This window comes from Leucopleurus acutus (assembly GCF_964270905.1).
Source record: "Leucopleurus acutus genome assembly, chromosome: 5".
In the NCBI taxonomy this organism is placed as follows: domain Eukaryota; kingdom Metazoa; phylum Chordata; class Mammalia; order Artiodactyla; family Delphinidae; genus Leucopleurus; species Leucopleurus acutus.
The window spans coordinates 54,329,279-54,905,994 of record NC_139147.1 but is presented as its reverse complement, the minus strand read 5'-3'; the positions used below and the strand labels follow the sequence as shown (position 1 = coordinate 54,905,994).

The 576,716-nt window shown below is 39.5% G+C and overlaps 3 protein-coding genes across 8 annotated transcripts; all 3 read right to left on the bottom strand.

Annotated features, from left to right (window-relative positions):
• Nucleotides 1-6,419: 6,419 nt before the first annotated feature.
• LOC309962170 (chromodomain Y-like protein) lies at nucleotides 6,420-8,054 on the bottom strand (the record flags this gene model as incomplete). Its single annotated transcript, XM_082839805.1, has 1 exon — nucleotides 6,420-8,054. The coding sequence occupies one exon, from the start codon at nucleotides 8,052-8,054 to the stop codon at nucleotides 6,420-6,422; it is 1,635 nt and encodes a 544-aa protein (XP_082695931.1).
• A 102,102-nt stretch (nucleotides 8,055-110,156) lies between these two features.
• On the bottom strand, nucleotides 110,157-392,510 carry BBX (BBX high mobility group box domain containing). Of its 6 annotated transcripts, none has more exons than XM_082839829.1 (18): nucleotides 392,399-392,510; nucleotides 389,073-389,144; nucleotides 275,011-275,084; nucleotides 211,370-211,540; nucleotides 205,524-205,766; nucleotides 195,064-195,259; nucleotides 190,939-191,006; nucleotides 175,502-175,582; nucleotides 172,185-172,259; nucleotides 162,778-162,858; nucleotides 146,661-147,669; nucleotides 145,497-145,635; nucleotides 141,617-141,765; nucleotides 132,388-132,477; nucleotides 130,968-131,027; nucleotides 123,236-123,433; nucleotides 121,039-121,225; nucleotides 110,157-116,271 (listed from the first exon to the last, which is right to left on the bottom strand). In XM_082839829.1, the coding sequence occupies exons 4-18, from the start codon at nucleotides 211,529-211,531 to the stop codon at nucleotides 116,184-116,186; spliced, it is 2,826 nt and encodes a 941-aa protein (XP_082695955.1). In that variant the 5' UTR covers nucleotides 211,532-211,540; nucleotides 275,011-275,084; nucleotides 389,073-389,144; nucleotides 392,399-392,510; the 3' UTR covers nucleotides 110,157-116,183. The 6 variants fall into 6 exon arrangements, with proteins under 6 accessions (XP_082695955.1, XP_082695959.1, XP_082695956.1 ...); XM_082839833.1 differs by having other exon boundaries at nucleotides 123,245-123,433; XM_082839830.1 differs by lacking the exon at nucleotides 392,399-392,510 and adding an exon at nucleotides 391,861-391,932.
• Nucleotides 392,511-552,031: 159,521 nt separating this feature from the next.
• CCDC54 (coiled-coil domain containing 54) lies at nucleotides 552,032-555,483 on the bottom strand (the record flags this gene model as incomplete). Its single annotated transcript, XM_082839244.1, is given in 5 exon segments — nucleotides 552,032-552,421; nucleotides 552,425-552,532; nucleotides 552,534-552,989; nucleotides 553,189-553,273; nucleotides 555,314-555,483. Coding segments are annotated over 5 exon segments (1,209 nt in total).
• Between the last annotated feature and the right edge of the window lie 21,233 nt (nucleotides 555,484-576,716).

Sequence of the window (576,716 nt, the reverse complement as noted above, 5' to 3'; positions counted from 1 at the left end):
ATCACTTTAAATATGTCCTGCGAGTCCCTTCTGGCTTGCAGAGTTTCTGCTGAAAGATCAGCTGTTAACCTTGCTGCTTTTAACATGCTTTCTTTGTATTTAACTTTTGACAATTTGATTAATATGTGTCTTGGCGTATTTCTCCTTGGATTTATCCTGTATGGGACTCTCTGTGCTTCCTGGACTTGATTAACTATTTCCTTTCCCATATTAGGGAAGTTTTCAACTATAATCTCTTCAAATATTTTCTCAGTCCCTTTCTTTTTCTCTTCTTCTTCTGGAACCCCTATAATTCGAATGTTGGTGCATTTAATGTTGTCCCAGAGGTCTCTGAGACTGTCCTCAGTTCTTTTCATTCTTTTTTCTTTATTCTGCTCTGCAGTAGTTATTTCCACTATTTTATCTTCCAGGTCACTTATCCATTCTTCTGCCTCAGTTATTCTGCTATTGATCCCATCTAGAGTACTTTTAATTTCATTTATTGTGTTGTTCATCGTTGCTTGTTTCATCTTTATTTCTTCTAGGTCCTTGTTAACTGTTTCTTGCATTTTGTCCATTCTACTTCCAAAATTTTGGATCATCCTTACTATCATTTTTCTGAATTCTTTTTCAGGTAGACTCCCTATTTCCTCTTCATTTGTTAGGTCTGGTGCATTTTTATCTTGCTCCTTTATCTGCTGTGTGTTTTTCTGTCTTCTCATTTTGCTTATCTTACTGTGTTTGGGGTCTCCTTTTTGCAGGCTGCAGGTTTGTAGTTCCTGCTGTTTTTGATGTCTGTCTCCAGTGTCTAAGGTTGGTTCTAAGGTGGGTTGTGTAGGGTTCCTGGTGGAGGCGACTAGTGCCTGTGTTGTGGTGGATGAGGCTGGATCCTGTCTCTCTAGTGGGCAGGTTCACGTCTGGTGGTGTGTTTTGGGGTGTCTGTGGCCTTATTATGATTTTAGGCAGCCTCTCTGCTAATGGGTGGGGTTGTGTTCCTGTTTTGCTAGTTGTTTGGCATAGGTTGTCCAGCACTGTAGCTTGCTGGTCGTTGAGTGAAGCTGGGTGTTAACATGGAGGTCTCTGGGAGATTTTCACCATTTGATATTATGTGGAGCTGGGAGGTCTCTTGTGGACCAGTGTCCTGAAGTTGGCTCTCCTACCTCAGAGGGAGAGCCCTGACACCTGGCTGGAGCACCAAGAGCCTTTCATCCACACGGCTCAGAATAAAAGGGAGAAAAAGTAGAGAGAATTAGTAGAAGTATGAAGAAAGAAAGAAAGAAAGAAAGAAAGAAAGAAAGAAAGAAAGAAAGAAAGAAAGAAAGAAAGAAAGAAAGAAAGAAAGAAAGGAGGGAAGGAAGGATGGAAGGAAGGAAGGAAGAAGGAAAGAAAGAAGCAAAGAAGGAAAGAAGGAAAGAAAGGAGAGAGGGAGGGAGGGAGGAAGGAAGGAAGGAGGGAAGGAAGGAAAAAAGACAGAAAGAAAGAAGATACAGTAAAATAAAATAAAGTATAATAAAGTTATTGAATTAAAAAATAATTATTTAGAAAAAAAAAGGGACGGTTAGAACCTTAGGACAAATGTTGGAAGCAAAGCTATACAGACAAAATCTTACACAGAAGCATACACATACACACTCACAAAAAGAGGTAAAGGGGAAAAAATCATAAATCTTGCTCTCAGAGACCACCTCCTCAATTTGGGATGATTCGTTGTCTAAAGGAGGGAAGGAAGGAAGGAAGGAAGGAAGGAAGGAAGGAAGGAAGGAAAGAAAGAAAGAAGGAAAGAAAGAAAGAAAGAAAGAAGGTAAAGTTTAATAAAGTTATTAAAATTAATTATTAAGAAAAAAAATTTTAAAAAACCATGGACGGATAGAACCCTAGGACAAATGGTGGAAGCAAAACTATACAGACAAGATCTCACACAGAAGCATACACATTCACAAAAAGAGGAAAAGGGAAAAAAATCATAGATCTTGCTCTCGAAGCCCACCTCCTCAATTTGGGATGACTCGTTGTCTATTCATGTATTCCACAGTTGCAGGGTACATCAAGTTGATTGTGGAGCTTTAATCCGCTGTTTCTGAGGCTGCTGGGAGAGATTTCCCTTACTCTTCTTTGTTCTCACAGCTCACAGGGGCTGAGCTTTGGATTTGGCCCTTCCTCTGCGTGTAGGTCACTGGAGGGCGTCTGTTTTTTGCTCAGACAGGACGGGGTTAAAGGAGCCGCTGATTCGGGGGCTCTGGAGCACTCAGGCCGGGGGGTGGGGGGGTGGCACTGCGTGCGGGGTGGGCCTGCGGCGGCAGAGGCCTGTGTGACGTTGCACCAGCCTAAGGCCCGCCGTGCGTTCTCCCGGGGAAGTTGTCCCTGGATCCCGGGAACCTGGGAGTGGCGGGCTGCACAGGCTCCGCGGGAGAGGGGTGTGGATAGTGACCTGTGCTCGCACACAGGCCCCTTGGTGGCGGCAGCAGCAGCCTTAGTGTCTCCCGCCCGTCCCTGGGGTCCGTGCTTTTAGCCGCGGCTTGCAACCGTCTCTGGAGTTCCTTTAAGCAGCGCTCTTAAACCCCTCTCCTCGCGCACCAGGAAACAAAGAGGGAAGAAAAAGTCTCTTGCCTCTTCGGCAGGTGCAGATTTTTCCCCGGACTCCCTCCCGGCTAGCCGTGGTGCACTAACCCCTTCAGGCTATGTTCAAGCCGCCAACCCCATTCCTCTCCCTGCGCTCCGACCGAAACCGAAACCCGAGCCTCAGCTCGCAGCCCCGCCCGCCCCGGCGGGTGAGCAGACAAGCCTCTCGGGCTGGTGAGTGCCGGTCGGCACCGATCCCCTGTGCGGGAATCTCCCCGCTTTGCCCTCCGCACCCCTGTTGCTGTGCACTCCTCCGCGGCCCCGAAGCTCCCCCCTCCGCCTCCCAAAGTCTCCGCCCGCGAAGGGGCTTCCTAGTGTGCGGAAACTTTTCCTCTTTCACAGCTCTCTCCCACTGGTGCAGGTGCCGTGCCTATTCTTTTGTCTCTGTTTTTTCTTTTTTTCTTTTGCCCTACCCAGGTACGTGGGGAGTTTCTTGCCTTTTGGGAAGTCTGAGGTCTTCTGCCAGCCTTCAGTAGGTGTTCTGTAGGAGTTTTTCCACGTGTAGATGTATTTCTGGTGTATCTGTGGGGAGGAAGGTGATCTCCGCGTCTTACTCTTCCGCCATCTTCCCAGACCCCGATTTGCGTATATTGAAGAATCCTTGCACTCCTGGAATAAACCCCACCTGATCATGGTGTATGATCCTTTTAATGTGCTGTTGGTTTCTGTTTGCTAGTATTTTGTTGAGGATTTTTGCATCTATGTTCATCAGTGATATTGGTCTGTAGTTTTCTTTTTTTGTGACATCTTTGTCTGGTTTTGTTATCAGGGTGATGGTGACCTCATAGAATGAGTTTGGCAGTTTCCTCCCTCTGCTATATTTTGGAAGAGTTTGAGAAGGATACGTGTTAGCTCTTCTCTAAATGTTAGAATTCGCCTGTGAAGCCATTTGGTCCTGGGATTTTTTTTGCTGGAAGATTTTTAATCACAGTTTCAATTTCAGTGCTTGTGATTGGTCTGTTTATATTTTCTATTTCTTCCAGGTTCAGTCTCGGAAGGTTGTGCTCTTCTAAGAATTTGTCCATTTCTTCCAGATTGTCCATTTTATTGGCATATAGTTGCTTGTAGTAACCTCTCATGATCCTTTGTATTTCTGCATTGTCAGTTGTTACTTCTCTTTTTGCAATTCTAATTCTATTGATTTGAGTCTTCTGCCTTTTTTTCTTGATGAGTCTGGTTAATGGTTTATCAATTTTGTTTATCTTCTCAAAGGACCAGCTTTTAGTTTTATTGATCTTTGCTATTGTTTCCTTCATTTCTTTTTCATTTATTTCTGATCTGATCTTTATGATTTCTTTCCTTCTGCTAACTTGGGGGTTTTTTTGTTCTTCTTTCTCTAATTGCTTTAAGTGTAAGGTTAGGTTGTTTATTTGAGATTTTTCTTTTTTCTTGAGGTAGGATAGTATTGCTATAAACTTCCCTCTTAGAACTGCTTTTGCTGCATTCCATAGGTTTTGGGTCATCGTGTTTTCATTGTGATTTGTTTCTAGGTATTTTTTTTTATTTCCTCTTTGATTTCTTCAGTGATCTCTTGGTTATTTAGTAGTGTATTGTTTAGCCTCCATGTGTTTGTATTTTTTACAGTTTTTTTTCCTGTAATTGATATCTAGTCTTATAGCATTGTGTTTGGAAAATATACTTGATATAATTTCAATTTTCTTAAATTTACCGAGGCTTGATTTGTGACCCAAGATATGATCTATCCTGTAGAATGTTCCATGAGTCATTGAGAAGAAAGTGTATTCTGTTGTTTTTGGATGGAATGTCCTGTAAATATCAATTAAGTACATCTTGCTTAATGTGTCATTTAAAGCTTGTGTTACCTTATCACAGGGAAACACAAATCACCCTTCCCAAATCACCTTTCTGATTGGTGAAAGTGGGATGCTAAAGTCCCCTACTATTATTGTGTTACTGTCCATTTCCCCTTTTTTGGTTGTTAGCATTTGCCTTACGTATTGAGGTGCTCCCATGTTGGGTGCTTAAATATTTACAATTGTTAAATCTTCTTCCTGGATTGATCCCTTGATCATTATGTAGTGTCCTTCTTTGTGTCTTGTAATAGTCTTTATTTTAAAGTCTATTTTGTCTCATATGAGAATTGCTACTCCAGCTTTCTTTTGATTTCCATTTGCATGGAATATCTTTTTCCATCCCCTCACTTTCAGTCTGTATGTGTCCCTAGGTCTGAAGTTAGTCTCTTGTAGACAGCACATATACAGGTCTTCTTTTTGTATCCATTCAGCCAGTCTATGTCTTTTGTTTGGAGCAGTTAATCTATTTACATTTAAGGTAATTATTGATACGCATGTTCCTGTTACCATTTTCTTATTATTTGTGTGTGTGTGTGTCTGTTAAGAAATATTAGTTTTATTTAACCAGTTTTCACAGCTGAATATTTATTCTATAAAAACTTTACAGATTGTACAGTTTATATATAGTTCAAACTACTGAACCAAAAAAGTAGGTCCCACAGATGCAAAAATACTGCACCAGCCAATCCATGGTAAAGGCAGATTTACACGCTGTACAGCTCTCCACAAGGCCAGGAGGTGGTCGGTTCTAAGTATAAACTTCAAAACTGTACAAAAATAAGGCTTTGATTTTATTTCATTCTTCATACATTCAATATGATTGCAAGCTCAGAAGCCTACCGAATGATAGGCGTCTGGAATCAGGAATCAGTCCCCACTCCTGGCAGGAATGCGGACGTCTATTTACACAGGGCACTCTCAGACAGAATCCTGTACTTGGTATATTGTGTAGACATGAAAGCAGAGACCAAGAACACTAAACGTCGATATAAAATAGTTTTTTATCTTAAAAAGGAGTTTCTGCATTTAATAGTGTGCCAAAAGAATTTTAACTTATTAAATAAAATATATTCTAAGTGAACCAAAAAATTACACTTTATAAACATAAAAATACTTTATTTTTGGTGTAATACATCAATCATATCTGCAAATAGAAAACCAAAACTGTATATAAAGTAGTTCTCACCCAGTAACAAGCACTTATATAGTTATTTTTTCAAATGGGTCAGAAAAACTAATTATAAACCCCCTATAACTTAGAGATCATACTTAGCTATTCAGTGATTTGCTAACACTGCAAAACAAGCTTTCCCCTAGAGAGAGAGTGGTTTCTTCCTGTTAACTGGGTAAGAATCGGACATATTTAAGAAAGAAGGCAGAATCAACTGATTTCTCAGCATGAATCCTAGGTGTGTTTTAGTCTGGGGGTATATTCAGCAGTGGGTGTTTAACAGAAATACTTAACCTAAAAGAATAAGTCTTCCTTTCGATTGAGAAGTTTCCATCTCTGACGTTTTGTACCTTCCTGGAGACAAGGGCATGCCTCAGATGTTTCCGTATTTCTATTTGGGGTGGGGGTGGGGGGGGGCGAGGCGGGCTAACACCTCTTTAGATTCTGTTTTCTAGAAGGAAAAAACAAGGAAAACAAACATTATTCCAGACTTTTCTGACACCCAAACCAGGAAAACACACTCCTTTTTTATACAGTACTAGCCAAAGATAACAAAAAGTAGAGCCTCAAAGAGCAGCCCAGAGCTCACAATTATACTTTTATACCTGTGTGTGTATTAAGTATAAAATAATGACGTTTGGACAAGCTTTGTAGTTATTTAAAGTTACAGTACTTAAAGACTCCTTGGTAACAAATAGCTTGGCTGTTTCAAGTCCTGCTTCCAAGAGTGAGCTCCACGTGAACCTGTTTCAGGCTGTGAGGGTGGGTCCGCACCCCAGGGAGCCCCAGCCGGCCTGCGCGATGCGACTACAGGGTCGTCTGGGGCAGCCCGGCCGTCAGAACTCGTCGATCTTCCACTGCAGGTACTTGAACATGGAGTCCATGCCCTGGGCCGAGCCCCAGATCTTCTTCAGCACCTCGCACTCCCGCTCGTTGGCCTGCTCCAGCTCCAGCTTCATGTTGCAGCGCACCAGGGCCTTGGATTCCTCGAGCACGACCGGGTTACAGGAGGCGAGCTCCTTAACGCGGACCATGACTTCCTGGGTGAAGGTCCCGGGGCAGAACACCTGGGAGACCAGGCCCTTGCCGCACGCCTCCTGCGCCGTCAGCTTCCGTCCGCTGAGCAGCATTTCATTCGCAGATGCTCCTCCCATAATCTTGGGAAACATCACGGTGGAACAGCCATCTGGACTCTGTCCAAAGGCAGTGTAGGGTGTTTGGAACCAAGCCTTCTCATTGGCCCAAACCACGTCACAGAGAGTCAGGATGGACGCTCCTAGTCCAATGGCTGGGCCGTTTACGGCTACAATAATAAGCTTCTTAAACTGAATGAAAGTATTCACAAAGTTTCTGATGGCCTCGGCCATCTTCGTGCTTTCTCTCTTCCGGTCGTTGGTCAGGCGCCGAATGAAGTAGATGAAGTCAAGGCCGCAGCAGAAGACGCTGCCCACGGCGCTGAACAGCACCAGCTTGCTGTCGTCGGCAGCGGCCGTGCTCAGGGCGCTCTGCACTTCCTTCATCACCTCTGGGTTGAGAGAGTTGTTCTCGGATGACTTCGTGAACAGCAGGATGTGGGTGAAGCCGTCCTGCTTCCGGACGACGATGTCCCTGTACCTGTAGGCGCTTTCCGGCTGCCTCACGCTGAAACGCAGTCGCTTGTCGAAGGGCTGGTTTTGTCTGTCATCGATGAATTTCCTCTGCCCGGCCGTCATGCCCGTGACTGACGTCTGCAGGCTGGTCATCCCGTTGGCCGTCAGCACGTCCATGAATGGGGAGGAACCTTTCCCGTTCACGGCTAGCCCCGTGGCCATAGCCGCGGTCACAGGGCCGGACACCTGTGGCACCAGCGGGTGTATCAGGGGCCGGCTCCCCATCTGCGCACGCTCGGCAACGGGGCCCAGCAGAGCTCCTACCGGCTTTTTGGCCGCCACCTCCGGCACCACCGTGTCCTCTTGCCCCTGCTCGACGGGGTCCAGTTTCTCGGGGCTCTCGCTCTGAAAGCCGTCCACCGCGCTCCTGCTCTTGATGGGGCTCTTGGGCACGAGGATCTTTATACCTGACGTGGCCAGGTCCATGTTCTTCCGGTTCAAGAGGGACGGGGCTGGGTCCTTCCTGAACTTCTGGCTGGCGGCAAACAGTGGGCTGGCCTTGGGCTCCTGCTCTTTGCCAACCACTAGCGATTCAGGAGAGGCCTTGGAAAAGCCGCTGTTGGTGGACCTGGAAATCTGCTTCCTAGCGTTGTTCGGGGAGGCCCGGTTGGCCCTGGTGAAGGGGCCCTCCCTCTGCTTCTCGGTGTGGCGCCTGTTGAAGTCGTGGATGTACTCCTCGCAGTTTACCAGGTTCTGCTCTGGTTCCCAGGTGTCATCCTCGCTGTCGTAGCCCTTCCACCGGACCAAATAGTCCGTCTTCCCTTTTTTGTTCTTCCTTTTGTCAACGATTCTTTCAACCTCGTACAGCTCCTCTGAGGCCATGGTGGGCGGTGGAGCTGGGGGCGTGGGGCAAGGCCGTTGAGGCGCCGCGCAGCCGGCAGCCGACACTTTGTTTCAGTTGGGTCCCTGCGTGGCCTGCGCTTCCGGCTCCGCTCGGCTCCGGCGCCGGTCGGGTGCGGACCGGTGCTCACTCCTGCTGGTGCGGGCCGCCGGCCGGGTTGTGCACAGGAGCAGCTACGCAACGTGCCCTCCGTGCCGCGCTCACTCCCCGGCTGGCCGGCTTGGGCTCAGACTTATCGCGCAGCCGCGGGGCGGGGCGGGGCGGGGCGGGGCGGGGCAGGACGGGGCGGGGCCGGGAGGGGCGGGGAGGGGCGGGGCCGGGCCGGGCCGGGGTGGGCGCGGCGGTGGTGCACGGCGGCGCGTTGGCTCCGCGGCTCCCCCTCTCCGGTGTAGTGCAAAAATCTTCCTCTTTCTTATTATTTTGGGTTTGTTATTGTAGGTCTTTTCCTTCTCTTGTGTTTCCTGCCTAGAGAAGTTCCTTTAGCCTTTGTTGTAAAGCTGGTTTGGTGGTCTGAATTCTCTTAGCTTTTGCTTGTCTGTAAAGGTTTTAATTTCTCTGTTGAATCTGAATGAGGTCCTTGCCAGGTAGAGTAATCTTGGTTGTAAGTTTTTCCCTTTCATCACTTTAAATATGTCCTGCCATTCCCTTCTGGCTTGCAGTTTCTGCTGAAAGATCAGCTGTTAACCTTTTAGGGATTCCCTTGTATGTTATTTGTTGCTTTTCCCTTGCTGCTTTTAATACTTTTTCCTTGTATTTAATTTTTGATAGTTTGGTTAATATGTGTCTTGGCGTGTTTTTCCTTGGATTTATCCTGTATGGGACTCTCTGTGCTTCCTGGACTTGATTAACTATTTCCTTTCCCATATTAGGGAAGTTTTCAACTATAAGCTCTTCAAATATTTTCTCAGTCCATTTCTTTTTCTCTTCTTCTTCTGGGACCCCTATAATTCGAATGTTGGTGCATTTAATGTTGTCCCAGAGATCTCTGAGACTGTCCTCAATTCTTTTCATTCTTTTTTCTTTATTCTGCTCTGCAATAGTTATTTCCACTATTTTACCTTCCAGGTCACTTATCTATTCTGCCTCGGTTATTCTGCTCTTGATTCCTTGTAGAGAATTTTAATTTCATTTATTGTGTTGTTCATCATTGTTTGCTCTTTAGTTCTTCTAGGTCCATGTTAAATGTTTCTTGTATTTTCTCCATTCTGTTTCCAAGATTTTGGATCATCTTTACTATCATTACTCTGAATTCTTTATCAGGTAGACTGCCTATTTCCTCTCCATTTGTTTGGTCTGGTGGGTTTTTACCTTGCTCCTTCATCTGCCCTGTGTTTGTCTGTCTTCTCATTTTGCTTAACTTACTGTTTTTGGGTCTCCTTTTCGCAGGCTGCAGGTTCATAGTTCCCGTTGTTTTTGGTGTCTGCCTCCCGTGGGTAAGGTTGGTTCAGTGGGTTGTGTAGGCTCCCTGGTGGAGGGGACTGGTGCCTGTGTTCTGGGGAATGAGGCTGGATCTTGTCTTTCTGGTGGGCAGCACCGCGTCCTGTGGTGTGTTTTGGGGTGTCTGTGACCTTATTATGATTTTAGGCAGCCTCTCTGCCTATGGGTGGGGTTGTGTTCCTGTCTTGCTAGTTGTTTGGCTTGGGGTGTCCAGCACTGGAGCTTGCTGGTCATTGAGTGGAGCTGGGTCTTAGCGTTGAGATGGAGATCTCTGGGAGGTCTCTGGCTGATTGATATTACGTGGGGCTGGGAGGTCTCTGTTGGACCAATGTCCTGAACTTGGCTCTCCCACCTCAGAGGCTCAGGACTGACACCCATCCAGTGCACCAAGACCCTGTCAGCCACACGGCTGCTACTGTTGGATGGTCTCCTGCAGAGGGGGTGTGGCTGTGGCTCACCGCAGGGACAAGGACACTGCCAGCAGAAGTTCTGGGAAGTACTCCTTGGCATGAGCCCTCCCAGAGTCCACCATTAGTCCCACCAAAGACTGCTACAAACATTCTAAAGAGCGTTAAAAACCTTAAAATTTGAATTACCCTATGTCTCAGCCATCCCTTAACTGTGAATTTATCTTATGGAAAGAATTAGAGATGTGTGAAAAGATATACATCTAAGATGCTTTATCAAATTTATTTATAACATTGAAAAACTGGAAGAGCCTTAATGTCCAACAATAAGTTACTAGTTAAGTAAAATATGTATGTTTAAATGATGGAAAGCTGCATAGACATTTAAGATTATGTCATAGAAGACTATATACTGTCATGGAAAAATGTTCCTGATATGTAGCCCAGTGAAAATAGCAAGTTACAAAACAGTATATTATAAAAATACTATTCATATATAAACATAACAGACTGAGGTGTACAAATGCAAATATTTTTTTAAATGAAGCTTGTTGCTATATTCTCAAAACTTTGATTTTCCAATCTATGCAGAACATACATATTTTTGGCCTATTCTTGTTTAAATCTTAGTCTAGTCCCCTGATATTTATAATCCAATCTAGTTATTAGAGTCTTAGGCTCTCTTTGTTGACAATTCTGTCAAAATTCAATATTATTAGCTGTCACTATTCATAGTTCCAAGCTTTCTCTCTCTGAACTAACACTGTCTACTCTACCTTCACCAACTCTAAACAGAGCAGGGGAGAGAAATCCTCTTCTTGTGCCTGCCCAAGAGCATCAGTAGGGGGAGGAAGACCTGGTCTTGACCTGGGGCCACCTTATTTCCATGGCATCTACTGCTATGGAGTCTCGGTGAAAGCCAGATGCATGGTTTCCTGAGACCATATTTTGTTCCACACTAGCCCCCTCACAGAGCACCCCCTCACCATGTAGGGGCAGCTGTGTATCGTTTTGGCACACTCAGGAAGCTCTACACCTCCTACCTGTCTGCTCATCTCTGCGCTCAGGTTAGACCTTGAGATCTTCTTCTGTGCCCTCTGAGGCGAGTCATTGACAACTGGAAAAGGTGTGTCTCTTTTCTCCTCTCTCTTCCAGGCACACCCCAAGATCTCTTTGAGTCCTACTAGTATTGATTATCCCATCGATCATTCTGCCTTCTGAAATCACCTGATTTCCTGAGCAGGACCCTTCCATCTTTAAGGGGCACATGTCAAATAGCTACCTTGCTACCTGGGAATGGGATGGGATGGGGTAGAAAGGCCATGGAGTCAGGAAGACAATTTGTCATCCCTGAAGGATCTCAGAGAGCCATCCTGAGAATCCTGGCCAGGACTTTCTCAATTAAAAAAAAATGTTTTAAGTATATTTATGTAAGATAAACTTCTCCATTATAAATATACAGTTAGGTGAGTATTAACAAAGGCAAACACCCATGTAATCACCACAATCAAAATACAGAACATTTCATCTGTCCAAAAAGTCCTCTCTTGCCCTTCAAAGTCAATTCCTGCTCCCCTGTCTTAGGCAACTGCTGATCTGCTTTCTATCCCTTGAGATTTGCTATAATTTCATGTAAGTGCTATATACAGCATGTACTTTCTTGTGTCTGGCTAAGCACAATGTTTCTGAGATTCATCCATAGTATTGCTGTAGTTTGTTTCTTTTCATTTGTAACATTTCATTATGTGGATATATCACGATAGGCTTATCCTTTCACTTGTTAATAGATATTAGTATTGTTTCCAGTTTGGGGTTATTACAAATAAAGTCGCTATAAACATTTATGTACAAGTCTTTATGTGGATATATGTGCTCATCTGTCTTGGGTAAATACCTAGGAGTGGAATGATTTGGTCATATGATAGTGTACATATCAATTTATAAAACTGCCAAACTGTTTTCCAACGTAGTTGTACCATTTTTTTTTCATTCTTATTGGAAGTGTATAAAAATTCCAGTTCCTCCATATCATTGCCAACACTTCTTTTTGTCAGTCTTTATAATTTCAGCCTTTCTAGCAGCTGCATAGTGGTATCCCACTATGGTTTAATTTGCATTTCCTGATGACTAGTGATGTCGAGCATCTTTTCATGTGCTTATTACCCATTTGTGTGTCTTCTTTGGTGAAGTATCTGTTCAAATCTGTTGCCCATTTTTTAAAAATAAACTTTTTTATAATAGTTTTTTGATTTACAGAGAAGTTGCATAGAACAAAAGAGTTCCCATATACCACACACCCAGTTTCCTCTACTGCTAACATCTTACTTTAGAACAATTTATTTGTTACCACTAATAACCCAATATTGATATATTATTATTAACTAAAGTTCGTATTATATTCTGATTTCCTTTCTTTTCACCTAAGGTCCTTTATCCCCACAGGATCCCACCTAGGATACTGCATTAAACATAGTTATCATGTTTCCTTAGGCTCCTCTAGACTGTTCATTTCTCAGGCTTTCCTTGATTTTGATTATCTTGACAGTTTGGTAGAATATTGGTTAGCTGTTTTATAGAATGTCCCTTAACTAGAGTTTATGTGGTATCTTTCACATGGTTAGACTGGGGTTGTGAGTTTTTTGGGAAAAGATCACAGAGGGAAAGTGTCACTCTTATCACCTCAGTCATATCAAGGGCACATGCTACCAACACGACTGATAATTGTTGATGTTAACCTTGATCTCATGGCCAAGGTTATGATTGTCAGTCTTCTCCATTGTACAGTTTCTCTTTTTTTCTACCTCCCATAATATGTTTTGTGGAAGAAAGTCACTATGCATAGCCCACACTTAAGGGTTGGGGAGTAATATTCCACTTTCCTGAGGTAAAATATCTGAATAAATTACTTGGAATACTTCTGTATGGGAGATTTGCCTATTGGCCCCATTTATTTCCTCATTCAAGCATTTGTTTATATCAGTATAAACTCATTAGCGTACATTTTCAACTTTGGATTATATTCCAATACTATATTATTCATTTTGTTGCTCAAATTGTTTCATCGGTAGTCTTTCAGTTAGCTCCTGTGTCCATCTGATATGTCCCCATCGTTGTGTTTTTTCAAGCATTTCTCTTCTGGAATGACAAGATATATCTAGGAGAAAAGATTTGATGTGTTAATTAATTTGCCTTTTCTCCTACCCAGGTGCTTGCAAGACTCAGATCTTTCCACACTCTGTCGCTGCTGGATCCCTTACACGTGTCCCCCACTCCCCACAGATGCCATCTTTTGTTTAGAGGACACAGGGCAAGACATGTAGAGAAACATTTCTCTACATGCTTGAATGGTGCTTGAATAGGTTCATAGGGAAGAGGTTACAGTAATTGTAACCCTGTGACAACATTGAGTATAAGATTCTGCGTGTCCATTAGGAGCTATATAGTGTATGTGATACAGAGCACCCTCTAAAGCGAAGTTTCAACAGCGGTACCAAGTGGAGGAATTAATGTATGTAGGTCAACGTAAACAAGTGACTGCAGGTTCTGTTTTTAAAAACCTGCAATGGAGCACCTCAGTCAACCATTCCAATGTTGAAATAACTTTTTCCTCTGGTTGCTGTGTATCAGTGGTCATAAAACTATAGCCCACAGGCCAAACCCAAGCCAGTGACTGCTTTTGTAAATAAAGTTTTATTGGCGCACAGCCACTCATTCTTTGCACATTGTTTATGCCTACTCTCACGCTCAAATGGCAGAGCTGAGTAGTTACAAAGCCTAAAGAAATATTTTTCTGGCCCTTTACAGAAAAAGTTTCCTGACCACTGCTCTATTTCATGACTAGCTTAAATCTTACGCAACAATAAAGGGTCATTTTTGTGAGTTACAGCCTCCAGGGGGACAGAGAACCACCTATCAGTGCCATCTCTCCAAGTAACCTTCATATGAGAAGTCTTAAGTACCCACTTGTAAAATTAAATAACCATGTTTATCTAATCCCCTTGCTTTGACCTTCTCTATTTTATCTAAAACCAAAATTCACAATTATGCTTAATTGCTAGATAGGCTCACAGGTTAGGAATACATATGCAGAAGCCTAAAATGTTGATCAAATACCTTTCAGAAATTTAGGAGTGAGACAAACTTTCTCCTTAACTGGAGGATGTCAGACATTTAAAGAAGTGAAGAGCACCTGGATACACTGTGGGACTTGGATCTTTTCCACTTTTTTGCTTTTCTAAATTCAGGGCATTGTATTTATTGATCTACAGAAAGGCTTTGGGTAGTGGGTGTGGAGAGGTGGAACACACGGTAACACAGGTGTAACAAAGGCTTTCAAAATAAAATGCAAATTGGGTTTTAACGAAGTGCAACTATCGCAAACCCATGAAGCGATCAGGGAACTTTTTGCTCTACCTGCTTGGTAGAGTTTTATTTTATTTACTTTATTTCCTTCTATGTACACATTTCTTTAAAAAAAAAAAAAAGGCAGAGACTACTGAGAATGGTCATGGGAGATATAAAGAAAGGGCTAAGCGGCCAGGTAGCTCTCCTAACTCAAGAACAAAGTGACTCCCAGAGAACTCTACTGCCCAAGGTTGGCCGAAGTTATGTTTGTCTTTGCAGACAGGTGGTGCCGTCTAGTGGGAAGGCATCCTGTCTGGCCTTGGCTGCTGGTTCAGCCACCCTCGGTTCTGTGTCTTGAGCTAATTCTGTAGTCTCTCTGAGCCTAATCTGTAAAACAGGGATTGTGTGTGCCTTGTATAGTTACTATAAGGATATGATATAATAGACGTATGGTGTATGGCACCTGACAAATGATAGTTTTCATGACTTATTATTTCCAGGACACTGTACAGCTACGTACACCAAGAGTAAGGGTGTCAGAGAGTGAAGTGAGATGCGACAGACCACAGACATTCTGGAATAATCACTGCGTGATCATCTCTCCTCTCTGACATTGTTTAGTTTGCTTGGACATGGAAAAGGTTAAGGAGAGCCCTGATGTAATCTCTGTGCTACTCCCTTTTCATTTCTCCCTCTGCCTGCACAGAAAGTCAGGGACCTCTATGACAAATTCCAGGCATCCGTGGAGGAAATGCAGACTCCAGCATAATGAAGATTCAGAGCACAGGGAATCTGCACCCATGTGACACCCTGGCTGGGCCCTGCCTCTAGTCAAATAGTCCATTTTCTCTAGCTCCAGAGAAACAATTTAAGATCAAAGTCAGAACTTTATTTGGTTTCACTTCTGATTCTCTTCACAGCTGATGGGCCCTTGGTTTAATCCTGGAGGTGGCCAGATAGGTCCACTTTGTGTTTATCTTTCTCTGAAAGATCAGGAGGCAACCCGAGGTCATGGACTCCACGCTCCACAAGAGGCCAGACCAGGGAATGAGGCGGCAATAAAGATGAGCTACAGTGCTGAGTCACCAGCAGGGCTGGCATCAGGCAGGAGTAGAAGAGGTGACTGCCTGCACCTTGAGATTGGGGGAGGGGATGGGTGGGGAGAGCATGTCCGTTTGCTAGGGCCGCCATAACAGAGTACCACAAACTGAGCGGCTTCCAACAGCAGACGTTTACTGTCATACAGTTCTGGAGACTACAAACCCCAAATCAAGGTGTTGGCAGGGTCCTGCTCCCTCTAACCTGTACAGGATAATCCTTCCTCACCTCTTCTAGCTTCTGGCGTTTGTCAGCAATCCTCGACATTCCTTGGATTATAGGATTATATCCTTGATGTGCCTCTGATGTTTCCTGTTAGAAAAATCCTTGCCTCCCAAATATTTGACAGAGATGCTAGGTCCCTCTTCTTCAGCCTGTTTTCAATATTGCTTAAGAATTTAGCTTCCTGGAAGGCTAGTGGCTCTAGGCTAGAGGAGAAATGTATAGGAATGTGTTCAAGAAATGAATCATCTTGAGCAAAGTAGAGATGGGAAGATGTCTCAGGAAGAGATAATAAAAAGAACAAATAGATTTTGCATTTCCAGGAGGAATAGTAATAGTCAAGCTCCATGCAAATGAACAAAGGAAATGGGAAAAGGAAGGGAATTCCGTGACCACTCACAGGAGGGGTTGGGCTGGGGGTAAAGATGTCTGTGTCCATCAGGGAAGGAGACTTCTAGGGAGGAGGAGAAACAAACTTTATATTTCTATGTTTTAGGCCTAGAACACCAGGATATGGTTCTATTTTCCACAGTTGACAAATTGATATTTGGAATACGAGTTGCACAAAAGGAGTTATGAAACTCTGGACTGCCTTTGTCTCCAAGCTGGCCCATGGTGGTGGGATTTCTTCAATCGGAAGTGCTCTTTCAGTGTAATAAAAATGTCCACAGGGCTTCCCCGGTGGCGCAGTGGTTGGGAGTCCGCCTGCCGATGCAAGGGACACGGGTTCATGCCCTGGTCCGGGAAGATCCCACATGCCGCGGAGCGGCTGGGCCCGTAAGCCATGGCCGCTGGGCTTGCGCGTCTGGAGCCTGTGCTCTGCAATGGGAGAGGCCACGACGGTGAGAGGCCCGCGTACCGCAAAAAAAAAAAAAAAAAAAAAAAAAAAATGTCCACAGACGGCACTGCCCCAAACTGTTACTGTTTGAAGAGTTCATGTCCATCTGTGTTTCATATACAGTGTGATTTCCTGGGGGCATGAGGCTCTATCTACCCCCAAACATCACCTGTTTTAGCTTCTCCCAAAGTCTGAAATCTCCATGATTAAACCCCTTCCTCCAGTTTAAGACATTTTCTCCCTAAGACTCCTGTAAAAATGCAAGTGTCTTCCTAGGAAAGGCAACAGTCCCATGGTTTGTCAGATTCCCTCTTGACACAGTTTGGCAGCAGGGTCCCAAGAGCACCAAATTAGTCTGTAAAGGAGGGAGAGGGATGACGTGATAAGGAGCTAAGTCCTTCTCCCCAGCAGGCTCCACCCATCCAGACGTGAGGGCTGCAGAGGGGCTGGCCTTGGGTGTAACTACAATGCTGGGGCCCTGGCAGTAATGGGCCATCAGATGGGGGCAGGGGATAAATCATCCCCAAAGGGTGACTTGGGAAACAGTGACGATACTCTCAATTTATTGGCAGACAGCCCTCTGTCAGAAATACTGTTTGGTTTCGGTTTTAATTTCTAAAGGCATACTCTATGTTTTAGGGACTTTCTAATTTTTTACACCATGGAAGAATATGTTTTCATTAAGCAACACTGTACCAAAGATGACATTGCTCAGATTGTCAAAGTTGATGTACAGACATTGCCTTGAAAAGCATGTACTTCCGTTCCTTTGCTTACTTTTAGAAGCCCTAGGACAGGCACTGCCAGGTCTCCCTGGGTTTCCTTTCTTGCTGGGGTGTGATTCTTTCCTCCCTGTTGATGCCCCTCTGGCCCTGAGGCTCTTCTCCCTTCTGCACAGAGCACCCCTAGACTGTTGGTTCTCTATGTCCTTCCTAAATAAGACTGTTTAACATGAGATTTTATTATTGTGCATTTTGAATTCTACCTTTTTTTAGAATGAAGCCAATGACAAAAGAGCAAATTTATAGGGCTAATATGAAATACATATAGAGCACAGAATAATTAAACAAACACAATACAATCCTCTCTAAGTCTTTGCAGGTCTCTGCTTTAGGGTAATTTGAGAAGTTTCTTTCCTTCTTTTTAAAAGAAGGCAGCAGGGAATAGTGGAGAAAACATGGACTTTGGACCCAGACAGACATGAATTTGAACCAACTCTGCCTCTTGTGAAGTGTGGCTGGACAAGTTTCATAAGCTCTCTCTGAGCTGTGCCCATTCAGCATGGATAGAAATTGCTATGTTGCAGAGTTGTAAGGATTAGAAGTAATTCATAGATCCTAAGGCTGTTTTGAGGACTAAATAAGTTAATGCATGTCAACCAACTAGCAAAATGCCTGGCACTTAGGAAAAGCTCTATATATGCCATGTACTCTTATTAAATTATTAATAAACTTATAAGATATACATAAGAAAACTAGAGTTGAAAAAAATCAGGACAGACAATGGAATATTATTCAGTGCTAAAAAGAAATGTGTTTATCAAGCCATGAAAAGACATGGAGGAAAGTTAAACGCGAAGTCACTAAGTGAAATAAGTGAAAAGGCTATATTCTGTATGATTCCAACTACATGACATTCTGCAAAAGGCAAAACTATGGAGACAGTAAAAAGATCAGTGGTTGCTAGGGGTTTGGGATAGGGGGTGGGGGGAAGAATAGGAAAAGCATAAAGGATTTTTAAGGCAGTGAAAATACTCGGTATGATACCATAATGATGGATACCTGTAACTATACCTTTATCCAAGCCCACAGAAGGTACAATACCAAAAATGAACCTTAAGATAAACCATGGACTTTGGATGATAATGATGTGTCATCGTAGGTTCATCAGTTGTAACAAATGCACCACTCCGATGGCGGATGTTGATAGTGGGGAGGTTATGTACGTATGGGGCAGGAGGTATATGGGAAATCTCTGTACCTCCCTCTCAATTTTGCTGCTCTAAAATTACTCTAAAAGATAAAGTCTAAAAAATTTAGCCCGACAAGGAACAGAAAAGAAACAATGAGCAGGGAGAAGTAAAGTTGCCTTCTTTCCCACTGTGAGTTAAGGTCCTGATTTTTATGGCTCTGGACATCCAGCAGTGGAATAAAGATGAAGACCACCAGAGGCAGGGGAGATGCAGCTTGGGGGAAGATGACAGGAGGAGAGGAGAGTGCACAGGCTTTTAGGCAGCTACAGTCTCAGAACATTTGGTAATAGCTTGAAAATGGGAGATGCCATTATCATAAAAGCATACAAACGAGGAAGTAGAGAAGTATTCATTGTTTTAAAGTCACTTAGTCAATAACATTTATCTTATTGTCTGATTATGAAAATAGTATACGTTTGTATTGAAAATTAGAATAGACAGAAAAACACAAAGTCGAAAATGAAAATAATCTGTAACAGAGAGAGGACCATCCATCACTTAGGGTCAGTCCTTGTAGTTCATATATATATATATATATATATATATATACACACTTTTTTTTCCTTCTACAAACACAGGTTTATTTTATAAAAGTAGCATACTTACCTTTTCACTTAATTATATAATGTGAACATTGTCCCATGTCATTAAATATTCTTCTAATGCATCATTTAAAAAGTGTATTATTAAAAATTTTAAACATATTTTATATTTATTTTTTACAAAAAAAAGGCACAAAAGCAAATTTATTTATGTCAGATATAAATATCTAACATACCAACAAACAACCAACAAACAAACAAACCAACCAACAAACAAAACAAACCTAATATATTTACTGGCACCCATGGATACCCATTTACCAAGCAAAAAAAAATTTTTTTTTTAACATATAAAAATATAGAGTCCAGGGCTTCCCTGGTGGCGCAGTGGTTGAGAGTCCGCCTGCCGATGCAGGGGACATGGGTTTGTGCCCCGGTCCGGGAAGATCCCACATGCCGCGGAGCGGCTGGGCCCGTGAGCCATGGCCGCTGAGCCTGCGCGTCCGGAGCCTGTGCTCCGCAACGGGAGAGGCCACAGCAGTGAGAGGCCCGCGTACCGAAAAAAAGAGAGAGTCCAGAATACTGAACCTCCATGTACTCATCACCCTGATATAACAATTAACAACTCATGACCAGTTTTCCTTCATCCATACACTGTCCACTTCTCCCACCCCTCTTGGATTTTCCTGAAGCAAATTCCCTGTAACATGGAATTTCATATGTAAATATTTCAGTATGTATGTCTCTCTAGAAGACATAGGCATTCTTTTAGAAGTATAATTACAATAACATTAACACACCTAAAAAATAGTAATAATTCCTTAATATCATCAAATTGCTTTCAGTGTTTACTTTTTCATGGTTGTCATATTTTAACTGTTTGAATCAGGATCAGATCTGGGTATGTGAGAGATTGCAAGAACCCTGAATTTAAACTGGAAGTATTGATATGAACTCACAATGTATTTTTATCTAAAACCAAAACACATTTTTTAAAACTCTGTACACTGAAAAGGACTAGAAACAATGACTAACCCAGTAGCAAAGAACACTTCTAGTGCCAAGATTATAGGCTCTAAATACCATTTTCCACTAAGAAAAACTAGAGTTTCTTGGAGAAATGTTAGATTCCAAGTCTGGGGCAGAAAATGAGCAATCTCTTATACCAGAAAGCAGAGAAAGTGTGCACAAACCCCAGGGTCACATCCAAAGGGCTCAGGAACTGGAATAGGCTCCTGTGGGTCAACGATGCGATCATTTAATACGGACAACTTCAATAGATTGAAATGTGTCAAATACGTGTCAATCCATGAGTTCGCAGTGTTACCCCTCCAACTTCAAAGTACCCACAAGTCACTTTGAAAGACAGTAGGAAACAAACTGTACTGTGGAAATAAGCAAATTAAAGAGAAAACCTCAAGTATTCACTTTGCCTTTCCTTTACAAATGGTACCTTAAGATAAATAGCTCATGAGGAGAAGTTTTTCTTTTTATATTAAGTTCTAACTCCAGATAGAAGAAAACAGTAGGATTAGAATAGCACCATTTTGTAGGCTTTATATTTAAGGACTCTAACATCACCAATAAACAAACAAAACAAACTATTTAACATCTATTTGTTCATAATCATTCATCTCCTCTCCAAGCTTGTCCTGATCTCCTGGCATGCCCCAGTGACTTTCAACTTGGTCATGAGACTGCCTTTGAATAATGGAATGTGAGCAAACCTGACATACACCACCTCCAAACAGAAGCAAATGCATCTGCGTGGTTTGGCCCTTCTTACCTTGAGCTTCGTGGAAATGTCAAGCACCAGGTGGTGGCTGCTTCCTCACCCTGAGTGTCAGAGTGAGAAGACATGGAGAGAAGACCTGAACACAACCCACAGCCTGGAGGAGAGAAGAGCTGACCTGCAAACCCTGTGAGCAAGAAATAGTATCAGCCCTAGTAAGCCACTGAAATGTGGGGAGTTTGCTAGTGAAGTAGTTTTGCCAAAAACATTAAACTTGACTCTGAGTAAGTTTTCATCCTCACGAATGACAGGACATACAAGGGACAGAGCCACATGTTAGATGACGTCATGGGGAATCAGTCGGCTAAGGCCGAACTGAGAAATCCTACGAGACAAAAACTCCAGTTGCCTTTCCAAAAAAGAATTGCAAGGAATAAAAAGGAGATAGAGGAAGAAATTGTAGGTGAAAAGAGACTTGAAAGACATTCAACAAATTGCATGTATTGTATAATTTTAATTTAATCAGTATCCTTTAACGGACACCCCTAGATCCAAGAGTGGCCAAGAAGTGACCATTTGCAAGTGGAGGCTGGAGGGTTATAGATAAATTTGGTTGTAGCCTGGGTGTTCGCACACATGCCTCCTTGGCCCCTTGTGGTGGGATAAGTTGAGAAGAGAAGGCAGGTAAACCAGAGATCTTATTTGTTCTCTTATTCCAGCACTACAAATGTTAGGGCATTACTGGATTGGTCTAAACACTACTCAGGTGGTCTTCCATAAGGAATGGAAGCCACGGGAGAGTTCCTGAGCATGGTCATGCCGTGATGAGAATGAGGCTTAGGAAGATTAACAGCCTAAAGAGGATGGATTGTTGGGAATGGGAAGGGAGGCAGGCAGCTCAGCTCAGAGGCTCCTGCAATAATATAAACAAAAAGAGATGTGACATATATACACCAATATGTATAAAATGGATAACTAATGAGAACCTGCTGTATAAAAAAATAAATAAATTTAAATTTTAAAAAAAAGTGATGTGTCAGCCAGGATGGGGATGGAAAAAGAAATACAAGAAAATTCAAACACCATTACATTGCATGCTGATGGAATCTCCACTTCTGAAAAACTACAGTATTGCTCAAACATTCCCAGGTCATGAAATGATGACAGTAACTACATTCAAGAATCAAATTTAAAATTTTGAATTTTGTACCTATTTATGGCTTCGAAGGAGGAAAGTTGGGCAGAAGTGAAAGCGTTGTATCAGAAGAGAGGACCCAGTGTGACGGCTGCAACAGGGAGCGCCTTACCAGTTGGACATACAAGTTGGTAAGAGAAAGCTAACTGTGAAATTATGGTGATGGGAAAAAGGAAATTTTCAGCAAAAAAGATGGAAGGCAGATGTGAAATTAAAGAAGGAGGCAGGGTGGTTATTCATAGCTATTCTTCTGTTACACCTCCGAAATATGTGTGCTTAAAGAATGAATAGAAAGTAATTGATTTGAAATGGAAAAGCATTAAATCCTGAAATTATGGAAACATGAGAAATGACCCTGAATTAAATGTGTTTCAAATGGTTTTTAGGGCTTTCTTTGGTCCATATAGGCCACCTTAACAACACCTTAACATTTTAATAAAAAACTGAAAAAATAGTCACTGGACTTTTTGGAAGAAAATGTCCCTACTGATTCAAGGCCACTTTTATGGCTAAAAATTATAAAAAAGTTTGCAGAGCTCCAAAAGGCAGCTTTTGCCTCGGGGGGGTGGGTGCTGATTTTTGTTCTGGGGAGGGTGTCTACGTGGTCAACACCAGAGGTTTCCTCCCTGTCCTGAGTCATGTTTCCTAGCTGCAGATCCTGAGATGAGTGATGTAACCGAAGGCAATTCTCTAGCGAAGAGGACAGCTAGCCGTGGTCATCAGCCAGCACTGCAGCACTTAGGGGACAGGTGTCCAGCTGGCAGGGTGGATCTGGGTTGGACATTGAGACCACGCACGACACCACCTAAACACCTTCCACCCAGAGACATGTCAGACAGCAACAAATAGTGTGCTCTCATCAAAATCAAAACTGAAAGACAGTGAAGCAGCTTAGCGCAGAAAAAAGAATCCCTTTGATGGAGGTAGCATACCTGGGCAAAGGTTTGCCTTCCACCAAAGTTGTGAGATTTGGGGCAAATTACTCAGCCCCTCCAAGCTTGTTTCTTCATTAGTAAGATTGGAAAAAAATTAAAATGCCTATTTTGAGTCCTAGTAGAACATAAGTATGATATACATAGAAAATATATTTATATATGATATACTAGTGAATCACATATACTTTTTTATATTAATAGAAAAAAGTCTGGAATGCTGTACTCTAAGGTTAACAGTAAGTGATCTGTGGGTGAGGGGCCTTGTGGGTAGTCACAGAGAGAAGCACAGCAGGTGGCAATGAGCATAGACTTTGGAGCCAGGCTGTTTCCGGACTCGGGGAACGTTGTTTAACCTCTCTGTGCCTCAGTTTCCTTAACTCTAGAATGGAGCTAGGTAAAAACCTACCTTCCAGAAGGTTTCTTTGAGAATTAAATGACCTAATATATGAAATCATCTAAAACAGTGCCTAGCAGGCCATAAGGGCAATAAAACTGTTATATTTATATTGTTTTACTTGGCTTATTCCTGCTTTCTAGTTTTTCTACAGTGATTAAATATTGGTTTTACAATATGAAAGACGTATAAAACCTAAGAGAAAATTTCTTTGTAACGTGCGAACTGTTACTGACAGACATTTTACTTAATTTCTATTCTAAAGGGAACTAAAATAATGAAAACTGTTAAAGTGATATATCAAACAGAGAACCATGGCCATAAGCTTTCTACTGCTCCATTCAAGAAGATAAAGCCTCTTAGGAGTGAGGTTTATATCTTTGCGTGAATTTTCACTGCGGTTATCTTCACCTTGCCCTTTGCGCAGCCGTGGGCACCTCCCGTCCTGTGTCGTGTACTGCTTTGTTCACAGCCAGCTCTGTGTAGGTGCAACATCAGGATTTCAGCTGTCAGTGGTGCGGGTAAACTCGCTTAGCTGTCCAAGCTGAGCAGGACGCTTTTGTTTGTTTTTTTTAAGAGTATGAAAAGGTAACAGCTCCTGCCTCACTCACCATAGACAAATGAGTACAAAATGGTTGACGCATCAGCAACTCCTGACAGACGCTAAGCCCCGTGGACGACAAGGCTCTCCTGAGACCGGCCACCTTGGTCACGGCCTTCTGTTGTCATGGTCACATGCAGACTCAGCAGGTTCTCCACGTACTGGGCGTCTCTTCCGTGAGGGGTGGGTTCAGGACAGCCAATTGCTGTTTTATTGAAAATATTCAGCTGGCTGAGCAAGGCCAATATTGAGGAAATTTATTGTTTGAATTGTTCATTTTCCCCGGAATTTTCCTCTTACTGTTCAGGAGAAATGAAGAAATGGCAGTGCATAGCACACACACACACACACACACGCACGCACACACATGCTTTAGGCTAAATTATCATCAAGAAGCCAATAGGATACCTCTCCAAACGTGCTGCTGCAATCACATTTCAATCCAGCCACCACACTTTGCAGGTAATTGCAAGTCAGGGGCAAGCCGCAAATACCCTTAAATACAGACTTTATCGTTCCTGACGCCCATGAGCGCCATCACCATAATGAACACTCAGATTCCAGATCACACGGACTATATACATTTCACAAGAACTTTTAAAGTCCAGACTAACGGAGGATTTCTCCAGGCTATAAAATTTCTTTGGAGACGACATGAATTCAGAAGGATAAAGTTAATTGAGGAAAAACCAAAAATAGTGATGGATTTATTCTAAATTTAGAGAGCAGAAAGGTTTCTCTTTTGTGGTTCAGCTCTTTTCTTTCAAGGTTTTTTAAGGCCAACTGGCCCGAGGCAGGGGAACGCAATCAGACTCACAGGTTGAAACTGACCTGGAGACTTTCCGGACCACCCAGTTCCAGGGACCGACCTGGGGACTTTCCACCCGGCCCAGCCTTCCCGCCTTTCGAGGGGCGGGACTAACGGTCCCAAGATTGATGCGACCGGCACCAGATGTTGCCATGATACCCGAAAAGACCACCAAATAAGGAATACCCTGCGCCCTCCCGGATTCACCACACCCCTTTCCCTTCTTCCCCTATAAATTTTGTTCACGCCCACAACCGGGTGCGACTTTTCTGGCCCCTTTCTCTCGGACCAGTGAACCCCGCCCGGGAGCGTACCCAAATAAAGCTTGTTTAAGCTCTCCTCCGTTTTTGGTGCCGTTCCTTACAGGTTTCTTTCTGTCTTTCTCCAGTGGGTCTATTAGCATGACTCTCTAGACCTAATTGGCAAATAGAAATAAATAAATCATGGGCGCCCACCCAAGCATTTTGAGGGAATTTATAGCTGGAGTGTGTACATATTGATCAAAATGGGCATCCTGCCATTGTTGATAAGGACCTTGGCAGACAGACCTCGGAAAACCGAGCAAAATTATAGTACCGTAAACTGTAGAATCACTAAACATTTCAGCATGTACCACAAATAAAACAATACGGTCTCTATCAGAGGAAATTGTTCCTGATAGAGTTGCCAGACTGTTTTGAGGTATTGGGCATGAAAATATGAGATGTTAGGGAACTGCTTTATCTCCATATTTTAAAAATCTTCAACAGGTTTTATTTCAAAGATAATTTAAAACAACACACCCTGTATTGGGGTGGGGAACGTTTTGTTAAGACATACAGATTTTGAGACAGAAATCAAAGTTTAGAGGCAAACAAGGGCTTCTCTGGATAAAGAAGCATAAGTAGCAAAGTCTACAGGCCAAAGTGCCGTTTAACTTATTTTGTAAATGCTCAGGAAGTGGGAATACAAAAGCAAATACTTTCAGGGACATAAAGACTTTAAATGTTTTTAGCTGGTTTAATGGTATACTAACTGAAACGATTGACTCTGTATGGGATACAATGTGGCATTTGCGCTTCAGGATGGGTAAATCAAGAGGAAATATCTTTAAGAAAAAAGAAAACAAAAATTACTTATAAAATTATGAACTCTGACATGATCTGTCCAAATAATGAATATTCAGTGTCTTTTATGCGCAAAGTACATTTATGCAAATTCTGGAGATGAAGGAATTTGCATTATAAAGGATCCCAAAGATGTGGCACAAATGTGTGGCTGGAAAATAAGTTCTAGTTGTCATTAGCATGAGAATTAGAAACAAAATGAAAAATATTCTTCAACCTTTGCTCAAGTCCCGTTGTGTGTGCATCTGGAAAATTGTTTCAATATTGGACATCAAGAAATGCAGTGAAGGGGCTTCCCTGGTGGCGCAGTGGTTGAGAGTCTGCCTGCCGATGCAGGGGACACGGGTTCGTGCCCCGGTCCGGGAAGATCCCACATGCCACGGAGCGGCTGGGCCCGTGAGCCACGGCCGCTGAGCCTGCGCGTCCGGAGCCTGTGCTCCGCAATGGGACAGGCCACAACAGTGAGAGGGCTGCATAACGCAAAAAAAAAAAAATAAAGAAAGAAATGCAGTGAAGCAATTGAATAGGGAAAATCCACTGGGCACGGTGTGGGCAGAAGGCCTGATTCACACGTAAGGACAGACACATATCTTGAACATTAGGCTAAGAGGAACTGGATACTCATTCAATGAAATTCCAAGAGGTACTGAAAGAGTCCATATGGACTTAATCCCTACGCTTCCTTTCTGGTTCAAACTTCTTAATAATGTACATACTTCACGTTTCTAATTTTGATTTTCTCACCTCCATTTTAATCTTCAATCATTTAATCAAGTATCTGCACTCATCGCTCCGGATGAACAACTCCTTCTGACGGAATTAAAAATTTCCTAATTCCAAATTTAATACAGAATTTCTTCTTCTCATTTACCTGATCTTTCTCCCCTGGCCATTCCTTTATTGAAATTCTCCCCTCCCACAGCTCCTGTGATACCTACTCCCAGGTTTTCTTTCTGCCTCTCTGATTATTTCTTGTCACTCCACTGGCTCCTCTCTCTCTACTTGTGCCCTCAGTTAGGTTATCCTGCTTCTTCTCAAGCTACATGCCCACCCATGATCTTAACCACTCCCAGACTTCAATTACAACCTATTCTCTAGTTTTTTTCCAAAATCCTCCTCTCTCCTCATCATCTCTCCCCTGAACTCTAGATCCATATTTTCAGTTGTCCATTGGACATCCCAGTTGAATGTCCCTCACAAATACAAAGACAACATGCCTAAAATCAAACTCAGAGTTCTCCCTGCACCCCTAACCCACTCTTCCTCACTCTCGATCCCACTGCCAGAGCCCTTACTGACACACACTGGGTCTTGGGTGAATTACAGAAAGGATCCTTCCCTAGGCTCGCTCAGCCCTGCACCAGACTGGACTGTGGCACTCAGGGAAGACTTTAGCCCTTACACCCCCTCTGCTGAATGTCTTTGTGGAAAGTACAGACTGCCCAACAGTTTGAAGTAGGTAGTTCTGTGTCGGGGAGGGGAAAATTTCCCCCTACCCCTCCTGGTTCTTTCGGCTGGCCTAATAATTAAGTTGACACAAAGCAGGGTAACAGGAGGGAACATAATTTTTGATTTCGTATATATGGAGGTCATAAATATAGGGCTCAAAGGAGTAATCAAAGCAGGCAGCTTTTATGCCTTTTAGACAAGAAACAATAAATTTGTGAAGAGTTGACAAAGAAGATTGGGCTTAGGATAGTAAATTAGTGAAGAAGTAACAAGGTTTCTTTATACAGCCTTCTCAGCCCTAATCCCTACCTCTGGTGATAAGGATGTCTCTGTACCTTCTGGTGTAGGGAGGCTACCTTTCACATGGGAGATTTATTTCCTGCTTTCAGGGGGACAAAGAAGGGTCAGAGTGTCCTTGTACTGGCTGTTTTCTAAGTAACTTTAATTCAAAATAATTGATATGCCAAAGTGGTATATTTGGGGACGGCCTGCCCTGAACCCCATAACCTACTATTTTCTTGTCACTCAAACTTAGAATTTCAGACTTACCATCTCTATAACTACTCAGGCATTAAATTCTGTCCATTTTATCTTAGGAGTAAATGTACTGTATGAGAAGTGTTTTCGCCTAATATACTATCTCTCAATTTGTACAGTGTATGTTAGCAAGGCTTTCTTATTTGTTAAAATAAATAAGCATCAATAGAAATTCTAACATTTTTGTTTTAGTCTGTCCAGGCTGCTATAACAAAATACCATACACTGGGTGGCTTAAATAACAAACATTTATTTCTTACAGCTCTGGAGGCTGGAAGTCTGAGATTGGGTGTCAGCATGGTGAGGTTCTTGGTGGGCCCTCTTCTGGTTTGCTAGTTGCCAATTTCTCATTGTATCCTCACATGACAGAAAGAGAGCAGAAGCAAGCTTTCTCATGACTCTTATAAGGGCACTAATCTCATTCATGAGGGTTCTACTCTCATGACCTCTTCTAATCCTAATTACCTCCCAAAGACCCCACCTCCTAATACCATCATACTGGGGGTAGGGTTTCAACATATGAATCTGGGGGGAACACAAACATTCAGTTCATAACATTTTTCTTTCCTCAGTGCAGTAGATCACTCACTAGGGTAGACGTATCCCACTTGTAGACTGATAATAAAGATTAAACTTCATAGCATAATGCACAAGACCTTTAACAACTGGTCACAAAATGCCTTTTCAGCCCCATGTTTTATTCCTCCATGCTTGCTCCACCCAGAACATGGTACTTGGTGTTTCTTGAATGAATCCACATGGCTTCCTGCCTCTGTACATTTGTACATTCCTTGGTTCTTTCTAGAATCTCTTTACATCTCCTTTCCCTAATGCACTCTTCCTCATCTTTCAAGGCTTAATTCAAAGGTTACTTTTTCCATCAAACTTCCTCCAATCCTTCTTCCACCCTCTCCCACTCCAGCTACCACCCAGGGAAGAGTTATCACCTCCCCCTGCTGTAACGCCATAGCTCCTTCTATATGAAATATGTACTACAACCCTCTCATGCTAGTTGGTTAGTGATTTTTTTACATGACTTTCTCCCCCCTTAGATTTTACTCTCTCTGAAATAGAAATCATGTCTTATTCATTTTGTATACCAAAGGCTTAGGATTGTTTGACATATTGTAGGTGCTTTGTGAAGGCTGAATGACTGAATAAACAAAGCGGACGAATATTTTAAAGTTCCCTTTCCCTATGTCCAAGCAGAGGCTGGCAGAAGGAATTTAAATATTGACTAGGTGTGTAGTCTAGATATGGTTTAACACACATAAACAGCCTGTGTATGCCAGCAAGCCCCTTCCAACTTCAGAATGTCATGTCAACACCCCACCCCGCCAGTAGGACACCTTCAGTGTCTGCAGAAAAAGTTGAGGTCCTATAAGTCTGCTACTTAATTTTACCAGGCACCAAATGTGCTAAAAATACTTCTATCTTCTAATTCTATTGTTCACCGCAGTGGTTTAACAATATGTTCACAACTTTTTTGCTACACTTTTCAAGAGTTGGAGCCTAATTCCCCTCTCCTTGAACGTGGGCTGGACTTTTAGACCCCCTTCTAAGAAATAAAATCAAGTGGAGGTGATGGTGTGAGACGTTGGAGTCTAGAATTTTAGATCACAAAAGGCACTGCAGCTTTCTCCTCACTTGCTTGCACTCTCTTGGACTGCTTGTTCTGGGGGAGGCCAGCAGCCATGTGAGGACATTCAGGTTCCCTGCAGAGAAGCCCATATGGTGTGGAACCCCGGAATCCTGCCACCAGCCAAGTGAGGAGCCATCTTGGAAGCAGATCTTCTAGCCACAGTCAAGCCCTCAGATGACTGCAGCCCTAGAACATCTTGACTGCAACATGAGAGACCCTGAGCCAAAACCACACCTCAGAAACCTTGTGCAATAATGAACGTTGGTTGTTTTAAACTGCTAAACTTCAGGGTAATTTATTAGACAGCCAAAGTTAACTAATACATGCACTGACTCTCTTTGTTTTGAACAACTCCCAGAATATTAGAAGTAGGCTCTCCTTCCTCTCTGCAATCCTCAGGAAAAGGTAACTTTAAGGCAAAAAAAACAAAAAGGAAATAATGTTTATCAAGGCCGAAAGTAAATTCATGGAACTCATGAACCCATGAGTTGTAATAGCTTGGGTGTATTCCTAGGTTCAAGGGCTTAGCTACACTTACAAATGATATTCATTCACTCATTCATTCATAAGTCATTTAAAAGCACCTATTCTGTGTTACTCACTGTGCCTGATGATGGTAGGATCCTACTTGGTTATTAAAGAAATTGATTTATATTGGTAGGAGGCACCTGTAGCTCCCTGAGTCTAAGGGAAAGGCAGACATCCAAGCCCTCCTTCAAACTGCACCAGAGTGACCCTGGGGGAGAGGAAGTGAGCTGGTGAAGTACGGACCAAGGAGAGGATTAATTAGGCCCTCGTAGTTAAGGTTTCTGAATTGATCACTCACTGACTTCCATGTGACAAACCTATGGTTTTTATCTCTGCAGCATCCAGGGAAGTTCTTTTCATTTTCAGAGCCTGAGTGTGCCCTCTCCACAGTGCTGCAGACATGAAAAGGAAATGCTGCCCAGCACAGAACATCAGCAGAGTCCCAAACCTACAGTCATCATGCTTTTCCCAGCCAGAAATTTTTAGACATTTGAACAGGAAACTTGTGGCACAGATGGAAAATGAATTTCATCTAAGTTAAGCAGAGTAAATGAGAGAAAGAAAAAAAGAACCTCAAAGATCAAAAAGCTGTGTAAGAGATACTCTAAGGACCCAGATTATATAAATGCTTGTAAGCTATGAGTGTTTTCATACAGTGCTATTAAGAAACCTGCAATTAAGGTGTTGGAGGTTTTACTTAAACACACATGTATGCACACACACTCGCAGGGAAATCAATCCCCTATCAAGAAAGAACAGTGGTAGGTGTGCAGAGCAGTTTCCATGCCACAGGAAGACACAGCGCTTCTCGTGCAAATGCAGCCCCCCTCGAGTCGAGTCAATCTAACCTGTGGGAAAATATAATTTGCTGTACCACTGAGAGCTGGAAGAGAGCAACACCTCCCTAGGAGCCTGCCACGTCTCCTACAAACCCCAGACAAAGATGTATGGAAAACCCTGCCGCTCAGGGGAGATGGGGGGGCACGGGGGAAATGTTTTCTCCTCCAGAGCCAGGTAGGGCATTTGTGAGACAGTCCTGCCATCTCCTAACCCGGTACATGCACGTGCTTCACACCTGCAGCCTCTCTGGAATCAAGCCATCATGCCTCTGCTTAGCCGGCTTCCTTAAAGGGCACATTTTAGAATGGCCACTGCCATTGCCGGTGCTATTTTCTCAGGGCTGACTCACAGTTAAAGTGTTTGAATAACTTAGACCCACTGTTGTCTGAAAAAGCAATCCAGGCTGTGCTTAACTTTAGTAAATGAGACCCAGCCGAAGAAGTGTGGTATGGGTAAAACCAGGATGTCATATCCTTTCTTTAGGAAATGGTTCTCAAGTGTGGTCCCTGGAATAGCAGCATAGGCATGACCTGGAACTGGTTAGAAAGGAAAATTCTCAGGCCCCATCCAGACCTCCTGAAGCAAAACTCCAGGAAGGGGACCCAACAATCTGTGTGTTAACACGCCTTCCAGTGATCTGGGGTGCGTGAAAGTTTGAGAACCAGTGCCAAAGGGATGAGTCATGATCTCATTCTGTGGCTATTCATAGAATCATACACATGGTAGAGGAGAATCTACTGGGTTCCATCCAAATGTAATAAAGTAGTTCTGTTTCTGCACTTTTTCAGGTGAGAATTTCCGGCTTCTTGTCTTCCCTAACTTGTCTCAGGAGCCACAGTGAAAACCCTAGGATACCTCCCCCCACTGATCCCTGCTGTGGTGTTTGTGAGGCCTGCATCAGCTAATCTTACACTTTCTCAATTTGCGTTATAGCTGAGTCTAGTTTATCCCATTTGATATTGGAGTAATGCTTTCCTAGAAAAGCAGACGATGCTGCATGTGATGATATTTGGTAAATGTGTTCGGGCTGTGAAAGTACACAAATGCCCACATAGAGAAAAATTTTGTCCAGCAACGAACCACGACTGCCAAGCATCACAGAATCACACTGGATTCAGGGCAGGGCTGGACAGAGGACCGAGGTATTATGGCATCCTTCTTTCCTGTCACTCAAACTTCACTTAGAAAACGTGAGCCTCCTTCAGAATTAAAAAGGAGGAGGACCCATGACTTCTACTTAAATAAAATAGCCTCTCAATTCAAGGCTCTCATAGCTATTAAGCTAATGTTAGTACAGTGATTCTGGACTTACCAACGTAAAAAGTTAAATAACTGCATATGGAATATGATTATCAGCAACAGGAAACAACAGGGTCAGGGCACACAAGAACCACGAATCAAATATCTCATTGTTCTCCTTGACAGGCTTTCTCTAGTCCACAGTTGTCATTAGTCCCAGGAAGCTGACCTGTAGTCTCTTTAATCATAACCACCCAGTATTATAGCTCCGAGAGTGAGATTTTTTTTCTCCTAATGTTTAGTGAAAGAGATTTCTACAATCATGTTTCTTTTGCAGAGGTAGTCAGAAAATGAATAAAAATGCTGTTCTGAGGTCTTTTGAGATGCCATATAATTTAATACATAACTGTCATCTTGTTCCTCACTGGGTTAATTTTCCAAGAGAAGATTCCAGAATTTCTTGTAGGGAGTAATTATGAACATACAGGGATATCTGTTGAGCAGGTCTGTAAAGGTGAGGAAGTGGGAGAGGACTACAGACTAGAATAAGCTCTCCAGCCCTGGTTCTTGACCACATGAAAGATATCACCATCTCACTATCCTTAGAACAGGCCTGCAAGACAAAACAGTATGTAAAATTTGGGTTCAACTCTCCCAGCAACAGTATGATTTCCATAAGTGCTGCTACCAAAATGTCCAAAACTTTAGGCATCAAAAAATCCTCTACTTTAGCCCCCATGTCTGAAGTGAGGTCATGTGTCCAATAGTTTCCAAAATCATCTCAATTTCTGTCCTCTTCTCAGGTAGTGGGCCTGAGATCATAGAAAATATATATGTTGGTCTCTGCCCTCATTTCCCGGCACAGAGCTCCTGAAACCCTTGTGATTACCTGGGTGATAGGGGTGCTTTTACTCTAATGAGATGACTCTGAGTGAGCTAGTAGATGTGGACTGGTCACTGGAAATACCAAGCCATGATTAGAAGCTTGGAATCTTCAGCCCTGCCCCTCATTCTCTCAAGAAAGGAGAAGGACTGAAAATAGAGTTTATGATTGGTCATGCCTGCGTGATGAAGCCTCCATAAAATTCCAAAAGTAAGGGGCTTCAGAGAGCTTCTAGGTTGGTGAACAGGTGGAACTTCCTGGAGAGTGGTGCTCCCAGAGAGGGCATGGAAGCTCTGCGCCCCTTCCCATATACCTCGCCCTATGTATCTTCCCATCTGGCTGTTCATCTGTGTCTTTTATTGCATCATTTAATAAACTGGTAAGCATAAGTAAATGCTTCCCTGAGTTCTGTGAGCTATTCTAGCAAATTAGTCAAACCCAAGGAAAGGATGGTGGGACCGTCCTTTGTAGCCAAAGTAGGACAGAAGTCTGACAGGGGACCTACTACATGCAATTGGCTCTGAAGTGGGGTGGGGATAGTCTTGTAGGACTGAATCCTTAACCTGTGGGGTCTGATGCTATCTCTAGGGAGATAGTGTGAGAATTGAGTTGAATTGTAGGACACACAGCTAGTGTCACAGAGAACTGTTTAGTGCGGGGGAAATCCTCTATACATTTGGTGACCAGAACCTCTTAGTAGGTAACATTATTATTTCATTAATGCAACAGTTATTCTCAGCCCCATTTTCCCTCACACATCTTCCATGATAAAGGCTGAAGAAGTGAGATTATTTGGTTTCCCAGATTCTCTTTCAGCTAAGGGTAAGTAAGCATGTGATCCAGATCTAGCTAATGAGCCAGAAATGGGTTTCTGGAAAAGCTTTTATTGCCAGCAATATAAAATATGCAAAAGGTTTTTGCTTTCTGCCCATTCCTTCTTGCTTCAAATGCTGCTGTTAGAACATTATGCCCAGAATGTGGTGGCAGTTATGTGATCTTGAGGATAAAAGTGATTCTACAGAGGATGGTTATGGGAAAGGATGGAAAGAACCTGAGTGTCCGGTGGTGTCACTAAGTCAGCAGATCAAACCTAGAACTGCCTACCTCAAACTCACTTATATGGAAAATAATCAGATGTCTTCACTGATTAAAATATCATCAGATGGGTTATCTGTTGTTTGCAGCCCAAGTCATTCTTAACTGAAATATATGTGTTTTAATTCTTGGCTTATAAGATATCAATGTACCCATGGCTAATCAATAAGTCTCATCAAAGTTTCCTTTGGGAAAGCCTCCTCATGTGCTACTCTCTCTCTAGTCATGTTGTCACCTTACTTGATATGTGGATAAAAACCTGTTGTTAGGGACTGGATGTTTGTGTCCCCCCCAACAAATTTATATGCTTAAGCCTTAACTCCCAATGTGATAGTATTTGAAGATGGGGGCCTTAGGGGGGTAATCAGGGTTAGATGAGGTTGTGAGTGTGGAACCTTGGTCCCATGGGATTAGTGCCCTTATAAGAAGAGACACCAGGGAACTTGGTTTTATTCTCCACAGTGTAAGGACACAGAGAGGAGGCAGCCTTTTATAAACCAGGAAGAGAGCCCTCACCAGAAACCAACCATTCTGACACCCTGATCTCAGACTTCCAGCCTCCAGAACTACAAGAAATAAATTTTTGCTTAAGCCATCCAGTCTATGGTATTAAGTTATGGCAACCCAAGCAGAGCAGTACACATGTTTTGGCCCAAGAATCTTTTTATTAGAAAACTTAGTATAACTTTTTTTTTTTTTGGCCACACCACGCTGCTTGTGGGATGTTAGTTCCCCGACCAGGGATTGAACCCAGGCCCTCGGCGGTAAGAGTGCAGAGTCCTAACCACTGGACGACCAGGGAATTCCCAAGTATTAATTTTTATTTTGGAGACATTACAGACAAAAAATTAAGAAAAAATAAAATATATCAGGAGCTTTAAATCTTAACTTCCCCATGAGTAATAATAGTTACTATTATTATTACCATTATTATTACAGATGAGGAAACTGAAGTCTAGAAATGTTAAGTAATAATATGTCCAAGGTCTCTTTAATAAGGATCAGAGTCAGGATAAGCACCATGACTTGTCTTATGGCAATAACTCTGCTCTTTCCTCTTCATCCAAATCCTCTTTCTCCTACTTTCTAAGAGAACTTGTTTGTTCCATTCATGAAACTCTTTATATATTGTCTTTCAATACAGGCATTTGTAAAAAAAAGTGTATACATAATCACTGACAATATTATAGATACATGGTCAAAATATTATTTTTTACATACTTTTCATCTTTTCACAAGTTGAGCCATTGAGGCCAGGAGATATGGACCTGAGAAATTGTCTCTATAAGGAGGTACCAACACTTTGAATATCTAGTGCTTGTCAAGGGACTTAATTCCTGTTATGAAAAGCTTAAGTTTATAATCATTACTCTGATATAGGCTTTTTATAACAAAAACTGTGTTAAAATAAAAATTGATGGAAACTTTAATTTTTAAAATTATGAAATAAAACCTTAGTGGATGAATAAGGTAAAAAGTTGGGAATAAGATATTTTTCAAAATTGAGTTATCTTCTCACCATTAAAAATGATAGGATATAGGGCTTCCCTGGTGGCGCAGTGGTTGAGAGTCGGCCTGCCGATGCAGGGGACACGGGTTCGTGCCCCGGTCTGGGAGGATCCCACATGACATGCCACGGAGCGGCTGGACCCGTGAGCCACGGCCGCTGAGCCTGTGCGTCCGGAGCCTGTGCTCCGCAACGGGAGAGGCCACAACAGTGAGAAGCCCGCGTACCGAAAAAAAAAAAAAAAAAAAAAAAGATAGAATATAGAATAATATGTTCTTGAATAAAAGTGTGAGTAGAAATTTGCCATGTTATAGATTCTATAAAACTCTTGGTGCACATATATACGGAATTTAAGGAAAAAAATGTCATGAAGAACCTAGGGGTAAAGCAGGAATAAAGACGCAGACCTCCTAGAGAACGGACTTGAGGTTATGGGGAGGGGGAAGGGTGAGCTGTGACAGGGCGAGAGAGAGTCATGGGCATATACACACTAACAAACGTAGTAAGGTAGATAGCTAGTGGGAAGCAGCCGCATGGCACAGGGATATTGGCTCGGTGCTTTGTGACAGCCTGGAGGGGTGGGATAGGGAGGGTGGGAGGGAGGGAGACGCAAGAGGGAAGACATATGGGAACATATGTTTATGTATGACTGATTCACTTTGTTATAAAGCAGAAACTAACACACCATTGTAAAGCAATTAAACCCCAATAAAGATGTTAAAAAAAAAAAAGAAATTAAAAAAAAAGAAAAAAAACTCTTGGTGCACTAAGTACATTTCACAGATGTTAATTGCTATTATCACTTATAAAAATACCAGTGATGAGGTCATTAGACATTCTGTCCAGTCTAAATCCTAGTTTTAAAAAAATCAACTAATGTAAAAAGATGTCAGGAAACTACCTCAAAATTACATTATCTGCTAAGCTAATCTAGAAGGCTTAATATATATTTAAATATATATATTTATTTAAATGTATTTATACATATAATAACGATTGAGCTTAAAAAAGATAAAAAGTCAAAATATCTTTTATCTCATTTCTTTAGAAACTGTTGCTGTCATTTTAGGTGGACGAACACAAGACAAGAGTAAAAAATAATACCTTCAGCTTGAACACTCTGGTACTTTATAAAAAAAACACCTATTCCTTGTTCTGACTGCCTGAAAATAAAAATGATTTAGAAGCAAGAAGGTTTGAAGCAATCTTGAAGTCAAGTAGTATATAAAAGCAATTATGAGGGGAGACGTGTTCTATGCTATGAGGGGAAAGGTATATAAAAATGTCAAAATAGTAGCAATAAAAAGACTATAAACTTCATCCTTATGTCCAGTCAGGAAATGAAAGATCTTTGTACAGGCTGTGCTTTGAAAAAGTTAAAGTGCGCTATGAATTAAAGACATTGTAGGACCAGGACATTACTAGTTCTCAGAAAGGATAAGGGGGAGAAAGTACACACAACATAAAAGTGGTTGTTTTAGAACTTTCTTTCCATTTCTTTGTACGTGGGGGGAATAAAAGGCAGACAGGATTTGCCATCATGTTTCTTCCCGCGCAGAGAAGCTCTGGACGAAATACCCGCGCAGTCACCCGTGCTCAACCCCCTCCATCACTTTCCTTCCCCGCGCTGTGTGCCCCCTCCCTCCGCGTGGTTCAGGGCCTCTCTCTGTGGACCCCACCTGGACCAGTAGTTTTCTGCCCTGAGCTCCATTCTCCAGAGACTTGCGATGTCTTGCCAACTGGATAAACAATATAAGCTAAAATGTTTCTCACTGATAAATGGCAAAGTGTGTTACCAGCGTAGAAGACATTTCATTTTAATGCTTTATGCCAAAAAGAAAATGGCATAGACATTTCTGGCAAGGCCAATAGATGAAAACTCTGTGGGCCTTTGAACTTTCTCCAAATAAACCATTTCACCACATTCCCAAACCCTCCCTGAGTCAACAAAATAGAGCCTTCCTGTCTCACTGCCTACTTCCACCAGAAAAGCCCTCAAAATACTCAATCTTATATCCTAAGACCTCCTTACATTAACGATGCCTCCATATACACATATATATATATATTAAAAGTTTAAAAAATTGAGTCTTTGGCCTTGAGTAGAACTTTCACCTCTGTCATTGTATTAGTTCTTATGGCAGCATAACAAATTACCAGGAAGAGAGGGACATAAAGCATCCTCCACTTATTAGCTTCCAGTTCTGTGGGTCAGAGTCTGGGCAGGCTCAACTGAGTGCTCTGCTTAGGTTCTCACAGGGCTGAAATCCAGGTGTCAGTCCAACTGATCTCTTATATGGAGCCTCTCTTCATTCAGATTGTTGGCAGAATTTAGCTCCCTGTGGTTGTAGGGCTGAGGTCCCCACTTCCTTGGTGGCTGTCACTTAGGGACCATGCTCAGCTCCTAGAGGCCATTCTCAGGTCCTTGCTCTGATGCTTCCTCCATCCCAACAGCAGCTTCCTTCACATTCATCCCTTCTCAGGCTTCCAATCTCCCTGACTCCCTTTCTGCCACCAGCCAGAGAAAACTCGTTGTTTTTAAAGGGGTCCTATGATGAGGTTGGTCCATCTGGATAACCTCCCTATCTGTGGTCAAATGATTGGTAACCTTAATTACATCTGGAAAATCTTTTTTTGTCATGTAATGTAACATAATAACATGAGTAGCACTGAGGGCAACGTTCACGGGGGCCGTTTGAGAATTCTGTAAGCCACAGAGATCTCATAAACATTTGCTTATAATGCTTTAGAGCAGTCTTATTTTTGCCCTTTTTATGGGTGATTTATGTAGATGTCTTAGTTGTCTGTAACAGAAAGGTAACTCTTTAGAACAGAGATCTTTTGTTTGTCAATAAATTACTTTGAAAGAAAGATAGCTGAGGCAAAAAAAGTAAAATATAAAGAGGGTGCTGAATTTGTTATGTCTAATCAGACAACAAAGAGGTAAGTTGCGATTTAGCTAAGGGATTCAGAATTCTGTCTATGGAAATCAAATAACAAAAATTTGAAAATTGGGGTCAGGATGAAACTCAAAAGGCACACAGAAGACATACATGATACATTGGACTATGAAACTAAATTTTATCCCAGTTGAAAATTGCAAGCTTGGAGTCTGCCAGGGATAATGCCACTGAAACCAGATTGTAAGAAGGGACTCAGAAGATGTGGCTCAGGTAGCACCGTCCTCGATGCTGGTTCCAGGCCACATTCCTTACCTGGACCTGGACTAGTACCCTTCTTGTGGTCCTAAGACTTTAACCAGCAAGCGCAACAATCTCTCTCTCTCTTTTTTCCAGCTTTACAATTGACAAATAAAATATAAATATTTATATTTATAAAAATATAAAAAATATATATTTAGAGTATACAATGTGATGATTTGGTATGCATAAACTTTGTGGAAAGATTACCATAGTCAGATTAACTAACACATCCATAACCTCACACAGTGACCTTTGTGTGTGTGTGTGTGTATGCATATGCTTAAGATCTATTCTTTTAGCCAACTTTGAGTATACAATACAGCACATTAATCATAGTCATCATACTGTACATTAGATCCCAGAACTTACTCATATTATAACTGAAGGCTTCTACCCATTGGTCAGCATCTTCCCCCATTTCTCCCACCCCCCAGCCCCTGGCAAGCACCCTTCTATTCTGTTTCTGTAAATTTGGCTTTTTTTATTTTGTAAGATCCCACATTTACGTGAGATCATACAGTATTTGTCTTTCTCTGTCACACACAGCAGGCTTTTGATAGTGATCCCTTTGGTTGGGTGACTGAGTGCCCAACTCCAGGAAAGTATAAATTCCAATAGAGTTCATCTTTTTGTGTAAGCTGTCTACTGTTATTATGCTGCTTTGTATATGCTTTATCTGTTTTTTTTAATAAATTTATTTATTTATTATTTTTGGCTGCGTTGGGTCTTCGCTGCTGCGCGCGGACCCCCTCCAATTGTGGCGAGCGGGGGCTACTCCTCACTGCTGTGCACGGGCTTCTCATTGCGGTGGCCTCTCTTGCTGCAGAGCACAGGTCCCAGGCACGTGGGCTCTAGAGCAAAGGCTCAGCAGCTGTGGCGCACGGGCTCAGTTGCTCCACAGCATGTGGGATCCTCCTGGACCAGGGCTCAAACCCATGTCCCCTGCATTGGCAGGCGGACTCCCAACCACTGCACCACCAGGGAAGTCCCGCTTTATCTGTTTTAAGATGTTTGAAATGGATAAGAGAATCTGATTTATTAAACTTGTAAATCTGATTTACTAAATTTACAAGAGTTTTGTAAAGATTACAAATATCTTGCATGTTAAATTTGTAAGTTTGCCTTATCAGGTGTTTGAAATATTTGAGAGAATCAGTTTATCAAATTGGCAATGATAGTGTGAAATGTCTAAAAAAATTTAGTTACTAAAGTTTCTAAATAGTGTTACCATTTAAAGGATTTAATCCATCAAATTTATAAGCTAATTGAGCAATAATTAAATAATAAAGTTAAGTGTTTAAAATCATAACACAATATCATTTGTAAATATAGTAAAAAGATTTGTGAGTTAAAAGTAAAGGATTATAGGGCTTTCCTGGTGGCGCAGTGGTTGAGAGTCCGCCTGCTGATGCAGGGGAGACGGGTTCGTGCCCTGGTCCAGGAAGATCCCACATGCCGCGGAGGGGCTGGGCCTGTGAGCCATGGCCGCTGAGCCTGCGCGTCCGGAGCCTGTGCTCCGCAACGGGAGAAGCCACAACAGTGAGAGGCCCGCGTACCGCAAAAAAAAAAAAAAAAAAAAAAAGTAAAGGCTTATAAAAACTAATATAAAATTTATACCTTTTATAAATTGAATATTAGCACAAACATAAGGAACTATAAATATGATCTTCTATGCCAAAAAAAGCAGCTTTGGGCACTAAAAACTCAATTACCGTTATTAAACACTGACGAGCTATATAACTGTAATGGGTATCAATCATAGTAGCTACTAATTATTATCTACCAACTACATATCAGTTGTGTGATATATACTGAATTTATTCATTTATTTGTTTGTTTTTGAAGGTAAGAGAGAATATAAAGTACATTGCTCCTTAAATGTGTGTTGAAGTGAACTGATGATATTTTAAAATCTAAAAATATTACTTCACACACTAGTTGGAATTCCTTTAGTTACAATTAACAGAAAAGAACTGAAGTCAAATTGTTTTAATAATAATAATAACAGCAATAACAACAATAAGAAGAAAGGGATTTAGTTGTTCAAGTAACTTAAGAAGTCCAGAGCTAGAGGAATTACACCACGTGGATCTTCCTTCCAAACAGAATGAACTGTCACCTGTCAGGAGTGCAGGAAACTGACAGCCACCAGCTGCTGAGCATTGGGGTTCCCTACAGTCTTGAGCTGGAACCACACTCTTTCTGGACAGCACTGGTCAGTAAGAGTCGTAGGATTAGCAGGGCCTGGGCGTTTCTGCCCAATGTGAGACTCCTCCAATAAGCAAGTTTTGCTCTAAATCTCCCTGTTAGGTTGGCCAATACTTTATAAAATCTGCATCACAGTCTGGGCTCCCCCTGCCCAATCCTGAGTTCTCTCCCTTTGCTTTCACAGGCGTCACTGACCAATATGCTTCCTCCACCTTTGTCTTTCACCGGCATTACCCCCAATAACTCTTGGTCACTGGCAACCCCATGCTGCTTACCAAAGGGCTTGAATGGACTCTTGGGAAAAGCTTGGCCTGGTTGTTTAATGACACCACAGGGCTCACTTTATTTCTCTCTACTCTGCCTTCCCAAGTGGCAGAATTGCCCTAAAGCTGTCACTCTTCATGACAGCACCATGCCACAAGTACCAGCTGGAGCTATAACTGCTTCCCATTCACAACCAGTGGAAGAAGGGAGCATCTTTTGGTAACAGTCATGAGAGAGAGAATAATTTTCTTCTCCAGATGCTCCTCCCTCAAGCATCTCCTTTCTGTCCCTTTGACACAGCTTGAATCATCATCCTACCTGACCACCATGACTATGGCCCATCCCTAGAGCTCCTGGGAGATCAATTCCAACCAATCTGCAAAGCTGGGAAGCTCTGGATCCCATTAGAAAGGAGACAGAGAGAATGAATGCTGGGGAAGCAACAACTACATTTCCCTGAGATGCTTATTTTAATGTTTATTTAATTTACTAAATTAATTAATAACTTAATTTAATTTAATAAATAAATTTTAATTTAAGAAGATGAAAGAATTCATATTACCCAGAACAGTAAAATTTTGAAATTGACTCTTGCTGTAGTCCACAGATCCATTGCAATTGACCTAATGTGAGACCACTGTCCAGGTTGGCAGCACAAATACTTACTTCTATGAACACCTGTGCAGGTGTTATGCAGGTCTTATGCAGAGCCCTTATTTTACTGTTACTGGGGGAATGACACTCTTGCACTACTAACAAACTCTCTCTGTTTTTGTATCACAGACTTTGAGCCCCAGATCGTCATAGTTATCCTATTTTCCTCTGGAGTAAACAGTATGCCCCAACTTAACTTTATTCCTCAAGAATTCTTTGTGTTTTAGCTATTTGCAGCTTGTTTTTATAAAATGGTGACATATCAGTTAAGTTTTTTGTTCCAGATTAAAAGGGTAAGCATCCTTGAACACTACCCAAGATCACACCACAGAATTAGTCCCATGAGGGCACTGCTGCTCCCAACAATGAGCATAAACTCTAGAGTATAAACTGTTAATAATGCAGGCACACAAGTCAGAAGCTACAACTGGAACTCTGACCACTGCAGCTTCTGGAAGCTGGATGTCCTGTTGCTTCTGCCCACAGACTTGCCAGAGTGACTTCTATAGAGTTCTTTCTCCAACTCACTGGGTTCCCATTCAAAATGGGGCCAGAGCATCTGATTAGCAGAGCCCACATCCTGAGCCCTGACTGCAAGGGAACGGTAGGTGGAGAGTTTCTATCAATTTCAGCTTCTAGAACGGGAGATGAGTTCTGCCTCACAAGGTGGAAGATTCCAGATGCTGGATTCTTTGCATTTACTTTCGTTCTGCTAGAATCTCCTGTGTGTAATCCTCAGAAGGACTTTATAAGAGATTTCCTTAGTACCTAAAGCCTATGAGAAAAGAATACCCTAGTGCTCAAATGTCTTAGGTGAGCCAGTGTCAGTCATAATTATCAATAATCCCATTCAGTTTGGACTTCTTTGGGGAAGCCGGTTACCATATTAATAATACATTTGTATTCCATTTTTGTTTCTGTTAGTAAGACAAGAATATATTGCCTTTATTAATACTAAACCCATAGACTGTATACAGAGTACTTGTCATTATTATCTCACTGTTCCTATAAACATTCATCTTGGAAAGATTAAATTCAACTCGGCAGATGTTTATTCAGCTCATAATAAATGCAAGACCTTGTGCTAGGAACTGGGGGATGACAAATTTGCCTTAAATTTTCACTGTGGTGACTACTTAGTTGTTATTTTAATTCCTTCATCATAGAAAAATTGGGTATTAACTATTCATAATCTACTTTTATATTTCACTGTCAATTTTCCATTATTTCCAATTCTACAGAAGAGTTCCAAAATCTTCACACTACATTTTTAGAGGTTAATCTTCACTACAGTTTCTCTTTTGTTCATATTATGAATATCATTTTGAAATCTAAGCAATATATATTTGAATATAAAATGCAGTTGATAGAAGACATTAATTATTCATATGCTAAAGTTATTACTCTCATTATTGTGCAAAAAGAACGTTAGAAATTCACAAATGTGAGTATGTGTTTGAAGGGATATACTGTTTACGCTTGCTTTCGTGCTAACCTGATATTTAGTAGGCGTTAACAGCAGAGGAGCCTGATGAGAAAACATTGATCAGAGCTCTGGCTCAGCGCTGGAGATTGACACAATCGGATACTATTTGAACTGGATAAAAAGGTAAAGGTCATGAGTCATCTTTAAATTGAGTTTTGAATTGACCTTCATTGTCATCTTCATATATTTGCCACTTTGTGATCCACTCCTATTTTCCCCAAATCGATTCTATAAAGGCTTTCCATGTAACAGGCTCTAATCCTTTTGTTTCTCCATCTGAAATCAAGTCTTGAACACACTTGATCTCAGGGGTGATGAGGCCACACGTTTTACTTTAACTTCCAAGCTGATTAGATATAGCTGGGAATAAGTGAGTAGTAGTTACAGAAGAAGTAACAGTTGAGACCTGTCTGTGCAGTCAAATCTGGGTTTCTCCCCACTGACCACGTACTTTTAGGCAATTATGTAATCTCTGTAAGTCTTAGCTTTCATCTCTAGAGAGGAATTGACAATAATACTTTTCACAAATGGCTGCTGGTGAGAATTAAATGGCATACTGTATTTAAAACTCTCTGTCATATCACCCAGTAATCCCAATCCTAGATATTTACTCAAAAGATATAAAGACATACACCATCCAAAAACCTATACACAATGACCATTACAAATAACAATGCCGTTGATCAGATACGAATTGGATACTTAAAGTGTTATGTTGCGATGCCAGCTCTGAGGGAAGCCAGAGTGACAAGGCCTTTGCAGAGTTATTAGGGTCCTTTTCCACTGCACATCTAGGAACTCAATTTTTCAGTTCACTATGAGATCACAAGGTTATAAGAGACTGATTTACATTAATCTCATAAGCCATTGAAGTATAAAGGCGACAGCACTTACCAACAGAATTAAGGCTGCCACATGGGTCAGCACAGTCCTGCGTTCCGGTCCCATCATAACAATCTCTCCTGTGGGCAGATCTCAAGGAAGCCTGATACATATCAGCTTCCCGGGTGGGCAGGGGATCAACACAAGGAAAAGAAGTTAGTCCAAAACAGCATATGGTCCAGGTCATAGGAAGAGCCCTGGCAATCGTTCCTGTTTTCATAATTCACCAGAATCAATGTCTTTGTTTCTGGAACAGTGTGGGATAAGCATCCGTAAAATCTTGTTGGCAGCTCTCTTTTCTGTAGACGCCACGCGCCCTCTCCTCAGTCTTTCTTTGGATCTGGTACATTGCCCTTGACAGAAGTAGCTTTCTTGGTTACAGTCACACTTGTTCCTTCCCCCTGAGATGTTGCCTTTACTGGATTTGGTGTTCCCAAGTCACCTCTGCCCCACAATGAGAGCTAGTATCTAATATTTCCTCAGCAAGTAGTTAATCTCATCCTTTTATGGATTGCTTTTGCTGGATTAACAATTAAAGAACAATTAAAGCTTTGGTTATCTATTGCTCTGTAACAAACCAACCCAAGGATTAGTGGTGTGAAACAATGGCCATCATCTTATTATTAACTCTCCTGGTTTGGGGTGTTGACTGGACTCGGTTAGGTGGTTTCCCTCAGGGTGTGACCTGCAGTTACAGTCAGACAATGTGTGGTGCTGGGATGTTCTGAATGCTTGCCCCTCACGTGTCTGGTGTGTAGGCTGGGAAAACTCAGACAGCTGGAGGTTGGAACCTCTAGGTGCCTCTAGGCACGTTTCTTCATCTCTGTGTGTCTCTCCACATGGTCTCTCCAGCAGAGCTGCATCAGGGTAGCTGAAAAACTCACAGGGTGGCTCTGGGTCCAAAGGCTCATGTTCCAAGTGAGGCAGAGCCAGCAGTCCCCCAGCATCATTCCATCATACTCTATCAGTCAAAGACCCCTCCACCTCAGGCTCAAGAGGAGGGACATAGACTCTGGCTCTTGATGAAGATGTGGCAAGGTTCTGGAGGTGCACACTGGAAATATTATTGCAGACAGTTTTGGAAAATACAATCGACCACAAAAGGTAATGTTATTTGTAGTTATTAGAGGACCAAGGCTCTTTTATTACATATCACCAAATGCCTATTTTCAGGAATGCTAAATATATATATTGCTAAATATATGTTAAATATATGTTATTGCTAAATATATATATTTATATATATATATATAAATATATATAATGCTAAATATATGGCCCTTATTTTCCTTATTTTCCCCACCTCACAGCCCTGTGAGGTGGGGAGTGAAACATATAGGTATTGCAAATGAATAGATGAGGACATTAAGATGATTTAAAAATTGATAAACTTCCCCCAAAATATAATATGGAATTATTTCGGGATCTCTGACTCTGATCTAAACAGTCAAATGCTTTTCAAAATGAAAAAGGCAATTCAAGGAGAAGAATACACCATAAACATTTTTTTAAAAACAACTAGTTGAGTTGGTTTAAGATGTGTGTCAGGAAGTGAATACTTATGTGTCTGTGTGGCTAGGGCCTTCTTGGCAAATTTACTGGGAACTGGTTACAAGATAGGACATAGAAGTTAATTGATAACTGGATAGATAGTAAGAGAGGTATCTCCCTGGAGGCATGTGTTTACATTTCAAGGGGGGTTAGAGAATGAGACCCAAGCCTTGGAGACTTCCCAGAGACTGTAACTCAGAGATGACTGCCTTCTCTCCCGCCTGGAGACATTTATTTGTATTTCAAAAGGTAGCAAATCAGGATCCTTCTCCTTCTCTTCCCAAGGGGACTTTACTTTCATTAGGGAGATTAAGTTTATTTCCCACCCTCAGGAGGGAGAATTTTATACAAACTCGGAGATTCATATCTTTTGGGGGTTCCTCCCTACTGTGCAGACCCTGGTATGTGTAGGATGGTGTTCTGCTCTCATCACAACTCTCCAAGGAGGATTGAGACAAAGAGGAACCAATGAGATTATTACTGTGAGTTGGTGATAATAATCTGTCTTGGCCCCAAAAATCCCATGTCTCTATGAATAGAGAAATTAAAAACCTATCAATGTGAAAACAGTACAAAATATACTTAAATATACCTATTTAGGTACATGATTGCTTAATTCTCTTTTTCTTGTTACTATACTTACTGTTGCATTGGTTTTGGTCACAGAGGGAGTTAGAATTCGGTGGGGTTTTCTAAGTGAACTGTAGGAAAGGAAAGATTCTCTTCTACCCTCTTTGGGTCTAAGAATTAAATTGAGATAAGACAGATTCATGGGAGAAAATCATACATATTTTATTGAATTTTCGCATATGCGTGGGAGATTTCACAAGAGAATAAAGACCTAAACAAGTGGCCAGAGCAGGAAGCTTTTATACCTTTTAGACAGAGAAACAATAAAAATAAACAAAAACAAAGCATTGACAATACAGTGGCGTTCGGGCTGAAGTAAGCGGTGAAGAAGTGTCTAGGAAGATAAGGATTAGTTTAACAAGGTTTATTTGTACAGATTTATTGGCTCCAAATGTCCTGTCTCTGGTGATAGAAACATCTTCCTTCCTCCCGGTACAGGCAGGGTACCTTTCACATAGGAGCTTCATCTCCTGTTTTCAGTGAAGAAGGGTGGGTGGGAGTCAGAGTGATCTTTCTGCTTCTGCTGTTTTCTCAAACTTCTTCAACTTAAGATATTCAATATCCCAAGGTGGTATATTTTGGGGTAGTGTGTCCTAAATCCCATCACTCTTGGAAGTCTTAATCCATGAACTCATGACTATGCTTCCCAAAGCCCTCTTGACTAGTCCTCCCATGGGGTAGAGAAGCCCTAATTCCCAGGGAAGACAGGTACAAACTCAATAGGGATCATGGGTACATCTTTCATGTCAATATAGTATGAGGCTAAAAGTTTAATGGAGGCATAAATTTTGTTTTTGTCTCTTCCATAATGCCTTTTCAATAAGTATTGTTGAATTGAATTCTGTTGGGGAGGAAAAAAACTTTACTGTTGTGTTGCACCCCACAAGCCTGCCAGCCTCAAGACCCAAGAAAGAGCCTGGAGTCAGCAGCAACAGAGACATTAACAGCTTAATGGATATGGGATCTTACATGTCTGAAGCAAGGTCCTGGAGTGACACCCCACCATGTCCGGCAGACAGCAGGCAGGACATGGTGGGGGGCAGGGCATGTTACCAGTTATAGGGAGAATTGACGTCAGGTTGGCTCATTGGTCACCAGAGAAACCAGCAGGGGAACACACCCTTCACTGCCCCTTTGATAAGCTATCATAGTGGAGGTGTTCTAATCTTTAGATTAGAACAATCACTAGCTGGGGTTTGAGGACAAGGATGTAAACATTTATTGATTAGACTCAATGATTAAGAGGGAAGATTAGGCATGTGAATGGGATATAGGTGAAGCAGGGACTGGTCAAGCAGGGGATGCGTAGAGAGCAAGAGAACGGCCACCTTGAATGGCCTGACCATACGTCTACCCTACTAGGTTCTTCTGGCTGGTCTAAGAATTAACTTGACATGAGAGGCTGATTAACTTAACTCCAGTCCAGGATATCACGATTACCATGGCTTCTAGAATAATATAGAGTAGGCAGGGGAAGAAAAAAGACAAGAAGCCTTTGAGGGAAGAAAACTGATTTGAATGAATGCTGTATCCAAAGAGCTAAAGCAGAAGGCTGTCTGGAAGAATCACTTCACAAAGAAAAATAACATTATCTTGAAGAATCCTTCTGGAGACCGTTCAGATCATCTGAGCCAGTACCTAGAACACCAGCTCTTCCAGAAGGTAACAGGATTTATTTTTATTTTTATTTTTTATTTGGTGATGTTAGCCTATGAAGGCATGCAGTTTGGGACACGCTTCTATTTAGTCTCTGTGCAAACTGACAAAATCTTATTCATCTGTGTTCTCATGTGGAAAATGAGGCAAAAGAGTGATGATTTGAAATTCTGTAAAACACACACACATGCAGGGTCAGTGTTCTGTCCTTCAGCTGTGTGGCCTCACATCACATGGAAATGGCTAAATTCTAAAGGACGACATGAGTTCTTCCTGCATCTCATTCCTCTCCTTCTTTAGGGTGGAAGGTTGGACCCTAGGAGGATTTTTCCAACAGACGCCAGTCACTGAGTTGCTGTGATGATGCCCTGCGGGGTGGGGGGTGGGGGAGGGTGATGGTATGTTAACTCAGGTGAGTTAACAGTGAGCATGGAGATGAGGGTGTGGTAGCAGAATCAGGAGCCCCAAGGATGCCACGTCCTAAACCCCAGAATCTGTGAGTGTGTTACTTTACACGCCAAAGGGAAATGAAGCTTCCAGAAGGAATTAAGGTGCTCATCAGCTGGCCTTGAGATGGGGAGATTACCCTGGATTATCGGGATGGGGAGCCCAAGGCAATCCCAAACATCCTTAAAAATAGAAGAGGGAAGCAGAGAGAGAGAACCAGAGAGCTGGCAGCATGAGAAGGACTCAGCCTGATGTCCCTACCGACTTTGAAGAGGGAGGAAGGGGCCATGAGTCAAGGAATGCAGGAGCCTCCAGAAGCTGGAAAGGCAAGGACACATTTCTTGGAACATTTCTTGGAACAGCCTTCAGAAGGGAACACGGCCCTGACGCCACTTTGATTTTAGTGAGATTTGTGAGATTTGTGTTTGTACAGAACTGTGAGATAATAAATGTGCGTCAAGCCAAAAAAAAAAACAACAACAACAAAAAAACTGACATGAGAGATTAATAGGAGAAAATAAAATTTAATTTTACGTATATATAGGGGGGTCCATAAGAATATGAGGCCCAAGGAGAAGTTAGGCAATTAGGTTTATATGTCATCTGAGAGAAGCAGAAGGGGATAGAGGTTTGGGGCTTCCAAGGGAAGGAAGGCCATTCACAAAAAAAGATGAAAAACAAGCAAATGTTTGGTAAACAAGTGTTTGCTGGGCCGCATAGAAACCATGGGATACAGAGAGGAATTTTAACAAACAGGCTTTGCCAGGTTCCTCGCTGTCTACCAGATCCAATTCATGTTCTAGTTCACATTACAGTGTAGTTATCTACGATGATAGATCCCTTCCTGGAACAGTCATCTATCTAAATTCTTTTAGGCAGTTGGAGGCAAGGACAAAGGTTCTTTCTGAGTCTTTTGAGCCTTGTTTGTTTTTAGCTCGAAATAATCCCCGTGCCAAAGAGACACACGTCTTGGGGTGGCAAGTTTTGCTCCCCTACTATTCCATTAATCCACAAAGATCCAATTTAAAGACAGTGAAACTCTCCAGCCTGCTTGATTCGATCTACATCTTATCATTTACGGGAACTATTTGTACTAGAGACCATGGTTCCAAAATGGACTACTTTACCACATTGATGTCAGTGGGCAAAAGCATGTCATTTGCCCCTCCCTCACCCCTTTTCAGGCTTACATTGGAGGCTTGGCAGAAAGCCGAAGTATTTAAACTCTTTACATATGGTCGCTAAATTTTCTTTAATCTTTGAAACTAAGCCACTGAGCATTTGTCTATCTCACTCTTACTAGGTTTTCACACAAGGCTGTGGATCTGAGCTGCAGACGTGCGGTAACCTAACCCACATTCTCCTCCTCCTAATGTAACTATTTCTCCTCGCCTCTAAGTGTCTAACTATTAGTAGGGCTGTAGCAACAACCACTGCTTGATAAGTCCCAACACAGAGCCTGCATGGGATGTTCCATGAGTTCCCCTGATTATACATCACAGAGGAGACCCAAGGAATAAGTGAAAATTTGCTGAACTGGTAGTAGGCTTATCCTCTGCTGATCCTACGCTAAAATGTAAGCTGCCCTCCAACAAGTTACCTGGACCTGTTTAGCAATTCTCTGATAACAGTGCTGGTCCCTGGATAAATTATCTCACCTCTTAGCAACACTTAGTTTTTCCCTCTTAACTCCCTTTTTCTCACCCACTGCGAACCAGGGATGCCCAGAGCAGATAATGTAACGTGGCCACCTCGATCGAAGAGCAGAATCTCATCACAGAGAGCAGAGTCCACAGATGAACTCATACAACAAACAGTAGCTGCACTTTAATTGGTCTCCATTGTCTAACTCCACAAGTACTTTTGATTAGGATATGCTTACAGCAAGAGAAGACTCTATGCAATTCCACCAAGGAAGATACATATTATTCACACACGTCTGAAAAATTAAATATACAAGCTCAGCATTATTCACAATCAACAATGCTAATCGTTCCCAGAATGGTAATCAGCAGTTATAATACAAAGAAATGGAAACATCCACATTATAGCTTTGTTTCATTGACTTAGGAATTTTCTCACAGGTAACATTTATATGCATTCTCATTTGGCCCTAGTTTAAGACTTATTAAATATTTAAGAAGAAAATTAAAAAGGAAATAACAGAAGACTTTTTTTTTTTCAGGGCAGGTAGAGAGACTGTGTCCTTTCTAGGAGCCAAATTTAGGGAGACAATGTTCTTAGCTCCTTTACTCATGTATTAATTTATTCAAAACACATTTGTTGAACTCTCATTCACTGCTACTGGGAGTGAAAATTGGTACAATCACTTTGGAAAACAGTTTGGTGATTGTTACTGTAAAAAAATTAATAATAGAAACCTCAGTTAAATAGAGTCAGGGGACCAGAAGGGGAAGCTCTCATGCCCCGTGATGATAGCAGAGCCCAACAGGAAGAAGAAAAACCTCTCTTCTTTCCAGACAAGGACGCAGCCAATGAAAAGCCATGGACTCTCGGTTTACTACAACCCTCCCAACTTCCTCTTCCTTCTCTAAAAGTGTTCTCTTCCCCTTGTGTGGGGTGACTTGCATGTGGCTCACCATGGTTACAGACACCCGTTTGCAAATTCTCTGCTGATACCAAATAAACACATCTTTGCTGGAGGAATATCTGGCGGTCTATTTGTTTCAGGTCAACACCAAGAAAGCTGAAAATATGCAAAACTTATGATCCATCAATTTTTCTCTTAGAAATGCAAATACACACATGCACCAAAACACACATATGAGGATGTTCATAGCAGCTCTATTTGTAATGGCCCCAAACTGGAGACTTAAATGCCCAAGAGTGGACCAAATAAATAAATTCTTGTATACTTACACAAAGGAATACTATCAAGCTAGGAAAATAAACTAACTAGAGCTATACACACAAAAATACTTGAAAGGATCTTCTGAACGGGAGGAAAACTAATTTTCCCTCTCCCCTTCTGAGTTCTTGATTGAGACCCCTTGTAATAAAAGACAAGTTCACAACAGGGAAAAAAAAAGTTTATTAATATGTATACTTCATGTATATGTGAGAGATACCCAGGAAAAATGAGTTACTTTCCAAGATGGTGCAAGCTATCACCTCAAATACCATCTTCAGCTAAAGAAAAAAGAAAAAGAGGGGAGGAAAGGGAGCAACCAGTTTTGGGAAATTACCAGGAAAAGCATGATAAACAAGGATACGGTTTATTATGTGGATTTAAGTCTGCGTCTACTCCATTGATAACAGTTTCTTGTGATTTAGAGTCATCCTTCTTTTCCTGGTACACAGAAGGAGACACCTTTACAAATGGAGATTTCCTTAATAGGTGTAAATTTCCTTTACAAAAGGGTAACTTCTCTATTTTCAGAGCTTCTCTGTGTCTGATGTTTCTCAAAATAACCCTTAAGCCAAAAGAGACATATTTTGGAGTGGCACATTCTGCAACACTTCAAGCGTATATGGGATATGACACCATATTTAAAAGTTCTTCTCTTTTCCCTACTGTTAAAGGAACCAATAGGCCCAAGATGGAGTCACCCATGCTGAAGCCCCCCCATCAGCAAAGCAGAACTTAACTACGTGTCTGTGCTCAGCTCTCCCAGAAAAGGAAAGCCGAGGTCAACAAGTCAGCACGTGCCTCTCGACACAAGTTACCTGACCCAACTCCAAGATTTCTTGCTCAGTTTTGATTGGGGCTGCAAATTATACTCAGACTGAGATTGTCTTCTCCAATATTTTATTTAACACAGATTCACTGCAGGAATTATAATAATTTCACAAGCCAATAGCATACAGGATAATGTCTCTTAGCCAATAAAGAAATAACATACTCCAAACAAATAATGGATTAATCATACGATTGTTCCAGGCAAAGGGAAGATGAAAGGAATAAAGTCCTAATTTAGTTGAAGTGTACAATTCTACAAGTTGGTTCTGGGGAAAATCTGTTTAGTCAACCAAGAGCTGAAGTCCAGCTGCCAACACAGAAGTCCCTTGTTGCTAGAGCTCGTTGCTAGGGAATGAAGATGCTGGTGTTGAAGGGTAAGATCATCTCCTTCTCGCGGCCACTGCACAGTTTTCATCACTGGTGACAAAGAGTCGCTTTGCCCAATCAGGAGCTAATGTGCCAAGGTCTTTGAGAGCTATTTACATCAGCAAAGGGTAGCCCTGCCCAGACCCAACACTCCGAGTTGCAGGTCAAACCTCTTGGTATTTAAAGCTTACACATCCCCTAGCCAAAGTCTCTTCCACATGTTCCTATTGATAAGCTCCAGCAGTGCTCATCAATAGCTGAGCTACTGAGTGCTGATCGACAACCTCAGATGTCGATGATGACATCCTGATGCAACTTCCTCAATGTAAACAACTTCACCCTTAGAACAAAACTTCCTTCTTAGATCAAAAAAAAATACCTGGATTTGAAATCCTATCAAATCAATACACAACACATTTGTTTGCTCCATGCAAGGAAAGTAACCCTGCTTCAATCGATCAGCAAATGCCCAGTATGACTTCCTCATTCCTGATCACTTTGGTCTACAAAAATCCTGTGACCTTGTCTAGTTCTTCCAAGCTCCTCTTTATCTGCTAGGTTGGATGCTGCCCCATGTGTGAATCACTGAATAAATGCCTACTAGATCAGTAAGTTGGAAAATGTTCTGTGGAAAATGTTCTTTTAGCACGACTAAAAGATTGCCTGTCTTCTTATCACTAACCATTCCACCACATTTACATGGAAATATGCACCTAAGGACTTGAGCTTTGGAGGATTTCTTTAAAACCAACTAGCTTAGGCCCTTCTAAAGGAAAAGGCATTCTTCATTAAAGGCATCTCAGGCACTTGCAGCAAATTTCTCTCTTTGCTTTTTGATTTATATTTGAATTAACCAATCTCTTATATGGGTGGCCCTAGCTTGTTCTCCAGAGCCTCTACCTGCTGGTTCCAGTTTAGAAGACCATCTGATGTGCAGCCTTGAGGGGACAGGAACCACCCCCACCCACTGTGCTTGTTAAGGGAGTTTAACCAGAAACCCAGAAATTAAGGTTTTCACATTCTTATCTCAAGAAAAGGAAATACTTAAAAATAAAGTGCTGTTTTAAAATACTCAGATACTAGGCTTCTACACTCCAGCATAATGCTTCCTTTTTGCAAGTTGCAGATTCCTGGCCCTCAGCTCCTTCTTTCAGCAACTAAACTAAAGAAACTCCGATATTTGACAAAATCCTTTAATTTTTCTTCACATGCATCCCCCCCCATAAGACCTGGGGGCACTGAGGCAAATGAAGTCTCAGGGATTGCTCACCTTGATCACCTGGGTATTCCATAGTTCTCCAAAGTAGTTGTGCAGATTTAACAGCAATATGTTCCAGGGTTGGAGCCATATATTAAAAGGAACAAACTTTATTGCCAAGAAGGAGACAACATTTGCAAAATCCTTTCTGTCAAAGAAAGGTCATAAGATGGAATCTTGGGATAAGGCAGAGAGAGGAATGAGAGATGAAAAAAGCAAGTCTGAGTCAGGAGCCAAAATCTAGTCCAGGAGTGCTTAGGACGGGGTGACTATAGGACAGGTGCAATAGAGACGAGCTTAAAGAAGCCCAGAAGTGAAGAGTCATGGTGCTCAAGAACAAAAGCCTATCAGACCCAAACAGCAGAAGCTGGGGTACACAGTATCCACGGAACTCAGGCAAATTCATGGGAAATACTATACCATCATTGTCTTCCCCCTGGGCCCGTACCTCGACTGGTGCTGAGGGGCCTCTCAGGTTCATCACGACGTGGTCAAGGGCAGAGAGCAGCAAGCAGTGTCTGGGAGTCCTTACTCCCTGACTAGGGCCAGTGAGGCCTCAGGAGTCATAGGGTCCCACCAGCCCACCAAATATTTGAATAGAAAAACTAGTTCGATGCTAGTTTCAGCAATATTATAGACTGAATAACCTGAAAAATACTCAGGGATGGCGCTTCCCTGGTGGCGCAGTGGTTGAGAGTCCGCCTGCCAATGCAGGGGACACGGGTTCGTGCCTCGGTCCGGGAAGATCCCACATGCCGCGGAGCAGCTGGGCCCGTGAGCCATGGCCGCTGAGCCTGCGCGTCCAGAGCCTGTGCTCCGCAATGGGAGAAGCCACAGCAGTGAGAGGCCCGTGTACAGCAAAAAAAAAAAAAAAAAAAAAAAAAAAACCTAGGGATGCTGGATAAACATAAATAAGTGTCCTTATAAATTTTCATCTGAGAATACTAGAAAGTAAAGGAAATTCCCAGTGGCCTAAAAACAAAGAGGAAACCAAAAAACAGAGTAGTAAGTGTATGGGTTGATACTGTGGCAGCTGTGGAGATGGAATAGTACCTGTTTCCACTGCCTGGGGGATTGGGTACAGTATGCAGAAGAAAACTATTTTTTCCTCTATTCTTCTGAGTTCTTAGCTGAGATCCCTGTTATGAAATACAGATTAACAAGAGAAAAAACAAACAAAAGTCTAATTAACAGGTACACATCGTGTATACATGGGAGAGAGAGAGAGCTCAGGAAAATGAGTAACTCGAAGAGGTGGGTTAGAATTCAGGCTTAAATACCATCTTAATAGGGAAAGGGCAGAAGGAATGTAGGCCTCTTAGGGGAGAGTAAATGATTTTTAGGGAAAATGAATGAACCCTTAAAAGAACAGATGGGAGGTATGATAGTTTGTGACGAAGTTTGTCTGGGTGTGGTATCAACTTTTAGTCTCCTCTTCTGTGATAACAGTCCATCTTTTCTGGTTAACTGAACTCCTGAGAAAGGGATCTATGACAACCAAGTTCCTTTTGGAGGATTAGCCTTTAAGCAGATAAGTTCAAAGAAAACGTCTCCCTGCGTTTGCTAGTTTTCAGGAGCCTGCAGCTCAAAATAATCAATATGCCAACGTGGCAGATTTTGGGGTGGCATAGTCTGCTCTCCCTTAGGTATTAACCCTAGATAGGAACAGGAATAAGATCTGGGGCCTACATAATGCATGGGGGTGGTTAGAACTGTATCAACACATGAATCCAGGATCCTTGAAAGTGTTATTTGAAAAGGATTCTATAAAATGTCTAGAGTCAAGACTTTGCATTTCTGCTCAGACATGTAAAGAGCTTGAAGGTTGTCACTCCTGTTTTTATAATAAGATAAAGCTGGATAAACTGAAAATCAATGACTTTTCTTGGACGCCTCATAGACCCGAGTTTGCAAGGTAAACCAGCACCTTGAAATCTGGAAAGGGAGGTGCATCTATATGAGTTACAGTTGTGATCTGGCGGAACAGAAGCTTCTGGAGCCAAAACCCGGTAGGAACACTTAGGTGGTAATTTTGATGAATTGCTGGAGGCTGAGTGTGAAATAACATGAGGATAAGAAACTCCTGGAAGACACATTTCTTGGGAGGGATGGTCTTTACCTCCAGGAACTCTACCAGATTCTAATGGTGAAAATCCAAGAGAGATCCCCTTATTACTCTGGCAGAGGGAGAGAAAGAGTAATCATTGTGAAATATATCCAGAGACCTCCTCTGCAGGGGAAAAGACTTTGCCAGAGCCTTATCCCAGCTTGGGAGAGTGCATTCCCCTCTTCCTGTCTCACATAATTGGGAGGACAGTGTAGTCAACAGAGGTCAAGGCTTTAAGGACATAGATTGGGAACACAGCAGCCAGGGAGAGGGTTACCGGATGCAAGAAAAGCTGTACCACTGGAGAAATATTTCTGAAGGTGAAAGCCTCAAGACACAGGCTCATTAACGGACTGAGATTTAATTGGAAGATTATATATAGAATGCTTTCTCTCGCTGATACCTTAGCACCACACCAGGGGGCTCCAGTCTAACAGTGGATACTGCTGAAAGATCTGCAAAACGTCTACCTTCTCTGAGGAGGAATACTAAGAAGTCAAGAGAGGAGACAAAAACAAGGAATTCGGAGCCTCTAGTACCTGTAGCTACAAAAATGATTAAACACAACACAACTCTTAGCCAGATTAACATAAATCCTCATATAGACTTACTTACCTTAATTTTCTATCATCCAATATAACATGTCCAGCTTTCGACGAAAGATTATAAGGAATACCAAAAGGCAGAAAAACACAATTGGAAGAGACAAAGTAGTCATCAGAGCCAGACTTAAATATGACAACAATGTTGGAATTATAAAACAGGAAATTTAAAATAACTATGGCTAGTAATTAAGGGCTCTAATGGAAAGAGTAGACAACATGCAAGAACAAACGTAAAACTAAGAATCATACAATAATTAACTTCCATACAATAATATTAAAAATAAAGTATATTCATATAACTTATCCTCTTTGCATATTAAAAAAGAAAACCATATAATCTGTCAGTAGATGCAAATAAAAGCACATGATAAATTTTAGTATATTTTTATTATAAAAATTTAGCAAAATAAGAAGAAAATTTTCTAAGCCTGATAGAGGGTCTCTGACAGGAACTCATAAAATCTATAGTTGGCATAATTCTTAAAGCATTAGAAGTATTCCCTTTAAAAGCCAAGGATTTCCATTATCCTAGATTTTATTAAACATTATATTTGGAGGTCCTAAACAATGCAGTAAGATTAAAAAAAGGTACAAAATTTATAAAAATCAGAAAGAAAAAAAATACTGTCACTATTTACAAGTAATATCAAAATTAAATCTAAAAGAATCCTCACAAAATCTCTTAGAGCTAATAAGAAAACTTGGCAGGGTTGTTGAACAGAAAATCAACACACTAAAATTGATTTTCTTCTAATGGACCAGCAACAAACAAAACATGATTTAAGGATACCATTTACAATAATACAAAAACTCAAGGTACCTAGGAATAAAGCTAACATAGATGTGCAAGATTTTTATCAAGACATAAAAAGAAAGACTGGAGAGATGAATAAAATTCATCAGTAGAAGTCCATATTGTAAATATCCACTAATAGGGCAATGGACAAATAACATGCGCTTTATTTAAAAGCTGAATACTATATAGCAGTTCAAAGGAATAGACTCTAGCTACATGCATCAATGTGAATAACCTCAAAAAGTTAAAATGGAGCATAAAATCAAGTCTTAGAAAACACACACTTTTATAAAATTTATATGTTTTTAAAGCGTTTAAAACTGTATATTGTTTATGAAGACACATGTGTAGTAAAAACATAAACATCAAATGTGGGATAATAGTAACCTTTGGAGTGGGAAATAGGGCAGTATTTCCCAAACTTTCCACATTGTAATAATTACCTTGGAATCTTAAAAAAATATTAAGACATTCCAATGTGATTGGTATGAAATAAGACCTGGGCAATGGGAGTTTTAAATGTTTGGTGGATTCTAATGTGTAGCAAAGTTTGGGAACCACTAAGGTAAATATGGGTTAAGGGCAGGGTAGTTATACAAGTAACTTCAACTCTATTTGTGAATTTCTGTTTCTTAAAATAAGTTCTGGATCCAATACACCAAAATGTTAAGACTTGACAAGACTAGGTGGTAGGTGTATATGTTTATGATATTACATATCAAGAAGGAAGAAGGAAGGGAGACAGGAAAGAATGGAAGGAGGGAGGGAAGAAAGGAAGGAAAGAAGATTTTGTTACTCTAACAAAGTCACCCACACCAATGCTACTGTTCAGAACAGTAGATTGTACCAGTTTCCCTTATTCACCCTGATGCCTACTTACCAAATTTGTAGCCACTTAACTGGAGCAGGAAAGTGTTAAGCAAAAGGTCTTAGAATGCTGCCCTTGTTAACCTGATCTTGGTCCTACTGTGATGGCAAATACCCAGCTCAGAACACATGGTAGAGAGGAGCAGTTGAATGTTTACACATGTGTTAAAAGACAAGTAGAATAATGCCTTGGTTCCTGCAGTGAAATTACTCATTCAGTGTGAACCTACTGTGTGCAAGGTACAATAATTGGTTCAATTTTAGCATTTAAAAAAACCACGTAAGACAAAATGCACTCTAACATTGTTTTATCGATGTCAACACTAACATTTATACCTGAGCCCTTACAGGTTTGTCAAAACAGACCCTCTTAATTGAATGAAACACATCTCTTCTTGACAACAGACACAAATCAGTGGAGTTAAAACAGTGAAGTGAAATGGTTTGAGAGTCAGCAGTTATTCTTGGTGGGTGTCAAGGTGGGAATGTTGATTTATGAAAGAATATGGAAAGAAAGAATAAAACAATCTCCATGAACATTAATTCTCCTGGGCAAAACTCTATCTCTGGCAGAAAAAAAATGAGACAGAGCCCCTACTCATTTCTGCTTAAAAAGAGATCAATGCAGTTGGACTAAAAATTAGTTCTATGACCTGGCTGCAAGTTAAAATCCTCTGCGGAAAATTTATAAAATGTTAATGTACCCGGCAAATTCATTGAATCGGAATATGTAGGGGTGGAATCTGGCATGAGAGTGGAGAACTACAGGACTTAAGTGAACAGAAAATTTAGAATTATCTAATTTGGTAATTCGAAAAATAATTAGTTTTAAGTTTTGGAGCCTTTTTTCAAATCCAATTAAAGCAAACTAAGTATGGGACTTCCCTGGTGGTCCAGCGGTTAAGAATCTGCCTTCCAATGCAGGGGACACAGGTTCAATCCCTGGTCCGGGAACTAAGATCCCACGTGCCGCGGAGCAACTAAGCCCATGCGTCACAATGAAAGATCCCACACGCCCCGGAGCCCACGCGCCGCAAGGAAAGATTGCAACTGAGACCCAACGCAGCCAATAAATAAATAAAATTTTTTAAAAATAAAGCAAACTAAGTGTATAAAATGTAGGCTGTGCTGGCTTAGTCAAGGTTAGGAGGGCAATGTTGGGGCTGAGAAGAGGGTGTTCAGACCCATGCCTACTCACACATCCTACCCTTCTCTCTGCCCTCCCAGATCCTGAGTGGTTCTGTACTCCTTGGAGCTAAGTTTAAAAACTTCTCATTTGAAAGTTTCAAATGTTTTATTTGGCAGATTTGAAAGTGAAGACACATTTGCTGCTCATTAGTGCCTGGCTAGTATTGGTAGAGCCAGAATTTGAACCCAGGGATGACTTCCTGGAAAATTCTGCCTTTTCCTAGGCAGGCTCCAGGCAAAATGTTGAAGTAGGCAATGCTTGACTTTGGTCTCCCTGCCACCCCCATATTTTGTGATCTCATTTCTCAATTGGAGCCCATGCCCTCCCCCACCCCTTTCCAGTACTTCCTTTGTTGTTCTTTGGTTCCAAGCACAACATAGAAACCGTCCATTTAGAAATACTCTCTCCATTAAGTCCCCTCTAATCTAGACCAGAGCTGTCCAATAAAACTTTTACCAATAATAGAAATGTTCTATACCTGCATCGTCCATTATTGTAGCCTCTAGCTACCTGTGGCTACTTAGCACTTGAAATATAACTAGTGTGACTAAATGACTGAATTATTTATTTCATTTTAATTAATTTAAATTTGAATTTAAGTTTAAGAAGTCACACATGGCTAGTGTCCCTTGCATTGGACAACACAGCTCTAAAACATTCTCAACTCACTTCGTGTTTAAAATATTTTCCCATGTTTGATTTTCCAAAGCCTGTTCAGCTAGGACACAGTATCACTGCATCTAGAACACTGATGATAATTAATTTGTATCTGTATCTCCCAGAAAAAAAAAAAAGGTTGCATTTGAACAGAAGCCTTCTGGACATGAAAACGTGAATTTTCAGACACAATGACAAGACACTGGGGGAGATTTCTCTTTTTTTATCAAAGGGAACTTTGAATCTCATTAATTCTGTAATGTGAACAGCTAGATGTTGGTGTCACAAAATATTTTTTGTCACATTCACCCTTTACAATAATCAAGCAGTTTGTATTACACATCTCAATACAGAACTCGGATATTTTCAAACATTTTTCAAAGTACTTTTCCCAGTGTACATTTTATTCTGATTTCTTTCTATTTTGGGACCCAGAAATGTAACACCAACTGGAGTACCCAGTTCCATGAAAAATACCGTTTCCTCGGGCCCAAAGGCAGCAGCCCCAACATGTCCCTCACCTGTAGCAGGTGTCTGGGAGGTGCTAAGGAGGCTACAAGTGGCTCTCCATCTCAGAGATACCACATTTTTTTCTCCAGAGTTACAAAATTGAAGGCTTTCAGAGTTACAAAATTGAAGGCTTTCAGAGTACAAAATTGAGGCGCAAAGTGTGTAGCTGAAACACAAAAGTAGATAATAGGAGCTGACCTCATCCAATCAAGGGGCTTTGGGAAAAGAAAAAGATGCATAGGGATGGAGGAAGGTGGATCAGGGATCAAAGCAGAAGTTGAAATCCAAGGACCAAATAAGACAACTCCAAATCATGCCCCAGGTGACAGGGAACAGGCTCAAAGAAGCCTAGAAAACAATGCGAGGTCTGGAAGTTGATTCTGAAGGTCTGTTGGTCTGAAAGGGCCTTTGCTTTCTGGAAGGTTTTCCATATGACACCCAGATGTTCACCTGGTCTTACATAATCTTAAGGAATCCTGAAAGGAGGTTATGTGAGGATTTGCCTTACCCTGATATAACCTTTCTTTCTTGCACACAAATTTAGCACAGATCCCTAGATGGGCTGTATCCTGTTGGCATTTAACTTCAGGAAACTGACATGGTAGGTGTGAAATAATAAGAAAGGTGTACTGGTCTTTACTCCTGGTTCCTGCTAATATTTAGTCTTTAACCCCAGTTCCTGACAGAACTCATGAACCCCTTGGAATTTCCTGGATGATAGGAGTGTCTTTTGTTCAAATGTGGTGACTCTGGGTCAGCTCCTGGATGGGGGCTAGTCACCAGAAAAATCAAGCCATGACTAGAAGCTTGGAACTTTCAGCTCCATCCCCCATCCTCCAGAAAGAAGAGAGGGGCTGGAGATTGAGGTAATAATCCATCATGCCTTCATGATGCAGCCTCCATAAAAATCCCTGAAGTACCTAAAGTACAGGATATATTGCTGAACACATCCACATGCTGGGAGGGAGCTGTACCCTAACTCCTCAGGGACAGAACTCCTGTACTTGAGACCCTTCCAGACCTAGCCTTAGGTATCTCTTAGGTATCTGGCTGTTCATCTGTATCCTTTATTATATCCTTTATAATAAACCAGTAAATGTAAGCAAGTGTTTCCTTGAGTTACGTTAGCCCTTGTAGCAAATAATCAAATCCAAGAAAGGGGTCACGGGAACCCCAGTTTATAGCCAATTGGTCAGAAGTACAGGTGACAGCCTGGGATTTGCAGCTGTTGTCTGAAGGGGGGGCAGTCTTGTGAGTTTGAGCCCTTAACCTGTGAGATCCACGCTAACTCCAAGCAGACAATGTCAGAAATGAACTGAATTGTAGGACATCCTGCTGGTGTCACAGAATTGGTCAATGTAGGAAAAACCCGTCACATCTGGTGGCAGAAGTGTGAGAGTAAAGGAAAACACAGGAGTTTTCCCTAGATGGCAGGGAAAGAAAGGCCGAAACCCACAGAAAACAACTGAACAGAATTATTAAAAAAATACCTCCAAATTTTCACTCAAAAACAACTCAGGTAAAACCACCCTTGTCAGTGTTTATTCTCAGAAATGTTTTAGTTCTTTCATTCACCATCGGTACACCTTTGCTCTGGGTTATGCACATGAAAGCACCATGTGGCTCAATTCTCATTGAAATTAGAGGGCTGCCCTCTGGGAAAAGCATTACAGTTTATATTTCTGTCCTTTAGATACAGCTCTTCAAGTACCTGGAGCCTCTCCCTTGAGGGACATGAGCATTACAGCATTAAGTTAGCAGATGTGACGTACCATGATTTCCCAATGAAAATAATAGTAATTTGGCTAAGTAAAATAAAACATCTCTTTAGGGGGCTTGCAACTGCTCATTTTCTGTCTCTCGAAGATGACTGTCCTCAGTGTTTTAGGTGGATGGCACATGCTTCGGGTCCAACACCAGGGATGAGAGGACTGAGCAATCTCTATTCTGAAGCTCTTTCTGGCAACGGGCCCTCGCCAAGCCTTTGGAAAAGGTGAGTCTGTGGTGTTCACCACCCCAACTCTTCAGGTTTCTCTGCATACACATTAAAAGGAGCTTATTCTTCCTGACAGAGCCTTTCTGATTTGACAGAACGGTGGAAGATATATTCACTCAAGTGAGAAAAAAGGAAATTGAGGTCTGTTTGTGTTTCCTTTAGGCCATACATTTCCTAAGCCGAGACTGTCACGTGTTTGCCCCTCAGTGGACTATAATGACAGCATGATACCTGCATCTAATTAGTCATTTCGTTAATTTTATTGGAGCCACGATGGTGACCACTGGCCTAATTCGAAGGAATTGCCCTTGGCTTCTAGGCTTAAAGATAAGCCCTTGTAGTATAGAGGGAGGTGATGCTCTTGACAAAAAAAAAAAACCATAACTCCGCTGCCCGGCACTGCTATCTCTGCTTTGCATTTCTCATTTCCTTCAGTCTCAGGCCTGCTGAGGCCCTGCAAGGGGCCTGGGAACAGTTGGCAAGGGGTGGGGCGTGCCCACAGGAGCGGGAGGGGACCCAGGTTCCGCTGTGCTGTGCTTTGTGGCTTCTGGGTATTGGGTGACAGCTTCATCAATGAATTATTGCTTTTAACTTATACGTACACATTTAAAAATTATAACTTGAATAAATTTATTATGTATATATAATTATATATTATACGTGTGTGTGTGTGTGTGTGTGTGTGTGTGTGTGTATATGTATATATATATATATATTTTATTAAAAGACATTACTGAGGGCTTCCCTAGTGGCGCTGTGGTTGAGAGTCCGCCTGCCGATGCAGGGGACGCGGGTTCGTGCCCCGGTCCGGGAAGATCCCACGTGCCGCGGAGCAGCTGGGCCCGTGAGCCATGGCCGCTGAGCCTGCGCATCCGGAGCCTGTGTTCTGCAACGGGAGAGGCCACAGCAGTGAGAGGCCCGTATACCGCAAAAAAAAAAAAAGACATTACTCTCAGAACAGGTCAGGAGTGTTTAAGACCTTTACCAAACTTATAATCTACCTAATGGTGAACATTCAAACTATTCGCTCCCCCAAACACCTTTTAACTAATTTTTCAAGGTCTTTTGAGAGTGCTCACACCAGGAGAGTGCTCCTATTGTGTCTCATCCACCACAATTCTGGGGCTACAAGTAGAAGGAGATTTTATTTTCACACCTCAGAGGGTTTATTTTCCCTGCCAGAGTTTATTTTCACAAGCCAGCTCCTGCCCCCAGTTTTCTCATAACAATTCATTATAAAAAGCTGACTTAAGGAACAAATGGTTAAGCAGGAAGATTTAGTTGTCCTCATGTTTGCAGAGTTTTATATTCAGTTTAAATTTTCCAGTGCAAAGCACAATTAACATTTGAGTCTGCCTAACCGTGAAGAAATAGCGATTACTGTTTTTACTGGAAATAATTCATTTTGGTGTCTTCTCACAGCCTGGTTGCCTGATCCTTCTACGGTTCCCCTTCTCCATGACAACCCATCCAACACGGCTTTCTTCCTGCCCTGGTGTTTTATTACATATAAGTGAAGACTCCTTTACATGCTGCTTGGTATATTTTTGCCAAAAGGAAAAAAGGATTGTGGAGGACGGGGACTGAATTACATGCAGTATTTCTTTAGAAGCCCATTCAGCATCTAAAACAGTGTTTAGTACCTAGAGGGCCCTCCATAAACATTTGCTAAAATGAAACTAGAAACAAATGTTAAGTCAAGCTCAAACCCATGAATCACTGTGGCTAGTAATCATCTTTTAGGAAGAATTTGAATAATTTCTCAACTATTGCCTTAAATCATTGAGATACCATTTTTCTGATTTTTGCCCTTGCTATTCAATCACATATTCTCAAATAGATTTTTACCCAAACTCAAAAGTCTGGGCTTAAAAGGAAAGCATAGAGTGTACTTCTAGGCCAGTTCACCAACAGGTTTTTGGGGGTTTTTTTTTTCAATGAAAATGTCCAAATTTTTCCCGTTTGAAAACAGTGAGATACTCTCCAGTTCACAGGTCCATTTGTGGATTTGTGAACAAAGTAAAGGGGGTGCCTGCGGCCTGATCATTCTGGAAGAGAAAACTTCTGTGTTGTATTTCACGGCAGTCTCCTGGTCAAATCAATAACCTTCTCCTGGTACCACTTTGTGCCTTCTGTACTGTAACCAAGAAGAAGTACCTTCCCAGGTTTACCATCGCCGTTAAACCCCAAACACACCAGGCAACACGGCCCTTCAAAGGGGCAAGGGTGATATCTTTCCTCCTCGTGTTTCAGGGCCTTATCATTTCAGGTGCTTTATCTCAGTTGTCACCACAATTTAACCAGTAGTCATGTTTATATTCCTTGTAGAGATGAGCTATCTTTTGAATGAGAAATGTGGTGCCTGGATTCAAAGATTTTGAAATATGTGTAATGAAGATGAACAATTTTGCTTCTCTCATCTCCCACCGACTCAGTTCTCAGTCTCCCAACCTCCACACGGCTTGTTGTTGGTTTCTGTGAATCCTTACAGAGTTCATTGATGCATAAAAAATTTAAAGTGAACATATAGTCTTATCCCCCTTGTTCATTAAAAAAAAAAAAAGTTAGTAGGCTACCATATAGTTTGTGCCTTCATAGGAGAAATTTTAATCCAATTCTAGCAGACGTCAAAGCTCAAGGTTTCTGTACACTGCAAAACTGCTTTCTTAACTACAGAGAAGCTGAAAAAGACACCCTGGATCTCGGTCCATATTCCTACCCAGCCAGTCTCCTTGTCCCAGCTATGCAAAGTCTTCAAGGCTCTAGTAGCCTTGATGATGAGCTGAGAAGTGCTGAGAGGATCACACGAAATTAGTGAAACTTTTCACTTGCTGTTTCCAAGGTTTGCATCAGGTATGGTGAAGACAGGAGAAGAAAAAGAAAAGATCCATGATCCAGAATATTTCCTGACCATAATACCTTCTAACCAGCTTGCATTCCAATTCAAAATCTGTCTTTTTATATCAAAAGAAGCATGTTTTACTGGAAGTAGGATGTCTGGGGTGAGTATTACAGACCTGGCCCAGGTTGCTCCTGGGAGCTGGGGTTAGAGAATAGGAGAGAAAGGGAATTCAACTCTTACTAAACTCCCAGTGGACAAGGAACCCAAAGGGAATTATTTAAAATGCAAATGGTTGCAGCAACATGGATGGACCCAGAAATTATCATACTAAGTGAAGAAAGCCAGACAGAGAAATACGATATGATATCGCTTATAAGTGGAATCTAAAAAACACGATACAAATGAACTTATTTACAAAACAGAAATAGACTCACAGGCATAGAAAACAAACTTATGGTTACAGAAGGAGAGTGGGAGGAGGGATAAATTAGGAGTTTAGGAATAAACTATACACACTACTACATATAAAATAGATAACCAACAAGAACTTAACAGATAGCACAGGGAAATATACTCAATATCTTATAATAACCTATAATGGAAGGAGAATGTGAATGAAGAATATACGTATTTATATATATGTATAACTGAATCATCTCGCTGTATAGCTGAAACTAACACAACATTGTAAATCAACCAAATTTCAATAAAATTTTTTAAAAGAAAAATTTAATTTCTTCCTTGTTAAAAAAAAGTAAAAAATAAAAGGCAAATGGTATCATATCACTCTTTGCCTTAAAATCAGTCAATGGCTTCCATTACCTTTAGATGAAAAGTCCATACTAGTTCTAGTCGTAGCACCCAAGGCCCTTGATTTCTTTCAGGCCTCTTGTCTCATGGCTCCCAAACTCCTCCAGCCGTGCACAACATACAAGGTGCCCTAGTGGCTTGCAATGCTCTTCCATGCCCTTTCCCAGTTAATTCCCATTTATTTTTCAAGACCCAGATCTGGCCTCAACTTCTCCAGAAAACCTTTCCAGACACCCTTATTCTGGATGTGTTGCCCTTTCTATGTGTACCTACTGAAATTCTCTTATCTAAGTATGCCACCCATCGTACTATATCCTCATTTTCTGTCTCCCCCACCAACTGGGAGATCAGTCCTACATTTAACAGGTGGTTTTCACAAAGTTTTGTAGTGTAATGAGCCCTAGAATAAAATTTCCTGAGTTTGTATTTCACCTCTGCCACTCATGGGCTTTGAATGGGGTACAGTGATTTACCCTCTCTGTCCTTCATTTTACTCATTTGTAACATTAAATGAATAGTAGTACCCACATGGGTTGTTCTGATAATTAAATGATATGGTGTAATTAAGTGCTTAGCACAGTGTAGAAAGAGAGTCGTTAGCTTGTTCATTTATTTGCTTAGTTTTTATTGTTTTTTCTTTCCCCTCTGGAATGTAAGCTCCAGGAGCACAAGGAGTTTATCTGGTTTGTTCACTGCTGTATTCCCAGTACCTGGAACAATAGCCAGGAGCCCAGTGCATAATTATAGACTATTTGTTGAATGGATGTATCAATGAATGACATGTGAGGTAGTCATGGTGTGTTCAAACCACTGCAGGCCAGCCAGTTTCCTCCTAGCATGGTCGCCAGACCTGTTAGCTGCTCAACAAATATCGGTGCCTGACCCCTTGTGTTGTCAGTCACAATCTCTTGCATAAGAATGAGACCCTTTGGCAATATCCACATGGAGTTTGGTGACAGTGACAAATATGAGTACAAAAATCAGCAATTGCAATCTCTCTTTCACATGTGAACATATACAGCCTTACTGGTAACAATGAAAGTCATAACAACCATTTCAAAACAACTCAGGCAAAGCAACTTTCTAGTTATCACTTGTATCTCTACAGATATTGGAATCCAAGTCTTTTAGAGTTTATATGCTTAACCAGAAATTCATATTTTGTAGTCACTGACATCATCATTTAACAAACAGGAACTTGACATTTTCAATATGAGAAATACATTGTGACTCCCTTTTCTCTGTAGAAGAAATTTTTTTAGCATCTCAAGTAAGGAAAGCACCATATAATAAAAACCTTTTTTTTTGTTTGTTTGAGGGAAGTTTTTTGTAAATGGAGTTTGGGAGACATTGCTAAATTTATCAAAGTTTGTACTTACTTCTGCTCAAGCTAGCTGGCAAAAGGGTATATGGAGAATAAGGAGACCAGGCTTTATTTACTCTAGACCAGGCTACTCAGTGTGCCCCTATCTGCCTGTGTGACCCTGGACCATCACTGTATTTCTCACTGCATATGCAGGGGGGTTGAGCAGGTGGTCTCCAAAGTCTTACTGGCCCTATCCTTCTGGGTACTTTCAGCTGATGTGGTCAACTCTATAATGGATGAAACAATCATGGGATACTCCCTGATATGACTCCATGCAAAACATAGTAAAGAATGAATAAGAGGTGGTTTTCACCCTCAGAAGGCTTACCAGTTCAATAGTATTTCAGAACAACGGGACAAGGGGGACAGACCTTGAAAGCAAAGCAATTCTCTGTCCCATTGCTTTGATTTTCTTTTAAATACACAAATTAATTTGTTGTAAAAGGTTATTTTTAAAAATCATGCTAAAGAAGTCATGAAACTTTCTGTAGTTATCATAGGGAATGGATACAAGAAGTGGTAGGTGGTGGGAGAAGATGGTGGTGGGATGGGTTGAAAGGACTGGGGCTTCCCTGGTGGCGCAGTGGTTGAGAGTCCGCCTGCCAATGCAGAGGACACGGGTTTGAGCCCTGGTCTGGGAAGATCCCACATGCCGCGGAGCAACTAGGCCCGTGAACCACAACTACTGAGCCTGTGCGTCTGGAGCCCGTGCTCCGCAACAAGAGAGGCTGCGACGGTGAGAGGCCCGTGCACCGCGATGAAGAGTGGCCCCCGCTCACCGCAACTAGAGAAAGCCCTCGCACAGAAACGAAGACCCAACACAGCCAAAAATAAATTAATTAATTAATTAATTTTTAAAAAAAGAGAAAAGATTGATAAGCACTGGTCCAGTGAAACAGGATATGGGTGTCATCTGTGAGATGTTGGACTCATTCCTTAGTCTCTCTTACCCTGTTTCCCAGCAACCTCATCTACAACTTGAGCATAATACCTTTCCTGCCTACCTCCCACTCTTCTGGAAAGACCCCATTTTTAACAAGTTCATGCTTTGAAATGGTAAAATCTACAACTGTAAGTTTAATCATTCTAACATCTACAAAGGAGGGTAGGATGAATAACACTATATGACATGAACCTTGTTCATAATTCAGATGTACAAAAACATAGTTGATTTTCTACCACTAAACTTAATGTCTGTCTCAAGTCTAGAAACACACTCTCACACTGAGTGGAGCGTAAGTTCTGGGGGTCCTCGGAGCACAAGGCGTGAGTATGGTAGGGGTACGGGTGCCTGGCTTTGAGTCTCCGCACACATGCCTGCTGGGGCCTCCATGCATCTTCAGCTATTGACCCACAGGTTGCCAGTGACATATCTTTTCTTTCTGTCCAGCTGGCACCTTAGATCCCATGCCTCTCCCCACACATCCTTGTGTGTCTCCACATCTTTGGAGTTGTGGGAATGTGTCTATGAGGCTATGTAAGGACCCTCTTCCTCTATTTATCAAAGTCCCTCTCTGGGGTCTTCCTGCCCCTGCGAGCCATCAGCTTCCACCTGTCACCCAGTTCTAAGATTGTCTCTCAGGCTCCTAGTTACTCACAGGAAGGAAACATCTGTCTATACTTTCTGGTCTCTTTACTGGTTCTGGGGAAATGCCTCCCAGGCCCCAGAGGAGACTTCTTCCCTTATAATCCCTTCTGACAGTCTCCTTCCCATAGATTTGGTTTTTCCCCAAAGGCCCCATCATTCCCTGAGGCCTTGGGTTTATCTTGCCTGTGCTCCCTTCTCTGACGTCCTCCCTTGAGAAAATGAGCTCAGAATTGCCTAGGGACATGAGGGGATGGAGACGGTAGTGGAAAATACTGAATCAGAGATGGAAGAAAGTTCAGTTAACATTTTATAAAACTTACAATACTTTATGAAAGTTAATATCCCACTACTGCTACCAACAGTAATAATGGGTATGCATAAATAGAACCAGGTTAGTTGAGTTTGAGACAGTCCACCTAGTCAAAAAAGAAAAAAAAAAGATTTCAGATAATGAGGAAAGGAGAAAACAACACATGGTCTCTGTAACATGGTTGCTTTTGAACTGAGTTTCACAGAGAGCAGCATCGTTTTGTCACGTGACTCTCTCCTGCCGCTCTCCTACGTCTAAGGCCAGTCTGTAGCCAGGGGTCTGTGTCCTCCCGCTGGAGGGGCTGATGAGCAAACCTCGCCCTCTTCTGCTCCACCCCTGCCTCCCAGACCCTCTCCAACCCTGACACTCCTGCTAACCTGTCAGGCTGCATTTTCAATGACTGTCCTTGGAAAATGTCCAGGTGGACCCATTAAATCAGTGAATGCGATGAGCTGAACACAGGCAATGGCAATTCTGTGGCCTCCCTTGGGATAATTGGTGATACCCCGGGGTGTTAAAAATACAAGCCTGAAAATCATTGCTTTGAAGGACAACTGAGCCATTTTTTCCATTAAAATGCATGACATTTAAGTAATGCCCTTGTTCTTCTGGGTGTCCATCAACCTTCGCTTTTTTACGCACTGAAAAGTCTAGATATTTATTAACTTTAATTCACAGACTTTATTATAGCTGCATTCAGCCAGGGCACATGCACGCATTTTAAAACTATATGACACTTTAAAAATAACATCATTTATAAATACTTAGGAAATAATTGTGTTTTTATTTTAAAGATACAAAATACTTCTTCGCTTAGCTCTTGCCTGAGGGTCCACAGTCGACAGGTTTGCATTGGTTGGACCAGCTGGATACAGCTGGCATCATTCCACGTAGACAAACCAGAATTGTTCGCATCTGGGGACTCACTAGCTGGACCAGTTCAACTGATCGACGGTCAGAGGAAGCAGAGAAAGTCTCTCCAGAAACTTTGCCTCCAGCCACGTTCCAGGCTATCTGGTTATGCTCTTCTGTGAAGACAGAAAGCTGGTTTTGTGTTTTCATGGAAATAGGTGAGATCCCAGCCCAGACTCTAGGAGGAACACCTTTTCAGGTGGCCAGACGTGACTTCAAGGATTGGGGGAAGCGCGGGAGGGGAAACTTTGACCGTCATCTCTGTAATCGCTCTCCTCATTTTTGACACATAGATAGTTGGAATTGATATCGTCTCTATCTTATCTGGAGTGCTCTGACACAGCTTCAGCCTGCTCTTCCCAACAGATGCCTATAAAGATGTTCTGGAACTGCCTTCTGTGTGTTTCTTAATGGCCATTTCCCACCCAAACCGCAAGTGATTAAGAAGATACTCTGTGTTTCTTCCCTGTCCCCTTCATCATCATGCTTTGCTATCAACTAACACAGTTTTGGGAGATAATATTAGAAAAAAAGCCAACAAAGGAATATAATTTGAAATTCCACCATGCAGAGAAAACCACTTTTCCTAGGGAATATAGACCTCTTCCAGTTTATGCAATCATGTAGTTTTCAAAGGTCTCGAGTAAATCACATTTCATAAACATTGAAATGCTTTAGATTTGCTTCCACTGCTTTTGTATCAGTACTAGCAGTGGTACCATTCCTTTATTAAATGATTTTTTTAAAAAGAAAAAGACAAGATCTTTAAAACTATTGAACCACCTGTGACTAGCTGCAAACTTTTGTACTAAGGACGCTGTATTTTTCCTTTTATGTCTTCCAATAGACTGCTAGTCTCTGCCTTATCACCACTGTGCAGTTGCAATTAGAATGCAGTAAAGGAAAATGTCACAAAAAACAGGGGAGGAGTGGGCGACACCTGAGATCCCACAGGCAGCAGGTGGGGTCACCGGGCCAGGTGGGGAGGCTGCCATGGGCTGACTTGCGCTCCCCACGGTTTGCCTGCACAAGGGGCTACTCTGTGTTGTACACTGGGGGTGAGAATGTCCAGTCTCTAAAATTAAATTACGTCCTTTATGGAGCAATTTTGTGTCCATTCTGCATCCCACAACCTGGGGAACATCTGCATACTTATAATTTCTTTAAAAAATAAACTCACAGTGTATATACCACTTTGTAACTCACTTTTTTGTTGGCAGATGCCTCTTTACATCCATAAATAAGCACAGGTGTCATAAAAAAGATTCTGCTGTATGAATCTATAACAATTTATTTAAACAGTCTCTAATTAGTGGCCGTTTGCGGTGTTTGCACTTTGGGCTGTAGTGAGGTCTCTGGTTCCCAGGGTCACGTTCCTTGGTGTACCTACCTCTGGTTGCAGCCATGACTGCAATGATGAAGTGTCACGAGGGCTCAGACTCACCTGGTGCTGACAGCCCAGCCCAAGGCTGCACGGGTTTTCCAGTGCCGAAGGAGCCAGGAAGCAGAGGAGACAGTGTTGTCTCCCCCTGCCCCCAGGCAACCTTCAGTGAATGGGGAATAGAGCTAGTGAATAAATGCTCCAGCCGTCTGTCCTTCAAGAGGAACACTGCAGAGGAGTTTTGCGTGATAGCCATGTGGGTGCAGTGGAGTCCAGCCCCAGGACCCCAAAGCATCCACCTCATTATATTTGTTTTTCCTTCTTTCCTACTCTCTCCCTCCTGCTTCTCAGGATCATCTTGGAAATAAACTACCTGTATCCGGCAAGTTCTGCTCTCAGGCGCTGAACCAAAATAGACTATGATAAACAATGATGCATAAGATGTCCTTAAATGTACATCTCGGCCGTTGATTTATCCTTAGGATAAATTCCTTGAAACGTACATTGCTGAATCAAATGGCAAGAACTTTTAAAACCAGGCTCAAACTAGTGCTCTGTTTAACAGAGTTCCTAACTGTAAGGGGATTGATTTTATTTTATTTGCCTGTGCCTATTCAATCCCAGAGCTCTCATGAAGCCGACTCTTCCATCAAGAAGTGAAGCATTGACACTAACTTCCTGTAGTCTTTTAAGCCACCCTCCCCAGAGGCTCTGAAACTCCCTGCCTTATGCTACCCTAAAATCACGATGAATGGAATAATTGGAATGCACACCCACTGTCTCCCAAATAGACATCTCACTTTATTGCTTGGTAGTTATTAAGAATGAGTAGTAATTTCCCTGCTGAAAAGACTGCTTAAGGGGAAAGTAAGAAATAAGAAAAACATTCGCTCATAATTTAAGCCACAAGGAGATAAAACCAACCAGAAGATAAAATATCTGTTTCTCAACTCAACCTTTATATCATAGTGGCAGCAAAACTCTTAATTATAGATGGTAAAGTCTCTGGATTTTATTTTTTTACCCAGCATCAGTGGTAAGAAATGTATAAATAACTGCTTGGCATTGTCCAGAAGGAACTCTATATCAGGCACTTTGGGGGGATAGCAGAATCCTCTCACTCGAGAGAGGACCATGGAAAGACAGTGTCAAAGCCAAATTGGATAAGCCACAGCCTTTCCACGAGGGGAACTGGTGAGCATATGTTTGCATATATAATTTATATAAACACATATGGGATTATTTTTTAAAATAAGTGAACTATTCATAAATCATTTAAAGAGGCAAGGTACCTTTCTGCCATCTTCCAGGACGTCTATTTCATTTTATTTTTATTTTGGGGGACAGAGAAAGGTTGTATTTGACTTTTGAAGGCAAGTAGTACACAGCATACCAGATTCTAATGTATACTCCCCACCTTTTTTCTCCATCTGCACTGCGAAATCTCAGCTCCTCACGAAGTATATTTTAAAATGGTATATAAAATCTTTCTCTCGGCAAACACTTGCAGGTTCTGCCCTCTTGAACAGTTTCCCTAAAAAGAAAAAGAAAAAAAAAAAAAGAAAGAAAGGCTTCCTTGGCTGTGTTTGCCATCAACATCAATAACTGCAGCAAGGCATTCTGACTGCTATTTATTCTGTCATAATTACTATCACCAAACTTACATGATTACGGAGTTAGTAATTCTGTTGATTATAAATAGCACTAATGCTGTAATACATCAGCAAAGACTGGCAGCATTATGGAGACGTGGTCCACACGCACATGGAAAGTCGGACCTTTGAGGATCATAATTTATATGTTTCCCTTAAAGTGTTATCCCCACGTGGCCTCTCTTTCCAATCGCTCCGTTAAAGGTTTCATTTAAACGTTACTACCCTGCTCCCCGCTCAGTGTCTCTGTGGCCTTCTCGGATGTCCTTCACAGAGTCTGGGCTGTGTTTTGTATTCAAAAGATAATCCCTTGATAGTGTATGGACCTAGTAATGTCCTGATTTCTTGCATTTCCTAAAAGCAGGGGCACTGGATTGTAAAAGCCACTAGAGACAATTCTGTTTCTGTTTAAACAGCGGTATATCTTCCTTTTGGCCAGAGGTTTACTGAGTGGATTCTTGTAGCATTGAAGCCTTCACTGTTTGGTTTGGTTTGGTTTGGTTTGGTTTGGTTGAGGGAGGAGGGCAAAGGGTACAACTGAACCTTTATTCAAAATACCCACGTGTCACAGAGGGAATCTGCATTTACTGCGCAATTTCAGTTTTCAGAATTTTTGTAAAAGGGTCACTTGGGTAAAGAGAATTCCCCTGTGGAACAATGTGTTTCCACCTTCCCCGAAGCATACTCCTCTCTGAGGAATGATGCTTTCATTTAAAATGATGTGTTCTCGGGCTTCCCTGGTGGCGCAGTGATTGAGAGTCCGCCTGCCGATGCAGGGGACACGGGTTCGTGCCCCGGTCCAGGACGATCCCACATGCCGCGGAGCGGCTGTGTCCGTGAGCCATGGCCGCTGAGCCTGCGCGTCCGGAGCCTGTGCTCCGCAACGAGAGAGACCACAACAGTGAGAGGCCCGCGCACCGCAAAAAAATAAATGAGTAAAATGATGTGTACTGAATAAAGGTGACATATTTCCTGTTTTCAGCTGTCTACCTGATTCTTGGGAGCACTTTTTTTTTTAACATAAATCTTTCTATATTGATTCAGAAGTAGAAGAATGTTTAATGCAGTGGTAACGTTTATTAACAAAGGAAGTATGTTTTTGGCAATTCTTTGGTTCATGGCATGAATGTGTATGAGTCTGTGTGTGTAAAAACTCTTCTGATTCATCTTAAGGTGAGTTTTTTAAAAAATGGAAATATAAAAATTAGTATTCTGATAATCACGACTACAGTTTGATATTTTACTATGTCGTTTTCTGTTCACATTCAGATATGGTGGCCTCACATCTGAAGTTTTCAAGGATAATCAAAATTCCAAATATCCTGTTATGTTGTTAAATAACTTGCCCTGATTTGAAGGTATGGAAAAGATGCCACCTTAGGTAAGAACTGAAGACAGGATAATTGTAAAACATGATAAAAATACACAGACTGTAACAAAGCTTAATCCCAACCTTCATTTCAAAATATTTGTTTGTTCTACTTGGAAGACTTTTGAAGCAAATAAACATTTTGATTGTCTCCCAAATTTATTTCAAATTAAATTTGTGTTCTGCTTAAACTTCCAACCATTCTGCAGCTATATGTAGACCCCAAAGGCATGCAAATAATGAAGCATATTGACAACTAGCTGTTGTGTGTAAACCCAACTTAAAAGAAACAAAAAATGGTAGATTTTCAGTACTGTGATTTTATTTTGAAAGGAAAGCCAATTCCATTGTGGAGCTTATTTGTAACATGAATTACTCTTCTTAACAAATAAAATCAATCTTCTTACCTTACTTGACCCTACCCCAAACAGAACAGAGACCCCCCGGTCAAGATTACTGAACATTTTCTGAATAGCAACAGACTTCCGATGTTTCCATTAATTATTACAAATGTTAGGTAGAGAGATTCTGATTGCATTTTTCTTAAACCTGCTATAACTATGAAAAGGCTTTTGATGAGGCTCAGAAATTTGGATGAAAAGTAGAACATAGCCAGTGACTCCAATGGCTGCTTGGGTCACCAGGCCAAAGCAGTGAGTGGCTTTCATTTCGTATTTGCTCTGAGTGAAGATCACATGACTTAAAAGAGGGATGTATTATTTTGATTCCAATGCTTCCAGAATATTTATATGTCCCTAGAGAGAAGAGGGAGTGGAGGAAAAAAGCCTTCGGCGAGCATCACATGGTGCTCTCTTTTTTTTTTTTTTTTGCTCACGTAGTTTTTTAATTTGAGGATTGCTTGCTCTGTGTAGGGCTCAACTTCAAATGTGAATGACCATGAGGAGATTTGATTACAGATTTAAATGCCCCAGAAGGCACAGCCTGCCCAGAAGTTAGGTCAGGGTGTTTTTCTTCACTGGTTTGATTCAATCCTCTGGTGGCTCAGATATAACTTAAGCATGATTAAATTTTAGAACAAGACGCCAGGAGGACTGTGAAATCTTCATTCCTAAAATTAGGAGCAACAATCACTGGGCTCAGGTGGTTGATGGAGGCAAAAGTTTGGGGTGGACCAGTGATTTCTAAATGCTGGTCCCTGTCCCCTGCCAGGCCACCATGAGAACACCATTTCTCAGCAAGATGAGAAAAATGAATGATACATCATGTTTTCCACAAGTTAAATTTGTTCCATTTTAATTATAGATTATATCTGTCATAGAACTCCCTTTGTTTGTAACACCATATTGTTGCTGGTAGCTGGAAATTAATTTTCCCATGACTTAGCTTAGAAAAATAAAAAGTAAGCAGCCCTATATCAATCCCAATTTCTTTGCTAAAGTTTTAATGGGTCTGAAATCCAAAATTGCTTTTTATGAAACCAAAGCTTGAGCAGTGGGGTGGAGAGGGCATGGTGATGAAACAAACAACAAAGATGTGGGTGCTATAAGAATTAGTGGAACTTTTTGATGTCGTGAACCCCTCTAATCAGTCAGTTTTCAATAATCAGAGATCACGTGTCCAGAAGGTCTGATCTTCCTAGCTCAAGCAACCAAATCTCCACTTCACAGGCTATCTGCTTTCAGCTCTGCAACCCATGTGAGCACTTCTGCATATGCTGAAGCACTAAACAAGGTGTGAACAGGAACTGGTATCTAGCTCATGGTGATGGCCAATTATAGAAGGGAAAAAAATAATAATTTTCTTTTGATCAAGTCACATTAATATTAAGTCTAGGGGCTTCCCTGGTGGCGTAGTGGTTGGGAGTCCGCCTGCCGATGCAGGGGACGCGGGTTTGTGTCCCGGTCTGGGAAGATCCCACATGCCGCGGAGCGGCTGGACCCATGAGCCATGGCCGCTGAGCCTGTGAGTCCAGAGCCTGTGCTCTGCAATGGGAGAGGCCACAACAGTGAGAGGCCTGCATACCGCCAAAAGAAAAAAAAAAATTAATTCTAAATTCAAAATCAGGAATAGGAATGAGGGTATATGCCAAAGCCACTTGGAACTACAACCCAATCCTTAAGTCACTGAGCTCTAAACTAGGCGAGTTAAGTCATCATTTTGATGCTATTTTTCACATGTAGAGTGAGATGCCCCAGATGGGGTCTAGAATCCCTAGAAGATAATCAGTTAGCTGTTGCTATGGACTGAATTGTGTCCCTCCCACCCCAAAATCATGTATTGGAGCTCTAATCCCCAATGTGATAGTATTTGGAGGTATGGACTTTGGGAAGTAATTAGGTTTAGATGAGGTCATGAGGGTGGGGCCCATGTGGTGGGATCAGTACCCTTATAAGAAGAAAAGATACTAGAGCTCTCTCTCCACTATGTGAGGACACAGCAAGAAGGTGGCTTTCTGCAAACCAGGAAGAGGGTCCTCACCACAACCCAGCCCTGATCTCAGACCTCCAGAACGATGAGAAAATAAATCTGTTATTTAAGCCACCCAGCCTATGGTATTTTGTACTGGCAGCAGAGCTGACTAAGACTGCTGTCCTTAGAACTGTGAGGCAATAACTCAACTGCAGTGAAAAGAAGTAATCAGCACTTTCTGATTGAGGTTTGAAAAAAGAAAAGCAACCTGACCCCAAGATACATGAATCTTCGGGGAGGAGAGGAAAGAAAGGTCTGCATCCACCAGGGGCAGATGCCTGGCATGATTCTGATACAATGCTGACACAGAGAGCTGCAACTCCAGCAAGTAAGCAAGGAATGTCATCTCTGAGCATCTCTGGCACAGAGAGAGTGTCTGGGCCATCCCGGAAAGCATACGCCAGGCCAGTGCTGGCTCAGCCTGCTGTGACGGCCCAGCCTATGAGACCAGTTTTCAGGACAGCCAATGGGCAGTAGCAGAAAACAGTGGCAGGAATGGTGGCAGAGGACTTCAGAGCTCTCCACAATTTGATGTAGCTGACTTCTCATGTGTCCTGCGTAGCCTGCAGCCTGAGACAGTTCAGTGAAAGAGCAACACTCCACAGGGAGATGACAGATTTGTTGACCATCTGGCATAGGGAGTCCTAAGCTGGTTTGTATTTTTAATTGGAGAAATAAAGATGATGTGTGTGTGTGTGTGTGTGTGCGTGTGTGTGTGTCTGAGTGTGTGTGTGTGTATCTCTATCTATCTATCTATATATATATATATATATCTGTATTTGTACCCTTAGTTTATTGAGCTGCTATAATAATAAATAGAAATAAAGAAAAAATGGCTTTTTTTAAGGAAAATCATCAACTCTGGACTCTGGAAGGTCTCTTAGAGAGGCAGTACTGCATGGTGCTTCAGAGCACGGGCCTGGCACCATGTCACCAGGGTTGGAGGCCCAGCCTTGCCTACTTGCTAGCTGTGTTACCTGAAGGAAACTCCTTTATCTCCATGTGCCTCATCTGTTACATGGTTATAATGATACTGCCTTCCTTCAGGAGTTACAGTGAGTATTAAGCATGAAGTATTCAAAACTACGCCTTGGACAAAATTCATTCTTATTATTATTTCCAACCTAATATTTTATAGAACAGGTTACCAGGATTCGGAAATAAATCCCTAAGGTCACAAAGCAATTTAGTATCATTATTATCAGTAGCATGTTAAGGTGACCACCTGCCCAGCTTTCCCGGGACTATCTCGGTTTTAGCATTAAAAGCCCTGCATTCTGGGCAAAGCAGGATGTTTGGTCACTCTCCCGTGATGGGAGAGAAAGTCATATGGAGTGGGATCAGCTGAACAAGGTCCTAACCATTGGAGAGATTTTCTTCTGGAAGGGAGCAACATTACCACTGAAGCTGTAACTCCAAATGTAAGTGCTGGTGTGAGACTCTGATAACAGTTAAGAAAGCATCGTTGAGTTGTGCGTGACCATACGAAGCAAAGTTTCTCTAATAATGTGTTAGTTTGGTGGACAGGCTTTCCATCCTCTGGGGGAATTCCAGCTGTGCAGACATGGTCTGGTCTCATAAGTTGAAGGTCTGTCCTGATATTTACAGAACGGAGTTCTGAATAATAATCTAAGATGGCATTTGTAGAACATTTACCTCCAAGGTACTTGGTGTTCTTGGCAGTCATTATTTAATTAATCCTCGCCCTGTCTCCGTGCAACACAGAGCAGGCAGGTGTAATTATCTCTGTTTTGCAGATTTCATGACTTGGAGTGATGCCTGGTTACAAGGTGCCTTGGAAAGAGATGTTCCACTCTGATAACAGATCTGATTTGGTTCCCATTCTTTTTAGGGAGCCTGAGACTTGGTGTGACTCTAGGGAATCCCAAATGAACACCATAAACATACTCCACCTCTCTTTGCTTGTCACATGGTTTATTTGGTCACCACGTGGGACAGCTTGTGCCCTACAGGCAGGACACTCAGCCTCCAGAGGTCAGCCGACCCAGTCCATTCCCTGCGTGAAAAACATTCACGCTCCGCCTTTGTGTGAACTGTGAGATCTTTACTCGTGGATTAAATAATGGATTAATCATTGAGAAGTCCCAGACAACTCAGCCCACACCCTCACCTCGGGAGCAGTAAGTCCAAACAGGGAGGGAATAAGTGAACGTAGGAATTGATTTCCCCACCAGAAAAGCTGAGCTGACAAAGGTGGTGCTAAGAATAACAAAAGGGAATAATAGCCGACACGCACTGAATTCTGAAGGCATACCAAGCATTTCATACGTATCAATGCTATGGACTCAATGCTTGTGCGGCCCCCGCAAAATTCATGTATTGAAACCTATCCCCAATGTGATAGTATCAGGAGGTGGGAACTTTGGGAGGTGGCTGGGATGAGTGCCCTTATAAAAGAGGCCCCAGAGAGCTCCTTCCACCCTGTGAGGTTACAGAAGATGGATGTCTGTGAAGCAGGAAGCAGGTTCTTACCCTAAGCCAAATCTGCCAGCGCCGTGACCTTGCATTCCCAGTGTTCAGAACCGTGAGAAAGAAATGGTGTTCAAGCCACCCAGTCTACGGTATTTTGTTATAGTGGCCCAAATGGATTCAGAGAACCAATTCATTTAATCCTCACCAATAAGACAGGAGTTAATATTTCAGCTAAGGCCATGTGCCCTTAGAGGGAACTTCACCTCCTCTGGTTGGGGGTATGACCAAAAAGGAGAAAGTTTTATCTGTCTGACCTGAGTCCAGGAGGGGTACTGGGCACAGCAGAAAGTTTGCCAGTACTGAAGGCCTTTCCTGGTTTAACTAGTTTCCCAAGCATGTCATTCAGGCTAGTCGGAAATCAACATCATTATTTTGTGCCCCGTGCCTCCACATTTATCATGGTTTGCTCACAGGGACACAAGCTCATCATTTATTGTGATTTCAGCTACGGCACCTTCATTTGTCCTTGTGCAAGTCAGGGGAAGGTGGAGTGGAGGAATATCCAGAGAGAGGAAAGATTTCGGAGGCACTCAGATAGGAAGGGGAAGGCTGTTCGTTATGGAACACTTTGCACTAGTTCCAAAAAAACAGAGCTGTCACCATGGGTCCAAGGCACACTCCAGGGTCAGGCAGTCCCTACAAGCATCTATGGCCGTAGGTACAGGGCCTCCTGAGCACAGAGCATTTACTGATAATGAGAAGTGTGTTGACAAGAGCTAGTTTTAGGCCAGTTCTAAAACGTGACAAGATGTCATCATCAGTAGGGTCTTAAATCAAGCCCCATATGCAATTCCAATCAGTAGTTGCTTTTTTGGATACTTTGGAAGCTGCTACCAATCTGCTGGGGTGAGAACAATTGAGAACAACTAGTCTCCACTTCCGTTTCATCTTCAGAACGCGAGCCGATATAAACTGGCACAGCACTTGCCAATTTGGACATTGTTCTTAGGAAGTCAAAGATATTTGAGAGTCGGCAACCACCAGTCTTGCTGAGGCTGCTTTCGCCTGCCTCAGGTTCACAAGTGATTCTCCCACCGACATGTTCCATCCAGTCTCCCGGTCAGACAGATGGAGGCAGGTAATAGATGAAGGTGAACAGCATAAACACTGATCCTGCCTCACCACAAATCTCTCCCTCGACACCAGCATCCTCCTTCCCTGCCACAGAGCTGCTCATCTTCTGGGCCAGACTCCTAAGCCTCGTGCATAAGACTGAGCTCTGCCTGGATCCCTGAGGAGTCCAGCGATTCCTCTGGGACCCTGGGACCCTTACCATTCCCGAGGCCCGGGGCTCACCATGCCTGCAGCATGGATTAGCATGCAAGAGGACCTGGGGATGGTGCCAGGAGCAAGATGGACTAAGCCTTTGCCTCTTAGGGGCAAAAGGCAGATGGGCAACCAACAAACAATAATAAATACTCAAATTCAGGAGATGAAGACTGCTCTGAAGAAACATCAGGCAGGGTAAGGAGGTAAGAGTGATGTAGGCTATGGAGTGGAATGCAGTTTGGCCCCAAGCTCTAAATTGCTTCCTGGGGCCCTGTCACCCGACAAGAAACATCACCCTCCCCTCTCTTGCCAGGGCCCCAAACCACAGCGCAGGACTGGCCCAGTGAAACATGAAAATGCCAGCCCCTTGTTAAAAAGTATTAAGCGTTTCAAAACCGTGAGAGCGGAGAATTAAACCAAGCTCGGGGCCCCGCGCACGTGCACAGGTCGCCAGCCGCTGCAGCTCCACGCCTCGTGGGGAGCCAGCCCGTTCCTGTCGGTGGGCTTAGCTCAGCCATCAGGATGCCCGTCTGCTTCTACTGCAGCCCGAGGCCTGTTGGCCTCTCTATGGCTGGGGCTTGCCAGGCCCCTCGAGCCCAGACCCTGCACCCCGCCGCCCTCCAGCCCCCATCCCAGCCTCCAAGAACCTCACCTGGCCACCAGGCCCACCCCCCAGCCCGTGCTTTGCTGTAGAAGCTGGTCCGTCTCCAGGTTATTTCAGATTATCCTTCCTCGCTCCCCTGGGCTCCTGTCACTTCCGCTCCCCACTCCATTCTCCTGCTGTCTGGCAACCCGCAGCAGGATTAGGTCCATGGGCACCAGTGATGGTAATATTTGGCTTTGGTTTCAGAACCTCTGGGCATATTCCTCCCAGCAGCACTTAAGGAGAGAGCTCAGAGGATCACTCACATTCAGAATATGGCTGCAAGGAACTAGCCAGCCTGTCCAAACGAGAAGCACTGTCGCGAAGATGCTGGTGCAGGAATACTCACTGGGCTCTTTAAGCCGCATGCAAAGGCATTTTAGCGCCCAGGTTTCAATGCCATGTTCATCCCATCTCTGCTCCTGCTACTGGTGAGAGGAAGGGGAAGGTATAACTGAATATGTTTGTTGAATCAGCTTCTGTGACAAGAGAGATAACAAATGTGAGTCAGAAAGTGAAAGGAATAGGTCTTACAAGTAGGAAGCAGCAGCATCCTTTTCTCCCCCCAGTGTGGAACTTGGAGCTGAGTCACGTGGAGAGGATCGGGCTGGGTAAGCTTCTTTAGCGCATAGGAAGGAGGATGATAAGGGCTCCTGCCTGGGACTCACTATTGTACCTGGAGGAAGACGGGAACTGATACCCTTTCTAGTTTAGTAATAAAGAGGATTAAAAATGTGCTTTCAGAACTGTGTGGGCTCTTTTTTATATTCTATAGCAATAGGAAAGCATATAGATTAACCTGGTTCCATCTTTCCATCCACATAAAAACTGTGAACAAAAAGATGTCTTAATTTTTTGAGTTGATATGATTTTAGCATATTCAGATAATCTGAGATGACGGCCTATTATTTCGGTAAAATATATTAAAGCCTGCAATTGATTCCTGCCGAAAAGGAACTTATCCAGGGCATGGTTTCACTCCTAAAATTGAGACAAAGCCCTGTGGAAGAGTGCAAGCTTGGAACTGTGACGTTGACCCCTCCAGGCTGAGGAAGGTGGTGGGCATGCTGTCAGGATCGCGGCGGAAGAGGGAGTGCCAAGCAGAGGAAGCAGCTCCGCTGGGTCTGGCCGCCGGTGCCTGAGAGTCCCCTGGGCCCACCTGCCCCCACTTACTCTACGTTCTCCCTATCTCTCAATCCTCCTGTTTTATTTTGCTTCGTTTTGGTTTTGTTTTCTTTGTCTTGACCATTTCTGGCTATATTGTCCTTGATCTTGAAACTCTCTCAAGTGTCCACTTTCATCTGTCTGGATTTGACTCTTTTCTGGTGGATGACACTTGGACCGGGTCATTTGCAGTCTCCAGACCCACCCAGGTCTGGAGCTGAGCATCCTTGGACAGCCTCACCCAGGACAGGAGACCCCCACCTGTACCTTGTCTTCAAACAGGGCCATCTCTTACCCCAAATACTCCCTCCCTGCCATGAGTTCCTGCCAAGCTTGAGGCTTTCCCCTCCACCTCCTGTTCAGCTGGTACCAAATATACATAGTTCATGGATAAACATCATTGAACAAGAGTAGGCAAATTATTTTCTACTTCTCCTTCTTGGGATAGTTTTTCCAAAAAGTAACATTTTTTTTTATTAAGCCCAGATCCTATGAGTAACACATGCAGAAGTGCTTTGAAAGTGTAAAGTGAGATACAAACATTAGCTATTACATTTCATCTGAAGGAACCCTTCTGTAATGGCAAGTAGAAATAAAGCCTTCACAAGAGGCATATCTACTCACTTTAGGTTTTTGGTTTAGTTTTCTAAAAACATTCCTCAAATTTCAAACACCATTTAATATTTGAAAGTTCCCCTTATCCATATTTTTAACCATCTTGATCTTAAGGAATTCCATTCAGCGTACCTGCCTATTGTATGAAATTACAAATTAGTCACCCTGGAGTCCTTATGAGCCCAGATAGGCAGGCTATAGGCCAAATAGAATGTTTCAGCCTTCCGGTAAAAACCTCCCTAGGATAATCTCCACTGGAATCTTTGTTATACCCAAAGCAAGCTCTGATGTAGGGTTCCCAGGACACGTAGGTAAAGAAACACACCCACAGGCCTTTTAAGATATCTACTCAATACTCTGTTTCAATGATTTATCAATAAAAAATAAAAAATGTTTCCCAAATCACTTTTGCTTATCCATCTTTATTGATCCAGTGTGATACATGGTAACAGCTTAAGATTTAATTCTAAGTCAAGGTTTTATAGGCTCTGTAGTGGTGGCATTCATTGAAATGAGCCTGTTTCATCCAAAATGTTTTCTATTGCTCCCATGTTATAGTCAATAACACATTTGTTTGTTTAGATCCCCATGTTTGTTCAACACTCTGTTAACTCCTTACAGTGCCTTCGTGAGGTCTAAGTAGAACACACTGAAAAATGTTTGGGAGTGAATAATGTTTGGGAATGCAATTTAGTGAGTCTGTTGTTGTTGTTTTAAAATATGCAGTAGGAATTATCTTAAGAAGATATCCATAGCCTTACAAGTACTATATGTGCCAACAGCTAGAGCTATTGTTGGTGTAATAGTTAAGTCAATAAGCACATTTAAATTAGGTCACACTCAACTCTCCGCAGTCAGTGTTATGCTACCTTGGTATTTTACATAACGTTTTCACATCACACTTAACTTGATATAAAAATTTTAAAGTACAAGTTTCTAAGAAAGAAGTCCGTCAGATTTAATAAGTAATTCTTAACCCTAATTGCACATTAGAATCATCTGGGGAGCTGTTGCAATTATATATACCCAGGCCCCATCTAAGACCAATTAATTCCAGATCTCTAGGTCTTGGTTCTCAAAGTGTGGTCCCCAGACAGGAATTTCAGCATCACCTGAGAACTTGTGAGGAATGCAAATTTTCAGGGCCAACTCAGAACTACTGAATCATTACTCTGGGGCTGAGGGTAGCCCTGGGGCCCAGCCATCTGTGCCTAACAAGCTCCCCAGGTGTCCCTGATGCTAAAGTTCAAAAACCACTGCTTTAGGTACCAAGATTTGCATTTTTTAAAAAGCTTCCAGAGATTAGAAAATGCACCCAGGGCTGAGAATCACCAGGATAGCAGTGATGTAAGACTTCAGAGGCATAAAAATGGAAGAAATTGCTGGAACAGAAAAACACATCAAGCTTCTGTTTCTAGGGGAGCTGTCTCCTACACCCCAAATGTGGTTCTGTGGAGAAAAGAAGTCGGTCACACTCAGTGACTGGAGTAGACGGGCCATGTCCCTGGATGGGACATTACCCACAGCCCCGCCACCCAGACTAACTCCTTCTGGTCAGGATGCAGAGATGGCAATAAGAATGACTGGCCAGAGGACTCACCTGCAGGGTCAGATATATTACCGCCCCGCCTGGATGGAGTATTTCAGACCAGATGGTTGAATTTGGGATTTCAAGTACATAATATTTTATTTGAACTTGTACCTATCAAGTTTCATTGAAATAAATATTCCAAGTGATTGTGTCAAAGAACATTCAGAGAAATACATAATTACAACAAACCAATAAATGTTTCCACTTGATCAAGCATTCAGGTTGAATACAATAAATCATTTTCAACCATTCTTTCCCAAGTTCCTTAAGAGTGACTCTTTAAGAGACTGAAAATAGGCATGTGGGAAAATACTGATGGAGTCAATTTATAGCTTAAGTTGTCTACAATTAATTCTCCTTACTAAATTCCTGGTAATGAAATATATTAAAAAATAAAAGATTTATTTAATTTTTCCTATAGTGTGTATATATTTCCTAGATGTCAACATAAATTTCGTTTTAAGTTACTTAGGATTTTTATTTATTTATTTTTTTTGCGGTATGTGGACCTCTCACTGTTGTGACCTCTCCCGCTGCGGAGCACAGGCTCCGGACGCGCAGGCTCAGCGGCCACGGCTCACGGGCCCAGCCGCTCTGCGGCACGTGGGATCCTCCCGGACCGGGGCGCGAACCCGTGTCCCCTGCATCGGCAGGCGGACTCTCAACCACTGCGCCACCAGGGAAGCCCTACTTAGGATTTTTAAGCTTACCTTTGGCAGGCACTTTAGGGTTAAGTAACTTTTCTTTGAAATCACTTCCTTCAGAAAGAAAGGAAGCCTTGTATTTAGACTCAGTAAAATATATTTTAGGAATTACTTAAAATAGAATTATCTTAGAAAAGAGTAAGAAAAAAAGGTACTAGATTCAAAGTCAGCTCACTGCAGTAAAAGCCTCCTAAATTGAAACCTCCTCATTAGCCTTCAACCAGGAGGCCTCCTCCCTCGTACGCTCTTTGCATGTTGATGAGATTTTATTTAGGGCCATTTTAAATGCCACTTTGTGTCTGGAAAAATATCATCTAATGCCTGAATCATCTCTACTATGTCCCTCTCCAAACACCTATAGTGACATGAAACTTAACCCCTCCTGATGCAGAGGAAGCATCCTATTTTTGTTTTGAAGGCTAGAAAATTACTTTTCCATGCTGACCCTTTATCTGTCTTTCTCTTGCCCACATCTGTCCTGCTTCTGGTCCCTGGTCGCACAGACCCTATCTAATCCCTCCACAAATATACTAATCCTTCACATATTGGAAAATTGCTACCAAGAAAAATTTTACTGAGATAAAAGTAAAGTTTCTATGGGAACCTAAGAAATAAGCTGCAAAAATACAAGATTGGAACAGCATGAGTCAATGGTCCACGTATTTTAGCTCCAATGTACAGAAGAGGAAGTTGAGGCTGAAAACCATGAATGAGCTTGAAGCTCACAGTGCTGGTCACTGGTGGGACTGAGGCTTGAGCCCAGATCATCTTATGTGAATTTCTGTCCTCTTTCCAGCTCTCCGTAATGCCACACTCTACTTTTCTACAATCTTTTTGAATTTCCAATTTAACCCAGTTTATTATCTTCCCACACCAGCACTCTCTATATGGTAAACTGTTTACTTGGCTTCCCAAGCCCCCCCTGTTAGAATATGATTTTTTTGTTAATGTCGGAGACCATGTCTTTAATTTAGTCTAATATTTCCCATAGTATCACCCACATTGACATGTGCAAAAATTATTTATTCATGTGCGATGAAAAGTCAAATCTTTATTTTGACAATTTCCTCTCTGTAGAAGCAACATAAGGAAAAAGAAAATTATCCCAACCTAGAAATGTAAATCCGTTTTTGTTTTTGTTTTTTTTTAGTGCTGTCTTATATTACATATAGTTACTGGTGCCAAAGGTATGTCTTAGCTAAAAATTTGGTATTTTTTTTTCCCTAAAGATATGAATGCTTAAGTATAACACTAACAAATGCCTAAATATTTTTCATTTTTCCACTTCTTTGATTAAACATGTTACTGAACTTAAACACATTTCTCTGCTTCCAATCTGTCTTTCCTCCAGATCTGTCTATAAATTCCTTCCATACTACTCTTCCTCCATAATCAAATGAGTCTCCTGACCCCCAGAACCAACTGCATACTCCTTGGTATGGTTCAGGGCTGAATGGTTCTGCCCATTTATCTCACTCTGCTCCCCTCGCAGAGACCGTGAACACCCAGCCACACAGAACTGCGTGCCCTTCTCCAGGCCCACACCAACTTCTCCCGCCCTGCACTTTCTGTATTTCCTCTGCTATCCTGTAAATCTGTGGAATATGGGCAGTTTGTTTACTTTTTGTTCTCTTCCAAACTACTCAAAAAATTTCCAAAAGACAACCGGCAAACAATAGATTAATCTGGTTCTTAATATGACTATCAACACTGAAAAGAATATATTTCAATTCCTGGTTATTCCCTCATAGGGAGAATGCTGGCAAAGGAACTGCCATTGATTTGTTTCAGGCTGAGCCTTGCTGGCAGGTTTGATGGTTAATTTTGTGTGTCAACTTGACTGGGCTAAGGGATGCCCAGACAGCTAGTAAAGCATTATTTCTCCATGTGTCTGGGAGGGTGATTCTGGAAGAGATTAGCATTTGACTCAGTAGATTAAGGAAAGTCGATCACCGTCAGGAATGCCTTGAGGGCCTGAATAGAACAAAAAGGTGAAAGAAGAGAAAACTTGCTGTCTTCCCTTGAGCTGGGACATCCATCTTCTCCTGCCCTGAGACATCAGTACTCTGGTTCTCAGGCCTTCAGACTCAGACTGAATTACACCTCCAGCTTTCCTGGGTCTCCAGCTTGCAGATGGCAGATCGTGGGACCTCTCAGTCTCCATAATCACATAAGCCAATTTCTGTAATGTAAATATATAGATAGGGAGACCTTCAAGATGGTGGAGGAGTAAGACGTGGAGATCACCTTCCTCCCCACAGATACACCAGAAATACATCTACATGTGGAACAACCCCTAGAGAACACCTACTGAACGCTGGCAGAAGACCTCAGACCTCCCAAAAGGCAAGAAAGTCCCCACGTACCTGGGTAGGGCAAAAGAAAAAAGAAAAAACAAAGACAAAAGGATAGGGTCGGGACCTGCACCTCAGAGAGGGAGCTGTGAAGGAGAGAAAGTTTCCACACACAAGGAAGCCCCTTCACTGGCAGAGATAGGGGGGTGGGCAGGGGGGAAGCTTCGGAGCCGCGGAGGAGAGCCCAGCAACAGGGGTGCAGAGGGCAAAGCGGAGAGATTCCCGCACAGAGGATCGGTGCCGACCAGCACTCACCAGCCCGAGAGGCTTGTCTGCTCACCCGCTGGGGCGGGCGGGGGCTGGGAGCTGAGGCTCTGGCTTCGGAGGTCCCATCCCAGGGAGAGGACTGGGGTTGGCTGCGTGAACACAGCCTGAAGGGGCTAGTGCACCACAGCTAGCCGGGAGGGAGCCCGGGAAAAAGTCTGGAGCTGCATGAGAGGCAAGAGAGCATTGTTTCAGGGCACATGAGGAGAGGAGATTCAGAGCACCACCTAAACGAGCTCCAGAGACGGGTGCAAGCCATGGCTATCAGTGCAGACCCCAGAGATGGGCATTAAATGCTAAGGCTGCTGCTGAGACAACCAAGAATCCTGTGTGCAAGCACAGGTCACTATCCACACCTCCCCTCCCGAGACCCTGTGCAGCCGCCACTGTCAGGGTCCCGTGATCCAGGGACAACTTCCCCGGGAGAACGCATGGCGTGCCTCAGGCTGTTGTAATGTCACACCAGCCTCTGCTGCCGCAGGCTCGCCCCGCATTCTATACCCCTCCCTCCCCCGGACTGAGTGACCCAGAGCCCCTCAGTCAGCCGCTGCTTTAACACCTTCCTGCCTGGGTGGGAACAGAAGCCTGAGGGCAACCTACATGCGGAGGTGGGGCCAAAACCAAAACTGAACCCCAGGAGCTGTGCAAACAAAGAAGAGAAAGGGAAATCTCTCCCAGCAGCCTCAGGAGCAGCGGATTAAATCCCCACAAGCAATTTCAGGTACCCTGCACCTGTGGAATACCTGAATAGACAACAAATCATCCCAAAATTGAGGCGGTGGACTTCGGGAGCAATGGTAGACTTGGGGTTTGCTGTCTGCAACAGACTTGTTTTTGATTTTATGTTTATCTTAGTAGAGTTTTTAGTGCTTGTTATCATTGGTGGATTTGTTTATTGGTTTGGTTGCTCTCTTCTTTCTTTTTTGTCTTTTTTTATTACTTTTTAATTTTTTTATTTTAATAATTATTTCTCCTATTTTAATTATTTTACTCTACTTAAAAAAAATTGTTTTTCTTTCTTTCTTTCTCCCTTTTCTTCTGAGCCCTGTGGCTGACAGGGTCTTGGTGCTCTGGCCTGCTGTCAGGCCAGAGCGTCTGAGGTGGGAGAGCCAAGTTCAGGACACTGGACCACCAGAGACCTCCCGGCCTCACATAATATCAGTAGGCGAGAGCTCTCCCAGAGATCTCCGTATCAATGCTAAGACCCAGCTCCACACAATGGCCAGCAAGCTCCAGTGCTGGATGCCCCATGCCAAACAACTAGCAAGACAGCAACACAACTGCACTCATTAGCAGAGAGGCTGCCTAAAGTCATACTAAGTTCATAGACACCCCAAAACACACCACCAGATGCAGCCCTGCCCACCACAAGGACAAGATCCAGACCCAGCCACCAAAACACAGGCACCAGTCCCTTCTGCCAGGAAGCCTACACAAGCCACTGAACAAACCTTACCCACCAGGGGCAGACACCAAAAAAAACAGGAGCTACGAACCTGCAACCTGCAAAAATGACACCCCAAACACAGTAAGTTAAGCAAAATGGGAAGGCAGAGAAATATGCAGCAGATGAAGGAACAAGGTAAAAACCCACCAGACCAAACAAATGAAGAGGAAATAAGCAGTCTACCAGAAAAAGAATTCAGAGTAATGATAGTAAAGATGATACAAAATCTTGGAAACAGAATGGAGAAAATAAAAGAAACGATTAACAAGGACCTAGAAGAACTAACGAGCGGGCTTTCCTGGTGGCGCAGTGGTTGACAGTCCACCTGCCAATGCAGGGGACACGGGTTCATGTCCCGGTCCGGGAAGATCCCACATGCTGCGGAGTGGCTGGGCCCGTGAGCCATGGCCGCTGAGCCTGCGTGTCCAGAGCCTGTGCTCCACAATGGGGGAGGCCACAACGGTGAGAGGCCCACATACCGCAAAAAAAAAAAAAAGAACTAAAGAGCAAACAAACAATGAAGAACAACACAATATATGAATTAAAAATTCTCTAAAAGGAATCAATAGCAGAATAACTGAGGCAGAAGAACAGATAAGTGACCTGGAAGATAAAATAGTGGAAATAACTATTGCAGAGCAGAATTAAAAAAAAAAAAATACTGCAGAGAAGAATAAAAAAAAAAGAATGAAAAGAATAGAGGACCGTCTCAGAGACCTCGGGGACAACATTAAACACACCAACATTCAAATTATAGGGGTCCCAGGAGAAGAAGAGAAAACGAAAAGGTCTGAGAAAATATTTGAAGAGATTATAGTTGAGAACTTCCCTAACATGGGAAAGGAAATAGTCAATCAAGTCCAGGAAATGCAGAGAGGCCCATACAGGATAAATCCAAGGAGAAACATACCAAGACACTTATTAATCAAACTATCAAAAATTAAATACAAGGAAAAAGTATTAAAAGCAGCAAGGGAAAAGCAACAGATAACATACAAGGGAATCCCCATAAAGTTAACAGCTGATCTTTCAGCAGAAACTCTGCAAGCCAGAAGTGAGTGTCAGGACATATTAAAAGTGATGAAAGGGAAAAACCTACAACCAAGATTACTATACCCAGTAAGGATCTCATTCAGATTTGATGGAGAAATTAAAACCTTTACTGACAAGCAAAAGCTAAGAGAAATCAACACCACAAAACCAGCTTTACAACAAAGGCTAAAGGAAGTTCTCTAGGTAGGAAACACAAAAGAAGGAAAAGACCTACCAAAACAAACCCAAAACAATTAAGAAAATGGTAATAGGAACATACATATAGATAACTACCTTAAATGTAAATGGATTAAATGCTCCAACCAAAAGAAATAGACTAGCTGAATGGATACAAAAGCAAGAGCTGTACATATGCTGTCTACAACAGACTCACTTCAGACGTAGGGACACATACAGACTAAAAGTGAGGGGATAGAAAAAGATATTCCATGCAAATGGAAACCAAAAGAAAGCTGGGGTAGCAATTGTCATATCAGACAAAATAGACTTTAAACACAAAGAAGGACACTACACAATGATCAAAGGATCAATCCAAGAAGAAGTTGTAACAATTGTAAATATTTATACACCCAACATAGGAGCACCTGAATACATAAGGCAAATGCTAACAGTCATAAAAGGGGAAATGGACAGCAACACAATAATAGTACGGGACTTTAACACCCCACTTTTACCAATGGACAGATCATCCAAATTGAAAATAAATAAGGAAACACAAGCTTTAAATGACACATTATACAAGATGGACTTAATTGATATTTATAGGACATTCTATCCAAAAACAACAGAATACACTTTCATCTCAAGTGCTCATGGAACATTCTCCAGGATAGACCATATCTTGAGTCACAAATCAAGCCTTGGTAAATTTAAGAAAATTGAACTCATATCAAGTATCTTTTTCAACCACAATGCCATGAGACTAGATATCAATTACAGGAAAAAAAAACTGTAAAAAATACAAACACATGGAGACTAAACAATACGCTACTAAATAACCAAGAGATCACTGAAGAAATCAATGAGGAAATCAAAAAATACCTAGAAACAAATGACAATGAAAACACGACGTCCCAAAACCAATGGGGTGCAGCAAAAGCAGTTCTAAGAGGGAAATTTATAGCAATACAATCCTACCTCAAGAAAGAAGAAAAATCTCAAATAAACAACCTAACCTTACACTTAAAGCAATTAGAGAAAGAAGAACAAAAAAAACCCAAAGTTAGCAGAAGGAAAGAAATCATAAAGATCAGATCAGAAATAAATGAAAAAGAAATGAAGGAAACAATAGCAAAGATCAATAAAACTAAAAGCTGGTTCTTTGAGAAGACAAACAAAATTGACAAACCTAGTAGACTCATCAAGAAAACAAGGGAGAAGACTGAAATCAACAGAATTAGAATTGAAAAAGGAGAAGTAACAACTGACCCTGCAGAAATACAAAGAATCATGAGAGATTACTACAAGCAACTATACACCAATAAAATGGACAACCTGGAAGAAATGGACAAATTCTTAGAAAAGCACAACCTTCTGAGACTGAACCTGGAAGAATCAGAAAATATAAACAGACCAATCACAAGCACTGAAATTGAAAATGTGATTAAAAATCTTCCAACAAATAGAAGTCCAGGATCAGAAGGCTTCACAGGCGAACTCTATCAAACACTTAGAGAAGAGCAAACACCCATCCTTCTCAAACTCTTCAAAAAACTTGCACAGGAAGGAACACTCCCAAGCTCATTCTATGAAGCCACCATCACCTAGGTACCAAAACCAAACAAATATATCACAAGAAAAGAAAGTTACAAACATGTATCATGGATGAACATAGACGCAAAAATCCTCAACAAAATACTAGCAAACAATATCCAACAACACATTAAAAGGATTATACACCATGATCAAGTGGGATTTATCCCAGGGATGCAAGGATTCTTCATATATGCAAATCAATCAATGTGATACATTGTATTAACAAATTAAAGAACAAAAACCATATGATCATCTCAATAGATGCAGAAAAAGCTTTTGAGAAAATTAAACACCCATTCATGATAAAAAAACTCTCCAGAAAATGGGCATAGAGGGAACCTACCTCAACATAGTAAAGGCCATATATGACAAACCCACAGCCAGCATCATTCTCAATGGTGAAAAACAGAAACCATTTCCTCTAAAATCAGGAACAAGGCAAGGATGCCTACTCTCACCACTATTATTCAACATAGTTTTGGAAGTTTTAGCCACAGCAATCAGAGAAGGAAAAGAAATAACATGAATCCAAATTGGAAAAGAGGAGGTAAAGCTGTCACTGTTTGCAGATGGCATGATACTATACATAGGAATCCTAAAGATGGTAGCAGAAAACTACTAGAGCTAATCAATGAATTTGGTAAAGTCACAGGGTACAAAATTAATGCACAGAAATCTTTTGCATTCCCATACACTAATGATGAAATATCTGAAAGAGAAATTAAGGAAACACTCCCATTTACCACTGCAACCAAAAGAATAAAATACCTAGGAATAAACGTACCTAAGAAGACAAAAGACCTGTATGCAGAAAACTATAAGACCTTAGTGAAAGAAATTAAAGATGATACAAACAGATAGAGAGATACACCATGTTCTTAAATTGGAAGAGTCAACACTGTGAAAATAACTATACTACCCAAAGCAATCTACAGATTCAGCACAATCCCTGTCAAACTACCAGTGGCATTTTTCACAGAACTAGAATAAAAAAGTTCACAATTTGTATGGAAACACAAAAGACCCCAAATAGCCAAAGCAACCTTGAGAAAGAAAAATGGAGTTGGAGGAATCATGTTCCCTGACTTCAGACTATACTACAAAGCTACAGTAATCAAGACAGTCTGGTACTGGCACAAAAACAGAAATATAGATTAATTGAACAGGATAGAAATCACAGAGATAAACCCACTCACATATGGTCACTTTGTCTTTGATAAAAGAAGCAAGAATATACAATGGAGAAAAGACAGCCTCTTCAATAGTGATGCTGGGAAAACTGGACAGCTACATGTAAAAGAATGAAATTAGAACACTTCCTAGCACGATACAGAAAAATAAACTCAAAATGGATTAAAGACTTAAATGTAAGGCCAGACACTGTAAAACTCTTAGAGGAGAACATAAGAAGAACATTCTTTGACATAAATCACAGCAAGATCCTTTTTAACCCACCTCCTAGAGAAACAAAAATAAACAAATGGGACCAAATGAAACTTCAAAGCTTTTGCACAGCAAAGGAAACCATAAACAAGATGGAAAGACAACCCTCAGAATGGGAGAAAATATTTGCAAATGAAGCAACTGACAAAGGATTAATCTCCAAAATTTACAAGCAGCTCATGCAGCTCAATATCAAAAAAAACAAACAATCCAATCCTAAAATGGGTAGGATATCTAAACAGACATTTCTCCAAAGAAGATATACAGATTGCCACAAACACATGAAAGGATGCTCAACATCACTAATCATTAGAGAAATGCAAATGAAAACTACAATGAGGTATCACCTCACACCAGTCAGAATGGCCATCAGCAAAAAATCTAGAAACAATAAATTCTGGAGAGGGTGTGGAGAAAAGGGTACCCTCTTGCACTCCTGGTGGGAATGTAAATTGATGAAGCCACTATGGAGAACAGTATGGAAGTTCCTTAAAAAACTAAAAATAGAGGCATCGTGTGACCCAGCAATCCCACTACTGGGCATCTACCCTGAGAAAACCATAATTCAAAAAGAGTCATGTACCCCAATGTTCATTGCAGCACTATTTACAATAGCCAGGACATGGAAGCAACCTAGATGCCCATTGACAGATGAATGGATAAAGAAGATGTGGTACATAAATACAATGGAATATTACTCAGCCATAAAAGGAAACGAAACTGAGTTATTTGTAGTGACCTAGAGTCTGTCATACAGAGTGAAGTAAGTGAGAAAGAGAAAAACAAATACTGTATGCTAACGCACGTATATGGAATCTAAAAACAAAATATGGTTCTGAAGAACCTAGGGGCAGGACAGGAACAAAGGCAGAGATGTAGAGAATGGACTTGAGGACACGGGGAGGGGGAAGGGTGAGCTGAGATGAAGTGAGAGAGAGGCATGGACGTATATACACTACCAAACGTAAGGTAGATAGCTAGCGGGAAGCAGCCGCATAGCACAGGGAGATCAGCTCGGTGCTTTGTGACCACCTAGAGGGGTGGGATAGGGAGGGTGGGAGGGAGAGGCAAGAGGGAGGAGATATGGGGATATACGTGTATGTATAGTTGATTCACTTTGTTATAAAGCAGAAACCAACACACCATTGTAAAGCAAGTATACTCCAATAAAGGTGTTTAAAATACACACACACACACACACACACACATATATATATAATATTTTACTTTGGTTCTGGTTTCCTGGAGAATTCCGAAAATACAGCAGAAAAACTCTACTGACCTGGCTTCTTATGAACTTTCTGTTCTATCCTTGAGCCAAATGGTGATGTCGAGGAGAATCATGAGGAAAATAATGTTAGCTAACTTTTACGGAGCGCTTACTCTATACCACTATTCTAAGCTCTTGTATAATTTTATCCACATCCCTCTACAGTTCTATGAAGTTGGTCCAGGCTTTGTGAGAAGACTGAGGCTCAGAGAGGTGAGGTAGCTTACCCAGGGTCACAGAGCTAGGAAATTATAGAACTACACTGAAATCCGTGTAGTCCGATACAAAGCTCTGGCTTGTAACCATCATGAAACACTGCCTTCCCAGCTTCAAGGGTTTGTGAACACCCACTTTGGGTAGATGGGCTCATACTTTGTTTTCCACGAGTATCAGATCTGTCCTCAGGCCTGAAGGATTCTGGGGCTGACTCCCCTCCTTTATGTGCACAGAAGTAAAGCATCTGCTGATTCTCAGATGTCGCTGTGGTTCTCACCTGGCTGTCCATTGGAACCACCACATGGGCCCTTTCAGACTACTGATGCCCCATCCCAGAGACTCTAAGTTGCTCCGGGATGAGGCACCAATGTTCGTAAAGTCTAGGGATTCTAATGAGAACCCATGTGGGTCCAGGTTACCACAAGTAAATGGACTGAGACTTTAATTTCATTGAAGAGGAGACCAGATTCACTCCTCACAATGCTGACAGTATTCCAGAAGGGAGAGAGGTCACCGAGACCCCTGTTCTCAATCTCCAGGGGTTAACTCCACTTTTACAGCCCACTTTGCTGGCCCAGAGGAGGGAAGAGAAGCACGCAGGGGTGGCGTATAGCTCTCAGCCAGGGTCCAAGTCCCAGCTGCACCCAGGGCTCTGGCGAGGGCCGCACAGGCAGGTATAATCAGAATTTCCCAGGGGATATTCAGAGCAGATCCCCCAGCAAGCACAGCTTCTAAATTTGTCCTCAGGAATGATTAATCTGTTTAAGCAAATTTCTAGAGCATAATTAAGTTGCTCTAATCAAGGAAGGAGATTGTTATGCGGCAGCCTCGGGCACGGATTTGGTGGTAGGCGGGTCGTGGCCATAAGGCCTGAATCACCTAGAGGAACCAGTGAAGGCGACGGAGCAGGCTCAGCCAGGCAGGCAGGAGGAGTGAGCAGCTGGAGGTCACGAATGTCACAGGAGAGAAGGCGGTGACGGCAGAGGGCTCAGCCCAGGGGACGCTGCTGAGGGTCAAGGGCGATGAGCTGTGAGGTCATACCTCCAGATTTGGGGGATCAGGTTATTAACGGCTTTGGGAACAGCAGCAGTGTTTGTGGAGGTGGATGTTCTTCTCAAGGGGCCGTGAGGATTGGCTACTTGGTCCCTGGGGGCTTCCAAGGCTGGGAGAGCGAGGCCAGGGGCTAGGGCGCAGGGCTGTTTCTCCAGTATGCGTCTTCCTCTTTGGGGAGGAGAGTTGGACGATATTGGCCCAGATCATGTCTCTGGGCCCTAGAAAGTGACAGCGATATAGCATCTCCCCAATCACCCCCCAAGGCCTAGCATCACAATGGCATTTCCCCTCCCCATTTGGGTGGGACACGAGGGCTGCTGCCGCCACGCACGTAGTCTTGAAGTGACACTCTGACATTCTCGCTGGGCCCAGGTCTCAAACTGCAATGACAGGGATCCCCTCTCCTCTCCCCTCCCTTGCACAGAATAGTACTGGAAGAGGCCTGGGTGGGGGAGGGGGAAAGAAGGGGGGAGGAGAGAAGCTTGGGGAGGGCAGGAACAGGCAGAGGGCGGTGTTTAGTATTTGTAATCTCACCTCTGGCTCAGTCTGCCCCCACCAGACCCTCACTACCTTCCTTTCCGCCGTGCTGTGTCACTGCCAAGCCTCTGGATAACACACATCGCATCTTCCCAGTCCCTTCCTTCAAGCCAGGTGCCCCAGGCCAGGCCCACGCCACTAATGAAAATGCATGGTCTTGGTTGGTTGGCACTCTAGTTTCCTCTTAACCTGCATGAGGCCCATTAGATTAAGCACTCTTGACACCCAGGCTCTTAAACCAGAAACGGCTCAGAGCGCTGCGTGGTCAGCATAGGAAAGATGGTGGGGTGCTGGGCCAGCCCCTTCCCTGGTTCTGGGGACTGGAGCACCTCGCACCTCAGCTGGCACGCAGTGTCCCTGTGGTTTAAACAAGGGGGAGGAAGTGGGGACACTACAGATACAGAGGATGGTACCAACTCGGGCACCTCTGGCACATGCTCAATGGCTCAGCTCCTGTTTTGGTGAATTGCCCTCCCTTTCAAGACATTAGGACGTAGTTTCTGAATTAAGAGGCCAGGTTAAGAGAGGAAAGTGGAGTCAAGTGTGCGAGGCCAGTGTCAACAGGCCAGAGACGCGTTTTCTAGGAATTCAAGGGAGACTTGACTAGATGGAGTTGCAGCCTCTGTCCAGGGACAGTGCGGGCCCTCGATGGTGAAATTAGCAGGAGCAAGAATAGCAGCCAGGATGTCCCTGAGATCCATGCCTTCCGTGCGCCATCCCCACCACCGGAGTTCAAATTCCCCGTTCTCCAACTCAAGGGCCCCTCTGAGGAGCTGACACAGTCCTGATTCCCATTCAAATGTTTTCTAAGGTTTGTTGACTAATATTGAAGCCAGCTTCCAGCTCCCTAAAGAGCGCAGCTGTGGGACAATGTGAACCTCATTAATGCTCTACGAACACAAGATATGTTTAACTCCAATATGTAAATACAAACGCTCTGTTTTGGTACCAAGAACAGATGAAAATGCTCTGCTGCGTTTAACTGCTGAGATCCACGGAGAGACATCAATGTTATTAAATAACCACAAACGATCCCCTGGAAAAATCCACTGGGGTGTCATGTACTGACCCTGAAGCTTTTCTAAATTGGCTGTGTGGGGCAACTCGCCTCCTGAATTATGTGTCTCTCTACTCCTACCGGGCCTGAAGTGTGCCGACCAGACTGACACAGGGGCAGGTGGCAGGGCACATGTGTGGCTGGCCTGATGAGCAAGTTATGGTACTTCCTACCCTTCAGGCTAACAGCCCAGCTCTTCTCAAGGTCAGAACCTCGTGAACTCAGCTGAGCAAAACATATGGTCCCTCCTCGGGAGCCTTTGATATTCTTGGCTGGAGCTCACTGAAATCTACCAACATATAACACCGTACTTTTCAAGTCAGGTGATCCAAAAGGGGAGGGCCAACTGAGACTTTTAGAGGCCTAGAGCTTGAAATAAAATTGTGGTTGCTCCTTTACCATATATTTCAAAATAATATACTAAGATATAAAAGAAATCAGGGCTTCCCAGTGGTGCAGTGGTTGGGAGTCCGCCTGCCGATGCAGGGGACGCGGTTTCGTGCCCCGGTCCGGGAAGATCCCACAGGCCGCGGAGCGGCTGGGCCCGTGAGCCATGGCCACTGAGCCTGCGCGTCCGGAGCCTGTGCTCCGCAACGGGAGAGGCCACGACGGTGAGAGGCCCACGTACCGCAAAAAAAAAAAAAAAAAAACCAAGACATTTGGGGTACCATCAATGACCACATAAGCATCCTATGCCGGGTATCTTCCCTTTGCCACCCTCTTCCACTCTCCACTTCCCTCTGACCTGCTCTGTGTCTGGGGAGGCTAAATGGACTGATTGTTCCCACAGGTTCTCTTGCTCTTGGCTTCCAGTAGGGCCTGGCCAATGGGAAACAGAGCAGGAGATGAGACGAGTAGGAGGAGAGTGAAGCCTTGTCACCGTGGGCTGACGGTGGTCCTATTATCTGCTCTTTCCCCCTAGTTCTGTGTGTCTCCAGATGTAGGTCACCCTTCCAGGACCTAGACCTTTCAGGCCTGGGGTAGACAGGGGTCACCGGGCCCACTGTTACTAGCCCAAGGACCCTGCACCATCTTTTGTGGTTCCCCTATTCCTTGTTAAATAATTCTCTTATTAAACTCAAATTTGCCCAATTCAATTGTCCCATTTATTTCCTGCTGGGACTTAACTAATATAGTATCAAATGTCAAATTATTTCAAAAATGTTTCCTTTGGTGCCCCAGCCTTGGTAATGCCTTAAGAATATCCTGAGTTTTTTTCTTGGGTAATCCAGCGCCTCAAGTAAGGGTCAGTTTGTAATGCAAACAGGTTGCCCCTGTATTGGGTCTACCCCTAAACCATTACACCAGGGCCAATGCACTAAAGTGCAGACGGCCATGGGCAAATAATGTTGAAGAACAGAACGAGATATTCAAAGGCAAAAGAAATCAGTACTTTTCTTACAAAAATTCAGAGAGTGATTACGATTTCTAATTTAGTATTGCGAAAGATCATAAATGATTTTATTACAAAAATCTACTTAAATAGATGTGATTTGGATTTTAGCATTGTCAGCTGAAAGACTGTAAAGAGCCTTAAAACATTGTAAGGAAAATAGGAGTAAATTATCAAATTTTGTAACATTTGTGCTCACTGGGAAATCCATCCCTGCCTTCTCTCTCTCCTTATGCCACGGTCTGCTTCCTGCAGAAATGAAACAGAAGTTAGCTCCCATTGCACGGTGAAGGATGTGCCAGTCTGCAATATACCTTTTGATTTCCTGGGTCGGGGAATAGAGTTCAGATGACTCATCCTGATTCCAGGCTTAATTTAGTCCTCTCCTCTGGAAAGCCTTCCTGGCTCCTTCCACTGTACTCCTCTAGCATTAAAAGGATTAGTATTTTATATCATAGTTCTCAAATTTCTGTCTTCCCAGCCTCCCTGCAGATTTGTGATTTTGCTGATGGCAGAAATGAGGCCTTTCCTCCTGTTACAGTATCTCTCACGTACACCTCAAGCCCCATCCTCAGTTATTTGCTGAGAGGATGGATGAGTGCATTGGTGAGAGAGTGAAGGTCTATCGCCTCTCAAGATAGGTTCATTCTCATATTTTTAAAAATTAATTAATTTACTTATTTATTTTTGGCTGTTTTGGTTCTTCCTTGCTGAGCACGGGCTTCTTATTGCGGTGGCTTCTCTTGTTGGAGAGCACGGGTTCTAGGCACATGGGCTTCAGTAGTTGTGGCACGTGGGCTCAGTAGTTGTGGCTCACTGGCTCTAGAACGCAGGCTCAGTAGTTGTGGCGCATGTGCTTAGCTGCTCTGTGGCATGTGGGATCTTCCCAGGCCAGGGCTTGAACCCATGCCCCTGCATTGGCAGGCGGATTCTTAACCACTGTGCCACCAGGGAAGCCCACAGATTTTTTTTTCCAGGTCCTAATAAATGTCACATTGCCAAACCTGATGCAAAATAGTAGTGAAGTGTGGAAGTCATTTTTTTCCAAATCTAAAATACTGAAGTGGTTTAGTCAAACAGGACAAGGCACAACTACTTCTTCTTTGACGGGCATCAGGACTTTCTGACGACTGTAGTTTTTAAAACACTCTTTTATATTTGGAAGCAAGCAGGAGCACTTGCATAAAATGAGGTAGGTATCCCTTTCAGAGGAGAGCTTTCTTATTTTCATTTCATGCAGTTTTTACCAATCTTTTTTGTATATAAACCCATTCAGGAAAAGGAAAAATTTACCAATGACTTGTTTTTCCCATTCAAAATAGGAAAAAAAAAAATTAGCCTTGGGCTTCCCTGGTGGCGCAGTGGTTGGGAGTCCGCCTGCCGATGCAGGGGACACGGGTTCATGCCCCAGTCTGGGAAGATCCCACATGCCGCGGAGCGGCTGGGCCCGTGAGCCATGGCCGCTGAGCCTGCTCGTCTGGAGCCTGTGCTCCGCAACGGGAGAGGCCACAACAGTGAGAGGCCCGCGTACCGGAAAAAAAAAAAAAATTAGCCTTGTTGAGTCCCAGAAGGAGGAAAAGTGGGATTTTTCCCATTTAATTACTGTAGCAAACAGAAAAATGCTGATGAAAAAATTAACAAGGGCTTTTAGCCACCTAACTGTTCCTTTTGGGTGATATCTGAGAAGTAGACAGGCAGAGGAACTATTCTAATTTTTATTTAATTAGTAGACTTTATTATTTGTACTGGTTTTAGGTTTACAGAAAAATTGAGCAGAAAGTACAGAAAATACCAATAAATCCCCTCCCTCTTCCAGCCCCTCTGCACTCCCCTCCCCCAGTTTCCCCATCATTAATATCTTGCATTAGTGTGGTGACTTTGTTACGATTGGTGAACCAATATTGACATATTCACTAAAATTCATCATTTACATAAGAGTTCACTTTTCTTATGCAGATTCAATGGATCTTAACAAATTCATAACATCATGAATCCATCATTACAGTATCATGTAGAAGAGTTTCACTACCTAAGTATTCCCTGTGTTTTACCTATTCACCTTCCCCAACCACTGATCTTTTTACTGTCTCCATAGTTTTGCCTTTTCTATAATGTCACATAGTTGGAATTATACAGTATGTAGCCTCTTCAGATTGGCTTCTTTCACTTAGCAATATGCACTTAAGTTCCTCCATATCTTTTTGTGCCTTGATAACTCATTTCTTATCCTTGAATAATATTCCACTGTATGGATGTACCACAATTTGTTTATCCATTTCCAATCGAAGGACAACTTGGTTGCTTCCAGTTTTTGACAATAATTTGTTTGTTTGTTTAGTTTCTGTAAACATTCACGTGCAGGTTTTTGCATGAATATGTTTTCAACTCATTTGGGTAAACACCTAAGGGAACAATTGTTGGACCATGTGGTAAGCCTATGTTTAGCTTTGTAAGAAACTGCCACACTGTCCCAAAGTGGCTGTACCATTTTGCATTCCCACCGGCAAGAATTCTAGTTACTCCACACACTTGTTAGCATTTGGTGTTGCCAGTCTTTTGGATTTTGGTTATTCTAATAGGAATATAGTGGTATCTTGTGTTAATTTGCAAGTCCCTAATGACATAAGATGTTGAGCATCTTTTCATATGCTTATTTGCCATCTGTATATTCTCTATCACCTCTTGTGTGGTGTCTGTTCAGATCTATTGCCCACTTCTTAATTGGGTTGTTTTCTTACTGTTGAGTTTTAAGAGATCTTTGCAGAGTCTGAATACAAGTCCTTTATCAGATATGTGTTTGTAAATATTTTTTCACATTCTATGGCTAGTCTTTTTATTCTCTTAAAGTTTTCTAATTTTTTAAGCATTACAGAATTTTAGAATTTACAAAACTTGTTCAAATGTTGTATCTCATTGCATCCACAAAAAATGATCCCTGGAAGCAGATGTTATAATGCCCACATTAGAGAGGAAACAAAGAGGTGAGGGGATTTGATTCTGGTTATGTAGGGGTTCAGTGTACACAGCGGGGAAAGCTTTGCCCTGATCAATGGGATTTGGGGGCTGCCTGTGGTGTGTTGGCACCGTACTTGCTAGGTGTTACAGGGCTGTACAAAATAACTCCCTCTCCTTCCCACTGGGCTGTCTGATTCCTGGAGATGTCTGTTTTCTGCCTGCAGTGAGCTAAAGATTTATATTAAAGAGTATCCTGGTTTTCAGAGATCCCACATCTAGCATTCCCTATCCCACATCCCTTAGTGGATCATGGGGTTCAGGGCAGGCCACCCCAAACATGCCACTTTGGCATATTGATTGTTTTGAATTAAAGTCAAGATAGCCAGTATAAGAAGGACACTCTGACCCTCCTTTGTTCCCCAGAAAGCAGGAAATATATCTCCCAAGTGAAAAGTACCTTCTCTATACTGGGAGGAAGAGACATCCTTACCACTATAGATAGGGACTTCAGGGCAGAGAAGGCTGTGTAAACAAACCTTGTTACACTAATAAGACAAGGCAAACCTTGTCTTCACTAATTTACCACCCCAAGCCTAAACTTCTTTACCTTGCCAATTCTTCACCAATTTATTATTTGTCTAAAAGGTATAAAAGCTGCCTGCTTTGGTCACTTCTTTGAGTTTCATATTTTTTAATGAATTCTCCTATATACCAAATTAAATTTGGTTTTCTCCTGTTAATCTGTTCTATGTCAAGTTAAGTATTAGGTCATCCAAAGAGCCTAGAGGGAAGGAGGGAAAACTTTTCCTGCCCTCCATGGGGTGACTCCACCAGCTCTCAGCCTCCATCTTGGGGTGCCTGTGGTCCAGATCCCACTGGAGTGCAGCTACATTCAGACAAGAGATTTCAATTTTTTTTTTTTTTTTTTTAGAGTCCAGGGTGATTGTCCTGGAAACTCCCTCTCCTCCTTTGGCAAAAAACAACCCACGACAAACAATACCAAAATGAAAAAGTGAAACCTCTCTATTTTTGTGAGCTGACATACCGCATTTTGGCTTATTTGTGAGTGAGCACATCTACTAGGTGTTGCCGATCTCCATTTTACTCTAGTTTCAGCCTCTCTGGAGGTGGGTACCACACTTTGAGACTCAGGGCACATTAGGAAGCTGCATAAACTCTCTCAGTGTATCACTAGTAGTAAAGGAACCATGACTCTGCGCTATAGATAATCCCAATGACATCACCCATGCACAGGGACCCACATGTCAGCTTCTGCCCACCTGGATGCTCGGGTCCAGCCTAAGGCAGCGTCAGGGTCTCCAGCTTCACGTCTTTCCTGAGCCTAGAGATTTAAAGTTCCCTTTCTTCTTGTTCTTGGCTGAATCAGACTAAACAAAGACAACATTAGCACTACAAAGAATGTAATGGAGTGGTTAATGGTGTAGGTGATGTCAATAGGAATTTGGCAGCATCTGAGAGAAATAATCATGACCTGACAACCCTTCTTTCAGAAAGCAAAATTGCCTGGTTCTGGTTATACCAGTTGTTATTGGCTTCCCTGCCTGCAAAAATGTCACAGTAATTCCAATGAGGTTGTTTACACAAGTGGAAAAAATCTGACTCTTTGATAACATGTTTCAGTTGCAACCCCTTTAATGACACTCAGAGGCCTTCCAGTAAGAGAGAAATTTCCTCCAAACTAAGGGGGCAGTTATCTGGAAACAGTGCCCTTCCTCGGTAAGGTTATTTATGTTCATTGGGCTAATGGTTTTTGTCCAGTAATACATTTAAATTGCTTTTCATTTTACAGTTATGCTTTGCTATCACATTTCAGAAAGTGGCTTCTCTTCCTCTGTACAGCAGGCAATTTCCTCAAGTATGCGATGACAGCGTTGTCCTTTAGAAGTCATTTGAAACAGACTCGGTCTCAGCCATCTCTCAGGAGAATATTCTCTGGCTGATCATCATAGCCAAGTGGAAAGTACAAATGAACTCAGGCTGTCTGGTAGCTCCTTTCGCTCTCTGGTTCCCTGGAGGCCTGCAGCAGGGCGATGGTGAGCCTGTTGATCTGGGACGGAGCCCGACATTCAGAACTCTGATGTTGCCTGAGAAATAGGCCCCCAACTTGGGTATAAGAAGTGCAAGGATCTACAGTAGACACTGCAAATGATTTATAAACTGAGTCACACTTCCCAGGTATGGATGACAAAGAAAAAGAGGGCTCTGTAGAAATGAACATGATTAGGTTTATACAACATTGTAGCAGAGATTGCTCAGTTAAACTGATAGCTCATGGGGCAGTTGGGAAAAAATCATATTCTTTTAAAGCTAAAAAATCAGGTGGATTAGGCTGTGGAATGAATTTGAAGCACATAGGATTCTATTCAAACATATTGGGTAATAACTGTAATATAAGTGCTATAATACACTAGCTTTATTTTTTAAAAACAGAGGTTAAAAATTCACATGAAAATGGATCACGCTTCTGCCTGATTTTCAAACTGAGAACAGTGTTTGTATATGGTAAGTTTTGAAGGTACAGGCATACCTCATTTTATTGCACTTCACAGATTATGCATTTTTAACAAATTGTAAGTTTGTGGCAACCTTACGTCGAACAAGTCTATTGGCACCATTTTTTCCCAAGAGCATTGGCTCATTTCGTGTCCCTGTGTCACGTTTTGGAAATTCTCAAAATAGTTCAAACTTTTTCATTATTATATTTGTTATGGTGATCTGTGATCAGTGATCTTTGAGGTTGCTACGACTCACTGAAGGCTCAGCTGATGGCTAGCATTTTTTAGCAATATTTTTAAATTAAGGTATGTCCCTTTTTTTATTGACATAATGCCTTTGCACATTTAATAGACTACAGTATCGTGTAAACATAACTTGTATAGGCACTGAGAAACCAGAAAACTCTTGTGGACTCTCTTTATTGCAGTGATCTGGAATCGAATCCACAATACCTCTGAGGTATACCTGTAAATGGTTTAAGCTCATATGAGGTTGACATTCAAGTTAAAAAGTTTTAACCTTAATATATAATTGACTAGGAAGCAAAGAAAAGAGACCAAGAAGTGTAAACTGCGTTGCTCATCTGTAGCGGAGCAAGCGCAGAAAACTTGGCTCTGTTCCAAGACTTGGAGGCTGGTGACGGCAGTCAGCGCTCTTCAGCAGGGAGAGGTGAGCCGCTGAGGAAAATCGGTTCCCTGCTCCGTGACTCGGGCATCTCCCAGGGCCCCGCCCGCTGTGCCATCTTGCCACTTGGTTGGCTCTGCCTTGTCATTGGCTGCAGGTGAAGGGCTGCTCTTCCCCAGGAAATATTATTCACCAGCTGATTTATGACTCAGTTCATCCCGCCACCACCGATTTCCGATGCTGCTGTGTGCGGTAGGCTCAAAAGCTGGGACAGATTCCGTCTAAAATAGATCTTTGGCTGCGGAGCAGGTCGTGGGGGGGAGCAGGCAAGAATGTCACAGAAAGGCGACTCGGAAGAGAAGAGTGCACACCCAGACCAGACAACCAGTTGTTTTTTCAAAGAAGGCATATGGAATACTGGATGTATGTGTAGGAGTGAAAGAGGAAAGCCAAAATAGTAATCCACATGGATAAATGCCCATACACAGAAGAAAAAGATCTTGGTCTGATTCCAGTTTGAATGGTGTCCCTAGGGAGGACTGTGGCATGTGTAAGAGAGACAACCCCTCTGCATGCCCCTTCGAATTTCAGGTGTCACACCAGGTGGGCTGGTGCCAGCGTTTGAAGACCCTCGTCTTCGCTGTTGCTTCAGCCACGGTCCTCGGCACACGCTGGCCACTCAGGAAATGTTCCATATGTGACCCACTCATTTGAAGTCAGACCTTTGGGACGTGGGGAGAGGAAGACCAGTGAAGACTTTTGGGCAACACAGATCCCACTGACTTGAGCCTTCGAGGGCCACAGACAGAGGCCTGATGAACTTAGAATTAAACTCTTTAAAGTTCTAGAACTTTTCTGAATTCAGACATACATTACAAGGCAGTTTCCATACCTAAGAGATCATCTTAATTCCTAAAGCAGATGATTTTGGAGTTAAAGAATTCCTAAATTTAACTATCAATCCCTAAAATGGGGATTTTGATTTGGCCGTACTGAGGTAAATATTTAGCTTAAAAATTAGATTCATGGCCTTCAATACACGGGAAGTAATGCTGAAGAGTTCTGGGTAAGATTAGGTTCTTCCTTTCTAAAGGCTGAGGATTAGCAAAGGACTCACATGCCCAATTGAGACCCAAATTGAAATGGTGTCAGCACACATCAAAAAACAAGAATCTTTCCCAATAGTTCCTTGGAGCAAAGCATTTCTTGAGTCATTCACCCAGCCATAAAAACCTTACAGATATTCTCAGTGGAGAAGAAAAAAAGAAAGGGAAAACAGAAAACAGCTTTTGAGTAGGGAGGATGTGGAAGTGGGAAGGTGTGTTGTCTCAGCAAGATGCAAGAGCTGGGACTAAGGTAGGGAAAAAATGCATAGCCCACGGAGAAGGAAAAGAAAGTCGGGGAGTCATATTATCTGGCTCCAGGACTACCTCTCTAACCCTAAGGCTAAATGCTTAAACTGTGCTGCTTGACCTTGCGATTTCGGGATATTCTCCAGCCATCATGGCAAGGTGGCAGCCGATGTGCTATCTAACTGCACATCAGTCCTGGAATTAGCAGAGCTGGGAGGTTGCATACCCTGGGACACACATAAAAGAAACATATGCTGCACCATGGATCGTCCCCAAAGGCTTTTATCACATTTTTGTCATTCTCAGAGATGAGAAATTAAAAGAATTTTATTCTTTTAAAGTAGAACAGTAACACACCCATTTTTTTTGTCTTTAAAATGCAGATTATCAAGTTTCACATGCACTTATATGTAACTTCTTTCTGACAGTCTTTGATTTCCATGCCCAACCTCATCTCTATTGTATTTCAGTGCACCATTTCTAACCCCCACTAGATTATATATCCTTAGAAGACTGTCTTGTTGATGCTTAGCGGTCCAATAGCAGGCATCCACTGCAGATTTGCAGAACAACTGGATTGTTGTAAGAGCATGACAGCAATTTAATGGACGTGCCATATGGGTAAAGAACTCTTCTGGAGCCAAAGCAAGTGAGGTGAACTAAAAACATGGGCTCTGAAAACAGAGAAGTGGATGAAGCACTGTTTTTAAGGCGTTTTATTCTAACAACAGTTTTTATTTTGACTGATACACAATACAGGTTTAATACAGGTGAGGCTGATTGGTGTGTTAAGTACTTCATATTCCATTTACAAGAGGGGTTTAGATTTCTGAGAACTTGTCAGAGTATCACTTTTATTTTTAATATATTGTTATAAATACCTAAGCCAAGATGCAGTATGGCAGAAGTGAAACTTTAAGGTTATTTTGTAAAACTCCATCTAAACTTCTCCAGTATTTATCCCAAAGATTATATCCCCAAGGAAAAAAAAATTTTAATTATATCAATTTTGCTTTTCTATTAAATATACTTCAAATAGATGCTTCATATTAGATGGCAAATTATTACCTATTTTTGTATCTACTGAGTATATTTTAATTGCTTTTAATGTATTTTTTCAGTGCTTTCATATGTCTATTTCTGGAAGATATGAATTGTTATCTGTTTAATGTCTTTCATAAGCACCACAGATATGATGCCCAATGGTAGAAAAAAATCAAGAAATTATACTCAAGCATACTTCTTGGTAATATTTCCATGCTGGCTTTAAAACCATTTGACTTTGGCTTCAAAACCACTTTGACTTTTAGACACTGAACTCTAAAGACGTGTTTGTATGAAATTTCCCTTTCCCCCTTTCATCCTCCATCATTCTCAAGAAACTTTCAATCCCCACATTTTCTCTTCTGACTTTGCAATACACAATCCTGAGACAAAATGACCTTTTGTGAAATTCTCTAGGGAAGGGATCGCTGAGTAGATGAGCCTTAAAGTAGGAATTATCATTTTATCTCTTCCAGCAAGGGATTTCACTTTATGCTTTAATTTCTGGCCTGTTGACCCAGGATTGCAGATTTTTAAAGTCTCTGGCAACCTGCCTTCCAGAGTTCATCTAAAATTTTGTCTCTACTTCTCCCCTACAAGAACAGATTTCATTCTTAAAAGTCTGAGACAGAAAATGCAGCAGGGACAGGGTTGGAGGGAAAAGTGTAAAGGACACAGCAAGTTTATAAAAGTTTTATATAGTTGTAAGTTTTAGCCCTTGGGCCTTTTTAGACATTAACTACAACAAAATCATAGAAAGCAAGACCTAAATAAATTAAATAAATAATATGCTAAGAAAAGTCCGTCTTTCTTAAAATCTGCTTAGAAACTGTAAATTAAAAATGTCAAATACAGAGATACCCAATTTGAGCAGCGTTTTCTAATTCCAAATGATCTTCACTCCAGCAGTGCTGTGGCTCATGAATTCCTTTTGCTTTGGACAAGAAACATACTTTTGGAATCGTGAGGAGGTGATACTTAAAATGAACGTGCATATCAAAATATTTGTTTTTAAAGACTATCTGAAGTATTTATACATGAAATCACACTTCTGGGATATACATATCTGGGGTTGGGGGATGAAATGGAGGAAAATGGGTGAAATACAGACGAAGCAATTGAGGAAATGCAGGTGCTTGGGGCTGGGTGATGGGTACGTGGAATTCAGTATACTAGCCGCTCTATCTTTGCATATATTTGAAATTTTCCATATTTCAAAAAGGTGACAAGGTTTCCGATACATTATGATCAGCAACTTTACCTTTGTTCAATATGCATGGAATAGAGTCAGCAGTATTAGTTTTAGCTCACTTATTGATAAGAACCATTTTATTGTTCCTTGCAAGAGATTTCATGTTCTACCCAAAAGGACAGATGTGATTGTATATGTAGGATCATAAAACCACACACATATGCATATTATCACCCTTTTCCCTAACAGAATTTATATTGCCCCAATACATTTTATTCTCAATAATTCAAAGGAAGTGTGCTGGAGTATTAGAAAATGTAATTCATTAGGCAGACAGATTTTACAGAAAAATCTTATAGTGCTACACATACAAGTATGAGTTAGCTATGTGAACTCAATCTACCGTGAGTTTTCCACAACATCAAATCCAAACAGCTTATCCCTAAGGCATCAGGACCCTAGCTCATTCTGAAGACGAAGTTATACTTAGCATCTCTTTTGAATACACTAACATATCAACCTTCCAGTTGGAATAAATATAATACAGTCAACAATTACCACTTAATGAGCATTTCCGTTACAGGCCCCATGCCAACATTTTCATATGTATTTCCTTTTCATCCCAGTAGTGGTGTTAAGAAGTTATTATTAACCACCATCATTTAAGTTAGTGAAGTGTGATTCAGGGAGGTTAAGAAACCCAGCAGTAAATGGGTGGAGCCACACTTTGGAGCCAAGTCTGTCTGAATGCAACGGCTGTGACATAATTATACTATATATGTATTTATACACTGTGCGCACATGCGCACAATTGTGTGCCAATTGGCACAATTGTGTGCCAATCCAAAGGATTTAAAAAAAAAAAAGAAGCATATCCAAGGTTCTACGGTTCAGGAACATCATATTCACCAAACTTGAGGCCTGAGTTTATACTACAGTCTTAACGATACTATTTCCATCCTTTTATTATAGTTCGGGGCAAGATGGTATGCTCAGGCAGGTCACACTTTCCCAAGGAGCCTCTCCTCCTGCACAGCAGACTGAAGCACGTTTTCCTTCTTCTGTAGGGCTGATTTCTGCTCCACACGTTAGGCAAAAGCAACCAAGGCTGCTCATACAATGGTGAATCTCAGGTAAAGTTTAGGGGAGACCATTATTTGGTATTCTAAAATAGTTGAAGCGTCTTATTTGTATTAAAGTATTTTTCCCTACTGTTTTTAGAAAATATGGTATATTGAAGGCACATACACTATGGCCAGTAGTGTGAACCAAAAAAAAAAAAAATTGAATAATATCTTTAAAATATTTCAAATTTTTATTAAATATTTTTATTCAGTTTTAAGATCACAGTTAAAGTACTTTAGCATGTTATACACATGACTTACATGTGCAATTTTTAGAAATATCAAATTAAGTATAAGATTTTGAAGAAAGAAATTATATAAATGTGTATATTGACTTTTACTACACATACATCTAAGAAAGCAATAATTCTGTTGTACCATTAAGTGGAAATCATTTATTACATGGCATGTTTACACCAACTCTAAAGAGAACCAAGCCAATTTCTGAAAGCAAAAAAAATGAGCGATTCGGTCATGCTGAAAACTGTCAACAGACTTAAGACCTGGTGGTCAAATGAAGCTGTGGTTAATTTATGACAGGTAAGTAAGCAATTCAAACCTATGGGAAAAGTTCATAATCTGGTATGTGGACTCTCAGGTGGTTTTTATTCCTTTTTGACAGATTCCTGAGAGCAAGACATGAGCGCTAAGGAAATGAGAAACATGTTGCCAAGCATGTGCTGAGCTCCAGATCACAAACCTCCCCCACCCCAGTTCTGCCGCTACGAGCTGAGGCACTAAAGTGAGGTGTCAGGGGACGGGAGCACCCCCCTGGGGCCGCAAGGGGAGGTCATGGTTAGTCCACGAAACGCGTGCCTCTGTGATTTAGGTTAGAGCTTGTGAGGTAAGATGTGTGGTGCGGTGCAGTGGGAGGGTGTGGAGGCATGGAATTATGTCCTTGCTCCTCGGTAACCAGTTCTGGCCCAAGTTATTAGAAAATCTTTGGAAAGAGTAGTAATGTTCACAGTAACTAATTCTGTGCATAAAGATCAACTTAAGGGCAGGATCAATTTTGACCACTGACTGCAACAAGAAAACAGTGGCCACTGAACTTCTAAGCACAAGGTTTCCTCTTTTCAATTATTAGTATAAATCATACCACCACAAACAAAATTTGGCCAGGAGAGGAAACTTTTTTGTATGTGTGAAGAAAATGTATATTTATATTTTTAAGGAAAGCGTAGCACAAACAGATGGAGGTGTATGAGGGGAATCAAATGTACTTGTCTTGTTCACTCTTTTGCTGCTTCTTTTCCTAAAATGTAAGATAATGTCCCCAGTGAAAAGGACAAGGTCATTTAATATGGGGTATAATAAACTTCGCTATCACTTCCAAACTATATAAAAGCAAAGCAGTCCATCAAACCCTGACTACTTCACCAGACATATCTGGTAAGATGAACTGAACAACTGTTTCTTTTTTCTATTGTTAAGTATGATGTTAGTCAATCTAAATAAGATAACTGTAAAAAAAAAAAAAATCCCCAAACTCAAATAAACACAAAATCCAAATCTAATTCTTTGGGAATGCTTGTATAAATAAAAGCAACACCTAATTAACAATTAGTACACTCTTTATAAGGTGCAAAACAAGATCCTATGTGGGGAAAGCTAAATTTTAATTCCCACCTAGCAGTCACTCTGAATACTTTATAGGTCAAATGTAATAAGAGCATTTACTTCTACTGCCCATTTTCAGCAATACATTGTTCTCTCTGGAGAAGGTGGTTTGGGAAGTCAAAACACTGCAGCGGAAAATAGTGGCACTGAAGGTAGAAGCAAAAAAAGACAAACCTTTGAAACAGGACTTACTGAAATTAACCGTTAAAGCCGAGGTAGCCCATTAGGATTGGCCTTATCTGAGGGCTCTGTGGAGCAGTGCAATCAAAGGTGAAACTTCTCACAGCATCACGTACACCCCGACTTTCCCTTTACAAATGATGACTCCAGGCCTTGCACGACTTCCTTCCTTTTCCCCCATGGAGCAGCGATGCTTCCCCTTTGCTGTGTGGATGCTGGCCTCCAGCCTCCAGCTGCTGGTCTCCAGAACACTTAGGATTCATACAGTAGTTTAGCAGGCAGCATGGTCCCACTGCTTCACATTAATGCCAAATGCCAAACTTGGAACAGAGTTACTTGATATTCCCCATCCCTCCCCCGGAACTGTATAAACAAAACATGTCATTCAGTTTTCAGCTTACTCCTAGTGCTGTATCGATTTATAATTTGCTTGAGATTTTACATAGGTGCAAACATTTCCAGAGGATGAGCCAAGGACTACAGAGTGCAAACAAAATTTTCTATGACTCAGGCAGGGTAGCATCTGACTTGATAAGAGAGTGACAGAGATTACACAAGTTGCATTCTGAATAACTAGACCAGTTCAGATGCTCCTTTTTGTTCATAGTGTTCCATCACTTTTTTCCTCTGCAGCAGTTTTAATGGCAGGAACTATAATAACAGTGATAACGTGGGAATGAGTTCAGCATGGCTTCGAGGGGGCACTGGTAGAAAGCTCATCTGATGGAATTAAATAAATATATTTTCGGGGGGGAAAAGACTGTCAGAATTACAATGGTATGATAGATCCTTTAAAAAAGAGGGCTTTAAAGAATTCACCATGTTCATCTAAAATCTGGGAACTAACCTAGTTTGGGGATAAGAACCTGTGTCTTCAAAGTGGCTGTGGGACCTTTTCCTTTTCCTGGCCTCATTACAGTTATCCAAACAAATAAACACTTAAGAAGGGTGTCTTACAGTATTTTCTCTCTTTCACTCAGCTTCTTAGAGCTGCAGCTTCAGTAACTATAATATACTCTACACACTTCAAAATTACATAGGAAAATACCCAGAATAACTAAATAAATAAAAGGCTAAAGAAAACTGGAACAGTACTGTGTCTCCATCTGAGACTAAATCATCCACTTCCAGCAACACAGAGAAGGGCTAGGACAATTTTTTTCAAAAGATTTATATACAGGTTTGAATCCAGAAATTAAGGTTAAAAGCATAAATATTGATAATTTCAACTAGATTCAGAATGGTTTCAGAAAGATATGATACAACAATTTAGAATAAAACAAAAGCAGAAGAGCATCATATTTTGGTTTGCTTGAGATATACATAAGGTGCAACAACTTTTTCGCTTGAGGATGCGTGTGGGACAAACGTTAGTGTAGATGGTGTTTGCTGGCAGATTAAGGTACACACCATAGCAATATGATTTTCCAAAATAAGAAAGAATGAGAGAAGTGAAATGAAGATGATAAATGGGGGAGGGTACTACATGTTGGTCTGCAATATTTGTGCTAACAAATGTTGTTACCTGAAAATACCAACACCCCTCTCCAGTGGATTCAGGGCATGAGAAAAGCACTATTTTTGAAATCAAGACTTTACTCAGAGAAATGACAAGGCGAGTGTCTAAAAGACTATAAAGCTTTGCAGGATTTCTGCTACTCTCAGTGCCTAACCGCTTAAAAATTAAGCATGTCTACAAAAAGGTGGGTTTTTTTTTTTGTTTTTTTTCTAAAGTATCTGAAAACAGTCGTATCCAGTAGGTTGCCCTCCACCCCGACCCCTGCCTAAGGGAAAAGCCACTGAGGTTTAGGAAAAGCAGATCAAGTAAGGTATATTAATCACATAGAAAAAAGTAATCTTTTGTTTTGCTTCTTTTTAAAAAAGGTCCCATGAATATACAGCACTCTCTTAAGGAACTCTAGTGAAATGTAATCAGAGGACTGGAGGAGAGGGCACTGGCAAAAATAGACCTATTCTAACATGTTCTAGAGAATAACAAGTTAGTACCATTGTCAAGGTGCATGTTCTGCACCAAACAATTTTTGTTGTTGATTCTTTTTTTTTTTTGGATTTTAGCTAATTATAATTTTTAAATCACTGCTAGCAAGTGGTCCAGAAACTCCAACAGCCACCAACACTGGGACCCAGCAATTTTCAAACATTCAATTTGTGTTTCGAAATTTAGAAAATATTAATACAACAGCATCATAGTAAAAATCTCATGCTAAAATCTGGGGTTGCTCACCTGATTTATTTCTGTGTGAATGGGGTTAAGCTTCTGCCTCTGATTAACCTTGCTTACTAATTCCTTCTTCCTCCATGCCCACAAGGAATATGCATTTTTGAGGACACCATTCCAATGCCCTGATGCCCTCTTTACCTGCTTTGAAAAAAAAACGCCCAAATCTCTCTGTTCTTTTTCAATTCTGTTAGTACGTTGTACATATTTTCCAGCACCGAAACTGAAGTAATATCTACAACCGTGAAAAGCTAAACCTAGTCAGTACTAATAGAGTCATTTTTTTGTATGGCTATTAGGTCAAATTACGATTAGAAAAAAAATCATCATTACAATTCAGTCAAGTATAAATAAGAAAGCTAGATAAAACCTTGTAAACTGTCACCATTTAGAGATCTAATTCAAAAGTTTCAAACTTGAACTAACACTATCAAAATTCCGCCAGTTTGAAAACCAGTAAAAATTATTGCTGGAATCCAATAATTAAAATTTGGTAGTTTGTGCTGTGATGCAAGAGTGGGGAAATACTTTGTGCTATGGAACAAATACCCTGTAAAATCTGTAGCCGCCGACTAATTTTGATTTATCACTTTGCATCTGTTGCTAAGAAACAAGATACTGTGAACGTCAGGTGGTGGAGTCAATATGTTGAATGTTCTAAGCCAGTTAATCCACTTGCACTGGCATATGTATGGTTGGTTTTATGTTCAAAAGCAACAAAACATGAAAAGGAAACAGGAAACTTGCAGGTTGGATCTATAACTGCGAGTCCCACTCTGGTCAGGCACACCTCCCTCATCAATACCTCCGTAACCACAAAAACTCAAAATGGCTCTAAAAACCTGCAGTGCCAATTAGGCTGTGCATAGCAATTGCTACCCGTCCAGTCTGTCTGGGATGGATGTAAAAGGTCTGTAGCTCAAAGTCCACACGAAGTGAGTGTGTCTTCAATGTGTTCTGAATAGTGAAGTAATACTAAGGTCACTTCTGAATAATATTTTTCTTTTTTTGTCTGTATGAACGATCCATTGGTCACTCAGACCCTTGTGTAAAAATAAAAGAATCCTCAAGGCATGAAAACATCAGTAATCTGTAATCTGCTGGACTCTTCCCCTGTCTGGGAAAATATTCGCCACAATTTGACCCAAGCAAATTGTTCTTGGTCACTCAAGGCTAAGAAAAAAATTCTGCTTGTAAGAACTGTAATTTTTCTTCTTCTCTCTCCTTCTCTTTTTGCCAGCAAACTACCACTCTGGTGGCAAATATAAAAGTGCAGAATATATGGACCACAAGGCCGAGCATACACCGCTAACAATGGTACATCTGCCTGCCCGTGCTGTCTGGGAGTCTCTGGAACAGGCTTTTTAATATTATTCTACAATATAAATGTAGGTATAACCTATTATATAAACCATCTTAGAACATAAATCTCCATGTACAAAAAAGACTAAGAATATCTAATAATAACTAGTGCAGTGTGTCAGTTTTTGTTTTTTTTGTTTTTTGTTTTTGTTTTGAAAGAATAACTAGGTAATATACGAAACTAGTTTCACACTCTCTGGTTGGTAAAAGAGATGCTGGATGAGCTACAGTAAAGGCAGCCTTTTACCAAGTTACCACCTATTACCATCAAAAGCCTTCAATAGAAAGCAAAGCTCTAGGATCATCCCGTTTCTGCTCATTATCAGACAGATAACATCACCCTCAAAGACTCTGGGTTCTGAAAGAACAAACTGGCCCAGGGTGCCAACTTCTGCTTCAAGTGAATCTGGGCCGTGTAGGGCAACAAGCACTTGTTTGCAGTCTATATTTTCCACCACATGGACTCACTAGCATCTCTCAGTAAAGACAAGGCTAGGGTAGTAGGTAAAGCACAATGTTTTACAATTAAAGGGCGCTTCACTGGTCAGCGCACGAAATAAGTACAGGAGCCTGTGGCATTTCTTTTGGCTGTCCATCATGGGTGAGCGGAGTTGATCTCTGACCTCTGTAAAATAAGAGGAAGAAAAAGAAAGAGATCACTTTTTGAGAGTACATTATCAGAAACAGGAGAGGATGATGAATGACCAACAAAAGCGTTCCAACGTATCTTGTTTAATAGCTACCACTGACTTACTACTTACACCGTTTAATTAAAACTGTTTTTATTCTTAAAGCTTCTTTATTTTTCTTTTTTAAGGATTTCTTATCTCAGTTCCTCTCATACAACTCAACAACATACTCTGCCCCCAAACAACCACCTCCATTACGTAGAGACAAAACCTGAAGCACCAACAGATTTGGTGAAATTCCCAGGAAGTGGAAACCTTTCAGTCAAGGGCTATGGTTCTAGGATGACAATTTTCCTCTGGATCTACTTATATTAAAAAATGACAGGGCTTCCCTGGTAGCGCAGTGGTTGAGAGTCCGCCTGCCGATGCAGGGGACACGGGTTCGTGCCCCGGTCCGGGAAGATCCCGCATGCCGCAGAGCGGCTGGGCCCGTGAGCCATGGCCGCTGAGCCTGTGCGTCCGGAGCCTGTGCTCCGCAACGGGAGAGGCCACAACGGTGAGAGGCCCGCGTACCGCCAAAAAAAAAAAAAAAAAAAAAAGACACATTCCTTTCCTTGACTTGCCCAAGGGGAAGAAGACTCTCCTATACTAACCAATGACCTTCAGGCTCATTTCTTGAGATATATAATAATCAGCCCGATTTCAAAACTTAAGGCCAATAAAAGGGATGGCCTCTGCAGAGAGAGGTGAACTGTGACTTAAAAAAGGAATGAAAAGAAAACAATGAAACCCGCCTAACGAAAGAGAAGTCTCAAAGGCATATGGAGGGAGAATGCACAGGGAAGAAGGCAAGTACCAACTCTGAATTTTAGTGTGTGAGAAAATCCAATCAACTTGGGCCAAAATCAACACATATGGAGAAAGAACTCTAGACAAGACTTAAAAAAATTCATGGAAATTCTTATCATTTGGATTGGACCTACATCAAACAGATACAGATCAAACAGTTATTTTTCATTCAGCTTGTTGTTTAATGAGTAGGAAGAAAAATACGATTTACTTCATGGTTATAAGAAAATTTCTTGGTACTTTCTATAGAGCTTCTCGTTCTAAAAAGATAGGATTGGGCACCTTCTTGACATTTCCTAATAGGTTTCCCAAGCCTCAACAATGCATACTCACTGCTCTGGCCTACGATGGTCTGTAGTGCACAGCACTGTGCTGAAAATATGGGATAGAGCAGCAGTGTTTTCACTGGTTTGACCGTTTCAATACAGTATCTTCTTCAGATTACGTGAAATGAAAGGAGCTATTTTAAAATTCAAATTGTATCTCTCCATAACTATATCTAATTTTCTTTTTCTTGATGAACAAAAAAGAAAATTAATACAGATAGATTACATTTGGGGATTTCAGAATCCAATGATCACTTAGCTTAAGATATTAGGAATTTAGAAAAACAAAACGTGTTATAATCAAGCCTCTGGATTAATCTGTTTATTTATGTGGGGATGCTGTAATAACCAACTATTCAATATGTTCAACTCTTTGTTCAAGAAAGATGAAATTAAAATGCTATTTTTTACTTTTAAGATTGAATATGTAACAATATTACAAAAGCAAAAAAGAATTTTAACAAGTATTGGAAAAGGAAACATACAAAGAAAAATAAGTGAAAGATGAAAAATACAATGCAAAAACAAAAAAGAGCAAGCAAGAGGGAGAGAGCGAAATTGGGGTGAAAGCCCAGCTTACTCAGTGGAAAAAGAAAAGGAGGTAGGGGCATGAGGTGGCTGCCACGAAGTGATGGTTCCAGCTCCCAGGGGAAGGTCAGGTGAGATTCCCCATGAATCTCTATGACATGACAGATGCTTGCTTAAGTGGCATGCTGGAGCAAAGGCAAAGACAATGAAGTTCAAAGACTTGGATTCAGATCTTGACTCAAGTTTAGCTGTGTGCTCTTAGCAAGTTAATTAACCGCCTGTACCATCATTAAAATGGAACTAAAAAGACGCACCTGGCAGAGCTGATTTTAAGAATAAATGTAATGAGCTTCCATCCTTATAAAACTCCTAGTAAATAAACAGGCTCTCAACAAAGGTTAATTCCAATTTCCTACTTCCTGCATTCTGTAAAACTGCTTTTCTATGTTGGGTTTCTGAACCCAATATTAAGATTGCTTGTGGCAAGAATGCAGGTAATATATGTTTACCCCTAACTCTGTCGACCACTCTCTAAATTATGAACTAGGTGATGCCTAAGCAATAATTAATTGATGTGCAACCCAGGTACAATTACATTAAGCCTGCAGGTGGAGGGATGGCTGGGATCTCTGCTTTAACAGGTTAACCGCTGAAGTTACAACTAAGATGCTCCAAGGCTGTCTGTCTGTCTAGATAGTAAGAACACTAACCATTTGTTAGGTTGAGAGTAAAATTCTTTTTTTTTTATGGTACGCGGGCCTCTCACCGCTGTGGCCTCTCCTGTTGCGGAGCACAGGCTCCGGACGCGCAGGCTCAGCGGCCATGGCTCACAGGCCTAGCCGCTCCGCGGCATGTGGGATCCTCCCGGACCGGGGCATGAACCTGTGTCCCCTGCATCAGCAGGTGGACTCTCAACTACTGTGCCACCAGAGAAGCCTGATAGTAAAATTCTAATAGGCAATATTTTTTCTTGCTAATGGGAGGTGTAAAAAAAAAAAAAACACCATTTTTCTATGCCTGCTAGCTAACTTAGGCAGTCATTCTCAAGAACACCTCATTTATTCACTCAGCCATTCATTTGTTCATTCGTCCATTGCGTAACAGGAACTAAGGAAGCTGTGTACATGAGGAATAACACCAGTGCTTTGCTTTCAAAGTGTACTGGAAGGAGACAGATGCATCAACAAATAATTACAACCCAGTGTGGCAGCTGGTCTAAGAGAGGTGTGCACAGCGAGTGTGCAGGACTTCGGGAGGAAGACTGAGAGAAGAGGACAAAAGACAGGCCGTTCACCCGAGAGGAGGACGCACAAAGGCAAGAAGCGGGCTTATCTGGACGGGAGTAAGCGATTCCACGTGACCGCAGGACAGAGAGGAAGGTGGTGGTGACAGTGGAAAGGCTTGCTGCCGCTTTCTGCTGCTGCAGCTGAAAGTCACTGGGGTGGAGGCGGCTGGTTAACAGAGCAGAGGTGTCACCAGTCGTGCTCAGAAGGGGACGCTGGCAGCAGCAAAGGTGACTGTGCGGTGGTCCTTCCTGAGCCCCGGGTTATGACCCCCCTCTGAATTCTTACATGACCTCTTAGTCCCACAATTTATGGGGGCACTTAATAACACTCAGGCATATTTTTAATTCTTTTTGCATGCGCTATGAGTTTGTCCTCTGTGCTCGACTGTAAAACTTCACGAGTGGAGAAGTGTCTGTGCGTTATCTCCCTCAGAGACCTGAGCAGATTTTAACAATGTCTGTCACCGTTCACTTGCTATTAGGCACTTGCAGTGTACACATGAAAAGGAATTCTGATAATGTACGCTCCCACATGCCACGGAGCGGCTGGGCCCGTGAGCCGTGGCCGCTGAGCTTGTGCGTCTGGAGCCTATGCTCCGCAACGGGAGAGGCCACAACAGTGAGAGGCCCGCGTACCGCAAAAAAAAAAAAAGGAATTTGACTTCTTGGAAAAATCTAGAGGCTATTTGTGAGGAAGCACTAGAACTGTAATATGACAGGTAAACAGCAAGAGGCAAACAAAGCTTCCATTGGGGTCTCCTAAACCTGGATGTGAAGGAGAATGGAGCCTGACAGATGGGTAGACACGTTGGGGTAGATTTCAAGCTCTGTTGGGCTGAAGACTGAAAACCTAAGAAAGAACTCATCTGTGGGTAATCCACTTTGAGTAAAAACAAGAAATACCTGAATTCACAAAAGGCTTTTTTATCTTCCCAAAGGATCCATTAAGTAGCAGAACACCCAATTCTATACTTAGAACTTAATACACTTTCTGTGGGACTTCACTGAGTTCAAAAGGCTTTCGTATCTGGTCTCACCTGAGCCTTACAACTTTGTGATTCTTTGGGGATATTGTTATACTAAACAGAAGATGAGAAAACGGAGGCCCAGAGAAATAAATGACTTTTTAACAAACACAGAGAGCTGAAGAAAAATCCAGGCCTTCTGCCTTCCATGAGTCAGATGCCGAGATGCTCTTTTTCCTGAACCACACTGTTTTCTTCCGCTAGTACCACCAACGCCATCCTCAATGGGGGTGTTACCATGTGCCGGTACTGGGACACTAGATTTATTCTATATAACATCTCTATGAAATGCGAACCACTTACAGCCATAGTATAAAAGGAAAAACAGAGGATAGAGAAGTGAATGGTCTTGCTCAAGGCCTTACAGTTTTCAGGTGACAGAGGTAGGACTCAAACTCAGGTCTGAGACCTGACTCTAAAGCTTTAATGATTAGATCATATTGCTTCTCTGCTCTCTCAGGCGTTTTCAGAAATGAAGCTTAATCACAGAATAATACTATGTTCAAAGTAAAACACCTGGAGGGCAATACTCCCTTGTATTTTCCCACACTGCTGAACAGTATATATACTTCGGTTACCACCTCGTAAACAAAAGTCTCCCGAACCCCAATCATTGTGAAAAATATCACAGACCACGTCAGAAAGGATGATTTGGGCTTCCATATCACCGTCTCCACCCATGTTCCGTGAAAGGGGGTGAAAGTGAACAGGTCCCCAGAGCCCAGGGCAGCGAGGTTCCCCACTGCTGACCTGTGCACATTTTCCATGGCGGCCACTTCGGCCAGCGCAGCGAGGCTGAAGAACGCAGACACGGCTGGCATCTCCGGGGTGCTGCTCCGCGTCTCCGTGGCCTCCCGGCTGTGTGAGCATTCGTCATTGCAGCCCGTCTCGGTCACCTTAGCAAGACCCCTCTGCAGTTGCTCCTTTGGTTTGTCATCTGTAACGAAAGGAAAATTCATCACGAGAGGGATCACTCTGTCCTCTCCAGAGAAGGGACACAGAGAAAACTCAGTGTCAGACAATGTGAAATGAGCTAATATGCTTTACTGTTCACTTCTGTCATCCACCGAATATTGAGGCTTTTACAGAATCTCTTCTTCCATGGGAATAAAACTCTTTTATTAAGCTCAACTGCAACCACGGGCAGCACCATGCCCCGAAGCTGAGCGGAGGAGCTGTGTTTTATCCAAGAATAAAGAATAGGTCAATCTTACAGAAAGAGGGAAAAATGGACCGTGGCCAAAATAAAACCCAAGGGACTTGTGCAGAGGGGCCAGTGGATGCTGTAAAATGGTCCTTAAAAACTCAACTGACCAAACATTCCTGATGAGGCCACAGCATGCCCTACTATGCACCGTGGGCATTCAGTATGCTGTGTTACCGACACTTAGGATAGCCTAAACTAATCCCAATGAGATTAATCAGTTTCAATGAGATCCTAAACTGTTATTTTTGTTCTGAAGACCTACTGAAAGGAAGCAAAGGGCCCTCTGGTATTTATGAAGAGGTGGCTGAAATGCTATGCCAATACATTTGTTGGAAGTAAGTACACTTTATACAGCCATTAGAGAGGAAGAGGAGTAATCTTTACCATGGTTTTTATAATAAAACATTTTAACTACAGAAAGTAACTGATAAGGCTGTAAATGTCATATATTAGAACATGAAGTGCTATATGCTTTTCTACATAAAAGGGAATATTTTCTAAGATCTTTCACTCTTCCTAAAGCAAAAATGAGGCTATAACAATTTATACAACGTGAAAATCACAGAGCAGAATCCAGAGTGGAAAGGGAAGGAGAGAGGAGCCCGCTGGACTAAATATCATGAAAACTAGATTCTAATCCTCACCCTACTTAGTGGTTCGATGTGTTATGAAACAAAATTCCACCTCTTTGAGTTTCACTTCGTATATGACAGTAAAATTAGGGGTCTTTAATATACTTTAAGGTTTAACAATCTACATATGCAAAACACAAGTGCACAAAATTCACTAAATGACTTCGATCTCAGCATACAATAAGTCTACCAACTAGATTAACCTAAATCAGTTATTTATAAATATTCTCAAAAAGCGTTCATTTAAACATTTTTTTTTTCTATTTACAGAAGTCATTATGGACCCTTGACCTTTGTCTGGAAACTGGGTTAGGGTAAGGGGGGTGGGGAACACCTCCTTCAGGGCTGATAGAATGAGACGCTGGAGGCGCTGAAAGGCAGAAAGGCAGCAGCTAAGCCCACTAATGCTTGGTTGGTGTACCACCCCTAGATAGGAGGGGGGGATGCTCAGTGTCACTCGCTTAAGCCGGGCCCCTCAGGCAATTCCACAGAGGCCACCAGGAAGAGTAAAGAGACCACAGGCCAAGACTGAAATGGAGAAATTCACTGTAAGTTAATATTTGGTTCAGGATTAGCCCAGAGCATCAAGAAATCCAGAAGCATTCTCAGGCTCCCTTAGTGGTCTGAATCAGCTGTACAGGAAATGCTGGATGCTTTCTTTCTCAGTTTTCTTAGTTCATTGGTTTGAACACCTGATGATCTGGTTTGTAATGACTTAAAACGTGAGCCAGGGACAAAGACTCATCCAGTATTTTTAAAAGTCTCGGATCTTTGGGAATTTACTTAAGGCTGTTTGTGTGCATGCTGAGGAGGAGAAGGTAGCTGACAGTCCTAAAAGCTACCTTTCCTTCCTAGGAGTTCCGGATATGCTCTTGGGAAAAGAGCTATGATTTTAAAACATGGACTAAAACATGTACGTTTAGAATGCTGTAGGAAACCAGTTCTCAAGGAGATCCAGAGAGAGAAAATGTTACTGTGACCAGACTGACAGACAGACCCATTTTTCACTGAGGACCCACAGTTGGATTATAGTCATTTTCTGGCCGCTGTGGCCCTGATGGTCACCTGCTTGCTCTGGTCATCTCTGTCTAAAGCTTCCTTGTCTTACCCAAAGTACCTCCTGCTGGTGATACCCGGCCATCTGCCGTCCTGACAAGGTGTGTGATCTTGGTTTTCCTTGCTTTTCTCTTTTGACTGCCCACCAAGGGTTCTTGCGTTGTTGTTGGCTCTGGAGTGCTGGGAATGGATGGGGCATTTTTAACCTTATAAGCAGGCTCTGTGGTGTTTTTGTCTTCTGAAAATATGGCTGAAAAAGGACAAACCATATGACGTTACACACAAAAACACAAGGCACCAACGTTGCTCTGGGAAGGAAGTATTTCTAAATGTCTGACTTATCTGAACAAGAACTTACATTTAGAGTTTTCAGAGTATTGATAGAAAAAAGAAATACTGACTATAATTTTAAACAAATATTTCTTTAAATATGTGCTTTGATAAATTAGGTACAGAGGGATAGGATGCCCTCTCTATCTTTTAATAGAATACTTAACTAAGAGGCCATTGGAGTAACATTTTCTAAGTGTTTGGATCTTGCAGGTTGGTGGGGAGGACAGTGTATGCAAATCTGAATAAACTGTGTCCCAATAGACCACAATTTCTACATGTGGTCAGGGTCCCTATCTGAGATCCTTTTGACCACCTAGTCTGGAAAGTATGATAAAAGAAGTTTCTCTTCTTCTGAGGATACTGAGATTAAGTATGTGCTTCTTAAATTTACACTTATAATTTGGACACCTGCTTTCAACCTCCAGGTCGGACTGATGAGAAAAGAAACTTTCTTTTCTGCACACTGAGTACTCAGTAAGGACCTGGCAAACACTGATGAAGGCAGCACCTATGGAAACTCTCTCCCATCGGCTGAATTCTAGGACCAGGTGAATGTGCTTTAGGGAGATAATTTAATAAAGTACCACATGTCAGCAGGACACCCCGAAAGGTTAGTTTTAGGTACCCTAATTTTAACTGTTAACACCAGCAAATCATTTAACAGCACACACTTGTACCCTATTAGTCACTGTGTCAAGAGTAAGGAACACACTTGCCACCAAAGACTTTGTTTCCAGTTCAAACGGGTTGGGAATGCTGTGTCTCTTTTTACTCATTTCCTTAGGAGTTCGTCTCTCCTCCTCCCCCCTTAATTTAAATTAAGACAAGAATATGCAGATGTGAGTACAACAAGCATTTAGGAGTATATATTTGTAGTCGTTTCCTCATTGGGGCTGTTTTTATTCCAGTGACCTAAGGGCTTTGGGGCAGGAGAAAGAGGCATTTTTCCATTTTTTAACTATCCAATCTCTTTAAGACAGGCATAGAAATTTTGACAAAGAAAAGGGGGAGTGTGGTTCAGGAAATCACACTGTCATGTTTGTTTGACATGACAAACTCTGTGCAAAATTAACCTGGAGGATACCAGGTGGTGCTCATAAGAAGGTGGATACGAAGGTAGATAACTGGAAATAAGACAATATATGTAATGTAGGAAGACAAAAAAAAGCTAAAATAAAAGGAACAGAGCAAGAACAATTCAGGGTGTGAAAAAATGTACTTATTGGTATAAACACTTACATAGGTTTCATTTAAAAATTTTAATATAGCTCCCTAATGGGTTTAGGTACATCCTTGAGAAAGGAGGCTATAAAGTAGTAACATCTTTGCCCTCAAGCATTTGATTCCAGGCTTCCTATTCCAAAACAAGTGGGAAATAATTTCAATTACATCAAGAGAAAGGATGTAAAGCCGAAATCATACCATGATTTGTGGCTTGGCCTTACCATATTATTGCGTAATAGATGGCTGTGTGTGGACAGGCTTAAGATAATAGTTACTTAAAAAAAAACCCAGAACTATTTGGCAATGCTCCCAAACACCTTTTTTCAAGCAAGTAATCAAAAACTAGGAAAAAGGCTCCTTTCAAGTTGTAGGTCTATACCCAGGTCAAACAATCTTAGTTATTTATACTTTGATAGTTAACATAGGCCAGTGGTAGTACATATGCATTAAAAAAAATTTTTTTTACACTTAAACTTCAATAAAAGCTACCAGCAAAATGAAAAGATAATTTGGTTAGAAACACTCCAAAGGAGTTTCATGACTCTGCATTAGCCCTGAAGTTCAAAGCCTCCTATACAAAGAGGCCAAAGTCTGAGTTTACAGCAACCTCTACTGGATATTCACAAGCTTCAAAATTCTAGTTTCTTATCCAGGCCTATCAGTTGTCCCTTCTGATTACAGAGGGAAGCTTGTGATCTCTCCAGTATGATCACTGAATCATAGATGAATCTTCCAGAAAAAGCATGAACCTCTTCCCAGAAAAATCCAGAACTTGTGGAGATAAGGGTACGGCAGGATTCCAAATGTATTACATTCAAATTACTGCTTATGGAAAGAAAAACCAAGGAGGTCAAAGAAAAGGCATGGACACCAGAAAAGGGCTAAGAGGTCTGGGAAAGATGACCAGGTTTCTACAAGACCAGGGATAATGGAAATAACATAGTCAGAGAGAGACCTAGGTTCTACTCTTGACTTTTTAATTTACTAACTGTGGGACCAGGGGTCTCAGTTTCTTCATGTAAAGAAGGAAGCTGGACTAGATTAGCTCTAAAGGAGCCATCCAGCCCTAAAATGCTTTTCATTTTGCCACACAGCCTAGAATCAGTGTCCTGGCCAGTGTTTTCTATAGCCAGCTTCAGAGTCTCAAGGCTGTGGAAGAGTACTCCCTTCACTAGGACTGTTAGGTTTTTGTTTTTGGTGAGCCGTCAGCTGTTTTAATTTCTTTTCAGGGGTTACTCATTCTCCTATGTGTTCCAGATGAATTGATAAAAACACAATACGAAGCCAAGGGGATGGATGCAAAGGGACTGCAAATGGAAGGTGAATCAGGCCTTAAGGCAGACTGAGACCAGGGGAAGCTCAGAAACCAGCAGACAGGAGCCAGGGGGTCAAAGGCAGGGCGGCCAATAGATACAAGTGATCATCAAGTCCCAGAGGTCTGGAGGCTGGGAGATACTGAGTGAATCAGGCTGCAGACCAAGTGAAAGAGGCAAAAAAGGAGAATGCATTGGAAGTTCTCATAAATCACTGGAAAAGAGGCAATGCAACCCTTCTATATGTTGTCTTCTCGAAACCTACTGTCAGATCAAGAAGTAATCACAGGGCCTATAGATCATCCACATTTGAGAAACATGTAATGTGTATGTAATGTGATCGCATGTAATGTGATCTTGCTGGAGTTAGGAAGAGAAGGTTAGAGTGAGTCTACCCCATGCTTTGACCCATGGGTGACCCCTAGAACATCCTGTCTTTCTGGCGGCCTAGACCGATGACAGTCTTCAGGGTCGGTGCTCAGGGAGAACCCTCTCCTAGGAGAGAAGAATTGGGGAAGGCAGGTAAGGCTAAGTCAAAGAAGTACAGTTGACCCTTGAACAACACAAGTTTGAACTGTGTGGCTCCACTTATAAGTGGATCTTTTTAAAGAAATACATACAATAGTACTACACAATCCACAGTTGGTTAAATCTGCAGATGCAGACCTGCTGATATGGAGGGCCTGGAGGGCCAGCTGTAAAGTTAGACATGAAGTTTTGACCAAGGGGGTGAAGGGGGAGGGTGTACCCTTAACCCTCACTTTGTTCAAGGGTCAACTATAATTGTCTGGGACAGAACAGTAGATCTGAGTCCAGCAACATTAGCAAAGAGAAACTTCTTTTATCATCCTCTCCAGACTAGCTGGTCAAAAGGATCTCAGATAGGGACCCTAACCATATGTAGAAATTGTGGTCTATTGGGACACAATTTATTCAGATTTGCATACACTGTCCTCCCCACCAACCTGCAAGATCCAAAACAAAGGCTTAGTGGTGCAAAAAATTAATACACAGAAACCTCAATTAAATAGAGTCAGGAGACCAGAAGGAGGAGCTCTCATGCCCTGTGATGACAGCAGAGCCCAACAGAAAAACAAAGACTCCTCTCTTCTTTCCTGGCAAGGACTCAGCCAATGAAAAGCCATGGACTTGATTTACCATAGCCTTACATACTTCTTTCCCGCCTATAAAATTCTCCTTCCCTTGACGTGTGAGGACTTGCATACCATGGTTGTACACCTCAAATTTATATTCTCTGCTGATCCAAAATAAACCCATCTTTGCTGGAGAAATAACTGGCAGTCTATTAGTTTCAGGTCAACAGTGGTGAGGGACAGGAAATGAAAAAAACTCAGAGAGGGAAAGAGCCCAAAGTTGTATACCAAGACAGCAAGGCAGCTCCTTTTTTGCCCTCCCTGCCAAACTAATGGAAATGTGAGAAAAGAAAGGTTTTGTCCTCTAAAAACAAATTAGTCATTTCTCTTTGGGCTTGTAATTGAACACACAAACCTACCCAAGCACCACCAAACGAGTCCACAGGGCTGATTTTTACACTCCACAATAATCATAACATACTTGGAGCATATCATGTGAGGGTGATAATGTGAGCTGATTCCTGGAGCAACACGAGGAATACGGCAATCAGAGACTATCTTGTTTTCCAAACTCTGCTCCCAAAATGTAGAGTAAGTTTTTTTGGAAAGCAGCACTGTGCTTGTACTATACTCCAGGAAGCCACTAAAGTACTCCAGAGTCACGAATTCACATGCCAACTACAGGAGGCAAACCTGCACTGAAATTATTATAGCCAAGTCTGGAATCTCATTGCCATGGGTCAGGCTCCCATGAGCTGAAAATGCAGTTAACTGCTGAATGGAAAACAGGAATCAAATGAATGAGCCTTACCTCAGATCCTGGGGACCCTGCTGAAATTATAAGGCAACTATTTTGAACTTAGGAAAAGAGATCAAGTTAGCCTGAGTGTGTGGATCATATTTCAAAATCTAACTAGAAAACCAGATTTTTCTCCCCTGTAATTAGATTTATGTATTGCAAAGAAACTAATCTTTTAGAGATACCTAGTTTGAGGTTTAGGTTTCTTTTTCTTTTCTTGTAAGACAGCATTTATAATTTCAACAAATGAGGGCTATCCACAAACACCTGAAAAATCAAAACTGCAATGCCCAGTGTACTTTAGTGCTGGTTTCTTCCCTTCCTGCTTACATTGGTCAGGCTTCAATTCCTTATCATGTATTTGGGGCTGATAAGGTCTCCTTAAATTGACTGGAGATACTGTTACGATTAGTTTTCACAGAAAGTATATGTGAAAGCCCTATGGAAACATAAAGCAGTATAGTAATCATCACCATCATTATTACTACAATTAGAAACCTCTACCTTAAGCATGAACATATGACACCATAAGTTGGTGGAAAGATAAACACAGTGGCAGAGGGAGGTCATCTTGGTTAATCTGAAAACTTTAATTCTAGCCTATAGGCAATCTGTTTTTTTTGATCTGCAAAAATTTCAAGAAGTGGTTTAGCGATTTTGAATTTTAAAAGCATGGGGAGAATTCTTAAAATAGATTATAAGCATAGCATTTAAACCTCAGATGTGATTACTAAACACCTGAAAATTTCTAATATCTTGGGGAAAAAAAATTCAAAGCCAATTATACTCAGGGTGGTGTAAAAAAAGGATAGTGAACTTTAAATCATCCACTTTAACAGAAGCCAGGAGCGGCTAACAGCTGTGAAGCCTCAGTTGTCAATATTTCATTTATAGACATCAGCTACAAACAACTCCTGTCTAACCTTTGCCCAGGATAGCCTACACATGCTAACTGTCCTGATTATGGTTGCATTTTTCTGTCCTTATATATTTATAATATCCAAGGTAAAGTTTTAATAAGCAATGATACGGACATAGGTAAGAAAGAGGATGGAGTAAAGGGCCTAGATAATTTACAAAGCACGTAGTCACCACCTGAACAAGTAAATGTAGGGGATGTTATAAAAATAAATAACGAAAAAAGTCACTTTAAGTTACTGGTTAACTTCCAACCCTCAAATTGATTCCTTTTTTTCTGGCCATGTAAAATGAATTTGCATCTACACTAAAGGACATGCAATTTTCAGTGCATGTTCTCCACAGTTTTGTTCCATATACATTAATAGTAAATATAATTAAACATCAACAATAATAAATATTTCCAACTAAACCCTTTGGACTGCCTAGAAGACTCAAAATTGATTTGCTTTTCTGACCTCCAAAGGGCAGAAAATTAGGGCTTCAGAATATGGTATTTTTAGTATCACACCACCCACTCAAGATATCACAGTAATAAAATCATCAGGTGTTAGAAGGGAAATGAAATGTATAGATCATGTATTACTATGCCTTCTCATTCACTCCACCCCTAAACACACATATCTTACAACAGAGTACAAATGTGGACAGTGAATCCTAGTAAGGTTAAATGGTCTGTCCTATTGAAAACTGCTAATTAGTGGCAGATCTGAGACTAGCACCCAGGTCGCCTAATTCCTACTTACTTCGCTCTTTATACCACCCTGGCACATGCTATGATACCTCCTTTTATATGAAGTAGGGTTTTCATTGTTTAAAACCAAAATATTTAGAATAGTATCATTTTAAGAAAAGAGTAACATTGTCTTAAATGCCTCTTTTAGATTCCTCTGATAGTTCATCAGTGCCTTACGTTTATTTTTAAAATACACAAGTGTGAATGTATGTCAATTTGGGGATGTTAGGATTTAATGCTGAGAGCAGCACAACAATTCATATTTTGTTTTGCCAGCAAAGTGCAGAAATGATACTCCACAGAGGTTGTAAATGTGAAGTAACAAGCCAGAAAAGAGATGTACTGCTGGCATTTTCTATAAAAGCAAAACGACACAAAAGCAGACATGCAGCTCATGTGAACTGTGCCTACCAAACAACAGCAGTTCAGGTTTATAATGAACTCAAATTTGAATATTTTTCACAAATATCTTTAAAACATGAGTATTTTTTTTTATAAATGACTTAGGCCACATGTGCATTTTAATTTTTTTCTCCTTTTAACAAAGAAATGAGGGTACATTTGGAAATCAAGAGAATGGACTTGTTCATCAAGTTCCCCATAAGTAAACCAAAGGGGTAATAAATCAAACGACGATCACTACGGTCCCTTCTAGTTTTCAAATGAAGTGACTCCTCATTAAGCACTACAAAAATGTTCAGCTCTTCTAAAATATCTAAACGGAAAAGAGAGCATCAGTGGGAAGAATGGAAGGATGGCTCCTTACCACCACGAAATCAACATTCACCTAAGGGTTCAATATTTAAGAAGAATTAAAGTCACAAATAAATACGACTGTGGGAACTTTTGAAATAAAATCTGTACCTATAACATCATACCAGTCAATATGGGATTTTTCTTTGGCTACAATAAGCCTCGGGGACATTCCATTTGATCACAGTTAGAGGAAGTGGGAGGTGGGCTAGGAAGGAAGTTCAGGTCAGGAACCATGTCTGCAGGGCACTCACGTCCAGCAAACCAGGAGAGCCCCATGCTGCCCTGACTCCCCATGAGCACCCGCCTGCAAAGTGAGCCGCAATACTGAATAGTTTTCAATTATGAAAACCTCTAATTTCTGGTTATTGTGGTTTAAAGCTTACAAATCCCCCTTTCACAAATTAAACTCCAAAGGACACACAGCCTGACCCTTAGTAGGATCAAAAATCTATCAGTTTTGATTTGAAAATTAAAAATAACCCAATTATGAACACTCAGGTCTAATGCCGTTGGTTAAACCTATATAAATTATGCCAGTTTAAACCTACAAAACTTATGCCATTTCCAGCACAGACTACCTGAAATGATACAATGAATGTTGCTTCTTTTACCTTCTGTAGGGTGAATGGCATCCAAGAAGAGTTGCTTGTTTGACCATTTATCCCCACTTCCTAAAAAAACAACAGAAAAGGAAAGTGAAACTCTACCCCTAGTATAGACACATACACTATAAAAATAAGACAATACACAAAACCACTTCAATAAAAAGCATTATCACACAAATGAAGCAGAATTTTACTTCAACTACTTAAGTCTCAAAACTGCATTTGCCAGCTAAAATAATTAGGCCATATAGGAAATGCATTAAAAGTAAACAAATTTGCCTTTTTAAAAATATGTTGTTGGATAATTTCTATGACTTTAATCAAGATAACCTGAAGACTGGTTGAAAGGTAAGGATAAAAGCTGACATTTTACCTAAAGAGTGATCTCTCTCCACTGGAAGCAGAGAATAAATATTAACATACAAAACAAAACTAAGAGGCTAAAGTGGAGGTGAAAATAAAACCCAAATTAAGCAAAAGGTTACACACAGGAACACAGAGGCACGTATGTCTACACATGGAAGACAGCTGCATTTAAAGCCTCATTCCAGAAACACGAAAGGCTCCACATCTGGCCATGCAAGTAGGATGCAAATGGGCATCAGGCTCATGGCAGTCATGACACTAACATGCAGGAGATGCTAGAGAAAAAGCCTGACTTCCAGGACACGTGGCTATACTGAACCAGATGGGATTTATCTTCTGTGTGAAAGAAGAATAGGAGTCTGACCTGTGAGAAGAGACAAATCTTCAGATGAGCCCTGAAGAGGTTCAAGGGCCTATCCAGATCATAACAACGAGACAGATGCTCAGAGTAAAGGGAGGGTTGAGTGCGTATATTTCTAGTGCCCTCTGGAAATAACAGTTATGTGACTGAAGGAGGTGGGAAGAGTCTGACAAAGTATATAAATAGAAAAAAAGAAGATAGATAGGTTACGATGTAGGAGTGGAATCCTCCTGGACAAGAATCCTCAAGTGTCAGAGAAAGTATAGCAACTGTGGGACTTTCATACGCATACAAAACTGGTAAGATTTCAGGAGGCAGGAAAATGTGGTCCTGCTATGAAGGCTGCCAAACATGAAAAAAACAAGAATAGTCAAAGAAAATAAGTGGAGAAGAGCTCAAGAAGACTAAATTAGAAAATGCACCAAATACAAATAAAAAGAAGCAATTTCAGGATTCATATGGAACTCTGAAAATAGAGACAAACATGGGATTTCAGTAGGAATCCAAGTGAAGAAGATCTCTCTTTGCAATTAGCTGCAGAATCTAGAAACAATGAATGTGCCTGCGTCAGGAGCGGATGACATTGAAGCAAGCAAAGGGGAGGTAGAGGCAAAGGCGGTGCAGTGAAGCATCATTCAAAGATGAATTCACAATGGACGTGGCCAAGAAATCTTAATGGAGGATGGAAGGCACCAATACCTTTTTCCGGAACATTAGGCTTCTCCTTTTTGTGCTTATATTTGCTGACAATTTTGTGGAATAAGTTCTTTTTCTGAGACTGGAAAGGACCTACAGACAATATTAATATAAATATATTTAAATTCACAATGTTTCATTAAAAAATACTGTGTTTCTAAACAATTACACCCTCCCCCAGCTTGTGGAATAAGCAAACTGATTCACAAGAAATGTCATCTTGCATCTTTTCTCATCTAACTCGTGCTTAGCGTCCTTCCCTAGACTTACTGAAAAACCAGTGAGATTTTCCTTAGAAATATATTGGACAGAAGTCTCCATTAGGGCTGGGACTCCCTCAGCAGAAACTGCAGATTTAGTGACTAGAGACAGACCACAACCAGTAACAGCAGAGTAGATGTAGTCTGTAATAAAGAAAAGGTTTTACTTTAGATTCCTAAATACCACGAAGGAAAGGATGGCACTGGCATTTCATCTCTCCTAAGAAACTGATTTTCACAAGGACAGCAGTTTGAGGACAACTTTTGGGTTGGCCCGACAGCTTTCTAGCCTATTCTGAGGATATTCTAGGAGGAAAAAAAGTGATTTAAAAATAGAAAAATATTTGCCAAAACTTTTTTTTGGAGGGTGGCGGGGGTAGGGGAGTGGGGAGAAGTCTCAGACTGTATCTTAGTTTTCTCACATAAAGAAAAGAGAATTGGGATTTTTCAGTCACCCATCAGAAAGGCCAGCAACAGCACTGACCTCCAAAAAGCAGGTTGCTTTCTACACTTGACTGATATTCCTATGTGAAACTGACATTTTCCATAACTTCTGTTTCCTCGTGTGTAAATGGGGATAATAATAGTGCCCAAGTCACAGGGCTGAAGGGAGAATTAAAAAATTAGAAGCTCTAGGGCTTCCCTGGTGGCGCAGTGGTTGAGAGTCCGCCTGCCGACGCAGGGGACACGGGTTCGTGCCCCGGTCTGGGAGGATCCCACATGCCGCGGAGCAGCTGGGCCCGTGAGCCATGGCCGCTGAGTCTGCGCGTCCGGAGCCTGTGCTCCGCAATGGGAGAGGCCACAACAGTGAGAGGCACTTGTACCGCAAAAAAAAAAAAAAAAAAAAAAAACAAAACAAAAAAAAAAGAAGCTCTATAAGCTGCTCCTGCTGCCAGTGTCTGCATCCACATGCCCTGACTTCCTGCCAGAGGTAAACTATCTGTGCTCCTATCTAAAGTATACAATAAAATGGTTTTTATATTCACAAATATTTGCAGCCACCATCAATTTTAGAACATTTTTACCACCTCAAAAATAAATCCCATATTCTTTAGCTATCACCCCTCCCGACATCTGTATTCTCCCTATCCCAGACTGCCCTGGCTAGAACCTCCACTATAATGTTGGATAGAAATGGTGAGAGTGAACGTCCTTGTCTTTATTCCCTATCTTAGGGGGAAAGCAACAAATCTTTCACCATTAAGCATAATGCTAGTTGTGAGGTTTCTTTTTTTTTTTTGGTGTCTTTTATCAGGTTTAATAAGTTCCCTTTTATTTCTGAGTTTGTTGGATGTGAATCATGAAAAGGTGCTGAATTTTGTCAAATGCTTTTTCTACATTTTCTCCGTCTATTTTCTCCGTCTATTTTCTACGTCTATTTCTACGTCATTTCTATTGAGATGATCCTGTGGATTTTTCTTTGTTGTTGTTTTACTGATATGGTAAATTACATCAACTGATTTTTGGATGTTAAACCAACCCTGCATTCCTGGGGTAAAATACCAATTAGTCACGGTATATAATTCTTCTTATATCAATTCACTTTGTTAGTATTTTGTTAAGGATTTCTGTGTCCATATCTGTTAGAGATAGTGGTCTGCAATTTTTCTTTTTTGTGATGTGTTTGTCTAGTTTTGACATTAGTATAATACTGGCCTCATAGAATGATTTGGGAAGTGTTCCCTCCTCTTCCAATGTTATGGACAAGCTTATGAAAAACTGGTATTAATTCTTCAAGTGTTTGGAAGAATTCAGTGGTGAAGCCATCTGGGTCTGGTACTCTTTTGATTACTAAATTCAATCTTTACACTAGCTATAGGTCTTTTCAGATTGTCTACTTCTTCTTAAGTCAGTTTAGGTAGTTTGTGTCTTTCTAGTAATTGTCTGTTTCATGTAGGTTATCTAATTTACCGGCATATAACTGTTCATAGTATTCCTTTATAATCCTTTCCAGTTTTGTAAGGTCGGTAGTAATGGCCCCTATTTCATTTCTGATTCTAATGATTTGAGTCTTCTTTTTTCCTTGGTCAGTCTAGCTAAACATTTATCAAATTTGTTGTTCTTTTCAAAGAATTAGCTTTTGGTTTTAATGATATTCTCTATTGTTTTCCTATTCTTTAATTAATTTCATTTCATTAATCTCCTCTCTAATCTTTATTATTTCTTTTCTTCTACTTCCTTTAGGTTTAGTTTGTTCTTCTAACAGTGTCTCAAGACAGGTTATGTTATTGATTTGAGATCTTTCTTCTTCCTTAATATATGCATTTACACCTATAAATTCCCCTCTAAGCAATGCTCTGGCTGTATCCTACAAATTTTAGTATGCTGTGTTTTCATTTTATTCATCTCAAAGTATTTTCATATTTCCCTATTGATTTCTTCTTTGACTTATTGGTTATTTAGAGTGTGTTGCTTAATTTCCACATATTTTCGAGTTTTCTAAATTTTTTCCTGCTGTTCATTTTTAATTTCATTCCACTGTGGTCAGAAAACATAATTTGAATTATTTCAATCCTTTTAAATTTACTGGTTTGTTAAATGTCCCAGCATACTGTGTATTCTGGAGACTGTTCCATGTCCACCTGAGAAAAATGTATATGATGCTATTGTTGGGTGGAGCATTCTATATATATCTGTTAGGTCTAGCTGTTGTATAGTGTTCAAGTCTTCTCCTTCTTTGTTGATATTTGGCCTTCTTGTTCTATCAAAACTATTCTTTTTTCCATATCATTGCTCACCTTCTGATACATTATATACTTTTCTTATTGTTTAGGCTTGTTTATTCCTGGTAGTCCCACTAAAATGTAACCTCCTTGGCAGCAGGGTTCTGTTTTCATTCACAGATATATTCTACATGCCTAGAGTGGTGCTTAACACATGACTGATTTTCAACAATACTGTTGCATGCACAAATAAATAAAGCTCTTAAAACACTGATGGCATCAATAAAGAGCTCAAGAAATGACAGTTTTTGCTATTATTACTGATAACATAAAGGTGTACAAGTGTTTTTTGATGACTACACCAAGTCATCCTAAATAACCAATAGCAAATACTTCTGAATTGGGTGGTGGTGATCTGAAATGGAAACAGAAAACATTTCTTATTTGTTTTTTTGGGGAGGTGAGGGGGGGAGTGAGCAAAAAGGGAAAGAAAATAAATTTAACAAATACAAAGAAAATATATCATGTATACAATCTACACTAATATTATAGGTATTCCCTATAGTCCATTTGCAATTACTCATATGTATTTTATACAATCTAGGAAACTGCAGGCCAGTGCACATGAATGACAGACACATGGGTAATCACAGAAAACAAAAGAAGAAGAAAGCATAAAAACAATTCTGAGACTTCTCAGGACCATAAGGATCCTAGTGATTTACCCATAGGAAAATAATTTAATAACAATAAGCTATTGCCTCACAGGGAGAATGATTTCTATGTTCATCACTGTGTATGAGGACAATGGGATAAGGAAGTGGTTCACAGAAGCAAACTGATTTGATGTATGGAATGGGTTAAGAAAGAAGAATAGAATACATATTTTCAGACCAAACCATACTCAGACAAATCTAAAAAGTATAATTTAAGGACAAAACTAAATATAGAGCTTGCCAATTTTAACATAAAAAAAGAACATCCAGGGTGGTTTAGTACATAGAAGAGCTCCTGTAAACTTATATTTTTAAAACTCCTTGCTGCTAGCCATCCCCAAACTGTAACTATAAAACAAATCTAAGCAAATGACAAGTTCAGATAAAAAAGAAAGTGACAAACTTGAAGGAGTAATAGATAAGATATGATGGTATTCACTGAAAAGCAGTAGTTTTAGAGTCAAGAAGTGAACAATTTGATTCCTGCCTACCAGGAATTTTTCCATAGTTAATTATTCTATTAACATAGAAATATGTCCATGGAGGGAAAAGGTAGGAAGTCAAAAGCAGAGAAGAGAGTTTTAGAAGGAATCATTCAGAAAGCAAAGAACTGGCAACTGTCTTTCACTAAAACACCATCTCATGTTTCCATGCCATCTCATCTCATCTCATCTTCCTACCAAATTTCTTTAAAGACTGTATCGGCTTCCACTTCCTTATGACAAAATCACCTGTTGCTGGCATATAAACTAGCTTAGGACTCCACGTACATTTTGGGGCTGGATGACCTGTGTTTTGAAGGTATCAAACTCTTTGGCACCCCAGCTTCACAGCTGGGTAGAAAATAGCAGAGACAAACCACAATCTGAGAGGGTAAGAAGGGTGCCATAGAGACATTAACAATAACTTTTCCAAAACATTAATGTTGTTCATGGTTTGCTGAAAAATGGACATGTTTTGGCTGAGAAGTGTAGTGACATAGGAGCCATTTCAGTATTAGCATGGTATGAAAACTTTTCAAGGTCAGCAAGTAAGGTGAATTAAGTGAACCTTACTCTGGAGAACTATTACAGGAAACAAGTGTTCGGCATAACTAGAATGGTGGTGGCTTAATGTCCAGTTTCTATAGTTTCACGTTTTTAAGCTATAAAAAGGGAAGAAGGTTTATTCTAAGACTAGGCTGTCATTTCTGTAATGAACACATAAGTGATGAATGACCAGTGAAACAACAAATTCCTTTGCAATAATTTATAGCAGAGCTTCCCTGGTGGCCTAGTGGTTAAGAATCTGCCTGCCAATGCAGAGGACATGGGTTCGAGCTCTGATTCGGGAAGATTCCACATGCCAGGGAGCAACTAAGCCCGTGCGCCACAACTACTGAGCCTGTGCTCTAGAGCCCGTGGTCTGCAGCAAGAGAAGCCACCGCAATGAGAAGCCCGTGCACCGCAATGAAGAGTAGCTCCTGTTCACTGCAACTAGAGAAAGCCCATGCGCAGCAACAAAGACCCAACACAGTCAAAAATAAATAAATAAAATAAATAAATTTATTAAAAAAAATAATTTATACCAAAGTGCTCCCAGCTGCTTGGCATATGAATCTGTGGACTGGAGTAAGTTCAAGTAACCAGCCACAATCAAGTTAGGATTCACTGAGGGGAAGGGGCCACCTTAGTGGGCTAGACATACATGCCTTGTTTAAAAAAAACACTCAGGATTATACTAGGTATACCTTTTATACATGCAAATGTGCTGTCACCATGTTCAAGAAAATGTCTGGTGGCAGTGAAGACTCTCAGTTACATGGCGAAAAACAGAGTTCTGCCCAACCTGGAAGCTATCACTTCCTGATAGGAAAGGATGGCCTGGCTTTCATCACATTTCAGCTCTTGAGCACAGAAAGTATCTTCAGGTTGGCTCAAACCCAAACAGGAGTTCCTGTCCTCAGTCTTTTATTTTGTAAACCTGCTTCTTTTATTCCACTGTGATTTTTAAAAATCTCAAATTCTTAACCATTTGAAATTTCAATCTTGCAGTGTAAGTGTGAATTGGAAAAAAAAATGAGAACGACCAACAGTATGTTTGTTAATGGGCAAAAAGCAATGTGAAAAGATAAAGAAATAAGGGAGGAGAAATTAAGTCAAGGGTCAAGCTCAGGCATAATTTAAACACTCTAAATTGAACTCAATTAACTTTTTCTCCATGACCCTACTTTGCTTGAAAATTACTATTTTACAGAGCAGTCCGACTTCTGAAACTTTTGTAAAAAGTGCTTCATACATTAAGAGTAAATACACACTTAAAATAATGTGTCAAAACAAACCTCTTAAGAAGTTACAATTAAATTTAGATTTATAATTCAAAGCTTTCATTTGAATATATATAAGTAACTGTGGGAGAGAAACCAGAAAACACTATAGGAATGGGCTGCTTCGGCTGACCTGCATTGTGAGTTAGATGGATTATAATATCCTGGATAATTTGTTCTTAGAAGCAAAGGGAAATTCTATTCCTAAATCATCTATATACTAAGCCTACTATAATGTAGTCTGAGTCTCCTTGGAGGAAGGTGACAATTATTTTCATCCCTTTTTATTGTAAAGTTTCTGACAAGACCTATTACATAGACATAAGGGACAGGGCAGAGATAGTGGAGGGGACGATGGAAAAGGGGAAGACTGCTTAGAAATACAGATATAAATAAGAAGACCACTGGAAAAACAGAATTGTTAAGCCCAAGCAGGTGCTATGATTTTGAGATATGTAACTATATAAATCATTTTCCTCTAGAAATTACATTTCATAAAAATTCTATACATATAACCTGGAGGAGCTAAAAAAGTACCTAGTATAAGGCAGGGAAAAATTGTAATAAGTGTTGAATAACAAATATAGGAGAAACTAAAATACAGACAAATGGCAAACTGTGGGAGAAAAAATGGGGTTTCCTATGAATACTCGCTCCTTTACTAAAGAACTAATGATCTCACTCACAATGTTTGCTTTGAACGATTCATTATGTAAAGATGCAAAGGGTCTAGACTCCAAGAAAACAATCTCCTCTATCCTCTAAAGATCAGGCAATTACAGCACAGCTGGTATGATAATTTCATTAATAACTTGTAGGATAGTACACTGGCGCTGCTAATGCCAAATTACAATCAGCCACAAATACTATTTCTTTAGTTTGCTAAATAGAGAATATATTATTTAATTTCTGCTTTATTTTAATCACATTTTGCTCCACAAGTCGGAATGCAGAGCAAAATCTAAAGCCTTGACAGACCTCCTACCTATGTAATTACTGATATCCTGTATAAGAACCAGGGACTTTGTGGCTTGAGAGGAAGAGTTAAGGTGATATTGTATAAAGTATAATCCAAAACTCCAAAAAGCTATTTCATAGCAAAAGAAATACTGTTAATCTCAGCTGGGAGAGGAAAAACATATAACAGACAACCAAGACCCAAGAGCAGGTCTCGTGAAAATACATTCTAACTTCAGGGTTTTATAGCTTTACAAAGATAAATCTACTGTTACTATCCCTGAAGGATAATTTGGCCAACTTCAGAGCTCTAAAATGAATGTCTCCAACTGCAAGGAGTGGAGGAAGAGAATCCATCCTGTACAGCAATCAGTTAAGTTCCATTTTATTAGCCTGTCAGGTATTTATCAGCAACTTTAAATCCAAGAATTATGGGGCTGATGATACCTGGCATCTTTGGGCTCATGGACTACTTTACCTATTCCTAAATATCTCTAGGGCACAAGGACTGTCATTTCATTTGGCAATCTATTACAGTGCTCAGCTACCTACCTGTCAACAAGCTGCTTTATTTCTTTCCTATGTATCTAGGGAGATCTCAGAACAACCCTATTTTATTTTCCCAGATGAGCAGACTTGGTGATGCAACGTTTCTTTTTTAGTTCTTTATTCACTAGACTTGTTTTTATTAACCACAGCGGAAAGCCAAGCTAATTCTAAAATCACTTTTACATTCTTCCCTGCTTTTAATCATGAAGGGAGAATATTTTTCAACCTTTCAGATTCATCCTGAGATACAGGTCTCCTCAGTTGTTTCAATTCCAGTGTACAATGGGGGTTTTAGGTCTTGAGGGAAAAAGGTTTACGTTTCTTCAGACATAATTTTTCCCTAGATATATATACCTTATATACTTCCCCAAATCCATGAAATTATATATCCTCATTAACATTTATCTCTGATCATTATCCATGATTGCTAGATTTGGGCAAGATTTATGTAAAGATATATGTCATCATCTATCCATCTATCCAACTAAAAAACACACACAAAAGAATTAATCTGATTTGCCATAAAGCAAGCAACAGGTAGCCTCTTTTACAGGGTAATTATGAGAAATCTACCAAATCCTGCTCAGAATTCAATTCTGGAAATAACAAAACCTTGGCCACACTAGTTCTTCATCTCTCCATTCACTACCCTTATAGGAGAGCACCAAAAGAAGTCTTTCACATCTGTATGGAAAACTAGAGGTATATTTGCCCATCAACCTTTAGACCTAAAGTAAAATCAGAAGACGAGTTTCTCACTGGGAGCAATACTGTCATTTAGGGTAGGACAATTCTTCATTGTACTTTAATGTCCTGGGTGGGTTTGGATGTTTAGAACCCCAGCCCCTGCACCACAAATGTAATGGTGGTCCCAGGTGTTGAGACCACTGAAAAGGCACCCCCCACTCTTTAAAACCCCTCTAAGGGGCTTCCCTGGTGGCGCAGTGGTTGAGAGTCCGCCTGCCGATGCAGGGGACACGGGTTCGTGCCCTGGTCCGGGAAGATCCCACATGCCGCGGAGCAGCTGGACCCGTGAGCCATGGCCGCTGAGCCTGCGCGTCCGGAGCCTGTGCTCCGCAACGGGAGAGGCCACAACAGTGAGAGGCCTGCGTACCGCAAAAATAAATAAATAAATAAAACCCCTCTAGGAACTACAGTGTTGCCCCTAATGAGTGCTGAGATTCACCCAAGTCAAACTGATAATTTAAAAAGCTTCCTTGATATACACAGAGGAGAATCTGATATTCTTGAAAACAAAGCATTTTTCTAAATTTAACGAAACCAATAAAAATTATATTGCCGGAGTATTACAGGGAGTTTTATTTTCATTTGATTCACACTGCCAGTAAAGAATAGAGTCTCCCTATTAGGTGAATGGAAGGATTTCACTACCCCAGAGTCCAACCTGTTGCAGACACACAGGGAACAGAAGAATTAGGCTCAGCCAGCAGTTTCTGCTCAAGAGAAGCTCAACATTCCCAATCTGAATTCTGGAGAGCAGGAGGTCGAAGACCATGTATAACACTTTCAAAAGAGCTACACACTTATGGGCAAATGTATAGGCTGAGATGCCAAAGGACAAAGGCTGAAGAGACTTAGGAAGGAAAGAAGAGAGAGAGAAGTAAGGCAGGAACCAAGATAATCTTGGAAAGCAACCTGAAATTCCAACTCGCTGCTTCAACTGTAAACCCAGTTACATTATCTAAAGGGAGCTGCAGACGCTGAGAAGAGGCTTCAGTTAGATTCTGACCACACTGCAGGAAAGTACAGCACACATCTAACCTTTGCTGGTTTTAGTCGGTTCTGAGGACATATTTCCAGTCTTCTTCTTTTTTCTTGGGACAGGTACACATTTCCGGTCAAATGTAACAGGACTATACTGAGGGAGGCTGTTGAATTTCTTTTCAAATTCTTCATCCAGCTTTGCTGAGCTAATAAAAGAGGGGAGGGGATAGAACCAATCAGCACATGATGTAAATATTTAAACAGAAAATGATCTAAGATATATTTAAAGATATTCCATTTGAAAATGGGGTCCCTAAGAATTAGGGCATTATTAATAAATTCTGTGCAAGGACAAAAAACATCTTTTCAGAAATGCTTGAGATTTACCAACACAATTTTCTTCATAAACTCATACAACAGGTTATTACCTTAGAAAAGTAGAAACATTATATAAAAATAGCAGAATATTTCTTAAAGTGGAGAATTTGCTGTTCTTTCCATTGGCGTGGGAATTTTTCATTAAGTTCAGTACAAAGCATATTCCATCCAGACAAGTTTCTCATTCTAAAGATTCTCGTGTGTGTGTGTGTGTGTGTGTGTGTGTGTGTGTGTGTGTGTGTATGCAAGCTTACTGACAGTATGGTATATTGGTAATTTTGTAAGCTTAATTTAAAAAAATTATTGACTAGTACGTGATTAAAATATACACACACAAAGAAAATGCAAACAAATATTCTGAATATTAGAAAAAAATTCTGGGCAGTTGACCAGGATGAGGACAAGATACTCAATGAAAAAAGTAAAGCCAATTTTCAAAGAACACAACTGGCAGAGAGGCAACATTGCCTTAACGCAAACCACAAATGACTTCATAAATGCCACCAGCAAGCCACCAGCAAAGTTGGGAAATCCTTGGGTTGCTTTTGACTGTCTCTAAGTCCCCCTCACAGCAATGGCAGTATGCCTGCTGGATCCTAGGCTAGCTGCTGGCTTTCATTTATAGTGAGACTTATTAGCTAAGATGCAACCCAAACAGATGGGAGAAGCTGTAGAAGTGCTGTGCTTGGTAGATGGAAAATGGAAAGCGTACTGAGAAGAGAGCAGCTTTGAGTATCAACTTACAAGAAGTTAACGTGTTAGGCTGCTACCTGAGGGATGTCCTTGAGGTGTGTCCACTTAAGACTATTCTCAGTTTTGGAGAAATGTACAGGAATTGGGAGCAGAGATAAGACAGTCAGATGACCATCAGAATGGCCAACTGAAAAAGGCCACTACTAAGTTCTAACAAAGCAGTGAAGGGTGGTGGGTGGGAGTGATGTTCCTCCCTTAATAAAACTGTCTTTTCTCATTTCAGTTAATAAGTATTTATACTAATGGAAAATCAGATACTATCTGATACTAATCAGATGCTGTCAGAAAGCTATCTATAAGTCGTAAATTTTTCAGATACTCTGGATAACCAAAAGAAAAATATGAAAATGCAAGCTGTAACTCCTTAGGTCCTTTCTTTTTTCAACTAGAATAATTACCTATGTTTTTCGTGGAGAAGTCTATAAAAGTAGAACTGCCAATACTGAGTGAATTTTCTTTGGTTATAGTTAACTAAACAGGGAGCACACTTTCTGCAATAAAAAGGTTTAAAATGCTCATTTAGAAATCTCAGAGAAGACTGACAGGATCTGGCATTTTTCACTGCTCATGAACTATGTTGGCATGTTCCAAACAAAGCAAACCCAGATAGTCTGATTTTGATAGGCCAATTTGTATAGAAGGGAGAAGAGGAAAGATCAGAGTTTTATCACCGATTTAGCCTGCAGAAAACCACACTCCAAGTTAAATACATGTGGCTTCCTTAGAAATGATTAAAACAAAACAAAAAAATACCCCACATCCCAATCTCTTTTCAGGAACAGATTTTCAAAAGATTGTTTCACTTTTCTTCTTCCTCAAAGAAGACTGGTAAAAATCTCTCTCTCATAGCTTCAGCAGTTTTGAATGGAAGCACCAGAGAACTTTCTGCTGGGGAGCCTTCATGCCTGCTTAATTCCCCTGGCCTTCATATTGTTTGCAACAAGACCTGCTTCCTTCTCAGTTTGCAGACCCACAGGGCACTGGTAGTTCCAGGAGATATAGAGCACTGGTCCTGATGCTCAATTGTCACTTTTTAAGAAAATCATGCAAATACTTTCGTATTTGACAATGACAAATGTGAGGATTTTCATGTCATTCTTTAAGCATAATGTCAGCAAAACTAATTTGAACTACTTTGGACTTTTAAAAACATTAGAAACAAAATATATAAAATTATAAATATATCATCTCGATATATATAATATTGAGGAATCATCATCACAAGAAATAATTTCCACCCTCCCACTGTATGATGAGGGCCTTAAGATTAACCAGACCTTAAAGCACTGTAACGTCCAGTTGAAAAAGTACACTATCCCACAAAAAGAAATGCAAATATTTATGGATAAACCAAGTATAATACTCCCAAATGCATAAAATTTGCATGCCTCTAATATACTTATGAAAAAATATGGAAAATATATTAAAATGTACTTATTTCTAGTCAATGTATTCTTTTCAAATTGGGCTAATGAGAAATCTCAAAGGAATTTTAAAGCAGTACAACTGAATATACAGATGATTTCTTCACCAATATAAAGTACTGAATCTCCTAACAAAATGCTTTCTGTTAAGATTGGTATTAGGAGTCTGTTTTATATAATAAAAAATGAAATAATTCTTTTTTTTTTTTTTAGAGTTTTATTAATTAATTAATTTATTTTTGCTGTGTTGGGTCTTCGTTTCTGTGCGAGGGCTATCTCTTGTTGTGGCAAGCGGGGGCCACTCTTCATCGCGGTGCGCGGGCCTCTCACTATCGTGGCTTCTCTTGTTGCGGAGCACAGGCTCCAGAGCGCAGGCTCAGTAGTTGTGGCTCACGGGCCTAGCTGCTCCGCGGCATGTGGGATCCTCCCAGACCAGGGCTCGAACCCATGTCCCCTGCATTAGCAGGGAGATTCTCAACCACTGCGCCACCAGGGAAGCCCTTTGTTTAATTTTTTTTTAATTTTTATTTATTTTTGTGGTACGCGGGCCTCTCACTGTTGTGGCCTCTCCCGTTGCGGAGCACAGGCTCCGGACGCGCAGTCTCAGCGGCCATGGCTCACGGGCCCAGCCACTCCACGGCATGTGGGATCTTCCCAAACCAGGGCATGAACCCGTGTCCCCTGCATTGGCAGGTGGACTCTCAACCACTGCGCCACCAGGGAAGCCCATAAAAAATGAAATAATTCTTAATGATTTTATCTTGATGTATGCTCTTTCTTGATACTGCATTTTAATACATAATTAATTGCTGAATATTCTCTGTATCAAGAGAATACTTAATCTAATATTTTAATCTCAGAGCATTAGAACATAGCTTACACAAAACAAAGTCGGAGGTAGAAACATAATTTTATCTACATTTTCAGCTGTCATTATTTTATAAACATGTACATAACCTTCAGAAATATTAAATGAAGTACATACAGTATGTAAAATGAGCAAAGTATAAACATACTTATATAATATCCATCATAAATTTCAGATGAGAAATGCATCCTGGAGATGTATTGTAAATGTAAAAACATATATAATGTAACGCCACTAATACAAGATGGACCTCCATTCAAACTCAGGCCTAAGTCTAAAATCTACACATTTTGTACTATACTTAAAACATGAATGACACTATCACTCACACAACCATGCTAACAGCAGGAACCATGCGATACACTTGATTTGTGTTCCTTCATGTGCTTACTAAGATGGCAGGAGGTGCTGACTGGATACTCCAAGAACAAGCAGTTAGTGATCTGTTTACCTTGAAAATACCACCACATTTGGGGTCTGTGCTGTGTGTCTGACTGTGCTCACAGACACTTACCCAAGGAGAGAGTCTTCCTTTGGCTTTGTCTTCTTGAACTTCTTGCTTCCACTGGTCCCACTCTGGTTAAATGTCCAGCTTTCTTCATTCCAACACCCTTCGTGATCAGAGGAGTTTCCTTTTCCTGAGCTTCGTTTCCCTAAGGAAATTCAAAAGAAAGAGTGTGCTTGGTATATTGGGATGGAAGGGAAATCATCTTAGTTGCTTCACAAGTGATCTCTTGACCCCTTAGGTATCATTTGCATGATGCCATTTGTAACTATTTCAGATTCCTCAGAGTGATTCCTGATGGACCACCTTTAATAACAGAACATGCAAAAAAGTAACTTACAGACTCTGAGATCCACAATCTCATCATAACAGGTGCTACATGACTCATGAGACAGACTATCAATACTACTAATTTTTCCATTAGATAATCAGCCTGAGGTGTGGGAGCCCTTTTCTGGTATGCACTATTAATTCTAATTTCCCCAAGACTTACTGGAATGACATCCCTGGAGAACTATGTACTCTCAAGGATCTTCATTCAGGACTTGTTAGACCTATTTTCACACATCTCTATAGTTGGAATTTAGCTTGGCAACAGGTAGTCCCCTAGCCAGATACTATATTTTAAAATAGATGAATTTATATGAAACACTCTATGGAATAAAGGTATATATATTAACTGGTTTCTGGATACTGTTATGTTTTAAAGAGCTCTTCACTTCAACTACAGTTTTGATTACCTAGTGGGGAGGGCCAGATAAGTTATTTGCTTCTAGAGTCTACAGGTCAAGATTCTGCCAAACATATCTGCTTGTTTCAGAATATTATTTCCATCAATTTTAAAAACCAGACTTAAGAGCTCTACACATGCAATACTGATCCTTCAAAACAAAAAGCCAGCCAACACCAGTAAAAAAAAAAAAGGTTGGAGTAACTTTGAACACTTATATTCTGAGAACCATGTACAAAGTGAATAGAAACTCCCCTTAATGGTGCTAAAAACATGTAGGTAAAATGACAAATGTATATAATCTATAAACTGTAAAGAATTGTACAAATGTAAAATATTATTTTGATACTATACTTTTCTTTACTGTGGTTCTTCTCAATACGTTTAAAGGAGAAATTCTGCTAGGTTTCCATGTTCTTTTCAGATTTAGGGAAGTCACTTACCTCTGTCAACATTAGCTCGCAGAGAGGTGAGCATACCCTCAGACACCAGGGTTTTATAAAGAGCACCTTTGCAAGACCTCTCGGATTTCCGGGAGCCACAAGTCTCTATTTTTCTGTGACAGTCACTGTCCTCAGGCTTGGCCTGTCCCGATAGGCTGGGTGGTAATGCATCCTCCGTAGGGGTCAATGGTTCTGCTTTTATACCCTCTGGCACCTCACCAGAAATGTTCTTGCTGGCAGAAATACTGATAAAATCTTGAGGTCTTGACTCTTTGGTGGTGTCTGAGGATTTCTCCTTTGACATTTTCTTCTCTCTTGATTTCACTTTCTTCTTTGGTGGCTTGGCATCCAAAATGCTTCCCTTGCCACTTGAGGACGTGCGGACCTTCTTGCGAGGGGTTTCTCCAAGCTTCTCGATGCCCCAGTCTCCCTTTGCAACAGCTTCAATGGTGTACATGACACTCTCGATATCAGATTCCGAGGACTGCCTCTTTTTGCAAGTCTTCTTGGGTGTGGATTTATCATTTCCATGTCGATCCATTTTGTTTTTCTTCTTTTTCTTTTTTAGCTTTTCTGGTTTGCTTAATGCTGTGGGATCCTCAATGATCATAATTCCATGAGGATGGCACATGTGATCCTTTCTACTGGGAACATCGCTTATTATGATCTTGCTACTGGCAGAGTAAGAAAAATCAGGGAAGTGACTACACTTTTGATCTTCCTCTAATTCTTCCTTTTTAATTTCTTTGGGAGCTTCCATTTTTATACCCATTATATCATCCATTCGCAGCTCCTCAAAATTTCTTAATTCCTTAGAATCTCTTACATTTTCCTTAGCTGATTTTTGAAATTCTGCTTCTTTCTGTAACCTGGCTTCATCTATTTTCTCCATTTTTATTTCTCTTTCTTCCTTGCCCTTCTCCAATTCTTTGATTCTTCCGCCATCTGATTCTTTTGCTTTTATTAGCTTTGATTCTTCCATTTTCACCCCCTCTGATGCCAGGCACATCTAAACAGTTAAACATGAGAGAACAAACAAAAGACATTATTCTATACTTGAAACTAGCTTAAACTTTTAAATTACATCCTTTTAAAAAATAATCAAAACAAACTTCAAACTTTACAAGTCCACTTCTGCCAAAGTAACTTAAATTATTCAAATTAATAAAAGCCTTTGTAATATAGTCATTCAACTCTAGAGGAGTATATACTCAAATTCTCACTTTCCAGCTTCTCATGAAGGCTTCCTCTGAAAACAAGATTTGGTAAAAGAAGGATGGGATCTAGAATTGAAAGACCTGAGTTTGAGTCTTAATTTTGCTACTTGCTAACTCTGCACCTAGGATGAGTCATTTCAGTCCTCATTCCTCTGTTGTCTTTGTAAAATAAAACTGATAATAGTTGTCTCAGAGGATCCTGTGAGGTCTAAGTGAGATGATGCACATATGGCGGTACTTAGTAAATCATCCCCAAACTCTATTCAGATATTTACCTTTTCTTTTTCCTTGGGGAAATGAAAGAAATAGCAACAATTTCTATCTACCTGCTTAAAATTAGAAATGACAAGATGATTCACTAAAGAACTACAGAAGGTTTTGGTTAATGAACAAAACATTATAGGTCCACAAATGCCAAAAGATAACCTGAAAGATCACAAAAGCTCTGAAAAATAAGTGGGGGGTGGTTGTTTTTTTTTTTAAATCCATTTGATGGCAAACTTGATCTGATCCAAACTTACCTGGCTGCAAATTCTGACCAGAACTTTTATCTGACTTAATGTGACTATTCATGTTTTTGCTATTAAATCTCCATGAATTTGAATATATATTAGGGGAATTAATGGCACACTGTAAGATACACACACTGCATCATTTTCCCTAAAATCTGAAAAATTTTGAGCCCCAAAGCACATCTGCGAGCAATTCGGTTAAGTTTTTAAACTCCCCAAATTTCACATATAGGACATTAAAGGAGAAACTCGCCATCTTCCTCTCCAGCAACTATGTACCTTGAAACTGCAATCTAAAAGCTATTTTCTAAAAGAGGAAATTACAGCTCATTGTAAAATTCATTTTCAGTACCTGGCTTTTCATTCATAAACACTCCCCGTAAGGCTCCCCGGTGCTAGGCTCAGTGGGGGACACTAAAGGTGCAAAGATCAATAAGGTCTGTCCCATGATTCCTGACAGCTTCCACCCCAGCCCCCCAGCCCCTCCGAGGGATTCATCACGGGTCACTACAAGGCTGATGAAGCCAACGGCAGCAGAGGAATTCTTAACCATTACTCATTTTATCTACTCTGCACTGTCAATTTAGAGGAAAAAAGATTATTAGGGCTTGCTGAACCCTCCAAATCAAGTACATGAGTAGGAAACTGATCTGTTTTAAAAGAAAAATCACCATTTTATGGAATGGCAAGTTGTCAGAGATTGTTAACAGCTATAAAATTCATTTTTTAAATGGATGATACATTGAATTAAACATCAGATACTATTTTACCTCATTTTTTCCCTTAGTACTTTCAGTATATCTCAAATCCTTCCGTGAGAATTATGTTATGATTAGTAAGTCTCGCAAGAAGCTGGAGAAGGGGCGGGAGGAGGCAGACAGTGCAAGGTTTTTTTAAAAAAATGAACATGACAAGAGTACCCAGCCCTTCAGGATCATTCACAGGGAAGATGTGTAATATCATGAATTCACAACAGAGCTGCCTTTTTCAGGAAATCATGTAAGTTAACTTTTAGACCTCAGCAAGTAGTTATGAAGACTGAGAACTTCCCTTTATTAAACCTAACCAGAAAGAAGATCAAAGCAAAACGTTAAATTAATTCTGAAACACTGGGATACATATCATCTTCCCTGCATGCTTTATTCTCAGGGGAGATTTGCTGTTTTTGTATCAATTTTGGAATAATTTTTATTTTCCTTTCTCAATCATCCTAGTCCTTCATGAATCTAACTATCCCATGTGGGGAGAGAGACTATGCTAGAAGAAGGCTAGAAAGGCATCCTCAAGGTGAATTTTATAGTTTTCTATCACTATCACTCTGGTGGCCTTTAATAAGTCACTTTAGGGACCTTTGCCACACAAGCACTGATTTTGCCAACGGTTTGCATTTGCACAGGTTCATCTTAGCAAACCCAATAACACTTTGCAAACTCTATTCTCAGATTCAATGTATTTCAAAACAATTCTCCTCATCACCCTTGACAGGATTCTACAGCTAGGAATGAAATGGAACAAATGCAGACATTCTCTCTGGGGACATATTCTGGGAAACAGCATAATATTTCTTGGGAAGGTAATTACCCCGAACACTAGTCATGCTTTACTTCCTTGTTTCAGGCTCTTAAAGTTTTTTCATAAATAGAGCATGTTAATTCTAAATTATAAGAAAAACAATTACATGGCTGGAAGTTAAACTATAAAAATAAAACTAATAACTACAATTCTCACTAACCAAACCCCCAAATAAACACAAATCAAATTCTCAGAGTTGGTGTCACTCTACACTTACCTAATTATCTTATCTAATGTTATCTAATTTAACATTCTTCCTAATGTAGCAACTCATTTTATTATAAAAGTCCTGAGAGTTATACAACTTTTTGCACAAAGACAGTGACCATATTAGAGGGCAATGCTGTTTGAAATTTTTAAAATATTGAGCAAAAATCTCTAAATCCTATCAGTCCTGGTTGTTCCCTGAAGTCACTTAAATTAATCCACTCCTTCTCTCATGTGACAGACTTTTAAATCCTAGAAGATAGACTTTATGTTCCCGTGAGTCTCTTTCCCTGGAACAACTGCTCATTATATGTAAAGGCTTCCCAACCTTTCAAAAGTTGGGTCCCTCTTATCCAGATGCAGTATGGTTGTCCTGAAGTGAGAATGGACTTTATTGAAATAAGCTGGGTTTCTGTGCAAGCACCATACTTGCTTGCCTAAGGCCACACAGTGAGCTAGGCAGGTAGCTTATACCTGAACCCATATGAGGATATAAAGGCTGAGAAATCGTAACAGTACATCATCCTCCGCTGGGTTGTTGCCAGGCAAAAGTAAACAAATGTGTGCAAATAAAACTCATAAATGACATAAAGCTTATAAGGGCTGGAAAACAATGATGTTTCAATTTAGCAGTATTTTAGATTAAGTTCCTAGCCTTCCTGTAATACTCTAGATGAAAAGTGGAGCTATTTGTCAGTTGATAAGGACACTAATCTTCTAATGAGAACCAAAGATGAACTTGCCCCACTGTTTTTATTTTTAATTCATTTTTACTGGAGTATAGTTGCTTTACAATGTTGGGTTAGTTTCTGCTGTACAGCAAAGTGAATCAGCTATACATATACATATATCCTCTCTTTTTTGGATTCCTTCCCATTTAAGTCACCCCAGAGCATTAAGTAGAGTTCCCCGTGCTATACAGTAAGTTCTCATTAGTTACCTATTTTATACATAGTAGTGTATATATGTCAATCCCAGTCTCCCAGTTCATCCCACCTCCCCTCCTCCTTGGTATCCATACATTTGTTCTCTATGTCTGTGTCTCTATTTCTGCTTTGCAAATAAGATCATCTATACCATTTTTCTAGATTCCACATATATGCGTTAATATATGATATCCCACCTGTTTTTAAAAAAACAGGTCAAAACTTCTGGCTTGTATTGGGCTTGTGGTCAATTAAAATCCTGGATTACCCACATACTATACTGGGAAGCTTGGTCTCTCCCATTCTGTATCTTTATACTTTTTGTAACTAGATGCAAGAGTTTCCATTTTTCCTTACAAAGTATATCTTTTCAAAATTTGAGTTAAATTACCTTCCAGCTTTGTGTTATAGACACATTTGATAAAGTTGCTTTTTACGTCTTTGTCTAAATCTTTGGTAATAAAGTTGAGTAGGTCATGGCCAAGGACAGAGCGTTCTGGCAAACCTCTAGAGCCCTTTCATCAGGTTGATTTGAACATTAATAAGCTCCAGCAATCTAAGAATGTTTAATAATCCAGTCTAAACTCCCCCCATTTTGTTTACAAGGACATCATAAGATGTCTGTCAGAAGTTTTGCTGAAATCTGGGTACAGTATGCCATTAGCATTCTCTTAGCCTATTTTATAAGCATACAAAATAAAAAATGAGGATGGCTTGTGCACCAGTCAGGGTGTAACTACGCAAACAGAAACAACTTAAAGCATATCTAGCCAAGGGAATTTAATGCAGGGAATAAATTAATTACACAGGGATACCAGAACAGGAGGTCGTGAGGTAACTCAGGGATTAGCAACAGCAGGAAGGCACAGTAGGGACAAATGGCGGAAGGAGCGTTACGAAGCCCAGGGGCTAGGTCCCTGGTGGAAGATAGACCTGTGGTGGGCCAATCTGGAGGGAGCTGGATACATGGACGAGATGATGCCTTTGCTTACTCCCACCCCCTCCTCACCCCTTCCTTACACATCCCAGCCTCTCTCTTCCTCCCATCCCCTAATCTTCTGCCAGTGTCTCCCACTGGCTGAACCCAGATAGAAATCAGGGGACACAGGAACCCAGGAAAGGCAGTCTGCAGCCACCTGGGATATAAGCCAGCATACAGGGTACAGGGATTCTGGGGAAGCACATTAGACAATAACTTTGGGGGGTGGGGGGAGACTTCAATAATTCCCAGTTTTCATCTTCTTTTCTATGAGTTCAAACATGATTAAAAATAATTTTCAAAAGTTTCTAGGAGGGCTTCCCTGGTGGGGCAGTGGTTGAGAGTCCGCCTGCCGATTCAGGGGACCACGGGTTCGTGCCCCGGTCCGGAAAGATCCCACATGCTGCGGAGCAGCTGGGCCCGTGGGCCATGGCCGCTGAGCCTGTGCGTCCGGAGCCTGTGCTCCGCGACGGGAGAGGCCACAGCAGTGAGAGGCCCACATACCGAAAAAAAAAAAAAAAAAAAAAAAGTGTCTAGGAATTAATAGTCTGTATTTTTCACATGACATAAACAGAGCCCAGGAACAGCTATGGATGTAGTAACTCTTAGAAGATGCCATCACTCTGAGATGTGAACAAATTTTATATTGAGAGGCAGTTTCAAAAGGCAGGGATTCTAGAGAGATTGTCTATGACAACAGACTGACTCTGCCACCAATTAAGCTCCTTTTCTCTAAACCGTTCTGTGCCTGTTTCTCAATCTACAGAATGTGGATGTTAACATAGTACTTGCCTTAGGAATACTGTGAGGTTCAATGAATTGCACATGTATAGTACTTAAAATAGTGTCTAGCACAGAGCAAGAATAATGTATTGTGACAACCATCCCTTTGGGGCTTAATGTCATGTAGGATAAATGCTGGCTATTATTAGTAGTAGTAATATTCGTACTGTCTCATTAACAGCACATCATAGCCCTGGTAGACTAACTGCTTTGCTCCAGTTTTTCATTCTAGGGTTGAATGATTCTATATCCGCGGGGAAAACCATATACAACAAAATTAGATTCAGAAAGATCTTAAATCAATTATCTTTCAAGAAGCAAGTCTTATTAAAGATATAATCAAGCTCAGTTCTACTTTTGGGTACAAGCATTATCTACTCACATCTACTTTGGGGTCCATATATCAACACTTTAGTGGGACCTAGGAAAGCACACACAAACTACATTATGTACATATGCACGGAGTGCACATAGAGAAGCACACAGTGGACACAAAAGAACATAAATCAATGTGAACTCAAGTGAATAAAACTGCACTGTGGGAAGCACAAAATTAATGTCTGTTATTAATTAGCCAACTTGCCCTTTGTAGAGAGAGGGTTGGTTGTTAATCAGGCCTTGAAACAGAACATGCTTTAGTAAATGACAATTTATTCTTCTATTATTATTTTAAATTGAACAATAACCTTCTTTAAAAGTGAGAATGGGGGCTTCCCTGGTGGTGCAGTGGTTGAGAGTACGCCTGCCGATTCAGGGGACATGGGTTCGTGCCCCGGTCCGGGAAGATCCCACATGCCGTGGAGCGGCTGGGCCCGTGAGCCATGGCCGCTGAGACTGTGCGTCCGGAGCCTGTGCTCCGCAACGGGAGAGGCCACAACCGTGAGAGGCCCGAGTACCACAAAAAAAAAAAAAAAAAAAAAAAGTGAGAATGGAAAATCATGTGCAGGACACCTTCTGGATGGAATTCCCATGGCTGTATTCAAAGAAGTTAAAATGTTAATGTTTTCAATCAAATGCTGGGCATAAATATTTGATATATGTCGTCTATTTCCTCAGGAACTACTCTATTTTTTTTTTTCCTGCGGTACGCGGGTCTCGCACTGCTGTGGCCTCTCCCGTCACGGAGCACAGGCTCCGGACGCGCAGGCTCAGCGGCCATGGCCCACGGGCCCAGCCGCTCCGCGGCATGTGGGATCCTCCCGGACCGGGGCACGAACCCGTGTCCCCTGCATCGGCAGGCGGACTCTCAACCACTGCGCCACCAGGGAAGCCCCTATTTTTAATAACTGTAACTTCCGGGGGCAGGGGCACAAAATGTATCCTGTTCACCTTTGTATTCTCCTCCAAGAATATCCTAGTAAAAAAATGAAGACATTCAACAGATAATTGTGTTGAATTGAATGGTTCATTAATTCCGAGGTAAATGATGAATCTAAAATGCATTCTGATTAATACCAGGAAAGAGTTAACGAGTCTATAAAAAACAATGCTAATTATGACCATGCTGCTGTTTGGCCTAGACCAGTGATCACACTGTCCTTAGTTATGGTTCCCAGGAGCACCAGTGAAAATTAATCACCAATATTTTAACTTTACCTCTGACAACCGAAACCACACAGAAGTTTCTTAGTGTTTCGTGTAGTCAGAGTGGCTTGATAGTGATGTGCTAGAAGAAATGTAACTCATTCCCAAAAGAAAAACAAAAATCATTATGTTGAAACCCAGATCCTTTGGATGTACACATGGGACAGACATATAAAAAACTATCCTCTTCAAATTGGTTGCAAAGGAAAAAAAAATCAATAAAGATACTGAAGGGATGAGATAAAATGGAGGGATCATTTTTCCTGTCCCTGAGTTCAGGGAGGCTGTCATTTTCAGTTCAGGTATGACCACACCTTAGGTTCAGGGTTTGTTATTGGGTAGTGGCTTTAAACACACAATAAATCTGTGCGGCACCAAGCTTTTACCTCCTTAAAGACATTTAAAAATGTACTCCTTTCTACAAATGTTAAGATACTGATTCATTTCTTTAATGTGTCCTGCTGTAAAAGACTGAGTGAAAGGGCCAGTGAAAAATAATTAATCGTGCACTAGATGAGAAGTAATACCACAGAAGAAGATGCTCTTAACTGGTACAAAGAAATGGGTAAGTAGTTCCAAATGTACCATATTATTTCACTCTTAATTATATTTTGTCTTTCATTGTCTGTTATAAAGGAGCCAGCTAGATTAAAAACAAGGCAGTATGGAAACAGACCCACTGACACTAATCACGAAGTTTCCATTTCTAAATTTCTGCTTTTTAGACAAAACAAATGTTTTGCAGCCAAGGTATATTTACAATCATTTTGTACTGGCTTATTATCTGCCATAACAGTGTAGACATAACCCTAGGATGGCATTTCGTGGTGTTTTTCCAAGATGTGCATGTCTCCCATAATTAAATAGAACCAGAATGTTTTTGCCATAAAAATATACTGGTTAATGGTTTCAGAGAATAAAGAATAGCATCACTGCTAAGATAATTCAATTTTCTTTATTATAAAAGATAACTGGTCACAGAACAGTGGTCTAAGTGTCTCTCAGTACTAAAATCTGTGCATATTAAGTAGCCTACTGTTTGGTTTGCTGAAACAATTAGGCCAGGTGAAATGGTGGTTTAAATGTTTATTCACTATTTCTTTAGAAACTATACCATTTCTGAAGACACTAGATGGGGTGGGGATAGCCTTTGCTCCAAAAGGCCATTTACTGAAGTCTCCCCGAAAGGTGTTGAAGGAAGTCATTAGATGCATTCCTATATTTCAGTTCCTACAAAAGGAAGTTGGTGCAATTGGAAATAAAATGAAAAGTTTTAGAATACGAGTTTTCTGAAAATGACTTGCAACTCAGCACAAAAAGGAAAGAAACATACCACTTTCAAACAAAAGGCCCCCTCTCTAATATATCGTTAAGTGTTAGAATTCAATTTTACGATAAGAGTGCAGGTGAAGCTGAGAACTTGGGAACTACATATTGAGGTTCTAGGTTTCAGGGGGTTACAGTAGGGTGAAAGGATAATGCACATCAATGATATGAGGACACAACAGAACACTTGAATGGAGTCATACCTCAATCAAATACCACCTATAATTGGTAGTGGGGGGGTGGGATTTCCTACTTTTTTCAATATAGTATAGAATTTCTGTAATTTTAACATAACTCATCTTTTCTTAAAGTGAGCCATAATTTTCCATAAGATTTAATTTTTATAGGTACTAGAATAAATTCATCTTTACCTACCCATTTGACTATAATTATAAGGGTTTTTTGCAAATTAGAACGCAAGGAAAAACTAGGGTGTTGAGGTCTCTGAAAATGTCTTCATCCCTTTTTTAATAAATAGGGTTAATGACAACTTTTCCAATTCCCTTGGACCCACCATATTTACAATCTTGCTTTTTATACATATGAAGAGTATGTCTAGAGAGATCCAGCATTCTCTTTCTTCAACTTCACCGTAACAGATTATCAGTTTTACGAATTGAGATAAAGAAGAAAAGTACAACATAGACAAATCCAGCAATCCTGGGGTGACCGTTTTTTACCTTTCTTTCTTCTGTGCTCAGAGGAACATGGGTTTCTGCTTTCCAAACTCAACTGTTTACCTAGCTGGCAGTCCCCTCGTGTTGACTCTTTCAGTACTGGATTTCTTCAGTTATCCCTTCCCCTTCAGCATCTTTCATCTCTGCTTTTCTACTTGTGGGGCCCCCTCTCGGTTCACAAACATCCAGGTTTCCTGAAGTTGGGCTCCAAGATCAGGGTAAACTGAAAGCCGTTCTTTCCCCACACTCAGGTTCAGAGCTGGAGTTGTCTCGGACTCCCCTTTGCTTTACCTCTCACATTGACTCGATCACCAAATCCACCTGAATCCCCTGCAGCCTCCCATGCCCACTGCCAGCTCCCCCGATGCTGGTTCTTGTCTTCCCACACCCAGACGTCCACAGAGGCTTTCCGCTCTGTTCTACACAGCTGCCAAGTGAGGCTCTCCAAGCGCTGCTCTCACCACTGCACACCCCTGCTCCAAATTTTCAACCGCCCTTCATTATTTTCAAGTACAAATTTCTCTGCTTTACACTAAACACCCTCCCAATTCTGACTTGCAGCTACACTCTACCTTCACCTTCCATATACCTCCTAGCACAGCCCTCCCCTCTGCCCAGCTGATTTACTTGTCATCTACCTATTTCATGTTTGCCTGCCTTTATCTCTTTGCTCTATCTCCCCCATCTCTCCATTTAATTATGCATAAATCACAGTCTCTACTGTGTTTGGATGGTTAGGTATAAAGGGGTGGGGACAAGTGTAAATGGATGTTGGCAATGACTGTTGGACTCAGAGTCGGGGCTCAGTAGGGAAAGGAGAGGACGGTGACATTTGTACAGCAAACACCTCTAAGGGGGCAGCCATTTATCAGCTCTGACCAATTGTTCTCATGCAGAAAGGCTGGTCCAGTGTCTCCAGATCCTCTACATTCTCAAGAGAGGTCAGAGTACGCATTTATTTGAAATCTATAATTTTAAAATATTAGCCACTAATTCAAATGTAAGATATAATGCAGGTCAACAAATTGTGGGCCAAAGAAAGCATCTCTTAACAAAATTGGATGTGGCCCAAAGGATGCTAGTTTCAACCTCTGTTCCTCAACAACTCCTTCATCAAGAACCATCTTTCTTCACGCTCTCTCCCCTGTGCTGGGTCCCCAGAGCACTCCAGTTGATATTAATTTCTCCGTTTCCTGGTTTTACACGTTCACTTTGGTATCACTCAAGTTGAACTTCCTCATTTCATTGCATGCTTTCCTGTGAAACCACTTGCACCATTAATTTATTTCTTATCCCTTAACTTTTTATATTTTATCTCTTTGCAACTGGAGAATAAGTTCCTGGAGAACAGGAGGCATACACTGTAATTTCCTACAGTCCTCACCGTATCTTCCAAAGTATATTCACAAACAGGCACTCACTTATTTAAGGGTGTAGGATGTATCTTGGCAGTTTCAAAAGTAGAATCACTTTTAAAAAAGGAAATATCAGCTCCATTTTTCTGACAGCAGTCTTGAACAATCTGTCATTTTGTTCAGCCATACACATGTGTGTAGGAGTAGGCTATCTTCCACAGAGAATTCTGTAACATGCAAACTCCTATAACAAGTAACTTGCACAGTCTTTTCTATTCATCTAAAACAAGGTGACAGAATAGCACAGTGCTGAAGAGCCCAGGCTGTGGAGAGACTGACTGGGTTTCTACGGAGGCTCTAATATTTCCTGTTCACATGACCTCAGGCAAGTCAAAAAACCTCTCTGTCCTTTTGTTTCTTACTGTGGAAAAGAGGAATGATAATAGTACTTACCTCAAAGGACAGATGTGAGAATTCAATGAGTACATATAAAGTACCTAGAAAAGTGCCTAGCACACAGTAGATAATAAATGTCGGTCATTATTATCTTACGTTAGATAATAAAACTTACTTGCAGATAAAAAAATTAGAAGTAATTTTAAAAAATAGTAATATTTTTAGGCTTATGCTCCAGCCTTTCATGGCACACCAAACATCAAAACTGGATCTCGAGGTAAGGTCTTCCTATACCACTGATCTCAGAAGAAGGCTCACAGGTTATCTCAGTGTACACCCATATGCAGGTAGCTTGAACAACCTCGCTGTTAATAGCACGGAGTAGGCCCTTAGAAACTACTGTTTGTTAGAATAAATGAATAAACTGCTCCATTTGCTGTACTAGGCAATATTAGTAACAGGTATCTTTAAGTGTAGAATTTTCTTTACTAAAATGTACAGATAAAGATGTTTCTGTGTGCTCTCCAACTATAGCAATTATAATACACAATGATCTCCAGGAGGATGCTTTGCTAGTCTTTATGTGACCTGACCTAATTAATTTCAAAAGGAAAGGAAACACAATACATTATAGTACCTGTGCCAATTAACTGATTAACTGAACAGTATGAATCTCATGGAGGTTCAGACATAAAGGACTGTATTTTTTACAATTCCCTGACCTCAGCAGCACAATGCCAAATCTCCCTTCCTAGCTGGAGTAGATTCCTGAAAAATACCTGGAATGGATTCCAGAATTTTCAGGTCACTTTCAGCTATTAAAAATCCACCCAATTTAAAATGCCAATCAAATGCCTGAAGCAGACCCTTCCACCAGAGCATCTCCTGGCTTGGGGTGCTGGGAAATGGGGAGCGCTCCTTGCAATGCCCAAACTGAGAGTGCAGGCCAATCTAAGTCCCCTTCTATCTGCCGCCAGCCTCCTCCAATTTTCTTTTTGCCTGCTGAAGTGGGTGTAGGGCACAGCAATAAATATATGCCTACAATATTTCTTGCTTCTCTCCAGGAGAAGAGTTTTCTTGCAAGCAACAAACCCTGTCTTTGGGAAGGCTCCTCATTCACTCCTTCTCCCATGTCCACCCACCAGAATGGAGATGGGAAGGGTGAATGGTTAGTTCTGGGGCTGGTTCCTGGACCTTCCTTCACAAGACATATAGCCTCTGGTTGAGAGGACAGAGGAAGGAATGGTGCAGGTAAAACCAACTGTGCATGGTTATGTCTTTGTCTGTTCCTGCTAACTCCCATAAGACTGAATGACCTTGACAGAGATACCAAGGACAGAGACAACTTACAAAATATTTAACAGGCAGGGGTGCTAAGCAATCAGAAGGGATGTGGTCTCAGGGGTAGAACAGGGTGCTGCAGGCCCCTTGCTGTGCTGTCCAGTCGCTAGAAGGATAGGGGAGACCTGGGATGCTGGCAGAGTTACTGCAAAGGTACTCAAGGGGTAGGGTCCCAGTCTTTTTACCAACAATAGGAAGTATTCTGTATTTTAGTACCGGGACAGCTGTCCTGGTGCAAACAAGCTGAACATCACTCCTGTTTGTGGGAGTTCCTCAGAGTGTCCTCAAGTGAGAGATGGGATGGTCCCAGGCCTGCCCTCTCCCCACGACCATTCCATGGCCTCTTGCCTGATCAAGCTGAACTACTTTCTACTTGTTCACTTGGCCCCTGGAAAACTCATGCATCTTTGCAATGCCAAGACAGTGCGTCAGGCTATTCTAAGTCTCTCCCTGCTGCTGACTTCCTCCAGTTCTCTTTTGGCCTGGTCAGAGAGGTGAAGGGCATCGCAGTAAATCAACGTCTAAAACATTGCTTGCTTCTCGCCAAAACATGAGAAGACACTTCTGGCAGTACGACCCCTAGTCTTTAACAGGGGTTCTCTCAGAGCTGTCTTCACTCTGCTTGACAGAGGCCAGGGGTGAAGAAGGGAAAGCACTGCCTGCTTTCCTCCACAGGACAAGGAGAAAAGCCACAATATTCCAGATGACTGTCAATCCCATGATAGCCCCACCCGTGGGGTTAGGGTGGGGAAACCCTTGGAGTGGTAAAGGGATGACAGCTGGATAAGGCTGTCTCTTTATAAATCCCAAGAGAAGAATCTAGCCCAAACTGAAGGTAGCTTGTTGATGGCTTTCCCTTTAGAATGTGTAAATTTAAAGCTGTCCCTTAGGCTATCAGACAATGGCATCAATTCTGGGCCACAGGAAAAATCCTCCTCAATATCCTATCATACTTATTTAAAGAGGTACCCCAAATAATTAAATATTATACTCTGTTCAAGAAAAAATGAACATCAAATACACAACGAATAAAAAATAACTGAGGAAGCATATTTCTACTGGTGATTATTTAGAGATGCTGATTAATCCATTGTGCACATATTTATGTTTAATTATAAACTGGGAAGGCTTTAGGATGTTATTCTAAAACACACTCTATTAGCATTATGGCATCATATTCATGTGGTGTAAATAATAATGTGAGAAGATTTTCTTGGTAAATTATTTTTTACCAACCCTGTTCCATCAAAAGCATATTATTTTTACTTGGATGTTATAAGAAACTAAGTCTGAGTATAAGCTGATTTGCTATAATTGGAATAGGCTTATTGCAGTCATTTTACCCCTTTAAATTATGATACCAACATTGAAACATCTGTTAAACCATAGCATCTGTTTTATATTTGGGATGCATCCTTACAAATTTGAAGAGTGTTCTTTTTAATGAGCTCTGATTTAATGGGGAATCCATTTTTTTGTGACTGTTATGCCAAAGAAAGAAAACGAGAAGACAGATTCATTGCTCTAGCACCCCGCCCACGGCAAAGCACCTCTAAGGTCCATACATTTCTAATACAAAACTATTTAATAAACAAATATTCACACTGAAAGCTAGTGTGTTTTATAAATCAGTGTTGTTTAATATTTAAAAGACCATATGGATATGTCTGTATATATGTACATACCCCACCCCCCTGGAAAGGCAGAAAGGGCCATATTCATCTTATTTAAGAAAAATAATCACTTCTTTCAAATAAATTATCTTGACAATCTGTATAGTCTTAAAGATACTGGACAAATTTATGGCCTCATAGTCTCCCTGTTTACTAAGACACGTTTACAACTCTAAAGGCAGACTCATTGCCAGATCTTTATTATTTTAGTTCTATCAGAAACAGTACTTTGCCACTGACTTACCCAGTTCTTTTAAAAACTATTCCCTGGGGCATTCCTAATTTTTCTAGTCATTAGTAGCCCTCTACTTGAGTCTGAATTTCTCTTATACAAGAAGCACGTCAGCTTCATGTCAGACAAAAATGGATTAGTTTGTCCCACTATTTACATACTTTACTGTTTCAGGCCTTTTTATTTTTATATTCCTAATTTGGATCTGGCTGGACTTTAAAAGCTTAATTTAAAGATATTTAGGGGGAATTCCCTGACGGTCCAGTGGTTAGGACTCAGCACTTTCACTGCTGGGGCCCGGGTTCGATCCCTGGTTGAGGAACTAAGATCCCGCAAGCCACGAGGTGCGGCCAAAAAAATAAAATAAAACTTAAAAAAAAAATAAAGATATTTAAAACTGCTAAATTTTTATGATACAAGCTATCATAAAATTTAGAAAATGACAGGTTGTCCCATTAAGTTCAATAAACTCAAATAATTTATAAAAGAACCATATCACAAAAAAACTCAGAAGGAACTCATTGGAAGGAAGACAGAAAAAAAGAGAGAAAAGGAAGTTTAATATAGAGATTTTGGGTCATTCATTTTGTACCTCCTAATTTGTCTCACCAAAAGAGAAAACTGCTACAACAGTGTCCAGGCACTAAAGCCATTTCTTGCACAAGTCCCCATAGGGCAGATCGGTCCAGCTTGGCAGAGGAAGCCTTGTTGCCACCCATCCCAGCAATGACCACTCCCGGCATCTTCTCCCCCCCACCATCCCCCGCCAAGTGAGGGCTCTGTTCTTCTTAGGCTTTACAAAAGCATCTTTTCTACTTTGCCAAAGGAGTAGTAGCATTTTACACCCACATCACATCAAATGTACAACTGATAGATGCTATAAAACCAGACTTTAGAACACATCCTTTGAGTTCTTCACTGAAAACAACCCCCAAATTAAAACATCAACCACCTAGCTTAACGGTAGCGCTTTCTAGGGATTTATAGATATCACAAGAGAATCAGAGAAGAGGAAAATGACGTAGGCCATTCTTCTCGGTTTAGGATGTACTTACTTAACCAATCTGAGAGAGACAAAAACTGACCTTATTTTAAAATACTACCTGTGAAAAAGATTTTGCAATTTCCCCAGGTAACCTTTTTCAATGCTTAATGACTTTTCGTAGCCAAAGTCCACTTCCTTAAATTAAAGGTTAACCCTCTCATTGTTGAAAATTAGATACAACACACTTTATGGTCACAGGTGAGATGGTACAGTTTAGGGAACACAGTTACAATTAACTTTTTTGTGACTTCGACCACTGCAGATCTTATCACAACATATTCTTAGAACTTGCCTCTGCCAGTTGAAAGAGTGCAGACTTCCCACAGCGTTTTACAGGTTCAGCACTGCCCAACTGTGAAGTGTTCGAAGAAATCTATATTGAAAACAATTCACATAAGGAATATTAATTGTGATATCAGAATTTTCACTCCCCATTCACACATATTCAGGAACTTTCCTTAGTTTAATGAGAACGTCATTGCTCCCAAGTACCAAATACGCTTGGGATTATAATTTTGAAACCAATTTTAGTAAATAGCCTCAAAAATAATAACAAAAAAACAGGAGTATGACTGATTCACCTTGTTATAAAGCAGAAACTAACACACCATTGTAAAGCAATTATACCCCAATAAAGATGTTAAAAAAAAAAAAAAAAAAACAGGAGTGGCTTGGGTGGCTGTTGGATGACAAGAGTATTATTATCTTGAGAATTCCAGGCCCTAAATTTAACTCTACCACCTTAAAACAAATTATGCATTTCCATTTCCATATAAATACCAACTCAGCAACTTGCCACATAGAAAAGAGATTTAATGTCATTTTATATTTACTAAAAAGTAATTAGTTAATTTTTTGTTGAAATATATTTGGAATCACTGTGAAAAGACAGCCAACAAGACAGTCAACAAATTTTGTTTTGAGAATCCAATATAAATGTGCTAGGCAATCTGACAAGAGCTGGTGAAGCTAAAAGTTTTACATAAAACACTGGCACTGGCTCTGAGAGTATGCTCTAAAGTACACAAAGATTGACAGTCAAGACCACAAATCTCAAGAAGCCATACAGTTAAGAACTAAGTTGTAGCACATCGACATACACACAACATGACACTGTGACTGCATCCTCTTCTGCAAATCTGGTGCAACAGCAGCCAGGCACTAATAACAATGAACAGCACTGTCCTTTCTCGTTTTTATATGAAAACTTAATTTTCAATTTCTAGCTTAACTCCATAAAGAATGGAGAAGGGTATACATTCTTAAAGATCTTTACAAAGTATTCTTCTCCTAGAGAAGTTCTATCATCATTAGAGCAGCTAGCTATGGTCTAAGCTTTTAATATTCTTCGTGATTCTGAATTCTCTCTCAGTTTAAGACAGAGGTATTTCTCAGTTCAGTTTAGGAGGCAAACCTACCTTGTGTCTATACCTTACAGGTGACCCCAAGACCCCCAGGGAATTCTATGGAGCTGTCAGCCCCAGAAGAGACTGGGGACTTACTGCTAGAGAAAATTCTCCCTAGAACACCTGCTGAATAAGAGCCAAATATTTAATAAGCTACCTGGGCCACTCAGAAGGGACTAGTTTAAGAAAGTTCTAAGGCATTTTTCTTCCTGGGTACTATCATTTTTCAGAGATTCCTTTCCTATTTATCCCAATCACTTACTTTTTCTTTAGAAGATCAACTTAGGGGCTAAATCATTTTGAAGATTTTCCTCTAGCTGAATTTCCTCTGATATATGCCATTTCTCCTTTTTTAGACAAGGTGAATTCAATTACTAAGCTTATCACTAGACTAAGAGAAATAAACACATTTAATATAATCACTGACTCTAGTGACTTGGGGGAAAGAAGTACTGAACATCAATGCCAGTCCCATGAACCAAGGTTGTATAATAGAAAGGACATGGCTTTTGTGTCAGACAAACATGCCTTCATTACTTCTTGCTGTGTGGACTTAAGCAAGTAATTAAGACCTCATCTTCACCTTCAAAATAGAAACAATACCTGCCCCATATTAATTACTTCTGTGAAGATCAGATGTTATGTGAGTGAAGAGTTCGGCACAGTGCTCAGCCCACATTATGCTCTCAATATACATTACAATTATTAGTAATAAGGATTTATCATTGTTAACACTAATAAACTCTTTTAGGACACTTCCAAACATTAGTTACAGACTAAAATTAGAACAGAATTAAAAATTGCAATGTCAGAGGAGAATTATTAAATTTAATAATCTATAAAATATTAAATTTGTCACATAATCATACGATACCCTCAAGAGAACAACAAGCTGGGTGATGCTCCCCTACACAGCCTGACACTGTTTTCTAGCTCTTCCACTGGCTCCCTCTGCTGTCGCTTTTGCTGCTGTAGGTTTATGTTCCCGACACTCTGTGTGTGTGTGTGTGTGTGTGTGTGTGTGTGTGTGTGCGCGCGCGTGCGCGCGAACTACCACGAAGCCTATCAAATGCCTGCACGGCACACCCAGAGGCTCAGCGTCGAACTTCTGACCGCTCGGATGTATTACCTGCCAGCTGAGTTAATGGACAGCTGTTCGAGTCGAGGCTTGAGAATGGTTCCTTGCCTTGCAAAAGAAACCATCACCTAATGTTTAGTAAGAACTATTTTCCTCATCACTTATGGGAGGATTTTTACCTATTTGTAGGTACAGGGCTGTATTTTAAATGCTCAAGGTTGCTGGAAGCCTTATTTTCAAAGGATGTTGGGGGAGAGTCAACATATTTTAGCAGTCCAACGTTTCTAGAATCACCTAACAATAAAATTTTCATAGAACAACTTAGCGCTAAGATATAGTTTCTAAAAATGTCTTTTGGCTTCTTAATTGGGGGCAGGGGGTTGAATACATGTTAATGTCTGCAGCACTGGGCATAGCTGACCTTTCTTTTGAGAGTCTCCTCTGGATTTCCAATACTGCAGAGTCCTTGTTCTCCTCCTACCTCTCAGGCCACTCCTTGCTGTTCTTTGTTGGCTCTCCTTTCTATAGAGAGCACTTAAATGTTTTCCCTCAGGGTTTTGTCTTAGGGCCCCCACTTTTTCTTTACACATTTTCTCTCAGTAATCTCATGTAATCTCTCAGTAATCTCTGATGGCTTCTAATATAAGCATAGCTTGTGTAATGCCAATTTGTTATATCATTGTTCATTTCCCTGTTTGTTTGTTTTTTTTCTATTTAAGAGACATACACATCCTTTCAAGTAAGAATAATGTAGTTAATACATGTTTTTCAATGACAGGTCAGCTAGTGGTGGAAAGTGTGTGTTATGCTACCCTCCTGGGTAGGGGGCAGTAGTAGGTCATACTGTACAGTATGTTCATGGCTATGCTTTTTATCTTCCTCAAGTTGGATGGTGCTTGCTAATCTGTTAACTCCACTGTAGTCTCTCCTCTGCCTATTATGGAATGTTCTGATAAACAGGGTGGGTGTTAAAAGTATGTGATGTTCAGCAAAAGCGCCAAGAAAAATGATCACCCTGGGTGTTAAAACTGTTAATTTTATAGCTGACTGAGGTAGGGGCGCACACCAAGGAAAGAGGTGGTAAAGATCAAAAGCAAATTAGCTGGAAGGCTTTTGCAATTATGAGGGGTATCATAAACACTGTAGCCTGGGAGGAAATGACTAACAATTGTTGAGTGAATAAATGAATCAGAGAACAAATGAACAATATGAGATGATTGGTCTTCCTTACCTTCAAAGAAATATTAACACTTCCAATAAACCATGTAAGACTTTCACACTGATGAGCTGCAGTGTGAGTATATGGAGTCTGTGTTGAATGTAATATTCCGTAACATATTGGGCATTCCATCATGAAAATGAATGCTTTAAATGTGCACCTATTGCTTATATCCAATTGTGACGATACCTTGGTGAGATTACGGTTGTATTTATATTGGCAAAGTAAAAGCCTTCTAAGGAAAGTTTTAATGTTCAAATCTATCTGTCTAAATTGTCCAGATTAGCTCCCTGTCTTCAAAGTAAATATGCAATTTTTCAACGCAAAGATATACTCTAGGTGTAAGAGTCAGCCACACAGCAGAGAAGAGGATATGTGGACCAGGCAAGGCTTCCAGACTTGTTAAATAACGGAAGACAACAGCTCCCTTCTGGCATTACATTTGGTCATTAGTCTTCAGTAAACGAGATCTAAACAGTGACAGATGTGTCACTCTACCTGTAAACAACAAAAAATGCAGATAGGAAACTCACTTTGACAAACTTAATGGATCAGAGCCTGGAAGCAGAGTGATGGCTCTTCAGAAGGGCCAAGCTGAATCTAGATGAATTATGAGCATCAATACAGAATGGGAGACAGGCTGAAATGCGAGGAAAACAGGCTCTGCACTCTATATTTCTTTCTAGATCTTGTAAAGCAGATGTATCTTTCTCCCTTTAAACATAAACATTTATGAGGAACCTACAAACAAAATGTTCTTTATTCAATTTCATGGTTCCACGCAGGTTACTTCAATGGGTTTGAAAACTATCAGATTTGGTTAAGAAGGAAAGATATCCCTCTCAGCTTGTGACACGGAGACCCAAGACATAAAAGAAAAAATATTTTCAACTTAAATGCCCAGGGCTTACTGTTTTTTTAAAAACTGCGTTTCTAGGATAATTGTATTACACGATAAATGACCAATAGCTAATGTCTTCCTAGAGTTATGAACACTTGTAAATGAAATTAATGCGAATGGTCTCTAAGAATTTTGCAAGCCTGATCTTAAAGTGATATTACAAAGCTAAACATTTTTAAAGAGTAAATTGTTTCCTAAATTATACAAACACCTACTTTTCTCTAAGTGCACATAATAGGACTGAGAATCCCTCTGAAAAGGGATGAGGGGTATAAAGTGGTCCATTGGGTAAATTTCTATTATCTGCCCATTCCTTCCTCACTGAACCCTTTCCCTGTAAGTTCCAAGAGATACCAGAAAGTGCCTTACCAATGCTGATTTAATAACCTGTGGTAAAAATTGCAAACCACAGAGCAGTGATCTCAAACTGCGGTTCCCTAATAGGAAACTTGTTGAAAGTGCAAATTCTCAGGCCCCACTGCAGACTTAATAAGAAACTTTGGGGGTGGGGTTCAGCAATCTGTGTTTGAAGAAGCCTTTGAGGTGACTCTGGTGTATTTTAAAGTTTGAGAATCTCTGCTATAGACTAATTAGAACAAGAATTTCAAGAGTCTTTGTGTTTTCTCAAAGGTGATGGGTGTTTTATGAAATAATTATAAGAGTTTTAGGGATACAATCACAGTAATTATAGGCTATTCTATTTCTACTGCAATAGATATGCTCATAGCAGATTGTAGTAGATAATTTTATTAGTTCATCTAGTTAGCTATTGTTTAGCTTTGAATAAACCAGCCCAGTACTGGGCTGACAATATGGTCAGATCATAACATGAAAGAGACTGAAACTTCTCTTGAGTCAGCTGAGGAAAGTGACTGGAGAGCATAAATATCCTCAGAGAACCATGTACTATACTTTTCTTGTATAATCACATATAACATTTACAAATAAACAACTAAGTATGTAATAATTTAATTTGCTTAGGAATTGTAAGGGCTCTTAATTGTCAACCTATGCAAAATATAACTGGGAAAAATAATATATGGAGTTGAGAAGGGGAACTGTATTTGATTCTAGGGCAGAACATTTTATTTTGGTTTCTCCATCATGCATGTCTTCCTCTGTTAATGATGCCAGAAACAACTCATAATAAGTTTTCAAATTAATTTTTTTAAAGCTTCCTCAAATCTTATAAGTGCACAGTCAAAAACCCTCAGAAGACAAGTGCCATTGAGGAGAGGAGTAACATCTGGAAATGTCTCCCTGCACAACTCCTAAGTAAGAAGAGGTTCTTCCCCAGAAAAAAACTTTCTTTTGTAGGAGTGAGTGTACTGAGCAGTAAGAACAAATTAAGAGAGGTATGGGATCTTACTCTCCAGAATCACAGGACAGTGGCTGTTACACTATCAAACTGGTTCCTCCGAGCTGTCCAGGGCTTTGAGGCACCTAATAAATCTGATGGTGACCTCACTTAAACAAGAACCACACTCTGAGTGGCAATACCTGTTAGAAATGCATCAGCTGAGGTATATCATACAAACATTTTTAATTAAATTGAAAACTCTTGGTAAATAGTGCATATGTAAATATCAGATGTGTCAAAGACGAGCCACTACGTTCTGATATTCATGCTACAGAGTGTAGAATTTAATCAAAAGGAATATATGGCAAATAACTTCTGTTTTGAAGGAGCTGTTTCTAAAAGGTTGGATGGGACTGCTCAGGTACCAACATTAAAAATAAATTTACAGTCATCACGTCAAAATTCTTTTTTACCTTTGAAAAAATTGTTAGTATCAAGTAAAAGGATGTCAATGACTAGAGGAAAGCAAGGAAATATTAAACAAAACTACTGCCCACACAATGAAAAGAAAAGCCTGTTTATCATAATGAAAAATTATGATAAAATCTTAATTTATTCAGATTCATCAAGCAAATTGTTCTTCGTGAAATGATACCATTATATGATATTTTTGTTACCAGTTTTATAGAATAGCCCTCAACGAGTAAAGCAAATACTGTGGCAGAGAAGCGTAAGAGATAAACAGGCCAGCGGGTTGGATCAAGTCATGTTGGTTGACACAAGTGTCCAAAGAGGAAGCAGCATTTGTTTTTTTTTTTAATGTAAGCACTAAAAGTAATTTTTTCTCATTTTCGAAGTAAGATGCTGGGTTTTCTCTTGCCAAAAGGATATCATTTTACATTTCATTTATGCAGCACTCTTTATGCAAATGAATCAAAGTGATTCAATACATCAATATTAAACAGAACAGTCTTGCTTGTCATTTTCTCTCAACCCTATAAAAAATTGCTTAGTTTATTATATGCATTTTTGCGGTACGCGGGCCTCTCACTGTTGTGGCCTCTCCCGTTGCGAAGCACAGGCTCCGGACGCGCAGGCTCAGCGGCCGTGGCTCACGGGCCTAGCCTCTCCGTGGCATGTGGGATCTTCCCAGACCGGGTCACGAACCCGTGTCCCCTGCATCGGCAGGCGGACTCTCAACCACTGCACCACCAGGGAAGCCCCTATTATATGCATTTTTGGTTGAAATTAATAAAAAGGAAAATGGGGAAAGACCTAAAGCAGATGGCATCTTATTTTTACAAAAGGGATATATTTTATTATTTGTCATATAGTGCTCATTAGAAATGAGCATACGGTTGAGGCCAGGGCTTTTGTGGCAAAACCAAGCATTATCAGATTTGCCTCTCATCATACCAACCAAGAAAATACTCTCTAGTGTGTACTCTCTCTCTCTGGCTGACAATCCGGAGAAATCTAAGATCCTGCATGAGCTGACCTGACCTAAGCCCAGGGTTAAACGCTAATAAAAATACTGGCTGAAGCTACATCACACCCAAAGCTAAGCACTGATGATCTAATAGGTCCTATTCACCCCTGCATTCACTGTGAGAGTTATTCATCAACTACAGCATCTAATTTCACTACTGGAAAAATTTAATAAATTGGAATGCTATGGCCTTCATGTTGACAATTTTCCTAAGCTTTTAAAATAAGTTAAAAACAAGGCAAAATGAAATAAATGAATTACTGGAAAGTGTGTATTCTACGTGAACTCTTTAATGAATGCTTGTAAAATGGGTATAAATTCTGGAGCTGATCTGTGATTAGAGCAAAGGCAGCAAAAAGCAATAAGCAGCCTCCCATGTGTATTATGTTAGTAATGGCAAGAGGCATGCCTAAAGTTCTCTATATGTTATAAAATTCCATTCCAATACTTCCTGAGCTCAATAAGTTTTCTGAACCCAATGTGTGTGTGTGTGTGTTTATATATATATATATATATATATATATATAAAGAAGGCCATACCTCTGCAAACTGAAACTATAAGACACTGATGAAAAAAACAAAGATGACACAAACAGATGGAGAGATACACCATGTTCTTGGATTGGAAGAATCAATATTGTGAAAATGACTATACTACCCAAAGCCATCTACAGATTCAACGCAAGCCCTATCAAATTACCAACGGCATTTTTCACAGAACTAGAACAAAAAAATCTCAAAATTTGTATCGAGACACAAAAGACCCCGGATAGCCAAAGCAGTCTTGAGGGGAAAAAGGGAGCTGGAGGAATCAGACTCCCTGACTTCAGACTATACTACAAAGCTACAGTAATCAAGACAATATGGTACTGGCACAAAAAGAGAAATATAGATCAATGGAACAGGATAGAAAGCCCAGAGATACACCCATGCACTATGGTCAACTAATCTATGACAAAGGAGGCAAGGATATACAATGGAGAAAAGACAGTCTCTTCAATAAGTGGTGCTGGGAAAACTGGACAGCTACATGTAAAAGAATGAAATTAGAACACTCCCTAACACATACACAAAATAAACTAAACTAACCATACACAAAAATAAACTCAAAATGGATTAGAGACCTAAATGTAAGACTGGACACTATAAAATTCTTAGAGGAAAACATAGGAAGAACACTCTTTGACATAAATCACAGCAAGATCTTTTTTGGCCCACCTCCTAGAGTAATGGAAATAAAAACAAAAATAAACAAATGGGACCTAATGAAACTTCAAAGCTTTTGCACAGCAAAGGAAACTATAAACAAGACGAAAAGACAACCCTCAGAATGGGAGAAAATATTTGCAAACGAATCAATGGACAAAGGATTAACCTCCAAAATATATAAACAGCTCATGCAGCTCAATATTAAAAAAACAAACAACCCAATCCAAAAATGGGCAGAAGACCTAAATAGACATTTCTCCAACGAAGACATACAGATGGCCAAGAAGCACATGAAAAGCTGCTCAACATCATTAATTATTAGCGAAATGCAAATCAAAACTACAATGAAGTATCACCGCACACCAGTTAGAATGGGCATCATCAGAAAATCTATAAACAACATATGCTGGAGAGGGTGTGGAGAAAATGGAACCCTCTTGCACTTTTGGTGGGAATGTAAACTGATGCAGCCACTATGGAGAACAGTATGGAGGTTCCTTAAAAAACTAAAAATAGAATTACCATATGATCCAGCAATCCCACTACTGGGCATATACCCAGAGAAAACCATAATTCAAAAAGACACATGCACCCCAATGTTCATTGCAGCACTATCTACAATAGCCAGGTCATGGAAGCAACCTAAATGCCCATTGACAGACGCATGGATAAAGATGTGGTACATATATACAATGGAATATTACTCAGCCATTAAAAAGGAACGAAATTGGGTCATTTGTTGAGATGTGGATGGATCTAGAGACTGTCATACAGAGTGAAGTAAGTCAGAAAGAGAAAAACAAATATTGTATATTAATGTATATATGTGGAACCTAGAAAAATGGTACAGATGAACCAGTTTGCAGGGCAGAAATTGAGACACAGATGTAGAAAACAAACGTATGGACACCAAGGGGGCAAAGCGGCAGGGCGGCGTGGGTGGTGATGTGATGAATTGGGAGATCAGGATTGACATGTATACACTGATGTGGATGAAACTGATGACTAATAAGAACCTGCTGTATAAAAAAATAAATAAAATAAAATTCAAAAAGAAAAAGGCAAAACAACAACAACAACAAAAAAGAAGGCCATACCTCTGCAAACTGAAACAAGGCTGATGCTTGACATTGTTTTGAAGGAACATCAGGGTGGGAGGTACCTGAAGATATCTGAAAGGAAACAAATAATTTTTAAAGCACAAGGACATTTTACCATAACAGACTCATAGATTCTGCCAAATATTTCCACTGTACACACAGATAAAGATTAAGACATGAGTCATCACCCTCAATCCCTTTTAGAAAAACAGTATCAATGATAAATGAAGACAAAGGCCATGTTTCTAAAAACACATGTGGAAAGAACAAAAAAGACTGAGTTTGGCTCATTTGCCTTGTCTCTTGAAAGGGTGTCAGATATGTATCAAATAGCAGTTGAGGACACCTGTAGAGATAAATTTCCTTATTTCAGTGAATTTTCTAAAATATTATTAAAAGTTGAAAGCTGCAAGTAGATCTCTCTCCTCCCTACAGCACTCCCCTCAAGCTGTTCTCTGCTTTGAGACAGCTGTGAACAGGGTTGGAGAAGCAAACCATGTGGGTCAGAGTATCTGGGACTGAATCTTAGTTCTGCTACTCACTAGCTACATGACCTTGGGCAGCTCAGCTAATCTCTCTTGAGATTTATTTTTCCCAACTGTAAACTGATGATGATGATAATCCCCATTTTACAGGATTATGGTAAGAAGAAAATAAGCCATAGAATACACTGCCTGGCATGGCACCAAAACTCAATAAATTGTTTACTGAATATGAACAGCATTTCTTTATTTTATAACACCATGCATCCTCCCATCCAACACACACACACACGCGCCCCTCAGGTGTCTGACAGTGGATAGAGGATTCTGTCACACCATCCTTGCTTCAGCTAGGAGAACTTTTGTTTCTATTTGATGATTATGGTAGCCTCATTAAAAGTTTGCTCTGAGGGCCTCATGGAAATAGTTTTTAGGATGTTTTGAGAGCAAGGTCAGTTGTTAATTTTGGTTTCAAAGTGAACAAAGTTTCTATACAACTACAAACTAGGGTGAAAATGAGTCACAAGTGCAGAAAGCGTGAGCATTGTAAATTCAGCCCATTTCCAGTTCCACAAAAGTCTTTTTCTTCAATTAACTGTGCTCACCGACTCCATCAAAGGGAACTTGCTGAGCAATACATGCAGCTTGATCATGACTCCTCAATCCCAGCAATCACTTTTTCATATTAATTAAATTAAGTTGTTTAGAAAAACAATGGAGCCAGTTGGTGATACAATATCAAAGTCAATTTTAGGGATAAGAAAAAATTAGAAGAGAGCCTGATGGAATTATTGACTCTATTCACTGCTGAAGGCATTAGGAAAATTTTAATTCCACCATATCTTTTGCATCAGACAAATAAGGATTTTTAGAACAAATATCAGTAAAAAGAAAAAAGATCTCCCAGATCCTATTTAACAAACTAGACATATACAAATTGTCGTAAATGGCTAAGATCTAACCAAGTACTTTGAAAATATTTCAGGGTAAAGATGTAGAACTCTTCTTGGTCAAACCATGAAACCTATCATTTCAAAAGACCTCCATGTGCAAGCTGTGACAGACTGCAGATATGAATCCACAAGGATGTTCCTGAAATCCTGGGAATTATAAACTGTAGGTCTTACTTCCGACATGACTTTTCACTCCTACAAACCCTCTATAAAAGTTAAAGAAAATAAATAGTTTGTGTAAGGGGAAATGCCTGACCTACAAGGTATTTCTTTTCTTTTCTTTTTTTTTTTTTTTGCGGTACGCAGGACTCTCACTATTGTGGCCTCTCCCGTTGCGGAGCACAGGCTCCGGATGCACAGGCGGCTCAGCGGCCACGGCTCACGGGCCCAGCCGCTCCGCAGCATGTGGGATCTTCCCGGACCGGGGCATGAACCCATGTCCCCTGCAATGTCAGGCAGACTCTCAACCACTGCGCCACCAGGGAAGCCCATACAATATATTTCTTCAAGGATTAAATTAGATAGTGAACAAAACAGAATCAGTAGTATAAACAATCTAGATTTTTGAAAAGCATTTCACAAGTCTTTAAACAAAAGGATGTTTCTCCAAATTAATATTGGGATAAAGGAGATGTTGACATGAATAGGGAGCTCCTGAAGAAATATTAGGTTAGGGTCAGGGATCTCTTTGGAATCTGGTTTGCTGTAGTAACCAAAAACATGCACGTGTGTCAACACACCCAAAATTTCACGTGAAATTTGAGAGATTTCACTACATCTTTCACCAGGGATCACTGGTTAAGTATCTCTGCTTTCAAAGTTGAGACTAACATTATTTAATATGTCTAAAACTACTGTTTAAAAGGGAGTGCAGATTGAATCTGCTATTACATTAAATTCTTGAGGAAACAATATAAAAAACAATTGGAATTCATGGCACATCTCACAGAGAGCAGAAAGGAAAGTGATAGATAAGGAGTATTATGTGAGCAAATATGTATTAAAACATTCTGGTGATATCAGCAGGACATTAGGCATAAAATAAACAATGTCATAAAAGGGATGACCTAATATGCCTAATGACCTAATTCTGCCAATGATATGTTGAGAGCCACCAGGAAAGGACACTAGAGGAGAAAAAATTCTGAAACTAAAAATATGCTCTCCTTTGTACAAAACTGTACCACAAGGGGCAAACATTAGGAAGGATGACAGTGTGAAAAGGTCTAGTGAAAGACAATTAGAATGATCAAGGGAAGACCATGTGGTTTAAAGTTTAGAAAAAAGTAATCAATGATGGCTCCATATTGAGTTCTAGGGTAAATGCAGATATTTTGGGAAGCAGTCTTAACCTTTAGACTTGATGTCAAGGATAATGTGCTTTTCTACATCATCTCTGAATATGTCAGAGACATACTGAGCCAAACAGGTCTGACACAAGACATAAGATTTTGAAAACTGCCAACTGCATGCTAAAGTTTCAATTAAGAGAAGTTTACTTAAAATAAATACAAAGGAATGCACAGCCAATAACTATGAGTCAACTCTGTCTTCTGATTTAATACCTGACAAATCAATATCTGATAAATGACTAAGTTCTAAAAATAGTTCAATTATATTCTTAACTTCCCTATCCATGAATAAGAATTAGTGATGAGGTTTCAGTGCAATAATATTTAGTATGAGTTAATAACAAGCTTCTATAAACATATTTATTCCTTAATTAAGAGACTCTAAAGTTCCAGAATTTGGTACTATTTTCCGTTTTATGATTACTTGAGCTAAGAACGCAGGGTTCTTCTTTGCTTTAAGTTACTTTCATCAGCCCAGATTTAAGCTCACTTTACAATTTCATTAAGTATAAATTGTAATATATTACCTCGGCAAACTGAAATAATGGTGACTTCTGACGCAATTCAGAGGATTCTGAAACATCAGGCCTGCAGGTGCCAGAGGATATCTGAAACAAAGAAAGGTGGTATGAGGCATCATAAGAATAGCTTCTGGAAGACAACAGAAGACAAATGTCACGTAAAACATTCCTATTTGAGGAAGGAATGGTTTTGACTCCCCAAATTTGAGGCAGTACTGTGACAAAAAGGTAGTTATATTCTGCAAAGTCTTACACAAGGTTTTATCAAGTTTTATATGTTCATTCAACTTCTAAATAATGCCATAAATTGTAGGAGATAGACAGGACAATGCATTTCAGAAAAATTACTATTAATCAAAGAGAAATGTCTACAATGATGCCTATTTGATCTCTTGGCTTTCTGCAACCAAATCCAAAGAATATCTACTTCTTCCATGTTCTGTGTTTCCCCACTATTTCATATAACCTGACCACATGAAAACGCAAATGAGTTTCGTTTATAAACCTTTTGGGAAAACAAAACTAAGGTCCAATTTTTGTTTTCCAGGGCTTTCATGTATTTATATACAAGCCCCAATCTTAGAAAAGTTAGTACTATTTTCCTAAGAGAAATTTCCTTTATAATATATTCTTGTATATTATTTACGACACTGGGTAAACATTTAACGCTCTACCATCTTTACCTGTGATTTTCATTATTAACAACAGTTACAGAAACACCACTAATTTTTTTAAAAATTCTTGCTGTTTATCAAGTACTATTCTCAGGATACATAATTCCTCTTTATCTCAATGTTAAAAATTGACCCATTTCTGCATTTGGGTGAAATAATAACTTAGGTGGTAGCCTATAATTCAAAAGTCACAGGAGTCACAGAATGTTAGAGATGAAGGATTTCAGCATCCCTCTGATCTAACCTTTTTTACAGATAAAGGAACGTAGGACCAGACAGGTAAATGACGTCTCTACTCCCCAACATTCAATAATCCCCTTATTCTTTATTATTATAGCACTTAGCACTGACCACCACAAGCATAAATATCTGTTTATGGTGCATCTTCTCCCAGGGATTTTGTATAATGCAGAATCCTCAACATTGCCTGGGCACAATGTAGATACTCAAGTATTTGTTGAATTAGCTAAATCAAAATTGACAACATGTCTTCTAAACACCAAAACAGTGTGTCCCCTCTCTCTCCTTTCCTGAATGACAAGGTTAGAGAGTCTCAGGGAACAAGTTATCTTTCACTTTAGAGGAAAAATAGAAGTTAAAAATACTTTTTAATAACATGTTTCTGACAACAAAATAATCCAAGATCACTATTGAAAATCTGAAAAAAAAAAAAAAAAACACAGAAGAATCATCTCCCAAAGATAAGCACTGGTATTATTCCATATATATTCTTCCAGTTGTGTGTATAGATGTTTTCAACAGAAATGGGACGATGTATTACAGTTACAAAATGTTCGTTTTTAACAATACATTGATTTTCCTGTTATTAAACCTTTTCCAATGTAATTTTAATAGCTGCATGTGATTAAATTAGATGGTTGAATCTATGGAAAAAGCTGGCAGTCACCCAGGTTATGTTCCTAAAACTAGAGTTTCTCACTGAACTTCTTCAGTAGACATGGAAGATGTGTTTCTCTAACAACGTCATAGACCACTGGGCAGGAATAAGCATTTAAAATTTTAATTGTCACCTTTGGATTTTAAAGGGCAATGGCCAACTTCTTCCAGTGATAAGCTCCATAGAAAAGGTGCAGAAGCTTTAGTTAATTTGCCACCTGTGGTTTGGCTGCCAAAGCTTGATTCCCTCCCTGTTACTCGACTATTTGAAAACTAGTGTGCCAAAAAGTCCAGAAGTTTTTATTTGCTTTCTAAAACTTTGAAGCCAAGGAGACACAAAATGTACTAAAAAGGCCAGCAAATCCTGAAATTACTAGCCACCAAAAATTCCTTCATTGGAAGGAATACTTGAATGAACTGTATCTTTATAATTTCTAAACAATGAAAAAAAATCAATACTGTCCTGGTTTATAAAGAAATCCTGTGTGCTTAACCCCTAGATATCTTGGTAAATAATCAAAATTTTGCTTAAAATTGAGCCTAGGGAATTCCCTGGCGGTCCAAAGGTTAAGGATTTGGTGCTTTCACTGCCGTGGCCCAGGTTCAATCCCTGGTCGGGGAACTAAGATCCCACAAATTGCGTGGCCAAAAATTAAAATAAAATAAAATAGAGCCTAGGACTAAATAAAAATTATAAAGTGACTCTATGAAACTTTAATAATGTAGGTTGTACACATGACAGAAAGCTATGGAGATATTTAGAATTAAGTATATTATCATATAGGGTAACTACCCTATATAAAGCCTATATAATATATAACACACATTTTTATTTCTAATCCCATGATGCAGATGCATGAGAGTTATCATTTATGAGATTAGTTAACCTATGGCTCAATTAGAGTTCATATTAACTGTAAGAAGAAAAGTCAACTTTCTTTTAAGTGCCATTATAGATAATATGGCCATGACTATGCATCTAGTCATAAAGGTTTAAAGTTAAATGAGACCCTCTGCAATCATTATGATGGACGGTCTTAAATAAAACTTTCTATTTGTATGGAGAATTCAAATGTAAGTACTTATCAAGACATCTATAATCCTACACGTTATGTCAATTGTACTATGCAATCAGAGAAGTCTATGCGTGCGTGTTTGTGCTCCCCACGCACCTGATGCACAATAGATGCACGATGAATACTGGTTGACTGACTTGATTCTCTGTGTTTATGAATATGAGGAATCTCAATGACCTGGCCAGGAATCACACAACAAAGGCTGTCCAATGGTTAAAACAGCAATTATAGTCACTGAGGCTATGCATTTTACTGTAGTGGTTAACGTCTCCTTTTAAAATCTAGTTACTCTTACTTTAAAGCACTGTGGGTTTAGCCTTTATTTTCAGTGTAGTATAATGGAAACAGCACAAAATTAGGAGCCAGAAGAGTTGGCTTACTACTAAGCTGTGTGGTTACCTGACTTTCTAGGCCACAGAATGAACAGAAGCAGCAAATCAGAAGGGGCCAAGAGTGGGGATAAGAAAAAGGAAGAGGGGCTTCCCTGGTGGCGCAGTGGTTGGGAATCCACCTGCCACTGCAGGGGATGCGGGTTCGAGCTCTGGTCTGGGAGGATCCCACATGCCACAGAGCAACTAGGCCCATGAGCCCACGTGCCACAACTACTGAAGCCCACGGGCCTAGAGCCCATGCTCTGCGACTGCAACAAGAGAAGACACCGCAGTGAACAGTCCGCACACCGCAACGAGACGACCACCACTAGAGAAAGCCCGCATGCAGCAACAAAGACCCAACGCAGCCAAAAATAAATAAAATAAATAAATTAAAAAAAAAGGAAGAGCATTGAAAAAGAAACAATGCCACCAGCAAGAAGACACAGAGCGAAAAGACTGTAGGCACAAATTTTAAAAAAAATTTTATTGAAGCATAGTTGATTTACAACACAAATGTTCTATAAAGCATTGTAGTCTATTTAAAACAAATAACCAGGCTTCCCTGGTGGCACAGTGGTTGAGAGTCTGCCTGCCGATGCAGGGGACACGGGTTCGTGCCCCGGTCTGGGAAGATCCCACATGCCGCGGAGCGGCTGGGCCCGTGAGCCATGGCCGCTGAGCTTGCGCGTCCGGAGCCTGTGCTCCGCAATGGGAGAGGCCACAACAGTGAGAGGCCCGCGTACCGCAAAAAATAAAAACCAAGAAACAAATAACCAAAATATTGGGTGTAAGATAGGCTTAAGGATGTACTGTACAACATGGGGAATATAGCCAATATTTTGTAAAAACTGTAAATGGAAAGTAACCTTCCAAAATTGTATTAAAATTTTTAAAAATCTCGGTTATTTAGTAAAGTGGATTATCACAAAAGCTAAAAAATAAATTAAAAAAAATAATAAAATAGAGCAAGTAGTCCTAAAATTTTTCCTAAATGTAATAATTAATATTTCTAACTGTGATTCTAAGTTGTCAAGATAAGAATAATTATAAAATATATCCCTTATTAAAAGGCAGAAATGCATGTGATACATGCTAGACATATTTCCATCTAAAATCTCAAAATGTAAAAATGGTTGAATGACATGGAAAATGTACTGAGGTAGAATTCATTCTTGAGTGTTTGATAAATGAGGCATCCAGTGCAAGGGTATATATTTGTGCATACATGTAAATGTTTGGCAAAGAAATCTGGCATTACATCCACATGGAAGGAAGAGGTTATTTCCCACAAAAGACTCCTATTTAATGTTATTAGAGGATCCTAGACCTTGTCACCTTGCAATATCACCTTGCTGTTTGTACTTGCAGTATCATAAATTACTTATTAGATGGGGTATGCTTTTTACGGAGAAACATCATTCTTCAACAACCATTCTTCAGCTAAAGCCAGCTTACTTTCTAAACATAACAAAATATAGAGATCGAAGATATCTGTTCATCAATTAAGAGGAAAGAAAAAATACCAAATAAGTAGAGATTCAATAAAGGGAGGAAAAACCCCAAGAAGCTCTTTTTAGAAATAGTCTCTGAAATAATCCATAAAGCCACTAGGTGTTGCTACATGCCCAATAAAGAAAACTGCTAAAGGGATTTTAAAAGCAGTTTTGTTAACAACATACGTTTTCAACTTCCCTTAAATCCAATCTTCCTTTAAATTAGCTATAATTCTCAATAACCAAGGAAGGGGAATGATTAGTATAATTAAGAATTATGACGAGGTAATACTTTTTCCCCACAGGCAAAATGCACATCATGATAATGAGAGCCATAGAAACATGATCCAGCCCCTTGATATAAAACAAGATCAAGCCACTCAGATGCACTGTTTGGAAAGCTAGGTTTTATTAAGAGCCCATTCCTACTTCGCAAGGCGCAAGACCACAGACACAGAGCTGGATCGTGATGGACCCATAGTCAACAAAAGGCATGAAGTACACTGGTTGTATCTGAACTCCACATCCCTGCTCTTGCTAATTTAAACATTTACTGATTACTCACTCCTTCAACAAACATTCAATAAACACCCATTACATACCAGCCACAAAGACTGCTGTTCCCTTTCAAGAAGCTTACATCCCACTTGTGTGCATTATATGCTGGGGAATAAAATGAGACTAAGGGGATGTGTCTGGCCGTTAAGTTGCTTGCATTTCAATGCAGGAGACAGCTACACATTAAGAACGGACGTGCCTCTTGGTGGAATATTACAAGGTCTGTGGGAGGACAGAGAAGCAGCCTTCATTCTTTCTGGGGACAGATGGAAGAAGTAAGGTAAGTAGCATCTGAGATCTCCCTAGAAGGAACACCAGAATTGTGGAAATGATGTGGTCACAGCAGGAGGAAAAGCATGGAGGAAGTGCCCTGTGTGTGTGAGAAGCAGTGACTTTCCCTGTGTGACTGAAGCCTCAGATGCCCGGGAGTGCAGTGGGAGATGAATCAGACTGAGAGGGAACTGAATGCTAGGTTAAGAAGTCTGAAAATTAGGCTGGAGGCAATGGGGAGTCAGCCAAGGTTTTCAGTCAGAGGAGCGGCATGATGAGAGATGTGTAGTTAAATAATTCTGTCAGTGGAGTGCAGGATGACCTTGGCTGGGGAGTGACTGGAGGCAAGAGACCAAATAGAAGGTTAAGGAAATAAACCAGCTGAGATGCGGGGCCCCAATTAAATCAGAGATGGCATTTGCCAGGGCTCAGTAATTGCCTGGAAAGGTGTCAGGGCGGAGGGAGAGGGGTCAGTCAGTGCCAGTGTTCCTAAGGTAAGTTAAACCCTTTCACCGAAAGAGTGAATACGAGAGAAGGAAGACTGTTTAGGCAGTGGTGGAAGGCGGGGTTGTCTTCTTCTGGAGGAGAAGGGTTGGGGGTAGAGGATTCCATTTCAGAGTTCAAGGACAAAGATCCCGTGTGACTCCAAGGCCCAGTGATCTGATTCTCACCCTCATTCAGCCTGGCCCAGGCTTTCCTACAATTGGCAGCTTTTGCCAGGTATCCTTCTATAACGGAGGACCTGAGTGATCACTTAATTTGCATTTAATATGAGATGTTAAATGAAGCTCTGAAATGGACTTGAGCTTTTAAACACAGGTGAATTCAACGTAAGTATATTACATACAAGTTAGTCCTTCAAAACCTACTTAAGGACTAAAATGAAGCCACTCTTAATTAAACCTAAATGAGGTAAAGGAGCACCTGAGGACTAAAGCAGCGCACCTGACTGGCGGACACGAGGACTGGGCTGCGGTTGAGAGACAGCGGGGCCACCCTGAGGAGCGCAACCCAACAGCACCGCATAGAGTTGTGAGCGCCTCAAAATCAGAATGTAAGTCAAGTCATTTGGCCGAGAGGAAGGATAAGTCCCTGGTTTTTCTCAAGGCACCAGGGCTACCAGAGTCAAGTTTCCTATCATTCTAAGCCGTGTGGCAGAGCACTAGGATGGAAGTCCAGGACAGACTCCAGGTCACCTCTACAAACTGCTATAGTAGTTGAGACAAACCATAGCATCTTCCTGCCTCAGTTTCCTCATTTGATGAAACAGGTAACAACGCTACTGACGTCTTCACAGGACACTGTGAGAACAGAATGCAGTCGTGTATACAAACATGCTCTCAACGACAACGCAGCAGCAATAGTACCACCCTTCTCGTTTACCTTCTTGTTCTCTATTCTCCTCTTTCTCTTCCCGCTCACTTGCTGCCCACCTTCCCCACTACCCCTTCCCACCATCTCTGGGAGACCGAAGAGCTCATGTGAGTTCACCACTGTCTTGAGCAACGCGGCCTAGGAACTCAACGAGGACAGATGCTTGTCAATCTGGTTGGGCAGAAGGACTTGATTCTCCGGGCTTTGAGCCCCACTGCAGAGAGATGGAAGAGGCTGGGCTGGATGGGCAGTTCCAGCCAAAGTGGGCAGTGAGCAGTGACATGAAAAGGAGAGGTTTCTACCCGGAGTTGAGAAAGCTCAAAGAGCCTATTTAATGTACAATTTAAGTATAGTATTTCCTCACAAAATATGTTTAAAAGCTATAAAACTGTGAGAAGGGAAATTAACAGCTTCAGTGAGAAGGGGGCAAGAGTTGGGGGTAGGGTTGGAATTCAGTGGATTTAGGCATCCTGGAGTAGTCAAATATAGTAGCCTAAGAGAGGCACATGTCAAACTAGCTCAAATGTACCAACAGGCAGTAAAATAATTTTCCCCACTTCACTGATATCAGATATTATAAGAAAGGGGAAAACTTTCAATTTTATCAAAAATCTGTATTTGTTTTAAATTTAAAACTCACAGTGTTTTAAATATAGACATATTCATTAACAAGTATTAGTATTATCACCTTTTCTCTATCTTAGATTTCACCCACCTCATTACTTAATGGAAAATATACAGGTTTAGATCCTAGTATAATGACTTTCTTGCTCTATGACCTTAGACAGGCTATTTAACCTCTCTAGCCTAGTTTCCGCATTTACGAAATGCGGAATAATAAACCAACCTCTTAAGGCTCATGGAAGGATGAAATGAGATAATCAGTGTAAGTGCTTAGTACAGTACTTGGTCCCCAGAAAGCACTCATGAAATGGCTGCGTAAGGGTGCAGACACCACTGTATAAGTGGCCCGAGTTGAGGTCAGGTGGGTGGGGACTGAATCACAAAGGTCCCTGTAGGCTATATGAAGACTGAAGCTAGTCCCCCTGGGTTCAAATCCTAATTCTGTCACTTCATAGCTACACAATCTTGAACAGATTATTTGCTCAATGTGAATACGCTGCTAGTAAAACATACCATAGCCTGTAGGAGTAATAGCCTGACATAATATAAGCTTTCAAGTTAAGTATGAAATACCAAGAATAAATTATGGTAATAATACTAGGTACCTACAAGAATGCTTTTCAGGAGAGGTGAAAATGCCTTACAGGTTTTATTTAATTAATCTTCATAGATGTCTTGGGAGTTAAAAGCAAGTGGGTATTATTATTATTTTTTTAACATCTTTATTGGAGTATAATTGCTTTACAATGGTGTGTTAGTTTCTGCTTTATAACAAAGTGAATCAGTTATACATATACATATGTTCCCATATCTCCTCCCTCTTGCGTCTCCCTCCCTCCCACTCTCCCTATCCCACCCCTCTAGGTGGTCACAAAGCACCGAGCTGATCTCCCTGTGCTATGCTCCCTGTGCTATGCGGCTGCTTCCCACTAGCTATCGGTTTTACATTTGATAGTGTATATAAAAAGAAACGAAATTGAGTTGTTTGTAGTGAGGTGGGATGGACCTAGAGTCTGTCATACAGAGTGAAGTAAGTCAGAAAAAGAAAAACAAGTGGGTATTAATAGTTCCATTTTACAGGATGGAAGGCAAAGAAAAACGTGGCTTGATTGTAACTCTACTGTCGTATCCCTTCATTCCAACAAAAGAACTAGGCATTCTGAAATCACAGACCCAGGTCTAATATTACTTCCCGAACATCTGAAAGTTTGCCTTCAGTTCATTCATTCAACTAAATAGATATTGATACCATCAAACCTTTTCATCAGCCAAGATTACTCTGCCTAACTTTTCTTATTTTCTTTTATTCCCCAAACCATCTTTTCTGTTCTAGCCAAGATGACTTTCTGGTGCTCACTTAGGTCCAATACTGAAATGCCAACCTTTCCAATATTATTCCAAGCTGTTCTATATTATGATGTGTTGAATAATCTCCCCTTCCATTTCTGAAATGTATCACTCCCTGCCTTTATTTTTTAAATTTAATTTAGCTTTACATTTTTATTAAAATAAGTTAAAAATATAACACTATAGAAATTTTCAGTCCTGAAGATTACTTCTAGAAATTCTAGATCAAATACTTATACTTTATTTATTACATTTTCATCTTCAGATAGTAACTCACCGATATGAATCATAAAGGCTTAACTCAATGTAACTAACTGCCTTCTCTTTAGCTCTTCCCAGAGTTTGATGTGAACATTATTACTTTTATTTCTTCTATTTTTTCTTTCTTGTTCTTTTAAAGTAAAAAGGAAAAGTGTTCACTTAAGCTGCTAGACACTGTAGAATGGACTGGCTCTCCACAGCCCCCTGGTTAGCATATTTTAAGCTTATACCATATTTTCTTGATTAAAAAGCTTCATTTGTTTTTCAGCTTCTGTTTGCTAAAATCTCATATTCATTGGAAACACTCATTTCCATCTCCTTCACTATTATGGGGTTATTTCCTAATAAGACTTCTATGCTTACATTTCACTGGGTGTCAGTAGAGACAAGCTTAGGCTGCTATTTTGAGTGTGTGTGGGGGGGGGTGTAGGGTGTCACTCCCTGATGGCTGCGTTGCTCAATACAGGCAAACCTCGGAGATACGGCGGGTCCGGTTTCAGACCACCACAATCAAAAGTGAATATTGCAATAAAGCTAGTCTCACAAAGTTTTTGGTTTTCCAGAGCATGTAAGTTATGTTTACACTATAATGTAGTCTATTAAGTGTACAATAACATTATACCTTAAAAAAAAAAGGACATGCTTTAATTTTACAATCCCTTATTGCTAAAAAATGCTATCATCTGAGCCTTCAGTGAGTTATCCTTTTTCTGATGGAGGGTCTTGCCTCGACATTGATGGCTGCTGACTGGTCAGGGTGGTTGGTGGTAGATGAAAGTTAGAGAGGCTGTGACAATTTCTTAAAATAAGACAACAATGAAGTTTGTCACATTAACTGACTCTTCCTTTCATGAACGATTTCTCTACAGCATGCAATGTTGTTTGATACCATTTTACCCACAGCAGAACTTCTTTCAAAATTGGAGTCAATCCTCTTAAACCCTGCCACTGCTTATCAACTAAATTTATGTCACACTGTAAATCCTTTCTCATCATTTCAACAATCTTCATAGCATCTTCACCAGGAGTAGATTCCAGCTCAAGAAACCACTTTCTTTGCTCCATTAGAAGCAACTCCCCATCTGTTAAAGTTTTATCATGAGATTGAAGCAATTCAGTCACATCTTCAGCTCCTAATTCTAGTTCTCTTGCTATTTCCACCACATCTGTAGTTACTTCCTCCATGCAAGTCTTTTTTTTTTTGCGGTATGCGGGCCTCTCACTGTTGTGGCCTCTCCCATTGCGGAGCACAGGCTCCGGACGCGCAGGCTCAGCGGCCATGGCTCACGGGCCCAGCCACTCCGCGGCGTGTGGGATCTTCCCGCACCGGGGCACGAATCCGTGTCCCCTGCGTCGGCAGATGGACTCTCAACCACTGCGCCACCAGGGAAGCCCCTCCATGCAAGTCTTGAACCCCTCAATGTCATCCACGATGGTTGGAATCAACTTTTTCCCAACTCCTGTTAATGTTTATGTTTTTGTTTGTTATTTTTTTGGCCGCACTGCACAGCTTTTGGGATCTTAGTTCCCCGACCAGGGATCGAACCCAGGCCTTGGCAGTGAAAGCACCAAGTCCTAACCACTGGACCGCCAGGGAATTCCCTTAATGTTGATATTTAGATCTCTTCCCATGAAACGCAAACATTCTTAATGGCATCTAGGATGGTGAATCCTTTCCAGGAGGTTTTCAACTAACTGACTTTGCCCAGATCCATCAGAGGAATCACTATATATGGCAGTTACAGCCTTACAAAATGTATTTCTTAAATAATAAGACTTGAAAGTCGAAGAGACTCCTTGTTCCATGGGTGGCAGAATGGATGTGTTAGTAGGCATGAAAACATTAGTCTCGTTGTGCATCTACATCAGAGCTCTTGGATGACCAAGTGCATTGCCAATGAGCAGTAATATTTTAAAAGGAATCTTCTTTTCTAAGCAGTAGGTCACAACAGTGGGTTTAAAATATTCAGTAAACTGTTATAAACAGATATGCTGTCATCCAGGTTTTGCTGTTCTACTTATACAGCACAGGCAGAGTTGGTTTAGCCTAACTCTTGAGGGCCCTAGGATTTTCCGAATGGCAAATGAGCACTGATTTCAATTTAAGTCACCAGCTGCATTAGTCCCCAACAAGAGAGTGGGTTTGTCTTTTGAAGCCTGGAAGTCAGACATTGACTTCTCCTCCCTAGATATGAAAGCCCTAGATGGCATCTTCTTCCAGTAGAAGGCTGTTTCATCTACACTGAAAATCTGGTGTTCCGTGTAGCCACCTTCATGAGGTATCTTAGCTAGATCTTTGGGATAACTTGCTGCAGCTCCTACATCAGCACTTGCTGCTTCACCTTGCCCTTTGATGTTATGGAGATGGCACCTTTTCTTAAAGCTCATGAACCAGCCTCCGCTGGCTTCAAACTTCTCTTCTGCAGCTTCCTCACCTCTCTCAGCCTTCACAGAATTAAACAGAGTTACGACCTTGCTCTGGATTAGGCTTTGGCTTAAGGGAATGTTGTGTCTGGTTTGATCTTCTAACCAGACCACTAAAACTTCTCCATATCAGCAGTAAGACTGTTTCACATTCTTATCATTTGTGTGTTAAATGGAACAGTACTTTTAATTTCCTTCAAGAACTTTTCCTTTGCATTCACACCTTGGCTGTTTGGCGCAAGAGGGCTCACTTTCAGCCTTCCCCAGCTTTCAACATGCCTTCCTCACTAAGCTTGATCATTTCTAGCTTTCGATTTAAAATGAGAGACATGTGACTCTTCCTTTCACTTGAACACTTGAGAGACCAGTGTAGAGTGATTAACTGATTTAATTTCAACATTGTTGTGTCTCAGGGAATAGAGAGGCCTGAGGAGAGGGAGAGAGAGGAGGGGGAGGGGGGGACTGCTGGTTGGTGGAGCAGTCAGAACACACACAACCTTTATCAGTTAAGTTCGCTGTCTCATATGGGTGTGATTTGTAGCACCCCCTCCCCAAATTACAACAGTAACATTAAAGATCGCTGATCACAGACCACCATAAAAAATATAATAATAAGGAAAAGTCTGAAATACTGCAAGAATTAACAAAATGTGACACAGAGATATGAAGCGAGTAATACAGTTGAAAAAATGTTGCCAATAGACCTGCTGGACACAGGGTTGCCATAAACCTTCAGTTTGTAAAAAATGCAATATCTGCAATAAAATGAGGTATGCCTATACATTTATTTTGCTTCTTTAATCCATAAACTCTTTAATAACAAACACTGCTTTTTAAAATTTATCCCAAATATGTAATGCATTTCAATGTACTCTGGGTATAAAGAAAATACAGGACTGATCATTTATGTGAAAAAGAAACAAACAAACTATAAATGCAATTTTTATCCCTTTTATTCATCAGAGACACAAATTACAGAACCAAGCTTGGCCTAATAACAGTAGCATATAAAAATGTTGACCCGATAACGCCAAAAATCTATTGTGGCAGATTCAGAGTTAATCAGAAGACTGAGAAAAAAAGGAGAAAACTCAAACATTCTGCTTGTTATTATTTGTTCACTGCTATCTCAAGAACATATAATTTCTCTCTGAAAACCCTAAGAGCACATCACATGTAGATCTGGGAAATTGTACAGGCCAAAGAAGCTTTTAACCTGGAATTTTACTGTTCCCGTAACAGCAAGCCTCTCTACCTTCTAGAACTGTTTTTAAAAATACAGCTATTACCTATATTAAATTTTCTATATTAAAAAATAGACTTTTGAGGACTTTTTCTATGTGATTAGGTTTTAGACTATTGAACAAAGGAAAATCTCCCTTTAAATAAAATATTTCAGAATAAGAATTTTCTCGTGGCATTTTAAAAACCCATTACGATTAGACCTCCTCTGTGGCAGAAGTTTTGTAAAATGTTACTTTATTTGACTGGTCCTACCTAATAGTATAAACAGACTTCATAGTAATTGTTCCAAATGTCAGAAGCATGAAATTTCTGTACTTCTCTCCTTTCCTCATTATATTTATAATTTTCTTTTAAAAATATAAGTATGTATTCACTGTATTTGTCATCTGCCAATGTACATAAGCCCCTAAAGTTCTATGACCATGTCTACATATTTGGAATAAGACATTGCATAGAAATTAGGTGCTAAATGAAATCTACTGATACCTATGACATAAACTCTCAAACTAATTATATTTAGAGACAGCATTATTTTATACAAATTTTGCTGCTTTATTATTTCAGTATCTCAAGATTATTTTCAATAATGACCTAAATATATCTGAGATGAAAAATAGAGATTATGAAGAAAGAGTTGTATTCTTAGAAGTGGTTCTTAAAGACCTAAGTGCTGGCAACTTCTTCCTTAGCATAAATTCCCTTCTCCTGTACGGTTTACTTCTTTAAGCCATTTAACTTTATTTCTTTAGCTTGAGAATTTTCAAAACAGTTATATATGGAATTTAAGGAAAAAAATGTCATAAAGAACCTAGGGGTAAGACAGGAATAAAGACACAGACCTACTAGAGAATGGACTTGAGGATATGGGGAGGGGGAAGGGTAAGGTGTGACAAAGCGAGAGAGAGGCACGGACACATATACACTACCAAACGTAAGGTAGATAGCTGGTGGGAAGCAGCCTCATAGCACAGGGAGATCAGCTCGGTGCTTTGTGACCGCCTGGAGGGGTGGGACAGGGAAGGTGTGAGGGAGGGAGATGCAAGAGGGAAGAGATATGGGAACATATGTATATGTATAACTGATTCACTTTGTTATAAAGTAGAAACTAACACACCACTGTAAAGCAATTATACTCCAATAAAGATGTAAAACAAACAAACAAACAAAAAAAACAGTTCCCCTTCATCAGAAATGGAAGGCTGACCAATGCATGGTTTAAACTGCTTGTGTCAAACTCTGCTGTCCCTAAAAGCTGTGAGAAGAGCTATTCACTAAAAAGAGCCCAAGAGAGAAACTTTCATCAAAGGAAAAAAAAGTATTCCTTTCTTTGACTAACATTTACAGATAGATAGCATCTATCTGTAAGTTCTTAGATGTTTATTTGTTTACACTTTTTCCTGAAAGTTAAAAGGAATGCTAATAGATATTGGGAAGAAAACTCCATTATTATCTAATCTGTTAGAAAAGATGATCCTAACACTCACAATATAGTGTATTCTTGGAAATCATGAGTCAGACTGTGTTGAAAGGTCAAATGTGCATTATTACTCCAACATTCACCTGTGGGAACATGCTTGGGATACTCTACACCCAAGTGAGCGTTAGTCTGATTGCTATTAGGGAGCATCCATGTGTTAGAAAGTAAAATGATGCCAGAGAAGGCTATTGTGTGAGGAAGTACAAACATGCTGAATAATGAGTATGCAAAGGTACAAAGTGCCATGTTTACTTTTTCTAGCTAAAGATTAGTACAATGTAAATAACTACCAGTCCACCGAATTTACACATTTATTGCTACACTGAATTGAACAGAAATAAAAAGTTAAATCAAATTGAACATATGGTCAACTACTATGGATCCCAAATATAAACTGTAAATGATAGAAACCTTTTGTGATGTAAATATCTTATGTGGTATCCTCTAAAACGATTATCTGAATAGACTTCAACTGTAATCCATATAGCACGCACACGACTTAAAAAACAAAAGAAAGAAAGAAAGAAAAAAAAATATATATATGCAATAAAATTGCTATTTTGTCCTAAATAGCAACTCTGGTTGGGGATTGAAAAACTTCCAGCTCAAGGACCTGAGTTTGGTAAAATAATATGATCTGCAGGTCACTGCATCTGGCCTATGTTAAATGGGTCTGGAAAATAGAGGAATTCCACAAATGCAAACTATGCATGGCTACCGGATACTACCTGCCTATCAAAACCATACTTAAAAATATTTAGCAAAAACAGCCCGATAACAATACAAGGGAATAAAAAATGAAACCAAGGTCATAAGGGCCTGGGTCCTTTTTCATTTTCCATTTAAAAAAATAAGCAATCTTGGAATGCCATGTTTCCTGATTTTCAAAAACAGGAGTTTGTATTTATTTAGGTACCAGAGAGACTGACAGTTTCATGCTTTTTTTTAACTCTCATCTTTTCACTAGCAAGTCTAATGAGAACATCACAAAAGCAGAGAATGTTATGAATAGAATGAATGAATCACAGGATCCACCCTATGGACCCCATGGCACAGTCATGGCAAATGCTAATTATCTGTACATTGCAAGTCTTATTCCTATGCTCAGGGAACCTCAAAATCTGCACCTGACTTGTGTTTGTGTCCTTTTGGGTTTATGTACCCCACTCTGTTACCCTCAAGGCACAATATAATGCACATAGAGATCTTAATAAAAACCATTAAAAGCAGAGTTTATCCATGAGCTGTAAAAAGTGAAACTGTAGAACTAACAGTGTGAACAGAACACAAATGTCTGTGTTCTCGACCCGCAGCAGGTGCAGAGTGGAGAGGGATGAGGGACCACTTACCTCGGGTGTACCAAGAGCATGTTCTCCAGCTAAAAGCAGCATGCTCAGGCCTCCCATTTGAGTAGGATCTAAATAAGTCAAAAACAAGTAAATCGTCAATTCATAACCACGAAGTACATATAATCCAGAGTCGAAAAAGAATACTCACAAAGACCAGCAATCAGAAATCCAACAGAACCACATGTAACTTATTACAGAAAACTTCTGAAACTCTTTATGAAGGAAAAACCCGGGGTACATGTGCTTAGTACTCATACTTTTGTGAGCTTTTTAAATACCACTGTTGTCCACCATTCCAACAGAATACTTTCTTCAATACCACAGCTGTTTATAACATGAATTATCTCCTAACGTGATGCTTCTTTCCTTACTGCATGGGGAGTCTGGATGGATTTTTTTTTTTAAACGAAAGAGTGCTTATACTTGTCTTCTAAGAAACTTGAGATTGTTATTCTCAAATTGTTATTTCTGCCACATGATATCAGGCTGATAAAAAGAACAAGGCCATCAGAGGAACTAGAGAACAGGGAGGTATTTTACAAAGGGGACTCCAAAAATCTAGTTGGCTTTGTTCAAATATTCTTTCTTTAAAACTTTCAAAAACAAATTTAAATTAAACAATGATATATTTATAACATCTTAAATCTTAGGGGTACAGTTAGGCCCTTCCTTGAAAGGCCTCGAAATACCTTTAACATTGAAAATGAACCCTTTTTATACTACCAAAGGTCTTTGTTTTCATTCCTTCAATAATCAACAGAAAAAGAAAATGAAAGCAAACTGGTAGATCTATGACCCAGGATTATATCTAAACAGGGGAAGTACAGACAATAAGAAACCTACAGACTTTAAGTTTGTCTTAAATGAATTAAATTTCAGAACTTCAATGAACTAACATATCTGAAACTGTCTAAGTCAGTGCTTATCCCAGTGCATATTGGTCCTCAATAAATGCACTTTTTATTTTAGTAATCTCTCTACAATTCAAAATGAGGACCGGGCATAGTGTTGCCTGAAGACATTAAGGTGTCTCTCTTCTCTTTCTTTTTTGATTTTTTTGTTTAAAGATATGCCCTTAAGTACATCTTTGAATACAATCTGTCTCAGGAACTCATGAAGCAACTCTGACCACATCTTACATATAGTCAAATTAAAAACAAAATATTTTTTTGAAAAAAGAATCTGAGGGGAAGGAAGGAAGGGAGGGAGGGAGGAAGGAAGGAAGAAAGGAAGGAAGGAAGGAAGGAAGGAACGGCTTAGTAGAGGGGAAAATATGTCACCAAACAATCAGGTGGTCACAAAACAGCTCCATATTGGAAGGTAGCCACGTAGGAATACACAGAGGAACATGAGCTGGTTTGCTGAAATAAGGCTCTCTGTTGTTGTTTTAAGAGCCCATCCTTAATTAAATGTTAAGTTTATGAACTATTTTGGCTGCTAAAAGAGACACATAAATCTACTGGCAAATAAAAATCAGGAGAGAGAAATGAATTTAGCAGAAAGTAAAGGTGTACTTTGGTTCTTTGGGCAGCTAAATACTTTTGCAGCTGCCATTCTAGAGATCAGGAGTCTTGCATGATTGCATTCTAATAAAGATAAAAATGTGTTAGTGCATAACTGCATTCTAATAAAGATAAAAATGTGTTAGTTCAAATTATAAAGTAAAATAGGAACATACTTCCATGATAATTTAACTTATATACCAATATGACTTTGCTGTATAGACACTAAAACACAGACAAGAAATCATCATCTTTTATATTAATTTATATAATGTTATTTGGATATATCAAAAATATATTTATATAAATAGCTGCTTTCCCTTCACCGAGAGGGCTTCTACTAAATTAAATTCTACATAGCTTTCCCTCCTTGGAAATTATACACTTGACTGCTTTGGGGTTATTCAAAATGCAAAATGTCATGTGACAAGGACTATTGGGAAAACAAAGCAAAATGAGATTCCATGCTGAGGAAAAGCATAAACTGGCCTCTAAAAGCCCTAAAGTATCCCCTAGATTTAAACAGCTAAGCACCATGTTTCAATTAAAGGCAAATTAATTTGCTTTCATTGTGTTAAAAAGGAACATCACACCAATGTTATCCGCTATACACTAGCTTAACAAGGGCTCTGATCATGGATTTCCAACATCCGTCACAGGCCCTTATATATAATGAGATAAATGTGAGAAAGTTGTTTTCCTTCTTTCCTGTATTTCGCTTAAAGAATGCTGTTTTTAAAAGCTGACTTGTAGGGGCTTCCCTGGTGACACAGTGGTTAAGAATCCGCCTGCCAATGCAGGGGACACGGGTTTGATCCCTGGTCCGGGAAGATCCCACATGCTGCAGAGCAACTAAGCCCGTGCGCCACAACTACTGAGCCTGCGCTCTAGAGCCCCGTGAGCCACAACTACCGAGCCCACGAGCTGCAACTACTGAAGCCCGCGTGCCTAGAGCCAGTGCTCTGCAACAAGAGAAGCCACCACAATGAGGAGCCCGCGCACCGCAACGAGGAGTAGACCCTGCTCGCCACAACTAGAAGAAAGCCCACGTGCAGCAACGAAGACCCAACACAGCCAAAAATAAATAATTAAATAAATAAAATTTAAAAAATAAAAGCTGACTTGTAAATATCCTGGTTGAAGTCTAGGTCCCACTTTAAATTTGTAGGTATAACAGGTAGATTAATAAACTGTCAGAAACGGTGCTACAGGCAGACATCTTTCACTGCTTTCTGTAGTTTATCTACAATTACTTTTGGTTTTTGAAGAGCCACTGTGTGCAAAAAAAAAACCTACATAGACCAATCTAGATTTAGAACTGGGAGAAAAAGCAATGGAAGATAAATGCTAATCAAAGGAATTTATTTAGAAGCCAGTAATAATATCCTCTTATTTGGTCCTGATGATAAAATGTTTTATAAGAGACTCTTACTGACACAATCTGGGGAGTCTAGAGAGCTCACCAAGACTACTAGCAAGTGGGTTGAAGCTAAAATTATACAAAGTAACAGCTAAAACAAGGACAGATTTCTATTCTGATTCCTCTGGGATATGCAAAAGCATCATTTTGGAAGCTCACCTAGAATTATACTACAGACACTTACATAACAATCACCTGAAGACTTTGTTCCCCCAGAATGCTGCCATTGCATCAGAGTGCATTTCTTAGATTTATATATGACATCACCACACACTTTGTTATACCATGAATCACACACTACACTGTTAAATCTCATTAGGCCTACTGGCTATTAAAAAAATGAAGTGTCATCACAATACTGCTTAACTTCCATTCCCAAGCTTTCCATTTTGCAAACTGTTCAGAGCTCTCATCTTAAAGAAAATTTGCTTGTAATAATGAAACAGGAACCCTATAGCTCAACACCAACTTCAATGCTTCCATCCTGCCCAATCTCCCTATTTCATCCCGGAAAACTCCTCTCTTGATTACGGTATTATAATAGCCATGGAAGATAGAATCATTTGCAGGGTGAATATAAATGCTTTATTTCATGGTAATAAATGCTGTAGCATTCCTTACCACCCAAAGAGTATTAAGGTCTCATAACAAATGGGACCATCTGGAATGTTAAATTTGCCTGGCCCGTAACAGGAATGGGGGCCAGAGAGAGGGTAGGATGGAAATTCCCTCTAAGAAACAGCTGTCAGATCCATCACAGATTTGTGATAGAGTTGTTCATACTCTGGGTTTTGATGTTTAATATCCTCAGATGATCTACATAATTGTGTTTTTTTTGGTATCCAAGATAACTAAGGTGCTTACTGTGAATGAGTTTGTAAGCTATTTTGTTACATTATAAAATTCCCTGAGCTCCGGACAATCTCCACATTGCTGTCTGCTTTTCCATAATGTCAATGTCAGGAATCCACACATATTTGTAATGACTCAACCACTTGGTCCATACCTCCTTTCTTTAACTATATTATATATACACATTCTATGTATGTTATACTCCAAAGCTTTAAGCTATGCTGCATATTTGCCATTGCTTCCTATTGGTTAAATTTTGCTTTTCTCTCTCTTTCTATTATCTGTTAAAAATACTGCCTAAATGAATTGACCTGTTCTTAAAGAACAGGTGAAATTAGTGTCTAAACTCACCAGCCATCCCAAAGTTCAGCTGAGGCATTTCTTCAGTCTTCGCTTTCTTGGGGCTTGACAAGTCTCTTGAAGAGTCAGATGGGAAGGCCCACAGTTTCTTCCGGGGATTGACAGTGGATGTTGGGGATTTCACAGGCTTGTTAGTGGTAGGACACCATTTGTAGCCAGGATTTGCTTTCATAAATGCATCTTTATACTATAAATAAAGAACAGATAACATATTTTAATTAACACATAGATTGAAAAAGTACCTTCACCTTACTCCCCTATTTAGATAATGAATGAAAAAAACACTTTCAGTAAGTTCTTTCCTTGTAGAAGAATGACAATCTCAGTACAGGGCTTTAGAGCTAGGACATGAATTTATCTGCTAGAAAGTTCATTTGTGGGATGAGGGTTCAGAGGCAACACATTTTGTATCTTTTAATCCTCTTCTTTTTTTTTTTAGGATCCAAAAAGTTACCTGACCTTGGTAAAGAAAGGGAGCTATTCATAATGTGGTGTGTAAAGCAGCATCTATTTCAAAGTAGGTATCAAGTACCTTACAAAATGTGAGTCAGTCCCAGGGCCAGTAACTAGATTCTGCTCACTGCTTAATTTACTAAGTATGTTAAAAATTAAATCTGTGCTTTACTGTACAGGCAAATGCAGGGACACCTAACAGAGCAAAGTAATCAGTTGTGGGATAAAAGCACCAAGATCACGAATGGGAGAAGGGGAACAAAGTAGGGCAAACTGATGCAGAACGTTTTAGTTCTTTGAAGATGCAGGGCCATGTAGAAGAAAGAGTACTGGATGCAGAGTCTGATGACCTGGGTTCAAAACCCACCTCTGCTATTAGCCAGCTGTGGACATTAAGCAAATTATACAACCTTTCTCAGCCTCAATTTTTCCATCTAAAAAGTGTAGCTGCACCTGGTAACATCCCAGGGTTTTGTAATGAGCACATGTGATCTCAAAAGTGAACATGCTGAGAGCTGTGACGTGTGATGTTGCAGATTAATCCATCACAAACTGTATGTCTTTATTTGGAGGTTTCAAACTTCACTGTTAATATCTTCCTTTCTCCTTCACTTTTCTGTGGTTTTCTCCCTTTTCCCCAACTCGGCCATTTCTTTCCCTTTCCTGGCGATAATTAAACAAAAATATATTTCTTGCTATTCATGTTATATTACCAATGGTTATGTTATCTGATAAAATGTATTTTTCATGTATTCTTCAATGATTTTGTTATATTACTGCTAGATACCTTATTTAATTAATACAATTCTTTCAATCCCCTAAACTTGCTTTTTAAAATGGTCACTCTGTGTGTAAAATTAATTTAGTGTAAGCTCAAAAGTTTATGAGTTTCTCTAACTCATTAAAGAATAAAAGGTTTATTTAATGAGTTTATCTAACTCATTAAAGAAAAAAAAGGTTCCTTTACCCTTAGTGTAAGAAAAGTATATGTAATCCAACTAACAAACTTTTTCCACCACTTCACTTTAAATAATATAAATGAAAATTGTACTGTAAATAATATAATGCAATGTTAGTAGTCAATGGTTTAGAATCACCCTTAATTCAAATTTTCTGAATAATCAATTTTTTTTAACTAAAAGCTGTATATCTGCATATTGATACATAGGTGCAGGAGGAAGGAAGGTAAGCGTAAAACACAGTAAGATACAGTTCTACTTTTCCTACAAAAATAATTAAAATGGGATACAAGGCCAGATGCAAACTAGAATTTACCATCACATAACAATAAATTTGGAGGTATCAATGTAATGTAAGAGGTACTCTATCCCAGCACATTCACATGCATGGGGGGATTTACATGTTAAGCTGAGGCAGACAAATAGCCTCGCCTGCTGTCTGGTGATGGAAAGTGACAAATGATAGGGTGAGATGAAAGCAGCAGGCACATGCATCATTATTTTGTCCCAGCAAAATGCACACGAGCTGGTCTGTCAGATGAAAAGTCATTTGGACAAAGGTCACCACTCTATAACGTAACAAAAGACTATCAAACAAATTAACATATTTGTCATAAGAAATTTTAAAAGTTTTGGGTACTTTTGGTGGTTTCTGAAGAAAAAAGTCCCAGGCTTCCCTGGTGGTGCAGTGGTTGAGAGTCTGCCTGCCGATGCAGGGGACACGGGTTCGTGCCCCGGTCCAGGAAGATCCCACATGGTGCGGAGCGGCTGGGCCCGTAAGCCATGGCCGCTGAGCCTGCACGTCCGGAGCCTGTGCTCCACAACAGGAGAGGCCACAACAGTGAGAGGCCCGCGTAACGCAAAAAAAAAAAAAAAAAAAAAAGGTCCCAATTCACAGATGGAACTACACAGATGGATGTCACTAGCCTTCAGATTTCTTCTGTTTCTTAGGTGTCCCCTTTCTCCCCTCCAATGTTGTCGATCTGCTAGGTAAGTTCTTTCCCAGTAAATATTACATCCTTTTCTAAGAATCACTTAGCAATTTGCTTTGATGAAAATCAACATGTGTAATGAAAATGATAATACTGATACCAGCATCAACTATTTTTAAAAGCACTGATGGTATTAATAAAGGCTAGCTTAAACTAACTTATGATGTGGAGCTGTGCTGAAGATAACATAAAGCAGAGACAATCACTGACCATAAACATCTCTTTCTCTTGCACTTATTCTACCCACATCCACATCCATCTCAATACTTTGTGAGGATCGACTAGGTGACAGACACTGGTTAGACACTGGGGACTAAAAGAGCATAAATTAGAGTCTCTGCCTTCAAACTGTTTACAATCCACAATCAGTAATCAAAATGTTACTTCTTCTTATACATGGTCCACGGACTTTCCCCTGGCTCAGGCATGAAAAATGGTTTTGCAGAGGGTCCGTAAAAGGGGAAGCTACCTATGTGTTGAAGAACAAAAGGCAAGAGAAACGCCTGGAGTATGTGAGGTTTTATGGAAAATGGTGACTGAGAATTCACTATGAGAGTCAATGCTCTATAAATGTATTACAATTTTAACCTTGCAGATTCTTAAACTCGATGTAAAACAACATTCATTAGCTCAGTCAAGTATATATTTGAGCAAAAGGGTTAAGAATGTAGGAGACAGAGAAAAGAATAACACACAGCCCTTGTCCTTAGATGGAGATGCCATAAATTCATGAAAAGACATACAGGTCAACACAAGCAGTGTATGAACACCAAGTGGGGGCGGAGGCAGGAAGAACCCTCAGCGTGTGAGGATGTCTGTCCTTGAAACTGGGCTCATCATCAATCACTTGCTCTGATTCAGCTATAAGAGACAACAGAAAGGCTTAATCATTTGTTGTGATGAGGTTATTAGGAAAGGGATTACAGAGAAAGCTGAGTAAGGGAGAAATGAAAAAAGACTATATATAGTCTGAAGCAAATAGCTGAGTGAAAGTATTAGCAAGCTGGTCAACCATGTGGGCAAAAATCCATCAGCACAGGACTGAAAGGACCAAAGAGACAGGCCCACCCATCCAGATCCCCAAGGCAGGGCTTTCATGCTGGGGGTGGGAGGGGAAGCTCAGTTATCCTCCAAGAACATCAATCACAGGCTACTGGTCCTATCTCCTAGGTAACGAACCTCCTGCTAAAACACTGATTTTTTAAAATCGCCCATTAATATAAAAATTCCTATTTTATTTTTGCAAATTTCCAACTGATTAGATAACCTAAGTGAATTTACCTTATAGGCACAGATCCTGACTTACACAAGATGCTCAGTAATGCTGGCTCCCTTCTGTCCACCCTCAACTACTACCACATTTCATTAGCAATGATAATATATCACTGTTATTCAATAATGGTATTAAATACATACCCTTTGCCACAGTATTCTGTCTACTTCATATATGACAATGGCATTACTATATACCAAAAGACAACACTATTATGTTAATCTTTAAAAAATTGGGTCTCAACATTACATACTTTTGCAGATCATTTATAAGAATGGGAAATCTGATCTTAAAAAGCACCTTAAGGAGAGATGTACTTATTAACTGTCTTCCAATTGTTTGTTTCTAATTGGAGGGGAGGGGATGTATCAAAAAGTCCAGGAGTACTTCTAGCTATTATTACATTCTAGATCTTCTCAACAGAGTGAAAGAGAATGATAACCCTGGTGAGGTCCAGTAATAAGGGACCCTGGGAATATCTATACAAATAAAGAGAGCTGATTCTGGTGCAAATATGTGAAATATCACCATGATAAAAAAAAAAATCTACCAGAATTATGAAGGAGAGATTACACAGGAATTATCTGATTTTTAAAGAGCTATAACACACTTCTAAATCTTAGAACTCTGCAGGGGGCTAAGTGAATCCCTAGCATAATAAATTTTGAGACAGCTAATGAACTTTGAGACAGCTGTACCTTTTCACATTGGCAGGCAGAAATCACATTATACAGGGTGGAAGAGGAGAGGAAGATATTTGAGAAGTGGCATTAATTTGTACTTCCTTAGTTTTAGGAACTTTCCCTCACAAAACTTTAAAACTTCTCATTTAGATCTGAATTATTCTTACTAGATATTTTAATAGGAAGAAAATTAATTAGACTTTTATATGACAGAACATTGAATTAAGTTTACAGTTCCAACAGAACAAAAATATTTCAAATTATACATTAACCTATGAAACTTTCATGTTAAAGCCACTCCAGTAAAAACTATACACTTCAAAAAGTGACTTGAATAAGTGACCACGGAATTGTTTGGTTCTCTTGTAGAAAAGTCATAAAGGAAAAACTGAGTTGGCTACAGATACAGTTGCCTAAATTGTCTATAAGGATTACTGTGGCAACGGCAGTTCATTTCAACATACAAAGTGTTTTAAAGGACAATTTTACTCCCTAATTTGGGTAAGGAGGAGAAAGTCAGTTTAATCAGTTAGCACTATTTAAAAAGTACCAAAAATTTCAGAATTTCTTTTAAAATGTAATTTTGGTACATTTTAAAAGGTAGATAGGGATCTGGGTAAGAAAACTATCTACATTTCTGAAAATGTATGAATAGATAATTCATGTTAACTAATTTGAATTGTAAAATGTTTTCTTTAAAAAATATGTTCGCTTAGCTTTAGTAATCTCCTTAAACACTTTAAACCTTTTCTTTAAAAAATAGTTTATGGCATGAATTTGCAATATTTCAAACGGTGCAAAAGTTAATTTTTACCTACAGTCCTTTGAATGACCACAAATTCCAAAGTAATCAAGATTTACTGTAGGATATTGGAGTATTAGGTCCCTGAATCAATCCAAATATTAACATCTGAAACCAATACCAAAAATTAGTTTTAAGAGACTCAGTTTAAATTCTCAGTGTCACTCACTATGAGGTCTATTTTTTTTATCACTAGCTATGGGGGTCTTTGTAAAGTCCCTATAATTTTATTTGATTTGAATATTTAAATGGTAGTGTTTACTAACAATGGATTGATGTTTCTGAAATCAAGCAGTTAGCTCACTTAATGGAACATCTATTTTGTTAGGGATTATTAATCACATTGGACAGTATCTGCCAAGTTGGGCAAATGATGCATTTTAGTTTTGTTGACTCTTGTGTTTCAAAGACTAATTTTGTATTTCAGTAGCACTTCAGCGTGTTAACAGGCCCTAATAAAAACAGTAAAAGATTACTAGGTAAAGAAGTAACAAATACAAACAAACATAAGTTTGCTTATCAGGAACAACTAACGTTTGTATAGCATTTTAAACTTCAGACCATGCCTGTGCACACAATGCCTTATTTGCATCTTACCTCGACCCTGTGAGGGCAGGCATCTTTATTGCCATTTATAGATGTGGAAACTCAGAAAGGTCTGAGAATGGAGAAGGCCAAGTATGAGAACCCAAGCTCTACTACTACTAATTTGCTGCCCTGGATAAGTCACTTACGTCCTCTGGGCCACAGTGTCCTCATCCTTAGCTTTCGGAAAATAACATCTAACTCATGGGATTATTCTTAGGATTAAATGAGTCAAATGTTTATAATGGAATCTTGGGCAGAATAAAGCAATACTCAAAAGTTGATATTATTATTTCAAAAATAAACACTTGAATATTTTTTATAGTAAGAAAGTCCTGACATCTGGAACACAGGAATGGGAAAGGTCTCAGAAACAAAAAGTACTGGGAAACATGAAGCCCAAATCTTTGGTTTCACTACCCACCTCCCCGCAAAGTGGCGGGGCCCCTAATTAAGTGATACTCAGAAAACCCCACACAGAGTAAAGTCATTTCATTAGAGGCAGTCCAAAGCGGCTGACAGAAGAAAGAAATGTCAATTGACAGCTGAGGGTGGACCGAAAAGAAAGACTCATGGAAAAGCAAAGAGGAAATTCAAAAGAACAAAAGGGCTAAGAATCATTTAATATACAGATAAAAATATAACTGTAACTCAACTGTTCACAAAAGTCTCACCAAGTTACAGATTATAAAATTATTCTTGTAGAGAAACAATGGGTTGAAATTTTGAAAAAATTTAACAGGCTTCTGAATTTTTTAAGTAAGGAAGTATTTAAACAAAATATTACATAAAATTTCTGGGATAAATATATAAAATAAGAGTGTTTAAAGAAACAGCAAAGTTTCATCTACCTAGAAATCACTTTTGTGTAACACTTGTTTCTCCAGAATGTGGAGATACATGAGCTGCTGCTCTAGCTTAGTAGTATGAAAGATGCCACAACATTCTTGTAAAAATACAAATTCTGTTAAGCATGATGTGATAATTAACAAAAACTGTTCAGAGTAATACATGAGAAAATGACGGTAAATCTTCTTTGGAGAAGAATACATTTCCGATGAAATCAAAGCCAGGGAATGAATATGTTAATTTTATCTCGAAGAAACATGGAGGAAGAACTGATCACTAAAGACCCCATGGAGATTTGTGGTGATAATCTCTCCTAGACTACTGCCGACAACAGATACCAACATTTACGAAAGGCTATTACGGTTTCCCTTCAAGCTGTATTTTATTGCATTTAATTCCACAGCTTTTTATTGACATACAACTGAACTTCCAACTTTTCAGGCCAGTCTCTCAAGATTTTTTTCCTTTATATCATCGTTTCCTGTTACTCTGATACAAATACCCCAGGCTTGGGGTAAAACTTTCTTGTTCTTGAAGTTGTTCTCACTTTTCCATATCTGCTCTTATCCTTGCCTTTCTTCTAAATCCTGTACCAAAGCCCACACCAAATTCTATCAACTTCATAAAGCCTTTTCTGAAATACCCCCAACCTGACCCCAACCTCTGCACAGGCAGACTCCTCCCGTAAGACCCACGACATGTTATTGTTACCATTTTTGACTGACTGACTCAAATCTCTAGTCTCTCAGCTGTCTAAAGTGAGCAGTATATACTACAAGGATGCTAGAGTCAAATAGGCAAGAGTATCCCCGGCTCCACCAATGTAGAGGTGGTCAAGATACGAACTCCAAAGAGCCTTAGATCCCTGCTCTGAAGAATGGGATAACTGACTTTACATGTTTGTGCTTAGGTAAAACATCCAGTCTGGAATGAACCAATTAATAAATGCATGCATTCTGCCTTATGCCTCAGATCCTACAAAAACCAAAGGAGGGGGTATTATAAAGATCACTCAAAATTGCCTTAACTTTCCAGGTCCTCCCCTCTTCTTTGCACTGACTCTGCTCTACCTGAAGGACAACATATGTGATTCCTCTACATTGACTGTCCATTAATTAACTATGACTATTAGTTTAAGTGACATGTGGAAGTTTCTAGCAATATCTTAGTCAAAAATGCAGGCTTATACTCATATATTTGTAAGGGAAAATGATAAAAGGAAAAATAATATTGTTTCTGGGTCTCCTAACAGGCAGTTGAAGAAGCTAGAGCCTGTGAATGTCCACAACACTGCACCATCATGCATACTGCCGAATTTAAGAAAAGAACCCAGGTTATATCCTTAGGACAGTATTTTTTAAATTACTTATAACTAATTATTGCTCTAATGAGATTCATCAGAGAATATGAAACCCTCATTCAACCATTTTTTCAACAATGCCAATCAGTACTGGGAAATAATTCAAGAAACCGAAAACAAATCCCAAAACAGGTATGTCCTCTTACCAGATGCACAAATAGAAAATAATCAAAAAGCAAGGGAAGAGTCAGAGAAAGTTTTAACAGGTTAAAAAAAACCGATCTCTTCAAAGTTGTATTAATTATTACTTTAAGAATATATTTTAAAAACAAGAAGAGAATGGAAAAAATTAAGTACTTCTCATTCAATTGGTAATGACAGAATAGATATTGGTGAACATCACATAACTATTTACACTCACATGCAAACTATGCTGCAAGACTATGTCTTGTTCCTAATAGATAACACATTTTAAATTGGGGGTTTAAAATTAAAAGATTACACATATAAAAATTTTTTAAAAATGACTGCCTGGAGAGAGGGGACCTTGAGGAACTGAGACCATATTAATCACAAACAATCGTTAAGACCTGGTACATTGAATCCACCCAATAAGTTTTTGTTGATTAAACTGACATTTCAATTAAGGCTGCAATATTAACACAAAAAGCACCAGCACAATTACCTGCACTTTAACGTAATTTTGAAACCATTTGGTCAATAAGTTGAAACAAGTATCACTTATGCCTAGAAACCAATTGTATAAAGGATTTTCAAAGCAACTGAACCTTCCACACTTGGTACTAGAAGTGAGACAATATTTCATAAGAGCAACAAGGCAAGTTGTGAGATGGAAGATCCAGTTATGGTCTCTACTTGAAGTAGTTTGCAGTGGGGGGCACCTTATCAGATTTAGATTTCATTACTCACCACAATGGCAAATACTGTGAAGCTAATTAAGTAATTAGTAAAGGAATTCCTGTATGAAAATAATGCTTCCTCCTCTTAAAAACGGCCACCTATTTGGTTTGTAAAGTAGCAGTATTTAAGAAAAAGCAAACAGTATAGTGAGACAGGTTGCATGTTATCCAAAAACAGTAATCCAAAAACAAACTCAAGAGTTTAATTATAGGAAGTTTGTACAGTCCCCTATGAGGTTTCAGATAATTGTTTGTTTTATCATATAAGCATGACTATGAAAGGATCTAAAGCTATCTAACAGGAAAATTTTACTGTTAATTACTGTTATGCTCGTGAAAATGTCCTGCAACATTTAAAATCATGTAGGTTACTGGAATTGATTTTAAATTTTCTAGATGCTCTACATAGTCAAAATCCTGTCTTTAACAATACAGTTAATTCCTGAAGCCTTATGTAATCGTTAATTACATAGCAACTATGCTAATCATTTACTCTGGATTCAAATTTCCCTGAACATTGCATAAGAAATTTTTATGTTCCATCTTAGCTTGTTAAAAAACTCAATAAAACCACGGCAGTTGAAAGAACTATTTTTCTACATACTGAGATATCTAATAAAGTGTCTCACTTGAAACTCTGTATTTGTCCCCTGCTGGTTCATCTTTCCATAGAACTTAACCAAATGTTTGCGTGGCTAGGAATCAAGATTATTTGCAAGTTGCAACGCTCAAGAAACAGTTAGAATTACTCCTTTCAAGTTTAACCACAATGATATTGCTTTGCTTTCCCCTTACTTGCTAAATCCACTAGACAATACATTTTAAATGCATAATGAACTCACATTCATTTAAGATTATTTTAGGAACAGACTAGAATACAATTTTTCAAGAAATTTACTCACATTTTGGAATTAATGCCCCACCTCTCTGAATAGCCTTCCTGCATAGAAATACTTCTCCCCAACTATTGCCTACACAGTGTTTACATGCATGCACACATCACAGTACATCCTGTTCCACTGCCATTCATTCATTTACTGGTTTTAAATATTCATGCTGCACAACCTACAGAAACAAGTCAAGGCAAATCTCTTGATAATTGCGTTTATTGCAAAATCAAAAAGTATTAGCACTGGAAGGGATACAAATTTTGCTCTAACTTTCTCATTCTAAAATCATATTTTAAAAAAAGAAAAGAAAAGAAAAGCTGAGACCCAGAGATTGACTTAGATATGGTTACAAAGCTATTCAGCATCAGAACTAGATTAATATTGTCATCTTTACTATGGGCATTCTCTGACAGCAGAAGCGGGTTCCTAGAAATACTAAAAACAAAAACCATTCATAATAAATAAAATCACCTTCATAAAAATCAATCCCCCACATCAATCAGTGGAATATATACAATGCGAAAAAACTTCGTGGTAATAGGTTGCTTTTGGCACCTCACCAGTATTTGCAAGGTGGACTTGGAACTCAGGAATAGGAACAAAGCTTGTATGTCTTCACATAACACTTGATTCAAGGATTCACCTTCGTGCTGCTAGACCTTTAGCACGGACTCCAAATTTACTGACTGGGGGTTACAGGATTGGTTGCTCACGGTCACCATAAAACCTCGTCACTGTAACCTACCTCCTTGGCCATGTCTGTGTATTTCTGCTTTTCCTTTGGATCGAGAACAGCCCACCAATCAGCTAGTATCTTGGTAGCACCTCGGTTATCAAGCCTGGGGTGTTCCTGACGTACAAGGGAGCGATGACGTTTGCAAAATAAGAGAAATGCATTCATTGGTCTCCGGGCTCGCTGTTCTGGTGATTCATCATCTTCAGTTTCACCGACATCTTGCTCTAGACCATCGGCCCCAAGAAGTTGAACCTATTAGCAATAAAACAAAAGCCAAATGTTTAATACATCCTGGATAACTTTGCTTTAGCAATTAGTCTTGGTTTTCAAATTGTATTTTTCCTTAGCTCCACTTAAACAACTTACAAATTGGGGGAAAAAAACGATTTTTTAAAAGTCATCAACCACTGTTTGTGGTTGGTAACCAACTTAAGATGTTTTCTTTTGCTTAGTTTCTACAGCAACCTGTGCATGTCTGTACTACAGCATATATCACATTGTTGTTATAATTGCTTACATTTTTTTCTCACTAACAGTGAGCTCTTTGAGGACAAAAGCTCTCTTATTTTCCTCATACACAGTGCATAGCTTAATGTCTGGTCTAACATTAGTATTTAACTAACTACTGAATGAAGGATTCAACCCATTCTGTGATATATGGGTCTCAAGATTAACAACAATATCCACATAAGACACATGAGCATTAGTTCTGTCTTTCTACTCTTTGGAATGTGCTGTTGTACAACTAATAATATGAAAATGTTTAACATGAAAGTAGATAAAAATCTAATACAGACTACTTAATGTTTTTGTGCATATCACAAGTGGAGCCTCCTAGTGTAAAAATCAAAACAGACCTCTAACATTATTTGAAGGAAGAGCTACATAGTAAATTTTCAAGCTTGTAGATATCACACTTTCTTGTCCACTGAAATTCAATGGTGATAGGGCTTAAACTTTCAAAATCTGTTTTGAATCCTCCCTTTTCTTAAACATTTCATTGAAGGTCTTCAAGGACTTCTGCAAAGCTCTGATCCTCTCCATCTGTGTAATTCTCATTGCCACTGCCCTAGTACCACTCTTGCCTATGGCCTTGTCTTCCTGCTTTCAATCTCTTACAATACTTCCTGCGCATGGCTGCAGGTTACATTTCTTAAAGCACATTTCTGATCACAGAATCTCAGAATATAACAGGATTGTTAAGTATCTTCTAAGGCTAAAATATGACAGTGCGACCAAGAACAGAAGTCCAGTATGCTTACTAAAACCATTTCTTTACTTGCTGCTTCACAGTTAAAATCAAGAAGGATCGAGGTAGTTGTTAGACTGCATTACACGGTAGGGCAGTAGTTCTTAAACATGAGTGGGCGCTGGAATCCCTGGAGGTCTTGTTAAAACACAGATTGTTAAGTCCCACTCCCAGAGCTTCTGATTCTGTAGGTCTGGAGTGGGCCTTGAGAATGTGTATTTCTAACAAGTTGCCAGGCTATGCTGATGTTGCTAGCCTGGGGATCACACTTCGAGAACTACTACTAGAAGGCAACCACGTTCTCTTATATCGTGTTTATTGGGCAACTGTTACAGACGCTCTAGGACAAATCACTAGCTTCATCCAATTAGATGTTTTTTAAAAGTCTTTTAAGTTTAAATTAAGTATTGCACATGCATTTAATTAACCATCAATTATCTTCAAACACAAATAGTACAGAACAATCATGAAGTCATAGCTACTTGATTTGGAAATACATTAGGGATTATTACTGGGGGTGAAGGATACAGATTTATCTTCCTCATTATGTGTACAATCACTAAAAATGATTTGAGTTTTCAAGGAATATTTATTTAGCATTCTGAAACTAAGAAGCTACAGAAAAAGATCAGGCATAAAAAAATGTATTACGTAGGTTGAGGAAGTAATTATAGTTTCCCTTCAGAAAAGAATAACTTTTGATTCAGTTACTAAATTATAAAACTCAAGCCAAGAGCTGAGATAAATAAGACAAATCCTGGCCCAAGGAGCTCACTGTCTGGGGAGAGGAGAAAGATATATAAGCAAATAAATTAAAAAGCAGGATGATGACTGCAACAATGAACCAGTGCAGTAATGAAGCACTAGCAGATGGGTAGGAGAACAGGGAAGTCTCCCTAGAAAAGGTGTGGTCTGGACTAAATTTTGAAAGATGAATCAGAGCATGTAGGGTAGTCAATGGGGAGTCATGGGGAACTAATAGAGATTAAAGCTCAATAGTTCAGACACTTATATGCAGCTCAATAGTACCAGTATATAAAAGATTAGAACAGGAATCTAAGGTTACAGAAGAAGGTATGGGCCACTTCATGAAGAATGTGCTCTGTCGTGTTAAAAAAAAAAAAAGATAAAAAAAATGTGCATTTAACCCTGTAAATGAGTGGCTTCAGACTGCATGGATCAATAAAAACCCTTGGGAGGGGACCAACACAGATTACCAACTTTTTGTTTTGCCAAGTATGAACATTAAAAAAAAATTTTAACTACTATCTAATATTATAACTGTTTCATTACATTAACTAATCAAAAAGTAAGTAAACAAATCAATAAATGTATGATATATAAATTAAATTAAAACGAAAAGGTATCTGGACCTATTTTTCTTTCACCAGAGGCCAAGTAACACTCTGCAACAAATCAACACTAGCACTGGACCAGGATATGGAAACCACAGCTGGATGCAGTGAAGAGCCATGAGTGGTTTTAAGCAGGGGAAAGACATTGTTAGATCTGTATTTTGAGAGAACTCCTGTCATCAGTGTTGAGCATGAATTACAGTAGCAAAACTAGAGTCAAACAAAACTAGAGGAACAAGTTAAAAGTTTATTTCAGCTGTCCATGCGAGAAGGGAGACAGGGCTGAATCAAGGCAGTAATCATGAGAATGGAGAACTGAAAACAGAAACAATATTCACTAATGAGGTAGGACCAAGAGTGATTGGTGTCTAACTGGATGTAAAGGTTGAAAAAGGAAGAAGAGTGTTTCCAACTTTGGCAGCAAGATTCCTTCATACACAACAGAGAACACTTTTTCTCAAATGAGAGAAATTAGATCTGCTGGCAGAATGTGAAGTGGCTCTTAGCAGAGAAGTCCCAGTTGGGATAATGAACTGATGTACCAATATAAAGAAGTAAGACCAAGGGTGCGGGTGAGAGCTCTGAATGTGGACCAAAAAGAGAACAGGACTCGATGACTTCATTCTTTCACTTAATAACTATTTACTGGGCACCTGATATGGAGCAGGCACTGTTCTAGGTGATGCAGACAGAACAGTGAGCGTATAGACTCCCCATCCTCATGAAGATGAAGAGTAGCACAACTGGCCTCTCATTCTGGAAGGATCTCTCTGGCTGCTCTGTTGAGAACAGACTGTAGAACGGCAAGAGCAGAGGCAGAGAGATAGGCAGAATACAATAATCTGCACTAGCATTGGTGGTGGCTTGGATCAAGGTAGCAGTAGTGACATTGCTAACAAGGGGTCAACTTGAGAACTATTTTGAAGGTATTTACTGAAGGTATTTGAAGGTATTTATTTATTTGAAGGTATTTATTATTTGAAGGTATTTATTTGAAGGTATTTATTATTTGAAGGTATTTACTATTTTGAAGAATTTACTGATGGATGGACAGATGTGAGACTTGAGCAAAAGAAAACAGACAAGGTTTCAGGTCTGACCAACTTGACAGCTGGAGTTGCCATTCACTGAGAAAGGAAAGATGTAGGAGGATGGGGTTTGCAGGAGAAAAGTGACAGCTTCATTTTGAACACATCCAAATTGAGATTCTGATTTGATATCTAAGTGGATATGTCAAGTAAACAGTCAGAAATACAAGTCCAGAGTTTAGAAGAAAGATCCAGGGTGGAGACAGGAATTAAGATAAGAAGCCCAGAGAACATCAACATTTGAAGGTAGAATAATGGAGGGACATCAACTGGAAGGAACCAGAATGGTATAGTTGGGAAGTTAGGAATAGAAATGAGTGATTGCTGTCATGGAAACAGCAGACAGCTTCAAGGACCAAGTGATCAACAGGTGCAAATGTGTCAGAGAGATCAAACTAAGCATAAGCATAAACTTGGCAATTTCCTCATACAGGAAGAATAACACCATTTCTCTGAAAATGGAAAGGAAAAGATGGATAAGGAGTGAGATAAGAGTAAGATGAGTAAGTAGAGAAAGCTGAAGGAGTCATTTCTGGTGGCCTCTGTGAAAGAGAAGAAAAGTTCAACCGTGAGGAGACCATAAACAGTACCCAGAGAAGATGTCTGTGAAACAGGAAAAATGTTTATAATTCCTGCTGAGATGAGTGGAAGAGGGAGCTGACCCAAGCCTAGGACAAAAGACTGAATGGATATCGAAGGCCTGAAGAATAGTAAAAGCATGTTTATGAAATTTGTAGTGACACAAAATAAGTACTCATCTATTTTTTATTGATTGATTGATTGACTGATGGCTGCGTTGGGTCTTCATTGCTGCGCGCGGGCTTTCTCTAGTTGCGGCGAGTGGGGGCTACTCTTCGTTGCGGTGCGCGGGCTTCTCACTGCAGTGGCTTCTCTTGTTGAGGAGCACGGGCTTTAGGCACGCGGATTTCAGTAGTTGTGGCATGGGGGCTCTAGAGCACAGGCTCAGTAGCTGTGGTGCACGGGCTTAGCTGCTCCACAGCATGTGGGATCTTCCCAGACCAGGGCTCGAACCCGTGTCCCCTGCATTGTCAGGCGGATTCTTAACCACTGCACCACCAGGGAAGTCCAGTACTCATCTATTCTTCTACTGAGCATATAACTATTCAAAATCTACTCTGTGCCAGCCACCATTCTAGGCTTTGAGGAAGGAGAAGAGGACAGGAAGGGCAAGACCCTTGCTCTTACCGAGCTTATAGCCTAGTCTAGGAAGGCAGACATAAACAAGTGCACAGCTAAACACAAGGCATATAAGAAGAAGTGTGAGGGAGGAAATCCTCAGACGTGGAATGCACACTGGGTGGGAGGGACACCTGAGATGATGGGGAGGTAGTCCTTGTGCTGAGACCTGAATGATGAAGAGGAGGAACCAGTCACGCCAAGATCTGAAAGGACGTGTGGCTTTCTAAAGTCAGCTGCATGGCTGTGTGGCTTTCTCGCAAGAGCCGGCTGCTCAAGTGTGAGACCAGAGGAGGGGACTAGGAGGAATGACTGAGCACAGAGGCACGGAGGGGTGACAGCAGCCAGATGCTCCGGAGGCCTCAGAAATGAGAACCTGAACAGCTCTGAACCTGCCTATGGTGGCAAGGCTAGGCTGGGAGGGAAGAAAGAGAGGCCAGGAGCAACAGGTGGGTGCAGGTAAGCACATCAAATTTTATGAACTCACTGCGTTTGAATATTGTCTGCAAATTATTAGTTAATTGACAGAAATACTATTTAAGAAGGATCTGGGGCTTCCCTGGTGGCGCAGTGGTTGAGAGTCCGCCTGCCGATGCAGGGGACACGGGTTCGTGCCCCGGTCCGGGAGGATCCCACATGCCGCGTAGCGGCTGGGCCCGTGAGCCATGGCCGCTGAGCCTGTGCGTCCGGAGCCTGTGCTCCGCAACAGGAGAGGCCACAACAGTGAGAGGCCCGCGTACCGCAAAAAAAAAAAAAAAAGAAGGATCTGTTTCAGTTTAAACTACTACTACAGATATTTTAAGAGTCATCAACATTTGGAATAAAAATGTAGATTAAGTAGTTAAGTAGGATTCAAGTTATACAGACTCCTAGTAACGCCTCCTTTGCACCACACAGGTTCACTGCAGTTTCCAGAATGAATGGTCAAATAAACTTAAAACTTCTACAATAAAAGGAGGAAATTACCTTATCAATATCCTCCTCTTCGTCTTCCTCTTCTTCCTCTTCTGAAAAGTCAAGAAGTTTCTTTGCTAGCAATGGATGCCACTGAAGACACTTTCGTTTTGGTCGTTTTCCAGCCCCTTCTCCTTCTGCGGAATGATCTTTATTTCTATTACTGCCTTTCATTACTGTGACCTGTAGTAATGAAAAAAAGGAGAAACAGAGAAATGAAAGTAAATTTGATTAAAATTAGTTTATTTAGCTTCCTTAACTTTAACTGGATTATAGTTTTAATGATTAAAGTATCTACCAGCTTAGACATTTACTGGATTCAGTAAGAACTAAGTACATAATCAAACATTCATTTTAGTGGGTTAAATTGCTAATAAAATTTGCCTTTTATGAAATCTGCTTCCTTCCACTTCATAACTTCAGAACTCAAAACCCAAATAAAGTGTTAGGATGATTACAAGTTACTGTCACCTGTTCGTATTTACTCAAAATAGTGTTTCTCAAAGTTTTCCACCAGAGGAATGTGAAAGATGCCTCCCAGGGGAGCAAAGGTGCTCACAGAGGTGGGCCTCCCTACATTCTCCAATGACTCCTATTTTATAATAATTTACATGAATTTCACATTCTATACTATGATAAATATGATTCTGAAGTATTATTAAGTAAAATGAATGCTTGATAAGAATCAAGTGTTTTAGATTTCAAATAAAACTATTTCATAAGACGACACACATTTTTCAAAAACTAACTGTGCAGCCTCCAAGGATCCCGTCTATGCATGAATCACTTAGTGGGATGAGCACCCTTCTGCACCGGCCTGTGATACAACAAATCACAAAGATCTTTGCATCTCCCTATTACATACGCCCTAGAGAGCAACAAAGATTTGCTCTCTAGGCTTTTTTCCCCTAAAAGACGATTGGCTGAAATAGCTAGGCTATAGTCAGGCTATGAATCTGACAATATCTTTCAGAAGCCGAAAATTCTAAATTATTTTTCAGTGAATATTTTAAAAAGTTTTTCTCAATGAAAGAAACTACATATTTATATTATAAAGGTGAAAATAACAAAAAATGAGGTTTACCTTCTCCATCATGCCCAGTCCCACAGCCCAAAGGTAAATTATACACAGTTTCTTACATGCTTTCTCATAATTATTTAGTATTTTTCATTCATTCATTTGAAGTAACATTAATATACAAATTACTCTTTATACATAGTCATGTGAAAATTGAAACAATACAGTTAAATGCCATCAACTTAAATGGTTCATGCTGACAGTTACAAACGTAAATGCCATTGCCAAAATCACAGGGTGGTGGTCGTTTTGGTCAGTTTAAATCTGTATTGGTCCAAACACTTGCAAAGTACTTTTTTTTTTTCAATAAACTTTTTTTTTTTTTTTGTGGTACGCGGGTCTCTCACTGCTGTGGCCTCTCCCGTTGTGGAGCACAGGCTCCGGATGCGCAGGCTCCGTGGCATGTGGGATCTTCCCAGACCGGGGCACGAACCCGTGTCCCCTGCATCGGCAGGCGGACTCTCAACCACTGAGCCACCAGGGAAGCCCTATCAATAAACTTTTAATGCCATGTTGCTGACACTAGGATCCATGAACATACAGTTTCAACATTCATCTAGTTCTCAAGCCTTCAAAACAATACGACATAAGCAATTTTTTAATCTTCCTTCCTTGTTTCTGAGTTTGGGGTCATATTTAAGTCTTCTTCACTTCAAAATCGAAAAATATTCACTAATGTTTCCTTTGAGAACTTACGTGACTTCATTATTTTAAAGAAACCATGTAAATAACTGATCAATCTGGAATTCATTCTGACAAAGGAGTGAGGGAGGGATCTAGCTTTTTTTTTCTTCCCAAATAGCTAACCAACTGTTCCAAACCATTTATTAAATCATCCAGCTTTTCCCCATTCCTTTGAAATGCTACTTTTATCCTATACTACATTACCACATGTGTATAAGTCTACTTCTGGATTCTCTTCTGTTAATAATCATCCCCTCTGTTTTCCTATCCTTTGACCAACTTTAATATCCTTAGGACAATATCATTCTGTACCTTTTTCTATATACAAATATATCAGTAAACACAGCCATTTAAAAGTTTTAAGTTGAAAATATCATGCTCTTCTAAGTCAATACACCTTGATCATCCTCATTTTGTAATAACTATATAATATTCCAAAATAGGAACATATCACAATTTTCTCAATTATTCCATGATTGATAGATGTTCAGATTATTTCTTGTACTACAATAAAATCTTCATTTTAATAATCTTTTAATCTTCATTTTGATAAAATCCTCATTATTATAAGCTGTGTCTAGCCAAAAAAAAAAAAAAAAAAAAGGGTGGGGAGGTGAGAAAAACATGTTCCCGTGGTTTTCTTAGCAAGAAACTTCTGCTGAGTATCTGAAGCAATTACATGATTCATGTGGCTGCCTCAAGAGTAGAAGTTATTGAAAACTCTAAATGGAATTAGTTATCTGGTATGCTCTTAATAAATAATAAAGGAACAACGATTTCTTTGAATTGATAGACCATTTCACGATTCCCAGTCTATCTACAAATAAAACTTGGCATGGAAAACTCAATTTCTAAAAATACCAACGCTATATAGAGAGAAGAGGAAACAGCTATTTTTGTGGCTTATTAATCACTTCAGGATGAGATGCTTGAGTGGTAATTAAACCCATACTGGGTTTTAATACCGGATATTTTATAACACATTTTTTAAACAATAAAAGAAATTAATGGGAAACTATACGTCAGGCAAGCTGTTATCAGCGGGAGAGGTCAAAGTGACTGCCGGTGCCTAGAGAAAAATACATCATTTAGCCTCAAGGATTCTGATTATGCTATTTGATTATGTGTGAATTGTGTTTAAGTGTATGTGCCTTTGCACATATTTATGTGTAATTTCAATATTCAAACAGAAAATAGAATATCAAGAATCAAATGAATGGATGGTATATGTGGCTTTGGGGTTCAAAATAACCACGTTCACCTCCTCCCACCTCAATGTTCTGATTCTTTCCACATAGCTGCTACGGCACTACGATAATGTATATCTTCTCTGATACTCCCAATTAATCTCTCCATCCCCATAAATACAATAGAAAGATTTTATATTGCTAACAACACTTACCACATTTTCCCTTGAATTACAATTATTTGGGTACATCCTACCTCCATCACTAGGCCTTTTTCTTGATGATCCAAGACTAGTTATCTTTATATAGAAGCATCTGGCTTATCAGAACATCAAGATCAGTCAGTTGTGAGAATTGTTATAAACAACCATATGAAACTCCATGCTAAATTATGGTGATAATTCACTATTTTTATACAGTAGAATGGCTTCAAAATTAACCCCCATCTCTCTCATGCCTGTGAATTCAGCTATTTCTTCCTGAGTGGGAAAAAAGGAGGTCTGAAAACTATGTATAACACTGAATGCAGGCCAGGGCGGCATGTTCTGTGTGAGAACCACCAACCCCCTGGGCTGTACGAAAAGTAAGATTGATAACCTCTAGCACAGTCTGGAACAAAGTAGGGGGGAAGTAAGTATTTTTGGCATGAATGAAAGCTGAATTGAAGATAGTAAACCTGGGACAAAATAGTCAAGAAAAGTGTAACTGACCTAATGACCATGAAATACCCCAAACTATAAACTAGAGATTTTAATAACTTATAGTTATCTGATTACTTTTTAATTCACCATGGATCTGTTTTCAAACTGTTGAAAGAAGGCAGAAGAATGTGTGTGTGTGGGGAGGGGGGGAGGGGATGATGCTCCTGATTATCATTCAGAAGTAACGACAAAGCAAGAGAGGAGAATGCAAGAAAAGATGAAGAAAAACATCTTCTGAGAAAGAAAAGGGAAAAAGAAGGCAGAATTTTGAGACTCAAGCATATTGCTTTTCTTATTTCAACAATGAGGAGGAAAAATTGTTAATTTCTGTTAATTTTTGACAGTAACAGAGGGCTACCTTTGTAACTACTTTGCCACTAAACCCCCCCCACACATTATAAAGTTCGGCTTCTTGTTCTGGAACATGAGCAAATTAAGCTAGCAATCTATATGTAATGAATGAAGCAATTGGGGGACTTTATTCAAAAGGGGTCCTTCTTCCTTTCTGCATGGCAACTGTAGAATAACAAATCAGGTTATTCAACTACCAGTGGACCCTGTACTTGAAAGACTCAATATCATAAAATTATGTTGCTTAGATTATCAAACGATGGAGGCTGAAGGTCCCTATCCAAAATACCGTTGACCCTTGAACAACACGGGTTTGAACTGTGAGCATCCACTTATACATCAAATTTTTTTCAATAAAAAGAGACTATATTACTACACGATCCACGGTTGATTGAATCTACAGATGGGGGAGCCATGGGTACAGGCAGGTGACTGTAAAGCTATATAACCCCTGCATTCAAGGGTCAGCTGTATTGAATATTTACTTATCTTACAAAAACAAACTAACCCATGTGTTCCCTTTTCTTTGCCAGATGAGTTACCCTAATTAGTACTCATAATACTGATGTAAATGTAAATCAACTTGGTGATAAATTAGGAAAAACTTCATTTACCTATATTCTTCAAGTGCAGCAAGTCCATTCATGAAGACCTTTACTGAGGTCAAACTTCATGAGAAATTTAAAGAAGAAATATCATAGAAGAAACAGGACAAAGTAAATACCACGTTTAACAAAAGAAAAAAATGGACACTGGAGCCTAACAGGCCTCCTTTAGAATCCGGCCTCCTACCACTAACTGCTTGTTGTAAAGTTATTCATCTTGCCGATCTTTCCACACATTAAAACTAAGTAATAGCTCTACTGTGAGAACACTTTTTATATAACACCCAGCACAGAGCCTGGCATCTAGAAGGTTCTCACTCCATGTTAGTAAATCCTCCCTTTACCCACAAGCTTCTTAGAGGGAGTATGGGTTTAACAGGCAGCACGTTCTCGCTTAACTCAGCCTAAGATGCAGTTCAAGAGAGAGCACAGAGGACTCCCATTTAACAGTGGTCCACATGCTTCCCAGATGATATAACCTCCAGCCTCCGCAACTGAAAAAGAAAGACAGAAAATTTCTTTCCTTTTGTCTCAGTGATATACAGTCAGAAACAGAGCCTTGGCATAGTCATAAATTCTATAAGATCCTCTAGTCTTTCCTCTTGTCTCACAACTTAGGCGATCAGTACACTTTAGCTTTTAAAACACTGTGTAAATTTAACTGTGTCACAGGGGTATTTTAGAGTTTAAACTGTTTCCTAAATGTCCAATAAAATCCCATTCAAATCATATTAATGGAAATTCAGACCAAATGAGACAGGGGAAGGTAAGGGAGGCCCAGGAAATTTCATTGTCAGACAGCCATGCATTCTAACCTCAAGTAAGGCCTCTCCTGGGTCCAACTAAGACTGTAAAGCTTTAGAGCTGTCTCGGATCTACAGAGAAGATGAAAAATCAGCGCAAAGAAATGGTGGTAAATCGGTAGCTCTAGAGCTTCCCACAAGTTGGACCAACCTGCTTAAAACCTTCTGAGAGTGCCGCTGCTCTCGACACCCCTTGCTTCCACTGCCTTGGGCACTCCCTAAAATTCTCCCACTTTCTGCCAAAACGGACATCCTCCTCCAAAGCCCAGGTAATATATCACTTCCCTTCTAAAGCTTTCTGTGAAAATCTTAAGTCAAATGCCATCGCTCTTTGATCACACTTGAGCTTGCTGGTCAAGCACTTACCATGGTGTTTCAGTTAGTTTTATCTACGTCCTCACTATCCTCCACAAAATAGGTTGTGAACTTCTAGAGGGAAGGTGTCATGGTTTCTTACTTTTCTGTCCCAGGACTTCAAACTGAGCCTGGTACACAGCAGTCCCTGCAAAGGGTATTTATGGCTTATAATTTCCTCACCTAACACTTAACCACATATCACAACTTCCCAGAATGAATTGTTCCTCAGGATAATTTTAAAAACAATACTAATACACAGCTAATATTTATTAAATACTAATCACTTCATACTTAATATTCATTATCTCATTTAATCCTTATAAGAACCCTTGAGGCAGGTACTATACTAGGCATCCCAGTTGAAGAAGCTGAGGGTTAAGCCACTTGCCTAAGGTCACACAGTTAGCAGAGAAGCTGGCACTAGAAGCAGGAAGCCCAACTCAAGAGCCCAAATGTACACCTAGGACAAGAAGCTCTAATATAAAGCCTTCCATCTGTTGATGCTCTGGGCATTTCCCATGGAACAAATAGCTTATGAGCCATGGAACTACCTAAAGGGAGCACTGAAGGGTTGGAAAGTGAACACTTTCAATAGTTCACAGCAGAAAAGTAAGTGTACATCTCTGATGACTCCAAGCAACAATTAAATTAGATTAACTTTAAAACTCTTTGAAGATTAAAGCCCTACAAGTGCTAATCATTATTATTTATTGTAATTCTAATGACAATTTTAAACTGTAGACAGATTAAATGAAAAATATCTTTCTATAAAGTAATACTCTCATTTTAGAAGCAATTCAGTCACTCTATTCATGCGGAGTGTCTTTAAATGCACTCCTTATTGAAAAGCAGTAGCTCTTCAAGTTGAAACTTTAACTCTGTCAAGATGTTATCTACATGCTCTTCATGAATATTAATAAGACACACACTATTTAAAGAACGGCTTAGCTATACTGGCAGTTCTGGTTCCTGTGTCCTTCTCTCATGAAGGAATATGTATTCTAAGATCTCTGATACTTACAACTCCATGACATTTAGCCTTAGGAGAGCTTAACATGGTTCTCAAAATGCATGCTACTCTAGGCTACAGATAGAAACAACAGCTACCTTGAAAGAGATAAGGCACCAAAAGAAGTGACTTAGGGAAGAAAAACTACTTACACAAGGAATTCAGTAACAGGGTGGAACATGTTCCCCATCACACCACGCTCCCCCAAAAGCCCAACTCTATGTTTTCTTATAATTTTATGGTGGCGTTTACATTCTTCATCACAAAGTCACAAAATTCCTATCCTTCAACAGGCTTAGCATAATACATTTGCCTCTTTTAGTTTCTAAATTAACAAAGGTGCTTTCTTTTTAATCCATTTATTAGATGGTTAGGACATACCTATCCCACCGACAAGAATCTGATGCACAACAAGACAAACTCACGGCAGTCTCTTCCTCATTTATTCTCAATGCAGCTGAACGCGTATTTATTGATCGCATGTTGAGCTATGCACTGTGGGAGTTAAGTGTACAGCCTTACCTCTCATTTAACCATCGCCCCTGCCGCCTCTGCTCCCCTGCCGGGTTGGTGTCGTCCTGTCTGGCAGCACCTGCCCTGTGCTTCCTCAGCTCTCCCAGGCCTGCACACTGTACCCCACACACCCATTCTCACTTTCTGTGCAAGTCCCCCTGAACTCCCATTTCTGAGGAGCTATCTTCATTTGACCCAGCTCCTGTCTCTTTCCTTCCTGAGCACCGGTTTTGGCCACCCACGTTTCATGGCTGTGCCATATTTTTTGACACTTGATTGTATAACAATCATCATTTTCCCGTACAATATATGTATAATGATTCCATATGAACTCCTCCCACAGAGACCCTTGAGGGTAAAGAACACGCCAGATGCTATATTTTCTGGATCTGTCAGAGCAAACATCCAGTGTTAGACAGGGAGTACATGAGGAAGTGAACACAGAAACAATACCTCTCTGCTTTCTTAGTATGCTGTTTCTTTACATTGTTTTGCTAGAAGGCAGAAGAGATATAAGGCTTGAAAAGAAAATATGCAGAGAAGGAAAAATAAGAACCCAGAAGGGTTGCTCGGGAGGGGAGAGGAGAAACAGGCAAATTGACAAGGCGATGTAATAAATACAATGAAATCTAAGTCACTTCCAAGCAGCTGTCAGTACCAGTCTAAGAACATGTTTTCATAGCTTTATTCCCCTCTCTGGTTATTTGTTACTGACTCTCATTATTCTCTCAAAATAGAATAGCATAGCACCTTCAGCTCACTAGCTCTCTTTTCCTATCATAACTGGTCTGCTAATTCACCTCAACTCTGAACTCATCTAACCATTTTTCTTTCCCAGTCTATCCCCAAGCTGCCAGCCGCTCCCGTGGTCTCACACTACTACAAACTTTTCCAATCTCAGGTTGGTCTTCAGTGCTCGTTCATAGTCTTGACGTGTCTTAGTCCCACCCAATCCCACAGTGCCCATTATAACTTATTGGTTTCTCCTCAACCCCTACTGATGATGATGAGTATGGATAGTAATAATAGTTATATATATATGTATGTATAAAATGCTTCTATATATATAATGCTTATGTATATATTGCTTCCTATGTGCCAGAAGCTAAGAGTATTCTACTTATGAATTCTCTTAACACACCACAAGCCTAAGAGGTAGGTACTATTATAATCTCCTTTTTACGGATGAAAAAAACTGAGGCACGGATAACATATAGTTTGCCTTGTTTAGTTTGTTAAGTTAAAAAGGTTTTAATAATATTATATGTATCAAAATGGTGGGACACAATTATCACATTGGAAAGAAGCTGAAGCACAAGAAGACAAGCTCACGGAGTCACTTATTGTCAATGAAGTTGAATACATATTTACTGATCACCTGATTAACTATGCATTATGTTTGTACATTACAGAATGTCCAAGGTCACACTGCTAGCACATAATTGGTGGAGCCAGTATCTGGCTCCAGTCTGGCTTCGGAGTCTGGTTCTGGACCATTATACAATATTGCCTCCTAATAATAACTAACCTGATTAAACCTATGCTACCTGCTGAACACTGTATATGAATTAATTTCTTTAATCCTCCATATACCTCTTGGAGAAAGGAACTATAATGGTCATATATTATACAGGAAGCAGCTGGGAATGACAAAGCTTAAACAGCATATGCCCAAGGCCATTCTGCCAGCATGTGACAGAGCCAGGATTCAAACCTAGGTCTTCTGTCCCCAGAGCTCAAGCTTCTCCAAACTGTCCTTCCCACCGTAATCCTAGTCATTCTAAGAAAATGTCTTTGCCTCCTGGTTGACAGAAAGGTCTCCATATGTGGACCCTCCCAAAGTCCCACCTTGCCTACCAATTTCAAAACTTGTTTCTTCTACCCTATCTCAAAGGCAGAGTTTCAAGGTCAGCTTCTCCTCTCACTCCCAGTCTGTGCTTCTCATCTTTCCTGCTACCCTGGGCCATTAGTCTTTCAGTTTCTTTGATGAACTACTGATGAACTATCCACAGTAGTTGAACTTCTCTTTCGCTCTGTATACAATCTCAAGTCTAAGGCCCTCTCTGAATCCTCCTCCTCCTTTAGCTAGTCCTCTTTTTTGGTACAAATTGGCCTCCAGCCATCAGGCCAGGAGACTGCCTAACCCCAAGCCATGAAACTAGCAGCCAGGAAGAACTGGCCTGTCTGGTACTAAGACTGTTCACAGGCTCCACCTTGCACTTCCCGTATTGACTTCCTTCCTAATCTTCTTGGTTCTAAAGCCCAGGATTAATTTCCTAGAAAGCATTCACAGCTCATTCCAACTGTGGCACAGGCTTTGGCTTCTCTACCTCAATAATTCACGCTTACATCTTTGATTTCTAGCCTCTCAGAGAAAACACCTTGCCTGGGCCAGCCCTGTGTCTCCACCATATCCGTGGGAAATATGCCAGAGCCCGCATGGTGCCTAGGAACTAGACACTCCTTCCTTTCACAGAAACATCTGGAAAACATATACTATCTTTGCTACTTTCTCACCGTAAGTTCAAATCATTGCAAACGGCTCCTAGCCCTGACACCTAACCTCTCACCACGTTCTGTCCCCTCCACCTGTTACATGTATGGTCTGCTCCCGTCCATCCCCCATACTGGCTCAGCGGTCTGGTCTTCTTATCTATAGCCATGCTGACTTCAATTCTCCACACTACAAATATCTGCTCATGCCCTTGTGCTGCATGAATCTCTTTAACAGTCAGTCCCTCAATATACTCAGGAAGACGTCCGAACCTCTTTCTTCACAGAGCACACAAGACTCTTCGTCCCTACTTAGTTTTACGGCTCACGTTTCTTTGCTCAATTCTCACTCTTAAAGCTCTACCTACACTGTGTTACATGCCATTACCTGGAACTCACCAGGGACTCTCACCTCTTAGCATCTGTACTACTGTCTCCTCCCAGTGGAGCTCGGATCTCACATAAGCCCCCACTGGCCCTTACTAGTCTGAGAAAGAGGTGCTTCTTAGGTGTCTCCACAGTACCCTGTACTCGATATCCATCCCCCAAAGAAACGGTGTGTTTCCCTCTGTATATCTCACTTGGCTCTGACAGGGAACGAGGGCTGTATAATGTTCACCACAGTATCTGCAAGGCCTGACACAGAGCCGGGCCCACTGTGGGAAAACACTTGTTCGGGTCTGCTCCCTGCGGTCTCTTCCTGTCACCTTCATTGCTTCTCACTTGCCACTGCTTCTTTTCTGCTCCTTCCTCACCATGCCTTGCTCTTTCTTCCTGCCCTGTGACCCTCCATCTCAGAAGTTGCTTGCACCAACTTCAAACAGCATTCTCAAACTACCAAACCAGAACACCTGGCAATTTTACTTGTTTGGAAATTCTAGTTTCTAGGCAACAAATGTCAAAATGACTCAATGAATAATTTTGACCTCATAAAGAGAAATAATTATCTATTCCCTTTTCTCCTGTACCCATCACTGAACACTATTTAATCTCCTGTGCACCAGTTTACATACAGCCCTTTAAATTGTAAGAATGAGCATGCATATTTTTAAAAGCAAATATATTAAACTCCACCTAAAATAATCAAAGTTTTAAAAATTATTTTTTCATTTATATTAACTTAAAACGTTTTCTAAACTAATAAAAAGGTCTGGATGTCTTTAACCATCCTGATCTCTAATTATAACTTAAAAAAAAACAACCCAGAAACAATGGTTCTAGTTAAGAATCAACAATCTATGATACCTCTAGATGGAAATTTCTTTTTCCTAAGCTACTGTTCTTTACTCTAAAAAGATGGCAAATAATCTTAAGTTACAGTTAAATTTAGTTTACTTAATAAAGCAAAACTTCTCAGTCTTAATGGTTACAAAGCAAAACTATTTTTCCACAATGTAAAAAGGAATTGGTATTTCTTATTTTAGTAGTTACAGTGTTTACTGAAACAGCTTATCCTAGCTTCTGCAATGCCCACCTGCTTTACACTGTGGCACACTGGAATTGAGTTAACTTGTCATTGACCAGATCACATACTTTAAGAAGGCAGGACGTTCCTTATCTATATATTCCCAAATACTTGGACTACTGTCTTGAATGTATTATGTATTTAATGAAAAGTGTTTGAAAATGCATCAACTTAATGATGTTATATCAGACTGCACATTTGCCAAGGAAATTAATTAGAATACATAGGGAGCTATGATACATTTATAGTTTCCATTTAGAGCTACGCAGAAAACCATTTGTTTTATACTTGCTTCACACCTGGTGAAATTTTTTCCTTAAATATATTCCAATTTTCTGACTTAATACACAAGATACAAAAGTGCTTATTTGCTGATTCAGAGTCATAACAGTGCCCTGTTCAGAGCATTATACATTTCATTTATATTCCTTTCAGGTGTTATAGTCCTTTAAAATGTTTGGTCTGAATGTGCTCTAACTTCAGTGCCAAGTACTGAAAGCTTTTGTTAATTTACCAAATGTATTAAATTCATATTTGTTTTAAAAAGTTCTTCATAGAATTAACAAAACAAGTTCCTATTTGCATACCATTTGCTTGCGTTTTTTCCCTTTTGAAAACTACCAAAGTGAGAATATAAATGGCTAGATGTTTTAGGATGACCCTAAATCCAGTCTTCTTTCCTTCCATCTTTCTCTCAATGCACAGTAAGAGAATGGACATTGCCCACAAAATACATGTTTACTGAAGCATCCTGTAATATTTTTCTTACAACCCAATTTACATAAGTCTGCTCCCTCTGCTGGCCGAATTTTTATCCTCTAGCATCCTATTTAAATAAAAAGGCAATGAGTTATACTATAAAGAAAACAAGGGCTTCCTTGGTGGCGCAGTGGTTGGGAGTCCGCCTGCCGATGCAGGGGACACGGGTTCATGCCCCAGTCTGGGAAGGTCCCACATGCCGCGGAGCGGCTGGGCCCGTGAGCCATGGTCGCTGAGCCTGCGCGTCCGGAGCCTGTGCTCCGCAACGAGAGGCCACAACAGTGAGAGGCCCGCGTACTGAAAACAAAAAAAAAGAAAACAAAAGCTCCTCTATAAAAAATTATAAACCAAATAAACCTGGAAAATCACTTAAGAAGCTCTTCTACATCATTAAGGCATGGCATTAGCTGATTTTAGGGAGAAGCAGTCTTTCAAGTATTGAATTTTCAACTTTAGTGTCATTTTGCCCCTAAGCAAGATTCTTAACTCTACTAAGACCATTTCTCATTAATTCAGTTCCTTTTAACCTGGAATCTCCATAGTACTTTGCAACGAGTATCTAACCAGACCTTCCATATTTACATGAACGGCATTATGTAGAGTGGGCAAGCAGGAGGGAGTTTGCCTCACTCATACACACGGTGATTTGTCACAGCAGCAAGAGTTAATGGCAGAATATACAGTCAACAACAGGGGCTACACGGTGCTACCCATATGCCCACACTACTTTTTCTTTCACCTTCTTTTTTCAAAGATGGAAGTTCCTTTGCGGACATATGTGAGAAATTCTGTTTTGATTATTATAATAAAGCTCTTTATAATATGAAATTTGGGTACATTTCACTAATAAGTTCTAAATATATTTTCTAATAAGAAAAATCAGTGTTGCTCTAAAAACCTCCTGGCTACTTTAACTGCTACTTCCCAATCATGAACCACGTTGTAACTTGCAAAGCATGTATTGCATATATTAATTTATTTAATATTATACAATCTTGTTAAGTGGGCATAATTAAGCCCACTTTACAGCTGAGTAAGAGGAGCCTCAGATTTACATAATTTTTCCAATGTCATCAAGGGGCAAAACAGGGACACAGCCTAAAGGCTCTGACTTTAATCCCAAAGCACGACTACTTTCTTCCACTTAACTGCATCACTGATTTTAGCTTTCAGTCAATACATTTATTTTGAGAGGAAAAGTAATCCATTTCATAAGCCTTTTAAAGCATTTTTTTAGTGCCTTAGCATTTACTTAGCTAGAGAATTCCCAAATTTCCAGTCATATTTCAAAATAGTCCTTTGTATGGATTTAGACATACGACATACATTGGGGAAGGGAGGGAATCAGGGAACAAGGAAGCTTATGTATCTGTGACTCAGTGTACTTTGCTTCACTTTGCATTTTGTAAATATTGATGTTGCAGCTCCTAAAGTGCTCTCAGAAGTAGTTATGACTGATAGCCCACGAGTGCTGTGTCTTTCAAAACAAATATGCTTTACTGATGGAGAGCACGTGCATCTCCATCTAATTATTCTGAGAGGCAGGGTGGAACAAACAACATGATTTCTCAACTCAACTCAGCATTCTACGTTGAACACAATAGGCAGGTTACAGTTTAACACATACCATGAAAGCTTGTCATTTCCACGAGCAACACAACATGTAAGGGAAGGGCACTACAAATCTGCCATATAATCCTAGAGAAGCATAAGACTTCCTGTGGTTATTGCAAATATTTTTAAGTATAAACAAAAATTCAGAACATATTTATTACAAAAAGAGGTTTTTTACATATGTCCAAGTATTTACTGGATTTTAAAATATGTAATAATATATACAGTTTTAGAATAAAAGTAAGTTTGGGCAAGAATTTGAAAAAGAACCAACTGGAGTAAATAAAATATGCTTGCTCACTCCGATTTTAGGGAAAAAAATAAATAAAACCTGTCATTGTCTGATGTGTACCCAAAGTCACAAGCTAACAGAAAATATCAGGCACATTATTTATATCCTATTAAAGCATTTCTCAAACTGGAAGGTAAGCCTCATTGAGGAGTCACAGAATTCTGCTTGCAGCGCTATCCCAGCTGTCTGGATTCAGTGACTACCAAATCTGTTCCTGAGAGGTAGGCAAATTCCTCCTCAGCTCTTATGTTGCTCCTCTAGGGAGACCTCCTGATCCCAAATCAACCTTTTAAGGACTTACTAATGCACTAGGATTAAGATAGATGACACTGATTATAAAAGATGAGTTGGACCAATAAAGGACTTGTTGTTGAGATAAGATCTATATAATAATGAAACAATTTAGGAACTAGATAGCACACAATAGAGTGCAATAGACATGGTCCAAACGATTAGGGAATATTTAGTACGCAATAATAAGACATTCTCGGCACCCAGATACTTGGCAATTATAATAGACATTGGAGAATTCAGACAATTCTCTTTATTCACTTTGATGATCTCAATTCATCCCAGTGTTAACCCTTTAACTAAAGGCTAAACTTACCCACATCACTGAGGGCACTGCCAGGGGTGAACTACAGGTTCTGGGATTTCCCTGTCACTGCAAACTTTGCCAGCTCTCACCTGGCTTCTCTTACTCTGGGCACCAGCAAAAATAGCCCTTTGAAAAGATCCTGCAAACAACTATTCAGATCCTCGTTGTCTTGTTATTTAAGACTGGGTTAGGGTCTGCACCTTTCCAAAGGATGAGGTAGCTGGAAGGAAGTCAGGTGGCTGGCTATTCCTGAAACCTCAGGCTTGACTTAAGAAGAACTGGCTGGCACCTTATGGGGAAAAGTGATGCTTAAGGGAACACAGAACTGGAATTTTGTTGGCATCCACACAGAAACTGGTCAGTGATGATCTGAGACAGGTGTAAAGTGTAGTAATATTTTCATGCTTCTCATATTCATTTTTCTCTTGCTTGTAGAGTTTTTGCATCGAGAGAAGATGGGAACTATGGAACCAGTAATAGTAGCAGATTCAGAGTAAGGAGGCCCAGCATCTAGTCCTGGTTTTCACCTCACAAAAAGAGAAAGATTCAAAACCAGACCCGAATCAAGGACAAAATTAGTACTTGATTAAGTAGGAAAACTGTGGAAGGTCTTCAAGCATGAGAACCTTGGTCTAGATGACCTTGAAGACCCATTATTACCATTCTCTGCTATGATTTTTGCCTCGATGTCTCCAGCTGAGACCAGGCCGCACTGCAGAGTCCCCCCTCTCCTGTATATAGGCCTTCCTTCCCCTCTCTCATCTCCTACCAGGAAGATAAAAGACACAATAAATCAGCTTTCACAGCCCCTCACACAGCATTTACACTGGTGACAATTCACCTGTATAGGTAGGTCTTTAAAAAATACAATAGCTGTTTTGTATATTTCTTCCCACATTGCTTTTCTCACAGTCTATGCCAACCCCTTCTACCATTAATTAACACTGGATTCTATAATTTGAAAATTGAATACAATTTTGAATTTTGTATATCTTCATTAAGTTGTTTTTAATTACTGACATTTTAAACATTTTCCATGTGCTTCTTAGAATTCCATATTAAGGAAAAATAACTCTTCCAACTTTTAAATAGGACTTCCCAACATCTTTTTAGAGAGTGTATAGGAAGCATTTTTTTCCCTTAAAAGAAAAAGTCAATTTCTAATAGCTTCAAATCAAGGCCATGGAGGCCCCTAGTAACTTTTTTTTACTTTATTAATAATTGAGTTTATGCTTTTTTATGGAGATGTTAAACTCTCAAAGACCAGGAGATTCAGATTGCTAACAGGTTGGTTAGGATTAAATCACCTTTGCCCTACTTTTGCATTTATTAAGAATCACATAAGCCTGGAGCAAAACTCTGCCTATGACACTGGAAAATTTGAACACCACAATATGCAGCTCAGACAGGTAATAAATGTGGCTAAATCTGAGACTTTAAATCCTGGGTCTCTTCACATCAATCCAAACCATTCATGTGCCAAGAGGGGAACGAGCTGGAACACTGAAGAGCTCCCTGGTGATGGAAAGATTAATGGGGAATTATAGGTACCTAATACATGAACAGTAGACAAAGGGGGCTGTCCTTCACCACTGAAAGTGCTAAATTATTAACTGTGACAAGCCCAGGCAACCACTGTCACTATTCTTTCAACACCTAACTTCCAGACAGTTTAAAATGTTTACTTTTCTACCTAAAAATTACCACAGGTTTATAGTAATAGAAATCTAGTCATCATATAACCATTTAAATATGTTATACCTAATATTTAGGATTTACAAAGTCAAAAAGAATGCTGTGTAATAGAAACAATAATAAACACTTCCATTTCAGACATTTACTTTCAATTTAGTTAACTACATTTTTATTGTAAATAAGGAAAGACTTGTAATTTAAAACTGAAAATAGAATTTTCATGTGCACAAAGTATGTCTTTTATCATTTTCTTTCTGGACTTAATCATGCATCAGGACACTATTCTAACTACAATCATTAGTTCATTTAATCCTCAAAACAACTCTATGAAGTAGGGAGCCTAATTATCCACATTTTACAGATAAAGCAGCTGAGGCCCAGACGGAAACTTGCCCAGGCTAACAGCCAGGAAACTGGTACAATGGACACCAGGATTCAGACTCAAGTGGTCCAGCTGCCATACTACACTGCTGTTCAATACTTCTTGTCCGTACATGGATGGCTCTAGAAGCATTTGGGAAAATGATAAACTCTGCAGTTGTCGCCATGCATTTCTTAAAATGGGATTAAACTAAAAAGGTTCCTATTGAGTCCTCTGAAGATCAAGAGGGCCTCAGAAGTAAAACACGTGATGATTACCTTTGTCAGCTTTAACCTGTGATTTTCTTTTTCAAGTGACATGCACCCATGTACTGCTAAAGTGACTGAGTACAGTTTAACTTCCCTGTAATTAGCATTATGAGCCTGCACCACAATTAAATCATTGCCTTACCTCGGTAGTTTATAAGAGTTGTATTATTAAATATCCTTGAGTTCACTGAATGATTTTTATATAAGAAGTAAAAATTAACAGACAGAATCCAGATAAATATTTTGTTGGGTGACTTTCCCCTCCCGCCAACTCTTTGGCTGACCAGTTAAGTATTTCGTAACTAAAACTTGCTTTACTTAGTATTCCCCAAAAATCCTGGAGTCCACATGTTATAACAACTTTCAAAAATTCTGAGATTCATCTAAGAGGTATCTCTGCTACCAAACGGTTATATGGATCCCTAAATCCTAATTTCTCCTCTGCTACTACAAACCTCACACCCTGGGTAGGATAAAGCAAAGTATGTGGGAGGTGCAACAGGTGCAAGAGCTATAACTACTTCATTCATAAATGTGACAGTATCTGAACCACAACCACTACCGAACTTTGGGAATTCTGTAACTGTAATTCTCAAGTCCTGTCTGGAATGCTCCCTAAACATACTGCAGTCAGAAATTACTGGCCAGGTACCTATCATCAAAAAAGATGAAATTCTTTTAAACCCATTAAAAATGGAACAGGGCTTCCCTGGTGGCGCAGAGGTTGGGAGTCCGCCTGCTGATGCAGGGGACACGGGTTCGTGCCCTGGTCCGGGAAGATCCCACGTGCTGCGGAGCAGCTGGGCCCGTGAGCCATGGCCGCTGGGCCTGCGCGTCCGGAGCCTGTGCTCCGCAACGGGAGAGGCCACAACAGTGAGAGGCCCGCGTACCACAAAAAAAAAAAAACGGAACAGGGGTGGGGGAAAGAATGGTTATTCTTATATAAAAATTGGACTCTACTACTGCTAAAATGGAGAGAGGCAAACCAGAAGATTTCTCATGGTTGTTTCTAGACACTGGATTCTACGAGGTATAAATTTGGGTTGGCTAATAAAACTGCACATTAGAACTGAAAGGGACCTTAGAAATCACAGACCAACCCCATCAATTTAAAGATCTGTAAACGTAGGTTCACAAAAAGTTGGGTTTAAAATTAAATCTTCTTATTCTCTGAGTTGGTATAAAGTTTGGTCCCTTTTGAGCAAATTATTATCATTATTATTAGGGTATTTTGGTTTGTTGTTTACTGAATTACAAACCTGAGATTGCTTTAAAGTTGTATTATTAGTAAGACAAATGAGAAAACCACCATTTAGAAAATTCAGAATTGCCAGTTTTATTTATAATCAAATAATAGAAAGAACTCTTTCTTTCTCTTCCTCCACTTTCAGCCTATGAAATGAACTGGATCAATATAGGAAAAGCTTCTAAAGGGCAATTTTATTCTATTATCCTAATGAAAGAAATCACTGCAGAATGGAACAGCCAAGAAATGATCTGTTTGAGAAACTTACAATTCTCCAGGTTCCTTGCTATTTGAAAGAATAAAATATCTCAAAGAAAAAGTACATACCACCAAAAAACCTAGTGGCCGCAAAATGTAGGAGAGCAAAAACCTGCACTGAGAGTTAACTGAAAATCAATCAATAAAGACAAAAATCAGGAAAGCTGAATGAAGGATTCCATGGTTTGGGGGACTTTTGCCCAAAACACAATATTAGTCAAAATGCTCTAGGACACAGGGAGTATTTCTGTAAGGCATTACTTACAGCAGATAGCAAGCAATCAGAAAAGTGGAAATCAGGATCCATTACTCATGGCAGGACAACCTGCATTATCCTCTTACAGATGCATCACTGGCGAGAGTGGATGAAGAAAAATGAAGGCTGAGAAAGAAAGGAAATGGTGTTTCTTTTACACGTAATTTTCAGCAAACTTTGATGAGTTTCAATCCTGGATGAGTTTTCCTCCCTCTCCTTCCTTCAATTTCTTTTAGAAAAATCATCTTGGTTAGGTTGTTCAAGTGTGACTTTGCACCTAGCCTAATGTGGACCCAAATTACCACCTTCAACATTCCTTGTAGCAAGCACCTGATTAAATACCCTCTGGTTAAGCGGATCGAGGTAGCTTTACGCCAGTGCCAGGAACAAGAACCTGTCAAGCTGACAAATCAGTATCTTCACCCTGTCGGATACTGTCTCCTGTCAGGACGGTTTCCTATTTCTTAAAACTTGCTTCTCCACTTTGGTAGCCTCCTATCAATCTATATAAGGGCCTGGCTCCTAAAGCACGTAAATTCTTATTTTCCATTCTCCTTTTTCTCTGAAGATTACACCGTTGACCTGATCTGGCAGGAAGTTATCTGGAAGCCATTTGCAGTGATCCTACCACAGAATTAGAACTGCATTTCTACCAGAGCCAATTTTAATTTCTAAAATGCCTAAATCAGTTGCGGGTGTTTTAAAACGACTCATAAAAAAGGATCACCACTACTGTGGTACTGCTTCCCCCCGCCGCCCCCCGCCGCCCCGCCCTTTGTCCATAGTCAGAAAAAAAGATTAAAGGCAGGAAGTAGCCTAACTATCAACAAGCAGTTTTCCTTTGAAGACAGATAACAAGATACTGCAGTTAAAAGTATATCTGTAATTGCAAAGTTACTCTTCTTGAACAAATTCCAAGTACAATATCTGCCTTTGATCTTGGAAAAGCATTTTTCTCACTTTTCATAGCTGACACTGATAGTTCAGTTAGGCACCCCTGCTCCCAAATATGGGAAAAATGTTCCCTGAAATTCAATCATGTGAGTTATTAGCTTTTAGCCGTCAGCCTAGAAGTAGCTGCTTATGCTCTGCCACTGCTGCTGCCTGGGAGAGTTCTGCCTGCTCTGACGATATGAGGACTTGTCATAGTAACGGCATCCACCTGACCACCTGTGTGATGTCGGACTGTCCTGGAGAGTCATTCAGCATCTCCTTGGACAGGGACCATTATCTCAGTAAAACATAATTACAACTATGAGAAAAAAGTTTGAGGACCTTAAACCTAAACCCTGTTTAAGGTTTTAAAATGAAATCCATTCTCAACCTTCATTTCCTATTTCAGCAAAAGTCTAATGGCAATATGTGGTTTCAATAATGAAGCAAGTCTATTTTAAAACAATAAAAATATTCCTAGTGTCTCTATGGTCCATTTTAAACAATTAGGGGAGATAAATACCATAGCATTGTACCATTTATTCAAAAATATTTTCTTAACTTCAACAGCTATTGGTTGTGGATCTCTTAATATAAGGAGGAAACAAGAGACATTAACATGGTAAAATTATGGGGTTAAGCTCTTATTTTTGGTAATTAATAACCCTTAAAGCTCAATTAGTAGAAAGAAACAGTAGTATCTAACTGAACGCTAAGAAAGATTTGTAATCCTAGGTTAAAATCCCCCATTACAACAATAGGATTTTTTCAGGCAATGAGAAAAAGAACACCTTCCATGGAAAAGAGCTATGCTTTTAAAGTTCACACACGCGCGCGCACACACACACACACACACACACACACACACATACACATATACATACACTCCCAAAGTGTAGAGCTGATATATTGATACCAGAGAACTGCTATCTAAACTTGGATAGTAAAGTATTCCATGCTTTCATAAAATATGATTTTGATTGAACATGACCCCAAAAGCCAAATCTAACTTTTGAGACTCTTTGAAAGTAGCATTAACCACCTAAGCATGTGAACACACAGCGACTCACAGTATCTGCAAGTAACATGCTAGGTAGCAGAATTAAGGAACGATAATCATGTCACTCTGTCAGCATCAGGCAAATGTTGTCATTAATAAATCCTTACAATACCCTAGCAAAATAGCCATTTTCTTTTCCCTGAAAAAGAAAACTTTGCCTCCCATCCTTACGAAATGGCAGTGATTTTACAGATATATAGGGAACACACACAAAAAAGCATACATTTCTAAAAGGTACAGCTCCAGAGCGCATCAAACCCTGAATCCCACCATCTTTGTGAAATACAAATAAAACACTAAATAGGAAGAAAACTCTCAACAAGAAAGGGCATAGAAATTAGGTAATCAAGAAATTAAAAAACAAACAAACAAACAAAAAAACCCACCTTTCCTTAAATGCATTTATAGCAACATTTATACCTCATGATTCTAATTTAGAAGAAAACAATCTGTAGAAGTGTATCTATACATAGAAAAGACACTGGAAGGATAAACATCAAAATGTTGTGTTCACAATGGATATGGAGTAGTATATGCATTGAGGGTGATTTCCATTTTTGACTTCATGCTTTTCAGTGTTTTCGACATGTATTATAAACAAAAAAGAAAGCCAATAAGGTGTTTTAAAATCAGATATTTTACATGTAATTTAATAGAGAGCAAAGTAGCAGGCTTCTGAGGTACCAAATCAATAAGCTGCAGTGGAAAGTCATTTTCTCTTTCTGATTCTGTCTGCGACCATGTGACATCTTTTCACACTTGCTCAAAATTAACTGCTTCACTACATAATGACTGCAACTACAGCAAATGGACCTTTTTGTCTGTAATTCAATTACTGTAGAAGGTTTTATAGTTAGAATATTAAGACGTGAAGCATGCATTTGACTACATACAGAGAAATATAGCAGACTCTCAACATACCATATGCTAATTAAGAGTGAATTTTAAAATTCCATTGTCTATTTATCCCAGAGGCCTCCTAGCTTATTAACCACCGCTGTGGGTCTAGTGGGAGAGTAGAGACGTTGTTCTGTCTCATTTCCAGGTAATGGAAGTGATTTCCATACTGTGATCAAACGCCAGAGTTGGTTTGCTAGAATGTGTTCCCTGGGCCCCGCAGTATTTTATTCACACAGCTACCGCGACTTTATCACCTTGGATAGAAATTTTCATGTCTTCCACACTTGACTGAAGCATACTGACTACAAAGAATGCATCCAGTAAATGACAGACAAAAGAACAAACTGTCCTAGAAGTAACTAAACTTGCAGACAAATGTCAGAAATGGCTCAAGAAATCATAGTGAATCATCTGTAATCTCAGTAACATAAAACACTGAAAGAAAGCTAGTAAATGTTCCTTCCTTATGAGAGGTTCCTAGCAACTTAAGGCTTCTTTCCTTCCTTCAACCCCCTGCTCACCCCCCATCCATGTTTCTAACATCTTCAAGAATTTATTCAACATCTGCTTTTAAAAAGAGAGGGACAAAATTAGTTTTTTTCTGTAGTACGATTGTAAAGCTTGATTTTTCTCCTCACTAACTACAAATTATCTTTTGGATTTCATTACACTGTGCTGTTATGAAGAATGCTGAACATGTGTCATTTTATTTTACATTGGATTACGTGATCAGTAGCTGCTGAGAACATGCTTTAGGTGTAGCTATAGGTGCAGCCTCCTCTATGATCTAGATTGACTTTTATAGCCAACAGGTGTTAGATTTGGGGAATTTATATCTACAGCATCCCCGCTGTTAGTTTTACTCTGAAGACTGGGAGATAAAAGTTTACCCTCAGTTAAGCAGCTGAGTAAAAGTATCCACAAGATAATTTAACTTAATAAAATAGCAAGTGTAGAAACCTCCAGAATTTCTACAGGATTATAGTACCATCTACCTTATTCTTTATATATGTGGCATGCATCCTCTGAGTCCGAAGAGGAGAAACTTCCAATTACTTATATGGTTCTGCTCAACTTATAGGAATATCCTTTACTCTAAATCAGCATTTCTTAGTGAGGATACTTTTGGCATTTTGTGTGGGACAGGTCTTTACTAGGCAAGACTGTTTTCACTCCCTGCTGAGTCAACATACATCTTAGCTCCTTTCCCATCCTTTCATCCCCCTCCTCAATCTCAGGTAGTAACATGCCCCAATCGCTGAGAAAAATAATGTCCCACAACTTTCCAAACACTCCCGAGGTGAGGGGCTGGAGGGAGTACTATGATCCGCACCCCCCCGTCCCCCCCGCCAGTTGAGAATCACTGCTCTAAATAAACCCTATATATAAAAATTCACAAAGATAATTTAAACTCCCTAAAATATCAAGCTTCATAGGGCTCTCCCCACATGAAGAGCCCATGAATGACTGCATTCACTAACACCTCTATCACCCCAACCTCACCCCTTCCATTTTCAGGAATATGCAAGGCTCACCTACACTATATTCTTAAGGCGTCCTTGGTCAGCTTGAATATTTTCTATGAACCTCTGACCATTAACCCTTATGTCATAAAACTTCTATGTCAGTTAATATTTCCACATCTATTTGTGTTGATTACATATGAGATATATAAATTGATTTAACCTTGTCAAAACAGGTTTCTAAAGCATTATTTATTTGCGCTACAATCATGCTTCCTCTAGTCAGTTATTTGAAGAGCGACAAAGACCCAACTTGTTCAATTAATGAAATTAATTCGTTTCGGAATTGTAAATCTCTACTTTTTTTTCATTGTCAGAACTGAATAATCACTTACATAGAAGTTGAAACATGAGTGCCTGCCTTATTTACATGTGCAGCAGCTCCTATAGGACCCGTCAACAGCTTAGAGGCCTTTTAAAAACTGGTATAGCAAGACCTGGTACTTCAATAGAATCACAAATGGTCTCCTATAAACATGAGATAAATAGTGGTTTTAGTGGTTTCTGACTGAAAACCCAGCCTCCTTCAGGTGCAGCAAGTCCTCACGTTTTCGTAATTTGGCTCTGTCGCCAGAGTCAGGCCAATCAACATTCTCATTTTACTTGGAAACCACTCCCCCCTTGCTTTCTGCATGTCTACCACCACTTGTACTCCTTGGCTTCTGGGATCCTATTTGGATTTCACGATCTTTTGCCTTGGGAACAGACACTCCTTGAGATAAATGAGGTAAATGAGTCTGCTCAGGGTTAGCTCTAGTTAAAACAGGGAAGCCAGATGTGTTCATTTATGCCACCCTTCAACTCTGCTCTGCAAACAACTTTTCTACACTTTCCTCAGAACCAAACAGTCCCATGTGGCCAATGAGCAGGTCTGGCTTCTTCAGCCCTCTATCATCCAAAAATAGGACTCGCTTATCAGTGATGGCATTCTGGGCACAGTAACACTTCTGGGCTCAGCAGGAAGCATTTGAAATCTTAAATTACCCTCTGCTTTACACTTGTTCCTCCCAGCCTTCCTTGATCCCTGGGACTCAGATCGGACTTTCTTACTGGTGCTATTCATTGCTACCAGACTCTCTGCTTTAAATGCCTGCCCTGAATCAAAGCCCAGAAAATTCCATGAGCCTAAATTTAGGGTAATATACATTAAATTATTACCATGGTCTATAAATTCCAAACAAGTTAAAAATTATGTATCTTTGTATCATCTTCACAAAATATTTGCTAGGTAGCATAACTCTAATCTATATTGAGAACTTTACAATGTCCAGTATCGCATTCAGTAAGAAAATCTGATGATACTGATATCAATTTTAAAGAAGCCACTTAGATTTCTAGTCTTTTTTTTTTTTTTTTTTTAACGAAGCCCTTAAATACAACTTTGAAAGAAATCCCAGACCATCCTGCCTAATTCCACTTTGGCTACATCTAGTGCTTCATGTGGTTTGGCAGAAAGGTTAACAGTGTGGACTCTTGTTTTTTCCTGGATTCATAAACCTCGATCAACAAATAAATAACTGTGTTACCGGGAGCAAGTAACCTAACCTCTTTGTGCCTTAGCATCCTCATCTATACAAAGGGGAACAACAGTCCTACCACATTGTGAGGGTTAAACCAATTTCTTTATATATATATATATATATATATATATATATATAAAAAAAAAATATATGAACTGCTTAGAGTACTGCCTTGCTTATAGTAAGTGTATATGTATGAACCTTGCAAAGAGTAAGTGTATATGAGAGTTTGCTATTATTATCATCGTTATGATCAGTCACGGAATATAAGCCTTCAAATCAACTTGAAATAAACTATAATTAACAACTACTAATCATTAACCTCATATAGTCAAAAAAGTAACAAATTCATTCAACACTGAGAACTTATAAACAGATGCCACAACTTATAAACAGATGCTATGCTAAGCTGACCCACGCTGCTTTAATCTAGTGCTCTTATCAGTAAATATTACAAGTAAAGGAATACTTCTGCATTTCAGAATTCTATGGGTAGAAAAAACTGGGGGAAAACCAAAATATAAACAGTGGAAGATTAGTTTAAAAGGAACAACATGAAAATCCTTTTCTTGGCATGAAGAGATATTTGAGATAAACTGTTAAATGAAAAAAATAAGGAACAGGTTCATGAGACATAAGAAGATTAAAATTTCTCTTTTATAAAAATACGACATAATAAATATGCTTATATATGCATAGACAAAAAAAAGAAGCCTGGGAGAATGAACACTGAATTGTTCACACTATTATCTCTATATAACAGGATTGAGTTTTTCTAATTTTTGTTAAGTTTTTAATAAATAAAAATAATTCAAAAACCGAAAGTAAGAAAACACCGGGGTATACTGTAAGCTTTCATAAAGAATAAGCTTTTAAAAATACTAATTGGCTAAACAGAGATTAGCCAAATCATTCATAAATTTGTATGCACTATGCAGAATAAGATTATTAGCATATTAATAATTAACTATTTGAAAGCTTAACTCAAATAGCAAAAATCTTCCATAGAATCAGGCCAGTGCTTCTTACAACCTTATCTTAAAAGGAACTTTGGAACCACACCAAATATAAAATTTATATCTGTTATAAGCACAATGTCTTGTATGTGGCAGAAAACATACATTATTTTCTAATTGATGGCTGTTCTAACAGAGGACCAGTTTTTTCTAGGCTTGCTGTTTTTTTAATAAAATTAAGAAAAAAATGGTTAGGAAAGCAGGCTTCCCCATGTTATTAATACAGGTTACCAACATCATGTGTTTGAGAACATGTCAGGGATGTTGTAGAAACTTTCCTTACAATGAGTGGGCGATACGACAAAATCACTGATAAAAACTTTTCACTTTAGGATTATTTTAAAGTTCATATAAGTCCAGATACTCACGAACACCCAACCTTCAAAGAAAGACATTTTCTGTTTCAATGATACCCTTTAGTCAGGAATGCTGCAGGGCCAATTCTAAACCCAAATATAACGTGCCACCTAGTGGATATTTTTATAAAGTTTCTCTGCTTACACTTCAGTGTTATGAAGTAATCTTTAGAAAAGCTACTGTGGGTGGTCAAAAGGTACAAACTTCCAGTTATAAAATAAATAAGTCCTGGGGATATAATGTACAGCATGGTAACTATAGTTAATAATACTAAATTCCATATTTGAAAGTTTCTAAGCTAGAAGGTCTTAAAAGTTCTCATCACAAGAAAAAAAATTTCTAACTATGTGTGGCGATGAATGTTAACTAGACTTATTGTGATAATAAGCATTTTACTACATATACATACACACACTTATATATTGAATCATGTTGTACACCTGAAACTAATATAATACTATATCTCAATAAAAATAGACAGCTACTCTATATGAGGAAACAGCCATCCCTTACAGCGTTTCCTCACCAATTAGTAATCTGAGCTGGTGGATAACATATAATTTTTTTAAAAAAACACACCTCTGACTGATAATATTGATTTTATATCTCAAGTTGAACCTCTGCCACCATCACAGAGAATAAAAAAGGGCCCAGTTATCTTCTAAGTGTTCCGGGACCTGTAATGACAGCATACATAAGCTAGAAAGGAGATCCAATTTAACATCCTTTTATCATTCACTTCAGTTGATAACAATAAAATATTAGCATCATTATATGAGGACAGTAATTACTATTACATCTGCTCTACACTATATGAAAACAAATTCACTTGGTCTAAATACACTATATCTGGTATTTAGAAATCAGCAGGGTTTCCAGCAAAGCCTTTGTACAAGCTGCAAAGGCCCTGGTTTACCATTAGAGGTGGCAGAAACACAAGTTATGACCAATTAAAATGAAATTAATGAAAAGAATTAAAGTGATATAAACACATAATTGAGGTAAAGTAGAAGGCTGAGGCACCTAAGTGTTCATAGTTTTAGTATGTGATAATTCAGATAACAGTTTAGGGGTAGACTTAAACAGATGAATTCCATATCTATCTAAATTTTCCTAGTTATAGATGCAATATTTTGCCTTTGGAAGCAGTCTCTATAAATATTTTTAAAAGCTTCTAATTACCTAGATATTTTCAGACTCCCACATTGTAAAACAGAAATGACTAACTTATTTGGAGAGCATCACACTCACTGATGAAAAGTTTTGACTCAGAAAAGAGTTGTTCACAAGTTGTATCTGACATCTTTAGGAAAATTTTGCATGTTTTACTACTGTTCCTGGGTGTCATATTTAATTTATAGTATAATTTCTGTTTAAGGAGCTACTCTTCTAAAAATGAGACACTTCCTTTTATAGAATTGACCAGGACTGCAAATCCAAAATCCAATCCTTGGAGGTCACTGTGTCCTCCAATTTACAGATGAGGAAAAAACAAGATCCACAGGGGTCAAAGGTTAGATCAAGTTCACCAAATAACTTAGTGGCAGAGTGAAAATACAGGTCCCTTAATCACAAAATTAGAACCCTTTCCACTATCTCACACTGCCTTTTTATTCTTCCTCAAACAGAAATGGAATGTTTCCATTAAATTCTTCTTAAAGTACTACAGTTTCACTTTTAATCTAAAAGGTCCACATGGGGATCTCCCTGGCGGCACAGTGGTTAAGAATCAACCTGCCAATGCAAGGGACATGGGTTCGATACCTGGTCTGGGAAGATCCCACATGCCACGGAGCAACTAAGCCCGAGCACCACAACTACTGAGCCTGCGCTCTAGAGCCTACGAGCCACAACTACTGAAGCCCGGGCACCTAGAGCCCGTGCTCCGCAACAGGAGAAGCCACCGCAATGAGAAGCCTGCGTACTACAACCAAGACTAGTCCCCACTCGCCACAACTAGAGAAAGCCCGCACACAGCAACAAAGACCCAATGCAGCCAAAAATAAATAAAAATTAAATCTTAAAAATAAATAAATAAATAATAAAATTTAAAAACTAAAATAAAAGGTCCACATGGTAAATGCTGCCCAGATGTGCATGAAGGGCAAACAGGAGTGTTAGAGCTGTGAGTTTCTTCATGATCATCAAAGAAAATATAGCGGGATGGGTGCAAAGCAGCTTCTGTGGAGAAATTTACATCAGTGATTTTGAAGAGGGGACCAAGAGACCAGAGAGCAGACCCAGCAGCTATTAAAGTGGGAACCGTTATTGTTTACTGAGAGGGTAGAAGGAGCTGCCTCTCTGCCTCTGCTCCCCACTGGCATGGTCCTTAAACTTTCAACAGCTGGGGAGATACCATTTCCTCAACAGGTGCTCAAAAAGTGATAGTTGAGAAACAGAAGTTCGCAGGGTAAACAGAAGTGCACAGGCTAACTTATATTACTTAAGAAAAGCTCTGATTTCCCTCAAAACTGCTATTTTTTACCTCTCATACCTCAAAAAGTAAGTATATACACACCACACATTCTTTCAGCTCTGAATCAGTTGCAGTTTCCAGGGTCTGAAACTTTTATCTGTGGTCTTCCTGTCAGATCTGGAGAAAGTGACACTTCTCTTTAACTTCTAATCTACAGTTAAAAGTGTCCTTTTTGTTACTACTTTAATGTTTATTCCTTAGTACTCATAGGGCCATATTCCTGACACAGTAAATACACACTAAGTCAAAGTCTGGGGGAAAAAAACAAAACAAAAAAAAAACATGTGGATTCAAATACTGACTCTAAGCAGGGGCATGCCTTGGCCTAATGACCTAACCTCTGAATCTCTGGTTGCTCTATCTGGCTCTGGAGAGGCCCATCTAGCTCTAAATTATTTTAAGGCTCTATTTCTTGAGAACACTCTACAATAGACTTCAACACAACAAAACCTATCTGGCCTGTCTCTAACATTACGTCTTCAGCAAAGGCTTTAAACAGAAGTCTGAGGAGTGTAGTGATAGGACCAAATCTAAAAGGGGTTCTTTGTAGCTTATAAGTGAATTGCTTTTGAGAAAGCCTCTGTCGACATCTTACTTTGGCTCCTCCTCTATACAAACTGCTGTGGGAGCCTAAGAAAAGCAGCTTTCAAATGTGCAAGTGCATAGATTTGGTGTTGCTGCCGCCAGGCTGCAACGGCTGCCAGAGGACCAGAGTGAGTCAAAGCAATTCTACACATCGCAGGCCTCAAGGTCTTCCCTTTACTTGGCAAACTATACACTGGGATCAGTCATCCAGCTAAATGTCAAGAGTCCCAAAGTCATTACTGGTGCAACGGGTTCCAGTCTGAAACTTCCAAAATGATATAACTTAAATCATTACAAAGGAGATCTTTTTATGTTACTACAAACTTAGACTAATTTGTGAAAAAATTAAAAGGGTAGTGAGACCATGACTCAGGAATTACACGATGTATGTGTTTGGAAGAACATTCACATACACCTTTTCTGGATCAAAGGTATTACTGGCACGTATTAAAAGAATCAAAGAGAATCAACAGGAACCATTTTTAATGCTACTTACACAGTCTGAGAATTCTCAAAGATATTTACATCTGAATGCCTCATTTTCAGGCTCCTGTAACACTTGTTTCCAACTTTTAAGGCAATTATAGATGATCTACTTACAGGCTCTTTTCCCTTGAAAAATGTATCTCCATAAGTATTATTAATGGTTTCGGTCAAAATACATCATATGTAAGCTTGAATGCACTTTATTTTTTCGAAAGGGAGAAGAATTAACTTTACTTTTGTGGTCACACCCCTCTGTAAAAAGTAGTTCATTTCTACCCTCCAACATAAATGAAATACTTGAAGGCTGTCACTGAAGACAGCTCCTCTTCTACAGACACTGTTCTATGAGACTTTTCACTGTTCTAGATGAAAATAAACTATCAAATGAAAAAAGGTCTACATGTTTAGATATTAAGAAATGCATTTCTATCAAATAGGCTTCTTAATTTTGAAAGTAATTCTGCATGTAATATGTTACACTAATTTTTGAAAAAATATACAGTAGACATCCTGAGTAAGAGAGATTTCTAAGAAAAAAATTTGAAATAGGTCTTACTAATAATCTGTTCTCTTATCAAAGAACAATTTGTAAAAAGGAAAATCTTATTATAAAGGAGACACTTTGATCTTAATCTTAATCTTCTTTCTCCAACAGCCTGACAATTTTTAAACTTTTGGCTATACTCTTAATTTGGGGAAGAAACTACACAACTCAGTTAAAGAGGAAATGAATAAAACAATTCTTATGGTTTGGAGAGGTGGGGAATGGGGGTGGGTAATGAAGCAAAAATGCTGGGGGTTTGAAAGAAATGTAGAATAAAAGTTTATTATAAACAGATTTTAAATGGCCATTTTATCAGAAATTGAACTTTTTGACAGGATATAAAAACTCACTATCTTACTCCAAGAAAAACCTTTTCTTGAATCAAACAAATCTCACTGTTACTGAATCCCACACAAAGTTGTGTTACTATGTAACTCCTTGCATCACTTCTGTAATGAATATTTTCTCTACCAACTTGTTCTTTTCTTCCTCATCAAAATTTTGCTAAAAACATAATGAATGTGGAACTCCTTCTCTTATTAACCTCAATAACTTGATTTAGGAATACTCATACTTATTTCGAATTCCTACTTTGTTCTTCATTCAAAATCACAGATTTCTAGAGTTAGAACAAACTTTAAAGATTATCCGTTCAACCGTGAAAGAGGAGGAAATTCAGGTCCAAATGAAGAAATTTGCTCAAGGTCCCAGAACTTGCTCAAGGTGAAAGAGCTGGGACTAGTAACAAAGTCATCCCTGGGATTAACTTTTCATTTTCATTCATCACTGAGGAAGTTGAAAAGGCAACATATAATAATAATTAAAAGTTTATTCATTTTATATTTTTTAAAACAAGAAAGCAAATCATTGACACTTTCCACAAAGTATAAAAATTTATTTTCATTAAATTTCATGTCATTGTGCTTTCCTGGTGGCACAGTGGTTAAGAACCCACCTGCCAATGCAGGGTACATGGGTTTGAGCCCTGGTCCGGGAAGATCCCACATGCTGCGGAGCAACTAAGCCCATGCGCCACAACTACTGAGCCTACGCTCTAGAGCCCACGAGCCACAACTACTGAGCCCGTGTGCCACAACTACTGAAACCCGTGCACCTGGAACCCATGCTCCACAACAAGAGAAGCCACCGCAATGAGAAGCCTGCGCACAGCAACAAAGAGTAGCCCCTACTCGCTGCAACTAGAGAAAGCCCGCGCACAGCAACAAAGACGCAACACAGCCAAAAATAAAAATAAATAAATTAAAAAAAAAATTCACGTCGTTAAATCTGTTTCATTAAAATGATCAACAGCCATTCAACATTAAAAACAAATGCATCCACCGCCTTACCAACCATCTTGAAAAAAAGGCAAAACAATATATGAGAACTAAAAAGGAATTCAGACCTATGAGAAAATTCATAAGATCATAATATTATCCTGGAGAGGTTTGATTAACTCACCATACCATATTCCAACAGACGACAGAACTTAGTAAAAAAAAAAAATACCATTGTCTCTATTCTTCCACTGTGTGGCTGCTTTTTACACCACCCCCTACTTCAACCTCTAAATGATTCACACCTTACACTGAGGGTGTATCCTATCTCAAGGAACTAGTGACAGTACAGCACATCACAAATTCAAAAACACTGTAAATGTTCCATGAAGTTTCTACCTGGACTACACATTTTCAACCTAGGTTTTTTCCATGAAATGCCACATTCAACTATGCTTGAAAACTGCAATCATATTATCCTAGATCTTCTTTAACTTAAAATACCATTTTGCATCATATGTCTCTATAAAGTAGCTAGGACCTTTCTACTAATAGGTCAAATCTTCCCAATACTTACTTTTCAAATTGTAATTTCAGAATAAGAACAATCTTTCTTATATAACCTGAACTAAGAATTATGTAAGAATACATAAAATAATTAATGCACTTATTTTACACTTGAGGAGCTAAGCTGAAGAGATCCTTAAGGTTTCACATAAATAACTCTAAGACATCTGCTCTATGTCTCAATTCAACATTCCAGACATAAGATTACATTTCATCTAAAAGTCATCAGGCAGGAGGCAGCATTTCCAATTTGCCACGTTTTAATAATGAGTTTTGTCAATGGTCATAATTTGGTGTTTAGGGCTTTTCCCAACCATATTAATTTTTCTGTGCCTATCAGGGATGAACAGTCACAAGTGAAAACTTTGAAGATATATGATTTTCAAGAAAAGGATCTCAGAAAACAGAATCATAAAAGTAACCTGGATTTCTAATTGAAATACAATTTATTCTTTTAATACACTCTTCCATTGTGAATATTTAGTTATGCCAGAGACTTATCAACACTCTTTCTCCCTAAGTATTTACAGCAAGTCTCTCAAGTAGACAATCAGTTTGCAGTCCTAGATGGATCTAATAAGATGTGTGAATAGTTTTATACCACTGCACTCAATTTTACAGTTCCTAAAAGTCTTTGGGGATATCATTCTCAATATATATTGTTTCCGGTTTTGTCCATTTCATTCTTTGGATCGATTTTCTCTGGTGAACTAAAGCATTCATCGCTTTTTTACCAAACAGCACACACACAAAATTACAGTTTTCTTCCATCTTGTGAACAGTATTGAGATATATCCCTTGTCATGTCAACCTTGAGATGAAGATTCAATGTTTTCCTTTGAGGGTCAAAGAAATAATTCAAGAGAAAAATAGTAAGCATATTATCCCTTAAGACTTCTTATTAACAGTCTCATTGGTGTTTAGGCTCAAATTTGTCCAAATTTTAACATGAGATCACACTACATATGACTTTCAAGACTTCAAGTTACAGACCGAAGTTCTTATTACAGCAGCCAAAACCTAATCTGAATGCTTATTTTTATTTCTTTATACTACCCAAATCAAAGAACTTTTTGTTGGGCAACTGTAGACACTCAGCGGAGTCAATGAACATATTTCAGACAGCCGCTTCTTGTCTGTGAACCTAGAACTATTTCTGCTGAATGAAATGCAGGTTATACAGAGAGGAAAATTAGGATTCCCCCACCCAAAAAAAAAGCCTCCACTTAGCACAGCTGGAGGATGAAACAGCAAATGAAATATATATGTAAATCTCATTTAACTAGAAAGCAACTAACCGATATTCCTTGATTGACCACATGGGCCAGGAGGGGGTAACCTTTTAGAAAAAGTCAGGAATTATATAAACAAGCTAACATCAGCTTAAAAAACAAAAACAAATAAAAAAACAACCTTCCAGAATGTCTTAGGCAGGAGGTGGAGAGGTTGTTGGTGTTGGTAGTGGGCTATTCACTAGATGTCTGTACCACATACTTCTTCAAACCTCCCACCTCTTCTACATACTATAAATATTTAAAACTGTGAAATAAGTGTTAATCATTAGAGTGATGACACCAAGCTCATCTTCCCATTAAAAAATAAGCTTCACTTACTATTAATAAGAAATTCAGTTGTGTACTAACATTTCTACAATGATTTTATTTACAAATATTAAAACTTCTCTAGATAACTTTCAATGAGTTAGAAAAATTAACCAAAACATTCTTTTCTAAACAACTGTTCCAGTTTATCCTATAAATTTTATTCTAGGAAACTGGGACACTGATTTCATTCACTATACACCAAAATTACTACTTGGTAGGAAATATCTCTTCCTATTTATTCTAAATTGATATAAACTATATCACTGACCCAAATTTTGTCAATTGACATTTTTCTCTAAATCATCAGAAAAGAGCATTTTTCTCAAATGCTGTGATTGAGAAATATCTAAGTCTAACATATAACACCTTTATCAAACTCAAATTCAGGGGTACTGACATACATACAATTATGTGTATATGAATATCATCCTAATTTGGATCCATTTAATAATTCCTAAGAAAGGAGTCTATGACAAATCAAATAAGGAATAAAAAGTTCATCTGTTCCCCATTTCATGGTTCATGAGTCAGAGCAAGGGAGTAGGAAAGGCTTGGACTTGGCAGCCAGATAGGCCTGGCTATGAATTTTTACCACTACCAGTTGTCTAATTTAAGGGCCTCTCTGTTCACTCATCTATAAAAGTAGGCTAGTAGCTACTTCACAGGATGGTAAGAATGGAAACAGATAGTACAGAAAATCCCTTTTAGAATGCCTCACATATGCTGCCTTAAATATTTACTTGTAAAAAAACAGCATGACAGGATGTATTTTCTTTTTTTTTTCAAGCCCTTTGGCACCCCTCACCCCAAGAGAGATGCTTACGTAACTTCTAAGTGATCATCTCCATTTCCAAACTAATCTGTATCAGTAGATTTATTCAGAGTCATGCTTTAAGCCTTTCATTCTCTGAATCCAAACTCTGTGGGACTTCACAGTCTAGTCCCAGAATTTAATTCCTCAGATAGGCATTCCACATCATTTTTTGTGCCCTCCCTGCCTCACCCCAACTCTCGCCAAAATCTGGCCCCAAACTTCCATTGCCTTTCTCTATATCCAATACCCCAGAAGGTGTATTCAAGGCCCAGCTTCCTGCGTTTGAGTACTTCCTTGCCTCTTTTTATTTGCCCAGGGATCCCTTATTTAAAATGCCCCTTTCTCTCTTCCTCTCCATGCAGGCGGAAATAATAGCCCCTTCCTCCAAATTTCTTAGTTCCCTACAGCATGAGCCATAAACTTCCTTGTGACCCTCTTCTGCTATTGGCTTGAATGATTATTTTACATCTGTTACTCTTAGCCTCTTATCGTTTTACCTCCACTACAGACACATCCACAGCACCATCATCGGTAGCCTCTTAACCACAGACAGTGAGTCTTACACAGAGTCCCCCATTGAAAATGATAGGCTTAAATCCTGTAAGATAAACTGGTCCAGGTTCATCCTACTCATAACTGTAAACTCTAAATGGAGGAGGGGGATGAGGAAGGGTGGGTATCCCTATGGGTCTTTGAAGTCCCCAGAAAAATGTAAAGGGAGAAACAGGAGAACGCAACCCCACTGCGATTTCACCATCCTTACTAGGTACAAAGAGTAAAAGAGCCAGAACCTCTCAACGAAAACTGTCTTTGAAATTATTTAAATGCAAATAATTTTACGCAGACCCACCAAAAAAATCTCTGGCACATTTTTTAAAGTTTGAAGGAAAAAGAAACAATCCTTGAGTAAGCTCCAGTAAGAGCAGAAGAAAGGCTGTCTTGATGAGCTTTAATCTCGAGAGAACAGCTGACTGGATGATTCCATTCAGTGAAAAATCAGACTCACTCTTGCCCTGGCACTGAGATCTAGACGTTCTCTGACTCGAGAGTTCCAGGGCACGGACTTCCCTAGGTCCAGAGAGGTCCTTCACAGTTGACAGGGTACTAATGATGAACACAAATCCTGTGTTTACAGGGCAGCTTGAAACTCACAGAAAGTAACACTGCCATCTACCCAGTGTAAGGGCTAAGTAACAGAAATTATTATAAATGGATGAAAACAGCAGCCAAGTTCTCTTAAGCTCAAAACAGACCTTAACCAAAGAGCAATGATGCCATCATTCAAACAAGACACCGTGTGTGGCTAGCACAGGGAAAGGGAGTGAAGTATCCGCCAGCAAAGCACAAAAGAAATGTACAGAATCTGAGGAAGATTTTGCGGGGGAAACAGTCTGGCACAGACACAGAAGAATACCATATTTAGTGATCTTTAACATTACGGTGCCCGGGTGAGCTTCCTAGGAGTCCCAATCCCTCAAAACAATTGTCAGTATTAAAGTGCTGCTGCTCTGCTTTCTGTTCTATTGCTTTTATTTTAAAAAAAAGAAAAGAGGGGCTTCCCTGGTGGCGCAGTGGTTGAGAGTCCGCCTGCTGATGCAGGGGACACGGGTTCGTGCCCCGGTCCGGGAAGGTCCCACATGCCGTGAAGCAGCTGGGCCCGTGAGCCATGGCCGCTGGGCCTGTGCGTCCGGAGCCTGTGCTCCGCAACGGGAGAGGCCACAGCAGTGAGAGGACCGCGTACCGCAAAAAAAAAAAAAAAAAAAAAAAAGAAAAGAATCAGTGATTTATTATTCAGATTTAATACAACCTAGTCAGCCTTTCAGAAATGTAGATTTTGCAACTAAGATAATGAATGGAAATTAACTTCAGGAAAACAGACTCATTTCTCACTTCTTTTTCCTCAAAATTACAGACCCATTTGAACATTTCACTGTTTTCTTATCCAGATACAAACTCCCACACAAAATGAATATTGCTATTCTAGCAACACCTAAATTTGAATGAAGTTATTCAGAACTATTTTAAAAAAGATGCTTTTTAGTAATACAGATAAATCTGTATTTTGTATAATCACATGAGTAATTACATAAAGCTCAACTTTGACCTTACTGTTGTATGTATTACTAACTTTGCCGTATAAAAAATATAAACCAAGAGTAAAAATGAAATGTGCAGTTCAAAATTTATTAATTTAGCATTTAAAAATTCCTCTTCCAAGTTAAGACCATTCAGTGGAAAATCTGTAATAAATGCATTTCCTAGTTTCTACCAAAGGAAAATTTTGTATCACTTGTTTATATATATTTATAAATTTTCTACTGTATTTAAACATGATCCAACTTATTAACACAATGGTGCATTTTTAATATTTGCTGCAACTTAGTCATTAGAGAATATATGGTTCTTTTTCAAAGACATTAAACTAAAATACTAAATGACTAGGTTTTCAGATGCACTTTCAAGTCTGTCTAAATTAAAATACTAAGTGAATTAGTATTACAAAAGAAACTTATAACTGATAAGTTAAAATATTAATGTGAACATTTAATAGGTCAAGCCTTTTACATTAACCGAAGTCACAATATAAAGGCAGTTAGAGTGAGCAGAAAAGGATGTTTCTCTCCATGTATTCCTGAGGAACAAACAGTAATCTGTTCTAGAGATAGGATGGTATTAACTGCTTCTTTCAGAACAGAACATTTGGTGTAATATGGTTTTGTAGAGTTCTGTGAAGGAAGCGGTTAGGAGGAGTGAATTATCACCGGTAGCCTGGATTCTGGGTCCTCATGGCAGGATTGCACAGTAAATCTCCAGTGTTTCGTGTGTACTGAGGCTGGAGGTGAGTTTGGAGGTTAACGACTGGTCTTTCACTGAGTACTTTAACATTAAAAACAAAAAAAACCTAAAAAGATTTTTTAAATCCCATTAAGAGTTAAGTTAATGTTATTAAAAATAGATCCTCATTTTAAAAGTTTTCTCCCTTTTTCATTTGTTTTTTTGGTTACAAAACTTTCCGCTTGCCTTACTCTCTTATTAACCTAAAATTTGCCTGACTTCCATGGGATTTTTCACAAAGCATATCCATAATATCTTGACAAGATTAGATTATTCTGTGTCCCTTAATGAAAGAAAGAGCCTCCTTAATCTTGGTTAAAGCTCAGATAGACAGCTCTCTGGCCAGGACCCTCAGGAGTGATTGGGCAGTGTTTACAATTTACAGAAAGTTAAGACAGTTTGTGTCCCTTGCCCCGTGTAGTCTGCTCTCTGGCTTCTTTTGCCTCTGATCCAGAGTTCAGCGGTACTCACAAAATGAATTCTGGACAAGTAACAGGTTCAGGAAACACTAGTCATGTGCAAATCCGAAGAGTCAGATAACTCCTTGAAAGGGGTTAGAGCACAAATCTATCTTAGAGTGAGAGTCCCTGCAACAGCTATAGGAAGGCAGCGAGCGAAGGAGTTCAGGTCTCACTCGCCATTTACCTTGGGTTGAGGAGTTCCTAGCAGAGAAACCACAGGAGAAAGGAACGGGCAACTTGCCTCTAGCACCAGATAAAGACAGACCCATAGACTTCAAGGATCCACAACAGTTAAAACCGAAAGTTAAAACCAACACTGACTCAAAGATGGTAGCTGGCAAGTGAAAGGAGACGTGGAACTAGGTGGTACAGCAAGTAGCAAAGGGAGGATGCACTGCCCCACTCACAGCTGAGGGGCTGGGGTGGGGGTGGGGGGTGGAAGAGGCCAGGACTCAAGGTTTTACGCTGAACAATGCCTGGGCTGCCTGGTGAAAGAAATTGGGAAGCCAAAGGAATTCATTATCCTTTCTCAAAGAAAGATAAATCTATTCTTTCTCCAGAACAAATCAAAGCTAAATAACATGAAGGGAAGTTCGATGTATGCCCCACTTGCTACGGTTATGAGAGACAATAACTGGCAGGTTGCTGTGACATAGCCCGGTAAGGTAGATGGATTCAGGCTTTGGTAGTGGTGCCCAGACATCCCATGAGAAACTGTATTTCATTTCCATTGAAGATAAAATACAAAAAGGTTGGAGTCAAAAGGGTTCTTGCAGATCACTGTTCTACCACTCTCATTTTGCAAAAACCCAGAGTGAAGCTCAAGAAGAAATGACTACTTATGGTTTACAAAGCTACCCACAGGCAGAATTGTTTACAGTATGCATGATTTTTGCCCACTGCTTTTAGGGTAATTATTATTGCTGAGCTGGGAAAAGGCATTTCTGTCCTTACTACATTTACGTCTTTCCTTTCTTCATTCAATAAACATCAATTGATTAATAAGTACTAGGCACTAGACCAGAACCTGGAAGACTCCCCTGGAAAACCTCAGAAAATGAATGTGGTAGATAGTGGTACCAAGTTTGACAACAGGCAAAACACTGAAGTCAGTCAACTAAAATCACAGACCACCAAGTACAAAGTACCAAGTTAGGAGGAACTGTGATATGAAAATTGGAATGGATTGTGCAAGTATAATCAGATAGCAAAAGAACCAATGGCTGAGAAAAACAGAAGTAGATGAAGGACAGAAAAGGGGAAAGAGTGGCAAATAGAAGTTGTCATTTACTCGAGCTTTTGGGACTTTTGCAACACAGAACAAAACACAGGTTGCAAACAGTCCTCTGTAGGTCACTCTTTCTCTATCTCAATTCAAATTAAGGAAAAAAGAAATCAGTAAAAGATGTGTACATTTCTCTGCCCAAACTATCTTTAGAAGGCAGGAATAGCTGACAACTTTCGTTTAACATGAGAACATTACATTATTATGATGTAGTTTTCCTGGGAGAAAACACTTAGCTAGCAAACATACCCAGCTATTTCAGGATGTCTGGACTTAACTGGGTTTGAGAAAAGGTGTGAGTGACAACTGGAAAACTAAGAAATACAAGCAGCTGCTGCAAAGGATGAAACTAATTTTTAAAAGGTCATCAGGATTATTGCTAAAATGGTGTTACAGGCAATTTACAAAATTATTTTTTTAAAAATCTAGTCATTTTAAAGAACTATATAAGAGATATAGAATGAGAACACTTATACTCAGCTAGAGGGAGGATTAAGATGTAACAAGTTCTATGTAAATCCATTTGCCATGATCCTACAGAGTTTGAGGTTGGGTTGACGTAGCATTTCTACCCATGAACATATATCCTAGAGTGCATAAAGAGGCATGAATAGGACTCTCAAGACTTTTTCCTTTGCAGTTTTATCTCCCATAACAAAAACTGGAGACAATCTAAATAGCCATCCAAAGAAAATGGATAAATAAATTGTGGTATTTTCATACAATGAAATACAACTGTGATCATAAATGAATTACAGGTATAAGAAAGGATGAATCTCTCAAACATGCTGAGTGGCAAAATAGGTGTTGCAAAAGAAAACATATAGTATTAATATTTATATAAAATTCAAAAACAAGCAAAACTTAATGTAGGGGATACATAAAACGTGGGGAAAAACTATAAAGGAAAACATGGAATTAATAAACTCAACATTCAGGATTGTGGTGGTAGTTAAAAGAGAGGTGATGGAATCTGGGCCAGGCATAGCTCTATTTCCTAAGTTAGTGGTAGGTACTCAGTTATTCATGTTAATGTTATTCTTTGTATCTTATTCACATGTTATAAATACTCCTTGTATATATAGCATTTTCTAAATACTATGGGGTTTACTTCTATTTTTAAAAAGCTCTCAGAAATAACACTATATTTAACAAACTATTTTAAAGGTACATTTTAAGTATCTGCAAGTAACAAGTACCTAGCACACACTCAGGACTTTATAAAATGATCTCTTTTAATTCACAGAGCAACTCTCTGAGGTAAAACATTTTCATTTTCAGTTTACAGAGGAGGAAACTGAGATGTCTGTTACGTAGATTGCCCAACATTACATAGTTAGCAGCGGTAGAATTCAAACCATATCCAACTCTGAAAACCATGGTGCGCCCGTAGGTAGGACTATCTAAAATACAACAGCACAGATAAATTTCCAACATAAACACAAAACTGACTTGTTATACTGAAGTTTACTATTTTAATTCATCTTAGCATTTATAATGCAACCCTAGATCATATTCTAATATTGACAGTCTATTAACTTTATGTCACAGTACCTCATTATTACTTCATAATCACAATTTACTGTTAAACTCTATAAATTCTAAAACTGGCAACAGATACCAAGTATGTTTATGGAAATTCTCAATTTGGCTGTACTTCTTTTCATAACTTGACTTCCTCTAGGACTGGAAGTTTAAGGAAAGTTAGCTGCTGGTAGGCTGAAACACAGCATTCTCATTTCACTGCCCTCCCATCAGGGACTCGTTCGCAAGCAAGCAAACAGGCTTGCCAAGTGAGAAATTACTCACTTCCACCCTCTTTTTCCTCATCTTTCTTCCAATAATACTTCAAAACCTAATTTTAAACTCATGCAGGAAACCTGATTAATACCACCTGCTTTTCTCTACTCCATTAACTCTGGGCCTCTTTGGCACACATACAACACACTCACTTATATAATTATTTGTCAGCTTTGCACTTCGGTGTTGTTTTCATTTGCATGTGTGTCCAGCCTGCAAGAGCCACTGAAAAGTGTTTACAAGTTTATTGCTTCTGAGCTATGCCCTAACTCATTCTTCTTTGCCCAAAGCACCATCAACTGTGCTCCGTAAACAGTAGTCACTTAATAAATGCTGATTGACTTACTACAGCAGAACAATTCGCCTCTGGTATTTCTCAATGTCCCAGTGACTCCTCCACATCTACAAACATGCTGGAGATGATACCAGGTACCGTTAGAGGCTTGGGGTCTTCCTGAGGGTGCCTGGGACAAGAAAAACACAGAGAGAGACCAAAGACAGTCAGGAGAAACACAGAGAGAGGGAACATGGAAATAAACAGAGGACAGAACAGAGTGAGAGGAGTCAAAGAGTCAGGAGTTACGAGAGACACTCAGAGACAGGGAAGAGGTCAGCAATCCAAACTTGGGTTTTAGGTTGGAAACCACATTTTTGGTATTATTGACTCCTATTATAGGTGCATTCATGTTACTAAATTTATGATATAACTGACCACTTCAAGGTTATTTCTAAGGTTTTTCTGAGCTTGTAACTTTATCTATTAAAATTCATCTTTATGTGGTAGCATCTTTGGAGACCTACACACAGATACAAACATGATTCTCCTATTAACCCAGCTGTAAATAAGGAAATATTTTTCTAATTCTTCAGTTTAGAAACTGGTTACTTCAGAGAGGTAATGTGACTTGCCCAAGGTCACAAGCAAGAATATGATCATTGGGGCCCCAAATCTTCTGATTCCAAACTCCAGTGCCTTTTCTGATGTCCTATGTTCTCTATTAGAAATGAATCATATATAAATCCAAACTGTTTTTATAAAATAAAGTTCAAACCACACATTCAAGATAAAACTTTCTATCTGTTCAGACAATGAACTGCTGAGGTTACTCTCTTAGGATACTTTACTTCAGAGCTTCATTTATTTAAAAAAAATCTATCAGAAAAAAATAAAGCAGAATAAAACTGTATCAGAATGACAGAAAATTTCAAACACAAAGGAAATTACGTGAACAGGCACTTGACAAAATTTTAACATTTTTAAAAAGGAGCCAGAGTTAGTTCATTGCTTTTACAACTGTAATTTCAAAGTTTTGGTGATTCAACAAATTTCAGCTGAAAGATCAAAAGCTCCACATTTCAATGAGTTCTTACATCTGAGTACTAGTAAACCTGTCTCAAACATGTTCTCTCATAATGTCGCGTACCTAAAGTCTATACTGCAATTCTATTTCAGGGTACTGCATATAGTAGCAATGATTTAATTGTAATCAATTTTCTGTAATTGTCAGAAAAGCTCCTTTGATACAAGTGTAATAAGCATGTGAGTGGATTTCACAGCAAGACAATAAGACCACAAAGAAATTTCTATTCAATTGTGTATCAATATTTTCCCATGTTCAGCAATTTTTTAAATTGTCAAATCAGGCCTAAAGTACAGTACTGTTCTGCCCTCTAGTGACTGCCTAGGTTCTGTTAACTACATGTGTTTTTTAATTGCTTTTTGAGCAATACTTAGGGTTTGTTTTTTTTTTTTAAATACATATGACAGTGCTTTTTTATAACTGAATAGTGAACAAAGGGAACTGGTCAAATTTAAGATACGGCTTGTGGTATGAACACAATGCAGGAAAGATAACACAATTTCTTCTCATAAGGATGGTACACCTAAGTATTACAAACAAAGAAAGTTTATATCATTTATTCCAATCTTTATTCATATTTTTATGTAATTTATTTGGAAAGGCCAAAGAATTACATTCAGTTTCTTTGCTAAAAACTTTACAAGTGTCACAACTATAAATCCCAAGTTGGTTTAATTATATTATTTTGGAGTCTGAGGTATCAAGGCAAGTGGTACTACATATATCACACATAGATGAACAATTTTCTAATAATTATAACAGAGCCAAAATATGCTTAATACAAAACTATCCTGAACATTATTTACCTTTAACTGTTTCAAGTGGCACTTTAGGATTTTTCTGAACTTTAGTGTTGTCTTTAAAATATTGTTACTTTATATGTGGAAACATTCATCAAGGATGGCAATTAAGACACAATTATTACACAGAGATTCACCATAGTATTTTGATGAAGGGTACTTCTTTCCCTCTTAGTTTCTCTTGCCATAAACCTCTTGTAAGAAACCAATGCATCTCCAGAACAGCATTTCTACACTCACTAATCCTAAGCATACTACTTCTGTGTCTACACACTTATGTTAAAAACAAAATTACATTTGTACACATGAATGTAAAAGGATACCTGAACATGTGAGGATAACCCACAGGCAGTATGGTGGTGTGGTTAAGAGCACAAACCCTGCAGCCAGACTGCTTGAATTCCAGCTCTGCCCCTATTAGCAGTATGACCTAGGGAAGATTACTTAATTGCTCTGTGTTTCAGTTTCCTCAGGTACAAAATGGGAGTAAAGAGAGACACCTACCAATAGTAATGTTTTATATCTTCATAAGTATTTGGGTTATACAGGTACATATATGAGATTATCAAAATCCAGAAAATATATGTTTAAGATTTGTGTATTTCACTGAATGTAAATTTTACATCAAAAGAAAAGACTTGTACATAAATACTGAGCTACAATCAGTAATATACATGCTGAAGTAATTAGGGGATTTGCAGTGATGTCTTTTAAATGCATCAAAAAGAAATTGAACTGATGATGGATGCACAGATTATAGGTATGTAATAAAATAAGTATAGTAAAATGTTAATAGTTAAATCTAGGTGGTGAGTATAAACATATGCTATATGTTTGAAGTTTCAAAATAAAACGTTGAGGGGGATATATATCTACCTTTCAAATAGTTGATGTGAAGATTAAATAAATAAGGGAATTAAATATACAGAAGAGAGCCTGACAATCAACAGTAGAGAATGGCGATATGTTTAAGCAAATGAAACTATTCATCCCTAGTTGGAAGGAAAAGGTAAGAAAGTAATAAGGCATTGGGCTCCAATTGGGCTCCACTGGACCAAGTAGTTGCCATCAAGGTTGTTAAAGCTCAAATTTCAAATATTTACATCATTAATTTGCATGGGCCATGTAGAGAACATGGTCTTTGAAAGTCAGAATGAGCTGATTTGAATCCTGGCTCTGTCTTCAATCACTCAAGAAGCTCAGACAATTTATTTAAATGTTCTGAGCCTCAGTTCTCTCATATATATAATATGAGAGTAATGATACCTACATCTAAGAGTCATTGTGAAGATAAGAAAAAAATACACACACACATACAGAAATTAGCACATGAAATGCAAATAATAACTACTGCAGTTCTTTAAAATTATAATCATTATTACTACTTAGGGTGAGTCTTTTATATCCTTACAACTATTCTCTGCAGATGGAAACAAAAGTGGCTATGTGTCTGATTCTAACCTAGAAATTTCATGTGCAGGTGGCCCTACTAATCCAAAGAGCTTTCTACAGGATCTTTATTAAAACAGTAGGCCTTTCTAAAAGTACCAGTGTACTTAGAGTAAAAGAAGAACTGGCAATGACAGGGAATTCACTTACCCCTCTGTAATGCCAATTATAATAAATGTAAGTCCTAAGGGTGAGGCATTTAGGAAGTATGTTTGCTGATGATATTTTAAAGAAAGTCACACTTAGTGTATCTGAGGAAATAATATTAGCATCTGGATAAGATCTGATTTGAAACAGTCTTAGGTAACACATTTAAAGAAAAGAATATTAAAACTATATTTATAGAAGATGAATTCTATGCTCCCAGGGAGTGGCTTTGAGTCATTATAGATTACTCCACGAAGACAGTGGCTCAACATAGTTTCAGCTAAAAATAGAATCAAGAAAGTGGAAATGAAAGGGGGAATATTGAAAACATATACACAACTTGGCTTCTTCCTTGACTACTCTACAAAAACTGCTTCTCCAAATGTAAATCAAAACCACAGTATCAGAATGGCTATCACCAAAAAGTCTACAAATAACAAATGTTGGCGAGGATATGGACAAAAAGGAACCCTGGTACACTGTTAGTGGGAGTGTAAATTGGTGCAGCCACTACAGAAAACAGTATGAAGGTTCCTCAAAAGACTAAAACTAGAACTACCATATGACCCAGCAATTCCAATCCTGAGTATACATCCCAAGAAAATAAAAACACTAATTCGAAAAGATATCTGCACCCCAATATTCATAGCAGCATTATTTATAATAGCCAAGGTATGAAAGCAACCTAAGTGTCCATCAACGGATGAATGAATAAAGAAGATGTGGTATATATGTGTGTATATATATATGTGTACACACACACACACACACACACACACACACACACACACAATGGAATACTATTCAGCCATAAAAAAGAATGAAATTCTGCCATTTGTAACAACATGGATGGACCTAGAGAGTATTATGCTTAGTGAAATAAGTCAGACAGAGAAAGATAAATACTGTATATTATCACTTCTATGTGGAATCTAAAAAATAAAACAAATGAGTATAAATGAATATGACAAAACAGAAACATAATTATAAATACAGAGAACAAACTAGTGGTTACCACTGGTGAGAGGGAAAGGGGGAGGAGGGGCAAGGTAAGGGTAGGGGATTAAGAGGCACAAATATTATGTATAAAATAAACAAGCTACAAGAATATATTGTACAGCACAGGGAATACAGCTAATATTTTAAGATAAATTCGAATGGAGTATAATGTATAAAATACTGAATCACTGTGTTGTACAATATAATGTTGTAAATCAACTATACATCAATAAAATGAATTAATTATTTTTTTGAAAGAAAACCCCATTTATTTATTTTTATACATTAATTAATTAATTTTTGGCTGTGTTGGGTCTTCGTTGTGGTGCGCAGGCTTCTCACTGTGGTGGCCTCTCTTGTTGTGGAGCACGGGCTCTAGGCACACGGGCTCTAGGCACACGGGCTTCAGTAGTTGTGGCTCACTGGCTCTAGAGCACAGGCTCAGTAGTTGTGGCACACGGGCTCAGCTGCTCTACGGTATGTGGGATCTTTCCAGGCCAGGGCTCGAACCCGTGTCCCCTGCATCAGCAGGAGGACTCTCAACCACTGTGCCACCAGGGAAGTCCTGAATTAATTATTTTTAAAACTGCTTTCTCCAAAGGACCCATGGATCACCTAACCCAAGCACCCTTTTTTTTTAAAAAAAAGATTTTTTTTTTTTGGATGTGGACCATTTTTTTTAAAAGTCTTTATTGAATTTGTTACAATACTGCTTCTGTTTTATGTTTTGGTTTTTTGGCCACATGGCATATGGGATCTTAGCTCCCCAACCAGGGATCGAACCTGCACCCCCTGCACTGGAAAGCAAAGTCTTAACCACTGGACAGCCAGGGAAGTCTCCCCAAACACCTTTTTTAAGCATTAAATGTCTCTATTTTTCTTGAAAACTCTTTCCCATCTTCCTTAGCACTATATTGCTCTTCCCACTAAAGACCTGATTGTTCTTCTTTCCTTTAGACGTCTCTTAACAAGTAGGTAGGTGTTTTCAGAGGTTCTGTCTTAGCCATATTTTCTACTTTCACCAATTTTCAAAGTTTCAGCTCCACCCCTCTCTTAAGCTATACCCATCTTCAACTGGAATCTCTTCCAAACTCACATCAAATTCATAAATGCATCCTATACATAATCACATGGATACTCTGCATTTCAAATCCAATCCACCCCAAACTTTACCTTCCCCTCCCATAAATCAGTTTCTACTACATCTCTCTACATATGGTAGTAGGATTATCTAAACATCTACACTTAAATTAAAAACCTACCTCTGACTTCCTTTTCAACACCCCCCCACTGCTTTCCCTCTTATGATTCCTTCTACATCCCCAACACAAGATCAATCTGTTGCTAAATTCTACACATTAGTAGTTTGGTTCAAGCGATAAGACAGGATTTGTATTCTTTGAGAAACAGAGTGAAAGCTAAATTTACAATCACTAAAAACACACAGAAACAGACACACACAGGCTAAATAGCAGTAGGCATCAGACATTTGAGAAAATCATTGAAGGAATCCTTAAAAGTGAGTATCCATTAATTTTTGCCTTGCAAACTGGGAGAAGATTTATTTGATTTTGTGAGTTGGATACCTCAATCCAAAATATTTTAAGATACATCCAGACAGGGTATAACCTTCATAATGTCTCCCACGATGGTCCTATTTACAACTCTCAAAGCCTATTAGAAAAACAAATTTCTTCTTACCTAGGATATGTATGCTAAAGCCCCCCAAACCAAACTTTCCAATGCCTACCTCTTTTCCCTTCCAATCCATCCCATTTATATTGTCTACTCAAAAATTTTCAGTGGTTTATCTGCCTTTAAGAAAAAAAAAGTAAACTCACTGTGACTTTCAAGACCCTCTTACATCTAGCTTGCGACCAAAATTTCCCATTTTACCCTCACAAACATCCCATCCAAAAGGCAAAAGGATGGGCATTCCTTGAAGATATTGTGGATTTGGATCCAGTCCACCTGAATACAGCAAATATCAACATAATAAAGCAAGTTGCACAAATTTTTTGTTTTCCCAGTGAATATAAAAGTATGTTTACACTATACTGTAGTCTATTAAGTGTGCAACAGCATTACGCCTAAAAAAATGTACATGCCTTAATATTTTTTTATTGCTAAAAAATGCTAACCATCATCTGAGCCTTCAACAAGTCATAAACTTTTTGTCATAATAACATCAAAGATCACTGACCACAGATTATGATGAATACAATAATAATGGAAAAGTTTGAAATATTGCAAGAATTACAAAAATGTGACAAAGAGACACAACGTGAGCAACTGCTGTTGGAAAAAAATGATGCTGATAAATTTACTCGACATAGGGTTGTCTCGCCTTCAATCTGTAAAACATGCAATATCTGCAAAGCACAATAAAATGAGGTATGCCTGTATTCGCCTTCTCCAGACTTCTGTATTTACTCCTCTGTGTAGGCTTCCCTGATATTCCTACCTGGGATTTTAGATCCTCCTCAGAACTCTTAATGAGGTTTATTTATCTACCTTTATTCTACCTAATTAGTTTGCCTTCTATTACCACATCGTGACCTTGACAGTGTCTAACACTTTGCACATAGTAAACATTTATCAGATAAACAAACCAAGGAGCAGAAAGTATATTACTCTATCTTTAAATAAAACATTTTTCCAATGAGATTACTATAGGGAGTTCAGGTTCTAAAAAGGAACACAAGAGCTGGAGAAAGAGTGCAAACACTCCTCACTTTTTTTTTTTTTTTTGCGGTACACGGGCCTCTCACTGTTGTGGCCTCTCCCGTTGCGGAGCACAGGCTCCAGACACGCAGGCTCAGCGGCCATGGCTCACGGGCCCAGCCGCTCCGCGGCATGTGGGATCTTCCTGGACCGGGGCATGAACCCGTGTCCCCTGCATCGGCAGGCGGACGCTCAACCACTGCACCACCAGGGAAGCCCACTCCTCACTCTTATAGGTGGGCCATAAAGGTTTAGAATTTCAATATACAGTACACTAATAACTGAAAAAATATATAACTAAAGTCTATAAAATCCATAGTTGTTATGGTTAGAAAGTTCACATATTCGACTAGGAAAAGGCAAAATTGCTATAAAAAGATCACAAACACCTAATACATACATGCTAACTTACAGAAAAGCTTTCTGAAGGAACCAAAGTGTTTTCATAGATGGTCCTAAATCATCTTCAAAACCAGTTTAGATACACTAGAGATATTCAAAATTAATAAATAAAAGTTACTAGGGACAAAGGACAAAGGTGTACTGCTTCATGCTCATGTGCATGAAAATTATTAGAAATAAAAATACTTTCTTCTCTTGGATCAATTAATTGTGAAATGCTAAGCCAATGACCTAAAATGAAGGGAAATTTTGCTTGTCTAGTTATGGAAGAACAGAGTAAGGTCATGAGTTCACAGCTGTTTAAAATTTTTTAAATTTTTTATAGTTATCAGGTTGAGATAATCAATTTACAAAAATAGCTCTCATACTTTAAAATTCATTAAGAATTTATAATATAGCTCCTTGTTAAAATAATTATAGTCTTTGAAGAAAATTGTGTAATTATAAAAATGTACTATTATGCTTAAATAATTTACTTGTTGTTTGAGGTGATAATTTTGTTAATACCAACAGTATGAGGTGATAATATTCCTGAAATAACTATAATCCACTGAATGATAGATGACTTATGTCCTAATACTTTCATATATTTGAGCTTTGATTATGCTTTAATAAAATTGCAAAGTTAAATTGGGCAAAGTAAAATTAAACTCAAACATCTATTATTATGATTGTATAGAAAATATTTTAAGATATCTAACAATATAAAGAATAAATGTTATTCTTTCCTAATGGCTTAAAGCAAGCCAATCCTGTATTCTATAGACTTTTAATATAAGATGTGCAGTATAATGACATTTCCCTTGTTGTGAATAGAGACAATAACATGCTTGAAATTCCATTTCAAGGAACAGTTAAAGCAGTAAAAAAAAAAAGTCAAACGCCACTTTTGACGCACTGTCATTGTGAGAACAAACATTTTCTTAGCAACCCTCTCAATGTGCTGAGTTGGCAGTGTACCCTGCAGCACTTTTAATCCTCTTAAGAACCTTACATGGTCAGTATTCACCCCATTTCACAGATGAAGTTAAGTAACTTTCCCACAGCCCAATCAGTAAACAACTGAGTTAGATGTAGTCTTGTGTAGAGTCCATCTGACTCCACAGCCTATGCTTCTGAGATCAAATTACAGCTGAAAAAAGTGATCCATTTAAATTTGTCTTCTATAAGGAAATCTTTAAGTTTCTACCTATCCATAGGAATCTCCAGGAAGCAATAGTGATCATTATGCAGTTGACAATCTAGAGGCAAGAATAAGAATGTTTATAAGCATTAGGAAGTAAAAGTTCTAAAATATTTTTCACAGGCACATTATGAACTCTAATGTATGGAATAGTTTATAATAATAGAAGTAATCGGTAAAAAATTCTATGTCTTTGATGATTAGGTAAAAATTCATAAAAAAGAGACATAACTGGGACACCTTTACCATCAACAAGATAGATTTATCTTATGTTCTCTAAAAAGTGAAACTCTCAGTGAATAATAAGGAAAAGCAGCACCCGTTATGTTAACAGGAAAAACTAAACTTTCGAACTTGAAAACTATCATTCCTTTAAGTATTCATTTCACCAAATGAACTGAAAGATGAGCTGTATGCGTCATCAAATGGCAGGACAAAATGACTGCTATAGGAAGAGGTTTGGTACTTAAACAGGGGATTGACAGTGGCTGCTGATTTCAAACTTTTCTCTATTTTCTCTTTACATAATACACCCATTTGATGATATGGCAACTCTAACAAAGCTGAAAACATAGCAGATATTCAAAAACAATATTAAGGGCATGGTTCAATTTCAATTCGTGTCCATCCGGGTGCTGCCTGGATAGATAGATGGACATATACTCCTCTGCATGGATACATCTCACATTCTGTAGGTTTCACTCTCTCTAATCTTCTAATTAGTGCGGCAAAACTAAGAATGCTTGGGACACTGTTCACCACATAAATGGTATCTTCTTATTATTTAAGCCTTATTCAGAAGCCAGTTCCTCCCCATCTAGCTGGCTCTTTCAAGAAACCTGTACACTGTATGTGCCTATGATAACTCAACACCTTGAAACATTACATTCCTGAAGAGGACTACTTCTGCCTCAAAGAGATGCTTGGTAATAAATGACTTTACAATAAAAGTTAAGTACACACTGAAATAATTAGATAACTCATCTACTTTTTAAGAACAGTAATATAACCATGGCAGAGGCAGAACAACTGCAAACTGAGCAAATTATAAAAGTCTATAAAACCAAAACACAATGCTCTTCTCTAACATCTTTATAGATCAATTTGAATATGGAAATATCCTAAAAATAGTACCCCTAAGAATAAAACATCTAAATGTGGACTTTAGTCAACATTTCGGTTACATATTAACTGAATCCAGGTACCATATAGCATCTCTTTAGGCCCAGCCTGAACCAATCTGCCTTCCTTAAATCTCAGAACCTTAACAGGCACTCCACTCACAGGGCCACTGATGGAGTGTTAGGGAAGTACTTGGCAGAAGGCTTACAACTCTTAATAAACCCCTGCTGACTCAATGTACACCATAAATGAGCTAACAGCTACCCAGAAATTTTTTGCTGCTCATTTTAAGTTCTTTTTTAATTTTTAAAATAAATTTATTTATTTATTTTTGGCTGCATTGGACTTTCTTTGCTGCACGTGGGCTTACTCTAGTTGCGGTGAACAGGAGCTACTCTTTGTTGTGGTGCGCCGGCTTCTCATTGCGCTGGCATCTCTTGCTGCAGAGCACAGGCTCTAGGCACACGGGCTTCAGTAGTTGTGTCGTGCGGGCTCAGTAGTTGTGGTGCACAGGCTCTAGAGTGCAGGCTCAGTAGTTGTGGCGCACGGGCTTAGTTGCTCTGCAGCATGTGGGATCTTCCCAGACCAGGGCTCAAACCCATGTCCCCTGCACTGGCAGGCAGATACTTAACCACTGCGCCACCAGGGAAGTCCTTCATTTTAAGTTCTTAAGCTTACTAACAGTTACTGATTATAGGACTAACTGCAACTTAAAGGCACAGAAAGATGTATTTTTAAGGAACACTCCCCTTCCTGAACTCAGACTGGGAAGAACAACTATCTCCAGGTAGACCTGGGGATATTTATTAACGTAAAAATCAATGGAATACATGATTAACAAATGTGAACTCCTGTATTACCAATTCGTCAAACGTTCACTAAACAAGTTCCACATGCCAGACACTGTTTCTACGTTTGGAGTATACAGCCATCGACAAACTAGACTCTCTAATGTAAACTTAAGTCTCTTGGCTTCTTCAAGAGGTTATCTGAAAAAAATTACATGTATATACTCATATACATTTACACTTATCTGTGTATGTACAGAATATCCAGTAAATGCAGTACATATTTTACATTAAAATGTATGGAAATTCTGACTGCAATGTTATGAGAAATTTTACACCATTTGATCCATTTCTTTATCTGGAGAAACATAATTCTCTGTAATAGAGATCAGAGGGAATATGGACTTCAGTATAAAAATAATTTATCCATCACCTTTCATAGTAGTAATAATGGATGAAGTGGTATGTCTGACTTTATTTGTACTGTCCTTAACAGTAAATTCAATATCGGTAGACTGATCCTACTGTCTACAGAAGAAATACATTGCTAAAGCTTATCATATACAAGGCTTGAGTTTCAGTCATTCTGTAAATAGCTTTAAAGGGAAACCGAAATCAAAAGCAGATAAGGAGATTGGTTCAAGACGGCAGACTAGAAGGATGTGTATTCATTCCATCTTGCGAAAGCACCGGAATCACAACTAACTGATGAACAGTCATCAACAGGAAGACACTGGAACTCACCAAAAAGGATACCCCACATCCAAAGACAAAGGCAAGCCACAATGAGACCGCAGAAGGGGCACAATCACAATAAAATCAAATCCCATAATGGCTGGGTGGATGACTCAAAACTGGAGAACAACTATACCACAGAAGTCCACCCACTGGAGTGACAGTTCTCAGTCCCACGTCAGGCTTCCCAAATGTGGGTCTGGGAATGGGAGAAGGAATTCCTAGAGAATCAGACTTTGAAGCCTAGTGGGATTTGACTGCAGGACTTTGACAGGACTGGGGGAAACAGAGACTCCACTCTTGGAGGGCACACACAAAGTAGTGTGCACATCGGGACCAAGCAGAAGGAGCACTGACCCCATAGGAGACTGAACCGGACCTACCTGCTAGTGTTGGAGGGTCTCCTGCAGAGGCAGGGGATGGCTGTGGCACACCACGGGGACAAGGACACTGGCAGCAGAAGTTCCAGGAAATACTCCTTGGCATGAGCCCTCCCAGAGTCTGCCATTAGCCCCACCAAAGAGCCTGCAGCATCCTGTGCTGGGTTGCCTCAGGCCAAACAACCAACAGGGAGGGAACTCAGCCCCACCCATCAGCAGACAAGCAGATTGAAGTTTTACTGAGCTCAGCCCACCAGAGCAACACCCAACTCTACCCACCTTCAGTCCCTCCCATCAGAAAGCTTGCACAAGGCTCTTAAATAGCCTCATCCACCAGAGGGCAAACAGTAGAACCAAGAAGAACTACAGTCCTGCAGCCTGTGGAACAAAAACCATATTCACAGAAAGACAGATAAAATGAAAAGGCAGACAGCTATGTACCAGACAAAGGAGCAAGATAAAACCCAGAAAAACAATTAAATGAAGTGGAGATAGGCAACCTTCCAGAAAAAGAATTCAGAATAATGATAGTGAAGATGATCCAGGACTTCGGAAAGAAAATGGAGGCAAAGATCGCAAGAAATGTTTAACAAACACCTAGAAGAATTAAAGAACAAATAAACAGAGATGAACAATACAATAACTAAAATGAAAAATACACTAGAAGGATTCAATAGCAGAATAACTGAGGCAGAAGAATGGATAACTGACCTGGAGGACAGAATGGTGGAATTTACTGCTATGGAACAATATTAAGAGACCTCTGGGACAATATTAAACGCAAATACATTCACATTAGAGGGGTCCTAGAAGGAGAAGAGAGAAAGGACCCGAGAAAATATTTGAGGAGATTATAGTCGAAAACTTCCCTAACATGGGAAAGCAAATAGCCACCCAAATCCAGGAAGTGCCAAGTCCCAGGCAGGCTAAACCCAAGGAGAAACACACCGAGAAACACAGTAATCAAACTAACAAAAATTAAAGACAGGGAAAAATTATTAAAAGCAACAAGGGAAAAATGACAAATAACATGCAAGGGAACTCTCATAAGGTTAACAGCTGATTTCTCAGCAGAATCTCTACAAGCCAGAAGGGAGTGGCACAATATATTTAAAGTGATGAAAGGGAAGAACCTAAAACCAAGACTACTCTACCTAGCAAGGATCTCTTTCAGAATCGACAGAGAAATCAAAAGCTTTACAGACAAGCAAAAGCTAAGTGAATTCAGCACCACCAAACCAGCTCTACAATAAATGCTAAAGGAACTTCTCTAAGTGGGAAACACAAGAGAAGGAAAGGAACTACAAAAGCAAACTCAAAACACTTAAGAAAATGGTAATAGGAACACACATATGGATAATTACTTTAAATGTAAATGGATTAAATGCTCCATCCAAAAGACACAGGCTGGCTGAATGGATACAAAAACAAGACCCATATATATGTTGTCTACAAGAGACCAACTTCAGATCTAGGGACACACACAGACTGAAAGTAAGGGGATGCAAAAAGATATTCCATGCAAATGGAAATCAAAAGGATGCTGGAGTAGCAATACTCGTATCAGATGAAATAGACTTTAAAATAAAGAATGTTACAAGAGACAAGGAAGGACACTACATAATGATTAAGGGACCAATCCAAGAAGATGTAACAGTTATAAATATATATGCACCCAACATAGGAGCACCTAAAAACATAAGACAAATGCTAACTGCTATAAAAGAGGAAATCCACAGTAACAATAATAGTGGGGGACTTTAACACCTTACTTACACTAATGGACAGATCATCCAGACAGAAAATTAATGAGGAAATACAAGCTTTAAATGACACAACAGACCAGATAGATTTAATTGATATTTATAGGACATTCCATCCAAAAACAGCAGATTACACTTTCTTCTCAAGTGCACATGGAACATTCTCCAGTATAGATCATATCTTGGATCACAACTCAAGCCTCAGTAAATTTAAGAAAATTGAAACCATATCAAGCATCTTTTCCGACCACAATATATAAGATTAGAAATAAATTACAGGGAAAAACACATAAAAAACACAAACACATGGGGGCTAAACAATATGTTACTAAATAACCAAGAGATCACTGAAGAAATCAAAGAGGAAATCAAAAAATACCTAGAGACAAATGACAACGAAAACATGATGATCCAAAACCTAAGGGATACAGCAAAAACAGTTCTGAGAAAGAAGTTTATAGCAACACAATACTACCTCAAGAAACAAGAAAAATCTCAAACAATCTAACCTTACACCTAAAGGAACTAGAAAAAGAAGAACAAACAAAACCCAAAGTTAGCAGAAGGAAAGAAATCATAAAGATCAGAGCAGAAATAAATGAAATAGAAACAAAGAAAACAATAGCAAAGATCAATAAAACTAAAACCCAGTTCTCTGAGAGGACAAACAAAATTGATAAACCTTTAGCCAGACTCATCAAGAAAGGAGGGAGAGGACTCAAATCAACAAAATTAGAAATGAAAAAGGAGAAGTTACAATGGACACAGCAGAAATACAAAGTATCATAAGGGACTACTACAAGCAACTCTTTGCCAATAAAATGGACAACTTGGAAGAAATGCACAAAGTTTTAGAAAAGTATAACCTTCCAAGACTGAACCAGGAAGAAACAGAAAATATGAACAAACCAATCACAAGTAATGAAATTGAACTTGTGATTAAAAATTTTCCAACAAACAAAAGTCCAGGACCAGAAGGCTTCACAGGTGAACTCTATCAAACATTTAGAGAAAAGCTAACATCCAACCTCTCAAACTCTTCCAAAAAATTGCAGAGGAAGGAACACTCCCCACCTCATTCTACAAGACCACTGTCACCCTGATACCAAAACCAAAGATACTACAATAAAAGAAAATTACACACCAATATCACTGAAGAATATAGATGCAAAAATCCTCAACAAAATACCAACAAACAATATCCACAACACATTAAAAGGATCATACACCATGATCAAGTGGGATTTATCACAGGGATGCAAGGATTCTTCAATATATGCAAATCAATCAATGTGATACACCATATTAACAAAATGAAGAAGAAAAACCACATGATCATCTCAATAGATGCAGAAAAAGCTTTTGACAAAATTCAACACCCATTCATGATAAAATCTCTCCAGAAAATGGGCATAGAGGGAACCTACCTCAGCATAATAAAGGTCATATAAGACAAACCCTCAGCAAACGTCATTCTCAATGGTGAAAAACTGAAAGCATTTCCTCTAAGATCAGGAACAAGACAAGGATGTCCACTCTCACCACTATTATTCAACATAGTTTTGGGAGTCCTAGCCCCCGCAATCAGAGAAGAAAAAGAAATAAAAGGAATACAAATTGGAAAAGAAGAAGTAAAACTGTCACTGTTTGCAGATAACATGATACTATATATAGATAATCCTAAAGATGCCACCAGAAAACTACTAGAGCTAATCAATGAATTTGGTAAAGTTGCAAGATTCAAAATTAATACACAGAACTCTCTTGCATTCCTATACACTAACAACAAAAGATCAGAAAGAGAAATTAAGGAAACAATCCCAACAAAAAGAATAAAATACCTAGCAATAATCCTACCTAAGGAGGTAAAAGACCTGTACTCAGAAAACTATAAGACACTGATGAAAAAAATCAAAGATGACACAAACAGATGGAGAGATATACCATGTTCTTGGATTGGAAGAATCAATATTGTGAAAATGACTACACTACCCAAAGCCATCTACAGATTCAATGCAATCCCTATCAAATTACCAATGTCATTTTTTACAGAACTAGAACAAAAATATTTCAAAATTTGTATGGAGACACAAAAGACCTTGGATAGCCAAAGCAGTCTTGAGGGAAAAAAACGGAGCCGGAGGAATCAGACTCCCTGACTTCAGACTATATTACAAACCTACAGTAATCAAGACAATATGGTACTGGCACAAAAGTAGAATCATAGATCAATGGAACAGTATGGAAAGCCCAGAGATAAACCCACGCACCTATGGTCAACTAATCTATGACAAAGGAGGCAAGGATATACAATGGAGAAGAAATAGTCTCTTCAAAAGTGGTATGGGGAAAACTGGGCAGCCACATGTAAAAGAATGAAATTAGAACAATACCTAACATCATACACAAAAATAAATTCAAAATGAATTGAAGACCTAAATGTAAGACCGGACACTATAAAATTCTTAGAGGAAAACATAGGAAGAACACTCTTTGACATAAACCACAGCAAGATCTTTTTTGGCCCACCTCCTAGAGTAATGGAAATAAAAACAAAAATAAACAAATGGGACCTAATGAAACTTCAAAGCTTTTGCACAGCAAAGGAAACTGTAAACAAGATGAAAAGACAATCCTCAGAATGGGAGAAAATATTAGCAAATGAATCAACAAAGGACTAATCTCCAAAATGTATAAACAGCTCATGCAGCTCAATATTAAAAAAAAAAAAAACAACGCAATCCAAAAATGGGCAGAAGACCTAAACAGATATTTCTCCAAAGAAGACATACAGATGGCCAAGAAGCACATGAAAAGCTGCTCAACATCACTAATTATTAGAGAAACGCAAATCAAAACTACAATGAGGTGTCACATCACACTGGTTAGAATTTGCATCACAAACAACAAATGCTGCAGAGGGTGTGGAGAAAAGGGAGTCCTCTTGCACTGTTGGTGGGAATGTAAACTGATACAGCCATTATGGAGAACAGTATGGAGGTTCCTTAAAAAACTAAAAAGAGAATTACCATGTGACCCAGCAATCCCACTACTGGGCATATACCCAGAGAAAACCATAATTCAAAAAGACACATGCACCCCAATATTTAATGCAACACTATTTACAATAGCCAGGTCATGGAAGCAACCTAAATGCCCATCGACAGACAAATCGATAAAGAAGATGTGATACATATATACAATGGAATATTACTCAGCCATAAAAAGGAACAACATTGGGTCATTTGCAGAGACGTGGATGGATCTAGAGACTGTCATACAGAGTGAAGTTAAGTCAGAAAGAGAAAAACAAATATCGTATATTAACACATATATGTGGAATCTAGAAAAACGGTATACATGAACTGGTTTGCAAGGCAGAAATAGAGACACAGATGCAAAGAACAAAAGGATGGACACAAAAGGGGGAAAGCGGCGGGTGGGGGGATGAGTTGGAAGATTGGGCTTGACATATATACACTAATATGTATAAAATAGATAACCAATAAGAACCTGCTGTATACAAAAGTATAATAAAATTCAAAAAAAACAAAGGTAGATAAATGAGTTAAAATAATTTTCAACCAATTAAACTGTCATCCACAAAATTAGATCAGTGCTCAAGAGCTTATCCTTTAGTCTATAAACACACAAGATGAGAAAAAAAATTACAAATCAATTTAAAATTATTTTTATACAAAGGTACATGTCTCAAAGGTTTGTTTCCTTTGGAGTATGTTTTGTTTTTATAAAGGCATCAAATCACCAGAAACTGAAATTATTCTAGTGACACAGAACACACATATTAGAAAAAGTTTAAAGATAAAACGAAGAGTTAAGCTGAGCCTACATCAATGCTATTACCCAGCAGTAATCCCAAACACCCATCAACTGACTTACCTAACAGAAAAAGTTCCTATTGTGTAGTAGAAAGAAGTACTATACAAATGTTCAAAGAACTGCACTTAGACTATCATACTTGAGAAATACGATGATTCCCTAGCTCAAGAGCTGATATCAGAGGAAAGAAGGGAAAGGAGGAAGAAGAAAAACGTGGATAAAAAAAGAGAGAGTGGGAGGCAGGAAAATAAACAGGTAGAAGAGCAGATTTAGGACTCCATGGCTTCTGCTGGCTTTATTTCAAATAAACAATCTCTTCTTTCTGTTTTCCAGAATCTTTAAGAGTATGCCATTTCCCTGTTGAATTCACAACTGATTCACAAAGTAAAAGAATATAGCCTTGAAAAAATGTGAATTGGCTTGATTATAGTAAGCAGAAACAGATACAACTCAAAAGAGTAATCGTCTTATTCCTCAACCTAATTTTCAAATACATTCCATTCCTAGAAAACAATGAATACACATGGAAATCGATTTTTACAATGATGTAATTCCTCCATCATACAAAACACTCTAATTTTCAAGTTCTTAGATTTGATCCCTTCACTTGAAAGACACTTTTTCATGCAGTGACTTCAAAGTGGAAGAAATATGAATTCAGTAATTTCAAATGTCTCCCATCTCAAAGATCCAAAGATATTTTTAGTCTTAGATGACTATAGTAAACCAGGTTTTCTTGTTTATAGATTAAATGACATAGAAAGTTTTTTTTTTTTTAACTTTCACTTCACTCTTTGGTACAGAAAAACAATTACCTCTGGGATGAACTGAACTGGTTGCCCTCAAATTCATATGATGAAATCTCAAAGCCCAATGTGATTATATTTGGAGATAGACCCTAGAAGTAGGTAAAAGTTAAGTAAGGTCATTAGGGTGGGGCCATTATCTGATAGAACTGGTGTCCTTTTAAGAAGGGGAAGAAACTAGAGCACACTTTCTACACACACACACACACACACACACACACACACACACAAAAGGTCATGTGAGAACACAGCAAGAAGGCAACTGTCCATAAGCCAGAAAGAGCAACCACACCAGAGACAATTTGTCAGCATCTTTATCATGGACTTTTAGCCTCCAGAACTGTTAAAAAATATCTGCTGTTTAAGCCACCCAGTCTGTGGTATTTTGTTATGGCAGCCCAAGCAGACTATATAATCTCTAAAAATTAAAAGATTCTATTTTTGAAATAGTTTTACTCTATCAATAATCCAGCTGAGGGGACTTCCCTGGTGGTCCAGTGGTTAAGACTCTGTGCTCCCAGCGTAGAGGGCCCGGGTTTGATCCCTGGTCAGGGAACTAGATCCCACATGCATGCCGCAACTACGAGTTCTCGTGCCGCAACCAAGAGTCCGCATGCCGCAACTAAAAGATACTGTATGCGGCAACGAAGATTCCACGTGCTGCAACTAAGACCCGGTGCAGCCAAATAAACAAACACACAAAAAATCCAGCTGAATATGTCACTGATAGTTGTTGCAACAATGATTCGTTTATGAAGAGAAGTGCCTGGAGCAATCTGAAGAATAATTCACTCCAAAATTATTTATATATGTGTGTGTTGTTCTACATTAAATTGTCATTTGGAAATAGCATAAAGCTTTGAACCCCTAAGAGATATCCTCTGTTGTCCTGATTCTGAGTGCAAGGGGACAATGCCAACAGAGAAGTCCTCGAAGGAATCTAAATAATCTCACCCTCCCTGGAAAACAGCAGCATAAAAATCTTGAAAGAGAAATGCTGATTCTTTTGAAACCAAACAACATTTGCTCTACATGGTGAAGAAAATTTCTGTGGCACTGTCTCCTGTTCTTGTACCTTGTGCATCGAGATTATATAAAATTTGATTTCTTTGATGCTGACCTCATTAATATCCAGAATCAAGGCCATATATCCACCTTTGGCAATCACTCTGTCCTTAGGATTTCTACGTTCTCAGTGGCAAGAAGTGATTTATTAGATCATAGGGTGACTAGTATTTCTACAGGATTCACCCTTTCAGTGGTAACTGTTGAATATATAGGCTCTTATGCATTCAGGACAATTTGTTAAAACTCAAAGTATGTGTGTGTAAATATAAATATGCAAACACAGCTTAGACATACATACACTGTAATAAAGGTATATTATAGTGCATTCAAGATTATTGAACTATGATCACATTTTTCTTAACTACCATTTCTTGACTGCATCCCATGTGCCAGGCAGCGTATCAACACTCAACATAATTCCCTTATTTAATTATCAGAATTCCACAAGGTAGAGATCGTTATCCGATATTAAGATGAGAAAACAAAATTTCAGAGAGGTTACATAAACACCCAAATTCTTTCAATTTAAAGTTCCAGAACTACGGTTTATGCCTAAGTTTCTCTGAATCCACAGATGTCTAAGAATGTTCCTTCTCCCCAATCTTAAAGAACTACTAACTATCGAACAAAGCACTGTTTATATACTCCTTGATATTTAAATCATCTTAGTCCACACAGGTCTGGTAGCAATGTTTTATAAAACCTGTGGGATTAATCAAATCTACATTGGTTGAGTTCATAATCCTAGCAATTTTCTAGAAAACTTAGGAGAGAATAATGCAATCACTGTATAGTGAATACGACCTCGAGTGAAGTACATCAGAAAACCCATGGGATTCAATTGTTAACCACCCTATAGTATTCTGCATTTTTTCTCTCTAGAATGATTCCTTAAATTGATCTTAAGTAGAAGCATTTGGTTACCATTACATGGTAAAATTATTGTATTACTACTGGAAAAAGCAAAGTACCCATTTTCTCATGCTCGTCCTCTATATCCAATTAGATAACAACTGTCAAAAGTTCTTAACTTAGTAAACATAGGTAAGAAGTTATTATGAGAATCATTATATCCCTTCTCTAACGCTGTATGCAAACCACAGAGGGTCCAGTCTGCAGTAATTTTCATTCATTTTAAAACAACTTATAAAACAATAAGGTAAGTAAGTTTAGTATAGACTGTATTTCCACTTATTGCATAGTGGAAAAGTGATAATGTTCAAAACTTAATGAAACTCTTGAATTGTATCAACTCCTCATTCCTTAAAACTTGTCACAGGGTTTCAAAGCTCAATGTGTTCCACGTAACTACAAGAGGACTCATAGTCAAATAACTTTCCATGTTAAACAGATTTATTTACTACAGGACTTCCTGGAAGCTTAACATACAAGGTGCATTCTGTCTGTCTAGAAGAACCCTAGACAGGATTATGCAGATATTATACTTAAAATATGCATTATGCCTCCCTATCAGCCTTCCCCTACCCCACCCCTCTTAAAAGGCCACTCCTATCCAATGACATGAGTTGGCCATGTGACATGCTTTAGCCAATGAAATATAAGAGGTAGTGACATATACCACCTCTCAGCAGCAGTTTAAAGAGCCCAGATTCCACCATCATTCCTTTCTCCTTTTGCCACAAGACTTAAGCATCCCAGAGAGGTTGTCCTTCAGCTTTGGTCCAGGAATGAAGAGGATATGGAGCAGAGTGGCAACAAATTCATCAAGAACATGAACATGAGCGAGAAAGAAACTTTTACTGCTATAAACCACTAAGACTTGGGGATTCTCTGGATAATTAAACACAACTTTGCCTAAGCTAACTAAAATAGCATGTTTCCTAGATTTACTGAACCCTGGCATCATTCTGCTCGGTAACATTTTCCAAAATTTGTTTCCTAAATTACTCCTGCTTTTGTGTGGCAATTTTCTGTTAGTTAATACTGTATTTAAGATGAATGTATAGTTATGCTAGAAGTATAAAGTCTCAGTCTTCTTAAATTTTATCAGCATTTTTTGTCAATTTCTGCTTACAGTCAATAAAAATATTGTATTAAAATAATCTGATTAACATTTAGAGATCATAGATGAGATGGCTACTTAAGCCAAGACTGCCAACAGCTACTGATTAATGATTTAGTTTTCTGAATAGGTAATATAAAAGGTCCTGCTTTACTTTCTATATATGTATTCATATTCAGAAAACTAAGAATACCGCCACAAATTTAATTTTCTTTGTATCTCACTATACTCAACTGCCTTTAGGATTAGTAATCGAGAACATATTTGACATTTCAGTATAGATATTCAAATATTCTGTAGTCTATTCTGCTGACCCAGAAAAACCATAACCAACTGTATCCTAACTGGCATTTGTAAATCCAGAATTTATATTTCTAACTTCACTGTGCCTTAAAGGATAGCACAGAAAGGAGGAAAACTAACTAAATCCCAATCTTCTCACTGGCACTAAGATTTTGTTGTTGTTTCAATATCCTAGTAAACACACAAGCTAAATGGCATTTATTTTTACAATGTGTACAATCCTAGACTGCAACATTCAGAAGAATGGTTCAGAGGCCTCATATTTATACTCATATCATAAAAGCAACATTCAGTCACATACTTACTAAAACAAAAAAGCTAGACACAGATATTCTAGACGGACCTAATAAGCTATCAAAAATACTTAAGAACAGAAAAGATTTAAGATTTCGATGAATAAAAAAATTGAAAAGTAAGTTCATGGCCTAAAAATTGCAACTAAACAATATTTACTACTTCTGTTAATTTTAATTTATATTAAATTCCTCGGTCTTAAATCATCAGTTCACCATAAAGTATTGAAACATCAGTAAAGCAATCACACATTTTCATTCCCAGACTGAGAAAACTCTATGCATTTAAGTAATCATGACCAAAATTAATCTTAAAATATTCCTAAAGAAGTAGTTTTGAATATAACTTATATACAAGAGGACAGAATTATAGTATCTGTGAGTTTCAAAGTTTGATATAATTTGCCACATGTATATATTTTAAAATCTCAACTTTTTCAGGCAATACAAAAAAAGGCTTTGGGGGAACAGGCCAATGTAATATTTATTTAGGTATGTATTCTCTAGATAATTAGGACTTCAATAAATGGACTTTTCACCAACAGCCCATTACTGTGCAGAAACAAACCAGAGATTCTGAAATAGTTAATTTTTTAAAATTCATGATTTTAAAGGAAAATTTAACTTACTTGATGATAGAGATTAAAGTGTCCCTTTAAAAATACTAATAAAATTGACCAAAAAAATACACAATTATCACACTTCCTTGATCAATACGGAAGGTGAATCCATCAGACGGGAAAAAGTTGAGACCAGCTCTGTTACCACTTAGCTCCTGACAGCTTCACTGCTTCCAGGTAAGTAAGATGCACCTGCAGGGCTGCTCTTACCGGTCAAGTCAAGACTTTCCATTGTGATTTCAATGGAACATCAGAACTTCCAGCTTCTGTGATGCAGCAGAATTCTGTGAAGGACCCATAGCAAAGTGATTAAAATGGTGAGCCAGGAAGCCCTTTAAAACAAAGCTGACACTTATTCTCCTTTAGCAAAATAATCCCTAAATAAGATGAATTAACAGCCAAGCAATCAAAATCAGGAAAATTATTAAACATCCCTCTACTAACACTGTTTAGGAAAGAAAGACCTAAAGTGTTTATTGTCAACTTTAATGTAACAAAAAGATAGTCACTAAAATTACTCAATGGGAATTCTGAGACTAAAGTTACAGAGACAAAGAATTACAGGCAATCACTTCTTAGCTTTCTGACTAAATTCACGTGTAGAGTTACAGGTGAATTCTCTGGAAAAACATGAAATTATATTGACATCCTGACTAAATTCAAGTTATTTGAAATGACTGGCCCAACCCATACAGTTAAGCTGTGGTTCAGATGTTAATATCTTATATTTTATCTTTTAAATGTTTTAAAGATAACAAGTGAAATCAAGATAGTTTATTTTTAAGGTGGGGAGCGGGGGGGAACACATACAAATAGAGAAAAGCTGTAACTAAAAAATTACTTTCTAGTTACATATGATGAAATAAATATAAGAGGATCAGAATCAACAAGAGTATACAAATTAAATGAACATTTTACATTAATACTGCAAATATAGACATGCACTTAAACTGTATCTTTTTTTTTTAATTATTTCAGTTTCTGAGACATTTAGTTTCTCAAGTGCTTCATGGTAATACTAAATTCACACTCAACTAAGAGAGACAATTTCCTACCCTCCTGCAGATTATGACAATTTATTTCCTTACAATCAGTAGGCTATAACACACTCTAGAAATCGGATATCACTTACTGGCTTACAGCTTGATCAATACTGTTAGTCATTTTATGGCTTGGCTAAAGTTTTTTCCCCTAATCAGCCACTACAATATGGAAGAACTGGCTCTTACACATTAAATATCAAAAATGTGTAATGATTCATCTGAGTAATCCTAACTAGACTTAGATGGTTCAGTTGTCACCCAGTGCTATGGAAGAAAACAGCAACTTGAAAGAATAAATAAAATATTAAATGGCCTCACGTGGCTTCACACAAGATACTACTCATTCATTCACATTTTTTAAAACAAGGGTATGGATGAAAGAATAAATCCAGATCTTTGACGAAAACTACGAAGGACACATGAATACTTTCAAATTAAATGCCTATGTTTTTATCAAGGAAGTGTACAATTCCAAAAACTGATTAAATAAATGATATAAAAGTCTATCCTTAATTATCATAAACTAGGCAACTAACATTAAAACTGCTGTTTTGGGCTTCCCTGGTGGCTCAGGGGTTAAGAATCCGCCTGCCAATGCAGGGGACACAGGTTCGAACCCTGGTCTGGAAAGATTCCACATGCCGCAGAGGAACTAAGCCCGTGGGCCACAACTACTGAGCCTGCGCTCTAGAGCTCGCGAGCCACAACTACTGAAGCCCGTGCACCTAGATCCCGTGCTCCGCAACAGGAGAAGCCACCGCGATGAGAAGCCTACGCACCACAACAAAGAGTAGTCCTGGCTCGCCACAACTACAGGAAGCTCACGCGCAGCAATGAAGACCCAACACAGCCAAAAATAAATAAATTTTGTTTAAAAACTGCTGTTTTAAGAAAATCACATGTACTATCTCATATATTTATTTCCATACTTTTTCTTCATATAAATCCATGAAAGCCAGTATAGAGAAGAACTATTAAAATAAAAAGTTAATAAATAGGCAAAAATCATGAATATCTATAAATAACTGTCAAGTAAATAAATTGGTATAAACTAAAAAAACAAAGAGTATATAATTAATACTGCCAAAACTGGGAGAGGAGGGTCCAACATTAATTCTGATAGTGTGGGTTTAATTCTTATTTTGGTTTAGAGATTTGCTTACATTTTAGTGGGTTTTTTTAATTTACTTATTTTATTTTATTTATTTTATTTTATTTATTTTATTTTTGGCTGCGTTAGGCCTTCGTTGCTACGCGTGGGCTTTCTCTAGTTGTGGCGAGCGGGGGCTACTCTTTGTTCTGGTGCGCAGGCTTCTCATTGCGGTGGCTTCTCTTGTTGTGGAGCACGGGCTCTAGGCGTGCGGGCTTCAGTAGTTATGGCTCCAGAGCCCAGGCTCAGCAGCTGTGGTGCACAGGCTTAGTTGCTCCGTGGCATGCAGGATCCTCCCAGGCCAGGGATTGAACCCGTGTCGCCTGCATTGGCAGGCGGATTCTTAACCACTGCGCCACCAGGGAAGCCCCTACATTTTAGTTTAAGAAGTTGAGTGCATGCTATCTGAGAAATAAAATATGCTAGTATATCCTATATACAGAAGTTCTTTTAGGAGCTCAAAAATAAACTCTCACTAATCTTAAGGTACCCTTACACATTTGTTTGTTTCTATAATCAAATATATACCCCCCAAATGGACCATATCTATACTTTATTTTGATTACTGTTCAATAATTTATCACCTGGGATGCAACTATCTATGGATAAAGTAGGGAGGGAGAGGGAGGAGGCTGACTATGCTGTGGCCAATATGGGTTTTAAAACTCAGGATAACAAAGAAATCATGTTGGACTTCACTGACTAGGAGGGGAGCCAGGGAATCAGCCACAGAGCAGAGGTCAACTTTAAGGCTGAAGATCCTGCCTGAGACAGACTCCCTTTGAGTTCTCTGACAGCCAAACTCCAGATTTTATCTAGCTACTACAAATGCCCACATGAGTAGCTTCAGAAAAGCAGTTTCAGCATAAGCTGCTCTGCATTTAAGTTACCAGTACTTCAAAAGTGTTTTGATTTGATGGAAATGGGTGGCTGTGTGAGGTGTCAGAAGGGCAGGTGGGCAAGAACGGGAAATGTCTAAAGGGTGAATACAACCCTGCAGAATGGTGACTTGAACATGCCCTTAGACCATAGCCAGGAGAGATCTTCCACTGAGTCACACCAGGCCTGTCTGTGTTCTCTGGGTCACACTACAGCTTCCTCCTAACCCTCACTTCCCATCCACACAGGGCCTTGGATTCCTGACTGCCCACACTTAGCTCCCACTGCCTCATTAAGAGCCTGCTCCGTTAACGGGCTCCTTTTCCCTTTGCAAGGCCCGCTTCCCACCACAACACTACTTCCCACAGGATGCACACCTAGCCAGGATGGACCTGGCACAGCTCAGGATGCCCTCTGAGATCATCATGGCAGATGGGAGAGCTAATGTTGAATTATCTCCTCTTTACCTCTTAACCACAATTAGGGTATCTGACTTGGCATCTGAAAAACCCATCTTAAAGATCTGGCCTCAGCAACCACTGAAATATCCCAAAGCAGCTGGCTTTCTGGCAGTTTACACATTGCCCCCCTTCGGGGTCCTATGTTTTGAAAGCTTATTATACTAAAAAAGGTGAGGTGCCACTTCTTATAACGAGGCAGTCTCCCTCATTAGTGTTAATGTCCAGTATAACATTCAAAGGCACATCATGACAAGATCCCCTTCTATGCCAACACTGTATGTTTTGCACCCTAATGTCACTACAACCTAGTCAGTGCAGAAGGGACTCCAGGCAACCATGTTGCCCATTTACATGGAAGAATATTTAATCCCCATGAATGACTGCTTTTCTGATGTTTTCATCATTTCTCTGGGTAATAGATTAAGCTTTAACTAACTCATTTTCATACATAACCCTAATTCAATCAAGCTCAGTAAAAGTCATTCTGGACTGCAATTATTTGCTAAGGAACAATTACATTCAAATGAAAAAAAACTTGCTGGGCATGATACAATGCACGGTACAGATGCCTCTCCATTTATGGAGCCAGAAACAACAACAAAAATAGCCAAACTGCTAGAAACGGAAATAGATTTTTTTCCTCATCTTCCTGAAAATAGAATACTCATGCTTTTACACCTGAAGAAAACAAAATGGAGAACCCAAGAAAGCAAATTTCAAATTTTTTTTTTCAATTATGTTTATGCTTTGAAAGAGGCTGCATTTCTAATCTAAGAGTAAGCATGACCTCTGAAAGCCAAAATAAATCCAGGTCACAAATAACAGTCTTCACATCCACTCTTTCACTAAATCTTCCACTGGCTTCCTCCATTTTCCCAACAATGTGTATTCCGATTTCCACTTTACAAAGTAGGTGTTCTTAAAAGATTTTTTCTGTCTTAAAATTACTTCTTTAAATAAATACAATTCTTATATTTTCCTCAATTCACTCTTTTACACACTGCATGTTTACAAATGAAATGTAAAGGCTGTTTATAAATAAACTTAAATACAAACACCGAGCTCTTACTTCTACGTAAATATACCGTATTTTTAGTCCAAAAAAACTCATTAACTAAAGCCTCCTTATGTATATGCATAAGGTCTCCCACTCACCCCACTGTAATTAATATTCTTTTCATCTCCTCAGTAGTAGCACCAGGCACATTACAAAATAATATAGTACTGAAATTGCATACCGGCTGTTATGCAATTTTGGCCAATGAATTCCATACCTCAGGTCACTGTGGTACACCAGAGGACAAAGGATTTTTTTTTCTAGAAATGATAAGCTCCGGGTAAATCATTTGCTGAAATAAATTATCTTCATGTAGACAAAGAAAAATGCAGGGAAATATATAATATGTGTGCTTTTAACAAGAGTTGCCTTTATTTCATACTTCATATTGTCACTGTCTTTATTTTATGACAGTGACAATATAAAGTATGAATAAAGACAACACTTGTTAAAATCACCCACTCTGACTGTCTTTATAGTTGAAGCTTAAACCAAAGCTATTTCACAGGCATTTCTCGCCAGACACCAATCTTTAACAGAAATTACAAGTGTCAGCTATACTGAGAATGGTAATTTCTTAAAAGAAAATGCAAATCTGAAGTATCTTTTTATCACCTTCCCACCCCCACCCCTGCATTTCCTCATGACCCAGAGCCTTTCAGGTAAGAAACCTTAAACATAGCAATAAAGGCAAAACAAGTCCTAAGAGTTCACTAGATACTAACAGCAAAGCAAAGTAACTACAAGTCATTACAGATCTGTCCATCTGTTTGGAATTTCCAGAAAGGTGTTGGAAAACACCAGCAGGCAGAGACAGAAACTCTAGCATTCACTGTTAGACATAGGTCTAAGATGAAAGATTTGGAAATCCTCTCTCCTTCAGTACTCAATATTGACCAATTATAAAACTGTGGTTTAAAAACTACCTTCCACCTATCTACATGCCAAGAGCACAGAGATGCAAATGGTATAACCTTTTACAGTTTGAGAAATTAATAATGACCTACCATGCATTAACACTGCAAAAGGTATTCTAAGAGTTGTTGTTTTCTAGAAGCTGATGATCTAGTTGGGTAATCGCATACACACACAGTTACACAAGAAGAGAGAGAAATGTATAACGTCAAAACGGTAAGCAAAGAATTCCCCAAAAGTTAGACTGCACAAGGGAATCTTTAGGCAGGAAACAAATAAAAGCTGCAACCTAAGGCACTAGCTGCAAACTGGGATATGGAGAAAGGGGATGGAGAAGGGTGTCACAGGCACAGGCAGAGACTGGGCCTAAGTTACATACTGGGAAGAAACATGCTGAAAGGGACCGGAGGCAGATCTGGTCGAAGTGCAGGGCTCACATCAGAAAGTGGAACATGAAATGTGGGCAAATGAGAAAGTAATGCAACTTGCTTTTTTCTCTCCATAGCCTCATAAACAGCAGAGCACAGTTAGCAGCATGGTGTTCTGCAAAGCATACTGGCTTTAGGGCCAAACTTGTACCCCTCATTTGCTTACTCCCCTGCAACTGTAGGCCAATTCCTGAGACTCTCTGAGACTCCAATCCTCATCTGCAAAATCAGGGTAACAATTCCTACACCCCTAAAGGTTGCCTTAAATTATTAGAAGATATTATAAATACAAAGGTCTTGGCATACAGGAAGTGCTCGGTAAATGTTAGTAAGGTCACTAGAGTTAAACTATGTGGTAGAAAAGCATTTAATAAAGTAATATTGTGAACATGCCGAAGTTTGCTTTGAATATTCTCAACATTTGGTTGAGAACTGCTAAGTAAATTGCTAGCTTTCCAAAAGGTAGATTTTGTTTTAATTTAGGTAGTAAATTGCTAAGCTTTTCAAAAGGTAGATTTTGTTTTAATTTACGTAGTTTTAACATACGTTTAATTCTGACAGTCTGAACAACCACTTTTTACTCCTACCAATTTCGAGCTACATTACCTGATATGATAATATGATATTTTATTATAATGCTCATATGCCATAAGACTGTTGTTTCAGGGACCATGGTGGAACTATGAATTTCTGCAGTTACCGTAAGTAGAGGTGGAAAATGAGTAGGCATTAGTCCAGTCAGATGGCTTGGCAGGGAGACCCTGAAAGCCTCTTTTATACTCTTGTGAACTATATAAATGTGCCTTTGACCTTCTCAGGCAGGGGAAATTGCACATTTAAGGCAGAAAGAGTTTCACTTCCAGGAAGAGTATAAAAACATGCTTGCCAGGAGCTACGTGAGGAACACTGACAGGGAACCCCAGGTACTTTGGGAAGATTCCTTAGCTCTGTCAAGCCACTGAGCTAGAAAGTATAAGGGTAAGATAAGCCCAGCCCTGTGGGGACATCGCGCCTATGCATTACTCTGGTTTAGCCCAAGTAAACCTTGGCCTACACACTTGAGGAATTAGCCTATATCTTTAGAGAGGGGTTCTGTGAATGAAACCCACTGGAGGAATCTCAGGACCGCCTTGTCCTTTGAGGTAAGAAAGGATTCCTTTAATCAACAATAATTCACAATATACAGAAAATCACACTCTTAATTTAGTCCAAAGTCATTTGATTAAAAAAGGAAGTCAGCTGTTAGCAATTTACATAATTTTAAATGGAAAATATTCTGTTCTGAGAAGTGAAGGACACTAGTCTTTCCCTTTTTTCCTTTATCACTTAAATTTCACAAAGACAATTTAAAGACATATAAGCGTAATTTAAAATTTTGTGATATAAAAAGTTCATCTCTATTAAAATTTACATTGTGTTATTAAAAACCAAAAAAACTATACTATCCAGAAAGAGCCCTTGTCCCTTTCAGGTGCACCTAATGGATATCCAGCAAGTAGCTTTGCAACAGAAAGACTGGTTCCAGATATGTTAATTGCAAGAACATTCCTGATATGAAGACATAAAGGAGTCTGCTCAAAAATGATCCACAATAAAGTGTTAATATGCTCCCTTTTTGAAGTTATTTATTCACAAAGCAGTTATAAATAATAATAATAAATAAAAATAATCCTATACAATAATTAGCTACTTTAAACCAGATAAATAATCCTATAAATAATCCTATAAATAATAAATAGGATAAATAACAATTTATCCTATACAGTAATTAGCTGTCATTAAATAATCCTATACAGTAATTAGCTACTTTAAACCAGAAAGATCCAAAAAACTTTCCTTAGAGGGAAACAGAGATGTCCAATCCCAACATTTCCATAGCTGATACCAAGACAGACCCAAAAAGGTTAAGAGACTGGACAAAAGGCCTTCAGCTGGTTTGTGGCCATGCTGGACAACACCCCGTGGCTCCACACTGCTACCCCTGCAGGATTTGATGTTATTAGCCCCTACTGGACATTCCAATCAGTCGTGGAATCACAGAATGCTGCAGGCAGTCAGAGGTCATTCAATTCAGCCCCTTCGACCACACGGCAAGCTACAGGCAGAGCTAGGCCAGAACCCAGGGCTCCCACTATGGGTCAGTGCATTGCCCCTACTGCACACTGCTCTTCTGGACTATCATCAATCAGTTTGATCTGACAGCAGGGGGCTCCAGACCAGGTTACCTTAGATCCCTACTCTTTCTCTGGTCTTCCATTGTAAATAGCAACATTCAGCTGGAAAAGGATCATAAAACAGGGCCTAACTTCACTCTCGGGGTTGTCAGAGAATGCTTCTTGGCTCTAGAACACTTTCCCCTTTCTAGTCTGAAGACAGAGAAAGACAACTTCTAGTTGCGGAAGTAAAAGCACACAAAATACTTTGTGTTTCTAAATACTTTTATAAATACCTTGAATAAAAAGTTAATGTTCGTTTACGTGGGGGGAGGGGGTAGTGAGTATATGGAAACTCTGTACTTTCTATCCAATTTTGCTGTGAACCTAAAACTGCTCTAAAAAGTAAAGTTTATTAATTTTTTAAAAAGCTAATATCAACTTACTTCCTTCTAACAATATGAAAATTATATACTCACTAGCAAACGACAGGCCAATACCAGTTGAGAATTTATAAACAGTAATTCTCCCTTAAATGCTCACTCCCACCAGAAACACCTAGTAACAATTAAATTTATGTCCTCCATTAAAACTAAGCCCATGCCCTACAACAACGTCTGAACAGTATACATGCTCCACTGATCACTAATCTTCAGTAAATGCCTCTGCTCCTATGGCAGTCATTTAAAGTAATATACAATATCTGGCTCAAATTAAACCAACCAAAAAAAAAAATCAAAGGACATATTCTCCAAGTATTCCCAGTGATAGACAAAGGGTTTATCCTTTGTGGTTAATTCCAGCATACTGACCCTTAGAGCTCAGTGTTATACACCCACCAGAGGCCACCAATTACAAGGTGAATGGTGAAAGGTGTATGTCCTGCAAACATCTGTAACAGCCCTGGTTCTCGATACTGCCAATAAGTATTTTGAAATTTTAACTTTTTTTATAGTTAAGAAAATCAGGTTTTGTCACCTTTCAAGTTAAAATGGAAACTCACTGTAGATGCCTTATTTAAGTGGGAGAATAATCAGCCACAAAAGTATGTTTTTCTATACTGGCTTTTCTTAAGCAGAAATTATAGACATGTATGTTTTTGCCTGCAAGGTATATGTATATCTCCCATTTTCTGGTTAAAGCACTTAGAGTTTTGAGAAAATACTCCACCTTCTCAAGGTCCATGTGCCCTGAGTGGGACTGAACTAATTCTACTCAAGCTTCAGAGACAGAAATATAACCCAGGCTTGGCCCATCAGCTTATTCCATCTTCCGGAATGAGAAATGGGCGTGAAACCTGGATTGGGGCACAGCACACAAAATATATAACAGGTGTGTTAAGCTACATTATTACTAGTGTCTGAAGTGAGAGGAGAAAAGAAAGTAGAATGCTTTGCAGTGTTGTTGTAATAAGAGAAAAAAAAACAAAAGTAGTGGACCACACATAAAGCCCCTGAAAAGAAATGAAAGAGAGCACTGATTTATTTTACTTTATTTCAAATCCTAATTTCAATAAATTTATTCAAAAATTTTGGCACATCATGACATTCAGTAAGTCAAGATGTTTAAATTTTCAATCTGTACTCCTGTAGCACCAATTTCCTTTCAATTTATATTTCCTATAAAGAGAAGTTTCAAGTTTCAACAAAAACACTGAAAACCTGGATAATGTTAATGTGACTTGTAAAACCAATTCTAAGGGCATTTCCAATGCCTTGTTTGTTATGTATGCTATTACACTTACGTGGATAGTAGCACACAATTCATTCTCCATGCCTGAAATTATTATTTTTTTTCTTATATTTCGGAGGAGGAAAAAAAAAAACATGGAATAGTTGGGAATACAGTGCTTTGCTTTAGTGAGAGTTACCATACAAATTTCTGGAAAAATAACCAATTTTTAAAGAACTAAAGTAAAATATAATGACATGAAAGCTATTCTGAATATCATTTTTTAATTGAGGTAAAACTGGTATATAATATTATATAAAATTCAGGTGTATAAAATTATAAATCAATATTTGTACACACTACAAAGTGGTCACCACATTAAGTCTAGTTACCATCCATCCCCATACAGTTGATCCCCTCTACCCATTTCACTGTACCCCCAAGCACTTGTCCCTCTGGTATCTACCAATCTATTCTGTGTCTATGATTTTGTTTTTGTTTAGCTTATTGTTTATTTTATTTTTTAGATTCCACATATAAGTGAAATCATACAGTATTTGTCTCACTTATTTCACTTAGGATAATACCCTATAGGTATCCATGTTGCAATGAATGGCAAATTCAATTAATGAATTTCACGTTATTTTTTATCGCTGCATAGTATTTCAGTGTCTGCATGTGTGTGTGTGTGTGTGTGTGTGTGTGTGTGTGTGTGATCTTCTTTATCCATTCATCCATTGGTAGACACAAGTTGTTTCCACACCTTGGCTATTGTAAACAATGCTGCAATGAATGCAGGGGTGCATATATCTCTTTGAATTAGTGTTTTTGTATCTGGATAAATATCCAGAAGTAGAATAACTGGATCATATGGTAGTACTGTTCTTAATTTTTTGAGGAATCTCTATACACTGTTTTCCATAGTGGTTGCACCAATTTATATTCCTACCAACAGCATATAAGGGTTCCCTTTTCTCCACATTCTCTACAACACTTATTATTTCTTTTTGGTAACAGCCTGAATATAAATTTTAAAGGGAATCTTCCTTGCACCCTAAGTTACTTTTATAGATAGGAATAGTCACAAAGAACCAAAGAGTTGGGTATCATACAATATATTGGAAATTATTTTCTTCATAAATCTCTCATATAAGTTTACCTGACCCAGCCCTTTCATAAAAGTTGACAATAATATATGTGATGTGTTCACATATGAATGAACACATACAACCTCAACTCCAAAGTGTTGAATTCTATCGTTACTCTGATTCCAGAGAGTACTTGCTATAATTTAAAAGCAACAACACAAGCACTTGTTTCTTACTTTGGATGTAAGATGGATACAAAGAAAGAAATATCATTTAAATGTAAAATCAGACCTAGAATATATTTCCAAACATTAGCTATACTAAGGAGGCTTATACAGTGTTCTGTAAATGTCAATCCCTGCTTTGACAACACAGTTACTTCAATTACTCTACTTGGGGTGAACAGTAACAGGAAGAATAGGAATATATCTCAGATTCTGATTCTGGAATATGATTCACTGTCTTAATGAATCTAGTCAGCGTCAAGAGTTTCATATAATGAATTTTTGGGAATCCTCCAGATATAGTCTAAGATACACACTTGAATAGAAGGTAATTTATTTATAATAAAATCTGCAACACAGTTCAACACTGTAGCTAACAAGACAGTCTTAATTAACTAATTAGCTTCCCTTTATCCCATACTCCACTCCCATTCCCCTCCCTCCCTCCATTTTATTGACTCTTGTCCTTCCAGTTTTATTGAGATATAATTGAGATATAGCACTCTATAAGTTTAAGGTGTACAGCATAATGGTTTGCCTTACATACATCGTGAAATGATTATCACAATAAGTTTAAGGAATATCCATCATCTCATACAGATATAAAATTAAAGAAATAGGAGAAAAAATATTTTTCCTTGTGATGAGAACTCTTAGCATTTATTCTCTTAACAACTTTCATATATAACATAGAGCAGTGTTAATTATATTCAGCATGTTGTACACTATATCCCTAGTGATTCATTATTTCTATACATTTCAATATAGTGATTATTCTATACATTTCAAAATGATCACCATGCTAAGTCAAAGTACAAAAGTCCCCATACAAGGATATTTTATATATATATATATAGTTACTAACTATATTCCCCATTCTGTACATTTCATACCCTTGACATTTACTTTGCAACTCCAAGTTTGTACCTCTTCATCTCCCTCACCTATTTCATTCCTCTCCCCAACACCCTCTCCTCTGGCAACCACCTCCTTGTTCTCTGTACCTCTGTACCTGTAACTCTGTTTCTGTTTTGTTATGTTCATTCATTTTGTTTTATAGATTCCACATATAAGTGAAATCATACAGTATTTGTCTTTCTCTGTCTGACATATTTTACTTAGCATAATACCCTCTAGGTCCATCCATGTTATTGCAAATGTCAAGATTTCATTCTTTTCTATGGTCAATATTCCATTCAGTCACTCTACATCTTTAGATGGGAGCACACAGTCCATTTGTGTTTAACGTAATTATTAATAAGTATGTACTTTTTGTCATTTTGTTCATTGCTTCGGGGTTCTTTTCGTAGTTCTTCTTTGTTCCTTCTTCTTTTGCTCTCTTCCCTTGTGATACGGCTAACTTTAGTGTTATGTTTGGATTCTTTTCCCTTTTTTTGTATGTGTATCTAGTATAGATTTTTGGTTTGTGGTTACCATGAGATTTATATATAGCAATCTATATATACGTGATTACTTTAAGTTGCTGATTTCTTAAGCTCATACACATTTTTACTTCATTTTTACTCTCCCCCCCAATGCTTACTGGGTTTGTTTTTTTTAATGAGTGGGAGGGAGGTCCAAGAGGGAGGGGATATATGTACACATATAGCTGATTCACTTTGTTGTACAGCAGAAACTAACACACCATTGTAAAGCAACTATACTCCAATAAAAATAAACTGGTTTTTACATATTTCACATTTTTTGTTTTTGTTTGCCTTAACTAATTATTGTAGATATAGATGATTTTATACCTCTTGTCATTTAACCTTCTTACTAGCTTTGTATGTGACTGACTTATGACCTTTACCATATATTTGCCTTTACCAATGAGCTTTTTTCCCTTTTGTAATTTTCATGTTTCTAGTTGTGGCCTTTTCTTTTTCGATAAGAGAAGTCCCTTTAACAGTCTTGTAAAGCTGGTTTGGTGGTGCTGAACACTGTTGGCTTTTGCTTGTCTGTAAAACTTTTGATTTCTCCATCAAATCTAAATAAAAGCCTTGCCAGGTATTCTTGGTTGTAGGTTTTTCCCTTTCATTACTTTCAATACATTGTTTCACTCCCTTATGGCCTGTAGAGTTTCTGCTGAAAAGTCAGCTGACACTCTTATGGGAGTTCCCTCGTATGCAACTTGTTGCTTTTCCCTTGCAGCTTTTAATATTCACTCTTTATCTTTAATTTTTGCCATTTTAATTACGTGTCTTGGTATAGTCCTCTTTGGGTTGATCCTGTTTGGGGCTCTGTGCTTCCTGGACCTGGATGTCTGTTTCCTTTTCCAGGTTAGGGAGGTTTTCAGCTATTATGTCTACAAATATGGCTCTCTGCCCCTTTCTCTTTCTCTTCTCCTTCAGGGACCCCTATCATGTGAATGTTAGTAGGCTCGTTATCCCAGTGGTCTCTTTCAAACTGTCCTCATCTCTTTTCACTCTTTTTCTGTTCAGCTTCAGTGATTTCCACTCAGATCAGCGAGTTTTCCAGCTTGCTGATCCGTTTCTCTGTATCATTTAGTTTACTGTTGATTCCTTCAAGTTTATTTTTCATTTCAGTTATTGTATTCTTCATCTCTGCTTGGTTGCTCTTTATATATTCTTTTGTTAAAAACGTCTAACTTCTCACTCTGTGCATCCATTCTTCTCCCTAGTTCTTTCATCATCTTTACGATCACTACCCTGAACTCTTTCTCGAGCAGACTGCCTATCTCTACTTCACTTAGTCCTTCTGGGGTTTTAGCTTGTTCCTTTGTTTTGAACATATTCATCTGTCACCTCATTTTGGCGTAATACACTGTTTTTATTTCTATGTATTTGGTTAAGCTGGTTTATGGTTCCTGACCTTGGAGAAGTGGCCTTTTGTAGGAGACGTCCTATGTGTCCCAGCAAACACACTCCCCTCTGGTCACCAGAGCTATATGTCTTAGGGGTGCCACCATTGTGGGCTGCATGGGTCCTTTTCTTGTGGCTGGGTGACTACCGTGGGCAGTATGGTAGGTGTGGCTGGCCCCCAGTCCAGTTGGCTGCTGCCGGGCTCTGCCTTATTTGGAGGATGCCAGCCACTGGTGGGCAGGGCCAGGTTGCAGGGTGGGTGGCTGTGGCATCAGGAGCCCCAGATCTAGTGTTGGCTGGCTGGTGGGCAGGGCTGCTTCCTGACACTGCTGGCTATAGGGTCCAGGGTATCCCAAAGCTGGTGTCCGCCCACTGGTAACTGAGGCTAGATCCCAGGACGGCTGGCTGAGTGGTCCAGGGTATCTCAGAGCTGGTATTCGCTTGCTCGTGTACAGGGCCGGGGCTGGGGAGTGGGTCCAGGGCTGGTGCTGGCCTGCTGGTGGGTGGGCTGGTTCTTGACAAGGCAGCCTGGGGGGCTGTGGTAGTCCCGCGGCTGGTGCCCATCCACTGGTGGATGAGGCTGGGTCCTGGAGTTAGTGCTGGCCCTCTGGTGGGCAGAGGTAGGTCTGAGTGTCTCGGGCTGCAAGGCCCTGGGGGTCCCGGAGCTGGCGTTGGCCCACTGGTAGATGGGGCTGAAGCCCAGAGGGTCCTGGGGTTAGTGCCTGCCCAGTGTCGGACAGGGTTTGGTCCTGGGGCAGCTGTGGGCTCAGGGGATCTTATGGCAGCTGTGCTGCTGGTGGGTGGGGCTATGTATGTCCCTTCCCATCATCTCCCCCCCACCCTCCCGCTAGTTCCCTGGCCTGAGGCATCCCAGTGCTGGAACCACTGACAGGCTGGTGGGTGGGGCTAGTCCCAGTACTAATAAGCCACAGGGAGAATTCCAAAATGGTGCTTCCCAGCTCCAGTTTCCTTGCAGTACAACAAGCTCCCCGAAATGGCTGCTGCCAGTGTCTGTCTCCCCAGGGTCAGTCCCAGTTGCCCCTTGCCTCTCTGGGTGCCCTCCATGATCAGCAAGTGGGTCTGACTCAGACTCTTCAAATTACCACGTCTGCCCTGGGTCTTGGAGTGTGTGAGATTTCGTGCTCGCCCTTTAAGAACGGAGTCTATTTCCCACAGCTGTCGGTCTGCAGAAAGTAAGTCCCACTTGGCCTCCAAAGCCAGTGTTTTGGGAGTTTGTCTTCCCGAGGTAGGATCCCCTCGTTGGGGATCCTGATGTGGGGCTTGGACCTCTGGCTCCTTGGGGAGAAGCTCTGCAATTGTAATTGTAATCCTCCCATTTGCAGGCCCCCTTCCCCTCCCCTCCCCCGGGGGTATGGGTCTTGACTATATCACACCTCAGCCCATCCTACCTGTCTCATTGTGGTTCCTTCTCTTTTTTTTTGGTTTTTTTTTTTTGCGGTACGCGGGCCTCTCACCGCTGCGGCCTCTCCCGTTGCGGATCACAGGCTCCGGACACGCATGCTCAGCGGCCATGGCTCACGGGCCCAGCCGCTCCGCAGCACGTGGGATCTTCCCGGACCGAGGCACGAACCCGTGTTCCCTGCATCGGCAGGCGGACTCTCAACCACTGCGCCACCAGGGAAGCCCTGTGGTTCCTTCTTTATATCTCTAGTGGTAGAAGATCTTTTCTGCTAGTCTTCCAATCTTTCTCATCAACAGTGGCTCTGTAGATAACTGTAATTTTAGTGCGCCCATGGGAGGAGGTAAGCTCATAGTCTTCCTACTCTGTCATCTTGGCCACTCCTCCAAAGCAATAATTTTAATGCGCTTACTGAGTATTCTGAATATGTGCTAATTTTACACAGAACTGAGAATGGTACATCAGATAAACAGAGGCAGAGGAGAGGACAGATGCTGTTAAGAGGAAAATCTCTTTTGAATTTCGAATATGAGAACTCAAATAATACTTTTCTTCTATTTATTTCCTGAGCTAAGTTTTCCACCCCCTCTCAGAGCAAAACGTAGTTGAAGATTCAACTCTCTGACCACCTCACCGTCAACACCACCTTAAACTTGGGTCACCCAACGCTTGGTAAAGAGGATGGTAGGAATTGGGGCAGGGAGAGAGAAGGAGTTGCTAAGGCTAATGTAAACCTGACAATACCCAACATACCATATGAAATATCATTCAGAGACTACAAAGCGGGGGCTTCCCTGGTGGCACAGTGGTTAAGAACCCGCCTGCCAATGCAGGGGACACGGCTTCGAGCCCTGGTCCGGGAAGATCCTACACGCTGCGGAGCAACTAAGCCCGTGCGTCCCAACTACTGAGCCTGTGCTCTAGAGCCCGCAAGCCACAACTACTGAGCCCACGTGCCACAACTACTGAAGCCTGTGCACCTAGAGCCTGTGCTCCGCAACAAGAGAAGCCACCGCAGTGAGAAGCCCGCACACTGCAACAAAGGGTAGCCCCCGCTCACCGCAACTAGAGAAAGCCCACGCGCATCAACGAAGACCCAATGCAGCCAAAAGTAAATAATAAAATAAAATAAATTAATTTTTTAAAAAAGAGACTACAAAGCAGCTGCAAGCCATCTAAATTTCAATGTATAAGGTTCAAAAAAACCAACATAGTTTCTGTCCCATGAACACTCAGTGTTGAGTGTTGAACAGTCAACACAGCAGAGTCTCAACAAACACACAGAATTGTTTGCTTATGTTGTGACATAAAGATTTAAAATTAGAAGAAGAAACGTACTATAGAAATGGTGCGAAGCAAAATTAAAGCTGAGGGGACTTCCCTGGTGGTCCAGTGGTTGAGACTTAATGCTTCCAATGCAGGGGGGTCTGGGTTCGATCCCTGGTCCATGGAACTAAGATCCCATATACCACAACTAAGCCCACGTGCCACAACTACTGAGCCTACCCTCTCTAGAGCCCAGGCACCACAACTAGAGAGCCCACGCACCACAATTAGAGAGTCCACTCGCCACAACTAGAGAAGCCCACGTGATGCAACGAAGACCCAGCGCAGCAAAAATAAATAAATAAAATTTTTTAAAAAATTAAAGCTGAGGTTTGGTGTCCTCAAACTTTCTTCGCAAATCTTCTCCCCTCCTCCAAATATTCCTCACGTCACCACAGGTACCAGCAGGTTTCACTCCATCATCCTCCACATCAAAACCTGCTTTTACATCAATGATGGAGAATGTTTACCAAGTAGTAAAATATGCATGGTAACAAGCATTATGTCCAAGTAAAAAATCTCTAACTGTGGAGTAATGAGAGTAGGTAGCAATGACAGCACATCCACAAATCTATAAGTAACCATCATCATCTCCTCTTTGTCTGCTTTTTATTTATTTATTATTATTTACTTTTGGCTGTGCTGGGTCTTTGTTGCTGCGCACGGGCTTTCTCTAGTTGCGGTGAGTGGGGGCTAGTCTTCGTTGCGGTGCGCGGGCTTCTCACTGTGTTGGCTTCTCTTGTTGCGGAGCACGGGCTCTACGTGCGCGGGCTTCAGTAGTTGTGGCTCGTGAGCTCTAGAGCACAGGCTTAGTAGTTGTGGCGCACGGGCTTAGTTGCTCCGCGACATGTGGGACCTTCCCGGACCAGGGCTCAAACCCGTGTCCCCTGCATTGGCAGGCGGATTCTTAACCACTGCACCACGAGGGAAGTCCCTATCTGCTTTTATACCACCGAAATGTAACAGTTAGTCTAAAATGAGTAGCATCAATGGGATAAGAAAAGTCTGAAAGTAGCAAACAGGGGATCCTTACCTTAACTGAAAAGCATGTAAAATGACTTATTGCAATATGAGTCAGCAGTGTAAAGTACTCAAAAGGAAATCGAATTTAGTAGAACTACACTGTCCAGCAAGAAGGAATGAGAGCCCACTCTACATGGTGCTGTCTGTCTTATCAAGTGAGGACAGAAAGAACTAAAGTGCCTCTAGACCCGATCATTGAGAGATTATGGACAGGAGCTAAGCAACCCTGTTAGGGGCAAAATGGTTGAAGGCAATGAAAATATTACTCTGGAAAAGAAGTGCTGTTTTCAAATCCTTTTGGGGTATTATAAAGAAGAGGCATCAAAGACATAATTTTATATAGTCGTTTCAGAGTTTAAAATGGGAATCAATTAACAGATGTTTCTAGGAGGCAGTTTGAGGTATTCAGTATGAGGAAACACTCTCTAACCATCAGATCTGTCCGAAAGTGAAGTGAGTCTCTCTTGGATATTTATCCATCAATGGAGATGTTCGAACAGAAACTTTAGGAGTTACTGTATGGGCGCTGAGGGCTGGTCGCTAAGCCTTAGAGTCTAAGATCCAAACATTTCAAGATTCTCTAGCTTTCTGAAATCAAAGCAAATAAAAGCTGGAAGCCATGAGGCTTGGAATCCATCATGCCCAGCAGTCATGGTGCCCAGCAACCACAGCTCCATGCCCTTGATCCAAATGCCAAATGTGCTAGTACAGTAACATACCAAAGGAAAGTTTAGGCTATATGCACTTTAAATCATAACGAATGTTAGTTATTAGTCAAACTGTTTAAGGAACTGGAAATTGATCTGATGCTAGTTTCTATTAAAAGTCTACACAGACCATTTCATAAAATCAAAAGATTTAATATTAATACAATTCAATCACCTACTAAGCTTATGTTCATATTGTTATACTGAATCCAAAATGGTTTAATATAAGAAATTAAAAATAAATATGAAGTACTATTATTTTCATAAAACTGCTCTTTGAAATCCAAAACTTTTTAGACATTCAAAGCTATAAAAAAATTATTACAGTAATTGATATAATAAGTTTTTTTATTTTATATATTAAGAAGACACAGCCACCAATAGTACAGTTATACTCATCAACTTCACAAATATGAAAAAAATTTTCAGAGTAAAAATTACCAGATGGGTAAATCATTTAAGCACATGCCTTCTCAATGTGTATTTTTTAAATCATTATTTTATGAACATCCCAAAAGACTAGGCTACTAATTGTAAGAGAGCAAAGGATTTGTCAGACACTCACATTTGGCTAGGGATTTTATTTTTTAATTTGTATCTTACAGACTTAGGTCCACATTTTTATTTCATTATCTTACGAAATTTGTCTTTTGGCGTAGTTTTAGCTGAACCTGCAGGGTGGAGAATACACCCTGGCATTGAAGATCATGAGGTTAATATTTTGGTAGGATTAACATACCTTATAATTGACTTCCTAAGGGATTGTTCCATTGTTCCCCTGCCAGAGGACATTCCCTTTCAGTTAAAATTCCACTGTACAGATAACTAATTTGATATCCACCCGGTGAGTTCTTTCTGCAATTGTACATTTTTATTGTGTGAACCCTTCTCTGAAGGTTATCCCAAACACCTGACATAAAAGCAAAAAACAAACTCCCACAACCTTAACTTTAGAAATCATATGTCCTCAATAAAAATGAACTTTAAATTACAAGTAGATACACGTAGACACTTCCAAAAACAGAAAAGCAGTAACAAACAAGTAGAAACAAGCATTTCTAAGATGCCACAGAAGATTCCCACTAGGATCTGTAATTCCCACTAGCCAGCTCTTGGTTGCCAATGCTTATGGAAGACTAGATTAACTAGATTAAGTATTCTGAAAACCATTTTCAATTCACTTTGGAATACTCTGTCTTCCCATAAATGAATTTTCTTAAAGTGATAAAATATATGCAAAAATAATTTGAAAAGTTTTCAAATATATAAAATTTTAAATAACAACTATAGCTTTTTCTTGTAACTAAAAGTAAAATCAATTTTACATTTCTTAAATACAGGTCAGAAAGATAGCAACTGGAGAGAAGTTAAGGAGTCTTTGGTAGCTAAGGAAAACTGATCTGATTGAAATGTCACTAGGTTGCTATGGATAATCCACAAATAGCAAGAAGAATGCATGCACTGGTAATATTTATATGCGAGACCTCCTCCTAAAAAAGACAATGTCTTTAAAAACAAACCAGAACCCCCAAGCTTGTCTTAAATTATCAGCTTTTCCTTTTTCTTTTTTTAAGCTAATTCCAAGCAAAAAGAATGGTTCCAGTCCAAACATGCAAGAATAAAACTTAGACTACATACCAAACACAATGCTTAATTCAAATCTTCTAGATACCCTAAACCAGAAGACTTACTTGAAATTTTTATCTTTTTCCTAACACTTAACCTTCTCCCACCATACAGATAGTCTATGGTAATTTTCTTCTTCTTCCTTTTCACCTAAATATCTTCACTATTTTCATGCAAGTAGTTTACTATCATGACTGCCTGCCCGGGGCACTTTATGAGGTAGATGTGATTAGGCAACAGTCAGATGTGCTGAGTGAAATGGGGGAAGAGCCCAAAATGAGCCCAAGGGCTTGGAGGCCTGGGCAGAGGGACAAGGTGATATTGCCCTACTGTGGTGGAAAAGCAGGGCGTCCTCATGGTTAGGGCAGAGGAGATCGCAGAACGGTTTGCTCTGGTCGGCAGAGACCCAGTTGTGACCTCTTTGTTACATGGAGTGAACCAGAAAAAAGTGGAGGAGACAGCAGGATTTGTGAGTCATCCCAACACGCACAGGCTAAACCTGTGGTTGAGAAGTGTCATCCAGGGTCCTCACCTCTGAAGAATGGGGAGGACAGGGGCCCCAGGACTGAAATCTCAGGGAACCTTCACAGCCTGCCTTTGGACATTTCCCTCATCATTTTGAGAACAGTCAGGAAAGTAAGCATGAGGGCTCATTACCCATGACTGACACTGTTGAGTATTTTGAAAAGTTGGTGCGACCTGTTGTCCGGGGGGCCTGCTGATCCTGAAGTCCCCTTACCCTACAGCACCCTATAGCCTGCCGGTAGCATAAATTGCTCTTCCACTTTTCCTTATGTTTACAATCCCTAAGCATTGCAAAAAAGATCTCTACATGCCCAAACATATTTCACTCACAGAATTACCAGACCATATCCTATTTTCTGTTAGAACTGGTTTAAAAGTGAAAAGATAAACTAACTGCTTTAGTGGGTAACAGAAATGACAAACTCATCAGGATGAGGCAAACCCTATCTGAAAATCTAGAATCACTTTCCCCACTCCTTACCCCAGAAATTTAAGTGGTTCAATTCAAATTAATGGAGGCAATGTCAGCAACAGAAATAACCCAAGTTCGGTTTTTTTCTTCGGGGGTAAGTTGAGGGTGAGGAGAGAACATATTCAAATATAAAGAGTAGCTGTATTTACTCTGAGACATTTGTTTAACTAATCAGAACTTGAAGGGGCCTCAAAAAGTTCCCACAATGCAGCTTCCTTTTGAGTCAATCACTCTCAACCCAGACAACAAAACACAATCACAGGAGACACTTTTAAAAATGCAGAGGCCCAGGCACTTCCTATCCTGAAACCACTAAAATAAGAATAAAACCACTTAAATGAGAATAATCAGTGAGGATGCCTGTGGTGGCTTTTTAAAAAAAACAAATCATTCCATACGGTGCCTCAAAAACATGTGCATAATTAGTACTAACTTAGGGACTACTACCTTGCATGATTTTTGTATTCATATTTTGGGGGATTTATATATTCATAGACCCTGGATAGTTTTCAAATGAACAGGTTTAGAAGTTGTTTGTTTTTTACTTTTGTTTAATTTTGGTTTTGGTTTGTTTCCCCCTCATTAGCAATTAATTAGCATTACAGCTTCCTTTATGAAGAGGAGGTGCTAAGGGACAAAGCTACTGAATAACTGGGGAGCTTAGCTACTCACATCACCTAAAACAGACAGCCTCAGCTCTGCAAGCTCAGCACAAAGAGACCCACATCTTATCAGGAGAAAAAAATGCTTAACTACCCTAGAAATTGCAGGCTTCCCCAAGTTCAGATCAAACATTTAAAAAGGAAACATTTCACAATTATAAATAAATCAAAACACTTCTTTCAAGTTGGAGAGATCAAGGAAGTAAAAATGCTGTTGAGGAATATGGTAGTTTCCTATCTAGAATTTTTCTAGACAAAAAGAGTCCACCTTCAGGTACTGACACCTGTTATAAGAGTTTCTAATTTCTCAATGTTTTAAGTTCTCATTTTAGGGCTTCCCTGGTGGCGCAGTGGTTGAGAGTCCGCCTGCCAATGCAGGGGACACAGGTTCGTGCCCCGGTCCGGGAAGATCCCACATGCTGCGGATTAGCTGGGCCCGTGAGCCATGACCGCTGAGCCTGCGCGTCCGGAGCCTGTGCTCCGCAACGGGAGAGGCCACAGCGGTGAGAGGCCCGCGTACCGCAAAAAAAAATAAAATAAAATAAAATAAAATAAGTTCTCATTTTACTTTAATACTGGAAAATAAACCCTGAAGCTCAGGTTTCAGTGCATAACAATGTAAACTACACATCTGGATCAAAGAAATGCTAATATCAAATATAAAGACTCTAAAAATCGGTGATTGCCAATTATTTGATGCCACATCTACTTTTGTTTTTGGTTCAATTTTCAAAATGTCTCCTAATGTTCTGTGAATTTTATTAACTATGTCACAGCATTCACTGACATACTGAAAGTTCATTAAACTAAATGGAAATAATCTCAATGAACCCTAAAATAAGATGTTTCCTCACATAAAAATAGTAGATATAGGAGAGAAAGATGAGAAAAAAATATTTAATCTATCTCAACCTCTTTGTTTACTGAGGGGCTTTCAAGCGACTAGTTTTATATTTTGATATCAGAGTTGGGAGATATTTTATTTATGAAGAAATTCTATGTTTTATTTTCATTCCAATGTAAGAAAAAGGAGGAAGCAAACCCCTATTAAATACACTTTACTTGCACACGCACACAGTTTTCATTTATAACCAGCAAGTATTTAATTCAATATCTTTACTAAAAAATAAGGAGCCCTTTAAATCTTTCTGTACTGTTTAAAATTGTTGCAGTGAGCATTTTTGTCTGTTAATATAATTTTTTAAAATATGGAGCCCTCCAGTGGCCAAATATTTATGTCACCATTGAAAGAAAACCATTAAATAAGAGAGTTCTCGTCATGCTTTCTTTTTCACAACAAACAGAAATAACCATTGTACATTCTTGCTATTTATCATTTTCTAAATAATTTAGTAAATGTCCTCCTCAAAATAAGCCATACTTATATCATCATCAACGGTAAGATATAGTGCGTGTAGAAAAGAAAAAAATATTTTGAACCTGTTTAACCTTAGCAAAAGTAGAACTTAAGTAATATACAATCACATACAAAAATGCATGCATCAGATTTAAAATACACTGTTTTTCCTCCATGATCACATGCTAGGTGGTAATAAAATTAAGTGAGTTCACTGTGAGTCAAAATTCTTGCTTATAGTATTTATCAATATTCTTGCCTCAAACACTAATCACCCTAGCTTCTAAACAAATTAACAATTACAGGAACAGTTTGAAGACTTTCCTCATCAGAATTCTCTCTTCCATAAAGAAGCATAAAGCTTCCTGTGCATTTGGGAAACATCTAGAAACTGATTTCTATTGATCGAGACCGGCAATGAAAAACACACTAATCAAACAGGTATTGCATAGGGTACCTACTAGCTTCCAGAAGCTTCACTGGGATAATCTCATTTAATAGTTAAAATAACCCTATAAGATAAAGTCTCGGCCAGTCTCCGAGATGGCCCCCCCGCCTCCTAGAAGTCCCCCCGTCCACACTGAATAGGGAACACCTGTGTAACCAACAGGGTACTGAAGAAATCAAAGAGAATTCTGAGGCTGGGTCACACAGAAGACACTGTGACTTCTGCCTTAATGGCTCTTCAACTCCTTGCTCTGGGGGATGCAAAATCATGAGGACACTCTGTAAGTCCTAAGAAAAGGTCCATGTGACTGGGAAGCTCATGAACCCTCCTGCCAACCAGGCACAATCTAGCCAGGCCTGTGAGTGAAGCATCTTAAAAGTAATCCACCACCCCAGGCAAGGCTTCACAGGAACCCTGCCCAGAGTCACCCAGCTAAGCCACTCCCAAATTCCTGACCCACAGAAGCTGTGAGATAATAAATGTTTTAAGTTTCATGTCAATCTGTTATACTTCCATAGGTAACTAATACAGACTGATGCTTCTACTGTCTCCATTTTACAGAAGAGCCTGGGAGTGTTTAAAACTTTAAATATATCTAGGAAGAAGGATATTTTTCTTTCTGTAGAGCTTTTCTACCTCTGTGTTATTATTTGGCCATTTCCCCAAAACATTTAACTTGTAATAGTCTGGATTTTCAAATCACCCATATAGAACATTTCTTCTAGCTTTGCTTGTTAAATAGATTAGCATCCCTAAACTTAAAAAAAATATTTTTTAATTCTTCACAGAAAATAAAAGTATCGATTATATAATACGTAGCCTATTTTACTAATGATTATGTCTCAGCTTGTGTTCCAAATATGTAATATGGCTTATGTATAAGTAAAAATTCCCTTTTCTTATAATTTGCCTCTGTAGCTCAAGAACTAAGGCTGCTAACACAGCACATACAATTTGACTTAATTTATCTAAATGCACAGTTGTAAATGGTGGATAAAAAGCACTTATTATATGCCAGAAGCTATTCTAAATCATATTAAATATTAACCATTTAATCCTCACATCAACCTAGGAGGTAGGTACTATTACCCCCATTTTACAGACATATAGAGGTAAGGAAAGGTTAAGGAACTTTCTCAAAAACACACATAATCAACAGCAGAGCCACGACTGACCCCAGCAGCAGTCTGGCTCCTGATCCTATGCTCTTAACCATGAGCCTATACTGGTTCTCCTAATCTCTATTTCACAAAGTACTATGGGTAGGAGAAAGACCATGTGCTTTGGAATTAGAGTTATTAAGCCCTTTATATCTGTATGATTTAAACATTCTAAATCTAAACATTAGATTTAGAATCTAAACATTCTAAATCCATTTTTCTCATGTGCATAATGGGGATAAATGGGTTGCATTTTTATTTTTATGAATATTAAATAAAAACATGAATAAAAAACACCCTGTATAATGCTGACCCATAATCAATATCTATTCGTGTTTTATCTTTTCCCCAAAGGCAGATTTTTTATTAATGCCAGTGAAGCTTAAGCTTCAGAGTCCTTCACTTTCGCAGCCCAACCCAAGAACAATGTGCCTAATTGCATATTCATAACTCGTCTTCCTTTTCTTAAAAGAGGGCCTCCAAATTGTATGACCCTCAGACACCAACAAAACCTGGACCTACCTCTGCTCTTTCCATTAATTATCTCAACACTAAAGCAAGCCCAATGGGTTCCAGTCTGGGTAAGAGGGAGTAAATATACTCCACCTTGTCTGTCCCACTAAATGTAGCTATAAAACCTGGACAGAATATATGCCACAGCTATCTAAGTAGCAGGAAAATAATGGAAGAACAACAAATTCTGAAGTACCATCTTCTCCATTCTCTCATGTGCTGGACTTTTAGCACTTCTGTGGTAGCAGAGAGACGCAGCAAAAACAGGAACCAAAAGGAACAAAAAATCTGAATAAGGGGAACCTTCATCTCTGATTGGTTCCAAGAGGGTGGGGCAAACCCACCTCTTTATCCTCCCACCACTTACTCCCAGACACGGGTACAATCATGGGACGTGCACAGTGAGACCATGGTAACTAAAGCCCCAGCTTTCCAACCAGAGAATCAAAATGAAAAGTGGGGAACTTCCCTGGCAGTCCAGTGGTTAAGACTTCGCCTTCCAATGCCAGGGGTGTGGGTTCAATCCCTGGTCAGGGAACTAAGACCCCACATGCCTCAGGGCCAAAAAACCAAAACATAAAACAGAAGCAATATTGTAACAAATCCAATAAAGACTTAAAAAAAAAAATGAAAGTGGGAGATGGTAAAGAGGAGTTCTTTATTAACTCTTGGTCTCATCCCAAGCTACACACGCATGGATCTGACCCTAAGCAGTACACAAGGACATTGAGAACTGAACTACTGGATAGAGCATGGCTCAATTCTCAGATTGGCCACTGGGTGGCAAATAAGAAGACAAATCCAAATAACACTGAAAAGGCTTTCAAAACAGAACTGACCTAGAAAACAATTCACAGATATCCAGCTTGAACTTGAATCCTGAACTTAACTGAATCAATTTCCTACTAAAACTAAAATATCACAATTTTCCATAGACTTTATAAAAACACCCGGAGTCTCATAACAATCAAAATGTCCAGGATAAAACCCAAAGTCAGTCAATGTATGAAGAAAAAAGAAAAATCTCAACTTGCATAGGAAAAGATAATCAACAGACCCCAATTCTGAAACAATGCATGCAGATGTCAAAATTATTTGACAAAGACTTTTTTTTTTTTGCAGTACACAGGCCTCTCACCTTTGCGGCCTCTCCCGCTGCGGAGCACAGGCTCCGGATGTGCAGGCTCAGCGGCCATGGCTCACGGGCCTAGCCGCTCCGCGGCATGTGGGATCGTCCCAGACCGGGGCACGAAGCCGTGTCCCCTGCATCGGCAGGCGGACTCTCAACCACTACGCCACCAGGGAAGCCCCCCTGACAAAGATTTTTAAAATCCTCCAACAAGTGAAGGCAAACACTCTTGAAGATGACAAAAAAAAAAGAAAGGACTTAAAGGTGGTACAGTGCTCTGGAAAAGTTTGGATATTCCTCATATAAATATGTGCTTATGATATAAACGTTCAATCCTACTTACTCCTAGGTATTAACCCAGGAGAAATCAATGCATATGTTCACACAAAAATCTCTACATGAATGCTTATGGTGGCTTTATTCATGATTGCCATAAATTGGAAATAACCTGATGGGTAAATAGATGAACTCTAATACATATATAATGGAATACCACTCAGCAGAAAAAAAGAATGGGCTATTGATGCAACAACTTGGGTGAACCTCAGGTACTACAGTAAGTGAAAAAAGCCAGTCTCAAAAGAGTCAATTTGTGTCACATGTTCCAAAAGACAAAACTATTATAATGAAGAAAAAAAGTGTTGGCAGGAGTTGGGGTTGGGAGAAGGGTATGACTACAAGTAACATAAGGAGGGGGAGGAGTGGAACTTTATAAATGTGAACATTGAACTGTACATAAAATCTATTCATGTTTTAAATAAATAGAGTTATATACACCAAAAGCCAATTTTATTGCCAGTTAATCTAAAAAGTTTAATAAACAAAAAGTTTTAAGCCCAAAGTTTAAAAAAAATAATAAATTGCTGGAGTATTTATGAATAAAAGCATTTGTAAGAGATGAATAGTATCAATTTACTGATTGAAAGGACATTTGGCCCATTGCACTAAAACCCAGTGGAATCAACTAAACAGCATCAGAACTGAAAATGACTTAGAAAGGTGTAATCTTACCCAATATGCTTCCTGTTCTATTGTATACACAAAACCAAGACCAAAATAGCACATGGAACGAAAATCAAAAACACTGTGTCACTGTCAGTTACCAGGCATCAACTCAGGCCTTCAAACTGAAGGATATCCAAATTACCTGAGGTAAGAATCTCTCTGTCTTTGGAAGACCCATTCCAATGTTAATAATTCCACCTGGAAATTCCAAGCTCTGTTCTCCATAATACCATCTTTGCAGTGTTTTCACCTTCTCTACCACATTAAGAGAAAGGTGAGGAAATTTTACTTCCAGAAAAGTGATACAAACATACTTATCCCTAATGCTCTCACTAAATACAACTAAAAACACTAGACACTACATATCAAACAATCATAAGAAGACTCTGAAAGGAGGAAAAAAAGGCAAGCTAGCTAGGGACTTCACGACCCAAGGAGCAACACAGTTTTGAGATCCCTGGTTCTTCTTTTCACCCTGTATGTCCTAGAGACTTGGAACTGAAGAAGCCAGCAACCCAGAAATGCCAATGAGGCGCAGACCAAAAAGTCCCAACAAAGGTCCACTCTCTCCAGCCAAAGGACCAGGAAAGCCTAGCAAGACAGAAAACTTTTAGACAACAACTGTACTACCTGAGACAAACATGACAGAAAAAACTATGGTCCCCAACACCCACAATGGAGGAGTGTTAGAAGGACGAGTAGGGAGGTGGGATTTTCATCCTATCAGACAGTAACAAGTCCAAGTCCTCCCTCGCCCCCTCCATATAGAGAGTCAATGGAGATCATGTGCAGACATAAACTTTCATCTCCCACCTAGCAGTAATAATGTTTCCCTCTCTTTCCCCACTTGGGTGGTATCAGAAGAGGCCTAGTGAAGACACATCAGGATTTTGACCACTGCCCAGCAGTAAAGAGGCCACCACTGACCCTGACCCTTGGTGTCAGTGGAGGCCATGCATAAAGCAGTAATGAGACACTCCTGCCCCTTCCAGCTGCAGTGGTATCCTCAGAGGCCTACTGACGAATGGGACCTCCCACCTCTGCCCAGAAGTACCAAGGAGTCCCTCTCTACCTTGGATGTCAACGGAGGCCAAGTGGGGAAAACTAGATTTCTCTTCCAACCTGGCAGCAATAATATGGTGCCATTCCTTCCCCCTGCTACAGCAGTGTCAGAGGAAGTCAGCTAAAACAGGAGGTTTATGTAAGATCCAAAGAGTCACAAGATAATGCCCAAAATATCCAGGTTTCAATTGAAAGTCACTTCACATACCAAAAGCAAGACTGTCTCAACTTGAATGAAAAAAAACAAACAAAACAATTAACAGATGATAAATTAAAGATGAGACGTTAAAATTATCTGACAAAGATTTTGAAGCAGCCATTATTAAAAAAATGTTTCAGTGAGCAGCTGCAAACATACCTGAAACAAATGAAAACATAATATGTCTCAGCAAATAAATAGAAGATATAAAAAAGAACTAAATGGAAATTTTGGAACTGAGAATCACAATAACCAAAATTTAAAACTTAAAGAATGGGCACAAAGGCAGAGTGGAGGTGACAGAGGAAAGGATCAGTGAATTAGAAAAGAAAACAATAGATATTACGCAACTGGAACAAAAGAAAGAAAAATTTCTAAAAATTCTAAACAGAGCCTCAGGGATCTATGAAACAATAACAAAAGTTTAAAATCCATGTTATTGCAATCCAGGAAGGAAGGACAAAAAAGGGTAAGGCTGAGAAAGTGCTCAAGCAAATAACGGTTGGAAACTTTCCAAATCCGGCAAGCAACATATACCAAGATACATCATAATCAAACTAGAAACCATGGAGATGAGAAGGCAGTGGCAATTTTTCAAGTGCTTAAAGAACAGAACTGTCAACCGAGAATCCTATACCCAGTGAAAATACCCCTCAGGAAGGAAATGAAAATAAAGACATTATCGGATGAAGGAAAACTCAAGAGAATTTTCACCAACAGACCTAACCAAAAAGAGCAGCTAAAGAAATGTAATAAACAAAAAGGAAAAAACAAAAGAAGGAACCTCAGAATATAAAAAAGAAAAAAGAACATAAGCAAAAATATGGGTAAATACAATATGCTTTCCTTCTTCTCTTGACTTTTCTAAATTATTTTTGATGGTTTTAACAAATTATAACAGTGTCTAATACAGTTCTAAATGTATGTAAAGTATTTAAGACACTTATTATAAATGCAGGAAGTAAAGAAAGAGGAAGTAAATGTACTAACTAAAAAGCCAGATTGGCAGTGGGTTAAAAAACATGACCTAACTATATGCTACCAAAAACTCACTTCAAATATAGTGACATAGGTAGGTCAAAGTAAAAGAATGTAAATGGCATATCCTGCAAACATTAATCAAAATAAAGCAAGAATGCTATATTAATCAGAAAAGTAGACTTCAAAGAAAATCACCAGACACAGGGAGAGGGACATTAAGGGCCTCATGATAAAAGGGTCATACCACCAAGAAGATACAGCAATCCTATAATATGTATGTACTAATAACAGATCTATAAAATATGTAAAATAAAAACCTATCGAACTGATATGAGAGTGTGAGACGTCAACAAACCTCTCTCAGGAATTGACTGAATGACTAGACAGAAAATCAGAATATACAAGATCTCAACAACATCATCAAACTACAGGATCTAATCAACATTTATAGAACACTTGACCCAACAACAGCAAAATACACATTCTTTTTCAAGTGCCCAAGGAATACATACCAAGAAAGACTATATGCTACCCTATAAAACAAGTTCATCAACAAATTTAAAGAAATTAAAATCTTAGGAGTGTGTTCTCTGATCACAATAGAATCAAATTATAAGTCATTAACAGAAAGATAACAGGAAAACTCCTTAACGCTTGAAAACTAACAATATACTTATACATAATCCATGAATCAAAAGTCTCAAGGGAAATTTTTTAAAAAACACATTGAACTGAAGGAAAATGAAAATACAGCCTAACAAAATTTGTGGAAACTAGCAAAAGCAGTGCTGAGAGGGGAGGCTGTAGCACTCTTGTAGCTTTCTCTTGGAAAAGAAAATCTTCCAAATCAGTAGTTTAAATTTCCACCTCAAGAACCTTGAAAAAGATCCAAATAAACCCAAACAAGTAGAAATTAAGGAAATAATAAAGAGATGAAATAAATGAAATTAAAAATAGAAAAATGATTTTGGTATTACCTTGATACCAAAACCAGACAAAGATAGTACCAAAAAGGAAAACTATACAACAATATCCCTCATTAGCACCGATGCAAGAATCCTTAACAAAATATTAGCAAATAGAATTCAACAATATATAAAAAGAATTATATAGCATAACCAGAGATTTATTTCAGGAATGCAAGGATAGTTCGATATTCAAAAATCAATTAATATAATCCACCACATTAACTGGTAAAAAGAGAAATATCATATGATCATATCAATTGATTCAGAAAAAGTACTCAACAAAATTCAACATCCATTCCTGATAAAAATTTTCAGTAAGAGGAATTGAGGAAAATTTCTTCAATGTGATGAAGAGCATCTAAAAATAACGTATAGCTAACATTCTAACACTAAAACATTGAATGCCTGTTTCCTAAGATCAGGAACAACGCAAAAATATCCACTCTCATTACTCTTATTATGTAGTGCTGGTAGTTCTGCCAGTACAGTTAATCAAGGAAAGGAATAAAAGGCATATAATCCTGAAAAGAAGAAATAAAACCATCCCTATTTGCAGATGACATGATTGTCTATATGGAAAATTCCAAGGAATCTATAAAAACAATTTCTAAAATGAGTATGTGAACTTATAAGGTCATAAGTTAAACATACAAAAATCAATTATATTTTTATTTATGAGCAACAAACATATGGCCGTCAAAATTAACGTTTTTATATACTAGAAGTAAACATGTAGACACCAAAATTAAAAATACAATAAATACCATTGGACTTCCCTGGCAGTCCAGTGGTTAAGACTCTGCGCTTCTAATGCAGGGGGCACGGGTTCTATCCCTGGCCGGGGAACTAAGATCCCACATGCCGCACGGCACAGCCAAAAAACTAAATAAAAATAAAAATGTAATACCATGTACAGGAGTTTTTAAAATGAAGTAATTAATTGTAAATCTAATAAAAATATGTCCAACACACGGATGCTGAAAAGTACAAAATGCTGATGAAAAAAAATCAAAGATCTAAATAAATGAAGAGATACACTGTGTTCAAGAAATGGAAGACTAAACATAATAAAAATGTAAATTCTCCCCAAACTGATATACAGATTTAACACAATTCCTTTAAAAAAAATTTCCCAGCAAGATTTTTGAAGATGCAGTAGATAAAGATTAGTCTAGACTTTATACAGAAAGGCAAGCAACTAGAATAGCTAAAACAATTTTGAAAAAGAAGAATGAAATCAGTCTATCTGATTTCAAGACCTAATATATAGCTACAGTAATAATTAAGAATGCATGATATTGCTGGAGGAGCAGACACAATAGATCAATGAAACAGAATAGAGAATAGAGAACCAGAAATAGACCCATATAAATATGCCTACCTAATTTTTGACCAAGGCACAAAAGCAACTCAATAGAGGAAGGTTAGCTTTCAAACCAATGGTGCTGGAGCAACTGGACATCCATAGGTCCATCCAAAGGACCTCAAGCTAAGAAACACATCTTATACAAACATTAACTCACAATGAATCATGAATTTAAATGTCAAACACAAAACTATAAAGAGAAAAAGAGGAAAAAAAAAAGCCTTCAGAATGTAGGGCTAGGTAAAGAGTTCTTGGACTTGGACTTGACACCAAAAACAAAATCCATAAAAGGAAAAAGTGATAAACTGAACTCCAACAAAATTCAAAACTTTTGCTCTGCCAAAAACCCTATAAAGAAGACGAAAAGGTAAGATATAGATTGGGAAAAAATACATGCCAACCACATATCTGACAACTATTATCTAGAATACATAAAGAACTCTCAAAACAAAACAGTAAAAAAACCAAACAATCCAATTAGAAAATGAACAAAATTAATGAAAAGACATTTTACCACAGAGTATACAGTTGACCCTTAAACAACACAGGGGTTAGGGGTGCCAACCCCCTCTCCCCACCACACAATCAAAAATTGTGTGTGACTTTACTGTCGACCCTCCGTGGTTTCAACCAACCATAGATTGTGTAGTACTGTGTTAACATATTTACTGAAAAAAAATCAATGTTTCAGTGGACCTGCACAGTTCAAACCCACATTAAGAGTCAACTGTATTGATACACACACTTGCATGAATCTCCAGAGAATTATGCTGAATGAAAATAAGTCAATCTCAAAAGACTATGTATCATACAACCTTATTTCTATAACATTCCTAAAGTGACAAAATGGGAAACAGATTAGTGGTTGCAAGCAATTATAAAGGGGGAGAGGGCAAGAGGGAAGTGGATGTGACAATAAGAAAAGCAACATGAGGTATCCTCGAGGTGATGGAAACGTTCTACATATTGTCTGTATATATGCTGATACTCTGGCTGTGATATTTTACCATAGTTTTGCAAAAAGTTATCACTGGGGGGAACATGAATAAAAGGTACATGGGATCTCTCCGTATAATTTTTGATAACTGCACATGAATTGACAATTATCTTGAAATTAAAAGTTTAGTTAAAAAACTATAAAGCAACACTGATACAACAACAACAGCAAACAAAGAGCAGGTGAGAAGTGTGTACTTCTTCATGTTCTCATTCTTGGGGTAAGAGTCTCCTTGCAAGGCCTTGGACTAGGATTACCAAGTCAAATTTACTCTCACTCTACATTCCTCCTTAGCTAACATCATTCATTCTGGAGGTTTCAATTACCTTACGCCATTCTTCTCTTCAGAAGTCCAGCCAACAGATCTGCTTCTCTTGGGGCTGTCCCTGTTTCGGTAGTTGTCACTATATCATCAATGCATCAGATGTTACTGTTAATGTGTGGTTTCCTCTGTCTCACTCTCACACATCTAGTCAATCATAAAAACCATTAATTCAAGTTTCTAAATACATGGTAAATCAGTCCATTTCTTCTCATCTTCACTGCCACCTCCTGGTCTAAGCTACGACTATAACAATCTCTTGACTGACTTCTTCATCCCCATTTGTGCCTCCCTCAAAAGCATCCCTCCTGTAGGAACCAAACTGATCTTTACAAAACAGAAATACAAACCCCTCACTCTCTAGCTGAAAATCTTTCAATGTTATCCACTGTGCTTGCAGTAATCTCATCAAAGCACACAAGGTACCACATATTCTGGTTTCCACCACAATGATTCCACCCTTCCCGCTCTTTTCTAAAACCCAGTCATACTATTCTTCTAGTTTCTCCTAGACATCCTGCTTTTTCTCACCTCGGGGCCTCTGCATTCCCTCCCAGCACTCCCAGCCCAATCTACCTAATTTTCTACTCGTCGGATCTTATCTATCACTTCCTCCAAGACAGGTTTTCCTGAACCCTCAGGTGAGGATAGGTCCCTTATTGAATAATGAAAGAGATACCTATACAGTACTGTGCAACTTCAAATAAATCTAATTAAAGTGTTTTAATAAAAAGAATCAAATAATTCTAAGATGCATACAAAGATAATATCTAAGGTATAAATAATATATTTCAATTCACAAGTCATACATATTTGCTTTGGTGATTTATTTAGGTTAATTTAGACCTACTTGATAAAGACACTTAACATCCATTTTCTTTGGAACTTTCTAAATATGAAATACAATAATAATAATTCTCCTAGTAAGAAGCTTTGTCATTCATAGTCACATCTGTGACCGTGATCTCAGATTTCTAGCCTGCAGAACTGTGAGACATAAATGTTTGTTGTTTACAAGCCACCCAGTCTGTGATACTTTGTCATAGCACCTTGAATTGACTAAGACAGAAAACTGGTACTCAAAGTGTGGTGCTGCTATAACAAATACCTAAAAATGTGAAGTGGCTTTGGAACTGACAGTAATGGGTAGAGGCTGGAAGAGTTTTGAAGTGCATGCTAGAAAAAGCCTACTTTAGAGTGAACAGACCATTAAAAGCTATTCTAGTGAGGGCTCAAAAGAAGAGCTGCAGAGAAAGCCTCAGTCTTGCCTAAAGAACACCTAAGTGGCCTTGAACAGAATGTTGGTGGAAAGATGGACAGTGAAGGCCATTCTGATGAGGTCTCCGATGGAAATGAGGAACATGTTATTGGAAACTGAAGGAAAGGCAATCCTTGTTAAAAAGCAGCAAAGACCGAGGCTAAACTGCCCTCACGTCCTAGTGTTTTGTGGAAAACAGAACTTGTGGTTCTATCTTGTGCAAGATAGAAATAGCCAACAAAACTGGCTATTTGGCTGAACCTTTTTCTAAGCAAAGTGTTGAAGGTACCATCTGGCTTCCCTCGAATGTTATAGTAAAACGTGAAGAAGAAAGAGATGACTTAAAGACAGAATTTGCAATCAAAAGGGAAGCAGAAATTTAAAATTTGGGAAACTCTCAGCTTATCCATATTACAAAAAATAAGCAAGCATGTTTGGGAGAGACCACTAAGGGTGTGGCCAAAAGACCTTTTGATGAGAAGATGAGTATGCATATGAACCAGGGGTTTAATCAGCCACCCCAGCAAGAAAACTGCAATTTGAACTCAAGGGGAAGGAGACAGGAACAAATGAAGGTTGGCTGTCAGACTTCTTGAAATTCATAGAAGGGAACCATAGAGCTATTCTGCTTCAAATGTGTGATATTCAGCACAAGGTAATTCAGAGATCATCAGGGCTTCTGGCTCAGTTTCAAAAGTGGGGAGGGCATAACCTGGGTTTCAACAGGCCAGAAGACTCCCATCCAAAGCCATGGGAGACAGACCCCTCCCCGGCAGAGCTGTGGGGAAGTGGCTATCTTCATCTAGATTTCAAGGGAAGGAGCCACTTGGAGCTAGAGGCACAAGACCCAAGCAGAAGGCACCACGGGAAGGGCAAGGCCACCACAGAGACCTCACCAGGGCAGTGCCCAGCAGAGCTGTGAGGGTGGGGCTGCAGGTCCCTACAACTCCAAACCAGCAGAGCCACGGATGTACCATTCCCGCCCTGGAGAGAGCCTGTGGGACTGCACCCAGCAAAGCCCTGGGGGCAGGGATGCTCTAGTGTGTCCAGAAAGTGGGGCTCCTGCCTCAGTGGGCCTGGCAGGCAGGGCATCAAATTAAAGAAGATTATTCTTGAGCCTTAAGATTTGATGCTGTTTGCCCTGTTGGGTTCTGACTTGCTTAGGAACTATCACCCCCTTGTTTCCTACTTCTCCTTCTTAGAATGGGAGTGTTTAACGCTATGCCTGTACTACCATTACAATCTGGAAGCACATGATTTGTTTGATTTCACAGGTTCACAGCTAAAGGGGAATTTGTCTCAGGATGAACCATCCCTTGAGTCTTACCCATACCTGATACAGATGATATTTATTTATTTATTTTATTTCTTTTTTGCGGTACGCGGGCCTCTCACCTTTGTGGCCTCTCCCGTTGCGGAGCACAGGCTCCGGACGTGCAGGCCCAGAGGCCATGGCTCACGGGCCCAGCCGCTCCGCAGCATGCGGGATCCTCCTGGACCGGGGCACGAACCCGTGTCCCCTGCATCGGCAGGTGGACTCTCAACCACTGCGCCACCAGGGAAGTCCCACAGATGATATTTAGATGAGACTTTTGAGTCAATCGTGGAACCAGTTAAGATGCTGGGACTACTGGGATGGTGTGAGTGCCTTCTGCACGTAACAAGTTCATGAATTCTGCGGGGCCAGCAGCAGGATGCTCTGGTCTAAATGCTTGTGTCCCGCTCCCGCAAATACATGTGCTGAAATCCTAATACCCAACGTGATAGTATTAGGAGGTGGAGCGTTTATAAGGTGCTTAGGTCATGAGGATGGAGTCTACATGAACGGGATTACTGCCCTTTAACTGGCCATTCTGTCATGTGAGGATACAAGAAGTCTGGGATCCAGAAGAGGGCCTTCACCTGGCCAGGCTGACACCCTGATCTCAGGCTTCCAACCTCCGGGACTATGAGAAATAAATGTTTTTTTGTTTATAAGCTACCCAGTCTGTGGTAGTGTGTTATAGCAACCTGAACAGACTAAGACAGGCTTACTCATTATGAATAATTTAGCAACCAGTGCACTATTTTCTGGCAATTTTTCTTTGCCATTTTATGGGCTTTAAGGGCAACTTCATACATACATACACACACACACACACACTTTGTTAGAGTTGTTAAGTTTACTGTGTAAAAAGCAACACGTGCTTTGTAAATAAATACTAAAAATTGAACTTAAAGTTTAGGTTTCTTTCTAAAGTATTCTTTCTGAAGTTTGATAAGTTCAACTTAGTTTCTTAATGATAAAAACAACAACACCAGAAAAAAACAGGAAAATGACCGTTGGGATGTGCCATGTAAAAAGAAATTTGTTTGAAGCTTTAGAAAACATGTCTATATGCACTTTCTGAATAGTACCTTAGAGAGGTTAGGGCTTTAGATCTTTACATTTTAAAATTCTACAAGTACTGAATCTGTATTTCCCAATTTCATGTTTATTTTCCAATACCCCATGTTGACTTAAAATTACATATGGACACTTGGTACTGAGTACTACTCTAGAATTAACTAATTCCACTAGTAATCATACCTTCATCTATTTGTCATATTACAGTTTTCAACTGTGCTTCTTCTGTATAGGTCATGTACACATGGTTCATAGTTCTGTATACATTTATATGTTCATTTCCTGTTAAATACATCTAGTTAAAAGCATCATTATGAAGCATAAAAATAATGAATGGGTCATGAGAATGGATTTCAGAATATAAGATAAGAGTAGCCATGTAAAAATACAACCACTAAATATATATATTTTTTTTTGCTGTACGCGGGCCTCTCACTGCTGTGGCCTCTCCCGTTGCGGAGCACAGGCTCTGGATGCTTAGGCCCAGCGGCCATGGCCCACGGGCCCAGCGGCTCCGCGGCATGTGGGATCCTCCCGGACCAGGGCACGAACCTGCGTCCCCTGCATCGGCAGGCAGACTCTCAACCACTGCGCCACCAGGGAAGCCCCAACCACTATTAACTGATGTAAAATATGCTTACAAAATAGGAAATAGAACTTGAGACTACTGGGTTTTGCAAAAGAAGCAAGGAATACTCTAAAAGTGCAGCTTCACAGGGTATTAGTGTTTATATTTTACCAGCCTCAGGTTAGTAAAACTGGGCTGTTTCCAAACTGTGAAGGAGGACATACACTCAAACCTGTATTAACCAAAAAGCTGGAGGAGTAGCTTCGTTTGACTGACTAAATTTACTTATAAGGCCTTTTTGTTTCAACTACTGCTATTGAAAAACTTTCTAAAATGTATTAAGGAATACTTTCTTGCTTTAGTAAGTACCCTATAGTGAATATAATTAAATCACCAGTGACTGACTGCAAGTCTTATACATTAGGGTCAGCCTTGTGAGCATCAGTATTCATCGGACCCTAATGAAGATGTGCACATTTAGGCTAAATGTATACAGACTGGCCCTAGGCTATTCATTCTTTGGGAGCTCGTCTTTTTTTACAAAAAAAAAAAAAAAAAAACTGAATTGTTTAAAATCAATATTTCAAAGGGGAGGAAAGGAGCTTATTTTCTTGTAAGTCAAAAACCAGGAAAAATAAACCTGGTTATCTGAGCTTTTACTATATCACTGGAGCTTTTCTAAAGTAATAGGTACTCTTGAAAAATCTGTTCCATTTCAACACTTTTAAGGAAATAAATGCCCAAGGGCAAAGCTGGGGGAAAAGAAAGGTAAAATACAATTCCTATATAGAGAAGAAAACAATATTGAAGAAAGCTGCGCAATATCCAGGTATTTACTAAGCATTTACTATGTACTAAGTATGCTTAGGTACTAAGTACTCTGCTAAGCACTATGGCTACAAGAAGCCTTTTGTGCCTGGGCCTCAGTTTCTTCACCTGCAAAATTAAAAGTCGAGCTATATATGCCTCTCATTTAATATATAAAAACTTCCCATGCTGTGATTCATTATGAACAAAGTGATAGTACTCTACTATGACCCACTGCGTGTATGTGTGGGGTTCAGGGGGTGGTGAAATAACTTTCCAAGGGAGCTAGGATGCCTGAACTCCTAAGAATACTATTCTCTACAATTGATTTAGGAATGCTGGCTAGTCATTTTATCCCTCTTTTATTGGGCAGAACAGTAAATTAAGAACAAATAAAGAGCTGATTGGGCTATGTGTTATGGGATTAAATATTAAATATCCCAAAAGAGACAGTGAAGCATCCGTGGAGGCCTTATTTCCTTTCAGTTTTCTTTGAAGTCTTATCCTAAAAGACAAATGGTATCAGCACTTGCAGTTTGATCCACAGAGCACTGGAGTGAACATGAGCAGGGCTGGATTTGGGTTCTAGCCTTGACAGTAGCAAACTGTGTGATCTTAGACAAGTCACCTGCTCATCTGCAAAATATTTTCTTCTATTTGTGTCATTAAACAAGAAAGCCATGACAAATTCAGTGTATTTCCTTTTAAAACAAAGATATTACACAAATAGCTCAGGAGAATGCCCTGGATGTATTTTGATTTTGGAAAGGCATTTGACCAAGTATTGAATACAAACATTAAGACAGACTGCACAGTCAAATGGGTTCCTAACTTTGAACAGCAAGCTCTGAGTAATGAATCAGAAGAAATGCTGGAAAGATGGACTGAATTAACAAGATTAAATTTAACTGTAGATTCAAATGAATGGCCTAGCTCACTCTTTAAAATCGCAACTATATGCATATAATAAACTTCTGGCTTTCAGTTTGGATACATCACTCTCCCTGTGTAGAATAACTGATTCATTGGGTTTTCTTCTTATGTTTCCCAAGTATAAATGTAAACCCTGGTACTACAGTGAAAAAAAATCCACCAAGCATGGAGTAGAAGAGGCCTGACTTAAGTACAGTTCATGTGAAAAAGAACAAAGCTTGAGCTGACTTCGAGCTCAACATGAGTCAACAGTGTGATATGACTGCCAAAAAAGTTAACGTAAGCTTAGCCACGAACAACAGAAGTATAGTGTCCAGAACAAGAGAGTTGCAGCTTTACTGTATTCTCTGCATGCTGTGCTGGACACCACACTTCTAGAATGATAGGCTCCATCCCCAGGACACCCTACTTAGGAGTGATACTGACAAAACAAGCACAATTCCATGACAGGAAGTGACCAGAATGGGAAAGGACCTAGAAAACAAGCCCTCGAGACTGAAAAAACTAAGACTATTTCTCCTGGAAAAGCTAAGTCTTGGGGGAGAGATACTGAATATCTGATGAGCTGCTGGTGACAAAGTTCAGACCTAATAGGACACACAGCAAAGCAGATTTGGTGTCATACAAACAGTACCCAAAACAGAATGGGCTGCTTCAGCATTGCGGACATTCAGGTAATGCAATTGTTGTCAACTCTGGCTACACAATAGAAAACACCTGGGAACAGTTTTAAATCTATCAATGCCCAGGCCCCACCCCTGACCAATTAAATCAGAATCCCTGGGATTGGGCCTGGGCAATGGTAGGTATTAAAAGCTTTCCAGGGGTTTCTAGCATGCAGCTACACTGAGGAATGACCAAGGTAAATACAGTCAGGGTGGCTACCTGTCTGTGTGTGGTATAGTGTAGAGGGGATTCCTTCTCAGAAGCCTGCATTAGATTTAACTTGTTAACATTATCCTCTATGATCATGAAGATTAGCTCTCTTTGCAAATATTTGAGAAGAAATCAAGTTTAAATGGCACAGTCTCTTAAAGGGAAGAATTTAGGTTGAGTTATAATAGCTAGACTATTCTATTCGTGAATAACTGCTTTCAGTGATTTAAGCATTACCATCTTTGAGGAAAAGGACAACAGTATCGGCATGTTTATATGTTGATAAATTTAAACAATTTAATTCCAAAGTTTGTAAAATAAATTTAAAATATGCTAACATTCAAGAGTTCTCAAGTTAATTTCATGATAAAATATTCTTAAAATCAAGCAGAAGCTCCCTTGTAGTTTGAATGGTCTCTGCCACTAGTAGCTTATCAGATGTACATGATAAAATGTTATATTTTCCTACTTTAAATATTTTCTAAAATGTTTTATAACATAATAGCCTGGACCAATATACAGTCCTCTGTATTTCCTCCAGTGTTGGTTATATTCTTATTCTTAATCCTACTCTTCTGACCACTGAATAGAGGCATTTATACACATTTCCTAATCTCCTTTGAAAAAGATACATCCAGAGCCTTCTGGTCTTAATATAGGTCAGGCAACCACTGTAGTGGGTGGGGTTATGAGTCTAAATTTTAGTGAACCCCTCCAGATTTTTCCACTTACATATAACACACCCTCTAAACTTTAAAACTTTCACTTTAGGTTACGGTAAGTCATCAACCATTTCCTTTTACTTTCGCCATCTGTCAATGCAAAAAGCTCCAAATGATCTGAAGCTTCTTCTAGGCTACTCAAAGTCTCTCTCATTAATCTTTGTCATGTGGTTCTAAATAACGAGAGAGATATAATGAAAGAGATATTAAACAGGATCATCTTGTTTACAGACAACCACCACCAAAAGAGTCTGGAATAATGCCGTGGATTTGACTAGATGGATTCAGGGTGAAGGAGCTTTTCAGAAGTCCTGATGTGGGGACCAAGCATACAGTTAACATTTTACCAATAGCTGGCTAACTGTACCACGTTCCAAGTAATGACTGCCCTTTCCATATCAAAACACTAGAAAGAATTACGACCTTACAACCATCTGAGCAGCTGCTGGGTGGACAGTCTGCTCCACAGGCAACAGTCACCTTTCCATTTTTCAAGCACATACCTCTCACAGAAATGTTTTCAGTGCAGCAGTCTACAGAGCTGGTTATAACACCGGCACGATGTGACAACAAAATTCATGATGATTTTGCTTTTTTAGCCTGCCCCTTTTTTTTTTTTAAATTCTTCCCTCCCCCTTCATCCCGCAAAGAAAACCAAGCCAATGATACTTCCACAAAACCTGACTCAGACTTATGAATATAATGCTTTCAGTGAAAGCAGACCAGCTTTATAGGAGAACAGCTTTCATGAGAAGCAGGAAGCTGATCTGAGCAGCAGAGAGCAGGGATGGGGCGGAGCAGAAAGGAACTGAGCTGGGGGGAGCGAGCACAGACCGTCCTGGCTGCTTCTAGTTACTTATCGACAGTTTCAGCTTATAGCACAGATTTATGAACAGGGTGAGCATCGGTCCTGCCGTACCTTTTCTTTCTTTTACGAATCTCTGTCAATCTGGTAAACTATTACACGGGATAGTGAGGCCTTACAGACTCGCCAGAGCCCAGTTGCAGGGAAATGATGTAAGCTTCCCACCTCCCACCAGCCCCTGCTCTGCCAATCCACCTCTACTCTGACCTGTTAACATCCCCTCCCTCCCCCAGTGCCACTGCCGTGGGGCGCCCCGGGCCCCAGGCTCGCCTGGCTGTGTCCTACTGTGCAGCAGAAAGTATTTGCCAGGGGATAAGGAGCATTTTTGTTTTGAGAAAAGTCTTCAATGAAAAAAGTAAATACCTCTCTATTTAAACAATAATGCTGAGTTGACAAAAGCTAGTCCCCAGTCGCCAGGAGAAATAATATTAAATAGGATGGTGGTAAAGAATGCAATTTAGCAAAAGGCAGCAGAAAGTGTGATGCAGCAATGGGTATAATAATGGGAGTTAGGAGACACCGGTTCTCCTATTCTAATACCACCTCGATGACCTTGAACAACTGGCTTAATCTCTCTGGTTTCATTTTCTGTAACGGGAAAGAGTTAACGTAAATTACATCTGAGGTCTCTTGTGGTAATTTTATGAACTGATATGCAAAAGAGACAAATCGGGAAAAAAGTAATCTGACTGTTGACAATTGTTTGTTGTTTACTCAAAATTGCACACAACTCCTTACACTGAGTTATTTAAAATACGCTTTGCCAAGGTGCTAGTAAATGTGAGTAGGACTAGCAAAAGATGTGTAGGAAAAAAGTTACAGGCAAGATGTGTAGGAAAAAAGTTACAGGATTAACATTACAGTGTTAATCCTGACCTGGAGAATTTATAGAGAATTAGGATTGTGAAGATTCATTCTCAGGAAAAGATGATTTATTAACAGATGCTTAGAAGCAATTAAGACCTTTAACATTAACCTAGACAACATAAACTATTTACCTTGGCCAGCACTGTTCTAAGTTTACAGGAGTGTGTGTGTGTGTGCGCACGCGTGCGCGCACACACACACACACACACATCGGGGGAGAATTTTTTTTTAATTAAGAGCCCACTGGTTACTAGGACAACAGTCTTCAAATTAGGTTAGGCAAACTCCTAGAAGTGCATAAGACTTTCTAAGGGGTATGAAGGGTATGCAGGCACATAGATGGTAAATCAATTTCCATATCAACCTTTGTAAGTACACTTATCTGCCTGAGAATGCCCCTAGAGAGCAGGTTTACCTGTCCCTTCCCCTCTTTTCCTGTCCTCCCTCTCCCACTTTACAAAATCAAGGCACATAGTCATTCATCACAAATGTCACTCTGGGACATTGCTTATGGTAGGAAAAAACCTCTGAGCAGGACATAAGGGTACAATTAGAAATACTGGTAGCGGTAGCGAGGGGCTTCCCTGGTGGTGCAGTGGTTGAGAATCTGCCTGCTAATGCGGGGGACACGGGTTCGAGCCCTGGTTTGGGAGGATCCCACATGCCACGGAGCAACTGGGCCGTGAGCCACAACTACTGAGCCTGCACATCTGGAGCCTGTGCTCCGCAACAGGAGAGGCCAGGATAGTGAGAGGCCTGCGCACTGCGATGAAGAGTGGCCCCCGCTTGCCACAACTAGAGAAAGCCCTCGCACAGAAACGAAGACCCAACACAGCCAAAAATAAATTAATTAATTAATAAACTCCTACCCCCAACATCTTCTTTAAAGAAAGAAAAAGAAAGAAATACTGGTAGCGAAAAAGTGTGTGGCCCTAACTCTTGCAACTCAGGTGGTTTTGCCAATTTTTTGCTTGGAATAAAATTGGAGGAGGACCTAATTTGGTTGTCAGCTGATAAATCATTAAAGACAATTTTAAATGATAGAGCACTGTGGTTTTGAATATAACTGAGAAGGAGTTCAAAGAACTGAGTGACACTGCTGTAATAATACTCTCATCCTCTTCAACATATTTATGTAAACAAAATTTCAGTGTATATATTAAAATGAATGAAAAGTATGCTGAACTCTTTCTGCAGTGAATAATATTCATGTGCTGATATATGAACTAACTAGAAGAAAAGTACCAATAATGCACTGAGATAAATTTCCAGTAAAATAATATTTTTCTCTAATATTATTTATCAAAATTTGTAATTCACATGTTATTTTGATCAACTGTGTACTAATAATCACTGTGATAAATATCTTTTAAAGTCTCGTGATCACAATAAATTAAATTTTGTCACCAGAAGTACCATAGGGTGATCAAAAATAGATTTTTTAAATGTAATAATACATAAGGATAAAATTAGTGGGAAAAGTATAATAATAAAGACTTCAAGGAGAAAAATTCACACTAAAATCTGACTGTTAAAGAACAGTTTGTAAATGGATAGTGGTAGGTAAATATTAAACAGCTATGGTATTTGATTCAAGTAAATACATTTTAAAAGGCTATACCAATTTTATTAAGAAATGTCAACATTTACAATCAATGACGATTATATCATTAGCAAATGATTAAACCTATGACAAAATTTTTAAATGTCATTGAAGAAATATATGACAGAATCCAATAGTTTTCAAAATTCTTTTACTGCAGCAAAAATGTTTAAAGACTGGTGAACCCTTCTTCCAGTCCAGAGCACCTTTCAACTGTTACTAAGAGTTTAAAATAAATAAATAAATAATTTTTTTTAAAAAAGGACAGCAATCTAGAACCTCAAGAAATGAGCCACATGGAGCAACTAAGTTTTCCAGTTACCTGTGGTTATATTCTTTGAGTATCACAACCGTTTTGTCTCCTAATTTTAAGCTATCATAAATGAAAATCTTCTCAAAATGGGGAACTTCTGAGACCACACCAACGTGATTTAACCGTTTACTAGTGTTTCCCAGACAATTATTACTAACACCAATCCTGCAAAGTATTCATATGATGCCCCCAAGGCTTTTGCTGATCCTCGTGTTTGGCATTTTGCATTTCTGCCAGCAAGCAGGGGATGTGGGTTCAATTCCTGGCCCACCAATCATGAGCTGCCAGCCCCTAAGCCAAGGTGCTGAAACACCCTGAGCTACACCTTTCTTCCCTATAAAAATAAGTTCATCTCATTTTCTTAAACTATCTCACAAAACTGAGATGAGTTCACAGAAGTGAACATGCTTTACTTTAAAACTCCACACAGAGAAAACTTAGGTTCTCACTACTGAGGGCCTGCATGAAGTTCCCCTCTCCATTCTAATTGTGGAAATCAGCCAAAAAGCTAACTAAATCTGTTTAATTCTGATAAAAATGGTTTAAGTAAGGGATGGGCGTCTTCTATAAAATACGTACATCAACTTAGTGACATTTATTTCCAGAGGTCATATGAGTTCTGGATCACTGATACTGATGGATGGCTGAGTAACATATAGAAAGATGTAACTCTATATATGTCCCATCCAAAACCTCAATCTGCTGATATAACAAAAGATTCATGGAAAAGAGAGGCCTAACATTTTTAAGATGTGATGCTCATTCACCTTAGTACCAAGCCTATCACCCTCCCAACCACCAATATACAAATACATGTTGCTTTTATTAATTATCTGCTCACTAAAAGTTTTTTATTATTATGGTGTTTGGTAGTCCAAAACTTCAGTTCCCAAGCTACTGGTCCATCGAGTGCCCTAGAACCTTAGGTTCATTCCCAGAAGCACAAAATAAACCTTTCACTTTCAAAAGTAGCAAATAAAATTCAAATAACATCGAAGGGGAGATAAGGTTTTAAAGAGTTAACTGATACTACCTGTTCTATTTTAAATGTCCATATGGTAAGCTTACTCTATTCCATGAATTATTATGTGGTTACTATTATTACAGTCTCACTTGACCCTTGAAGCAATTCTAATATTATTTCCAGGCTACTGATTGTGAAACTGAACCTCAAAAGTATTGAAGTGATTTGCTCAACATCACAAATGAAAGCCAGAACTAGAACTCAATCCTGCAGATGGATGGTCCAGCAAAGTTTGCTGGTACATGTACTTGCCCCACTGAAACTGCTGGTATAATCAACAAAAACTGCAGTGAGAAGCTATGGCAGCATTCCTGCTCTTTTCTGTGTTTCCCATGGGGCATCATGGTTTTAGTCCAAAAAGCAGGCATTTTGGAATAGCACAGATCAGAGTTTGAATCCAGACCATGTGACTTGGGCGAGTTATTTAACTTTTCTAAGGCTCAATTTCCTCAATGAAAAGCATTTACCTCTGAAAGTATCAGGGCCCAGCAAAATGTCCCTTTCAACTACTGAACTGCAATTCTATTCCACTGGCAAATCTTCAGTCTCATGCTCATGCCATGTTATTGCTGAGTTCCTGTGGATAACTGTGTTTGGGGCTTTTAATCTACATTATTTTCCTCTGTGCCTTCTGTCTAAATCTAAAACCTGGTTTTTTTCACTTAAAGGGACTGCTGGATATCTCAGTTTACCTATTTCCCTCAGGCAGAGTTAGGCTGCATTCCATGTGTTCCCAAAAGCTCTGCATGTGCCACTATTACAGCATGGATGACTCTCATTTGTGACTAAAGATCTCATTACCCTGTGAGATCCCACAGAAAAGAATCCGCGTTTTGCTCATCTTCACAACCCCAGCATCTAGTACACTGTGTTGCACTCAATAAATGTTGAAAGATCAGCTGCAAGTTTTCAAACCTGTTTTTTGTCTCCTTCAAGGTTTCCTTTGCCACTGTCTCTTTAGATAGTGATAATCTTGGATCACCAAAAGTGATTAGGATTTAGAGGATTAGTGATTACTTCTCTGGCAACTGGCTGGGGAAATAAAAAGGACACAATCCTGGGTTGATGTTTCAGTACCCACTTCCCTGAATCTGCCCAGATTCTGTTTTCAGACAAAAGATATGCCTTAGGGTCATGATCACTTAAAATTTGACTAGCTCAAGGGGCTTTGTTTACCCCATAATATCCAGCAAAGTGCCTAGCACAAGGTCAATGTCAGATAAACACTTTTTATATTGGTTAACTGACTGCTGCTATTGGAACTGCCATAGGCCAAATGCAGAAGATCCCTGAACTACCAACAAGGGTGTTAAAAGATTTAGCAAAACACCAGTTAGTCTCTAATTTCAGATAATTAGCTTTTCAGAAATGTGAAACTATGATTAAATATAGTCAGACAATAAAAATTCCCCCAAATATCATACTTCTATCTTTTCCATATGGAGGTCTTTGAAAAGTATAGTGCTAAGAGAACTTCCTAACCTTAATCTGGAAAAAAACACTCTCTCATAAACTATATGGCACAAATTAACAGAAACTGTTGGTGCTTTAAGGTATGTGTATAGGAAGGAGACTCGGGATCAGTGATAAAGTAATACTCTTGCAATTCCCCAAATCTGATTCTATTTTGATAAATCTAAACATACCTATTTGAAAAAGTTACAGGGGGCCCAGAGGGGTGGGAGTTCTGAAAGTTGCACGTGCCCCTTTTGTTAATAAAGCCTGCGCTTGTGCATAGTGGTAAATACAGCAAAATAAACTTTAAAGTAAAACTTTAGGTTATATGCAAAGATCTATCTTTAAATGTTTCAAGTTCCCCTAAGATTTCCTTGAATTATTAGCCTTCAAGAGACATTAAGGCTGAGCATTCTGTTCAATGCTAAGGCAGCTATTATACTAAAAATCATCTTAAGATATTTTTAAAAATCAGCAATCTCTCAGAGAACACCTGGTGATCTTAACAAACCTTTTTTTAACCCAAGACATTAAGAAAAAAATATATAAATATAGTATAGTAAGTAGATTACATTTTACAGGCCCATAGGCTTATAAGTTTTCCCAAATGTCAAACTCATACTATACTGAGAGATTATTAACTTTGTGATGGAATTAATCTCTTTAATATAAAAGCCACAGTCATAGCTACCATATAATCAAAATTAAGTTATATACACAATGCTAAAAACATTCAAAGTAACATTTTTTTGTGTCATAATGATTATAAAGGCTAAATGGTATATATTCACCAGTAAGTTACAGATTCTCCTCACCACATACATTCAAATATTCTTTTATTATCTTCATGAAATCTTAATAAGAACATTTAAATTACCTAAAGTATTCTGCTCAAGGAAATATTTCTATTAGTATTAAGACCCTTGAAAATAGAATGTTACTAGGTATGGGATTTGTGTTCTCCTTTTAACTGCATGCTATTACTAACAGGTGTAACATTCATTGATTTTTTTTTTCTTTTTTAAATTTTATTTTTTTTAATTGAAGTATAGTTGATTTACAGTGTTGTGCTCATCTCTGCTGTACAGCAAAGTGACTCCCTTATACACATATAGACATTCTCTTTTTATATTCTTTTCCATTATGGTTTATCACAGGATACTGAATATAGTTCCCTGTGCTATACAGTAGAACCTTGCTGTTTATCCATCCTATATATAATAGTTTACATCTGCTAATCTCAAACTCCCAGTCTTTCCCTCCCCTATCCTGCTCCACCTTGGCAACCACAAGTCTGTTCTCTGTCTGTGAGTCTGTTTCTGTTTTGTAGATAGGTTCATTTGTGCCATATTTTAGATTACACATATAAGTGATACCATATGGTATTTGTCTTTCTCCTTCTGACTTACTTCACTTAGTATGATAATCTCTAGTTGCATCCATGTTGCTTCAAATGGCATTATTTCATTCATTTTATGGCTGAGTAGTATTCCATTGTATATATGTACCACATCTTTATCCATTCATCTCTTGATGGACATTTAGGTTGTTTCCATGTTTTGGCTATTTTGAATAGTGTTGCCATGAACATAGGGGTGCATGTATCTTTTTGAATTATGGTTTTGTCTGGGTATATACCCAGGAGTGGGATTGCTGGAGCAGATGGTAATTCTATTTTTAGTTTTCTGAGGAACGTCCACACTGTTTTCCACAGTGGCTGCACCAACTTACATTCCTACCAACAGTGTAGGAGGGTTCCCTTTTCTCCACACCCTCTCCAGCATTTGTTATTTGTAGACTTTTTAATGATGGCCATGCTGACTGGTGTGAGATGGTACCTCACTGAAGTTTTGATTTATATTTCTCTAATAGTTAGTGATGTTGAACATCTTTTCATGTGTCTACTGGCCATCTGTATGTCTTTGGAGAAATGTCTATAAGGTCTTTTGTCCATTTTTTGATTGGGTTGTTTGTTTTTTGTTGTTGAGCTGTATGAGCTGTTTGTATATTTTGGTGAACATTCATTGATTTTTATAGTTCCTTATAAAACAAGTAAATCATATTTAGTAGAAATATATTTTCTCAAATCAGATTACATATATTATTTATTTGCATGTTTTTTAACCTGATAACTTTTCCAGAGAAAAGCTGTTTTTCTATTATCCTCTAACATCTCTCTAGCTCTATGAGGTCTCAGGTTTGAAAGTCATAATTTGTCAATGTTTTAGCAAGTCCCTTGATACAGAGATATCTAAGATGGGTCTACAATACACAAGGTTTTACTGATGGAAATTTAGCAAGCATATTTTACAATATATTTTCACTTAAGAGAAAAACCACTGAGGTAAACATTTCCATTTTACAGAGAAAGACACTAAGCTCCGTAGAGGCCAAGCAACTCACATACTAAATAAGCTTTAAAAGGAAAGATTTGAGTTAGGTTTTCTTTCTTGAAATCAGGTGCTTTTAGCATATACTGGAAAGTTTAAAAATACATTTATTCTTCAATGAAGAATAAAATTTGGGGGAGCAGGGAATTCCACATGCTTCTCAAATGCCTCCTGCTTCTCCTCCCCTTTAAAGCAGCTGTTTCTGCATCATATTGGACTTGCACTGCTCCCCGAATTCTCTATTGTTTTGATCTCTTTCATTATTTTTATAACTTTTTTCACTGTCCTATGAAAAATGAAGAACGTTATCTATGTTTGCTTTTTTGTTTTTTTGTTTTTAGATAGGCATTATAGTTTTAAAAAGAAAAAAGGCTTCTTCTAGAACTTACAAGCACCAAAGAGAAGGGAAATATACCTTGAAAGCTAATGATGTGATTCTACACTTAATCTATGATTCCGTCCTTAAGATTATAGGGAAAAAAACCCATCCAGAATGGCATTAACCTTTAGGAAATTGGCCACTTCCCAAGAGTGGATAATGCATGGAAGCTGGAGGTATTATGGGTTGTGTTAAGGAGGCAAGGTCACAAAAGGTCAGTAACTAAGTTTCCGGCAATACTGGGGCACGCAAAGTTGTGACTTCTGTTGGAACCATACACAGCCTGTGCTTTTATTGATGAGTGGAACCCCTGACCTCGCACTCCCGAACAGCTTAATTCCTACTATCTGTCCCAAACCCCAAGTGCTGGTTGTAGGCCCACTGGCATGGCTTTTTATGATAGACTAAGTAATAGGTAAATAAGCTCTCAGATGTGAAACACTGCCCAACACGGTCACTGCAAGAGGGATTCATCTATGTAGGTAGGAAGTGCTCTGGATAAAGGTTAAACTCTAAAATGATTTAAAGAAATAAGAGAGGGAGTGGTAAAATAAGAGAGATGAAGATTTAGAAAACTGAAATACAATAGATACGTGTATATGAACACAGATAAATAATTTTGTTTATAATATAAAACATATATCTAATTATTTCAGTCATAAAATCTTCATGCTTAAAGCTGATACACCCTTACTGGTCCCACGGAATGGTTATTTATAAAAATATTTTCAGAAGTGTTTACAAGAAATACTTCCTCTTTGAAACTGTAAAACTCATATTGTACTTGTGAAGTAATATATTCCTGGGAAAAAATGAAAGGATTAAGATCTGTAGAAAGGATGAAGGGACCAAATTACACCCCAAAATGTTGGAAAGCACTAAAACAAAGGCATAAAGGAACTAATCAAAATTCATGGAGCACAAGGCAAAATTTCCAGCCAACTGTGAAAATCACACTTTTGAAACAAATTTTGTTTTGCTAGATCTTCTCCTTTCTTTAAATACATCTATGTGCCTTTTTCGTGATTAAGAAGGCCAAAATTCTCAATTCTGAGATATTTCTGTACTTGAACAACAGGTTAACTGTCCTTTGATATCTTCCCAGAGAAAATGAAGAGCACGATTCTACTTCCGAAACTTTGAAAAAGAACTGCTATGTGGCACTGCTCAAAAACTAAGCCAACACTTAGGCTTTCATGCTTCCTCTGGTGGAACTTCTTGAAACAGTGCCAAGAATCATTTGATCACGTAAACCAGTGCTGATGAGTTAGAAGCAGCTGGAGTATATGAATCAGTGGTCATTTCTCTGTTACATTTTTGTTTTCAAATAATTATCTGGAGAACCAAGTAACTTGATCAAAAAGGCACACTGGAAACAAAATTAGGAGGCAGAAAACCTAGAGAATAGTTCTCAATTAGGATTAAACTCCTTTGACTTCAACTGTTCTCTTTTTTTCTATAGCTTTGTTTTCTCAGTCCTCTTATAAGATTTTGGAGAGTAAGGAACCAAGTACACTTCTACCTTCCTAAACACAACAAGATAATGGTCAAATAGCAGATGTTCAAAAGACATTTACTCATTGAGTGTAATTAATAAGTTCAAATAATAAAATGTTTCCTTACTTTTCCCCCACTAAAATCAAGTATGCATTAAAAATAGGAGAAATTGCATAAAATGATTTCTAAAGATTCAAATGCAATGCATCAAAAAAGCTAAAGGGAAGTTTCATGGGGCAGAGTACAGTAAATGCAGAAATGGAAATAAATGTGTGTAACACAACAGCCCTAATTCTTACAACACAGATGTTCTTTGTAAACACCATTTATGTTTTTTTAAACTAATTTAGGAGATTTAATTTCTTATATTCATGAATGTTCACTAGTAGACTATATACAGTATATGATTTTAAACTGAAATAAATATTGCCCACAATCACATCACTCCATAGTGATTTTTGACTCCCTGCCTTTTTTCTTTGTAACCCCAAAGCCTGCCATGCCTTTACATCATGCTATATGTTCAACTTTTACCCCATTCTTGCACATTTCAATCAGAGAATAGGACATGAGAAAGGCAAGAGTTGAGAGGAAAAGGTAAGTGGGTATTAAGAAATAAGAACAAAAAGATAAACAGCCAAATCATTCAGGACTTTCTTAGTCATGGTAAGGAGCGTGTATTTATCCTAAGAATGATGAGAATTCAGTATAGGAGTAATAAGATTAGATTTGCATTTTGGAAGGTCCCCCCCCCCCCCCGCCCCCCGGCAGCAAGGGGAGGAGGGTGGACAGAAAAGGGGCAAAACTAGAGGCAGGGACACTTTTTAAGAACTTGCTTACAGACTTCTCTGGTGGTCCAGTGGTTAAGACTCTGTGCTCCCAATACAGGGGGCCCAGGTTCAATCCCTGGTGAGGAAACTCAGATCCCGCACACTGCAAGTAAAAGATCCTGCAACGAAGATCCCGAGTGCCACAACTAAGACCCGGCACAGCCAAATAAATTAAATAAATAAATAAATTGAAAAAATTGAAGGAAAACAAAAAAAAAAAGAACTTGCTTAAATTACACAGGCAAGTAATGTGGTGGTCTGTATTAGGATGGGGCCAGTAAAGAGGAAGAGCCATGGATCAATTCCAGAGATGCAAAGGAAGTAGAATCAACTAGACTTGATGATTAAACGTATCAGGGTAGCAGATGGGAAGACAGGGAAAGGGAAGTTTTACTACAAATCCTTCCTGAGGAGTATTTTTTAAAATGACAAGCTATAATAATTATAAACTTGCTTTTCTTTATATGCTTGCCTTTATGCATGTATTCCTAAACAATACACCGTTTAAATTTGCCAGCTTCTGAACTCTAGATAAGTAGAATATTCTTCTGTAACTTGCTCCCTTCTCTCAGGATTATATGTCTGGTATTCATCTGGGTGCTTGTGTTTACCTCTTTCGATTATATGGCCAAATGTTGAATGATTGTACCAAAATTAACTGTTCTAGTAAATGAATGATATGCAAAAAAAATTTTTACCCCATTCTTTTTTACTCACTTATGTTAGTTTTAGGAAAAATAACATAAGCATTTCCTAACGTTATTAAAAATATAAATGAACATAATCTTAACAGCTGAATTTTTTTTTTTAACTGGAATTGGGAAACTCAGGAACAGAGAAGTTAAGCATCTTGAACAAAGTTACCAGGTTTACAGATAGCAAACTGGGATTTGAACCTACAGTGCGTGATTCCACAGCCCATGCTAGTAACCAAATTGCTTCTTCTGTTTATGCAATGTATGTTTGTCACACCCCTCCCCTCGTCTCACCTACATCTCATTCAACTGCATTAGCTTCCGGCTTCTCTCCAACACGAGAAAGGGCTACTCAATCCAGGCTGGCTTCTTTACTGATCCTCCTACTGTCTACCTTTCCGACCCCCATCCCTGTGCTCCAGGCCACTTTTCTTACTTTGTGACCAAGTTGTTCATATAGTTCCCTCTGTCAGTCACTTCCTCCTTTTCTACCTCCTCAAAGCATGACCACCTTTTAATACCTGGCTCATGTCCCCTCCCCTCCATAAGGTCTTACAATTAAAACCTTCATTCAAATCATTCAGTAATTACTTATTTAACACCCACTGTATATCAGGCACAGCTCTGAACACTAGGATAGAAAGGGGAATGAAACAGACAAGGCTTCTACTCTCAAAGGAAGAACAGAAGATAAACAAGTTAAAAAATAATTTTTCAGTGATAAAATATTATGAAAACAAGGTGATTTCTGTACTATTCTGCTTGGCTTTCTGCCAGCTTGCTGTAAAACTGTAAATCATTGAAGGCAAGGATTCAACCTTTTGTCTAAAGCCTGGCATACAATAGGTACCTCAGTGATCAGTGACTTAATACGTGTACAAATGAAGAGAATGGATGACTGGATGGAATGACGGATGGACGGAGGGATGAATGAATGAACGAGCAACTGCCTCAAACTGTGACTAAACCATTCCGTCTCTAAGTTTTGCTTTCCCCAACTAAATTGTTCCCCCGACTAGACTTGAGGGTCAAGAGCCTAGAGTCTGAAAATCTGTACTGGTCTGGCCTGCCCAGTGCAGGTGAAAATGAATCAACATAGGGCAGGCACCTCCAGTTAAGGCGTGATCCCCACTATTTCTTATCCTCTTACCCAATGCCCATTTCCCATAGTCACACTCCCTGCCTGGTTCCTGCAAGCATCTGCCCCCATGCAGGTTTACCTTTAGGACAAGGTCCCAAATTTTCATAACTAATAGTAAATAGAAAATTGAAAAACTCCATAACATAATCTTAACTAATTCTTTAGGAACTGTGAGAATAGCAATTTCTAGCTCAGATTATCTAGAACTACAAGAAGTTCTGAATCATCCTAATATGCGGCTAAATTCTCAAAAGCTTACCAAAACGAATTTCATTTTTCTTTAAAAATGCTAATTTAAGTTTTCAAAACATTCCGAAGAAGTGGTGGAATACAGTTTTAAATTAAAGCAGGATAAAATGGCCAAGCTCTCAACAGTGTGGAATTACTTGCTTACATCATTGGACACAATAATCACAGACCACAAACAAGGACACTGTTTACTTAGCCTTGACAACAAAAATAAATCCACAGACAACTCTGTAGACCCCAGTCTAATGAACACAGTCTTAATAGTTCAACATTCACTTTAGGTGCACATTTAATTGTCAACAATATTATAAACATAAATGCAAACTTTGTGACAAAAATCCAACAGTAATGGTCAGCTATAAATAAGTTAACTAACCAGGGCACCCAGAAAATACATTATTTCTTTTGTAATAATCATTAAGTGAAACATTAAAAAAAATTTTTTTTTCCTCATTAAGAGCTAGCTAACCCCTGAGGATGTGCCCATCACTTGACTTAAGTTTAAGAAACCCAGATCTAAAAAATACAATTAAGGGTATCGCTCCAAAAAATGAATTCATGTTTATTTGTGATATGGGCACATATATGTACAACAAACTGAATACTTTAATCAGAGTTCATTCCTGATTAATATTCAAACGCTAGTGATTCTTAAAACATTAAAACTTTACATTCCTCTGCCCATCAGCCACAGTTCTCTGATGAACAAATAGTTAATGTACATAAATAAACTCTTTAAAACAGCAGCTTACTGATTACTGTTACTTAAGAGAACCATGTGGATGAATTATCTTGGCCAAATAATTATCTTCCATTTATTTGATATTAACTTCCGATTTTGCACTGGGATTTCTTACAGTGAGAACATTTGTTTAATATTAAAGTTATATGAAAGAGCATCTGAAAAAATATCTGAGAGTTGATCTTTTATTGTTCACTAACAAAATGCCCAAAAATAAAGTGTAACCCTAACCAACTAGAGTTAATGCAGATTGAAATCTGAAGAGTCTGGAACCTCTTAGTTTAGGGGTTACTGAACTCTTTTGTGAAATAAACATAATACAACCAAATATCTTATCTTCTTGCATCTCCGTACTGTGCTTTAATAACAATTAAAATAAGTCCACTTTTTAGTTATCCAGAGAGTCTTAATTATATAAAACACAGGTTTCCTATTCAGGAAATATTTCTCTTATTATTTCAAGTGCCTCATGCCAATTTAGCATCACTAAAAATTATAAATTTTGATAAAATATTTTCCAAAGAAACTAACGAACCATAGAAAAATAAATAAGATTGTATTTTTGTGGTACTGAGTTAGCTAAAAGCCACAAAATTGGAAAAGAAACACTTCTTATAAACATCATAATTATAAAAACTTAATAATTTAAAGACTTGAATTGTACTTGCTTTCATATATATAGTATGGGCCTTTCAAGAAGCTATTTTTTCCTACTTGGAAATAAAGATATTTCCTTTTTATCTTAGCATAAATAACTAATTCCAATTCCAAGCTCCCAATTCCATCTCCAGGTACTATTCTTTCTCTCTTCCTCCTTTCAAAATAACACTTATCAAAACACTTGTCAACAGCAACCATCACCTTTTCTCCCTTCCTACTTGCTCCTCAACCCACTGCTATATGGCTCTCACCCTGCTCCAGCTCTCAAAACTGACTCTCCATGAGATCACCAGTGGCCTGAACATGCTAAATGCAGGGGTGGATTTACATCCTCACCTTACTGTTTCTTCTGCTTGAGTTACTGACTTGACATTCTCCTGGTTTCCCTTCTGGCTCCCTGACCAGTCCTCAGCCCCAAACTGGTTCATGCCATCCATCTGCCCTCTTCGAGGCCTTATTCCTATACATTCCCCTGCATTTCTGTCTCCCAAAGGCCTAACAATTCTTAAGATTTCAACTGAAAACACTTGCTCAGAGAAGCCTGCCCTGCTTCTGCAGCTTTGGTCAGCTACCCAACTGTAATTTTCTTACTACCCCATTCTTTTATTCTTGAGCATTTATGATTATTCGAATTAAAATAATTGTATAAGTAATTATTTGATACCAACAGCCTTCACTGAAATGTAAGGGTAGGGACTGTGATCTCTAGTGCCCAGCACACAGCATTCTACACATGAACATTTGAAGGAAGGAAGGGAGAAAGGGACAGAGGGAGGAATGAGTTTCACAAACTAAATTAAAAACTATTAACTTTGATTCTAAATAGTAAACTAAAGAAAAAAATAGCATCATTTCAATAATCTGATTCAGGTGTTATAAACGAGCCAACTGTGAAATCAGCTGAATTTCAGACAAGTAATATTAGAGATACTATGTATAATTTAAAGTACAATTTATCCTGAATATTGAAATGACTGGCACTTAAAACAACCACAGCCCTATAAAAAAATAGTTCCAGAAATCAAAACTGAAGACTGTTTTGCAGAATCATTAATCCTCTCAGGCTCAGTAGAAATCAGGCTATACATGAAGAAAACCATAAACATACTGGAATAAATATTTCTGGTTTTTGTCTTTTGTGGGGTTTTTTTGGCCTGGCCAAGACACATGTGGGATCTTAGTTCCCTGCCCAGGGATCGAACCCACGCCCCCTGCAGTAGAAGCGCGGAGTCTTAACCACTGGACCACCAGGGAAGTCCCTGGAATAAATATTGCTTAAACCTGAATTAACATTTTAAAACTACTCTCAATGACTCAGTTTGCTTCTTAACATGATAAAGGAAGCATTAATTACTACAAATACCTAGTATACTGTGCTGTTCATAATAAGGTGTAAATCATTCACGCTCAGTCTACTCATTCATAAAATAAGCAGTTGAGTAGCTGATCTGCAAGTTCCCTTCCAACCTTTTTGAAAGTTAAGAGTTATACCAAGAAACCTAACACAGCAACATCCCAGTTAATCTGAAAGTCTGCTTCTGAGTCTCTTTTAACTATTCGAAATACAAAGGATTAAAGCCTAAAAAAAAACATTAAAAGCCCTCTGAGTAGTCAAGATTTGTTTTTATTAATACACAACAAGTCACATATATTGAAGGCAGGCCTTTAAACTTCACAACACCTTGATTTTTATTTTGATCCCTGTTGCAATATGCTTCATTAACTACTAAACAAATCATATAACTAGGCTGCTAACAGCCTTGAGAAGGGTCAAAAATGTAATGAGATAGGAAAAATGGAACAAGAAAAAATATTAAAGCACAGTTCATTCTCTAAAGACCAGCAACGCAGAGAGGATTTAGTGAAGCAAAGAGCACAAGTTACCTCCATAGCTTATTATACTACACCATTCTATTAATACTAACAGCAATAATGATAATTTAGAATTACCAAAAACAGTAAAATTATGTTTGTTATATTCTATTTAGCAAGGTAGGAAAATATATCATCATTGAAATGTTTAAAATTTAAACTTACATTTTCTTTAAAAGTTAAAAACTGTTAAAAACAACGGGTCCTAGAACTTAAACTACCAAGCACTACACTTTAACTGGTACATTATAGTCCCAGAGACAAAACATTAACACAGGAGGTATTATCTTATTTATATGCCAACAGCTTTAAGGTAGGAAAAGTTCTTTAAAGTAAGTAAAGAACTGCTTTCCACTCATGATGTAAAACAAACACAGAAAACAAGAAACAGGGAGAAGACTCTCTTTTGTTGAAATTTATGTCTGGAAGCTCTCTTAAAATGAGTACTAATTGTTTGGCATTTGGGTGACTCCGGGTTTTCAAAGATGGCTACTTAACTGGCATACTAAGACAATCTTTCAACAAAAAAAGAAATAATTTCAATGCTTTTGTAAAAAAAATCAATACCTTTTTAAAATATCCTAGTTTTATAAACATTGTCTGGATACTTGGATAAAACTAAATACAATGTGACCTAAAAACAAAACAGATGGGTGAAGGTGGTCACCTGGCACAAACTTACAGGAAAAAACAGAAAAATGTCATGAAAAAAAAACTTTACACATATTTAATATGTGTGCTGAAACTTAAGGTAAATACTGAAGAAATTTTTGCCGCATGTTTCCAAAAGTATACAATCTTGCTAACTGTTTACTACCTATGGAAAGTACTTTAAAACATACTTCTACCAAGTTAATGTGAATATTTTATTAAACAGAAAGTTTGCCAAAATACCTAATGCCCTAACAAGCTAAAAAGAAACTACTGCTTCTGCTGAAATCTTTGAAATAAAGAATTTTTAAGTTAGAGATTCTTTTTATAAATGAATATTTTGGCTTATATATATGTGTATTATACTTAAATGTACATTATAAAACATGTTTTATAAATATGCAGCTACAGATGTAGTAATACTGTATACAAATTAATAGAATCTAAATTTTATTTAAAAAACATTTTAATGATAGTAATTATAATTATAAAGCATTATTCTTTTCTAAAAATATCAGACTACTCGTTAGAGGACATAGTTCTTGATTAAGAATTAGATTTAATAAATTCTATAAATTCTGCCCTGTGGTTGACAGATTGTACTCTTTACGTAAAACTTGTAAGCTAACTTATCTTAAATTCCTAATTCCAAAGTAAAAGAAACAGCTAACTCAAGGATGTTAAGTATGGAGGATGTATGCGATGTATAAAAACCTGAACAACGTCAGTTCATGCCCACAGCAGAGGAGACTAATCAGCAAAACACTAATTATAATTTGGAGTATCATTCCATTCTCAAATCTACCTTTTAAAAACTCTGCTTAATTCCACAATTATTACCTGTCTAGTATGTACAAAGCACCCGTGCAAGACAGAAGAATGAAAAAAATATTCAGACTTGGTAGGAGCAGGGCACAAATACAGGATCACAGAAGAATAATTCCCAAGTCTAGGAATCCTGACACTGGCCTGTAACACCAAAAAAGATTCAGCATAAACAGGGAAACAACTATTCCTTTCCTAAATGTGGGGTAAAGGTATTAAGTTTCTCTTTTATCCATTCAACACTTCAGAACTTAAGTGTGATTACTCTTGAAAAGCTCAGTAAGTGAAAATATGATTAAAGGGATTTTAAGGCAAAACTAGCAGCTTCTATAAAAAATCAGAAGCTTGGTTTAAATTTGCTCCTTGTTAAGTACAGATTGTTCTTTAAGCAAAACATTCAAGGATTCACTTACGAATAACAATTTAAAAGGTTAGCAACAGACTAGGTATCAGGTAGACTTTAGGTCTTCCATATTTAAACATTTATTTGCATAATTACTTACAGAAGACTAAAATCATGAAATTTTGTGTCTCAATAAAAATACTGACTAGGGCTTCCCTGGTGGCGCAGTGGTAGAGAGTCCGCCTGCCGATGCAGGGCACACGGGTTCGAGCCCCGGTCTGGGAAGATCCCACATGCCGCGGAGCGGCTGGGCCCGTGAGCCATGGCCACTGAGCCTGTGCGTCTGGAGCCTGTGCTCTGCAACGGGAGAGGCCACAACAGTGAGAGGCCCGCGTACTGCAAAAAAAAAAAAAAAAAAAAAAATCTTCCAAAAAACAAAAGTCCAGGATCAGAAGTCTTCAGAGGTGAACTCTATCAAACAATTAGAGAAGAGCTAACACCCATGCTTCTCAAACTCTTCAAAAGAATTACAGAGGAAGAAACACTCCCAAGTTCATTCTATGAAGCCACCATCACCTGGGTACCAAAACCAGACAAAGATATCACACACACACAAAAAATTACAAACCAGCAACACGGATGAACATAGATGCAAAAATCCTCAACAAAATACTAGCAAACAATATCCAACAACACATTAAAAGGATCATACGCCATGATCAAGTGGGTCTTATCACAGGGATGCAAGGATTCTTCATGTGCAAATCAATCAATATGATACACCGTATTAACAAATTAAAGAACAAAAACCATATGATCATCTCAATAGATGCAGAAAAAGCTTTGCACAAAATTCAACACCCATTCATGATAAAAACTCTCCAGAAAATGGGCATAGAGGGAACCTACCTCAACAGAGTAAAGGCCATATATGACAAACCCACAGCAAACATCATTCTCAAAGGTGAAAAACTGAAAACATTTCCTCTAAGATCAGGAACAAGACAAGGATGTCCCCTCTCACTACTATTATTTAACATAGTTTTTGAAGTCCTAGCCATGGCAATCAGAGGAGAAAAAGAAATACAAATTGGAAAAGAAGAAGTAAAACTGTTACCGTTTGCAGATGACATGATACTATACATAGAAAATCCTAAAGATGCCACGAGAAAACTACTAGAGCAAATCAATGAATTTGGTAAAGTCACAGGATACAAAATTAATGCACAGGGCTTCCCTGGTGGCGCAGTGGTTGAGAATCTGCCTGCTAAGGCAAGGGACACGGGTTCGAGCCCTGGTCTGGGAGGATCCCACATGCCATGGAGCAACTAGGCCCGTGAGCCACAACTACTGAGCCTGCACGTCTGGAGCCTGCGCTCTGCAACAAGAGAGGCCGCGATACTGAGAGGTCCATGCACCACGATGAAGAGTGGCCCCTGCTTACCACAACTAGAGAAAGCCCTCACACAGAAACGAAGACCCAACACAACAAAAATAAATAAATTAATTAATAAACTCCTACCCCCGACATCTTCTTTAAAAAAAAAAAAAATTAATGCACAGAAATCTCCTGCATTCCTATGCATTAACAACAAAAAATCAGAAAGAGAAATTAAGGAAACAATCCCATTTATCACTGCAACAAAAAGAATAAAATACCTAGGAATAAACCTACCCAAGAAGATAAAAGACCTGTATTCAGAAAACTATAAGACACTGATGAAAGAAATCAAAAATGACACAAACAGATGGAGGGATACACCATGTTCTTGGATTGGAAAAATCAATATTGTGAAAATGACTACACTACCCAAAGCAATCTACACATTGAATGCAATCTCTATCAAATTACCAATGGCATTTTTCACAGAATTAGAACAAAAAAATTTACAATTTATATGGAAACACAAAAGCAATCTTGAGAAAGAAAAATGGAGCTGGAGGAATCAGGCTCCCTGAATTCAGACTATACTACAAAGCTACAGTAATCAAGACAGTCTGGTACTGGCACAAAAACAGAAATATAGATCAATGGAACAGGAAAAAAATTCCAGAGATAAACTCACACACCTATGGTTACCTATCTATGACAAAGGAAACAAGAATGTACAATGGAGAAAAGATAGTCTCTTCAATAAGTGGTGCTGGGAAAACTGGACAGCTATATGTAAAAGAATGAAATTAGAACAATACCTAACACCATACACAAAAATAAACTCCAAATCGATTAAAGACCTAAATGTAAGACTAGACACTGTAAAACTCTTAGAGGAAAACACAGAACACACTTTGACATAAATCACAGCAAGATCTTTTTTGACCCACCTCCTAGAGTAATGAAAATAAAAACAAAAATAAACAAATGGGACCTAATTAAACTTAAAAGCTTTTGCACAGCAAATACCATAAACGAGACAGAAAGACAACCCTCAGAATGGGAGAAAATATTTGTACACAAAACCACTGACAAAGGATTAATCTCCAAAATATACAAGCAGCTTATGCAGCTCAATATCAAAAAACAAACAACCTAATCAAAAAATGGACAGAAGACCTAAATAGACATTTCTCCAAAGAAGACACACAGACAGCCAAGAGGCACATGAAAAGATGCTCAACATCACTAACTACTAGAGAAATGCAGATCAAAACTACAATGTGGTATCACCTCACACTGTTCAAAATGGCCATCATCAAAAAATCTACAAACAATAAATGCTGGAGAGCATGTGGAGAAAAGGGAACCCTCATGCACTGTTGGTGGGAATGTAAACTGATATACAGCCACTATGGAGAACAATATGGAGGTTCCTTAAAAAATTAAATATAGAATTACCATATGACCTAGCAATCCCACTAGTGTGCATATACCCTAAGAAAACCATAATTCAAAAAGACATGTGCACCCCAATGTTCACCACAGCACTATTTACAATAGCCAGGACATGGAAGCAACCTAAATGTCCATCAACAGAGGAATGGATAAAGAATATTACTCAGCCATAAAAAGGAACGAAATTGGGTCATTTGTAGAGACATGGCTGAACCTAGAGTCTGTCATACAGAGTGAAGTAAGTCAGAAAGAGAAAAACAAATACCGTATATTAACGCATATATGTGGAATCTAGAAGAACGGTACAGATGAACCAATTTGCAGGGCAGGAATAGAGACAGAGACGTAGAGAACAGACGTGTGGACACGGGGGTGGGGGGAGTGGAGGGGGATGAATTGGGAGATTGGGACTGACATATATACACTACCATGTGTAAAACAGATAGCTAGTGGGAACCTGCTGTATAGCACAGGGAACTCAGTTCAGCGCCCTGTGGTGACCTGGATGGGTGGGATGGCGGGGAGGTCCAAGAGGGAGGGGATATATGTACACATATAGCTGATTCACTTCATTGTACAGCAGAAACTAACACAACATTGTAAAGCAACTCTACCCCAATTAAAAAATTAAAAAAATTTTAAATAAATAAAAATATTGAATATTTAATATTTCTAACCCACAGGATATTTTTTTTCCTGATAGCATACCTATATATTAGTCAGATTTTTGGTAAATACTTCACTATTAAAAAATCAACTAGGGGCTTCCTTGGTGGCGCAGTGGTTGAGAGTCCGCCTGCCGATGCAGGGGACACGGGTTCGTGCCCCGGTCCGGGAGGATCCCACATGCCGCGGAGCGGCTGGGCCCGTGAACCATGGCCGCTGAGCCTGCGCGTCCGGAGCCTGTGCTCCGCAACGGGAGAGGCCTGTGTACCGCAAAAAAAAAAAAAATTCAACTGAAGTTCAGAGTGACTGACATCAAAAGATAATGTTCCTTTACTAATTGAATCCCACATGGAAATCTTACTTTTGACTCTTCAGTAAAATAAAACAGATTGTTAATATATATTATCATATGAACGTGCTGGTATAAAATAACAATATTGAACATTTAAAGAAAGAGCAAGGATGACAATGATGAAGGAGATAGTGAGAATAATAATAAGGAAAAAATTAACAACAAAAAACCTTGGATTTAAGACTTATCTTCCATCCAAAATGCTAGCACAACAGAAACAATGTCTTTAAAAATCAAAATAACAGCCAACATAAACTCCTGGTAAACTAAAACTATTTTTTCACTTAGAAAACTATGATATATAGAATCTTATGTTTTTTATTTATTTTTTTTTTGCGACACGCAGGCCTCTCACTGTTGTGGCCTTTCCCATTGCGGAGCACAGGCTCCGGATGCGCAGGCTCCGTGGCATGTGGGATCTTCCCAGACTGGGGCACAGACCCGTGTCCCCTGCATACGCAGGCGGACTCTCAACCACTGCGTCACCAGGGAAGCCCTAGAATCTATTTTTTTTAACACTAATCGTTTATAATTTCCTCTAACTGAAATTAAACTCTATAACTAATGTCAAGTGGTTAAAATGAACGAGACCCGATTAACTGCCTATATAATGCCATAAGTAACTCAAATTTTACATAAAAGATTATTGGCTTTTTAAAATCTGCAGCACTGATTTAAAATGAGTACAACCCAGTTACTTGGGGTTACAAAATCCACTGCTAGATATATACAATTATATTACATAAATAACAAAAATACCCCAGAACTTGCCAAATCATGTTCTTAAAACGAGATTTAAAAATTAATTCTACAGAAAATGATAGTAAAACTAAAAGATACTCTACTATAGGTCCTTTTTGAATGTCCCCACAGGATACTGAGAACACAAGTACAGAAAAGAGGGATACAGCTTGACATCTGACTAAAAGCCGCTGTGCAAACTGGGGAAGAACAAACTATACACCGTGAGGATTAAACTCCTTTAATTTCTTCTCTCTGGTCGTAAAAGAGGCACCCTCAACATAGGTTAAGTGTCTATGTAAAAAGAAGCATAAAGAAGTCTGTTGGGATGGGAGGGACTGCAAGGCATCCATCAACATTTGTTTGAAAAGACCTGCCAGGCTCTCAGGAGTTACACTTGAATAATGTGACCCTTCTAGACAGGACAATAAGGAGACAGATTAGACCTTTCAAGGGGTGATTCATCCTCGGACACATGGTGAGACGGGATCCAATATACAGCTTGGATCCTGCAAGTTTGCTTAAGCGTCTGGGCAGCTCTTTCTGTAGCCCCGAAACTAACTAGTGGGTGTAAAGCACCTACAGTCCCTGGAAGCACTCGGGGAGGCTCCAGACCGAGCGGTAAAACGCAGGGCTCTTCCAGGCCGACCCCCAACCAACAGCGCCTGCTCTTCTCCTCTTGCCTGAGCGGAGGGCAGTTCCCAGAGCAAGATCTGCAGGGTGCTTACGCACTCACCCTTTCACAAGACCTGCTGTCTGCCTGAGATTTTGAAGAAAACTCTTAAACCTGAGTAGTCTAATGAAACAATGAAAAGCAGATATTAAAAGAAAAGTAGCTCGCCTCGACACTCTAGAGGGGACCCAACGTGAAAGTGACGAAAGATGACATTCTACACTGGCGACTCTTTTCCAGGTGTGCGACCCTCCTGGGGTTTTTCTCACCGGTTCTAAACTCGACGCCCACCCACGCACTCCAGGGCGGAAGTATAAAACCGGAGGGTCCTTCGGGGCCCAGACAGTTACTGTTATCAGTTACAAGAGCTGCGGGGGACTAGTATGTACACATCCACCCTTTTTAATACCTCGAAAGGCTCAAAATCAACTCCCCCCACCCCAATCAGGTAGCTGCCTTCTGCAGACGGCGTCTTCCTCTCTTGCAAATCCACCACTCTCCCTGCATTGGACAGCACGGGGAAAAAGCCACAGGCAGGTGACCGGCCCGCACTCCGCATGGCCCGGGGCGCGGGAGGGACTCTTCCCCCTCTGCACTCGGTGAACCTGGCGCTGGCTTCACCGGAGGAGGAAGCACCTCCCGGTGGGCGAGGGCGCTGTGCTTCTCCCTCCTTCCCGCAGATGGAGGCGGGCGAGGAAGGCGCCTGTTCCAAGGCCAAGAGCCCCTCTGCTCTCACAGCAGACAGGCAGAGCAGTGAAGCCACAGAACGCCCCGTGCTTCTGGAAAAGGGGAAAGGAGGCGAACACGCAGGTGCTACTGTTTTCAAAACACTGTAAAATTCTAACCTGGCCGCTAGTACGTGATATTTTTTGTACACACAAAACCTGAAGAGAAATGGGTTTCCAGAAACTTTACCCATTGACAAATGAAGTTTAAACTCCACCCTCTCTTCCAGAATCGAGTCTGTGTCCCCACCGGCTAGAAGGCAGTGTGGTAAAATGTCCTACCCTGAATGAATTTATATTCAAGTTGCTTTCCCTCGGTAGCTCCTCGCTGTTGCCTGGAAACAGGAAACCCTTCCCACCTACATGCTTCCTGACTACTCTCCCCGCTCCTCTTAACAGTGCAGTAAATGTACCTGGCCATGCTTCCAGATACTGTTTGTCTTAAAGAAGAGCTGAGCTTTTAAATAGAGCAATGGCAGAAATTTTGCCATTCACTAGCCAAACAAATTAGTACCGAACACTTGAATTACTTAGAACAACAACAAAAGGCACTTTATTTAGAAGCATTTAAAAATGGTGAATGTTAAATATAAATGTATTAAAACAAATGTGTCAAATAAAAACAGAAGTTATCCTGAGTTTTTTAACCTACTATTTTGCCTCAATATTTCTTTGAAATCCTATGTTCTTGGGGTAAGGGAGGACACTATCTCTTAAACAGCCCCCTATGCTGAAATGATCACAGTCACCTTGGTGCTCCCTAAACTTCAACACCCAGATCACACCAGTTGCTAAGCCCTCATGGAGTCTAGTTACCTATTCTTCACTCATTTGGTCTTTCCTTTCCACTCCTTTTGCTATCACTGAACGTTAGCTCTGAATGGATTTTCATTGAAGATTATTGCAGCAACAAGAGCTACTGCTATTATCATCAATTACTTAGAGAATACCATATGCCAAGAAGCCATTTACATGTTTTAATCTCACTATTTCTCTCAAAAGTCAGTGAGGCAGGTACTATTATTATCCCACTTTAAAGATGAGGAAACTGAGATTTACAGAGTTTAAGTAACTTGCCCAAAGTCATACACGCTTAAAGTAAGCCTCAAAGTCCTCTCCTGGGAAGACAGAAGTAGAACATCTTTATCTTCCAACGTTTCCTTCTGTTCCTACTAATTTTTGTTGGGAAAAATTGTTTTGATAAATTTTTAAAATTTTAAATGTTCATTCACTTCCTTGCTAGGTGAATCACATTGTGCTTCACACAGCAACAGTATAACACAATGGTCCACCCCCTCCCTTTAGAGAGGAACAGGTGTATTAGAGATCTTTTTTAGTGTTTTAATTAATGGGATTTATGGCAACAAATTTTATGTGCCTTTCAGAGATGCAGTAAAAAAAAATAAATTTGTTCTTGTGATTTAATGTTTATAAACAGCGGTGGGAGAATAAAAAGTCATAAGAAAAGTTTTGCTCAGTCCCTTCTAGCCAAAGACCCAAGACCCTAATAATAAAACAAAATTCACAGGGTAAAAATAACTAACCAGATAGACAGACAGACAGATCGATCGATGGATCAAGCCTCATTATGTTGACTTGCACCTAAAGCAAAACTGAAAACTAGAAACCGCCCCAAAGTTAGTGAATTGGTGAGGCCATTAAGTTGAAATTGTAAACAAGTTATTGAGAATTTCTAGTTAACATATTCTTGGGCTTTAAAAAAGTCAGTTATTTATTCAGCAAAATGTAGGTAGCGTTTTGATTCTTAAATGTATTGAAGGGCTTCCCTGGTGGCGCCGTGGTTAAGAATCCGCCTGCCAATGCAGGGGACACGGGTTCGATCCCTGTTCCGGGAAGATCCCACATGCTGCAGAGCAATTAAGCCCGTGTACCACAACTACTCAGCCTGCACTCTAGAGCCCACGCGCCACAACTACTGAAGCCCACACGCCTAGAGCCCGTGCTCCGCAACAAGAGAAGCCACTGCAGTGAGAAGCCCATGCACCGCAACGAAGAGTAGCCCCCGCTCACAGCAACTAGAGAAAGCCAACATACAGCAATGAAGATCCAGTTCAGCCAAAAATAAATAAATAAATAAATAAAATTTATTTAAAAAAATTGTATTGAAGAAATCACTTATGCATATGCCAACAAAATCATAAAATAGCCATTTAATTCTAAGCAAACACCGTAGGCAGGATTGGGTTCCAGTTGTAGCATTACGATTTACAAGCCACCTCAACTTCAGCACATCCCTCAGATGGCCGGAACCTCAGTTTCCCCACATCTACAAAGATAACAATGGCAACCCTGACTTCACTCTAGGTTGTTCTGAAAATCAAATGAGAATATGGATGGGATCTAAAAATATAAAGTTAGTTTTTCTGAACTATATATTCCTTGGTTCTCATCACATTTTAAATTGTCAAACATACAACAGAAAGATTTGAAGTCAGCACTTCTCTAATTTCTGACACACATGCTTCATTTATCTACATTTAGAAAACCTGCTTTACCATTTTTATTAACTTTCGAGATAGTACGCTATTCAAGAACTACATGCCTATTAAAATTATTTAAATTACACATAATTACCCAGGGAAATTAGTACAATGACCAGTACTGCGTCTGCAGTTATTCAAGATATGATTGTTACTTATGAAATTTTCAGCTATGGAAATTGTATTCATCTAGAGCCAAAACCAAAAAGCTAAGAGAAATGGACAGATGATACAGCATTTCAATAAAAATTAGTATTATAACTAACATAATCCCATATGGTATTTGTTCAGACTACAGATATCTATCCCCATCAGGTGGTCAGTGTAGGCAACACTGGTGGCAATTCTGCCAAAAACTGAAATATTTGTGAGCTGATACGTTTGGGGTTTTTCTTTTCCTAAATGAAAACCTAGGCCACTCACTGCAAAATATAGTCCAAAAACATCTTATTCACCAGGACAGTGATAAAATCAAGCAAGCCTTGGATAATCAAACTGTCCCTGAATACTGGCAACAAAATGAGACAATACCAAATAAACCTGAACTGTTATCATTAAATGTTTTTAAAATTTACTATTGTGCATAATTTGATACACAACTAAATAGTGTATGTGTTCATCAAGTGGTGAGGTGGGGAAAGGAAAAGGGGAATACAACTGAGGGTGTTACTACTTTTAATTCAAGTTGTTTACTTACACAACTAACGAGGAAAGAAAATTCTTTACAAGAAACTTTATCAAGTTCACTGAGACAAAAATGGTTTTAGGCCTAGATTATCCAGGTAATGATCCTGGTTCTTCCACTAGAGTTTATAAGGATACAAATGGTGAATGTCTAACTGCCAGCCTTTTCGTGGGTTTATGTAATTCTTTGGTTCCAATACACCTTTCATTTATCCTTCTCTGTTTTTAAGTGTGAGACCATTCTAATAACCAGTGGTCAGATACCTGGGGTGTTAACCCTGTGTGGATATCTGGACCGCAGCGACTATTATAGCACCTCTCTAACCCACGAAGTCCACTCGAGCTGGTTTACACTGCCCTCTACAGCCTTGAGTCATTCCTTCTGAAAAATAAATCTGTCTTTTTGTTATGTGGAAGGACAACACAGAACAAGGGGTCAAGAGATATTCTTAAGCATTCAGTTTTCATCTCTAAATCACATTAATAACGGTGACTTGAAAGCTGAATTTTTAAATATTTGTCACATATGTTTTTACCCATTTTTATTCATCACGCTCCCAATGAGGAATTTTCCTTATTTCATTTCAACAAACAATTACTGAGGGCTTATTATTATGCATGACACTGTGCTAAGTGTTAGAAGTACCAAAATATCTGTGATGTGATCCTTTATTCTTCATAATTTCCAAAGAGCAGCCTAAGATTGAATAGATAATAATTAAAGATATGTATGTATCTGAAATGACATTTCTTGAAAGATCAATCTAAAGCTGCTATATTGCAAAGAAGAGTAAAACAACCTATACCCAATTATAACTTACTATAATGTTATCTTGGATAAAAGAATGGTGGGTTTGAATCTAGAGTCCTCTATTAGCTGTGTGATCATGGATAGTTACTTCACTTTCTGGATCTCAATTTTCTCATTTACAAAATGGGGATGTTTGTAATTCTTACCTCCAGTTTTTGGAAAGAATAAGTGATACATCCTTGAACCCATATTGCCTTATCATAATGACTGTTCAATAAATGATAGCTCCTAAATTATTTTTATTACCCACATGTATTTTCCAAACCAAAAATGGAGACACATAAGCTGAAAAAATGTTAGTGTATTTATGAAGACAATGAGAGAGGAGATTTTAAATTAGTACTGTCCCAAAAAACCAAAACTGTGCATTTCCTCTTAAATCTACTGAAAATAGTCAATAAAACTGTACCTATGGGCTTCCCTGGTGGCGCAGTGGTTGAGAGTCCGCCTGCCGATGCAGGGGACACGGGTTCATGTCCTGGTCCAGGAAGATCCCACATGCTGCGGAGCGGCTGGGCCCGTGAGCCATGGCCGCTGAGCCTGCAGGTCCGGAGCCTGTGCTCCGCAACAGGAGAGGCCACAATAGTGAGAGGCCTGCGTACCGCAAAAAAAAACCCAAAACTGTACCTATGTTTAATCTATAGTTTCATTTTGAAAGCCTACATAACATTTTCACAAATATATTTATTATTTGTATCTCAAGAAATTCTCAGCTTATACAAGGATACCAGATGATTTGACTAAGAAATCTTCAAGGAGAATACTTCTTAATCTCCATAAGACATATTTGATTCTTTTTGCTGTTATTTAGATTTAATCTACGTACATTATTAAAGGAACAAAATTGTGAAACATTGAAAAACAGTTGCAATAATGTAGGTTGATTATTGTGTATATGATCTTATTCCTATAATAAGGGTGTAAGACTGAACAGAATCGTTTCATTGTTTCTACTTGGTTAATATTTTAATAACTAAATTGGGATAACGTTAAAAATTAGTATATGAGTTGCATATTTGCTCAAAATTTTTAAATAAGCCAAAAATACATGAATTGGTATACTGGTAGTAAATTAAAGGCACTGACTTCTTTTGAATTCACAATTAACAAATAGTGTGACATTTAATAACATCCATTAATGAATTTTTGTTGTTTTATATTCTGTAAAATGGGCCTCTTACTGTAACAGAAGTAAATCAATATAATATTTCCCAAAAAAGACTAGCTTTCACAGTTATACTTCAATAAATATAATCGTTATTTCAATGGTTGATAATTTAAATGTTACTTTAAAAAAATCAGCCTGTTCACATATTTGTATATTAAACACTGAACTGATTATTCCATATTGATAGTAATTTTAACCTTTTTTTAAGAAGAATTTGTAAACATACTAACAATCAGAAGACTACAAAGAAAGGAGGTAACATGTTGAGAGTTTACTGTAATTATAAAGCATTTAAAGACTAACATACAATTACTTTTAACACATGAAGATCTCCAGTCCACTTCAGGCATTTTTGGCTTCTCTGAAGAGTAACCATCTCAGTAAACTAGCCCTTTGATGGATACCAACTGTCTCAAGATAATGTATTAAATGAGTTTTTAATTATTTGCTCTTATTTTAAAAAAAAATAAATGACTGTCACAAATCCGTTCACTAGGAATTGCTGAGAAGAAACAAAAGGACCAGCTGAATACTGCAATTCCAGAAGGTTCAGGCAACACAGAATTTCAGAAGTAGTCACCAGCACACAGTGGTTCTGTTCAGAAATAACTGTACCATCCAAGTGTACTTTCTGGGTAATATTTTCAGTCTCTTAGTCTAGCATGATATAATGTCCCATAACCTTTATTTACCCTTTCATATTATGTTGCTAAATGACTTCTTCACAAAATAAGTACATTATCCTTTCAGAAAGAGCAAATGCCCTGCACAATAAATGGCAAACAGGAGAGAAACTGTACCAGTGGTGTGTAGCTCAACTAACATATCCCAAGAAGTGGATTAAATGATGCACGCACACACACAGGGACCAAACACTGAGCAGGGGGGAAAAGAAGAACAAAGAAATTACTCTAAATAAGAAACACAGTCAAAGGTAGGCCAAACATACCTCTCTTAAAAATACTGTTTACTTAGTAAGTTTGAGAAGCCAGTAGAACCAGTGATCAAAGATTTGCTTAAGGCAATGAATTTCAACAACTAGAACAACATGATCAGCTGCTTTCAGGGGAATAAGATACAAGAAACTATCATATTTAGGATATTTTCTTAGGTTTGTTGAAAAGGAATTGCTAACTTAAATGAGGTAACAGTTGTGAGTAAAATAACCTAGTACAGTTTCTGACATGTAGTATCTAGTAAGTTAGCTAATAGTATTACAATTACAGAATTTCATCCCCACACCAAGATAGCACAGTGATATTTTATCACAATTTTGCCAGAAAATTGAAGCTTAAATAGAGGCATCAAGTAACCAGCCATAACACAGTTAACTGGTGGTCAAACAAGATGTGAACACAGGTCTGTATGATTGTTGAAAGCTATATGGTTGTATCAGACATATACTTCACAGGTGTTTCAAAATCATCTGTATATATATAAAAAGAAACTTGAATCCTGAAAATGAAACTCTGGACCTCTTGGAAATGAAAAATGTATTTACTGAACTAAAAGACTGAATATGAATAGTAGGATACCACTAAAAGAATACCACTGAAGAAGAGTTAGTGGGCCAAAGATTTCTTCAGAATGCAAAAGAAAAGGATAAAGAAATAAAAGGTAAAAAAAAGAAAAGTTTTCAGACACAGAGACCCAGAGGACAGATCTATTTTTCATTATCTATTAGCAATTCCAAGAGGTGAGAATAGACAGTGAGGGAGAGGCAATATCTGAAAATAGAGTATTTGAGAATTTGACATAATTGAAGAACATAATTCCAAAGGAATAAAGCTTCACATTGAAAGAAGTCACCCACTGAGTACCAACTGGGATAAATTAAAAACAAAAACACACACATCAAAGAGAAATTCTGAGTAACAAGGATAAAGCAAAAATCTTTTAAATTATCATAAAAAAGAAAAAAGACTTATCCACAAAAGAGATACCAAACTTCCACTTTTAATAATAATTCAGGGGGAAACTTGTCTTTATCAACCTAAAAGGCTGAAAACAGAGAACGGGGGAAAATAAGAGCATGCTGAAGTTCTTCTCTTATTCAGAGAAAAGCTAGATACCTACAATTCCAGACATTATAAGAAAAACATGTTTAAATACACATGTTAAAAATATATTGTGGGGCTTCCCTGGTTGCTCAGTGGTTAAGAATGCAAGGGACACGGGTTCGAGCCCTGGTCTGGGAAGATCCCACATGCTGCAGAGCAACTAAGCCCATGCACCACAACTACTGAGCCTGCGCTCTACAGCCCCCAAGCCACAACTGCTGAGCCTGTGCTCTACAGCCCGCGAGCCACAACTACTGAGCCTGCGAGCCACAACTACTGAGGCTGCATGCGCCTAGAGCCTGTGCTCCACAACAAGAAAAGCCAAAGCAATGAGAAGCCCACGCACCGCAACAAAGAGTAGCCCCATCTCGCCACAACTAGAGAAAGCCCGTGTGCAGCAACGAAGACCCAACGCAGCCAAAAATAAATAAATAAATTTATTAAAAAAAAAATATATATATATATATATAGTGAAGGTGGCGGAATTGGAGGAAGGGGGTCAAAAGATACAAACTTCCAGTTATAATATAAATAAGTACTGGGGATGTAATGTACAGCATGATAACTAGTTAACACTGTTGTATGGTATATTTGAAAGATGCTAAGACAGTAAATCCTAAAAGTTAAAGAACATTTTTTTTCTTTTTTGTGGGGGGGGATCTATATGAGATGATGGATATTAAGTCAACTAAACTTACTGTAGTAAACATTTCATAATATATGTAAGTCAAATCATTAATTCTCTATACCTTAAATTTGCACAGAGATGTATGTCAACTACATCTAAATAAAACTGAAAGAAAACAAATAAACAAACAAGCAAACAAACAAAAGTGATAACGAAGTAGGAAAGAAAGGTATGCTATTCAAACCAGTAGAGCAAATAAAGAATAAAACAAAGAAATGTGATCATTCCAATGATAGTATGGAAAATGGAAACAAAGAGAGGGTAATATAAAAAAATTAGCAGGTGTAAGTCACAGTAAATATTAACACACTGTCAGAGACATGCTCAGACTAAATTAAAAAATAAAAATCTATGTCCACGTCCATAAAAGACATCTTAAAACAAAATGACACATAAAGTTTTAAAATTCAGGGATATGAAACTATACAGCAGGCAAATGGAAAGAGAAAGTACATATAGCAACAGTGACACCAGACAAAAAAGAAATCAAGGAGAAAAATCATTAAAAGGGAAAAAGAAATATTTACATTGCCAAAAAGAATAATCTTCCAAGAGTGAATAAGAGTCACTGATTCTTATACATTTAACAACACAGTTTTTGAAATACAAAAAGAAAACATTTCAAATAGCAGAAATTAACAAATCACACTGACAGACTTTAAAATACCCCTCTCAGAAAATAACAGATAAAGTAAAAGAAAAATAATGTTATGAAGGATAGGAATAACATATTCAAATTATCCTAATGGATATAATATTAACCTAACAGACATTTCATATGTAACACTCTGGACTCCACATGAAAAGAAATCACATTCTTTTTGAAGACATGAAACACTCAGAGACTGATCATATAGTGGACAGCAAAGGCTAAATTAACAATTCCTGGGGCTTTCCTGGTGGTGCAGTGGTTAAGAATCTACCTGCCAATGCAGGGGACACAGGTTCAAGCCCTGGTCTGGGAAGATCCCACATGCCGCAATGCAACTAAGCCCATGTGCCACAACTACTGAGCCTGCACTCCAGAGCCCACGAGCCACATCTACTGAGCCCGTGCGCCTAGAGGCCGTGCCCTGCAACAAGAGGCACCTGTGCACCGCGATGAAGAGTAGCCCCTGCTCACCGCAACTAGAGAAAAGCCCATGTGCAGCAACAAAGACCCAATGCAGCCAAAACTAAAATAAATAAATAATTTTTAAAAAAAAAAACATTCACTTAAAAAAAAATTCCTAAATATTGTTATCCTGCAGGCCACATTCATTAACCTAAATACAATAAGGTATGAAATCAATTAACAAACAAAATAGATAAATTAGGAGTTTGAGATTAACATATCACACTACTATATATAAAATAAACAACAAGGACCTAATGTATACCACAGGGAACTATATTCAATATCTTGTAATAACCTATAATGGAAAAGAATCAGAAAAACAATATGTGTGTATATGCGTGTGTGTATAACTGAATCACTTTGCTACACACCTGAAACTAATACACTGTAAATTAACTATAGTTCAATTTAAAAAAGGTTAAAAAAAAGAATATGCAAAAGAAAAGAAATCAATAATAAAATGACAGCCAAAAAAATTTAACTGGGAACTTTATTTCTAAAAGTAGCGTATTGGGGCTTCCCTGGTGGTGCAGTGGTTGAGAGTCCGCCTGGCGATGCAGGGGACATGGGTTCGTGCCCCGGTCCGGGAAGATCCCACATGCCGCGGAGCGGCTGGGCCCGTGAGCCATGGCCGCTGAGCCTGCGGGTCCGGAGCCTGTGCTCCGCAACGGGAGAGGCCACAACAGTGAGAGGCCCGCGTACCGCAAAAAAAAAAAAAAAAAAAAAGTAGTGTATTGGTTAAAGAGCAAATCAAAGTGCAATTTTTTTATATTTCAAACTGACAATGACCACACTATGTAAGAAAAACTGTGAGATGTCACCAACATGGTACTCATTGAAAATAGTGAGACAAATGACATTTTAGAGAACAATTAAAGTTTGAAAATAAATGAATTATTTCAAAACAAGCACTAGAAAACAAGAACAAAAAGGACAGAATTAATAATAAAAGTTAATAAATGAGAAATACTAGAGACAGAGAAAAATTAAGCATTATAAGAAAACACTAAGAACAACTTCATACCAAAAACTTTAAAGTCTATATGAAATGGATGGCTTCCTAACAAACTATAACTTATCAAAACTTACCAAAGAACAAGCAGAAAAACCAACACCACACTAACCGAGGTAAAAAAATTAAAGCAACTGGCCAAAGGTCTACATCCTCAAAAAAGGCACTAGCCTGAGGGAGTTTTATAGGAGCTCTAATACACAAGCATTCAAAATAAACAACTTTCACCTGAAACAAACCCTTCCATAAGTGAGGCTCACTTAACCCCATTCAAGAACCAGGTAAGAATAGCAAAGAAAAGAAAAATTATTGTTCCGTCACACTTCAAAGTAGATGTAAAATTCTTAAGTAAAATTTAAAAATGGAATAAAACAGGGTATGCGAAAAATAACATCAAATAGAGTTTAGCCCAGAAATGTAAGGATGATTGCCATCAGAAAATGTATCAATGCAATTCACTATATTAAGAGGTAAAAGAAAAAAATGACATGATCAGGTCAACAAACTATATTTTACTACACATTCATGATAAAATGTCTTAGCTAAGAATAGGAGAGAATTTCCTTAATCTGATAAAAAAAGATCTAAGAGAAGGACATAAAGACACTATTCATAGTAGTCAAATATTAGATGCATTAAAATATGTAAATATAGAGACTTCCCTGGTGGTCCAGTGGTTAAGATTTCACACTTCTAATAGAGTAGGGGGCACGAGTTTGAGCTCTGGTCTGGGAACTAAGATTCCACATGCCATGTGGCGTGGCCAATAAATAAATAAATAAATAAAATATCTAAATATATATACAAGAAAGGATGTACACTATTCACCAGGAGTAATCAGCATTGTACCAGAGTCAATGCATTAACCAAAAGCAAAAATAAAAAGAAAGAAAAACGGAAAAAGGAAAACACCGGACAAGGCAACACAACTATCACTCATTAGTGACTTAATGATTTGACTTTATGTAAGAAAATCTCCAAGAGAATAAACTGACAAACTAATAAAACCAGTAAGAGAGGTATTTTAAAACTATATAATTCAATCTATCATTTCCACAGAAACAGAAAAATACATCAATAGAACACAGTATTTAAGTTCCAAAATATTTGTACATGATTAAAGCATTTCAAATTAGTTAGAAAAAGCACACACTATTCTACAGATGGAGCTAGGACAACCAGTTTTGTGTGTGTGTGTGTGTGTGTGTGTGTGTGTGTGTTTGGGGGTGGGGGGTGACGGGAGAAGAGGGGTAAAAAGATTGATCTCCACCTCACAATATTAATAAATTTCAGACAGACTTTTTAAAAGGCTTAAACATGAGAATCAAACACATACATGTATAAAAGAATATATAAGGGAGTATATCAATGACACTGGGGTAGGAAAGACCTTCTTAAAGTACAAAAAGAAAAGCAAGAAGGAAAAGATTGACAAAGTTGACTACATAAAAACTGTCAGTGTCCCCTGGGAAATGGCATTATAAATAAAGTTAAAAGAAAACACACCTAACTGATAAAGTAGCTAGCTTGAGGAATTGGTGGGGCTGACAGCAAACATTAAGACTAGGAATGAAAGTCAAAAGGAAATTTCTTCTTATCTTTTATTCATTCAGCATTCATTCACAAACATTTATTGAGTGTTTAATATGTGCCAGACCCTGTTATAAGCACTAGGTATATGGAGCAAGCAAAACAAAGGGCCCTGTTCTCGTGAAGCTTCCTTTCGAGAGAGAGAGAGAGAGAAGCAAGGCTCTAAACATGTAAGCCAGCAAGCAACTAAAACACTTTTGATTTTAAATTAAAATAACTTCAGAAATTAGTAAGTAGTAGGAAAAATAAAACAGGATTATAGTTATTCTCAAATGTATCGGGTTTTGGCAAAGAAAAAAATGTATTCATGCATTACCTCTGAAATGGAAACATTAACCTTTGAAACTTTATAAAATTTTATTTTCTCTATAATAGTTTATATTTAAGGAATTTAAGGAATTTATGCACATAAAGATATTTAACCTTCTGAAATACCTGGATAGAAATTCTTAAAAGGCCAAATCCAGCAATGACTGACCAGAAAATGGGGGTTTAATGAAAGAATTACAGGCTTTGTGGAGAGATACTTATATATCCATCGTGGCACCAAGTAGAGGATAGCACCTTGTGTCTGGTCCTGAGAGATGGAGCTGAAAGCCACACTGAGCTTCACAGATGTGGTGAGCAAGTTCCATGGGTCTTGAGAAGGACGCAGGGAAGGGCCCTTTAGGTCACAAACACTAAGGCTCTAACTGGGCAAAGGAGACAGACCAAAGATGTCCAGACACTCCATCACGCCATCAACAACCTGCCACTTTCTCTCTCTCTCTCTCTCTCTCTCTCTCTCTCTCTCTCTCACACACACACACACACACACACACACTCTCTTGCTATACACCAAGGAGGAGACGCTGTAGAGCCCAAAGCTGTGGGGCTGACAAAACTTCTAAACCAGAAACCTTACATGGACAGTAAAATAACAGGCTTTCAGGTCAAAAACAGATGTCAGTCTGTCTGCTTCCTAAATATCTGCACAATAGCACATATAAAAATCCACCATGCCCCCCACCCCATGTTGGAGGGAAAAAAAAGACCTCAGGCTGCTATAATCTTATGGTTCATTTGTTAAGGAAAAACCCTCAAATACTGGTACTTTATAAGTTACATTCCATTTCATTAAAATAGTTTATAGAAGGCTGAAGCATGTTAACTCATTTCTTTGCAGGTTACCTATAGTCATTTCAGCAGAAATAGAAATGTGCATAGTACTCTTCTCGCTTTGAAGCTTTTCTCTATTTTCATTCTAAAATTTAAAATGTAAAAACACAGATTTACAAGTCTAATTAAACAAGAAGCAGTTTCCAAAATATAAAAAGCTCCTTCACTTTTTAATTTATCATTAATATTTCTTAAAAATATACTCACAAATATATTTAACATATTATATAATTTATTTAAAATTCTATTACATTCAGTCAATCTGTCAATAGTAAATGAATTCCGGGAGTTCCCTGGTGGTCCAGTGGTTAGGACTCGGCACTTTTCACTGCCGAGGATATTAAATTTCCCAGGTTCAATCCCTGGTCAGGGAACTAAGATTCCACAAGCTGAGTGGTGCATCCAAATAAATAAATTAATTAAAATAAATGAATTACATAAAATGTGATATTCAAACATTATTTTTAATTAATTACTTACCTAAGACAACTACCAACATACTAAAAAATTGCCCATTAAATAAACCCTGCGTTTGTCTAAAGCAATGACAGACTCTAAAGAACTATTATTCTTTTTAGACACTCAGGTCCACATCTCCCTTCTATAAAACACATGTTCAAAGCATGAACGTTTGAGTAAAGCGAAACTTTCCTTAGAACAAGTGTGTTTATTTGAACACACAATTTCAGAACCAAATCAACAAGTGTTTTACGGGTTCACACTCATAAGGGATCACATGTGTGTTTATCTGAATGTAATCTCATTGAAATAAACACAGCTGCGTTTATTTCAACGTGTGAGAATCGAGATCTACACATGTTTGTGCAAGGACGAATCAAGAAACCGTGGCTTAGTGCATGGAAATGTGACTAGGAAATAGCACACAGCACAATCACTTTCTTCAAACATGTCACTGAAAATTAAAGCTACAGCAAAAAGATATTTCAGAAAAGCTACAATTCAATGCATCCCATAATGAACTCAAGATATCAATTTACACTGTGAAGTATTAAAGTGTCTCTTTTATGTTTCATTTGAAAAAAATAAAGAAAAATGCAAAGATGATAAATAATAAATACGCAAGAACCTACCCACTGAAATTTACCATTCTGTAGTATAACTTCAGCCCTTTTTAAAAAAATAAACAAAAAGATGTAAATAAAATTGACATCCTCCATTTTTCTCTTCCTGGTCCCATTCAGCTTCATCCCTTCCTCCTCAGAAGTGAATACTGTCATGAATTTGAGCTAAACAATGTATATATCATTGTTTTGCTTTTTTCTAAAACATATACAGAAGATATAAAGTAAAAATTCTCCTATGTTTTGTTTTCTATCAACTTTGTTTTTGAGATTGATCCAACAATGCTATTTCCAGTTTTCTCTATTACAAAACAATTCTGCCATAAATATCCTTGTACACATCCTTGTGCAGATGTTTGAGACTTTCTCTAGGGTATAACTAGATGCAGAATTGCTATATTTCTCAAGTTCTGCCAGATACTGACCAACTGTTCCCCTAAGTGGTTGTATCAAAGTGTACACTGATTTGGAATGGATTCTATATAATCAGGACAATCTTTCCCAAGCATAGTGTTCAAGAAATTGGTTTCTTAAATGGCAAAATTCCATTTATTCCATACCTTACAACACCTAAGATACAAATGTGCAGACTTTCACATTTTTGCTTGATCTGCTTAGGTTAGCACAGTAGTTCTCCACCAGAGGCGACTGTGCCCCTAGGAGACATTTTGATGGTCCTGACTAGGGGAATGGTACTACTAGCATCTAGTGGCTGGAGATCAGGGATGTCTCACTCTCCCCAGCTTTACCTTTTGAAAAATACAATGTCCAACTGGCTTGTTCTGATATAAACTCAAATTCACTCCTTGGCCAAGTATAAATTCCAGAAACTTCTGGCCTACGAAATCTTTCTTTAGTTAATAATAAGCAGTGACCTTAAGTGGAAGTGCTTTCTGACATCACAAACAGTTGAACTCAGAATAAGGAGAACAAGCTACAGCACATAAAGCCATTCTATAGCCCCATTAATCAGACTTTTTACAACACTTCTTTCTGAAGTAACTGACTACACATATCTAAACTGAAACAACTGGAAATACAACTAAATCTGAGTCTCATGGTTTATGAGAATGAAATCTTACTCTCACTTCCTAGTCGACTTTACTTAGTATCTTGGCTGACATTCTTGCCTTTTCTTTTATTTACATATCTATGCCATAGCAAGAGCAAGAAAGAAAGATTTTTAAGCTAAACTATTTAATTACCTCTTTTGGAAAAAAAGAAGACAGGTGATAAAAGGTCAAATTACTACCTAGGAAGAGCTGAAAAGACATATGTTTGCTTTTGCCTCTCTGAGAGGGGTTTTTTTTTCCTCTTTTTTCCCTACCCTACCCTAAGTTAGAAAGTAATAAAGGGTTTAACTTTCTCTCAATTTAATATGCAAAATGTAACTTCATTATTCATTTGGAGGCCATGTGAGTCAATGGATTAAAAAAAATGAACAAGAAGTTGCGACAAAGAATTTTAATCCTAACTGACACTGACCCTCTCTTATTATTGTCATCCTTGGCAATTTTATTATCAGACCTTGTGGCTCTCAATAATGGCCTCTACAATGAAGTCTTCTCAATCTACACAACCATCCCTGAGTTTTAGTTCAGCATTTCCAACTACTTGCTTGACATCTCCACAATCGTTGCCCCTTACCACATTCCATGCTCCTGAACCTGAACTGCAATTTCTCTGCTCACTCTCAAACACCCTCCATCACAGAAGCTCCATCCATTTTTGAAAAACCCCAGCATCCTCTTGGCCAGCTTCTTCTCCTTTATTCCCCTAACTCCTGTACTGCTTCCTCTGTAGCAACTTTTCTATCCATTTCTTCTTTTCCACACCCACAGCCAAGAGCAGGTCCTGGTTTACCATGTACATTCACCGCCTCCAGACTTGTCTCGCTTCTGCTTATTCCCAGTTTCTCCTCCTGAAATTCACCCTACACATATGTGGTCATATTAATCTTTCTTCTTCTTTTTTTTGTTTGTTCTTTTTTTAAAGTATTTTAAATATTTGCAGTTTTTATTTATTTATTTGGCTGCGCCAGGTCTTCGTTGCTGCATGCAGGATCTTTAGTTGCGGCATGTGGGATCTTTTAGTTGGAGCAAACACTTAGTTGCGGCACGTGGAATCTAATTCCCTGACCAGGGCTCGAACCCCGGCCCCCTGCATTGCGAGTGTGGAGCCTTAGTCACTAGACCACCCGGGAAGTCCCTTGTATGTTCTTTTTTTATTGAGGCATGATTGACACACAATCAACTGAATATATTTGAAGCGTACAATTTGATAAGTTTGATAATCCTATGAAACAGTCACATTCAAGACAATGAACAGATCCGTCATCCCCCCAATTTTTTCTTGTGCCTCTGAAATCCCTCCCTCTACTCCTCTCTCCACTGTAAAGCAACCACTTATCTGCTTCTTATGACTACAGATTAGTTTGTATTTTTTAGAATATCATGTAAATGGAATCATACAGTATGTACTCTTTTTTATCTGGGCTTTTCAATCAGCATAATTATTTTGAGATTCACCAATGTTGATGGGTGGATCAATAGTTCTTTCCTTTTTATTGCTGAATAATAGTTCATTGTATGCATAGACCATCATTTATCCATTCATTTGCTGATGGATATTTTGGATATTACAAATAAATCTACAATGAACATTCATGTATGCATCTCTGTATGGACATACGCTTTCTCTGACTTGGATAAATACTGTAAGAGGAAAATGACTAGATCAGTGGTAAGTGTAGGTTTAACTTTTTAAGAAACTGCCAAACTATCTTCCAAAGTGGTTCTACCATTTTACTTTCTCACCTGTAGTCTATGAGAGTTCTAGTTTCTCTACACTGGATATGATCAGTCTTTTTAATTTTAGCCACTTTAATAGGTGTGTAATGGTATCTCGTTATGGTTCTAATGTGCATTTCCCTAATGACTAACAATGTTGAATATTTTCCATGTGCTTAGTAGCCATCACCTATCTTCTTTGATGAAATGTCTATTCAATCTTTCACCCATTTTTATTAGGTTGTTGATCTTTCTATAATATCGTTCTGACTATGTTCTTCCCGGATTAAAAATCTTCGATGCCAATTGCCTGGCATCGAAGGATATCTAAGACCTGGCCTCAAACCAATATGAAACGACTTTTCTCCCAGAACTCTTTAATAAGCCAAATTGCAGCCCAGCAGAATAACTGGTTTCTAGACACCAACCCCCATTTGCATGCCACTATGCCTTTTCTCAGGCTATTCCTTCTACCTAGAAAGCCTCTCACAGAAATTTGTACATACATGTCCGATCTCTCCTATGTCAAGGCAAAATCAAATAACACCCCTTTCATGAGGGCTTCTGTTTTCCTCAGTCAAAAGCAACTCCCTCCTCTAAACTGTCTCTTGTTCATTTATGTCCATGTTGTTATTTCTATATTGTTCTGACCACACGAGACACTACAGCTAATGGTTAGGAAGATGGACTCTAGATCCAGACTGCTTGAGTTCAAATCCCATTACTAGCTGTGGGACTCTGAGCTAGTTACTTAACTCCCCTGTACCTTAGTGTAGTGGACACCGGGATGCCCCACCTAGACCCCCTTCAGGCCAGCAAACCCACTGCCCAGCTGCTGGATGTGTGGAATGCTAAGGGCTCAGAGCTGCACAAGACCTACCTTTTCCAGAGATTCTGGGAGATTATACCCCCTCCCTCACTATCTGTCCCCCAAGGCAGTCCCCCACAGCAAATGTCTGACTGGCCCTCTATGTTGCCATTCCCGCTCCAAAACTCCTCAAAGGATCCCACTGAGGCTACATTTTTAGCAAAACCCAAATCTTTACCTGTTTTTTTCCTCTATCCAAGTGGCTCTCAAATTTTAGTGTCAATCAGAACCACCTGAAAGACTAGTTGAACCACAGGATGCTGCCCGACTCCCCTGAGTTCCTGAGTCAGGGTTCCTGAGTGAGACCTGAGAATATGCATTTTCAGGTATCAATGAGACCACTGCCCTCCCCATCCTGCTTCACTCCCCTGCTCAGGTTCCTGCTGAGCCCTCCCTCAATAAATCACCTTCGCAAGACTTTGCATCTCAGGCCCTGCTTCTAAGAAACTTGACCTAAGACACACAACTTAATGTATAAAACATGTACATTAGTAATTAGACTAAATGATAATTTGGAGATAAAATCAGGAAATATATGTGCTATGCTCAGAACAGTACATAGCACATAAAAAACTTTTAATAAGAATTAGTTACCATGATCAGCTCCCCTAATATTACTAAACATTACTTGAGCATAGGGTCTATCCCTTATCCAACTTTATATCTCTTATATTACCTACGACCAATACCTACAATTGAAATCAATCTAGTGGGCTTAATGTATTGTTCATTGCAATAGCTAAAATAATTACAGCTTGGTCTCTACTGAAAGAGAGATATAATATCTGCTCTCTGAAAGAATTCTGGAGGAAAACGAAGTACAAGCACTCAGTTATAGTTGCAGGCAATGTTCAAGAAGGAATTCAAGAAATGAGAATAAAAAGCTGGGAGTGGATCATCAGTGGGATTCCTACAAGGTGACTACTGCAAAGGAAAGAGTGTCAAATGTTATCTGGAAAGAATGTTAAAGGAACTAAATGGCAGATCACATATACACGTGAATAAGGCCCTATTATAAAATAGATTACCAGGAAAAACAATGAAAGTGAACAAATCTTTAATTTCCTGATCATAGATCTATTGCTTGACTTGGTAAACCATTTGCAATTAGAGCAGTCAGAATTTTTTGGTGTTTAGGTAAACAATGGACATCAACCAACTTCTCTAGCTAGACTTTAAAGAAAATCCATTAAGATGCCTAGCCATTTTGCAGAGTTATCTTGATGAGGCCCACACTTCTCAAAACAGAATAATCATGCTATGTCCACTGCCATCATCCCAAGAGAATACAGAGTGGTATAACAAGTAGAAGACACAAAATTAAAAAGGCAGATAGTCTTAGGGAATGAATTTTCTTTTTCTTTTTTTTTTGGGGGGGGGGTCATGAATTTTCTTGATGGAAAATAACTTCAAACACTACTTCTATGTTAAAACATGTAGGTATATTCTTGATACATGTGTAAATTACACCACTGTATGCTTGTGTCAATACTCACCAAACTCTATACTTAAGATCTATACATTATACTATATGTCATTTTTACCTCAATTTTAAAAAAAAAGAGGCATATATTATGAAATAGAATATAATATTCAAATAGATTTTTAAGATCAAGCATTCTGGAAACTTCAACAAAACTGAGCTTTCTGGAAGCACAATTTGGCCTTTGACCCATGACTTCACAAGAAAATGATTTTACCTTCTTCTGCTATTCAGGTACTTCAGTAGAAAATTTGAGAAGCAGAACACCAAGAAACCAATTATTGGTTTTTCATTGGTTATTTTATATAATTTGAGCCTTTCATGGAAATTTAAATGGGTGACCTGGTAGGATTACCACCTAAGACTGGTCTGTGCCTTAAAACACATTTCCTAAAACAACCTCTTCAAAAGAAATACCAGAAAAATCACCGCAACCACAGCAGCCCCAGTGGGGCAGCCCCACTGCTTCTGTTCATTAAAGGAATAACTACAGAAAGTTACCAGATACCTGTAAAGCTGTTTAACACAGAGAACTTACATGTAATACTCCCCTACAGAGAAAAGGGCTCTGAAAGTTTGCTCAGCAAAATGATTTGGCTCAAGGCCAGCATCAAAAACAGCATCTAATCCAAAAAAAAAAAAAAAATATATATATATATATATACACACACACACACACACGACACTCTTAAAAATCATGAATCTAACGTGAGCTCTTTGGTATGTAATAATAAGTATATAAACCTGTTCAATAAACATCTGTTAATTCACGGAGTTGAACAGGCAGTGGATTCTATTAACCAATAATTTTCTAAAATGGAAAGCAAAGTCCTACATCTTGGAAGAACTTGGCAGGATAGCAACAAAGAGTGATATAATATCAGAGCACTGAACAACAGAGCTGAGTAGGCCGGGCCACCTGAGCCCATACTCGATTTGACAGTGGAGACAGGGCTTGCTGTGGAAGGATATGGCTTCCATCCCTGACATCAACCACACAAGATTATGGATAAACTCCAAAACTTCCCAATTGCTATAATGAGGGGTGGGGAGGAGGGGTGAGGAGAGGGTGATATTCGTCCAGAAATTTTTAGGACTCTAAGGCATTACCACTCATTCAAATTCACAAGAATGTGGGTGAATAATCCTTTGCTGGCTTCATCCATGATTCCACAGGTTTAAACTAGAGATTCTTCAGCATTCAAAAAGAGAGCCTCCTTCGATGATAGCACTCCATCCCAGCAGTGTTTCAGATGCCCTTCCATTGGGCCTCCTTAACTCACATCTTTCTAACCTAGAGGTGCATAATGTATTTGTGGAAGATGAGCACTGTGTTCTTAAACATGAGTGGGATGGTATTTCTGGTTCTGTTTCTGCTTTTTGACGAATACTTTTTTTTTGTTGGACTTCCATGATCATAGTGGTGATGTGATCTTAGTCAATGTCTTCTTGGAAAAGTTAACAAGCACTCAAGTTTTTTCCAGGGTCTTTTTTTTTTTTTTTTTTTTTTGCGGTACGCAACCCTCTCACTGTTGTGGACGCGCAGGCTCAGCGGCCATGTCTCACGGGCCCAGCCGCTCCGCGGCACGTGGGATTTTCCCGGACCGGGGCACGAACCCATGTCCCCTGCATCGGCAGGTGGACTCTCAACCACTGCGCCACCAGGGAAGCCCTTTCCGGGGTCTTTAATGAAGAACCCAACTTGTGTGAATTATTTGACACTTGCACATCACTTTTCCTTTCTAAACTGCCCTTTGAAATCTACAAATTCCTTTGTAGGCTGGGTATATCTAAAACCTTAAACCAAGAGGCAAGCACCTGAAAAGTTACCCCAACTGTGCTATTTTGTTTGGTCAAATCACCCTGTTCTCACCCCCTCCTACTCAAAACTGTTAGTCTACATGCAAACAGAGAGGGTAAGACAGGGTGGGAAATTGAGCAACTAAACCTCAAACAGGAGGCTTTGGTAGAACAGAAACAAATACTCTGGAAAAGAAGTAGAATCAAAGATTTTTTTTTTTTTAAGGATGAATTGCCATGTTAAGGTAAAGCCATTCTCAGTCATTTGCATGGATTTATGTCCTGCCAAAAATATTTCTTAGGTAGTGGAGAGGTTAGACAATATGGAAAAGGCAAAAAATGATGTCATAATAATTGCTGTAGATAAAAAGACCTCAGGAGAGCCCCATCACCAGACTCAGTATTAACTTCTGGATTGTCTTCCCACTGATTCACTTCCATATCATCTTCTTACCACTCAAGGTTTTAGGAAAAAACTACCGCTAGCAAGTTTAAAATATTTACAAACCATAAGATATAACCACACCTCCAGAGTCACTCACAGTAACTGCTTATCTGGAGCATTAAACACAATGCACACACACACAAAACAAACCTAAAATACTACCATCTTCCCAAAATATCACATTCCACCACTGTTAGAAACCTAGAAAATAAGTGTTGTGGAATTAAAGATTTAATGAAACTAGATAGAATAATTAAAAGAATTAATTAATAAGATACTTAGAAGTTAAGCTGAGTAACCATGTCTTTTTGCTTAAAATTAATATTGTGCTCAAAAAGTAAGTGAAATCATACCAGTCTACTTACAACACAACCTCTTTGTGTACCAGGTCATTTAAGCTAGGCCCACTTCATACACATAAAATGTGAGAGAAAAAGGTCAATTTATTTTCCACAAATAGCCAGAAAAGGGTTTAAAAATTAAGAATGAATAACACTCCAAATCTGTAATCACTAGACCCTCACCACTGTCTGTTTTGTTCATGGATGTTCAGCTCTGTTCTTCAGAAAAGGAACAGCCCTCAACAAACTCAGCACTCCTGGGTTTAGATTCCAAATCCTATTTCATCCACTTTACTCTCTCCACATACCTTTTGGTATCCAACTAGCATTTGGGCATATGAGAATCATCTGCACAGGGCTTGTGAAAAATACAAATCCTTAGATCCTACTCTGAAGATTCTGATTTGTTCAGGAGGAGACCAGGGAGGCAGTAGTTGGGGCAGTAGTAGTAGCGACATCTCAAGGCCTGATTTATTTACCTCTTCATCTGCACTTTCACTTTATAGGGTCTGACGTGGTATCTTTCAGTTACTATCTTCGGTTCTGCTGTTTAAGCTCCAAAGTCTCTCCTCCTTCACGTGCCCTCACAGGCACAACCCTCATCTACCCAACCTGTCCTGTAGCCCATGCATTAAAAAGCACAGGCATGATGTTAGCTATAAGTATGTGAGAGCAGGGGGAAAAGTGGTGAATTGGACTTAGACTCTAGAGTCAGAATGACCAGAATTCAAATCCTGAAGCATAGACAGCATATATGGATAAGATATTTAGCCACCTGCAGTCTCAGGTTCTTCACAAGTAAAATGGGGAATAATAATCTCTCTCTCATAGTATTACTGTAAAGATTAAATAAGATGATTTTAAATACCTATGGCATTGTGTGGAACATTACACTCTAATAAACAGTAGCAATTATTATTATGGAGAAGAATTTATAACAATGGTTAAAATCCATCAGTTGAATGCAGTGAGAATTGTTATCATTCATTTTAATGGGATGTCTAAATACCAAATAAGTCAGATTTTTCACTACTAACCATCTGTTCAAACTCAGATTGAGCAGATCCTTACCAACCTGAGGTCACACTGTACTCCAAAATAAAACCTTTGAAATGGAGTGTTCTCCTTATGAAGCCAAGTACAGCATTTTAAGGGTGGGTGAAATGAGGTCTTTGCTACCTCAGCAAAACTGACTAAAAATGACTTTGATCTATAAATTCCTAAATACTTGGAGCTGCAGTGTCCTTAGAGATTGCCTATGTCCCTCCCTCCTGTCATGGTTGTTGAGACTAGCTGAAATGTCCCTGTTCTTTGGACCTGAACAAGGGAAACATGAAGAAACCAGATGAGAATTTGTCATCTTACTTCAAAAGAAAGAACCTTAAGTTGGGGGAGGGGAAGTTGGGGTAAGTCCTATTATCTTTCTATTTTTTGTAGGTGCTTTTACTGATTTGGACATTTTTTAAAAACACAATTTTACTTTTAACAATGATTCAAAGGACAGTCACTTGATATGTAATACTGGAGTAATACCTGTCTGTACTAAGTCGTAAGGCCCATATTCTCTACTACTGTGGAAGCTGGCATTGGGGATACCTATTTTTACTTACTTTATATTCTCGGGGCTTAATACCATGCCTGCCAAGCAAATGTCAGGACCTCAATAAATGTTCCCTGAGTGTATATAATGGTTTCTGTGATCATCCATTCAAGAGTTTACTTCTGATATGGCGAGAGTTGTTTCAACTGCTTTTCTGACATCAGCAGAGGATCAGATCAAGTCCAAGAATAATCCCTTAACACACTAATGTCTCTCACAGCTGAAACAAACCCAGCAATTGTTTATTGGGGTATCTTCCATGTGCCTTGCACTCTGCTCAGAAAAGGGCAATGTTCTGCAACGTAAACATGGGCCTTTCAGCCTCCTACATAAAAAAAGGTACTAGTCAGGAACTTGGGAAGAATACTAAATAATTTGAATTTTGAAATATTACAATTCGTCAATGTTTCTGGGAGATTCTTCCCCTTGTGGCTGTAATGGGTCATAAAGTCACAAGGAGTTACCATGGGAAGGACCTTCCCGATCATTCCAAGCCAGGCCAAACACTTATTTAATGAAAGAGAAAACTGAGGCCTGTTGAAATAAAGGGTCTGGTACAGGTTACACACTTAGTGCCACAAAAGCCAGGGCTGGAATCTGGGTTTCTCAATTTTCAGGACTTACACCCTAACACACGAATATACTGATGAGGTCTGTAACACTGGAGGGAAAGGATCATACATATTACATTTTTTTTAATTTATTTATTTATTTATTTATTTTTGGCTGCGTTGGGTCTTTGTTGCTGCACACGGGCTTTCTCTAGTTGCGGCGAGCTGGAGCTACCATTCGTTGCGGTGGGCATGCTTCTTCTCATTGCGGTGGTTTCTCCTGCTGTGGAGCACAGGCTCTAGGTGTGCGGGCTTCAGTAGTTGTGGCACTAGGGCTCAGTACTTGTGGTGCACGGGCTTAGTTCCTCTGCAGCATGTGGGATCTTCCTGGACCAGGGATTGAACGTGTGTCCCCTGTGTTGGCAGGTGGATTCTTAACCACTGCACCATGAGGGAAGTCCCTACATTTTTATATTGTCTTTCCTTACAATCTTATACACTTATGCTAGATGTGAAGGCAAACGCTGATTTTTCTGAAAGTGCTTTTCTAACAAAAATGTATTGTACTAAATAAAACCGAAACAGCATTATTATTCAAAAACAAATTTCTTTAAATGGAAAACAAAACAAAACATAAAACCTCCTGAAATGCTTTCTCGGAAACCATTTTATAAAACTGATGATCATAAGGAATTTTTACATTAAAAAAAAGTGTTATCATTGGGCTACGTTACTGATTCAAGATAAAGCATCAAATAAGTAACTGATATGTGGTTATTTCTGTATTTCCGCTCTTCTTTCCTGGTGTGTGTGTGTATTTAGAATAGAATATACAAAGGACTCAAAAGAGCTATAAAACTATATTTATAGTATATAAAAACTGAGCTCTGCTGTAAATTACCTAAACATTGATATAATAACTTTACTTAACATTTTTTTGCTTTCATAGTGTTTATAAGGGTTCCTGAGAGCATGACTTCAGATACTGCTAAACTCTTAGAAAAGTTGTTCCAGTGAATTTGATTTGATGCTTTCATTTTCTCAAAAAAAGCTCCTATATCAAAAGGAGGCATTCAAAATCACTCCACCGAGCTACAGTTGAAGTACTTTAGTGTGCTGTCAATTCAGCCTTTAAAATATCAGACCTGCACGCCATGAGAGAGAAGCCCGTGCACAGCAACAAAAGATATTGCATGCCGCAACTAAGACCCAATGAAGCCAAAAATAAATAAAATAATAAATCGATCTTTAAAAAATATATATATTACCTGGCTCCATTCATGCCTCTTCAATCCCTGCGGCCACCCTAGATGAGTTCCCAGTTACTTCCAGTCTCTGATGCTGTAATAGTTTCCTCACCTGATGCTCCTGCCACCCATCCCCTCCTCCAATGTTGCCGGTGCAGGGTGCATTCTATGGAGCCTGCTTCAATTATCCTCCACTGCCTGGTCTGGCAATTATGAGTTCCTAGGATCTGACCCATTATTACCTTGAAGCATATTTCCCTTTCCTAAAGGTCCTTGGGCTTCCCAATCTCTACCATACCCTTGCTGCTCTAGGTTTTCCCTTCACCAGGACTGTCCTTTCCCCTTATTTATTCAAACAACAGATATTTATTGACCACCTATTCTCTATCACCTATTAAAAATACAAAACCAAATAAAGTAATCTCCCCACACTCAGGGGCTATGCCCAAATCCCAATCTCCAAGACCCATTTCCAGTTCCCATGAAGACATCCTTAATAATGGAGTCAGATGTTACTGCTCCCTCATCTAACCTCCTTTTAGCATATTATTTTTTTTTGGCCACGCCATGCGGCTTGTGGGATCTTAGTTCCCCAACGAGGGATCGAACCTGGGCCCATGGCCGTGAAAGCGTGGAGTCCTAACCACTGAACTGCCAGGGAATTCTCAGCATACTATTGTCTTTACCTCTCCAGTTACTAATTACTTTATCCAAGGGTCAACACACAGGTGTTGAGCATCCACTATACTCAATTCCCCTTGTGTTATCACATTAATATCTTATAAGGAGGTTATTTCTGTACTTCCTCTCCCTTCCTATTGTACTCACTCCTTGTGAGCAAGGATATCACCTTACCCACCCTTATCTTCTTGGTACCATTCACAGAACATAGCAGTTGCTCAATAAATAAATGCTGAAAGAATTAACAGACCTATAAATGAATGTGGTGGGGGGAGTATTAACTCAACACTATTCCTCTTCTCCCTGTCTCGATTCTTCATAGATTATTTTAAAATTTAAATGTACCCTCCTCTCATTCAGTGTTGCAAAAAAAAAAAAAAAAAAAAAAAAAAAGGCAATTAAGAATAGCACACTAGGGCTTCCCTGGTGGCGCAGTGCTTGAGAGTCCGCCTGCCGATGCAGGGGACACGGGTTCGTGACCCGGTCCGGGAAGATCCCACATGCCGTGGGGCGGCTGGGCCCGTGAGCCATGGCCGCTGAGCCTGTGCGTCCGGAGCGTGTGCTCCGCAATGGGAGAGGCCACAACAGTGAGAGGCCCGCGTACCGCAAAAAAATAAAAAATTAAAAAAAAAAAGAATAGCACACTTGGGGCTTCCCTGGTGGCGCAGTGGTTAAGAATCCGCCTGCCAATGCAGGGGACCAGGTTCGAGCCCTGGTCCAGGAAGATCCCACATGCCATGGAGCAACTAAGCCCGTGTGCCACAACTACTGAGCCTGCGCTCTAGAGCCATGAGCCACAACTACTGAGCCCACGTGCTGCAACTACTGAAGCCCACACGCCTAGAGCCCATGCTCCGCAACAAGAGAAGCCACAGCAACGAGAAGCCCGCGCACAGCAAGGAAGAGTAGCCCCCGCTCGCCACAACTAGAGAAGAGCCCGCGTGCAGCAACAAAGACCCAATGCAGCCAAAAATAAAAAATAAATTAAATAAATAAATTAAAAAAAAGAAGAGCACGCTTGTTTAAGACACTCTTCTCAGTCTGAAAGGTCTCCTTACTAGCTCACCTGACTGCTATCAGGGAATTTCAAAGAAAAGTCTTGAGAAGTATGAGAGAGCACTTTAGCTGCAAGGAATGCACATGGTTTGCCTCTAATTCTGCCAACTACAGAGAAAGCCATCCAGAGTACCAGGCATCCTCTTCCAAGCATAATAGTATATTCCCCAAAGCCTGCCACCAGGTACAAACTTCTGTACCACCTTTCATGCTGAGCAGGAATGTCTCCAAGAGCGCCAGAGGCACTCTAAAAACGATGCAGAAAAAGACACTCAGCTCCTGGAAGAAGACAGGGCATTCCTGAGGTCAGCACCACGCTCTGCTCTCCACCTCTGTAAGAACCCCTCCTGGACTTGCACAGTTCCTGACCCCTCTCTAATCACAAACCACCCAGATAAAACGGCAACCCCACATTCCTTCTCCTTCCTGTGCTTTATTTTTCCTGTAACGTACTACCATCTAACATATCATACAGCTTACTTGGTTTATTTTATTGTTTGTTTTCCCTCATGAGAGGTACCTTCCATCCAGGAAGCATTTTTTAACCATCTTATTATTATTACCATAGTCCCAGAGACTAGAACAGAGCCTAGCCCATAGTAGCAGCTCAATAAATGTCTGCTGAATGAATGCTACAATTCTTTTATTATTTATCTTTAACTGTATAATACTACCCATTATAGGATACCTCCCTCATCCCCAAGAAAGCCACTTGTCCTCTGGTTTTTGTTTTCATACAGAAATGACTGTAAATATAAGATCATATGTTATGTGTATGAATAGACAAATGAACCCACACATAAACACAGAGGTACTGAATACATCTAACAGAGGCAGGAGTGTCTTTTTTACAAAGGAGTATAATTATAGCTGCTAAGTTAATCTATTGATATAGGCAAAGCACTTGACTGCTTTACATAGGTTATATCTTTTAATTTTCAAAATAACCTAAAAAAGTAACCATTATTTTTCTTTTTTATAGATGAGAAAAACAAAATACCATGGGATTAAGTGCCTAGTCCAAACTCAGACAAATAAGAGGTGGCAGAGATGACACTCAAACAGGGCTTGTCTGACACACAATGATACTTTTAAACCATGCTGCCTCCCGGGTAGATATTAAAAGACCAACTTAATTAGGTTTCTGAGTGTGGCTGGATCCAGAATATCATTTTAAATCATGAAAAAGAAGCCAGGCAAATGCAGGGGGGAAAAAAAGCAACAATTCCAAGAATCAGAAATTAGAGAGTACAGGCTTAAGAGTCCCTGGATAAGTCAGGACACTGGAAAAGGAACTTTGCACTTAGATGCTGGTCCCTCCTGTGCGATCCTAGCAAGTTACTCATCCTCTTCGAGCCTCAGCTTCAAAATTTGTGAGAGAAGGGAAGGGAAGGGGAGGCAAGGAGAGAAGGGGGTAGCTGGATAAATTATACCTACCAGCAAAAACCTGTTATGATATGAGATACGTGAAAGTGCATATTAGAGTGCCTGATATACAACAGGTAGTAAATATGTTATATTTAATGTCAGATTTTACTGATTTCTTGAAGGACAGGACAAATATAAAACAAAAAGAAAAACCAACTGGGATAGGTTTCATGAGCATCTGGGAAAGATCTGATCAGATCTTATAATGACATGTCAGACGGGCCCACAAAACTCTGAATTCAGCCTTACATTTCATTCAACTACTAAGTTAACTCCCAAATGCCTCTTTACTTGATAAGTAATGAAGTAGGTACTGTTGGGTCATGAGAGGCAAAATCATCACCAACAAATAAGACAAAGTTCAATAATTTCATTTACTGAATAGCTATTTAGTGAATGGTCACCAATACCATTAATTTACTAAGTTTTAGAACTGTCGTAAATTCTTTCAAACTTTTCTTAAGTTTCTGAGGAAAACTATAATTCATGCCATTATCCTGAGTTTAGCTAAGAAAATTTATGTATTACTTATTTATAGCACATTTATTTATAGTATAACTTTAAAATTTTTGAGAATGAGTTTTATTTTCATGTTGTCAGAGCAAATACTTTTCTAGCACTATCTCTCTATAATATAAAACAGCTTGTTTAGGCAATTGTTACTTGAATAGCACTTACACGTTTTAAAGCAAGGAAATAAGTACTGATTAATCTTTCAAACTATCTTGAACATTATGAAGTTTACCTAAAATACTCATTACTCACAAGTCAGAACAAATAAACTATCAGAGCAGTTATGTTAATAGACCATAACAGATACTGGATGGCTAAAGTTACTCAAGAAATCAATATAATCACTTTTCCTTCTGAATATACAGCAGGGGTTGGGGGGATTAAGGAACCATACATTATTTACAGGTACAATAACTGTATCACATTTGTAGTGAAATAAAATAATTTTACAGGTATGCTTAATGAAACGCCCAGCAAGACAACCAGTTTTCCAAATATGATCAATTATCTAATTCATATATTTTAAATTAATAAGACATATTTAACGAAAAAATTTCTTGCATTATTATTATTACTACAATTTTTATGAAGGTAAATTTTTTTTTGTTGTTATTTAACTCAGAAGTCCAAATCCTTCTCATAATCATAACCTAAAAAGAAAGTAAAGAGGATACCAGTTTCTTTTTTTTTTTTTTTGCGGTGCGCGGGCCTCTCACTGTTGTGGCCTCTCTCGTTGCAGAGCACAGGCTCGTCGGGATGCGCAGGCTCAGCGGCCATGGCTCACGGGCCCAGCCGCTCCGCGGCATGTGGGATCTTCCCGGACCGGGGCACGAACCCGTGTCTCCTGCATCGGCAGGCGGATTCTCAACCACTGTGCCACCAGGGAAGCCCGATACGAGTTTCTTGCAAAAATTATCTGTCTCATGTGAGATAAAATGAGCTTATCACATTTCCTAAAATGATTTGTCACTAAAACTACTTGATAATGATTTATTTAATCAGGTAGCCCTGTGTATCATGATATCTAAAAAAAAATCTGGGTTTTATTTAGTCAATAACCAATAAGCAAATAACCAGTGTTCTGACAAAGGGCTTTAAAAACCATGGTCCTTAAGTTACTCACGCTAACATTTCCTAAAATTATGGCAACAGGAAATACAAAATTTAAAAACCAGTTTTTATGGCCAGGAATGACTAGAGAACGAATGTTATCTCAGCAAAGTCTAAAGAGTTGAGGAATCAAAATATGGATGGTCTGTGGATCCCAGGTCTTAGAGTCGATCTTCAGAGGGCAGAGAAAAAGGTGCTAATTCAAATAAACTTCACATTATCGAATCAGTCTCCTGTAAGCCAGGAAGCCGGCAGGAAAGCTCTGGACAGGTTAGGTACTACAGTATGGAAAAACTGGTTACTGGCCAGAGGTACCTAAGTAAAAGTAAAAGGTTAAGGATAACCTGGAGATTTCATGTATAATAATATTCCTACTAGAAACAATTAGCATGTTGGAGCTACTGCAAAAAAGCACTCTCCTTTTTACACACCAGCAACACTTTACTGCCATTTCTCCCAAACTCTGAAAAGGATTGGCAAAAGAGCACATTTCAAAATCTTTGTTTGGAGCCTAGTAATTTACGATCATGTCACCAAACTGAATGAAAGACCCAGCACAACTGTGGTTTTAGCTACTTAATGCATCATCACTACCTACTGGGCAAGACTCAAACTCAACCAGGGAAGCACCACAGACGACAAACAGGGTAATGGACTTCCTGCTGAATATCCCACCAACTGCCACTCCTGAAATAAGACTGAGAAAGGTAATTATTGCTCCTGTTAAGAAAATAATTCCATGGACCAGCACAAAGATAGTGAACGCATTACTGTCCTTTCCAAATGTGTAGGGGATTAAACCTCTACACTCCCGAGTCACCCAAACGACCACCCTCACGTCAGACAAGCTGCATTCGGAAACCTTCTGCTTCCAACTAAACATAAGGTACTGATCTGCTATCACTCTCCTCCCACAAAAATTAAAAGCTTTTATTTCCATTTAGCTGCCACTTAAGATTTATAAAAAGTTTGTTTTTTCCTTTCTTTCCCTTAACTCAAGTCCTCACAGAGCATACTTTCCTCATCATAGGTTGCCAATTTTTGGAACATTATAAATCCCATCGAGTTGCACTTATATGATGTGACAATTAACTTTTAATGATGGATAAAAGAGATGGATGCTTAAAGTCATTCTGCATTCTATTACTGTACCCATCTGATAAAGGAAAGCTCCTTCATAAAGGTCAAAACTTTTCTTCTTTAATCAGAACTCTAAAAGACAGACTAACTTTGAAAATATATTAAATTGGTTGGGCCAAGAGATGTGTAATAGAATATAGAGGCTTTTGTCAGTACACTGCAGAGGTAAAGAAATGTCTCCACTCCATTCCAATAGAAACAATTTCTATTATGTTTATAACTAAGAAAAAAATGATTTCATAAATAACTAGCATTTTATATTCAAGAACTATACTTATAATTTTCTAGATGTGACGTTTTAATATCTGATGTCTAAAGACAATCTCCTCAGATACAACTGTCTGCAGGGTCTCCATGTACAGCTGTGCAAGCTGTGCTGTGCACAACCCTAGGGGGCACCATTCACAGCAGAGGGCATAGATCTATATATTTATTATGACAATTTCCTGCCAAAAGGCAGTAAAGTGTCTTGTTCTAACAAAATCAATCTATTATGACAATTTTCCAACATTTGAAACTAGAGTATCTCAAGAAAAGGGTGGTTTTTTTCTGAATCACACAAAGAAGCAGAAGATGCCTGCAACTGCTGGGACTACATAGCTCTTATTCTCTGGAAATTCCGGGCTGGAGGATGGCAGGTGAACTCCGAGAAGCAATGCTTTGATAAGGCATTACAGGCTTCCTCCCTGGACTGCAGAAAAGAGGTTAATTTCTCCCAAATGAAACACAGAAATACAAACCTTGAAAATATTATCGAGGGTCTTAACTCACCAATGTTCATGCACATGCATTTGAGGGGATTCAGTCAGAGATACAAGGTATGTGGTCACTATGTTTCACTACAGTAGTTTCTTAATAAGGCCACCATGAGGCGTCGCAGTACACAAATCTTTCACAACTAAATCTGTTAGGGTTTAAAAACTTCTTTCTCCTGATCAACAGCTTTATACTTTCTTGGAGAGAACAAAATCTAACAGCCCTAGAATAACTTCAATGGCTCTTTCGCTCAAGATTAGGATGAGCTGCTATAAGGCTGAGATGTTTTTTCCTAAGACCAGACTGTAATAAACTCATGGCATTTGATAAACTGGCATGCCATTTAACAATGTGTTATTGTTTTGCAAATTCTTCCTGTTTTCACAGGACACAGGGAACAACACCAAAGCCATGTATCTGTTAGATACCAAAATTATGTTATACTACTAAATAACTTAGAAGTCAAGTAGCATGATAATAAAATACTTTCAAAGTTAATAAGTATGCTGTATTACATACAGCTCTACTCTAACAATACATTATTTTCGTTCTTTAATGTTTTTAACCATTATGAACAACACACCAAAAAAAGTCACATATTCCTGCTGTGAAAATGGCGCCATCAATGCACGAAAAATATTTTCTACATCATTTTGGAGCTAAGCAGATTTCTCTAGCAAAACACCAAATCAGAAGTCTTACGTCTTGGTTCCAGCACGGCCACTCACATGGCCTGGGTCCCAGTTCCTTAATCTGGGCCTTTCTTTCTTCAAATTTAAATGATGGATTACAGGCCTCCAAGATCATCTGCAATGTCCCTTCTAGAGCTCAAATTCTACTATTCTCTTTGAATGTAAATTATCTGAATCCTAGGACTTCCCTGGCAGTCCAGTGGTATGAGAATCCACGCTCCCACTGCAGGGGGCACGGTTCAATGCCTGGTCGAGGAACTAAGATCCCACATGCCGTGCAGTGAGGCCAAGAAACAAAAGATTATAACATTAAAAAAAAAAATTATCTGAATTCTAAAACTGTTTTCTTTTTTATATTTGCAGCACAATCTTATTTAAAAAAAAAACAAAACAAAACACAGATATTTCACTTCTTAGAATACTATATAATACTACCTTTTTTAACTTTAGAAGTTTACCGTATGCTTGGGATGATTTAAGAAATAATTAACAAGCAAATGTGAATATGGCAACGTGTTCGACAAAGAAGAGGTACTTTTATCCTGGGCCGGAACCTCAACATTACAATTCAACAGGAGCCAAGACGGGTACAGGGCACTACGCAGTGGTACAAAGGCCGTGCTGGCAGCACAAGAGGCAGTGTAAGGGAGAGAGTGAGTAGGAGCGTGGCCTCCTTAGAGTGAGCTGGAATGGAATGCCAGCTCCACCACTTACCGGAAGAATGACCTTGGGCAAGTTGCCAAGCCTCTGAGACTCAATTCCCTCATCTAAAATGGAGATGATAATTCCTCCCTCACAGGCTGTTTCAAGGTGGAGAGGAACCACTGGATTCAACTGCTTAAAAACTGAGGGTGGGGAGGAACTCTACGTAATTATCCTCATGATTTTTATTTTCATACCTCATTTTAAATGAAAAGCCAAAGTAACGTTCACAGTTTCTAACCCCTTCCATCTTTATACGCTTTCTTCAATAAACACAGGCTCTGGCTTTTCTTCAAACTGTGATTCTTCAACAAACTTCTTTATCCATTAATACTACACCGTGTCCCAGAGTTGGTATAAATATGCAAAATCAAATTATGAAAATTAAATTGAAACAAAAGGAATCTGTAGAAATAAATATTTTAAATAAATTTCTTTTGTGTCAGACCTTAAATCTATTAAATAAAAAAAAGGTTTGGGAGGTCTAATGCAATCAACCTTTTATCATTCTCCCACAGTACAATAATTAAGTAGGCCTCTTTACTCTTAGGGAACTTTGAGATAAGATCCTAACAAATAAAACTTTTCTACTATGTAAAATATGAGTTGAATAATTGATCCTGTCGTTATTTTTGGATAGAAATATCTTCTCTTGTAAAGTTGGCAGCAGTGCCATATTGAATTCTCTAACTGGCCTGTGAAACGTTCCTTTTCTACAGAGTGCCAAGTTAAAATGCCTTTTAAATTTACAAAGAAAAAAACTTCAGCACTTCCCATCACTTCTTTGAAAACACCAGTTGATATCACATTATAATGTATGTCCTAGAAATGGGTGTAGCTTAGATATTCAGATATCAATTCATATTTTCCAATTAATTTTCATTACAGTTTCAGAAATATGTCTCACAGGAAAAAAAAATGGCCCCAACACATAATCCAACTCTCACTTAAGAATCCTAATATACACTTCAAAGCACATTCTTTGTCCGTGTGTGGTTGCTATGCATTTAATTTTCCACCACAAGCTGTAAAAAAGGTAAGTCAAATGGACAATTGTTCCACATTATCTGAGAACACTTATTTAAATATACAAATAGATTTAAATACACCAGAAATTTACGGCCCATTCCACTGATATCTTATAGCCCACAGGACATTGACAATTAAACAACCATATTGTCTATGCCACTGCCGTTCCAGGTATTTACAGTAAGTTATCAGGTTGAAAGTAAAAACAGAAAAAAAAAAATCATAGTTTAAATAAGATAAATTCTGCTCTTCACCATGGGCAGTTCTCTAGAGGAATGGTCAGAATACAGGGTTTTTTGTCTCAGGGGAGCTACTGCAAACTCAGTAACTCGGGTCCAGCCACTTGACAACGTTGAACCTGTTTCCTCATCTGCAAAAATGGGACTAACGATACCCTCCTATCTACTTCACAGCATAAAGAGCAAATGAGATGTCAGTGAAATCACAGTGTAAACTCTAGATTGCAATAACAAGTGTAACATACATTACTCTTGTGCCTTTAAGGGTGACAAACTTACAATAAAGAAAGACTTGATGACTAATGACCAAAAGGATGAGAGCAAAGAAGTTTTAACAGTTTAAGTCTTTATTTGGAGACTATGCTAAAGATGCTGGAGGGCTCTCAGAGAAAATTTTTATTCAGCTCTAGGAAGCTTGAGCAGACTAAACTGTTTTTATAAGGGCAAAGGGGAACTCGCTGTGCTTACTACAAGACATCAGAAATGCAAATTAGAGCACAGTAATTTATTAATTGTGCAGATGTGAAACTGCTTTAAATAAACATGCCCTAAATGAGATTGAACTGCAGAGGGGGTAAGGGGGTACCTGTCTTGACTGGTGTGTCAGAGCCAAAGAAGGATGCCTTTGTCTGGCCAGCTTCTAAAGGAGAGAGCTAATGCCATAGCTGCTTCTCAGGGGAAATGTTTGTTCCCCCCAACTCTGACAACACTCAATAAAATACATGACAGGTTTATTTTACAATCACAAAACTAGAATTTTTAGCACCTTTTAAAGAGGAAGTCTGAATAAGAAAATTCCAAAAATAGGAGGAAAAATACAAACTACCTTGTTTTATTTATTTGTAAATAAATTCAGTCCTAATTGAAATAGTATACATGAGGGTGATCCATGACATATGCCAGCATTAGTGATGAGGGAAGAAGGTATAGGATGATAGCTTATAAAAAATAATTCTATCACAAACCCCATTTTCTTCATTGATAATGTGTCGATAGAAATATGTTAATAATGACATTTAAATAAACAGCTAAATATGATTTGGCAGTTGTGGTCACCAGAGCACCTCTGTGCAGGCAATACTGCCAAGGCTTAAAACCATGTCTGCGTATGAGGTAATCCCAGAAACGTTGGCTTTGCTTCAATCAGGGCAGGATTCATTTACAGGCCTCTGATCTTTACACTAATCCATTCCTGTACCTTGCAGAATCTCCTATATCTAGTACATAGTATAAAACAGAGCAATTCAACATAAATGAATCAGACACCTACTATGCTGTTCTACGAACTGTGGGTACAAAGATAAGTAAAATCCAGATCTTACTGCTTAAGAGGGTCACAGTTTTTAAGATCTGAGGCTACCAAAGTCATTCCTCTGAGATGTTCTTACTAACACTGTGACTCCCTCCCCCCATTGGCTGTATTTTTCTGCCTACTGATAGCCAGTCTATCTCCATATACTGTCCTGCTCTAGGGGACCTCCTGGAATTTACCTTTTCATGCCCATCTACGGCCACTGGCAGATACCTCATGCTGAGCTACACACTGTCCACCCCCTTAACTCAGTCAACTAATATTTTTTGAGTCCCTACACTTTTACAGGTATGGGAGATACAGCAACAAACAAAAATTATCTCTATTCTTATCAGATCCCTCATGCTGAGCTAGACTCTGTCCTCATCCCTACAAATTAGCCTAATTCTGCCTATTCATTCAACAGTATCCACTGCACTCCTACCATGATCTAGGTGCTGAGGATACGGCAGTAAGCAAAACAAAGTCTTTGAGCTCATGGAATTTATGGAAATTTGGTGTGACACTGCCCAATTTTGACCTATGGTCTCCAAAATGGAGTTCCTGAGCCCCAAAACATGAATAAGACTTAGCCCACTGGCGTAGGTAAGAAGGAAATAATATAATTTTTCTTTACATTCAATTTATTTTTTATTTCTAAGCATTTATATTTTATTACATTAAATAATATATTAATAGCCCAGTATACGTAAGTTATAAATAAATGTACAGATATTGAAGATATATGCTCCAATTCTTTTACTGAAGGGAATAGCACTTTAAAAGTCTAGAGACCATTGGCTTGGATGATGACACAACTGCAGGGAACTGTTTGGCCAAGATGGGGTTAGCCTGGGCTTTCCAATAGCCTGGTTCATTTTTCTCTGACAGACCCAAGTAAGCATTCTGGCAAGGATGCCTAAACATTAAGCTAAACAACCAAAGTTCACGTCCATCCCAATTTCCCTCCCTAATTACCTCCTAACAACAATATCCTCATCATCCCTGTGTCCCATGGATATTATAGCATCTTTATTTTCTATTCCACATTTGGTATGTGTATGTCATTACGATACTAGAAACAACCTGAAGCCAAAGCTATTACCATTTTATTCTGCAAGCCCCAGAATTCCTAATCCAGCTTTACACATAATGGGTAGTCAATAACCACATGCTATATAAAATAAAGGCAACTGAATATATGGAACCCAGAATTACCAAACAGATATGATAGAGGCCAGTCATTTGCTTTACCAAAGATTGCTCTCCTTTATAATGATCAGTACTGTATCCCTTTAAGCAGCTCTCCTCTGTGTAACTTTACAGATCACTGATTACTATTAGGACCTGGCAATGGTAAAGCTTCAAGTAACCACTGCTAATTGAAGATCAATTATAAATACATATGAAATGTTCTGAAATTATAGTTTGTCAATAAGAATACATAGTTAATTTTGAAAAACTCAATAAGTCAAAACTTTTCAGGAAAACATCTTTAACGATGAAAAATACCAATCACCCTAATACTTAAGACCTATATATTAGACTTCATGATCATCTAGCTGTATTTGAAATATATGTCAGGAATGATATATATTGTTACCTTAAAAAATATTAAAGAAATAAAATCCACCACTGATTCATGATCACAGTTCCTTATGTAGTAAACTCACCACTCTGTGTGTGAGACCAGATCCTCAGATGTACAACTCTACGCCCATTCCTCAAGACCCACTCCCAAGACCTTTCAAGCTACAGAAGGCTTTTGTATGGATTTAAATGTATGCAGAGGCTGTATGTAGAAAATCATTAAAACTTTTTAAAACCCTGGGCCTTACAACAAATCTGAACATGTTGTCTGGGACAACTAAGAATGTATAGCATCAAATGAGACAAGAATGCATACCCATATACAAAATTTATTTAAAAAATTCATTATTACCATGAGGACTAGTAAATAAGATCCGAATAACTGTACTTCCATGATGCCAAACAGCCCCATGACAGAGAACGGAAGAAAGACTAACAAACCACTCTTCTGTGTGTCTCCGTTCCTCTTTGCTTCTTTAATGTAAACATTAGGGTCATTACCAATGTTGTGAGCTTATGAAGAAATATTTTCCCAGATCAGTTTCTTCCTTATGATTTCACTTACGAATGTATTTGCTTGTTATTAAAGTACCCAGGGTTGGCATCTGGAACACTGAGCAGTTTAGAAACAAAGTTTTAATCTAAACTGTGTTGATGTCCAGAAATGACCAGTCAAAAGGGAGCCATAAATAAAACTGGGTGAAAATGCATACATTCTGAGGTGTAATAAACATAAAAGTCATGATTTTAAAACGCGATACTGAAGGTCTGATCAAGTCAAAAGGAAATCCAAAGACCAGAACCCAGATTACTAAACATAAAAGAGAAAGAAGACCAAACTCATGTGTGCCCTCCAGGTCATGGCTTACTAAGCCATGAGAGAAACCACAGCTGTAAATACAGGTTGAAAACATCCTGGAAAACCTGAAAATTGCTTGATGGAAGCATTGGGCATAATTTTTAATCTATAATCTCTCATGGACAGAAAAGTACATTTTTACCTCTTTAGAATCTCACGTGTGTTTAATAACTGGGCTTGAGATCTTATTAATATATATATTTCTAACTAGTATAATTTATCTAAGTAAGAATAAGTGTTAGCTATAGTAGTTTATAATATTTTTATTGGAATGTGAACACAGTTCAAACTTATTCTGTTTACTATACTTTTAACATGACTTGGTATACAGTACGTGGAATCCTCAAACCCTACCCTTTACTTCAAAAGTGTTGTCATTACAGATTGTGACATTAATAGCAATAAACAAAAAAGTAAAAATAAATAAAAACAAAGTCCAAAACTCTTGAATGAAACATAACAACATAAATTGAAAACTTCATCCAAAAAAAAAAAAAAATTCACTGGCTTTTGAAATAGACTAAAAGCGAAAAGAATGTACTAATAAGTAAATAAAAGCCAAATCAGGGTTAAAAGTCTAATTTTTAAAATCCACTCCAGTGCTTGGGCCAAACTAGTTTACAACCCTAATGACAATTAGGACAAATACAGTGCCACAGGAAGAAACCCCTGCTGTATTTCAGTGTCAGCTCCTACGTTGGAATTAGCCAGTGTTTTGGTGGTTTTTACTCAGTATTATTTTAGGCCATATCTGTTAGAACAATTAGCACAGAATAATTTATATTATGTATATTTACATCTACTGGACTTTTCCAGCCAGTAGAAGACACTTACTTTGAGGATAAGGGTTGTTCTATACTCACCTTTTATATCCTTAAAGTTTAAATCAGCATCAATACACTGTAAGTACCTAATCCATGACCAGTGAATTAAATCAGTAGTAGTTTTTGCTACCTGAATCTCACCTACACTTGACCAAATTATTTAACATGCAAAATGGTCTTTGAACATGACCCAAGAAAGCAAGTCAAAAGAAAAGTGTCAGATGCCATAAAACGTACTCAGTTTACCAGCCTACCTGAATGAGAACAGTATGGAAGTGGTTTATTGTGGGGGGATGAAAGACAAGAAATGGAGAGCCTGACACACCCCGGGCAAAGCATCATGCAGCTAGAACCATGCAAGAGCACTCTTCGTCAGATTATCATCCACAAAAGCTACTTTGCCAAAATAGAAAAATACCCTATTTCTATGTTTCATGGATCAGGGAAAAAGAAAAGCCAATTAAAAAGAACTAACTTTTTATCTTCTATATCTGAATTAGGCTCTGACTTTGCTGAATTTGCAAAGAAAAGAAAACTTAATTTCACATGAATAGGGCTCAGTACAAAAAAAGCAATGGGTTACTTTGTATTTTTTTAAATGATTTGCTACTTGTATAGAAATGTGTAATTTATAAAATCTTTTCTACTTATCATAGCAGAAATAAGTTTCATAGGTAAAATAAATCAAAAGTACCCATAGACCACTTTGAAAACTGGTAACTTTTGATTAACCCTCTAATCCATGTTTACTCATTAAGACACTCTGAAATGAAGTCTATGAATCTGCTTATTAATTTTTTCCACAAATACTGAATTTCTTTTCAAAGCAAATGCCAGAAAACTATTTTATAACACTATCCATGTTAAACTGTTAAATTCCTTTTGTAAAATATATTCAGATTAAGTACTTAAAAGTACCAGAGTAAAAACATATAGAATATTCAGTGAGAAACACTCCTCATGATGAATGATGATTGCTACTGACATACCAAAGGAATTAGTAAGTAGTGAAACCAGTAACTGTTATTAGACACTTCTGTACTAGATATACCAAACAGAAAGAAAGTTCACTAAATATCAATTTATAAACTAAGTTTGAAGCCGGTTTTGTCTTTGACTGTGACCTCACAGATGAAAACTGACAGCTGGCCCCAGCTCAGAGACTTTCTCATCTACCTCTCTTAAGACTGATAGAGAACAGTGTTCCAAGCCCTATCACTTCAAAATGAAGACGATTTCTCTTTTGGGAGAAAGAAAAATTGGAGGGAATTCTTGGCTAAAAGTTGCCTCAAAACTTTCATTTCTAACCTTTTGGAATGTGGTCCTCAAGGCAGGTAAATACAAAACAAGCCCAGGAGACAGTGGCACTGCAGACAGGCATTCTAAGCCTGGCACAGCCACTTGCTAGCTGTGTGACCTCAGACAAACTACTTAACCTAAGACTTAGTTTCCTCCTCATTAAAACAGGGTCACCTCTCCTCAGAAAGTTGTTGTGAAAAATAAACAAAGTAGTAAAAATAAAACTTGTATTGATACTTCACAAGGCAGCCCTCAGTCCAAATATCTTTCTCCCGAGGGGTACAGCTCAGTGGCAGAGCATCTGACTGCAAATTATCTTTCTCTCTTCCTCCCAAAGAGAAATACTATTTGGGCAACTCTTCTAAAAACTGCTTTCAATTTTCCCTTAAATATAATTGAAACCATGTAATCACACTATCACCTTAAAAAACAAAAATGATTGGATAAGGAACTTACTTCATAAAAACAACAGGTGCCTTTACTTCACAGAGCCCTGCGAAAGGCTCCACATGATCCCTTCCTAACTGACACATACATAGAGACTGTGTAAGTCTCCAATTCATATATCAACAACTTTATGATAATACGTAGGGATGAATACTAAAAGGACTCAAAAACTACAAACAAATCTTTAAAATCAAATAATGGTAAATTAAAAAAAAGTTCAACCCCACATCCCATTCTCAGACATTTCTAGGCAGTATCCCGGATGCACATTAGTGAATATAATAATCAGCTGAGAGAAACAGGACAGAGAGATAAAGGGGGAGGGGAGGGAGGAGAGGGAAGGAAGAATGGGAGAGAATGAAGAAAATGGTAACTTCAGTAACTTAAAATATAATCAGAGTTTGACAGCTGGGTGTAGAGAATTATTTTCTCATTTTGTTACATGCTCCACCACATTCCCTTTGCAGTCAATGAGAACTCTACCCTTGGGTGAGTTTTGAGAGGTGCACCAAAAGCTGGAAAACAAGTCAGCATTCTTTATTATTAAAAGAATCAGCACTGCTAATAAGACTCCCTCTGAATCACTCAATCTGTAGCTTTCCTACACCAAAGGATGTAGTCAAATCAACAAACAATAAAAGACAGAAAACTTTCTTTAGCCATTAACAGTTTTAATCTACCAAATGAAGACTGATTTAAGTCTTACCATAACAATAGTTCAGATACAGCTATTACTTTATTCCTAGGGTGTCATATAGACTCTTCCTCACATCATACTTTTCAATTTTTATAGTGGTTTTTATAGGAAATTAGAAGTACAGATGAAAGATCTTGACTCAGCATTTCACAGTTATTTATTGAAAATAAAGATACCTAGAACCTCTACAAAACAATAAAACCCAGAAACATTCTCACCTGAGAGGAGACCAAATTTGCAGAAAACATTTTCTATTTTTACTTTTCTGATAGAAGGAAAGAAACATGCAAGTAGCAAAGTAATAAAGGAAATATAACCCCTTCATGAAACTTCTCCTAAGAGTAAAACATAATGAAAGTAACCTAAATTTTGCTGACCATTATGAGAAGTGTTCAACATGGTAGAAATTTCAAACGTTACTGCTATCAGTGTGTTTGTGTTTGCTTAACAAAACTAAAAATTACAACAACCAAAAAAGAATCACAATGTCAAAATGGATAGACGAGGTTCAACTAGTGTGTGTATGTGTGTTTAAGCTTTCCTTATCAAAATTAGCAAAAGGATTTTCATTGAGTAAAATGGGTAGGAATACCAGATAATTTCACGCTGTGGACTAAGGAAGTTAATACAATAGGATCACAATCCCTTATAGGAAACCCTAAGGTCCAATGCTTCAGATTTTTGTGGGCTTTAAAAAGGTCAGATGGAGCATATAGTATATTTTATGTAACATTCCTAGTCCAATCTAGGATAGGGCCTCATAATCAACCATACTACTTACTACTTCTACAGCAAAATATGTGAATATTCTAAGTGGGCTTTAAAAACTATTTTAAACAGGTCCATGACACTCTGGGTCAGGTTTTGCCACCAAGTGAGTTTTGATGTCAAACTTTTGGAGGAACAAAAACTTTTTAGTTTTTCAGAGATTTTTTTAGATAGAGGATTGTGAATGTATATCCAATACCACTACAGATCAAGATACAAAGACTTTTTATTAGAGATATTTATTAGACTATTAAAGACTATTTAGATATTTATTTAGATATTTATTAGACTATTAAAGACTATAAAGACTATTTATTAGAGATGAAAAAGTATGGCAAATTAAAATTTAGCCAAGTAGGAAGATGTTCCTGGCAAATCTATCCTTACAAGTTAGGAAATACAGGGAATTCCCTGGTGGTCCAGTGGTTAGGACTCCACGCTCTCATTGCCAAGGGCCTGGGTTCAATCCCTGGCTGAGGAACTAAGATCCTGCAAACCGCACAGTGTGGCCAAAAAAATTAATTAACTACTTAATTAATTTTTTAAAGAAAGTTATAAAAAACAAAGTTATTTAATTTTAATTTATTCAAATAAAGTAAATGAACATTGAGACTACTTAAAAATGTCTATGTTAGAAGCAGTGAGTATTCAAGTTTGAGAACCCTGGTACTTGCAGTCTTTTGCACTTCCTTTGCACCTAACCACAGGTTGCATTTCCCCTGGCTTTTGATTTTCACATTGTTCAAGATTTCAGGGATTTGGAGTATTTCCCATTCATCTTCTCCTTAGTATGTCCCACTTTTTTATTTAAGTGTCATTTTGCACAATGTAATTTGTTACGCACTTCGGATATAATGCTTCTCAATCTTCATGCCTTGACACGAAGGTAAGTTTTAATTGGTTGTGAGGAGTGCCCCCAAGTAATTAGTTATGAAAAGTTAAGGTACCACAGTTTATAAAGGATTTTACATGTGCATATATGGGTGTATTTAAGGTTTTCATCATAATAACATCACTCTTGCTTGTAATGATATACTTTCTTGTTAGGGAAAGAAGTGGCTTTATCACACTGTGAACTACCTATAAAACCGACTGCATGGGACTTCCCTGGTGGTCCAATGGTAAAGAATGCGCCTTCCAAGGCAGGGGATGCGGGTTCAATCCCTGGTCAGGGAACTAAGATCCCACATGACGCAGAGCAATTAAGCCCAAGTGCCGCAACTACTGAACTAGCGCGCCTCAACTAGAGAGCCTGCATGCCGCAAATTACAGAGCCCACACACCCTGGAGCCTGCAAGCCACAACTAGAGAGAAGCCCGCGTGCCTCAACAAAAGATCCCTCATGCCTCAGTGAAGATCCCGACTACCACAACTAAGACCCGAGGCAGCCAAAAATAAAATTAAATAAATAAATAAATAATAAATCTTAAAAAAAAAAAACCTGCATAATTTACCTATGTCTATAACCAGGGAAATCGTAGTGTCCCATGCGTAAACATTAGTCGCATGTGTCTTGGTAGAAAAGAGAATTGATGCTCTAAGACATTCCAAGATGTATCAAAGTCACCAGAGGGAATGTCCAGTGCTGTCAACTAACCACTCTGAACTGTGTACTGTCCTGTGCTATGTCTTTTTAAAGAGGTGGGAGGAGCACTTGAAGGAACACTGTACTTAAATGTGGCATGCCTCAGTTGTTTTTTTCTTTTTTTCCTCCTGGTTATTCTTATTATTTCCTTCAGTAACAACTTGTTTGTCCAGCACCTCATATCCAGTTAAAAATGCACCAGTGTTTCATGATATCAGAGTTGAAAATTACTTTGGAGGAAACAAAAATTAAAAGGCACAGCCTTGTGAAATTTCAAACTTAGTGGGAGTTGGGGTGAGATGAGATGTACTGAATAACTATAAATCATATATTATTGAGCGCTGACTGTGGATAAGGGTCATTACAGACATTATTGTCTTATGTCATTCTCATTCTGCTGCATGGTAAACATTAAGATGCCCTTTTGCACATATGATAATGGAAGTTCATTCTGAAGTGACATGCCCAAAGTCCCTCAGCTTATAAGCTAGAGAGGCAGCAAAAGTGAAACCCAGGGCTCTTTGGTCGCAAAGCCTCTGCTCTCTGTACTATACCTGCTACTATGGGACATCTACAGAGTGCGATGAGGGCCCTCTGAGTATTGTAAACATGCTGACTGAAATACAGCCATAGAATCTTGAGGCTCTGGAAGGGACTTCAGCAGTAAATGAACTCTAAGCCCACATTCAAGTATGTGACTCCATTCAATCTTTTTCAATCTTTAGCCATCAGTCCCTAATACCAGAGTTCCTCAAAATATGTCAGAGGACTTCACACCTGCTTCACAATCACTGCAGTACCGTTAAAATGCATATTCCTGGGCCCTATCCCAGACACACTGAATCAGAATATGAGGATGGGGCCTGGGAAATTCCATATTTTGCAAGCAAAACTGGTGTTTTTTAAATTGTAAGTCATAAAACAAATTTAGTGAATGACATCCTGTATTTTTTTTTAATAAAATTGTTTGGAACAGATTAGATTTATAAAGATTAGATAGGAACAGAAAACATTAGAGCACTGCTCTTAGTACTGTTTCAGGAAACTTTTGTTCCAGGTTTTTTTATGTGGATTGGAATATAAAAGGTATTTCTCACCATAGATCTCAAAAACATTTGAGAAATACAGCTGCTTTAAACAACTTTTATCCTCATTCTTATTTGTCCTTTGAAATAAGTTATCAACCTTTTTTAAAATTATTCCCTTTACAAAATATCCAAACTTCTATGTCCTTTTCAGGATCTCAGTTATTCCAATCCAGGATTTTCTGTTTTATTCCCTGATCTTTTCACCCAAGGGCTATATTTAACTATTGGTTTAATTATTTAATCAATATTTTACAATATTTTTCACTTTTCTAAGATTTCATAAAATCTAATTCATTCTTAATCATTTTTACTTTGTATTTTACACAACCTCCTCACTATCTGAAGTTATTTTACTATCTAGATCCTGGATCTGACTCACATATATTAACTTATTAAGTTTATATTTTGGAAGGTGTGCCACTGCTTCATGGTCTATATTTAATCCTTTAAGTCTTTCATTCCCTTAGTCTTTCATTTTCTATTTATATATACTATTAGATAGAATTCTTTACTGGCTTGTCTTCTTTTGAATTTCCGTTGTGTAACTGGTACTTATTTCAATTTTCACTTTATCTTTTTCTTTGAAAGAAAAAAAAAAAAGGAAAGAAAACAATCCCCATTAAGACATGAGGATTTTCTGGGTATATCTTTACAGTTATAAAATGATGTCCTGGCATTTTAAGAAACTATAATTGCCTTCTAAGGGATAATATGAACACATATGAATGTTGAGTGAAGCTGAACTCAAAAAGTGCTTTCCTCAGGTATGACTTAAAATACAGAAATCTCTACAATTCGACACAGTATGTGATGACTGCCCCTGAGGTGGTACAAACCCACTGATGGAATTACAGTCACAGAATCTTCAAGCTGGAAAAATGTCCATTCAGTCATTAACCTTAGTCCTTACCACCTTTGGAGCAGTGTTTCTCAAAGGGTAGCTGAGGACCCTCTGCATCCAATTTACTTGGGGCACATGATAAAAATGAAGCAGTGGGACTTCCCTGGTGGTGCAGTGGTTAAGAATCCGCCTGCCAATGCAGGGGACATGGGTTCGAGCCCTGGTCCGGGAAGATCCCACATGCTGCAGAGCAACTAAGCCCGCACGCCACAACTACTTGAGCCTGTGCTCTAGAGCTCGAGAGCCACAACTACTGAGCCTGTGCTCTAGAGCTTGAGAGCCACAACTACTGAAGCCCATGCACCTACAGCCCTCGCTCCGCAACAAGACAAGACGTGGCAATGAGAAGCCCGTGCATCGCAACAAAGAGCAGCCCCCACTCGCCGCAACTAGAGAAAGCCCGCATGTGAAGACCCACCACAGCCAAAAATAAATAAAATAATTAATTTTTTTAAAAGTGAGGCAGTGAAATTACAATGTTTTTATAATTTGGGTTTGTTTTCATTTCATAGTGAGAGGAAGGAAGCTAACTAAAAATACAGGAGAGATACCACTCAGACCTATTTTAAAAGGTGCCCTTGGTAGTGAAATGTTGAAAAACAAGGTGGATTTCAAACTACAAGTTCAAGAAAAGTGTCTTCTTCTTAAGATAAATACTTGCTTAAATTTAAATTTTAAAATATAGGTATGCCACACTGGTGGTGATGCAATATGCCAAAATCAACTGCCTATATTTAGTAATTCAGAACATTTAAAAACACAATCTTAAACATTTCTGCACTCTTGCAAGAGACTAATAATTTCAGGGATTTCTGTTAGTACAGCAAAAACAGGCACATCTATAATGAGGCTATTTTCAAAAAGTTCTTTTAATAGGGTGGAACTGTGAAGTCTTTATTACTTCTATTAAAGATTTCTAATATTAAAGTAATTGATATTCATGGTAAGATCCCATTAAAACTATGGCCCTTGCTTTACCCATGCTCTTTATGAAATGTAGGAAAACGTAAACATTAAGTATACTGGCTGATGATTAATAATTAAAAATTATGTTTGTAATTTTACTGAAAAATATGGCTGTATAAATACTTTAGCAGCTGAATTAGATTTTCATGAGTTGTGCCACATTTTAAGGCTATTGTTCCTTCTTTAACTATATACAAAAGCATTATCAATTACATAGTTACTTACAGCACAAGCAAACTATAATTATATGTTCATCCTAGCTTTCACTCCCAAAGCTATGTTATAAATTCAATATCTAAACAAATCTGTTCCAATGGATGAAGTATAAAGATCAGGTCTGTAAGGTCAAAGACAGTATACACTTTTCAAGTTGTACAGCAGAGCTATATATACATTAAAAGCAGAGCTACCTCACAAACTCCTAAACCCGGAACTTTTTAAAAAAAATTTGGATATAAAGATCAAGGTGGATATAAAAAAAAGAAAGGTGTCAAAATTTCAAAATGTGTTAGTATCTTAGTCCCTAGGGGAAGATTCTACCTAAAACCGCCACAGTACCTCCAAAGACGTACCACTAAGAAACAACATAGATGAACCCCCTTTTCAATAGCTGGCTTTAAATGTGAAATGCAAATTAAGACTTCAGCTTCAGAACTTAATAGAGATATGCAGAGTAATAAAATGAGAAGTTTGAAAACTCTTGGCAATGTAGAAGCAAAACCTTTATCTAAAATCTTATTTTGAAAATTAAGCCTCAAATCCAATAAATACATTTTAGATGCAAATAACTTGTAATTCATTGTCAGCGTGACTTTTAAAATCACTACTTCAAATTTTATACTATAAAAACTACTCTGATTTCAAAGACCAAGACTTTTCTTGAAAACATTGTTTTAATGAAGCAGTTATTTGATATCTCAAAGAAATGCAAGAGCTCATCAGATCGCTTTTATTCTGGAAATTACCTATTCCCATTTTAAATTTTGAATTGGTCAAATATATTTCGACGACAAAAGAACTAGCATTAAAAGTTTGCTCCAGTGAACAAAATAACGTGCCTCACATGTATAAATGTGGTGTTCTTCAGTAATCAGGAATGCATTTTGAATACTCTTGCCATATGTTCAAAAATGAAAAACTTCTCTTACAAAGAAGCTTTAAAAAAAAATACGCTGAAATCCACATATTTTGGTGTGTATTAAATTCATCTTACAGACCCATCTCATTCTGACCACTCCAATTGGCCTGTTATGCATGTGACATATTAGGAGGCTCTTCTATCTGAAATAACACGATATTTTACATTCCATTAAAAAATGCTGGACACAGAACTTCTATTATATATCATCTAAGGTTCTCAACAATGTCAAAGTACATTTTGCTACCATACAGAAACTACCAGAAAGGCCTGGTCTTCAAAACTCAATTCCTCTCAATACTAAGACAATCTTTTAGTAACATACACAATATGCCAGCAAGCCAGGAAACAAAATAAGGTCCCTTTGCTTTTTCTTTTATGGAAAACTGAATTCAAGTCCATTTTCATTCACAAAATACAGTCTGTCTTCATTATGGTAATATTACAAAGCACCAAAGCTGATTTACACGATTTCGTACAACCAGTTTTCTTAACGTATCAGCAACTTAAAGTACCTGAGGTGTTTCTGACAATGGAGGGGCAAAATTACACATTGGTTTTCTGCAAGTTTGGGCTCACCATGTGGCTTTCAAATGTTAAACCCTCAGTTTTCACCCAGAGGGTTACTTCTCACAACCACACTTTTAAGGCACTTACTGTCCCACATGTTATTTCACCAACTTTTCCATTTGGGAGGCATATATCTGAAAAAGGCACTTAGTGTCAGATTTCAAAGTTGCTATTTATTATATATACAGACTGTTAAAATGCACTCAATTTCTCCAAATATATAAATTTTGACAAAAATTACTATCAATTAGGACAGTTATTTGCCTTTTGAATCAAGCTGGTACACTAAATGCTAGATTTACTATATTGCCCAGTCCACCGTCCCCCCACTAAAAAGGTAACTGTCACAAACAGCACAAGTTCCCTAAGAAAGAGAGCCCAGGAAAGAGTAAGCAAATGTCAGTCGCTGTAATTTAGAGAGGTCTTCTGAGCAATGACTCCTTGGGTTTTTAATAATTCTCTCTACTCACAAGCTACAATCTTTCTACAATATTATCTAGCATTAAATTTCCTACGCCTTCAACTCTACGTAAAATTTTATTATCAATTAAAAAAGATAAGTTTTCAAATGACACTTACTTGCAGGAAAATGCAAAATGCACATTTCAACTATCTTAAAATAATAATAACCATAGCTGAATTGTAAATACTATAAATCATAAACTGACTTCTGCTATGGGAAACTTAGCAAGACAAGTTTCTGGGATGCTGCAAACCCAATAAGGCATCTTCTTATGTGTACAGTAAGAACCCTTATGTCATTACTAATACCATCCAGCTTCCCTGTATGAAGAGTTTGCATACTTACCCAGGAAGGCAAATGGAAAGTACACAGGGAGGAAGATGAACTGCAGCAAAGCCTTTGTCATATGATAGTGACCTATAAAGTATCAAATAAAGGTACATCATCAGTGTGGTAGAGCTTTACAACTGAGTCCCAACTCCTGCAACATCTGTGAAGGAAGGACCCCGAAACCCAGGAGTCCAGCTCCCCACCAACCCCTCCTTCTCACCATCCCCAACCTCTATGCTCGAACTGTGGGGCAATAAAGGCAAAGAAGCTCCCTGTATTCAAAGGGCAGAGGCTGAGGGGAGGGTAGCCCAGCTGGCATTCTAGGGTGTCTCCAGCACACTTGCCCCCTACTCCCGGTATGTACAAGGCAGCTGATCCATCCTGCAAACCCAAAACCCACATCGTGATCATTCATCAACTTGCACAAGTGATCGCCGCCCCCAGGACAAATGCACCAGGAACCAAATCATGGCAATCGATAGGCAGTCCGAGCCTCCCCGTGCCCAGGAGCCGGCAGGAGGTAGCAGGGCGACGGCAGCAAATCCAGCAGATCCAGGTAGCGCAGCCCTCAGCCCTGCAGACCTGGGCGGCCACAAATGTCGCCCCAACGCCCGGCCCCGGTCACAATCCCGAGATTGGAGATCGGAACCGAGCGGGGAAACACATTCACCAGAGCCCCCGGCGTCAAGTGCAGGGCCACCAGGTCTTCGAGGTCGGGGTGGGGGGAGCTGGAAAACGGAGAGGGAGGAAGGGAGCGAGGGATCCCACCCCGGCTTTGTTGCTGGTCACCATCAAGTTTGCATCTTAGTACAAAATGTCGATCTTTAAGGCTGACAAGACACAGGCAGAGGGAGAAAGAGAAAGGGAATAGAGTCCATCTTGCTTTGGGCAAGAGGGGGGAGAAAAAAAAATGAAGTGCAAAGCCCACACTCCGGGCGTAAAAGTCTGCTAAACACCGTTCCATAACGGAGGAGCAACGAGTGGGGTGTCCCCGTCCCCGTGCCCGCTCGAACTGGCGGCGGTCTGGACAGAAAACACCTCCTCCCTCTCCTCCTCTTCCTCCTCCTTCCCCTCCTCCTCCTCCTCCTCCTCCTCCCTCCCTCTCCTCCCTCTCCTCCTCCTCCCGCGGGCCCCGGCGAAGATCCCGCCGCCACCGCCGCTGCCTCCGCTGCCCCCGGGGGGGCACAGCCGCTCCGCCCGGCGCTGCCATTCCGGGCTTGGACCGCGCGGCGCGCGTGGGGCCGGGAGAGGGGTGGCCGCGCGGAGACGTCCGCACCGGGGACCCCCTGCGCCCCCTCGCCGCGGGCTGGCTACAAAAGTCGCGCGAGCCGAGGTGGCGGCGGCGCGCAGAAGAGGCGCGCGTGGGGGCCCCACGTCGCGAGTGGGCAACCCCAGGAGATGGCGAAGAACGCCCCTCCCCGCGCGGGGAAAGTACCCCGGTCCCCGGCAGCCCGGCGTCCGCGGCCGGGAGAGGAGAACTGGACGTGTCATTAGCAGGACAGGCAATGGTTTCAAAGCCCCAGGCCAATGACCATCAGCAGAGGCAGAGCTCGCTCCGTCCCCATCCCCCATCACCTCCACCCACCTTCCCCTTCGTACCCCCCCACCTCCACCCCACCTCGCGAAACTTTTCGGCGAGATCCACCTGGACTAATTTGTCCTCAAACAGTTAAAATATTGACTGGACCCTACACACCAGGAGGGAAGGCGAATGCACGCTTTATTTTCCTTTCTACCGAAAGGAAAGCAAAAAATAGCTTCTCTCTCCGTCTCTCCCTCTCCCCCCCACCCCTGTCGTACATGTTGTGTCTTAGCTTTTTGCATCGTTTCGTTTTACCTTCCTCATTTAGCTGAAATGATCGCGGATTATTTCACACATAAACGTGTTCCAGATTCCTGGATTCAGGGTCCTTGTAAATTACAGGACTCGGGTTTGGTCTCAGTTACGTTAAGTTTCATACAATACCAAAAAATAAAAAAAATAATAATAATAAATTGCTGAGGGTGAGCGAGCGAGACGAGGTGGAGGAGGAAAAGAAACCTCGAGTCTGATTTCTGTAATTTACTAGCGACCCGGATCGCAGCAAATAACAGGGTAACACGAGTGTGGCTTAAGAGGGCTGGGGAGCTCTTTCTAGAGGCATCGACCCCATCCCCGGATAAAGGATCTGCAAGTTTTCTGTCATCGCGACCATGCAATGCCATCACTTACCTTCAGAAATAAGACTTTAAACAGCCAAGGCCTTCCTCCTCCCCTCCACCACCGCCCCCCCCCCCGCCAGCTTCGCTCTCTCCACCTTAAACTTATTGACACAACATAATCCCACATTCAAGCAAAATCCTGACACAGCCTCCCTCCTCCTCTTCCCCCTCCTCTCTTCCCTCCCGTTCTCTCGTTCGCTCTCCCTCTCGTCCTCTCCGTTTTCTCTCGCTCTCTCTCTTGCCCTCACCCCCCGCCCCCGCCGGCTTTCCCTCCCTCTTCTCTCTCCCCTTCTCCCTCGCCCTCTTCCCCCTCTCCCCCTATTCTTCCTCCTAGCCACTCTGGCACTAAAACAGCACTTTCTCTACTCGCCGCGCATTTGGTTAGGGGTGGGGGGGTGAGAGGGCACCAATCTCCGGGGCCGGAACACCCAAATCCCAACTCTCCAGATGAACGAGCAACTGGGCTGCTGTTCCCGGTCACCGACGCAGACGAAACGTTCGATAAATCCACTGAGGGCTGGCTCCTTGTACCTTCCTCCCCTGCCCCGACTCCCCAGGCCCCACCTCCCCGGCAGCCGAGCCCAGGCTGGGCTCCACGTACTTTCGCCGAGATGAAGTTTGGGGCTCCCCAGGCGGCCAAGAGCCGCCCGCCGGCGTGAGGGCTCTGTTGTTGTTTTCCTCAGGCTGCTCCTGCCCGCGCCGCGGCTCCCGTGCCCCTCTCGGGCGGCGCTGCCTGTGTGCCGAGAGGTGCTGGTTGCAAACGCAGCCTGGCACCGGCTGGCCTACTACTCCCCAGCCCGGCCCCCAGCCTCCCGCCCGCAGGGCACTGCCTTCGCGCCCCCCGCTCGCCGCCGGCGCGGCCGCGGCGACCCTCGCCCCCGACCTCTCACGACCCAAAGTTTTGGCGGAGGGGTAAAGTGCCCGAGGAGCGGGCCGGCTGGCGGCGGCTCCGGACGCGCGGGGTTCCCTCCGTCTTCCTCAAGTCCAGCCTACCGGCTGCCGCCACAGCCGCCGCCGCCGCCGCCGCTGCTCCTGCCGCGGAGTCCTTGGGGCTGCAGCCCGGCGGCTCTCAAGTGAGTAGGAAAACAGAAAGTGCGGGGAGAGCGCCCGGGAAGGGCTGGGGATGGGGGGGCGCTTACCTCGCGGGCTCGCCGGGCGCGAGGGCGTGTGTGTGGCTCGCCCTCAGCGGCCAGTCAGGGGTTCTCTATGGGAAAGTGGAGAGAGAGGAGCTCGCGGAGCCGCTCTGCCTCCGCTTCACTGTACACTGCTCCACATACAGTACATGCAGCCAGGAGAGACTGAAAACACTCATTTTATATAAGGCAGCCTGCCATTGGCCCGCTCCGTGATGGACAGGCCGCGCGGCCAAACAGAAGGCCCGTTACACCCAAACACACGCACACATACACACATTTTACAGAGACACACAAAGATCATCACATTTTCTATTTTCTAATGTTCGGGACCTGTAGACAGTAGGAGAGGACAGGTAGAGAGGCCCAGCAGAGTGGGTTGCGAGCGAAAAACCCTGTCTGCACCAAGTTGCAAGGCTTGAAACTGGTGTCCTTTTGACTTGGGAGGGTTATAGTAATAAACTACAACTCCACTGGATATGGAAGTGAGGGGTTTTTTTTTTCTTTTTTTTTTTTTTAATCGTTGCCTTGTGGTGCCCCATGGAAGAGGCGTGCATTGTGTTATGATCTTACAGCCTGACCTGGCTAACAAGTGGCCAGGAAAGGCTTTTATCAGCTTGGATTTCTTTTGTCAATGGGTTAACTATCACATAGGCCAAAACAGTGCAAGATAAGTTTATTAGGACTGTAAGCACTGAGGTTGTTAGTGCTTCATTCGTAGGTAAATTGAGAAAAATCAACACAACAATACACAGAAACAAAGATAAACATTTTGCTGAAATAGCCACTCTACTTTTAGCTGGTCAGAGGACTGCAGATCACCTGTGTTGGCATACAAACAGTGCTGTAAAGTAGAATAAGTCATGGAAGATCGGCTATTGCCCCTTTTCCTTAAAAATAGGCCTTTTGAATCAATATATGCAAGATATATATTTTGCATTTTATATATATATTTACTTTCCATATTTCACATCATATGTGAACATCACATGTTGGTTGACTTTGGGAGATGGAGAACCCAAGGCCTCTTCTTTCTAATTTTTTTTCTGTGATGCGTCTTTGACAGATTATATTTGACAGTCCTATATAAACAAGTCAACAGGTTGCTGGGAAAAAAACATAGCTGGAAACTAAGAGGAATAAATTCTAGACCCAACTCTTAAACTTGCTAAACAATCTTGAGCAACTACTTCAGCCTCTTTAATGCCCAGCTTTGGTTTGGGGTTTTGTTTTCATTTTTTCTTTTAAAGTTAAAATAAGAAGCTTCTCCCAGTTTTACTTCACTAAATGTTTATTCAGCATCTACTGTGTACCAGGCATTACCATAGGCCCTAGATGTTTTCTTATGGTTCTTTCTGATTTAAGAGTCTGTGAATTATTCTTAAACACAAACATTTTGAAGATTAAATAAACATCATGATTTTATGGCCTAGATGCGTAGCTTTAAAACTTAAAGGGAAGCTGGATAAGAGAACTTATTTCAAATCCCGCTTTATTTCCTTGATGTTATCTTGAGATTTTTCTCTCACATCCATAAAGTTATCGAATGAGTGTGTATGCGCGTGTGTGTGAAAGACTGGGAACCAGAAACAGATACAGAGAAAATTTAAGTTTATGAAGTTTAGACAACAAACAGTGGTATTTAGAAATGTGATGTTTTGTTTATTTTTTAAAGGAAAATAACTTTTAAAAGGGAAAAGTATATAAAACCACAGCATTTTAAACTGATAATATTAAAGATTATATTAATGATGCTCTGCATTTAGTTGACGGAAGGAACAAAGTGTTCTTTATCCACATTACACACTGCTTTGAGATTGGTGCTAAGTATTGTTATCTCTATTTTATCCATCAAAGAAATGGGACTGCTCAAGATTACACAGAATACCAGTGAAGAAGGAACTTAAACCCAGGACTTTTTAATACCCCACATAGGTTTTAAATAACTTGACAGTCCTTCCTTCCAAATGACAAACTTCAGGGACAAGAGGCAGATAGAGGAAAAGCCAGAAAAACTTTCTCAGGATTTCACTATTCTCTTTTTTGAAGAGGAAAAAAAAAATCAGCACAAGTTGCTATATTTAGTTGCTGAGTAAAGTGCTGTGAATTATTTGCTAGTATATTCGTGTTATGAAAAATATGAAAGACCTGCCCATTCCCCACCCCTACCCCCAACCCCAGCCATAGGAAAACATTCTTTATTTCTTTATGGTCTCAAAGATTTTTTTTTTTTCTTTGGTTGAAGTATACTTAGCTTAGCAGGATTATTTAGAGTTACATTTTCAAACTTTTAGATCACCCATTGCTATCAGTAAAACGTTTGGGTGAGTATCCTCAATATATGTATATTTCTGTATATGTTTTTAAAATGTACCACTACATGGATATATTATTTATTATTACAAAGCGTGCAGTCACAGAAACTAAATGAAAAAGCGTGAAATAAAGATAAAAGTTAAGGGAATTCCCCGGCGGTCTAGTGGTTAGGGCTCACCGGGCCACGTTCGATCCCTGGTTGGGGAACTAAGATCAGCAAGCCACGCGGTGCAGCCAAAAATATAATAAAATAGAAGTTAAATAAGAGTTTTAATATTTTCTCCCCACACTCCTATGATATAGTCTTATCACGTGCCCCAGGGTTTTTGTATTCAAGTTTCGATACCTCTGACAGTACAAGGTACTAACTGACCAGGACTGATGCAAGGGAGCATGAAGAAGTGCATAGAAATGATTAGTTGCAAGTCATTACTGCTACTGGAAAACTGGTGGGTCCACAGAGCCTTTAGATTCGGATAACGGCACATTTTTTTAACACAAATTATATATTGGTGGTGTCTTGGGCATTATGTGGCAGTATAAGCCATCATTCAGTACTCGTTTGCAGATCATTTATTGAGAAGGATCTATGTGCTAGGTAGGCACTGTGCATACCAGAATTTTGGAAAAGGAAAATTGCCTGCTCCTAGAAGTGATGGAATACAATTCCAGTCTCTTGTGTGATAGGTAAAGCCTTGCCAGGAAGTAAGGAGAAGAGGCTTAGAACTAAATGTAATGTAGCACTTTACCATTTATCACTTAGGAAATACTTTTTAGAATTTTAATTATCTTATTTAAAAATAAATATCAAGAAATTTTAAATGCCAGTAGTGCCCCAAAATTAAAAATATGAAAAATCATAGCTTTCAGGAAGTTTATTTAATTTTTATAATGTAGGGTTATGAAAAGAAAAATAACTGTTGGTTTCCTGAGTAAAATGGCATTCAAAAGGGTCTCCAAGAAAGGGTTTTTCCTTTCTTGTTTTCACATTTGATGGTCAATCACAGGTTGAACTCATGGTTAGCATATTCCTCTTTTTCATGGCCTTCACTGTCCATTTTCTTAATTTCATTTTGAATAAAATAATTTCAAAATAATTTGGGAAGAATAAATTTAAATATATGTGTAAATGTGCACATACAAGTGTTTATGTGTACATGTGTATATATATCTATAAACAACTTTTTACTTCCTTATTTTACATTATTTCTTTATTCAGTCCTATTTCAAATCCTGTTTTCACCACTTCTAACTGTGTAACCTTGGACAAATTCCTTGATCGCGCCAAGACTCAGTTTCCTAGTTTGTAGCATAACAAGAGAAACCAAAAATGAAACAATCCATATAAAATGCTTAAACCTGGAACATACTGAACATTCCAAACATATTATTTTTACCTTTCACACATACAAGCCAATACAACTGCTTTACAGGATGTCTTCTAAGACTTAACCTTCACATCAAATGGAGCTTATAGAACTTGTTGCAACTTACTTGCCCAGTGTTTGCAATTTCCTTTTAGCCTGCATTCTACTAACTCCAGCATCTCTGCACATAAAAGGGATGTCAGCCTGATCCCAGCATAAAGCAAACATCCTATTGGGTGGCCATTATTAAGCACCTGAAAAGGCAAACTTGTAATAAATCATTTCTTGAAACAAGCCCTGCTTTGTGCATTGAAACTCTAGATAGTTGCAGAGAGGAGGGTCTGCCTTACATAACAATTTTTGACTTGTACTTGACCTTGCTGAGCTTCACTTTCTTTTCTCATATAAGAGAAAAATAGAGAAAATCACACCTCTTTCCCCAAGGCCAATGCAAAGGGACTAGAAATTAGAACTTGGACAGCTGGACCACTTCTCAGCACCAATGCAAAAATTCATAATCTTGAAGAGAACCAGCTTCTACTGGATCCCAACAGAGTTGGGGGTAGAAAGAAAGAGAAAAACACCCTTTGGCTAGAGCAGTGCTAGCCAAATCATCTTGGAATTCCCTCTCTCCTGTGATCTTCTGTAGCATTTTATCTATATTACTCTTAAGGCATTCAAATGCCTTACCTTGTATTACATTATTTGTATGTTGATAGAGATCTCTGTTTGATGGCAAACACCTTGAAGAAAATGATGATGTTTCATCCGTCGTTTTGTTTTCCCCAGTCGCTAGCACAATAGCCTGTACATTGCCTAACACGTAACAGTAACTCAACAAAGATTTGTAAAACAAATGAACAAAACAAGCAAAAACAAACAAATAAAAAGACTATAAATTTTAAAAAGAATCAGAGAGAATCTAGGGATGAGACAGGTGCCAGAGAACGTTGGGCGTCCCAGGTATATGGCGAACAGAACTTACATTATAGTCATCATAGGTTATGCCCACATACTGTTTAAATTTTCTAAAGCACCTTTACATTTGAGATAGCCTGTCATACTCACTAAAATCCACGTGAGGTAGGTGACAGATAGAGGGAACTTCTTTTTAAAGATGAAAAACTGAAGCAGGGCGATTTCCCTGGTGGCGCAGTGGTTAAGAATCCACCTGCCAATGCAGGGGACAAGGATTCGATCCCTGGTCCGGGAAGATCCCACATGCCGTGGAGCAACTAAGCCCGTGCACCACAAGTACTAAGCCTGTGCTCTAGAGCCCTCGAACCACAACTGCTGAGCCCACGTGCTGCAACTACTGAAGCCCGCGCGCCTAGGGCCTGTGCTCCCCAACAAGAGAAGCCAACACAATGAGAAGCCTGTGCACCGCACGGAAGACTAGCCCCCGCTCGCCGCAACTAGAGAAAGCCTGTGCGCAGTAGCGAAGACCCAACGCAGCCAAAAATAATAAATAAATAAAATAAATAAATTTATTTAAAAAAAATTGAAGCAGGGAAAGGTTAAATGATTCTCTCAATATTATACAGCCAGTAGCAGTGCTGGGGTAGTAGTAAGGTTCTAGACATCTAGTTCTGCAAGCTTTCTGCCTTAGGTAGCAGGCAGGGGAAGGGGGAGTTGCCAAGGCGTCACTTAAGGATCATACCATAAAAATAGTTCTCTAAGTGGATGATGATTTTACACTAATGGTTTTGATAATAAAGTCAGTTAGCACTAGCATTAGCATTAGACAGCCCTTCTAGCCACCATCTCATTAGAAGCTTCAACAACATCCCGAACAGGGAAGGTATACTGTGACACATCCAGCTCTTGGGAACTCCTTTCTTCCCAAGACAATCTATTTCATCTTCTGATGGTTTTGACCACGACAGAGTTCTTCCAAATCTTTAACATACCTTCTCTCCTCCTAAAATATACCTTCACTCCTCCTAAGTGTTATTCAGTGCTCCTTTTTCTATTCCCTGGTTACCACATAGAACAATCTAATCCCTTTTCCATGTGCCACTTGAATTATGTGAAGACAGCTCTCATGACGGCCTCCTGCTTTGAGCTGTACCTTTTCCAGGTGAACAGTCCCGGTTCCTTAAATCATTCTTCCTATTCCTGATTCTTGGTCTTCTCTCAAACCCTGCCTATTGTCCTTCACATAGGATATCTAGAGCAGGTGGGGGCGGAGGCAGTTTGCAGTACAGCATGACCATGACTCCCTTCTCTCTGATACAAAATTTCTATTACTGCAATCTAAGATGGAACTCGTTTTCTTGGCAGTCACATCACTCTGCTGACCGTCATTGTGCTTATTCTCCAAAAAAACTTTTTGTTTGAAATGTGGACTGTTAAGCCATGTCTCCTCCATTCTATTATATGATGTATTTTGGGGAAACTGAGGCATAGGCTTTTATAACCCTGTGGTTGTATAGTGGTTAAGATTCAAGGCTTTGGAGTTAAAACAACATGAGTTCAGAGCTTGGATGCAGCAGTTACTAATTTGTGTGGACAAATTTTACAACCTGTCTTTGCTTCAGTTCTTCATGTGTAAAGGGGAGGGTAATATGTAACTCATCAGGTTATTGAAAGAATTTGATAAAAATAATGTATATAAAATAATTAAAACAGTGCTTTCATGTAATAAGTATTCAATAAATGGTAGAGTTTTCTTTTTCCTGTAGCTGATGAAACTCAGCCCAGAATTCCATTTTGCCAGCATCTTTTTGTATGCTGATTATTTCACTCAACATATTTGCTATTGACCTCACTATCCTTGGTTCATTCACAAATTTGATGCCTTCTTTACATTTTTCCAAGTCATTTTTAAAAGCATTGTCTAAGGCAGAACCTAGAGCACCTACCCCCAACAGGTAGACATTGATCATTAATCAGCACTCCCATGACCACAGTTATTGAACCTGTGATAGAGCCACCTAATGTCACCTAAATTTTAAAAATTTAGAGCTGGAAATTCCCTGGTGGTCTAGTGGTTAGGATTTGGCACTTTCACTGCCATGGCCCGGGGTTCAGTCCCTGGCTGGGGAACTGAGATCCCTTGAGGCCCATAAAGGAAAAAAAAAAAATTTAAATCTAAAGAAATTTATAAAGAATAATATAAAATAGCAATCATGTAGGAGCTTTATTATAATTTAACATATTATTATATTGCCTCAGATTTCTTTATAAGAAATAAAACATTGAATATACAATTGAGGACTCATTCGCTGGTCCAGTTCCTCTCCAGTTCTCCCCAGAGGTGACCATTATTTCGTAATTTCACTCTCATCCTATCCATATTTTTTGTAGCCTGCTCATGAAGACATCTGATGTGGCTTTGTCAAAAGGCTTTATGAAATTTTCATTCACTAATGTTACCAGAGAGGAGTTCTTTGATGGGTGGGTTATACTAATTCTGGTTAATTAAAACAAAAAGAGGAAATTATGGAATGATATGAGAAATATCTTAGAAATAAAAGAAAAACTGCAGAGCCAGATCTCAGAAAGCCCAGGGACATTGTCAACTCCAGGGATTGAGATCACTTTTGGTGAGAATATCTTCATTATGATGAATTTGCTCAAACTCTTTTCCTTCCCTTCTTTGTGCCACTAAAAAGAGTGGAATGGAAGAGTCCACTTGCCCTTATCCAAGTTTTATGCTTACTCTTCGGCCAAAGTAGAAGAGGACACTTTGCTTGACCCTCCCACCAAGATTTCATGGTTACATGCTGTGGGGAGAAGGGGGGATTATTGGAGGCAGCGGGGAGATGAGTTACTACAGAATTATTTAGATGGAGGCAATGTGTTGCTAACATTCTGCTTCTTGGTGGACTCACAGGTGCTCATTTTATAACTTATATAGATGCTACATTATTCTTTTGTATGTATCAAATATATTTTGAAAATACTTTAAGAAAACAATAGAAAAAAGGATTGCATGCAAAGGCTATTAGCTTTCCAAAGTAACACTGGAGGACTACTAAGAGAAGAAGGCAAATAGATACTAGGCAGGTAAAAAAAAGAGATCTGTAACACATCCAAAGGCCACAGTGCAACTGAACTATCAGTTTATTAACCTTGTTACAAAAGAAAAATAGATTTAGGCTAGTCTTAGGAACTCCATGCTGGCTTCTAGCGATTACTTGGTCCTTTTTTTGAGTACACGCAGATCTTTCCTTCACTTGCTTATCTTAGTCAGATTTCATTTCGTTCCAAGGACCGTAAAGCCACTCAGATAAACTGAAGAGAAAAGGGAACTTAACTGGACAAATATTGGGGTCTTTCACAGAACTCAAGTGCAGTAAGGACAATCAGGTATGGAAACAAAAAGCACATGGCCTCCTTCGCTGGCAATGCCACTAGGTAAGGGGCAAGGACTCCCCTATAATGGAGGGCTGCTCTTTTGGTATTTGTAGGCAGAAATTGTCCTCTAAAGTGAGGACAGGGATGGGAGGATATAATGGGCATTCCACTACATAGCACTTTCTAGAATATTATCTAGGTTCGGTATCTCATTTACAACCGTATAATTTGCAGAATCCACCTTTCTTCCCCTAATCCCAAGAAATTTAACTAGAGTGTTTATGGCCTGATTTTATACTCACATATATTTAGAAATAAATTATTTCCTTGTATGTTTGTTTATTTATTTGTTATATCCCTTGACTCATTCCAGAAAGGATTTACATTGGTGTTCAACAGTGCAAACTTAACTGCATATTTTCTCAAGACTCTCGGGTATTATTGAATAGAGCTCGGAAATCTGAACACATTTAGAGTGCCTAGGTGGTCTCTTAAATTTTTTTAAACTTATTTTTACTTCCTATTACGTTCTACAGCGATCTTCTCAAACTAGCTAAATAAAAGGGGGATTTATTAGAATTACCACACAGGTAAAGTTACAGCAAGGAACAACCAACAGAAAGCTATAATTTAAACCCAAAACGAAGTGAGATTATCAGGGCTCAGAGATAGGCAATAGGCCAGGGACATTTTCTGAAGCTGCACTTGCAATGCGGGAAGTACAACTCATGAGAAAGGTTCCTTTAACCTGGAGTGGGATGGGACAGACAGGAGAGGCATACAATTGAGAAGTTAACTCAAACAGTGATGTTTTGAGGTAATGGGGATAAAACTAAGGGGGAAAGGTTGTGTTAAATAATGGTTTTTATATGAATTCACTTCTAGACTCACCCTCACCATATGGAGTTATTGACAAAAACAAATCTATTGAGGATGGCTGACAAGAAAGGACAGCTTTAAAAGAACGGTGTGACAGTGCTTAAAAAGGAAGCATTAAATGTTACCTGAAATCAGACTGAAGTCTCTTTACAGTGGAAGAATCGACTCCAGGTCTTAGGAGGATTTAGCTATTTGCAAAGAGATGTTTTCCTTTTCCATCATTTGACACTTTTTCTTACAATACCATCTTCTTCATTCAAAAACCAAGATTTCTAGTCTGTTGGATTGCTAAAGTCCTCTTTCCAAATATCAGATCGACTGTTACAAGTCTGTTAAAGTGCTGACCTTTGGCCAGTGCTATTTGAGAGAAGGAAAAATGAAATGAGTAACTTTCCTTGTCACAATATAGAAGGAGAGAGGAAGGGAAGAAAGGAAAAAGGAAAGAAATAGGAAGGGAAGGAAGAAAGGTATATTCTAAGAGAAGTTATGCTGGGATGATTTCAGAATTCACCCACCCTTGGCTCTGACTTTACATTTAGATGTGACCTGAGTAGGAGCTGAAGAGGGGGAAGAAATAAATATAAAAGAAACCTTTCCCTAAGTAGATAATTCTGAATTAGAAGAAGAAAGGCTTTTCAGCAACATCTGGGTCCCCAGCATCAGACAGGAGGATAAGGGTCTCTCTGCCCTCTAAGTCCCCAACTGCTCCAGACATAACAAAGTCAATGGCTGCAGCCAGACGAGGCCTCCTTTGGCCATCCTGCCTTAGATGATTGGTATCTTCCTGCTATACCTTAGCTGCTCAGTAGAGTCCCATTGCTTCTCTCCAGTCTTACTTGTTCTGTTCACAAGAGAAAAGCAGGCAGCAGAAAGCTCTCACTTTTTCATCCCCCACCACTGTATCCAGTCTTCCCTTCCCAGTTTGGAGGCTGTATCTGCCTTCACCTACTGGAGTTGTCTCTAACATTCCAAAAGAGGAAGAGCCAGTGATCTGACAGGTATTGCAAAGTGATGAGTAGAGAGGAGCTGGTCCAAATTCTTGGTGATTGTCTGCAAAACCAGTGGCTTTTCAATCCTAAGTGAAGTAAAGTAGAAAGAGGCATCCACTAAAGTTCAAACTATTCTCCTGGTGAGGTTGGAAGAAAGAACCAAGCTCTAGGAGCCACTAAGTTTCATGGCTCACGCGTCCATTAATTCATTTAACAGCACTTATTAAGTGCCTTCTTTGCGTCAGGTACTGTGGTTATTGTAAGAGATACCAAATAGATGTGGTCCTGTGCTAATGGAGCCTATGGTCTAGCAGCAGAGATGGATATAATACACAACATAATACAAAATGTTCCTTGGAATCACGGATGGAGCCAGAGCAAACCAGTTTACAATGCTGAAGGAATCTAAAAGTAAAGGAGCAAATGCAGGATGTGAGGGTGCTAAAACTTTAGCTGTTTTAAAGGGTAAAGAGGTTTTCCTTCGCTAAGGAAAAGGGCTGGATTATGAGATCTTTAGATTCTTAGATTGGCTTTATATTCTACATAAAAGAAAATACTATTTTGGGACATGTCCTTTTTATGATTTTTGTGGTCAGTATTCTTCTTTTAGAATTCTAGGGTTTGTGTGTACTAGTGAGTGGCTGGGAGAGATTATTTTGTTTGCTTCAGAAATTCCAGTAGGATGCTAAATGTATTAGGAGTATTCAACAGCAACAAAACATTTTAAATATTGGTGGTTATGAGAAGATATGTCAGGGCTTCCCTGGTGGCTCAGTGGTTAAGAATCCACCTGCCAATGCAGGGGACACGGGTTTGAGCCCTGGTCGGGGAAGATCCCACATGCCGCGGAGCAACTAAGCCTGTGCGCCGCAACTACTGAGCCTGCGCTCTAGAGCCCGTGCTCTGCAACAAAAGAAGCCACCGCAATGAGACGCACCGCAACAAAGAGTAGCCCCTGCTTGCCGCAACTAGAGAAAGCCCGTGCACAGCAACAAAGACCCAATGCAGCCAAAAATAAATAAATAAAATAAATTTTTAAAAAAAGAAGATATGTCAGAAAATATGACGCATTGGAGGTTTCAGGTGGAAGCTACACTGAACAAAAAAAGTTTACCTGCCAGCAACAAGAATCACCATTTCCATAGTTAAAGCATGTCTAGCAAGAATGGCAAGCACTGGATAGTGATGTCGATTTTATTTATATTTTGGAGAGGCATAATTACATTTTGATCTTATGTCATTTTTTATGAAATAGACCTGTTACTCTGCTGGAGTTGTGTATCTTTGGTAAGCTGTGCAATTAGTATTGACATTTGCTTTATCTGTGCATGTCCATAGGGTGTGTGTGAACGAAGACTCCAGTGGAGACAGAATTGCTTAAAGCTTTAGGAGCTGGTGCTTCTGGAGTCAGAAAGATCTGAATTCAAACATTGGCTCTGCTATTTACTAGTCATGTGACTTTGGATAAGCTTCTTTTTTTTTTTTTTTAAAGAAGATGTTGGGGGTAGGAGTTTATTAATTAATTTATTTATTTTTGCTGTGTTGGGTCTTCGTTTCTGTGTGAGGGCTTTCTCTAGTTGTGGCAAGCGGGGGCCACTCTTCATTGTGGTGCACGGGCCTCTCACTATCGCGGCCTCTCTTGTTGCGGAGCACAGGCTCCAGACGCGCAGGCTCAGTAGTTGTGGCTCACGGGCCTATTTGCTCCGTGGCATGTGGGATCCTCCCAGGCCAGGGCTCGAACCCATGTCCCCTGCATTAGCAGGCAGATTCTCAACCACTGCGCCACCAGGGAAGACCTCTTTTTTCTTTTTTAAGGTGACGTTGGTTCATAACGTTACATAAATTTCATGTGTACAACATTATATTTATACTTCTGTATACACTACAGCACGCTCACCACCAAAATTTGGTTTCCATCCATTGGACAAACATCTTAAACCTGCTAACCCTTAGTCCTCAGTTTCATAAACTCTAAGATGAAGATTATAATAGTCCCTACCTGTCAGGCTTATTGTGAGAATTAAACAAGATGCTGCATATAAAAACAGTCTCTGGCACTCAATAAATAGTAGCTCTTATTTTAAGTGTGGCTTGTCATGTAGAGTAATGTTTTGTGTCCAGTGATGTGGAGCCCTGGAAGATAAATAGAAATTTTATCTTCTGAGGTTGATAGTTAAAATGCTTGAGAGATTTGGGAAGGCCATTCTTGGAAGATTGCTAAAATTTAATATGGTGGCACAGAGATTACAATGGATGGAATGAACTAAATATTTCCTTCTGCTTCTTTATAAAATATAGTGATATTCACAGTTATTTGGTAACATTGGAGAATTTAAGAGTGTTTATACTCTTCTGATTTGACTTGTTTAGCTTTCCTCGCATCTGGAGGGATCTTAGTTCCCCGACCAGGAATCGAACCCGGGCCCTGGCCATGAAAGTGCCAAGTCCTAACCACTGGACCACCAGGGAATTCCCTTGTTTAGTTTTCTTAATACGTCTGTAGTCCTGTAGTCAAACATGAACTCATTTTTAGCTCCAAATCACCACTGCATCTGTAGTACTCTGCAGTCTTATGATAGCATCTTTCAAAATGTGGTTCATCAGAATCCCCCGGGTGACTTGTTACAAATTCAGATTCCTGGCCCTGATGTGTGAAGAAGTCTCTGAATTTTAAATAAATATCCCAACCCAGCTTATTTTTATCAACACCTAAGCTGAAGAATGACTAGACCACATAAGTAATGATGCTTCACAAATCAGCTCTACTCCCCAAGCTCCATCAGGTTGTGCCTATTATTTAAATGGTAGCTTGTATGAAACATTTACCCTAAAACCCTCACAGGACATGAAACTATTTGTTCTTTATGCCTGAACAACCATTCAAAATCACTTGATTATTTATTTTCTCTTCTAGTCTTCAGAAACAATTGTCTTTCCCTGCTTGTTGTGGTTACAGCTAAACTGTTACCTTATCCCTGTTACTGGAGAGAAGGGCTGGGGATGGAGCAAATGTGATCTCCAGAGAGAGAGCAAATGTGTCTCCAGAGAGACACCCTCCCCTCCGCCGGTTTATGCAAACCTCTCCATGGTTGAACTGGTTAAAGCTGGCCTTTCTCTCCCCACTTTCCTCTGTCCTTAAAGTCTCAGATATCCCTGGCGTATATCCCCATGACATCCCCAACCTGTATATCCCTGACCCTTCCATCTTGATCACTACTTCAGATCCATGTTGATCACATCAGCCAGATACCTGTGATTACTGTCTGCTTCTGCTTCTAGAAATTCGTTAGCCATGAAGGCAGTAAAACTTATATTTCCGTGTCCCAATTTGTAAACAGGAGAAATATATATGTGTGAAAGTATCAACTCGAGTTGTGGGGTGAAGAGTAGAAAAGGAAAGATGCCTATGAAGTCAGGGAAGAAATCTCTACCTTTATATAGCCCAAGTGATTGCAGGCAAAGAAGCCGGTAAGCCATGGAAGTGGGTCTGATGCTGGCTGCCCCAATATGTTGAATCTGTGAGTACTTAACTCACTAAGCCATTTTCTACTGCCCAGGCAACATGACAAGTTCCGATATTTGAGCTCCATGGTTTGGGGGATTGATTCATGAATGAACAATCCCAATTTACTTTTTTTTCCCCCCCAATTTACTTTTGATTAAGAATGTTTTTAGGAGATTCGCTATGTGGTAAATTTGGAAAGCAAAACCTGTTCAGCATGAATCTGCTAGTGTCCCACAAAAGAAACCTGTCCATTTAGCCAGTTTAATAGAATCAGGCCTGTATGCTGAGCTGGCTCCACCAGCACTCTGGTTCACAGGGGTGGCATTACATAGTCTGCTACAAAGCAGTGGGGACACACATGGGCTTTGCAGTCAGGTGTGAGTATTGAGCCCTGGCTCCACCCCTTACCAGTCGTATGAACCTGAACAAGTTATCTAGCCTCAGTTTCATCAACTGAAGGAACAGAATAATAGCTATGATAATAAGGTAATGGACATAAAGCTCTGTGTTGTCCCTGGCATGTCGTAGTGTTCAATAAGTGTTCTTTTCCTTTGTCTTCATATGATTCTATTGTCCCCATCTTTTCTTTGCATCTTGTCCAAGTCTTTTTCAAACATAACCATGTAATATGTCAAGACGTGCCTTAATTCCCTATTCTTCATTTTCTCATTTTCGTTTTTTAATTCAACAAATATTTCCTGAGCGCCTGTTATGTGCAAGGTACTATTCGAGGTAAACAATCAGAGAACTAAACAGAAATCCTTGCCATCAGGGAGCTTACATTCTAGTTGCGGGGAGAAATATAATAGCCAATAAACATAATAAATGAGTTAATTATGTTGTATACTAAGTGAGATGAGTGTTATGGAAAAAGAGAGATCAGGGGAATGGAGACTGGGTGTAGAGGTAGAGGTGTTCCAGTCTTAAATAAGATGATCAAGATAGGTCTCCCTGAGTTGTTTAAACACAGAGGGTGTGGGAACTGCGTGATTTTTGTTGTTGTTTTGGGGCTTTTTTGGGGGGAAGTTGGCAGAGCTCACTATACTTGGGCAATTTTAGACAAAAATGAGAGGCTGGAATGCCTAAAAGAAGTAGGATGTTATTCCTTAATTTCTCAAATGCAACAGGAAAGCAGCAGAAGACAGCTTAGTGATGCTTGTCCATTAGGTGGCAAGAACTGTTTTTCTGCTTATCTCTTTCTGATCTCACTCACCTCTAGTCTCTACTAAGGGCCATTGAATCTTCATCCCTCCCTCTCCTTGGTTTCACATCTCAGGACCTTGCGGAATGGTTAGTGACATCAATAAGAAATAAGAAGTTAGGGCTTCTTATACTATATCTCTGTGTTTGATATAAAAGAAATCCTTTGCAACTCAGGGAAACACGTGATTTAGTTATAAACCCATGATTGGACTTAACCTTAGACAATTTTTATTAGAACAAAGCAGATAATTTTTTTCTAAAGCCTGGTAAAGTAGAAAGAGCACTGCAGTGGGAATCAGAGACCAGTGTCTGCCCCAGTCCTGCCACCAGCTACCATTTAACAGTCTACGTCCAAGACAGTCTCACCTGTGAGTTGTGGGTAGAGGGAGGTGTCCCTTCCACCTCTCTAGTTACACGAGTCTTTGAAAAACTCCAAGAAAATTTTTCTCCTAGAAACTAAAGCAGGTATAATGTGTGGGCTTAAAAACTCTTGACATCTGCTTTATTGAAAACTGCAATTAAGGTGATTTGTCCATTTCTGGATGGGAACAAAAGCAGGGTGGTAATCTTCCACATATTATTTGACGTTATCTATCAAACACTTAAATTAATCCAGTACTTAGGAACTTAAGAAGACCTACGAGTGACAAAGTCCTGTCCTCAAGGTCTCAAAACATTTTAGCAATTATTATTTTAATATCACAGTTAATTATATTAGTAATATGTTATTACATAAGTGATATAATCTTCATTTTACATGGGAATAAATTGAAATGCATACAAACGTCCACTAAAAAAAACCGAAGTCACTCCAAACTGTGAAGCCAGACCTTTCCTTAATCTCCTAAACCAGGGACTGGCAAACTACTCCCCACAGGCCAAATATGCTTCCCCTTACTACCCGCCACCTCCCGACCTATTTTTGTATGGTTTGTATATTTTTTTAATGGTTGAAAAAAATCAGAAGAATAATATTTTGTGACATGAACATTATATGAAATTCACATTTCAGTGTTCATAAGTAAAGATTTACTGGACCACAACCATTCCCATTATTTATATATTATCTGTTTTATATATACGTGTGTGTGTGTGTGTGTGTGTGTGTGTGTGTGTGTGTGTGTGTGTTGGACGAGGTCATCAAGAGGGCATAACTGCGCACTCAGAGACGCCTCACATGCTCCCCTGTCTTGGAAGGTACCTCTGCCCACCGTTCCCTCTGTGGGAGCTGTTCCAGGGACGCAGCCTTGAGAGAGCAAGGTGTTGTTGAGACCATCGCCACTGAACACGTGACTGAACCCGGTAAGGCCTCTGTATAAACTTTTAAGATTCTGGCAGGAGGGTGTGGAGATGTGTGTAAGTTCCGTTGCTTATTAAACCTGCCACCTACCAGTCTGGAGTGGCCTACTTCTTTCTTCAGTCTCTCTGTGCCCTCAATGTCTGGGATCAGTTTTCGAACCAGCAGCATGGCTGTTTTCTCTTGAAAATGGCAGAGTTGAGTAGTTGTGACAAAGATCATATAGCCCACAAAGCCTAAAATATTTATTGTCTGACCCTTTACAGAGAAAAATGACCAATCCCTGGTCTAGCCCATATGGCTGTCTTTGTTAGGGGTCTAAGGAGAACATACATAGACTTATGGCATTTCAGGCCTGCCTGATTTTATATATAATTGCACATGGTACCATTTTGCAAGAAAAACTACACATCTTCTCCCATGCTACTGCATTTCCTTCTTTATGGGTTGTCAATTGCTATTCATGGAAATTCCTATTTCTTCATTCATTTACTTCATGAGCCCTTACAGTGCACCTACCTGGGAGTAAGCGACTAACAAAAAGTAGCTTTACTGGTCAATTTTTTATTTTATATTATTTATTTTTGGTTGCGTTGGGTCTTCATTGCTGCATGCAGGCTTTCTCTAGTTGAGACGAGCGAGGGCTACTCCTCGTTGCGGTGCATGGGCTTCTCATTGTGGAGGCTTCTCTTGTTGCGGAGCACAGGCTCTAGGTGAGTGGGCTTCAGTAGTTGTGGCACATGGGCTCAGTAGTTGTGGCTCACGGGGCTCTAGAGCGCAGGCTCAGTAGTTGTGGTGCACGGGCTTAGTTGCTCCGCGGCATGTGGGATCTTCTCGGACCAGGGATCGAACCCGTGTCCCCTTCATTGGCAGGCGGATTCTTAACCACCGCACCACCAGGGAAGTCCTGTTGGTCCATTTTTATAGACAAGTAATGAACAAATATAGACCATTATTATACAATAGTGAGAAGTGCCATCCTAGGTTTATGACTGGGACAGAAAAGAAAGTATTTGACTCAGCTGCAGGGGTTGGTGAATGCTTCCTAGAAAAGAAGACACTTGAACTGAGAACAAGAGGATGAGGAGCTGAGAGGGGACATGCATTCCATGTTAGACAGAGCAATATTTCCCAAGACTTGTGTTAGTCAGAGTTCAGTGCAGGAAACATAAACCAATATAGTCATTTTAAGAAGGTGAAAATCCACGGGTGATTAAGATAAAATCATGGAGGGGCCAGAAGAATGGGCTGTAGGCTGGCCTACCAGGAATGATTCTTGAAAGACTATAGTACTGTCCCGCTGAGGCCATCACTGGAATTATTCAGACCAAAAACATGTTACCGGGCTTCCCTGGTGGCGCAGTGGTTGGGAGTCCGCCTGCCGATGCAGGGGACACGGGTTCGCGCCCCGGTCCGGGAAGATCCCACATGCCATGGAGCGGCTGGGCCCGTGAGCCATGGCCACTGAGCCTGCGCGTCTGGAGCCTGTGTTCCAAAACGGGAGAGGCCACAGCAGTGAGAGGCCCGCGTACCGCAAAACAAAACAAAACAAAACAAAACACATGTTACCATCCTCTAATGAGGAATCAGGAAGGCAGCCCTGACCCTGGTGCCACTGGACTCTGCTAGAGAAAAGGATCTCTGCAAAATTGCTTGCCAGTAGAAAAACAGCCAGGAGAGCAGGAAGATGGCCTCAGCTCTTTTTTTTTTTAATTTCTAAATCTCACAGGAGTGCATCTATTTTGTGCATTCAGAACTTTTGCTGCAAAGAATTTGAGAAAGAAAGCCATTAGCTTTCTAGTCTCTGCAGCACAGGAAGGCACCATAGAAGTGCGGTGGGATGGAGGTTGATCAAGCCAAACCACAGAATCCACCACATGTACAGAATCAATGTCACTGTCCATTCAAGGAAATGCAAATAGTTTGGATTGGCTACAGCAGTAGTTCCCAAATAGTCAAGAGTGGATCCCTTTTTAACATCAAAACATTGAGCCCTCGATGCATGTGACAGTAGTTTTATTTAATATCCTGCAACTTAGAAATATATTACAAATAGTTTCATTCAAAAGGAATTTTATTTTATTAATCACAATAGAAATAAATACATTTGGAAAATGATGGTGATAAAAGTAACTCACATAAGTTGCATGCATTATATATGTTAACTCAGTAGTAACGCATATATATTTAAGCTATAGCATTTGTTTAGTCAGCAAATAATGCCTGGACCTCTTCGGAATTCCAGAACTCTTTTCAGTAATGCCTAGGAAACCAGGTATTTTAGACTCACACTTGGGAACCATTGAGCTTTAATAGTTTAAGGTGTGTGATAAGGAAGACATAGCAAAGAGGCTCTAAAAGATGGCTAATTTCTTTTGATATTAGTCGGGAGGTGATGCAGAGTTACTGAATTTTGAGCAAAGAAATGACAAAATCAGATTTTCACGTCAGAAAGACCTCTCTGGCAAAGGCTGGCTGATACATCAAAGGAATGAGAGACTGAGGGCAATTAGAAAATATAGGAGGCTAGTTCAGCGATCCAGGTGGGAAAATCAGGGATCTAATAAGCAAGGTATAGATAGTGGGGATGAAGAGAAATGGATGTTTAGTGGCAGAATTGATTGCTGATTGATTGATTTGGTGTGATATGGGTGACTAAGAGGACATGAAAGGAAGGACTAAGAGGCCATGCTTGGGTAACCATGTAAATATGAAATATAGGAAAAAAATAATTGTTCCAAGTTCTCAAGATATGTATTGGGTTGGCCAAAAAGTTAGTTCGGGTTTTTCCATAAGACCAATATATATCTTTTTTAATATTCTCAAGAAATATATATATATTTAAAATAAAAATCAGTTAAGTGACATGATTACTGTTCTAAATTAGTCAGGACAAGCTAACTGCTATAAAAATAACCCCCACATCTCAGTGACTTGACACAGTAAAGATATGTTTAGATCACAATCCAATGAAAGAGAGGCAGACTCTGTCCCATGTGATTATTTAGAGACCCAGGCTTTTCCTTTCATTGATCCTGCCATCTCCTAGGGCTACTGGGTTCTCTACAGCATCTGGACAAAGTAAGATAGAGAGCTGAATTGCAAACAGGAAGATCCTATGGTCCAGGCAAGGAAGAAATGTACATTACTTGTCACATGTTCCAATGGTTAGAGCTCAGTCATGGTCATGAGAATGTAATCTAGCTGTGTGCCCAGGAAAAAGAAGACATGAGTTTTAGGAGCATTTAGCCAGTCTCTACCGTAAGCACTCGTTAGGTTATAAAGAAAAACTCACAGAATTTTGAAATATGATTGCAGTGAATGACAAAGTGATTTGAGTTTAATCAATGTCTAAATGTAATGATATAACAGAGAAAGCTGTGAATCACTTGACTATATTACTGAAGAAATTCTGTGGTCATATATTGTGGGGATTGGGAAGAAATGGGAGGGAGTAATACCTCTACTGAGTTCAGAAATAGGTGAACCAACGATAAAGAAATTATCACTATCTCCCGGGTTGGGGTACTCCACCTGTTTATCCATTAACTATTTATTAAGTACCATTTTCTAGGCACTGTTCTAGGTTCTGGAATAGAAACAACTTATACTGCCTGACAGACAGGCGTATCCCTAGAGTCGAGGTGGGTCTACCAGATCCTCATGGCTTGAAGGCCCAAGCTTTTATAATGTTCAACTCAATACACTTTGCTCTGATTCTCTCTCTCTCTTTTTCTTTTTTTTTTTTTTTTTGAAGTATGCGGGCCTCTCACTGTTGTGGCCTCTCCCATTGCAGAGCATAGGCTCCGGACATGCAGGCTCAGTGGCCATGGCTCACGGGCCCAGCCGCTCCACGGCATGTGGGATCTTCCTGGACCGGGGCACGAACCTGTGTCCCTTGCTCAACCACTGCGTCACCAGGGAAGCCCTGCTCTGATTCTCTACTAAGCAAGTGCCTTGTAATTCTCTCCTGACTGTCTTTGATCAACCAGCACAAGTCTTCTAATCTTTGTGGTTCCTGCAGCCTCCTCTCCTCCTCTTCCTCCTTTTTGTCATCACCACTATCATGCTCCTCATAATAACCACCATTATTAGGTGTTAGGTACTTTATACATTTCTTCTGTTCCTCATGACAGTTGCATTTTACAGATGCATGCACTGAGTCTCAGAGAAATTCAGTAACTTGCCCTCACAGGTAGTAGTGGTGAGCCTGGGTCAGAATGCAGTTCTGCTGACTTCCTATCCCAAGTGCTTCCTACCGTTATAAAGGAGTAAATCTGCATCTGGGTCTATAGATCAGTCCCTTGATCATTTATGAAATATGGATTACTTGAATTGGTCAAGTCTGGGTACATTGACAATATCAAGTTTCTGGTCCCACAACACTCAGGACCTGAAACTGAGCTGAGAAAACTCCTCAGAGGTCTTCGACCCTATGAGGTCTTGCCAGGGTTGCTGGTTGGCCACTGGCCTCTATTCCTTTTTTTAAGGTAAAAAGTCGTTTATTTTATTATTTTAATTGAAGTATAGTTGATTTACAATATTGTGTTAGTTTCAGGTGTACAGCATAGTGATTCAGTATTTTTGCAGATTATATTCCATATAAGCTAGTATAAGATAATGGGTGTAGTTCCTTGTGCTATACAGTAAATCCTCGTTGCTTACCTATTTTACATATAGTATTTCTTTTTAACATCTTTGTTGGAGTATAATTGCTTTACAATGGTGTGTTAGTTTCTGCTGTATAACAAAGTGAATCAGCTATATGTATGCATATATCCCTATATCCCCTTCCTCTTGCATCTCCCTCAGTATTTTTAAATCTGTTAATACCATACCTCTAATTTGTCCCTGACATCCCTATTTCTGAACTTTAACTTCAACATTTGTGACCTGGTAATATCACAAAATAATCTGTTTGTCAGAGGGAACTGTTAACATATTTACATTTTTATAATGAGAAAAAACACTCTCACAACAGATACAAAATCTACTGAGGTTACAAGATAAACATTACGTTTGATTCCTTCAACAAAACCATACTGTGTAGTTGCAATTATTGAACAAAGGTGTAATCAGAAAAATATATTTTGAATTAAAATATATTGATAGGAATAAATCACCATAAATGTGTTTTCCTCTAATGGCAGTTTTATTTTCCCAGAGTGGGAATTTAAAATTGCTTAAATTGCTTTTAAGTTAGGAGTAAGAAAAGTGCTTCAATGGTGATAAAATGCGTAACAAATGTTTAACCAGCATGCAAAGGATGACAATGAAAAGCAGCACAGTTCTGCACGTGTCGAGATAAAACATGCACACTTACATCACTCCATACTGATATTTCTAACCCATGTACAGCTAGCAAAAGCATCTACTTCATTATAATCTTTCACATTATTACATATCCTTAGGTACCAGTTACCCTTGCACAATATATCATTTATTTTAGTTCACAATATTTCTGATTTTGCATCTTTTGTTGTTATCTCTGCTGGTCCTTCACTTCTGAATTACATCATCATTATGTTATAGAAGTAGTAGAAATGTAGGTCAAAGTGTGTCTTTCAAAAATCACTGTAGGAACACTAAAAGAAACAAATGAGGGAAGAATGTGCTTTTCTTATACAATATCCAATAATGATGACAGTTGCTCACGGCTGTTCTTGGGAGAAGGGCCATGGTAAGTGTGTGACTTGGGTTGCAATGACTTTTTTGGTGATCTGTACAAACTTGAAAACCCACTGTTCTCAAGTGAGTTGCACTGAAGCCTAGCTTTATCACAAGTAAACCTGTGATGATTATCCAGCTCAACATCTCTGTGGATAGAGTAGACAACTACAAGGCTGCCTGGCAGGACTTGATAACTCATCAATCTATGAGCACTTTAATGTAGTGACTGCAAATCCTACTCTGAGAAAGTACAGGAGCACTGCCTAAGAGTGAGGATACTTGATTCTAGCTCAAGTTCAAACCTGTGACTCTGAGGGATTCACCTAACCTTCTGCAGGTTCAAGTTTTTAATCTGTAAAATGACGGGGATAGGCTAGATCTACAAGGTCCCTTCCAGGTTTAAAATAGAGCAATACTACTCCATTGTGGGAGATAACAGACTTCCTTAAAAAATTGATTAGTAATATTGTATATGAGGTGATACTTAGAAAATAATTGCAATCTATATGGTTGCAGTACTAGTGTAGGGAACATGAATATTCTTTTTTTTTTTTTTTTTTGAGATACGCTGGCCTCTCACTGTTGTGGCCTCTCCCATTGCGGAGCACAGGCTCCGGACGCGCAGGCGGACGCGCAGGCTCAGCGGCCATGGCTCACGGGCCTAGCCGCTCCGCGGCATGTGGGATCTTCCCGGACCGGGGCACGAACCCGTGTCCCCTGCATCGGCAGGCAGACTCTCAACCACTGCGCCACCAGGGAAGCCCAACATGAATATTCTTAATAAAAAAGATTGAATTTCTTTTTGTCCGATAAACCAGTTTAAACCTGCGCGTGCATCATTGGGCTCCATGCTGGTGATAGCTGTAGTATGTGCTTACTGGGACTCCCCATGCCTGCAAGGGTTCATACAAAATCGCCAGGTTCTCTTGATATCACAAAGTTCCTGGGAAGCTATTCTGTTGATCCTACAGTCAACTCTGGTTTCCACTGGAACCTGTGCCAGCCCATGAGGACCTTTTGTCTCAGGGGTTTGGATGGATAATTCGATGACACTGCCGAGGCAAGGCACGTTTGGGTGAGACAAGTTATGTCTGGGCCTGGGACCCAGCCCTGCCAGGTACCCCAATCCAAGGGCCACTTGCCCCAGAGTCCTGTTCCCCCTCTACCCTTGACTTCTCCAAGGACCCTCCCTCTCTCCTGTCCATAGGAAACCTTGCATAATCTCTTCAGTGAGTTTAGAATTTTATCCAAGTTGGAAGGAGGATATGGTTCATGCGGCTTCAACTTGGTCATGTAAATACCTCTGAAGAAAGGAAATTCAAAATCTTGAGACTAACATCTGGGATTGAGGGCAAAGAAAAATGCACAGGCCAAAACACAAATTAATATTTCAATAAGTGATCCTGTCACAGTATCAAGTAGATAAAATGTAATCACATTTAGGGGGAAATGGGTTTGTATTTGTTTTTATTGTAATTTTTTTAGTAACTGCTTTATTGAGATATAATTATATACCATACAGTTAACCTATTTAATGTGCACGTCTTTTTTTTTAATAGTGAGTTTGAATGAAGGCATATTTAATTAGAGAGATAGCTGGAAAAATTTATGGGTGTTTTTAAAGGGAACTTCTGAATACCTTAAAATATTTAAGAGGTTAATTGTGCTGGCATTTTTATTGTGTAAAATTTCAATAAAATATTACTTCTATAGGGTGTAATGGGGTACATAATAACATTAAAAGTTTTTATACTATGGGGTTCCCTGGTGGCGCAGTGGTTGAGAGTCCAACTGCCAATGCAGGGGACATGGGTTCGTGCCCCGGTCCGGGAAGATCCCACATGCCGCGGAGCGGCTGGGCCCGTGAGCCATGGCCGCTGAGACTGCGTGTCCGTAGCCTGTGCTCCGCAACGGGACAGGCCACAGCAGTGAGAGGCCCACGTACTGCAAAAAAAAAAAAAAAAAAAAAAAAAGTTTTTATACTATGATGTTAACTGAAAGGGCAGGCTACAAAATTATAGATATGACCATACCTATAGGAAAATATGCATAGATAAAAAGACAGGAGCAAAAAAATGGGCTAATTTTGGGTAGTCAGATTTAGGGCACATATTTTATTTTCCATTTTTATAGATTATTATATTCCTCAATTAGTATGTATACTTTTGGAATGAGAAAGGAAACTTTATATATGAAACTTTGGAATTATCTTTTTTTTTTTTCTGAAACACATATCATGGGCACTACTCATCAGGCCTGACTTGGGTTATTTGGGGAGATTATAAATGATAACAATAAACTGCCTTTGTTTATTGCTTTATAATTTACAAATTGCATTCAAGAATATTATTTCATTGAGCAAAGAGACAGGCATTTTCCTGATGAAACTGTCAAAAGTTGGGGAAGCCAAGGAAAGAAGAACATTTTTAAAGGACTTCTAAGTGTAAGCAGATGTCTCTGGTGGTGAATTACCATCATCTGAGATGATGGAAGAGGAAGGAGGGTGGGGTAGAGGTGGGAAGAGCACAGAGCAATTACACGGGGCTATCACTGACTCGAGGGAAAAGGGGAAGAAACGGGATTTGGGGGCATGGGATTCTTATACATATTTCTATGCCTTTCTATAGTATCATCAACTTAGGTCAGGTTAGCAGTTGTTCATAAAGAGGTTGTTCACAGGGGGCAAAAGAGGAGTGAGGAGTAAGGAATCCCACTTCAGTGCCAGTGAGTAAGTTTAAGAGAAGGAAGGAGATAACCAAATACACCAGTGGCATTTGTGAATCCATTATTTGTTAAGTCTGAAAACACATTAGGGAGTATGCAAGATGGGTTTAGATAAAGTCTATATCATATACATTTTAAGAGAAATGGAGTTTATTTATTCTAATATGAGTAGACTGTATTGACAGCAATAACGAAGATAAGGTGAATGAAAAAATATTTCTCAAAATACTTTACATTACATTACATTACTTTACATTAAGATTATAAACACTGTTTTTTGTGGTATGCGGGCCTCTCACTGCTGTGGCCTCTCCCACCGCAGAGCACAGGCTCCAGACGCGCAGGCCCAAGCGGCCATGGCTCACGGGCCCAGCCGCTCTGCGGCATGTGGGATCTTCCCAGACCGGGGCACGAACCCATGTCCCCTGCATCAGCAGGCGGACTCTCAACCACTGCGCCATCAGGGAAGCCTGAGAACATGATCTCTTTAATGAAAATAATAAGTAATAAAAGACCTGTAAATGATAAAAGGCTAGGCCATTATGGACACTGTACACTTTATCAGGCAATCCTAAAACAAATAAAGCAAATCCATATTTATTATTAGGTTTTTTTAAAGCACATAGCATCTCAAGTCCTCCGAATCCCAGCCACTCCCACCCCAAATGCCTGGTATTGTCTACAGATTTTGCAAATATATTAGGGTTAACTTTCAGATTATCAAGTAATGAGTATATTGTTATATTTTTAGAAAAAAGTGTCATACTCTACCTCATGTGATACTAAAAACTGAAATAATAAAATAGCTAGTACTGGATAGGAAAGGGTAGAATAGAGGTGACTCTCTGATATCAGGATGGGGAAGAATGCTTTTAGCATAAATCAATGCAGGAAACACTAGGAAAGAGATTGAGTACATATTCAATACATAATCAAGATACTGACTATAAAAATTTTTAATTTCACAGACCTATCATAACTAAAATGAAAATGATATGAAAAAATTTTCAAAATATAGGACTTCCCTGGTGGCGCAGTGGTTGAGAGTCTGACTGCCGATGCAGGGGGCACAGGTTCGTGCCCCGGTCCGGGAAGATCCCACATGCTGCGGAGCGGCTAGGCCCGTGAGCCATGGCCACTGAGCCTGCGTGTCCATAGCCTGTGCTCCGCAGCGGGAGAGGCCACAACAGTGGCCTCTTTGCGTACCGCAAAGAAAAAAAAAAAAATTCAAAATATATGAAAAATTGGTTAATAGCCGTAATATATAAAGAACTTTTAAAAATTAAAAGTAAAAATATGCTGATCACAATTTTTAAAAACAGGGTGCATATAAATACTTAACATCAAAAGGAATAAACTTGAAAACATGCACATTACTAAAAATAAAAGAAATACAAGTGAAAGTAAATAGTATTTTCGACAACTAAATTGGCAATTTTTTTCAAACCATTTTGTTTGCTGAATATGCACTGAAATGCTATTCTCATGCTGGAGTGCAAATTAATGCATAGTTTTTAGAAGGAAATTTGGCAATAGTTTCCAAAAACCATAGAAATATTTGTATGCTTTGATCCAGTATATCCAACCACTAATTTCTTTTAAGGAAACAATGAGAGATGTGTGTAAGTATTTTAAGAATGTTTATCTTAATACTATTTTAATTGCAAAAAAATTAAAACATCATGTGTCCAAATAACTTGATAAATGTTTGATGGTTTATTCATATGATGGAATAATAGCCAAAAAAAACCACATGTTTTTAAGAGTGTTTAATGACATAGCAATATTCTCACATTGAATGGAAAAAAGCAGGGTAAAAAAGCTATACATATAGTTTTTTCATAATTTTGGTTTTTAAAATATTCACGGAAAAAATATTAGAAATGACTGCATGAAAATGTTAACAGTTTTATCTCTGGTTAGTAACATTTTGAGTAATTTTTATTTTCTTTATAATTTTTGTATTCTTTCTATAATTAATCATACTATTTGAAAAATAAAATCTTACTAAAAGAGTAATTCTTCGTTACTTTCCCACATGAAATAACACATTTAGTAGCATGATCTGCCTTTAGTTGTGTTAAAGAACTAGAAACAAATATTCATTTAGTCCATCTTAAGAACAGTTGTTAATGATACCTGTTAGGAGAGGAAGAAATTGAAGATTAGAGAGACTAAATGATTTGCAAGTATTCAGTTAATTCAACAGCAGTTTTGGGTTTTTTTTTTTTGAGCATATAGTAATTACTGTGAATTGGATTAGGCATTTAGGCATTAAGAATAAAAGATTAAAAATTGTCCCCAAGAGTGTGTGTTCTCATAGTAGGTGACATTATATTAAAAAAATGATATTTTCAATTAGTGGGATAAGTGCTGGCAGAGATCCCACATACCGCAACTAAGCCCTTGTGCTGCCACTACTGAGCCCACATGCTCTAGGCCTGCGCGCTGCGACTAGAGAAGCCTGCCACAACAAAGAACCAGTGCACCCAAATTTAATTAATTAATTAATTAATTTAAAAAAAGAAGCAGGGGATATGATTAAGGCGGGGTTGGCTAGATAGAAGTAAAGAGAACTCTAAAGGACCAACCACTACTCAACCTTGGCAATATACCCAAGGAAGAGCTCCTCCTTTCTACGCCAGGTCTGAGAGCCAGAAATGGCAGAGAAGTTGCTGCGACAGAAGTCTCTGGGGTGTAGGAGAAGTTGTTCCCAAGGAGGTATTTCACTGAAGGCACTCTGCTAGGAAACAGCCCAAGAGGGTGCTGGGGAAAGCTGCTGACTGCCCTGCACTGAAGAGGCTGCCTGAGCTGCAGGACCCTGGTATTGGCAAAGCTGAAGTCACCAATGCTGCAGGAGGTGGGTGCCTGGGAAGCCATGGGCACTATAGCAGCCAGACACTTGGGAAATTGTGAGCACTGCTGGAGCCTGGTACTGGAGAAGCTTCACATGCCTGCCAAAGGAGCAGACTGGGAACTGGAAGGAAAATCCCTTCATCCTGCAATGCCTCTCCACCACCCTCTATTGACAAAGTTTAACATTATGTCAGCTGGCAAATAAAAACTCTTTTAAAGGCACAGTTGTATTTTTGCACAGCAGGCAATGAAGAGTGAGTTTGGAACTGAGGTGATAAATTTGTAACTGGCATGGTGTGGAGAGTTTTCCAGCTAATGGAATAACATGAGAGAAGACATGTAAAGAGGACTTCCATATCTGACAGCATGATAGACTAGATACCCAGACTGCTGCTCTCACATAAAACAAACCAAAAAATCCCCTAATATCCTGGATTTTAAAGATAAGATATTTGTGTTTAAATACATTGGTGAGATGGCAAGAAAGTATGGAATACATAGATGTCGAAACTAAGAGAAGACATGAACTTGAACACACTGAAAATGTCTTTCACTTTGGGGGCAATTGCCAAATCTTTTGAATTTGAACTTTACTTTTCAGGTCTTGAGGAGTACAAGGGATAAAGATTATTTCCAAGTTCCTCTCAAATTGGGGAGTCTAATTTTGAGACTCTTACATTTCACTAGGATGCAGAATACTCAATGTGAAAGTAAACAAAAAACTGATGGTGAATCCGTACACTTAATCAGTGTGATGGTGAAATAAACCCACCCTACTCCCCATTTTGTAAGGGAGCTTCAAGGAAAATTGTAGTATTTAAACTTTGGCAGTGGTTGAAGGAGGACAATTCTTTCCTCATAATTCATAAACACAAGTCAACCCCTAGGGATTACAGCCTGGATTTACACTACCCACATGGTCTGAAAAACTTCAAGGTAAATATTAAGTTTGAAGTGGTGCCAAATTAGTAGTGTCCTAGGGTTTGGAAAAAGTAAACACAAATCCTCTCAGAAGGATAGTACCTTCAATCCAGGCATCAAAAAAGTCCTACAGATAAATTCCAAGAATGACTAGGTCACCATCAAAAATCACAAAATAACCAAGGAAAAATAGCCACAATGAGAAAGAACCAACAGAATCAATAACCCACAAAAGCTTAACTGTTTGAATTATTAACACAATTGGTATGTTTAATATGTTTAAAGAAATAGTAGACTAAAAGATGATCGAGCTAATTTGAAAATAAATCACATATAATCTCTGGAGATGAAAAATGTAGTACTTGAAAAAAATTCAATAGGTTGCTTTAGAAGCAGATTAGACACTGCTGAAGTCAGAATTAGTGAACTGGAAGATAGTACTGAAAATTAGAATGTAGTACAGAGATATAAAGAGGCAGAAAATATGAAGAGACATTGAGACACAAATGATAGAGTGAGAAGATTTCACATACATCAAATTGGAATTCTAGAAAGAGATGAGAGACAGAATGGTGCAGGCAGAACATTAGAAGAGTTAGTGATAGAGAACTTTCCAGAACAAATGAAGAACCTATATCCAAATATTCAAAATGCATTATCAATTCTCAAACAGCATAAAGTAAGAGAAAAAAATACCCCCAGCCATGCTGTAGATAAATGTAGAACACCAGTGACAAGGAAACTTAAAAGAAAAAAGTAAATTACCATGAAAAGATAATTAGACTGAGAACTACCATGGAAGGCAAAAGAAAGTAGCATAATCTTAATGTGCTAAAAGAACATAACTCTCACCTTAGAATTATATGATTGTCAAAAACATATTTCAAAACCAGGGCAAAATGAAGACATTTCAGACAAACAAAAACTGAGAGTTTGCAATTAACAATCCCTAACCTAAGGAAACTCTAAAATATGTGCTTCATATGGAAGAAAGTGACCCCAAATCAGTGGTCTGTGATTCAAGAATAGGTGATAAAACCAAACGTAAAATATAGGTAAATCTAAGTAAACACTGTAAAAAAATAATTTTGAGGAGCTTAAAAAAAGATATACCTAAAATATACAGCTATAAATTATAAGGGATAATCAGAGTTAAAGTGTCCTAGAGACCTTATGTTGTTCAGGAGGATGATACAAATATTGATTAATTTTATGTTTTTTAAGTTAAATATTATGGACAAATTTCTATGGTAAATGCAAAAGCAATGGAAATAGAGTGGGCTTATGTGTATTTTCAGATTTTTCTTCCATGGTTATTTATTACTTAGTTAATAAAAAGTAATCTATCCAAGATCAGAATTAATTGACATCTATGAAAAAGTTCAGATGTATAAAGGGCTTTGTGAAGGGTTGATATGGGCTTCATCTCTATATTTTCTTTTTATGATTCTCTCACTGGCCTTTTTAGTATGTCAGCTTCACTCTTATAACAAAACAGTTGCAACAGTTCTAGAGATAACGTATGTATGAGTCAGACTGCAGATTAAGAGAAAATTTGTCTTTGCTCAACTTTACTGTGATAGGACCCACACATAAAGCAATCATTGTGACGGGTGGGGACAGTGTCGGGGGGATGTCATGCACAGACTCTCTTAGGCTTGAGTTGCACAGTGCTCTCTATGCATCTGACCGTGTCCCAGTCCATTAAGCTAAAAAAATAAGACAACAGTTTTGAGGATTAGCATTCCTCTATCAATTATTTACCCCATGTATGCTTATTGAAACTTTGTTAGTTCTAAGTCTCAGGTTTTAAACTTTTAAAATAATTTTAATATTAAACCAGACTCACGTTTCTGGGTAAGTCCCACTTTGTCATGATGTAATATCCTTTTTGTTCATGGCTGGATTCAACTTGCTAATAGTTTGCTGAGAAGTTTTGAATCTGTAGGGAAATTGATTTGTAGTTTTCTTGTAATGCTTCTGCCTGGTTTTGGTATCATAGTAAATGCTATTCTCGTAAAATGAGTTGGTACGTATCCCCTCCTCTTCCTTTATTTTCTTAAAGAGTTTGTGTAAATTTGCCATTATTTTTAAAAATATTCAGTAGATTTCATTAGTGAAGCCATCTGGACCTGGAGTTTTCTTTGTGAGAATACTTTTGTTTTTTTTTTTTTGGCTGCGCTGTGCATGGCATGTGGGAATCTTAGTTCTCTGACCAGGGATCAAACCCGTGCCCCCTGCAGTGGAAGCATAGAGTCTTACTTAACCACTGGACCGCCAGAGAAGTCCCTGTGAGGATACTTTTAACTTATGGAATTCTACAATAGTTGTATGGACATAGTATGATTCAGATTATCTGTTTCTCCTTTTGTTAGTTTTGGTCATTTGTACCTCTCAAGGAATTTGTTCATTTTATATAAGTTATTGGAATTGTTAGCATAATGTTGTTGATAATTTTTCCTTATATCTTAATTGATCTGTAGTAATATTTCCTCTTTCACTTTTTTTTTAAAAAAAATCTATTTATTTATTTTTGGCCGTGTTGGGTCTTCGTTGCAGCGAGCAGGGGCTACTCTTCATTGCGGTGCGTGGGCTTCTCATTGCAGGGGCTTCTCTTGTTGCAGAGCATGGGCTCGTAGACATCAGTAGTTGTGGCACGTGGACTCAGAAGTTGTGGCGCATGGGCTTAGTTGCTCTGCAGCATGTGGGATCTTCCCGGACCAAGGCCCAAACCCATGTCCCCTGCATTGATATGCAGATTCTTAACCACTGTGCCACCAAGGAAGTCCTCCTCTTTCATTTTTGATATTGGTAATTTGTGTCTTTTCTCTTTTTGAGACTTTTAAAATAATTTGAATAATGATATACACCTTCATATTGCATAATTATAAATGCCAAGAGGCAAACTTGATGTAATGAGGCCTAACTACTATTGAAAGTCACTCTTGTAGTTTTAGTACCAAGGAAATCTAAGAATATTGGGGTTTCTTGAAGTTGAAAGGAATTAAACATTAGTTAATCAATGGTGGTAATATATACTTGGTCATGATAACTCAGTATAGGATTCTTGGCCCATGGTAGTTGTTAAATTAATAAATGGATAAATATCTTTATTATAGAATGAGGAAAACTAGATTGATACTAGATGAATATTCATGGAATTCACTCCAATGTGATCAGTCCTCCACATTGCCACATGTATTATTTTTCTAAAACACAAATATGCTTTTGTAAATTCCTAAATTAAAAACTTCAGTGGTTTTCCATTTTCTTTATGATCCATCTGAATGCCATACAGTGACATTCAAGCCTTTTTATACCACGGTCACATCTTACTTATTCAGCCTACTTCCTACCTCTTTCTCCAATATGTTGCATCCATCCTAGATACATTCCTTTTACTAATTTAATTATCTTGCCTCAGGTCACCATACACATGTTGTTCTCTTTTACCTGAATTTTTCTTTCTTCCTTCAAGGCCAAAGTCAAAGGTCATGTCATATGCATTTTTTCTTGTCTCACTCCCAGAATAATTTACAGAGTCTTTTTCTGTTCTCCCATGGCATTTGTCCATCCCTCTAGTCTATTATAACATGTGTCACAATTAGTCAGGTTTAGATGGTTTCGTGGCTTTTCCCTAACAAATACAAGCTCTTTGAGGACAGTGATTATCTTATTCGTTTTTGTTCTACAAATTTCTAGCAATGCTTTGAGTATTGTAGGCACTCAGGAACTGTTACATGATGCACAGACACATATAATTCCATAGTCCAAAATCACAGTCTCACTCACAGAACAAACTAGAATTTTACAGAGGAAGACACTGTACTTTGGTCTGGGAAAACACTACCAGTCTGGATCAACTAATTTACAAATGTGAGTCTTTTTTTCACAAGGGAGAAAAATCCAAGTGTAAGTTCAGCTGGGAAAGTATTATCATTTTCATGTACAAAAGAAACTACACTCATCAAAACAATTATAAAGTAATTGGAGGTTATACTTAGCTGCTGAATGAACAACACGAGTATACTGTTAATTTTGCAGGTCAACGTTATGACCTCAGATGTGAGTTTGCAAATGGATTAATACAGCATTATAAATGTAATCCTATGAATGTGTTGGAAAATTGCTACAAGGTGTACTGGGACAGAGACATGGTAATATCATTAAAGTCTACCAATAGACTAGACATTCTGCTGTTTGATAGGCCTATAAAATTGTAGTGCTTATTGGTATTCCCATTTTGCTAAGCATAAATATTATAAGAAATACACAGTAGGGAAGCAAATATGTAGGTTAGATTAAGAAGCCAAAAGAAAAGTGACATTTACAGCACATCAAAGAAATGAAATCATCATCTCAATGACTCCATTTAATTATCAGTTGTTTAAGAACATATACCTAGTTAAATATTTTAAAGAACTGCATTTATCGTGTGTTTGCATTAGTTTCAGATATAATATTTCTGCAAATAACAAAGCCTTTTCTCCTTAACAGAGTACATTATTATAAATCACACTAGAGCATGGTTTACCTTTTATCCAGACAAGCAAAATTAAAGGCCATGATATACTCCTATGAGAAATAGTGGTTCATAACAGTGTTATAGCGCAATCTGAGGAATAGACACCACCCCCATCACACTGAGAATCATTTTCATAGGGCATGTTAGTGATGACAGTCATTTATTCTCCTCCATACAGGCTTCTTGGAGATTTGACCCTCCATAACACGGGAAGGGACAGACCTTTATATCACATATTCCCCCAGCAATTGTGCATTCGATGCTTGGACAAGGAAATTGACCCAGAGACTGTTAATGGCTACAGGAGCTAGATGTATAAGGTCATATAGCCACTGATGCCACCACTTAGGGGCATTCATTGTAGGCCGTGTGTGTTTGATAAACAGGCAGGGAGCACTGAGAGAGAGATCATGTGGTTTTGGAAAGGGGGAGAGCTGGAGAAATAAGCGGCCATGGGCTCTGAGTGCTTCCAAGTTCTTAGTCCATTCCAGCTATGAAACTCAGTGATTTCTCCTGTCCTTGGATTCTGCAGTTTCCTTGGATTCGGTCTTCACTTAAACTTTCTCCAGTGTGCCTGTTTCTTATAATCAAATGGTCCTTGAACATCAGGACATAGAGTTAAAAAATAGGTTAGTAAATGTCCATATGCTTCAATGTTTTAAAATCTGATTAATCTGACAAATATACACACAATTTATCTATTAAAATACTGTCAACATAACAAGATTGGGAAATATTTTCAGCATGTTTATTCTTTACTGAGGTTTAGGAAATAAGGATTTGGAGTTTGTAATATTCCTTATGTCAGATCATCTTTCAGAGTCATAAATCAGTGAGTTGTGCTTTAATAAAACAGGCAGTGGGCCAGATTTGACCTCTGGCCATAATTTGCTGACCCCTGGACTAAACAATTATAAACCCCTGGGCCTAACCAATTTCAAGATTTAGTGTTAGTTTTTCCAGTGATTCTCTAAAGTCTTATAAATTCATTCAGTGTTTTTCAGACTCATGTTTTTTAGTTTATAAAATGAGGTTGTGACAATAATTCTAACTGGCCTCATAGAATTTAATGAAGAATATTTAATTAATCAGATCAAATGAGATTAACTATAATAAAGTAGTAAATAAAGTGCCTGGCTCAGGATTTATTCAACAAATATTGTCTGTGTCAGACTTTAATATAGCCATTAGAAGAAAGAGCAGAGCTAAGTAATACAAAAAAAAACAGTAAGCAGCAATAAAATTAATACCTACACAAAACTAGCAGTGTAATAGATAAAGCAGAAAGAGCTTTACACTGGGAAAGAAGTTATTTAAATACAGAAATAGCACCTTACAAAAAGGAACCAAGAAATGTAAACTTGGTAGGTAGATTCAAGTATAAAAGTTATACCCCCAACTCTTGTACCAGAATGAAAGGGTTTCCCAAACCCTGGACAGTGTAGGGCACACACACACGTCCCTCAGTGCTGACTCAAAGCTGCATTTCCTTAGCAGGATCACTGACAATCTTTTTTTTTTTTTTTCGTTTACGAAATTATATAACGATAGACTCAAGATTGCCACGGCTTCTTCACCACTGGAGGGAGGGATTTAAGGGGGGGAAGGTAGTAATAAGTGGTATCATTATTTATGGGAGGTGGATGGAACACGGAAGAGAAGTTCATAAACTCTATACATTTCACTGACCAATCTCCTATTAAATAGGAAGCTTTTAAAAATTTAAAACACTGATAAGTTAACTTAACTGCCAGGAGCTGTAAATAGCCCTATAACAAGAGGAGAAAAAAATAAATCACACTCTAAATGCTAATAAATACAATTTAGCATCTTATTATATATAAAAGATGTGTTTCATATGTTAGTAAAATATATTTTTTGCTTCCTTGTTAAAATAAAAAACTACAATTCCAACCTGTCAATTTAGATTCATTCTGTCCAGAATAAAGAATCTTACCACCTTTGTGCTAGACAGAGTCTCGGTGGCTTTAGTTAAGTTTCTAATAAAGTCCTGACTGGTGAGACTAAAGATATAAAAGGATCAGGAAGCCCACAAGCCTCCCTCCCGTGTTTCTTGCAGATAAAGGTCAAGGGTCGAATGACAGAGAGAGGCTTATATCATTGTTCTCTTAACACAGACTGAAGTTATCTTCCAGATTGCAGATAAAGTTATTGCAGATAAGATAAAGGAGTTATCCCAGGCACTGTGGAACAACAAGCCTCCAGAATCTAAGAAATCCTTACCCTTTGTGCTCCGAAATTATGGGGTTCTTAAAACATCAGTGTATTTATTTGGCACCTTTGTTAAGAGTTCAAGCCTCTCAGTGAATCATGTATTCCTTTTAGTCTCTGCAGAATCCTGAGGGGAAAACCGGGGAGATGAGAGAGAAAAAGAGGGAGAATATTTCCATTTCGCAAAAGAGGAAAATTTAGTCACAGATTTCATTTCTGATGGAAACTGTAAACCGCTCTGCCCTGATGGTGAACCTTTAGAGTTAGACTGCTGTCTGCCCGAAACCAGTCACCTGAGGGGCTGGCCGGGCAGCTGTTGGGAAATGCTCTGAAAAGCTTTGATGCTTGCTTCTTTCTCTTCCATTTGGAAACACAAATTGCTCTCAAAAGAGGTCTCTGCTAAGTTAGACTCTAGGCTAATGCATCTGGTCAGCAGCCGCTTAATTACCTGGTAGGATCGTTTAAAATGCAGATTCTTGGGCCCCACCCCAGACTCACTGAATTAGAAACTCTGAGGTGTGTGTTTGTGTAGAGAGAAAGGTGTGTTTGGGGTTGGGGGGCTTGTGGGGGTGTCCAAGAGTATGCATTTTTTTCTAGATTCCCCAGTTGATTGTTAAGCAAAGTGAAGATAAAGGCTTCAGAAATGCTTTTCTTTTTTCCTTTTTCTTTGGCCATGCAGCGGCGGCTGCGGCGGCGGCGGCGCGGCTTGTGGGATCTTAGTTCCCCGACCAGGGATTGAATCCCTGGCCCTCGGGAGTGAAAGCGCAGAGTCTTAACCACTCTGGACCGCCAGGGAACTCCCCAGAAATGCTTTTCTAACTAATCCTTCCCCACAGCACTTCTCAATTCTTGTCATTATAAGGGTCACTGTGTCCAAAGCTGCTGCTGTGTTGAGGCTGTATCCTGTCCTTCCAGAGAAACTTTCCTGGCCAAAAATTTTGACAGTGATGGAACTTGTCTGTGGAGTGTCTCTAAATCAAGACAGGCCAAGCTGGGCAGGATGAAGCAGATAGGGTCAGACTACTGGAGTTAAACAGAAGGGGTTTTAACCCCAGATCCACAGGTCCCCCCAAGGGGTCCATGGATGAGAAAACATTCACATCTTTATTTTCACTAACCTTTAACTGAAAATGAGCATTTCTTTCTACTATGAATTTGGCAACAAACCACATTAGTGTTTGCAGTACCTGTGACTCCTTGTTGCTGTTAGAAATCACAGATATTCCTGTATCACATTTTAGTTGTTATGGATAGCTTGAAATATTATTTACACTCATCTAAACATCAAATTACAGTTGTTTTTAGACTTGTCACTGGATCTTTTTAAAGATGTTAATAAGGAAACACAGATATTACCCTATCACACATTAAAAAAATATTTTGATAAATGTAATTCAATATAGTTGCCTGCCTTTGTCATTTCATACCTTTGTTTTACACATTAGAAACATTGTTCTGAGAAGTGGTCTATAGGCTTCAACCTTTCTCAGAGTAATTTTCTAAATACATGCTATGTGACTTCACATATGATTGCCAAAGGAGCCCATGGAACTTAAGAACCCCTGATCTCAAGGAACCCCAAACCATCAAACGGCTTTGGAACAATGAAAATGAACATTTTGAGATCTTTGTTGACTTAACCTTGTGTTAATAGTTGTAATACACTGGAGATTACCCAAGTACTCCTACGTCTCTCAGACTAAGCACGAAGTCTTATCCTTGACCATTTAACCTGCTTCATAACTAACCCAGTCAGAAAATAGAATCTAACCCCTTGTGGTCCTGACTGAACATGTTGATACAAGGTGCCCGTAGTCCTACTGTTGTCTGGCTGGCTGTTCTTTGGTTCTTTCTTTGTCCATGGTCATTAATTCAAGAAGTACTTTTTGGCCGGTTCTGTATGAAGCATTCTGCTCCTTGTGGAAGGAATAGAAGAGAACTAATGGAGGCATGTTTCTTACCCTCCAGCACAAACTCTGGTACTTGAGGCTATATAATTAGGGGTTAAGTATGTGAGTATGAATGCCTGGGTTCAAATCTTTTCCGTCTTTTACTAGCTGTGACTTTGGGCAAATTGTTCTGTGTGCCTCTGTTTCTTCATCTGTCAAGTGAAGGTAATGAATGGGTGCACTCAGGAGAATACTTCATATATAGTAACCATGCAAATGTTAGTTTATACAATACACAGAATTTGGGGCCACGGCCCAAACTTCTGAATCAGAATCTTTGGGGCTTGGCCACATGTAGTTTACCAAGTTCCGCAGGTGATTTTGATATACTTTAGAGCAGAGTTTCTCAGCATATTTTTCATTATTCCCCCTCTAAGTAACCATTTTAGACATTTTTTCCCTAATTGCTCCCTCCCCATGAAATTTTAGTACTATAGATATGTGTACTATATATCTGCTTAGATACTTGGGCCTTTTGAAGGATGACAGACCATTGTAATACCTAAGATTTTTCTACCCCAATCCCACCCCAAGCACCAATTTTAGCCCTCCCTGTTGAGAACACAAGCTATAAAATTGTGGTTTCTCAATCTTGGCTGCACATTAGAATAAAGTAAGGAAGCTTTTTAAAAAATACCTATGCCTAGGACACACCCCCAGACCAGTTAAATTAGAACCTCTTGGGGTGGGACACAAATAAGAGTGTCTTTAAAAATCCCCAGGTAATTCCAATAGGCAGCCAAAGCTGAGACCCACTGCTTTAGAGTTTGAGATCTCCTTACAGGAGATTAAAATCTGGTTGGCAAACAGGAGCTACTAACATGAACATAAACAATGCAGAAATGAAGGGACCAATGAGTGCTATAGGAGTTCGGGAAAAGGAGAAACTAATACAGGCTGTTCTGATTAGGAGAAGCTTTGTGAGCTAGACTTAGAATCTGAGCAGGATCTGGAGAAAGGAATGGAAGAGAAATTTCAAATGTGGAAATAACATGGCCAAACGTATAAAAAGGACATAGGGTGTTCGGGTGATGTAATGGATTGAATGGTGGTGTCCCAAAAGATATATTCACCTGGAATCTTTGAACGTGACCTTATTTGCATAAAGGATCTTTGCAGATGTGAGTTTAGGATCTCGAGCTGAGATCATCCTGGATTAGGGTGGGCCTAGTGATAAGTGTCCTTAGAAGAGAAGAGCACCCAGAGAAGGCCATGTAAAGACAGAGGCAGAAGTTGGAAACGGATGTGTATATAAGGCAAGGAGCATGAGGGATTGCTGGCAACGCCGAAAGCTGGAAGAAGCAATGAAGGATTCTCCAGTAAACTCTTAGTAGGAAACACAGCCCTGCTGAAACCTTGATTTGAGACTTCTGGCCTCCAGAATTGTGAGAGAACAAATTTCTGTTGTTTTCAGCTACCTAGTTTGTAGCAATTTGTCACGGCAGCCCTAAGAAACAAATACAGGGGACAATGAGGAAACCAATCTGATAGAGTAAAGGAATTGTAATAAGAGTGGAAAATAAAATTGGAAATATAGGGTGGGTCCAAACAGGAAAGCCATTGTTTGCACAATATACTGACTGCAATGAGAATAATTACAGGTCCAGGAGAGAAAGCGCAACCTGATAAAACCAATGTTACTGCAGAATTAATCTAGTAATTAGTGCAGTTTAGCCGACAGGGAGTAAATAGAGTTAGGGAAAACACTTACAAATATAACAACATTAAGTAAGGAAGTAAGAAAGATCTGGATTAGTAAAATGGCTTCAGAAAGAAAAATAAAGAAATTCTTCATGCAGTAAAGTTCACAAGAAGAACAAGCAAGGCCTTGATACCTGATCTGTATAACCACGAAGAAGAGGAATGTTTCAAAAATGACTGTTAAGATTTGAGTTTGAGTAAATGATGTATATTCCATCAAGAATCAAATGATACATTGACTTTTACTAATTTATTTTTTAATTTTTTTTTACTTAACAACTTCATTGAGGTATATTTTATGTATAAAATTTACCTATTTCAAATATACAGTTCAGCGATTTTTAGTAACTTCACCAAGTGGTGCAACCATCACCATAAATCAATTTTAGAACATTTCCACCCCCCTAATAAGATCCCTCATACTCATTTACAGTTAATCCTAGCTAGTACCTGTAGCAACAGGCAACCCCTATTCTACTTTCATTCTCTATAAATTTGCCCTTTTTTGGAAATTTTATAACAATGGAATTTCAAAATATGTGGTCTCTGTGTCTGGCTCATTTCACTTCACATAATGTTTTTGAAGTTCATCAATCACGTTTCCTTTTTATTGCTGGATAGCATTCCGTTGTATGGATAGACCACGTTTTGTGTATCCATTCACCAGTTGATGGACATTTGGGTTGTTTCCAGTATGTGTTGATATGAACATTCTGGTGCAAGTCTTTATGTGGACATGTATTCATTTCTCTTGAGTAGATACCTAGGAGTAGAATTGTTGGGTTGTGTGGGAATTTTATGTTTAACTTTTTAAGAAACTAACAAATTGTTTTCCAAAGTGGCTGTACCATTTACATTCTTATCAACAATGGATGAGGGTTCCCATTTCTCCACCTTCTGGCCAACATTTTTCATTGTCTGTCTTCTAGCCATTCCAGTGGGTGTAAAATGGTACTCATTGTGGTTTTAATTTGCATTTCCCTGGTGAATAAAGATGTTGAGAATCTTTTCATGTACCTATTAGCTGTTCGTATATTGGGTTGGCCAAAAAGTTCGTTTGTTTTTTTCTGTAAGATGGCTTTAATAACATTTAGTTGTGTTTAACTTCATTCAAAACAATTTTGTTAGATCGTATTGTGACAGCTGTCATATCAGCATGCATTAAAAAAAACTTATCAAAATTGGTGAATTGGTGAACACAAAAGTTGACATTTTAATACTGAAGATGGAAGAAAAAAAGCAACATTTTTGGCATATAATTCAAGAAAGGTAAAAACGCAGCTGAAACTGAAAAAGATTTGTGCAGTGTATGGAGAAAATGCTGTGACTGATCAAACGTGTCAAAAGTGGTCTGTGAAGTTTCGTGTTGGAGATTTCTCGCTGGACGATGCTCCACAGTCAGGTAGACCAGTTGAAGTTGATAGCTATCAAATCGAGACATTAATTGAGAACAATCAACGTTATACCACGCAGGAGAGAGCTGACATACTCAAAATATCCAAATCAAGCATTGAAAATCATTTGCACCAGCTTGGTTTTGTTAATCATTTTGATGTTTGGGTTCCACAAAAGTTAAGCAGAAAAAAACCTTCTTGACTGTATTTCCGCATGCGATTCCCTACTTAAACGTAATGAAAATGTTCCATTTTTAAAACAAATTGTAACAGGCGATGAAAAGTGGATACCGCACAATAATGTGGAACAGAAGAGATAGTGGGGCAAGCAAAATGAACCACCACCAACCACACCAAAGGCTGGTCTTCATCCAAAGAAGGTGATGATGTGTATATGGTGGGATTGGAAGGGAGTCCTCTATTATGAGCTCCTTCTGGAAAACCAAACGATTAATTACAACAAGTACTGCACCCGATTAGACCAACTGAAAGCAGCATTCAATGAAAAGCGTCCGGAATTAGTCAACAGGAAATGCATAATCTTCCATCAGGATAATGCAAGACCGCATGTTTCTTTGATGACCAGGCAAAAACTGTTACAGCTTGGCTGGGAAGTTCTGATTCATCCACAGTATTCACCAGACATTGCACCTTTGGATTTCCATTTATTTTTGTCTTTACAGAACTCTCTTAATGGAAAACATTTCAATTCCCTGGAAGACTGTAAAAGGCACCTGGAACAGTTCTTTGCTCAAAAAGATAAGTTTTGGGAAGATGAAGTTGCCTGAAAAATGGCAGAAGGTAGTGGAACAAAAGGGTGAATATGTTGTTCAATAAAGTTCTTGGTGAAAATGAAAAATGTGTCTTTTTTTTGTTTGTTTGCGGTACACGGACCTCTCACTGTTATGGCCTCTCCCGTTGCGGAGCACAGGCTCCAGACACACAGGCTCCGCGGCCATGGCTCACCGGCCCAGCCGTTCTGTGGCATGTGGGATCTTCTCGGACCAGGGCACGAACCCATGTCCCCTGCATTGGGACAGGCGAACTCTCAACCACTGCATCACCAGGGAAGCCCAAAAAATGTGTCTTTTATTTTTACTTAAAAACCGAAGGAACTTTTTGGCCAACCCAATATCTTCTTTGCTGAACTGTCTGTTCACACCTTTGCTCATTTATTGATTGAGTTTTTTGTCTTCTTATTGAGATGTAAGAGCTCTCTATATATCTCAAGTCCTTAATCTGATATGCAGTTTGCAAATATTTTCTCCTAGTCTGTTGCTTGTCTTTTCATTTTCTTAATGATGTACTTTGAAGTACAAAAGTTTTGAATTTTGATGAGGTCTAATTTATTTTTTTTTTCTTGTATGCACTATGCTTTTGGTGTCATATCCAAAAAATCTTTGCCTAACCCCAAATCTTGAAGATTTTCTCCTGTACTTTCTCCTAAAAGCATTATTGTTTTTACTCTCACATTTAAATCTATGACCCATTTTGAGTTACTTTTTGTATATGGTGTGTTGTGAGGATCTAAGTTAATTTTTTGCATGTAGATATTCAGTTGTCCCAGCACCACTTGTTGAATAGAATCCTTTCCCCAATGAATTGCCTTGGTGCTTTTGCCAAAACTCAATTGACTGTAAATATAAGGATTTATTTCTGGACTCTCAATTCTGTTCCACTGATCTGTCCATCTTTATGCCAGTACCACACTGTCTTGATAACTGTAGCCTATGGTAAGTTTTTAAATTGGGAAGTGAAAATCCTACAGATTATTCTTTTTCAAAATTGTTTTGGTTATTCTAGATGTTTTGTATTTTCCATATAAATTTCTGGATCTGCTTGTCAATTTCTGCAAAAAAAAAAAAAACCTGCTGGAAATTTCATAAGAATTGCATTGAATCTATAGATCAATTTGGGGAGAAAAATCATCTTAGCAGTCTTGAGTCTTTCTTTCCGTGAGCATGGACTATCTCTCCATTTATTTCGAGTTTCTTTGGCAAAGTTTTAAAATTTTTGGTGTAAAAGTCTTACATTTTTATTTGTTAAATTTATTCCTAAGTATTTTTTCCTTGTGATGCTATTTTGAATAGAATTGTATTCTTAATTTCATTACTAAGTTGTTAATTTCCCCTATGTACAAATGTATTATCCCACCTATTGCTTAATAAATGCTTTTTCAATTAATAGATTGACATGTGAATGAGCAAGAGGAAAATTTTTAGCCAAAGGAGAGAGAAAGATGTAAGGTTAAAGATAGATTTATACAGCATAAGCTTAATATTTCAATTTAACATTTGTGAAGGGCCATGATATGTGTGGTTTATGGAGTTTATAATGTCTACCTCACAGAGTGGTAGTAAAGGCTGAAATAGAATAGCATATGTAAAGTTCCTGGCATACACATAAACCTCAGATGCTCTAGGGCTGGTATTCAGAAGGGAAGCATTTTGCTCAGGAACAAAGTTGGCTTGGTACTGTTTTCTTGTCAATCTGGGGAATCACTGGGGTTGTCAGGGCTGTGCCTCATAAATATTGAGGCTCTCCTAACTACTCTTTTTCTCAGTTGGATGTTTCTCCCGCTGTTTCTCTACTCTTGGTTTTCCTTTCCATTCTCTCCACTTAAGTCAATTTGAATGATAATTGTTAATAATCGTTAATAATTGTTAATGTTTCACATAAAACTCTGGAAAGTAAATTGATGCATTTCTCAATAAAAATTGAGTTTTTTATTGCCTTAACTGGAACAGCATCAATTATTTTTTCCTCTTGTACTCTTTTTGAATGAGAGGGAAACTTTGTTCATTTGTTCATTTATTCATTCTTTCATCATTTCCCATTTATTGAGCGCTTACTATCTGCTGTGCTCTTTGCTAGTTGAGAAGTGATTCCACAGAAGCAAATGGACAGAATAAGTCTTTTGTCATTTCCTGGGTAGAAAAGACTGAGTCTTTCCAGAGTAGAAGAAGGAACACAGTCTATATCCTCAGAAAATATTGCTCAGATAAAGATAAATAAGGGCCATGTGAAAGTCTGCTGCTTCATTAAGTTCCCGCTCTGGGTTAGAGATTCTTTGAAAAAGTTATCACCACCTGGCTGACGTTTCTGCTCAAAGGCACCTTTGAGTGGTATACAAAATTGTTCAATAAAGTAACAGTGTGTTTTTTCAGATATCTTCTTTAAACTTAAGGGGTACTAGCCTAAGATTTTCCACTAATGAACTGTGTGACTTTGGGCAAGTCACTTCACTTCCCTGCACTGACAGGTCAGGCTAAGTGATCTCAGAGGATTTTTCTAATGCTAGATCCTGTTTTCCAACTCTTATTAAGTCCTTAGACTATGAATTTGTGAGTGGTGAAGAAGGAAGATAAGGAACAAAGAAGAGAAGAGTCTTTTTCAGATGGCTTCATGTTTTCAGGATATGGACCATCCAAGTAAATAACTGACTGAAAAATAAATGACTTCGCTTGTTGGTGATATGGGATAAGGAACTGGGCATGCATGACTCTCCCCTTTTCTTCTCTTTTACTTTTGATGCTGGGAGCATCATTTTTTGTTGGCTTTTCCATGCCTGAAGTTTGTTTTACAAGGTAGGGTCCCACATAGGGAGGCCTGTGGTTCTCCACTTTTGCATATGACTTGGTGGATAAATCTGTCTAATTCAGAGGTTCAGCATTAGGATGTCCATTGCTGTTCCTCATATAGGCCACAGCTCCTAACCTAGTCTCCACAGTGATAATGATGGTGGTGGTTGTGATGATGATGATCGTGATAATAATAAAGGTGATATGTTGTTCTTCATTGACCTGATGTCTTTTGGTTCAAAACTCAAATGAGAAAAATGATATGTTACTTATTGGACCTTCACAAACTTCAACCCATGTCTTCATCACTAACTGTCGGATGAGCTTTCGTAAGGAAAAGAACAGAGAGGTGGCCTAAAGTTGCTCAAGAAATATTTTTCAGAGCCTTTGGAGGTGCAGATTACCAGGTACACAGGCTTTGGAAAAGGAAATCAAGTAGCCAGTTTAGAATACTAGAGGAGCTTAGCAAATGTGAATTGAGTGACTGCTTTATTTTATACTTTAAAATTAGTAGCTCCCCTCCTGGAACACAGTTGGAGTATTTCTGGAATCAGTCAATCACTGCTGTCAGGATATAGTGGTTCAGGTACTTTTAGCCATTACCCAAAGATCTGAATAATGCATTTGTAGTTTATCCTCGATTTACACTTATAATTCCTGTATTCTAATTCATAGGAATAAATCATATTCAGTAAGAAAAGGAAATGTTTTATATTTTATAGCTCATAAGGCTTTTACTCTCATAGTTAAAAGACAAATTAGAAAAGGAAATTATATATTCTAATTAGTGAGTATCCTGAAATGATTGTTCCAAATTATATATACAGGAAAATATCACTAATTCTGAGTATTTGGATAGAGACCAACCTGGAACTGTCTCACTTTATCCTCTTCCTTGGTAACTGCTTTTGGACGAATCTTAAATGTATACCTCTGGCTCCAACTCTCTCTTGAGGCTCTGGACCCACATCCTTCTAACTGCTTGCTGGACCTCTCTAGATTAACAGCCTACCTTGAATTTAACAGATCAAATTCCAACCACAAAACCTCCTCTTCCTGCTATGATTTGTTACCTCAGTTAAAAACATCAGTCCCGGGCTTCCCTGGTGGCGCAGTGGTTGAGAGTCCACCTGCCGATGCAGGGGAAGTGGGTTCGTGCCCCGGTCCGGGAAGATCCCACGTGCCGCGGAGCGGCTGGGCCCGTGATCCATGGCCGCTGAGCCTGCGCGTCCAGAGCCTGTGCTCCGCAACGGGAGAGGCCACAACAGTGAGAGGCCCTCGTACCGCAAAAAAAAAAAAAACAAAAAACATCAGCCCATGAGCTACCAGGCTTCATTCTGTGGGACGCTCATCTGCTCCTCCATCTTCCTATCTGGTACCCAGCCCTGGGAGGTTCTCTCAAAGTGCCTTCTGCCTATACTCCTTCTCTGTTCTTACTGTCAATCTCCTGGTACCACCACTGCTTATGCCTCACCCTGGCTATAGTGATGGCCTCCTGTCCACCTCCTCCACACCATCCTGAACATTATGACAAAGTTTTCAGAGTAGTCTTGCTAAAATAAAAAATTTAATCATGTCACTCCAGTAATCAAACATATTCAGTGTCCTCAAGACCTATAGGACAGAGTTTAAAGTTGCTAGATGGGACATTTAAAGAGGCCTTCTTGGGAATTCCCTGGTGGTCCAGTGGTTAGGACTCAGCACTTTCACTGCCTGGGCCAGGGTTTGACCCCTGGTCGGGGAACTAAGATCCCACAAGCTGGGGCTTCCCTGGTGGTGCAGTGGTTAAGAATCCGCCTGCCAATGCAGGAGACACGGGTTGGAGTCCTGGTCTGGGAAGATCCCACATGCTGCAGAGCAACTAAGCCCGTGTGCCACAACTACTGAGTCTGCGCTCTAGAGCCCGTGAGCCACAACTACTGAGCCCACGTGCCTAGAGCCTGCCTGTGCTCCCAACAAGAGAAGCCACCACAATGAGAAGCCTGCACCTCACAACAAAGAGTAGCCCCTGCTTGCCACAACCAGAGAAAAGCCCGCGTGCAACAATGAAGACCCAACGCAGCCAAAAATAAAATAAATAAAGTAAAATAAAATTTAAAAAGAACAAAAAAGATCCCACAAGCTGCATGGCGTGGCCAAAACAATAAATAAAATAAAGAGGCTTTCTCATTCTGATTACTATTTTCCTTTTAGCCGTATTTCCCTCCATCCCTACTTCCTTGTGAGTCCTAAACTCTGTTTACCCAGGGCTGCTTGTCTTCAGTGACTACTACGTGCCTCTGCTGTGGTTTTTCCTCCATCACCACTTTCCTCTTGTGCAGCCTTACTAAAATACCATTACTTCCAACAGCCTTCTTCCATAACCATATCTGGAATCATATTTTCCCCTTGTGGAGCAGTTACTATGAGTACCCTGCCCTTTCCCCCCAGGAACATCACTCCCATACACTCCAACCAAATGGGCTCCCAGCTGTGAGCAGCTGCCTGAGGACCTTCTTTTTGCACCTGAAACCAGGGCAGGCTGCAAGAGCCAGGAGTTTTCATTTCCCAAGAGTAGCTCTCAACCAATGAATTGAAGCAAGCTGGAGGATAAAAACCCAGGTATCTTTGCCCCTCAGTTAGGATAACTGAAGCATCTTCTGTATCGTTTACCAGAGTTCCCCATCAGGATTGAATTCCAGTTGCTCACAGCAGGAATCTGCTCAGTAATGCACCTTTTATTACTGGCTACCTTGCTTCCTTGCCTGACTTCCCTGCTGCCCTGCTGGTACTTTCTGTGACCTCCCAGATAAACCATTTGCATGTACATTCTAGTCTCAGGGCTGGCTTTTGGTGGAACCCAATGTAATACTCTGTGTCTATGATCTCCTAGCAGGCTGCTTAGGCTGCTCCTATTATAACTTCACTTACCTTGGGAAGTATTCATTCAGAAATCTATCCCAATCCTTGAGGTCAGGAACAGCGTTTCCTTCCTGTGTTCCTTTTAATACCTGGCACCATCTCTTCCATGAAGTAGGCACTAAACAACTAAAGGTTGAGTGAAAGCATTAAATCTGCATTACAGAACTTAAAAGAAAGAAAATATTAAAATTTCAAGTACTTAACAGTAACTTTATACCAGAGCAATGACCACTTCATGCTTTCGGAGATTTGTCCTAACATACAGAACAAATTATTTGTAGCCCTCATTCCATACTGTTCAATTTACCTGGTATTGAGAATTATATTTCCTTTTATCTGTCCTGTTTCACCCTCTGGCCTCTAAGCTCAGGCCAGAGTTATGCTGAGACAGGCCTTTGGTTTATGCTTCTTTACAGTACCAGCTGTACCCTCTTGACGTCTTCAGTACGTACTCAACTCCAAAAATATTTTAAAATAAGGCTATAAAGCACCTAAGGGTGCTTTAAAATGGTTTATTGTTTAACATAGTTTACTTTTTAATAATCATCTTTATGAAACAGGAGGGAAGGGGGCAGGGCACGACCTGTAAAAGAATGACATAACCCTTGAGGATATGACATAAACTGGGTTAGAACCAACTAGGTCCAAGATGGTAGAAGATTCGACTTCCAATAGACCTTGAGCCACATTATACAATCATTGTAATACATTAGTATATGCTAAATGACACACCCACAGGCACCATGACAGTTCTGAGGCCAGCCATAAAAGACCAAAAAGTGGGCCGTGGCCAAATTCCTGGAAATATCCACCCCTACCCCGAAATAGTTGGAATTATCCTCCCACTCATCAGCCTAGGAAATTACTCAGCCCATGAAAACTAACCACCCCATATTTCTGGGCCTCTCACCTTCTGAGATGGTCCACACTCTGTCTGTGGAATGTGTTTCTCCCATGGCTGCTCTCACTTACCTAGACAATCCCATGCCCTGGGGCTGCTCTTGCCTTTTGAGACATTCTGTCTATGGAATGTGTATCTCTCTAAATAAATCCGCTTCTTACCTATCACTTTGTCTCTCACTGAATTCTTTCTGCGATTCGACATCAAGAACCTGAGCTCCATTAAGTCCTGAGACCAGGTTTGTGATCTCAATGAAAAGGCAGTGGGTTCAAGTCCCCACCTGGGTTCTGGCTGGGTTCGAGTCCCAGCTCGTGGGTTCAAGTCCCATCTGAGTTGTGCAGCTTCATTTATACTAGTTATGTTTATGCCTACTATATAAAAGGGGGAACCAGCAGAGTTCTATCATATTACTTAAACAAATTTTAAGTTGAAAGCATCCAAAGTAATGGGGTTTTACTGTATATGAAATTACTTGAACAATGACTGAAATCAGAATCTTACAGATAGAATGTGTGATATAAATAAATAGTCTGAAGATCCTAATTCTGTAGGCTTCAGCCATCAGTTTCTCTTTTTGCCCTCACCTCTAATGCAGCATTTATTCACATTTAGCTCTCTCTCTTCACTCCAAAAAGGCAGTATACAGATCTTGTAACTTTTCCTGCAGCCAGAAAATCTAATTCACCATAACAGACACAACAGAGTGTGTTCCCTAGGCTGACATAGACATAGCCCTTTAAAAGTTAGCTTAGTTAAAGAAAATAAAATAACACAAAACTATAGGGGGATATTCAGTGTTGTATGGCCTGGACCCAGTTGTATCTTTCTTATAAAGTGACTCTGTGTTTGGCATTTCAGCTTTATTTTAATCATCAGCAAGTCTGAGTAGGTCATAATTTCACTTGGGCATCATCCCTTAGGAAATAGTGTTAGACATTTCTCTGCCAGTGGCATTTGCAGCGAAGAAGGGGCAAATTAGGCATCAGTCAGTACGCATTTCACTTCCTTGGACGATCTACAAATCTGCATGATTTTACATATGGAGATAAAAGTCAAACACTTTTGAATAGATCGTTCTTATGGATGTGGATCGAAGGCTTGTGGATGTAGCTGTGGTTCAGAAGCAGTTACTCTGTGAAAAGGAATGCAGATACAATGCAGATGTATATAAAGGAAAAACATTCTGCGTGAAACTGCTCATAAGATCACCGTCCTGGCATTCTTTTTTTAATGTAAAATAAATTTTGGATTAAATAAATTTGCACTCTGCAAGATTTAAAAATTCTTGTTAAGGAACAATAGAACACATAGTTTGTCAGGGTGTAGCAGTTGCTTTGAATGACCATGTCTTTTGAAAAATATCGCAAGCAGGAGTAGGGTGCCCAGGCGGAAGAGATGTGCCACCAGGGAGGGAACTGTAATCCACATACTACATTGTTACACTCAAGATGGCCTACAAAATCTGAAGCCTGATGCAAACTGAAAATGCAGAACACTTTGTTCAAAATTTATTAAAAATTTCAAGACAGCGACTACAGAACTTTTTTTTTTTTTTTTTTTTTTTTGCGGTACGCGAGCCTCTCACTGTTGTGGCCTCTCCCGTTGCGGAGCACAGGCTCCGGATGCGCAGGCTCAGCGGCCATGGCTCACGGGCCCAGCCGCTTCGCGGCATGTGGCATCTTCCCGGACCGGGGCACGAACCCGTGTCCCCTGCATCGGCAGGCAGACTCTCAACCACTGCGCCACCAGGGAAGCCCGACTGCAGAACTTTAAACCAAGTTGGGGGAGGAGGGCCTGTGTGACTGCACAGGTGCCATGTCCATGAAACTGTTCCTGGTCCCCCTCCATTTACTGAGATTCTACAAGGCCTCGTTCTTAAAGGTTCTTGACCAAATGAAGTGTCCCTGGGCACACTTAGAAATCTAAAGCATGATTGAGCCTAGATAAGGGCTATGTAAACATTGTTCTGTAATTTCTTAATATACTAGAATACCTATGCACACCACAGTGGGAAACATCAGAGATTTGTTGGGTAGGGCTGGCTCTTAATAGAACTTTAAGAATTAATCCTGGAAGGATATTCTCTCATTCCTTCTCATTGGATTGTCAGCTGTTAAAAGCCAAGACCTCAATCTTGGAATCCTGAGATTTTATGCAACCATCTACCTCCACAGTGTTTGGGAATAAGGGAGAAATGGCAAATGCACCCATGTTTTTATTTCACTAAGGCCTTTCCAAAAAATCTCTCCCAGATCTCCCTTGCTGTAACTGAGTCCTTGCACCCCTTTATTTCAGGACCACCCACCAGGCAGGTCTGAGCAGTCTCCTCTAGGCCTTCCCTCCCTTTCCTATCTCATTCTCTAGGCAGTGAGTTGGGGAACTTGATATTCTTCACTCCTCCTGCCCCAAACTCCACTCCTCTCCTTATCTTGGAGGCCACTTGTATCCTTGAGTTTATCCTTGACTTGTATTCCTTTGTTCTCCCTGGGAACAGAGTAATAGAATAGAACTTATGTTTTCTTTTGAAATTAGAATAAAGATGTAGTGTGTGCGTGACCCAACTCTAGTATATTCAGTTTTGCATTCCTAAACCAGTGGGTTTCATGTATCTACTAAGCCACAAATAATTTGAGAACAACATGTATTAGTAATCCTGAAAAATTCCAATAATAGTTCTACAGGAGTGTCTCCAAATTTGATTGGAATTCTTTGCTCACTGACATCATATTTCTTCCAAGTCCTAAAAACACATGTGCTGTATGAAGTAACTTTACTGTAATTGTTCTAATTAATGTCTTTAAGAATCATTGGCTATTATGCTTATTGGTGAACTCCTATGACAAACCAGAACAGTCAACTGAATTTTAAACCAATTTTTGACTCTGAGCAAAGCAAACTTCCAAACATATTGTGATCCTTGTTATCAAAAGCACTTAAGGAAGAAGTTATGAAAATGGCATTTTGGGGTAAACTTAAATTTTATTATCTATTAAATGGGAATAATCCTATGTATCCTCTTACTTATTTTAAAAGGAAAATGAGAATTTAAAAAATTTTTTTAAATGGGGAATTTAATAAGAAAATGGTATTACTTCAACTAATATTATTATAACTATTGTAATTCTATTTAAATATTATTTTAGTTTTTAGAATTCATGACCTCTTAAGGCCCCATTGTTTTTGCTTATTTTTAAATTTTTATTGAAATACAGTTGATTTACAATGCTGTGTTTGTTTCAGGTGTACAGCAAAGTGATTCAGTTTTATATATATGTATATATATTCTTTTTCAGATTCTTTTCCATTTTAAGTTATTACAATATATTAAATATAGTTCCCTGTGCTATACAGTAGGTCCTTGTTGGTTATTTTTTAATAAATGGTAGGGCATATTTTAATACCAAGCTCCTAATTTATCCCCCCCACCTTTCCTTTTTGGTAACCATAAGTTTTTTTTCTATGTCTGTGGGTCTATTTCTGTTTTATAAATAAGTTCATTTGTATCATTTTTTTTAGGTTCCACATATACCTCATTGTTTTTTATTATTATTTTATAAATATTTATTTATGTATTTGTTTGTTTCTTTATTTATTTGTCTGCGCCGGGTCTTAGTTGCAGCACGCAGGATCTTTAGTTGCGGCATTTGGGATCCAGTTCCCTGACCAGGGAACCCAGACCCCCTGCACTGGGAGCACTGAGTCTTAACCACTGGACCACCAGGGAAGTCCCTACCTCATTGTTTTTTAATGAACTAGAATTTTCTGTTGAGTTAGATTTTCATAGAACCTAAGTTATTGTTTAATTGATATTTCTACTTGGAAATTGGTAAGACATATTAAGTATAGATTAGACATGCTGAAAGGGCTGGTTTATCAAAATTACCTGTTCTATAGGTCTGAATCTATACTAAACACAATTTTCAATCAGTTACTAGTAGGCTAATGATACTGGCTACTTCACAGGATTTGTGGGTTTTACTTAATATATTTAAACACAAATGTGGTGGTTTTTTTGTTTAGTTGTTTTTTGGTTGTTTTGGTTTTTTGGTTTTTTTGTGGCCTTGCCACGAGGCATGTGGAATCTTAGTTCCCTGACAAGGGATTGTACCAGTGTCCCCTGCAGTGGAAGCACAGAGTACTAACCACTGGACTGCCAGGGAATTCCCACAAACGGGTTTTTAAGAGCTTTATTGCACTATAATCAACATACAAGAAACTGAGCATATTTAAAGTGTACAGTTTGATAAATTTTAACATATTTAGATACCCTTGAAAGCACCACCACTATCAAGATAGTGAATATGTCAGTCACCTCCAAAAGTTCCCTTGTGCCCATTTGTAATCCTTCCCTCCCAAGTCTTCTCAAGGTCCCCTTTCCAGCATCCCTAGGCAACCACTGATCTGCTGTTACTATAGATTAGTTAGCATTTTCTAATTTTTTTATTATTATTTCTTTGACTTGTTTTAGTCACCATAATTATCTTGAAGTTATTCATGTTGTTGCCTGTTGTTTTCAATAGTTCAGTTCATTTTTATTGCTGAGAAGTATTCTATTGTACAGATGTACCATATTCTATTTATTCATTTACCGTTAAGTGTTTTCTCTTCCTTTCTTTAATCTCTTCTTTAGGCTAAACTCTGCTTCAGTCATGCCTCTGCAGAGGCCTCATAGTACTACAGGAGTTTTGCTGTCAGCACATCTAGATCCAAATCCCAGCCATGTCTCTAGTGAGCTGGGTGAACATGACCTGCATCGGTTTCTTTCCAGGGTTGTAGTTACCTCGTCTGAAAAACAAGCATAGTAATATGTAGGATTGTCGTAAGGGTTATATATGTAAAGCACATAGAACAAAACTTGACATACATTAAGTGCTATTTGGGTGGTGGTTATTATTATTTCTATTGTTATCATTACTATTATTAATTCTATATGACATGTTTGGTGGAACTTCTAGCCTGCCATAAACCCTCAACAGATGTTAGCTATTATTAGTAATTTTATTAAAATTACTACATTACCAAACAACTATTCATTCTCATTCTTTCCTCATGCCTCTTATGTTTTCAGTCTCTTCACTATCCTAGTTACTAGTAATCTCAGTGTTACCTGACCAGGTAGAATAGAGGAAGGCAGTGGTTCCCAAAGGATGATGTAGGGAGAGCAACTTTAACACCAACCTGGAAACTTGTTAGAAGTGTAAATTCTCAAGCCCCATCCTAGACTGACTGAATCAGAAACTTTGGGGGTGGGTGTTTTAACAAGACTTCCCAGAGATTCCGCTAAAGCTAAAGAACTAGAGCAGTAGGGTAATCACCAGGCTGGGCAGGAGTTAATGCAGGCTCAGTTCACACTGACTTTCTTGTTAGCAAAAGCAAACTGTTGACTAATTGAGCTTAATATCAAGTAAAACCCCTAAGTCTTTTTCACACATGTTGCTGCTAATCCCTATATTCCCCATCTAGTACTTGTACAGGATTCTTTTTGGACTGAAGTATAAGTCTTTACATTTATCCCTATTAAACTTAATCTTGTTAGATTCGGCCCATCGCTCCAGTCATGTTTGGGGAAATTTTAGTTCAGCTGGAATGAACCATGACAAAAAGCAGGGCCTGGAGATGGGGGAGGGGTGCTTTAAGGACAACGTCCTTTTATATATCGGCCAGATACTGGCCCTTGAGATTCAGGCTATGGTGGGCTTCTAATTAAACTCTTGAGACCCAGGAAGAGTGGTAATTTGATTTCAGTGTAATCCTCCTAACGTTTATTGGGGACCTACCAAGTTCCTAATTGTATACAAGGTACAGGAGAGATTACTAAATAGTGCTCCCTTTAAGGTCAGATATGAGTGGAGATAAAGAGGTTTTCGGGGTCTTTTGACATGTGAAGCCCAATACACCGACGATTGCAAGTCTCTTGAGAAGAGAACTAGTATTTTTTGAGTACCAGATCCTTTGCTGTATGCTTTGTTTACATTTTCACATTTAATTTTCAAGCCAATTCAACGATATAGGGATAATTACCCCATTTATAATTGAAGAAACTTACAGGTTAATGCATTTCCTCAAGGTCACACAGGCAGTTAGCAGAACTAGAGGAAATCCCAGATTTGTATGGGTTTAAAGGACGTGCTGTATGTAGGCTTTCTCCCCGAGATCAAGAAAATTAAGCTCCTATTTTATTTTTTTAATTGAAGTATAGTTGCTTTACAATGTTGTGTTAGTTTCTGGTGTACAGCAAAGTGATTCAGTTATACATATACATACATATTCTTTTCCATTATGTTTTATTACAGGATATTGAATATTGTTCCCTGTGCTATACAGGAGGACCTTGTTGTTTATCTATTTTATATATACTAGTTTATATCTGCTAATCCCAAACGCCGAGAAAATTAAGCTCTTTAAATATCTTAACTACCAGCAGCTTACATATAGCTATTGACTCTCTTGGGCTGATTTATAATGAGTAAGTTTATGATCCCCAAAACATTAAAATATCAATAGATGACCCAATCCTATGTACACTAGGGAATGCATCTAACTGTACTCACAGTCCTAAGTTTAAAAAAATCTTACATTTGGGTTTATTTTTATTTGCCTCTTTTAAAGTGATAGCTACATATTTTCATCAATATCTATCACAATATTAATATTGTAATTGCAAGTCATTGCCTCTAGCAAACAGATCTTTGGAAAGGATATAATTTCTTCCTCTAGGGGGCAGAACTAGCCAACCCTACTCTATTTAACAGGTAATACCTATTATATTTTATATGATATAAAATGGGTATTTTAATAAAGTAGATTGTAGTATAATGGAAAATGCACTGGACTTGGAGTCTGAAGATTAAAATTTGGTTCCACTTGCTGGTTATATCACCCTGGGCAAAAAGTTTAACTTTTATAAACCTCAGTATTGAGATCTCTAAAATGGGGTAGTGAGAATTAACTGATATAATATCTATGAAGGAAGGCACTCTGTAGTCTGTTAAATGTTTTATAAAGATAGTATTATTATTATACTTTTGATACTTACCTATTTTACAAGTTGCCATAAAGAGAAAATGTGAAATATTTTGGACATTTCTGCCACCTACATATCAACTTAATTGATAGAGCAGAATTTGAAGTTTTTGAGCTTCTCTGAAAATGCTACGATTCTTTCATCGTTTCTTTTTAACTGTAGAGCTTCCAATAGAGTTATATAAGAACAGTGTGGTAGAACTGATATTGAAATACTAGGTTTGGTTTGTTAACTAGCATTTCAAAGATAAATGCTCTTTAAACAGCACTAACAACATTGTCAGTACCACTAGCATCATCATTATAAAGGACACTCACTAGGTGCCCGTCTGCCTGAAGGCATGTGGTTATACAAAGTGAGTTAATCTGGTAAAAATTCCAGTTCTTTAGGGCTTTATAATGTAATACAGACAGACTTTATATGAATAGGGAAAAATAAAGATATGCACTTAAATGCCTTCAGTTGAATCCCTGATATATCCCTTACCAGTTGTGTGACTTTAGGCAAAGGACAATCTCTTAAACTTCAATTTCTTCATCTTTAAAATGGGGGTAAACAATTGTACCTACCTGATAGAGATGTGAGAATGAAATGCTGTATTATGGGTAAAGTCCTTAGTATAATACCAGTACTTAATGCACTGACAATATTAGCTTTTTTTAAAAGAGAAACTGAGACATGTTAAACATTTTAAGAATTTGAGCAAAAATTGATTCCAATCAGCTGCACTAAACCAGAAGTGTTTAGGAGCACTCCTCTAACAAGAGCTCAGGGAGAGATTTTTACAGAGAAAAGGCACAAACAAAGTAAGGAAATTATTGATTGGCTATCGTTTAAAGCCTAGTTGGCTGTGATTGGTTGTCCTTAGGTTTTAATTTTGTGACCCTGAGGCATTTACAGACCTAGAGCTCGGTTTGCTTATGTGGACGCCACTGCATTACAGCTACCTCAGTCTAATAGCCTCTTTATTTAATTTAACAGGTATTATTCGAGCTAAGTACTCTAGACTCCACTATCAAACTCCTAAACCTTTCACCTCCCCCTTCTGGTCTCCATACCCTGCAAATAATGAGCTTCTCTGGTCATTATGAATAGAATGTGTAGTCTGGAAATCATTGTCAGTCACCCATGGTGCTTCATCACAGAGTCCTAGAGCAGGAACCCCAGACTTCCAAAGTCATTTAGACCAGTGACCTTATTTTGCACATAAGGGAACTGAGGCCCAAAGAGGTTGTGTCCTACCTAAGCTATAGGGCCAGTGAGTGACAAAGATAGAAAAATCTGGACTCCACACTCAAAGCATGTCACTCTCCCTCCTCCAAACACTCTCTCCAGACTCCGTGCTCCCCTTAATCTCCTCTTCTACTTGCTCTGCCAATAGGACCATGCTTATCTGGCCTGCCGCCAATTCAGGTTGTCTGGCTTCAGCTAAGTCTTCGTGGTTAATCTTGTTATTCATTTTCTCTTTTTTCTTAGTATGTAAGTTTCACAATTTATTTAGTGGGGAAAAGAAAAAAAACTCTGCCTGCCTTTATTTTTCCAAATAAAGCCTTACTTGTGCCAGTAAATGAAACCAATCAAAGCTTCTCTGATTGGAGCAGGAATGTGGTTATGGGCCCACAGGCCCATAGGCTCAGCTCGGCCCTTCTCTCCCATCCCTTCTAAAGTGGTCCCTGAGGGAACCTTAGGGCATCTAGGGAGATGCCCTAAGAGAGGGAGGCTGAACTCTTAGGGCATCTCTTAGCAAAACAATTTAAAAGCTACTTCCTAACACCTACACTTAACAATGGTTATTCTTGGGAACTCTCAAATGTCAAGAAAGGCTCAGTCCACTTCCATACTAAAAAAATACAGAAATACTAAACAGGATTGCACAAATTATGATATATTTTAAAGGTTTACGCTTAAGAGGTTAACACTTTTAACTCAGATACAAAATTGATGGCAGCGTGTGTGGCCTCCTTTTGGCATCACATCAGGAGTTAACTCTGAGGCACTTCGCTCCCACCCCCAATTTTCCACTGGCTCTCACTTTTCTTAACCTGGCCTGTTTCTTAATCCTTCAGTTCCACTTCTGCTCTCTCATTCAACCATCACTTAATGAATGTCCACTAAGTGTTAAGTTCCATGCTAGATACTGGGATCACAAAGATGAAAAAGATAATCTTTGCCCCTCAGGTAAATGGCAGACTAATGAGAAAGATAGCCCCAAAGATAGTCCCCAGGGAACCATGCCTGCTGGTAGTCATGCCTTTGAGTAGTCTCAAGCCCTGAGCCCCATGACTTGTGTTAATAGCAGGGGGAGTGACACAGTGTGGGAGTAGCATTTAAGAGGACCTGCAGCTTTTGATTCTTCCTTTTGGAATGCTCTTCTTTGGGAGCTCTGAACTGCTATGTGAGAAGTTGGGCTACCCTGGTGGAAAGACCATGTGGAAAGAACTCATGGAGAGAAAGAAGCCCAGTTTCCCCAGCATGCCAGCTTGAGCCCAGTCTTCCAGCTATCTCATCCAAGGCACCAGATAGATAAGTGAACCATCTTGGAAGTTTCAGCTTAGTTGAGCCCTGCAGTTGACTGTAACCCCAGCTGTTATCACATGGAGCAAAAGAATCACACAGCTGACCCTAAGCAATCCATAGAATTTATAGAGATAATAAATTCATTTTTGTTTAAACCACTATGTTTTGGAGTAGATGATTGCATAGCAATAGATAACTGAAACAGATGGGTAAAAAAAAAAATTGCGATGCATGTGGTAAATACTGTCATTGAGGTGTGCAAACGAGTGGTGCATTGAGGAAGCATTGACTGTGCAGTATTTGCCTAGGAACTAGGGATATACAAGGATTCACAGAAGAACTGACGTAATGAGCTGGAATTTTGAGTAGAATTTTGTCAGGCAAAGAAAGTAGCATGTGTAAACATAAAGAAGCTTAAAAGAGCATATTTTCATGGAGAATAGTATGTAGGTTAGTTTGGGATGGGTCATATATTAGAGCCAATTTATAAAGGGCTTTTTTTGGTCAAGCTAATATTATTCTATAGACAATGGAAAGCCAATGATGGCTTTTAGGCACCACCATCAAATGAGCAGGTATCATATCTGTTATCTCAGGCCTCCTCTTTGGCCATTTAATACCAGTGATGACTTCTTAATTCCCCTTTCTTCTTCTTTCATGGCCCTATTTAGGTTCTCCTCCTGCCTATCTAATAGATGCTACCCTTACCGTTTTATTATCTCCACAACAGTGTTTTCCAAGTTTCTGTCTTTTGTTCTCATCTCATCTTTCCCAATATTCTCTTTTGGCTGCAACTGAGATTTCTTGGCAGAAGATTCCAAATCTGTCTCTAGACTGGCCTTACTTTCTAAACATCACATTATCTCAGAGAAGTCTAAGACCCAATTCAATCCTCTTCCCTTCTCTACTTTTCCCCCAAGAAAATTTAGCCTCTTCTCTTCATTTCCCCATCGCTGTAATTTCTTTCTGTTACAGGCTTACAACCTCAGAATTATAGCTTCAGTTCCCAACTTCTCACACACCTAATCTATCAGTCAAGTTCAATTGTTCCTCCTTTATACCATTTTTCATATTTTTCTGTTTCATTACTCTCTTCTTTATAATTTCCTTAAAATCTAGTATTGATCTTATCAATCTCCTGATGGATTATTTTTTTCAAGGCCATTGGCTTAGTAGCTGAAAAAAATGGTCCCTCTTCAATCTGGTCCAAATCTATCTTATTTTTCAAAACTCTATTTCTTAAACTCACTGCTTCACAATATAGCTACTAAAGGGCCTTAATGTCAAGTCAAATGTGGAACTCCATCCCTGTGTTGTATGTTCTATGGGTAATACCGCCTTTTTATTTTGCAAATTGGCAAGTAAAGTTAGCTAAATAAGGATGAGATTCTTGGTAAAAAAAAAAGAGAGGAAAGGAAAGAGGTGATGTGTTTGTTTTTTCTTAGGAGGTTAGAGAACTGACTGAGGAATAGAAAATAGATGCCTTAGTGCTGAGGATCAAATGTTTTTCATGGGTTGGCTGGGAAGAATCACTTGGCTCACCTACTGAAAGCACAGATACTCAGGCCCTACTGCCTACAGCACTGGGTCTCCAACTTAAGTACACATTGGAATCACCCAGGGAGGTTAAAAAATTAGTGATGACTGGCTCCCACCATCAGTATGTCTGATTTAATGGTCTGGACTACAGCCTTGGCATCAGAATTTTTTGTAAAGCTCTCCGGGTGATTATTATATGCAGCCAAGGTTGAGGTTCTGCCCTAGAGGTTCTGTTTGGCTATATGTATCTAGGATGGGGACAATGAATAAAGCCCCCCCACGTGATTTTGGGAGTCATTGGCATAGATAGAAACATCTCTTTCCCTGGGTATTTCTGGAAAAGGATTCAATAAATGCATAAGGCAACCACAGGATGGAGCATTAGGTCAACAACAGGTTGTTCTGTAGACAGGGTAATAGAACAGTTTCTGAATCCTGCTGTGGATATGCTCAGCTCATCCTCACACCCTCCCTCACCATGAGACTATCCCTCACTCTTTTTCAGTTCTCTCTTTCCAGAAACCAAATTGACTTAGTTTCCTCACTTCTGCTCTAGCCAAATTGGCCTATCTTGTGTTCTTTATGATTTTTCACATTCACGGCTTCTTTGTTACCCCATTCCTTAGCTACTTACATCAAAACCTTATCTGGGCACTTCCCTGGTGGCGCAGTGGTTAAGAATCTGCCTGCCAATGCAGGGGACACGTGTTCGAGCCCTGGTCCAGGAAGATCCCACATGCCGCGGAGCAAGTAAGCCGGTGCGCCACAACTGCTGAGCCTGTGCTCTAGAGCCCGCAAGCCACAACTACTGAGCCCGCATGCCACAACTACTGAAGCCCTCACACCTAGAGCCCAGTGCTCTGCGACAAGAGAAGCCACCGCAATGAGAAGCCCACGCACTGCAATGAAGAGTAGCACCCGTTCGCCACAACTAAAGAAAGCCCCGTGCACAAACAAAGACCCAACACAGCCAAAAATAAATAAATGAAATAAATAAATTTATTTTAAAAAAAACACATTCTCTAAAATAATTTTTAAAAAGACCTTATCCATTCTTAATACTCAGCATAAATCATACTACTTTAGTGAAAATTTCTCTTACATCTCGTCTAGAATTGATCTCGTGAAAATCTGAATGCCCGTCCAGTCTATAACATTATCACTGTGGTGTCACTTTAACTTGCATGTGATTATGATTGCCTGATGAGTAGTTTCTGTTCAAACATAATAACATGTTACATGATTAACATACATACTTGAATTTTTTTAAAATTTAGGGCAATCACATTTCAATACCTATATATTGTATTAATAGGCAGTTATGTTACTAACCTGTGCAAGCAACTAAGTCTCAGCTATTGTATCAGTTTGTTAGGGCTGCCATAACAAAATACCATAGACTAGGTGGCTTATCAACAGGAATTTATTTTCTCACAGTTCTGGAGGCTGGAAGTCTGAGATCAAGGTGTCCTTAGGTTTGCTTTCTTCTGAGGCCTCTCTCTTTGGCTGATAGATGGCTGTCTTCTCTCTGTCTTCACATGGTCTTCCTTCTGAAGGTGTCAGTGTCCACATTTCCTCCTCTTATAAGGACATCAGTCATATTGGATTATGACTCACCCTAATGACCTTATATTAATTACCTCTTTAAAGACCCTATGTCCAAATAGTCACATTCCAAGGTGCTGGGGAGTTAGGACTACAACATGTGAAATTTGGTGGGATATAATTCAGCCCACAACAGCTATCTTACTACATTAATGGCACACATTATATGTCAGGACGTATATAAATCTTAGCATACTGAAAACAAACAAGCAGAGAGATACCTAGTTACAGCTACATCTGTGTTTTATGATCATGCTAATAATTTTGTATTGAATGACAATTCTATGCATAAGACTCTGAAGGTAAGAAAATATAAGCAATTGTGAACTTAATTTTAACTTTACTGATATTATAAAGTCTTGATTCATAATTGCCCACATAAGAGTTTACTTTTCAAGCAATAGGCATAACTGAAGTTAAAATGAAAGAACATAGAAGGCTTTAAGGTATTGTTGAAAGAGGCTGGGATTTCTAGGTTGACCTTGGGTAAATCACTACTTTTCTGAGCCTTTGTCTCATCTATGAAATGGAATGTTAGCTGCTTTATCTCTGCTTTATTTCTGAACATTAAAATCCTTTGCAAGTTGTGAAACACCATTCAAATATTACTCAATATATTGTGATGGGCCAGGAAGAAATTTAGAGAGAAGCCCCTAAAATGGTATCATTCCCCACCAAATAAATAGTTAACAGCAGCTCAGAGAAACTGGGAGTAAACTGCTCCAGATAAAAGCTAACTGTCTTCTGTTGTTTTTCTTTACTAAAATCTCCCCTGTAGAATCCACCAACCATGTATGACAACATGGACAAAGCCCAGACATTGTGCTAAGTGAAATAAGCCAGTTAGAGAAGGACAAATACTTTGTGATTCCACTTAGATGAGGTATCTTTAGTCAAACTCATAGAAACAGAGAGTAGAATGATGTTTGCCAGGGGCTGAAGGGAGGGGGAAATGTGGAGTCGCTGTTCAATGAGTATAAAATTTCAGTCATGTATGATGCATCAGTTCTAGAGATCTGCAGTACAGCACTGTGATTATAGTTAGCAATACTTTATTGTACAGTTAACAAATTAGATAAAAAGGTAGATCTCGTGTTATCTGTTGTTACTACAAAAAAAAGCAGAACCCAAAACTAGAGTGGGGTAACAAGGCCTTTTCCCAAGTCCCTGACATTGAAAGGGCTCCTATATTTTTAAATAATGCTTTTTAAAGGTTGTACAAATTTTTAAGCTACTCCCTACTTGGCCTCCCCTGAATCTCTAGTCAGGGTGGCAAATTAGCCTTGGGCCCTGGGCCAGCTCCCTTGGCACCAGCTAAGTTGATGGAGTAGGAAGCCAAAGATCAAGACTGGGGAGGATCCCTCCCCCTTATCTCTTTTCTTCCCCACACTACTGATTTAAGGGTACTGTGGTACTCTTCGCACTTGGGTCAAAATTGCTACTTATGGCTCTTAAAGTCATGTAAAAGGGTCAACAGCTTTGAAATCAATGCCTGCCTGATCATAGCTCGTCATTGTTAAAGGCAGTAAATGTAGTGAGAAGTTTGCATACACACTGGGTCTATAATATAGTAAATAGATCTGATCCTTTCTTCTGGTCCTACCTACTAGTCAACAACAACTCACCATCTTCTTCACCTTTCTCTCTTATTCATACCTATATACTGAGTACCTACTACAATATTCCTGTCACTTAGTAAGTAACAATCTCAGTGGAAAAGAGGGTAAGTAGGATTGCTAAAACCCATATGGTTCAAGTGAATCATGTTAAAACAGAGCAGGACACATTGGAGGTCTGCTTAGGGCTCATCTCCAAGTTTGCTGCTCTACTCCTTAGTTTCTTGTCAATGGTCCCAGAGCCATGGAGAATGGATAAAGTTGCCAAGCAGCACTGAAAGGTGGGAGGTGATGCCGTATAGCCTGTTTTTACATGATTAATCTTTTAGGGGTTGAAAGGTAAGTGTAAAGAGCCAGAAATTCAACCCAGGAGACTAGGCCAGATCATCGCCCCTCCACGTCCCAGGCTAGTTAGCTGGGAGGAGAGGCAAAATGACACAAAGCTTGAGAGAATGACTTCTTTAATCAATGTCAAGCCTCATTAAGTTACAACTAGCCTAGAAAATAGCTGGGATCTTCTTCAGGATGAAGGACCACTGTTGCAGCCCTTGCTTTTTCAGGAGAGTATGGAAAAGAAGAGTCCTTCTGACAGAGACGAGGTTGTTGGAGTGGTGATGGCAGCCAGAGAAGCAATCTGCATGACCTCTCTTGAGCCGAGAAAACAGCTGGACAGCTGATATTTTCATCAACTATGTCTTTGCCCAGCTGCACAGATGGGCCCTTAAATTATATAATAAATCACCAGCATTCCAATGTACCCATCAAGCCTTGTCAGTCACATTGCTTAAAACCTTTAGAATCACAAGATCCTTGAGTGTTCTAGTCACAAATGGACCAGTTTGCTTTTTAATACATTATTTTACCTATTGTTGTAAAGGAAAGGAATCTCTTGGACAAGGAGAGTTAACGCTTGTATTAAACCCGATGTTATACCTTTGATTCTTTCACTTTGCTGAAGATCTTGCTTGGCTTCTTAGGGAACACGTGGCCTCATCTGTGAATGGGAATTGTTGCTGTCTAGCCCCAGTGTATCTTCTAGGGTAAAACTGAAATTGAGCTTTGTGGAAAAAAAAAAGAAGTAATAGTGTTTTTATTTCTTACAGGTTGTAAAGAGGTTAACTTCATCAGTATTCAAGTGGTCTTGTATCGTTCATGATGACTCAATAGCAACATGTGTCTACAAATTATTCAAGCCCTTTTCATGACTCATGCCATGTACTATGGCAAAGTAAACTTTTCCCTCTCCGCTGGAAAAAAAAAAGTCATGTTTTTCTCATGAAAAAGGTTAAACATTTAGAAACTTTTGAGAAAGAGATTTTGCTAATAATAATAAATGGTTATTAAACTTTTTTTTTTTTTTTTTGCGGTACGCGGGCCTCTCACTGTTGTGGCCTTTCGCATTGTGGAGCACAGGGTCCGGACGCGCAGGCCCAGTGGCCATGGCTCACGGGCCCAGCCTCTCCGCGGAATGTGGGATCCTCCTGGACCGGGGCGCGAACCCACGTCCCCTGCATCGGCAGGCAGACTCCCAGCCACTGCGCCACCAGGGAAGCCCAGGTTATTAACATTTTAAAAGTAAGCTTGTCAGTAAGATACAACTAAGACCCTAGAAACCAAAGACCTCTATTTTGGTGGTACATGAGCACTGGTATTATGATGATTTCCAATGATTCTTCTAGAAATGCTGACTCTTACCCAAGTGAGAAGAGTCTGGTCTATGGTCTATGTAGGGTTGGAACCAGTTTGACATGAGTATATCTAGACAGCCTATTGTCATTGAGAGTGAATTTAAGCCTTTTGAAGCCTTCTCCCCCTACCTGACCAACATCCTTCTACTTTCTTCTGGCCAATTTCCCAAGAAATCCAGGGATAAAGCTAGTCAGTGCAGAAGATGGTTTGGTGGGCAAGGCCATTCCTGCTCCCAGGGCTGGGTATAAAGAGTTCTGGAATGACTGATCAGCTCAGGATTGTCATTGCTTCTGGGTGGTTCCTACTGTCACTGTGAGGTCTGTGCCCAAAATCCAACAGATGCCTATCTACTCTGTGTGATGCCCTTGCTGGTTTGAATTCCTACTAGCCTCACAGTGGACCTATGAACTTGGGCTTTGAACTTATAGCTCTCTTAGTGCATACTCAGGTATCCTGCCATTATTCATCATAACAAAACCTTCCGTGTGTCACTATGTCATCAGGGGTAACCTTAGTCACACAACATGGAGACCACTCCACAAGTGTAGACTGGGGATACCACCCTAGACTTGCCCTTCCCTCAAGGTTATTTCAGGTTCATCCTTAACAGTTCCAGCTCCTAAGCCTTAGGCAGGACCACCCTGTTCACCCTTCCAAGTCTATTTTACTTTGAGTCTCAAGGAGAAGAGGTCAGTGATTTGGGCCCTTTGCCACAGAAGGCCTGGGCTCCTTTTGCAAAATGATCCGTCACCTTCCAAGGACAAGTTCTCTTTATGAAGTTATGAGGCAGATTGTGTTAAAAAAAAAACACTTTTTAAAATATATTATTACAGGGACTTCCCTGGTGGCACAGTGGTTAAGAATCCTGCCAATGCAGGGTACATGGGCTCGATCCCTGGTCTTGGAAGATCCCACATGCTGCGAAGCAACTAAGCCCATGTGCCACAACTACTGATCCTGTGCTCTAGAGTCCAAGAGTCACAACGACTGAGCCTGTGTGCCACAACTACTGAAGCCCACGTGTCTAGAGCCCATGCTCCGCAACAAGAGAAGCCACCACAATGAGAAACCCGCGCACCGCAACAAAGAGTAGCCCCCGCTTGCCACAACTAGAGAAAAACCCACGCACAGCAACAGAGACCCAACACAGCCATAAATAAATAAATAAAATTATATATATATATATATATAAAAGGATATTATTACACCCTACTTTTGAAACCATGGATACTTAGTTATTTAAATAACTAAGAATTTCCTTTCAAATAAGTCTTCTCTGAGATTTTTTGCAGGTAATTTGTAGTCTGTACATCTAAACATAAGAGTGAGTGACATAATTTTTAAGTACTTCTTTGTCCCCACCAAGGGGCACCCTATTTATGCTCAATCATAATAGATATCCTGAATATACAAATATCATCCCAGTAAATGGTACAGTTTTTACCACCTGGTTTAAGCTAAAGAATGCTTGATTTTCTTACATAAACATCCAAATCCAATTCCTGTTGACCAAATAGGATATATCACCAAAATATAGCTTTTTTAGGGGGGCGGTTGGGGGCACACCACATGGCTTGTGGGATCTTAGTTCCCTGAGCAGGGGTTGAACCTGGGCCCGCAGCAGTAAAAGCACTGAGTCCTAACCACTGAACTGCCAGGGAACTCCCCACCACCAAAATATATCTAAAGACAGCATCAAATATTCTAATATATCATCAAAATATACCACCCAAATATATCACAAATTTCTCCATCTCAGTAGTCACCCCTTAGTTCAAACTATATCATCTTGGACAACATGAGTGACTTCCTTACATTCACCTGTTGCCATTCTTGCCATACCCCAATAGACTTCCGTGCCACAGCAAGATATAAAAACAGAAATCAGATCATGTCACTCCCTAACTTAAAATCCATCAAAGCCTTCCCCTACTTTTTATTTTTCAAAAGCAAAAAGCCCTTTCCCAACTCTGGGCCTTTGTACTTGTTTCCTAGTCCTGACATGCTTCTCTCCAGTTCTTCACACATACAGCTCATTCTCATCCTTTTGATAACTGATCTCATGTTGCTATCTTGGAGAGGTCTTCCCTGACCTCATCTCTTAGGTTGCCACCTGCAGTTATTCTTTTATTATTCTCTTTATTTCCTACATGGAACTGTCATTTTAGTGTGGTTTCAGGAAGGAGTAAAGGTAAATGTTGTTCAGTCTGCAATATTTACCTGGCTATTGTAGTCATACATTTTTGGGGAACAAAAATTATCACCACACTCTGCGTGGCTTTAAAACCTGCTTTTGATATTAAATCACAAACCCTTCTTAGATTATTAAATATTCATCTAGAGCATACGTTTTAATACATCATATAGATGTGTCATAATTTAGGTACCCAGACTCTATTGTTAGAAATTTAGGTGCTTGTTAGTCTTTTACAGAAGAGTTGGAGAAGACCAAGGTGCTGATTAAAGTCCTCCAAAAAAAAAATGGAGGTGGGCTTTGGAAAATAAGATTATTGTCTGAATGGAGAAATGATGGATCAATGAAAGGGTAAATAAAAATATATTCACAGAATCATAGAGAACTAGAATTTGGGTTGCCCTTTAAGGTCAAAAGAACTAAACTTAGGACCAATAAAGGAAGTGCAATGCTAAACATTATTGAGCTCATCGCACTGAGGTTTCTCTACTTAAGCAACTTGGTGGATAGTGATAGAAGAGCAGATTTGGTGGTGAAAGCAATTGGTTGGGTTTTAATGTTTAATCTGAGATATGTGCAGAATATCCAAGGGAAGCTATCTAGTAAGCTGTTGAACTGAATGGTGTGTGGCTTGGGAGGAAGTTCTGGTTTAGAGTTAAAGACTGGGGAGACATCAGCATATATTGCATGGTAATTGAGACCAGTGGAACTAGAGGCTTTAAAAATCCAAGGAGGGTATGCAGAATGAGAAGAGAAGAGGGCCCAGGACGAAATGGTCAAGTACATAAACACTTGCAGAATAGGCAGAAGAAGATGGGCATTTGAAGAAGGTGGAAAACAAGAGGCCAGACCTAGGAGCAAAGCCAGGAGAGAACGTGTTGTGAGATTCTCCAGCGTTGATTAGTCTGACCCTGTTTGACTAGTTATATGACTGCTGACTTTTCCTCCTCTTCACTCTTTGTTTATATCTCCCCAAGCTGTGCTCAGAGAGGATAACTTTTCCAGATAGATTCTTCTTCAGTAGAAGATATACATGTTGTTGTTTTCTCCAGGTGGGATATCAAGTAAGTTCTTTGAGCTCATTGAATGGGTAGGTGGAGATCTCTAGGATGTGATATGGAACATTCAGGGGAAGCTGCTCCTGTGTCCTAAAATAGTCCTCTGGCTGACCCGTAGCAGTGCCTGACATCGTGTGCACTCCATAAACCCTCTTGAGTAAATGGATCCATTTGTTCAATATGTAATAGTGAATGACTAGGTATCCTAGCAAAATGCAAATACCCTGAGTGGGATGACAAAGAAATTGTCAACCCCTATTTAACAAGTTGGTGGGCTGGAGGTTTGTTATCAAAACTCTTCCCACTCTGGTCAGTGTCTGTGCAGTTGACTCACAGGGCCAGTTATTGTGGTTGGTTTACAGGCCTAGAGTGGAGGCTTACCTGGGAAGGGAATATCTGAGCACATTAGTTCAGTTTTACAACCATCTATACAAACCATCTGTTTTCATTTCCTAGGCTGCCATAGCAAATTATATACTACAAACCAGGAGGCTTAGAATAACAGAAATTTACTGTCTCACAGTTCTGGAGGTTGGAAGTCTGAAATCAAGGTGTCAGCAGGGCTATGCAGCCACTGAAAACTCTAGGGGAGAATCCTTCCTTGCCTCTTTCTTAGCCACTGTCGGTTGTCAGGAATCCTTGGTGTTCCTTGTCTTGCAGATGTAGCACTCCAATCTCTACCCTCATCTTCACATGGCGTGCTTCCCTCTGTGTCTATGTGTCTGTGTGCCTCTGTTTTCTCTTCTTACAAGGACACTGGTCATTGGATTAGGGCACACCCTAATCCAGTATGACCTCATTTTAAAAAATTGTTTTTAAATTTTGGCTGCATTGGGTCTTTGTTGCTGCGCATGGGCTTTCTCTAGTTGTGGCGAGCGGAGGCTAGTCTTCATTGTGGTGCGCAGGCTTCTCATTGTGGTGGCTTCTCTTGTTGTGGAACACGGGCTCTAGGCGTGCGGGCTTCAGTAGTTGTGGCACGCAGGCTCAGTAGTTGTGGCTTGTGGGCTCTAGAACGCAGGCTCAGTAGTTGTGGCGCATGGGCTTAGTTGCTCCATGGCATGTGGGATCTTCCCAGACCAGGGCTCGAACCCATGTCCCCTGCATTGGCAGGCAGATTCTTAACCATTGTGCCACCCGGGAAACCCCACTAGGACCTCATTTTAACTTAACTAATTATATCTGCAAATACCCTATTTTCAAATAAGGTTGCATTTTGAGGTCTGGTTGGATATGAATTTCTGGGGGACACTATTCAACCAGCACACTATCTATTAAGTCTAGACACTCATCTAACCTCTAGAGCAAATCTGGTTGTGGAGACAAGTAATTATATGATATGAGGCACTGACACTGTGTGTGTGTGTGTGTGTGTGTGTGTGTGTGTGTGCGTGTGTGTGTTTGTTTCCATTGTTTCCAAGTAAAAGGGCAGTTGGTACCTATTGAATGTAAGAGGTCACCTGAGATTACCATGCAGTAGAAAAGAAAGAAAAGGACGTTAAGTTACTCTAAAAAATATTGTGAGTACATATTATGGGCCAGGCTTTGGGTAAGGCCCTGGAAGGAGAGTGGTAAATGGAAGGACATTATTCATGTCGTCAGGGAACATACAGTCTAGGAGGACAAGATGAGCAATAGAGACATATAGAATAAGTACATTTTAAATTTCAAAACTAAGAAGTATTATGAGATTTACTAAGTGCTTTGTGATAGAAAATAACCAAGAAGAAGCTTTTCAGATAGTAAGGTCAGGAACAAACATTTATGCTGTAACTGGAAAGTTGAGGAGGTTCAAGAGTGTTTCATTTTCTTCATCAGTTTTTTAGGGCTGCCTCTGAACAGAGACCCCGAAACTCAGCCATCAAGATGAGGGCCTTCAGGGCTTCCCTGGTGGCGCAGTGGCTGAGAGCCCGCCTGCCGATGCAGGGGACACGGGTTCGTGCCCCAGCCCGGGAAGATCCCACATGCCGCGGAGCGGCTGGGCCCGTGAGCCATGGCCGCTGAGCCTGCGCGTCCGGAGCCTGTGCTCCGCAACGGGAGAGGCCACGGCAGTGAGAGGCCCGCGTACCGCAAAAAAAGAAAAGATGAGGGCCTCCATATCCTAACCCACATTTTAATATTTAGTTGTACTTCCAGATAGAGATCTTGATATGTTTCTCCTCACATTTCCCTATACCCCTCCTCACTCTGCCCCTACACACACACACACACACACACACACACACACACACACACACAAATACAAACTACAAACACCACTTTTCTTTATTCTCTCTTTTTAAGTGATAAGAACTATACTTAACACTTCATGAAGTTTCTTTTCAGAGAACTGCCACACCACTTTTTTTTTCCTGAATCATTTGAGAGTTACAGATATCTTGACACGTTAGCCCTACAAATTTCAGCATGTATCAGCTAAGAAAAAGGATATATTTCTTAGTATAATTCCTATAATTGGACAATTTAACATTAGTTCAATACTATTATCTAATATACAATCCATAATTTAAATTCTTCAGATTGTCTCAGTAATGTCTTTTATGACTATTTTCTTTTTTTCTGATCCAAAATCTAATGAAGAATCAAAGGTTACGTTTAGTTGACATGTCTTTTTAGTATCCTTTAATCTAGAATAGTTCACCGAACTATTTTGTCTTTTATGCCTTGACATTTTTAACGAATCCAAGCCATTGCTTTGTAGAATGTCCAATAGACCCAAACATATACTAGATTTGTAGCAGTTTTTGATATTTGCTCTAAATGCTCATTTGGAAATTAAAACTAACTGAAATGGCTAGCAACATATGCTATTGCAGATCAAAGTATCCCAAACCAGTTCTGTGGGGTGTGAAAAGACATTTTGTTAAGGGGGACTTGGAACTGCATTATAAAAAAAAAAAAAGTAAAACCAGGTTTCTTTGCTGGATGTTTCTAGAACCTTTATATACAGATAGACATTATGAATCTTTAAGAGAGTTTCCCAAACTTAATTGATCATAGAACACTTTGTTTGAGGACTGTATTAGTAATCCATTGCTGAGTAACAGATTACCCCAAACTTATAGACTTAAAGCAACAAGCATTTATTATCATAAACAGTTTCTGAGAATCAGGAATCAGGAAGTGGCTTTGCTATGTGGTTCCGGGTCAGAGTCTCTGCTCAGCATGTAGTTAAGATGTTGGCTGGGGCTCCAGTCATGGTAAGGCTTGACTGGGCCTGAATGGTCTGCTCTAAGGTGGCTCATCCACATGGCTGTTGGCAGGAGGCTTGAGTTCCTCACCATGTAGACCCCTTCATAGGGCTGCATGAACACCCCCATGCCCTGCAGCTGGCTTCCCCCAGAGTGAACAATTTAAAAGAGAGAAAGGATAAAGCTATAATGTCTTTTATGACCTACTCTCAGAAGTCACACACCATCACATCTACCAATGAGTCACTAAATTCACCCCACATTCAAGAGAAGGTGAATTAAGTTCCACCCTTTTTCTAGCTTCAATTTTTGAAGGGAGCAATGTCAAAGAATGTGTGGGCATATTTTTAAATCACTAGAAGGACTATTTTGGGGGTTCATAATTCTTCATAACACACTCTAGAAAACATTAGTTATAATGTTGAAAGAATTCAGGGTAAGAAGTTACAAGAGGTGGGTCTGAGCTCCACCTCATTGGTTAATTGTGTCTTATTAACCAGTAACTTGGTTATTGAGATAACTTGGGCTTATCTTTGAACTTTTTTTTTTTTTTCGGTATGTGGGCCTCTCACTGTTGTGGCCTCTCCCGTTGCGGAGCACAGGCTCCGGACAGTGGCCATGGCTCACGGGCCCAGCCACTCCGCAGCATGTGGGATCTTCCCGGACCGGGGCGCGAACCCATGTCCCCTGCATCGGCAGGCGGACTCTCAACCACTGCGCCACCAGGGAAGTCCTCTCTGAACTTTTTGAGCCTGAATTTTTACATAAGTAAAGTGAAGATGATAATACTATTAATCTTTGAGTATCTTAGGTTTGTTGTGAAGATAAAACGAACCAGTGTACATAAAAATGCTTAAATAATTATAATGTACCACTCAGATGTTCACTCTTACTAAAATCACTGGCCAGCATGTGGCCTGTCAAATCACCAAATGCTAGATGTCTTACTTTTCATATTAAAAAGCTCCTCTTCCTATCTTCCAGGAGAACGTCACATGCATAGATGTACTTAAAAATGCTTTTAATGAGCCTTATAACAACTCCATGGGAATTTTAACCTGACATTTATCTTCTTATGCAATTGCTTCTTTGCTAGACATATAGAACTTTGTCTCTGCAAGATGCTAGTTGTCTGCTAAATGAATTGTTGCTGTTGTTTTTAAAGATCTTTCTGTATTCCCACGATTTCCCTAAACCATAAGGAGGCTGCTTTTCTCCTATGTCTCCTAAGCCGGCTCCAAAGCAGTTTCTAAAGAGCATTTCAGAAAATGTTTTAAGCAATGGCAGCCTCAACAAAATAAGTACCAAGTTTCCTATGGTGACCACATGGCAAGACAGAGCAGGGTTGGATGCATGAGTCTTGATGGGGTATGCTTGTCCAAGATTAGTCTCTCTACTTTAAAGTCGTATCCCATTACCAAATGAACCACACAGACTAGACATAAAGAAAATGTTGCTGCCAGCCAACTGCAGTTTTTAAATCCAAAGAGCTTAGAACACTTATAGGCATAATCTCCTTAATCTTCATAACACTGGGAGGTAAGTCAAAGTATCATCCCTCTTAGAAGCAAGTGTGACCAAACTTGGGTTTATTTTGAGTCCCTGTATTTTTCTAATACTTTGCTCTGTGCAACTATTATTTGAATTTTGAATATGGTTTAATTCTAGTACATAAAAAGAAGAACAGACATAGGCGTTATGGTTTAATTAGGACCAGGGCTCTTAACCTAGAAAGAGCTATTGGTTAATATATTAATTAAGACATCAAGTTTACACCCTGTTGTCAACAGTAATTGTTTATTGCCTAACTAAACCCTCCTTAATTTATTATAGTCATTAGTGTCTGTTAACAAGGGAGACTGTGCTTGAATTTTACAAGGGTATGTGGTTAGCAGTTTTCTGTCTCCGAGCTGGGACCTGACTCACTTGATCTTCTCACCTCACACTTAACACAGGACCAGGGCCCGACTTAAGAAATGTTTAGTCTTTTATAATTGTAGAATTATAAACAGTCATAATTCCTTCTATTCTGTGCCTCAGCTCTCAAAGCTATAAAATGAGAGGATAGGATTAGATGATCTCTAAATTATCTTGTATATCTAAAATTCACAGTTAATGATTATCTGCTTTGATGCAGAGCTTAAAGCAATGACAGAAAGAAATACCCCAAATTAGAGCATTTGAGACAATCTGAGTTATTTGCATATTTTCATAATTTCCTAAAATCTGTTTGAGGGTCAGTAATTTGATCCAGAAAAGCGAAAGACCTCTGGCCACCTCAGTATTGACTTTCTGAGAGGGAGATGGAAGAGGGAGAGGGAAAAGGAGAAGGAGAGGGAGGGGGAGAGAACTTTTGCTTTGCAGTTCAGCAACACATGTTTGGGGCAGCAGGAAGTCGCCAGGAATCTAGACATCACTGAGGAAATAGGCTGTTAAGGGAGAATTGCTAAACCTGTAGGAGCAGATCCAGGCTTTGTAGAGCCTACAGCTTCTTCAATGTTAAAGGCCCCCCTTAAGAGAAAGAATTCAGAATTAAGTAGGAAAATGCATGTTTATTCTGAAGTGAATTCATTTGGAAGTGAATATTTATTTGAATGCTCATAGCCTCTTCAATACCGTCCAAAATGGGGAAAGTACCATGGAGGAAATATGGACAGAGACTGAAGTCTTAACCAATCATGTTTGAAATATCTTGCTCTTGCAAATTTTATAAAAACCTATGGCCGGGGCTTCCCTGGTGGCGCAGTGGTTAAGAATCCGCCTGCCAATGCAGGGGACACGGGTTCCAGCCCTGGTCTGGGAAGATCCCACGTGCCGTGGAGCAACTAAGCCCGTGTGCCACAACAGTAAGCCTGCGCTCTAGAGCCTGAGAGCCACAACTACTGAGTCTGTGTGCCACAACTACTGCAACCCGCATGCCTAGAGCCCGTGCTCTGGAAGAGAAGTCACCACAATGAGAAGCCCGCACAATGAAGAGTAGTCCCGCAACTAGAGAAAGCCCACGCACAGCAATGAAGACCCAACGCAGCCAAAAAAAAAGACAAAATTAAAACAAACAAACAAAAGAGCCTATGGCCATGTGAACATGTTGCTAACCCCTGCCCAGGTCCTAGAAAGGGTCTGTGAGAGTGAGGAACCCAGAAGCCTGAGTTTTATTAGTTTCATATATTATCAACCATTATAAACATGAAATATATCTAGTCTGGTCCAATAGATAGTTCTTCTGGAAGTTCACTTAACTGAAAATTAAAAAATGAAGCCATTGAAAAAAGTGAGAAAGATCTATGTAAGCAATCATGAAGATTCCAGACTATATGGTTAAATGAAAAAATAAGGAATGGGATAATATAGCATGATTCCATTCATGTAAAAAAAAAACAACAAATAAACCACTGAAGCAATGGGTGTGTTGCATGTATATATGTATATGTGCTATACATTTGCTACATATCAGATCCATAACACTGGTTACTTTTGGAGAGTGTATGGGGTTGTGGGGTATTATTCGAATTTTGTGTAACAGATATTCATGTGTTACATGTAGGCCTCCTTATTAATAATAACTGCGCATCCCTCCATAACCTCTATTCAAACATCCCATTCTCACACCATCATTGGCTACTTTTCCAATTCACTTCTTCTAGAGTCTCTATCTATCTTTGACCCACCAGCATCTATAATCAAGCCTCCTATCATTCAGTGTCCTCAGTTCCTTCATACCCCCACTACCATCCTTACCCAGCTTAAATTTCATGGTCCATTATTATAATCACTCATTTGTATACACCTTTACTGCCCTGCTACCTCTCACTTTGTTATACTTACTAGGTAAACTCCATCCGTGCTTGAATCCAGCTCGCCTACCCTGCCCCTATAGCTTGGCAGCTGAATGTGGTTGGAGAAAAACCACACAACTCATGCTGCCTGGTCTCATTTTCCATTCCTTACCTAACCTCAAGGGAGCTTTCAGTGCTGCCCTGGAATCCTACTACATTTTCCCTGATCCATTCACACTCCCACACTCCTTGTTTCTTCTCTCTTCAAACCTTCATACCGCCTCCACCATCCTCATTCTTAACATGACCATGCTTACTATTTCATTGAGAAAAAAAAACAATCAGGGAAAAAAATGCCAAATACCTACCCTGCACAAACTCCCAGCACTGTACCTAGCCCCTGTTGTCTGCCTTCTTTCCTGTTCCTGTGGATGAAAAACCAGGGCTTTCATCTCAGGCCAGCCCTCTATTGTGTACTAACCCCGTCCCTTTCTCACCTACTTAACAACATCCAGGGCCACGGATCTACAGGTACAGTAGGCACAGTGTGTAGGGCCCACCTTGCTTTTAGGCACCCATGAAAATGTTTAATTCCCTTTAAAATCAGAAGAAAAGTATGAACTTTTAGGTCAAAAATGTTTTAATGTATAGTGTTAATATATTCATTCTCATACAATGCAGGTCTTGATCTCTGGGGTCTCTTTATAAGGGCACTAATCCCATTCATGAGGGCTCCACCCTCACAAAAGGCCCCACCCCCTACTACCATCACCCTGGGGATTAGGCTTTCACATATGAATCTGGAGGGACACAAATATTCAGTCCATAGCATTATCTAAACCCTGTCTTGACTCACCTTCCCTTCCAACCACTCCCTCTCCATCAACTCTCTGCCTCTTCTTAACAGCAAAACTTCTTAAGAAATTTGCCTGAATTTACTGTCATCTGTCGCTCTCCTCCCATTCTCCTTTGACTTCTAGTTTTCACGCCCACTGTACCACTGAAACTGCTTTCCTGACAAGGTCCCAGTGGCCTTCATGAGACTAAATCCAGTAGCCAGTTCTCAGCCATCCTGTTACTTCACTTGGAAGCAGCATCTTAAAGAGTTGATCATTCCTTTCACTTAAACTATTTTCTCCACTTGGCTTCTTTGTAGGGAGACCACACAGTTTTCTATCAGAATAAAGACATTTTTGAGAGGGAAAGTTGGGCATACTATTGATTACATTGATACAGATGCCAACTGGGACCATCTCAGACAAACTGGACCACAGAGTCACTTTTCTTCTAGGACACCACACCTGCCTGGTTCTCCCTCCTCAGTCTCCTTTGCTGTCCTCCTCTTCTCTCCAACCTCTAAATATTGGACCGCCCAGAGCATCCTTGGACCTCTTCTTGTTCTTCTTCTCTTGTTCTTTTCCTTCTCTTTCTTCTCTACACTCCTTCGGGGCTATTTTCCAACTGCTGCACACTGGTATGCTATAATGCTTGATAAAATGTTGAAATATTTCCATTCAAATTAGTAAAGAGCTGCTCTCAAACTTTCCTGCCCCCACCACTCTGGCCTCACTCTGGGAGCCTCACTCCTACTCATGATCTAGTTTCTAAAATGTTAACACCTGATCCTTTAGAACTGTGCTCCAGCACCTTCTGATTGGTTAGCATGATTACCATCTAGTTCTTAAATATTCTGAATATCATCCTTGCACTCATTTACAGGGCTTTAAATGAACTCATAAATTTATACCTCCAGCTCAGACTGAAACATTTCCCCTGAACCCCAAGACTTGTATATCCAGTCATCTAGTCAATATCACAACTTGAATACATAAGGGGTATTTCGAACTTAAAATATCCCGATTTTTTCCTCCAAACCTGCTCATACAGTCTTCCCCAATTCAGGTAATGGCAACTTTATCCTTTCAGTTGCTCTGGCCCCAAGTCCTGGTTTGTTTGTTTAACTCCTCTCTTTCACACACCCCAGGCAAGCTATCGGCAAATGCTGTCAGCTCCACCTTCAAATAGATATCCCACTTTTCACTACCTCCACAGCTGATACTTTCCACCATTATCTCTCACCTTGACCACTGCAGTAGCTCCTGTCTCTGTTTCCACCAATGCCATTTCTAGTTATTGTTAACTCAGCAGACAGAGTGCTCCTTATAAAACATAAGACAGCTCATGTCAGAATCCTCCCATCTCACTTATGTAAAGGCCAAACCCTTATAATGGCCTCAAGGTCCTATGTGTCTGCTCCACACCACCCACTTATTACCTCTGACCCCATCTCCTACTCCTCTCCCCATCCTCCACCCACGCCAGGCACACTCGCCTGCCTGCTCTTCCCCACCAGGCACATTCTTGCATCAGAGCCTAGGCACTTGCTGTCTCCTCCTGCCTGGCCTGTTCTTTCCCCATGCTGTACACAGCTGGCTTTTTACCTCCTTCAGGTCATTAATTAAAGGTCACTCTCTCAGTGAAGTCTTCTTTTAACAAATTATAACCCCTTACCCATTGCCCTTTCCTACTTTATTTTTGTCCATAGCACTTATAACCACATGCCCCATTGTAGATTTTACCTCTATGTTATTTGTCAGTGTTCGTTCCTTGCTGTCTTAGTCTACTTGGGCTGCCATAACAAAATACTATAGCCTGAGTGGCTTAAGCAACACAAGTTTAGTTCTCACTGTTCTGGAGCTGGAAGTCTGAGATCAAGGTGTTGGCAAATAATTTTCATTCTGAAGCCTCTTCTCTTGACTTGCAGGAGGCCACATCTTTCTGTGTGCTCACATGACTTCTTTGTGCAGGTGCCCAAGGCGAGGTGGGGGGGAGGTGGGCGGGCAGGAGAACAAGCTCTCTGGTGTCTTCTCTTATAAGGACACTAATCCCATCGGAGGGTCCCCCTCATGACCTTATCTAACCCTAATTATTTTCCAAAGGCCCCACCTCCAAATACTATCACATTAGGGTTAGGGCTTCAACATGTGAATTCTGCGGAGACAGAATTCTGTCATTAACACTTGATGCAACTTCAGGGCCTAGAAGAGTGCCTGGTACATAGTGGGTACTCGGGAATTAATTGTTACATGAATTCATAACGAGAAAATAATGTTGGAAAAAAGAAAATAATGTTGAATATTACTAATTTTTTAATTCCTCAAAAAGTTTTACTACTATTAAATTTTACTCACTATTAATTAATATGCTATAGGGAAAGTCTCCAAAAATGGAGTAGCTCATTTTTCACAGCCCTATTCTACAACTTTTATATAGAGGTAGTAAAATATAAATTTTTGTATATTCTTTGGAAGTTTATATACTAAAAGATACATCATGCAGACTTACACACCTAGAGTCAGAGAGAAGTCCAAATCACTGAGGCAAGGGACTCAGTGTCCCAAGCCACTCACGCAGTCAAGTCTGTCTACACCAGTCTCTGGTCACACTGCTGATTCACTATCACACAGTGGCTAGGGAACTCTTGCTAGCAAACACAGCTCTCTCAAATAATGCTGAAAACTGAACTAGGGAAAAGCAAGAAATCAGGCCCTCTGTTCTTCAAGGAAGACTGGAAAACAGAAGAAAGTTAAGAATGAATTGGAGCCATGGAGATGCTGTGAGGGTTTTCCAACTCATCCTTTTCTTTTCTCATGATACTTAGACTAATTGTCCTCATAACATCCACTAATTGGCACAGTGTATCATGAAACCCCTTCTTTTGTCATCTATGATGCTGTTATGTAGACATGGACCTATCTTTTATTCTGTCTGCTTAAGAACAGTTTCATTTACCAAGTTAATCAGGAAAATACAATCATAAAACTGAAGAGTATTTAATAATTCTCGTAGGCGTTTTCATAGCATAACCCCCTGGACAACTGTGTAACCCTGAATACGAACATTACTCACTACTTGGCCTTTCCAGGGAAACCTCCAGAGAACATCAGTTCTCATTTGCATAGAGATGGGAGTTGCCAATCACTGCCTTCCCCACTGCAGAAACATACAGAATCATCTCAAACCTGGCTTCTCTACCTGTTAGAAAGGAGCTCAATTCAGTAAGTCACTCAGGATGGTTATAACCTTATAGGATTTAACAGATGTAAGGAACTTAATTCTACATACAATTTTTATGTAATCTATGAAAGGCAGTGGTGCTCAAATTTTCCCTTTCCTTCTCCAAAATAAAAAACATTTTGAGTTAGGCTTGTTTTGTATTTTCATTTTGCAATAATTTTTCTTCTTTTTTTATTTTTTCTAGTAGTTGGGAGATAAGATGAAACTGGGGGCATGTTAATGCAATTATTATGAAAAGGATGTACATTTTGATCCTAATCACCAACTTCTAGGGAAGATAAAGGTGGGAAGTGAAGCAGACAAGTCTTATTTAAGAAAACCTGACTGGAAGAAATGGGTGTTGTTTTGAGTTATGATGCCCCTTGTTGCTTCTTATACAGCTATTTTTATTAGTGCATTTTCCTCTCACTTCCAGTTTGAACAGCACTAGTTGAGAATTATGAATTCATAGCATCATTTTGCTTAGGAAAAAAATGGTTTCATAATCAAACGTGAGGATCTACAATAGAAAACAACTTTTTTGTCCTTCAGTTTTCTCAGTTGCCTTGAATATAAACTCACAAATATCTTGATCAATGGCTACAGAATTTATAAATGTTTTGTTTAAGGCTATTGGCATAGATGCTAATAATGAACCCAGTGAACTCATAGTAAAATAAATTATGTAAAATGACAAGAGGGATCAGTGATACTTTTTTTGTCACTGCATTGATGCTTTCTTCATTGATTTAGAGTAGAAATTCTTTGGTAGATTCAGTAGTGTCAGGACTTGTTTTACTGATCAAATGCAAAACGAAACCAAAAAAATGGACAAATATTTGAGAAGGTAGTTTCTTGGTACCTAATTCAGAGAATTCTATTCTATGAGTAATTTCAAGAATCAATCTGGACATTTCCTTAATTCATTTCAAGGAATATTTCTCTTAATTAAAAATTGTAAGACCTACATCAGAAACATATATTTGAATTGTTCTGCAGTTCAAAGTTTAGTTTTCATATCCAGTACCTTATTTGATTCTCACAATACCTCCCTAATGGTAGACAGGGCAAGTGAGCTATACCTGTTTCACAAAAGGGTTAACAAAAAGAGGAAAGAAGCTAAGCAAGGCCGAGGTCACAGAGCTGATAAATGGGGGGATCAGGATTTGAATACAAATCATTTGCCTCCAAATATGTCCAATAAATTGTGTTGCCTCTCCTACTTTAAACTAATATGATTACAGTGGTGATACTGATGAGGTAATTGAAACAAAGATAGTTTATCTGGGGGCCTAAATTACTCAGATAACTGACTGGATGTTTTTGGTTGCTTTGCAAATTGAGACATGACCTGAGTGTTACTGAGGGAAAAAAACAAAAATTACATTTCTAAAAATGCCCCTTGTTGGGGGTACCAACACTCACCCCTACTTCTCAAATCTGTAATCTAAGAAATCTAAAAACTCTTGAGCCAAGAGTTCCCAGAATGATTTTTGTTAGAGAATATAATCACTCCTCGGATATAGAGACTTCATTAATTCTTCATATCTTGCTACATTTCACATTATTTTCCTCAGGACTAAAGAATCTAAAGTTCTAGATTCTCATCCTTAGTGATGTACAAGGTATATTTTAGTGATATTAAAAAAATACATTCAACTGTACCTACTATGTCACAGGTTTTCTTCTTCATCAGTTACCTGAAGTGAAAATATGAACATTACTAATATATCTAAATAGACAAACATATGAGATAGTCATGGTATTATTAAATGCTATGTGAACTTTCTAGAGGTTCAGATCTCTCATCATATGAGATCAGTTTGTTAATGTGAGACCGGTTTTCAGGGATGTGGACTGTAGGTACATGTTTATTTGTGCTCCAGAGGTGCTATTAAATATCTATCAATTATTTCTTAAATTTTGCATCAATATACACAAAATTCTTTAGTCACTAAAGAGTTAACCTGACATGGAAAATTTATCCATACAAAGCCCTTACTTTAAGTGCCTGGTTTGGGCACGCCCTCATGGTCTTGGAAGGTATAGAAAGTTCTTGCACACTCGTAAGCTTCCAGCCATAGGAAATCCTGCAACAAGTAAGACTGGTGATGGGACTTCCCTGGTGGCGCAGTGGTTAGGAATCTGCCTGCCAATGGAGGGGACACAGGTTCGAGCCCTGATCTGGGAAGATCCCACATGCTGCAGAGGAACTAAACCCGTGCGCCACAACTACTGAGCCCGCACGCTGCAACTACTGAAGTCTGTGCCCCTAGAGCCGGTGCTCCGCAACAAGAGAAGTCACTGCAATGAGAAGCTGGCACACTGCAACAAAGAGTGGCCCCTGCTAGCTGCAACTAGAGAAAGCCCGCATGCAGCAACGAAGACCCAGCGTAGTCAAAAAAAAAAAAAAAAGGTTGGTTAGAACAGGGCTCCTCTGCAGGTCTGGGAGGCCATTGCCTGGCCCATAGCCTAGCAGACAGCACATGCTGGAAAAATATTTGTTGAATAAATGAATGAATGGTCCATTAGCTGATTTGGAGGCTTTATCTGCTCTACTGCTCCATCAACTGTCTCTATCCCTCAATAACTTGTACTGTCATCAGTGGGGAAGAGTTTGGGGACTCCTTTCCATAACAAATGTCCAAAGCATGTAAATAATTACAATTTAGCCCAAAGCACTGATTCTAGCTGAAAGAGAGAACAAATGGAGGAGTGTGACTGACAAAGTGACTAAAGCTGATAAGAGCTCACCAAAAGGAGAGACAGAAGCTGGAGCTGCGATGAACTAGAACTGGAAGCCCCTGGACCAATGGATATTTCAGTTGGTTGCTCTGTTCAGTTTAGAACAATACAGCAGTTAACATATTACATATCAGGCACTTGACATAGTCTTAGGTGCTGGGACTACCAGGGGTCTGAAATTCAGGAAACAGGATTTACTTATATTTAAACAGTATTTTAGTTACAGTTTCAAATAATATGCTGAGTATTTTTTCTTCAACCTCCAGAAATCTTTTTAGGTTAAGTATCTCTAAATTTAAAGTGATGGGGTAATCTGAAAAAAGTATAATACATACACTATGTTTTCCTCTATTTCCAGACTTTTTTTTGACATCCTGTAGATAACAAATGGACCTATTGTTTTAAACATACTGAGCACATTAAAAACGTAAATAATATCCTACTTAAAAATAAATTAATCCTATGTTTCCTAATTTTTCTGATACACTAAACATAGGTTATATAGACAGATTTTCAAGAAGCTCCAGTCTAATAGAAGAGAAGGACATGGGAAAAAAATCATTTTCACAGACTGAGAGCCATCACAGAGAATATAAAAAGAACAGAAGTGGCTTCCCCCATGAGCAAGAGATTATTGCTTTGGGGAGATGTAGCAGAGTCAGGAAAGAATTCACATGTGTAGCACTGTCTGAGCGGAGTTTGGGGCAATAAGTAGGCATTTACCAAGAGGACAACGTGGGGAAGGAATTCCAGGGACAGGATGGGCATAATGCAAGAACACAAAGGCAGGAGACAGCGTTGTGTTTTTATAGAACTACAGCTAGTTTAGTATTGCTCAAAGTTTCAGTGAGAGGCAGAGGTGAGGGTGGTGAGAAGTAGTCAGGGGCTAGTCAAGTAACATATTGTTTGCCATGTTAATGGGTCAAATTTTATTCCATAGAGTTCATGGGGAATCAGCAAATGATTTTAAGTAAGGAAATAATTTGGTCAGAGTTGTTGAGAAAAGGCAGCAGTCCCCGTTGTTCTTGCACAGCCTCTCAACATCCCTATGACCTGAGAGTAGGTTAAAAAGAAAGAGATTAAAAGCAAAATGGGGCTTCCCAGGTGGCGCAGTGGTTGAGAGTCTGCCTGCCGATGCAGGGGACGCGGGTTCGTGCCCCGGTCCAGGAGGATCCGACATGCCGCGGAGCGGCTGGGCCCGTGAGCCATGTGCGTCCGGAGCCTGTGCTCCACAACGGGAGAGGCCACAACAGTGAGAGGCCCGCGTACCGCAAAAAAAAAAAAAAGGAAAATAAATAGAAGTCAGGATGTTATAAGCTGGCTAAATCTATTTGTTTTAATGACAGTGTATGACTGTCTATGCTCAGTGCTTGGGACTGAAGATGGAGGAATAGTGGCCTAGTCGTACTATGGCTCTTCCATTCTCCAAAACAAGAGTAAAAATTTTTCCAGAATACTTCATCACACTCCCTTTATTATTTCCTTTCCTTTTCCCTAATTCTCAGTTATCAACATTGGTTAGGCATGGGATCACAGGAAGAGGAAGAGTGCAGGAATGGCTGCATTAGGTGGGTCACCCATATTGCTTCTTTCCCTACTTCACACCTTCACTACAGCAATGGGAGTTATTAGTAGCATGGAAAACCAAAATCCAGGGATCATCTGCAAGTCTTATTTTAGGAACTTGTTCTAGCCTTTTCTGCTATCAAACCTCTCCGGCTTTTCTTTTTCATATTAAGAGTTCTTACCAGTTAACATTAGCAGAAAGGAAATAATTGAGTTTCACCCGGTTTCTCACTCCCTCTGGGAGAGGAACTACAACATTAAAATATCCAGAAGGGAAGCAATTAGAAGAGGAAGCTAGGGATAATCAAGATTTGACTGTACGTTTATTGTAATTGTTGAATTATTTACATTCTTTGACTCCTCTTGGACTGAACTGCTGTGGTTTGGAGGGTAGAAAGGACACTGGGCAAGGAACCAGGAGGTGCTTCTCTGGATCTCATTCTGCAATTAATTAACTGTGTGTCTTCAGATAAATCACTTCTTTGAGTCTGTTTTCTGATGAGGAAAAAGAGGGAGTGTGATTATATCAATGCTTCTCAAGTTCAAGTTCTCAAGTACTTTGCATCAGATTCACCTGAGATGGTTCCAAAATATGCAGATTCCTGGATCTGACTGGAGGATATAGTGTAGTGGTTGAGCCTGTGGACTCTGTATAGGACTGGGCTTAACCCCCTGCTATGCCACTTACCAACTAGGTGACTTTGAGCAAGTTATTTCAAGCCTGTAATATCTCATTTTTCTCATCTGTAAAGCAGGAATAATAATAACGGTATCTACTCCATATTGTCCCTGGAAGGGTAAAAAGGTATAATACTTTTAAAACATCAACTATATTGCCTGTCTCTAAGCATTCAACAGATGTATGTTATCATTTGTATAGCCCACAGTATGTATGAATGGGGTATGTGTGTGTGTGTGTTTGGTGCTGGGTGGGTGCTCCATAAACATCTGTTGAATAAATAAGGGAAGTATAACTGAAGGGTTAGGTTTCTTGTTTTTTTGGGTTTTTTAAAAGCAACATTTTTTGACCTCAGATCTGAAATTCTTTATTAGCGCCAGGAATTATTTCCCCAAGAAAGGTAAAGATAGTTTGAGTGTTGTGTTGTGCTCAATCTTTGTCCCAGTCTTAACTCTCCGACTCATGAGAGCCTCATGATAATTTAAAAAATAATTAAATGATAAAAGTCCCAACAAGTGGGTGAGCTGAGAAAGGCAGGGAATGAGTCTCGCGGACCTTGTTGGCTGGATCCAGCTGCCACTACATAACACAATGACTCTCACCTAGGTGTGCATCTCCATTGTACCTCACAAGATGCCGTGAATTCTCAGTCACTGTTATTACAGTTGATTTTGAATCATAAAAAAAGGCAAGATTCCATTTCCCGTTGTTGACCGAGCAGAAAACTGGGCAATGTAACTTTAAAAAAAGCTTGAAAATCAGGGCTATCAAAAACAGAGAGCGAACTTCTATCCTCCATTAACCTACTGATCAAAACATTCCACGTACGTTGAACTAACTATGTGCTTTTTTCGATGATGGTGGCCCTCGCTGAATACTCTGCTTGTGATTCTCCCTGGTGTTTTTAGAGAGAGGAGTTACCAGTTTAGTACCAACAGAGAGGAAATCGCCTCGGAATCTCTGGAGGTGGCCTCCTAGAAAGATCGCCGGGAGGGGAGGAGTCCTGATTGTCCTGGAAGAAAAGCATGGCCCCATCCGGGAAGTCAAGGCTTGTCGGGAGGCTGGGGTTGGCGGCTTTGAGTCCTGGAGGTGGCAGACGCGGGTAGCGGCCAACGTTGGAGCTGTGGCCTGCGCGGCTGGTGGGGGCTTGGTGTGTGCAAGTGAAAGACGCACAGCCGGGCGGACACGCGTGGGCTCCGGCCTCAACCCCATCACGCGCGGGTACGGGGCTTAAACTGACCAGGGGCAATCCTTCCCTGGCGGGCGCAACGGCCGCCTAAGATCTACTCCTGCACCGACGGGCGCCGCCGGGGGTCGAGAGCCCTGGGCCTTGCTGGGCGCGGCAGCCCCTCCCCTCCGAGCCCCGCGCTTCCGCCCGAGACCCGGCAGCGGCCGTGACCGTGGACGTGCCGCGCCTTCCGCCTGCGCCTGGGAGCTGCCGCCGCCCGTCCGCGCCTCTGTGCGCCGCGCCCACAGGCCGCGGGAAGGGAGAGCGTCCGGGCCCGGGGACCTCCGCCACACGCCGGAGACACTCTCGGAACTGGACGCTGGGAGGTCTCGGCTAGCCCCGCGTTTCGCTCCCGCCGGGGATGGGCCACTCGGCACCTGCGGCCGCTCGGGAGCGGGGACTCGGCGGGGCTATGACCGGCGACTGCCGCCAGAGCCATATGGGAGGGAGAACGGAGCTAGCGGAGCTTCCTTCCTCTCCCAGACTCGCAGCGACACTGGAGGGCCCGACCCCCAGCGCGGACGAGCGGGGACCTCGTAGGGGACCAACTGGATTCCGGATCTCCTGCTGCCACTTGCAGATTGGGGGCGCCAGTACTAGCGCTGTGAGCGTGTAGTGGGACTTTTCCGTTGTCGTCCTCTAGACCCTCCGCCGGGAGCGTCTTCCCGCTTAAACATTAAGTCTGGCGTGGAAGGCGATTCTCCTCCCTCTTCTCTTCCCTCCCTGCCCCCACTCACCTTCGTTCATCTGTCTCTCGCCTTCTTCCCAAAAGGGCCAAGACACATGGACACGGGTGAACAAGTTAGGATACTACAAAGTGTGTGTGTGTGTGTGTGTGTGTGTGTGTGTGTGTGTAGGAAAGTGGTAATGGGGTGGGAGAAAATAAAATTAGAAATATCTGGGTATGTAACAATAACACACATGTCCCCAGCCTGCTAGCAGTCTCGGCGTCCAAGTGGAGGCAAATTTTACACTTTCAGTCCTAGGAGAAAATTAGCCCGGGGTATCCGGGAGCTTTCTTCTCGATATTTATTTTATTTTTCTGAAGCATATACATATTCCTACCAAATAAGAATCATCCCCAACCAGAGAAGTAGCACGCTGTTGGGAGGCCATTCCTGGACACAATTGAGGCGGCTTCCGTGGCCTTTGTCACCTCTACAGCAGAGGTCACTGGACTCTGCTCAAGGTGTTACATGAGGGGCAGGTGCTTGGGAAGCCACCACATAGTGCTCTAATGAACGATCCCATCCCGACTGAGGGCAAATGCTTTTCGTAAGGGTGAGGTGGATTGGTGCAGGGTGGAAAACATAAACTGAACCTGGGGTGTATCTTGGACGTGCCCCCTCTCCCTCTCCTCCCCAGCCTTCACCGAAGCAGCGACACGTTCCTCTTCACACCCAACATCCTCTCCCTCACTTGCTAACACCTGCATTAAAACGCCGCAGTCGGAGGGGAGTGTCTGCGAAAGGCAGGCTCCCTGAGAGTCCTCTCGCTACTGCGTAGTCATGGAATATTCTTTTATTCAAGAGGCTCTTCTAGTTGATTCTAACGGGGCTCGGGCTACTTTGCCCCTCACCACCGATAGGGGGCGGCAGATGCCCTGCGATGCCCCGGCGACTTGCAGGAAGAGCGTCCTGTTGTCTCTGGGAATCCAGCTTAATGGAACGTGTGGGTTGGAAGGTAGGACCTACCGCCTCTATGTCTATCGCAGCAGCTCCGGGGTTTGGGGTCTCGGACTCTGGGCGCGTCCTGGGGGCCCTCGGGGCTTCCCTGTGCAGGGAGTGAGAGAAGTCCTTTGAGCCCCAAGCAGTGCCTGTAAACTCAAAGTACAGCATAAATACATTCAGATGTATGCGAACGTTATGATTAATACGATATATAGACGTTTGAAGGTGTTACAAAATCGATTGAAGCTCTTGATTGTTTTTCTTTTTTTCTCAGTTCTCTTACTAAACAAGACAATTGGAAAGTACGGCTACCGCAGTCTGGATTCTGGTGGCGGTAGGGTCTGCTCAATTGCTTTGAATTTTAAAAGGGTTTCTCTCAGAAGTTGGGAACTACTGTTTAGCCATAAAGTCGTAGGATTAGTGTGGTAAAGGTTCCGAGGCATCTAGGAAGGGAAACAGGGTGGACTCGGCGGGCTCGGCCACGGTGTGTGTCTGCGAGCGCGGCGAGGCGTCTGCGGCTGAGCCCTGTTCCGAGAGCGCGGAGCTGTGCCGGCGCGGATTGGTCCAGACCCAGAGGGATTCGCTACCGGCCGGATTTTCCCGGAAACCTACCTCGCTGGGTAACTCCAGCCCTTGAGTTTTCTCAATTGTCAAAGAGGCATTATGTGTCTTCTGCAAAGCCATAGTCCCTCAGAAATGAGAACTACGCCCCACCAAGGTAAAAAGTACATATGTGGAGCAGTAGTTTGTTTTCGAAGAAAAGAAAAATCCAAAAAAAGTTTAAAAAATTGGAAGACTGGCTATTACAGTCATCTCTAAATAGCTTTTGCAAGCAATAGCTTCTAGGTTTTCCAAATGAAAAAGTACGTAATAGTAGCAAGGTTGTGTCCTTACTCTATAAATCTCATGCACAATTAAAAACTCTGATTAATACCTAAAATACCTTTGGAAGGTAGGGAAGAATTACAGTTTTTATTTGTAGACATTATCACAACACGGGTCTAAGATGTTAATTTTAATTTTGGACAAAACATATTGGTGTTATATACTTTAAATGTTTTTCCAATACTGTAATAGATTCTAGAAGTGCAGCCATAACTACTAAAGAAGGGAAGAATTTCAATAGCACACTTAATTGTCAGAAATTTCATTAACGTGGGAAGTCCCTAACATGTTGTAAGAATATAGAATCTTCCCCAAATAATGATGAATATTAATTAAGGTACTATAAAATTTGTAGGAAAATGTTAAATTTGTATTTGAGAAGAGTGAGGAAGAATTAAGAAGAGAAGGAAAGGACTGACTTGTCCAGGTGAGGAAAAGAAAGCTAATAAGTCTGGGTAGGGAATTTCTAAATTGGGTTCAAAATCCTAAGACAAACCAGAGGCCCTGCTGCTCCTGTGGATAGTCAGTCCTATAGCTGTTGAACCAGGAGGTCTGGCCCACCTTGGAATCTGAGAATGCAGATAGTTCTTTGTGTCTGAAGACAAACCTGAACAATTTTAAATTTGCCAAGGACCAGCACTGTTTACCTTCAAATGTATGTATTAAACAATTGCACAGGAAGCATGGAAACATGTTTTATTCCATGTTTTACAGGTGGCAAAAATTGCACCAAGGGCCAACCACGAAAGGATTCTTTAAAAAATTTTTTTTGGTCACAAATTATCAATACTATGAAATATCGATAATATCAACTTTTAAAACAGTGTATTGATGTGTAACACAACTTGGCTTATTTACTTTATAATGATGCTCTCATTTTGTGTGCCACACAGCAGCTTTATAAGGCAGGTGTCATTAGTTCTATTTCGCATATAAGGAAATTGAGGTTCAAAGAGCCTAAGCTATTTGCCTAAATTCACAAAGCTATTCACTAGAAAGCTACTTTCTGATTCTAGAGCCCAGGCTTTTTAAGACTATCTTGCTGCAAACCCTAAGACTGCAGTGTATCCTTATAAGGGACAAACTCTTGGACTCTCAGATATCTGGTGATTGAGCAAAAATGGGCAAACTCATTACTATCACAATTTGAGTGACCAAAACCCCAAAACTATATTAAAAACAAAAACACCCAACATGCCGCAGAAAATCTCAGCCTCCAAATCATTTATGGAGGTAATAATGTATAGGGAGGAATCCACACCTATTTTAAAATTTCAAAAATCTAAACAGAAATTTCATGATTACTCTAGATAGAATAATTAAATTCCATTGTTTTTGCTTTACCTGACATTATTACATGGATACAGCTCTGTATCCATGTAAATTTCCATGGCTGTATCCAAATAAATTTTCTATTTATTTTTCAATCTAAAAGAGGAAAATGAATTAACTGTTACTCAAATGTAGTTTGTTTGCTAGATAATATCTTTAATTACATTACATTCATGGAGGGTAGTAAATGATAATAAATATTAAAAAGGAGACTTTGGACATGAAAAGGAACCACTGGTACATGGTGAAATCTCATATAATACAGTTAGTTATTCTGTGTTAGTTATTAGTTCTACCACTTAACGGTAGGTCTCAGATTATGAAGGAGTTTTGCTGCATTTGGGATTTTATATTGCATTTCCACAAGTACCATGCATTGGTATGTAAAGAACACTAGTGGAAATTGGTTATATTTAAATAATTAACACCATTCATTTGGGGCCTTGAAAGATTTCCAGGAAGGAGTATGTTTGGATATGATGTGATAACTGGTCAGACAGAGTAGTTTCCCTAGCTCCTCCTGATTGCTCCTTTTTCTCTAGTCCAACAATTCTCAAATATTTTAGTCTCAGGACCCCTCAGAACTTTTGCTTAAAAAAAAACACACAACTTTTGCTTCTGTGGGTTGCATCTGTTGAGACTCATTGTATTAGAAATTAAAATTGGAAAAACGTTTAAAATATTTGTTACCTAAGTTATAATAATAATCAGCCCATTACATGTTAACATAAATGACATATTTTAATGAAAAATAGCAGAATTTCCCAAAACAAAAAACAAATTGAGAAAAATGTTTTACATATTTTAATTTATTAATTAATTTATTTATTTTTGGCTGTGCTGGGTCTTCGTTGCCGCGCAGGCTTTCACTAGTTGCGGTGAGCAGGGGCTACTCTTCATTGCGGTGCGCGGGCTTCTCACTGCGGTGGCTTCTCTTGTTGCAGAGCATGCGCTCGAGGCTCACGGGCTTCAGTAGTTGTGGCACACAGGCTCAGTAGCTGTGGCTCGCGGGCTCTAGAGAGCAGGCTCAGTAGTTGTGGTGCACAGGCTTATTTGCTCCGCGGCACGTAGGATCTTCCCGGACCAGGGCTCGAACCCGTGTGCCCTGCATTGGCAGGCAGATTGTTAACCACTGCACCACCAGGGAAGTCCTTGTTTTACATTTTAGAAAGCTCTTTAATATCTACCTGGATTTCATAGTTAGCTGAATCCAAGCAGCTGGATTCTCACATTTGCTTCTGCAGTCCATCTATTGTGATACAGTGTGTAGTTTGAAGTATGAAGAAAATCTGGCTTCCAAGAGATATGTAGTTGGAAAAGGGAAATGTATTTAAATAGCTTTTCAGATAATTATGGATAGTCTTTAATACTACTCTAAAATTCTTCAAGTGGTAATTTTTAAAAAGTTAGTTGCAATATGGAATAAAAATCCATATCAATAAACTTTTCATACTTTGTGCCATTAAAACCTATTGGTCTATTGGATGGACTTTTTACTCATGCATGATTTGTAATATTATACACTGATCATTTGGAGACTTTGGTTCACTGAGTTATGCAGATCTTCCGAATGTTGACTCATTTCATCATACAATATCAAAAATATCATCTTCCTTAATTTTATCACTGTTTACATCAGGAAACATTTTACATATTAGGATACAAGTTTTCCAAAATTCTAATTTTTGTTTGAAAGTTCAAATTTTATCATTGGCAGGAAATACTGTTGGTTGTTTTCCTTGAAGAACACTCACTTTGTTTATTTCTGAGAAAATATCTGTCAAATATTCAAGTCTGAAAAACCATACTTTGTCAGTTGGTCTTTCAAATAAAAATGCTACTCCGTGAGAAAAGTGTCTAGTTCAACTTGAAACTCAATTGCACCAGTGCTTTTCCTCAAGACAACCATTGTACTTATATCTGTAGCAGAAGCACTTTATGTATCCCACCCATTTTGTCCCACAAATTAAAAAGACATGCCCTAAAGGGTCAGGATTTAATAAAAGTAATAATTTCACTGCTTTCTCAGAGACATTTGTAAGTGAAAATGACTTTCTTCTCCTCCTTTTTCTCCTCTTCCCTTTTTTTTTTATTTTAATACATGTGTGTGGTGGTGAAGAATATAGTGACTATCACTACAGCTTGATGCCACTGCCTTGCTTTTACCCTGTGAAAAAGATAAATAATGTCTTAATATTATCATGAAACTAGTTGTAACCTCACAGAACCCCTGAAAGGTCTTGGGGACCTCCTGGGTTCTGTGGACCCCACTTTGAGAACCACTGCTCTAGTCCTAGATCAATTTTTATTTGGACCACTCTCTTGCAGTTTTACTGTATGCTGCCTTATGTTATTAGTGATCTTCTGTTGTCTATAAACCTAATCTCTCTGATTAGGAACTGTATCATTTATGTAGTTGTATCTTGATGTCTGTTGAAGTGCCTGGCACTCAGTACAATTAAAGTTTGTTGATGTTTGATTGACACATTGGAATTAGTGGTTCATGTACACTCTTATGTTATCACGTGCCACATTCTAGTTGGTTTTGCTTTTTACTTATGTTACTCAGTGAGGATGATGGTTTGGGGGAATACATTTATTCAGAGAAAGGAAAGAAGCATTTGTCATGATATGTTATCATTTTTCCAAACAGTTAGCATCAATTGGCAGCCATGCTCATGTATGCATCGTATTTTAGCTATTCCATTGCTAGTACTTAGGACATGACTTATCATAACCAGTGTGTAAGAATTCAAGTCCAGTTTTTGATGCATTCAAAATATTGCAAGGATTGCTTCCAACAGTAAAGGGCTTGTGCAATTTGTATGAACAAGCTGAAAAGCACAGCTGAGCTTTGGACAGTTCATTAGTTCTATTCCTTTGGGTCATTGCAAGACTTCTTAAATATGTAAGGAAGTTCTGTTGCCTGGGCAATCACAAATCCATCTACTGCAAATAGCACAATTCCTGTATTTCAAACTCTTCACACCCTTAGTCTTTCCTATTAGAAATTGTACAGTGGCAGAATCATCCCTAATCCAGCAAAGGGAAGTGAAATTGTGCAGGGGACTTATTGCTGGAACCAATACCTCATTTTCATATTACTTCTCTTTTTGTAGTTAAATTTGCTGAGAATAACTCATCAAGTGTGTGATTCAGTGATATTAAAAAGAGGCCAAGAAAGTAGGTAAGGATCCACAGTTTACATTTCTTTTAACGTGATTAAGATTTAGATTTGAACTTGCTGAGTAGTAGGCTTATTCACACAAAGTTCTCCATAAAGTAGCATATCCATTGTCAACACTCACTATTAATCCCTTCCAGGAGAGATGTCCAAAAAAGTAGCCTCTAGCCATGCATGAAATGTGGCTAGTGCAACTGAGGAACTTGATTGTTAATTTTATTTAATTTTAATTCACAAATTCAAATCTGAAAACAGATTCTCAATTCAGTTATAGGAAAATTTAATTATGTTTGGAAAAATTTATGAATGTTAACCTACTCTTTCAACAGTAAATTTATGAAATCTAAACACAAGTCAAGTATTTCCAATGAAAATTTATCAACTAAATTGAGATATGCTGCAAATGTTTTGCATTTGCATTTCACTAATAATTAGCGCTGATGAGCATCTTTTCATGTGCCTGTTGGCCATCTGTATGTCTTCTTTGGAGAAATGTCCATTTAGGTCTTCTGCCCATTTTTCTATTGAGTTGTTTGATTTTTTGTTATTGAGTTGTATGAGCTGTTTGTATATTTTGGAAATTAAGCCCTTGTCGGTTCCATCATTTGCGAATATTTTCTCCCAGTCCACAGGTTGTCTTTTCATTTTGTTGATGGTTTCCTTTGCTGTGCAAAAGCTTATAAGTTTGATTAGGTCCCATTTGTTTATTTTTGCTTTTATTTATTTTGCCTTGAGAGACTAACCTAAGAAAACATTGGTATGATTTATATCAGAGAAAGTTTGCCTGTGTTATCTTCTAGGAGTTTTATGGTGTCATGTCTTATATTTAGGTCTTTAAGCCATTTTGAGTTTATTTTTGTGTATGGTGTGAGGAAGTGTCCTAATTTCATTGATTTACATGTGGCTGTCCAACTTTCCCAGTATCACTTGCTGAACAGACTGTCGTTTCCCTATTGTATATTCTTTCCTCCTTTGTTGAAGATTAATTGACCATAGGTGTGTGGGTTTATTTCTGGGCTCTATATTCTGTTCCATTGATCCATATGTCTGTTTTTGTGCCAGTACCATGCTGTTTTGATGACTGTAGCTTTGTAGTATTGTCTGAAGCCTGGGAGGGTTATGCCTCCTGCTTTGTTCATTTTCCTCAGGATTGCTTTGGCAATTCTGGGTCTTTTATGGTCCCATATAAATTTTAGGATTAGTTTTTCTAGTTCTGTGAAAAATGTCATGGGTAATTTGATAGGGATCACATTAAATCTGTAGATTGCTTTGGGTGGTATGGCCATTCTAACAATATTAATTCTTCCAATCCAAGAGCACGGGATATCTTTCCATTCCTTTGAATCGTCTTTAATTAAGGAATCATTTTTTTGAAATGTATGTTGCATATGATGTTTCTGCTTTCCCATTAGTATACATGATTTAAACATGGAATTGAAATAAGGGTTTTTAATGGTTTAAAAACAACTCTTTTTAAAATGTCATATTGTTATAGAAAATTTGAAAATCCAATCAGGTATTTTATTTATTTATTATTTTTAAAAAACTTATTTATTTTTATTTTTGGCTGTGTTGAGTCTTCATTGCTGTGTATGGGCTTTCTCTAGTTGTGGTGAGCGGAGGGCTGCTCTTCGTTGTGGCAGGCGGGCTTTTCCTTGTGGTGGCTTCTCTTGTTGCAGAGCATGGGCTCTAGGTGCACGGGCTTCAGTAATTGTGGCACATGGGCTCAGTAGTTGTGGCTTGCAGGCTCTAGAGCATAGGCTCAGTAGTTGTGGTGCACGGGCTTAGCTGCTCCGCAGCATGTAGGATCTTCCCAGACCAGGGCTCGAACCTGTGTCCCCTGCACTGGCAGGTGGATTCTTAGCCACTGTGCCACCAGGGAAGTCCTACAATCAGGTATTTTAAAAAAGAAAAGAAATCAGTAGTATTTAGTATTTACCACTAAAAAAAAAAATCAATTAACAATATGTTGTCAGTCTCTTCTCTCTCTGTATATAGGTATACATTCTGATTATTCTGTAATATAGCTTAATAACTCTCTTTAATCTTTTTATAAATACTTGAGAATTTTCCAATGTAATTATTTTTGAAACTGAATAAATAACTGTATAGTATTAATTATTTATTTTACCAGTCCCCACCATGATTATTCTTATATATAAATTTCTTTTGTATCTTGATTATTCTTTTGGACATACAGGACCATGGCCTAAGGAATTGCTGGGTCAAAGAATAAGCACATTAAGACTTTGGATATATATTGGCAAACTGTTATTCAAAAAAGATTACATATGATAGTACCCTTTTTGCAACACGGTTTATGAAGCCAGGTATTACAATTTTTAAAATATTCATTGATTTTAGAGGCAAAAACTTGCTCTTTTCATCTGTTTTTGATTCCTAATGAGATTAAACATTTCATATTGTATATTGAACATGAATATTTCTTTTGACTTGTCTATTCATGACCTTTGCTCATTTTTTGCTATATAGATATTTATCTTATTTGTAAGGTATCTTTAGATATAAAGATATTAAACCTTTACCTGCCATTAATGTTGAAAATTATTTTTCCAAGTTTGCTATTTGCCTTTTAATTATATTATGATGCTTTTAACAGAGATACTTTACATTTTTGTTAACTCACACATCAATCTTTTTTCTTTATTGTGTCTTCTTTATCTACATTACAATTCAATAAATATTCACTTATTTTTTTAAATAGACCTTTATTTAAAAAAATAGTTCACTCTATTTGGGCTTTATTTTTGTGTATTATGAGGTAAGAGATGTAATTTTATTGTTTTTGCAAATAGTTAACCAATTGTTCTATCACCATTTATTAAATAAGCAATTTTCCCCACATAAAAAAATAACACATGCTAAATTCTCATCTATCCTACTATCTGTTTCTGCTCCATTCATCTATTCTTCTTTTCACTGAGATTTTAGTTTATACAATTTTAAATTAATCTGGGGAAATGACATCTTTGTAATTGTCAAATTACTTTAGAAGATAAAAATAACAGGAGGTTTGGTGTATGTGTCCTTTCCAGTTGGTCTATGTAATTCATGTTTTGTGACATTTCACGGTAATTATACTTAAAAAAAAACTTTGTTTTGGAAAAGTACTTGATGGCATTGTCTGATAATAGGGAATGGATTTTGAATAAAGAGAAAACTGAAAGTGGGCACTGTAGGTATTGCTAATAGTACATAAAAGTAATTGGCAACTTACAATGGACTTTCTAAGTGAAGCAAAAGTAAACCAATGAAGAGAGGATGAAGATGGGAAAAAAGATAGGGAAAAGTATAAGCACAAAGAAAAGTAATTTTAATAATAATAGTAATAAAAATTAGATCAAGAATAGATTATGAAAAAGAGAGCTGAATTTATAAAAGAAAAAAGAGCAGAGAGAGAGAAATAGAGGGAGAGAGAGAGAAAAAAGTTGGTACAGAACTGCTTATAATTTTTATGTTAACCCATAAATGAAGGAGGAACTAAAATGTAAAGGGGAAAAAAAACCTTCTAGTTTAGAAGCCTCAATATATACATTTAAGGAAATATTTTTTGTAATATGTACAAATTGTTCTGGAATTATTTTTTAAAACCATGTACCTAGATGTTTTTATATATATTTTATTATTTGAGCACAGAAAATATTTTAGGGCCTGTTCTTCATAATTTAATATCTGCAAAGCCATGGTTTTATTAAAGTAATTTTTATTTGATGGATAATTGTGAATTCTCTTCCATTTATTATTTATGGGCAGCTTTTTACTGTAATATTTAGTTGTTTGGGAGAAAACTAATAAATTAAAAAGGTATACAGAAATAGATTACTAATATTTAGATATATGGGAAAAATAACAGGATAATTTACAGGTGTGTTTAAAGAAAGGGAAGTGTAAAGTTTGGATTTAAAGGGAACCCGATGAGAATGCAATTGCAGATTCCCACATTTCTTCCTGAAGGTGGCAGTATTTCAGTGACTAAAAACTGACGACAAACCGAATAACTACCAGGAGCTCTCAGAGATCTATGAAGGTGTCATTTTGTGAGTAGAAAGTCCCTTTAGCAAGATTTTTCTATTTCTTGGTTTGAATCATATGCCCTCAAGGACACATGCTGCTTGTCTGCTAGCCAGTGACTCCTTAGGATGAGGACTCTGGAGGGTAAGGTAGAATTTTAGTTGCCCAGATATTGGGGAAAAATTTTTGTTGGCATTTGAGAGAGAGAAAGAGAGAGAGAGAGAGAGAATAGAAATATGTTATTAAATTTAGAATTTAGTGCCAAGTAGAAAATGTAGAGAGACAAGAAGCAGAATGATGGTTTTACAATTGTCAGCTACCATCTTTAATGGGTAAGTGGCTGTTTAATTCATACTGTTATTTTTCTTAAAGGACAAAATTTTCCAAGTGTTTGGTAGATATAATGACTATATAAACACAACTTTATTTTTGTCAGTAATTAACACATTGCCAGAAGTATTAAGAGCATTAACAAATTTTGGAATAAATGTACTAACAGTCAAAAGAAAATGAATTTTATATGTTTTGAGCAGCAAATTCTGAGGAGAACATGTACATGTATATGTTATATGTATTAATTAACTAACATGGAGAGGTGAATACACATAAGCAACAAAACTAAATACAGATGAGCAAAACTGATCTAAAAAGTGTGTCAAACTGGTAGTACTATTTAATTTTATTATGCTATTTTATGATGATATTTTAAATAACTGATAAACATTAACAGTATTGATTAAAGTTTGGGATTTAATTCATCATTTATTTTGATTGGTCAAGACCACATTAAACTTTTTTTTTTTTCATTGATAAATGACATTTGGTATATTATAGATGTGGCACTAATAGGAGTGGGGAAAGGATGGTTGATGCAGTTTGATATCTGTATGAGGAAAATGAAACTTGACTTCCAACCTCATACTCCATCATTACCTGTGTGCCATACACACACATTAGAAAATTTCTTGCATTTGTACATTTGGACACATGACATAAGAATGTTCATAGAAATAGTGTGTGTGAGAGTAAAATATTTTAAAACCAAAACAACACAAGTCCATAAAGAGTAGAATGAAGAGAGAAAGTGTGGAATGTTTATCCACTGAAATACTATAGTGCCATGAAAATGAATGTTACAGCATAGATTAATCTCAAACAGAATGTTAAAAAATTTGGTTACAGAAAAAGAAAAATATGATTCTACTTATACAAAATAAAAGTGTGCAAAACTAAAAATATATTGTTCAAAGATGTAAACATATATCATAGAACTATAGAAAAGTAAGAAACTGATAAATGCAAAAATAAGAAGAGTGGATACCTCTGGGAAGGACGGGATGAGGAAAGGCACTGAACAATAATAGCGTATTGTTCTTTTTCTTAAATCAGGTGGTAGGTGCTAGATAATCCTTCTATTCTGATTATTCTTTCGTATCTATTCACAATAGAAATGTAACAAATAACACATTGGCTCAATACCAAAGGGCCAAGTTTGAACTCAATATTCAGATGAAGTCAAAACCAAAGCTGGGGTCACCATCACAGAATGAAATTCTTGAGACAAGGATACACCTGAAAATTTTTCCACAAAATAAATTGAATCATCACTTTGATCTTATTGCTTAAAATATTACTTCTCAAATGTCTGACGTTGGCATTATAGTGCAGAAATAATCATTTCCTAGCTCTGTTGACTGCCAGATTGCTCCTATGTGTGGTCAACATACCACACACTGACAATATCAAGTAGGTTAGCAAAAGGGGAAGATATTTTTTGCCAACTTTAGTCAGAATAGGCTACCGCTGGTAGTAATGTTGCCCTTCCACTCCAGTAGCAACTGGATTCAAGTCATGTCTCCTCTGCACCTTCTGGACTTAAAGCTTTGGGCAATAGTAATTATGCAATTTCATTGACGCCACCTCACAAACAGAATCTCTGTGCATTGCTTGAAGAAGATGCTTTCTGAACATTTTCAGAAGCAAAGTAATTATTTTGCTTGCACTTATTTTTTTTTTATTTTTAATGTTATGCATGAACTTACTGCTTTAATTTGCCCTTAAACCTTGGATATAAAACTGAAGGCCACATTAAACTTAAAATGGAATGGCTGACTTGTAGTGTTGTCTGATACTTAAAATATCTGGATTATACTTCTTACAAAGGAATTTGAAATGACAAAGCCCCAAAGAATGCTGGGAATTGTAGTCCTCTGAAAGTTATCAGGAATGGAAACTGATTCTGGACTAGCATCAGAATGATATTTTATTCAGTTTATGATATTTTATTTTATTTTATTTATCTTTTTCCAACATTTAAAAATCTTTATTATTATTTGGCTCTTTCTCAGAAGCACTTTGAAAACTTTAGACTTGCTCCATGGATACTGCCTTTCCACAAAATATTTATGGAATTGCTTTTGTTCCTTAACATACTATTTTGCATGCATATACTAGTTTCATCTGAATTCTTTTTTTTTTTATACATCAGGTTCTCATTAGCTATTTTATACATATTAGTGTATACATATCAATTCCAATCTCCCAATTCATCACACCACCACTCCCCCCACCCCCATCCCCACTTTCCCCCTTTGGTGTCCATACGTTTGTTCTCTACACCTGTGTCTCTATTTCTGTCTTGCAAACCGGTTCATCTGTACCATTTTTCTAGATTCCACATATATGCATTAATATACAATATTTGTTTTTCTCTTTCTGACTTACTTCACTCCGTATGACAGTCTCTAGGTCCATCCATGTCTCTACAAATGACCCAATTTAATTCCTTTTTATGGCTGAGTAATATTCCATTGTATATATTACCACATCTTCTTTATCCATTCGTCTGTCGATGGGCATTTAGGTTGCTTCCTTGACCTGGCTATTGTAAATAGCGCGGCAATGAACATCGGGGTGTATGTGTCTTTTTGAATTTTGGTTTTCTCTGGGTTTATGCCCAGTACTGGGATTGTTCAGTCATATGATAATTCTATTTTTAGTTTTTTAAGGAACCTCCATACTGTTTTCCATAGTTGCTGCATCAATTTACATTCCCACCAACAGTGCAAGAGGGCTCCCTTTTCTCCACACCCTCTCCAGCATTTGTGGTTTGTAGATTTTCTGATGATGCCCATTCTAACTGGTATGAGGTGATACCTCAGTGCAGTTTTGATTTGCATTTCTCTAATAATTAGTGATGAGCAGCTTTTCACGTGCCTCTTGGCCATCTGTATGTCTTCTTTGGAGAGATGTCTATTTAGGTCTTCTGCCCATTTTTGGATTGGATTGTTTGTTTTCTTAATATTGAGCTGCATGAGCTGTTTATATATTTTGGAGATTAATCCTTTGTCCGTTGATTCGTTTGCAAATATTTTCTCCCATTCTGAGGGTTGTCTTTTCATCTTGTTTATAGTTTCCTTTGCTGTACAAAAGCCTTTAAGTTTAATATGGTCCCATTTTGTTTACTTTTGTTTTTATTTCCATTACTCTAGAAGGTGGGTCAAAAAAGATCTTGTTGTGATTTATGTCAAAGAGTGTTCTTCCCATGTTTTCCTCCAAGAGTTTTATAGTGTCTGGCCTTACATTTAGGTGTTTAATCCATTTTGAGTTTATTTTTGTGTATGGTGTTAGGGAGTGTTCTAGTTTCATTCTTTTACATGTAACTGTCCAGTTTTTCCAGTACCACTTATTGAAGAGACTGTCTTTTCTCCATTATATATCCTTGCCTCCTTTGTCATAGATCAGTTGACCATAGGTGTGTGGGTTTATCTCTGGGCTTTCTATCCTGTTCCACTGATCTATATTTCTGTTTTTGTGCCAGTACCATATTGTCTTGATTACCATACCATAGTCTGAAATCAGGGAGTCTGGTTCCTCCAGGCCCATTTTCTTCCCTCAAGATTGCTTTGGCTATTTGGAATCTTTTGTGTCTCCATACAAATTTTAAGATTTTTTTGTTCTAGTTCTGTAAAATATGCCACTGGTAATTTGATAGGGATTGCACTGAATCTGTAGATGCCTTTGGGTAGTAGAGTCATTTTCACAATATTGATTCTTCCAATCCAAGAACATGGTATATCTCTCCATCTGTTTGTGTCATCTTTCATTTTTTTCATCAGTGTCATATAGTTTTCTGAGTATAGGTCTTTTGTCTCCCTAGGTACGTTTATTCCTAGGTGTTTTATTCTTTTTATTGCAATGGTGAATGGGATAGTTTCCTTAATTTCTCTTTCTGATCTTTCGTTGTTAGTACATAGGAATGCAAGAGATTTCTGTGCATTAATTTTGTATCCTGTGACTTCACCAAATTCATTGATTAGCTCTAGTAGTTTTCTGGTAGCATCTTTAGGCTTATCTATGTATAGTATCATGTCATCTGAAAACAGTGACAGTTTTACTTCTTCTTTTCCAATTTGGGCTCCTTTTTTTTCTTTTTCTTCTTTGATTGCCATGGCTAGGACTTCCAAAACTATGTTGAGTAATAGTGGTGAGAGTGGACATCCTTGCCTTGTTCCTGATCTTAGAGGAAATGCTTTCAGTTTTTCACCATTGAGAATGATGTTTGCTGTGGGTTTGTCATATATTGCCTTTATTATGTTGAGGTAGGTTCCCTCTATGCCCACTTTCTGGAGAGTTTTTATCATGAATGGGTGTTAAATTTTGTCAAAAGCTTTTTCTGCATCTATTGAGATGATCATATGGGTTTTCTTCTTCAATTTGTTAATATGGTGTATCACACTGATTGATTTACATATATTGAAGAATCCTTGCATCCCTGGGATAAATCCCACTATGATCCATTTAATGTGTTGTTGGATTCTGTTTGCTAGTATTTTGTTGAGGATTTTTGCATCTATATTCGTTAGTGATATTGGTCTGTAATTTTCTTTTTTTTGTAGTATGTTTGTCTGGTTTTGGTATCAGGGTGATGGTGGCCTCATAGAATGAGTTTGGGAATGTTCCTTCCTCTGCAACTTTTTGGAATAGTTTGAGTAGGATGGGTGTTAGCTCTTCTCTAAATGTTTGATAGAATTCACCTGTGAAGCCATCTGGTCTTGGACTTTTGTTGGTTGGAAGATTTTTAATCACAGTTTCCATTTCATTACTTGTGATTGGTCTGTTCATATTTTCTATTTCCTCCTGGTTCAGTCTTGCAAGTTTATACCTTTCTAAGAATTTGTCCATTTCTTCCTGGTGTCCATTTTATTGGCACAGAGTTGTTTGTAGTAGTCTATTATGATGCTTTGTGTTTCTGCAGTGTCTGTTTTAACTTCTCCTTTTTTATTTCTAATTTTATTGATTTGAGTCCTCTCCCTCTTTTTCTTGATGCGTCTGGCTAAAAGTTTATCAATTTTGTTTATCTTCTCAAAGAACCAGCTTTTAGTTTTATTGATCTTTGCTTTCTTTGTTTTCTTTGTTTCTATTTACTTCAGCTCTGATCTTTATGATTTCTTTCCTTCTACTAACTTTTGGTTTTATTTGTTCTTCTTTCTCTAGCTCCTTTAAGTGTAAGGTTAGATTGTTTATTTGAGATTTTTCTTGTTTCTTGAGGTAGTTTCATCAAGTATTGCTATAAACTTCCCTCTTAGAACTGCTTTTGCTGCATCCCATACGTTTTGGATCATCGTGTTTCATTGTCATTTGTCCCTAGGTATTTTTTGATTTCCTCTTTGATTTCTTCAGTGCTCTCATGGCTATTTAGTAATGTATTGTTTAGCCTTCATGTGTTTGTGTTTTTTACATTTTTTTCTCTGTAATTGATCTCTAATCTCATAGTATTGTGGTCAGAAAAGATGCTTGATATGATTTCAATTTTCTTAAATTTACTGAGGCTTAATTTGTGACCCAAGATGTGATCTATTCTGGAGAATGTTTTTGTGCACTTGAGAAGAAAGTACTGGTTTTGGATGGAATGCCCTCTAAATATCAATTAACTCTATCTGGTCTATTGTGTCATTTAAAGCTTGTATTCCCTTATTAATTTTCTGTCTGGATGATCTGTCTATTGATGTAAGTGAGGTGTTAAAAGTCCCCCCCTCTTATTGTGTTACTGTCAATTTCTTCTTTTATAGTTGTTAGCATTTGCCTTATGTATTGAGGTGCTTCTATGTTGGCTGCATGTATGTGTGTATATATATATATATATATATATATATAAATTTTTAAAATAAATTTATTTATTTTATGTACTTACTTTTGGCTGCATTGAGTCTTTGTTGCTGTGTGCAGGCTTCTCTAGTTGTGGCAAGCAGGGGTTACTCTTCGTTATGGTGTGTGGGCTTCTCATTGCGGCGATTGTCTCATTGCAGAGCATGGGCTCTAGGCACACGGCTTCAGTAGTTGTGGCTCGTGGGCTCTAGAGCACAAGCTCAGTAGCTGTGGCTCACGGGCTTAGTTGCTCGGCAGCATGTGGGATCTTCCCAAACCAGGGCTCAAACCCCTTCCCCCGCTTTGGGAGGTAGACTCCTAACCACTGTACCACCAGGGAAGTCCCTGAATATATGTTTATGATTGTTATATCTTCTTCTTTGATTGATCCCTTGATCATTATGTAGTGTCCTTCCTTGTCTCTTGTAACATTATTTTAAAGTCTGTTTTATCTGTTATGATCATTGCTACCCCAGCTTTCTTTTGATTTCCATTTGCATGGACTATCTTTTTCCATCCCCTCACTTTCAGTCTGTATGTGTCCCTAGGTCTGAAGTGGGTCTCTTGTAGACAGCATATATATGGGTCTTGTTTTTGTATCCATTCAGCAAGCCTGTGTCTTTTGGTTGGAGCATTTAATTCATTCACATTTAAGGTAATTATCAATATGTATGTTCCTGTTACCGTTTTATTAATTTTTGGGGTTTGTTTTTGTAGTTCCTTTTCTTCTTTTGTGTTTCCCAGTTAGAGAATTTCCTTTAGCATTTGTTGTAGAGCTTGTTTTGGTGGTGCTGAATTCTCTTAGCTTTCGCTTGTCTGTAAAGCTTTTGATTTCTCCATCAAATCTGAATGAGATCCTTGCTGGGTAGAGTAATCTTGGTTGTAGGTTCTTCCCTTTCATCACTTTAAATATATCGTGCCACTCTCTTCTGGCTTGTACAGTTTCTGCTGAGAAATCAGCTGTTAACCTTATGGGAATTTCCTTGTATGTTATTTGTCATTTTTCCCTTGTTGTTTTTAATAATTTTTCTTTGTCTTTAATTTTTGTCAGTTTGCTTACTATGTGTCTCGGTGTGTTTCTCCTTGGGTTTATCTTGCTTGAGACTCTGTGCGCTTCCTCGACTTGGGTGGCTATTTCCTTTCCCATGTTAGGGAATTTTAGACTATAATCGCTTCAAATATTTTCTCAGGTACTTTCACTCTCTCTTCTTCTGGAACCCCTATAATGCGAATGTTGGTGCATTCAGTGTTGTCCCAGAGGTTTCTAAGGCTGTCCTCATTTCTTTTCATTCTTTTTTCTTTATTCTCTTCCATGGCAGTGAATTCCACCATTCTTTCTTTCAGGTCACTTATCCATTCTTCTGCCTCAGTTATTCTGCTATTGATTCCTTCTAGTGTATTTTTCATTTCAGTTATTGTATTGTTCATCTCTGTTTGTTTGTTCTTTAATTCTCCTAGGTGTTTGTTCTTTAATTCCTCTAGGTCCTTGTTAAACATTTCTTGCATCTTCTTGATCTTTGCCTCCATTCTTTTTCTCTAGTCCTGGATCATCTTCACTATCATTATTCTGAATTCTTTTTCTGGAAGGTTGCCTATCTCCACTTCATTTAATTTTTCTGGGGTTTTATCTTGTTCCTTCATCTGGTACATAGTCCTCTGCCTTTTCATTTTGTCTATCTTTCTGTGAATGTGGTTTTCATTCCACAGGCTGCAGGATTGTAGTTCTTCTTGCTTCTGCGGTCTGCCCTCAGGTGTGTGAGGCTGTCTAAGAGGCTTGTGCAAGCTTCCTGATGGGAGGGACTAGTGGTGGGTAGAACTGGGTGTTGCTCTGGTGGGCAGAGCTCAGTAAAACTGGCTGAGTTCCCTCTCTGTTGGTTGTTTGGCCTGAGCCGACCCAGCACCAGAGCCCACAGGCTCCTTGCTGGGGTGAATGGCGGACTCCAGGAGGGCTCACACCAAGGAGTACTTCCCAGAACTGCTGCTGCCTGTGTCCTTGTCCCCACGGTGAGCCACAGCCCCCTCCTCCACCTTTGTAAGAGACCCTCCAACACTAGCAGGTAAGTCTGGTTCCGTCTCCTATGGGGTCACTGCTCCTTTCCCCTGGGTCCTGATGTGCACAGTACTTTGTGTGTGCCCTTCAAGAGTGGAGTCACTATTTACCCACGTCCTGTCAAAGTCCTGCAGTCAAATCCCACTAGCCTTCAAAGTCTGATCTCTGGGAATTCCTCCTTCCGTTGCCAGACCCCCAGTTTGGGAAGCCTGACGTGGGGCTCAGAACCTTCACTCCGGTGGGTGGACTTCTGTGGTATAATTTTTCTCCACGTTGTGAGTCACCCACCCAGTGTCTATGGGATTTGATTTTATTGTGATTGCACCCCTCCTACCATCTCATTGCAGCTTCTCCTTTGTCTTTGGATGTGGGTTATCTTTTTTGGTGAGTTCCAGTGCCTTCCTGTCAATGATTGTTCAGCAGTTAGTTGTGATTCCAGTGCTCTTGCAAGAGGGAGTGAGCCCATGTCCTTCTACTCTGCCATCTTGAAGCAATCTCCAGTTTATGATATTTTAAACAAATCTTTTGAAGATAAAATATTTCTCCTTTATATTTTTCATCAATTTGGTGTCAAAATATATTTCAGTAGAATTGTAAATGTGTGTATGTATAATTAAACCAATTTTAGCTTTTCTCTTCTTTCTGTCCTAACCATATAAACTGTAACAATTTATGTTGACATCCCATTTATGAGTATAGTCCCACAAAGATTTTGCTAGGTTTTTTTTTGTTTTTTTTTTTTGCAGTATGTGGGCCTCTCACTGTTGTGGCCTCTCCCGTTGCGGAGCACAGGCTCCAGACACGCAGGCTCAGCGGCCATGGCTCTCATGGGCCCAGCCGCTCCGCGGCATGTGGGATCTTCCTGGACCGGGGCACGAACCCGTGTCCCCTGCATCGGTAGGCAGACTCTCAACCACTGAGCCACCAGGGAAGCCTTTGCTAGTTTTTGAAGATCTCATTTCTACATTTATAGACACCTTAGGCATATTTTCTCAAACATCCCAATCTCTTGTGAATTAATACTCTCTTTTCTTGACTCATAGATATTTACTGGCCTCTTTATTTTTTTCTCTCTTCTTTTCCGCTCTATACAATCAATATCTACTAGAATGATGAACACTTTTAAAATCAGAAACTACCTTATTCAATTATTTGCTTTTTTTTTTTAAGAGCAGTTTAGGTTCATAGCAAAATTGAATAGAAAGTGCAGGGTTCCCGTATATCTTCTGCCCAGATACACCTACAGCCTCCCGCACTATCAACTGCACCAGAGGGGTACATTTGTTACAGTGAATGAACCTACAATAACACATCATTATCACTGCAAGTTCATTATTTACACTAGGGCTCACTCTTGGTGTTGTACATTCTGTGGGTTTGGAGGGATGTGTAATTCCCCCCTCCTGTTCCTTGTGTCACTGCTTTCGTTCATTTCACTTACACATAAGCATATATATGTATATGTTTATGCATGTATATACATATATACACATATACATAGGCATACACAATCATATACATGGTTGTTATTATTATTTTGAACCAATTATTATGTTAGATTAAGAATAAGAAAGATAAATTATTTTTTGCCTTTATTCATTCTCTGATTCTCTGATTCATTCTCTGATTCTCTGATTCATTCTCCTTTCTTTGTGTAGATCCAAGTTTATGACCTCTATTATTTTCCTTCTCTATGAAAAACTTCTTTTAACATTTCTTGCAAGCAGGTGTATGGCAACAAATTCCCTCGATTTTTGTTTGTCTGAGAAAGTCTTTATTTCTCCTTACTATTGAAGAATAATTTTATAGGCTACAGAATTCTAGTTTGGTGATTTTTTTTCTCTCAGCACTTTAAATACTTCATTGTACTCTCTTCTTGATTGCGTGGTTTCTGAGCAGAAGTAGGATGTAATTCTTTGCTTTTCTATAGGTAAGGTGTTGTTTTTCTCTGTATGCTTTCAAGGTTTTTCTTTATTCTTGATCTTCTGTAGTTTGAAAATGATATGCCTAGGTGTGGTTTTGTGGGACATTTATCTTGTTTGATGTTTTCTTAGCTTCCTGGATTTGTGATCTTGTGTCTGACTTTCTGACATTATTTCGGAGGAAATTGTCACTCATTTTTGCTTCAAATATTGCTTCTGTTCTTTTGTTTCTTTCTTCTCCTTCTGGTATTCCCATTACATGTATGTTAGACCTTTTATAGTTGTCCCAAAGTCCTTGGATAATCAGTTCTATTTTTTTTTATTGTCTTCTTTCTCTTTGCTTTTAAATTTTGGAAGTTTCTATTGTGTGTCCCCAAGCTCAGAGATTCTTTTCTCAACCATATCCAGCCTACTTAGGAGCTCATCAAAGACCTTCATTATTCCTATGACACGGTTTTTGATCTCTAGTATTTCTTTTTGGTTCTTAGAATTTCCATCTCGGCTTACATTATCCATCTTTTCTCGCATGGTGTCTACTTTTTCCATTAGATCTCTTAGCATATTAATCATAGTTTTAAATTCTCAGTCTGATAATTCCAGCACACCTGCCATATCTGACTCTGGTTCTAATATTTACTCAATCTCTTCAAACTGTAATTTTTGCCTTGTAGTTGTTTGCCGAAATCTGGACACGATGTACTGACTGAAAGGAACTGCAGTAAATAGGCCTTTAGTGGTACAGTGGTAAGGTATCAGGGAGGGGAAGCCTTCTGTAGTCCTATGATTAGGGCTCAGTCTTTTGATGAGCCTGTGCTCCTTGATAGTGAATTTCACCAATGCTTCTTTTTAAACTCTTTTTTTCTTGCCTTGCCGGGTGGCATGCGGGATCTCAGTTTCCTGACCAGGGGTTGAATCTGGGCCCCCTGCAGTGGAAGTGCAGAGTCGTAATCGCTGGACTGCCAGAGAAGTCCTCTCTTATATGGGACAGGATAGCTAGAGGGGGCTGGAATTGTGTATCTCCCTTTCCCCATGTGGAAGGCTAGAGGAAGCTGACATTCAGTAGTTACCTTCCCCAGGTAGGTTAGGCCCTGGTAAAACCGTAGCAGGTTAGGCTCTGGTAAAATAGTTTCTCCTGAGAGCAGGCCTTGTTAAGAAGAACAGAAATCTCCACCATATTTCAAAATGGTTATTTTCCCCTCCCCCTGCCAGAAGCATGAGGGGATATTTCTCCAATCTTCACTCTGAGGACCTGGTAGAACTCCTGGAGGTGAGACTCACAGCAGGTTGCCCCCCTCCTGCCCCACCCACCTCTGCCAAGACTGGATCTTTCTGGAGTTTTAAACTCCCAGACTTGTCCAGCAGCAATTCATCAACTGCAGTTTCGGTTTTTATACCCTGACACCAATTCCCGTGGAGGTTTTCTGCTGTGGGCTTTCTTTTCTGCAAGTCGTGATTCTCTGTATTGCCTATCTGTCTTTCCAATTTAGGGGGCAACATTTTGCTCTGTGACCTCTCTTCTCAATCTGACCTAGGAAGAGTTGTTGATTTTTCAGTTTGTTCAGCTTTTAACTCATTAGGATGGAGTGACCACTTCTGAACTCCTTTCCTGATGGACTGGAAGTCTGCAGTTCTTTACTTCATAATCACAGATATGAGTCCCCTATGCAGGAAAATTGAAGCAATATATCCATATATTCACTTAGTTTTTGTACCTAATGCTTTGGAAAGCTTTTCGAGAAAAACGTTACTGTGGTATAATCCTTATATTCTCCTGAGAGGTAGCAGTATAAGAACAAAAGAAGCACAGCCATTCTGTATTCATGTTGGTAGGTAAAACCTGAGGTGTGCAAAATTTCCTTTTTTTAATCACTCACTATTCGGGCATTATGAGATAGTAACGTAGACACAACCTCAAACGTAAAGAAAATGCACGCTTGCCCCACCTGTGTCCTGAGTCCTCCCTGACATTCTCACTATAAGCAGTGGATCTCATTGTAGAAGGGGCATGATAAGCACAAGTTGACTACATTCTTTCTTTGAAGTGTCACAAATAATTTTTTTTTAACCTCTCAAAATACAGAATGTTCCTGAGCTATTAAATATTTCATCAGTGTGGTTAATTTTTCCACATGGATTATTATCGTAGAAAGCTCATAAAATAGAGATTTTGTTCTCTGTGACAGCTGTTATCCCAGGCATTCAATAAGCAATCCATACTATTTTCCCAACTTTGGCTCTCCAGAAAAATGGGTCCCTAATACTTTGTATGTATTTTTCATATTTTTCTGCATAGAATAATATAACCTGATGAACATAGGGTTCAAAAATGATGTAAAAATTCATAGGTGAGTTAAATTAAGTTAAGAGATCTTTGGTTAAGATCTTAATCTTTGGTTAAGAGATCAAAACAGAAATCACAAGCTAATGGCATCAAAGACAAACGCTCTCAGTGTTTCATGCCAGCAGTGTGTACCAACAGCCTTAAAGCTGTTCATGCCATTTTGTCTAGTTATTCCACTAAGTGATTCCAATTATTACAAAGTTATTCATCATAACATCATTTATCATAGCAAGACGACTAACATTAGGGGAGTAGGAAAAACCAGAGAATTTCTTTTTACCCTTTTGGTGGAAATCCAAGCAGCCATTGGCATAACCTTGAAAATGTTTGTCATCCATGCCATTATCTTTGTTAGCTCTTTTTCAGTCCCTCGACCAAGGGTAATTTCACTCATCTATTTTTACATCATTTTGAACATCATGTTCATCAGATTACAGAAAGTATGTAGTTATCTTATTGCTGTCCATTAAGCTGTAAACTTGTTGAAGTGAGGGATTTTGCCTTTCTCATTTGTATTTTTCTTGAATGTGGCATATGTTACTAGATTTTCAAGAAAAATACAGATTAAAAAAGACTAAATCCTTCAAAGGAATTTTAGTTACCATGATTTAGTTAAATAGCACCAGCCCCCCAAAAACATGATTCAAATTTCAGTTAATATGCTATGGTAGGGACTTCCCTGGTGGTCCAGTGGTAAAGAATCTGCCTTCCAATGCAGGGGACGCAGGTTCGATCCCTGGTCAGGGAACTAAGATCCCACATGCTGCGGGGCAACTAAGCCCATGTGCCACAACTACTAAGCCCATACGCCTCAACAAGAGAGCCTGCGTGCCACAAACTACAGGGCCCATGTGCTCTGGAGCCTGCACACCACAACTACAGAGCCCATACGCCCTGGAGCCCACGCACCACAACTAGAGAGAAGCCCGCGCGCCACAACAAAGAGCCGCATGCCACAAATAAGATCCTACATTTCACAACTAAGACACGACACAGCCAAAAAAAAAAAAGGTATGGTGATAGTGACTAATTACCTAAAGTACAAACGTTGCTTCTCACTCTTCAGTCTATAAATCACTTCCTAAATCACTTCCTAGTAGAGGCACATCATGATTAGTGACGAGTCACGTCACTGCTTTCAGAGATAGTTGGTGATTTGTCACTGGGCATCTGTTACTCAGTTTATGCACAAACAGCAAAGCATGTGTTGTGTTGCCTCTTTGTCTCCCAATGATAAGTCCAAATGACATGTTTACAAAAGGATAATTGAAAGAGGAAATTGGCCAACAAAAAATGAATGTGAAGCAAAACAGCAAAAGTGGTAACACTGGAAAGGGAACTTTGAATCAAATGTGAATAGAGTCATTGCAGAAAGAGCTGACTATGGGAATGTTGACACTACTGCTGTTCAAGAGAGTCTAGTTGTACAGCCAGAGGAAAATAATGAACGTGAACTTGTGGACATCTATAAGGCACTTGGTTGTGAGGAAAAGAATGAAGATGTCCCAGAGGAAGTGACGCAAAAAATTTCATATTAAAGGAACTTTCGGAAATATTTCATGATGTTAAAAGTGGGAAGGATAAAATGTTGGAAGCTGATCCAAACTTAGGAGCACTGTAGTTCACCAAAGTGTAAAAACAGTGTTTGCTTCTTATCATAAGTTAATTTGGTGAGAAGATAAGCACTGTTCAAATTAACCTTGATAAATTTTTTTACAAAGAAATAGGCACTTTACTTTTCAAATTATTATAGTGTTTCAAATTATTGTGCATTAAGTAAATTCTAGTTTAACTTTTTTTTCCATTTCTCTATGTGATTATAACTGGCAGTAAGAGTTTTTAATGTTTTGATAAAAATAGGAAGATTTCTCACTAGGCTTTTAACTTTTAACAGTGTTTATGCTAATTTTGATTCTGTCACCAAAATTAAGTTAAATAACTTGCATTATTCTACATATAATGGCAAGAGTATAAAGCAGAATATAAACCACAATGAGGTATCACCTCACACCGGTCAGAATGGCCATCATTAAAAAATCTACAAACAATAAATGCTGGAGAGGGTGTGGAGAAAAAGGGACCCTCCTGCACTGTTGGTGGGAATGTAAATTGATACAGCCAGTATGGAGAACAGTATGGAGGTTCCTTAAAGAACTAAAAATAGAACTACCATGTGACCCAGCAATCCCACTACTGGGCGTATACCCTGAGAAAACCATAATTCAAAAAGATACATGTACCATTGCAGCCCTATTTACAATAGCCAGGACATGGAAGCAACCTAAGTGTCCATCAACAGATGAATGGATAAAGAAGATGTGGCACATGTATACAATGGCAAATTACTCGTCCATAAAAGGAACAAAATTGAGTTTTTTGTAATGAGGTGGATGGACCTAGAGTCTGTCATACGGAGTGAAGTAAGTCAGAAAGAGAAAAACAAGTGCCATATGCTAACGCACATATATGGAATCTAAAAAAACGGTACTGATGAACCTAGTGGCAGGGCAAGAATAAAGACGCAGACATAGAGAAAGGACTTGAGGACACGGGGAGGTGGGGGGAAGGGAAAGCTGGGACGAAGTGAGAGAGTAGCACTGACATATATACACTATCAAATGGAAGATGGATGGCTAGTGGGAAGCTGCTGCATAGCACAGGGTGATCAGCTTGATGCTTTGTGCTGACCTAGAGGGGCGGGATAGGGAGGGTAGGAGGGAAGCTCAAGAGGGAGGAGATATGGGGATATATTGATACATATAGCTGATTCACTTTGTTATAAAGCAGAAACTAACACAACATTGTAAAGCAACTATACTCCAATAAAGATATTTTTAAAAATAAATAAAGCAGAATATATAGTGTGCTCACTAAGATTACACTGAATTTAAAAAACATCAACAACATAAACATGCTAATAGTCCCATAATAATTAATTTAAAAAGTTACCCCCATCTCTTTGGTTATGAAAATATAATACTTTTATAGTTAAAAAATTAATAAAATAGAAAAGACAAGAAGCTAAGATGGAAAATATTCAAAGTAAAAGTTAATTCTTCACTTTGGAAAACAGACAACTTTAACAATGTACATGGCATTTGCTCTTGTAGTCAGGTGAAAACGCATGTAATTGCTTCACCTTCCTCCTCTAATCTGCTGTCTTTATGGTCTGTGCTTGACATTCGTGAATGTCTGAGCCTCTTTCCATCTCTTAGAACAGGAAAGAAATTGGAATTCTTCTGTGGGGCCCACTCTTTGTTGCTCCTTGATTTTCCTTCTCAGTGTGTCCGTTGTGTGGACACTTCATCAAGATATAGGTCCTTTGCCTTCATTTGACTCCTTTTACAGTCCAATTTCTCATCCACTGATATCAGGATTAGACAATATCATAATATTGATTTATCTAGTTGTGTTCATACTTATATTTTTAAAGTTAGTAGAATGTTTTTTCCAAAAGAATTCTTAAATGGAAGGTGAATGTAAGAGTCAGATGAAGGGATTTCCCTGGTGGTGCAGTGGTTAAGAATCTGCCAATGCAGGGGACACGGGTTAAGAATCTGCCAATGCAGGGGACCAGGGTTTGAGCCCTGGTCCAGGAAGATCCCACATGCCTCGGAGGAACTAAGCTGGTGCGCCACAACTACTGAGCCCGCATGACGCAACTACTGAAGCCCACGCACTTAGAACCCATGCTCCACAGCAAGGGAAGCCACCACAAGGAGAAGCCCGTGCACCGCAATGAAGAGTAGCCCCTACTTGCCACAACTAGAGAAGGCCCGCATGCAGCAACAAAGACCCAACTCAGCCAAAAATAAATAAAATTAAATCTTTAAAAACAACAATAACAAAATGCACTTCAAGGGTTATTAAGCACATTGAGTATTCTCCTAGACTTTAAAATTTTAAATCCTTTGCTGTTGTCTTTTTGTTGTCTTACTAGCAATGCTGTTTTAGACCAATTGATACCCAATAGAAATTGGGATTTTTCTCAAGCACCAGCTTTGAATTTTATCATATAACAAAACAAATACCCCCTTCTGCTTAGAGCCTTAATCAGTATAAATAATACTTAACCAGATTTTCCAGGAACAATAGCTAATGTTGTGAAAATGTAATGGGGACACTAAACTTTTGGGGAGGAGGAAGTGTAGCACAGTGCTGTGTTTTCTAAACTGTTTTTGACCATATACGCCCCAATACCAGCATTTTTTTTAAGATTTTTTTTTTGATGTGGACTAATTTTTAAAGTCTTTATTGAATTTGTTACAATATTGTTTCTGTTTTTTAATGATTTGGTTTTTTGGCCACATGTCATGTGGAATCTCAGCTCCCCAACCAGGGATCAAACCGGCACCCCCTGTGCTGGAAGATGAAGTCTTAGCTACTGGCCTGCCAGGGAAGTCCCCCCAATACCAACATTTTTGAGTGTGGTTTCAATATACGTTCATTCATATATTTATAAATTACTTAAATAAGTGTATTGTGTATTATAAAGAACATTCAAAAATAGACTCAACATACATTAAATAATACTTAAATATAATTTATTTTACTTTTGATAGTATATCAGTATGTTTAATAAGAGCACTATTATTAAATATGCTTTATTACTTTTGAAAAAAATTTATGAGTACTTTCTTATGTAGCAATTCAAAATTCTTTTTCTATATTTAATTTTAATCCTGTCTTCCTGGAAAAGAAATCTCACAAAGATATGTAGATTAAAATGAAAGAAATGTGTAGTTGGCTAAACAAGTTTTAATCATGACAATAATTTTTCAACTCTATCCACTAGCTATGCAAAGTTTCAGTTGAAATTTGTATAGTAAATTATCATCTTCCTTCATGACAACCAATACTTCTTGCAAATTAGCAAGAATATTTTTAATATTGGGACCCAAATTCACCAAAACTCTTTTTTAAAAAAATATTTATTTATTTATTTTGGCTGCACCGGGTCTTAGTTGCGGCACACGGGATCTTTAGTTGCGGCATGTGGGATCTTTTTTTTTTAGTTGCAGCATTCATGCAGGATCTAGTTCCCCAACCAGGGATCGAACCTGGGCCCCCTGCATTGGGAACATGGAACCTTACCCACTGGACTGCCAGGGAAGTCCCACCAAAACTCTTTTTAAATAAGATAGAAAACTTTGTTTTCAATTTTTTGATTGTACAGTTATGATGACATCACTTTTTCAGCAATAAAATGATGGAAACATCTCCAATGACACATTTTCAAAATCCTTTCTCTATAGCACAATTTTTTTTGAAAAGCAGATATTATTTCACCCATTATCAAAGTGTTACTTTTTCCTCAAAGGAAAGATAAAGTTTATGTATTTTTTAAAAATCTGCGAGGTAGCACACTATTCATAACAATTTTTCATTATAGAAAAGGTCAATAAATTAGGAACACTTTTCAGTTGTAAAAGAACAGTGTGTAACATGTCAACTTTAAGAACTCTTAAGTGTTTTGTCATGAGATAACTAGTGAACCTCTATTTTCAGTGGCTCTCAACTGTTGGCTATCTATTAGAATCACTTGGAACATCAAAAAAACCCAAAAGACAAAAACCAAGAAACAGTTCTCAGGCTTCACCCGGGGAGATTCTGATTTAATTGCTATGGAGTGGGACTCAGATGGTGGTAATTTTCAAAAACATCCTAGGTCAATCTCACATGCAGTCAAGATTAAGAACCATTGGTATGTGTAGGACAAAGATTTCCTTGGATACTCTCTATACTGTACAGTATAGAATACAGTATATGGTATATATATATATATAATATAGACAGTATATTAGAAAGTACTATATATATTCTATTTAAGCTAATATAACCCATAGATTCACTTAACGGGCCACAGGTCAAGAGCAGTATGTCCCAGTATCCAGGAGAAGAAAGACTATGATTGCTATGTCAAATCCTTTGTTTGATAAAACTCTCACCCTTCCCTCTAGTTGTGTTTTTTAAAATTATAGTTTAAAATTTAATTGTTTAAATTAAAAAATTTAATTAAACGATTAACAAATTTAAAGCACATAATATAAAATTTACTGTCTTAATCATTTTTAAGTATACAGTTCAGTGAAGTTGACTAGATTTACACTGTTGTATAACAAGTCTCTAGAACTTTTCCATCTTGCAAAACCGAGGCTTCATACCCATCGAATGACTCCACGTTTCCCCCTTCCCCCAGCCTCTGGCAGCCACCATTCTATTTTCTGTTTCCATGATTTTGACTATGGATATCTTATATAAGTGGAATCACACAGTATTTGCCCTTTTGTGGTCCTCTAGTTACCTTATTGTTACCCCCTCGTGTACCTTATTTGTCATGTGACCATCTCACAAAGGGAAGGATGAAAGAAGAAAGCCATGTTTCCATACTGCGTTCAATATTTGTTGGGTTATTTTCATGTTATAATTGAATGTTCTAACATTTTCTTTCTCCAGCCCCAAAGATAGTCCTGTATAACTCACTATCAATGCCCTCCAGCCAGAGACCACCGGGAACATACCTGTGGTTGAATAAGTTGGGTTTATTCCTTGTTGCAGCAAGGGAGAACACACACCATGAGAACAGTGGTGCATTTCAGTAAAAGGATGTTCAAAAAGACTTATTATGGGATTTGGGTGATTTTGAGGAAGGTCTAAGGAAACAAAGACTCACTCTATGTGGGTGCTGTTGGGAAGTGAGGGCAATTCTATGACTGGGTATCTCAATACATCTCATCTATAGAGAGGCAAGGATAAAGCTGTACTTGGTAAAGAAGCAGCAGAAGCTCCTCTTAGGAGAGGGAGATGTTCGGTATTTTGTGAGTTTTTCACAGTGACCCTGTTTTGGTCTGTGCTTAGACAAGTTTATAAAGTGGCGTGTTTTGTCTCATTTTGTCGTGGTCTCAGAGTGGCCTTGTCTGATGTTGATGTTCTGCGAGATTGTTTTTGTGCAGCAGGAGGAAATCACGGTCCAGTCTTTGAGGTCAGTCTCCAGATTGTGATAACACCGAGACCTGGCTGGGAGTGTCAGACCAGTTCCTGGATTTCAGGAGCCACTATTTTCTTCTCTACCACTTTTGGAAACATATAGGTTTGGAATCAGGAAACCTGTGATTCAACCTGTTTCACCACTTACCAGCAGTGTGAGCAAGGGCAAATGACTTATTCTCTGTCACTTCAATTTCCTACCTAGAACCTACCTCAGAGGAACATGGTGAGCATTCAATGAAGTAAAGCATCTAGAATGCTGAGCAGATTAATTCTTATAGAGTAGGAGCTTATGTTAGCAATAAGAGCCTCTTATTTGGTTCTCCCTCATGTGAAATTCTTTTTTTTTTTTTTTTTTTGGATGTTGGGGGTAGGAGTTTTATTAATTAATTTTATTTATTTTTGCTGTGTTGGGTCTTCGTTTCTGTGCGAGGGCTATCTCCTGTTGTGGCAAGCGGGGGCCACTCTTCATCGCGGTGCGCGGGCCTCTCAATATCGTGCCCTCTCCTGTTGCGGAGCACAGGCTCAGTAGTTGTGGCTCACGGGCCTAGTTGCTCCGCGGCATGTGGGATCCTCCCAGACCAGGGCTCGAACCTGTGTCCCCTGCATTAGCAGGCAGATTGTCAACCACTGCGCCGCCAGGGAAGCCCATGCGAAATTCTTTTATTCATTTAAGAAACACTTATTTGGTGATTGCCATGTATGGGTCACTGTGCTAGGTGAGCAGAACACACGAGGCCTCTGCCCTAACAGAGCCAGCCGTCTAGCAAGGGTTTCGGACAATTAAATAGGAAATTTAATAGAGGGTGAAAGGTTCTATGAAGGAGGACTGCAGGAGAAAGTGATGTTTCAGCTGATATCTATCTAATAAATGCACGGGATTATCTGGGGAGGAATGCTCCTGGTAGCAGGAGCAGCATAAACTAAAACAAAATAGTGAGAGAGTACAGGACACAGCCTGTTTGGTGGAAAACAAATGAACAAACTAAAAAACCACAAGAAGAGAAAGGAAAAGAATTCTCACTTTTTCAGTGCACGCCGTATAAAACAATTTCTTTCCAAATCTTGTACACAATTTGGTATGCCACGGCAATAGTAATTATCACTCGTTAATTAATTAATGATGACACAATGCTTTGAAAATACAAAGTGCAGCACATTTGCTAACAAATTGGTGATTAGCATGATTGCTGTTTCGATACAGCCTCTGTTTACTCTATGCACTTGGACTTCCAACTGTCTGCTTGCCTTCGTGCATCAAAGACAGCTGCTTCACAAAAAGCTTGGCGTGGTGGCTATTTTTGGCGTTCCTTTCCCTGGGTTGTGAATGAACCTAGGAATGACTAATAGTGGAGAGGAAAAAAGTGACTGAATGACTTCCAACATCCTTTCCTAATAAGTCATTCTGCAAGGTTTATTACTCTCTCAGTTTCTGATACACTAAAATCTGACTAAAAATATTGGGAGACTGTGCTGTAGGGGCACCTGTTGAAGCAAATATACCAAAGGCTATTTTTGGTTTAGTATTTAAATTTCCTTGATTGGGGTCCACCAAATAAACATAACTTCTTGTGGCTTCCACTTATACCTCTACTATTGCACATAGTGTCCAGAGAAATAATGACTAAATGGAATTCTAGCAGCATGTATCTTTTCCCCTGATAAAAAAAGATTTCAATGTTATCATCTTCTACCAGCTAAAAAATAAAAAACAAACCCTCAAAAAATAAAATAAAATAAAATAAAAAATGAAAAAAACAAAACCCAGCGCTAACGAGTTTTGATTGTCAGTGAAGATCTGAAGGCATTTAGTTTATAATTAAACCCTATCAAAATGGTTTTTTTGTTTGTTTCTGCAGCGAATAGCCAGGATAAGCAGGTATGGGTGGTAGCCTCCTCTTGATAAAACTCCCATTGACTAGTAGACATAGTTCCATCAAAATGCTGGCTTTAACCAGTCTGAAGGAAGTTTCTGGTGAAATGTTCATCTCCTTTGTGTGTAGAAAGCTCTTGAGTGTCAGGTGACGCGTACACTTGGTTGGTTGCCTAGGTGAGCCAATGGGAATTAGGCTTGGAGAGGCTGCACTAACAGACCGAGGCCTGGAAGGGGTTGAGGACTTGTTTTTGTTTCATCTGCTGAATGTTTACAGCTATCTTTTGGCCTAGTATGGTCCCTACCATCAAGAACTTACTTCGAGTAGGGGAGAAAAGACACATTTACAAATATATTTATATTAAATGGGGTAGATGGTGGCAAGTGCAATAGGAGATGACAGATCCATGCTAAAAAGGGAGCAGGGAAGGGGGAGATTACTCTGAGCTGTGTAGTTTTCATGGCGGAGGTGGTTTTCCTTGAACAAGAGGAATTATTTCAAACAGCAGAGATGGCATTGTGGGTGAGAAAAGGAGAGCATTCCAGGACTTGGCAACGGCAATCACAAGAACACAGAGATAAGATGACACTGGATGTTCAATCCTATCTTTTCTATTAGGAAAAGGTGACCCAATGTCCCAGTTTTGTTGGGATAGTCCCATTTTGTACCTTCTGACCTATGGTAACTGTGGTAAACTGAATAATATTTCCCATAGATGTCTATGTCCTAATTTTCAGGACCCATGAGTTTGTTACCTTACATGGTAAAAGGGACTTTAAAGATATGATTACATTAGGGATTTTGAGATGGAGATATTATCTTGGATTAGCTGGATGGGCCCAATGTAATCACAAGAGTACTTTCAGAAGGGAGGCAGGAGGATCAGAGTTGGTAGTAGGAGATGTGATAATGAAACATGAGGTTGGAGTGATGCTGGAAGGGGTCATGAGCCAAGGAATGCAGAAGCTTCTAGAAACTGAAAAATGCAAGGAAACAGATCCTGCCCTCAGAGCATCTACCAAAAGCCAACATCTTGAATTTTACCCAATGACACCAATTTTAAACTTCTGACCTCTGGAACTATAAGAAAATAAATTTATGTTGTTTTAAGTCACCAAGTTTGTAATAATTTGTTACAGCAGCAATAGGAAACTAATACAGTAACTATATTGAGCCCTTTTACTCCCTCACAAATAACCTGGTTTGGTGATAAATTATATCCTTATTATCTGCCCTAGGCTACAGCAGTTTATAAATCCATGGTTCTGTCAAAAGTAACTTTAGGAAGTAGAATTTAGGTCCATGAATGGTGATTATCAGGGATTAGACCTTGGAGGTCTAAAAGAGGATCGATCATCTTCCAGAGGGTGTGGAATGAGGGGGTTACATTACCAACCAACCAGATTAAATGAGGTGAGAATCCAGAGGGAGCAAACAGGGAGATGGGATGGCATACTGACTCCTTTTCTTCAACAACCTTGTATGTTCAGATTTCCCTGGGATCTTAATCAAAGGCTGAGCTTGGCTTCAATCATGTCTTCTGGTTCTGATTGCTGGACTGTGACATGGACAGGAAGTAGAAATTATGGTGCAACATTTTCAGAACTTCTTTCCAGAACAGTTGGGAGTATTTATTTGCCTTTTAGATTCAGCATCTCAGTTCATTTCCCAAAACTATATGGAAAGGATATTTTATTCTAGTTAAATATCTCAGTTGTATCTATTATCTAGTTTAAAATAAATGCAATAACTTCTAATACCATGATTTCTTCAATTAAAAAGTCTCAAAATGTTTTAGTCAGAGAAAACCCCTCCTACAGCCAATTCCTATAACATCTATAATGCTTGAGGGATTAAATCTTTAGTCAATTGTTTTTTATTTATAAAATGTTTTGATTCTTCAAGGATTTCCCACAAATTTCTGAGACATTCTTTGTAGGAGAATTAATTTAAGATGGCAACTCATTCATATATGTGCCAAAATGGTGTCTTGGCCCAGTTTATTATTTAATAGAGAAATCCATTTCAGTAGTGACTAAGTAAAGCAGTAAAATAATTCTATCTTTGTGACATTATAAAAGCCATCTCTTTCTGCCTCATTATTTCTTGAGCTTTTAGATTTGTTCAAATGCCTATATTAAATGAGTGATTAAATTATATACTAATTTTAGTTTTCTGAAAGATAGTAAAAGATTTATTTTTATATTTTAAGACCTTATGAGTCCTAGGAAAATTATCACTTGGACTTATAAATTGACGATTTTTATCCTTTTTATTGACAGAGTATTACTTTATAATTATTCTACAGAACGCTATGTGATTAACTTTTCACAGCAGAGTATATATGGTTCTGATCTTGCTTTTACTTAGTTTATTCTATTCTAAATTTTAGACATTCTTTATTAATTAAAGAAACTAAGAAAAAGTCAACAGAAGAAACAAAGACAGCTATACAGAAGCAAAATAAAAATTAGCTTATGAAACAATTAGCGTAAATTAAAGTAAAAATCTAGTTAGCACTTTAGTAATTTGTGAGCAAACTCTCAGGTAAAGTAAATAATTAAAGAAGTATAATTTATAAAAGAAAAATTTCTATCATGGATTACTTTATTATTCTTTGTAAAATTTTTCTTTGTAAATATCTAAGACTTTAGAAATAAGAATCTGTGAAAGTAGTAAGATAAAATAATGCTAGGTGATAGCTGGAGAAGAGCAAGTCAGAAACAGAAAAAAAGAAAAAAAATTATGGTGAAAACTGATGTATGTACATCGAGACCAATAAAGCATATGCAAATACAATGACATAAAAATCAGTTTGAGTAGTACAACCTCGCATACGCAATAATTAGTAGACTGAAAAAGTCAGTACTAATTCCTGGGTAAACAGGAACTCAGTCTCACAGGACCGGCTCCTTGCGTTAAACATTTTCATCCTTGACTGTGTGAAGTAAGTTGTTAAAATGAACAAACAGGTCATCAAAAGAAACAGAGAGCAACAATTAAGCCAAAACAACATAGAATGTCCTAATGCATGTTTTCAGCCATATTCCGAAATCTCTTCCAAAACTAAGGCTTCATGACTGCTGCACAGGGTACTTTATCACAGATAAGGAGATCCAGTCAGATTCCCAGTGTACATCTGCTTCTTCATGAAGACAAATGTTCCAGTCTGTGTGTAGAGCTGAATTATTTTGGAATTTTAGATACTTCGCATTACTGAGGTCACTTATTAGTCTCCCTTTATAGCTTTTGTAAAACATCAAGCTGGATCTTTTGGGTAGTAGGCATATTTCTGAAGTTCGTGGGCTGTATTTGTAACATACCAGAGGAAAGAATTCAGGAGAGTCAAGAGTCACTCAATGGCCTAGGCAAAGAAATAAGTGGGGATGACTCAAAGGTCACATAACTATTGCACAGAAAGCTCTGTGGGTGTATGTGAAAGAAAGCTGTAAATGGTAAAGCCACATGAACCAAGTGTTTTATATTTTAAATATATATATTTATAAGTATATAAATTATAATTATGAAGAGTAATTACATTTATGACACAACTGACTTATAAATGTTAATCTAGGCATACTTTAATAAGCTTCCTTAAGCTCTGTCTCATAGTTTATATCAGTATTAGTGAATGATTGATTACTAATAGAATCATGTAAGTTAAACTTCAATTAACTAGGACTAGAAAGCTATCAGTTAAGTAGGTATACCCCTAAATATACATAAGAAGATTCAAAGGAAGGAAAGAACCCTACGAATATAAGAAATACAGGCAAATTTTGAGCCATCAAATATCCCTTAATGAACATCAGTTGCAACCCTTTGGGTGTAATCAATATGGAAAATCTTTTGTGCCAACACAGATATGCACATGTATATATACACACACACACACAAACCCACACCCCTCTACAAGTTACCAGATAGTGAAGACTTGTTCAGCATTTACTGGAGAAGAAATCTGTTAGATTTTATATTTGGAAGGAATCTTTTAAAGTATCTATTCCAAAGTCTTTATTTTACAATTGGAAGCTGAGCCCCAAAAAGGTATCTTCACATCCTTATTAGGTCTAGAAAACCACTGGGTGGCAGAAAATGTCATGTCACAGGTGAACAATGCTAATCACAGAATGTTCCTTTAATTAACATTTATTGAGTATTCATAGCATATCTGATTCTAAGTGTTATAGGTTTAGAGAGGTCCTATGGAATGATGTGATGAGAATTGAGCTAGGAGTCCAGATACCTCAATTTCTGTCCTGGCTCTGATACCTCCTGGCAAGATGTCTCTTACAACTTTCCCATCTATAAAATAATGATTATAGTATATAATAGAATATAACATTCTTCAAGTGAGATTATGTGTGATCAAGTTTTATCAACCATAAAACACATATGAGACACCATCATCGTTATCTTCTGAGTTAATCTTTTAAATATTTTTAGACCAATGTTTATTAGGTTCAGTAGAATTTTGGTTTTATCAGACCACTGGGGGAAAAAACTAATGAGCTTAATTCTGCTTAGGCTGGAGAATAAGTGTTTATAACATACCTTAGCCCTTTAGGGAAAGCCTTCAGAAGTTCACATACGAGAGATGCGCCTACTTCGTATGCTGTGGGCAAAGTTATTTTTCACAAACAGTAAGTGGAATGTATACATTATTTCCTCCTGTACCTACAGTTTCTTTCTTCCCAAAAGGTTTTTCAAGTTTTATCTGCAGTAGTGATGTTCTCCAAATAGCCACTTTCCCCTTAGTATTTGACAAGTGCCTGACTATCCCAGGTCTTGCCTCTGTCCTATTGAAATAATTTTCCTGGTTCACTCTCCTCACATGCTTCCTCTGTCTATAGCTGGGATTTCCTGATCCCTACCTGTAGGTTTAGCCCCACCCAAGGCTGTGAAATCAACCAATCAATCGTGTTCTTAGACAAAAGAACTTGACCAAGGATCTATTCAATCTTACTATTTATATTTGTGCCTGAGTTTTGGCAGCCAGGCTTTGTCTTGTTGGAGTCCTGGCTGCCAGCCTCTGCCCAAGTTCTAGCCTCTGAGAAACTGGATCTGCAGTAATGGAAGCAGGTTTCAACCCATAAGAATATTCTCCAAAAATTAAAAAGTGCCAAGTAATTTTTGAAAAAGATGATTATTACTATAATGAAAACATGTTGAGGAACTAGTGGGAAACAAAACTACTGAGGAATATGGGAGAGAGTCACATGGTGGCTCCTTTTAATTTTTTATTTTCTTGGCTGTGTGGCGTGTGGGACTTCAGTTCCCTGACCAGGGATCGAACCCGCACCCCCTGCATTGGAAGCACGGAGTATTAACCATTGGACTGCCAGAGAAGTCTGGTGGCTCCTTTTTAGATGTGTATTCTCCCAGTAAATATAGGCCCACGCCCTTCCCACAGGTACCACTGGAACTTAGCTCTGGACCTCAGTTCCGTGACTGTGTTGCTTCTAAATCTCTTTGATGCAACTGCCTACCTACTTTGATCTCTAAGTTGCAGCTTCTCTCAACTGATTCTCAGTGTTTGACATGCCCTGATTACATCTTGCTAACTTCTCTGTTACCCACTGCTTATCTAAAGTACCACGTATTGGCTATTACTATACTGGAAAGATACACTAATTTGCTATCTCCACTGTCCTTCCTTGCAATGTTATTTGCTTGGTCTTGACTTCAACTCTTCTAATGTCAAAGGACCACCCAACACCAACACTACTGTCTTTGAAAGGCAGTGGTGGTAGAAGTAGAGGTGGTTGGGGGAGTACTTGGCAGAGTTGGATTGAAAGTCCCCCTGCCCCCATTTTTAAAAATGATTTAGACAATTTTCTGAGAGTCTGAGAGTACAAGGGTACCCAGACTAGCAAAATAATAAACCACCATCTTAGTTCTTTACAGGTTCTGTATCAACAGATAGTCTGGCTAAATTCAGGAATTCATCCTACTTTTCATCTTCCTTCAATATTTATAAATCAGTAAACTAACTTTCTGCTAAAAGTGACGCTAACTAATAAATGCTTAGTGTCTTAGTTTGGGTTCTCTGGGAAACACACTCTGAGATGGAGATTTGTGTCCAGGAAGTTTATTGGGGCATGTGCTCCAGAACAACCCCTATGAGGGAGTGAGGGAAGCAATGCGGATAGAACAAAGGCTTCAGCTAATATGATACCACAGGAATCTCTGGAGCTGGGATAGTCCTTTATAGTTGCTCTGAATCAAAACAAAGAGGCCTAGCCTTGGTACACCCACATTGTTGAATCATTGTGTGTGCACTGCCCCCGGGGCGTGGGGGGTGAACTTGACTGAGTCATCTCTTCGCCTGAGGGCAGTTGCTAGAGAGACCTCAGTTGTTAGCAGGCTGTAACCAATCTCCCAAACAACTGACAAAATGTGTGCCTGGGGCTTCCCTGGTGTCGCAGTGGTTGAGAGTCCGCCTGCCGATGCAGGGGACGCGGGTTTGTGCCCCGGTCCGGGAGGATCCCACATGCCGCGGAGCGGCTGCGCCTGTGAGCCATGGCCGCTGAGCCTGCGCGTCCGGAGCCTGTGCTCCGCAACGTGTGCCTGATTTCTGAAGGGTGGATCTGGAGGGTTTCCCACACCGTGTACACACACACACACACACACACACACACACACACACACACACACACACACATATTTATATAAATATACACATATACAATATACGTATACACAGTCATACACATACATATATGTATATACACACATACATATACACATACAGCTCTAATGCTGCTTATCATAGTTCCTTGACCTCACCCAACAACTACCTTGATCTTTTTATTTAAATACAGAATTCCTCAAGAGAGAAGTTAGTCCTGTTTCAACATGAAATCCTTCTGGAAATTCCAAGTTCAAATCAGGTTAGCTTATACTCAGTAACAAAAAGTCACTTTAGAGTCTAAAAATAGCATTCTCCCTACCTCCATATTCTCACCACTGCCCCAGAGCTTCACCAGAAAGCTTTTATAATACATTATTTGAAATGTTTCTAAAGGCATTTCTTTTTCAGAGAGAATAATACCCTCATGTACAAAAATCTATATATCAGCTAATGGCTAAGGATTACACTAAGGTATAATGAGGTCACCATGTCAGGTTAATATTAAGGATATTTCTTTTTAGCCTTTTGGGCCTAAGTGTCAGAGTGGTTATTCCTCTGTGTTAAAAATTCTATATTCTTTTTCATTTATAATAAGAAATTCCATTACAGTAGCACCCTGAACATAATTGCTAACCTTGGACTCAATTGTTTAGTCCATTTTTACTCCCAGCTGACACTGTCAAAAAACTTTTAAAAGATTTTTTGATGATACCAGACTAATACTAATTCCTTTTTTTGTTATTGTAATGGATTAATTGGTTAAATGTCCTCTTGGTATGAAAATACATTAGCATAATACATCCTATATTATGACAAATTATATCTTACTTCAGTCACTTGAAATGAATGTTTTTGGGGCAAACTATATTGTACAGTAATGTTTGAAGTGATTGTAATGTGAGTCAAATTGGTTATTGAGAGCTGGTGCTTTTCTTCACAAACACTGAGTTTTTTTCCCTCTGGTAACTTGTTAGGGTAGGGGTCAGATTCTCCAATAATATTTTCCCAAGATGCCTAAGCCACTATGGACCAAAAGCCTGAGTTCTCTTTTGTGACATCTTGTGACTTCATTCTTATCATTTGTAGTATCATCATTATCAGTGACTAATTATTATCTTTGGCATAATGATGGGCATTAAAGAAAATATAAGATAAAGTTAAGATAAGGAGCTGAAAATGAGCTTGCAAATGAAGTGTGTAAAACAGTACAGTCAATAGATAGATAGACAGTCAATAGATAACATTTATTGAGTACTTAATATGTGGCAGGCAATGTCCTAAGAGCTTTAGTATTTTAACAATAGTATGAGGCAGGGATTATTTCTTAATTTTTCAAACTCGGGGCAAAGACAGGATATGCCCAAAGTCACATGGCTAGTGACCCTGTGATTTTAGTCCAGATAGCCTGGCTCCAGAGTAAATGTTCTTAACCATTACACCACAGTTACTTCTAATCAAGAGAATTATATTAGAAAGATTATATTTGCTCCCCCCATTTCTGCATTTTGAGTATTTTTACTGTGATATTTTTTTCTTGAAATATCAAGGAATGCAATGGAAAAAGTGAACAATAGCCAAAAACCTATAATTAAAGTAAAAAGGCAAGATTTTAAAGACGGGTAGTTAGTGATATGTAAGGAGGAGGAATTGGATCACCCCCCAGTCTGTCCTCATAAGAAGGACTTTGGGATATGGTGAGGGATGATGTCAGAGCGAGAGATATCAGGGTTAGATGCAACTTTCACTTTTTAAAATTTTGGGGCTGTGGCTTGGCTAATGGTTCTACCTGAACCTGAGGTTGGGGAAAATGTGCAATGGCCTAACCTACAGCCATATTTGTTGGAACTATTAAATAATATGAAACTGGTCAATACTGGCTGGTAAAACATTTACATCTATGAACTAACTCAATTATCTTATAAATCTTTTGCATTCTTAATGGTATCATGAAGCTCAGAGTCATTGTCCAGCCCAAAGTAACAAATTTATTCTTTGTTTTTTATTTTATTTGAGTATAGTTGATTTACAATGTTGTGTTAGTTTCAGGTGAACAGCAAAGTGGTATTGAGTAGAGTTCCCTGTGCTATACGGTATGTCCTTGTTGGTTATCTATTTTATGTATAGTAGTGTGTGTATATTAATCCCAAACTCCTAATTTATCCCTCCCCCCCACATATGTTTCCCCTTTGTTAACCATAAGTTTGTTTTCGAAATCTGTGAATCTGTTTCTGTTTTGTAAATAAGTTCCTTTGTATCATTTTTAAAAATTAGATTCCACATATGACTGATATCATATGATATTTATCTTTCTCTGTCTGGCTTACTTCACTTGGTGTGATAATCTCTAGGTCCATCCATGTTGCTGCAAATGGCATTATTTCATTCTTTGCTATGGCTGAGTAATATTCCATTGTGTATATGTACCGCATCTTCTTTATCTATTCACAAATTTATTCTTGGAGTAGAAGGGGGATTTAGGCCCTGGAAAAAATTGACCTCAGTAAGAATGTAATACTTAACCATCCCTGTCTATTTTTCTTTTTCTTTTCTTTTTTTTTTTTTTGCGGTATGCGGGCCTCTCACTGCCGTGGCCTCTCCCGTTGCGGAGCACAGGCTCCGGACGCACAGGCTCAGCGGCCATGGCTCACGGGCCCAGCCGCTCCGCAGCATGTGGGATCTTCCCGGACCGGGGCACGAACCCGTGTACCTTGCATCGGCAGGCGGACTCTCAACCACTGCGCCACCAGGGAAGCCCCTGTCTATTTTTCTTGATTGCTCCTTCAGAAGGAAGAGAAGAGCCTGTTTTACACCCCTGTCTACTGTCCATTGTAGTCTTATCTTTTTAGATAAATAGTGTTCTTGTCCACTATGTCTAAAAGTCATCTTTTTAACACTGTCCAGCTGTCTTAGTCCGTTTGGGCTATAACAAAGTAGCACAGAGTGGGTGGCTTATAAACAGCAGAAACTTACTGCTCACAGTTCTGGAGGCTGGACATTCTAGATCAGGGTACCAGCATGGTTGGGTGAAGACCCTCTTCCAGGTGGCAGATTTTCCTTGTATCCTCTCATGGTAGAAAGGGCTAGGGAGCTCTGTGGGATCTCTTTTATAAAAGCACCCATCCTGTTTATAAAGGTTCCACTGCATGACCTAAGCTCCTTCCAAAAGCCCCACCTTCTAAAACCACTATATTGGGTGTTAGGATTTCAACCTATGAACTTGGGGGGGGCACAAACATTCAGACCATGCTTTTGTGTGTGTGTGTGTGTGTGTGTGTGTGTGTCTAATATTTTATATACTAGTAAATAATGTTTTTCTCACTGATAGAATATTTTCCTTCTCTTCCTTCTCCTTTGACACCCCCTCCCACCCCCTATTCAAGCAGCTAGTTTCTTTGAACTCATTGCCTCATTGGAAGAATGTCACAAGGTGGGAAAGAGAAACCCAATGTGTCTTTCTGTTTTTTGGTCTAAAAAACCCTATGGTACCTTGGGGAAGCATCACAAGTGAAAGCAAGACTTCCTTCCCATGACTCCCCAAAGGAAAAACATCCCCCACCCCAAGCCTGTATTGAATATGGAGAGAGACGGAGGAAATGAGCAGAGAAGTTGTGGGGATGAAAAGAAGATGTCTGGACCCGAAACGGCTCTTGCAGCCAGGAGTGAGGGCTGTCTCAGAGCAGGACCCCAGTGAGAGGTATTTCCAAGAGTCCAAGGGCTCACTGAGCATGGAGTCTGTGTCCTTGTCATCCAGGGACTCTCCTAGTTGCCTTTCCCATTGGAAACTAATGGGGATTTTCTTGGTCCAGGCCTGGATTTTGCCTGGTGATGTCTAGCAGGAGTGTTATTGCCCATCCTTTTGCAAGCCTTTGTTCAGAGCCAACCTCTGTTCAACTATGTGGTGTAAATAATTCTCTCTTTCCCCCAGTTTTCATCCACAGAAGAAGAGTGGGTCTGTGAAGACTTAAATCAGGTTGGGGAATGGAAATCCTGACTGGCACTAGCTCAAGGTCCCCAACATCCCATAAGCAGGGACAATGTAAAGCCCCTACTCTTATTCACTTTTTTAATTGAGGTAGGTATCCTACTTGATAATTCTATGACATTTGATTATCCTTTTCCCCCTCTACTTCTTTGGATGTTTCTTGTCAATCTTTGTCTCCTCCCATTTCTCTGCACATTTTTATTTTTATTTATTTATTTTTGCGGTATGAGGGCCTCTCACTGTTGTGGCCCCTCTCCCGTTGCAGAGCACAGGCTCCGGACGCGCAGGCTCAGCGGCCATGGCTCACGGGCCCAGCCACTCCGCGGCATGTGGGATCCTCCCGGACCAGAGCACGAACCCGTGTCCCCTGCATCGGCAGGCGGACTCCCAACCACTGCGCCACCAGGGAAGCCCCCTCTGCACATTTTTAAAGTGTTGGTGATTTTAGGTCCCCTTTCATTCCTTTTCTCTTTTGATTTTACACAACTTTTTTTAATGTTTAAAAAAAATGCATGGCTCTTTTGTTAATTTATTTTATTTATTTATTGGCTGTGCCGTGCGGCCTGCAGGATCTTAGTTCCCTGACCAGGGATCGAACCCGTGCCCCCTGCAGGGAAAGCGCAGAGTCTTAACCACTGGAACACCAGGGAAGTCCCTACACAAGTTTTACAGGCTGAGCTCATCCACTATCAAGACATTAACTACCATTAACATTGCAAAGATTCTCAAATGTGTTCCACCAGCTTAGACCCCTTTCCAAGCTTCAGATTTACATATCAAGGTGCCCAATGAACATCTCCTATTTGATGTACCACAGACATTTCAAACTCAGAATATCTACAATTGAACTCATTACAGTTCCCCACTCCCAACTTTCTTCTCCTATATCTTAAAGAGTATCACCACCATTCTCCTCTCTTACAGGTAAGAAATCTGGCAATTATCCTCGTGGTCTTCTCCCCCATCCTCACATCCAAATGACCTTCTAATTCAGATCCTTCTGAATTTATAGAATTCTGACCCTCATTTTCTTATATGGATTACTGCCATAGACTCTGTAGAGGACTCCCTGCTTCTCTTCTCCTAGATTCTCAAAAATGCAAATCTATTTATGCTAACTCTCCGTGGAGCCTTTGGGATAAAATCTGAAATCTAACAAGGCCTACAAGGACCACTCTGAGGTCAGAGGTTAGGGTGGTCTTGCTGAGACAAGGAGGATAGATTTGTTTAGCAATGAGCTGGCCTAGGAGCTCAGGATTTCAATCTCTGTTTGGACCTCAGTGTAGTAAATGAGAGCAGATTGCTGGCCTCCTTTACTCATAAGTTCAATTCTTCAGCTTCCTTGGTCATCTTTGGAAATATTAGAAACAGCATTAAATGCTACAATAATTTTATGTAAAAGAGACTATTTTCAGAGCATTAATATGCTTTAATCTTTTGTAATTTGGTGTACTTGGAAATATTGATTTGTTTCAAAGGGTGCTTATTGAGTGGGATGACATGCATTACATCAGAAGTGCAAAGAAAAAGGGTTACTATTGGCTTCTAAAATTCAGAATAAGACTTTAAGCAAGACAATATATTAGAAGATCAGGCCTTGTAGAAAAGGATTATAAAAACACCTCAGGATATAAAAAACTGAGCCTAGAGAACTCAGAATTTAGTGTTTCTTCCATAGTGTGAAAAAGATTTCCCTTTGCCTATGACCTGTACTATGAAATTTGCTCCCTCAGAGCAAATTTGCTCCTTTTTCTCCAAGACACAATCTAGATTAGAGTTCTCAGCCTCCCTGGCATTTAGACATAGCTGTGTTACTGAGTTCTGGTCAATGGAATGTGAATGGAAGTGATTTGTGTTATCGCCACAACCTTATGTATTTCCTAGCAATCTTATAAGTAGGATGCCTTAAGGGCCAAGAGGAAATCAGAACTACATGATGGAAGCAACTTTGTCCCTGTTTGACCACATAGAAAGGCATCTGGCCAGGAACACATGCACTGAACTGTGACAATATAAGTGAGATACAAACTTTTCTTTACGTTAAGTCATAAATATTACAAGACATATTTGTTATAGTAGACAATGCTCTCCTAACTACTACAAAGATATGATTCAGAGGACATGAAAAGCTCTTACTGGGTCTAAGAGATTGTGAAAAGGAGGGAGGGAGGGAGGACAAAGAAGTAGATAGAGAGTGAGACCTGTAGACAGTGAGTTCCCATCATCTCTCTCCAGGTTTTGGCTTAGACATAGAGGTGTGGTATGTTAGAGAAGTTGAGGAGACACCAACTACCTAAGGGCTTTTGCTCTTCCTAACAGGTGGAACTCAGGAAAGAGATGCCTTACAGACTGTCCCACAGCAAGCTGGGAGTAACTGCATCAAAATGCACTTAAAAGCTCAACAAAGTTGGGTGGGCTGACAAAATTCCAGAATTTAATGTTCCTAAGTCACTCTCGATTCCTAAATTGTGACTGGGATCCAGATATTTCCCCATCCCCTTGAAGAGGAACCCAGAATTCCTCTGGCTGGAGACCAGGCCAGTGTGTCGGAAGGGTGTCACATGGAAGAGGGGGTGAAGTGGCTTGAGAAAAGGGCTACAGAGAGAGCTAGACCTGCGTGTGTGTGTGTGTGTGTGTGTGTGTGTGTGGCCTGTAGCACTAGAGAGAGCAGAGATGGAACTGAATCAGCCAAGGAGGGATATTGAACCCTTCCCACCATACAGACCAGCACATAGGTTACATCAATGTCCCAATGTCATCCTTAAATGTCAGGAGGGTACACGGTCAAGTGGTGGATAAAGGATCCTGCTGTGGAGACAGAAGCAAGGGTCAGAAGACCTTTCTGCCCCTGCTATCTGGAGATTACCTGAGCCACACACCTCCCCATATTCTGTATTCTAGATACCACTTTAGGGATGAGAAGGGGGAAGGGCAGACATCTGAAAGACATAAGAATGAGTTATCCAAAGGAGTTTTTTTTTTTTTTTTTTTTTTTTTTTTGGCGGTACGTGGGCCTCTCACTGTTGTGGCCTCTCCCGTTGCAGAGCACAGGCTCCGATGCGCAGGCTCAGTGGCCATGGCTCACGGACCCAGCCACTCCACGACATGTGGGATCTTCCCAGACGGGGGCACGAACCCGTGTCTCCTGCATCAGCAGGCAGACTCTCAACCACTGCGCCACCAGGGAAGCCCCATGACTCTTTTTTGAATTATGGTTTTCTCAAGGTATATGCCCAGTAGTGGGATTGCTGGGTTGTATGGTAGTTCTATTTTTAGTTTTTTAAGGAACCTCCATACTGTTCTCCATAGTGGCCGTATCAATTAACGTTCCCACCAACAGTGCAAGAGGGTTTCCTTTTCTCCACACCCTCTCCAGCATTTATTGTTTATAGATTTTTTGATGATGGCCATTCTGACCGGTGTGAGGTGATATCTCATTGTAGTTTTGATTTGCATTTCTCTAATGATTAATGATGTTGAGCATTCTTTCATGTGTTTGTTGGTAATCTGTATATCTTCTTTGTAGAAATGTCTATTTAGGTCTTCTGCCCATTTTTGGATTAGGTTGTTTGTTTTTTTGATATTGAGCTGCATGAGCTGCCTGTAAATTTTGGAGATTAATCCTTTGTCTGTTGCTTCATTTGCAAATATTTTCTCCCATTTTGAGGGTTGTCTTTTCATCTTGTTTATGGTTTCCTTTGCTGTGCCAAAGCTTTTAAGTTTCATTAGGTCCCATTTTGTTTACTTTTGTTTTTATTTCCATTTCTCTAGGAGGTGGGTCAAAAAGGATCTATTTTTTTTTAACATCTTTATTGGAGTATAATTGCATTACAATGGTGTGTCAGTTTCTGCTTTATAACAAAATGAATCAGTTATACATATACATATGTTCCCATATCTCTTCCCTCTTGCGTCTTCCTCCCTCCCAACCTCCAAAGATTTTAAAAAACCAGTTGGATAGGGAAATGTAATTCTGGTAGATTGAATGTTTAAAATGAATGGAGATAGTGTAAAACAGAAATTAAAATATTATAAATCAATAATTTTAAACTTCTGCCACTACTTAGAAGGACGTTGGTTCAAAAGGAAGATTAGACATGTTTCAGAGACTAAAGGAACCAAGTGTTATTTGTATATGTGAGTGTCCCTCAGGTATGATAGTGTCATCTGCCCTCTTTTTGTTGTTGTTGTTTGCTTGTTTTGTTTTTTAATAAAATCATCTCTTACCCCAAAGCAAAGGTCTTCTTTCTATTTACTTGTCCTCTTGTTCCACTCTCACTTCTCATCCAAAATTATCTTTTTTGCTTGGCCTTGACCACACCCCATATCTCCTGGTCTGAAGGAGAAAGAAGAAGTTTTTCTGTAATATGCAGGGGCCCACACTGGACTTTGTTCAAGGCCCCAATCTGCCTGAGGTATGTTTTTTTTTCCTTACCTTTTGCCATTTCTGAAGACAGGAAGACTCTTACAGTCAAAATGTCTTACAAGTTGCCAGGCAGAGGAGAGAGTTTTAGTGTTTCATCAGTAGTCATTTCTTGAGCATCTGTGAACCAAGCGATGCATTGTGGTATTTCTTCATTTTATTATCTCTCCCAGTTGAGCTTTTTTGCACTGATAACAAGTGGTTGAATTTAACCTAAATTTGGATCCCTAATTCTTTGCTTAGAATGTCTGCAAAAGGATATCTTTATGATGCAGCACTGAAATGAAAATAAATTCTGTACATAGAAGATTGCCTGTCATGTACTCCAGGAGATGGAATTAAAGGGTGTCGAACTTGCCAGATCTCTTGCAACGGATCACAGGCTTTCCAAAACAGGGAGAAGTTCGTGTGGCTAATTTCTTTTTCACATAGGACTATTAGTCAGTATTGGAATACCGATCTGTGAAAAGTTTTTGGCTAACTTTTAAGAGAAGCTATTTGACCTACAGCAATATGTAATAAGGTAATAAGAGAAAACACAAAATGCTGAGTTCAACCAAATAGGAAATGCAGAGGAGAAAGTCCTAATATGATTTGATATGGCTTGAAATTTACTGATAATCTTAAAAAATGTCAAGATCACAGGCAGCAGTGAAAAGCTAACTTCAACCAACCTCCAAATAACTGAAGGTGATTTAGAAGGAACTCCAGATCCTCTAGACTCTCCTAGGCAAATATTGTCAAGAAGGTTTAGGTCGAATTCTGGTTTAGGTATTGAAAAGAGAGAGTTTAGATCGATAAGTGAATGGTATTTTTAGTTAGTTTTAAAATAAATGAGTACATTTAGTGTGACGTTTACATTTTTAACTTGAAAGCTCTTACAGACAGTGTGTCATAATCGGTGGCCTCTTAGACTCAAGAAAATGGGGAAGTTATATTGCTCCCTCTCTTTCATGATCTTGTTTCTGCTGTCCAGCTGATCTCTGAACACTTCCTACCTCTCATACAATCCAGCTGCCCTGAACAATTTCTAGCTCTGTAAATATACCATGCTTTCATTATACCTGTGGCACATCGTCTGCTTCCAACGTTGAATGTAATTTTCCTGGCATATTACTGCTCGTACTTTAAGACTCAGCTCCGGCATCCCTTCTCTAAAACATTTTCCCTGACTAGGTACCGCCTCCTTATTGCACACTGTGCTTGTCTCTGGCACTGCAATTACAGCACAAATCTTATATTTTTACTCGTATCAATTCAACAACACACAAACAAAAACAAACATATTTTTCATGCAGCATGGCCCCTAAATGGAAGCCAAATTCTTCATCTGGTGCTTAACTGAAGAATCTGATCTTTTTTCTTACTGAGGGTGTGTGATCACACAGTGTGCTGGGTTTACTGAGGTATTGCAGTTTGTTGTATAGAGTTGCTGGGCTCAATTTGCAGAAAGCAGAACTCACTTTACATATTTTAAGCAGGATAAACTGGAATTAAAAGAACCAGGCTCATACATATTCATCAGAGTGCTACAGACTATGGTTGAATCTTTCAGAAAAAATTCCAGAATAATATTGCTACCTGGACTGCCAGGAGTGCTGCTGCCTCTCTCAGAGCAGGTATGTGGAATTAGGAGGGCACTACTGACTTGTTGAGTTCAAGGACACAGTGCTATAGCTGCTGTTTGGAGGTCAGGAAGCCACCACTATCCTCACTGCACCTACCTTTGGAACCCCAAACCCCTTTGGAACACGGCTGGGGAAATCCCAAATACTCCAGGACTGTGCCTGTGAGCAACCAGCAGTAGGAAGATGGGCTGGTCTTCACTTTCAGATTCAATCTCATGCAAAGGATTGAAGGACTGAGCCAGTCTGCACCAGGAAACCTGGTAGCAAGGGATCCTGGACCAAGTAGTTTTATCTCTCCAACTGGTGCAGGTCAGGAGGGTGTCCTAGGAAGCTGAATTGAATGTGAATGCTAATTCCCTACATCCACTCTAACTAGGTATGCTGTGCGTCTTGAGCAAGGTTGAGACCTTTCTTGGGTAACTTTGTTTATGCATTAAAACCAACACCTCACATAACTGCAAATCCATGATCTTTTCTAAGACAATGGCCTCTTTGTCTTAGAAGTAGACTTTCAGCTCTGAACAGAGCCTGTGCTCTACTATCTTTGGAACACAATGTCTAGTACTGTGACTTGTCAGATGAGTGAAGGACTGTATGAATCGATAAACCGGTGAAGGATAAAAACAAAAACAAAAAACAAACCCTTTGTCTCTTTGTCCTTTTTTGATTCAGCTAATCCCTTTGACTTTTTCTAATCCAGTGGTTCTCAATCAGGGGCAGTTTTGCCTCCCCAGGGGACATTGGAGATGTCTAGAGACATTTTTGAGTATAACTACTTTCAGGGGGGAGTGCTATTGGCATCCATTGGGTAGAGACCAGGCTTGCTACTAAATATCCTACATTGCGTAGGACAGACCCCTGAAACAAAGGATTATTCAGCACAAAATGTCAGTAGTGCCAAGGTTGAGAAACCTGCTCTAATTACTTTTTCTCACTCTGTCTGCCGCAATATTCTTATGTCAATAGATCAGAGCACTTGAGAATTTGGACTTTCTCAGAATTCAAATCCTCATCTGTCTTTTTCCTCTTTGGCAGGGGTTTCCCCCGTCATCTCTCATTCCATGTTAATCATTCTGTCCCCACATGTATTACTAATGGACCTCAGGGACACAGACTGGCCTTTAAGCTCTTATATTAGAATTTTTCTAGAGGGAATTTTTGGAGTGTCACTCTTCAGCTTTGTTTCTTAATCTCATAGCTCTAGATTTGGAATTAAAATTTCATTCAACTTAGAAAATATCTTGAAAAAGTGGGAGCTTTTATTCTAACGTACTTTGAACCTTGATAGTTAATATAACAATTTTACTGGATTAGTTGATTTTTGACTTTTTTTCTTTCCCCTTTTTATAATTATCTGTCCAGTAGTCCTCAATAACAATGAAATTTTGCTCCTAAAATGAACTTCCTAGAAAAATTCAGTACTTCTTTTAGTTTATAGAAATTATCCCTTTTCACAATTAAATACTTCTGTAAGTGTAAGTACACCACAATTAGATAATTAAATGTAATTAAATACTTATAATTAAAACATAAGTATTTCATCATAATTAAAGCCATACATGTCTATGATCAGAACAGGAAGTTAATATAGGTCTTAAAGTCAGAACTACATGAAACTCAGCTTATGCATCCAACTCTTATTGATCACCTACTATTCCCCACTGCTTGCCACTGAGAATACATCAGTGAGCGTATTATATCCAGTCCTACCCTCATGGAGCTTACGTTATTTAGTTAGGGTCTCTCTACTAGATAATCACACAAGTAGGATTTAATTACTATGGTGACAATCCTATAATTAAAAATCACAAGGTGGTATGAAAGTAAATAGGGGATCTGACACTATTTCTAACTTAATCAGGAGAGTTTTCCTTAAGAAAATAGTGATTAAGCTCATACCTGAAAGATGAGTAACAGTTAGCTATGCACGGTCTGGAAGAAACAGCATTCCTGGAAGAGGCATATGTAATGCCTTGAGGCAAAAAAGAGTTTGTTTGTTCAGGAAACACAAAGAAGGATTTTGGATTTAATACTTAGAACTCATGAAATAGTTTTAGTAGAGGAATGATTTAATCCGATTTACATTTTAAATGGTTGCTCTCACTGCTATATGAAAAATGGGCTTGGGGCAAGGAAAAGTGGGTTGGAGGACACTAGTGAGAGGGTCATTTAAGTAGCCCAGGTGAGAGATGATGGTGACTTAAATTGGAAAGCAGATGGACTTAGGAGGCAGAGTCAACTGAATCTGTGATTGATTTTTTGGAGGCGGAGGGGTATGTGCAGAAGTTGGGGGAGAATCGTTGAAGGAGGGGGAAGTGTTAAGAATGGCTCATAGACTTCTTTACTGAAGAGTCTGGGAGGATGTTAATACCATTTACCATGATAGGTAACGCTAGAAGAGAAGCAGTTTGGGGATAAGATAGTTAGAGATGATAAGTTTACTTGGGGGCATGTTGTATTTGAGATTCTCATAACACGTTCAAGTGTCTCAACTGGAGATAATATAAACATTTGGAGCAATGAGTCTGTAACTCAGAAGAGCAATCTGGGCTGGAGATATGATTTTAAAACCATTGCCTGGGGCTCCCCTGGTGGCGCAGTGGTTGAGAGTCCGCCTGCCGATGCAGGGGACACGGGTTCGTGCCCCGGTCTGGGAGGATCCCACATGCCGCGGAGCGGCTGGGCCCGTGAGCCATGGCCGCTGAGCCTGCGCGTCTGGAGCCTGTGCTCCGCAACGGGAGAGGCCACAACAGTGAGAGGCCCGAGTACCGCAAAAACAAACAAACAAACAAACAAACAAAACCATTGCCTGTAGATGGTGTTTGAAGATACTGGAATAGATGAGATCACTTTGGGAGAGAACTGAAGAGGGCCCAAGACTGAGCCCTAAGGAAGTTCTACACAAAAAGGTGGGTAGAGGAGGAGACGTCAGCAAAGCAGGCTGATAATAAATCAGAAGAAAAACAAAGGAAGTGTGGGGACATGGAAGGATGCAAGGCAAGGAAAGAGACTGTTGTAGAGGGAGAAGTGGAAACCTGTGTACTACAGAGGAAGCTGGGAGTTTAAATAGGATAGACGTGAACATTTTCATTGACTTGGCAACATGTAGGTCATGGGTGGCTTAGGGCTAGAATTTAGGTAGTAAGAACAGAAGCCAGGTATATGGCCATACCACCTTGAACACGCCCGATCTCGTCTGATCTCGAAAGCTGAGCAGGGTTGGGCCTGGTTAGTTCTTGGCTGGGAAGAACAGACGCCAGACTAGAATGGACTGAGAAGTCAATAGTAAGAAAAAGTAGAAGTTGAAGCTCTAGCTATATATTTTGTAACTAGGAGAATAGATAAGCTTTTAGTTGGAAATTTGTAGTCTGGTAAAATTTTGTTTTTTAAAATAGGAGAAATAGTATGTTTAAATGATAATGAAGAAATTCTGGTGAAGAAAGAGTTTGAAGTTATGTAAGAGACAATGGATATAATCCAGAGGGAGAAGTTCCTGAGAAAGTGGGAGGAGATGGGATTCTTCGCACAGATCAAGAGATTTTCCTATGATAGAAAATACTTTCTATTTAGTAACAGGAGGAGAGAGATAATGAATGTGAAGTTTAAAATATTTAAATATGACTCTCCTTTAGAATGAAATATGACTTAAATCCTCTTGTGATCTGAGGGTATTTGCATATATACCTCCAGAGCTTGAAATTAGTAACCATATTATTGGGAGATTAAGATGTAGGAGTGCATTTGTGGATGCCTTCCTACCTGGGGAGTACTTAAGAGGTAAGGTGCCATAATCTTATTTAAAGTGAGTTGAGGGGCTTCCCTGGTGGCGCAGTGGCTAAGAATCTGCCTACCAACGCAGCGGACACAGGTTCAAGCCCTAGTCCAGGAACATGCTGCATGTCACGGAGCAACTAAGCCCGTGTGCCAAAACTACTGAGCCTGTGCTCTAGAGCCCGAGAGCCACAACTACTGAGCCTGTGTGCCACCACTACTGAAGCCCGTGCACCTAGAGCTTGTGCTCCACAACAAGAGAAGCCACCGAAATGAGAAGCCCACGCACCACAACGAAGAATAGCCCCCAGTTGCTGCAATTAGAGAAAGCCTGCACGCAGCAACGAAGACCCAACACAGCCAAATAAATAAATAAGTAAATAAAGTGAGTTGATATCTGTGTCACTCTACTGGCATGGAGATTGGGTACATACACACACCGCAGGTCTCACTTCTCATACTCAGTCCCACAAGATGATGTGATAAGTAGCCCCAGGCAAACAACCAAAATAAAAGTGGATGGAAACCAAACAACCATGAGAATCCTGATGTGCTTGTAGACTTCATCAGGATTGAATAACACTTTGGGACTAGTTTTTCACTCTTGTTCTGGACAGCACAAGAATAGAAAGATTTGCTGAACTCTTAAGATGCTGAGGCACCCTTGGCTGTGATAATGTGTCAGTAAGACTTGCACTGGACTGCAAATGACAAAAAAATCCAACTACATTGACTTAAACAATATGGGTTTATTTTCATATAATAAATAATATGAAATTATTTTCATATAATATATGAAAATATATTCATATATTTTATATATAATATATTCATATATTAATAAATATATTATATATTCATATATATAATATATGGTTCATATAATAATACTGGTTCATATAATAATCAGTCCTTCAATACAGATTGCTGGTGTTGTTTCAGTGGCTCAGCAATGTCAGGGCTGGTATCTTTGTAGTCTCTTGATCTTTCCTCAAGTTCACAATATAAGTGCTGACGTTCCAGCCATTATTTCTGCTTTCAAAACAGGAAGAAGTAGAAACCTGGAAGTGCTTACCAGTTGCATGTGTCCCTCTTTATCAAGGAAGAAAAAATTCCTCAGATTTCCCTCCAGCAGATCTCTGCTAACATCTGGGGCCAGAGGATAAAAGAAGCTGTAAAAGCGTATACTTGACTATGTAGCCTCTTTGGTGGAGGCATCGTGGTAGAAAAGGGTGGGAAATGGCTCTTGGGTAGCCCAATCAACAGTGTCTATCACTTAACGATGGGGGGCCAAGGAAGCACCCCAGGGGGAGATAGAAGTGGCAAGTCATGTCCAGGGCCAAAGCAAAGGAAGTGAGTCACCACATAGCAATGGCTCTGAAGAGATTGAAAACAGATTGGCATCTGAGAAGAGGAAACTTTAGGAAGACTGTGGGTCTCTAACCCATTCCCTGGGAGCTTCAGGATAGTATCGAATCTGTTTTACTCATCAACATATTACCAAGTACTTAGCATGGTGTCTGGTATATATTGATAGTAGGTGCTCAGTGATTGGTAAATTAACTAATGCATGAATGAATCATCCATGACCATGGTGAGATAAACCCAAGATAATAGTAGGAGGAACCTGGTGCTGCCTCACTCAATTTGGGACTTATTTCAATGGAGTTGGGGCTGATTTGGCAGATTAAAATTGTTAATTTTCACAGACTGGGAGGAGGACATATCCTCTTCATTTTCCTTTCCAATGTATGTCCTGGAAAGGGGCCTGTTTAAAAAAAATCACACAGAATTGAGGAGTTTGGGACTGAGATAAGTTTCAGGGCTTCTTACCCACTGTAGGGACTGTAGGAGAATGCACTGGGGAAGAGGGCCCCTGTGTAGCTGAGCCCCATCACGTCCATGCATGCCTTTCTTGTCCTTAAAGAATATTCTGCACATTCAATTAACAAGAGACCGGAAGAGTTGGCTGGGGAAATTTCACTACTGATTAAAAATTCCATTTGTCTGTGAGCTGAGCTTGTTTTAATAATGTGACAGAAATGAATCTGAGGCTGCTAGTTCGTTGGTCCATTTAAATGAGTCATAGTGAATTGAATCTTTCCAATTTTTTCAGTCTTCTTTAGGCTGCTCAGTCATATACAATAGTATTCCCAAAGTTGTAAGTACATTGTAATTGATTTTACAATTGTGAAAATTCAAAACTTGTGAATTTTTTTAAAAACAGAGAAAACGGGGGAGCTATGCAAGCTATCTCGTCTCAGATTCAAGTAATTTCCAAAAATCTGAAATTTATATATAATTATTGTGTCCGTGTTCTTCTTGACTTTCTTTTCATTGTTGTAGGTGACAGTTATGATCAGAGTTCTGCAAAACATGCTTATTCTGAAAGCCATTTTCAGTGAACTGAAAAAAAAACCCAACCAAAATACCTCCTACCCCTCCTTAGAAATTAAAAATAAATTAATTTGTTGGAAGCTATAAAGGGACCACAATAATAGAGCAAATAAAGAGAAGAAAATTAGATTAAGACCCTTCTTTATATATTTTCTCAGCATAGAGAGTTCTTTTCTCAACTGAGAGACTATAAGAAAATAATAAGTAAAAACAACTACAATTAATGTTATTTCCCTAGTTAAATTATAACTTACTCCACTCACCTGTGTTTGAAATTCAGAATAAGGGACATTCAACTGTCTTCATTATATATAATAAAATCTATAGTAAACTTTTATTCTATATCATGATTAATTTTTTTGGTGGGAACATGAAAGTTGGAATGAAAAAGAAAGGCATATGAGGAGAGCAGCAAAGGAAGACTGACCAAAAATGGAGGAAGTAGTGTTTTTGGGAAACTGTCTTAGGAGGTCACCCTAAAACTATAATTAGAGTGGAGATGCAGTCCAGATTCAGTTATGTAAATTGAAGCAGCCATCCAAAGGGGATAATCAGAGGGTGAAGTGTAGTTGCTGGCATGAACTGGATACAGAAATCGGGACCTGGAGAAGAAAGTCTGTGGAATAGGTATACATGGCCACATGCCCAGATAACTGGTTAGATATTATTTCTGGGTGTGTTTGTGATAGTGTTTCTGGAAGAGATTAACATTTGAGTGGGTGACCTGAGTAAAGCAGATGGTCTCCTCCAACGTGCACAAGCATCATGTAATCTGAGGGCCTCAATAGCACAAAAAGGTGGAAGAAGGTTGAATTCACTCTCTTCCTCACTGATGAGCTGGGACATCGATCGTCACTTGCGCTTGGTGCTCCTGCTTGTCGAGACTTCAGACTTGGACTGGGATCTACACCATTGATTTTCTGGCTCTCAGGCTTTTGAACTACACCATGGGCTCTCCTGGACCTCTGCCTGCAGGTGGCAGATCATGAGGCTTCTCAGTCTCCGTTATCACATGAGCCAACACTTTATAATAAATCTCTTTATATATTTTTGTATATTTTAAATTTTATGTAGGTAGGTATGTGTTCATTCATTCATTCACTCATTCATTCATTCGTTCTGTTTCTGGAGAATCCTGACTAATATACCAGGGATGCCTGGAAGTAGAATCAGGAAGACTAGGAAAAGGTCAACACTAAGGTTCATGGGCTGAAACTGAGCAGGGGAAAAGAGGAAAGACAAGTAAGTGCACATGACCTTGGCTGGCAAGTGTATGTATGTCTGAGAAAAACTGAGATAGAGAGAGGAAAGAGGGAGGGACACAGAGACATGGAGAGAGAGAGAGGTAAAGGGGAGGGAAAAGCCCATGGGTGGAAATAGTAACACATTATCAAAAACACAGGAAAAGAGGGAAAGAGAAATACTCTATGTTTTAAAGACGATGAGAAGGAAGACAGGCTAAGAGTGTGGTTCACTAGGTTTTATGTCGTGTATTAATACATATTTCCTGCCAAACTCTGTTGTTCCCTTGAATGACAGGCTGTCCTTATCAGGACAGGTTATCACTGTCCTTTAAAACTCATATAAGCTACTTAAACACTGTTCACAGCTCTTCAACTTTTTAAAAATACTTTAACATTTAGAAGTACGATCTGAGGCTTCTACCAGAAGTCTGTGTGTATTTATTATTATTACTTTTAAACAAACTATAATAACCAGAAAAATATCACTGACAAAAGGCAAAGAAATTAATCAAAAGTTTTATCTACACATATATATTTGATATAGATATATATGTATACATATATATTTGATACCACATATATGCATGTATGTATACACAAACACATTGCCATATAATATTTGTGCCTGATCCCTGATGAAATGCTCAGATAATAGGAGACCCACATGGCAAATTCGAGTGCGAGAAAGGTCCAAGTTTCAAAGATAATGGAAAAAGGAATGAATGAGCTGGGGAGAGAGGTTGGGTGGCAGTAATGGTAGATTTCTTATCCTTGATCAATGCACCGCCCTACTTAGAGAACATTAGGAAGCTCACAGAGATGGTGAAAGACATAGTTAAATGTGTCTTTGACCACTAACCCAATGCATTTCCCCCTGCATCTTTGTGTGTGTGTGTGTGTGTGTGTGTGTGTGTGTGTGTTTGGCGGTACGTGGGCCTCTCACTGTTGTGGCCTCTCCTGTTGCAGCCTCTCCCGTTGCAGAGCACAGGCTCCGGACGCACAGGCTCAGCGGCCATGGCTCACGGGCCCAGCCGCTCCACGGCATGTGGGATCTTCCCGGACCGGGGCACGAATCCGTGTCCCCTGCATTGGCAGGCGGACTCTCAACCACTGCGCCACCAGGGAAGTCCCCCCTACATCTTGCTATTCTTCTTTTTTTTTTTTTTAATATTTATTTATTTGGCTTTGCTGGGTCTTAGTTGCGGCACACGGGATCTTTAGTTGTGGCGTGCGGGATCTAGTTCCCTGACCAGGGATTGAACCTGGGCCCCCTGCACTGGGAGCATGGAGTCTTAACTGCTGGATCATCAGGGAAGTGCCTCTTGGTATTCTTTTATCTGTCAGAATGCAAGAATTCACTGTGGCCTAAAGGGCACCAGACCCACCATCTGAAATCTGGTCCAGACTCTTCTAATCTGGGTAACTTTAGGCAAGTCACTTCTACCTCTGGATCTCAGGTTCCTCTTGAGTGAGTTGGACTAACATTTTGGTCCTCAGTCTTTTTCTGCCTCAACATACTGGATAGTTGCTGCCCAGCAAATTCAATAGTAATAGTAGTAGAGTATGTATTCGGGTTCTGCGGAGAATCAGAATGAGTAGGATAGATACATAGGAAGAGATTTATTGTGAGGGATTGGCTAATGCAATTATGGTGGCTGAGAAGTCCCATGATCTGCCACCTTCAAGCTGGAGGCCCAGGAAAGCTGATGGTATAGCTCCAGTCCAAACCTGAAGGCTTGAGAACCCAGGGGAGCCAGTGGTATAAGTCCCAGTCTGAGTCCTAAGGCCCAAGAACTGGAGGGCTGAGGGTGTAAGTCCCGGTCCAAGGCCAAAGGCGCAAAAGCCAGGAGTGCTGATGTCTAAGATCAGGAAAAGATGAATGGTCTAGCTCCAGCAGAGAGGAAATGCACCCTTCCTCCACCGTTTTGTTTTATTCAGGCTGTCAACAGATTGGTTGATGCCCACTGCATTGGGGAGGGAAATCATTTTTACCTAGACTACAGATTCAAATGCTAATCTCTTCTGGAAATATCTTCACAGACACATGCAGAAATGTTTTACGAGCTATCTGGACATCCCTTAACCTAGTCAAGTTGACACACAAAATTAACCATCACAAGTTATATTTATTGAGTATTTACTATGTGTCAGATGCCGAGTGAAGCACGTTTCCTCGTTTCATTCTCAGCACATGATTTTGCATTATTATTATCCCCAATTTAGAGACAAGGAAATTGGCTTAGAAAATTTTAAAAACTCAGCAAGGTTACACAACTAGTGAATAACATATCCCTTCTTAATTCAGGCCTATCTAATACGTAGGTGTTTGTTCTTAGTTCCCTATATTATACTGCTGCATTATATAGTCATGATTCTCAAATGGGGTAGCGATAAGTTTATGCCCCCTGACTCACAGATATGTCATGATATTGGTCTCCCAGGAGATTTTTAAAAGCCCACTTGAATATCACTGAACTAGATAATCTTTAGGCTTCTTTTCATAGATAACTTTGACGACTTTGGGATTCTGCTGCTGAGAAGGAAGGAAACTTTTGTCATGCCTTGCAACAAGATTGAATCTAGTAAATTCCATTGCTTTTTGTTGTCCTCAAATAGCCTGCATGAATCTGCCACTCATCAATTCCTCTTTGTCTCCTTCAATAACTCACTGCCCTCAGAGCAGCCTCTGATCAGAAACGTCATTAAGTTAGCTCTGACTTGTCTTCTGATCATACCTCTTAGATAACATATTGAAAATGCCAGTTGGGTCACTGATGGTGTTCTTCTAATTAGACTGCCTTAGGCATAATTTTGTTAATATTTCTATAACAACAAATAACCATGTCACTGATGGCTGTGATCCAATTACAACCTGTACATCAAGCAATTAGTATCTTTATAGTTGGCAAAGATAAGTTGACTGAGGGTCACTATAAATAAGAGTGGCACCCATATTTCAATTTTCTGATATCCAAAAGATGTGTCACACCTTCCATCGGGGTATTGTCTCATGAGAGCACCCCTTCTGAAAGGACTGGTAGAAAGAATACATCGTCAGAATCACACTACCACCTGGGCACGTTTTCATGCATTTCATTTCCTAGCTTCGATAAGAGCCGGGGAGAGGAGAAATGGCTAAAAATAGGTGGGATCCTTGACTAAAGGAAAAGATTGGAAAAGTCCTGTGGAGAGCTGTTCCTGGAAGCTTTGCAAATTCTTTAGAGCTAAAATGTAACCCAAAGTAGAAAAAGTATGACCAGCACATTTGATTTAACTGCCTGGAGGCACTGCCTGTTTTTGTTTTTTTTTTTAAAGTATTTTCAGAACACATGGTGTAGTGCCTTACTTCTGCCTGGTGGGAAGATCCTTATTGTATGAAGGGCTGCACCAGAACCTCAGGAGTGTTTTTCACTCCTATTGGGAGTTTTCTTTTTTCTTTTCCTTGTCCTTCCCCTCTTTCTTGATTCTGCCTCTGTCTGGGGTGCATGTCCCCACGCAGTACACTCTTCCACCTCAAGCTTTAGGTGAAAAGAGTGGGCTGCGGAAGGGGAAGGATGAGGGGCTATGCAAACTTATCCTATCTTTGTCACAGGAGCCTTACAAGAGCAACATTCCTACCTTCATTGGTCCAGCCACTGCCCTGCTCCACTAACTCCACTGACCACTAATATTTCATAGTTCAGAAAGGCTTGGAGTTCCATGTTTCTCACCAATACAGTTGTTTTCTAAGTAGATTGTATTCTAAAAGACAAATGAGAGAGAAAAGCCTACAGGTTTTGCTTCTACCTCACCATCTCCAATATCTCCATCACCATTTATTGAACACCACCATGTACCAAGAATTATGCCAAGTGCTTTACATGTAAAAACCCTCTCCCTTCTATCTCAGCTCTCAATCCATCACTGTAAAAGATGACCCTGGCCCCCCTTCAGCCCTTATTCCCTGGACTAGATTTTCAGGAGCCACATGGAGCACTTGTCTCCCCTGCCCAAGAACTCCCCATCTCAGCTTTTCATCCTTAGAGTTCCTGCATTGGTCCCCATTTGCATCCTGCCCTTTGTCTCCTAGTTCCCCAAGGTGTCCTCCTAATACCATCAATCTGTGAAATCTTCACTCTACTATCAGAAGTGGGGACCCTGATCCAGCTGTCAGGATACTGCTCTTGTTACTTTCCTGAATACACTTTGGGACGAGAAAACACACAAGCTTGGCTCTATAGTTTAATGAGTACCAATATCTCAGGTGTTTTGTAGTTCAGTCGGCTTTTACAGGTTGGCCCCAAATCCAACTCTAGTACTGTTTCTTTGTAATATGCATTTTGAATTGTATTCAGCGAATTTACAAATGAAGTTTTGAAGCATAATCTATTGATATGTTAGGGACTGTCTACATTTTGGATGCATATAGAAAAGGTTGCATTTTTGTGACTTGAAGAATTAACCTTAAAACATTACTTTTAGGAATAGCAATGTCTTTTCCTAATGAGACTTGAGTTGTGTCCTGTGACAAAACGAAATTAAGTTTTAAATGAAGTATGTGGTTTTCTACTCCAAATCGAAGCAATGGACCAAAATAATTGGCAACTGGAGAGAGCACTATTGAAAAGTATGTTCCTTTTTCAGGAAAGGAAAAGAAAGTATATGTAATTTTCATCTCTTTTGCTTCACATCTAGCTCAGCTAGTTCCTGGCATAGAGTCACATTTCAGTAAATGTTGGTGAATGCAGTTTTGAATAAATAGGTTGCTCTAATGTCTGTGTCTATGCTAGCAAGTATTCCTAACTGAACCACTGAACCACATTATTTATCTTAAACTGAGTCTCCTCCCCACTCCCACCCCCCGCCCCAATACTTTTCTCTGATGTTTTTTTTTTTTTACATTGACAGGTCATTTATTTCACCGTCAGATACATTTGCTGTTAAATCAGCCAGGGAAATGGGTCTAAAATCTTTTTATGCTGCTATGTGGCATCAAGGCCTAATCCTTCTTTTTCAACATTGTTAAGTCATCAATTTAGGCTTTTTTTTTTTTTTTAACATCTTTATTGGAGTATAATTGCTTTACAATGGTATGTTAGTTTCAGCTTCACAACAAAATGAATCAGTTATATATATACATATATTCCCATATCTCTTCCCGCTTGCGTCTCCCTCCCTCCCACCCTCCCTATCCCACCCCTCCAGGCGGTCACAAAGCACCGAGCTGATCTCCCTGTGCTATGCGGCTGCTTCCCACTAGCTATCTACCTTACGTTTGGTAGTGTATATATGTCCATGCCTCTTTATCGCTTTGTCACCGTTTACCCTTCCCCCTCCCCATAGCCTCAAGTCCATTCTCTAGTAAGTCTGTGTCTTTATTCCTGTTTCACCCCTAGGTTTTTCATGACATTTTTTTTTTTTAAATTCCATATATATGTGTTAGCATACGGTATTTGTCTCTCTCTTTCTGACTTACTTCACTCTGTATGACAGACTCTAGGTCTATCCACCTCATTACAAATAGCTCAATTTCCTCTCTTTTTATGGCTGAGTAATATTCCATTGTATATATGTGCCACATCTTCTTTATCCATTCATCCGATGATGGACACTTAGGTTGTTTCCATCTCTGGGCTATTGTAAATAGAGCTGCAATGAACATTTTGGTACATGACTCTTTTTGAATTATGGTTTTCTCAGGGTATATGCCCAGTAGTGGGATTGCTGGGTCATATGGTAGTTCTATTTGTAGCTTTTTAAGGAACCTCCATACTGTTCTCCACAGTGGCTGTATCAATTTACATTCCCACCAACAGTGTAAGAGGGTTCCCTTTTCTCCACACCCTCTCCAGCATTTATTGTTTCTAGATTTTTTGATGATGGCCATTCTGACTGGTGTGAGATGATATCTCATTGTAGTTTTGATTTGCATTTCTCTCATGATTAGTGATGTTGAGCATTCTTTCATGTGTTTGTTGGCACTCTGTATATCTTCTTTGGAGAAATGTCTATTTAGGTCTTCTGCCCATTTTTGGATTGGGTTGTTTGTTTTTTTGTTATTAAGCTGCATGAGCTGCTTATAAATTTTGGAGATCAATCCTTTGTCAGTTGCTTCATTTGCAAATATTTTCTCCCATTCTGAGGGTTGTCTTTTGGTCTTCTTTATGGTTTCCTTTGCTGCGCAAAAGCTTTTAAGTTTCATTAGGTCCCATTTGTTTACTCTTGTTTTTATTTCCATTTCTCTAGGAGGTGGGTCAAAAGGACCTTGCTGTGATTTATGTCATAGAGTGTTCTGCCTATGTTTTCCTCTAAGAGTTTGATAGTTTCTGGCCTTACATTTAGGTCTTTAATCCATTTTGAGCTTATTTTTGTGTATGGTGTTAGGGAGTGATCTAATTTCATACTTTGACATGTAGCTGTCCAGTTTTCCCAGCACCACTTATTGAATAGGCTGTCCTTTCTCCACTGTACATTTCTGCCTCCTTTGTCAAAGATAAGGTGACCATATGTGCGTGGGTTTATCTCTGGGCTTTCTATCCTGTTCCATTGATCTATCTTTCTGTTTTTGTGCCAGTACCATACCGTCTTGATAACTGTAGCTTTGTAGTATAGTCTGAAGTCTGGGAGCCTGATTCCTCCAGTTCCTTCTTTCGTTCTCAAGATTGCTTTGGCTATTCGGGGTCTTTTGTGTTTCCATACAAATTGCAAAATTTTTTGTTCTAGTTCTGTGAAAAATGCCAGTGGTAGTTTGATAGGGATTGCATTGAATCTATAGATTGCTTTCGGTAGTAGAGTCATTTTCACAATGTTGATTCTTCCAATCCAAGAACATGGTATATCTCTCCATCTATTTGTATCATCTTTAATTTCTTTCATCAGTGTCTTATAATTTTCTGCATACAGATCTTTTGTCTCCTTAGGTAGGTTTATTCCTAGATATTTTATTCTTTTTGTTGCAATGGTAAATGGGAGTGTTTTCTTGATTTCACTTTCAGATTTTTCATCATTAGTATATAGGAATGCCAGAGATTTCTGTGCATTAATTTTGTATCCTGCCACTTTACCAAATTCATTGATTAGCTCTAGTAGTTTTCTGGTAGCATCTTTAGGGTTCTCTATGTATAGGATCATGTCATCTGCAAACAGTGACAGCTTTACTTCTTCTTTTCCGATTTGGATTCCTTTTATTTCCTTTTCTTCTCTGATTGCTGTGGCTAAAACTTCCAAAACTATGTTGAATAAGAGTGGTGAGAGTGGGCAACCTTGTCTTGTTCCTGATCTTAGTGGAAATGCTTTCAGTTTTTCACCATTGAGGATGATGTTTGCTGTGGGCTTGTCATATATGGCCTTTATTATGTTGAGGAAAGTTCCCTCTATGCCTACTTTCTGCAGGGTTTTTATCATAAATGGGTGTTGAATTTTGTCAAAAGCTTTCTCTGCATCTATTGAGATGATCATATGGTTTTTCTCCTTCAGTTTGTTAATATGGTGTATCACGTTGATTGATTTGTGTATATTGAAGAATCCTTGCATCCCTGGGATAAACCCCACTTGATCATAGTGTATGATCCTTTTAATGTGCTGTTGGATTCTGTTTGCTAGTATTTTGTTGAGGACTTTTGTGTCTATGTTCATCAGTGATATTGGCCTGTAGTTTTCTTTCTTTGTGACATCCTTGTCTGGTTTTGGTATCAGGGTGATATTGGCCTCATAGCATGAGTTTGGGAGTGTTCCTCCCTCTGCTATATTTTGGAAGAGTTTGAGAAGGATAGGTGTTAGCTCTTCTCTAAATGTTTGATAGAATTCGCCTGTGAAGCCATCTGGTCCTGGGCTTTTCTTTGTTGGAAGATTTTTAATCACAGTTTCAATTTCAGTGCTTGTGATTGGTCTGTTCATATTTTCTATTTCTTCCTGATTCAGTCTTGGCAGGTTGTGCATTTCTAAGAATTCGTCCATTTCTTCCAGATTGTCCATTTTATTGGCATAGAGTTGCTTGTAGTAATCTCTCATGATCTCTTTTATTTCTGCAGTGTCAGTTGTTACCTCTCCTTTTTCATTTCTAATTCTATTGATTTGAGTCTTCTCCCTTTTTTTCTTGATGAGTCTGGCTAGTGGTTTATCTATTTTGTTTATCTTCTCAAAGAACCAGCTTTTAGTTCTATTGATCTTTGCTATTGTTTCCTTCATTTCTTTTTCATTTATTTCTGATCTGATTTTTATGATTTCTTTCCTTCTGCTAGCTTTGGGGTTTTTTTGTTCTTCTTTCTCTAATTGCTTGAGGTGCAAGGTTAGGTTGTTTATTCGAGATGTTTCCTGCTTCTTAAGGTGGGCTTGTATTGCTATAAACTTCCCCCTTAGAACTGCTTTTGCTGCATCCCACAGGTTTTGGGTCGTTGTGTCTCCATTGTCATTTGTTTCTAGGTATTTTTTGATTTCCTCTTTGATTTCTTCAGTGATCACTTCATTATTAAGTAGTGTATTGTTTAGCCTCCATGTGTTTGTATTTTTTACAGATCTTTTCCTGTAATTGATATCTAGTCTCATGGCGTTGTGGTCAGAAAAGATACTTGATACAATTTCAATTTTCTTAAATTTACCAAGGCTTGATTTGTGACCCAAGATATGATCTATCCTGGAGAATGTTCCATGAGCACTTGAGAAAAATGTGTATTCTGTTGTTTTTGGATGGAATGTCCTATAAATATCAATTAACTCCATCTCGTTTAATGTATCATTTAAAGCTTGTGTTTCCTTATTTATTTTCATTTTGGATGATCTGTCCATTGGTGAAAGTGGGGTGTTAAAGTCCCCTACTATGAATGTGTTACTGTCGATTTCCCCTTTTATGGTTGTCAGTATTTGCCTTATGTATTGAGGTGCACCTATGTTGGGTGCATAAATATTTACAATTGTTATATCTTCCTCTTGGATTGATCCCTTGATCATTATGTAGTGTCCTTCTTTGTCTCTTCTAATAGTCTTTGTTTTAAAGTCTATTTTGTCTGATATGAGAATTGCTACTCCAGCTTTCTTTTGGTTTCCATTTGCATGAAATACCTTTTTCCATCCCCTTACTTTCAGTCTGTATGTGTCTCTAGGTCTGAAGTGGGTCTCTTGTAGACAGCAAATATATGGGTCTTGTTTTTGTATCCATTCAGCCAATCTGTGTCTTTTGGTGGGAGCATTTAGTCCATTTACATTTAAGGTAATTATCGATATGTGTGTTCCCATTCCCATTTTCTTAATTGTTTTGGGTTCGTTATTGTAGGTCCTTTCCTCCTTTTGTGTTTCTTGCCTAGAGAAGTTCCTTTAGCAGTTGTTGTAGAGCTGGTTTGGTGGTGCTGAACTCTCTCAGCTTTTGCTTGTCTGTAAAGGTTTTAATTTCTCCATCAAATCTGAATGAGATCCTTGCTGGGTAGAGTAATCTTGGTTGCAGGTTTTTCTCCTTCAACACTTTCAATATGTCCTGCCACTCCCTTCTGGCTTGCAGAGTTTCTGCTGAAAGATCAGCTGTTAACCTTATGGGGATTCCCTTGTGTGTTATTTGTTGTTTTTCCCTTGCTGCTTTTAATATGTTTTCTTTGTATTTAATTTTTGACAGTTTGATTAATATGTGTCTTGGCGTATTTCTCCTTGGATTTATCCTGTATGGGACTCTCTGTGCTTCCTGGACTTGATTAACTATTTCCTTTCCCATATTAGGGAAGTTTTCAACTATAATCTCTTCAAATATTTTCTCAGTCCCTTTCTTTTTCTCTTCTTCTTCTGGAACCCCTATAATTCGAATGTTGGTGCGTTTAATGTTGTCCCAGAGGTCTCTGAGACTGACCTCAGTTCTTTTGATTCTTTTTTCTTTATTCTGCTCTGCAGTAGTTATTTCCACTATTTTATCTTCCAGGTCACTTATCCGTTCTTCTGCCTCAGTTATTCTGCTATTGATCCCATCTAGAGTACTTTTAATTTCATTTATTGTGTTGTTCATCGTTGCTTGTTTCATCTTTAGTTCTTCTAGGTCCTTGTTAACTGATTCTTGCAATTTGTCCATTCTATTGTCCATTCTATCTCCAAGATTTCGGATCAACCTTACTATCATTATTCTGAATTCTTTTTCAGGTAGACTGCCTATTTCCTCTTCATTTGTTAGGTCTGGTGGGTTTTTATCTTGCTCCTTCATCTGCTGTGTGTTTTTCTGTCTTTTCATTTTGCTTATCTTACTGTGTTTGGGGTCTCCTTTTTTTTTTTTTTTTTTTTTTGCAGGCTGAAGGTTCGTAGTTCCTGTTGTTTTTTGTGTCTGTCCCCAGTGGCTAAGGTTGGTTCAGTGGGTTGTGTAGGCTTCCTGGTGGAGGGTACTAGTGCCTGTGTTCTGGTGTATGAGGCTGGATCTTGTCTGTCTGGTGGGCAGGTCCACGTCTGGTGGTGTGTTTTGGGGTGTCTGTAGACTTATTATGATTTTGGGCAGCCTCTCTGCTAATGGGTGGGGTTGTGTTCCTGTCTTGCTAGTTGTTTGGCATAGGATGTCCAGCACTGTAGCTTGCTGGTCGTTGAGTGAAGCTGGGTGCTGGCGTTGAGATGGAGATCTCTTGGAGATTTTTGCTGTTTGATATTATGTGCAGCTGGGAGGCCTCTTGTGGACCAGTGTCCTGAAGTTGGCTCTCCCACCTCAGAGGCACAGCACTGAGTCCTGGCTGCAGCACCAAGAGCCTTTCATCCACAGGGCTCCTTAATTTGGGATGATTCCTTGTCTATTCAGGTATTCCACAGATGCAGGGTATATCAAGTTGATTGTGGAGCTTTAATCCGCTGCTTCTGAGGCTGCTGGGAGAGATTTCCCTTTCTCTTCTTTGTTCTCACAGTTCCCAGGGGCTCAGCTTTGGATTTGGCCCCGCCTGTGCGTGTAGGTCGCTGGAGGGCGTCTGTTCTTTGCTCAGACAGGACGGGGTTAAAGGAGCCGCTGATTCGGAGGCTCTGGCTCACCCAGGCCGGGGGGTAGGGAGGGTCACGGAGTGCGGGGCGGGCCTGCAGCGGCAGAGGCCGGCGTGACGCTGCAGCCTGAGGCGTGCCGTGCGCTCTCCCGGGGGAGCCGTCCCCGGATCCCGGGACCCCGGCAGCGGCGGGCTGCACAGGCTCCCCGGAAGGGCGTGTGGCTAGTGACCTGCGCTCGCACACAGGCCTCCTGGCGGCGGCAGCAGCGGCCTTAGCGTCCCATGTCCGTCTCTGGGCTCCGCACTCTTTGCCGCGGCTCGCGCCCGTCCCCGGAGCTCTCCCAAGCAGCGTTCCCAATCCCCCCTCCTCGTGCACCAGGAAACAAAGGGGGACGTAAAAGTCTCTTGCCTCTTCGGCAGGTCCAGACCCCTCCCCAGACTGTCTCCCAGCCAGCCGCGGCGCACCAACGCCCTGCAGGCTGTGTTCACGCCGCCAACCTCAGTCCTCTCCCGGCGCTCCGACAAAAACCGGAGCCTCAGCTCCCAGTCCCGCCCGCCCCGGCGGGCGAGCAGACAAGCCGCTCGGCTGGTGAGTGCCGGTCGGCCCGATCCTCTGCGCTGGAATCTGTCCGCTTTGCCCTCCGCACCCCTGTTGCTGTGCTTTCCTACGCGGCTCCCAAGCTCCCCCACTCCGCCTCCCGAAGTCTCCACCCGCGAAGGGGTTTCCTAGTGTGTGGACACTTTTCCTTCTTCACAGCTCTCTCCCGCTGGTGCAGGACCCGTCCCTATCCTTTTGTCTCTGTTTAGTTTTTTCTTTTGCCCTAACCAGGTACGTGGGGGGTTCCTTGCCTTTTGGGAGGTCTGAGGTCTTCTGCCAGCGTTCAGTAGGTGCTCCGTAGGAGTTGTTCCACGCGTAGATGTATTTCTGGTGTATCTGTGGAGAGGAAGGTGATCTCCGCGTCTTACTCTTCCGCCATCTTCCTGATGTTTATTTTTATAGTGTGCAATTAAAGGTTGGTGAATGGCTGTTACAAATGATGGCATATTTGTTGAAGGCCCAGACCAGGAGGAGAGCCGTCACACCCTATCTTATTCTTATGACACCATCTTTGGTTGAGGGAGTCAAGAGTTGGTTTGGAGCTTTTGTATTCAGCCTGTCACTTGGTTCGTTATTTGTCTGGAGTCCTTTATGGTTGATGAAAGGAGGCAGAGTTCTAATGGGAGCTCATCGAGACAGGGTCCATCCCTGTTCACCTTCATGCCCTTTTTAAACATCTAGCTTAGAGAAGGAAGGAAATGACTACCATTAGTTAAGTATCTACTAATTCAGGCACTGTTCTGGGCAGTTTATACATATGGTCTCATTTAATTAATACAACAGTCTTATGATACAAATTTAGAGTTGAGAAAACTGAACAATACAGGCTTAAGGAATTTGCCAAAATCACATAGTTATGAAGTTCACCATTGTATACTCAGCTCCTAGCACAGTGCCTGATACATAATAAATGTTCAGTAAATAAAGACTGTTCTGCTTTGAATGTTTTTGCTCTTTTCACTGTCAAGCACTGCCTATCCAATAATTGTGCTTAATATGATAGCCACAAGAATGGTTTGAGACATTTTGGTGAATGTGCAATGGTTTTCATGTTTGACATATACATTATAACCATTCATCTTGTTATACCCACTCTTTGTAGAGAAAAATGGTGCTTTCTTTTCTTTTTCTTAATTCAAAAATATTAACCTATCAGTAAAACTGATTATGGTGTTTAAGATAAACAGGTAAGTTTCTGTCTCTAACATAAACAGCTCAAAGTTGGGACTTCTCTGGTGGCACAGTGGTTAAGAATCCGCCTGCCAATGCAGGGGACATGGGTTTGAGCCCTGGTCCAGGAAGATCCCACACGCCATGGAGCGACTATGCATTTTGAATTGCATTCAGCGGATTTACAAATGAAGTTTGAAGCATAGTCTATTGATATGTTAGAGACCGTTCGCCGCAACTACTGAGTCTGAGTTCTAGAGCCGGCGAGTCACAACTACTGAAGCCTGCAGCACACTTAGAGTCTGTGCTCCACAGCAAGAGAAGCCACTACGATGAAAAACCTGCGCACCGCAACGAAGAGTAGCCCCCGCTCGCTGCAACTAGAGAAAGCCTGCGCAGCAACGAAGACCCAATGCAGCCAAAAGTAAATTTAATTAATTAATTAATTAATTAATTAATTAAAAAAATAAAAAGCTCAATTTTTTATGAGGGAGACATGTGAGCACAAAATGACAATATATATCATATGTATATAAAATCAATGGCAACACTGGCAGGGGTTTTTTGGGAGTCCCCAGTTTCTGCTACAGAGAGAATGAGGTAGAGAATAAGAGTCAGGGAGGTGTCTTAGAGAAAAAATATTTGAATTGAGACTCAAATGACGAATTATTGCTTATCAGCTAGATAAAAGAAAGGCATCCAAGGCAGTAGGGGCAGCAAGTACAAAGATACAAGATTTGAAAAATTCTGCAAGACATTTCATGTGGTTGGATGGTGGTTTGCATGTAAAATTATCATGGAAGGATGAGGATGAAGAAGTAATTTATTAATAAATACCATTTATTTTATACTGACTGTATGTCAATTAGATTGCTAAGAGCTTCATATAATAATCATCATTATTCCTGGCAACAATCTATGATTATTATTCTTATTTTGGAATAAGGATATTAAAGCTTTGGGAATTTACACTTTGACTTAATTCCAAAGTCACACAGCTAGTGAGTGACAGAGCCGGCTCTTGAATCAGGCGAGTCTGACACCATAGCCATTGTGCTTTACCACTATGGAACACTGCCTTCCAAAGGTAAAAATTCAGGATGGAAAGAGCATAGGCTCTGCTAAGAAATTTGGATTTTATTCTCTTCACTATGAGAAACAATAAAAATATTTTAGAACTGTTTGTTTAAAAAAAACCCACCCTCTCTTTGACCGTGGTCTTGGCAATATATTTCTGGATGTGTGTCCTTAGGCAAGGGAAAAGCAAATATAAACAAATGGGACTACAGCAAACTAGAAAGCTTCTTCACAGCAAAGGAAACCATCAATAAAATGAAAAGACAACGTGCTGAATGGGAAAAGATATTTGTAAATCATATATCTTTTCAGGGGTTAATATCCAAAATATATAAAGAAGTCATACAACTCAATATCAACAACAAAAAACCTGCACAAACAACCTGATTCAAAAATGGGCAGAGAACCTGAATAAAGATTTTTTCCAAAGGAGACACACAGATGGCCAACAGTCATATGAAAATGTGTTCAGCATCACCAGTTAATAGGGAAATGCTAATCAAAACTACAATGAGATATTGCTTCAGGCCTATTATAAAGGCAAGAAATAACAAGTGTTAGCAAAGATGTGGAGAAAAGGGAACCCTCATACACCGTTGATGGGAACATAAATTGGCGGCCACTATGGAAAACAGTGTGGCGATTCCTCAAAAAATTAAGAATAGACCTACCATATGATCCAGCTATCCCATTTCTGTGTTTTTATCCAAAGAATATGAAAACATTAATTTGAAAAGATATACGCAAACCTTATGTTCACTGAAGCATTATTTACAATAGCCAATATGTGGAAGTGACCAAAGTGCCCATGAGTGGATGAATGGATGAAGAAGATATGGTATATATATACACAGTGGAATACTACTCAGCCATAAAAAGATGAAACCTTGCCATTTGCGACAACATAGATGGACCTAGAAGGTCCATTATGCTAAGTCAAATAAGTCAGAGAATTTCACTTATATGTGGAATCTAAAAAACACAACAAATGGACAAACATAACTAAACAGAAACAAAGTCACAGATACAGAGAATAAATAGGTAGCTGCCAGAGGGGAGGGGTATGGGGGATGAGTGAAATAGGTACAAACTATGAGGGAAATTAAAAGGTACAAACTTTCAGTTACAAAATAAATGAGTCATGGGAGTGAAATGTACAGAATGGGGAGTATAGTCAATATATAGTCAATAATAATGTAATATCTTTTTATGGTGAACAGGTGGCAACTAGACTTATCATGGTGATCATTTTGTAATGTATGGAAATATCGAATCACCATGTTTTATACCGGGAACTAACATAGTGTTGTAAGTCAATTGTACTTCAAAAAACAAACAAACTTATAGAAAAAGATTTGTGGTTACCAGAGGCAGGGGGTGGGAAGAGGTGGAATTGGATGAAGGTGGTCAAAGATATAAATTTCCAGTTATATAAGATAAAAAAGTACTAGGGATGTGGTGTATAACATGATTAATATAATTAACACTGCTGTATGTTATATATGAAAGTTGTTCTCATCACAACGAAAAAATATTTTTTCTTTTTCTTTAATTTTGTATTTGTATGAGATGATGGATGTTCATTAAACTTATTGTAATCATTTCATGATGTGTGTGTGTGTCAAATCATTATGTTATACACCTTAAACAATGCTGTATGCCAATAAAACTGGAAGGAAAAAAGTAAAGCTTTCTAGTTGGCTTTTTCCAGCCTGTGGAATCACAAACAAACAAAATAAATGAACAAACCAAACCAAACAAAACAAACACACAGATGGTACAGATGAACAGGCTTGCAAGGCAGAAATAGAGACACAGATGTAGAGAACGAGCGTATGGACACCAAGGGGGGAAGCGGTGGGGGGCGGGTGTTGTTGTTGTGATGAATTGGGAGATTGGGGTTGACATGTATACACTAATATGTATAAAAGAGATAACTAATAAGAACCTGCTGTATAAAAAATAAATAAATAAAATAAAATTCAAAAACAAACAAACACACAGATACAGAAAACAGAGCAGTAGTTACCAGAAGGGACTGGGGAGGGGAGGGGGCAAAATGGGTAAAGGGCCTCAACTGTATGGTGATGGGTGGAAACTAAAGTTTTGGTGGTGAGCACGCTGTAGGGTATACAGAAGTAGAAATATAATGTTTTACACGTGAAGCTTATGTAATGTTATAAACCAATGTTACCTCAATAAGAAATAAATTTAAAAATTATCTTTGTTTCATAAAAAATTACCCTATTAGGATTGGACTGTGGACATTGTGGAGGCTGGGAAACCAAGCAGGAAAACTTTTCATTCATATAGAGATATTATGGCTTGAACCAAAACAGAAGTGGGGACAGAGATAGAGGATGGATTCCATGAATTGTTGGAAGATAAAACAGGGAAAGATTTGATGATTAATACATCAAGTAAGGGAGAAGATGAGAGTAATTTCCAATCTGGTGTTGTGGATAGCTTGCACTGTCATGCCATTAACAAAAAGGATACTGGAAGAGAAATGGGTTTGAGTCAGAAGAAGGAAGAGCTATTAATGTTAATTTTAGAAAATAAAGAGTTTGACACTCATCCAAGTAGAGAAGATGACTTGGAACTAAAGCTTAAGATGTCTCAGGAGAGGCTGGGTTAGGAGTCCTTTGATTTGGGAGTGAGTAAAGTGAAGTAAAGTAAAGTGAAGCATCAGTATTTTAAGGGAATGACTAGTGGCAGAGGAATCATCTAAGAGACTGAGGAAGATCTGCCAGAGTGATGGGAAGAGGACCAGAAAAGAGAGCATGGAAGACATGATTCTAAGAGCTGTGGAAAGAGTGACAGAGGAGGAGGTAGGGACAGGAGGGTGGGCCTCTCATTCAGAGAGGATGACGAGAGATCAGCAAGAGAAGAGGGGACGCAGGGACAAGGCAAACATATACTTGTGAAAGCTGAGCACAAGGAACTGGGAAGTGGTGATTAACAGGGAGGAAAGAACAGGACTAGCTGATGAAGACCCTATGAGCCACTGGAGGAGGAAGGTGGACAAGAGAGGCATCACTTCCTCTGAGCCAGGTGGGATGGAGGTGAGTAGGCTGAGAGGCAGGTGGATTTGAAAGCAAGGACTGGGGAAAAACTATTTGCTCACATGTAGTTTCAAGTTGAGTTACAATTTTAATGAGTCATGTGAGATCTCATCTAAGTGATGATAATAAGTATTTGACTCAAGAGCAAAATTCTCTTTCCTCACAGGAAACCAATGTGAATTAACAGGGTAAAACAGTCATCTTCTGGGAAAGTTTGAGATCCTGAGAAAATCATGTAGTGTACCTCTCACTTTCTCCTTCTCTAACATTCTTATGTAGGTGAAAAACAGGTTAAAATGAACATGGTGGGGATCCCTGAAGAGAAAAATGAGATCCATAGAAGAGTTAAAATGATAGCCCAGGGCTTCCCTGGTGGCACAGTGGTTGGGAGTCCGCCTGCCGATGCAGGGGACACGGGTTCGTGCCCCGGTGCGGGAAGATCCCACATGCCGCGGAGTGGCTGGGCCCGTGAGACATGGCCGCTGAGCCTGTGCGTCCGGAGCCTGTGCTCCTCAACGGGAGAGACCACAACAGTGAGAGGCCCGCGTACCGCAAAAAAAAAAAAAAAAAAAAAAAAAAAAAAAATGATAGCCTGTCAGTACTTTACATTAATAAAATGCTTGGTGGCTTTTATTTCCCACGTTCCCTACTGGCTCCACTCCTGTGCTCTTGTTTTTCTGTACACTGCCCTCTCCATCTCCTCCTCACCTTCCCTCTTTACTACAAGGCTCATCAACCCTCTTTCTCCTCTGATACCAGGAGCACTTTTTATATTGTTCTTTGCTGCCCATCCCCATCTATCGTGCCTTAGAGTTGTGTGTACGTGTTTTGTTTGTGCCATTCGATGTTATGTGTCTACAGTACAGGGAATGTCTTCTACTTTGTCTTTTACCCTCCACTATCCCTTGCTATTAGCAAACACTGAAGAAATATTTATTAAGTGAATATAATGATTCCCTTTTTATAGATGACAAAACAAAGGTACTTGAGACGAAATAATAAAGCTTGCAAGTGTAGAATTTAAGACTGTTTAGAGCGAAGGTCTTCTGATTCCAGGCTCTTTTCCTAAACTCTTTGCCTCTCTAGTAACATTAAGCAAGTGCAAAGGGGGAACATAGTGCAGAAAATGTGCATTAATATAGAGGCGCAGGTGACCCAGGCAAATACCAGTTGAGTCACTTTTTACTCTCCCAGTAGCCACTTGTAATGTCCTTTGCCTGTGTCATGGCCGACCTTCCCTAGTTACTCTGATGCGAGGGTCACAACCAATGTGCCCAGCTAGAACTCAGCTGTTCTTTATGGATATCGCTGATGGTCAATATAGACATAGAGTTTGCTGGTGCCTTTACCAAAACGATACTTTACTTTGTTGGCACTGTTAACCCATTGAAAACAAACCCATTTAATAGATAGCCTTGCTTTAAGTAGGTATATGATAGGATCATCCATGCTGCCCCTATCACATATTGACATATTTTAAAAGTTATGTGCATACCTTATCTGTAAATTTGTAAATAAGGATCAAATAAAATGCATTTTTGTAATGAAAAAGTTGTAATGTATAATTACAATGAAATGAAAAGTTGTAATGTATAATTATTACCAGACTGGCACCAGATGATGTTGTGTCTTCTTATCCTACTTCTCCCTTTGTTTCCTCTATACTCACCGTAGTTCCTTTTTCCTCATTTGAAACTGGGTTGTTCTTAGCTAACTGCCGAAGCCCTCATTTCAAATGATTAGCTGAGAATAGTTTAAAATAGTACATTTTCCAAGGATATTTGTAGTTTAAAAGCATATGACTGACTATTGGTAGATTTCATTTACTAACTTAGTGGTGAGGAAAACATTTTTTTTTGCAGTTAATTTACATGATATTTAGATATTTAGAAAAATTACATTACAGTGGCAACCACCTATTATGTCCAAAAATGAAGCACACACCCTGGATATATAGTATATGGTTCATGCAAACAAAGGCTGTCACATAAGAATCTATGGTGGTATAGTGTTGAGATTGAGATTTAACTTAGTTCACAAATTCAGCCTCAGATTTTCCCTTTTCCTCTGTCTCAAACCTGCAAGATATGGTATTTGTCTCATTTCATGAAAATGTAAAAATAAAACCGCAATACCATAGTCACCTTTTTCCCCCTTTTCTAATTGTTTGATAGAGACGAAGTTGAAGTTGAAAGAAAACTCCCATTTTTGGAATAAATATTTTCCTGGCAATAACTTGTCCTTTCAGTGCCTTTCATTTTTTTATAACTCTAACTTTAGTAACCTTGACAGTGGGTATCTTTTTCACTCTATCCCGTTTAAAATTTTGTTAGTAGAGTCTGTCTCTAGTATCACGAATCTTATCTGCAAAGGCCACTAAGATAAGAATGCATAGAAAACTGACGTGAGGGCTACTAAATGTGTTTGTCATTCCTTTGACCCCTTTATTCTTTGCCTCCAGTTATCTATGAAATGGGCGCTGGATGAGTCCTCATGAATTGCCTTTGAGAAAACAAGAAACATGACAGAAAATGCATCACGATCGTCCAATGGGATGATATGCCTCAACTTACTGTAGACGTAAAGAAACTTTGCAGACAGCCAACCCGTAGTGAGCTAACTACCAAGGAGTTCACAGCAACCACAAAGATGTGTGAATGCTTGGAATGGCCAGGTTACATTTATTTTGTACCAAGCAAAGCAGGAAATTACTCTGTAGTCGAGTTACTTCCTCTTTTGAGGAACCAAAAAGACAGTAAATATAGTTGAAAACAGAGAGACAGATTGTGGTCAAGCTTACAATAGGCCCAGTGAGTGGACAATATCTCTGGGTTATGACTAGTGGTTCCTCAGGAGGGATGGCTGGCCTACAAAGAAGCCATTGGATGAATTTCTCTAACTTGGTTGCACTGAGGAAAAATCTCCACTTTCCTCCACGGACAAAAGTTAGCTTGATCCGTGTATTAAAGTCTGGGTAAATACAAATATTTGACGTTGCTTTTTGAAAGCTTCTTAAGGCATTTTAATGATTACTTTTCTTCAGAGCTTTAATTTGGGGAGAAATTGTTTTTTCCTCAAGATGATCAGTGGGCTTGGGATAACTGGGCACTTTCTCTGGTTCTGCTGAGATTTCAAGAGTCTGTAGAAGCCAATGTGTTCTTCAAAGTTTCTGGTTGTATGAGTTTGTGAAGAAGTTCTATGATCTCTCTATCCTTTTCTCTATCCAGAACCTCTAAACAATGTACATTGGAGCAAGAATTCTGGTTTTCCAATTCTGTCACCTTTTTCTTTAAAGCATCAATGTCTTCCTTCAGAGAGAAGATATCTTTAGTTATTGTGCACTGTTTGTCTTCACTAACATTCATTCTGGTTTCCAGTACCTCCATTTGCTTCTGATAAAAGTCAGTCCTTTCCTGGAGTTTTGGTACTGGACCCACAATGTCAGTCACTTGCCTGAGGATTTCAATCTGGGCAGTTTTAATATCTCGGAGCATTACTATAACATTCATTTCTTCATCAGCGTTTACATCATCTTGATCACAATCATAGGAAATCATAGTTGGATATCTAGTTGAATTTGGGTGCTGGTTCTTACATGTATGGTAAGCATTTTTTTTTTCACGTCGTTATTGGAGTATAATTGCTTTACAATGGTGTGTTATTTTCTGCTTTATAACAAAGTGAATCAGCTATAACATATACATATATCCCCATATCTCCTCCCTCTTGCGTCTCCCTCCCACCCTCCCTATCCCACCCCTCTAGGTGGTCACAAAGCACCCAGATGATCTCCCTGTTCTGGTAAGCATTTTTAAGACATTGTCTGATCTTGGAGAAATTTGAATTCCACATCTGCCAAGCAGCAGCATTTACCCTTTTTTGTTTGTTTGTTTGGTACGCGGGCCTCCCACTGTTGTGGCCTCTCCCGTTGCGGAGCACAGGCTACGGATGCCCAGGCTCAGTGGCCATGGCTCACGGGCCCAGCCGCTCCATGGCATGTGGAATCTTCCCAGACCGGGGCACGAACCCGTGTCCCCTGCATCGGCAGGCGGACTCTCAACCACTGCGCCACCAGGGAAGCCCCAGCATTTACCCTTTTGGTGTGAAGTTTGTACATCTTTCATAATGAAACAAGAGACAAGGTGTTGGGAAACCTGACCAAAATTAAAGAAAGAAGCAATGTCAGAATGAAACGGTCTTTCTCTTACTATTTTTCCGGTGGCATCCTAGACCGCACTATGGAGAACATCAAGGGCAATAGTAGGCACCCTTCGATGATTAGCTTCTTACAGGGCGGTCCAACTGGAGAGCTCTGTGAAATAATGGGCAATTGCATGGAATCCCTCATAGGCTGACCTGATGCTGATGCCACAATGGCTGCTGGCTTAGAATATATTTAACCTTAGGGCAGTAATTCTCAAAATTTTTGGTCTAGGACTCTTTTTCACTCGTAAAAATTGAACACCACAGAACTGTTGTTTATGTGAGTTATACCAATCGATATTCCATACTAGAGATTAAAACTAAGAAAATCTTAAGATATTAATTTATTTAAAAAATAAACCCATAACATGTTAACATAAATGACATATTTTTATGAAAAACTAATTATATCTTCCAAAAGGAAAAAATAGTGAAAAGGGTGGCATTGTTTACATATTTGCAAATATTTTAAATACCTGGAATACCTGGATTAATAGAAGACACCTCTATTCTCATATCTGCTTCTGCATTATATCTGTTGTGATATGTTGTTTTGGTTGAAGTATATGAAGATATTATGGCCTCACAGAGATATATAAATGGAGAGGGTATTTTAATGGCCTTTTCAGATCATTGAGGTCTTTATTCTTTGCTACTCCACCAAAATTTGACAAATGATAATTGATTAGAAGGTAAGTGTAATGTGTAATCTTACAACAGAATAATACTGTTACACCAAAATTCATTGGTCTATCTTCCATTTTTAATAGATGTGTAATATCATGCATTGGTCATTTGGAAAATAATGATTCACTGAATTATGCAGATCTTTCAAATGTTAACTCATTTTATTATATAATATCAAAATATCACATTCATTAATATCACCACCAGTCTCACCAGAAAAGTCTTTGAGTATTGGCAAGAAGCCAAGCTCATGGTGGCAGATAAAATTTTCTGAAATTCTAATTTTAGCTTGAAAAGCTTGAAATTTATTAAGCGTGTTAGTTGTTTCTTTTGAAGTGACAGGCTCTCTATATCCTTTTTTTTTTTTTTTGCAAAAATGCTTGTCAAATACCCAGATATGAATACCATAGTTTACTGCCAGTTTTTCTTTCAAAATGATGTCCCATGAAAAAAGCAGCTACTTCAGTCTGTAACTCAAATAAATACTTTTCCTGGAGACAACCATTATATTTCTGTAAGCAGCAGAAGTGCTGCATGTGTACTTCTCATTACATCACATTTAATATTAAAAAGACATACTGAAGGTTGAGATTTAATAAAATGTAAAATTTTTACTGCTTCATCAAGGACATTCTAGAGCTAAACTGGCTTTTTCTTGTATGCATTCTTTTTTTTTTTTTTTTTCTCTCTCTGAGTGGAGGTGAAGAATACAATCACTACTGGTAGCTTAGTGCCATTGCCTTGGCTTGTGCTAAGGTATCAGTTTTACCCACCCTTGCTTTTGCAAGGCAATTTGGAAAATTAAAATGACATGATAACCATGTCTGTCAAGGTGTAGTCCCACTTTATTACAGAAGATATTCCTTCTCGGATCAGTGCCAGTTCCAACCCTCTTCTAAATCACTCTTTCTCATATTTATGCTTAAATGCAGGGCCAGCTTCAGCCTAGGTTTTGGTATAAACTCTGAATTTAGGCAAAAGTAATTTAAGAATTTTGGGTCGTCAGTGATATCTGGGATTTTACTTTACTGTCCTATCTTTGAATCGTTCTTTAGTAACTTTTCCAAAACTTCTAGAAACCTTTCCAAACTCTTGCTGAGAAAAAAATGTTCCTATCACAGAAAGATATTTGGAGGCAGAAAAGGTAGTGTTCAAAGCTGTCCCGTTTACCTTGGCCAAGGCCATTTTATCCATCGAGCACTACAGACACGGTGCTTAGGACCTATGAAATTTCAAGGAACCAATAAAAATAAATATTTTAGAGCCAGAAAGGGGAAAAAAAAATTAGGCTCAGAATACTAAAATCTGCAAGATTGAAACAATAAATGTTTAATTAAATATCTCCAAAGTGTACAGTTATATCATCTTCATTAATTGTTAAATTAGTATTAAAATTTCATTACATTTGGAGGCAATTTGTAGATTAGGTATTCTTGCTTTACAGGAATTCCCAGTTAAATTAGAGGGATTGCTTGTAGCAAATACTCCCTTCGGGTTACTAACAGCTAAGTCTTATTGGCTGCATACCAGACATTGTTCTAAATATTAGCTTATTTAACTGTAATTCATAGAAGTCAAATAATTTTCCTTTCTGCTAAAAAACGGGCAGAGTCAAATTTCAAATCCTTACATTCTAGCTCCAGGGTCCGTGTGTTTTTCCTCCTACTGCCACACAAACAAATACGATAAAAATATATATTTGTCAACTCAAGAGAAAGATAGACATTTCACTTTTTAGAAAAAATACACTATATATTTATTTTAAAAAACTCATTTTGATTAAACTTTTAGAAATATGAAAAAACTAATTTTTTGCTTACTTATCAAAGCTATTTGAAGCAGAACTTTGTAAAGACTTTAGAAGTTAAACTATCTCTAATTCGAGTAAGTAAACATGAACATTTAGAGGCTATTCTTGCCTTATTGTAGTAAAAGTATAACAACTGTAATAAAAAAAGACTTAAAAATTTTCAACTAAAAATATTTATGTATACTGATTATTTTTATAAAACAAAAATTAATCTAGTAGATTTGATGCAAACATAAACCTGTCTGGTTTCTAATTACTTACCTATTAATGTTAACGAAAGGAGCCTCAGCCTGTTTGGGGCTTGTTGGGCAGTGAAAATCTGTAGTGGGAGAATACAAGCCTGTTGATCAGGGTCAAGTCGTGAGAGTAGTCAACACGTGAATGAATAACGGGAAATGAGCTGACCCCCTCTCTTCATGTTCCTGCCAGAGATGTGGAGCCATTTAGGAGTAAAATAACATGGCAGACTGGAGCCTAGTTACTGACTCTTACCAAGGAAAAATGCCCTTCAGGAGGCAGGCTTTTAAAGGCATGGTATTTGGAGCCAGAAAACTTAGAGTTCAAGGCCCTCTCATTTATTAACTCTGTGCTCTTAGTCAAGTTACTAACTTCTCACAAGACTGTAAAATGGGATGACAATACCTATTCCATAGAGTAGTTTTGAGGATTAACAGTGCTCAATCTTTGTAAACTCTTTTCCTGCTCCTCTCTGACCATCTTCTTCTTACTCTCCTTTCAAATGAAAGAGGAAATGGTGAAGAGTTTTAAACTTTAGCTCTGCTCTCCCCGTCTCTCAGTCTGCCTTTTATTCCTCTCCTTCAATAAAGAGGCCACTGTACCATATGACCAAGACATAAAGCATGTGGTGCTCACTGTTCAAAATCTACAAATGCAGATAAAGCATTTGGATTAGGACACCAGCATGCAGCAAACAAGGCCAAACAAACTGGCATTCTGTCTCCTAGTACAGCTATTATAGCTAGCAAAACCAGCTATGGTGTCAGACAGCCTGGCATGTAATAACCAATGGAGAGATGGCTCTAATAATAGATAATCTTATTAATGTTTAAAATGCTGGTGTTTGAGTAAGTTAACTATAAATTAATTACGGTAGAGTCTTTTTTTTTTTTTAAGATTTATTATTTATTTATTTGGCTGCATCGGGTCTTAGTCGCAGCACGCGGGATCTTAGTTGAGGCATGTGGGATCTTTTGTTGTGATGTGCAGGCTTCTCTCTAGTTGTGGCGTGCGAGTTTTCTCTTCTCTAGTTGTGGCACGCAGGCTCTCTAGTTGAGGCACGTGAGCTCAGTAGTTGTGGCGCACGAGCTTAGTTGCCCTGTGACATGTGGGATCTTAGTTCCCTGACCAGGGATCGAATCCACATCCCCTGCATTGGAAGGTGGATTCTTTACCACTGGACCACGAGGGAAGGCCGTATGGTAGAGTCTTTATTAAATTAAATTAATTAATTAACTTTTGGCTGCGTTGGGTCTTCATTGCTGTGTGCAGGCTTTCTCTAGTTGCGGCGAGAGGACGCTACTCTTTGTTGCAGTGCGTGAGCTTCTCATTGTGGTGGCTTCTCTTGTTGTGGAGCACGGGCTCTAGGCACACTGGCTTCAGTAGTTACGGCACATGGGCTCAGTAGTTGTGGCTCGTGGGTTCTAGAGTGCAGGCTCAGTAGTTGTGACACACGGGCTTAGTTGCTCCGTAGCATGTGCTATCTTCCCAGACCAGGGCTCAAACCCGTGTCCTCTGCATTGATAGGCAGACTTTAACCACTGTGCCACCAGGGAAGTCTCTCTGGTAGAGTCTTGATTATCTATATAAAATCACCCCAATTTACATCTTTTTTTTTTTTTTTTTTTTTTTGCGGTACGTGGGCCTCTCACTGCTGTGGCCTCTCCCGTTGCAGAGCACAGGCTCCGGACGCGCAGGCTCAGCGAACATGGCTCACGGGCCCAGCCGCTCCGCAGCATGTGGGATCTTCCCGGACCAGGGCACGAACCTGCGTCCCCTGCATCGGCAGGCGGACTCTCAACCACTGCGCCACCAGGGAAGCCCTACATCTTTTTTAATATGCTTTTTCAAGTTGGGAGAGAATAGGGTAGAATTATAGTTATCCTGCTAGCATTTGGGCATTATTTGTACCCTTTATGTTACACCTACAGTCATCTACTATTACTCGTGTACCCTTAGTGCTTGTGACCATGAAAAATTATTGCAAGTCTTTTTCTTCCCCCACAAAATTTGAGGACCAGGTTTACCAGAACTTGGGTCCCCCCCACCTGAATATCACTTGTTACATGCAGAGTGAGATAAAAGACTGAGAAAACAGGAACCATGAAGGTCTTTCTGATTTGACCAGGGTGTCTGACCCATGGGGATAAGAATGTATTAATGAGAGAGCTCTAACCCAATGTTACACAAAGTAACAAAGCTGTTTTCTTCTTCCTTTCTTTCTTTCTAGCCATGAGGAGTAGAAGAGAATGAGAGTGAAATCAGAGCTGTTGTGCTAGATCACGACAGGGATGGAGCAGAAAGCAAAGGTATGGTGTTTATGAGACAGGCAGAGCCTGACGCACTGATGCAACACTATCAGCTTCATGAAGGGTAAAACTGAGTGACATTGATAAAGCAAACTGGTTAGAGTAACACATGAGGTGAGGGGGCCACTTCCATTCTGTGGTGTCAATAAATGTTTATGATAACACTTTAAAATCATATGAGGACTTCCCTGGTGGCACAGTGGTTAAGAATCTGCCTGCCAATGCAGGGGACATGGGTTTGAGCCCTGGTCCGGGAAGATCCCACATGCCGCGGAGCAACTAAGCCCATGTGCCACAACTACTGAGCCTGCGCTCTAGAGCCCGCAAGCCACAACTAATGAGCTGGTGTGCCACAACTACTGAAGCCCTCACTCCTAGAGCCTGTGGTCTGCAACAAGAGAAGCCACTGCAATGAGAAGCCCATGCACCACAATGAAGAGTAACCCATGCTCACTGCACCTAGAGAAAGTCCGCGCACAGCGACGAAGACCCAACGCAGCCAAAAATAAATAAATAAATAAATTTATTTTTAAAAAGTCATATGAAACCAATGCCAAAAGAATATGATGTCATTAGAGAAATGCAAATCAAAACTACAATGAGGTATCACCTCACACCAGTCAGAATGGCCATCATCAAAAAAATCTATAAACAATAAATGCTGGATAAGGTGGAGAAAAGGGAATCCTCTTGCACTATTGGTGGGAATGTAAATTGATACAGCCACTATGGAAAACAGTATGGAGGTTCCTCAAAAAACTAAAATTAGAACTACCATACGACCCAACAATCCCACTACGGGCATATACCCTGAGAAAACCATAATTCAAAAAGAGTCGTGTACCACAATGTTCACTGTAGCTCTATTTACAATAGCCAGGACATGAAAGCAACCTAAATGTCCATAGACAGATGAATGGATAAAGAAGATGTGGCACATATATACAATGGAATATTACTCAGCCATAAAAAGAAATGAAATTGAGTTATTTGTAGTGAGGTGGTTGGACCTAGAGTCTGTCATACAGAGTGAGGTAAGTCAGAAAGAGAAAAACAAATACCGTATGCTAACACATATATATGGAATCTAAAAAAAAATAAAATGGCTCTGAAGAACCTAGGGACAGGACAGGAATAAAGATGCAGATGTAGAGAATGGACTTGAGGACACGGGGAGGGGGAAGGGTAAGCTGGGAGGAAGTGAGAGAGTGGCATGGACTTATATATACTACCAAATGTAAAATAGGTAGCTAGTGGGAAGTAGCCGCATAGCACAGGGAGATCAGCTCGGTGCTTTGTGACCACCTAGAGGGGTGGGATAGGGAGGGTGGGAGGGAGACCCAAGAGGGAGGAGATATGGGGATATATGTATATGTATAGCTGATTCACTTTGTTATAAAGCAGAAACTAACACACCATTGTAAAGCAATCATACTCCAATAAAGATGTTAAAAAAAATAGAAACTCACAGAAAAATGAATAACAACAAAAGAGAATATGATGAATACCTCTAAAGAAATGATGGAATGATAATTTTGATAATTGGTAATGATAATTTAACATTTCACTGTAACTAAAATTGTGTGGTCTGTTTCTGGAATGCCCTCCATATATATATATATAATATTTTATTTATTTAATTTTGGCTGCATTGGGTCTTCGTTGCTGCATGGCTTTCTCTAGTTGCGGCGAGCAGGGGCTACTTTTTGTTGTGGTGCGTGGGCTTCTCATTGTGGTGGCTTATCTTGTTGCAGAGCACAGGCTCTAGGCGTGCGGGCTTCAGTAGTTATGGCACGCGGGCTCAGTAGTTGTGGCACATGGGCTTAGTTGCTCTGTGGCATGTGGTATCTTCCCAGACCAGGGCTCAAACCCGTGTCCCATACATTGGCAGGCGGACTCTTAACCACTGCGCCACCAGGGAAGCCCCCCCTTTTTTTTTTAATTAATTAATTTACTTTTGGCTGCATTGGATCATCGTTGCTGTGCGGCTTTCTCTAGTTGCGGCGAGCGGGGGCTAGTCTTCGTTGTGGTGTGCAGGCTTCTCATTGCGGTGGCTTCTCTTGTTGCAGAGCACGGGCTCTAGGTGCTTGGGCTTCAGTAGTTGTGGCTCACGGGACCCTCCATATATTTATTCTGCAGTCAAACTTCTACCCATCGTTTAGGAGACATCCTGATAAGACTTTCCTTGTCCTGTCCTGTTCTGATTCTCCCTGTGATCTTACCAGTGCTACCGACCTGTTCTGTGTCCCTACCCAGTAGCACTCAGCATAGTGTATCATTATTGTTGGTGTGCCTATGTCCTCTGTAGATTGGGAGCTCCTTGAGGGGAGAGACTTGCTTTTCAACTCTGTGTCTCCAGTGTCACAAAGCCTAACATATAGTTGGTGCTCAGTATATCTTTATTCGATGAATGAATGAATGCATGCATTCATGCACTTGTGAATGATTGTCAAGGTATCCAATGGGTCCCTCCTGCGCCTATTTCTATGGGTGGCTAGGGAACATATTGCTTGCTTCATAAAGGTAATCTATGATAACTTTTTTTAGTTCCTGAGGGATCATTTAGCATTTGGGGATAGGGATTTAATAATTTCTTCCCTGAAGACCTGAAACAGTTAAGTAGCATGAGAGGTAAACTGAGATCAGGCAGATGGAGGTAATTATGAACCTGGAAACAGCTAAGGGGTGGATAAGAGAGAGCCTGGTAAATGATGGTAACAGCAGTGGTGTTAATGGCACTGATCCTACAGGTGACTAAGGTACCCAGCATACTGCCCCTCTGCAACATATGAAGTTTTTTAGGCCTCCAGGGAACTGCAGGTAATCACCATATTCTCCAGGTCTCTGTGGAAATGCCTGCGAATGCATTTGTCATGAAATTGGGTACACAGGCACCTATCTCTTTATTCATGTCATCTTATATTCTGAACTCCAGATTTACAATGAACTCTCTCCAGCTCATCTAGACGTACTCTTCACCATTTAGTTCCAGAACCCTGGGGACACATTAGTATTTTATGTAATGTCTCCACCCCGTCATCTTCCTCCAGTTCTTTCTGTTATGCTTGGCTCTCCCTGGTAATGTATCATATTAGGTTGCTCGGTTTCTGTAATTCTTAAGTTCACCTCTTGATTTCCCTTCTCAGATATTACCTTTAAACTTCTGCTCCCTTTAGCTGATGATTGACACTCTTTTTACATTGCTTTATAAGCCCTGATGTGCACAATTGATGTAGCCATTAAAATAAATGGCTCGAAAAAGGAAGAGAAAGCGAAAGAGAAGTGTTTTTGCTTAACCATTCACCTTCCTTTAATGGAACCAGTGAATAAATCCAGTGAGTTAGTTTTTAAGCACCTCTGTTTTACTGAATTTATATCATTTAGCAGAACTTTCTGAAAATCATTATATGATGAGTGCTGCCCAGTGTTAACTTTCTGTCTTGTTCCTGAATTGCTTTGTACTTCATTTAGGGAACCCCGAAAATTAAAAGGTATGGAATACATAGTGATCACATAGGAAACAGGGATTTAAAATGTAAGCAAATACAGAAATCATAAAGTGTAAAAACTGAAGAATGTTAATTTTCTCTCTTCTAATTATGAATACTGTACAGTTTGTAGTCTTGTCTTATTTGGGTCTGTTAATATATTAGTAGAGCCTTATTTAAGAAAACTTCTGTTCTAGTGTTTGGCTTTTCAGTTGTAATGATGCTTTATAGTACTTTGGATCACAATATCCAAGGAGCTATCTTCTTTAAAGTTTTAAAGATTATAATGTGAAAGATTGCACTGGCTTTCCTTCATGGTACTCACCTTGAAAGACATCTGTTTTTATGGCATTTTATGTTTCTGAGGGAATTTGCGACAATGTCTCTGTGAAGTAAATGTGTATTTATCCCTTGGCTTTAGTTTTCCTTCTGTTATTAGTCTGTTCTCTGCCTATCTTGGGCCTATTACTTCCTATTCTGTTTCATAAGAATGAAACAATAAGAACAGCATAATGCCACGTGCTGTTACTAAAGGAGTGTCATAAGGGTTAACATGAAAAATTTTATTACATCTAATTTTTAACTTTATATAATATCTCTTATTTAAGAACTGTAACTATTATTATTACGCACTATTTCTGCAGTGTTTTTCCTTCATGAGTTTGATTTTTAGAATCATTTCCTCTCTCTGTTTAAAGCTACCTTCCTTCTTCCTCCTGTATTGGTTTGGATTACAAAGATCTTATTTAACTTTCCAAATGTATTATTTCTCCTTACACACTCTGATTACACACAAAATGGAAAATGCTGGAAGGCAATCATAGAACTGAAGGTTTTTTCTCCTTCTTTACTTAGGCTTTGACAACTATGATCTAAGGGAAAAAGTATTTAGTCATTGTTTTAAATATTTATTGAAGGTTCCCTCCACCTGCCACCCCTCCCCACCAAGAAATGTGTATTGCTGCTTCTGTATGACAAAAGCCAACTAGAGTATAAAAGGTATATAGGAATGCTTAACTATAAGATTGAAAATTTGTTTTTCTGGGCCATTTCTTTCAGGAAATTTGAGGTCTCTTTCTGGTGGTCTGAATGTAATGTAAGTATCAAATGACAGAAGCTGAGAGTGATAAAGCAGTTCTATTAGACACATATTTCAATAATTTTCAGCTTCAGTCTTTGGCACTAATGGCTATGATTCTCACTGTAACTTATAAGAATTAATTACCATTCATTCTATTTATGTCCCCAAGTTTCTCCTCCATGATGTAGTATAAAATGATAGCAAGCTGGGCTTCCCTGGTGGCGCAGTGGTTGAGAGTCTGCCTGCCAATGCAGGGGACACGGGTTCGAGCCCTGGTCTGGGAGGATCCCACATGCCGCGGAGCAACTGGGCCCGTGAGCCACAACTACTGAGCCTGCGCGTCTGGAGCTTGTGCTCCACAACAAGAGAGGCCGCGATAGTGAGAGGCCCGCGCACCGCGATGAAGAGTGGCCCCCGCTTGCCACAACTAGAGAAAGCCCTCGCACAGAAACGAAGACCCAACACAGCCAAAAATAAATAAATAAAATAAAAATAGATCTCCTTAAAGTGGAAAGAATCATCCTATGAATAATGTTATCGTGAATATCATGCTAACAATTGAATAATTATTCCAATAAAATATTTAAAAAAAAAATGATAGCAAGCTGGTTGAAGCTCCTGGGCAATTTACATATTAGAATAGGTAAAAAATCTTTATCATAACCTCCACTGGGCTTCACATTTAAGTTTTTCAATGGCACTTCAAAAGAAAAGAGATGTTTCTGGAAATCACATTCTTTGTTGTTAGAAAGTAGAGCTGGAATCAAATGGATGCCCAGGCTCACTGTTATGATTGAGAAAGTGACGTAACTGCTTAAAACCTAGTAAAACAAAAGATCTTAACTTTTTTTTGTATTCCTTTAATAATCCTATGAAAGCTTTGCATGCTTCCTTAGGAAACAGCATATACATACAATTTTGCATATAATTTTAGGTGATTCACAGACCTCTGTCCTCTCCCCTGCCCCCTCAGGCATTTATGGACATAAATAGTACCATAAATAGTACCTCAGGTTAAAATTCCTGACTGTAAGAGAAGGATTATTCTGGCTCCAATACCTGTTTGTGGGTGTTTTGCTTCTAAGGGGTCTGGGAGCTTCGAGGTGGTTTGGTTCCAGACCTTAGACTGACTATGTGAAGTGCTGAGAGTGAAGGCCATTAATTATTAGGGATCAAAGGAGGGAGAGGCCAGTGGAATGCAGTGACATGGGAGGTTTCAGGATGAACCTTTAAGAATGAGCGAGATCTGGGTAGATGAAAGTTAGAAGGGTCTTCCAGGTTGTATGAACCATAAAATCAGGGTCTCTGTCTGGTTTGTTCTTCACTATGCCTAGCATGGTGCCTCCTATATGCCCCTAGGCTTTCAATAAATATTTACATAATGCTTTGTGACTCACTTCTACTGAAGAGCGTGAGTCAAGAGAAATGGCATTAACTCAGGGGTGGAGTTCTGTAACCGACCCTCCTGAGACAGCCCCGAAAGAGGATCCTCCTGCCAGCTATCATTTGAGCCAATAGAATGAGACCAAGTTTGGTTCAAAAGCAAAAGAAGCAAAAGAAAGCTTTATTCCTTCATCAAAGAATGGAGGGCTTCCCTGGTGGCGCAGTGGTTGAGAGTCCACCTGCCGATGCAGGGGACACGGTTTCATGCCCCAGTCCGAGAAGATCCCACATGCCGCGGAGCGGCTGGGCCCGTAAGCCATGGCCACTGAGCCTGCGCGTCCGGAGCCTGTGCTGCTCCGCCACGGGAGAGGCCACAACAGTGAGAGGCCCGCGTACCGGAAAAAAAAAAAGAAAGAATGGGGAAGTGTGAGCTAGCGCTCTAGAGTACACGCCCCCTCTTCCCCCAACCACGGAAAGGCTGGGGGCGGGGCTGCTTTCTAGGGATCTTGTCGGCGGGAGCGGGGGAGGGAACCGAATTCTCTCTCGGGCTGCGACGCTCCCGCTGCAGATCTCACGCAGGGCCCGCGCAGTGTCTCTGCGCACGGCCCACCGCCGCCATCTTGAATCGCAGTGTCCTGTGCAGCGCTTCTGCACACGGTCAGCTGAGCTGAGGCGTCTGGTGCAGCCATTTTGCGTGAGGAACTTTGATCCGGAAGCTCTGGGTGCAGGGCCTCTGCGTGCAGCACCCTGTGAGCAAGTGAAACTAGACAAAGCACAAAGGAAAAGAAAAAGGTTAGACTTTATTTTACTACGCAGATTGTATTTTTATTCCCCAGGAATTGTTAATGAGCTTTGCTGGTGACAAATCTCTCCTCCGTCTTTTGTCCTGCTCCTTATTCTTAGGGGAGCTGAGGGGTGAAGGTCCATCTGATTTTGGGTGTCGGTCGTCATAACCCTGGGTAGAGGAATAGAACTTCTTTCTCCCAGCTGCCTTTAGATATGTTTTGCTGTCTCCAGGCTTTAGCCCAACTGTTCATATCCCCGAGCACCACCATTTGTCTAACCTTTTGGAGACAAAGGACAGCAGACAATTTAAGATACATGGCCCAAATATTAGCAAGAGAATAATGGTCATATATCAAATTTGTCATAAAAATGCAAGTGTCGGGCTTCCCTGGTGGTGCAGTGGTTGAGAGTCCACTTGCCGATGCAGGGGACGTGAGTTCATGCCCCGGTCCGGGAAGATCCCACGTGCCGCGGAGCGGTTGGGCCCGTGAGCCATGGCCGCTGAGCCTGCGCGTCCGGAGCCTGTGCTCCACAACGGGAGAGGCCACAACAGTGAGAGGCCCGCGTACAGCAAACGAAAATAAAAAAAAAATGCAAGTGTGTACGTCTTTCGCCTGTAGGCAAAAGTGTACCCTGATTTTGAGGCTCACTGCCGTGGCCCAGATATATCCCTGGTCACACTTTCGTTGTTTTTCGGAAGAGAAAGCTTCAGGTCAGAGAAAGATGAATGGCATCTACATACTGGAGGAGGGTTTCCTTCTCCAGGTGTAGATCTTTTAGGTCTTTAGCTAAATTTTCCCCGGAGAGGACGGCGAAATTTTTGAGCACTTGGGGCAGGCCTGTCCAGCAGTATTGTTTTCGTTGTGTGTTTGGGTCCTGCCACTCAAAAGCAAACATTTCTTGTGACTCTGGGGCTAATGGAATACAGGAGAAAACATGTTTTAAATCTAATACAGAATACCAGGTCCTAGTGAATAGTAGAGTAGCCAGCAGAGTGTAAGATTAGGGACGACTAGTTGTATATCCCAGGTGGCTTCACTGACTGCCCTGAGGTCCTGTACCATCCGGCATTCCCCACTGGGTTTCTTTACAGGGAGAAAGGGGTGTTACAGGCTTATTGGCATGGTCTAATAAGGCCTGGGTCGATTAGGCCCTGTATAACGGGGGCAATGCCCAATAAGGCCTCCTGACAGAGAGGACACTATTTTCTATTGGTCCGTATTTGTACTACCATGGGACTGGCTCCTGCAGCTAGTCCTACCCATCCCTGGGCCCAGACTTCAGGATTTACTCCCAGGAGGTGGACTTGCTCTGTCCCAGGAGGTTTGTCCTCAGCCATTAACATTATCGTCTTGTGCCCTTGTCTAAGGGGATGCCAGTCTCCAGTTTGTCTCCCATGAGGTGACCCCCAATTTATGTAAGATATCTCTTCCTCGCAGGGGTGTAGGGCATTCGGGAACATACAGGAAGGAATAGGTAAAAGTATGTTCATCCAACTTGCATTCTAATGGCTCTAATACCCCCATAATTTTACAACCCTTGTGACAGAGTTTGCCTGGATCTGGTGTTCAGAACCAAATAAGTGGCACTGGTGTCAACTGAGAATTCGACAGGCTTTCCCCCATGTCCAGTGTCAGCCGGGGCTCTTGGGGGTCATTTGAAGCGCCAGCTTAGAACCCTGTGGCCCCATCATTCTTCATTTATTTGGACCATCTGCCTTTGAGGGTAGTGGCCAGGATCTTCCATTTCCATTCCCCTTTGGGGGCGGCGAGGGCATTTTCCTTTTCAGCGTCCCTCTGGTTTACATATGGTGCAATGATTGGGTCCCAGTTTCCTTGGCTTCCTCAGCCTTCCTGAGGGGGCTGGGGCTCACTCATTATTAGAGTGGTTAGTTCAGAGTCCCATGCTGACTGGTTGACACTGGAGGGCAACAGCCAGTAGGTGGGCTTGCCTCTGGGCTTATTTATCCTCTGACTTTTCCTCCTCTGTATCTTGGTTATTAAACACCCAGTAGGCAACCTTGACCAGGCGAGAGGTAGGGGTGTATCTGGTTCTATTTCCAGTTTCTGAAGTTTACACCTAATGTCGGGGGCACTTTGGCAAATGAGATGTAACCTCAGGATTGCATTCCCTTCCAGTGACTCAGGAGCTGTGGTAGTAGATTTAGAGGCATTCCCTGAGGTGCTCTAGGAATCCTGGAGGGTCTTCCGTTGGCTCCTGATTGATTTCCTTTATCTTATTCCAACTGACAGGTTTCTTTCCTGCTGCCTGGATTCCCTTTAGGATTTTATTTTTTTAACGGGTCAGCCTCTGTCTTCACCTCCTTCTCCATTGTCTGGGTAGTCCCAGTTGGGTTTGTTATCTGGGATCACTTTCCCTGGTCTGAAAATAGCATGACCTGCATTGTTTCTGTTCTCTTTGTCTGGTCTTTTCTTCCCCTGTTAGGAGTACATTGAGGAGGCCCTGGGCATCAGCCCAGGTAGGTTCATGGGTCTGAAAGGTTCTCCTAATCAGGTTCAGGAACTCCTCTGGATCTTCCCTCAACCCCTTACTATGGTTCTTCCAGTTATACAGGTCAGAAGTGGTAAATTGTTGTATACCTGGCTGAACACTCCTTCTCCTTCTCCTGCCTCAAAGGGAGTACTTTTCCTGATGGGCTGTTGGACTGTGGCTGGTAATTAGTCCTGCTTAGTGTAGACGGCTCTTCGGGCCTGTGGCCCAAATCAGGGTATATTATCTCAGTGGAGGAGAGCTACATCCCTTTTTTTTTTTTTTTTTTTTTTTTTTTTTGCGGTAGGCGGGCCTCTCACTGCTGTGGCCTCTCCCATTGCGGAGCACAGGCTCCGGACGCGCAGGCTCAGCGGCCCTGGCTCACGGGCCTAGCCGCTCCGCAGCATGTGGGATCTTCCCGGACCGGGGCACGAACCCGTGTCCCCTGCATCGGCAGGTGGACTCTCAACCACTGCGCCACCAGGGAAGCCCGAGCCACATCCCTTTTGAAGGCCTTTGTTCTGATAGAAAGCTATAAAAAACTGGACATAGGGAATTTTATCCAATTTATTTTGTCTCTGGCATAGCAGGTCCAATTTTAAAATGGTGTTGTAATTTAGAGACCCATCAATGGGCCAACTTCCCCCATCTCTCAGCCAGATTGGGGCCAGGCTGTCCAACTACCGAAGAGGGTGGTTGGAGTGATTTGTTGGCATGCAAATGCCACAAGATTTGACCCTAATAAGATTTTTGGTTCAGGAAATTTGGAACCAGCACCAAAATGTTAATGGATTTCATAAAAGACCAAAATAAGTGTCCAAATAGCATGGACTCTGCTGTAACTGGGGGTCTCCCTTGAACTTGTAAGGGCCTGTGCTTGGGATAGTGAGTCCCTCCTCAGTCAGAATATCCCACGGCAGGTTAGATGGGACTGCCTCTGGGCCGGAGCAACTTAGCCACATTAGTTCCTGACCAGCTTGGTCCATTAGGGAGTGGCACAGCTGTCTGAGGAGGGGGTCTTCTCTTTCCTCCTTTCGGCCGAAGAGGAGGAGTTTTCAAACTTCTTGCCAGGTAAGAGTTAAAACATGAGGGATTTCCATGGGATACTCCCCAGATTGCTGGGGAGGAGAGCCTGTGGAACCTCAGTTGATAAAGAATCACCCAAGGTTCATCTCACAAGCAGTGTGGGAGGAGAGGTCTGGCAGTGGGTGTTTCCTGTACTTGCCAGCAACTCACAGGGCTTCCTGATAATGGGGTTCCTGGTCTTGTGAGCAGCTCACAGAGCTGCCCTGCACTTCAGAGAAGCTAGAGCTGACTGGAAGAGGTCAACCAGCTGCATACCTACCTTTGGACCCTTTCACACTCAGGCGTCCCTGGTGCTTTCCCCTGAACTTGGATCAAGTGTCCTCCTTCTGTTTTGTCATGTAGTCCTTATTACCTGGCCCTTTACCCAATCTTGCCTATAGGCCCTTGGGGCTGGCCACTTTCTTTTACCAAACCTAAAGTGACTATCAAGAATGCTACTGTTGACCCCTGGAGGTTGGCGAGGAGACCATAAAGCCCTGGTGCAGCTGCTACTACTGCCTTGTAGAGGGGTCAAGAGGATAGCACTACTGGTGAGCCAGAGGGCAAGTCTGCCGTCCCTCCCTCTTGTCCACAGGTCCCCACTGTTCCCAGGCATCCGGTACCGCAGGAAGGCCATCCAGAGGCAATGGACAGTGAGTTTCAGTCTTTGATCCCCAACAGTGCCACAGTATGATTCACTCAAGGGGGCACAGTCCAGATATCTCTGGGGGCCAGGCTATGTGGACACCATACCTGGGTATTGGGTTGCTGGGCAGAGTTGCTCTGAATTTGGCTGAAGGCTGCTGCCTTTCTGCCCTGTCAGAGTTACTCAAAAATCAGAGTCAATCATTCTCACACAAAACTCCCAAAGCCCCCGCTGTCCTCCCACTGAAGCCAGGATGAGCCCAGAGCCTAGTGAATAGGTACAAGCAAAAAGGCCACCGTCTGTCTCTTTGTGGCAGACAAAATTTTGTTACCACCCTTTCGAGTTGGGTGCCAACAGAGGTCCTCCTGCCCAGTGTCATTTGAGCCAATAGAACAAGACCAACTTTGGTTCAGAAGCAAAGGAAAGCTTTATTCTTTGATCAAAAGATGGAGGGGCTTCCCTGGTGGCGCAGTGGTTGAGAGTCCGCCTGCCGATGCAGGGGACACGGGTTCGTGCCCCGGTCTGGGAAGATCCCACATGCCGCGGAGCGGCTGGGTCCGTGAGCCATGGCCGCTGAGCCTGTGCGTCCGGAGCCTGTGCTCCGCAACGGGAGAGGCCACAACAGTGAGAGAGAGGCCCGCATACCACACACACACACACAAAAAGATGGAGAGACGTGAGCTTATGTTCTGGAGCCTACCCTTTCCCTGAAAGGCCGTAGGTGGGGCTGCTTTATAGGATTCTTGTCAGTGGGGAGGGGAGGTGGAGTTCTTGCAGGTCAGTTGCAGCTGTGCCACTCCCTGCTCTCCACATAGCAGCGCTGGGTGCATGCAGCCTCTCTGCACATGGCCCACTAAGCTGGAGTGTCGGGTGCAGCCATTTCGCGCTAGGAATTCTGGTCTGAAGTGCTGGGTGCAAGGCCTCTGAATGTGGCACCCTATGAACAGGTGAAACTAGACTAAGCGCAAAGGAAAAAGAATGGTTAGAGTTTATTACCCAGATTCTATTTTTATTCCCTGGGAAAGTTCTGCCTGTGCCTGTGATACAAAGTGACTGAGATAAATGTTGGTGGCTGGTCTAGATACCTCTGGTGATGAGTTGGAAGTATGGAAGTGTTTTATAACAGTTCTTGGGAGGTCAAAGCTGCAAAATTAAATGTCTTAATTTTATTGCTAAGGAACCAAGAATCAGCAGATGTGACGTATCCAGTATTTTATGCTAAATAAATTCTGATAGCCCTTAGGACTAGAACTTGTAGTGGTGATTCCAAATCTGAAAACTAATTCCTAGACCTAAATCCCCCATAGCAGTGGAGGAGCTTCTGTATTTATTGTGCCTCCTCTAGTGTACAGTTTTCACCTGAGCGCTGCACCTAATTTCCCAGAGTGAGGAGGAAAGAAGGAAAGGCTTTGTGGGACAACTGAGTCGTTTTTCATTTTGACTTTCCCTCTTCTTTCAGTACCGTTTTAAAAGGAGGTGTTATCATCAAACACAGAACCTGCTTCGTTCACAACCGCACCCCTTTTCTGGCCTCCTCTTCCCACCTGTACTCATGTGGGCTCTCTACCTGCTGAGTCTTCGCGGCATGGCGGTGAGTCCGTTTGTGGCTTTCCTTTATTCCAAAATGTAAATTAAGCACTAGCTATTATTTAATTGAATCCTGAGTCACCAGTGGACATTTTTGTTTTCCTTTCTGTATAATTTCCATATCTATACATATATTAACGTCGAAAAAATTAATCAGTATATCTAAGAAAGAAATGGAAAACGTTCTTTGAGTCAAATTGAGGACTGTAACCTGGAAACAGCATCTCAGAATGCTCCCAGAACTGTTCCGCCCATTAGAAGTCAAGGCAGAGTTATGTAAGTTTTTTGAGACAGAGGGCTGTACAATAAATGACATTGACAGTTCACACAATCCAGATCTAAGTGTCATTGTGGCCCCTTACCAGATCAGGAAGGGATGTTATCTTTTAAGGAGTTGTCTTGTTGATGCTTGGAGGATGTCGCTCCTTATGGTTTGGCAGGCATTTCTGCCCATGGCGGAGGTTCGGCTGATGCAGAATGCAGGCACACAATGCACAGTAGGAGGAAGAGAGGAGGCCAAAGGGAAGAAAAAGTTTGTTATGTTTAAATTTTTCTTGTCTTGCTGTGAACTATGAATTTTATTTCACATTAGTCTGTCTTACACATACAACACAAGTGCCAGTGAAATTTCCCCGTTTTAAATCCTTGACTTTACCCACAACAGCACTGTCTTTTCACTTCTTCTTCCTTCCTGACTTTTATGAAGAAAATGATCATGAACTGAAGTGCTTGAGGTCCAACATGTCCATAATGAAGAGAGTGGACTGTATCACAGTCCAGCCACATGGCATGTATCTGTGTGTGCGTGCACGTGTATATGCACATGCGTGCATGCCCGAACATGTGAGTGTGGTGATGGTGATACCTCCTTTCTCAGACTTCGTGGTTCCACAAAGAGGGACAAGAATCAGCATGTTGCTCCTGCTCTGCCTCCACCTCCTCAGAGGAGGATTGCCTTTGCTTAATGCTGAGTTTGGGATAAGGAGCTGGGAATGCATACCTCATCTCTTTCCTCCTTTCCTTTGTCTTGGGATTTGCTTGCCAGCTGAGAACTCTTCATTCTGCCCTCCATGTCACCAGCTGGACAGGGGCTGACTCTGCTCCCCTCCCCTCGCCCTGCCCAGCTCTGAGAGACAGTCCAATTCTGAGGTTGAGTATTAGGAAGACTATGGTCGCCATACGTCCATGCCACATCCATCATAAGGGTGATTTTTTTTTTTCTCTGAATAGCTGTACTCTTCTGCCTATTTCAGCTATAGAAACTGGGAGAGGAAAAACAGCATAATTTGCTCACCTTCTCATACACCCAACAAAATAGGCTCATTTTTAGTCATTAGAGATTTGGATGACATTACTCAGCTGCTTGTTTTGGAGAAGCTCAGAGTAAAACCTGTTGAAAGTGGACTGTGTTTGGTGAGAAGCCTGTGAATTTGAAATTCTGATTTTAGGTGCAAGGTTTATAATTTAGATATGTCTGAACCTCTTTGTTTTTTCTTGCTACCACAAATATGAGAAAAACCATACTGACCTGATTTTTTAAGAGAGCATTGTGAGTAGTAACCTGAAATTACCAGGTATAGGTACTTCAATCCGTTTCTTAAAATTTTCTCTGCCCCTGTTTCCTTATCTGTGATATAGGAATAATAGTAATTCACAAAATTGTAGAGAGGATTAAATTAAATGAAAAAAATGTATATGAGAAACCTGGCCCATCATAGGCAGTACCTGGTCCATCATAGGCATTCGATAAATATTTAATAAACACCTATGATGTGGTAGGTGCTGTGTCATAAAAAACTGTTCTTTATGAATCAGTGAACTCAATGACCCACCATTTTGCTGTCCAAGATAGAACCATTTACAAAGAGGGAATGAGAAATCAGTCTGTTACTGGCGACCTCATATTTTTCCCTTCTGTCTATTCCCTAAATGTATCTTTTTATTTTTAATTCAACCAATGCCATTTTGATCCTGTAAAATCTAGTTCTCGATGTTTCTAATCAATGGACTTTCCTTTAAAAATTGTTCATATTGCCTTAAGAAAGAGAGAAATCCAGAAGTCTGCTGCCAAGTAGGTCTCTTGGTGGCATCCAGACTGACCCCAGGGCAGGGGGAACAGGGTGGGAAGGCTGGAGGTTGGCTTGCCTCATGTTGCCAGACTAGTCTAAACTGAGTTTGAGGCATAAAATGAGAGGTAGCAATGTTTCAAGACAACCTCAAAATTTTCTTTCCTATCTGTCTGAAAGATAAAACAAGTTTCACCAAACTTGTTTAGTTTTTTGATATTCCTGTGGAGCAACCAGAATTTCTGTTTGTAAGTGCTCATGAGCCGTAGGCTTTGGGGGTAGAGGTGGGAGTTGGAGTTGGTTCCCTGACTCTTTATCATCCTTCCTGCTTCACAATGGCTCTGTCAAGTTGGTTCTTCCCGGGAATGTGCTGAAGAAGAGGGAAGGCTACCACATAAAGTCAATCCACAAATTTACCATCTCTCACAGGCCTGTCTCCCTCCCAGAACTGGTAGATCCCAGTGATCTCCTACAAGGGTCATGGTTTAAGAAGAAAAAGAAAAAAGGAGAAGGAATTCTTTCTCATTTTTAAAGATCTGGGCCTACTGGATTTGTTTGCTTTTACATTGGTTAAGAGACCTCTCTTCTCTGTGCAAAAGGAGGACGATTCTAAAAAAAAGAAAATTTTCTCTCTCTCTGTGTGGCCTTAGGAAGGCTTGTCCAACACAAGTATGACAGTCTGGGGTTTGGCTTGGTGAGGTGATGGAGGGAGCCCTGGGCAGAAGGCTCTGGTTTTGCTCTGTCATTAACCATCTGTAAGAGAGCCCCTGGGCTTAACTGAAGGGACTAAACTCAATGATATCTTTTTTTTTAAATAATAAACTTATTTATTTTTTATTTATTTTTATTTTATTTTTGTCTGTGTTGGGTCCTCGTTGCTGTGCGCGGGCTTTCTCTAGTTGCCACGAGCGGGACTACTCTTCCGTTGCCATGCGCAAGCTTTTCGTCGTGGTGGCTTCTCTTGTTGCGGAGCACGGGCTCTAGGTGTGCGGGCTTTGGTAGTTGTGGCTCGAGGGCTCTAGAGCTCAGACTCAGTAGTTGTGGCGAACGGGCTTAGTCGCTCCGTGGCATGTGGGATCTTCCGGGACCAGGGCTCGAACCTCTGTCCCCTGCATTGGCAGGTGGATTCTTCACCACTGTGCCACCAGGGAAGCCCCCTAGACTCAATGATATCTTAATTCCATTCCAGTTTCAATATTAGAAAAAGTATACCTTATGTGTCAGAAGGGGGATTTAATTAACTTTCAGATTTCTGAATTAAAAAAAATACTCCCTGTTGTATTAAATGTTAAATACTCTATTATATACCATGTTCATAATGTAAACCCGCTTTTATATGCTTATTAAGGTTGAAACTTTTTAAAAAACACTTGATTATTATCCAATATTTGGTTGTTAACAATTTAAATATTTACCTATTTAATTGAGAATAGTCACATGTCATGCAAAAAATTTAAGAGTTGGAGACTCTTCCTTTATTAATGTCTGCTTCAGGTATTAGAAACATAAAAGTATTCTAAGACCAGGAAAATTCCAAGGTCATTTAAACTGCATTTTATTGGATCAAAGATGCAAATTTTTTGCCTCATATTTTAATATCACTGAAATTGGAATTCATCTTACAATAGACGGCATCTTAGCATTGTATCATAGATTAATTGGTGATGCTTTTCTTTTCTTAATAATACTTGCAGTTAATGACATCCTAGTTTTATTGAAATACAGTAAATATTAATTTACTATAAATCAATACCAAAATTTAAGACTAGCTTTCTAGTCTTATATAAATGCATTATACATATTAATCCTTAAGCATAAATCCAAATTTCATGAAACTAATATATCCTAACATGATCATTTTAAATACACAGAGCTATATTGGGCATTTTTCATTCAGTGAAAGTTCCAACTTGAACCTAAGCTGGGATTTAACATGTCCGGGCATGTTGAGTGAACCTGAGCCTGCATATGAGATGTTGACATATATGAATCGATTCGTATGGGTGCTCTCAGAGGAAGAAGAAAGTTCTGTCTTGGTGTCTGCAACTGGACACAGGTGTATCAGTTGGGTTCTCTAGGAAGCAGCACTGAGAAGGAGTTGGAAGTACAGTTTATTGGAGAAGCATCCATGAAAGATAAAAGTAAGAAGAATTGTATTGAGCAGGGAAAGCCTTCAGATCTGACAAAGTCTTGGCCAACCCACCAGGGAGCTCTGGAGCAAAGATTATCTATTAGATTGTGTCCCCTACTGAGCAGAATGTCCTGGTTAGGGCTGCCCAAATAGAGCACAGTCTCTGCTTGAAAGCTGAGGTGGATTCTGAACATGCTACAGCTGGAGACTCAGCAAGCTGCCCTCCTTGCAGGTGAAATATAAGATCTTTCTTGATGGGGAAATCTGAGAACTGCCCAGGATAGCACAGTGTCTGTCTTAGGTAGCAGTTCTGATCCAAGGACTCATGTCTGAATCCTGTAGTGAGAGTTGTGTCTACAACTATGTAGGGTCTGAGATTTTACCCTACTTGCAAACGAACAACTTAGCCTGGCACAGTGTCATGGACACTGACAGAAGACATGAGACTCCTTGGTTAGAGACAGAGGACATTATTACTCGTGGCACAGTAGATATCATGGTTGCATGTTTCCACAGGGTGATGCAAAGAGGGCTAAATGATGTCTGTGCATGCAGTGGGATGTGTTACAGAGGGAGACCTCAAGCCTAGGGAATCTGAGTCTGTTATAATTGCACAGAACCTGCCTGATTTTTGCCTTTGCCCCAGAGGACAGTAAACAAATTTGCCCTTTGCTCCAGAGGCAGACACTCTATCTTCGACAGCTTTTGGCTATGCAAACATCCTTAAAAAGCTAATCCAGAACAAAGGCAGCCACTGTCTCTGCTCACAAGATGTGCAGAAATGTGAGAGACCCAAGGGGAATTGTCTCCAAAAAGGTACTCCAAGCAGAAGCTTAAGGGAGTATTTTCATAAGTGACTCTGGAAGATAAGGGGCACAAAGTAGAGACAACTCTGCCTGGTTCTGTGTTGGCACATAGTAGGGAGAAGGACATTCTTCCTACTTCTTGCAACAAAAGCAACTTCAGCTCAAAGAGAATTATAGGGGAGGCCATGCCATGTAGGCACCTGGAGGGTTTGCAGTTAGAGGAGCACTGAGAAGCAGCATTATCGACATGAATATCAGCTCTCTCACTGACTTCCTCTCTCAGTGTTTGCCTGTAGTGAGTCAGGCCACAGCCTGAAAACAATAAGACTGTGAAAATTGTGGAGATACTCTTTCAGGACCTTTAGAGATAGTTGGGCAGGGTTACAAGGGCTGACTTTCATGAGACTGATTTCTGTTGCCTCTGCAGGTGAGAATAAGAGACAGAAATCTGAGATGTGATCATTACTGTTATCCTGCTAGTACCCAAATGCTGGGGAGACTTGCTTAAAGAAAGTCAGGTCATACCAGTCATGCTTATTCAG

What these genes read in the sequence shown, in the direction of transcription:
- BBX (XM_082839829.1), bottom strand. Translation starts at nt 211,531, where the DNA reads ATGAAAGGCAGTAATAGAAATAAAGATCATTCCGCAGAAGGAGAAGGG. An exon ending in GCTGAACTTTGGGATGGCTG is followed by an intron (nt 191,007 to 195,063) that starts GTGAGTTTAGAC and finishes TGACTTATTTAG; the next exon opens with ATCCTACTCAAATGGGAGGC. An exon ending in ACCGACTAAAACCAGCAAAG is followed by an intron (nt 132,478 to 141,616) that starts GTTAGATGTGTG and finishes TATTGTCTGTAG; the next exon opens with GTCCTTTCCAGTCTCAGAAA.